The 524,305-nt window shown below is 41.8% G+C and overlaps 8 protein-coding genes and 1 long non-coding RNA gene across 23 annotated transcripts; 5 read left to right on the forward strand and 4 right to left on the reverse strand.

Moving 5' to 3' along the window:
• The first annotated feature begins 160,059 nt into the window (after positions 1-160,059).
• Positions 160,060-250,889, forward strand: TOM1L1 (target of myb1 like 1 membrane trafficking protein). Of its 6 annotated transcripts, XM_077188212.1 has the most exons (20): positions 160,060-160,790; positions 211,793-212,130; positions 212,911-213,297; positions 215,207-218,119; positions 223,344-223,438; positions 225,578-225,707; positions 227,207-227,291; positions 229,426-229,504; positions 235,471-235,620; positions 235,884-236,003; positions 237,521-237,628; positions 238,233-238,349; positions 241,191-241,324; positions 244,262-244,322; positions 245,728-245,842; positions 246,590-246,686; positions 247,147-247,225; positions 248,089-248,176; positions 248,440-248,512; positions 249,434-250,889. In XM_077188212.1, exons 7-20 carry the CDS (start codon positions 227,254-227,256, stop codon positions 249,492-249,494), a joined length of 1,320 nt encoding a protein of 439 aa, XP_077044327.1. In that variant the 5' UTR covers positions 160,060-160,790; positions 211,793-212,130; positions 212,911-213,297; positions 215,207-218,119; positions 223,344-223,438; positions 225,578-225,707; positions 227,207-227,253; the 3' UTR covers positions 249,495-250,889. The 6 variants fall into 6 exon arrangements, with proteins under 6 accessions (XP_077044327.1, XP_077044328.1, XP_077044329.1 ...); XM_077188213.1 differs by lacking the exons at positions 211,793-212,130; positions 212,911-213,297 and having other exon boundaries at positions 215,207-222,420; XM_077188214.1 differs by lacking the exons at positions 211,793-212,130; positions 212,911-213,297 and having other exon boundaries at positions 215,214-222,420.
• Positions 250,890-250,990: 101 nt separating this feature from the next.
• Positions 250,991-255,480, reverse strand: COX11 (cytochrome c oxidase copper chaperone COX11). Its single transcript, XM_054644940.2, has 4 exons — positions 255,193-255,480; positions 254,971-255,126; positions 253,759-253,884; positions 250,991-253,249 (listed from the first exon to the last, which is right to left on the reverse strand). The coding sequence occupies exons 1-4, from the start codon at positions 255,427-255,429 to the stop codon at positions 253,067-253,069; spliced, it is 702 nt and encodes a 233-aa protein (XP_054500915.1). The 5' UTR covers positions 255,430-255,480; the 3' UTR covers positions 250,991-253,066.
• A 93-nt stretch (positions 255,481-255,573) lies between these two features.
• STXBP4 (syntaxin binding protein 4) lies at positions 255,574-335,100 on the forward strand. Of its 4 annotated transcripts, none has more exons than XM_077188314.1 (23): positions 255,574-255,707; positions 257,186-257,236; positions 264,450-264,523; positions 264,722-264,817; positions 265,809-265,878; positions 266,686-266,760; positions 268,726-268,811; positions 269,425-269,554; positions 270,109-270,241; positions 272,280-272,386; positions 272,763-272,946; positions 273,921-273,999; positions 276,503-276,585; positions 277,073-277,169; positions 278,474-278,586; positions 279,250-279,336; positions 280,407-280,472; positions 286,166-286,342; positions 288,571-288,687; positions 289,200-289,249; positions 290,376-290,506; positions 307,093-307,150; positions 319,871-322,743. In XM_077188314.1, the coding sequence occupies exons 2-23, from the start codon at positions 257,199-257,201 to the stop codon at positions 319,980-319,982; spliced, it is 2,163 nt and encodes a 720-aa protein (XP_077044429.1). In that variant the 5' UTR covers positions 255,574-255,707; positions 257,186-257,198; the 3' UTR covers positions 319,983-322,743. The 4 variants fall into 4 exon arrangements, with proteins under 4 accessions (XP_077044429.1, XP_077044430.1, XP_077044428.1 ...); XM_077188315.1 differs by lacking the exon at positions 255,574-255,707 and adding an exon at positions 255,711-255,838; XM_077188313.1 differs by lacking the exons at positions 255,574-255,707; positions 257,186-257,236; positions 319,871-322,743 and adding exons at positions 260,934-261,035; positions 334,468-335,100.
• Positions 335,101-340,796: 5,696 nt separating this feature from the next.
• On the forward strand, positions 340,797-377,515 carry HLF (HLF transcription factor, PAR bZIP family member). The gene is made up of 4 exons (XM_054644938.2): positions 340,797-341,234; positions 342,446-342,781; positions 370,230-370,450; positions 373,363-377,515. The coding sequence occupies exons 1-4, from the start codon at positions 340,817-340,819 to the stop codon at positions 373,576-373,578; spliced, it is 1,191 nt and encodes a 396-aa protein (XP_054500913.2). The 5' UTR covers positions 340,797-340,816; the 3' UTR covers positions 373,579-377,515.
• Positions 377,516-386,731: 9,216 nt separating this feature from the next.
• Positions 386,732-428,210, reverse strand: MMD (monocyte to macrophage differentiation associated). Of its 2 annotated transcripts, none has more exons than XM_077188416.1 (7): positions 428,155-428,210; positions 398,214-398,295; positions 391,816-391,976; positions 390,623-390,697; positions 390,125-390,226; positions 389,669-389,738; positions 386,732-388,923 (listed from the first exon to the last, which is right to left on the reverse strand). In XM_077188416.1, the coding sequence occupies exons 1-7, from the start codon at positions 428,193-428,195 to the stop codon at positions 388,723-388,725; spliced, it is 732 nt and encodes a 243-aa protein (XP_077044531.1). In that variant the 5' UTR covers positions 428,196-428,210; the 3' UTR covers positions 386,732-388,722. The 2 variants fall into 2 exon arrangements, with proteins under 2 accessions (XP_077044531.1, XP_054500914.1); XM_054644939.2 differs by lacking the exon at positions 428,155-428,210 and adding an exon at positions 404,318-404,493.
• On the forward strand, positions 404,543-416,407 carry LOC143695517 (uncharacterized). 2 transcript variants are annotated; one of them, XR_013184782.1, is made up of 2 exons: positions 404,543-404,619; positions 405,820-416,407. It is a non-coding gene; the product is annotated as an uncharacterized LOC143695517 (long non-coding RNA). The 2 variants fall into 2 exon arrangements; XR_013184783.1 differs by having other exon boundaries at positions 406,083-416,407.
• A 23-nt stretch (positions 428,211-428,233) lies between the features above and the next one.
• Positions 428,234-428,533, reverse strand: SMIM36 (small integral membrane protein 36). Its single transcript, XM_054645401.2, has one exon. It carries the CDS (start codon positions 428,516-428,518, stop codon positions 428,234-428,236), a length of 285 nt encoding a protein of 94 aa, XP_054501376.1. The 5' UTR covers positions 428,519-428,533.
• Positions 428,534-476,476: 47,943 nt separating this feature from the next.
• On the reverse strand, positions 476,477-488,894 carry TMEM100 (transmembrane protein 100). 5 transcript variants are annotated; one of them, XM_077188306.1, is made up of 4 exons: positions 488,694-488,894; positions 487,821-487,900; positions 484,759-484,903; positions 476,477-481,605 (listed from the first exon to the last, which is right to left on the reverse strand). In XM_077188306.1, the coding sequence occupies exon 4, from the start codon at positions 481,541-481,543 to the stop codon at positions 481,139-481,141; it is 405 nt and encodes a 134-aa protein (XP_077044421.1). In that variant the 5' UTR covers positions 481,544-481,605; positions 484,759-484,903; positions 487,821-487,900; positions 488,694-488,894; the 3' UTR covers positions 476,477-481,138. The 5 variants fall into 5 exon arrangements, with proteins under 5 accessions (XP_077044421.1, XP_077044423.1, XP_077044425.1 ...); XM_077188308.1 differs by lacking the exon at positions 487,821-487,900; XM_077188310.1 differs by lacking the exon at positions 488,694-488,894 and having other exon boundaries at positions 476,477-481,600; positions 487,821-488,155.
• Positions 488,895-496,427: 7,533 nt separating this feature from the next.
• On the forward strand, positions 496,428-506,157 carry PCTP (phosphatidylcholine transfer protein). Its single transcript, XM_054645051.2, has 6 exons — positions 496,428-496,768; positions 499,569-499,686; positions 503,194-503,273; positions 503,607-503,778; positions 504,435-504,502; positions 505,060-506,157. The coding sequence occupies exons 1-6, from the start codon at positions 496,568-496,570 to the stop codon at positions 505,129-505,131; spliced, it is 711 nt and encodes a 236-aa protein (XP_054501026.2). The 5' UTR covers positions 496,428-496,567; the 3' UTR covers positions 505,132-506,157.
• The last annotated feature ends 18,148 nt before the right edge of the window (positions 506,158-524,305 follow it).

The following is a 524,305-nucleotide window of genomic DNA, read 5'->3' on the forward strand; positions in this document are numbered from 1 at the left end:
CTGTGGAATTGGCAATGGTCCCACTGCTCTGCACAAAATTACACAGGTCCTCTCAGCCCCTCAGATGGGAGAATTTATCTATGCTTTCCTAATTCCAGAACAGCAGTTGTTTCCCTTAACAAGGCATGTGGTTTGTTTGGAGGGTTTATGGTCTGTTTTGTTTTGGGGTTTTTTGTTGTTTATTTTTTTTGGGTATTTTGTTGGTTTGGTTTGGGGTTTTGATGGTTTTATGTTGTTGGGTTTTGGTTTTTTGGGGTTTTTTTTTGTTTGTTTGGTTTTTTTTATTTTCACAAATTGCATTTAGGGTCCTAGTCTTGCAAGGAGCGTGTGTGTGGGCAGAGCTGCGCATCCCTTTCTCTCCCCTGAAGTGTGAAATGCAAGCTGCTGTTTGCCTTGCCACATGCCATCCCAGGGCTGGCTTTTGGCAGGAAGGACTGCTGGTATTAACGGTGTGGGTTGCAACCACAGCTTTCTGCAAGTAGAACGAGCTGACAGTTGGCTGGGTGGCAGTGGAAAAGCAACAGAAGAAATGTGGGAATTTGATTTCTTTTTTACATCCTGTGATAGTAAAGCATCTTCTTTTAACAGACCACGCATTGAATCTTTCTGCTGCACGTTGCATTTATTCTCTGATGACTCACAGCATCACAGCAAATGCTGTATTTTCTTCCTTAATATGGTGGTATTTTTAAAAGTGCAAACGAAACAAATCTCATGTAAGTTTTCAAATTACTTTAATAAGTCACCGGGCTTTAAGCTCTTGCACAGTATGTGTTAGCGTTTGTTTCAGAGTTTCTTTGCAGATAAACAAAAGGCTCCGGAAAAAGGTTGGCCCTCTTTCTCCTCTGGAAACATTGTCCTCTCCTTTCCTTTCCTCTTCACTAATTGCTATCACCCAAACAGAAAACTCACCCAATAAGAAGTTCTCTTGTTCTAGAAATACTTACATGCTGCTCAGCACAACAGAGTCCTGATTTTAACCTGACGTCTTTAGATGCCACCTTTATTCTGGCCAATAAATAACCATTCCTAAAAATACCCATGGACATGAATCTTGATTAAACTCAGCCTCTGGGTCTGCATCAAAATTTCCTTTTGACAATTCTTCACCTGTAATCCACCATAAACTGTGATATATTACAGAATAACTCCCTGGTGCCACCATAACAACTCAGCCTGCTCTGTCCAGCCGTGTTTTGCTCCTCCAGGACACTGCAGGGAAGGTGCAGCACTGGGGCAGTAATTTCATCTTAATTTTCTACTTGGAGTCTGAAAACCAGATGAAATTGACATCAAAACATCCTCTTGGATCTAGGTTTAAAATGATGCTTGGCGAGAACTGGAAAGGGCTTTGGTCTCTACTGAATTTGGGCTGATATGGGAAGCTGCTCTGGTCTCCCAGGGTGATGCTGAGAGCACGTGGAACCCCTTGGCTCAGATCAGGGCTAGGCCAGAGCCACTCCACATTTGCCAAGGATTTAGACAACTCCCTAAGGATGCATGCAGGAATCCTTGTCCTTTCTGAAGAGGATTTTACATTTCTGTTTTAAATTACAGGTTAATTGATCATAGTGCTGATTTAACATCTCATTTTTCCCATTCATGATAAAAACTGCTTGTAAATACACAGCCATCAAAACTACTGACAGTGTCAGGGTTTAAAACATGCAATCTCAAACTGAGTACTGTCTTTTCCCTTTTTAAAAGCACATTCTTTATAAAGGAGGCACTACCATAAATAGTAGTTCTGTGTACAGAATCATACAAGATCACTGCAGCAATTAGATGCCCACACGAAGAGTGAGCAGCAAGGCATTGCTGGGAGTGGCTCAGAGTGAAATCCTTCATGAGCTGATGCTGTTGGAGCAAGGCTGAAGGCTGAGAGCTGTGAAATGCAGCAAGTGGGAACTGCTGCACTGCAACTCAGGCTCAGGTCTCTTATTAGAATTACATAATAGCCTTATGCAAATATTGTTTAAAGATGCAAAGGCAAGTAGTCCAGCAGAGCTGAGGCCACACCTCAACTAAGGATCCTGAAGTCTTGATGGCAACAATTTATTACCTTAGGAAAATAAAGGGGAGAAAAAGGGTTATTTTAAATTGGTCAAAATATTTAAATATGAGTGCATTTGAAATGTTTTGTCTCATGGGAAATCCATATTTAAAACACACATTTGGATGTTTATGTTCTCCAGACTGTTTCTGCCAAGAAGGTAAAAAAAAATTGCACCCATTTTCTGGGTCTATTTTTTTGCAAGTTACACCACTGGAAACTTGCAAGTTTTGTAAATAAAACAATATGTAACAATTATATCTTTTAGTTTCCTTAGAATATTGTCCAGCCACAAGAAATACTGGCACCTTTGAGTGGTTTTTTGGATCAGAGGGTTTTAAGTGTGATTGTCATATTTACTAAGTATATCATCACAGATCCAGAATGATCCTGGCCCCACACTGAGGTTTATTACCATCTCCAGAAAAGTTGTGAATGCCCCAACCCCAGAAGTGTTTAAGGTTGAATGGACCTCTGAGCAACCTTGTCTAGTGGAAGGTGTCCTGCCCATGACAGGGGAGTAGAACTGGATAATATTTAAGGTCCTTTCCAACCCAAACCATTTTATGCTTCTATACAAGAAATGTACAACTGAGCATACTTGGATGTCCCCTGTTTTCCTTCAGTATTTATTTGGGCTGAAAATATTTATTGTCAGAACACTGGAAGATGAATCTTGATCCAACTGAAATTCAGTGGCAGCCCCCAGTCGGTTTGGCTCCTTTAAGGAGCCTCCCTTCCCTGAACATTTCCCAAATGAGATTTCTGTTACGCTTATTTGGGGCTATTTCACCGCTTTTATGGAATTGAGTCATCTTCTCCTTACAAGGACATCACTAATTAAACCCAAGATGAGCAACTGCTTCCACAGCTTGGTGGGTATGAGAGCGGCACTGCTCGAGCACATGTTGCAGCATATGTATCCTCCAGGAAGATCAGATGGATAAATATTGCTAAGCTGCCCAGGAGCCAGTGTCAGATTCCTCAAGCAAGGGCTTGACCGAACTCTGACGCCCATCCGAGATCCTGAAAAGGTCTCCAAACGGAAAAGGCAGCTTGCCACGAGGATTGATTTCATCCCACCCCTCCAGCCTGCTCGTGGGACACGGCCCCTCTGGCTCTGCCCAGGTGTTCTGACCTCTGCACCTGACAAAAGAATTTAAGCAAGGATCCCTGCTGAGAGAGACAACGTTGCCATGGAAAACTGAACAAGCTTTGCTCTGCCCTATATCCCCGGTGCTCTCTGTTTCTCTGAGCTTATCTGGCTGTGTACATGGCAGGGTCTAGCTTGAAAATCTATCCAACAAGATGCTCTCTAGATTTACAACAAGATTGACTGCTCCACATCCAGGCTGGCCTTTCCTGGCGAGGACCCAGGAACTGGATCTATCTCTCTCTACTTATGTGTTTTCTCCATGTAAAACTGTTTGGAATTACACTTAATATTCATTCAAAGGCACGTGGCCTTAGTCAAGCACAAGGAGTTGAAAGCAACTGTAGTCATGGTGCCTCCATCTCCAGGCAGCAAATATGAATATTAATTGCTCACCTTCAAGAAATTATTGCACAATTACTTAGTGGTTTGGGTCCGTAGGAGGGTTGGAAAATAAGGACATTCAAGACTCTCTGTATTTTTAAGTTTTGGAAATCTCAGACTGCCTGCTTCGAGTTAGCAGTCAATAGGCAAATGGAGATAAATAATTATGTTCTAAAACAAACATTGTGAATTGGTTTTCTTTCCTTCAATTTTATGTAAGTTCGCCACTTTCTGCAAGCATTCTTCTTAGAGCTTTTGTAGCACTTGAATGTTTTTGTAAAGAGCAGTCCTCATCACTGGAGGCCTGAATCTGCCCACCAAAATGAAACAAAAATCTTATGTAAGCCAAGATTTTAAAAAAATTTCCTGCAGCCAGTACTTTGAAATTCTCTATTCAGAGAACCAGACTGAAGAGCATTACAGAAATGGATTAAAAACATCATTAGCTGTTCCAGTTATCAAAATGATGTTAAGTTCTTCCTTGTGGATGCAGAAACACCCACTGCAACTCCATTTTTCTTTAAAGCCAAGCGGGATTTCAAAGCATGGAAAGCCTTTTATAGGAATTCAAAGTTTACATTTGAGGCATGTGAAAACAACATGGTGTTTTCAGCATTTTTGTGTGGTCACTGCAGGATAAAAAGGCTCTCTTGAGTCCCTGTGTTTCTGTCACTGCTATAAATTCCTGTGTCAGTGGCATTACCTTAACACAGTGTGACTGATCTAATTAGACACGATGTGTCCCAGCAGCTGCACACCAGTCTGGAGGCTGGGAGAGGCCTTTCAGGTGATGGCAGCTTTGTATGTTCCTTCCACCTGTGATTAAAAACACATCTGTTTTCAGCCTGGAAGCCAAACCCTTCCCTCAGTACCCTGAGAGGTGACAGTGACACAGAGCTGGGCGCAGGCAGTGCTGAGCCCCATGGAGTGTTGACAGCTCCAGCCCTCACCTCCACCCCATAGCTGTGGGCACAGCTGGGCAGTTTGGGTACATCCATCTGGGCACCTCCACAGACACCCAGCACAGGGATGGGCACATCCCCCTGGCACTGGTGATGGAGCTCCAGGGAAGCTCTCCCAGCACCACTGTGGAGGGGATTGAGAAAGGAGCCAGCAAGGCCAAGCAGGTGGATCTCCACCTTGTCTTTGCCCTCAATCCTCACCTGGTCCCAAAAAGCACATCCATGACCAGCATTGAGGCTATTTGGGTGTAGTGGCAGTACCCTGCCAGGACATGGTGATGTGTATGAAGCTTGGCAGAAGCTGGACCTCACATGGTACCTGGACAACCATGTCTTCCTCTTTGACCACAACTTTGATTATCAAGATTTATGGGAATGAATTTTATGACCCTGTGAAATGGAAGAAAAGGATAAGAGTGTGGGAAGATGATCCAAATGAAGAAGCTGTCAGAAGAAGGAGTCACCAGTGTGGAAGATGTCATGAAGTATGTCAGGCAAGACCTCTGCCAACATTCAGTCCTTCCAGACCATTCTTGAGAAGAGAGAAAATTTTGTATTCCAAGTTTTCCCTAATTGATGTGGCTGGGAATGAGTGAGGCGTGGATATCTCCACTGCAGACAGGCAAACCAGGCTGGAGGGGACTGATATCAATAAAAGTTTCTTGGCACTTAAAAGTAGGGGGTTAGACATTTAGGAAAATATTACAGTGTTGTTTCCAGTTATTTTTCATTGTAGAAAGTAAAACTGGGCACTTGTGAGGATCAAACTGCATTTACAGAAAATGTGTCTCACTTTAAATGTGTCTCACTTAAAATGTGTCTCACTTTATATAGGCAGGTTTCCCCCTCGTGCCTATAAAATGCACACATACACACACATACACCTCTATAACTCCCTAGATGGGGCCTGCTCCAGGGTTGTGTCAAACAGCACCAAAATCAAAGTCATTTTTCCAGGACAGGAAGCATTTGGAGTGATTTTAAAAGGCGTTGGAGTGCAAAGTACTGTCATCTCTGAGCAAGATACATTTGGGAAATGAGGGTTATTTTGTCATGGCATAAGCAATGGGTTTATTACAGCATCAGCTCACGTTATTCTCTCTTTCCTTCTCTCCTTCTTTCTTAACTGTGTTCTCATGAGACATTAAAGTATGCTGGAACCCGTATTCAGAAAAATGAGATTAAGATGATGGCAATTGCCTGGGCGATGGGGAGAAGATGTGCCTGCTTTGCAGAGGGAAGCAGGGGAGTCAGTGCCCTGTATCAGAGGCCTGATGAGAGATTTGCCAGATCAAAGGGCCAGAAAAGCTGCATCCAAAAAAGCACCATCTGATAGTGCTTATCAGTGCATGGCCCAGACTGGGGCATCACTCCCAAAGGGAAATGTTGTCAAAACTGCTCTTTGCATGGTGGTCAAAGCATCAAGTATACATCTAGGATTACAATTCTATTTAGAAGTTAAGAAGCATAAAATACTGAAAGGATAACAAAGAAGTGGATGAAGTTACACTGCATAAATAATATCTAATTAACTGATTATAATCATCCTCCATTTCCTCACACTGACTGTTGGTCCCATACACCACTTTGTGCCAGCAAATATTTAAATATCTGGTCTGAAGTCTGATGAAAACAACAAAAGGACTTCAGCAGCTTTTAAACCAAACCAGAGATTTATTTTCAGTAATGAAATTACAAAACAGCAAATATTGTTTAAATGCTGGTCATCTCCTAGTAATCATATGCTGTGCTTTTCAGCTCCAGTGCACTCTACAAGCATTTATTCATTGGCATCTTATGTGCTTTGGTAGTCCCAGTGTCAGCAGCCCCTAGTGCTCAGAGAAACAATGAGACATAGGTGCTACATGCCAGATTGAGATAAAAATATATTGTTTCCAGCGGGGTTTTACCATAAGAGGGTTTTTTTCTTTCTGAAAAGAAACTTTGCTGAAGTTCCTTAGAGTTTCTCTTGGATTCTGGTGTATGAAGTGCTGGATGTAGCAGGACACCGCAGGGGCATACACAAGCAGAATGTCTCTGTCCCCTGCTGGGGACTATCAACCTAGCTACCTTTTCTCTGGGTGTAGGAAGTGTTTTCCATGCAAGGCATGAGATAGATTCACTCTTTTGGCTGCTTGTGCTCTGGTCCTTCCTCCAGGGCTGAGTTCCTGCTGCTCTCCTGCTGTGGCTGTGTGCTATCTCTAACTCATAGGCACAAGCTGCTTTGGCAAAAAGGGCTGTGGACTAACTGAACTGGGCACAGTTCTAGAAACACAGTGTTAATGAGCTGGAACAAGGTCATACCAGGGTGGGATGGTTTGCAGGGAGTAGGAAAATGACTTTCGTTCTCTGCCTGTTGATGCTCACAAGTTCAGGCAGCTGTTTGCAGCTGAGATCCGAAGACGACTCTTGAGCACACCCTACTGCTTCCCACAGCACATGTAAAAGGAATTAACTAAATTAGCTTTTTCCCTCAATTTTTGTGTTTGAGTAAAGTGTTCATTAACCTCTTTTCCTTCTCTGACGAACTTAATTTCCTATTTTCCTTTGCTTTCTAAATGTAAATCCTGTGTATGTAGAGAGAGCAGAACCCATTCTTCCCATTAACTGGACTTAAATGACTTCTACCTGGTTCCCATGAGTTTGTAGCCAAAGAATAAACAGTCTTCTGTGTTTTGTGTTTGGAAATGCAGTTCAACTATATTTACATGTGACTACAGAGCCCAGCTCATGAAGTTGCAGAGATTCAATCAAAATTCCCTCCAATTTTTATTGGCCTTGGGAATGAAACCAGCATCAAAGAATGCTGTGGTATAGGTTTGCATCGCTCTGGTGACCATAAACGTTCAATTAAGTAAAGATCCCTAATTACTTAAAGTGAGGTTAGACATTCACTTAGCCTGTTAAACAACTGAAACCCTTTATGGGATGTGTTTTTGTTTATAACTGACTGTGGCTGAATGAATGAGAGAAGCAATGGCTGTATAAATAGGACCTGGTTAATCTAATCATTTAATGCAGATAATTAACCATAAATACTGCTATTCTGTTATGCTTAAAGGACTTAAATCTGTTCTCTTCCTACCTGTGTCATTTCTAGGGCTGAGATTTCATTGCTAGTGAGATATTTTACTTAGGAGCTTTACACATCCACATTGCAGATGCCTCTGCTTGACTTCAGTGTTTTATAAGGACTGAACACAGACACTCAACAAGTCAGAGCAATTCCCGTTGCAAAGACAGACACATAAATGTTGGTCTAATTTTTGAGCTGCTGCCTTCCTACTTGTGACCTGAGAACAGCTTTGACTGTAAAATATACTCATGTTTTCCACACTTCTCTAGTGTTTGCCACTTAATTTTGACAGAGCGGCACTGCAGTGCCTCCATAGCTTGACTGAATTCCTTGTTGGGTTTTCTCATCACTGGTTCCAGCTCTGGCATGTACTGTACTGCCCATGCAGTCCTCAAAGGCTGGATTTTCCTCAGCTGAAGAATGCCCATATGCTCCCTTGAACAGGCAGGACAATTCAACCCATCACATGTGTGACAGCTGAAAAAGTAAAATTGATTCATCCACAGCAATTTTGAAACATTTAATTGCTTTGCCCTCTGCTCTCACACCCATTTGCCTTCCCATCTCCCACTCCTATTCAAGCTGCCTTTCTGGCTGTGGCACTCCACACCAGACAATCAGCCGCAATATTGTTGCATGTGTCTTACAATCTTTCATTTCAAAATTTCTGCCAGCAGTGCCAGCTCTCATCTCTCACAAAATGCAGGTTTTTTCATTCCCCTTGTGCCTTCTAGAACTATTCAATTGTCAGAATTATACTTAAAGTGATTAATCTTTTAGACTTCCTGGTAGCAGAAAAAATTTGGAAAGATACAATATAAATGCTTATAAAAAGCATTTAAATGCTGAAAAAATATTTACAGAAAGTTAATCTTGTGAGTTTTGGCACCAGAAATAAAACATTTGAAAGCTTGACTTTGGCAATACAGTTCTGCTTAAACCTTCTTGGTTCAGGCACTTGAGATCAAGCCTGAGCAGAGCTCTCCTCAGTACCTTCGATACCAGAGACTTTGTTGACCATTTGAAGGCATCATTATTTGGCTTTGTTTCTGTGCCAGTCCAGGGGAACAAAATCTTTTCTTGGGGCCCAGAAAAGCCACATCTTGATATGGTGAAAGAGCTCCCCTGGGTCACACATCAGCTATGATAAGAGGTGGCCCCAAGCTGCTCTAAGAGGGTTCAAGGGTAGAACTGTCAGCGAAATAAGTGAGGTTCAACCCCACCAGCAGCCCCCAGCTTCCCAAAATGCAGCATCTGGAGTTTCTAACTCAGTTCTGAGGTTTAAGTCAAAATGGGAGCTGTGAAAAATGGATCAAAATAATCTGTACCCTGCAAAGACAGTCTGGGAAAACAAGACACCTTCTGGTCCTGCCTCTGTGACAGCACTGTGCAATTTGCTCTGTTCAGCATCAATTATAGCTGAATTTAGCCCTGTATTTTTGGCTATGTTATTATCTGAGTGTTACAGCTCAGCCTGTTAACATGAGGCTAACTCACAAGGTTTTATTCAGATTTTTCTCTGCTTTCTGCTCAGACAAAGCCCAAGGCAACTGGGATTTTCCAGAGGAGAAAATGACTTGTCGCTAATAATAGCTTTAGTCAGCAACATATGTTTAGTGATGTACATCAATATTTGTGCTTTCATAGAGGCTAAGATTTTGTATTTTCAATGTCATCATGTCCATGAGCATCCTTTATCTCAATGCTTTAAAACTATGTGTAAAACACTGATTTTTATACCTACATTTCCTAATGGCTGAAATTCCCCTAGGCAGCATCACATTGCAAACCATCCCGTTTCCTACCTGGTACCAGCCTCTCATGAATCTTTGAAATATGCATGTCAGCTATGATTTATGAAATATTTGTATAATTTTCCTTTTATTTTTCTACAGAAGCAGGTAATACCTCATAGAGCATGTTGAAAGGCTTCATGTTTTTAAGCAATTCACCTGGTATTCTGTCTCACTTGCTCCTTTAACTCTAGAAGGAATATGTGATAAAGCAATGTTGTTATTCCTCACATTGTTCCTTCAAGTTTTCTCTCATTTCTATTTTTTTATTAAGTTATTCTTCTTGTGACCTAATCATTTCTTCAGCCAGAGGCTAGAAGCTGACATTAGGAGAGATGACTTCAAGTGAAAAGGAAATCTTAGACTTAAGGATTCTGGTTACATGCAAAACATGCAGTTCTTGGCTAAATAAACACAGAAATGTTTAAATTCTCATCACAATGTTCTCCAAAGCAAGCACAGTTTTGCCTGCAAAATAGAAAATTCCTGGTGATTCTCACAGGCATTGGACTGGAGGGAGGAGTTGCCCTCCTCATTGTAACACTGGGGTTTTACTGAGTAGGTCTGATAAAATCTGCATGGTATAAGTTTAGCATATTTTCCAGAGCATTGGTGGGGGTTTTTTGCCATAACCCCTATTTCTGTGTGCAGTTCAGGTATTTTCTATCAGGAAATGATAATTGGTCTCCTTCACATTTTGGAAAAAAGAGTTTTAATGAAAATCTACCATATGGCTTTCATTTTTTTTCTAGACTAATGTTTTGCTTGAAGCAATTTATGTTTCCCAAACTCAGGGTAAGATGCAAAACATCAGGAACCTCCTGCTCCTCCTGGGCACTGACTGGTGACAGTACCATACATCAAAATGCTTGTCCACTTTTTCTGACTGAGTCAGCTGGTCACAAAGAAGCATTTTTTGTCTTGTGTTATGGCTACAAATGGGCTCCTACAACCACTGAGCACAGTGGTTTTGTTTTCTCTGCGTGAACTGTGTTCTTGATATTAAGGAGTAGAGTGGTAGCTGGTGAACAGCTGCTGTGTAATAACCTGTCTGCTTTCCTCTGTGTCTCACCCTGAATTTGATGTTTAAATTCATTCCCATTTGTTAGACTTCACTGGTTTTGTTCATCACCCAAAAGCTGGCTCTGCACAGGTCTCGCTCTCAGCTGAGCATCAGGGTACAACACTGCTCTGGAGCTTCATATATTGTTCACAGTTTACTTTTCATAGTGTTGCATCATTTCAAAAAGTGTTAAGAATTTTGAAATAGAACTTTAGAGCCCAAATTTTGTTGGATACTTAATTCCATCCTCCTGCAGACTGTCCCCATCTTGAACTGCTGTGGGATGTTACCTGAGATGTCTCTCCTTCATTACTTTTCTCTCAGTGCTTACAACTATGTCCTTTCCTTTTGGTCAGTTTTTACATGCCATCCTCCATGTAATGATTCCAAGGAGAGAAGAATAAATACAATGCCCATCTTTCTGAAGGAAAGAAGCCTAAGCAGAACTGTTTCCATCTCTGGTATTTCCTCTGTTAAGCTTCCCACAACCCTTTTGCTTATGGGCAGTGGTGTTATTCTTGTGTGACCAATTTGCATACAGCCATAGCAAAATAGATTTTTTTATTTCATTTAAACTGGCTTTTATTTTATTTAAGTATTTCTGTGGGAAATTTTATAGATGAAAAAACACAAAGAAGTGCAGGATTCATGTTTAGAAAAGCACTGTGTGTCAGTGAGTGCCCTGGCTTTACTCTTTTGACTTAGCAGCTTTGTGCAATGGAGGTTGAAACTACCAATAACTGCAAACATAACCCATTTTTATTGGCATAACAGTGACATCTATTGTTTGATATTATATACATCTGTGCCACTCTTAGCAACTGCTTACAGGTATTGAACCATCTCCATTTCATAAGGTACAAGCATGCAAAGTCAAATTATCAATTCACAGAATTAGGTAATAGCACATGTAGTAATGTCATTGGACAGCTATGCAAAATTAAACCTAATTTGTTTTGTCACAGCCTAATTTACAGATCAGTGTGAGCTGATGCACAGAGAGAGGCATCTCCTGTTTCAGTGGCAGCAGATGTTGTTTTGATGTCACACCAGCCATGCTGCATCACCCCCCTGGGGACAGCCAGAGGCTGGCAGCACCTAGCAGAGGATTCTCCCAGGAAATCTGCCTTGGCATTGCCCCACAGTGCAGCTGCAGGACATCTGCCCTCTGCCATCCCCACACTCAACCAAGGGAACCCTCATATTGCAGGCAAGCCCTGACCATGGATTTCACTGAGCATCTGCTGCAAGGGAGAACCACAAACCAGGGCTGGTTCCTGCCCAGGCCAGCAAAGCTGAACCCTTCCAAGCCAGCCCCACAAGAGTGTGAGGGCTGCACTATGCCAGGTATTTTCAGAGCAGCTCTTGCACTGTAAAGAGAATTCCAAAGCATCAGGGTGGGGGAGTTAGGAGAGTTACTTTAACTCCTCTCCTACTGCCCTCATTTGATTATCTCTGTTATTTCTCACTTCTTTTAAAAGAGAATACAGAATTCGAATAGGAAAGATTATAATATAGCAGTAATGAAATACAGGGACTATCGAGTGTGTCAGACTCCATGGCTGATTAGACTTTCTGATTCGTGGGCTGGCACTCAAGGGAACAGCAACTGTCTCTTTTACTGCCTTGTCTATGAAAACAGCAGAAGGCTATGTATGCTCATTACTATTTTATGTGATTCTGAACATTAGAAGAGAAACTGAGAGAGCAAAGCGATAGAAAGATATTTTTAATAATTTTAACGGAATACTGTGTTTAATTCTTATATAAGCAAACTCTGGATAAGCAATTAGTCTCAGCAAAAATATTTGGTACTGGTAAGTGAACCAACAAAGTTCCCTTCTTTTTAAGCCATAAGCTGCAATATAAGAATGTAGAATTGTAAGAAGCATGGGTAAAGGGAACACATTGCCTATAGACCCTGCTGTGAAAATAGCACTGAAATATGTGCTAAACATTCAGCTTACACTTAGAGTTCACTTGGGTACATAAATGCTGTCTTCAACAGCCACAGCATATTCCTAAACTGAGGATATAAAGTTGGGCCGTTGTGTAACCCACCAGGTTTTCCATCCTAACAGTAAATACGGTCTACTTCTCCATGGATCTGTACATAAACAGACTTTTCCAAACTTCCAGTCAGCTGTAAAGGCTCCAGGATGAAATATTCAAATTTAAAATCTTGGATTGAAATCTACAGCCTTTCATGTATTGTTGTCCACAGTGATGGAAATTTGCTTCTAATTTCCTACACTGCAGAATCCCTTTTAAGATCTCTCGGAGTAGCACCTAGCTGAAAGGTAACAGCAGCTGTGTTTCTAAGGGCCTGTGTTGAACTTCCATGCTTTACAAAGAGAGAGAAAAATAAACATTATAGGAACAAGTAACACAGACTTCATAAATAAACAGGTTCTGGAAATCTCACTGTTCCCTCAGTGGAGAGAGAAAATAAAGGTGTGAAAGAAAAGCTCTGAGTCTCTGCAGTGTTGGAGGGGCTGGAGATGCAGACAGGCACCAAGCCCCAGAGGGTTAGATTTTTTTGTTGTTGTTCACGAAAGCAATGAAAGATGCCTGTTCAAAAAATTGACAGTTCCATGGGTGAAGAACTAAGAGACTTCATGGTGGCTACAAAAATCTGTGGAGGGGGCCAAGGAAAATGGTTCTGCTCTCCCACCCCCAGACGCCTGAGGGAGAGGACTCTGGGTTGCAGCAGGCACAAAAGAAAACCTGCAAGGTTTTTCAAAAGACCCAAAGGATGTGGGAGCCTGTGTCATACTGAAATTTAGAGGGTACTCTGCTATTAATTCCCCACACATCCCCTTGAGGTTCAAGTCCTCTGTATTTATTTACTGTCTCTCAAGTTGCATCCCTCTAAATGGTAAAAGCTGGGAGTGAGTGATAGTAGGTTCTGAAAACTCAGTGTTAGCAAGAAACAGGCAGCCCCCAATCTGAGTGGAGGGCAGTAATTTATTATCCATTAGGTGCTCTGTCAGTCAAAAAGGACTAGCAGAGCAATAAAGTCTGAAGTGATCAGTTGAGCTCAGCCCATACCACTAGCTGGCTATCAGAAAGGTCAGGGTGGCAGGATGGATGGTTTCCTCTTCTCCAGACACTCCATCTTTCTGTCTGGTGACACATGAAACTCTCTCAGCAAGTAAGATTGTCAGATATCTCTGTGCATGGAGCCAATTCCAACCTAATTGCAATTGTATATTTAGTTGTTTCAGAGGAAAGAATACAAAGTTTTTAGATTTTGCTGAAAAATTTTCAAATGAGGGCAACAGGCCCTGTTCTGGTGGTTCTGTAAATGGGCTGCAGCCTCCAGCTCCAAACCCACCTTCCTTGCAAGACTGGTGCTCCACAGCTATGCAGGGCTCCAGGGCAGTAGCCAGCTACTGAGGCAGGAATGTTTCACGGACACTGTCAGAAGTTTTCCTCTGTTTTCCCACTATAATCAGTGTGCCAGGGCCTCTTATCTGAGTCTTCTTACTTAAGACTCAAGGGGTGCAAGCTCTTTTTTTGTCTTTCACCTGATCCACAGGAACCCTGTGGGCTCCTCCAGGGTGAGGCCCTGATCATCCTTTAATAATGATCCTGGAATTCTGGATTCATTAAGCCAGACAGAGAGAGATTCAGAGACTCCTTCCCTGGGAAAGGGGAAAACTTAGATTATGGTCCAAAACTGTGTCAAGTGTTTCATCCCCCACTTTTTCCAAGTAAAACAGGAACATTCCTGGAGGCAGCAAGTAATATGTATTTTTAAAGGCTCCTCTGAAGCAGGTGCAGCTTTCCCAGCCTGCTGCCCTGACACATTAATATTTCCAACAGACTTCACCAAACCCCAGCCAGACAGTCTCGCTCCTGGGTGGCCAAGGAAACGCATTTCTCAGTCAGACTTGTAGCTCATTGGAGGGCTGTCTCCAAACACTGCACACAGCAGCCTGGAGCACACTCATGATGGGGAATTAATCCACGCTCTGACACTCTCCTTGGCTCCATCCTTCCCTCCTCACTCCTCATTGAACTGACAGTTGTTACCAGTCTCTGCCTTGAAGCTACATGGAAAAGTGTAACCAAACTTCCAAGCCCCAGGGAGGGAACTGGAAATGGTCCCAGCATCAGATTCCAGCCCAAAATGCAGTTCTGGTATTCCCCATCCTTATTGTCACTGCAATATCATGCCCATGTTTATTTGTCGTGCTCTAACAAGCCATGTGTGAACAGCCAGCTCGTTTGTTCTCAGAGGACAGATTAGAGCAGCCAGTCTCCTCCTGGAATAAGTGGAAGTTGAATTATTTATGTCCTTTTCTTCATAAGAAGCTTATAGCTCGCTGGATGAAAAGTCAGAAATAATTAAGAAAAATGCTCTGCATTCAAACAGAAGAAACACCCAGAGAACAGCTGAAATGCTGGTCACAGCTGGTCTCAGTGTGGGCTTGGGATGGGAAGAGAATCTCTCCTTGTTGTTGCAGGAATCAGCCTGGAAGGATGCAGTGATTCTGTGGATCCCTGACATTTTACCTGGACAAATTTCTCCTGTTCACTTTCAGCAGTAAATTTCTGAGTGAGACTTTTTCCCAGGTGGCATGGAAATGTTTCACCAGACAGAGTTTTAGAGAAGGGGATATTGAGGCACAGAGAAGGGATGACATTTGGGGGCTTGGAACTTGTTACCCCTTTAATTATGGCTCTTTATTTTTAACATTGATTTAATAATATTTCTGGTTTTTTCCACACAGAAAGTTTGGAAATGCTCCTTCTCTAAATAGATGTAACCTTTTTAAAACACTGATGCCTCCCTCAAAGGAAAAATTCTGCCTTTATGAGCTTCTATTCACTAGTCCCATACCTCAAACTGGAATTCTGAGAAAAAGACAACATTCCCAGACAATGGAAGTCAGAGCTGGGTTATAAGGGGTAAACTTGTCACAGTTTTGGAGACAGGCAAGCTACAAGAACACACCAAGTTCACACAACAACAGCTGAGGTTTATTGTTGGACACCCCCTTTTATAGGGGCTTCAAATTTCCCACCCTTACAGACATGATTGGATGAGGCTGTGAGCTCTGCCCAGCTCACTGGCTGTCACCATCATATTTTCTGAAAAATCCTCTTTGCCCAGGATTTCTGTCCTGGGAAGCTGAAAAGCCTCAGAGAAAAAGGAAAACAATATTATCTCATTTGCTTCTCCTGTGCTTTGCTGGTTTGGAATGTGGTTGGAAATTGTTTCTCCAACATGTGAATTGTTTTGACTTAATGACCAATCATGGTCAGGCTGTGTCAGTCTCTGAGGAGAGTCATGAGCTTTTAATTATTATCTTTTAGCCTCCTGTCTGTATCCTTTCTCTATTCTTTAGTATAGTTTTAGTATACCATTCTTTAATAAATATAATATCATAAAATAATAAATTAGCCTTCTAAGAACATGGAGTCAGATTCATCTTTCCTCCTCATGATGCGTGAGCCCAAAAATACAACAGCTGGCCAATGGTATGGCAGAATTCATGGTTCAAAGGGATTGGCTGAGGTCCCCTGTTTGGGTTTGAATCTGGCCTATCATGAACATGCTCGGGGAAGTGTTTCCTTCTATTTGCTAACACGCTGGGCTGCTGGAGCTGGTGTTCATTAGGCCAAGTTATCTGTGCAGCTTACAGGCAGCTGAAGTTGTCACATAAACTATCCACCCTTTAAAAAGCCAAACAACTGTTGCTTTACAGATACTGAGTTGATTTTACATTGCTCAAATACAGGTTAGATGTGTCAGCTTGGGAGTATTACAAATAATGACAAGTCCTTTTGTTGTGATGCTGATTATACATGGAATAGGATTTTCTGAAAGAGATTTAAGGAAAAAATAAATTTCAGGGACTAAATCATCAGTAACGCCTATTGCTGGAATTCCACATGGGAATAAATAGCCCAATATACCCACTTCAATCTAAGAAAGAAATACATTCATGTAAAGGTGTTTTGAATGAAAAAGTAATCTCCTTTCCTTCAACACAAGCTGAATCTGCCCCACCAAATCATACTTTTTACTACACACAGATCCATGATTGCTCATAAAAACGGTTTCTTTAGGTTTAAAGCCAATTGCTGCTCATGTTTAAGTGAAACAGCTCTTTCACCTGAGGTATGGCAGAAAATATTCCTCTCAACCTATTACCAAGCCCTTAGAGTTTAATTAATGGCTGTGAGTGTTTGGAAATCATCAGGAAAAGGTAAATATGTGATGATGACTGCCTTGGCTCACCTGCCCCAGAGGTGGCTGGGCTGGAGTTAAAAGCCTGAGCTGCTGCAGTAGAGGGGGAAGAGCAGGGCTGGGTTTTAAGACCTTCTTCACAGCTCTGTGGATGTCACAAAACAGGGTGCAACCAGTGAATTACCCAAAGGTGTTATTCAGTGCCGCAGACAGTCATATAGAATCCTCAGCAGGCAATGACATTAAGCACCTACCCTTGGATTTGGATATTTTTGAGGTTAAAGTCCTGTAAAAATACTTGAAATACATGTATTTTCTAAAGCTGAGCAGAATCCAGCTGTTCAAAGAAGCAGGGATTTTCCAAGCTCCCCAAGGTAGCTGGATACCCAGTTTCTAGTGAAACTCACCAGATCAGTGAGCTCACTAGCCCTAATTTTCTTGGAGTCCTTTGAAAATCCTGGAGCTGGTAAATACTGATTTACAAAGGTTTTTTTAGATTCCTTGGAAATAATAAAGCATAGTCTGGATACTTCAAATGAGATCCATTTACACATGGGACAGACAGATTCTTCTGGTTTTTCTCTTTCAGGTAAATCTGAAAGAGAAATATATCTTTCTGTATATATTTTAGGCTCCATAATTTATAATTTGTGAACTCCATAAATTACCATTCTAAAATTCACTGAGTGCTTCCCAGGCAGTGCAATATTTTTTGACCACCTTTCTGGGGTATCCTTTTCCTGGTGGGCTTCACAAGTTCTTTTAAAGTAGGTCAGTGAAGTGTCCTCTCTGCTGAGGTTTTTTTTCTTTGACTCAACCTCTCTAGAACAACCTCAAACTGCATTGTGAAATCCGTCCAGGACATAATGTATAGCAGTATGTGGAATACAAGATTCATTGACTTAGCTGGGTTTAAAAAACTAATCCTTGTTCCCTAAATCTTTGATGAAACATTATTTTAGCTTGAAATGTTGTGTTGTGTGGCATGTAGTAATTCTTCCTGGGTATAAAATTTTATTTCTGCTTCAAGCCTGTTTTGGAAACCTTGGCACTTTCAGCTTACTGCAGTCAACTGCCACAGTATGAAAAGTCCTTTGTGATATTGGAAAACAAGGTGCCCCAGTGCTGTGTGATGTGAAAACTCAATTAATTACAGGAAGGAACAATATATGATAATTTCAGAATTAAAACATTATCAGTGCTGGAAGTACAGAGGTAAATCCTCTGCTGAATCCAATATTCAGAGCAGAGGAGTGACTGACAGATTCAAAGGATTGCTCTAATCCCAGGTTGCTGGGAAATCAGGCCACTGCATGGGTTAGGGCACCCACTGAGAACTGGTGTGACCTCCAGGAAATGGATGCACCGAGCTGCAGGGACATAGTGCACTATGAAAACACTGTCAAACACTGTCCCACCCAGTGGAGACCCTCCCACCCAGGAATGTGGGCAGTTCAACAGCAGGAGAGAGCCTGGATATTGTCAAGAAGCCATCCTTATTTTATCTGAGTTGGCTCCTAACAGCTGGATCCCCTAATCTGCTTACAGCAGATATTTCCCCTACTTTGAAAGTGAAGTTAAAAAAAATTGTCAGAAGTCTACAAGCTGAATATTTTGGGAACCTTTTAAAGCTAATACTGTTCTAAATGCAAGATTGGAGATTTGCAGACTTCTCCTTTCTTGTTTTTGTTCCCCACTTAATTGTTCAGCATTGCCTATTTTTGATTTGCAGGCAGCTGTCCTAAGCTCCAGTATTTGTATTATCCTTATTACCTTTTCACATTCTTATTTAATTATTTTTAAACATCCTGACCCATTATAGATTAAAAGTCATGAATGAGGTTAATGTATAATTAATGAGAAAGAATGTTCATGGTGACAGCTCAGAATAATGATGAATGAGCTGAATAAGAGATCTGGTGAGCTGTCCAAGGTCAAATTGCACATGGGAGTGTTAATGTTGCCTGACACAGCTTTATTTCTTTCTGATTTCCTATTTTAAACAGATTTGTTATTCTTGCAGAGCTGTTAAGCCATTTAAAGGGATGCCAAGATGTCCTCTGACCTCTAAGTAAGGAGTGCTCCTTGCTAGTAGTCCTTTATACCATCTGCCACGAAGTATGAGATCCAAAATCCACTCTTTTCTCTTGAAAATATCCATTAGATTCAGAGGACATTTGTTCAGGGGAGAGGAGGGAAGAAGGTAAGAAAAAACATCTGAAAAAGGACGTAATTATTGACTCAAAGAAAAAAAAACCTCTTTCCCATTTCCATACAGCGAATACTCCATCTACTGAAATAGTTTCTTGGTGACAGACTGCAAACAGCATTCCTGATTGATTTTTCTCACAATTTTTGTCAAAATTGTGGGGTTTCTGATACCATGAGAGTCTTGCTGTTTTCCTGAGAGAAATCATGACCAAAATCTGATGTGGAATAGTAGCTGACTGGTGAGAATGGTTTAGAATTAGTATGTTAAAATTGAAATTCATGGAGCTGAGGCATCCTGGGATCCAAGGTCCTGTCCTGTGACCCAAATGCCAAGGCTGCAGAGAAAAAAAAAAAAGAAGATTTTACAGCAGCAGCAGCAATTAATTCTGCCCTTTCTCCTTACATAAAGGTGGGTTTCTTCACCGGTAGCTTTCCCTGGAATACAAGGAGGATGGATAGATTGTGTGTCAGGATTGCTGGGAAAACCATTTGTGCCTGCTGACTTCAGGGTTTGTTGCTCTGGACCCAGCCTCTGAGTGCCTTGGAAATGGCCAATTTGTCTCCTTGCCATGTTTTCCACCCAGTCTTAATTTACAGTTGCCTGGGGGAGGAAGGAAAGGTTTTCTGTCTCTCCAATCATTTGCTATGTAAGTTGCTGCCACTTAATTTGTTTTCTTTGGTCACTGTTGTCCAAGTTTGTGCTCCTCTCTCAATCATGCACAGAGTTAACTGAGTACACTCCCCATCTTTCTGCCCTCAGCATTCTGCTCTGTCAAAAGGAAATAGCACAGAAATATTGAATTTTTTTTTCCTGGCCAGTAGAGATTCTGAAAACACTGAGATATTTCAAGCCATTCAGGAACATAAATATGAGCTTCCTTCAGTGTTAAAAATGAAAGAGAAATCCCACAAGCTGTAGCCATGTATCAATTTTCTTTTTCTTAAGTAATTTAGCACCATGTATAATGATGGTGGTAAATTGCTTAAGAAAAAGAAAATTACCACAATGTATGAATTGCAGGAATTTGGAAATTGCTTTTATTTTGTCACATTCATAAACTCAGTGTTTGCATAGATTAGGATGTTTTTAGCATGTCAGGAAAATTAATCCATGATGTCAGAGGTTTATGTCCAAAAAGGAGTTAGAGGAGGCCTGTAATGCTATTTGAATAAAGGGAGAGGCCATGGACATTTCCCATGGGGTCTCTCAAGTTGTTGGAGGATGCAGCCTCCTTTTTATCCTCATTTCCTGTCTGCATTTCCCTCTCTCTTCCCCACTGGCTGAGGTACTTGAGACATACAGACTTTCCTGACTGCCTAATACAGACTTCCTTCTAATGTGCACCCCTCACTACCTTTTCTTTGTGTCTCTGTTCTTTTTCTCTAAGCCCAGGAATTTAGCATGGCCTTGGGTGAGCAACAGTCAGTGTCAATTTGTGGAATTCATGTGGAATTTCTGGTTCCTCCCCATTGCTTCTTTCACTTATCAATATCTGATATCTACCAGCAGGCCAACTGTTTGTTTGTGAAGCTAACCTCCTCTTTCAGAATATTTATCTGCTGGTTATTGCCCATAGATAGGATTGAACCAAGCTAGAAACAAACAACCCTTTTATTTCCCACTGTGCCGCATGCAAAGTGTGATAAGTCACTCTTCACCCGTGTGATTTTTTTTCAGTTAAAGGTCAAAAAGTATCTGAAAATGGGTAAAAGTTGCAAAATCAGCACAATTGTGGCATTATGCATGTCATACAATTAGAACAACCTGTTCAGGTCAGTCAGAGCATGTGAGAGATGCCTCAGCCTGGAACCTTTTCAAGGACTGGGTCCCTCCAAGGCAGGAGAGTGGCCCCAGGGTCCCTGTGAGAGGAGGCATCACTGGGATCACAGCACACCAGACAAATGCCCCAGCCCCTGATGTGTAGTTCAGGAAGTTCCTTTGTTAAACAAACGTGCTGTCACTTCCATGGATACCATCCTGGAAAACACCTGCAGTGTTTCATGCTCACACGTCCCAGGACACATCCTGAGTTCAGGGTTTCTGATGGAAGCCACAGGGTCCCTTTGCTACTTGGCAGAATAAAGAAGTTCCCCAGCAGAGGCAAACTTGCCTGCCTCCTGCAGCTTCACTGGCTCCTGGCTCTGCTGGGGATCCAGAAGTTTTCCTTTGCTTTGTGCCTCAGTGGAGAGCAGAACATTGATCCAACCCAGCTCTGCAGCCCTGAGGAGGCAAAGGCAGGAAGGAAATGACTTTACTTTGCTTTTCACAGCCCTTTCTGTCACTCTAATAACCTCATAGATATGAAATTTTGCCTGGAATAAAACAACTGTGTCACACATCTAACATCAGGGACCAAGTGTCCAAAATATATTTCTTATTTTCTCTTGCTGGATTTTCCCTTCTGCTTCCTATATTTTCTTTCAGCTGCTAGGCTTGTGATTGACTCAGTATTCAGGTTAGAAAAACCTCACATGTTCTTCTTTGAAGGTGTAAAGCTTTATTCATGTTTATTGTTTTCTTGCAGTACTGTTTCCACCACCTTTTTTTCCTCCCTTTTTTTGCCATGAAACCTGCTGCAGCAAAATCTTAAAAACAAGGAAGACAAGATAAGCAATAGCCTTTCCAAGAAAAAATATCCATGAATTCTGGCAAATTTTGAGATGTGAGTTTAAAGAGCAAACATTCTTTTATTTCTAAACAGAAAACTTCCTCCCCACTTGGGAAAGGGCAGTTCCTCTGACATGATTTATTGTCATTTCTTGATGTCCTTCAGTACTGACTGATCCAACAGAACCCTCCAGGCATAGGATTTTACCTTGATTGGGATTAATTGCCACCAAACACTTTTTTAGGAGGAAATAAGAGAGCACCTGTCCCACAGGTACAACCCCACCTGGCACTGTGGAAGTCATGATTGCAAGAACTGGTCTTTGTGAGCAGTAACACAAGTGTCTGAATGGATGAAAAAAGCCGAGTTTTGGATCTGGGTGGGGTTGGTTTTGCTTTCTTCATTTTGTTTTTTGAAGGGAGTTGAATAGGGGGAGCTACATTGGAAACCACAATAAGCAATGTCCCACTTGGAGAGGGTTGGCAGCATTTTGGTGTGGGCTATGTGGAGTTTATTGGTTGCTAACTCATTCATTCTGAGCAGAGTTTTAAAAGCTGGTTTGAAGCCTAAATGGATGACCTGTGCCCATCCCGCTCTTCTGTGCTGCCTCGTGGCAGAAAATGTTGATTTTCACCATTCTTTTTAGTAAGTCAGTCTTTCCTTTACTTTTTGTGTTAGAATTAAAAATCCCCACGTCACCAGACTCTAGGTCACTCATCAGTTAAGCCACAGGGCCACTGCAGGAACTCTTTGCTGAGAAGGGCTCTGTTCATCCCGTTCATCCCCCCCATCATTTCCTCTGCACTTGGTATCCCACAGCCTCTCCCCCTTCATGCAGTGTCATCCCCTGAATAATTTTTTCCTATCCATCTGAGCAAGTTTGAGGCGGGTAATCACTTGTGTGTCTAATTCAGGGGCTGGAAGTTGTCACTGCCTCTTCCAGCTCAGTACCTGGTGTGTTAATCCGAGAAGTAATTAACAGGATGAAGTGTGATGCTAATGGAGGGAGCCCTGTGCCAGGCTTGGAACCACACAGGAGGAAGGGGAACATGATTCTGGCATGTTTTCCTCCTCAGCATATGCGCCAGATCCTGGACTCTGCCTTGTCAGTAAAACCCTGGCTTCTAAGTAACACTTTAGGGTTTTTTTGTCACTGATGCTGTGAATATTTGCAACGGCCAAAATAATTTGGATAAGCCTGTACTTGTTAGTTACCATGGTCACCTAATATGCAGTGGCTTTGGGAAGCCTTTGGTCAGGTGGAAGGAAGGTTTTACTGTGCCTTCTGCTGGTAAATATGGATGGAAAACATGTAAGGCTGTTTCAAGTAGTATTTGCAGTTTTGCAAATAAAATTCTCTTAATCCAGACTGAATGTTAGGATTTCAAGGAGTTGTAACAGAGGTACAGACAAAGCTGGAGCTGCTTGTCAGTGAAATGGCTTCATGTTAGAAAACACGACTGAATGTTTTCTCTTTCTCTCAATACTCAGTTTTGAGATAAAAGGCTTAATGCCCAAATTAGACAAGTCAAGTACTCTGTCTATGTTTGTCATCCTCGGCATTGAGTCACAGAAGCTGTAGAACATGTGCACACATATTTTTGCATTACAATTTATTAAAAACATGATTTTTTTTTCCAAGAGAAAAACTAGAGCCCACTTGTCCAGCAGCAGAATCAGCCAACCTTAAGGAGTGGAGGGCAGCTGTAAATGACATTGAAATCCCCTGTAGGATGCTGGGAAAGGTAGAAAAAGGGAAATAAACCCATATTGATTGCAGGGGTGATGGGAGTGGTGAGGAAAGTTTTCATAGCCATGTCCTGCTGGAAAGGTAGAAAAAGTGAAATAAATCTAAATTCATGGCTGGGGGGGCGGGGGGGTGGGAAGTTTCTCCGTGTCTTGTCCTTGCCTTGAACAATGTTTGGTGCATTTAGAGGAGGGATAGACCTTGCTGCATCCCAGTCAGTTTGGCCAGTTGATCCATCTGGCCCTCAGCCTTTTCTGGCTCTGAGCACCAGCACTTGGGCTCACAGCTGCCACAGGAACACCAGTGCTTTGGGGGCAGGACATGAGCACCCAGTTGTGTCACTTATGTGACTGCTACATGTGGCCCCTACATAACCCAAGGGAGCTCCTCCTTTACTCTCCAGCTCCCAATTTAGTGATGACTTTTTGAGGTTCATCCTGGATTTTTGACTGCTAAAAGAAACAGTTCTCAAATCATGCCCCTATAGTTGTTTCTTTTTCCATATCTAGTGAACATTCTTGTGCAGTTTGTTTCACAAAACACCAAAAATATATTTGAAAAGCTCCAATATTCAGTATGGAAGAAAAACAAATTTTAGTTTGCAAAACAGAAAAGCTTGTAAAACTCTTTTTTGGGCCAGCTGTACTTGGCAGTTTCTGTTCAAGTTAGGGGATGCTGAGCTGGTGGGTAGAGCTTGGCAGAGTGAGGCAGCAAAGCTCATCTGTAAGACCATCATTATTGTCCCTGTTCTGTTCTCTCACTAATTTCATCTATTAAACAAATAAATGAGTGATTATGCCAGATGAGTTTTTTTGTGTGAGAGTGTCTTCTCCTCGCATTGCCATCTTTTAGTGGTAATTATGCAGTCATACAGCTGTTGCTTGCAGGCAGGTTTGAAATAATACTTTTATAAGCTGTATAAATCACACCAGAAAAATAAATGGAGACAAGAGTCTGGTCTGAAGACAACAGAGAAAAAAAGCCAGGGATCTGGATTGTGGAATACCTGGAGAAATACAGTCAGTGCTGCCTATAATTGGGCTGTATTATCACATGATTGCAAACTAAAATCATAGAATGGTTTGGGTTGGAAGAGACCTTAAAGGTCATCTGGTTCCAGCCCCATGCCATGGGCAGGGACACCTTCCATTATCCCAGGTGCCTCCAAGCCCTGTCCTTGGACACGCCCAGGGATGGGGCAGCCACAGCTGCTCTGGGCAACCAGTGCCAGGTCCTCTGCACCCGCACAATGAAGATTTTCTTCTGTAAATCTAATCTGAATCTCCTCTCTTTCAATTTGAAGCCATTCCCTCTTGTTCTGTCACTACAGCTCCTGGTGAAGAGTCCCACTCCAGTTCCCTGCAGCCCATTCTGATACTGGAAGGTGCTCTGAGGTCTCCACACAACCTCCTCTTTTCCAGGCTGAACAGCCCCAACTTTCTCAACTTGTCAAGCCTAAACCAACCAATTAAGGATCTGGAGCTTAAAAAAGAATTACACAGATGCTGAAGTGTCCACAACATGGGCAAGTCAAGTATTTTTTTTATTTCTCTGTTCAGATTCACAGTGAAGAGTGGGGGGAAAATTCCTGCTGCAGAAAGTCAAGTGATGTGTCCTGTTTTGAAAGATAAAAGTAGACCAGCATACAATTGCTGAGAAACCCAAGCCCCCAACAGTCTCAAGCTCACAAACTCCACATGCAACACTTTGCTAACACATTGACTCATACATTTGGATGGAGCTCCTTCCCAACATATGGTCTGAAATGGGTCTCTCCTGTAAATTTCATGGAGTTATTTTCTTTATGGCTTTATTCTTCCAAAGCCCAGTAAAAATGCCTGTTCTCTGTTTATTCTGGCTATTTAGTCTGGCAATTATGTAATGTTCATGAAACAGAAGCAGCACATAATTTTTATGGTTCATAATATCTCTCCTCAGAAAAAAGGTGGCCACTTAGAGGAATTTTTCTCCCAGATGCATTTTTGGTGATGACTTTTTGGCAAAACCAAGCTGCTGCATCCTGCAGGGAAACATTTTGTAACTGACTGACTGTTCCATTCTTGCTTATGAGCATTCATAGCTTCCATTGCTTCACTCCCCTGTTTCCCCTTTCTTCCTGAGCCAGATAAGAGATAAATGTCTAATTTTGGCTTTTAAAGCTGCCACATTTCAGGATGATTTGGTTGGTTGGTTTGTTTTTGTTTTTTTGGTGGGTGTCCTGCTTTTCAAGAGAGACTTGAAGAGACTGCAGATGAAAAAAGAAAAAAAAATCTCAGTTTAGCATTTAGAGGTGTGGAAAGTTCATGGAAATTTTCTGTCTCCTGGGTTACAGTTCAGATGTATTTTCACCATACAGCTGTGCTTATAATGTCATTAGGATTTTGTTTAGAACCATGGGACACTAATAAAAGGATGCAATCCTAGACTTGTCTCTCATTTTCATGTAAACCCACAGCAGTTCCATTAAAGCCAAATAATTAGTTAAAAGGAAAAAGACAAAGGAAAACTAGGCAGCTTTTTATGAGAAAAGTTTTACATCTGAATTTTAAGAAAATATAAATTAAGTGGAGGAAAGAGCTGGAAAATATCCTTTTATTAGGCTTGTATACAGCAAACAGACATGGATGAAGATGAAACCTTTATTTTAATGAGTACTGTGGTTACTGGGATAAATATTTATAGGAAAGGTGTGAATTATTTATATATGTTCCAAGATTGCAGAGTATAATAGCATCCTTCCCCTGGATTTATTACCCTGTAAGCTGGGGATTGCACACACAGTGATATGGTAACTGATATTAGAGGATTTGTGTTTGACATGAGGAGATTGCAATGGAGGGAGGGAGCAGCCCCGTGTTTGAGTTTGTATTTGAAATTTGTGCAAAGGCCAACAAAAGCTCATAGCTCTGAGTAAAGAACATTCAGGGCCCCATAAATCATCCTTCTAATGTTATTATGCTACAGTGGCAAATTATGCTGGGTTTGTCTCTACAGTTAGACAGTGCAACAGATGGCAAAGATTTGCACAACCAGTTAAAATTCTTGGCAGAGCACATTTTTTGAATTTGTAGCTGAAGAGTTAGTTGGGATATGCTGGAATACTTATACTAAATGGCAGGGGGGGAAAGCCCAACTTTTTTATAGTCTCTCTTCCATTTAAAAACCTATAATTTTACACATTTGCCTAACAAGCAGCGCTGTTACACCAGCAGGTCCCATTCATGTTTGCACTGTGGTGGAGAAAACTGCCAGCCTCAAATTATCCAGGAAGCTCTATCCAAAGGGGAAATGCAGAGCAGGGAGAAATTACCCCTCTTAGGGCTATTCAGGAAATTGGTAATAATTCAGGCACATCGTGTTTGGCTGCACAGAACAATGGGCTTGCTTTTCTCCCCATGTGCCAATTGGTGGTTCCCAAATCTTCCACTCTGGGCCCAGCAGGTGTGAAGGAAAGTTACAAAAGTTACACCATATTCCTGAAAGTGGATTCACAAGGGGAATATGGTGGAGAGGTCTACTATCAACACAAACTGGTCTATATGCTTATTCCTCATCTTTAATTCATCACTGTGTTACAGTCATATCCAACACTACAAAGGCTGTAATTACATTTTAGTTTAGGTAAAAATTACAACACATTTTCAGTGCATTTTAATACATAATTATCTGTTAGTTAATAAAGCTGAAAAGTTACGTGTTGAGAGGCCTTTTTTATTCCAAAGGAATAATTCCGAATATGTGTACCAGTAAAATCCAGGTATTATAACAAAACCACACTGCTCCCATGTTCATTCTCTGTTATCCAGTGAGGGGAATTGGGGCTAATTTCAAAGTCAGTGCAAATCCCCATTTAACAGCAGTGCAGTTTCCCAGTGATGTTTGAGGGCCTTTTGCTTTGCTGGTTGATTCCTGCACTGACTCACATGTGCAGAGGTGTGTGGGACATGGGTTTGGTCCTGCTCTAATTTGCTTTTCCTTGAGTGGATTTTGCAGTGAGAACTGTGCTGAGCAGCACATCCAAAAATGGTGTGGAAAGTAATTTTCAGTGCCAAAGGTGACGTGACTCACCCTGCCCATATTCAATGCCACGGCTGGGGGCACCATGAACCTAAAGTGGAGAAGCTGGCACGAGGAGCTCTCAGCAGACATTGAACAGAATCAGGCAATCATTAAGGCTGGAAAAGAACAGAATCACAGAATCATTACAGTTGGAAAACACTTTCAAGATCATCATGGCCAACTTTTGACCCAATCCAACCAGCACCCACATTGTAAAGGGTTGGGCATTACACACGCTGTTCTCATTCCCTTCCAATGCCAAAAAGAATCAGCTTGTTCAAGTCTTCTCCATGGCCAAGCCCTCACTTGTAGGTGAGGTGCTTCTTCCCACTGGTGCCTCAGTCAGGCGACCCTGAAAGAGCTTAGTGGACCTAAAAAGTCCCCTGAAACATTTGAGCCATCCAACAACACCCACGCCTGGCAAGGGCTTGGATTGGGGCAGCAGTGGGGCCAGCCAGACTATCAGCCCCCAGGAGGTTTCTCCAAGGAAGATTCTCCTTCATGCTCAGGGTCCTGCCGGTGCCCCATGGTCATCCCCTAACTGGCTGTGGATGAGCAGTGGGGGAAGTGCCACAGAGACTGTCACAAAAATATCTGAATACTCATTCTTTGCTAGAGAAAAAAATGGGCTGTTTTTCCTCTGAGGGCCATCAAACCTGTCCTCAAGCTAGGGCTGCATGGATGACTCTCTTCTCCTTGATTTGGTTTTTATTTTGCCACTAAAACACTGCAGTGCTGGGGAGGGGCAAAGCCAACCCCAAGATAAAACAGATGATATTTGTACATTTCTCTACCAGCTCGCCCTCAGTAAGGAGAGAGGCGAGCAGCCCAGCCTCACTCAAGACAGGGATTTTTCAACACTTTTGATAAATTTTTAACAGAATTTCCTCCCAGTTCTTCTGTATGACTCCTGCATGCAAAGCAGCATTTTGAGCTTCACTGGATGGTGTGCTCTGTGCTGCTTAGTCCAACGAGCCAGCAAATGCCTCTGCCCAAAGGATAGGAAGTCCTTTCTGCCTTGGGCCTGGACACAGCTGAATTTAAGAACCCAATTCCTACTGGAGTCAATGTAACTTCTGTATAAAAAAGATCCTTGGTAGGCTGCATCTACATGAGAGCACATCCCTGAGACAAAAGACACAAGCTGCTGCCTTGTAACATGGGGAAATAGGAAGCAAAACTTTTTTTTTTTTTATATAAATAAATATAAATAATTAATTCTAAATTGTGTGACTCCATAATGACACAGAGAATTCTCCAGCTTAGTAACCCTCCTTCTCACAGAGTCTCTGTAAGGGCAGACTAGATGCTGTAACCTTTAGGTGCACCTGACCATTCTTCCTGGATTTATGTGGTACTATGCCATTTGTAACTTTCATTATTTTAGCTGAAGTAAACGTTGAGCCTTAACTTCCCCTTGCAGATAAGCTGTAGGTGGAAAAAAACCTTTCTAATATTTTACCCATTTTGCTTCATTTGAACAGCCCTATGGAACAGCTTGGCCTTATGGATTTCTACCTAATACTTTGCACAACTTTAAACAACTTCTCAGGATTGCTTCTCAGACAAAAGATAAAGTTTTGGGTTTTCTCAATCATCTGTTTGGTTACAAACTAGTGATTTCCATGCTCCTGGTGCTACTTTTTAGGTTTATAACATATTTGTTGTATTTTCATCTGACATATTTGTTATTTCAGTTAGTTGCTGTGGCCTTACATATCCTTCTCCTGAATATGCAAATACTTTCCAGCCATATTCTGGCAATATAATTTAGTAGGAAAAAAATGCAACTTTTACTCTCAACTAGAATTTTATATTCACTTTTAGCAATGAATTAACATGATACGTTTCATACTATCTAGCTGCAAAATGAAACATTTCACCTTTGCAGTGGAATATATTCAAAATAATATATTCAGAACAATAGAAAATAGAATAATTTTAGTTTGGTTACAAGAATCCCTAAAGTTTTTTGGGGCAACTGTGCAACTGGAATTCTCTTTTAGCTGAGAGTTTAAAAACACTCTGCTGTTTGTATCACAGGAAGTTTGAGCTGCCCTCAATAAAAATCCAACTGTAAAAGGCAGAACAGACATTGCCCATCATCCTTTTCTTCACTTGGACTGTATATAAGCTTCTTTTTTTGCTTGTTTTTGCCGGATCCTGGAATAATTTGATTTGATGGCATCACAGGAGTTTCTCAGGTTCATATGGAATCATCTGGGTCTATTATGATCCAGCTCAGTTTCCAATAAAAAAAATCTGATCCTCAGACTTTTCTTGTTCTGTTTTTATCACCAACTTGCTGTGTAAGGAATTTATCAGCAACCTGGCCCATTTTCTCCTTTATCTGATAAAGGAATATCTTGACATGTTCATAGGAACAAGCAGGGGGAGATTGAAAATACCACAAAATGTAAAAGCTTACTCATCTGAATGGTGTTTTTCCAGTATTGTCATGAACTTCATTATGCACAGCTGATTTCTCTAAGGATATATATTCCAGTTAATCTGAGATCTTGCCCAAATGTTAAGGTGCTCTAATTGAGGTTTCTGTTTGGGATAGGGGAAAAACAAAAAAGAAATGTACACAAAGCAGTTACCTAAATGAGCAGATATTCCATGACAACAATCCTTCTTTTTGATAAAGTAACTTTAGAAAGAAACTATTAAAACTGCATTCTTGTGCAATTCAAGAGATTGAATTGAAAATAGTTCCCTTATAGGAATGGCTCCTCTAAATTTGTAGTAGTGCTTAAATCAATCTGGTTTTTGGTTGGAAAAGTGGACCATCTTTCCTCTTTTCTGCTACTTTTTAACTTAAAAAAGCTCAAAGCTATCCCTCTTTTGAGCAACTCATAAAAAAGATGAGAGAAACAAATAATTGTTTTTCTTCAGAATCAGTCAGTTGAGAGAGAAAGACTAAAAAGAAATCCTCACCTCTCTTATCTGCCATAAGTGGGTAACAAGATCAAACTAAACAACAAGGCCCAGGAGGAGCTGGGGAAGAAATTCAGGTCCATACCTGCGTGAATCCTGGAGTTAAAGGGGGTGAGAACAGTGCAGGGCCACAACTTTCCCAAAACAATGAAAGCTTTGGGGGCTGGGAGATGGGTGCTCTGTTGGCTATCAAAGTTTTCGTTGACAGGCTTCCTTTTAGGAAACAAGATACTGTCAGAGCAGTGGTTTCTTGTGCTGCCTTCATGGCTGTTTTTAGTTCTCCCAGTAAGTGCTTGAAATGTGAAACTGGGAGGGAGGGGGGAAAGAAAGGGCGATAGGTGAACAAGATCAATGACTTTTAATTTTCTGTGGTGTGTCTTTGGATAAAAAATTAAATCTCCTGAAACTGAATTTGTTAAAATAGAAATTGATACTGCTATTCTTCATCCTGTGAGATTTTATTTACTACAAGAGTAGAAAATCTATTTCTTCCTATTATGGCAAGAGTTCCATTTTTAGCCTTATTTCCTAAAGGACCAATACTTGTCTCTTCCCTCATCCCCCACCCCTCTCCTCCATGATTTGAGTACATTGAGTAGGTCCAGCCCAGCTGGCAGAAAGTGTCTCAGAGGCAATCAGCTGCTGGGGATGTCACAGGAGGAGGTGGCTGGGTGGAGCCAGTGAGAGCACTCAGTGAAGAAGGGGCTCTATGGAAAGTTCAGACCCTTTTCTATTGTCAAATAACCAGCACAGACAGAGATATGAGGAAGATTTCAGCTGCAGGGAGAGCCTGCAATTGGACAAGGTGCAGGGCCAGAACTCTCCCTCTGTCACTGCTGCTCGAGGGCAGCCCCGGTGCTCTGTAGCCAGGGCTGTGCAAGTACTTTGTCTTTTCATAGCTGTTCACAAAGATTCTTGCTGTCCCTTTCTGTCAGCCTTGTTTTGGACAGAGTGCTAAAAAAATTCCAAGCAGGATGTTGACACAGGTGAAGCATCCAGTTGTTGCAGTGGAATAGGGGGAGGCTGGCTAAAAGAGGAGAAACCACATTGGGACTGAGGGATTGATTTCCTGGTGGCCTCCTCAGCTCCTCAAAAGAGACTTGTTATCCTTTGACTTTGTTTAGAATAGAAACACAATGGAAAATTTGCTAAGAGCACCAAAAGCCCCACTAGGCAGGATTTTTGGTCAGCCAGGGTTGAATTTGGGGCTGCAGGACTTCCTGGCAGGAATGGCTCTGTTCTCCTCCACTGGCAGTAGGGAAAGGGGAATGAGAAAATCTTTGCTTCCCACTGCAGTAGCATGAAGTTAACACCACTGCCTTGCTCTCCACTGTGTGGAAGCTGCAGGGGCTGGTACCCTCCAGCCAGAGATGGATAAAAAGCTGGAAAACCTTGTCCAGTTATTCCCCAAGCTAGAAAAATAAGTCTATTGTAAATGAGTAAAATTCTCCAAGATGACTGCCTGGGAAGGAATAACCTAATAAAAGTGTCTGCCCTGAGGAAGAATACTTACCATTTCTGAGGCTGAAATACTTTCCATGCTTTAAAGGTTGGGGCATTTTGAACAACACTTAAGCTAAATTGTCTGGTTTATAATATGAGATGGTAAATCCCATCCTTCTCACAAATTAAGTCCATGCCCTGAAATATGTGAAGTAGTTAGCTTTTGAGTTGGGTCTTGTTAGGTCAATAATCAAATAATATCTTCTTATCTTTTTTTCATGTTTCAGAATAATTATGCTTATAAGCATAAATATTAATTTCTGCTCAATATGTATGCACTTTTGAGTCCCTAGGTGTGAATAACATTATCTAATTGCAGAAGCTAGAATATTAATTAACTTCTGTCAGATAATTTTTAGCTGGGTGTATTACAAGTCAGATATGTGCCAGCAGGAGGGTTTTCTGCAGAGCTGTGTAATGCTCTTCGAAGTTTCCCTCTGGCCAGGAGGATATCACAATGTACAGCTGCTGGCATAAAGGAAGAGAAATAGAAAAGGGCTTTGTGGAGAAATAGAAAAGGCTTTACATTACTGTACCAGATATGTTCTGTGTAGTGAATTCTACTTCCCTAACAACCTGATTAGTATCTTAAAAGCAGTAATTTTCAAAATCATTACAAGTTGAGCAACACTGAGACAATAGTGTTTATGTGATGATAAATTGATGCTGTTCTAAATATGATGTAATGTGGAGTTTGCTCCTTTCCTTTGTCATTACCCAAAATCTCCAGAAACTTTGCACACTGTGGAGAACAGCAAGGAGAACAGTGGACATGACTATGTGCACTCATCTGCTTCTTAGCAACTGATTAATATGCTAAAGTCAGTTTTGGGAGTGTTTCCTGAAATCATAGGAAATAAAATCTACAGGTCTTACCTACAGGAAGAAGCTACCCCAGCCAGTGTCAAGTCTGTGTGTTACTGCTCTCTGATATTTGACTTACATTGCTGTGCCACTTCCTTTGTATTTATAGAAAAATACAACTGATTCATTTGCTAATGATCAATGCATCTACATAATTAATAGCCCCAGTGTGTGTTTTGTCTCTTTCTTTCCCAAGTCCAGCTTCCCACATAGGAAAAATCTCATGGAGGATTCCTACACATTCAGGCACTTAATAACCTCTGTTTTTGAACTCCTGAGGTTCTTGTCTGAAGCTCCATGGGATCCTCCCCAAACCAAACTCCCAATATGTTCATCCTGGCTGTGTTTTAACTCTTAGAACAGCCAGAAGGTGTTTGTGACTTGGCAAACACAGCACAGGCTGGGCAGCATGTCCCAATCCCACACCACTCCCTGTCTGCTCCATGCTTGGCACTTGTGCCCACATTTGTTACAGCTGACTCATCTTTAAGCGAGATTCATTGAGACATCATTTATCTGCTTTTTCTGCTGGAAGAAACATTAAAGAAAAAAGAGATTCCTGTGCCATATGTAACCAAAAAATTGATTAGATTAAGACAGGAGTTTTAAGGAGAACATCTGCTAGCCTAGCTTGGTTTTGGGTTTTTTCCTTTCTTAAATATGCTAACAACAATGGTTACCTTACTTCAAATTGAGATGCATCATGAGTACCAGGCTGTTCATCCATTTGGACCAGTAGTCACTGTTTAGCTCTCTTACTCTGTTCACAAAAGGCTTTGATATTTTTTCTCCATGAGCTTTTTTGCTCAAATCTTTACATGCCATAGCTGAGTTTTGTTCCCTTTTTACTGTTTGCTGCTTGTATGTCATGGCATGCAGCTGGTTAACTGAGTCAGGTCACAGTGTTTCTGATTTCTGACTAAATGCCCCAAACTTTTTAAACAAGGAGTTAGTGGTGAATTAGTAAACACTCTGGCTCCCCCAGGAATATCTGTTTGCATGAGAATATATTCATACAGAAAATGCCACTCCCCAACCATTTGTGCAAACAAAACATGTTTTCTTGAATATTCATGAACAGCACAGGGCACAAACACGGCTGAACCAAACAGCTGCTCAGAATTCATGAACCCATTCTGTAAACAGAGTTTGGCAGCATTTGACCAGCTCTAGGTACTGCTGTCAGACAGGAGCACAAACGAGCTGAAATGTTGACAGTAGTAACAGCAGATTAAAAAATAAAAGTAATCAACGATGCATTTACATGCCCACTAAATCTTACTGTGTGTAAAGGCCCATGATGATTATGAGCCTAATTTCACTTTTTTTGTCTCTTTGATGATGAAATGCACTAACAAAATAACACATCTCAGTGGGAGCCTTTTCTCAGGCTACTTGTCTGTCTCATCTCTCCAGCTATTTCCTTCATTATCTTATTTCCATCCTGGAGTCTGATTGCTGGGATAAATTTGTTGCTTGAAAATGGCTCCTTTATTAAATATTCTGTTTTATTTCTTGGTCCTTTTCCACCACTGGTGTCCATTGTTTCCAGCAATGAACAGATGCCCCAGAACTGGAAGTGGAGCAAAAATCACCTTTTTAGTTTGTGCTGTCTCATCTGTCTGTTGTTCACTTCCCCAGGATGGTGCTACTCTGCTCAGAAATGCCAGTATTTCAGCTGGAGAAAAGCAGAATGTGGCTTTTTATCAACGAGCAAACTTTCCAGGTTGGTGAAGAAAGTGGCAAGGGAAAAACAAGTCTGTGAGCGCTGTGATGATTAAAAAGGCAGACAACTTTTGAAGAGTAAACTGGAAACTATCCTCAATTAATTCTTGAACTGCTGACTTCCCAAACCAATTTAGCCATTCATCCATGAAGCTAAAAGGACTTGGTTGCTGTTTATGTCTAGGAGAGTTGTGGAAGCTACTTTTTGTTGGTTGTGGTTTGGTTGGTTTTTTGTTTGTGTTGTTGTTTTTGTTGGGTTTGTTTTTGTTTTTTTAAAATCTGTATGTAATCACTCTGCCTGCTGTGGGTTTTTTCATGTGCAAAAGTGCAACTTAAAGTGTTTTCTGGGATTTTTGAAACTGTAAGTGAAAATCTCTGAGAGAGAAATTGAGTCCATTGCCATAAATTGAACAGATCCTTATTTCTCTGGTATTTTACAAACAGAAATAAAATGCAGTGTTGTTACCTGTGGGATATGATATAGTTCAATTGGTGTGATGCTGACCTAATAATGGAAAGGTCTGTATTTTAATAATTGTTCCATAACCAATTTGCTCTCTTGGCTTTTGCAAACTGTGGTTGCCCCATACACAAGAATAGGGAAAGAGAACTGTTAATTTTAATTTTTTTTGGAGTCACATGAAGCTAAAGTAATAATTTAATGCTTTGTGTGCATTTTCCAAAATAAGTGATGGACAAGGCAGTGCATGAGTGTCACTTGTGACCCTCTAGGGCATTTTCTTCCCTTCCAATTCTCCAAAATAATGTGTGGTAAACAGGAAAGTTCTTGCTCCATCCTCACTGTCCACTTCCTGTGGAGCACCCCACATTTTTTGTTATTGCTCAGTTACCCTGCACCAGTATTATGACAGCAAGGCAGATGCAGGCACTAACAAGGTGGAGATTTGTACAAAATAATATAATTAAGTTGCTTCTGCTCATGCAGTTTGCCACATTAAGTAAACATTCATGGGAATTATTCAGAAGAAGGTGGAATACATTTGGAAAAAATTGCATATTTGCATAATGCAGTGAATTTCTCAGCTTTTGTGCCCTGCTGAATGTAGATGAGATACTCATTTAAAGAGTTTACAATTCTGCATCCATTCTAACATCTGTTTATAATAAATAGCTGTGACTAATTTGAAACAAGGAAGGTGATCTCCACAGCCTTTGGGCATTAACTGCTGCTAGCAGATACATTTTTAGCCTACCCTGTTTATATTGAAATAAGATGTTTGCCATGGAAACCTACATGTTCCAATAACCACCACTTTCCAAAGGGCAGGGAAGCTTTGCAGTGAGCACCAGGAATGTATCATCCAGTGTTTTTCTCCTGAAATTATCTGTTCAAACTATGGTTTCTTAATATTTCTGATTTGTGATGGATGAGTAATGTGATGGTTCTCACAATTAAAAGGCAAATATTATGTATATGTTAAGAGAAGTTTTATGGATTTATAGTTATGCTTTACCCCCCTTGCAGCCTTGGTAGTTGGGGCATTTGGGAGAGTCACCTTGTTACCATGGCAGCACCTGATCTCCAATCAGGATGTAAGAAAGTGAACTCCACCACTGGACAGCGAAGAAGGAGTCAATGGACAGAACTTTGGGAGGGGTTAAAGGGTTAAAAGGCAAAACCTCCATTGTGTGGACAAGCACATGGTGGGGAAGATCCTTTGCTCCTGGTGCTGTAATATTTTCTCTATCCAGTCTTCTGTCGTATTTTTAATAAGGTTTTAATAAACCTTTTAAATTTTTGAAAGTGATTCTCAAATTATTGATTTGATAAGGATTGTTGTGACCACTCAGTTTCTGTGGAGAATGGGAACTCCCATCTACAAAGCATAGCTTCCTTTTAATCCTGTTTTCCCTCCAAATTCCAGATTTTTCTGTGAAGGAGAAGCCTGAAAAATATCTTGAACTATATGGATCTGTTTCCTATGGACAGCAAGAAACAGTTTTGCATTTTATTTTCATTTCCCATGAGATTATGTAAAATTGAATATTAAAAAATACAAAATTGTTGAAATTTTCAATTTGAGAAATATGAACGTGAATTTATTTGGATTTGTCCTTTTGCTCTCATATTGAAAAAAAAATCTAGTGAATTCAGATAATTCTCTTGCTTTCCTTTCCACTTTATGTAATGGCAAATTCAACTTCTGGAGGGCAAGGGGCACTTATCAAAAGAATATAATAAAGATTGAAACAACGGGAGCACATTTTTCTTCTTTTTCTTTCCCTCACTTCCCTCCCCAGTGCTCATTCTTTATCTGCAGCTGTCTAAGCAAGTCAGTCTTTGGAAGATACCCAAGCGGGTCTCTCGTTCTGATGTCTTGTGGACATTGTGCAGCCCCACAGCCTGTTTTGGGAGCTGTGAAAAGGACTCCCACACTGGGGTTCCTGCACCCGGGTGACTTTTCCTGAGCTGCTTTGCCACAGAACTCTGTGACAGGATGTGATGGTGCTGAGTGAACAGTGTGCAGGAAACCTCCTTTGTCAGAGATGGAACAGGACACCTGACCCAGCCCCTCTGAGATAACAGGAACCAGGTGAGGCACAAGGACATCCACTGATACTTTCTTCTATCAACTCCTCTTTCTGCTGGCTTACATCTCACTTTTGAAATAGCTTCTTTCAAAAACTATTCAGTGCATGAAGGAAGGAAACAGGGCTTTGCTGCAGCCAAAACAGATGAATAAATTAAAGCCATAACTCTTACAGAAAGCAGTTTAATAACCAGTGCAGCAGACACTGCTGATGTTAAACCTGCTTTGAAGTCTGTTATGTAGTTAAACTGGGATTTCACATTAAAAAAAAAAATAGTTATTTACATTTGCACATGCTAGCCCAGCTTTTGTTAACGGCACTGGAAGATTAGATGTAAATGATCTGAGGCCAGTAATATAAATGCAACAGTCTGAAGACATCTCTCAAGGAGGTTATTACAAGACTGGGGGGGAAAAAAGTATTCAAATTCCCAGCCATGTTCCAATCATCCAAAGCATATTTTCAGATGCCAAAACAATCTCAGCCAGCAAAAGTGAAACTCATTTGCTCAAGCTTCCTATTTGCTGAGCTTGCCTAATAAGACACTTGAGACCTAAGTTTACATTTTTACAATGAAAATTGGATAGAATGATGCAAAGCCCTTCTCTTCTCTTCTCTTCTCTTCTCTTCTCTTCTCTTCTCTTCTCTTCTCTTCTCTTCTCTTCTCTTCTCTTCTCTTCTCTTCTCTTCTCTTCTCTTCTCTTCTCTTCTCTTCTCTTCTCTTCTCTTCTCTTCTCTTCTCTTCTCTTCTCTCCTCTCCTCTCCTCTCCTCTCCTCTCCTCTCCTCTCCTCTCCTCTCCTCTCCTCTCCTCTCCTCTCCTCTCCTCTCCTCTCCTCTCTTCTCCTCTCTTCTCTTCTCTTCTCTTCTCTTCTCTTCTCTTCTCTTCTCTTCTCTTCTCTTCTCTTCTCTTCTCTTCTCTTCTCTTCTCTTCTCTTCTCTTCTCTTCTCTTCTCTTCTCTTCTCTTCTCTTCTCTTCTCTTCTCTTCTCTTCTCTTCTCTTCTCTTCTCTTTTCTCTCACTTTGGGTTCTTTAACTACAACATCTGCATCTTCTTCAAACTCTGAGCCGTAGTGCTGGGGGGAAAATAATTCTGAGAAGTATTGGGATTTTAAGAGAATAATGGGTAACATATGGAATCTATCATGTTGTTTTCCCATTTCAAATCTTGGACCTCAGCTGAGTAAGACTGATGTGGTTGGATTTATTGTCTGTCCTTTACCTTTAGGTTAAAACTTCTACTTATGCCTGGAGTCAGGTCTTGGATGAGGTATTTGATTTTAGGCATCTGGATTTAAGAACCTGGGCTAGGACTTCAGTCCTCACCGGCAGTGTGGGATTCACACTGTGCCTGTGTGGAGGCAGGGACCTCTCCCAGTATTTTGGAGGGGGTGTCTTTATTTCAGACAGGCTGATCAGCAGCTGAAAGGGAAGTAGGGAACAGCCTGTTCTCTGGGGATAAATTGTGCAGGCAGTTACACTATTTTTCTCCAAAGCATTATAGAAATATCAGGTTTTTTTCACAAAGGACAGTCAAGATGAGAAGGGCCTTGGGTCATATTTTGGCATGAAATAACTCTTATTTTAGCTCTGGGCAAATTTGGAGTGATTTTTCTTTTTCCTACCATGAGAAGCTCAAATAATCATACTTCTACTTGGAATTAGACCTGCTCAGTCTCTTTTGCCTGATCAGTGGCCACTTTCTAGATACCCAAAGAGGGGTTTCTATTCTGAAAACAGGTTTGATTTTCTGCAGTGTTTCCTGCTTTTTAAGGCAAACCAGAATTTTGACCACTTTTGAACCACACACCAGATTCTTCATTTGAGACCAATCTCAAGTGGAAAACAGTACAAACCAAATTTTTCCTTCAATGGGAACAGTAAGGAACAAATGATTATTTTATTAAATGTAATTCAAATAATACACATTTTCTGTAAGTGATCATTAAATGTACTATTAGAAATGAAAATTAAAATGTTTTTTGCCTGGATCAGATTAAAATGAAAAAGACCCTGAAGGAATTTGCCTCTCCCTGATTTTAGCTTCATTTGAAAAATCTTAGCCTCTATGTTTTACTCTAGCTTTGAATACCTGAAGTCACCTCTTCTATTAGCTATTTGCTTTTTTTTAAGATGAAATCTGATATTTGAAGCATCTAATTAGATTAAAATTTATTATGTGTGCATTTCTGGGATTTTTAGACTAGACTTTAGTTTCTTTTTTTCTTTTTTTTTTAGTGCACTTTCATTATCAGTGCACCTTTTTCCATTTGGGGGGCTAGATTGGTTTCGAGCCCCACTATATCCCTTAAAAAAGTTTTAAAACCAGAAGATACAGCACAGTTTTCAATAAATACCTTGATTAAAATCCTGAAGTGAAAGTTACTCTCATACTTTATGAGTCCTTTGAGTAGCATCAGGTGAATAGCCCAGTGATTGATTCTGATCACAATCCACATATTAAAGAATTTTTCAGCACTCTGGAACTCATGCAGCCTTTCACAGGGGCTGTGTGTGTGTGTCTGTTCCCTGAAATGTTCATAAAGTCAGGCCTTGGGAGCATGGCTGGCCTGAATACAAAGGAGCAGACCACAAAAAAACATAACTGTTTGGGTCAAACTGATTTTATACTGTACCACTGTGAATTTGGCCTCACAAAGGATAGAGGCAAAATAGAGAGATCTGTCCAAAATTTATTGGAAACACATCTCAAGTGAAATCACACATCACGTGTCCCTGTCTGAAAGCCCAAAGCTGTGTCACTGACCTGGTGTCTGTGCCATGTCCATCAGTCCCCTAAAAGCCGGACTGTCAACAAGAATGGATGCCCATTCCTATAAAGCTCTCTTTTGTTATTGCTCTCATTTTACCCAAAGTGGTAAAATCTCACTTTGTTAGAGGAAATTACCTGGAAAGTGGGGATCACTGATCCCCAGTGGTTTGAGAGAAAAAGAGCTTGGGATTTTCAACAACTCATACAAATGTTAGTGCCTGGCTCCCAGCCTTGGGCATCACACTTGGTCTGGACTTCTGAAAATGTCAGTCCCAATGCATTTATGCTTCTTCTTTTCCTGTTTGTCAAACTGAAAGAATTTCCACCTTTTAATTGTCAAGATGAGCTCAATCAGATAATTATGTGTGGAAATCCTTTTTTACTGGACTTTAACTGTATAATGCATCCATAATATTTTGAAAGTTAACGTAAAATTTAATGGTCACTCAGCTCTTTTCAGAAAGTAATACATTGCAGGAGGGTTGTCCATTTGATTAAACTGAAACATGGTTTAAACATTAATTTGCTGCTGGCTGGAAAGCGGAGCAGCTGGTGTGGAGCATTTTGACAATATCCTCCCACGGCTGCTGCAAAGCTCCTGCTGCCATTAAACCTCTTGATGCTCAGCATAGATGTCACCACCAGCACTGGTCAAATACCAGGTGACTCTGGTGTAATTCCACACCAAACCAGGTGGGTAGAACTAAAGCAGTTGGAAAACTAGAGACACCATTTAATGGCAAGGTGCCCAGTCCTGCAAAGAGGAGAAATGTCCCTCTGAAATGACGCCTGAGTCGAGCTCAGTGAGCTCATAGCAACAGAAAGGACTCCAGTTAAGGCTCTCTGGGACGTGTTGCTGCAGCTGGTGGACGTTTGCACTGGCATGTAGGAGGTGTCAGTAGAAAACATTTCCTCCTGGAAAGTCTCCCTGGTAGGACTGCACTTGGAATGACTCCTTCAGGAAAAGGAGGAATAGGTTTCTCTGACAGAAACCCTCCACCAGCGGTCGTCTGTAGCTCACTGAGTTGCTGCCTTATGGCCCTTTCATAGCTGGCTTCTGGAAGGAGAGATTCATCTGACTTATCTTCAGTGTTTACTGAAAGATGAGATAAATCTTGACCTAGAAATTATCTGTCTTTGTTAGACTGGATGGGGTTGGGGACTATTTCAGATCTTACCATCCAGCTTCAATCACTTATTTATATTTCAAAACAATGAAAGGTGTGGGGAAATGTTAATTTCTACAGCACAGGCCAAAGTAATATTTCTATAAATATGTGGACATTAAGGGAAATTACAATATGTGGACATTAAGCAAATGACATAGTGAAAGAAACATCATTCTTACTTTCTTCTTTCTTTGATTTCCTGTGACCATGAGTTAGACTTGAGGGTCCCACAGCTCCTGGGCTCTGGGACTGGACTCTTACTAGAGCAAAATCTCTGGGAATTGTTTGCCTGGCTCAGGAGAAGAGGATATGATTTGCCTGCACAAGCAAAAAAGAAAGAACTCTTAACTCATTTGAAATCCTGACACTCAGTGGTGTTTCCCTATGTGGCAGCTGAAGTGGAGGGATAATTAAGCCCCTGCCATGGTGTTGTCATACACGATCCCTGATTTCTTCCACTTATATCTCCTGTCACCATTCAAACCCTGAAGAGATTTCTTAGAGGAAACTTTTCTTTAGCAGAAATAGCAAGAGCACCCCATGGCCTGGGTGCTTGTGGTGCAATAGGCACTCCCCTGGGTGTGACTGAGCAGCTGTTCCTGGGTCTGTTGCTAATTCTATGGTAAGGAAGGAGTCTGAGGTTCCAAGACAGACTGGGCAGATAATCAGATCTATGTTCAGTTTGGTGTGTTTCCTGCCAAAGGGGGAGAAAGGGGACAACAACTCATTTTATGTTATGTCTACTCTTCACTGATGACACATAACTGAAAACTTTCAAAAAATTTCTAATGTAAAAATGCACATTCATATCTTTGCTGACTGTTCATCCATAGTTGATAGTAGTAGTGATATCTGAGCACATATTAAAACATGTTCTAAACCATCTTTTTGTCTGTTTTGTTTGCTCTTCTTCATTTTAATTGAGTCTTGCAGATTCTTATTTTTCCTCTTGGCACTTGGTTGCAGTTTTTATCAGCTTTAGGTAAGTGAAAGCAATATATGTGTAAAGAGATCCACGAGCCATATTGATCTCCTACTTCTTTTCCTCAGTCCTTGGGGATGATGACAAAATTGTAGCAAAATCAAATGGCAATTTACAATTGTCTTTTGAGAGCATCTCTGCCTCAGTCTTGTCATGTGTAAAATGTCAGTGACATTTTTAAGTGTCCTAAGTACCAGCTTTGAAGTTCCTCCTTTGATTTACTGAAATTGAGCATCTCACATGATAATTATATATCAAAAATAAAATCAGCATCAATCTTTGTTTTAAAACTCAGAATGTGAGTCTTCATGAATGTTATCACTGTTTCCTTAACACAGGTTAGAATAGAGGCAGCTGAAAGGAAACATATCCATGCAAAGGATCTCCATCAAGGAGAGTAATTTTAAAAGCAATGGGCATTTGCTGTAAATGTCTTAGAAAAAGTTAGAAAAATTTTAGAATTCCTCTGTTAATCCATTGCTGACAACCAACATCCCAACCATTGCTGTTGGTACCAAGAGTAGTTGCTCTGTGCCAGGAAATGAACAGAAAGAAAATAAGAGATATAACATCAAATTTCTCTGAAATCTGATTTCCTGGATGCAACATTGCTTCCTTGAAAAGATGACTTTCCCTGGAAATGAAGAGACAGCACAGGAGAATGGTATGCATGATTTTTAATTTTTTTTTTCTTAGAAGTTAATGGCTCCCTTATAACTATGTACTTTCCCTGTGGCAGACAGTAAAACATAATTTCGTGATTTGATTACTCCTCATGTAGTTCCTCTTTCCCTCCCATGAGATAGACCTGGTCACTGCAGTGATTTTACAGAGTTATTTATTTGCTTTAAAGAAAAAAAATAATTGAAAAACTTACCAAGTGTATTTCTCAGGGGTTTATTTTCCATGTTTCTCACAGTTTTTTTTACTCAGACCCTTTTTACAGCTCTGACTTTGCTGTGTTCCTGTGTCATCTGCCACAGGAGCTGGCTGGTTGGTGCAGGCAGCAGATGGACCTGGGTGTGCTCCTGCCAAGGACTGGACATGTGCACCAGGCTGGTGTAGCCCAACCAGAATGGCAAAACAGCTACCTGTGGAGGACCCCTGCATCTGTCCCAACAAGATCTGCCAGCAGGCCTGGGATTTGGAGCAGGGGTTGTGTTGGAGCTCTTTGAAGGCACACGAAGGTGGAGCAGCGATCCCTGAGCTTGGGGTGATTTACTCCAGTTTATGGTTCACAGAGCTGGGCTCAGAAAGGCACTAAAGGAGAGAGTGCTGAGGGAGCCAGGGTTGGTTTAGAGTGGTTTCAGAAATTCCTGGCTCTCTCAGATGTATGAGAGTATGCAAATCCATGCAGATGAGTGGGGAGTTTCATGAGATTTCCAGGAGAACAGGTGCAAAGGGAAGGTGTTTTATCAGCAATTGGCACAGGAGGGAGAAAACAGAGGATTCCCAACCACTGGTGGGAAGCAGCTCCTCCAATAACATTCCTGTCATTTTTATATAAACTGGAGTGCTTGCCAGCTTGGCTTCCACCTTCATCCATGGGACTGTTTCAAACAGTTTCTTCCTTTTATAGGGCTTTTCTCTTAAGGAATAAACAAAAAACTTGAAGAACTCTCTCTGGAAGACATTTTCACCTCTCCATTTTATTAATCTAGCACTAGCTGCCTGGTATTTTGTTTCCTGTTACAAATAATCCTTAAAATTCTCTCAGACATTCTGAAACTGCTACAATAAAGGCATAGTTCCTGCCCTTTGGAAGACACAAGAACCATTTCTGTCTGCAGCTGCACTTTGCCAATGAAGTTAAAAATGCTTTGGAACCTTTTCCAAAATAGAAGGTGAAATAATTGCTCTATTCTGGGTGGTTTTTCCTTGTTGTTCTAGTGCTCTTACTCTCAAAGGCCAAATGGCATTTAGAATGATTAATATTTTGCTTCCTCTTTCCTTCCCTAAAATACATGTCAATGTCCACTGGAGATTTCTGATATTACCAAAAATGTATTTTCCTGATCAGTTTTGCATTCATTTAAAATAGTCCTTCCTGGGGTATATAGGAAATTATCAAATTACATGGCTATTTTGGGGGTTTTTTTCTGATTGTACTCAGTTCTGTAATAATTTGGGGTACAATGGAGTAACTACTGAGATCCATGGAACCCTGTTCTGTGGCACAGTTCATCCCACAGCAACATCATGGCTTCAAACACCCTTCTGCTCCATGTTACACATTTTGTTGCACATCTTTATGTTCAAGAGAATTAAGTGGTCATTCGGGTCTAAAGAGTGAAAGATGAGTTTCTTTAAACTGTTAACTTCTACTCCCCTTTATTTTGAAAAGAATTTCAGATTCTTGGGTATCACTTTTTCATTCCTACTTTGCTCATGTCCCCTGTCTCTGTAAATCTCCTGTCCTGGCTCTGACTTTTGATGGATGTAGGGTGACCATTACATCAGCCCATACTAAAATAAGGGCAAGCTAAATGCACTGAAGCCACATCAATATGTTGTAGCTAATACAAACCACTTACAGAAAAACAAAGTAACCTGAGGGTGCTAGTAATTTTAGACTAAGAATGCATCAAAGAATGAAGGCTAATCCATTAAACCAGGATTGTTTTGCTATGATTCTAATGTAAATCAATGTCAGAAAAGAAAATATATTAGCAGCAGCTAAGCAGTTTTACCAAGATCAAGCCAAGGTTTGAGAGATGTCCTCCTCATTCTAGTGGGTTTGCAATTGTTTTTCTTATTCCTCATAAAAAATTAATCAGTAGCACAGGAAATAATTCAGTTCTAGAGAAAAAAAAAAGCCAGCTCTATTTGAGACTCCCTTGATGCCTACACAGAACTCATAGAAAACCCCTGAACTAGGTAATTATGTACAAGAAGAAAAGTAGTCATGAAACAAGAATCAATTTTATTCCTTTCCTGACAGTTCTTTTAACAACTGGTGCAGGTCAAAGCTATAGGGAGGAGCACGACTTTTAAGTCAGAAATATCCTGTAAATTTTTGCTGTTTATTATGCATTACCTTTAACTGCAGGAGTGCATCACACAGAAAGGGCTGTCCCTGTGAGCCTCTCCCTTCCCCTTTGAAGGTGAGGCCCCCACCTGCAGTGGGAGTCTGCAACCACAGCCCCCAGGCTTCACAAGAACAGATACTCCTTCACCTTTTTGTTTTTTCTTTAGCCAGAGATGTTTTCAAGAGGAAACCCTTATTTTTAATATTTTCTTTTATCAAAGCATTTCTAGCAGTTTCCCTTCCATCCTGATGCTGCAGCACATTCAGGCGTACCTGGAATGAGGTTCCAAACAGCCAGAGCCTTTGACTGGGCACAGAGGAAGAGGTTTCCTTGGCAACTGCAACACCAGAAAGGTCCCAAAGCAGCACTTCTACCTGTCTGAGATTTCTTTTTAATTTAGGAGTTTGCATGTTGGCTTTGCATGGAGAATTGGGTTCTGTCCCCAGGCTTTATTCATAACACAAGTTGCTTATAGGAATAATGTAGTTTTTGCATATTAATTCATTGTTTGGGCTGAATTGCTGTGAAGACTGTTGACTTAGGGAGTGACAGAGGATGCTGCAGTGACATGTGGTGGGATTTGGGAAGGACATGCAGCACTTAAGCTACAAAAATTAAAGTGCTGCATGGGAGAAAAATATTCTGTCTAGAGAATAATTCATTTGCTCCTGTGTCTGTGTTAGAAATTATGAGGTTATGGAAACTGCCAAACCAACAGAGATCTTTGGGGTTTCCTAGATTTGTGAACTAAAGGTGAAACACTCAAGAGAAGGCCGTGGCATAAGGAAATAAAACCCCAGGTGGTGTGGCAATATTAACACAGGGCCAGCCTTTAATCTGTAATTTCCATAATTAACCCAGAGTTTGGGCTGCCACTCCTCAGCCTCACTGCCAAGGTCCCAGAAGGATGGCCACTTCCTAAAGGGAGGCTCTCATGCCCTTCTGGAGTCAGCACACTCACAGCCACTCCAGTTTTTGGATGATCACTGTGAATTTAGCAGAGCTTGGCTCCTTTTACTCCCACACAGGTTGTGCCACCCACATGGGCTCTGCCCAGAGGTCTGGGAGCTGCTTCTCCAGAGAGTAGGATAATAAATCAAACCCTGCTGCTGGTTACTGGCGGGTTGTAGATTGCTATAAAACCTCTGCTACCCAAAGGGTTGAGAAGAGAAGGGATGTTCCTCCAGCATGGGCAATACCTGGGGCCAGCAGAGCCCCCGGTCACACAGGGCTGACACTGGGGGAAACTGGGGATGGTCCTCTGGCCTCAACATCCCCATGAGCAGCAGAGACAGGAACTAAACGATGCCATGAATGACATGAACTGAAAGGTACCACGAATGACACAAAGAGCTGCAGCAAGGAGGGGCAGGGGCAGCCTGAGGTACCCAGGACCTGAACTGAGGGAGAAGAGGTGAAGGAAATAATCCTGGACTTCAAATGTATGTGGAAGCAGAGCTTGGATGCATAGAACTCGGCCCATAGTTATGAGCTAGGCCTATGGGATGAAGGTGAAGCCCTAAGTGTTTCTTAAAAAAGAGAGCTGTTCCTCACAGGTACATCATTGCCTTTCCATACCGTATTTTTAGTTTAATTTTGTAGGATTGTTCTGCCAGGACAGGGCCCCTTAGCTTTGGCTGGGGCTGTTGCTCTGGCAATGCCTATTTCTGCTGTGAGGTGTTTGTGTGCTCAACAGGGTTCCTTTTGTGCTTGTGTGGACTAAAGCTTACCAAACTGGGAGAGAGAGCCACCATAATTTCATTCTGCTTTTGGTGTCAGACTCCTCTTCCACCTTGTTACATTTTGTTAAAGGTCTTTGCTACAGTGAATTGTCTGTCCCAAGGCTATTTTCCTTCCTAGATAGTATGTCACCTTCAGATTTATCACTGTCCAATTTCATAACCAATCAGGGGGGTTTTGCTGTTGTTTTATTGGGGTGAAGTTTTCTCCTATGTAAGAAAAGTGTCTTTGTGCCTGGATATCAGATCCTAAGAGATTTTCAGTCACTGCTTTTAACATGGGGAAATGAAATCAAGAGTAATATTCTACTGCTTTGACAAAACTGTATTTATTTTATAAATCTCTATCTAATATGTCCCTTTTCATGAAGTGCACCTGGAGAGGGGCTGTTTGTGCTTTTTAGCTTCATGTATTGCTCTCCAAGCAGGCAGGTAACCCCTCCAGCAGCTCCTCTCAGGGCACTGAAGGAGATAACTAAAGCTAAGTGGTGTGACTGTCCCTTTACCAGCCCAGCTCCCAGCAGCCAATTAATATTTCCTGAACCTGAGTGAGGAGACTCAGAGTGCAGTCCTGTGCTGAACAGGAAGAAAAATTTTTCCTAGCTGCAGCATCCCCCTTTGGGAGAACTCTTTTAAGGCGGTGCTCGTTTCTCCCTGGGAGGGATGGACCCTGCTGAATGAAGGTGTATGTCATGTTGTTCAGAGATTTTGTGACCTTGGTTTTGTTGCTATTATGGCAATAATTAAAATATCACTTATTGGTAACACTTTATAACATAATTGGGTTTTGTTGACTGAAATAAAGTCAACCCCAGAAGCAGATTTTCAGATTCCATGTTTAAGTGTGGGTGGAGGGGAGGAGGCATTTCTTCTTTTCCAAGCCTGTGCTTGGAGAATTATTCTAATGCCCAGGGGCAGTGCTTTGTCAATAGAGAAAAACAAATGAAAAGGAGGTTCTCAGGTGCATCAGGAGTCAGAGCTGTGTCTGCTCTCCAAAGCACTGATTTAATCAGCCTCTCCCTTCCTGGTCACCCTCCTAAGCACTTATTATTTTCATATCATGCTTCAGTAGAACTTGTGAGTCCTCGGGCTAAATACCAGTATGTGTGATCTCCACGTATTAATGTCTCCCTCTGGTTTCTATGTCACTAAAATGCTGCCAACCTGCTGGGTTGTTTGGTTATATATGTGTGTGTATGAAAGAATAAATCAAGATAATAAACTGAGTGACAGCAGCGTAAGGAGGAGGCAGGGAATGCTCAGCCTGACGGGAGGGTCAGACACAGCCCAATAAATAAAGGGGGCATGGAAGTGTCCCCATCAGCAAATCTGTGCACATGCTGCTGTGTGTTTAGCAGCTGCAGGGTCAGAAGGGGCTCTGTGCCACTGCTGCCCTGCCCAGGCTGACATTCCCCAGCTGGAGCTCCCAGTCCTGTTTCTCTGGCACTTGGGCCCCCAAGTCCTCTCTGAGGGAAACTAAGGGTGCCCTTTGTAAGCCTTCCCTCCTGGGATCACTGCAGGTACTCTCAGCTGCTTTGTTCTCTTGCTTGGACAACTTCTGTGGCACAAACCATCCTTCAGACTTTGTAATTTAGATAAAGGGACATCTCATGTTGCTGGATGCTCAGGAGCCTTCAAAGGAAGCCACCACAGTAATGGTCACACATCTCAGTATCAAGGGCACCTTATTCATGGTGAGACACAAAAATGATTGGGCAGGGGTAACGAGCACAATGATTTATATATTTTTTGGGTTTTAATTTTTTTTTCCAGTGTTTGAGCTTTAACCATGCTAGTAATTCTCTCCTCTGTGAAGAGCATGTACAAGGATTCTTGTGAAAACATTTACTTTGTATCATGTACTCACAACCCACTTGTTAGTGTCATGCAGCAGAGAGGCAGAAATAGCATATTTTTAAACCATGGAGAGAATTTTGTTGAAATATATAAAGCTCTTGAAAACAAATCTGTTACACGGAACTAAAAACCACTAAATCAATGCCATGCACCTCCATTTAGTCATTTCTATCTATTTTGTACTGATACAGAGATAAACATGATTTTAAAAGCCAACAGATACATGAACACTGTGTGACAACCCAAAATACCTGTATATTACAAAAAGATAATAATCAGATCAATAAGCCTGTCTGAAATGGTTGTCTTGCAGCAGTATTGAATTTTAATTTTTGCACCAGTCAGTGTTTCTGAAGGGATGGTTTTCCAGTAAAGCAGTCATGTCATGACCAGTTGCTGGGCCACTGCTTTTTAAGTCTGAGGAAGAACAAACAATTAGACCAGATCTATCTCCTAATTATCAGAGATCTTGATCTGAGTCCAGAGCTTATTCATGGGAGGCCAGCCAGGCTGTCTGAATGGAGAAATGATGCATCTCAAATGACCTTGGATTAAAACCATGCTTCCAGTGACCCTGGTGTGCCCTGGCTTCAGCTGTGCTGAGCAGGAGCCACACCATATGGTGCACAAGTGCTGTGCAGAGAAGGTGTCAGCCGATGACTAAAAATCATTTTTTAATTCTGTCTCTAAACAAAAGAAAAACAGAAGGGAGGGTGCCGTTCTTCAGCTCTGGCTTACTTCTTACACATTCTTCAAACTGGATCTTTTCTTTCCATGTCTAGAAAGCATCCAAGGAGGCAGAGGACAGATCAGCACGTGCTGATTACTGGAGCTCATTAGGAAATGGCTGGGCTGAAACCACAGGATCTGTCCAAGCAGTCCCACACCTGAAACAGAGCCAATGGAAATTAAAGCAGTGTTGACTTTGAGTCTTCTTTTAACACTGATACCTAATTTGAATAAATATCAGATGGGACAGAGGTGGTTTGTCTAGGTCATTTTGTGGTCCCCACTTGCACAATTCTGTGCTCTGATAAGGATATGCATGGGAGCATCCAACAGCTGGGATGCTGCCACAGCAAGGAGAGCTCGGGAAACACCAGCCAAAGTGGGGACACAGGGAGGGAGATAGCTTTGGTGCAGCCTGGAGAAGCTTTTGAATGTCTAGGAATAATTAAAATTATTGCGAAATGTGCATGTAAACTAAATGCTTTTCTAGAAATTGCACATAAGTGTGAAATTTCAGGTAGTTTTGCAAACACCAAAACAAGTAGATGAGAGCTTATCAGGCCTTTGTTTTATAGCAGTAGAAATGGAAAAGGGAGTTCAACATAAATTGAGAAAGGACATTTAATTAGTAGAAATCTGACTAGTAACAAATCAGTCCCACTAATGTATTTTAGATTTCCTACTTGGAGACATCAACTATCACTGAAATTTCATTAAACATGACTAGTTTAATTATTTTGTCCTTAATGAAGAGTGTTAATTAACTTGGCTGTGATAAATATGCATCTTAATATCATTTGGAATCCCTACAGGTCCTAATTATTCTTAAAGACCAAGGTGTAGACCTTGCTATAATAATTTTTTTTTAAAGTAAAGATTTCTTCAAGGATACCAGCAATTCCAAAGGTGACTAGCTTTTGGAGTTTTTTTCTGAAAAAATAAGAGGCATTTTTTGATCAAAATCTGAGGAGAAATTATGAGGGCTCTGAAAATAACCTTGAAGTGTGTATCTTGATCCTAGCCATGGGTTCTGCCTATGAATTGAAGGCAAATGAAAATCTGCAAAGGGGGATTGGTTAACTGCTAACCATTGTAGCAGCTTTGAATATGTAATCAGTGTGGTGTGTGAGAATAACATTCCTTATACTTGAAGGGGAAAAGGGAGGATATGGCAAAGCGTCTTAAGCATCCATCATGCCTTAATTTTGGGGCCATTGTCTTGTAATCACCGTGGAGCGAAGACTTTCCTTCAAAATCATTGTGCCCTTTCTGGCACCTTGGAGTTCATGATCTCTCTGACTGTTGGTTGGATCTGTGACTCTCTTATGACTGAGAGAGGAAAAAAAGTAAAAGAGCTTGCTCTGAAAACTTTTTATTTTAATCATCTCTCATTGCATTTACTACCTAGAAAACTTTTACTAGAATAAACCTTTTTGCATCCAAATAGATGGACTATTGATACTGTTGGTTAATCTGTTCTGCAGTTTCATTTCTTGGCTTCTTGACCAGAAATCATAAATTAGAGTAGATGTAATAATGAAGTCAAGGTGTGCTATTTAAAAACTGAGTCAGTATAAGTGTGCAAAGGTGTTTCCTGGATTTGCTTGGGTCTTTTATTATTGAAATCTTTGGGTCAGGACATGTTACTTTGTAAACCTTGACCCTGTCAGCTAATCAAACAAAAGTATGCCTGCTTCTAATTACCAAAATAATTTCCCTTGTGGGTGCAGATGTTCCTGTAAATCTAAGATAAACATTAATTCAATTCAAGTGCAGTTCAAGTTTCTGAAATTCATTTTGAAATACCAATATGCCACAATATTAAGCATTTGTAAAACTGTGAAATATTTTATGGTGGGTTGGGGTTTTCTGGGGGGCTTTTGTTTGTTTGTTTGTTTTTTGGTAGTAAAAAGGAGCATTTTGCATAAATTTTAGTATCATTACCAAAAAGAGTGCTGCAGCCATGCTGTGGCCAGGAAATACTCTCTGTCTTCAAATGAGATAATTATAAGCTGAAAATATAAGATGAGTCTGATCTTTTTTTGTCGATGATCTTTCACTGGAGCCTCTTAAAATTGCAATAATACAAGGGACATGAAAAGCAAAAAGGATGTAAGTGCCTTGGCTTACAATGGTAATGAGCACAACAGTTTTCTGGAGTAGCAGTAAATCAAATGTACTGTAGCTATAAAAAGCTCATAAGACATTTGGATGTGATCCTGGACTGCTCCTGCAAGAGGGGCACTGTGCATACAAATGAGAACCCATCCATATCGTGTTATGGGGAGCGCTGCATTATTGAAGCTGGAAGGTTGATAATAGGAAGTTGTTTCTGGAAAACTACTGAAGCTGAGCTTCCTTCTCTTGGCACCAATATAGGGCAATTACATTTGGGACAACATCAATATCAGTTAAATAGAGGAAATTCAATAAGGAAGGAATATGGAATCATTCAGACTATAAATTATATTAAATTCTGCAGATTAGGGGACTGTATATTTGAGCTTCATTTTAATCTGATTTTCCCTCCTCATTATTTATTTCACTTTATGCTTTATTACTTGTAACTTTTTTTTTTCTTTCAGATGGTCTGGCTAATGCTTATGACTCCTTCCTCCTGCATGCTCAGCTGAATAGAATTCTTTAAACAAAGAAAGCTCTTGGAGCAGACATTCAAAAATCAATGTACTGTATAGAACATAGGGCTGAAAAATGGAGGAAGGTGGATAGGATTGCTAGAAGATCATCTGAAAATTCTGTCAGGAAAAATATTCTGTAGATTAAGGTAATATTTGGGACTTCAGGGACCTATATTCAGTTCCCACCTTGTCATGCCTTTGATGTACAGCTGTAAAAGCAGAAAAGCCTTCTTTCCCCTTTCCTATGTACATGATAGGACTTGTTCAAAGTCTTAAATAATGTTTAGGTTGGGTTTCACCCTGAGTGCATTTTAATTAGCATTCTGGAATCTAGGTGTTAATTCCACTGTTTGTATTATTATGGCAGCATTTAGTATTGCCACTTGTTATTAATGAATATGTATTGTCAATGTTGATGGATTTTCTCATCTGAGCATTATGCTGGGACAAGGCTGGGACTGCATATACCTGGTCTTGTCTGGAGTGAACTGCTCCATAGTGTCCATAGGTTAGATCTAGTGGGAAAAAAAAATCTATAAAAACAAACATGATGGCACCTTCAAATTTTGTACTTTGTTTTCTCTCTGATATGATTTTAGAAGTTATCTTGAAGGTGGAAATTCTTGCTATCCGTGCAGATATCCACTCAGCTGTAGCTGTTTTTTTTTCAACACATGCTGACATCTAAAACAGCTATTTAAAATTGTTGCAATTGAGTGTTCAATTCATAGATGAGTATGTCAGAAATTAACCTTGGAAGGTGTTCCTGTTGTATCAGGTAACTTTAGTCTAATTTGATTTAGCAATGAAACCTTCCTTTTCCTGCAGTTCTGGCTTTTGAATCTTTTTAGCTTCTCACATTTGGGAAATGCCAGTAGACAAAAGCTTGCACTTTAGAGGAGTCCATGAGAAAATATCAGGTGTAATATGTAGATAATAAATCTGCTGAGGTCTTTAACAACTTTATTGATTTTTACCTGGTGATATTTCTGTCAGGAAGAGACACCTAATTCAACTTAAAGTAGTGTTATGTATAGCCCTTATAGGACTTATAGGCAAAAATAAAGACCTTATCTACCTATCTTAGCCCTTACAGGCAAAAATAAAGACCTTATCTACAGTCGGTATACTTATGTACTGTGCTGTGACTTTGGGTTCCCTTCTCTTCATTACCTTGCAGGGCTGAAATAGTCCTGTGTGCCCCAGAGCATGAGCAGTTTCGGTGTGTCTATGCCCTCTTTATGGTATCTTGTTTTGGGATGGTTTATGATCCCAAACGTCCCATTTTTAGGGTTTTTGATGTGTTTTGTTGTGTTTTGTTTTGTGCCCAGGGGTGGCAGCTGTGCCTGCCCTAGCCCCCACCCTCCCTGGCTCGGGGCTGCTGTGGTGAGCAGGAGCTGGGCCAGGGCTCAGGGGGCGTTGGGGCAGGCGAGAGGCGGCTGCTTCTCCTGGCTCCTGTCCGGCTGCACACACAGCCGGTGTCTCTGAGCAGAGAGCACAGACTCACTCAATGGACGAGGCTGGAAAAGCCCTTTGAGATCATCCAGTCCAACCTATGACCTGACACCACCTTGTTAAATAAACCATGGCACTGGGTGCCACATCCAGTCTTTTTTTAAACATGTCCAGGGATGGTGACTCCACCACCTCCCTGGAGAGGCAATTCCAGTGCCCAGTCACTCTTTCAGTGAAGTATTTTTTTCTAATGTCTAACATAAACTTGCCTTGGTACAGCTTAAGGCTGTGTCCTCTCGTCCTGTCCATGGTTTCCTGGGAGAAGAGACTGACCCCACCTGGCTACAGCCACCTTTCAGGGAGTTGTAGAGAGTGGTAAGGTCACCTCTTCATCTCCTTTTTTCCAGGCTAAACAACACCAGCTCCCTCAGCTCTTCACCAGTCTTTATAGGGTTTGTGTTCCAAGCCCCTCACCAGCCTCATTGCCCTCCTCTGGATGTGTTTGAGCATCTCAATGTCCTTCCCAAACTGAGGGGCCCAGAATTGGACACAGCACCCGAGGTGCAGCATCACCTGTTTCCTGCTGTTTCTGTGGGGTCTGTCTGCTTCTTTTTGATGTTTGTTTGGTTTTTGTTGTTGTTTTTTCGGGGTTTTTTTGTTTGTTGGGTTTTATTTTGTTTCAGCACTGTGACCGAGCTTGCCGGCTGGGCGTCTCTTGCTGCTGTGCAGTTGGGAAGGCCAGAGCCAGCGCGCTCCCCGCCAGGAGCGGGGACCTGCCTCGTTCCCTGCTGAGGGGCTGTCCCCACCGTGTGCACAGCCCGAACGGAAGGCCCCGCAAGCCTCGGTGAGGAAATGCCGAGGAGCCTTTTCCCGAGCAGCGGTCAGGGCCGCGCTGCCCCTCCCGCCGCCGCCGCTCCAGGTTTTGGTGCGCTCTAACTCCGCGGCCCCTGCCCTGCCGGCCCGGCCCGCGGTGCCAGCTGCAGCGTTTCTGGTACATCTCATCTACCGCTCATCTATCGCTCCGGGACTCTGCTCATCCCCGCCCCCGAGCTTGCTTCTCCTCAGGTTCCTGCTACAGCTCCTTGTCTATCCAGAGGGGGCACCAGGACCGGCTGCCACGGGGGGTTTGTAAAGGAAAGCCCTTCTCCATCCTGTGAGAAATAGCTACTCACATTTCATAGGAAGGTTTATTAAACCTTATCAAAAATACAACAGAAGACTGAATAAAGAAAAAAAAGGTTACGGCACCGAGAGCAAAAGATTTTCCCCGCCATGTGCTCAGCCTCCTCACAATGGAGGTTTCCTCTTTTTAACCCTTTAACCCCTCTCAAAGTTCTGTTCATCAACCCCTTCTTCGCTGTCCAGGGGTGGAGATCTCTTCCTCAAACCCTGATTGGAGGTCAGGTGTCGCCATAGTGACAAGCCGGCCCTCCCAGATGTCTCAACTACAGCTGTCCCTTGATAATCACGCAAGGGGGTAAAACATAACTATAAATCTATAAAACTTTTCTTAACCTATATACATGATATTTGTCTATTAATTATGAGAGTCAATCATCGCATGACTGCATTACTCATCTATCACCTTCCCGTCCTGCTGGCTGCGACTGTAACTGCACCAAAGGGGAACTGCTCACAGAGCGGGCAGAGTCTTATTGGCTTTTCTGTTCTTGTTGAGTGTTGATTGTCGTTGTTTGTTGCTTTCTTATACATACACATGCTAGTAAAGAACTGTTCTGCCCTTTCACATATCTTTGCCTGAAAGCCCCTTAATTAATTTCAAAGTTAAAATAATTGGGGGGGGGGGGGGGGGTGTCATATTTTCCATTCCAAGGGAGGCCTTGCCTTCCTTAGCAGACACCTGTGTTTGAAACCAAGACATATATTTCTGTACTCTTTCCACATATGTGACCCCCTGGTGATTAATGGGAGCCAGGTGCATTAACTCCCACAAATCACTAATTCCTAGATGAGCGGAACATCCTGAAATGGGCATCAGAAAGCCAAATCCCCCTAATAAGCTGATTTTATAGATATCCTTATTGATTTTCTCGCAGTTGGTGTCAGAAGGCATCTGAGAGTGCCCTGAAGCATCCAAGGGGTAGAAACCCCCCCAAATTGTCATTTACTTTCAGGACACTTTTCCTCAGGCTTTCACCAGATTTCTGATTCTGGCTTCAACTTGTCCAGGCTGGCAGGGAAAAGCAGGATTTCCTCTACCTTTTGTTCTCCTGTAATGCTGGCAGGTTTATTCCTCAATCATGTTGTTTGCATCTGATGGATGCAGAGCAAAAGCCACCAGTGGGCAAGAGCCATGTCCCAGTTTATCTTTTCCTTGTGAACCTGGTCAGTGTCAGCAGGTTTGTGGGAACAAGTGAATTGAGTGCCTGTGGGAACACATGGTAGTGCAGGTCAGGATCTTCTGACTTTATTTCTGGAAGCCAGAATAATGGCAATATCAAGTTTATTAATTCCATTTTATCTACCACACTGGAGTTTTTTTGCTCATTATTACAACTTACAACTAGAAGAGTTACAACTAGAAGAGTTCTAATTCAGCCTGTGTTGCATCTGACAGAATGCTTTCTCCAGGTGGGTATTCTTTTACAGAAAGTATAGGCTTATCTTTTTTCTCTTTCAAACTTCATTGATATTATTTACTATCTGAAATGCTGTTACGGTCCTGGGCCTTCTTATTTTCATGCCAGAGTTGGCAAGGATGGATACCTGTCATGACTTAGCACACACATAAAAATAAATTGAAGTGGGAACTGCTATTTGTCAGGAATGGGAACTACTGAACAGAGGCATTCTCATATAGAGTTTAAAAAAAGAAGGGGGGGGTGGAAGTTGTCACCTGTTAGAGTATGTAAAAGAAAATATTACTTTAAAATGTTCAAGTTTAGTCCTTTTTGCTGTTGCTGAAATGGGCTGGAAGGAAAGCTGGCCCTGTGTCAGTGGTGGGGTTGAATGCAGGCAGAGTCAGGGTATTGCCACCAAATCCTGATGTCTTAGAAACAGTGATTCCTCCAGACCAAACCTCCTGTGTATGTGAGGAAAAATAATGAGAGAAATTAAGGGAGAAGCAGTAGCATACTTTGTAATGTCCTTATTCCAATTCCTTTAATGACTTTTCTAAAAATCAATAAATATTTGAGGGGAATCTTTTGGGCTTTTGTGGGTAAATCCTGTATCACTGAGAGGCTTTAGAGGTGTTCTGTTTACAAGGGTGGTTGTAAGGAGGAGAAACAAAAGTGGTATCAGGGCTACCAAATTACTGCCTAATTGACATAACCTGAAATATTGTGAGCAAATAAAGGTAATGTGTCCATCTCCAAAAGAGGAAAATCTAGAACCTCAGCAGGAAATCTAAGAAAGAAGGGAGAGAAACCATAGAGTGGTTTGAGCTGAAGGGACCTTAAAGTTCTTCTAACCTCCTGCCATGGTTAGGGACAAGTTTTGACTACATAGTGTTTGTCCTAAACAATAAGCCATTTTGAGGGAAAAAACCCAACATTGAATCATTCTTCAGAGAGAATGATTTCTGTTACACACAGAAATGGTATAAAAGTATGAAAATGCACATTAATATAACAGACACACATATACAGTGAGAAAATATCTACTCCAAAAAATGTTACTCTGCTATTTGAATAGCAGAGTATTAGCAGGGCTTTTTTTTTTTTTTTTTTTTTTTTTTTTTTTTTTTTAGTGAGCTGTATGTTGATGAAAACTGGAACATAAATCTAGGGGAAATGCATGAGAGAAGAAAAAAAAATGCAATGCATTAATGCATTTATCCTATTTATTTGAAATCTGCTAGTGGTAGTGGATGATCCTCCCTGAGGTGCTCTTGGTAAAGCAAAGGAAGTAGCAAAATTACTTTGTATAAATGAGTTGCAGCTTTGGATTCAGGACCCTTATCCCTCTCTCAGGTATGTGCAGGATGCAGTGAGCCACTCCTCACTTAAACGTTTGAGGTTTAAGGCTGAGGGCATTTGAGGCAGACACTTCCATCAAAACTTACTGTGCTTTACATAAAATCCCTGGCTGGATTCCCGGACATCACATTAAGTTTTTATCAAAGGTGATCTGTCACTGTGATACCTCTGTGGTTTTAAGGCTGTAATAGTGCCTCCTGTTGTGTTTAATCTCCCCAGGTCCATGAAGAAGACAAGTGTTATCAGCCTTGTTTATTGATGAAGGATCTGCAGTGTCCCCTGAGTTGAGTTCCCATAAAACACTCAGCCCACAAATGAATCTGATTAGTGCAACACCAGCACTGCAATGCCCAGTATCAGGCACAGCTCCAGGCTTGGCTTCCAATCTTCTCAGGATGGAGATCTCCTGGGGTGATTCACTATCCCCAGGAGGAATGCAGGATCTTGGTGTGGAACTGCTGATCAGTATCCCCAAACTGACCCCAGAGGGTCACTGCTGATACCCTGATAATGGCAGTGAAAGGATTGAGTGTTTCTCAGAGAAAGTAAACTTTGATTTTGCCCAGTGAATACCCAGTTTCAAGCCTACCCCAGTGTGCAGCCAAGCTGTGTTGATGTGTGCTAGTGGCTTGCAGAACTGAGGGTGCTCTTGCTGAAAAACAGAGCCCTCTTCTGTTAGCTGGCACCAAGACAAGAAATTGAACCTTTGTGCCTCAGCAATTAGATGGAAACATATTCACAAGCACCCAGAAGTCATTCATCACTGGCTAAGATGCACATTTACCCTGATGCATGGCAGTAATTCTATTATTTATCTATTAGCTGCTCCCAGAATCTAACCCTTTACCTCAAAATTCAATGCCAATATTTTTGGTGGTCCTGTTTGTTTGCGAGAAGCTCAAACTGTGCCTATCCCTTTTATGGATTTGAATTGTTAATATGAACATTTGAGCTCATTATAACTCTGAAATGTCTCCTTTATTACCAGTAGCTGAAAAACCTGTGCACAGTGTTCAAAAAAAGAGTAAGTGCTATTTCTAGGATTGTGGTTTTTTCACTGCTGTGCACAACAATATGCTCCTGCCTTCGCTAATGAAGCTTTTCTTTAATGAACACAATTAGAGCTAGGCAAACAATGCAGAAATATTTTCCCATGAATATTCATCCATCCTTAAATGAATTCCCTTCGGTTATGTTGGCACCCATTCATTGTGATCTTTTAGTGAAATTTTCCAAGATTCAATCTTTGATGCTTGAGTAATGAGGGAGGAAATTGAGTTTCAGCTCAGGGGTTACCCTTCTATTGTCGAAGTCATTATTTCCTATGGGGACTTGCATTTCTGCAGGAATATCTGGGTGGGGAATTAGTCCTGGACAAGAAATGTGCATCTGGCCACAGACACAATAAGTTTGGAGGTAACACAGAGACAAAAGGATTTCTGGAGGAGAAAAGGGAGTGAAGAGATAGGTTCAACTGGTTACTCCACAAGTAGAGGAACAGCTGCTGGGGACAGGGCTTCTGTGAATGTGGAGGTTTATCCTTCCTTCCTTCCTTCCTTCCTTCCTTCCTTCCTTCCTTCCTTCCTTCCTTCCTTCCTTCCTTCCTTCCTTCCTTCCTTCCTTCCTTCCTTCCTTCCTTCCTTCCTTCCTTCCTTCCTTCCTTCCTTCCTTCCTTCCTTCCTTCCTTCCTCCCGCCACTTCCGCCACTTCCGCCACTTCCGCCACTTTCTTCCGCCACTTCCTTCTGCCACTTCCTTCCTTCTGCCACTTCCTTCCGCCACTTCCCCATTTCAAAAACTTCAGCTGCTGTCACTACTGAACAGAACCCTGTTCCATGCAGATATGCACACAGAACCTTGAGAAGTAGTACTTCAGATTTCAGCATTTATGTAACAAAATAAAATTTTAAACTTCTGAGAAATACCACAGAATAATGCCAGACAGCTGAGAAAGCTGAGGGGTTAATGATCTGGTTTTAGATGTTTTCCTGAAGAGAAAAACAGCAGCAATTAAATCAATTACAGACTCTTTGCTAAATTCTAATTACATGTAGCAGTGTGGAAGAGAGCGGAGCTTCGGCTGAAGGTTGCAGGGGGCTGTGAAACCTTTCATGTTCATGTACAGAGCATTGGTGCAACATCTCCTGGGGGAGCATCTGCAGTGTCAGATCCTGTCAGAGCTGGCTGGTGGTCCATGGGAAGCCCCAGCCCATCTGCAGGGAGTGAGGATGTGCCTACCACTGAAGGGGAACTGCTGGTGGTGCTGTCCTTGTAAAGGGATTCCCAAAAAAGAGGAGATCAACCCCTCCTATCATTTCTGGATAATTTTTTTCTCTTCTCGTTCTCCTCTTCAAAGGACAAATCACGGCTTCATTGTTAACTTTCCCTGAAATTTCAATGAAGAAATGGGTTTTCTTTTAAATTAACCCCCCCCCCCCCCAATTTCCTCAAGATTTTCCTGTTCCTAAATCTATCCTAGGGTGCTCAGGTTTTCTGATCAAGAAGAGTTTAAACACGCTTCATGTCTGTACTGCAATAATTCAGTGGTTAAATCCGAAAATGAGGAAATTTTATAATCAAGATTAGGAGAAGAGGCTTCCGGACCAGTTTCACCGTCATGTTTCATAAAGACAATTTTAATAAGAAAAACTATCAAGCATTTCCAAGGCAAGTTGTTACTGACCGATGCCCAAATCAGCTCCATTTTTGGAGTTTGAGGGTTTGGGCAAATTATTGAAACATAAATGTGAAGACAGCCACAAATACAGACAGCTGTTGTCTTGAGAGCTTTAGGAATTAAAGCTTAAAGCCTACCAGCTGATGTATAAGCCAGGTGTGTAAAAGCAGATTATTATGCATTTCATATAGAAATCTCCTGCAAGGTCATTTCAAGTTATAAACCATTTGGGTTTTTCAATTTTAAATAGTTTCTTTTCAATTTTAAATAGTTTCAGTCCTTGAGTTCAGAGACATTCAATAAATGTGATATAACAAAAAGATCTTTTATTTTGTATGTTTGTAACTGAAGAGAAATAGAAGAGCTTCTATGGAGCAAAGCTTGAGATAGTTTTAGATTTCAAGGTAAACAGCTAAACAGCTACAGAAATCCTCTTACTGCAGAGAAATTTTTAAAATGAAAAAGTGCTTGGTAGAAGCTTGTAAATCAACAAGACTGTGGTAATCACTTCTAAATGTTACTTGCATTGCAACCTTGGCACAAGGTGGTTTAATGTTAAAAGCTGCTGTACTGTGCTTCCTCCTCAGTGAAGTGATTGCAGGGCCACACCTGAATTCTGCCCGTGGTGTGATGGTTATGAGAACATATATTCAGTGTGGTGAAGGGGGCAGAAGCATCCAGGCAAGCACAGCTTAGCATCCAGTTTGCTCATATAAATCAAAATTTTTGCTGAGGACACCAGGAAAGGAGGTGGAGGCACAGCTGGAGAGGGAATGCTGGGAGTGGCAAGAAGGGTGTTGTGGAAGGGGGAGAAGTTCTGCCTACACCTGCCTGAATGTAATGGAGCACTGAAGTAGGTGTTTCTGTTCATTCCTAATCGAGAGAAGCATTAGGAATGCAAATGTTAAGAAACCTTAAACTGCAGTGGCTGTGAGGTTGAAGTGCTCTCAGGCAAGGCCAGCTGGCAGTGCTGCCAAGGTGTTTCTCCTTTCCCTGCTGTCCTAACTCCCCCTTACACTGCCAAAGAACACAGAGAAACTCAAATCTTTCCCAGGCCCTCCTTGCCTTGCTGCCTCAGAACTGGTTGCTAAAATCCTCAGAGTTTTGCCTGGTTAACTTTGGATCTGGTTTTTGCAGCCATGAGAAGACTCATTACCTCAAGTAATGAGGTGGATCTTGGTTGGTTGGATGGGAAGGCTGGTGTCTATTTTTGTGCAAAAATAAGCCACATGGGTGGCCTCTGACCAAACGTGATGCATCGAAAAGTCTTTGAAGTTAATAAGAATGTCTTTGAATGATTTTCAGCTTCCTCAGTGTTAATTCTGACTATGTTTCCCACTGGCTTCTTCAGTATCAATAACAAAAGCTTTCCAAGGGCCTGCTCCAAATCGTTTTCCAAGATCAGGGTTGAATACTTAGATTCACTTGGTGTAAAATACTTAATTTTTACATCACATATATCTTCTTTATTTTCTTCCCTCTGGTTCCCATTTAGTAATTTCTGTCCTAGTCAGCCTTTCCACTTTGTGTCAGCCCATTGTCAGAGGAGCAGTATTGAAACCTCCAGTTGAGGCAGTTCAGTAATAAACAGTGGGCAGAACACAAGTGGTTGAGAAAATGCACTTGAGCAGAAAGGGCTTTCCTTGAGATTTGCTTTTAAATAAAAGCTCCAGTAAACTTATTGCTAGATCAGCAGCTGCTCTGAATTATGTTCTGGGAAAAATGACTTTTAAGAGAGTCCTTGTTGCCACAATGAGAAATCTTTCAAGAAACAGACACACGCAGATTGTTTTTCCTAGGGGAGATTGGTAATTGGTAAACTCCAAGGGTTTGTATTTTTTCATGACAAAAGCAAAAGAACAGGACTGTGGGTGCCCTACTAACACTGCTCCAACAGAGAATTTCACTTGGAGCATGACCACTATAATTCAGAAGCTACAATTACTTTTTCCTGTGTTTTGCTATTTCAGGATCTGAAGCTGATGAGGATGGGCACTTCTGAAAAGTTCCTTTTACCCCTCTCCAGCAGAGTGGTTTCAGACTATGCTTTTATGAACTGGCATTTCCTTGTCACTGATGCAGCATGTTTGTTGGGTTGTTCTAAAAGGAAAAATAATCAGCCAGCCTGGCACAATGATGGCTGCAAAGACTTTTTCTTCAAATCATAAGCAACCAGTTTCCTGTCTTTGACATATAGTATCAAAACATGCAAGGCATTAGTAACTAATTACTATTTTTTATCTAAGCCTTCAGCAAGAGATGTGAGCTGTGTTTGCTGTGTAAATTTAGTATAAAAATATCATGGAAGTTTGCGTAGCTACATGTCATCATTTGTGTATTCCTCCTTTTAATCAATGAGCATCCTTTGTAAAGTGTTTTTAAAGCACTGGGTGTATTGTTGGAGCAATGTGGATGATAAATAAGAGTCACATACTGAAGGATAATAATACACTATTCAAACTAACAGCTAAATCTCTGAGGTTAGATTATTTCTCTCCCTTTATGCACAAGGACTTGTAACACCAGGCAGTTCAGAAGCTGTTTTCCTTCCCTTTCTCCAGTAGGTAGAAATATGCCAATCTAACTGATGTAAACACTTTATTCAGGTGTTTCTTGGCAGCCTGTGGGGTTTGTGCAGCATACATGCAAATTTAGGATTTGGGGGGGTTAAGCTGAATTACTGAATTTGCACTTTCCTGCAAATCAAATCAGCTTCATGTGATCTGCAACCAGCAAAGTTGAGCCATGGAACATTTTAAGAGCTTCCCTCAGCTGAGATGAAGAATTGCAATTCCCTTTACATGACAAATGTCTTCTATGTTTCAGTGTCCCTTTTCTCTTCCCCTCCCCACTGAGATTTGTGGTGGGAAACCAGCATTTCTGGAAACTGCAGTCTGGGGGAAGAGCTGGTGGTAATTAACTCTGCTCAGTGTCTACCTCTGTATGTCTTCTCCTAACAGTGCTCTGAAATGATTGACTTTCGTATTCATCATCACCCAAATTTGGATGCTGCTGAGTTGTGCTGTGTGGAAACCCATAACTCTTTCAATTGACAATGATTTTAGTGCTCTGAATTTTCTTTAGAATGAGATTCATGACATTTTTTTCTCACTTGATGCCTCTTTCTTCCACTCGTGTTAAGGGCTAAGAAGGCAACTAAACAAGCAGACCTGTAAAATGATGGCTGGTTCACAGCATAAATGGTTCACAGCATAAATTGCCATTTTTTACCTCATCACAAAAAGTAGTGGTTTCCATAGCAGTGTTTTGTAGAGCGAATACTGATCTCTTCTTTAATTTTAATTGAATTTTTAAACTAATTATGCTTGTTTGCTTCTCTGCACTGTTTTGTAATATTTTAGCAAAAGAATTAATTGGTCAGCCACAGCTGTTGCCCTTTGTACTGCATCGACCTCCTAATCATTTCTTACAGAAGCTTGGGATTTGTTCCAAGTCACACCTATCAAGTATGCACCCTTTTTTTCTTTCTTTTTATTTTTTCCCCAAATTGATTCTTTTCACAGTAAGGCTGTAGGTCATAGCATAATTTGAAAACTAACTTTCAGAAACAGTAAATTTCAAATGAGTGTTTAAAATGAAAATTAAAGTGTTTTTTGTCTTCTTTTTTGATTTATACTCAAGCATCTGCATTGGTTGCTGTGCTGTTGCTATTCTGGAATTAACAGTATATCCTCACATGCCCAAGTATTTAGAGACTTAAATGTGTTTATGTGATTTTTTTTTTCTACAAAGTTACAAATTTAAATTTTCCCAAGTCTGACCTGTTAGGACTTGGAAGCATGTGGTCAGGGGTGGCAAGTAACTTCAGCCTAGTCCAAAGTGTGTCTCTTTTCACATCTGGATAAAGACCAGAACCAAAGACAGATGTTTTGCTGATGAACACTTCCAGGAAGAAGCTGTATTGGGAAGTCTGTGACCTGCTCCTGGGTGATGTACAAGACACAATTGCAGCTGCAGATGCTTCTCCTTATTTCCCATTTGCCTTCTGAAGGGTTCATTAGCATGGATTTTTCCAAACCCCTTAGCACACTTCCCTTCCCCCCCATTATATACTGCTCTTTAGTCATCATTGTAGCTCTGCAAACATGTATCAGGCCTGGCAGAGATACAATGAAGGTACCCTAATTAGCCATTAGTGTTCACACATTTTATTTTTTCTAGTTTTACCTCAGGTGTCAGAAACCAGAGGCAAGGTTCTTCAGGCTGTAGTTGAGAGCATTCACCATGGGTCAGACTCTGCTGTGATGCTCCCAGAATGAAGATACTCTCAGTCTCTCTAATTAACACTGGCAGATTTACTGGAAAGATAATTTCATAAAATTCGTATGGAGTCACTGGAAGATGCTGCAGACAATTCAAGCGATCTGCCAACAAACAGCATTTTTATTCCAGCTAATTATTTTTAATGATACTATTAGTAATTGGAACTCACTGTACACAGCACCCTCCAGATAAAGATCTCAGCAAGTTTTACACAGCAGTAATGCAATGCCTCACAGAACGCTTATGATTAGAGTGAGTTTCTTTTATAGGCATTTTTAAACTCACAGGCTCATTCTCTACTCCCAAATCCAAAGGTGTCAGAGCCACAAGCTGGAGCTTAAACATTGCCTTGGCTCCATGCCCTGATCTCTGATGGCTGTTTTATTTCATCATTCGGTTTTGTTCTCTCAAGGTGCTGTTTGTCATTGTCTTCCAAGGACTCTGATGTCCCAGTTTAGTCCTGTGCCTTTCAGCTGTGCAAGAAATTGCTGCTGGAGATCCCTCTGCTCTGGCAGCAGCCACTTTGACCCTGATCAAGCAACCACAGACAGGGAAGGAGGTCTTTGCAGGTAGTGTGCCAGTGATTAATGCATCTGCTTCATCCAGAAATGAACAGGAAGCACATGTGTCATGATTTTTGCAAATTATTAAGCTGCTAAAAGAATAAAATGAAACACAAGCAGTGTAATGGGTTGTTAAACTGCTCTACTCTGAGTGCCAAGTGGTCCAGACCAGCAAGGGGTAGATGTGCCCTGCCCCTCCCAGATGTCTGTGATTGTTATTTATAAATATCCCTGCCCCAGCAATAAATCATCCCTCAGTGCTCCAGAGAAGCAGCCTTTATCCTGACAGCTGGGAAAACCTGTCCCTTATAAACATGTTCATTCATAAAGACAGCAGGTTTGTGGTCTGCCTGTGTTTCAAGATAGGAATTTTAAAAAAGAATAAGCACAAGCATTCAAAGCTTGTCACCCTCTGCTAATTCCATTTATGATGACAGATGATGAGAGAAACTTTTTCCTGGTTTAAGAGGACATAGGACTTGGTTGGGACTGAGAATGGGAGAGATGACTTGTCTGCTTGGAAAGCTCTCTGTCTTTGCAACAGGAAGGGCTTCTTTCCAAGGAACCAGGAAAATTTCTAGAGATAAATTCAACCTGAGTACAGGAGAAAGGCTTGTCCAAGGACATTTTTATGTATCCGGAACTAAGGTTATGGATAAGAAGATTCTCTGTTACAGTGGGGGTAGCTTGGAAAGCAGGGACCTGCCATCTGCCTCTTAGTGTTTCCTGTACCAGAGGGAAAATAAAAGCCCACAGCTCTGATCAGTTCCTTTCTTCAGAGATGCCATGATCTTCTCTTCCACTTTTTTATTCAAATCTATGCAAAGTTAGAAGTTGCAGTGCATGAAGATGCTATTGTCCCTTCCATGTAAAATGAGCTGTTCTTATGGTCCTTATGGTCCTGTCCAGGTCTCAGAATTCAACTCTTTTTTTTTTTTTTTTTACCCTTATGGTTAGGTGTTTTGTTTAGGCAGGCAGAGACATATCTTTCACTACTTTTCACTACCATTTTCAAGATATTTTTAGTGTTTGAATTTGTGCATGCAAGAAGAAAGATCCATTCACCCTGTCTTCTGTACAGGTGCTTCAAACTTAGGTTCATTTTCATTTTTTAAGCCATATTTAAGGCATATCCATAAGGCATGTTTACACAGAAGGAAAATTGAAAATTCAAGCTTTGGGATTTTTTTCTGCTCACAGGAAAATGAGATTCAGAAGTCATTAATTCCAAAAATTACCTAATTTCATTGTAAATCTGTGGCTAGAGTAGGTGGTTTTCCTTGGTTGTTAAATTATTTTGTGTATCTGTCTGCACTTGAGAGATAAACTACAGGATTTCAGCAATATGTCATTCTGCTTAACTACTCGTTATCTTTCATACTGAAAAACAACCTCAAAACACAATAAAGAAGCAAATAATCTCTTCCAAGAGCAGCCCTTGCTGGTGGTCAGAAAGTTTGCTGAAAGGCAAACGCAGGCTGTGGCCCCACACTTATCTCAGGAGGGGGAAATTCTGAAACAAGAGCAATGTTTCAAGGCTGGAAAGGATTCCTTCTGTCTTCCATCGCTCTTCAAGCTGTGTGTTGATGTGGCACAGCCTGATTTTTTGTTAGCAGGGCAGGGCCACAGGCACAGGTTCTGTGAGAATCTGCTGGAAGCTTCCACCATGTCCGACAGAGCCAATCTCTGGTGGCTCTGAAGATGGACATGCTGCTGGCCCAATTAGAGAGGTTGGTAATGCCTCGGTGATGGCATATTTAAGAAGAAATCAAAACAGTGCACATGCAGCTTTGCCCCAAGGTGGGAAGCCCTGTGGCCGCCACTGCAGCCATCAGCATCCCAGCATGGCCTGTGGCGATCTGTCACCGCGGCCATCGCCACGCCGGCACGGCCTGCGGCGAGCCCTGCCTGCCTGGCTGCCCCTGGCCAGCCGTGCTCTGGGCTAAAGGGCAGCGATGGTGGCTTCTCCTTCCTGGCACCCCATGTGAGGAGAGGCGTTAAACAGCGCCAGCGCCACCGCGGCCGCCACTGCCTGCGCTATGGTGGTGGGGCCACATGGCCAGCAGTGGAAACATGGAAGAGACCTCCAGCACAGAACCTAGGCCAGATCAACTTCTCAGCACTGAGGGACCTTGCAACAATCTTGGAATCTGTGGAACCTGTTGACGATGGTACCTACAACCAGCAGTTTTCTCTAATCAGAGAAGAGGAGGAAGGGAGGGTACATGTGGGAAACAACATGGGGGCACCAAGGTCAGTGAAAAAGAAAGAGGGGGACAAGGTGCTCCAAGTGTCGGAGGTGAGATTCCTCTACAAGCAATAGTGAGGACCATGGTTAAACAAACTGTCACCCTGCAATGCATGAAGTCCACGAGGTTGCAGAGATCCACTCACAGCCCCTGGGAAAAGTGCTCACACCGGGGCAGGTGGACAAGGCATCCACACCACAACAGTTTTTAGATGACTGTTTGCCCATGGGAGGGATCCCACAGTAGAGCAGAGGAAAAACTCCTCTCCCTGAGCAAACAGAAGATCTTGAGTGACAAACTGACCAAAACCCTCACACCCTGTCTCCCTGTGTTTTTGATGAGAAAGAGGGATGAGCTGGGGGGGAAAAGGTATTTTAAAGGCTTATTTTACTTCTCATTGTCCTCCTCTGACTTTATTTATAATAAATTAACTTTATTATTATTTACTTTACTTTAAATTTGAACCTGTTTTGCCCTTAGAGTGTTTTTTCTCCCAGTCCTTATCTCAATTCATGAGCCCTTTGTTAATTTTTTTCCCTTTCCTCTCCCCCAGTTGTAGCAGCAGAGGGTAAGAAAATGACTTCTGTGAGTGCCTGGTGTTTGGCCAATATCAAACCACAACAACAAGGTGAAAACAAGGGATTAGAGCTCATTACTGGTTAGTCAGAAAGATAAACCACAGTGGAACAACCAATGCAAAAGATGGTGGTTCCTCTGTATGTGTGACTGTTGAGGGACTGGCTGCACCGTGACTCGGGGGTGAGACAGCAGAAACTCTCAGAAACTGTTTTGTTTATGATTCTTTCTGCTTTAGTGTATATTGCCAAGTGAGTAGGTGGTGAGGCACAGTACCAGCATTGATTCCTTTTTTAGAGGGTGCTAAGCCACCTAAGAACATAATTTCTATTCCATAGCATTTTTGTTCGAAATGATTGATTTTTTTATTATTTTTTAAAAAGTAATCTCCTAGATGCATGACCTGCTGTACAAATCTGTTATCCCTCAGATACCTGACCTGGGATGCTCCTCTCTCTTGGTCAGTGTTGTCTGTTGTGCACTAATGCCAGGTGCCAGGTCAGATAATGGGGACAGATCAGTCACAGCAGCTCTGAAGAGCCATTCTATCACTTCATGGTGCTGCTGGTTGATCAGTACTGCTGGAGCCTGCTGCCTCTCAGACATCTGTAAGCATTTGCTGTGTTGGCTGATTTGATTTCTTCCAAACATAATCGGAGTTTTTACATTTGCCTTTTCTGTTTGCTTAGTGACAGTTGAGAGAAAACACATTAAAGAATAAAATGCTTCATAACTTTCTATGGTTTCTTCCTGGTTTTTAACTCTTTTCTGCCCAGTCCTTGAGGACGGAGTTGCTGTGCCTTTTGTAGCTGTTAAAGGTGGATCTTATGCTGAGTTTAAGCCAGGCCTTTTAAAAGTCAGCTGTGCTGTGGCTCTCTGAATGGCCATATGCCTTTTGGGGGCACAGTTCTGAAAGTTTCAGAATGCTGATTGTGTCTCAGCCATGATGGTGTTATCTGGTATAATTTGTGGTATTATTGCCTGATGTGAAAATAGTTCATGGCATATCAAGATCCTTCCTAACTGAGTGGTGTGATCTGTGCCCACCCTCTCTCACATCAGGGTTGTAATGTGGACTCGAATTTCTTGGCAGCTTTTCTTAAAAACATAAGTCTCTTCCCTTTTGTCTTGCAAAGCTTCTCGTTACTGGGGAGCCCCCCTGGACTAAGGTGGCATTAAAGTCATGATGAATTTTAAGAAAGTCATCCATCCATGATCTTAAAGAGCTTTTGGTAGTATTGTACAGAGTCCTGTTCATAACGCCTTGGGACACTTTTTGCTTTATGTGACCTTTGTGTGAGATAAGTCTTTATTCACACTTTCAGCACACATCTATCTGGCACTACCAAAGACCTAAAGGTTCTCCAATTTGGTGTTTGGGGAGCAGAAACACAGAAATGAGAACGTACTTTAGAAGAAGTGAAGATTAATGTGTTGTGCCAGCAGAAACTTGGTGGTTGTATTCCTGTATTTTACAAAGACTAAAAGCATAGGAACATTTTTCAAATTATTTGCAGTTTTCAGTTGATATAATATTATTGAATGGTTGATGATTAGATGGGAAAGAAAAGGTATAAAAGTCTGTGAAGCAGATGCCAAACACTGCACCTTGGATGTGCAAACCAAATTAGGATTAGTGTGTTCTTAAGTGTAGAGCTATACCACATTTGCCTTTAGAAAGGTTGTAGCACAGCTACATAGTAAACTCTAAAGAAAATATTACAAAATTAATATTTTGATATCAGGAAGCTTCAGCCCATGTCTTCTATAGAAAATGCCACACCAAGTAGTGCTAAATATAAATGCAGAACTGTGTGAGCAGAAATTCCTGTGCCTCACCAAGGCATCAGCACATGGGTTGGAATTCAGGGAGGTGAAGTGACCTGAGCTAATTTATGTTTGGTAAAGCTAGACTTTAGCTTAGTCTTTCAAGGCAGTTTGCCCAACATCAGTTGGGTTTTAATTGCTCCAGGTTTTTAAAGCAAGAAAATCTTCACAGGAGCATCTGTGACAAAAATGGACTGAAAATGTCAACACTGGTGAAATTAAACAGCCTGTCTTTTCAAGACTTTCTGTCCTTGAAGGTGCAATTTTGCTCTGTTCTACCAGGTCCAGTTCTCATTATTCCACATGGAATCACTTTTGAAAGTGAAGGGTCATTTGACCTCATGGTTATCATTATTCCTGTTTTGTCTGCAATTACCAACAGAGATCCATCTGGAAAATCATGTACCTACTTTTATTTTCATCAACAGCTGAACCATCCCATGTTTCTAAAGGGGCAAGGCCTAGTAAACACATTTTTCATGTCTCTCTCCTATTTTATTTTTAATGTCACTTGAACGCTCACCTACAGACACCTCAGTAGGTAATCAGGATATCCTTAATTAAAAAATCTACTAAACTGGGATATCTTCCAAGGAAATGAATTAGGCCTAGTGGTATTTAATTATGCTGCTCAGGGAAGCTTTGGTTTCTCTTATCTACAATTCCATTGAATATGTTTTTGGAAACTCTCCCCCTACTGAAAATTCTGCCTATCTGGGAACAAACCCTGCTCATCAGAGGGAGTGGATGCTGCTCTTAGGTCTGTTCGGTCAAACTCCATATTTTCCAGAGCAGGTCCTTCAATTATATGCAAACCAGGATCCTAAGCTGGATCTGGCCAAGGTAAAAATCACTCCTGGACAGAGAATTTGGAGCAGGGAGATGCTTCACAACATTTCTCAGAGCGACTGAGGGTGAAGCGTTGCCAGGCTCCTGTACCTCTGGAGTTTAGTAGTGGCACTGTACAAACTGCATGGGCTACATTTTTGTTTCTTAATGCTGTTCCTCACCAACTAAAGCTGTGCAAAGCTTGAGTATTGCTTGGTATTAAGTGTTGCATGGTACTGCTTGATCTGAGCTTTAAATTGGATCAGAAGATCTGTACATCTGTGATACATAAACTCGTATTCAGATCCACGCCTCAGTGTTTTCCAGGGTTGTTGTTACACATGTGACAGCAAAAAAATGAGAATCTAGGCATCAGTGCTGCTGCCAGAATTAATTTGTGGTGCCCAGTGTGAACTGTTGTGTGTGATGGCCCTGTATTTATGTTAAAAATGTTATTGCAATAGAATAGTGTTTTAATTAGCTGTGTCTGCTTTCAAATGAAAGCACCAAACTTGCAAATCAAGCAGTTTGTTGTTAATTGCTGTATTTTAACATCTCTCATAATAAAAGATATTGTCTCTCTCTGCATAATTCAAAACATTAAAAATGCTGAACTAGAATGTCTGGAATATTTGCCAGCATTAGGAATTTTTGGATAGGTGCTAAAATAAAAAAAAAAACAAACCCTAAGCTTCCCTCAAATAAACACACAAGAATTTTACTGTTGGAGATGTTATTTCTTAACTAAGAGGTACATACTTAAATTTTCTTTGAATAGGTCTTGTGACATCCCTGCTTTCCTAATTTTCTAGTCTGCCTCCAGCAAAATGCTTTTTAATGTATACAGTAGCTTGCAATATTTAATTAATTTGCCGTCTCTTCCTTTTTAAGGACAAACAATGTGGTCAATTTTAACTAAAAACTCTTCATTTAAAAAGTTAGCATTTGTGAAATCAAACACAAGCAGCTTGGTAATTCCAGTGTCATTATTTGCACTGGGAGCCTTCTTCCTCTCCCATATGAGAGAGAGAGAGCTCTCCTATACAAAAATCAAACACTGCAACCTACAGCAAGTGCATATGAATTAGGAAGTGGAAAAGATCCCAGATTAGTTACAGACAAAAGTGAAGCCTATTAGGCTGTTTCATTTCTTGGTGAAGGGTAACTCAGAGAAGTTAAGCATCACAGCAAATTTTCAATTAAGTTCAAGAGTTACTTTTCTATTGTAACAGTTACTTTTGGTACCTGGCTGCTATAATTAGTGACATACCTGGCATTTTAAAGGCTGGCATGAATAATGTAAAGGCCTTTGTTTCAGCCTTCCAGTTGTGATACTTGGCTTTTAGTCTTAAGCACTACAGGAGATCAGGTTTTGTTAGTACTTCATCTGCAAAAGAGTGCTGCTCATTTTGAAGAGCAGATGTCCAGCTGCACTAAGTGTTAAATACTAATTTGGGACACGCAGAGGTAGATGCATACAGACTTGATACCCTTCGAGTCCTGAGCCACCCTCAGAAGTTTCCAGTCTGATAAGAGGAGCTGCTGCTTCCCCATATATGACCCAAGCCAGGCTCTAGCTGTGAGCCAGTGTTACCCACACAATAAACCCTCCTTCCACCTCACCCTTACCCACATGTGCTTCTCTGCAAATCAGTTGCTTGTGTCCATGTGGCTTTTGCAGGTAATTAGCAGGAGCAGCCCAAACCAGTATAAACCAAATTTAAACTGGCATTTGGGTAGCCAAAAAGCAAGTTGCACTGGAATGAATTAGGTTTCTGACTGACTTAAAAATTACACACCTGCTGAGCATGAAGGAAGCTGGAAGCCAGACTTGGGTCTGTGGTGCTCCGTTTCCAAGCAGGTGCCTCCTACAAGACATTGATTTTTTCACAGAAATTGTCCCAGTGATAGAAAGGGCTGTCCTGGCATCATGAGGTTTGAAAAGTATCTTGAAGTACATTCAGCAGCAGGCAAATACTGAAGCCAGGCAGTCAGCCAGATTGGTTCATCCTTCATTAAACAGAAAACCATATTTCCCATAATATTTGTGTGAAAACATTAACCAAGCTCAGTGTTTTGTGCTTCAAATTACCTTGAAAATCAATCTACCTTTTAATGTTTTCATTCCTGGTTTTCAAAAATTGCATTTAGTGCTGGTTTTGGAGACGAGGAATTGCAGCAATATCTCTGGACATGGCCATATCTGAAATTTTTGAGATCAAATCCTATAGGAATGCAGGAGGGAAGGGGCTGGGGGTGACACAGCTGGGCTCAAATCTTAGCCCCAGGCTCCCTGTGAGCTGGGACAGCTTCTGCTCCTGTGGTAAAGATTTCTGGGAACCAAAGAACATAAATGCAGAATGAATTTGCCTAATTGGATCCTTGCTTAAGCACAAGTGGTGTATAATAGATGTTTACAAATCAGGCTGCTTTTCAGATATCAACACAATTTTATGTTTGGAAGATGGAGCTGTGCTAATTTCATTTTGTACTCCAAAATGAGAATGGGTAAAATGAAATGAGTTTCAGTACTGACTCTGTGCAAACTTTTCCACTGTAGTCTGCCATAAACAAAAGAAGTACATGTAACCCTATTTGTTTGGCCTTCATGGATGAGATCTGAAGTAGGTTTTTTTAGGAGCTTGTGATACTGAGTAAAGCAGATGTGCTCTAACTCAAAGCAGGGCTATGAAGGGGTTTTGGTCATTGAAGACTTTTCCACTGCTGGCTTGGACTGTGCTAGCTGGGGAGCTAACAAACTTAAAATCTTCAGGTTTAGCCCTGGATCTGCTATTTACATGCTTATTTCACTGGAAGTGTTTCAGAAAACAAAAATATGTTTTTGCAATACTTCAGTACTGAAGTACTGGCTTGAAGGGAGGAAGAGGGGGAAAGTGAGATTCAAACTATTGATTCTTGTAAGAGTTGTCTGAGTTTCACTCCATGTATGAAATAGGATATTTAACTTAATAATGGATCTGGATGTGCTGCTTTGTTCTCAGCCTTAATTGGGCATTTGTGGGGGGCTTTTGACAGAGGTACTAAAATCCTGAAGGAAGGTAGAAAAAACATTGGTTAAACACATACACAAAACAAATCAGCAATAAAATCTGACATACTGATCTTAACTATTTACTTGCCCTGGAGCTGCTTTGGTGACCCTGGCAACTTGTGACTGTTTTCTTTCTCTGCGTGCAATCAGGTTTTATTTGCACAAGTGCCTGCCAGCAGCACTTTTGCAGCTATGTTACAGACAGGCTGTGGTAAAATATGGGAGAGGGGCATTTTCTGAGACAGTAACATCATCTCCTCTCTTCTCTGTTCATACCCAGGCTCTTTTCCCTTTCTTCTTGGCCTTATCCCGTCCCTTCAAATTTCAGTGACCCCATATCACGCAATTTTTGCTCAGGAAATAAATTCTTTTGAAGGCATAAGAGATTCTTGCTGCTGTGGATTGCCCTTTCCCCTGTTACAGTGCGTGAATAACTCCCCTGGAAGAGGAGCTGCTCATCAGCTGCAGTGGCAGAGTGGGGTCCCAGGGTTTAATCCAGTGACTCAGTGCATTGTGATTTAAAAGGCTTTCCTCTAGAGGGGAAAAATGTTTCAAAAGTTTAATACTTTGTAGAGATAAACTGTTCCTTTTAAAGTCATTGTTGTCTTGTTCTGATACATCATCTCAGAAGAAATAATTCAAAGCCCTTTTATGTCCCTCTCTGTGCTGCCTGCAAGTGAAATATTTAAAGCAGGCTGTGTGCTGTAATCCTGAATTCAGAGTGGGGACTTTGGTGAGGTTAGAGCTCACATCTCACTTTTTCCCCCACTACTTTTCTCTTGTGTTTTCTCTTTCTTTTTTTTTTTTCTTTCCTTTCCTCAGATTATCCCAAGGTTGTAGGAGGTCAGAGCAAACACAAAGTACCATTTTGAGAGAAACCATTTTGAGAGTTATTCAGTAAAGGATGATGTAAAGTAACAGAAGTAGTTCTGTGGGGAACTTGTGGCTTCATTAAGTGTTGCTTCCTGGTCCTCCCTTCCTACCTAGAAACAGCAGTGGGGATGTTAGGGGGGATGTTTCCCAGCATCAGCACTTCCTGGGATATTGTGTTAAAAAAAAAAATCTGATTAGGAATGAAAGCTAAGAATTTCCAAACACCTATAAAACAAAATTAAATAATTTTAGGTCTGTTGCAATATTTAACAGCAGCAGTGCAGGTCTTTCATAGAAGAAATATCTGAACAGAGCTACCTGAAGTAAAGGAGATATTCCTTTCACAAAAGAAACCAAATTAAAACATAATCCTTACTAAGTGCTCTTATTTTTGTCCTCAAGGGAAGTTGCCTTGAAACACTCAGCTGCTGGGACAAGTGTGTTTCCAACAAAACAGCTTTGAAGTGGAGCTTTTTGTTGGGAATCCTGAAAGGATTTTAAATATAAAAATATATATTTAAAGTTCACACTCTTGTTATACTGCTGTAGTACAGGAACCAGCTGCAGACTGCATCATTTTAAGGGGAAAACACCTCTCCTAGCAGCTGATTCCTTAGTCTGTGTTCCCTGGGATGTCCTACATGTCCTCCTAAAGCCACCAGCCTAGACTCTGAGCTGACTGTGCCCTCTTGATGCAACACTGAGTCCTTCTGTCCATGAAATCACCAGAAAAATATGGGAAATGTGAAATTTTATTAGTTATTGTGTTCTGTAGCCATCTGAGCCCCAGGTTTGAATGTTGACAAGAAGCCATTCTCAGGCATGTGAAATGATCAGGTTTTTAATGTCACGAGTGTGTCAGTACACAGGGACTGCCCTGGATTCCCAGTCCTGCCTTCAGCCAAAATAAACAGGGAAGGGTTTTGGTTTTCTCCATGGTTGGTTGTAGTCAGAGGTTGAGATGAGTGGTTTGCAGGCACATGAACAGATTTTCAGTGGGTGAAACAAGCAAAAGATGGAAGTGAACAAAGCCTGAGGAGTAAATCCATTATCAAGGATGTGCATCTTAAAATGCAGGGTGCCCAAGCTGGTGTTAGAGACTGGAGGAGTTTCCAGTGAATAATGAACACTGGCATTATTTTGGCAACCACAGAAAGAGGAAAACATCATTGTACTTTCAGACTTGGGAACTGAAAGCTTTTATGTTTGATTGGGACTTGAGAACGGCAGCTGATACCTTTTCTGACCTTTTTTGCACAAAAAGTTACCACACACAATAAGCTTTGAGAGCTGCAGACTTTCAGTTTAAAAGCTAAATCACATTTAAATTGTGGGGACATGTCTTGATTTGAAAAGATAGGTGTCTGCTAAGAAAGGCAGGAGCCTTCCTTGAAATGGAAAATGTAAACATCCTGCCTCTGAATTATTATAATTTTGATATTAAAGGGCTCTCAGGCAAAGATATGGGAGTAGGAATAACATGTGGGAGTAGGAATTTCTTCACTAGGAAAATTAAAAATAAATACAAATGCAATAGTACAAAAAGAAAAGCCACCGACAGAGTCAGAATAGAACCTGACCCCCTGGGGTGGTGGCACAGTCCCATCCCATGGGGGCTCAGCCCTCCTGCAGTGCCAGCTGTGGCTCTGCTGGAGCAGGGATCCTGCACAAGGGGGGAGTTTTCCTCTGCAGCTCCAGGGCTGCTGGAGATGGGCCTGGGCTCCCTCTGAGAATCCCATGGAGAAGAAAGCTGCTCCTCTGGGAATGCAGTGGGCAAAGGCTGCTGTGGTGCTCCAAACCTCAGATTATATCCAGGTAGGAATGCTTGGCTCCTCCCCCTAGGCAGAGCATATCCCCATGGGATGATGGAATTTTATCAGTCATGCAGTGACACTCATTGGCCCATGAACAGAAGAGATCTCCTGGAGGGAGGATTGCTTGGGGAGGAGATAAAGAAAACAGCCCAATTAACGGAAGATAACTGCCCCAGCTCTAACAGATGGGAAATAGAACACACACCCCCAGCCTACACAGCGCCCATGGAAATGTTAATGTTCTTTTTCTGCTGTTTAAATGCCAACCAGGAAAAAACTGAGGCAGAGACTTGTGGATCCCTATTGAACAGCACAGGGGGTTTTTGTGGTTTTTTGGGTTTTTTTCCCCTCTTGCTGTGCCTTGGCACAACTTTCTCACTAATTTGATAAGAAAAAAATTGTTTGGGGGGCATCAGCCCTAATCAAAGGACTTCAGCTCAATCACAGTAACAGCAAAATGTTAATTGTATAGTTTACACACAGTGGTATGGGCAGGCCATATTTTAGGGGTTTGTCAATGCAAATTAATCCTCTTGTGCATCAGAAAAATGTCTGGACTAGGAAATAATTGCAAAACATCCATATCATGACATAGGATTGAACATAAAGGGATCAGGCTTACAGAAGAGTTGAGTTCTGAGTTTGGGACTGCCAAACTGAACTTCATTAGGATGCACCCAGATATGTCACCTGGAAGTTCTGTGATACAAACTTTGGCACATTATTCTTTCATAAGGGTATGACTTCCCTGTCAGACACAGGGTACAAGTAGAAATCTCAGTATTAGACAGAGGAGTGGGAAACTTCAGTATTTAATGTCTTTCATTTCTGTCAGTCACCTGTCAGCAGCTACAGGAGAGATCAGGACAGGGTACAGCAGGTTTGAGTGTGCCTGGGTGTGTTTTGAACAGATAGGGTGTTGCCAACCCAAATAATTGAAAAGTGAGCTTCATCTCCCTTTCTATCTTCAAAAAGATCAATTCTTTAAACTGTAACTTCACCCAAAAAATCGATAATGCTGTTATTTTTCAGTCTGCTTTTATTTATTTACTTTTTTGTTATATTTTTTCAAGGTACTCTTGGGAGGAATTATGTTACACCAACTAAACAAAAATGCAGTGATTTAAAAGGTAGGAGGCTCATAATGGCACCCTTCAGATTCATACAATCCAAATTCCATGTTTGTCTTTCTTCTTTTATACTAATATTTTCTTTGATCATTGCTTCCTGAAGCTTTGTAGCCACTGGACTCAATGACAGCTATTAGCAGGAAAGGAATAAAGAAGTGGAGCTGGGAGGATGCCCCTGCCCCTTTATTTTGTGCAGTTGAAAATAATAGTTAGAAATTTAGAAAATAGCCTTTCTAAAAGAAGGGAACAGTGGAGGGTAGTTTTGCAGTCTTACACAGCTCAATGTTTCTATACATTCTTAAGCCTCTTCCTGTTTTAATAAATCTTCCTTAGGTAAGTAAAATAAATAAAGTCCATGAACACTCTCCATGTAATACACCTTCATAAATACAAGGAATTTTTAATGAGGAATAGAGGTGTCTTTTTTAAAGTTTTGGAACATCTTCAGGTAGGAAACTAAGACAATCCTGATGAATCAGGTCAATGCTGCTGTTGCATGTTTGAAAACAGAGCATGTATATTTAATATGTTCTAATATTTGACCTTTAGCATATCTGGCTTAGCTTTTGCATATCTGGCTTAGCTGGATTACGTGATAAAACTCTCATTTGGTGCCTGGCTCCACCAGCGCTCACAACAGACACTGCTGGGTGTTGGGATCAGGTTAATACTGCAAACTGCTTTCTGTGAGTCAGTGCTAAAAGTAACTTGGGACGTTTAGAGGATGGGCCTGCCCTCCTCTCTGAAGCACTATTTTCTCTGAAATGATTAATTGATTGCAATTGAGTCTTGTTCCCAAACCAGCCTCTGTTATTGGGTCCAGCAACGCCCGGGGGCAAAGACATGGCCAGTGTGTGATTTGCTTAGTTTGGAGGGGGAACCTCCCTGAAAGAGCAGGAGGATAAGTGCACTAAGAGGCAATAGATTTAGTGGTGATTCCTGTTAGAAAATGTGTAGGTCCAGGTGCTGCCCTGATGGAGCCACACTGAACATCAGGTAAGGCTGGGAGCACAGGTGGGTGCCCTGTGTTAGCCATGTGAAGCCTCCTATCCCTGGGGCTTCAGTGCACAGCACAGTAACAACAAAATCCCCATGAATTGGAGGAAATTGTGTCCTCTCTCCTCCTCCTGGCAATTCAGGCCCTGAAATGGCTCCTGCTTTTCTGCTGCTGACATGAAATATGACAAGGAAAGAGCATTTTCCATTCAGATACACAAGATCCATCACAATTCCCAAGGCAGTATCCTGTTCTTCCCTGGCACAGCAGTGCTAATGAGGACAGCAGATGCCAATTAAGCATTCAGGTGCACTCACTGGAATGAAGAGTGTGGGTCAGAATGGCCTCTGTTGTCATTTCCATCACATTAAATTTTGAGCCTGACATCTTGTGTGCCTTCCTACGATGCTGATCCTGAATGTTAAGGGTGAGGCTTCTGAGAGCTCCTCAAGCAAGCTGTTTGGTGGCTCTGGCAGGGAAGCACTCTGCTCACCAGCAATATCATACTCTGCTCACTTTGTTAAATACACAGTGAGGGATTTGCAGGCTTAGGCTGGAAGAGATTGGGAGCACAGAGCTTTATCATGCAAAAAGAAGATTGTGTCCCCAGAGATAACAAGCCTTTCCAGAGTTCTGTGGTTGAAAAGGATGCTGTGTGCACGTTTCCCTGCTGTCAGCCAGCATGGAGAGTGGAGTGAAGCACTCTTGCAGCCTTTCTTATGCTCTTCAAAGAGGAAAAACACAGTATAAGCAGAACAAGTATATATTCTGGGTGATGTTATGTGGAGATGATTTATTGCTGGCAAGACTGAATTGTTCAGTTCTCTAGGGACAGACACTTTCTACTTTGTTGATTATGGACCTGCTCTGCCCATGTGCCAAACTGACCCAAGCAGTGTTAGGACATCTAAAAAAACAAATTCTGCTTGAACCTGGACATGCATTTGGTTGTATCTAGCAGCGTTTCTTTGCTCAAACAAATAATTCAAGCCAGCACCTACCCTAGCCCTTTGATTTGGGAACTTCCTGGGCAAGTGGTGCCGGTCAGTAAGAATGAATTGTACAAATCCAGCTCTTCATGTAACACCTCCAACCACTGAGGTGATATCACAGCACTAGGAGGCTGATCAGGCTGTTGAATTGAATTGGATCCTGTCCTTTTGCTGTTCTCACTCAGATAATCAATCCCCAAGTGAGTCTGTGCATCTGCCAATATATGTGCTGCCAAAACACCCATACAGCTGTGTTAAGAGGAAAGCTCCCTTTCATTACAAGTTACAATTTTTCTTGGTTACCAGCAGGTTTTTGCTGAAACTTGAAAATAAGACTCAAATTGCCAACATGGGCCCTGCTGCTCCATCTTGTTCTCCTTCCAGATGTTTCCTTGAATATCAGCTGAGTATTACACTGTTTAACAAGGCTGGCACTGTAAATACATCCTTTATTCCCATGTAAACAGCTGTGAAAGAAAAAGTATGAGACAGTGAGAATTAATAGGAAGGCAGTATCATGTGTTAATTCCACTTTACTTTTAGCTGTTCTATTGAAAAAGCAAATGAGCTTTTTATTTTTGTGACAAGACCTGTGACTTGGCAGCACAATTGGTGCAAAACAGACTGCCTGGACAAGCTTGATTTAATAGGATCTAACTCCAGGAGGCAGGAATGTTACACTGTGCAGAATCTAGTTTTTCAGTTTTTGGAGAAGACTGAAGCTGAAAAATTTCCATAAGTGATTGGTGAATTGCAGGGTAATAACAAATTTTCTTTGTCTAAGAATTTAAAAAGCACAAAAAAAAAACCCACAAACCCTTTCTTCATCCTTTTGCTTTGCCTCTGGTTTGTGCAGTTGTGACTTTAAAGCTGCCCTGGCTACTCTGAGATCTTTTGAGCCTGAGTTCACTCTGAACTTCAACCTTGAATTGAATCTGTATCACTTCTCACAGGAAGGGAAAAAGAAAATGCATAAACCTCAACCATGGCCTTGGGAAATGCCACCTGGGCATGAATGAAGCTTAAGTATTAACCTTCCAACAATTAAATGGCACTATTTCTCTGGACATATAGGTGACCCTCCTGTAATCACTCTGTCCAGTAGGCAATGTCTCTGCTTAATTATCTCATTTCTACCTTTGAGCTTTCCCAGCCTCCCCCACAGCAAATCCAGTTCCTTCCCAAAGCTCCATGTGCAACAATTAGATAGGTAAGTGATTCCTAAATACTTTGCTGCTCATAATGGAAGTTAAAGAAGGCACTTTTGAACCAGTGAAGGCTTGTTCTTTTCCTTGATGTGTGTTCCTTCTTTATGTCTTGTCATGCCCTGCTCCAGCAGATTACTCCTGACTCTGTGTCCCCACTACCTGATACTTCTCTGGGGATAGTGAAATGCCTTTGTCCCCTTTCAGGAACAGCCACTTCCAGCTCATCTGAGGGTGCTGCTGCTGCCAGAGCTCATCCTGACTACAGCAGCAGCTCAAAATTCCATGGGCTCAGCAGCCTGGCCCCAGGGCAGGGATGATTCTGCTGGAATAGAGAAGGGGAAGAGGAAAGGGCTATGAAGGACCAGCTGAATAACTCTAGCAGCTGGCACTGAGTGTAGCTGCACTTTTAACATGACTTTCTGATCCACTGTGGTGTAAAGACACCTGAGCTGGCTCTGACTGAGCTGCCTTTTTATGTCCGAAGTCCCAGCTGCAGTAGAGCTCCCTTAGCATGGCAGAACACCCAAACTGAGCTAATGCTGCTGCATTGCCTTCCCTTCTGGCACTGGCTCATTTCCAGCCAGCTCAAAGCCTCCTAAATGCTGTTGTGCATGATACAGGTAAACTCTAAATAATCTGTGCAAGGGAAGTATGGAGTCCAAGGGAGTCCAAGTCCAGTTAGACACAAATAATTATGTTTCTGAGCTATCCCTCTGATCATCAGAGCTTTTGATATAGCATTTTATATATAAAGTATATTAAGGTGTATATATATATATATATATATGTATGTATGTATGTATATATTGCACTACTTGCTTTTTTGTCAAATTTTATGGAGGTTACTGATCTGAGCAGAAGGGAAGGATGCCAGATAGGAAATCCTAGAGGAGAAAGGATAAATTTTTCTCAGTGCAGTCATTTCATTTTAGCTGGAGATTTTTCTGGTTTTTCTTTTTTATTTTCTGTATTGATTTGTCACAGCCTTGTTTTTTGGTAGTGGGGATTGGGGAGCACACAGAGGGAGGAGATGCTCTAAGCTTTGGAGCTAAGATTCCTGTGCAGGCCATGGTGAGGACCATGGTAAAAGAAACTGTCCCCTCGTAATTCATGAAATCCACGGGGGATGCAGAGATCCACTCACAGCCTGTGGGAAAAGTGCTCGTGCCAGAGCGGGTGGATGGCAGAGAAAGCTGTGATCCAGTGGGAGACCCCAGTGGAGCAAGAGGGCCCCTGCTGCCAGAGATAGAGATCCCTTGCTTCCAGAGTTAGAGAGAGAGCCCTTGCTTCCAGAGATAGATAGAGATGGCCCTTGCTTCCAAACTAGAGCAGCCTAGCCTTCAAACACTACTCCCCGTGGGGGAGTGACCCATGCCACAATGGTTTTGGGATGACTGTTTGCCTGTGGGAGGGACCCCATGGCAGAGCAAAGACTCCTCTCCCTGAGCAAACAGAAGATCTTGAGTGACAAACTGACCAAAACCCCAATGCCCTGCTTTTCTGCACTGTAGGTGGGAGGGAGGAAGAAGCTGGGGGGGAAAGGGTGTTTTAAAGGCTTATTTTACTTCTCATCATCCTCCTCTAGCTCTGTTAATAATAAATTTATTCCTTTAAATTTGAACCTGTTTTGCCCTTAGCATGTTTTTTCTCCCGGTCCTTATCTCAATTCATGAGCCCTTTGTTAATTTTTTCCCTATCCACTCCCCAGCTGTAGCAGGAGAGGGTGAGCAAACAACTTTCATGGGTGCCTGGGGTTAGGCCAATACCAAACCATGACATTTTCTTACTTTTTTCTCTCTCCCCTCCTCTATCCCCAGTACACTCACCAGATGGTGAGAGCATTCATTGTCATTCCTTCAGTAACTTTGAAAGCCTCAGGTATTCAGTGCTTCTCTAAGCTGTAAATCTGGGAAGCCCCTTTGGAAATAGCAGCTACAATATGCTAACAATGACTGCATCACACAGTGCCTCAAGATGAAAGGGAGATCTTTTCCTTGATCTCACTTCAGAAGACTGACATGTCTCTTGGCAGAACTCATCTGGATGTTGCTCTCTGTAATTAAAGGGTGTATCATCATGCACACAGGAGGTCTCCAAAAGGCTGAATTCAAGTTGCACAGACAACCTAAATTTTGGCATTGCCTGGCATTCAAACACTTGACTGGCAACTTTAATAGTGTTTCCCCTTAAAAAATAATTTATAAGGAGTTTCCTAGAGGAATTGATTTTCTTGTTTAACTTTCAGCTGCCATTAAGTAGCATGTTAATTCTTGGTCACATAAAGCATCAGCAGGGCTGGACATACTTGTCACATGAGTTGCTGACAAACTAACCATGGCTGTAGGCTGACATTTCATGATTGGATCCAGGGTAATCGGAGATAGGCACTTTGCTGTGGGTTTAACAGATGGTGAATATCAGAAGTCGAGAAACTCAGTTTCCATTTTTTTATGCTGGTTTACCCAGACTCTCTGTCCCATTTTTTTTGTTATTTTGGTTTTTTTGGGGGTTATGAAAAATTACTTTCACAGTTTAAGACCAGGAGTTATTAATTTCTTTCATTAAAATACGCTCTTCTTCCCAAATCTGGAAGAGCTATTTTCAACTTTCTGCTTTCTCTGGCTTCCTACTTTACATGTCTCTCTGAAATGTTCATGATTATTTGTGCAATCAGCCCCCTTCCTTCTTTGAGTAATTAATTAGGATAATCCTCATTATTTTCTTCTGGAAGAACAAAACCAGCTTGGAGTAGGTAGGAACCATGGAAAAATGAGATACCAGATCAAGACCTTCTGCACTCCAGTTTTACCATGTTCACACATTTACAATGTACACAGCAGTTATTTTAAAAGGAATACAGCAATAATTCAATGTGTAAGCACATATTTTTTCAGTAGCAATAGCTAGGACTTAAACCTGAAAATATGGCTGCAACATTGTCTCTTTCTATTGCCTTATATCGGAGAGATTTTTCTGTGCTGTGCAGAGGCTGCTTCTTTTAATTTGGTGGTTGGTAAGTGCAGTTCTGTCTTGATGTCTCATGGTGACTAGAGCCAATATCATACTAATGATTCCCAGATAAATGGGGAAATGCAGTGTGGCTGCAGGAGAAACATTGTGATGGAAATGCATTCAGTAGCTTTATGCTGCATCGTTTAATCTGAATCCCTGAATGGAGGTTTCATCATTTCTCCCTGGTTAGTTGGTGCAGGGATATGTGGGGAGTATTGAGCTGGATCAGGGTAACATGGAAAGGGCACTGGGTGGTCAGGAATGTAGACTAAAATCCACAATTTAGCCTAATATTTTTAGTTAGGACTTTTAAAATTGTAGCATATGAACAACACAGAAAAATAGTTTTGAACACAAAGCCCATTGTGTCCTATGACTTGTTCAGTCTGAGGTAATGCAGCATCTCCTACGTCATCCCCTCTTATCATGCGTAATCAATGTTATACTTAATGCAGCATGACTTGGCAAGTGATTAAGGACATGGTGGGGACATTAGCAATGTAAAACTTTATTTGCATTTACATTAATGATTTTATAATGAGAGTTTTATTATGTTAATGGAGACTGCTGAGAGAAGAAGGGAAAAACAAAGCTGAAACTCCCTTAATGTCTTTTTTTAATAGAGCACCCTCTGCTAGCACTTTGTTGACGTAGCTGCTTATTTGCATATAGGAAAATACAGGCATTTGGAACTATCAATTATGGAGTGATTAATGCACTTGGTGCTAATTATTACATTAATTGAGTTATTTTAAGAGGGCGTTATGGAAAATTTATTTATACAATCATTCAGAGAGGAAAGTTTTTTAAATAGCTGCACTTGTATCTTAATTGCTACTATATCTCAATAACAAAACATAAAAACACATGTGAGAGCAGCTTATCTTTAGACAGATGTATCCAGGAATACCATAAAGAGCTGCTATCCCTGCTCTGTTGTTTCAGTGAATTACGAAGCTTTTTATCCAGAACAGAAACTGGCAAAGGTTGAGCTGTTGTCTGTAGAGTCCAAGCACTGCTGAACCTCCAAAGAAAATGAACCATCCCTGGATGTGTTTTCTGAAAAGCAACATCAGCTGCTTTGTGCCATTTCCAGATGTTGCCTGAGGAAGAAATTTAAAAACCAAACAGAAAAACCCTGGCCAAAACCCTCTCAATTATTGGGATGGACTACACTTTCCTGAAGCAAATTTTCTCTAGTACTAGATAATGATAATATAAGAAATTAAGAAGTAGTTCCATGTGATTCCTCTGATTTTTGCAGTGCAGCTCTGAGGCTGCCTTCTTGTAAGTACCTATGCCAGAAGTCTGCATTTTCATGAGATACCTTTCCCAAAACTCTTCTCAAAAGTAAGAGATCAAAAAATCATCTTTCCCAAAAAGTCATCTTTCTTCCTGCTGTGTCAGCTGTAACACTGGCATGAAAAATGGATATATTAGTAAAACAGACAATCCCTCTGAAAATGTAATAATAGATTTGATTATTTAAGACAAAACCTACCAATCTTGTTTTCATTTTATTCAATAGCTTCACCTAAACTGTCTTGCTTTGATTTCCCTCCTCCTCCTCCAGTGGACCAGCACAGTGTCTACCAGCAAGCTGGTTTTCTGTGTTTTCTACAAATGATTGGTTATAGCAATTAGGTTTCTTGGCAGACAGCCCTGAAAGTCAGGTTGCTTTCAAGAGACTTAATTCCACTGCCTTGTACTCTACCACTAATGATGTGACCTGTATTAATTACTATTGCTAGGAACAGAGTTGGGGAATTAAGGATGCAGTCAGGCATTGTGGGACCATAAGTTTCCCCAAAGATCCAGAGGTTTGTAGCATGAATGTCTTGACAGAAGCAGGTAAAAAGATCAGGAGTTCCTACAGAACCCCTGTATTTTAAACAGCCAGTGTTTACTGCTCTGCAGTAAATAATGGGGGTGGTGCTGTTGGAAAAGACATTTCAGAGAAGGAGTGAATGACATTAGGTGGAATTGCAGGAATGGGCTGGCTCTTGGCCAGCATCTTCAATGGCAGACAGAAGGAACTGGAGAAGAGAGAGCCCAAAGTCCAAATTCTTCTAGGGTCTTTTCTCAACAGCATAAATCTCCATTCAATACAAGGGACTCTGAAAGCTGTAGCTCAACTTCAACTATGACATCCATGATTTATAGCTCTGAATCAAGTATTCTCTGGGTATATCTTTCAAGGACTACTAAAGTGAAGTCAAAGACAAGTTGAATTCAGAGGTGTTTTTATCAATCTTTGGAAGAAAAAGAAAGACCCTCACAACCCTACTGAATCTAAAGAAAATAATTTTGTTGGCCTCAGTGCATGAGAATTCTCCATTCTCAAGTGCATCTTATAGTTTTTCACTATAAACAATTATTTTAGGCAATGAGAGATATTTTCAAATAAGTTAGTGTCATCATAGAATCACTGTTAGACTAAGCAAGTAGAATTCTGGAAATGGTTCTGTTGAAGTAGTTCCTTCACTAATTGTGAACCTGCAACATCCTTTAATTAAGCTTTGTATCAGTGGCTTCCCTCCTTACTAGAGTCTAATGTAGGAGATTTCCTGCACAAGTTGCCTGAAACAGGTCATGGTCCAAAATCAACTTCTCAGTTTAGTAAAGGTAAATATTTATGGTCCCAAAAAACTTATGTTGTCATTTCCCATCTACAGCTCTGTATAAACAGAGCATTTAAGTGGAAATGCAAATTATCTTTCTCCTGCACTTCTGTGAACACCTGAAGGATATATAATAGCAAAGTGCAGGGTTTTTTTCTTAAGTATCTCTTGAAATCAGTTTAAACTTCTCTAAAGATTCTAGCAGGAGACAGCTGAAAAGAAATGAAGAAGAGTTGTGCCAAGAAAATTACATTACTGTCATTGTTAATTTGCTTTAAATATCTGTGAAAAGAAGTAGTCAATTCTCTGTTAAAATTTCCCATTGGCTTAAAACAAAGTGGTGAATATTATATTTTATAGACTCTGACATGAAGATTCTGTTTAAATATTTATCTTTTGAACAGCTATGTTTACAGCTAAAACCTTCCTTCAACTTAAACTTCACCAATAATGTGATATATTCCTCTTCTGAAGTTGTCTCAGGTGAAAACACATTAGCTGATCAGGTTTTATGAAGTTCTGCAGATTATTTGCTCAAATGGAGGTCATTACATTAAAGGTCAAGGTGAAAACATGTAGTGGACCACACTCACCCTTGTTTATGCATTTGGAGAAGCCATTTGGACTTCACCATGGGACACCATTCCATATTGACAGTATTGTGTATAAATTTCACTGCTGGGTTTTGAATGAACAGAAGAAATTGAGGCCTTATTGATGAAAACACATATCTGTGCTTCTGGCTTGGAGAGAATTAAGTAAATTAATTGGTTTTCTCATTTTCTTCACCTTAATATTTTTATTTTCCAAACTGCAAAACATTTGTGAGTACCAAGAAAGAGTTTTGCCAAATAAAAGGAGTGCTGTCTCTTCTGTGCCATGTACAGGAAGCATTGAAAAGTGTCTATGTCATATAAAAGAGCTTTTAAATTTATTGTGTCTATGATTGTGGTTTGGGGAACATGCTGAAGCAGAGATAAATTTTGGTGGAGAGTCAGTTGGGCCTCATAAAGATGCCACTGGGAAGCCTGCAACTCTTGAGTACTAAACTTGTTAGTGTTAAAATATCAAGGGAAGATATAAATCTGTTTTAGGTGCTGCATCTACTCCCTGTGCACACAAGTTCACTTGCCACTGGATGCTGTGGTTACAGTGCCAGCCACAATGACATCTGGAAAGATTTAGCAGGATAATATTTGTTTTAAAAGGAATGTTCTCAGCACCACATTCAGAAGAAAGGATGCAGCAGAACCCTGTGAGTCCTGGGAGGCCTGGCAGGATGGGACATGCACAGGGGGGCTGCAGGAACAGGGATGGTTTGTGCTGAGGCTGATGGGGTGGAGGAAGGTTTTGGAAGAGACACCCAAGCCCTTTCCATTTCCAGGCCTCAGTCTGCAAGCAGCCTTTGCCAGTGACAGTTCCAGATCCTCAGGAGCAGCTGGGGGACTGCATTTAATGTCTTTACCTAGAACAATGAAATTAAAATACCTGTTTCGATTAGGCTTCAAATACTTGCTTTTGCATGCAAAGGCAGTTTTCCCAGCTGAGGAAGTTTAAAGCCAAATACCTGCAAGATTTCTTTTGCAGCTTTCCTTTTTTCCTTTTTTTTTTTTTTTCCTCTTTTTTTTTTTTTTTTTTTAATAGTGAATCATCCTGTTGGAACAGCTGGGTGAATTGGAGTATCAGCATGTACCAATGGACTGCTCTGGAAAGCAAGGCCTTACTCTGCTCCAGGTTTTTCATCTCTGCTGCTAGTGAAACAAATTGATTGATAGCAATTAGTCTTATTAATAGTACAACTGCTACCCTTACACTGAATGAGTTCTGCAGGCTTTGACTGATTGAATTTGTGCCTTTCGAGGTTAATCAAATATTTCAAAGGAAGGTGATGGTGAATAGTAAAATTCTTTGAATCTATCAGTATTCTGAACAGCTGTTTCTAGCTATGCAAATTCACTTGAGCTCATGTGCATGGTATTACATGAGATATTTATTGCCCAAGTAGGCTTTTTTTGTAAATGCAGTCTTCTTGCAATTAGTAAAGCTCTTAGTAGGTGCTTTTGCAGGAAGCAATGTCCTTCACAGAGATACCAAGGTCAATTCACAAAGGAAATTTAACACTTGAGGGAGATGTAGAAGAAAACCCCCAGCCTGATGCTTGTAATTGCACTACATAATTCTTTTTCTTTTTGTGTATTTTTAATTTTGGTATTTCTGAATTTCAACCCAGAAACTATAAACAGGTCTTTCTACAGATATTATATAGGGTTTTTCTGATCTTTAAAATGCTATTTCACAATATGTCTTTAAATTGCAGAAGTATGTCCAAGTATATTTCAGAATAAACAGTTTACTCAATAACTTCTGAGATAAAAAAATTACATTTCCTAGATAAGAATGTGTGAAAGTGTTCCCTTGCTGACATCTCAGAAGTATGACATTTTAAATATTATAAGGTTGGAATCTAAGTGAAGTCATTTTTGATTAGAGGTATATTTGCTGTGGTGGTACAGGTGATTTTGCAGAGGAAAAGCTGCACCTATTTAGCTCAGCCCAGAGTCTAGAAGGCAGAATTCCACATGACTAATAAATTGCGATATTTTGAGGAAATAGTCACTAATTCCAAGTAACATTTCTGTTTTTGGTGGTCAACTTTCTGAAATGAAGTGGTACCATGTAATGATCTCAGATTCTCTTTTCCATCCCAGCTGCTTTGGCCAGGCCAAAGCTGTGACCTCAAAACCACAATTGTCTGGCCTTGTGCCCACTCCAGGGCTGGACGTGGATTGGTGAGGATATTTGGATCCCTTGTTTATATTCTGAGTTGAGGACCAGCAGCTGGGTCCCTCTTTATCTTAGAGGGAAAAATTCCAGCCAGCCAGGTGAGGGGAGAGCTGAGGGTTCTCTTCCCATTTATCAAGGATTCCACTGAAATGATATTTTTTACTTTTAATAAGTAAAAGTTAAGTAAGAAAATAATTTTATTCATCTCATTCCGCTTACTTTGTTTTAACAAGCAATAAAAATTATAAATAATTAAAGAGCCAAATAAGCCATGTGCTGGTGGGTTATTAATGCAGGCCCAGGGCACATTGTAAGTCGTGATCTTGAAGGCAAATTGACTTTAATCAAGGGGCCCGCATTAATTACTTAGTCATTCTAGCCATTTTTCTTGCTATGATAGTATCTTTTTGTTGTTGTTGTTGAATTTTGCTTTACATGAGCAAACTCTTCTATTTTGGGGACAAAAAACAAAACCCAAAAAACCCTAAAAAGTCTGCACTATAGATTTTCATTTAATTAAATGTACTGAGGTTGAGGCTGTTGCAATCCCCAGCCACAGCACATGGCTTTTCAGCCTTGGTGCTCAGAATTTCAGGTTTCTGGAGCCTCCCAGTCCATTTGGCCAGTTTTCATGTCTACTCCACGATGGATGAAATGTGGTAGAGGATTTCTGCCTGAACTTGTATAAGCCAAGCATAGAGGAGCCAGGCTGTCTTTAAATTTGTACCTGAAGATTTCATATTAATCTCTTTACTGTTGCTTCTCCATCTTGGTCCTCCCTGAAGGCTCTACAGCAGCTGGAATGGAGCCTTAGAGGGTCAGTGGAGGTCTGATGTAAAACACAAACCTCATTTAAGCTCGGTGTTGAAAGTTTAAATTGCAAAGGCCTTGGCTTGTCCTTGCACTGGGCCCTGAATTCCCTCCAGGCTGGGAAATCCAGACTCTCTTAAACAAAACACTACCTTAGCCACAGGGAAATGTGTTCCTTCAAGCCTTGCATGAAGATACATAACTTGATTTTTATGTTTTGTGGTAGCAACAAAGCATCACCTCTGACCAGCTGGGCCCTCACCAGTATCCGTGGCTGGGCACAAGTGAGGTGGGTGTGTAATAAACACGTGGCTTCTGTGGGACATTATTCTTCCTTGCTGTGGGATGTGAGGCTTCCTGATCATTTTGATAGCTTGGATTGAGATATTTGACAAATCAGATTGGCAGTGTATTGGTTTCATATTTTTTTACCCATACAATATTTTGTTTATAGTGCAGGCCAAATGGCCACTGCTTTTTCTGAGATACCTTCATATATTTATTTATTTATTTATTTATTTATTTAAGTATGTATGTATGCAGCACAGATAGTAATCTTCCTTGTAAACTCTCAGGTCACTGCTCTTATTCAATATATTATTCTGATCCACTTGAAGAGCATGACAGGGAACTGGACAGATTACCTTTCAGTGTGGCAGCCTGATACAGCCTTAATTAATTTGAAAAGAGAAGAAAAGAAACATATGAAACTACTTCAAACTCATTAAAACTCAACTCCCAGTGCAGCAACCAAGCTAGAAATAGCAGCTCCAGCTTTTAAAGGAGAAGCTGGGACATTTCCCCCATTTCCTTTGGTCACTAAACTGTGCTGTCATTGCGGCTTGAGGGCCCCAGTAGTGCCACTGATGTTTTTCTTCTCCATGCAGTGTTGGCAAGGGATGGTTTATATCCAAAAAGATTCTGCTGCTTTGCTTCTTTTTTTTTTTTTCTTGCAAAATTGTCCCATTGCTCACAAATATCACAGTTAGATTTTTTTGTTAAGTCAGTCTAATTACATTTGAGAAACTGAAGGGAAGCTAAGAGGAATGACTTTCAGGAAAGCATGTTTACATGGAGTCAGTATTCATAACTGAGGTCTCAGTACCTGCAGAGAAACATCTGGCCACTTCATTAGGTGCTTAACCAAGAATTTAGCTCCTTTGAACCTAGCTCTAAATTCACATAACATGCTAGTCTTCATAATTTTGTTCTAACTCACAAGGCAATTTTGTGAGACTTTCCTCTTCCTCCTTTCGCTCTCATAGCTGTCCTCAGCATTCAGAGGCAGTGGAGCTGTCCAAGTTTTATTGTACATAAGACTAAGTGGGGAGGTGTTGGCACTAAGGGAATGTTACCTGCCTGAAACAGGTATTACTGCTGAAATCTATTACTACTGTCAGGAGCTTGGAATAAGAAAGGCCTGGAGTCCAGCTAAAGAGTCTCTTAAAGAAAGGTTAAAAGGCAAAGCATTTAGAGTTGTAGCTAAAACAAGAATAAAATTCCCTCTGCCCTGTGAACTCACCCATGGAATTGTGATGTAATACAGAGAAGAACCTTTCCTTCCTCCCTGCAAGCACTAGCATTGCTTCACTTTAGCTGGCACCAGAAAATCTGGGAATAACAGAAACTGTGGAATACTCTATAAGTTAAAATGGGAGTCTAGTTTAAAATTAGTAGGAGTCAGGATCTTACCAGCTGCATCCGAGGGCAGATCAAAGATAGTGCAGAGGAGAAAAATAATTTCTCTGTCATGAAGACAGACTGAAACTCAGTGAAGCAGCTCAGAGAAAACTAGAGCAGTGGATAATTATCCTGGAGCAACGATATAAATGTAGGAATGATGAGAAAAGTTTCCATGGACTCTGATACCAATAAAGATTTAAAGTATTTAAGCAATATGTGATGACAGGCGGTGCATATCCAGAGAAATAGAGCATGCCTCGGGTAATGCTGTAAAGTGTCTTGACAGCAGGTTCACATTTTAGATTCCTCCAAGTCTTACACCTTTATCTACAAATCTCAAGTGATTTTAATCACCCAAAAAAAAGCATTGCCCAGAGTATCCTGTGAAGGAGCTTGAAACAAGTTATTAGAATGGAGAATCTGCCACTCTGCCTCTTGTGTTCTGCTTCTGTTGCCAGCCTAAAATGTACTTTACCTTTACACTTAAAAAATTTCTTTCCTGGGGTGCACCTGTAAGACTATTCCAGCCAGCCAGGAGAAAATGCCCATACAGTTTTGTTTCAGCCTGCATAAGAGCAGAATATATGACATGGTTTCCATAGGCCAGGAATGCATTTGAATGTTAGAGCTGCACCACAGTTTCCAAGGGCAGAATCAAGGAGAAGAAAAGCAGATATTATTTTGGGAATATCAGGTTAAGCAAAATCAGATTCTTTATGGGAAAATGTTTTGCAGATATATTTATCCAAGAGAAAGAACATGGAAGACCATTTAGAAATAAAGCAGAAATGTGTTTAGAATCTAAGTCTTTTTCTGCAGAAAGGAGTTACCTCAGCCTGAGCCTGATCCATGGCCCTGGCTGCCCTAGCAGCAGCACTGACACACACAGACTAACAAGAGAGTGTCCATCTCTCATTACAATTCCTTGGCAATAGGAACCTGCCTGGGCTCTGAGCTTTCTTTGAAGGCCTATAAACCAAAACTTCTTTCCCTCCACATCCTGAAATCTTACCCTGTTCTGCTGCTTCCAGACATCTCACAGGTAGCCACAATGCAAATTGAAAAGCCTCCTCTCAGTGCTGTGCTGGTTTAATTGCTAAATGAAGACAAGCACCTGACAAAACTGTTAGCACCATGACTGGTACCAGATGCACAGATGCTTATTCACTCAGAAGAGACAGGATTTGTAATTAGCTGTGGGTTTGACTGTGTGGGCTGTTCAAGCAAGCGTCTGTCTCAGAATGGCTTTGCATAAAAATCAAACCCTGCTCTTAACTGCTGAAAATCTTTGATGCAGCCAGGGAATTTACCCAGCCTTCTGATGGCTATTTTGTCAGCTGGGCCTGATTTTGCTTGACTCCTGTTTTCTGTGGCTGATTTGGGGTAAATGTTGCTCAACGTGGGCAAAGAGGGTTCTTTGGTATGTACAGCCAGTGATCTGGACATGTGTAAAAATAATTTTTGCATGTGGATGGCTGCAAATCATGCACCAAACCACAGTCAGGACCCTGCACTTTGAACTTGATAGTGGTGTTAAACAGAGTGATGCTCAAACCAGGATTTAGGGAAATATTAAGCAGAGTGTAAAGGGTGGGGTTTAGCTGAATATCAATTTGCAGTCCTTGCATGCAAAGAGCAGTATTCTGGAAAAATCTTGCATGATTCCCTGAGTTTGATCTTTTCCATGCAACAACATCCAAAAGATAGCAATGAATCACGTTTTTGTAACTTTGTCTTTAGCAGGGGAAAAATGTTAGATCTGCTTTAAAAGAAAAAGAAAACTCATAACACATAACACTCATAGCACTCCCTTAGAGTTCCCTCCGCTTTACTGGAGTTGTCACAGCCTGGTGAACACTTGATAATAGACAAATTGTTAAGTGAATTGGATAGATAGAGATCCTCTTCTTGACATCCAAAAAAGCTTTCAAAAGCCTCCTTTCTTTAGACTGTAATAAAAACATCTTTGGAGATACACAGGCACTGCAAAATGTATCTAAAATGGGGTAGACTGGTCTACCTCTCTTTTCTGAGTTTCCAAGGAACCTGTATCTTCACATGAATATTTTACAGCTGTTTTGACAGCCAGTGCATAAACATACATAATAAATACAGCCATCAGCTAAAGAGTATCTCTAGACATTGTCATTTTCATTTAAGCTTGCTGATGATATACTAAATAATCATAGAAATATATTTATTGCAAGTAATGCTTGTTTCTATGGTATATTAGAAGATTAAAAGCATAAATTCCCTCATGTGGGGAAAAGACTGTAATATGCAAATACTTCAGACAAGTGGGAAAAGCTGTCACACCGTTGGCCAGTGAAAATGCTTCACCAGAAAGGTGTTGTCTTCAGATGCCTGATTGCACATACAGAGGGAGCTCCAGGTGCTGTGTCATCTCTAGAATTCGGTCCTAGAGGGTTTGTGCTCATTGCCACCTTCCAAATGTTACTGCAAGAATTCATTTTTTGAATTACTTCTTGTTTTATCAAGAATGCTCAGAAATTCTTACTTGTATTGCCAACCTGTTACTAATTAACCAGTGCAGACTACTACAGAAGATTCTGACACTTCCAAATAATCTCTCAGGTATAAACAATTCCTCCCTAAAAATGTATGGATATATTTAATGCTGAACGGATTTTCTATAAAGTTGGGACTTTGAGGAGCACAGTCACAACAGCAAAGGGCAGAGCAGAAAACATATATATACACATATATAAATATATATATATAAATACATATACATAAAATAAATACAAGTAAATACATATATATATAGATATATATGTATGTATGTATGTATGTACGTATTTTTCATTTTTTTGATTGTAAGGAAGCAAAGTGTTTTGAGAAAGCTTCCATAACAAAGCAAGAAAAGGTGCATGGGATCCAAAGACCCCACATTTGTTCTGACCAGATAGAGTTGTTTAAAATGTTGGCACATAAGAGCATGAATTGGTGTATAGCACTCAGGAGATCTGGGGGTATTGTTCTGTCTCCAAAACATTATTAACATTACTTTATTATAAGAAGTCTGGCTACATTTTCCCAGTTACAACAAATGCCTGGTAAAAAAAAAGGACAAATATATTCATACTATATTCTAAATAGTTGAGAAATTCCATATAAATTGTACTAAATAATTTGTTAATGCCCTACCTGTTTGTTCTATAACATTTACCCCAACAATGCAAAAACAACATGGATTAAGTCCCCATATGAGCAAATGCACCTGTATAGGAGAGGGGAAAAATCTAGAGCTGCTTGCATGCCACTAAGAACATAAATCAGGCTCTCATGAATAATTTAAGATGACAAATCACTCTGACTTTTAGCTGGCTATGGGCACACAGAGACATTCCTCTGCATTACAGGAGGTGCAGGCTGTAACTTGTTCTGTGGCAGATTTTCCTCTGTGTGTCCTTTCCTGTGGTTTGTCTTATTCCTTCTTGAGGGAAGCTGCTCTTCCCCATTTCCATGTGCTGATGGGGATAGGAATAGTCTGAAGCAGCAGGTCACAGATTCCTGTGAATCGCTTCTGCACCTGGAACAACTCTTAAAAGGGAGTGTGAGCTGAGGAAGCAATTGCTTTTAAAAACCATCTCCACCCTGAATGGAAAATATTTTAATTTCCATCTTTTTAATGCTTATTCCTGTGCTATTTATAAGAACTTGTTTGCAATCCCAGTATTTTATTAGCCATAATTACTCCAAAATGAGCATCACTGCCTTTTACGTGGGCTATATAATACACACATACAGCAGAACATCCTGAGCTACTTCTGCAGTGAATCTGTACCAGGGGGAAGCAGATGTGGTGTTTGGAAATTGGAGATCACATAACTGGGATTTTGTTCCCCTTCATCTCCTTTCTAGCACAATGGCCTGGATTTCCAGTATATCCACTAATATTCCTACCAGACACAATGTGATGAATAAGAGATCCAGTAGTGATTTTTATATTGCCATGTAGTTTTTATTATTCATTTAAAGAAAAAAATTGTAATCTTCCCATTTTGTTTTAATAGAGGATCATGTGGTTGTGGCTTACTTATATTTTTCAGAGTATTTCATGTTTTAAACTCTTATAAAGCACTTGAGCTCAGTGCTTATGATGAAAATACCTGTATATGAGACATATATTTTTTTATCATAGGTGTCTTTAGATGAGAAAAGACCTTTGAGATCAAGTCAAACTCTTTACTCAGCACTGCCAGATCCACCACTAAAACATGCCCTTAAATCCTTCATCTACACATCTTTTAAATAACTCCGGAGATGGTCACACCACAAAGCTTGTTAAAGCCAAAGAACATTTCTTGCCCATAAATGAATAAGGAATATTATTTAAATTTCACATATGGTTTTGGAAGTCTTAGCAGTACATTGAGAGGAGAGCAAGGTGTCACAGACATCTTTTATGAAAAATCCTTCCCTTAGGATTTTTCATCCTGAGAAGCTGAGAGGCCTCAGGAACAAAATGTAACCAATGGTTATCTGCTGCTGTGGAATGCAACAGGGGCATCTGGGATTGGTCCATGTTGGTTGTTTCTAATTAATGGCCAATCACAGCCCAGCTGGCTCAGACTCTGTCAGAGCCACAAGCCTTTGTTATCATTCTTTCCTATTCTATTCTTAGCTAGCCTTCGATGAAGTGCTTTCTTCTATTCTTTTAGTATAGTTTTAACATAATATATATCATAAAATAATAAATCAAGCCTTCTGAAACATGGAGTCAGATCCTCATCTCTTCCCTCATCCTAAGACCCCTGTGAACACGGTCACAGCAAGGTGTTTGTGTATCCATGGCATCAGCTCTGCCACACAAACTGCTCCAGCCTCAGGGCCACCTCCTGTGCTCCTCCCAGCCCTGACCTTCCTAATATCTGCTCCTTGGAGCCATGAAGGACAAAGTGATTGTTGCAGCAACATTCCACCTTTAACTCCATATTTGCATTTTTACAGCAGAAAATTTCCATTGATTTCCACTGACTAAATGAAAAGGGTTGAAGCCCAATAAAGGTCTGGGAGGAAAAATAAATTAAGAATGAAGGTCAAGTTTGGAATGTTGGACAAGTGGATTTGATTTTTTAAAATTATTATTATTGCTATTATTATATATGTAGGACAGTCTTGGAAGTGTTCTGTGTGCATTGAACTGGGCAGTAACTGACAAGGCAAGAGAGGAAAAAAGGTGTTTGATGCAAGGTAACACAATGCTCATGGTTATCCCACATCTGGCAGGCTCAGAACATCTCCTTTCCCTGGAACACCTGGCTGTGGCTAGGAAGAGCCCAGAGCACTACCCAGCCCTTTGGTCTGATTTGCTCTAACAGTTTCTAGAGCTGCAGGTGAGAATTTTACACTTATTTTGCACATATTAAGCAGACAGTTGACATACATGTAAAATCATCTTCTGAAATGTGATTTGATTTTTAGATCTTAAGCATCTTACTGTAATTACTGTACAAGCTTCTGACAGAGGGATTAAAAAAATAATAGAATTACTGGATGCATTGGGGGCACTAGTATAATAGTATGAGGTTGATATTAAATGCACAAACATATTAGTAAACTGAAAGCTTTAATTCTTCAGTTGGATAGCACAATCTGTTATCCTAAATTAAATTTCCAAAGGAGTATTTTTTTCAGATATTGAATATTTCATAGCTGACAGGGACACTATCTAATTAGCTATTTATATGCAAGGCATACCAGGGGATAATTAGAAACATGGATTATGCAAAGGCAATCAGACTGGCAGAGGGCAAAGGAAGATAACATATTAAATCAAATTTGTATATATGCTTATATAGTTTATCATGTGTCATTTGGGCTGTATTACCTTAATGCTTCATTTAATATGTTGTTACACATATTACTGTAATCCTGTAATTTATAAATTAAACATGGGCTCTCCTAAAACCAGTATCTATTGGCCCAATGAGTCAGATCAGCCTGCAGAAAAAGGCTTAATTAAGGTTCATATATATCCTGCCCCTTGGGAGATGCTCTGCACATCTCAGTCTGCATTTGTCTCAGGTCACACAGAGGCTTTGTGGGTTCCTGCCCATCTTCTCTCCTACTCAATATTTGCATTTCCAAAGAGATGGTGAAATGAGGGGGTGGTTGTCTCCAGGCCAGGCAAAGAGAGAGGAATGGGAAAATATTCTTTTCTTGAGTCAGGAAGAGGAGAAAAACAACATGTCTGAGTTCAAGCAGGTGAGGAAAGATGTGTGTTTGCTGTATAAAGATACAGATACCTCCTATGACTAATGGGAGAGGGAGGTCCTAAACCAGCTGGATCTCTCTGTGATGGTTTGGGATTTGTCAGTTTTTTATCCTGGACTGGAACAGAAAATTTAAAGGGCTTGTTCAGCCAGGTGGTGACCAAACAAAGGTGGAAAGTCTTTCACATCTGCAAATAGATATGTTTTCCTGACTTTGTGGCCACCTCAATCAAATGAATGTTTTAAACAGAGTTGTTCAGGATGTGTTATGCGTACAAGAAATATGCATATATTGATGCAAATCAATAGAAGTTTTTTTAAACTTTTTAAAATTTGGCAAATTTTACTGTATCAGTTTGGCAAGTCAACAACAGAACCAAGAACAGCTTCTGAAATCTACATGATGCTCCTACTGCTGGGTTAAAGGACTGTGTCTAATCTGCTTTTACTACATTTATTAAACATTCAGAAGTTGTCTCTCCAGTTTATGGTGAAAGGAGGGTCAATTCTTTTAAGGTCTAATTGTAGAAAAGTCTGTAACAAAAGCAAAGGACAGAAAGAGATATAAGTAATTGTGTCTACAGCATACATGAGACTAGTGATTTTTTAATCTGGGAGGAAAGAAGAATCTGTATTGTTCTTTGTCCTGAAAGATACTTAAGGTAAACAATGAAAGAAAATGCATTTTAGGTTGATTCAGTCCATTTCTTTAGAGGAATTCCTGCTGTTTCCTTTCATTTTCTTCTCATAATTTGGGACTAAGCACTTAGGGATCATTATTACTGGGTCTTGGGTAGCTGCCAGCAGATTTTTTTTCTCAGAAAGAGTTGATGTGATCATGGAGGAATGTAGATATGGCTGACATTGAAATTGTATTTGAAGAACTCAAATAAAATATCTTCCTCCTTACATCTGAATGATTCTAATCTGTAATGACTTCTGATTCTATGTAGATATATGTGAATTTAGGTGAGGGACAGCAGAGGTTCCCCTTTACAACTTGAAATTTCTCTGACAGTGCTCATCCTCCAGCAGATTTCTCATGGGAATTGATGGAGTGCTGCTTCTGACACAGTGAGCTTCCAAATCATCACAAACTCTCCTTTTATTCATGCTCTAGTCCTAACTTAAATAATATTACTGGCATATGAATGTTGGCATAGCTGAACACAGAATTTACCTCCTGGACTTTAGTACGCTTTTAATATTTATTCATTGGTCTGTTCTAGAAGAATATCTGTCATCCTAACTGGATTTCTAGATGGGTATCAATGGATCATTAGTTTTAATTATAATATATCAATGTCATGCTGGTACAATTTCTATCTGCTGAAATTAATGTCAGTGATATACAGTACTGCCATCACTAAATTCTTCATGATAACTATAAATACCAAAACCTGTTTTCTTTATGTTATTCACAGATTGATTTATCCAGTACAGTCCAATCAAACAGGCACCATTTAAAAAGTGATTTCATGGTACTGGTGGGTGAGGTGCAGCTGTACCAGACCATCCAGCTCTGAGATGGGAACACCTGACGTGGCAAGTAATATATAGATGATGTGTTGTGGATAAAAGATTGGACTGGGAATCAGGAAATTGAGTTTTGTTCCTGATGCTGCTACTGCATTGTAGATTATCATTTTCAAAATCAATTGCATCTCAGCATCTTTATTTGTCAAGTTGCTTTCTTCGTGAACTGGCTTGATATAAGCAAGAAAGCTGCTTTATAATATATATTTGTGGCTGTTAATAATAGTGTGTTTCCTGTCAAGCTTGTTTGACTGAGGCCTAGGGACATCAGTAACTTCTGAGGAAAAGCCATAGACATGGAGTTGCCTGAATGTCTGTAGTGATTGCCCTCAGCTTAGACATGCTGAAATTAAACTATCCCAACCAATTTCCCTTCTGTACATGACAGCACCAGCAAATGTCAAAACAAATAGGTTTAGTTGGTAGCCACTGACAGACAAAGCGAAACTGATTAAGGGTACAATAAGTCATTTATATTACTGCCTCATACATGGGCCACATTTATTTGATTTCATAATAATAATAAGAATAGTATCAAGGATAATAGTTTGCATGAAAGGAAAGTAACCAGTATTTCACTGTTTTAAGAAAGTGTTTCTGAATCCATTCAGTGCCCATTGCAGCACCACTTGCAGTGACACCAGAATCTAACCCTTGTGCAACAGCAAAATTCCAAGTTTTCTTTTTGCAGGGAAAGAAAATGGTTATTTTGAAACCTGATTTACTATAGAGTCCCATGGCATCTAGTCTAAACACAGATTCTTTGTAATTGGTGATTTACTTGCCTTTGAATTTTCTTGCTTATAGTTGTTTTTTTTTTTCTCCTGAAGACTAATTAATTTGAATGTGCTCTGTAAGAGTAGTTTTATGTCCTCCATTAATGAAATCTTCACTTGGATAGCTCAGAATATTCAAATCACTTTGGCAGCTACAAATATGGAACAAGGTATAATAGTAGTCATGTTTATTTCTTGAGTCTTCTTGGGAGAAGTCTGCAGGTTTCCTTTGCTGAGGAATCCTCTCAATAATTTGTTTTGGTTTGGTTTGGTTTTTTTGCAGTACATGGATTTATTGGAAACATCTCCAGCTTTGCCTTTCAAAGTTTCACAAAAGATTCCGGCACAGTGACTGTGAAAAATGTTGATGCACAGTCTGTGACTGGGCTTGCTCCTTGTCCCACTGCATGAGAATCCCCATCCCTGCTCCTGGTCCAGGACTTGTTCCAAGTCTGCTGATACTGGAAATGTGACTGGTTCCAACTCTGCTGATACTGGAAATGTGTCTTGGTCTAACTTTGTGTTGCTTGGGACCAGCATTTGTCTGGCAGTGCTGTTACTACAGACCTAACCAGGAAAAGCAGGTAAGAACCACGACACTCATTCCTGTTATATGCTTTCTTCCTTCACTTCTCTCTACAAAATATCCTCCCTATTCCATCACATTCTTCATGTGTAGATGTACTTTGTTATGATCAATAATCTAGTACTTCAGACACCTGATTATTGAGAGCAAGGAGAGTTGGCATTTCTTGTTGGCAAATGGAATTTCCTGCTGTTTTCTTCCTCTTCTGCTTATGTGAAATATTACAGCTTCATAGATGGTAAATGAAATGTGAACTATAATTTAGCATCTAAACCATGAAGTCTATTTCTGTCCTAAGAGCAAACCTTTATGAGCTGGCTGTATGGAGAGCTATACAGGATGATAAATCACATTTTAGTGTGTCACCACTAATGGTTCACCAGAACTTCTTTATGAAAGTTTTAAGATTTTTCTAAGTGCTTTAAAAAGAAACATCTTTTTTGCAGCTAGTCAAGTTAAGCCCAGCAGCATCTTTAATTAGCTCCTACTCTTTTTTTTTCCATTATGTATTTTTTCATGTAGTAATGTAAACGTGCATCTAGTTTAGGTGACTGAAGTGTGAAGAGCTTGGTTGCTAAGGTTTTTGATCACAACATTACCATGGAAAAAACCCACAACTCCTTCTTAAAAACAGAGCACAAACAATATACAACAGGAGAGTGATAACTTGTATGAGACAATCCCACAATTTTCTACCTGAATCTGACTGTATAGGAAGAATAAAGCCCAACCAGAGTGGATTTCTGACATCACAAAGTGCATTTCAACTTTTTGCTGCCATGGCTTCCATAGAGTTGTTAGTGATGCAACTTCAGGCACTGCCTCACATCCTTAGGCACACATGCAAAGGAATACCTTAAAAGTCCAAAAAATGGTTATTAAGTTGTTGAGGGAAAAAAACACAACACCTAAACCAGAAACCTTGGGGTCATAACAACACCTATAAAACATAAATAATATTCACAATGAAAGAGGTGTCCTTCTTGAGGAAGATATAATTGACACACAGTTGGACTTGATGATCCTAAATTTCTTTTTTGGTCTAACTGATTCTATGATTCTGTGTCTTAATAATTGAAAATCAAGCACACAGTAATTTGGTGATTAACTCACCCACAATTACACTTGCTGTAACAGCAAAAGAAGTGCTTAAAATTGTATCTGTCCAAAATGTGTGTTTGAATCAACAAGAACATTTAAAATTGTAAAGTACACAGCCAACCACAGCCACTGTGTCTGGGTGGATCACAGCAGACTGAGCCACAGAGGACTCAGTAATGTGAAGAAATCCTGAGCTATCTAATCAGTGGCAGAAATGATTTTTCTTTAGCCAGTGTTTATTTTGTCATTATTTTCTCAGCCTCCTTAAGTACATGTCAGCATTGACCATTAGAGAGATAAAAGAGCCTGAGTAGATCAGTATCGGGCTGGAATGCTGTCTTCAGTCTTTCAAAAGAGAGAGATTAAACCTCTCTGCTGGCTCATTCATGTGGTAAATATGATGGAGAAGGAAAGCAGAAAGTTTTATATAAAATTGATAGTATTTCCAGAACAGAAAAACATGGGAGTTTCTGCATGGGATCAGTGCAGTGTCTATGTAGCCCCTATCTGTCACAGAAAGAGTTTGTATCACAGGCTTCACAGGCAAACACAAACAAAAGGCAATTATAGTCTAAGGAACTCTAGGGGGAAAGTTTTTCCCATCTTCAAAGACAGGAAAAGATCTATAAACTTCCCCTGCAGCACAGGAGTTTATATGCCCTCTAAAGCATTTAAGGGCTAAGGTTTTTTGTTTGAATTTATTATCACAACACTAGATATTACTGATATTCTTGTAAATGCCTAATCTCTGTAACTCCTTATTCACTTATGGACTCACAGATGCACTGAGTCAAGAAATTCTCTGGTTTGACCATTCATTTTTTGCCATCAGTTTAAGAATGACTCTTGGTGCTGCTGGAAAGAAGAATATGAGCTCATCAGCTTTGCTCCTGCTCTGCAAAATGGGATCAGCAGCTCAATCACTGCAAAAGTGTTCCTCAGAATATCCACATCCTCCATGCATCTCCCACATTGATTCCTAGGCTGTGGATCCACCCAGAGGCAGAGGGAAGCAAAGTGTCACTCCTGAATTTACACCTGGGTCAGCAGCAGCACAAGGGATGCTGCCTTGCTCACACAGGCCAATAATCTGCCCATTAGACCCAGGTCTCTGCCAAGTGATGAACATGACAAAAACCACAACTTGTCCAGTTGTGTGCAGTAATAAGGGACTGCTTTGTGGTTCTTTAATCTCTTTTATAGTGTATATGAAATTATCAGGAGGAGGAAAAGCAGTGAATATGATGCTGATAGATTGCTAATAGTCAACGTGTATCACACCAAACAAATGTAACTAGGGAGAGTCAAGGGAGTATCTTTTTTTATTCATGTTCTTTCTAGCTGCCTAAACGTGATTGTTATACTGAATTGCAGATCGATATCCCTGGCAATATATTTCCATAAAAGGAAGTTAAAACAAAAACTTTTGCCAGGAAAATTCTCAGTGCCCAAGACTGTGTTCACATTCATTTTATCTCTTTCTCTTGTGACTGAATGGGTTACTCCAGCCTTGCTCACAGCATCGGATTGGTGACTCTCCTCCCTTTTGCAGGGATGGAACATAAGAAGCTGTGTAAAATGGAAGAAGCTTTTGGAGTGTCAAACAGGCATGAAAGAAAAATCTAGTCTGTGATTTGAAAACTGCTGCAGGTGTTTAACCATCTGTATCTCTCCGAGAAGTGAAGGTTGCTAAGTGACCAGTACTATTTATCCAATACTGAATCAACCAAACTGTTTATCCCTGCCTCTTTCTGTTGCTGAGACCAGTTGGGTCCCAAATATGCTCTGTGAGTCATGATGCACTCCAGCCAAAACTGTGCTTGGCACACCACTCCAGCCAATAGTTCCCCCACAGATTTTCTTAGAGGCTGCTGTGAAATTCATGGCAAGCATAGCTGGCTCTCATTATGCTAAACAGCCCTTCCACAAACACCTGAAGGCAGCAAATGGCTCAGTATGGGATGTCAGCGAGGGAGCTGTGTTCTGTGTTTCCCCCTGGGAAGTGGTTTGATGATGTGCTGTTGCCAACCAGCAAAGGCTGTTTTGTAAAGGAATATTGACAGAGAAAGGTCTGACCTGTTCACCATCAACTTCATCCATATTACAAATGCTAAGGAATAGAGCTGCAATAAGAGCTTTATGTCTGTATTCCCAATGTCGCAGTGTGCATTACAGGAGTGCTTTGCATTGGCAGCCGAGTGCAGTACACAAATGAAGAAGAAATGAGCATCTGACTCTGCTCCAAGCTGTGCCATGGACAAACGACCTTATGCTCTGCATGGGGAGTATGAATGAAAAAACACCTGCCTTGCCAGAGAGACTTGAGAAGTTGTGTAAAATAGTAGAGCATTAATGCCCCTACCTGGCAACATCAAACATGGGTTTCTTTTATAAAACTATAATAATCATGTGCCTATATTTTCATGAGGTGATAAGACATACCTTTCCCATTAAGTAACTGTAAAAGCTGATGTAATGGAGTTCAGGATTTCTTCTCTTTCTGGGGTTTTTTTTCTCACTTTGCAGTGCATGGGGGAACTGTCTTTAAACTGTAGGTGCAGGTATTTACAATGCAAACCAGGTTCTCAGTTATTCAGAGAGATAAAGGTGTGCTGTATGGGAAAGATCTTGTGTAGCAGTGGGTTTTGGGAAAGAATTAGGGCTGGGATGAGCTGGACATTCTGGAGAAGATGGAGTTGAAGGCAGCCCCAAGAACAAGTTACATCCTCATGCAAGGAATGCTGATTTCCATTCTTTAAGTTGGAATCATGCAGTATACATTCTTAGCCTGTGTGCAACTGTCATGAGGCTATTTGGTGATTGCACTTGTCAGTTATTCTAACCTGTCATTTATTAATCTACAAGGTCCATTTCCAGCCTGGTTTGGTGAGGCACATGTGGGGTTATGCTCAAGTGCTTTAAAATCACAGCTTCTCATAAGAAACTCCTGAATTTTCTTGAAGCTGTAGCCTCTGTTCTTCATTTTGGCCAATTGCTTCCTGTTGTAGTGCGTTCTTATATTTTGTAATACTTTAAAGTAGTTTGTCTTGTATTCCCATGTTTTTCCCAAATGGCTTATCCCAGACTGTACCCCTCCCCCTCCTTTTCCCTCTACTTGTGTTATCCCTTTCCCGGGATAAGATCTCCAAAACCCCCACCCTGGCTCTCTGCCAGTCACCTCGACATCCCAGCCCCCTACCTAGAAGTTTCGGTCCAAGTTGTCGAGTGATTAGCCAGGGGCCAAGGGTCAACCCCCCAAGTCCTGCCCCATACGCTGTTTTGTATGTCTGTCCCCCCAGCACCCATCCCCCAGGGATACCTATTGGTCAGTAGGATTTTATCTATGTTAGTTTCCTCCCCCCTTTAAATGTAAGCTCCAAACGTCCCCCAGCGCTCTCGGCAGGAGGAACCCCCTGAGGCAGAGGAGCTCCCTCGGGACTCCTTAATAAAACCTTGGAATATCCCCTGCTGGGAGTCGGCCCCTTTCCTCTTCCACCGACGTCTCGGTCGTCTCTGCTGCAACGAAGGCAACCAGCCTGAGTGCCCTCAGCACCCTCGGGGCACAGAGAGTGTCTCCCTGCAGTCGGCCGTGGTGGGGCTACCCCCCCCACTCTCTGCCGACCCGGGTAAGGCCCAGGGACTTGAGAGGCTTGCAGAGGGACTGGGACAGCTTGGCGCCCAGCCGTGGGGCTCTGGAACCATTCCAGGAGCCCACGGAAAGGGGCTCGGACATTCTTTCAGTCTGTTCGATAAGCCTTTGGCCGGCAAGCTACCTCGGAAGAACACACTCCGTTTTAGTGAGTTGCTCTCCTGTGGACGAAGCTGGGAGCTTCTTATGTACCCGAAGAAGTCAGCTTTAGGTGGAAATCAACAACCCAGGCTTTTTCGTTCCCCTCTCCTGCAGTTGGATTGGTAAGTTTTACCCTTCTCTTGTTTTTCCCCTCTTTGGGAGGGGGTGTTTCCCTGCCCTTTGTTCTCAGCCCCACCGCGGAGGGCTGAAGTTTTTTTTTCTCTCTATTGTGGGCAGACTGCCAGCTGTAGGCTTTTTTCTCCTCCCCCCCCCCACCTGGGTTGCTGAAATTTGAGATACAAATTTAAAATCAGAGCCAAAATGGGTGCTAGGCTTTCTGTATCTCACAAGGGTGTCTATTATCATCTTTTAAACATTCTTAAGAGTGAAAAGATCCGATTTTCAAAAACAGATGTTAAACAGTTCGTCAGATGGCTTTTCCTTCACTTCCCCAACGTGTCCACTGAAAATCTCAGTGATTTAGCTTTTTGGGACAAAATTGGTAGTGAATTATTGAAGGCAGGGAAAGCAGGAGATATATCTCCGTCAAAATTTGCTTTCTTAGCCCTGCAGATAAGAAATGTTGTAAAATTTAATTTAAAGATGCAAGAACAGCCATCCGGCAACAGTTTCAATATCTCTGTTTCACAAAAACCCGATCTACCCCCCTCCGAGTTCGGTTCTCCTTCCCCCACCCCCCTTCCCCCACTCCCAGCCCTTGCACAAACCCCTGCCCTCCCCCCGAGGTTCCCTGTCTCCAACCCGGACACTTCTGCCCTGAATTCCCGAAATCCCACCCTCCCCCCTGCTTCCCCAAGTTATAATACCGTGTCTTACAACCTTTGTGCCCGACTTGGTACCCCCGAGCCGCGTCCGGTAACTTCCCCGGACCATAATGGCGGACACCACGTGGCAATGGTGGTTTCCTCGCTTTCCCAGAATTCCTTTCGCTCTCCCAACAACCCATTCTGCTCGGAGCACCCCGCCCCCGAAACCCGCCCTCCCGCCCTTCCCCCGTCTCCTCCCCCGGCCCCTCCCACCCTTCTCCCGGCCCCTCCCCCGGCCGCCCCTCCCGCTCTGGCCCCGGCCGCCCCTCCTGCCCTGGCTCCGGCCGCCCCCGCCCCCTCAGAGCTCTGCCCGCCCGCCGCGGGCTCCCTCCGCCCCCCCCACGGCCCGCCCTCCGGCCCTCAGACCAGTGTAACAAGAGACGCTGTCGCCGGGAGACAGAACCCGGAAACAGGACAGTCCTTTTCTGCTGCCCCTGTCTCATATATCCCTGATTTAAACGGGGCATTCCAGCCAAATTATAGCCCCCTTTCTGTTGATTCTGTTAAAGAACTAGCCAAAGCCCAAAAAGATTTTGGGAGATCAAGTGAATATTTTAGAGGGCTCCTTAAAGCTACATTATTCGCTCACATTTTAACCCCTGCTGATATAAAACACCTTTTTTCCTGCCTGTTATCCTCTTCTGAATATCTCTTGTGGGAGGTTGCATGGCAAAAAGGATTGAGAGCAATTTTACCAGCTCTGTGGGCTGATGAAGCTACTGCTCGTGATGTTTATGGTAATATGTTATCCCTCGATCACCTCTGTGGACAGGGAGGTTGGGAAGATAGCGTGATTCAGGCAGAAAGCATTCCCACAAGGGCTTTCAGAGAAGGTGCTAGAGCAGCTGTGAAAGCTTTCTTTGGGCTCCGTCCTAGTATTCCAATTGAAAATTATTTGAAAATAACACAATCTCCATTTGAGTCCTTTTTGAGTTTTGTGGAAAGGTTGAGAAAAGCTGTTGAATTGCAAGTTCAGAATGAAGGAGCCAGGATGGAAATCCTCACCGAGATCGCTAAAGAAAATGCCAATGAGAAGTGCAAAGCTGCTATCCTCAGCCTGCCTCTTGACCCAACGCCTACGCTGCAGGCCATGCTTGAAGTGTGTGAGAAGAAAGTTACCATCACCCTCGCTGACACCGACGAGAGACCAAAACCACAGAGGAGGATTGCTGCAGTGGAAACCCCTGAGCCATCATTTACCAGCCAGCTCCAGCATGTCACGATGCCACAAGAGAGAATCTCCAGCTCTAATAGACCTTGCCATCTTTGTGGGAAGTTGGGACATTGGATGCCGGACTGCCCTCTGAAAAAGCAGTTTTTAGATTTTAAATACAATATGCTTAAAAACCAGAATTCCCCAAAGGACCACCTCTCAAAAAACTGAGTAAAGAGCGCTCCTTTCCCCAGCGCTATGACAAAAATAGGGTGGGCTCAATTCAAGTACGGGGGAGGGAAAAGAAATCTAGTGTAAAAGATGTATCGGTGCCAAGCGAGGCACTGGCTTTGAACAAAACAGAACATTCATTTCATTGGAATAATCCCAGACCAATTTTAACCACTGACTCTTCCCATAACCCTTACAGGCTGGCGTTGACTGAACCTCTCCATCTCAGAGACACTAACTGGCATTTCATATCTGTTAACCCTGAACAACCAGGTACTTGGACACAGCTTTGCCAGAAGCGTCACAGTAAGTATGTCGTCCTTGGGGACACAAAACACACACCCCAAGAAATTATTATTCCTCCGGGTCTCATATCATCAGACCCGAAACAATTTGTCATATGGCTTCACTGTACTCATCCACCCGTGTACTTGCCCAAAGGCCAAATCATAGCCCAAGCCATCCCAGTACCTGAGCCTCCATGGGACCAGGAGCAAGCAAACACCCTCAGAGGTAAACTCCGTCCCAATGTCTGCTGGACTCAGGTATTGGGAAAAGAAAAACCCAAGCTATCATGTGGCTTACACCGTGGTGGCGAGTACAAGTCCATACAAGGACTTTTAGATACTGGAGCAGATGTCACGATTATTCCATCTAAAGAGTGGCCATCACACTGGGAATTGCAAAACGTAGCAGGACACGTGCAAGGTGTAGGGGGAATTCAATTGGCAAGACAGTCAAAAAACGTTGTTCAAATTGAGGGACCCAATGGCAAAATAGCTTCCATTCGCCCATTTGTTTTAGACTACACAGAGCCCCTCTGGGGCAGAGATTTAATGGTTCAATGGGGAACCACAATTGACATCCCAGAAAACCCGCAGGTTTTTCGGGGAGCGGTCGCTGAGGTGCGCCACGCCCAAAAATTGATTTGGAAAACTGATACTCCAATAAGGGTAGTTCAGTGGCCGCTCAATAAAACCAAATTAAAGGCGCTTGAAGAACTTGTACAAGAGCAGTTAGAAAAAGGTCACATTGTGGAGACCACGTCGCCGTGGAATTCGCCTGTCTTTGTCATTAAAAAACCAAACAAAGACAAGTGGAGACTACTCCATGACCTCCGTCAAATCAACAACGTTATTGAGGACATGGGGTCCCTACAACCAGGGATGCCCTCACCCAGCATGCTTCCACAAAATTGGTCTTTAGCTGTAATTGACATCAAAGATTGTTTTTTTCACATTCCCCTACATCCTGACGATGCTCCGCGTTTTGCCTTCTCGGTGCCCACCATTAACCTGGAGGCCCCAATGAAGAGATACCATTGGACGACCCTCCCTCAGGGACTTAAAGTCAGTCCTGTGATTTGCCAGAGGTATGTCTCTTCCTTGTTGTCTCCAGTCCGTGAAGCTGCAGGAGATTCCATCATCCTGCACTACATGGATGACATCCTGGTGTGTGCCCCAAGTGATGACATGCTTACTCACACACTTGACCTGACAATCAATGTATTGGTTGCTGCAGGGTTCGAGCTCCAAGAAGAAAAGATTCAAAAGATGCCACCTTGGAAGTACCTGGGCCTTGAGATTGGAAAGCGGACCATTGTGCCGCAAAAATTGACTATCAAACATGATATCAAAACCTTAGCGGATCTCCATCAACTTTGTGGATCCTTAAATTGGGTGAGACCTTGGCTAGGCATTTCCACCGAAGACCTAGCCCCCCTTTTCAATTTGTTAAAAGGGGGAGATGACCTTAGTGCTCCTAGGACCCTCACCCAGGAAGCGAAAACCGCACTGGAGAAAGTTCAGGATATCATGTCTACTAGGCAGGCCCACAGGTGCCAGCAGGGTCTCCCCTTCAAATTTATCATCTTAGGCAAACTGCCACATCTCCATGGTATGATTTTTCAGTGGGAAACTGTCCAGGCAAAGAAAAAGGACCAGGTCAAGAAAGATCCCCTCTTAATTATAGAATGGGTCTTTCTCAGTCACAACAGGTCAAAAAGGATGACAATGCCACAAGAGCTGATGGCAGAATTGATCCGGAAAGCAAGGATACGGATCAGAGAATTGGCAGGGTGTGACTTTGACTGCATTTACATTTCCTTAAACCTGAAATCAGGCCATTTGTCTCAAGCAATGCTAGAGCAATTTTATCAAGAGAATGAAGCCTTGCAATTAGCCCTAGATAGCTACACAGGCCAAATTTCAATTCACAGACCGGCCCACAAAATTTTCAATTCAGATGTTCAGTTTTCATTATCACTGACAAGTATTCAGAGCAGGACACCTCTAAAAGCACTGACAGTTTTTACTGATGCGTCTGGTGCGTCTCACAAGTCAGTGGTAACTTGGAAAGATCCCCAAACTCAACAGTGGGAAGCAGATATTGCTAAGGTGGAAGGATCACCCCAAATTGCTGAGTTGGCCGCTGTAGTCAGAGCTTTTGAGAAGTTTCCTGAGCCTTTAAATGTAGTTACTGATTCAGCTTATGTTGCAGGTGTAGTGTCTAGGGCAGAGAATGCTGTGTTGCAAGAAGTTTCCAACATTCCTTTATATGAATTACTTTCTAAGTTAGTAAGAATTATTTCTGGCCGAGAACACCCATTTTATGTAATGCATGTTAGGTCACACACAGACCTGCCGGGGTTCATTGCAGAAGGTAACCGGAAAGCTGATGCCCTTGCGGCTACAGCCAAGATGGCCCCGCTCCCAGAGGTATTCCAACAAGCAAAGATCAGTCATCAATTTTTTCATCAGAATGCACCTGCCTTGGTCCGACAATTCCATCTGAAGCACAAACAAGCCCAGGCCATCGTAGCCACATGCCCTTCTTGTCAAAATCAGTCACTACCTACCTTAAGTGCAGGTGCAAACCCTAGGGGCTTGCAGAGCTGCGAAGTGTGGCAGACAGATGTAACCCACATCCCATCATTTGGCAGATTTAAATATGTCCACGTCTCCGTGGATACCTTTTCTGGTGCCATCTATGCTTCTGCCCACACAGGGGAGAAAGCCAGTGAGGTAAAGAAGCATTTCATGCAAGCCTTTTCCACATTAGGAATCCCTAAGGTCATCAAAACAGACAATGGCCCAGCGTACAAGTCCAAAGACCTTCAGAGCTTCCTGCAGCAATGGGGAATAGAACACAAAACAGGCATCCCCTATTCCCCGACAGGCCAAGCTGTGGTGGAGAGAGCCCATCAGAATCTAAAAAAGGTTCTTCACCGACAACGTGAAGTGATGAAAACAGAGACCCCTCAAATCCAGCTGTCCAAAGCACTGTTCACACTGAACTTTTTGAACTGTACCTTTGAAAACCTTAACCCACCTATTGTAAGACATTTTAACGAGAACAGTCAGCACAAATTAAAAGTCCGTCCGCCAGTCCTCATAAAGGACCCTGAAACTTGGAAAATAGAGGGGCCCCATGAGCTCGTAGTCTGGGGTAGGGGGTATGCGTGCGTATCCACTCCCTCGGGCTTGAGATGGATCCCCTCCAGGTGGGTGAGACCGTACATTCCTAAGGTGTCTAAGGACAAAGCTGCAACACAGGTAGCCAGTGCCTGCTGGAGGAGGAAGCGCCGTCAGATTCTTTAAAGTTAAATCGTTGTTACCTGGACCTCATCCCTAACATTTTTTATTTTCAGTTTTAGTGTTTTCCTTTGATCTGAACTCAGCCCTGGTGTCATCAGAATGAGCCCCATCCTTCCGTTGCTTCTGTTGACAGCCGTCCATCCAGGTCAGATGTGGATTGTTCCACAACCCCAAGCAAATGTGTGGACCACCCTCGCCAGAGTCCTCAACCAAGACCACATTTGCCTGTCAGCCTCTTCTGTGTCTGACCCGATGTCCACTTGCCTTGTGGGGATCCCATCTAAATATGATGAATTTCCGCCAACATTAGCTGCTCCCCTTCCCCCAGTATATAATCCGTTATCCCCTTGGTCAAAATTAATTGATAGACAAGCAGTAGCAGAAAAAGAACCCCAAGAATTTGAACTCCTTGGTTCTGCCAAGGCATTCTATTGTGTTCAGTTTACGTTTACACCAAAAGATCAAGTAGATTTGTACCATGAAGTCAAACAGTTTAAAGTGAATTATACAGCAAAAATTTGGTGTAAGAAAATTTCCCAAGTAGGAATACCTTCTACCCCTGATAATAAGCCCCGTGCCCTTCCTAAGGGGTTTTTCCTCATTTGCGGGGACAGGGCATGGGCAGGCATCCCCTCTCGTCTAATCGGAGGTCCATGCACCATTGGAAAGCTGAGCCTGTTTACACCCAACAAAACCCAAATTATGGATTGGCGAACCAAAACCAACACCCGCAATTCGGCCCGCAAAAAGAGAGATTTAAGGAATCTGGACCCAAATTGCGATTCTGAAATTGTACATTGGTCCAAACCAAAAGGAGTTGCGATCACCGTGTTTTTGCCATGGGTGTCTGCAGCCAAAGCTCTAGGGGAATTATCACATCTGGAGTGTTGGGTTGCTAAACAGGCCAATATTACATCAGCTGCACTTTCAGACCTCCTGGCAGACGATGAAACAACAAGGCAAGCCACCCTACAAAATCGGGCTGCAATTGATTTTCTCCTCTTGCTACATAACCATCGTTGTGAGGAGTTTGAAGGTCTCTGTTGCCTGAATCTGTCATCCAAAGCTGAAAATGTCCACAAAATCATCGGGAAGATGCAACAAATGGTCCAAGACATCAAGCAAGAAACAGCGGACTGGATGGATGGACTCTTTCAGGGATGGGGACTCTCGGGCTGGGTCAAATCCATTTTGAAATCTGTATTTTTAGTTTTGCTTGTTCTTCTTGTTATTTTGATCAGTTTTGGGATCATCAAGAGCATTGTGACCAAACTGATCTCGAAAGCTATTTCCCCTTTAGAGGTCAATCAGGTGACTGTTCCCACCTCTTCTGAGGAAGGGACAGAAACCTCTGCAGAATTTACAAAACAGCCTTGGTTTGCTGATGATTGATAGCACTCCGAGCTGAAATTTAATGTTTAGGTGCCTCTTCCTTTTTTATTTAAACGAAAAGAGGGAGATGTTGTAGTGCGTTCTTATATTTTGTAATACTTTAAAGTAGTTTGTCTTGTATTCCCATGTTTTTCCCAAATGGCTTATCCCAGACTGTACCCCTCCCCCTCCTTTTCCCTCTACTTGTGTTATCCCTTTCCCGGGATAAGATCTCCAAAACCCCCACCCTGGCTCTCTGCCAGTCACCTCGACATCCCAGCCCCCTACCTAGAAGTTTCGGTCCAAGTTGTCGAGTGATTAGCCAGGGGCCAAGGGTCAACCCCCCAAGTCCTGCCCCATACGCTGTTTTGTATGTCTGTCCCCCCAGCACCCATCCCCCAGGGATACCTATTGGTCAGTAGGATTTTATCTATGTTAGTTTCCTCCCCCCTTTAAATGTAAGCTCCAAACGTCCCCCAGCGCTCTCGGCAGGAGGAACCCCCTGAGGCAGAGGAGCTCCCTCGGGACTCCTTAATAAAACCTTGGAATATCCCCTGCTGGGAGTCGGCCCCTTTCCTCTTCCACCGACGTCTCGGTCGTCTCTGCTGCAACGAAGGCAACCAGCCTGAGTGCCCTCAGCACCCTCGGGGCACAGAGAGTGTCTCCCTGCAGTCGGCCGTGGTGGGGCTACCCCCCCCACTCTCTGCCGACCCGGGTAAGGCCCAGGGACTTGAGAGGCTTGCAGAGGGACTGGGACAGCTTCCATGCATGTTCTTTTCCCTTAATATTTTTTTCTGTCTCCTAGTGTTTTTATTATATAGCAGACTACTTAGCATTCATATGAAGTGCCTATAAAGAATCTGGCTGATGTGGGAGTATCTTCTAATAAAATATACTAGACAAGGAGGACTCTGACAAGTGTGCAAAACAAGATTGGTAGACTTACAATCTCTAATTATGAAAAACAGTAGAAGATAAATTATAGAAGCAACTGTATCTCAGACCCCAAATGGTGACTTGAGCTTTGTGTAGAGATTTTTTAAGTATTTTGGAGACTGAACCCCTCACAGTGGCTGTCTGTAACCTCCATCACAGCAGAGGGGAGTTCACCCCCTCTCCAGCATTAAAACAACATTTGCCCCTCAGGCTCATACCCTACAGAAAATACCAGAGTGGGCAGCACGTGGCTGAGAGCGCAACACACTGAACCCTGAGAGCAAAGCACGAGGCAGCCTTCTCACCCTTCAGTTAATGAGCAAATAGGCCAACATCTCCTCCAAATGCACATTATAAATCTAATTAGTGATACGTATAAAATTGATTTGCATACCTAAAGGAAGAAAAACTCCCTCAGAGAAATGCTAGAATTACTGGCTTTGGAAAAATAAAAGATTATTCTCTAAAGCAAATCTTATATTTTCTGCTGCAATTAGCTGGGGTGTTTTAAATTGTTTATGCCTTTAAACATCTTTTAAAGTATCAAGTGTCTGACTCTGTACTTGGCATCAAAATGCAGCTTGCTTCAAATGAAAAGAGGTTTAAGATTCTGTTTAGATCCCCTAAGTTGTTCTGATGAAGCAAATCTTTAGGCTGATGTTCTGTCAAGAAAAACTGAAAAAAACAATCCAATACACTTATTTTTTATATTCCTCTATTTTATAAAGCACACAAGGACAGAAAATCTGTTGTTTGGTATGTCTGTGAAGTGTCAAACACCTTTTCACAATTCATAAATAATCAATACTAGGAGTAATTGTTAAAACTGCATTTGCAAGCAGAAATCCTTGGCATTCACATAATGTCTTGCATGATTAAGTGCTTTAGAGATTTTAATTAGAGTTGATTTGAATCAGTAAAACAGTATACAGAGAGATCTGTTTAACATTCCACACTGAATAATAATAATATTAAAATTGTACATACCAGTATTTCAAATTGCATTTGCAGGAATTATATCCATGATCCATGGCTATTTAATAGTCTTTACTGGACTGAACACTGCTCTGAGTTCCAGTTCTATGTCATTAAAACCTGTCACTGAAAATAAGTGGTTTTAGATCTGTAGCTGTTTGTTTTATGCTCAAAGAGCTATGGAATGTTTAACATATGTTGGAATAAGTAATTTGTAATCCAACAGGCATTCAGTGTTTTAAAGCAAATGTGTGGCAGAAATATGTCTAATCTAATTACAAGGAACTCGGAATTCAGCAGAAGAACTGCAGATTCAAGCAGTGGCTCTGGAAAGATGTGCAGTAAATGGCTTGAGATTTATTTTTCCTTCTAAACTTTTGGGTGTGGCTGCAGTCTGTGTGTTTGACAGCCTTGGACAGCAGGGTCCTACTCTCTGGCAAGCACTCTGTGGAGCTATTGTCATATAAATATGCTATTTAGGGTTGTGACTTGATTCAAATTGTTTCACTAATAAATTCTTTCCCGAATGTAGGGCTCCTTTTAAACCTTTATTCAAACCTCACAACTGAAATTGCTGCACAGCAAGTGTGCCTCAAAATTCCCAGTGGCCAAGTTCTTCCAAAACTTAATGGACTTTCAATAAGGTGTTGTGATTTCAGAGGGAAAATGATCATTTAGCCCGTAGTATGGTAGACAAAACCTGTTTAATTTAGAAATTAGCATGTCTGTGTGCATTTCTGTACATGTGTGTATATAATAATCCTTCAAATGCTGATGAAAACACAGTCTATTAAATGTTCATGTTCTACCCTGCAAAATAATAACCTTGGTTCTAACACAATTTCATATACAACCATTGCTTTCCCCACATATCTATCACATTTAGTATGTAGTTTCTAGTTTGAATGGAGGACTTGGGGTCTGGAAATTCAGGCAAATAATTTCTATTGTTTCTCACCAATATGTCCGTGTACTGTTGCAAGAAATGTAGGCAGTTTTCTGGCAGGGAAGATCATTTTCTAGCTTTGCTAGAAAAAAATTGTTGCTAGGTTATGTGACTGTTTATTCAGGGATCTCGCTGGAAGTTAATTTTATCAGATCATATCTGTGAGGAAAACTGAAGAAGACTGAGTATTTCTCTTCAAAAAACCCAAACAAAAAGCACAAGTACCAAGCCCACCTGCATCACATCCATATTTATTTGTCACAGGGATGCTAAAGCCAGGAAGCAGCCAAAGCCTGAGCCATCCATCAGTTGGACACATCACATATTTATCATTAGTAGGAAAATGGGGATTTATGGCTATTGAGTACAGTTCAGTTATCAAGTCTTCCACTGCTCATATCTCTGTGAAAGGAAAGCACCAGTTTCTCAAGGCTGTTACACAGGTGACCAAGACTTTTCAAATGGCAGGGAAAGAAATAAGATATTGCTGCCACTGTTTGCATGTTTAGGAGGCATAACCTGTCCTGTACAAAGGGAGGGAGAAAGAAAATTAGCTGAAATTAGATTGCTGTTATTCTGAGTGCCTTAGCATGTCTAGACCTCCATAAAAGTATTTATTTTTATATAACAAGCTTGCTGGGGAAAAAAAATGCATTAAACATGAATTTTGTCCTTCTGCAAACAGAGGCAGTGTCCAGAGCAGAGTCTGTCCAGCAACATTATTTGTGAAATCCATTTGTGAAGCAGAGTTCTGTATCATGTGCTATCTACTCTTTTCTCTTAGTTTTTCCTAATTCATTGAGGGAAAGTACATGTATTTCTAAAACCATAATTACTTTACTATACATGACTAGCTAAAATACATATTGTGGTGAGAATAAAGCTTAGTGGCTGGGGACTATCTAAGACCATAGGAACAGTAAACAAGCTCATCCAATATATTGTCAACAGGAGACAAATATTTATGGTGAAATGACTTTCAGGGTAGAAACTATTGGATCCTCTTTTTTTATTTGTTCTCTGTCAGAGGAATGATTTAAAGTGAACCTCAACTCACATTTCAAATAATAGATGACAGGAGCTCATCCATTTCAATATAATTCATTGTACTGCATATGTATGGGAAAGATTTCAAAAGAAAACCAGGGAGTGTTATTTCCAAGTGAGGCACTAGATTTTTTAGATGTAGTATTTCGTCCTCACTTTCCTTCTATTAAGGTTATTGGTTTCCCTGAAGAGAAAACTGCACTTTTGTGTTGAATATTTCTCTTTGTACCTTCTTTGTCTGGTGCCAGAGTAAGGGGTGCAGGGAATGGTTTAGTTTTCTGAATGCTTGACAGATTAAATTTTTTTTGTTTGTTGTTTCTTTTGTTGCTCTTCTCAAGCATTAGTTTCCTACTTAATTTGCCTAGTGTACAATTCACTTTTCTGAAGAATTATCAGACCTCTGATTTCTGTCCTTCCATGTCTGAAACACAGAACATCAATTCTCTTCAATATCATAAACCTGAAAAATTCAACTAATATCAATTACCTATTATAGATTTCAGGGCTGGGTGCATGTGTGGTGGGGAATTTTCTTATTGATCTATTTGATTTGAATCCTCAATAAAGATATTCCCTATTGAAAATATTCCTTTGTTTAAGAATCCCAGATCAGACACTGAGAATAGCTGAATGCTCCCAGGAAAACCAAGCTGAGGGTGCTGGGTGCTTTCACAGCCTGATACCCTGCTTGGGACCTGAGTGTGGAGGCTGAAAATTTCACTGGGGACACATGTCCAGACTGAAATCCCAGACATGGCAGAGGATGGGTGCCTCACTTGAAGTGAGTCACAGGTTGTTTGGGGGGGTGTCCTAGTTTTTAATGGATGAGGAACCCATCCATTCCTTCAGAAATGCTTCACCACAATTTGGACACATGGGCAATCAGGTCCCTAATGCATATGCTGCATGTAAACCAAGGCAGATGCTAGCATCAAATGTGTCAGAATTACTCAGGGAGCAAAATCAGTCTTCTGTGGTTCCAGGCAGTTTTCCTACATGAACAGAATGTTTTACTTCTGTAGACAACTATGTATGACATGAATGACAGATATGCTTTCTCTTTGAAGGAAACAAAGTGCATAGTCAGTGTTTTACTTTCCAGTGAGCTGCAAACTTACAGTGATCTTCAGCTGATGAAAGCAAAAAGGAATTATTTTAAAATGATGAGGGTCAAGGCATTTTGGCACAGTAGAATTGAATGCTATTGCCATCATAAATTGCTTCACATTAGTGTTGGCTGGAAAGGCTTTCATCAAGATATTCACAAAACCAAAAGACATCACAGTAAACAGCAACCTGGGACCTGGCAGTGAGTCAGTCTTGGGTCAGGAAGGGGATATTTGTGCCAAACCAGCTTAAGTGACAAGATTCTCTTTGTATCCATTTGTTTATCACCTGTTCTTCTTCTTAATTCCCGTTTCATTCAATTAATTTCCCTGCTCTTGGGAAAAGTCGAATTTATTAATGCCAACCTGTACAGAAAAGGTTATGTATATTCATGAAAGCTCATGAATTATTGACAAAATCAAGTTGACTCAACTTTGATCATGGCAAAAGGCAATTAAATATACTTGTCTTGTAAAAAAAAAAAACAACAATCTCAGATGAAAATTCTGTCTTGATCACATGTAACTTGAAATAGATTTTGATGAAAAATGAGACATTAAAGGGTATTAACTGAGGATTCCCCATATCCTGTCTATAGAATTTTATCCCTAATCATAAAAGTAAGGTACTTTACATGTCTAGAAATTCAAGAGGTTTTAAAGGGGTCTCTGGGGTTAATATTTAACTTCAGAAATCCCAGGATGTTTGCATTGCATTCAATTTGTCTCATTCTAGTGAAAGCGTCTTCTGCCTCTTTGTTGCCATTCTGAGGGAATTGGCTCACTGTAGGGAACATTTCTATGACTGTCACAAAATCTTCAAAATGTAATGACTAGCATGGGTAAAAATTTTTGACACAACAGTCTCCTTTCAGAAAATACAGATTAACCAAAATGTGTTTCTCAGGGATACAGGGACTTCTTAAAATAATAGGTGGAAAAATGTGTAAGTTGGTGTAAGATTCGACTTTGTCATTGTATTTCATCTCATTTCACTTGGACCCTTATACACTGTCCCTTGTTATTATCCTTTCAACGAAATGTTCCATGCTCCTGGGGATTTTTCACTGAGACTTTCTGCTCACCTGAAAATGGGGAAACTCAGTGTTCTGTTCAGATCTGACACACAGCAAAGTTTCTTTCTATTTCCTCTGGGATGGAAGTTCTAATTTCCAGTTGTCTGTATTTCTAAGTCTGTTCTCCATTTTTGTGTGCTCAAACGTTATCCTGCTTCCAGAAACCCACCAACCAATGTAAGCCTGCTAAGATGCTGCAAAGATTTTCTGCAGAAATGAGGATTTTTTGCCACACATAGGCCTTAAAAGATCCTATTCCTTGAGGTAAGTCCTCTATTTCAGCAATTCTTATATCGGACTCCTTAAATCAAAGTTGAGCTCAGAGGAAATGAGAGATTTTTTCCAAGTGCTGCCAGAGGAAGAATCTCTTATCCTCCTGTTCACTGAACATAATCCTTGGGCTGGTGAATTCGGGTACAGCTGCAGAGCAGGAGCAGCTCAGGGAGCAGGGGTTTGGCAGCTCTGGAGCGTGGGCTCTCTAAATTGCCACCTGAGATTTGGGCATGCTGGGAGCCTCATCAGTCTGGGGTGTTATTGGACTCATAAGGATAAATTGTATTGTTCCTTCTGAAATAACAACAAAATCCGTTTGTAGCTTCTGCTCCAAGAACACTCCTTCAGGAGAATGTTCTGTTTAATCAGGTAAACCCACGCTCCTGCTCTGTTTGCATTGGTAAGATAGAAGAAAGCAGAACAAAATGCATAGCAATTAGTAACTTCTCTGTGAAAACATGTACAGAAACCTTTTCAATTTTAGTACTGTGTGGCTTGCAAGCAAACCTGGGAGGCGTGGAAGGGCTTTACATAAGGCATGATCCCAACAGTTCATACAATTAGCAAAAATTAACATATATTACCATTATGCTGAATTTTTTCCTTGCTGCTTTTAACAGCCTGTATTCTGAAGAAAACTGAATTCTCTAATTGAGCATATAAATGTGGCATTATTTCATATTCATGTTATCTTGGTGTTTAACAGAAAGGTAATTTTAATTATGCAAGCTGGTATTGGTTAGCCTTTCAAGAGCCTTCCCTGAGTACCAAGCCTCATTGTTTTTCCTGCTGCTGTTTTCCTTGAAGGAAAACTCAAGGACTCCATGCCGAAGGACACATTTTCTGCATTGATAATGCTGCATTTATTCCATACAATACAAGTTACATTCCCACAGAATTGCTTTTATTTTAGATTAAGAGCATCACAAAATGTGGGAGAGCAAAACTGCCTTTTTTTTTTTTTTTCTCCCCCAAAAGAACATGAGGGGAGGCAGATGAAAATCACTGGGCATTTGACAGCAGTGTTTGAGTGTGAAGAGGATGGGGCCAAGCTCTTTTCAGGGATGCCCAGCACCAGGATAAGGGGCAAAATGTAGTGAAAGCAAGAGCTAGTTAATCAGCTACAGCTATTTTTCAAAAAGAGATCTTAAGCACATCCTGAGTTGATGTTACAGAAAATAACAACTTTCCTGAGAAACAGCTACTCAGGCAGTACAGTAATAGATTTTCTTCTTCTTTACTGTCCTTGCTGCTCATCCTTGTTGAGTGTTTGAGCCTGTAAAAATTACATTAAATGTTCTGATTTTTTTTTTTTTTGCCAGAGTATTGTGCTGGGTCTCTTTGTGCCTCACCATTTATGCTTTTAAGAGCATCCCACTGACAGGAGCTGGTTTTCCTCCATGCCACAGAGCTCTCTGAGGGTTGATGTGATTTCTGTTTTTAATTTCAAAGCTTCAAAGACAGAAGGGCTTTCCTGTGACAAGGATCTCAAATTCTCTGACACCCAGAGATACAAAACCATCCACCTGAGGAGCTCTGCATCTGGGTTATCCACAGGGGACTGCAGAGGAAACTGCCTTTACAGAGGTTTTCTATTTCTGGTAGTCCCAAGAACGGAAAACTGATAACCCAGGGAAAAGCATCTGTGATGACTGTGCAAAATTATGTGCTAGTAGGGAAAAGCAAGAGAATCCCTTTCCAGAAAGAGGAGCAGAAGGGACAAAGAGGAAGCAGAGGCTAGAGAGCATTGTAAATGTCAGGGACATGTTCAATACCCAGTCTGGACAACAACAACCCCATTGTTTTTGCAGCCTGTCCGTTCTGGAGCAGGAAGGATGAATCAAGAGGCCCCATGAAATGCTGAGCTCTCTTCTTTAGATGAATTTTAGCAGTACATGGAATACTGACAGACCTATGAAACCTTGTTTAATGCCTGTTGAGCCTTGTTTTAACATGTGTGGCTGCAGACAGTTTTTGACTCATCTGGCACATGAAACCAAGTGAAACAGGAACATGAGCTGGGAATGAGAATGTAAATGTGATTTCATGGCACTGTGATCAAGAAGACACAGTATTTATTCATATAGGCTTGAGAGAAGAGGATGACAGAGGAATGAAAACAAAAACAACCTCAGATATGTTTGCATAGTTATTTTTCACCTCCATCAAACACTGGAGTTCATATTTCATATGCCAAATCATACCTTGTGATTACTGCAGATAGGCCATGTGCATGGGAAATCTATTCTGTTTTCTTGGGTTTTATTCACCCTTGTAAAAATAGAAAACCTCTGTTTTTGTTTTCCCCACAGAGATTATTACTAGATTTAAAAACTTTCTGTTTGAAATTATGCTCTCACCATTCATTATAGAGCTAAATATGTCACTTTTTTTTCAAATATATAATTTAAACATTCAGAAAGTAATGAAAAGTCCATTTAGACTATTATGGAATCCTTAAAAAAATCTTTTTTGAACAGAAGCTCATGTTTACAGTATTGCTTTACTTGATGTCAATACTTGATTTCTTTTTAAATTTTGGACATTTTTCATGGCTTCTGAAACTCTTAACAGTCTAAACTCAATATCTTGGGTCAATAGTTAGTATACATTGATATATTTTTAGTTGATGAATATTTGCATAGTGGGCATAATGTTAAATAGGCCTCCTCAGAATAAGCTGAGAGGGAAGAGCAGCAGACTCAGGAGAGGAGATGAGAATTGATGCTGGTTTGAGCTTGATTGTGGAGCAAGCTTCCAGCACACTGTGCTTTGTTCCTGTGCTTTGTTAAAGGTGTGGCAGGAACCTTTTCTGCCAGTAAAATGATTAACTGGATCAGGACTGGCTGACATTTGCTTTGGCCACATTCTTCGTAAAGCGAATATTGGAGGATCCAAATCCCTGGGCTTGTTGGGCAGCTGCTTTTCAGTCTGAGTAAATTCAAATAAAAAATGGTTCTTTCTCAGCCCTGTGCAATCAGGTCTCTTGAGTGCAGCAGCTCTCCAATCTGCAGATGAAACAAGCACTCCACACTATTCAGAAACAATAGAGAGTCTGATTGTTTAATACACTGATAAAAATGTGTTTAAAAAATAAATTATCTACTAGCTGCTGGGATTGCTTGAAATTCCATTAAACACTAATGAGAGAAGGCATAACAGACAAATTAATAAACACCCTACGCACTAACCTAGAAAATGCCAGCCTAAACCCTTTGATGCTAAACTGATTAAAATGAGAAACATATTTCATGTGAAATCGCTTGGCATATTTCAGTGCATTAATTGAGGCATAATGAAAATGGAAGATACAGCACAGAAAAGGAAGAATACTCATTATAAAACAGGCTATGGTCTTGTAAAACAGTTGTACCCAACTGCAACCTTGGTTTTGTGCACGAGTAAATCCACACCAGCAGAAAGAGCATAGAAGGAAGCTAAATATATTCAGATTTTAGTACATTTTCATGAGTGAAATCAAAGACATAGATTTTTTTTGTTGAATTTCTCCATGTGTTACAAGATCATAAATTCTTTACACATATGAAAGATCACCCAGTCCTGTATCTCCCATTGGTTCTGTAGGATAAACTTGCATTGGTGGTGAGGAAAAAGCTGAAGTAAAATCCTGTTGGATTTAAAAGACAAATCTCATGTATTATACCTTGAAGAAATAAGCAAAAATTAGAAAACAGAGAGAAAGGAAGTTTGTCTTCAATAAAGATAAAAGGGAGGTGCTGGTGTGTCTGTTCAAGGCGTTATGTGCTCAGTACTTTGTCATTCAACAAAAAGGACTTGCCACAACAACCATCACACCTGGTGGAAGCTGGAGGTGATGGAATTAAAACATTTCCTAAAGAAACTCAGAGTCAGACTGCTGCACAGCACAAAAAACCATCATTCTGTGCATTCAGATCATGTCACCTGAATCCTTGTGTGAGAGGAGTCCTGGACTGTCACCATCATATTTTCTGAAAAATCCCTTTGCCCAGGATTCGTCTCCTGGGAAGTCAAGAAGCCTCAGAGAAAAAATGAAAACAATGTTATCTCATTTGCTTCTCCTGTGTTTTGCTGTTTTGGAATGTGGTTGGAGATTGTTTCTCCAACATGTGAATTCTCTTGACTTAATGACCAATCATGGTCAGGGTGTGTCGGACTCTGAGGAGTCAGTGACAAGTTTTTAATTATTATCTTTTAGCCTCCTGTCTGTATCCTTTCTCTATTCTTTAGTATAGTTTTAATATAGCATTTTTATATAATATAATATCATATCATAAAATAATAAATTAGCCTTCTAAGAACATGGAGTCAGATTCATTCATTCCCCCTCAAGACGGGGGACCCCGAAAATACCACACCAGACGTGGGCTTTAGTTCCTCTTGGACAAAGAGGGAGGTTTGGGGTGCTGCATTCTTAGAGTAACATATTTGGGGGTGTAGGGGTAAGCCTTTTCAGGAGACAACCTGTCTCTGAGCTCCCACACAACAACTTCAGGCTAGGGCAGCACTGGGGGTGTTCCACATGGTTCTTGGCATCCCTGTGTCTGTTTACCAAGTGTCTGTCACCTGAGGAAAGGACTGCTTGGTGTTAGCCTTCCCTGATGCCTTAGGACTTGAGCTTTTGTATTTTTCATGTATTTGTAATCCTGCAATTCTTTAGTGTGTAACATTAAACTCCATATACAGTGTGAGCTGCTGCTTTCCCATTTTGGTCAAACAGAACAATTCCTCTCTAGGCCTGGGAATCAAGGACACCTCACTGTCTCAGGCCCTGAGAAATGCAAACAAAAGTGAGTTGGGGAGAGCAAACTCAGGGTAAATGACTTCATTACCTGAAGCTGTAATTGGAAGATTAACCCCCAATATGCAAATGGATCAAACTTACAAAGTGTGAAAACCTGTGACCCATCATCCATTTTTGGGTGTAGTCCCTGGGGGTGCTTTGTCTGCCCTAAATGTACCTGAAGATCCTTCAATAAACATAAATATTAAAAATATAATATAAATATATATATATATATATAATATTGTCTGGCCTCTGGTTTTGGGTAGCCTGATAAGGCATCATCCCCAGTGACATATGTGTGCAGACACAGTGCATGATTTACTGTGGCCATGCCCTGCAAGTAAAAGTGTCACCAGATCATGATACAGGGCATATGAAGGCTGATTGAAAATCTCCCAGGCCTACAGTTGTCATTATCTAGGGTGACAATCTTGCTGCTGTACAGACAGGGAGCTTTATGGGGACACTGTTATGGACTATGAATCATCCTCAGTCATCTTCACTGTGTATTTGTGATCTGTATAAAAATTGGGTCCTACATAGAAGTAGCTATGTATTGAGCCCTCTCAAATTAGGATTTAAAACCTAAAATAAACCAAATCAAATCACACAGTGTTATCTATCTATCTATCTGCATTTCTTTAATTATACTGTTCCTAATTATTTAAGTAGTGTTTGGGCCTCTCTTTTAGTAGTAAAAAATTGAACTAAATGATAGGTATTTTAAAAGAAAAATTGAGTCATCTCATTTATCTGTTCAATGTCAGCAACAGAGGGATTCAAAGTCATTGGCTGCCAGGAAAGTAATAAAATCACAATCTTCATCTCAGCCAGGTCCGGATCCAAAACCTCTTTAAACTAGCAGGAAACTGTGAATTAAATTCACTGGACTTTCCAGTGAAATAAATAGGTGCTCTGCTTCATCTTGTAATTCATTTTGACACTGTTACAAAATTAATGTTTAAATATATTCCTCTAGAAATGAAAAATATTTTTTTTCAGCTTTTGGAAAACTGCAGTAAAAGATGCCTGTTGTTATTTGTATGAATCAAACCTGCATCAGTGAGGTGTGACACAGAGCACAAAGACTTTCATTGAAATCAGTAGGAGCAGGAACAGCCCATTATTCATTTTTGATGGAAGAGGAACAAACACATTGCAATAAAAAGTAAAGCAGTAGAAATTAATAATGTGCACCCCAAACAACAGGGATATGCTTGGAGGTTTGTGAAAGCAGGCTCCTCTTCTAGTGTTCATGGATCTTGCTTTTTTTCCTGGTAATGTAAAATGCTACTAACTGGTAGTATATCAGTATATCTATAATTTAAATTAATTTAATATATCAGAAATAAGGGATTTCTGCATCTAGTTACATATTGTCATCAGACAGACTACAGAGTAATCACAGTGGATTTACAAGCCTAATTCATTCTTACTCTGAAATATTTTCACTGTCTGAAAGACAAGGAACTAAACATGTTTTAATATTTTGATATGAAACACATAAATATCTGGCAAGTCTGATATAAGCTGTCTGGTTGCTGCATGCTTACCTTAACCAAATTTTCCATATGTTTAGTGAGAAATCCCAACATTTCTATATTTAAAGATATCCTGAATTTTGTATGCTGCTCTAAAATTTTTTTTTTCTTTGTGGATAAGGTAGGGTATAAATGTTTTTGAAATATTTAAAAATCACAGGATATATTGAAACTGAATCCTCTGGATTTAACACTAAAGGAGCAGATGGGTTTGAGTAGGAAAGGAACTGAAAGTGTAGGGTGGGGGTGGTAGAGAATGCTTATCTGTGCTGACCAAAACTCATTTCTCCCAAAACCTATTTCAACAATAACTTTTATCAGGGTTGGCTGAATTTGTGGAGACTTTTTCCCTTAGGAGTGGTTTATGTCAGTGATTGAGGTAAATTTCTGAGTACAAGCACAGTGATTTGGATAAATGAAAATTTTTTCCAGTTTTTCACATTCTGTGACAGTTCTGTGACAGTTCCTTTTGAAAGGACATTGGCTCTTTAATAAGGAAATGATAATCACTTAATGTTTCTGGCTTTGTCCTTCATTCTAGAAACTCAGAAGCACAGAAACGATGTGAGACCAGGACCTGAATAATAAGCAAAGCTTTATTTGAAACTCAAAGTGTACTAATAGCTTTTGTTATGGATCTTAGCTTGTGCTGGAAAACTGAAACTAGAGCCAGTCCTAAATGTCTCAGGCATCATTACTGTCAAAAGCAGCACTGAGGACACAAAGATTTGGTTACTAATGATACACTGGATTCCTTGCCAGAGCAGTAAAACCCCTTGGTGTGGAACTGACGCAGCAGCTCAGAGCATGAACCACCAGCAGTGCAGGGCTCTGGAACAAACAGTCATAGATTTCTCCTTACATCTTTCTCATTAACTTTTTAAAGCCTCTGCTGGCTTTGTGGGCTTATTGCTGGGAGTTGGAAATGATGGATGGAATAAAAGAAAGGCGAGTTGTGCTGCACAGTCACTGCTGTGGGCTGTTGGATGGTGTTACCCTGAGCTCATAAAAAGCCAGGACAGGTCTGAGCAAACAACTTACTGTGCTCCTTCCACAGCAAAGCTGGCCAGGACTGCTGACGGCCCTAATGCTGGCTCTTTGTCATGATTTTGGTGGTTTTCTGTTCTTTCTGCTGGTGATTCTGCAAAGGGGGACTTCCCTGAGCTCCTGGGTACCCCGGGAGGTTCCATCCACTCTGAACCGATATTCCCCGGGACAAAACATGAATGATGACTCTGCCTTGTTTTCCTGTATGACTTTGCCAAAGTCATTTAGGAAAACAGGGAAATAGTCCCGTCCCAAGGGTGGCTTCTTTAGGTTTTTTATCCAGTGCCTTATCAAGCATGAACTCTACTTCAGTTCACATTTTATTCTTTAGTTAATTAACTTGTTTCAAGACTGCATTTTCTTTTGTTTTGACTCTTCTTGCTATGCCATTTCCCAGCATAAAGGCTTTGATTTTTTCCACCATTAGTCCTGCATTTTTCTTTGAACTGCAATACAAATAATAGTACTATCTATATATATATAACAAATAGAGTTTTACACATCATCTTAAATGTAATTCTAAAGAGATAGGTGCTGCCAGAAAAAAAAAAAAAAGTAAGAGAAAGATAGTAAAAGGTACAGTACAAAAATAAGAAAAAGAGGGACTAATATATATATATATATATATATATATATATATATATATATATATATATATTTGTCTGTAATCCCTTTCTGTCTGGATTTTATTAATCTATGATATTGATATCATAGTTCAGACTCCATCAGAATTTTAATCAAGTTCATTCATGTGTTTTTGTCGCATTCTTTGAGAAATGTTGATTAAATGTTAATTCTCTCTGGTGGGAGACAGGAAAACAGAGCATTGGTAACAGTCAAAAGCTCAACCAAAATACATTTACTTCCAAAATAATGGACTGGCTTCTGCCTGCCAGCTGTGCAAGCACAAGGAGCTCTGATGGATGTTACACCAGTAATTCTGCTCTCAAGCTTTATTGGGCAAGAAAACCCAGTTGAAATAATACTAATGATAGTAATAACAACAGTAATAGTACTAGTAATAATAATATAATGGAAAAAAAAGCTGTGGTGGATAACACAGGCTGGTGTTAAGCCACAATTCTTGTGCCTGTCCCATGTTCATACAGAAAGACTAAACAGCAACACCCCCTAAGAGGTTCAATGATGCACTTAGCACCAAAAATGTTTGGTCCAGCCTGACCCAGGAGATCTGCAAGCTTGGGAGGAGGAAGAGAAATTATAAAGTTTGGGTAAGAAATGTAGTAGTCAGGCATGTGAGGAATTCATCCAGCTGTGCAGAAAGAGTATTCTTGTCATCTCTTATTCAATACATCCTACAGTCTGAATCATCACACAGGGGTCTTTTATCCTGGTTCCAGATAACAGACATAAAATTTGCATTTTAAATGAAAAACTCCATATTTTTATAATCCTTTCTAAGCCAATAGGAGTTTTAAATTTTATTTTTCTCTAATAGTATTGGCTTTATTATAAAGTATGGTCAAAACTTGTAAAATAAGGAGAGGATGAAATGAATTTAAGCGTTGAGGAAGCTGATGATCCCCAAATTTGCATAATACTTTTAAATAGTCGGATGTGCATCTGACTATTGATCCCTATTTACACAAATTAAGTCTGCAATTCATGCACAGACACAGGTGGTCTCCAAGTATCTCACAAAGTCCAACATGATTACCTCTGGTTCTTTTCATTAGATATCAGCAGGTTGTTATATCTAGGTTAGGCAAAATTCAAGATTTATTCATCTTTTCAGTCTATAGCAGTTTTTTCTGCTGCACCTATATGGTACTCAAATCAGTTTAGCACAATTTTAAAATTTTATTATAACTGCAAATGGGTGAAATAAGCCTGTCAGTGATAATGCAATCTCTGTTCTTATTTTGGGAGGTGCTGAATTTCCTCAGGAGATACCTAAGAGGAAAATACTAAAAATTCACTAAATCACTTGAGATTGGAGACATTAAAGATGTCTTAGACAGCCTGGTGTCCTGTGCAAGGGCATGGCCAGTGTCTTCCTGAGGGATACTGACAGAACAGATTCTCTTGTCAAATGCATTGTAGCTCAAGCAATATTTGGTATAGAGTTCATTTTCCTCCTACTGATTTCAAACAGAAAAAGCTTTTGTTTAGCTGATTACAAAAGTGTAAGGAGATGCTCCTGATTTAAGGGAGCTGATTTAAGCAGCAACTGGGTGTGAAAAAAGAGGTACCATATCTCCTTTACTCAAAGATGTACATTTCCTTTTAAATAAAAGTTAATGTAATTAGATATAAATGCATATGGCTTAATTTTTAAATTAAGAGAAGCTCTTTTCAGTAGAGTTTATCCTTAGGTTTGGTGAGGTTTGGCAAGCTCTGGCAAGCTCTTTTTGGAAAATCTTTGCTACTTTTTAATGTGAGTTTTCTAGAGATTCACTTCTATCTTTAATCTCTCTTTGGCAATAACATAGCCATCTTTCCATTTGTACCTCACCTTTATTGCTGAACCCACACATGTACTCTGAATGCTTTCCTATGAATCCAAAGTAAGTCAGGGACGTGACCCAAAGCCCTGGGAAGTCAGGAATAGGGCTCTTTTTCCTAGCCAGTAGGCTCTGGTGGGTAATTTAGTCAGGTGCTGGTCAAGTGGTGCTTCATACTCTGAACACATTTCACTATTGCACTGCTGTCCATCCTCAGGCTGCCTATTAATTTTTAGAGAGAGTTTAAGTTGTTGGTTATTGGTCTGTGAAGTTCTTAGAGGTCTGGAGCTGTGTGAGATGCCTCTCAGTGAATCTGCTGGACTTGTGATCAGCACCGAGGCATGAGAATGAGTGGCATTTTCCAGGCAAGGCACTCAGGAGTGAAACTCTGTAGAGAGCCCACAAATCAGGAAACCAGCTAGACCAAAATAGCCTGATCTTTTTGAATATGTGAAACAGTTCAAGGGAAATTTAAACTTAGTCAGGGTTTTAGAAAGCATGCTGTCTGAGAAGTGTTTATTGTGGAGTGGTTGGGAGATTTGCTGAGTCGGGAGATACTTCCAGTTTATCATGTTTGAATCTAGAACATGCTGAACTGGTCTTAACAGTGGTGTAATGTTTTGGCTCATCCTATATTTAAGTGGACATGCACATATGAGTATTTAGAAGTTGACAGACACCTCTTAATAGAAGGTAGCCCTCTTTGGTGGGAGTGGGTTTGGGTAGGCAGCAATTTTCTTCTAATGGTTCCTCACCAAGGGAATAATGAATTTTCCTTTTTGATCAAGGTATGACAACCTCTGCATTGATTCCCTTGATAAGTGTGGGCTGATTTCCCACTAAATCTCAGTCATGATCATGTTTAAAGTGTGAACCTGTATAACAAAATATAGTTTGAATCTCATTTTTCCTCCCAAATCTATTTAAGCACAGGGATGATTTGCTGACACATTTCAACACAGGCTCTCAGGAATGTGTCCCTGTAAATCCTCCTCCGTTGTTTGTTAGGCTAGTGATGCTGTTTGTAAATGGGATGCTACTTGCTGCTGTCTTGTGATTGCTCTTCAAATCCTGATGCCTTTGCTCAGTCCTCAGATGAAGGAAGAAAGCAGCCTGGGGAGTATTTTGTAGGGAGAAATGTGTCTCTTCAATATTAAAGTCACAAATCTGTGAGGAGCGCAAATATTCTGTCGCTAGGATGCCAATTCCCTCTTATGACTCCCTAAGTAATTACTGAATACTATTTATTATGGAGCAGTGTATGAGGGAATAAGTGGGGGTTTTTTGGTAGATGGGACCCAAAGTGAATTAAGGTGTTTGGTAGCAGCTAGATCTGTGTAGTGAGTTCATGAATGTAAGACAAAGGATGGATTTTAAAAGTCATCTTGTAAAAAAGAGCAAACATGTAGTCAGAAATATTTGCAACTGATGCTAATTTGGGATGCAGAGGGAAAGTTTGCAACTTTCTCCCCCTTGCAAACTTGGCTTCTGCTTCCCCACTGCTCCACATGCATTCCCTCAGGCTTGAGACATTAAATGGGCTGGGTTTCCATCCAACTGCTTTGTCCTGATAGAACAGTGGATATTGGACACAGCGTATAAACCCTCAGAGTTGGGATACAATGACTTTGCATACCTCGATTGCAGCACAGTGGCACTCTTAGCCCTGTCCCAGACTTCTAGGAACCAAGACAGCCAACAAAAAAGCCTTCTGTTTTGCTGGCATAGGAAATTTTTAAGGCAAAAGAGACCATCAGGTTATCCAGTGAATGTACTGGGCTGCACTGTCCTCCAGGAACCTGCAGAGATGAGGATGGTTGTGCTGGGTTGGGGATTATCAAACTCATGTCACACCACTACAGGTCTAGGTTCAATAAACACCTTTCCTGGGGGATAAAATCCCTGCTGTGTAGTTGTATTTGCCCATTGTTGATCTTGACTGTGATTTCTAGGTCTTACAATAATACTGACATTACTAATACTGCCTACAATCTTTAAAATACATGCTGTGAAAGTAAACAAAACCTAACTGGATCTACCCTTCAGTCAGTTTTCCATTTCAAAGTAAAGGGTCTCATGAAAATTCAGAATGTACCTATGTGTAAACGTTCATATCCACTCCCCACATAAACTCATATAATTTATATATTTGTATTTTACGTTTTCATTCTGTGTATGTATGAATAAGTGAGTATATACACAAGTACATGCATGCACATGCTCTATTTTTTTTCAAAATTCCAGCAATGTGAATCTTAGTATTTTAAAAGTTTTTTTTTAAATTTCCCTGGATAAAACCAGTAAAAATAGTTTAATTTGAAAAAAAAATACTAGACTTATGCCTAAATGTAGGTGACAGCAATTTTTCATATTTGTTACTGAATGACAAAATTTGGAGTGAGAGCTGAAAATTTTAGTCTTTTCCCAGAACTTCCTAGCAGTCTTGAGCCATTAAGATATTTTTCACCATTTAATTATATTTAACATTTTAGGAATAACTAAATTGAATGGGTATGGTAAGCTTTTAAAATTAATTGGTGCTTTCTCACTTTATAAATGCAAGGATGGAATAGTGCCCTAAGCTTCAGCCTACATACTGGTACTTCATCCTGAATATCCATGTCCACAAAGACAGCAGCCTCATTCCCCTCCTTCCATAATAACTTAATATTTTATGAAGCAGAACAGCACAGAGTCAACAGACAATTTAATATTATGGTCACGGTGACATAAAGCCCAGAACCTGGTGTATTTTTCATCTCCAAAACTTCAAAAGCCTCCTGCCTGCACATGATTCAGGTTAGATCTTGTACCTCTGTATTGCCCATAGACATGTGGCTGTCTCAGAGAGGGACTTTCTGCAGAGAAGGGGTGGAAGTTTGTCTGGCTTGGGTGGTGGAGTGGCTGCTGAGAGCAGAGGGAAGAAGTTCCTTATCTAGGTTATTGATATCAAGATGAAGGGAAATGCATTGGGCCACGTGGCTGTGTTTATGAGCATAATTAACAACATGTAATTAAGGGTACTTAAGGAGAGGAGGAATTACTGCGAGCTTTGAAGTGTGAGGTTGTTTGTAGAAAGAAGCTGAAAATTTGGATCAGCAAGGGCTAGAGATGATGTGGGCTCTCAAACACACACTGTAATTGCTCTAAATGTCACCTGATGAGCCAGTTGCTCCCTCTCCTCCTTGGAGGGGTCTGCAAGTTGCAGTGGTGAGAGAAGGAGATTCATTCCTTTCCTAGCCTGAAAAGAAAAGCAGAGGACAATGAGGTTTCACTGCCTTGCTTAACCTCCAGTTAATGCCTGCTTTGGGAAATGGAGTAGGACATAAACAAACTGCTTGTTCTTTCCAGCTTCAGAAGTTTCAGCCAATGTGTTTAACTTCAATCCCTATTTACCTGATTGACAATGTGTAAGAACATAAGTGCTGTTCGTGGGTCAGAGAAGAGGTTCCAGTGCGTCACTTTGACAGAGATGAGCAGCAGACACTTTGGAAAGAAATACGGGATCCACGTAAGCAGGGAGAGAGCACCACACTCTCACAGCTTTCCTCCATGGCACAATGTTCTGTTCAGATTAATTCAGATATTTCACTAATATATTACCTATTTTTAGCTATTGAACATGAAAATGACATGGAGAAGTTAAAATACAGGTATACTCATTGCAGGCAGCCTTAGAGATCTCAATTTCCCTGGTCCCCCTTTTGCCCTGTCTTTCTAACAAAGCTCATGCCTCAGAATGCTGTCACAAGGACAGCAGCCCTCTAATTTTGCAAAACAATCCACAGTTGATGCTTTCTGTTTGATATTTGTTTTGCTATGGTATTTTCCTCCAGTATTTCTGCTCTGCCACTGTTGGAGGCTTCCTTTCTGCAGGGCTGCAAGAAACACGTCTTAACACTTTGGCCTTGGCTGTGGCAGTGTGTGTGTGCTGTGATTGATTGTGTTCATTAGGAAGGGTAACTGTTGTTTGTTCCCCTATCAATAGATACGTTCCCAAACAAGATAAGTGCAGGCCAGCACACTTGCTGTAGTAATTACTGTAGGTTCAGATAAAGCAAGTGACACTGGAGCCTCCCTGTAATGAATCCTTGTTGACATGGAGCAGGAGATGCATTTTATTTATATATATATTAGACATTGAAATCTTTCAGAGCCAAATGGGAAGAACTGCAAAGGAATAAAAGGCCTAGTTCTTTAGGGCAGTGCAGCATCCTAGATAACTAGAGCATAGTGGACAGAAGCAGCTTTCAGCTGAAGCACTTTTGTTTGTGGATCCAGGGACATGAAAATGTCTCACAAAATTGGATCAATTTTGATGAAATCTTATTGGGGAACACAGCAGTAGCAGCAAAATTTAATACACTCCAGCACAAAATCTTTGGATAGTCTTTCTTACACCTTCTCATTTTGAAATGTCCTTCTCTCTTACTTAAAATGAAGTTAAGTCAAGTCCTTGAAACTAAACCAAAATGTTTTCCAGATATCTTTAATGTTCTTCACTCTCCCTTCCATGCACTGAGTTTGACTTTTTTCCCCTAAGCCTGACTCAGCACCCCTCCTGCCTGTTCCTTTCTCTCCACTGGCTCCCTTGCCCTCTCCTGCTGAACTTGAACAAAGCAATTGCAGAGCACCACTGATCCCCACATGCTCTGAAAATGTCTGCCAAACTCACAGCTTTGGACTTAGCTGTGCTAACCAAGCACTCTCACATCCTTAGGTCAGCCATATGGGAGCAAGGGGGTTGTTTTGTATAAAAAACCCCACTAAGACAGTCACCCCTCATGTCAGGGAACTGTTCCACATTGTGAGGGTCAGGGAAATTTTAGATGTGATGAATTAATTTCTGGTGCAGTGAAAAGCTCTGGTAACAATTAAGCTTATGGTTATGTATTGTTTCAAGTGGGTGGACCCCCAAGGACTGCTTATACCCCAAAAAGGAAAGGAGCATGTTATAAATTATCAAATCAGAAACCAAATTTATAAGAACATTTAGCAATGATTTATCGGATCATTAACAAAATAGAATTTCAAGAGAAAAACCCCACCACAGCCTTGGGCAGCGTCAGCCCCGGGTGTCGGCGCTGGGTGAACCTGGATCCGACCGACCAAGTGTCAGGGTTTCCCCCTGGGTTCACCACGACTGCTTCTCGCAGCGAGCTTATATCCAGTTTATTCTGCCTGAGGCAGAAATGGCCGAATGTTCCTTTGTGTCCCTTCACATGCAGAACTGGGTCATACATGTGCAGAAATAGACAAAAGTGAGTCCAGGTGTCTGGATGGTTGTTTGAACACTTTGGAAGAGTCCGCATTCACATGTAGCAGAGTGGCGCTGGTGCTTGAGTGTGGTAGATACAATCTCCCAGGTGCAGATCCCTGTGACTGGCTCAGACATTCCAGGGAAGTCAGTGATCTTGGCCCAGGGAGGTTCCATTCATATGTTAACAGACTTGATATTATCTTAACGTTGTCCGGGAACCAATTGAATAAACATAAGGCTCTGCTCCCAGCCAGGGTGGTCAGAGACATAGCTTGGATTTTACAATATTTTATACATAAATAGCATGAATTATCTCTACCATATACTACAAGCATCAAGTTGCTAGAAGATGTAATCTGAAGAAGTACAAAACATTTTTCATGGTTTTAATTAAGTGACTTTTGCTTGGTGCCTGCCAAACCTATCCTCTAGTGACTGTTCAACTGATAGTGCAGGTGAAGTTGGTACCTGGTTGTTATAGATGGATAATGAGATGACTCGTTCTTATAATTAAAAGATAACTATTGTGTGAATATTAAGAAAAGCTTTAATGATGTATAGTTATGTTACTGTAGTTTAGATGTCCTCTGTTCTCCCCATAGTTCCCTTTTCCTCCCTGTATGGTGACCATCAGACAGCCAGGGTTGTCTAGCACAGGTACAAAGAAGGCTGCACGTGTCCCTTGCATGGGGCAGTTGGGAATGGAAAAGCTCAGGAGGTGCTTAGGGGGTGCAGCAACACCTGAGCTCCAATCAAGTTACAAGAAAGCAGTTTGCACTGATAAATGGCAAAGAAGAGTGACTGACAGACCTTGGGAGGGGCCAGGGCTGGCAGATGCAACCCCCAGGGGTAAAAAAGACTGAGCATCCATCTTGAAGATGAACTGACCATGTGTATCCATGAGGGCAGGTCCCAGTGCTGTGAATTTTTCCTTATGTAGTCCTTTGTTATATTTTTATTAAGGTTTAATAAGCCTTTTTAAATTTTCAAAGTGAGCAGTTGTTTCTCACACTGGTGATGGAGATGTCTGTTCCTGCATCATTTCTACAATTCATAACATGCTTGATAAAGATTTTTAATAGCACTGATGCTTTAAAATCTTATTCTTGAAAGTATGCAACGAGAATTCGTAGTTCTATGTGTTATATGTGGCATAGGAAGTTTCTAAACCAAGCAAGCAGAAAAGCAAGTACCTTTAAATGAGTTATTTTAAGGGCAAAGAAGCTCTTGGAAACGATTTGTGATCATTATCCAGCTATCTTATCTCAAGCATCAATTTCTGAATTGAGGTGCAAAGACCAGGCAAATGAGATGAATCTTAGTTACCTTCAAAGGGTGGGGAAAGTTTCACAAATAAGATAAATATAAGGCAAATGACAGACCCCACTGAGAGGAGATTTATATGCACTCGGTACCCACATCAGAGGCGAGAGGTGAAGTAGTAGAAGTTATTTTGCCTTAATTGAGCCTCCTTGGCCCACTACAGACCTCCTTAGACCACTCACCCTCTCACACTCCTTGTGTAGGAGGGATTCTGAAGGGCTGTAGATGGGTCCAAGGTGTGTACTGAAAACGCAGAATAAAAGACACCTTAGAGGTGCGTTACAACTTTAAACCCAGTCAGCTTGGATGCAGTCACACCTTGTTCACAACATTATTTGCAGCCATTCGGCCTCCTGAGCCCCAGGCATGTGAGTGACACCAGCTTTGTCCTCAAAGTGCTGCAGAGGTGTGTGTCATGAGCCTGTAATTTAAAACGAATGAGCCCTAATGAGCTCCAAATGATTGCTGATCTTTACACACGTGTGGAGTGAGAGCATATAAATTACACTTGTCATCCTCTGTTTCCTTGAGTTACAAATCAAATCAGAGTGTCCTGAGGCAGGGGTAAGAGCTACAATGTGGTGAAAGAGCAAGAAAAAATGAACAGTCTCAATGAAAAGGGGATCTGTGCAATAGTCATGACAAATCAGTATCTATATACTAACCTGGTTTTGATCCTTAGTGGGAATTTCATGTTCCTGTGGTTTGTTTGCAGTCAGATAAATGGAGCAGGGGGTATAAAGTTTCAATCACTATTTTTGTGGGTCACTATAACAAACTTGAGATGCTGAATATCTTTGTGAAGAGATTGTACTTGAATTATGTGTTTTATACAGAGGAGGGTTTTATCTACTGTTATGCTTCATTTAGTTTTATTTAATAGTTATCTAAATATCACTTCAGATGGAAATAATAATCATAGTAATATAATCTTTAAAACTGCTGACTTTAGTTCTCATAATTTAAACAAATAAACTAATTCCCTGAGGAATTTTCTAAAAAACCCCTTTTTTCCTTCCTTTGTTTAACAGCTTAACATGGGTAGAACATTTGTTAGGACTATAAAGGAACTGCTCTGGCACCTTCATGAGCACAGCACAGGAGGTTGAGTGAGGAGAATAAGTTGCTCAGAAAAGCAATGACATAGTCACCTGTCGCTGTAGGATTGCAAAGAAAATATGGTCGACCTCACCCTTGTACAGGTTTCTTGACCAATAGGTAGGTATCTCTATTAGTATGTCTTTCCTTTTCCCTGACCTTCTGAAATCTGTCTTGCTGTGGGTTTGAGCTCTGTAGGATTAAACTACTGCAATTAGCTCCAGCTGTGGCTTGAGGGAATGAAGCTCTGAAGGAATTGCTCTGTATTGTAAAAAAAGATGATCATCTTAAACTGTACTACATGGCATAATTCCTGCAGCAGTTTCAAAATTATGTACCATCAAATGCCATATCACGTCCCTCATGATGGTCATTAGCAGTTATGTCACATTGAATCACAGAAAACATAGTGAATTTGGTACTAATAGAGCAGAACAAAGTCTTTTCTGGCTTCTGAGTCTTGTTCTTTAATCTCTACAACTGGATGCTGCAGATCAGCACTGGCAGAGAATATTGTTTCTCTGTACCCCTGTGCTGGCTTTTAGCTTTAAGACATTAATTCTAGAGAAAATTCTGCCACTATTAGGCATCTAAATGTGGTAATTTATGCAGGACAAGCACTTTATCTATCGACACCAGCCCTCCTCTGCCTTGTGCTCATAAAATCCAGAGAGCACAAGCCCTTGTGTGCAGCCACCATTGCCCAGGTTAGCTCGTGTTTGCTGCTGGAGGAAAAACTGCTGTGCTGTGAAGGAGAGGAAGAGGTGCCAAATCTCCCAGGTCTGAGATGTTTCTAGAGCAGTAATTATGCACTTGCATTGGCAAGAACCAGACTGGCAAACAGATGTGTTCATCCTATCAGGACTCCCTTATTGCCAGCTTGTGGGATAATTTTGCAGATGCCAAGAAAATAAATCTGAACTGTCTTTTGGAGTATCCAGGTAAGAGCCAGCAGAGTGTCTGTCTCTTCTGTGCTACAGTGACATTGTTAGGGCAGGAAGAATTATGTTTGATGGGAATTCTCGGAATGGCTCAGAAATGGGAACAGGAATGAGAGAGTGAAGCATCAGCATTCAGTGGTCATTTTTTAGGAAAAGCATTACATGAGAGAAAGGGACAGTGACAGGAATGAGCAATAACCACACCCATGCTCATCACATAGTGATCATGGGGGAAAAATTAAAGCTCTTGTCAAAGTCCCACCAGTCATTCAATGAATAAAAAAAGGACAAATAGCAACACATCCTAAACACTATCCCAGGGAGCATTTATTTTTATTCTCAATTGTCTAGTGATGTCACCAGACATCAGCATAAATATTTGGCTCAGTTTTAAAAGCTGGATTTGTAACTGAATCAAATCTCTAAGTTTGTGGGTGCCTTTAATTGTATGTTTTGTAATCAGTGTATGCCCAAGAAATTTGCTCTGTTAAGGCTAATTTTGTGTGCATACTCTGCCTTGCAGGCAGAGCTCTAATGATGTTTAACTGTCCTGTGTAGAGAAAAATAAAACACAAACCATTCTGGTAACATTTTGCTGAGTGATTGACATTGGATATCAATCTGGCTGCATGGGAGTTTGTCTCCTCATAAGACAAACCTCGTTTATGTTGTTAAATAGATAATCCATTAGCAAATATTGTCCTACAAGTTTGTTACCTCTCACAGGAGAATCATCACGGTGATTTCTCTTGAGATTCCTCTTAAATTGAGATTGAGAGATGAGTCTTGTCTCCCTTTAATTTGTTTGGATTTTCCAAGAATTTTCTCTTGTATTGAACTACTCCAAAGCTCTGGTGTTGTAGAACTAATGCTGTCTCTAATGTTTTAAACAGCAGCATGTCCAGCTTTTAACCACATTGTTCATTAGGATCTGGGCTTCCTGTTTGCTGAGGTTTAAGGCCACTTCTGTATCCCATGGAGTACTCTCTTTAAAAGCCCAGCATGACAGAAAAGACTTCTAATTTTAAACTCTCCAAACTGGTAACATGCCCTCAGAACAGAAGTAATTGATTGGCATGTATCCTTAATGTAATATAATACACATTTGTTCTTCACAAATGTGAAGAAGACATTTGTGTTCTTCAAAGAGCTGCTTAGCCTACTTTCTGGAAACATAGCTGCTGTGTTTTTCTATAGCTATTTTTCGTTCTTTGTGTTATATCTAATGACCTCATGTAAAGCTGGTCATTTTATTGTACCTTGAATATAAATTATTTAAAAATAGTCATGATTCTGAATAAGTGTCATGCTGATCTCCATGAATTATCTTTTTTTTTTCACTAAACTTCCATTTGCAGCTATTCTTGGACATAGGCTCTGCTTTACAGAGGTAAAGATGTGAGATTTTGTCAAATTACTTTAAAAATTAGAAAAATCAAATACAACACTAGAATAACTAAAATTTTAAATACAAATTCAAAACACTGTTGGGTTGTGACCTTTTCCTGGGTGGTTTATTTGAAAGTCCAAAACTTTTGAAATTCACTCCCAAATTAACAGTTGTCCTGATTTAGGGCAAACTTGGGAGGAAAGTTCCAAAGCAGTCCCTCTGGAAAGCAGATTCAAGCAGCCCCTCCCCCTCCTGGTTTCAGAAAATATCTCCTTGGAGAAAAGAGGAAAAACCTGTTTATTTAACCAGCAAAGTATTCACAAGCATAAAAAATGAGTAATAGTAAACAATAAAACCTCTCTGCTGTTTTGAAGAGATGGTGTGTTGGTTTTGAATTAATTGATTTTTGGTGTGGAGGGAAGGAGCCAGCCAAGGAAGTGATTTTCTGAGGAGCTGCTAAGAGCTCCCTCTGTGCCTGTGCAAAACAAATAGCTGGCTAGCTCTGAGAATTGGCACATTGTTAAACCACTAAGAAAGCCGAACACGCCTCTATGAACACACAAGTTAAAAACGAACAAACCCTGGGAATCTCTCTCTTACTGAACAGAGGAGTTGCCCCTCTCCCAGAGTGAGGCAGGGGAGGCTGCAGGGCCATGGCTGAGGCAGGGCCAGGCTGAGGCAGGGCCAGGCTGTGGCTGCCGTCATCTTGGTGACACTGAGCCCTGCCCCGCCACCAGCCCGGGCCGAGCCAGGGTCTGCCAGGCTCTGGGAGCCGCCCTGGGCTGGGCTGGGCTGTGGCTTGGGCTGCTGAGATCCGAACTGCTTCCCCCTTCCCCCAGCACAGCTGCCAAAGAATCCTCCACCATAAACAGCTCTGTCCACCTGGCATGGCCATCCACAGGCCTGGGCAAGATATTGACTCTTTCATACAGATGAAACGTGCAAACAACATTAATCTTCTCTTGAGTCAGAGAAAAGGACAGAGTGAAGACACATAGAGGACAATATAAAACACCAAGGTCAGTAAAGAAAGAGTCAAATCCCAGATGAGAGGAGGATGAGGACATGCCTTAGTCTTGGGCTGAAAATCTTTTGTAAGGTCATAGTGATGGACTATGATACACTAGAATATCCCTGTAATTCATGAAAAAAAGCATGGGGGGGATGGAGTATTCAGACTGTAAACATGAGCAAAGGCACCCATTCTGAAGCAAAGCAGATGTTGAAGTAGCTGTGATCCCATGAGAAGTTTGAACAGAGAGAGGTAAGAGTGATAAAGACCCTTTGCCCCCAGAGAGAAGACCTCTGTTCCCAGAGATGAAGATGGTCTCAGAGATAGATGCAAAGAACTCTTGCGTCTGAACAGCTCATACTTAAAAGTGTACACCATTACAGTTGTGGGGAAAGCTGTAAGTCGAATGGAGGGATGGTCTCATAGTGAACAGATTTCCATCTCCCTGTCGGCTGATTCGCTGTGACACTGGAACCCCGAGAGAACTGTTTCTTGTGGAGAAGTCTCTATGGCATGGCAAGAGACTCCTCTCCCTAAGTGGACTGAAGAAAGACTATTCTAGAGGTATATAGAGTATAAACTGACTGAAAGTCACAAGGTTTGTTTCTTTACATTGTCGGTAAGAAAGAAAAGAAGGTGTGGGGGGAGGACGTGTTCTGAAGGCCTTATTCTGATCCTTATTATTCTTTCTTTTAGTTCTGTAAAAAAAAACTTAATAAAGTTTTCATTATACCCTTTAATGTTTTGAGCCTGCTTTGCTTTTCTCCCAGTCCTATCTTACAGCAGAAAATGACAAAGTATATTCTAGGGGGTATACTGGCATTTGGCCAACATTAAACCCACAATGTAAACTGGTGCATTGGCTGGGAAACTCAGATTGGTGAACCAAAACCACTACAGATGGCAAATTCAGGAGGTCCTTGTCACGGGGTGTAGCTCAGCTCACTCAGTCTCTTATCAGTCCCTCCTGCACTGGAAAATGCCACATCCCAGGCCCTGGTCAGCCACAGGCATGAGCTCCCAGTGTTTTCTGGGATTTCAGTCCAGAGCAGGCCTGATCAGTTCCAAGAAAAAGAAAAACCACAGTTTGGGCAACTTCTCTGCCTCAGCTACCTAAAAAAAAAAAAAAAAAAAAAAAAAAAAAAAAAAAAAAAAACAAAAACCAAAAACAAACTAAAAAGCAAAGGAGAGCTCTCTCTTCTGTCTGTGCTGCAGACAACACTTCCGTGAGAAGGAATGCGGAGGAGCGAGTGCAGTTCTGAAAACAATCTGTGCACTTCTTCTCCACTTTGCTTTCAGAACCAGTCTTAAAGGTGCAGAACTTAATACGCAGCATAAACAGAACAGACAACTGGGGATACAAGCATCACAAAGTCACCCTAGAACAACAGGACCAACTGAAATGCTATAAAGGTGTGGGGTGTTTTTCCCCTCTTGCATTTCTGTGGTATTTCTTATTGATGGTTAAGTGCTGCTGCCACTGTGGGAAGAAGGCAAAGTGAAGACAAGACAGAGCCATAACTGCGAGGGTGGTGGATGCACTGCATGGTGCCATTAGAATTATCTCCTGCCAGAACCCAGAAAATCTTCTCATACTCTATTTGCATCTAAATACATATATTTACCATACATTTATGCTATCAGGATGAAACACAGACACTGCATTAATTTCCTTGGTCCTTCAATCCTTGGATCTGCTCTTTGTCAGAACACGTTATTAAATGGTTCATAGTCACACCTTATCTGACTTTCTGACCAGGAGCTTTAGCAAGGTTGGCAGCATGACACCAAGACTAAAAGTAATACCATGTATGAATATGTATAAAGATATTAAATTCAGTCCTAACAGGGCTTTTTTGTGCTTTGGAAACTATGGTATGGTGGAATAGAGATTTCCTTGCAACTACTTTTTAATTCATTAATTGACTTTCTGTAAAGTCATCTGTATTTTCACATGATTTTTTTCCCCTAAAAGGCAATGTGTGCATTTTCTAGTAAGATGATAAATAGTGTGTGTAAAATCAATAAATATAAAATGAGACAGATAGGAACACCTGTTCATAGAAATTACTTACTTTCAATTTGTTTATTCATTATGTTTCATTTTACCACGTCTGGTTTCTCAAGTCAGTTTGTTTAAAAATTGGCAGAGTGTAGAAATAGGTGACAGTACAAGAATAATTGTTTCCTACTTACTTCTAATAAATAACAAGCTTAAGAAATATAATATGTAAAGTGAAATCATAAGGAACTTATTCCTGTTTGGGCCAATTTGACTGCAAAGAAAGAGAGACTAGATTTCTATTCCCAAGGGATAAAACAGGTCTTTTGAGCAGCAAAGGCAAATTAATAAATTGCTATGCTATCAGGGAAAAGGAAAAATCCCAGCAGGTTCACCCCACATGGTTACACACCTGAGTTACCCCATCTCTCAGCATCTCATCCACATGTGCACTTGGGCCCCAAACACAAACTCCTCAGCCAATATATTCCTCTCCTCTCAGCAATTTAGTCTGAATAGATCCTTTTGACTCTTGAAGTCTTGTAAACAAACAGAAGTATCTTTGGTTTCTTTATTCACAAATCTCTACTTCAGCTCAGGGCATCAGCAACAGAGAAAATTTGAATGGAATAACAATAGATTTCTCTTTTGAATTCATGAAACTTTCCCTTAATGAAATTTGTTCCAACATGCTGCAAGTCACAGACTGTAGTTGTTTACTGCTAGAAAAGGCTGCTGCCCTTAGGAAGGTTTATTTATTTTCATGATCTGTTGCAGGGAGCTTTAGTGTCTTGGATTCTGTGCTTTTGCTGGGAGGAGAGTGGCCAGAAAGTGTGACAGGGAGCTGGTGATATCCCCCCAGAAGTCCTTGCTCCTGGCCAGACTCACAGTGCTCCACCTTTGGGAGCAGCACTTGAGCATGGCCAAACTAAGGATTTGTTGGGTTTTTTTGGATTTTTTTGGTTACTAAAACATCTAAAATAAAATTATCCAAATAAATAAAATTCACCTCCAGCAAAGCCAAATCTGCCTTTCTCTCAGGAGCTTCCCTATACTGCCTTATGAAGGCTTTCTGTTCCATAAGGCACATGCAAGTTCCCTCTCCCACTTCCCTCCTATGAATTCCTTCCAGCACAAACATAGAGCATTTAGCATCAGTTTGTGAGCATTTATTCAGTTGGTGAGTAAAAAATATGGACATTGCATTGAAGGCCTACAAAATGAATAATTAATAACAGAATCTGTTCATGCATACAGACAACTCATTTGGTGTTTGTCAGGGACTGCTTCAGAGATGCTGCAGTTACTTCAAAGGTTCTGTAATAGTGAGAGGGAGGGAAAGGAGCAGGAAGGGATGGGATGAAGGCTCAAAACAGGGATCAAAAGTGCAGGGAAGCCATTCTGTGAGATGGTACTCTAGCCTGAAGCAAAAACCTGTGATATTTTAAAAAAAGTAGTTTTCCCACCATGAAATAATGTTTTTCAGTATAATTCTTTAACACCTTCCTCTTTGCTGTGGATAATAACTCTTTCTAAGGTGTTAATCAAAAAGTGATTTTACTGAAGCCCAGCTTTTAGACATGGTAATTTTTGTTGAATATTCTAATTTATTAACTAACCAAAGAGAAATCAGAAGGAGCATGCACTCTGCAGGGTCATATATATGTTATATTCTAAAAAGCTTTTTTATAGAAGGGTTGGAAACCTTTTTTCTCCTGATTGTTGGTTATTTGGAAAGTGTATGTAGTACCTCTAGAAATAAAGGGGATGATTATGTTTTATTGGCAAGAAGGGATTAATAAAACTCATAATGCTCAAAGAAACAGCTGTTTCTCTGTTTTGTAGTGCTTCTAAACCCTCATCTACTGCAGAGTGAGTCAGCTGGGAGACACCACTAGTGTTAAAAAAGAATTAAATGGAAAAGTAGTGGTTATTATTTGAAAACAATTATTCTCTAATTGTGCTTTGAGGAGAGGAAACAAAGAAAGAAAACTGCTGGTAAAATAATTTATAATTGGAACAAAGTATAGATTAGGAAGAAAAGATCTCTTAAAATAAAGACTTCCTAATCCATAAGCAGAGATGAAGCAACAGCAATAATGCTTTTATTAGTCTGTTTTGAAAAGGCTGCATCATTCACAAGTGGGGCTGAAGCCAGGGAGTGGTGCCAGGCTTCCTCCTGGAGCTCCTTTTGGAAACTCCAGCTGCATTCCCAGCTCTGCTGTTCCCTGAGCAAAGCACTGCACTTCCTCAGGCCTTCTTCTCACCCATCCAGCCTTCACTCTGCTTTTAGAGTTTGGCTAGGATGGGTTGATGTGTTGAGAATGCAAAGCAGAGTTGCTGGCATTTCTATACATTATTTTTCTTTATTTTTTTTTCTGTTGCCTGGAACATTCATATGATTTTGCTGTCTGACTGGAAGAGAGAGAATAAAGAGTTTGTTATGCTCCATTATGTACCTTCCATTAGAAATGCATATATTTAATAGCTTGCAGTGATCTTAAGCCACATTATGTAATCCTTATGCAACTTTTAATAAAGGCAGAATTCCCATCAAGTTTGAGGGTTGTCAATATGAAAGAGATGTTAAGATTTACCCCATTAGACTAGGAAATATTCTGCCCTGGTGCTTTATGTTCTTTCAATAATGTATTTTAATGGCATTTCTGCCACTAAATGAAGGAATTAAATGAAGGAATGCTCTTTGATTTGATAAATTAATGGGCTTTTCTATTGGTCTTTGTAAAAAACCTTGATCCCATAAATGCCTCCAAATTTATAAATGGTATCTTCTTAAGTGTGTCCAGCGTGACTGCTTTTACTCCTTGTCCTTTTGTTTAGTTTTTGTTCCATTTAATTTTACTTTTCCAAACAAAACAGCTCAATCTAAACCACAGCAGTAAAGCAAATAAATCTCTACTCCTAAGTTTTCCAGGGATTTGGCAATCAGGAACTGACAAGTTACTCTAATTAAAAAAAGAAGGGAGAAAGAACCCAACAAAAGATAGGATCAGCTGTTCCATCAGTAGCCTGAGAACCAGAGGAAGCCCTGAAAAAGAAATGACTGCTTCATTCTTTCCATTTTTCAGCTTCTGCCCTTTTCATTTGCCTGTAAAAACTTGCCAGAAACTGGACCCCCTTTCTGGAAAAATAAATATGTTTTGTGTGATTGCAGATTGTGTAAAATGTGTGATAAGGTAATGAGACAGTGGTAAATTCATAAAGATACTGGCTTTCTCTCTTTTTCCTGCTGGTCACTGCCTTTATCTATTTTATCCCTATCATGTAGGCAATGCTGCAACATGCTGCACTTAAAGTTCACTCCAAAGGAGGCTGAAAAATAAATGAAGAAGACCTTCTTGAGGCCAAAGAAAGTAATTTATTAGTCCTTTAGGCTGAAGTATATAAATTTGAAGGGCCTTCATGGGGCTAAAGAAAATAAATTAAACCTAAAAAGATGCTATTTCAGGGACATAGATTTATCATTTTGAGGTGTATGAGGGATATACTCATGTTCTGAAGATTCATAAAAGAAGCTCTTTGTTTCTTCTCTGAAAAATCCATTAGCTTCAAAAAACCGAGCTCACTGTAAGATTCAAAGCACCTGATGTTTCCTGGATCCTGGAATAAATTACTGTCCCCTCTTTCTGTTAAACTGAGCTTCAGTGCCATTTCCTCAGTAAAATATTTTGCATAGAAAAAAGTAATTTGAGCTATTCCTGGTCTAAGACCACAGGACTGGCAGATCTGATTTCCCAGTCATTCCCACCAGCACACATCTGCACCACGTGCACAGGAGCATTCTGGTGTGTCTGGTGCAGATGGCCCTGTGCCACCAAAAAAATAAGGAGTTCAGTTAATTTTGTAGCAGTTGTGAATGGCAGCAGAGGAAGCAGAGACCCGGTAGGTGCAGAGAACTTCCTTTCATCCTTCTTCTCATGTTATATCTGTCCCATAACTTTTGTGTTCCCTAATGCTGCTCAAGTAGTAGAAAAAGAGGTGCTGCTTCTAGAAGAGAGCTTTTGCTTGCTGCTCTTGCTGCTTGGGATATTTCTTCACTGACATCCTCCCCATGGTTTGATAGGAGAGAATTTTCTCTAGAGTGAAAATTTTCTTCCCAAACAAAATTTTATTTCTACAGGATTTAGTTTGTTGATGGATGTATTTCAGTATTGCTGATCCCCCCCCCTTTTTTTTATTTAAAACCTCTTTTCTGGAGGAAAAAATTACTCAGTTCTCAACCACCTGCCAAATTCCAGAAAATTCTGTAATCTAGAGGATGTTTCATCTAGTGTGATGGAGAGAGGTTATCAAGCCCATGTGGCATTTGCAAAGTGTCCCAGCTCCTTCCCACTGGCTCTGGGAAACTGCATGGAATCTGTTTGACGAGCAGAGGCAGTCCAGCTCTAAGAGGCAAGGCTGGTGTAACTGCTCTGGTGTTCCAGAGTTATTCAAAGGAGAGGCAAAAGCAAGTTAGAGCACTCAAGCCTTGGATCAAACAGTTCAGCATTTGCTTCAGTTGACCTTTCTGAGTGTGCATTGTGTTAAAGCAGCTCTGTGAGACATGGCAGCCCCAAGAATATGCCTGGGGGCAACTCAGAACTCAGTTTTGCAATTTTGCCTCTGGCTGACAGCTGTAAAAAGTGTTAACTAATGAAATATTCTAAATGGGTAAATAACAAAGAAAAAAAATAGAAAGCTATAGACAGCTGCCCATAAAGCAAAGAATGATTTCCTACTTGCAGAATTCAGTTTCTTTTCATACTTTGACATCCCTAGTCATCATGTAAGCCAGCCTGTGAATCCAGAGCAATAGGCAGCAAAATCCTCATTAAATTGCCCATACTCCTGTTGTTTTTCTTGTAATCTCGAGTTTTTCCTCTCCCAGAGTGACATGTGCTGGAGGGAAGCACTGTGTCAGTACCTGGAGGGAAGGGAATTTAGGATGTTATATTGAAAGTTTTGCCTTTGCTGATGTACATGGCTTCTAAACTGCTAAAAATTAGAGTGTAATACCACTGGTGGTCCTCAAAAAACTGGGGCAACCTGCAGCAAGGCACAACCTCCTCCAGAGCCTGGTTTGCTCTCCCTTCTCCATAACATTTCATATAAAGGGCCAGAAATTTTCCAGGGGACTGAAATATTACAGTAACTTGGGGGCTTGAGGACCGTGTTTGCCAAGCTCTGACATTTTCTTTAGTGTGGTGTGAGAAAGAGAAGGAATGTCCCTGTGACCAGAGGCAGTTTCAGCTCATGCAGGTGACAGAGGCCTGGGAGGGCTTTGTGGGGGTCCTGCCTTGGTGCTGAAAGGATCAAAGGCAATAAAATTAGCCAGAAAAGTGCAGTTTCCCCTCATAATAGCCTCCAGAATAATTGTGTCATCACAGAGATTAATAATTAAGCAAAGCTCTCTCCCTTCCAATATGTCACATTCTAGGCTGAAGGAGTTTTGTATTATTTTTCGGGTGATATTACCTAGATTCACCTTGAGTTATGAAATGCTATGTTACAGCGATGTCTGTATTTCCTACTCCAGTGATACAGCAGAGTTTGGTTTCTTTCCATTTCATACAAACTGGCCTGTGAGGCAGTTCTGGAACACTTAAGGCCAGCCCATGGTTAGGATTTGTGAGCTATCAGCAAAGAAAACACGTTATGGTCAAAGAAACCTTGTAGCCTAACAGTGGGATTTTCCTCTGCTCCACAGATGTAGCAGAGCTGTAATGGATGAAGTGTTCCCACTTCATATTTTGCATGTAGTCATAGACAGGGAGAATGTCTTCCACAGCTTTTCCTCTGCCTGTTTGCAGATATGGGGGGCACACCTGGAGTTTTAACCCCGTATTTGTGTGAGAGGGCAGCACTGTGTAACCCATGCTGGGGGAAGTGGATCCCACCAGGATTGCAGCTGCCTCAGCTCCTCCAAGCAGCCCTTTATCCACCGTGTTTTGCTCCTGGGGAACACAGAGGCTCTGAACAAGATTTGTTCAGAGCAAGAAGCAAGCAAGCTCATCAAGAAGCATGACATGTCCTTGAAACAGCTGCCATGTTCATTTCTGACATTTGCTGAAATAAGACAGTAAGTTTCCAGTTTCTTGTTTTCCTGACTCTTCATTCATCCTGGGACCTGAAAGTCAAACTGAATTTTTCCTGGTTTGCACACTGTGTTGCTGCTAGTGATGATGAATTATTCATTGTTAATCTAAATGAATGAGCCTATTGATGAGTGCAAATCAGAAATTAGTTCAGTTAACTTTGCAGGAGCTTTACTGCCCAGAGGAACTGTTTGATAAGGAACAAAAATGGCCAAAACTGTTGTGTTGAGGGAACTTCATAGTTTTCTCAAAACCAGATTTCAAAACTGGTTTTAGCAGATGAAATGTTTTTGCCTGGTTCTGTTTCTGAAAGGATTTACAGTATAAGGTAGATCTCTCTTGGCATAAAAGTCAGGCATTCCTCACTCAGCCTATGGAATAAAGTTGCACTGAAGTGTTTCGGTAGCTGAATTTGGCTCATTAAAAAGTGATGAGCACTACAGCCACTGCAGCTGAGTCCTGGGATTTGCTGTGACTGTGCAGAACCCCACTGGAATCAGTGTCTGTGCCCAGTGGTGTGATCCACTGCAATGACACAGGGCTTTGGATTTCCAGACAGAGCAAGGAATGCTGCAGCAATAGGATTAATAATAGTCCAAACGGATCCTGGCCAGCAGAGCAGTCTGCTCCTGCTGCAAACAGCGCCCAGAGCTCTCCACTACATCTCCTTCCAGTGACAACAGCCATTAAACAACCAGTGCCACATTTCAAAATTCAGCAATAACACTGTCATCTGAAATTCCACAAATACTGACTGGACAATTTAAAACCCAGTGGTTTTTTCCTGTCCTGCAAACTCTTGCTAATGCTGATTTTCACCGGCATGCCCAGTTGATTTATATGCATTGACAGACAGATATGTAGAAAGGGAACTTTTTTTTTTTTCCCCTAAATAGAAAATAAGACTAAATATGTTTTTCTGGTTTTTTAACAGAACTATTTGCAAAAGGTACAGCTCAGGAAAAAGCATTCCCTAGGTTTTTTTCCATGCCATAAGCCTTTGCAGATCTGCATGCAGATTTAAAGTTAGAACACCTGTGGTCAGACTCCATGTTTTTACTGTTCTAAGGCATTAAATGGTGTTGTTTTTCTGTATTTCTCTGCTTGAAAAAAAGCAGTGCAAATATCTTCATCTGTTGCTATTTGCTCATTCAACACAAATAGTTCGACTTCCCCTGGTCTTGTATTTATTAAAAAAAAAACAACAAAAAAAACCAAAAAAAAAGCATTTAGCCATAGAACACAAAATTTCATTTAACATTCATTTGCTCCCCAAAGCAAGCAGATGTACAGTTTTGAACTAGTAACCTATAGGGCAAAGTGAACTTTTGCCTTGTAAGAAAAGATCCCTGCTGTCACTCCTCCCTCTCCCCCTTGATCTGTTCAATACTTTCTGGGAATGCACAGTGTAAAACCTACAGAAGATCAAATCTTTCCCGGATTTGGTTTTATTACATAAAGGCAGTGCATTCAAGTAATTTGTGTCATGCTGCTCCCCTGCACTCCCTTGGCATAATGTGCTCCAGAAGATGGGAACAAAAGCACAAGTGTGACATCTATTGACAGCCTTGGCTGGCAGGACACGGCAGCCTGAAAGCTGCAGCAGGAGCAGGGAAAAGTCTGACAGCCTTTCCACTGCAGGACTCATCATTTTTGAAGAGATTTACAGCAAAAGGCTAATGTTGGGTTTGAATTGCCTGTGTTTTATGTGTTCAGTTAAACCTAAGCCCTGCACAAGTTTCTGGAAGAATAATCCTTCCTGAACTGTGAGAAACAAAAGATACTAGAAGATCCTCTGACTGCTGAAGGAGTGGAGCAGGGAATGCTTCATGCTTCTGCTGTCCATATGCTCTTTCCTAGGCATTTTCCACTGGCTAATGATTAATGCATCCATCCCTGGAGGTTGGTGCTTATCAGCCTGTGTTAGCTCTGGAAATACCACGGTTCCCCGAGCTGGAGCAACCTGAGGAGCCATCACAGCTGTAATGAGCCATCTGCAGCTCTGCTGCATGCTGGCCACTGCCCAAACCAGGATCCTGGGCAAAGCAGACCTTCCTTCTACTCTGGTGCAGCTGGTCTCGTGTTCAGACTGTTTGAGCTGTAGGAAAGAACATTATTTACACTGCTACAGGCTCTGTCTAGCTGATATTTTGCCTTTTGATGTGGTTATAGAGGAGGCTGAAAGTGTGTCAGTGTGCCCAACCACAGGATTGCATTCTCTGTACTGTGCACTTCTTGAATCATCTTTTGAAATTTCCCTGTTGCTTTTTCTAGCAAGACACAGGATTTTTCTCACAGTTCTCTTAATTTCTGACAAATCAAAAAGAGGTGTTTGCACATCAAATACCAAGAGCCATCCTTGTTTAGATTCTTTATCACAGGCAGAGGTGTGGTGGTCTCCTCGTGGTCATCTCAAGCATCACACTTGTATTTAAAGGCAAGGTTTTCTGTGTGTCACCTCAATTCCACTCTTGTCATTTCACCACAGTCAGCCTACTCTTAGTACAAGAAGCCCTTGCTCATGGGTAGTTTCCAGACAAAAATCCTGTGAGTGAGTCCAGGGAATTTGGGGTTTTGTTGCAGTTCGTTTTTAAAGTCTGTAAGCCATCTGCAGGGAATGAATTGCCAGAGGCTACTTACTAAGATGTCTGGCACATGTTGTGCATCTTTAGAGAGAATAGTTTTTAAAGTAAATCACCTTTCTTATCTCAGTTTTCTAATGTGTAATTCCACTGGCTTTGGAAAGGTGACTTAGTTTGTCTTTATTTAAAAAAGATTGAGATCAGGCTTTTTATCTTCAACAAAACCTGGTTTTGCTGAACCTTTGAAAGATACTCTTAAGATAGATTTCTAATGTTTTCAGTGGCAATAGCTTTGAGATTAATACATGAATCTGGGTAGAACTGGGGATTTTACACCTCATTCTCCATTACATTCTTGTCATCAGAGGGATTTGGATCTCAGCTTAAACTTTGAATCTTAATTTAACCAAATTGATGTGTTGCCATTAATTAAATATATTGTGATACATTTATATTTATTAGATGACCCATATTTCCCCAGTTATCTTTTAGCCATGGGTTCCTGAAAGAAGCCGAATTTCTACCCATGGGAGCTTTTCTGTGTAACTTTCACTTCTACCCAGCTGGGTTTACTGCCTCTTACAAATACATGCAGGAGCTGTTCCTTCCTCTTCAAATCCAAGGCTTATCTGAATGGAAAAGAAGAAAGTAACCCAGATTCAAAGGTACAACTAAAATGTTCTCTTGCTTTCTTCCATGTTGCTGATTCTTAAAAAAAGAAATATATTCCTTCAATAAATTAACACACAGTGAAAATTTATGTGGGAGAATGTGGATAAAATATGTGTAATTTCAAAGTTTGCCCTTTTTCTGAGGCCCATATGCTAAGTACCAAAATAAAATTACAACACAGGGGAAATGGGATGATAGATCCAGGACATGGTGAGAAATATATGGCTATTAATTTGTAATTTTGTTTTGCTAACTGTGAGACTAGAAGGCTCTCTGCACACTAAATAATGACGGTATTTGAAGCGATAAATCTGAGCATCCTTGTGCTGTCTCCTGCTGTTGAATAAATCTGTTGGCTTGTTACAGGCTAACAGTTCTGCTGATGGTTTTAACTGGGCTGTTTCACATAAACCCCTCAGCTCCACAGAGATCCTTGGCCAGACACGAATGGAGCTCTGCCCATGCAAGTGGAGGGGGATGCCAGAATGGATCTAAGGTGTCCACAGCCCTCATTTTCTTGAGAGAGTCTTGTTCCTTAAGCTCTGCTCTCACCACAGCACAGGTAGCTGTGGTCACCTGTTGGAGGAACCCTTCCTTCACAGCAGGAAACAGAGTAATCCCATTCATTACCTGCTCCCATTAAAGCCTTAAGGAAAGCCAAGGTAGAGTGGGAAAACTCATTTTCACCTGATATGAGGGATCATTAGGCAGCTGAATGAATGCAAGAAGTGTAATGCAGCACACTGTGGAGAAACTATAGACTGGCAGGAGGATTCCTGCACATCCAGGAACATTAACTCTTTATATATGCATAAAGGAGGGGATTTCTTGTTTGGTTCTTTTTGTGTTTTTGGTGTTTTTGCTTTTTTCTTTTAAGCTCCATTTTGTGCTTTCCAGCACCTGTTGTAATGTGGAGAAGTGTGAGCTAAAAGACTGATACAGAAGCTGGACACACACGTAAACTAGAAAATTGCAAAATAATCTTGTGATGGCTTAATCACCTGCTTCTTCACAGCCTGAAGTGAAACTGTCAACAAAAAGAATTCAGGAAGCTGTGCCACGTGTATAAATTCCTTCAGGAGGAAGCAGGGGTGGACATAGCTGGCCCCAGCAGTCTCATGTAGGTAACTAGGAAAAGTCAGACCCTGCATTAACACAGCATGTTTTCAAGAGATGATAATGTGCCAGCAAAACACTTGCCCAGGGGGGTTGCTTATGGTTTTTCTAAAGAAAATCTGTTCACATTGCTCACAGATGGGTAAGTAGGATTCATGTTATTTTGGCACATTAAAGGTCGTTGTCATTTGGTTAATTTGCTGTCAGCTTGTGGGAAGGTGGTATGGTGATGTCAGAGCAAAGATCTTAATGGATCTTTCCAAACCTTTCCCTTGCCTTGTTGCATGAGCAGCCACACTGGCAGGGACTGGGCCAAGAGCCTTGCTGGACTTTTTTCCTTGTCTCTGCTGTAAAATTGAAACCAAAATCTGTTGACAGAAGGATCATGTAATATATTCTTTTGTGTCAATACGCACAGTGTTCATTGTGACAGTGCCATTCTCAGGATGAATGTCCTAATTTTTAAGCTATTAAAGGGACCTGTCTATATTTTAAAACACAAGGCCAGTCCCTTCCCAGATTTTTAGAGGAGTGGTTGCAGAATTGTATCTGTGGGCTCCAAGGGAAGTGGCAATCTCTTTAGCATGACCAGAGACGCAAAAATCTGTGGGGAAGAAGCAGGGCTTTGGTCTATTACTCATCTTTGACTTCTTATTATTGAGTGTGTTAGGCTGGTGGATGTTGAATTTGAGCACCCACCTACATTTGCTGACCTGGACAGACATCCGGGGGCGACCATATGTCTTCTGAGACAAGTCATATGTGAGCAGAAGGAAGTGCTCAGTTGCATACAGATACTCTGGTGTGACAGCCTCGTGCCTCAGACCTTGGATCCTTCATTCTTTCAGCCAAATATTTGAACCCAGTCAAAACTGATGGCTGTGAATTCAAACCATCCAAAAGAACAGAGGGAATAACTGTAATAAAAGTGAACCGATCATTCTGAAAACATGCCAAAAATATACTCCATTGTTTGGAATTCATTTGCTGTGATTTTGCCATAATTAGAGCTTGAACATTCATTAATTATACTGAGTTTATTCAGAGGAAGTCAGGTAATCGCTGCTTTTCACAGTTGCTCATGAAAGACTGTAATTAAAGAGCATTTGCCATTCTCAGTCTGTTAAAGGGACTTGCTCTGCATTGAGTCCCCTGCTCAAATTTGCTTCCACCTCCCTCTTGCAGCTGCTCAGATTTGTTAAAAACTTCCTGTGGTAGTATTTGAGGGAAGACTGACCCTGGTATTTCCTCCTCTTTGTGGCATGTCTAGCTTCTTCTGAGTTCTTTATTATAGAAGTGTTCCTTAAAGGTGAGTTGCTCCAGAGTATCTTATGGGGAGAACAAGCCCAGATGTGTATTTTTATTGTCTAACTCCCCCACATTTGAAACGTGATCTATTTTATAAAAACTATACCTATTGCATGGATTTTGGAAAACTCAGTAGCACTATGTAAAATTAGGGGAATCAGAGAGCTGGAAAACAGTTAAAACTTAATTTCTGGTGATATAGCTATTGCTAATAGAAGAAACTTGGAAGGAGTATTGTGGGGAAATTATTATGGAGTCCTACTTGGATGAGCTTATTTGTGTCTTCCTCTGCAGCACCTAGATGCTGTAGGAAATAACAGGTCAGATCATGGGTTTTATCTCTCTAAGCCAGTTCCTTTTCTTCTGAAGTTACTGGCTCAAAGTCTAAATTGATATTTTTGAACTGAAAACATGTCTGAGGTCTGTCTCGAGCATGCTCACCAATTTGCAGTGGGATTTTTATGGTCTTACTGTAGATGAACACTTCAGTGTTAAGAGTTGGAAAATGAGGCACAAACTCTGAGTTTCATCCATAAGGTCTCTCTAATGTCAGCAGAGACAGGGAGACAATGCCAAAAGAGGTGGTGAAATTATTTTCCTTTTTTTAAAGAGCACTGGAAAGAGCAGAGAAAATTAAAAAGAATCCAGAGCACCTTCCTTGTTGTTGAATTAACTCTGCTATGACAGTGATACAGCTGCTCTTTTCTTAAAGTTCACAACTTCTGCTAATTCTCTCCCTCTCTTTATCACTTTAAAGAAGACATTACAGCCTATCACTCCCATAATTCACTAGCTGGGACACCTTAAGCACATATTTGCATTGTTCTTATTGCAATGAATTGTAAAGGAGATGTTATAGTTCAACATGCCTGATCACATTTAATCAACAAGCCATAGGTAAAAACCTCTGAGTGCCATGAAATGGATAAAAGAACATTATCAGTCCAGGGGTGTTTTTGTAAGAAAATTATTCTTGAAATAACAGCTCTCTTAGGCTCAAACCTAACAGAGCACAGAGGATCAGGGCAGTGCTGAGGCATGAAGAGAATTGCTGAGAATGGTGCAATTCACTTACTTTAAGGAAATTGAACAGAAAATGGTGATGTTTTAATGTGTTCTGCAACAGGAAAATATGGGTTGCAAGAGACTTCATGGAACAATTTCCAGTAGCACTGGCAATGGTTTTACACTGATCCTGTGTTTCTCAGTCCCCATCCGAGTGTAGACCTTTCTGAGTTCACGTTATTTGTGGTAGGGTCCAAGTATCCCAGGGCAACCTGTGGAAAATGATGCCATTAAGTACAGCAAAGGTGGCCAGATATCTCAGGATCCTCCTGTAGCTCCTCTGGAGGGCTCTGTTCTGGTATTTTTTCTCTGAATTTGCGTGGTGCAATACTGTTTGTGGTTACCTGCATATGCTTTTCAAATGGTTTGCTTCATATATTAGGCTGGTTTTATCCAAATGAAAGGGTGATGTGTGTATATCATTATCAAGGCAATGGTTATAACTTCCAGTCATCTACTGTACTTTCAAATTTCATTTGCCTTTGGGGACCCAAACAGAGGCTTGAAATGCAAAGGGGAGATGATGAGTCAGCCCAAGAGACGTACTATGGTGTCACCACATCAGTTTGACAAACCTCAGAGCTTATTATATCATTTGGACAAGTCACCCATATATTTGAATGCTTTTCTGAGAGAAAAGAAATCTTTCATCCCCTCGGGCAGATGAAAGATTCAGCCATTACTACCCCTCAGTCTGATCTGCTGTCATTCTGGCTACAAGAACAGGAAAGTCCACTAGAAATAACAGCCAGAGCATTATAGGACTGGGGATAGATTAGAAAGGAGTTATTGCTGGCACTTTCTATTCTCTCTTGGCCCACACAGCTATTTATTATTCACTTTCCTCAGGGTCTGAATTTATCTGATGACTGACATTCCAATACAAATTGAAATTTAAGCTTTAGGTCTATACACAGTTGCATCTTCAGGCAGAGGCAGTGTGAGTTAAGGGTGAGTCCCTCAATGTCAAACAGAAGAGGAGCCAGACTGTGAGGGAAGAAAGTGGTATTATATTTGGCAGATGTTCTCAGTCCTCACAGCAAAGACATGACACTTACAGTAAGTAGAATTTCCCACAAATTAATGAAATGTTCTGCAAACTTTCCTGTCTGTCCTTTTAAGTCCTTGAGGTTTTTACACTCTGGAAATGATAACAAGCACTGGAAAGTTGGAGGCCGGTTAATATTGTCACAGGAGAATAATATACAATGAATTCTGTCTAAATGAGCACCTGATATGAAAGACGTACAATGATAAGGCTCAGAAATCCATATTCACTCTCCACTGCGCTGCTCTCCAGTGGTAATATTTATATGCAGATAGCCATGTAAATGAATATCTTATGAATAACTCAAAGTCAGAGAGAAAAACAAATCCTTCTGTAAATAGATAAAACAAATTACAAGATGTCTTTTAGGATGATCTTCTTTGAATTCATTGTACTTGAGGGGCAAAGGGGGAGCTTGGCGTTTTGCAAATGTTCTCAAAATGAACGGAGAGAGACACTTTCCCTTTCCCATCCTCACACTGAATTTTTTGTTTCATCAGGCACAGAAGGGGATTAAGGCACAACTTGAAAGTCAGGAGTGTGATATTTAACCTGCTGTGTCATCTCCATACATGATCCTAATGAGGATGGAACTAGCCCTGCTGGTCCTCATTGTGGCTCTGGAAATCACAGGCACTATGGCAGCTGGCAGAGATTCCCTTGGCTTATAGAGAAATGGAAGAAAATCACTTGGTCCTGAGGACCAGACCAGGAGTTTAACAAAGACCTTTCCTGTGGTCTGTGAAGGACATAGGGCTGAATTCCTGGAATCTAAAGCCTGATCAAGGGAATACGAAGGTTAAACTGGCTGATTGCTTTTATACAGGATGTATTGTCAGCTTTCATGCTTCTCTTTAGCTGCTGACAGCAGTTGCATGGACAATTCTGTTTCAAATAGAAAGAAGTTAAAAACAGTTGTTTAGGTTGCAAGGTCAGGCACGAGGTTTAAGTTTCTATAGGCACATTAAGTTGTGCCTGCTGGTTACTCCTTGCTCTTCCCTGAAAGAAGAGAGGTCCTGGAGGGGGAGAGGGAGTTACTGAATTATTCAGGTAAAAGCTGCAAGGTGAAAAATGAAGGTTTTATCACAAATTTACTTGTCTTTTTCACACCATTTTCATACCTAGCAAATGTACTTCATCAGCAGGTAGAAATTCCCCTACTATGCCCTTGCAACAAGTCAGCCTTTGGATGAAAATGTCCTTGTCATGAAAACATCACTATGCTTGGCCTCTCCTTAATGAGTGGTCAGAGAGCAGGGCTGGCACGTGGCAGCTGAGAAAGTGGAGCTAATGCTGTGGCAATACCTGTTATACAGAGCAATTAATTATTTGAGCCACTTCTCCCACCTTCTCTCACCTGTATTCTCCCTGGCTCAGTAAAATCCAAGCAAGTCATTCAATATGTGCCCTCCCTGTGGGCTTCAGATCTGGGGACTACGTTTACCTTTTGATCTCCACCAAAGAAACATTTATCTAAATTTAAAGTTAATTAATATCATGCAGCTAAATCTGAACCCTGTGGATTACATTAAAGTTTATCCAATAAGACTAGGAAGCCTGATCCTCTGAATATAAATGACTGCATCATCTGCATGAGATTTAATTGAGAAAACTGCATCAAAAAGGCAAATTAAATACCAAGAACACAACAGATTTTCCACAGAGAAACACCGTGGGAAGTGAAAAACCATCTGTACAGAGAAGAACAGAATGACATTTTTGCATCATGTCAGCCAGATAATATTTTCTCTTTCATCAATTATCTATGTTAAACATTTTGGTAAGACAGATAAATTAATGTACTTTTGACTATCACCTGACATTAGTTAAGATGATGAAAAGATTCTTGCAAACTCAAAATGACACATCAATTTAAAACGGTTTCAAATTTACATTATTTCTCTAATCCTGTCTGTTCTGAGACAGACAGAAATGCAGATTGAAAGGAGTGTTATTTAGAATTCCTATCAAACTTTTAGTCTGGGAAAACAATCCTGGAGCCATAGATTTGCACAAGTCTAAGTTCACACCTCTAGTTTTCTAAAAAATGTACCAATAGTTTCATTAGGAATTCCAGTGAAATTAACCCTACTGTTAATAAATATACTTTAAAATTATGTTTCCTAGCATATGTTTCAAAACCCCAGAAATGTTGCCATCTGTTTTTGCCAGGATTCTGAAATAGCCACAGTCAAGTGATACTGTCAAAGCCCTGTAGCTTCCATATGCCTTTAAATCAACAGACAGGTTTGCACCGGGACTTCCAATACCATATGGACTCGTGTCATTTTCTCATTACTTCAAACAAAACCAGCACTTTGGGCTGTGTGTTCTGGTTCCAGATTCACAGGTAGCTCAACAGAAAAACTCAGCACTCAAGTACTGCTTCTCATTCCTAAGGGGTTTTAAGGTTAAACAACAACAGAGGCAGCAAAAATGTGATACCCATGAGGTCCAAGGGCTCTTGCTGCCAGAGTTTAAGAATATTTTCTCAAAAGCAGTGTGGTATTTTTTACTCCAGCTGTAGCTGCATCTTTGGAATTGATATTCCCAGGATTATCTGAGCTCTATTTACAAGGACCTAGACAAGGTGCTGCTGTTTTTAATCAGCCATTAATTTCTATGCAACCTAGTATAACACACCCCACACAGAGTAACTGGTTAATGAAAATAGCTCAGTTTCTCTAAGCTGTCAGCATGCTCCTGGAGTCTGAAAAGACTCTGCAGAGTTAAAAATAATGAACTGAGGTATCCACACAATTATTTATTTTCAAATTGGTGAAGTGCCATTTTCTTCTCGGTTCAGAAAATTAACCTCCCCAAAAGCCAGCTTGCTCTACACAAAATTAATAAAGCAGAGCATGCTGGCAATAACTTGCACATGTTTATTTATGTGGGATGTCTCCAGCTAGAAAGGCTAAGATGAAAAATTGACTCAAAAGGCTGCACTTTGAGGGGATTTACTCCTGGGTTGGACCCATTTTCATGTTGTTTAAACTCAGAATAAGAACCTTTTGTGGAATCTATAAAAATTAAGCTCTTTTATTATCACCTCTCTTTTTTTTTTTTTTATCCTGTGGCATACACCTAACACTTTATTTTAGGAAATAAGGTGTAGAAATTTGCAATCCAGTTCTAAAGGAGAAAAGTAAGGGGGAAAAGGTGATGAGAGCTGCAGAGAATCTGTTAATACCAAGAAATACTTTTTTCCATATCTTTTTACTGAAGCTCTACATGGTTAAACTGATGTTGATATTCATTTTAAGTGCTGGTGAAATTTTCTCTCAGCTTATGTGCTTGCAGAGGGTGCTGATCTGGGCTTTGCAAAACACCTGCAGTGTTTCCAGCACTATACCCTATAATGAAAATCCCTTACAACAGGTCTCACGTGAAAGTTAAACTGAGGTACTCCAAAATTAACTCTCTTTATCAGCCTGAGTTAAATTTGATGTGAAGATTGACTGTGATAGAATAATTTCCCTGAGATGCTTTTCCTACTTTCTTGTGTTTATCCTCTCCTGGTTTCTCTCCTCAAGGAACACCCATTAGCAACAGCCCCAGTTTGTATTTAGAGATTTATAACAGGTATTTAAAGATTTATTACTTATATTTATAACAGGTCTGTTAGTTCTGTTTCTTCACTCATGGCTTTTCATTATTGACACCATTCAGGATACATGATTTGGCAAAATTTTAGCATCAAACTTGGCTTTGAAAAGCCGTATCAGCACAGTCCTGACATGCCTGTGCTCGGTGCTTGCCCTCTGTGGGGTGCCGCCCAGGATGTGCCAGCAAAAACAGGGTGCTCAGCCCAGCTGTGAGATCTCAGGGGCAGAAAAATGTCTTCAGAGTGAAAGGATTATGCTGATGCCATCTTCCCTGTAAGACACTGGCACTTGTACCTGAGCCCTTTCTGCCCTGGACAGGTGCGGTCTTACAGGTCTTATCCACATAAGGATGGATGTTCTGGGCACTAGCAGTGATTTGGTTTTTAATGCTGGAGAGAGAAACTGACAAAGAGTGAATTTCAGAGCTGCAGGAGGCAAAATAACATTAATTTGGGGCCACACTGGACACTTTTTAGGACCTTTGAGTTCTGTTGAAAATGGGACGTTCAGGTGCTGTCCTACAAGTAACTTCTCAGATTTTGCTTGAATAATTTTGCTTGAATCATATCATTTAGCACTAGACATCGACAGGAATGTCAGCGCATGCACAGAGTATATTTCAGGGTGGAGACAGAGAGAGGACATTTCATAACCCCTCAGAATGCCACCCTCTTCTACTTTTCCCTCCCTTAATTACCCTGAGGACTGGAGTCTTTTATCCAAAATAATTCCAGCTGACTGCTCTCTCAAAATAAATGCAGTTCATCCCAAATTACCACTCTGTCAAAATTCCTAGGTGTAATAACATTGCAGGGGTTTGGTTACCTTGGAGAGTAGTACTGTGTATACCAGGTCTGACCCATTTTGGCTTTGGAATGTGTCCTTTTGAAAGCCTAATAAATGCTTCCATGATCCTGTTGGGAATAGTGTGTGTGCAGCAGAAATAGGTGCTGCTTTGCCCGTAGCTACGCAGACTCTGGAGTCATTCAGAGCAGAGCTCGCACGGACTGAGCTCACACCCAGGCCTCCAGGACTGAGCCCACACCCAGGCCTCCAGGACTGAGCTCACAGCCAGGCCTCCAGGACTGAGCTCACACCCAGGCCTCCAGGACTGAGCTCACACCCAGGCCTCCAGGACTGAGCCCACACCTAGGCCTCCAGGACTGAGCTCACGCCCAGGCCTCCAGGACTGAGCTCCAATACAGGCTTCCAGGACAGAGCCCACACCCAGGCCTCCAGGACTGAGCCCACACCCAGGCCTCCAGGACTGAGCTCACACCCAGGCCTCCAGGACTGAGCTCACACCCAGGCCCTCCAGGACTGAGCTCACACCCAGGCCTCCAGGACTGAGCCCACACCCAGGCCTCCAGGACTCAGCCCACACCCAGGCCTCCAGGACTGAGCCCACACCCAGGCCTCCAGGACTGATCTCACACCCAGGCCCTCCAGGACTGAGCTCACACCCAGGCCTCCAGGACTCAGCCCACACCCAGGCCTCCAGGACTGAGCTCACACCCAGGCCTCCAGGACTGAGCTCACACCCAGGCCTCCAGGACTGAACTCACACCCAGGCCTCCAGGACTGAGCTCACCACACCCAGGCCTCCAGGACTGAGCTCCAACCCAGGCCTCCAGGACTGAGCTCACACCCAGGCCTTCAGCTCAGGCTGTTCAAACTTGGTGAGTGTGGGGCGAGCTCAGACCGCAGCGCTTCTCCCCCTCCCTGGCTGGAGTGTGTTGTTGCAGTTTGCAGCAGGTTTATTCTCCTCCTCTCAGAAAACCGGGAGTACAGAGGTGTCGGCTGCAGGGTTTACCAGGGGTGTGTAGCCAGGAGTTGAGAGCATAAGGAGTCAAACAGGAACGAGCCAGTGAGAGCCGTCAGTGTTTCCCCTCTGGCTGCTGTGGCTGCAGCCAGCCCTCAGACCAGCTCTGTCCTTTCACCCGAGCAAACCTCACATGCCTTTTGTTCTGTTACATCAAACCGAAGTGCACAAACATGACTAATAACAACTCTCCTCACTTGCTGGAGGGGTTTATTTTTGTATCAAAGGTGTCAAGAGCAGCCTTGATAAATATTAGTATTTGTTGTGCTGCATAATGCAGTGAACAACACCACCTTCTTCTGCTGTCATACACTCTAAATAACTTCTGCCCCTTTTCTAAAGCAGGGAATGAACATAGAGAAAGTGGGATTAGCCTGAGGCTAAAGAAAAGCAAAGAGCCCACTACAGATGGGTCCGAGACCAAGGCCTTAGCAGGGAATGTCATTGCTAACTAAGGATAAAAAGGTCATAAATACCCAATCATGAATGCTCTTTTGTCGTGGAGCTGCCTGAAACCAGAATATGCAAAGAACACATGCATATATCAGGATGTTCTTCTAGTTAGTTTAACTCCAGAAATTCGGATTCGCTTTTGGCAGAGTCTTTGATTTCCTCTTGAACTGAATTCATGTGCTTGCCAGGAAAAGACAGTTTAGTTTCATTTTCCCCAAAGTCAAGAGAACAACTGACTTCAGAAACAGAAGGAGCCCCCAATTAACAGAAGCCATGGAGCTCATTCCTGACCAAAATTACCATTTTTAATGCATTTCAATTGAGGGCTTGTACCACCATTACTGCTTGGTTTTTAGGGTTTGGTCCAGTTAGGAGGATAACTTAACACCAAGAATTAGATAGCAAATGAAATGGAAGTCTAATTTTCAAAAATCATGACTAATTTCTGACATAGTTTTTACTCTACCCTTATTAGAAATACTGTCTTTCATGTAGTTTCCTGTATAATGATTTAATCTGCAGAAAAACTTACTGCATTATCCTTGATACCTATCCTGCAAGTCAAAATGTTCTCACAAGCAGCCTTAGACACTAGTATTTTAAAATCCTCCTAGTCTTTAATACTGCCAAGCTGTTAAAGATATGTTTCTTGGTGTGATACAGATAATGCATTCCTGAATTGTGAACTTGATGGGGAGCATTTCATTTACTGCTTTCAAATGTAAGGGATTCCTGTTGTGTAGGGTCAGATTTCGAGCACGGTGAAACCTGGAGGCACTGAGACTTCAAGGAGTTAGAGAATCTTTTTTTTTTTTTTTTTTAAAGAAGTAAATGGAAAATTAGACTGAACTCTACCCTGAAGGACAGTAGGAAAAACCCTAGATTTTTTTCACGTGCCCAAATCCTGCTCAGTTAAGCAGCACAGTTCAATCCTGTGACAGATGTAAAAAACCCCTAAAGTATGCAGAACTATGGGAAAGGTGTTGGTTCTCACTTCCCTGCCTTCATGCACATTCTTCAGAGGCACCCTGACCTTCGGCAATTCTTCAGATAATTGAATCATTAATATTTTGTTCTTGTAATATGCCTGAGCCTAACAAATGAGCTTCTTCAAAAACCTGTATGGTTAATGGATTAAAAAAAGAAATTCAGCATAATATCTATAATTCTCTTAGTGATATCGAGTGCAGAAGTACTGGCTAAGCCACCCCTTAATTTGCAAGCTCTTTTATTAGAACCAATTGCATTTTCCCCCTATAAAACTAGGCAACTATTGGATGAAAAGCAGATGTACTTGTGTTCTAACTGGGTAAAACATCAATTGCAAAGTTCACTGTACATGTTCCTCTGTTTTTGTAAACAGATAATGAGTCAGCACCAGATAATTACAACTGAGTTCCAAAGTTGTTTTTTTTCTACATTGGGGTCTTCTCTTTTCCCAGTTTCCCCTATCTGATTTTCCCCCTCCAGTCTTCAGGCTGAGCTCTGGGTAAAGCTTTTCATTAGGTTGGGAATGATCTTCCTCCTTTCTGTTCCCAGAAGCTTGGGATGAGATTCATTTATCCTAAAATTTGCACATAAAAATGAGATGTCTGCATGTTAGGGAGCCAGACTAGACCAGGATCTTTTTTATAGTCAGTGGAGAGAAATAGATATGTAAAATTTTGCACAGTCCCCCTGTGTCCAGGAATATGCTTTAGACTGTAATGTAGACATTCAGGAAGATTTAATTGCCAATCCTGGAATCTGGCCAGGGTGAGGAATTGATGGCGGTGCTTAGACGGAATGTGCTGTGGAGCATTAAAGATAACATGTGATAATGGCTCTTCCTCTCCACTTATCTGCAGCCTGGCTTCCCCCAGCAGATGTTGCAGAGCACACTTGGTTTCAGAAGCAAGTATTGTCTCCTGTAAAACCAGTGTCCAACACCTCTCAGAGACAGAGGTTAAACTGGACCATGTTCTCCCACAAGCATGGACCAGCTAAGGGGTACAGTACATAAAATTACTTCTGCCTTTTAGCAAATACAGCAGAATCAGGTTATCCACTCTGTTTATACTTCATTGTTGTGTATTCTGCTGGAGCAGCTCATGTCAACACTGCACAATGCTGTTATGTGGCGCAAGCACTAAATTTCCCTAAATTTAAAAAGAATTGAGTACTTGAGGATGAAACCAGTGTTTGATCAGTTCTACCACAATCACCAGAATTATTTCCAGGATATTAAATTGTCACTTCCTGGATGGTTCTTTTCACAGCCTTAAAGCTGTGCACTGCTGCTTTAGAAAAAACAGATTCTGAATTTAGATTATAAACTCATTTTAGCAAAAACCATTGTGCCAAACATGCCATGATTCAATATGGTTCCACAGGAAGGACCTGTTTCTCAGGCTTTAAACTGTAGAGTTTAACAGGTTTGCAGAGCATTAGTCTGATAACACACCCCAAAGGACACCTCTTTACAAACAGCTTTATGCTGCTCTCCGTACCTTGTGGCAGCCTTGGGTATGAACTTTCCTACTACATTTTCCATGTCAAGAAAAATGGATAAGACAAGGGTGCTGGAAAAGCATCCAAGAAAGATGTCTCCATGGAAATCCTGGAAACACAAATCCATGTTTGGCAGCTGTTCCTGGTTTGCATGTCCAGTTATGAGATGCATAATTCCTCCAAGACAAGGAGATAGCATCTGATCATTCCATGCAGATGAAGCCTTAGAAATGCTTCTGTCATTCAAATTTTCACAAAGAAAATATAATTTGTGGTTATTCGTGCACTGCACAGGCAGATGGAAGCACAGCAGGTAGATAAATACTGACATTCTCTTCTCTGAATAACTCAAAAGAAAGGTCAAAGGTAAGACAGGGAGTAAAGTGAATGTAGATTAGGCAGAACATCTGCTGAAGTGGGATAGTAGGGAAAATATTCAGTGCTTTTCAAACAGAAGCTCTGCTTTAAAAATGTCGATGGGCATCTGCTTAATTATAAATTCTTTTCTGTCTGTAGCATTAGTCTCTTAATAACTTTTTTTTTAAAGGGGGGAGGGAAGAAAAAGCATAATTAACCCTCAAATTTCACTTCTCTTTCCACAATATAATACCAGAACTTGCTTAAGCTGGAAATACAAGAGGGTGGCTCAGCAAGTAGGTGGGAATGAGGGGCACTTTGAGTAATGTCACACTGTCCTCACTGTCCCATTCAGTGAAATGAGAATTTGGGGACAAGTGGCTGGTGGCAGCTGCCATGGTGCGATGCTCCCAGCAGGGCAATGCCCTTCTGCAGCAGCAGGGCAGACCTGGCTCTCTTCATTTCACACCAAAAAACCCCAAAACCTAAAACAAGTGACATGAATCTCAGTGAACTCCAGAGAAGTGAAGACAGGCTGTTTTATACACCTTTACGTGACCAAAAAAAAACCTCTCTAATCAAACTGAGCATGTGCATGAAATACAATATACCTCTGCTTCCTCCTGAAGTCTTTATTGGTACCCTGCTTCTCAGGATTGATTAAATATGGTCAAGATACTAATTTCACTTCCATTTCTTTGATGTTCCATTTTTCACCAGTCTCAGCTTTAGCTTTATCACATTGCCCATTCTGTGCTTTATTAATTCTGTGCTATTATTGGACCAATTGTTTGTAATGGGTGAGTAAACATATATTGACACAATTTAATGGGAAGAGGCAATCCTTTTTCTCCTGACCTTTTCACCAGGAAAATCCCATTTGATGTCAGAAAGGAAATGACTGTTAATATTATAAGTTACTTATGCTAATAAGGCACCTGTCAACCCACAGCAACCTTTACATCATTTTATGTGTAAGTGCAGCTGTGTGAAGGAGCTAAACAGCAGTGAGTAAAGCATGAACAGGCTGGTGACTTGGATGCTGATGTGGTACATTTTTCTCTCTGTTCCTATTGCTAAGCACCTCATAACTGTTGGATATTGAGAATTAAGGAAAGGATTACGATTTCTCGTGCACACATGTGCTTGTGTACATCCTCACACACACAAACCTGTTATTTTTAGTTTGATACTGAACTATGACTGTTGCTTTCACTGGTCTGTTGATTTGAACCTTTGTGATATTATTAATGGAGAATTATATCCCATTTTCTTTATATTCCTAACCTTGTAGCTAAGACTCCTCCACTCACTTAGTGGTGTAACACTACAGTGTGGGGTTGAGGGAGGACAAATTTGGATTTTGCTGTATCTGAAATTGGCCAGACTTGGGATTCCAATAGCCAGGTTTTAAAACAAACATGTCTTTAAAAAATCTGTTTCTAAACTAAGAAAGGACCCAACATTTTTTTCTTCTCTCTCTCCAAATAGCTAATTCAAAACCCATGAGACATCTCTATTTGCTGTGTCATGTATACAAATATTTAGCACTAACCATATGTTTCTGTGTTTTCTTGAAGCCTAAAATAATTTCTTAAACCATCCTTCCTTTTCAATTTCTATGTTCAAGTGCCTTTTTGGCAGCCTAAACTGCTCAGTGTTTAAGTGAAATTTGTTTCACGGGAGAGCTTTTATATCTGTGTGTATTTGCTTTTTTGCTGAGTTCATTACAAAGTGCTGCTGTGTGATGGCCTGTGGGGTCCAGCAGTGAGCTGCTACAGCCAAGCTGGGACACCTAAACTTGTCTCATTAGCTTCAACTCAGGTGTGGAAAAAGATGAGCATTAAAAATCAAGGGAAGTTAGAGAGGAATGCAAGATTCTGAAGGAACAAATGGCAGAGGAAGGCCCCGCGGGATGACAGATTCATTTTGTGTTGTGATAAAAGTTGCAGGCAAAGAACCCCTGGAGTGAAGGCCAGACAATAACCCACAGTGTAATGAGTGGGGTCAGGGCCTCCCCTTTTACCAATCAGCTGCAAAGAGCAAAGCTTTCTTGTCTTGAATAACAATCATCCAGTTTACCAGCCCGGAGCTGCGGAGCTGAAACCTGCTTTGCATAAACACTCGGGGAGGGGGAACAGCCCTGTTGGGACGTGATTTTAAAGTTGTGTTCTGGCTGCTGAGAGAGATTGAATGAAGAAAAGTGGATCCAGGCAAATAAAAGCTAGGAGGGGAGGTGTCTGAAAAAATATGAATACAAGAGGAGCAGAAAAATTTAAAAAAAATCTAAAATCATTCTGTCACTGTGATATTTTATGAAAAATCCCTTTGCCAGGATTTTTCTCCTGAGAAGCTGAGACACCTCAGAAAAGAAATGTAAACCATAGTTATCTGATTGCTTGGAATGTGGTTTTGAGGTTGCCTACCAACAGATGCATCTTTGATTGGTTACATGTGAATTGTTTTTAATTAATGACCAATCCCAGTCCAGCTGTGTCGGGACTCTGGTCAGTCACGGGTTTTTATTATTCATTCTTGTCTAGCCTCTGATGTCTCCTTTCTCTTTCTTTCGTATAGTTTTCATATATAATTTTCTTTTCATATAATATAATATCATAATATAATAAATCGGCCTTCTGAGAACTTGGAGAGTTCAATTCTTCAATTGAAAAGTTCAAACTTTCAATTCTCATCTCTCACCTCGTCCTGGAGACCCTCACAACACCGCAACAACTGGTGACCACATTATTCTTCTAAAAATGCTAAGTCTTCAGTGTTGAAATGCTGTAGCAGCCACCCAGCTCTGAGGAAAGACTCTGGGTTTGGCCCATGATCCTTAACTTAGATTTGGAACAATTTGAGTGCCTTTGCCCTTTCACACTACTCTTTGGTTGAATAGAGAGTATTCTTCTTTACTGAGATCAATGACACATCATCAGCTTGAAATGAGGTGCAAGTTTGTATGTGGATAGAAGATTCCTATCTGAAGCCACATTTAGGTATAACCTTGTCAGCACTATCAGTTCATGGCAGCATCCAAATTCTGAATTTAGGGAGTGTTGGAGTACCTTGCAGTGATTTCACTCAGGCAATCACATTAGGATGCATAATGAAAACCATAATGACATGAATATTTAATTCTTGTAACTAGTTTTCTAAACACTGTAGAAATGTTGTCATAATTAATTTTCAGCCAGTAACTTTTTTCTTCCCCTTTCTAATTAGTAGAGTACAGATGACATGCTACTGCATAATTGATAAAAACTATGTTTTAAATTGCATCTATATGATCATTCTTACATAGTTACATCAAATGAATCGAGTGTCATTGCCTTTACACAGCTCAAGGGCTAGAGAGGGTACAGCAGTAATTTTATGCTGGTGATAGAGTCATATTAATGCTCATTGCTCTTCATCTGAAGACATCAAAGATCCTTGCAAAGCTGCATGAAATATTCTGCTTTCATATGCAGGGAACTGGAGGCTCTGTAAGATTAGAACTCCCATCTTCTTTAAAATCAGGATGTTATTCAATCATCAAATCAAAACAAGTGAGTGGTGTTAAAATCTCTAAGTTTTACATGTATCGGGATCAAGCATAGAGCTCTGGACCTGCCTTGGCCCAGATAAATTAAACAATGCCTTATTCAGTGGCCATGTAGGATGCCCAGAGAGATGATATAACAGATATGATGGTTTCATGGACACCAGGAGTAGCTTGCTCTGTGGGAGAGCAACTTGCCCACCCAGGCCTCCCATTGTCCCATGCTGGGAGTGACAAACACCTCAACCTGAATAAGAAAAGCAATATTAACCACAGCAGGGAGATATTGATCCAAATTTACGACAGGAAAAATTATCTGGAAAATCAGAAAACATCTAAACTGATCTTTCTATGTGAAGGATTTTAGAGCCCACACTAGCTTTTTCTGGATGTAGCTTGGAACATAAAAATAATGATTTCTTAATTCATCCACCAAGCTGAAAAATCAATTATTGCACTCTTCAGGTCTAGTGAACTGTTTGTTCCTTAATGTAATGACAATTGTCTCCCAAGCAAATTAAGTCCAGCACTAGAGAAAATAAAATATTCATTAGCAAAGTTATTGAAAAAATAGATCAAATTATATTGAGGCAGTTTATTTTCCATGTTCCTACAAGGTGCTTATAATACCATACTGCCTGATTTTAAGTAACATGAGGACAGTCTTCTGCTGTTCTAGGATAGAATGTTCCCTGGAATTCCTGGAAAATCCTGTAGTCCCAAAGTGAGGGTAAAAGCACAGACAATGGAATTTATCCACAGGATAAATTCCAGGAATTAAAGTGGAACAGAATGTAGCAGCTGTGTGTTGGGGAAGAAGGGCTGTAGTGTCACAAGAGATGTGAAGAGAGGACTGAAAGTTGCATTTTAATCCTACAGGGTGTCCTGACCAAAAAGCAGCCCCAAACCTCTGTGCCTTGAAGAAGTGACAGGGCTGCATATGATTCTGAAGGATGAAGTGCTTCATACTGGAGAATATGTCATCAAATTTCTTGCTCTTTCACTCTGCATAAACTTGTGGCTTATTTGGGTTCTTTTTCCTGCAGTTGAGGGAGAAAAAAAAAAAAAAGAACAGTCCAGAGTAGATGAACAAGCAGTATCTCCCACACTGCCTGTACCAGCAGCTGGCACAAAGTCCCTCAAACTCTTAAACTGCTCACACCTCAAACCCCAGAGCTGGCAGTGGAAAATCAGGGCCCTGAGGGTACCTGAGGTCTTCTACCCCTTTTGGAACTCTGGGGTGGGCGTGCCAAACTCCTGGGATATTTCCCCCTATTTTTCCAAAGATAAGATTGTCTTTAATCTCCATGGAAATCAAACCATCCAAACATCTGGCAGTCAGTCACAAAATCTGGAGTACAACCTCTTCTACTCAGAACCCAACTTCCCATTCAGAGCAGGGCTGCCCTGACACCTCAAGACAATTCTCAGTCATCCAAGTAATCCTTTAGATTAATGTGAAAGCAGCAGCACAGAGCTGACTCTTGGAAGCAAAAGTGGGTTCATTTGACAGAATTTAAAAAATAGTTTTAATTATTCTCTGTGATCTCTCTGAAGTGCCAAGAGAGAGAGGGAGAGAAGGGAAAAATGCAATTACCTTATTTGTGTGTGTTCATCCATTATGACTTTTCCTTCTTTCCTTACATCTGGGAATCTGTAATGCAGCTGACAGTGATTTAGGGTGTTTTAAGTGTTTTGGAACTAATCCCTGCTTTCCTGGGAATTTTCCTGGGGATATGCATTGCCCTTGTGTTCACTGACCTAGCTAGCTAATGATAAAGGAAAAAAAAAGCTATTTGGAGTAATAATGTGCAGCATCTGAATTACTGTTAATTGCTGCAGACAGGCTTAGCTCATGTGATGAATGTAAGTATTGCCTTTGAATATGAACTTGCATTTATCGTGAAGCAGAGAGTAATACAGCCCTGACCTGAAAATAAATATTTTTAGATTAATTAGTGACCTACTTGCAGATACACAAAGTAGTCGGCCAGGTTCTATTTTTCTGTAAAGAATATTTTAAGTGTCTACCAGTTCAGCAGCAGATTCCAGTGCATTCTGCAGGATTGCAGCACCAACTCAGGCTTCAGACAAAACAGGTGGAGGAGATTCCTTCCAGCGATGAGACAGCCCTTGATGTTCATGAAGTAGGCAGAATTATTTTGTGTTTTTGCAAGCTGGGGCACATCAACAACCCCTCTCTGTGCAGTGTGGTTTTAACAAGAGTCCTGTCACCTCTGGCAATAATCATCTCTTCTTAGCTCCTTTTAAATGTGCTGAGGATACATTGAGGGCTTTGCAGCTCAATACTCCAGAGTTCAAGGAATCATCCTTGTTAAGAAGGGTTCTTGAATGCATGCTAAAGTTTAAATATGTATTTAAATGCTTTTCAGGGTCGTTTATAGTACACAGTAACTGTTTTCCTGCCTCAGGGCTTTAATTAGGAAATGATAGTGAGCATCTGTACTTGCTGGCTGGTGAAAGGGACTGAAGAGAGAGTAGGAAAGCATCCCACATAACCAGCATCCCACATTTTGGCTCTTGGTTTTCAAGGGTTGGAGAGTTCACCCTCCAAAGGTAAGTGTGTCCCTCTAATGTCTTCTTTCTCTTATTCAGAAAAACACATACTGAAATTCAGTAAATGGTCAAAAGTCTTTAAGACTAGTTTAAACCAGTATGTATAGAAAGGAAAGTGCTGCTAAGGGCCAGTCATTTCCATTATAAGGCATGGCAAGGCCTGATTTGTGGGTCCTTAGATGGTTTAGGTCAAACTACTCTACTCAGTTCACACAAGATGGAGACAGGTTCAGACAAGAAGGCACATAGGAAAGCAAACCTGTTGTTTCCTAGTTTGTTAGTAAGAAAATCCTTAAATGCTGTAGGGCAGGGCAAGTTCCAGCACTGCAGGCTGGGAGTCATACCTGTGCTCAATCTCTGCTTCCCCAGCTGGGCTCAGTTTATTCTGTAAATATTCCAGTTCATTGCAGTGTCATGTGAGGAAGATATTGTGAAGACTGTTGAAATTCTAAATATGGGAGAGAGATCAGCACCCCACATATCTGCCAGAAGCCCCAGAAGATCCCTGGCAAAGGACCCTCTTGTTTCCTCATGAATTATTGCACATGTGTAATGCTATAATTTTGTTCTCACATTTGAACACAGGGAGCAGGGACATCTCCAGCATGTGATTCCCTGTTTCTCTCCTCATCCCTGAGATAGCGCCCATACACCATGAAATGATTTGTGCATCTCTGCTTGAACTTGTGTGGCATCATCCTTCATGTAACTGAGAGACCCAGATACTGCTGAGATTGGTTGAACAGCAATGACAAAAAAAAATGGCAGAATTCTAATAGATCTTTACACAGTTCCTAGTCAGTTAACAAGAAAAAGCTCTGCAGGCAGACAGGTGAAAATAGGGGCAATGCATGCCTGATATCAAAAGGGCTTTATCCTCTCCAGAATTTCAAAAGAAGCCATTTCACTACTTACACTGTGCACAGAGAATTTCATCTCTCCCTAAAAAATAAAAATTGAAGGGAATTTTGAGATCTCTCCAAAATAAATGGTATAATATTTTCTTGTTGATGAGAAAAGTTAGTTTGGGCCCCCATCCATCAATGCAGGAGTAATTTTTCTTTCTTCTCCCTAGTTAATAAAGGGGGGGGGGGGAAATTCTCTAAGAGCAGGATTATAAATGTCAGCAAAGTCCAAATGTTGATTATTTTCTTCCTTGTTGTCAAATTGCTTCTTGACACTGCTGAGGACTAAAACAATGTTAATTGTACTCATGGAGCTCTCACCAGCATCTTCACCATCAATATGTGCAGCTTCAGGAGCAAGGCAGGGAGACAAGGTGGAGATAATCCCCATCTGCTCATCTGTGAGTGACCATGACACAGCCTCAGACTGGCAGGGAATCTGAATTGTTTATTCAAAGAAATGAGCTAGTTTTATACACTTTTTCCAGGCACAGTATTTCCTTACATGGTAATTCTCACTATGAGACCTATCTCATGTTGCCATGTCAGCAACACATGTTCTGAATGTCCTTCTGTGAGTGATCATGTGCTGTTCACCCGTCTGTCAGCTTCCAGCAGGCTCCTTTCCCATAGGGCTCTGCCACATGGCACCTCCTCCTGCCAGGGTCCAGCAGAGACAAGCCTCTCTGTGCCTCCATGTGCTCCTTTGTGCTGCCATGTGCCTCTCTGTGTCTCCATGTGCTCCTTTGTGCTGCCATGTGCCTCTCTGTGTCTCCATGTGCTCCTTTGTGCTGCCATGTGCCTCTCTGTGCCTCCATGTGGTCCTTTGTGCTGCCATGTGCCTCTCTGTGCTGCCATGTGCTTCAGATTTGTAGTGCCTCTCTGTGCCGCCATGTGCTCCTTTGTGCTGCCATGTGCTCCTTTGTGCTGTCATGTGCCCCTTTATTCTGCCATGTGCCTCTCTGTGCCTCCATGTGCCTCTCTGTGCTGCCATGTGCTCCTTTGTGCTGTCATGTGCCTCTCTGTGCCACCATGTGCCTCTCTGTGCCTCCATGTACCTCTCTGTGCCTCCATGTGCCTCTCTGTGCTGCCATGTGCTCCTTTGTGCTGTCATGTGCCTCTCTGTGCCACCATGTGCCTCTCTGTGCCACCATGTGCCTCTCTGTGCCTCCATGTACCTCTCTGTGCCTCCATGTGCCTCTCTGTGCCGCCATGTGCTCCTTTGTGCTGCCATGTGCAGGATTCACATTCTCTGAGCAGACAGAGAAAATCCTCTCTCTCAGGTTTTTCCTGGAGAAGCAGAGAAAAGAATGATCAAAACAATTCTTATCTCATTTGCTGCTCTTGTGTTTGTGTGCAAGTGAAATGTATTCTGGAGATTGTTTACCTGAGGTGACCCATTGGATCCATATCTGTGGGTCAGGACTCAGGCAGAGAGTCAAGAGTTTTGAGTATTAGTTAGAAGTAAGTATGAGGTAGTACAGTATGTATCTCTTTAATATAGTTTTAATGTAATATAATATAGTTTTAATAAAGTGAGCATTCAGTATTCCAAAGCAAGGGAGTCAGAGATGTGCATCAATCATTTCCCAGAGTTGGGGCCACCTGCAAAACTATAGCCATGTGCTCCTTTGTGCCTCCATGTGCTCCTTTGTGCCTCCATGTGCTCCTTTGTGCCTCCATGTGCTCCCCTCTGCTGCCATGTGTTTCTGCAGGCGTGTCCCACAGCTCATCCCATCTCTTCACACACTCATCTTTCCCTTTGGTTCTTAAACGTAGATGTGCATTTTTGGGAACAAAGTTGAAGACTGTCCAAAACTCTGTGTTCTTCCATTATTAGCATGATTTAATGTGCATTATGTGGTGACACTTACAGAGCACAGCCAGGTTGTCACCCATTGTTTGAGGCACTGGAAGAGAACCCAGCTGGCCACAGTGGCCACAGCAGGGATCTGGGGACCACAGCATCCAGGGGAGGCTCACAGAACACAAAGCCTGGAAAATGGATTTCATTAATTGCAGTGCTCATGAAAAAACTTGTTTTTTAAGGGTTTTAGTAGCCACTTTTTAAGATTCTGTTCTCTGGTCTTTCACTTAGGCATCTGCTTACAATTTTCAACTGACCAGATTATATATGGCCTTACAGTTTTCTTTCTCCTCCTATCTAACATGAAACATTTGGCCTTTTGTTCTGGACAATTTCTTGCCCTCATTGCTTTCTTCCATTAATCTATTTCAGTACTGTTTTTCCCTCTCTTAAGTGTAACATTTTCACTTTCTTGAGCTATGGACTGAACCTTTGCTTTTAACAAATTGGATTTTATAACATTGGGACTTTTTGATAGGTTTTAAGGAACTCTTAGATGAAGAGAATTTGAGGGAGTTTCAGTTATCCTAGATTAAGTGAGGCAAGGGAGGAAGGAAATATTTGAATGAGCTGTTGCAGAAACAACTGCATCCTGATTGTTTGGAGGCAAAAGCCTAAATGATTGTTACTGTAATGACTCTGTAGGAAATATAACAGCAGATCTGTGGTTTAATTTTGTTGATTCTCCTGTCTTCTCAAGCAAAATTTCAGCTTCTTTTTCACCTATATTTTTATTACTTATTTGTCTAGCTCATTAGTACCGATGCCCTTTCCTCTCCTAAAAGCTTTTTTAAGGTTTTTTGGTTTCAGCAGGTTGGTAACAGCTTCCTGACGATAAATTTGAGAAAAGAGGTTCATATTTGTGTATTATTGGGTCTGTCCCCATTCCTTCTCTGTGGTAGGAGGGTTTTTCTGAGCACAGCACAGACTGGTTGTGTCTGCTGAGAGCAAAGCTTGGGGAGATCAGGTGAACTGCAAATGCCCAAAGCACAGTGCCGCAAAGGAGCTTAAAAGTTCCTCCCCTTCACTTTCCTTAGCGCTGTCCCCAAGGCAGGAATAGAAGAAATTGGAACCAAGATGAACAAGGGCACACTTAGTGCCCATGCCAGCTAATGGAATGAAATGAAAGTTGCCTTCAAGGTGACCAGCAGAGCAACTGCTCAAGCCTCACTCAGATAATTTAGTTCATAGACCAAGTTATCTACAGGGCAGGTAGGAGGGAGCTGCAGATCCAGGAATTTAAGGCTGGTTTGTTTCATAGTTGTTCCTGCAACATTTGGATTATTAACCTAAGCTTTCACTCTCCCTTGCACTTGTCAGTGTTGGCTGTAGGTTGAATACATTTAAATCTCTTTGTGGTTTACTTGTGTTTTCATACTTTTGATCTCTCCTGAAATGCTCGGTGCAACCCAAGTCTGTCAGTGCTGGTTGTAGATCTGCCAGATTTTACTCTCTTTTCTTGAGCAGTTGTTTTATATACTTTCAGCCTGCACCCTTCTTTTGAAATTTGTTGGCCAGGAAAGTTAAGGCTCAGAAAAAGAATAATTTTCACTTTGACATATTTAAAGGCTGGTTTAGAAATGAGAGACAAGGTATTTGCAAATTGACCAGGGTATCACGTAGATACCACCCCAAAAAAGGTTTCAAATAAACAAACATAGGTATGTTCTGTAATTGCAATTCTGTATTCTTTATTCAATAAAGTAAAGGGGTTGTCTTCCACAGAAAAACTACCCTAACACAGAATAATAGAATTGATAGCAAATAGGTAGTATTTCTTTATTAGTCTTCTTCCTTTCTCCCTAGGATTTGAATTTCTACATTTGAGTCATTCTTCCTTTCCTTCCTGAGGAGCTGCTTGTCTGACAGCAGGGAAAGGTGTATTTTAAATAGTTCAAGCAGTTGTCATTGCATTTATCTGCACTGCACTAACAAGGAATATCCAGAGCTGTTATAGGCAGGATGGGGGGCTTCCCTGTTGCAGGAGCTCTTCCAAGGCTGGTAACAACAGAGGATAATGAAGGCAGAAGTCTGCCACAGCCCAGCCCTGTGTGCCACACACTGCCCTACCTGACAGGTGGAACATTATCAGCTCAAAACTGTATCGGGGGCAAGAAATGAGACAATCTGGGGGGGAAAAAGAGGTCTGGAAATAAACAGGCAGAGACTTGAAGGTTTAGAAAGCCCTTGAGTAAATGAACTGCCTTTTCTGAAGTGTGATAGTGATCAAAAGAAGACAACCCGAGGAGTAAAGCTGTCGTCCCCGACCAAATGGACTGTCACATCATTTATCTGGCTGCTTTCTGGCAGCAGGCATTCTGTCAGAGCCTGCAGCCCAGAGAAACAGGGAAGGGAGAGGAATAGCAGGCATCTGACAACTGAAATGATGCTCGCTGTGTTGCCATTGTCCCTGAATTTTGAAAGGCTAACATCAAAATATTATGACTCCCCAAATGTCATCATTTCAGTATCTCAACTCAATCTTCACTCTGTGCCTCAGAGCTTATGTTTAATCTCTTTAACATTCTATAATTACGTCTTCAGTGTGGATCAATTAATCTCACAATATGGAGACAAATTACCATCATTATCTTCAATTGTTCTTTACATTTTCTTTGTCCTTTTTAGTTTTCTGGCTTTCTTTACCAGTGTCAAAAATGTAGCTCACATTCCTGCTCCTTTGTCATGAATATACATTTGGCAGTAAATCATCTGCCAAGCAAGGATTTGTCCTTCCCTTTGCTGTTAAGCCCCCAGTTATTCTCGTTGGGCAACTCATTACTTTCTGCATATTCAAATAGGTTTATTTGGGGTACAGCTCTCTAAGCAAGACCAAGGATTGGTAGCAGACAGACTCTTTTTAGTTTTTCAGGTTCCTTACTAAAATACTTTAAATTAACATAAACTACATACCTGAGAATAATATTGGCATGTGCAGGAGTGGAGTTTATTGTGACAGTAATTCACTGGTCAAAGCTGGCTTCATCTGCACTGATGTGACAGCTAACAGATCCTATTACACGAGTGATCCCTGAATTATAGTGTGACTTGTAACCATTCCACCAGAACCACAGATAAATCTAATGAAGTTAGTGTTTTGCAAGAAAAAAAAAAAAAAGGCATCTGTCATGGTTTGACACTGGCACAATGCCAGTGCCCCTATGAGAATACTCTCTCTGGTTTCTGCTGTGAGATGTGACCAGGAATAAGCAAAGCAGGCTCCCACTTAGGAAAAAAAAAATTTATTAACTAAACTACAAGGGAAAGGAAAAAAAAGAAACACACAAGGAAAATGAAAACTTCACAAATACATCTCCTCCTCCTCCCCACCAAATTCCCAATACAATACATCCCCCAAATCATTGACTCTCAGTCCAGCACCACCCTTCAGAATACTCAATCCTCAGTTCACCAAGAGAAGGAGTCCTTCTTGTGCCAATGGTGACCTCTTCCTTTCATGTCCAGCGCTCTCACCACTGAACACGGACCAGAGCTGCTTCTAGGGTCGACTTTTAAGGATGATTCGTCTCACTCCAAAAAGGCACAGTCTCAACTTTGGGACATCTGTCTCCTACATATTTTTCACCCCCTGGGGCCGAGGGGTACCAACACTGAACCCTCTTGGTTCTGAGGCATTGCCTCCCCCTAGATGCAGTCTCTGTATCACAAGGAACATGGTTCTGACTGTGGCTATACATAAAGAGTCCAGCAAAAGCCACTCCATCATCTCTTCCCACTAGGATTCTTCTCTATTCTTCCAACATCTCTCACTTGCCCAGACCTCTCTCACACTTGCCCATTTCCTTCTTCATCTTCCACTCTATCTCTCTTCTAGGAAAGGTTAATGTTCTGTAAAGTTTTCATTGTCCGAAGAGGGGTTAAATTTTTTTTTTTTTTTTTGCTGGGCTGGGGAGAGACCCGAACTCTTTCCCGCTGGAAACCCAAGAGAGCCTCCCAGGGGAGAGCCCTGCTTTTAACCCCGTGTTCTCAGAGGCAGATCCAATGTCCGAATGGCCACATTAGGTGCCAATATTAAAATCTGAGCACCAATTGGCCTGACCACAGCATCCCAGAAAACATATTTCCTGTCAAACCATCACAGCATAAAGCTACACCTCTGTTTGGGCTGTGATCCACTAAAGCAGAGAAACAGAATTCTTGAATTCAACAGCACATTGTGATTTGATCATTGGAGAGAAGCTGCCCTAACACCACACCCAAGTATGGTGCTGCTTCATTCTGCACTCCAAAAGGGAAAATCAGCTCTTAAAATTCAGTCTTTGTAGCCATTTTGGTCTAAATTATTGTCTCCAGGACAATAAATCTAATAAAGATATGCTATATGTGTATGTTTAGAATTTGGTGAGGAAATTGTTTCTTCTGTGACACTGGGCTATTACTGACTTTTTGGGGCTCAGCTAGAATCTGTGAATGCAGCTGAGGTAACTGTGCAGAATTCTAAGTTAGGACATTTTTTTAAGGTGATGGCTTTGTTATAGGGATCATGTCTTATTTCTTCTGAATTGACCAGGCTTTCTTTCAAAATGCTGCACTGAAAATCAAGTTTCATACAATAGGTATTTCTACCAAGAAAGGCTTACAGTGGTAACTCTCTTGTAAAACAAATCATATCTTCCTGCCCTCCTCTCTCCATTTTATGAGGTACCTTTCCCCTTCTTATTGCTTTTTCTTCCGTTTTTCACTGTCTCTGCTGCACACCAAGGCAATAAACTACTGAGGTGCAAAAAAAAAGGCAAGTACTTAGTCCAGAATTGTATCCAAACCTGGCTGCTGCTTGAAAATAATAATTTCTATCAACTGTATTTCAAATTAAAATGCTAAAGTGCTGGAGAAATGGGGTGTGGAAATGCTTAATTTGATAGAAAATTACATTTATGGGTTGAGAAAATTATGTCTTTTAAAAATGGGCCCCAGTGTTCAATACATACCTGTTTTAATTACCCAGGTGTGGAAAATAAAAAAAATTATGCTTTGTTGGGAACATTTCAAGGACTGCTGATGTCAACGAAAGGCGAGAGGCAGCACAAGCCCAGATGGCTGGCTGTAGCCTTTTCTTAACCATCCAAACAGCTTTACTCAGAACCCCTACAAATCAAAAATGCAGCACAAAGATGAAAGCTCTGTTTTCTTGTGCAGCTCTTTATTAGCTGGTGTTGCAAGGTGTGGTTTTAAAACCAAGGCAAAGCACAAGATTTGGGGAAATTATGAATTGCATTTCTGGTTTTCATGTTTCTCTGCTGGGCTTTGCTCCTGTGGTTGAGAATTTGATACACGAAATGTGTATCAATACACTGAAATCAGCCCTGATCACAGGGCCTGGGCTTGGGCTGGAATGCAGCATCAGAGGCTGTAGTGAGGAGTCAGCCCTTGCCTTCCCAAAATTAACTTTTTACCAACACTGGGCTGAGCTGCAGCTTCAGAACCTACAAAGTCACAGTGGAACTAGGGCCACTCCATAGTGGGGCTTATACAGGAGAGAAGTGTGGGGGTTTCTCTTTTGTAAAGCTTGCATCTTCTGATCTAGAATGTTCTTTAGTGAATTATTCATTGTGATAGATGTCTGTGATGTTCTACTGTGCAGTTTCTGTGGCTGTGTCCCAAGGCAGCAGCAGGGATGATGTGAGCCCACTGCACTTGTCTCACACTGGTAACGAGTTGTCTTCTGTGCCAGGGAACACTTTTAAGTTCGTGACTACAAAGGAAGCCGGGAAATTCAGTATTTGGCAGGCTCAGAACTCCAGTGTTTGGCTCCCACCACAGTGGTGATTCTCCAGGATGCTCAAGAGCAGCTTTTCCTGGAAGAGCAGGAGGATAGAGCTCACCCTGCACTACCAGACCCTGCACCTGAGACAGGAGAGGATATCAAATGCTGCCTTCCATCGTGTCTCTCCAGGAATTCTTCTCCAAGATTAGGGAGTGCTCTGCTGTGGAGAGGTCTTTGGCCTGTGTTATCTTTAGTAATGCCATATCTTTATAAATCACCATCCCTTTGCTGCAGGAAGTTCCTTGGACTTAGACTAATTTTGTGAACACAATCTGTATGACAGCTGGTGGAGAAGAAGTTCTAATGCCTTTCCAGTATTCTGAAGAGTATTTTTCCCTCAGCCTGCACCTGAACTGACAGACACTTCAGGGTTGTTCTGGGATCAGTAAATGGTATCTGCAGTAGGCCCTTACAAGAACAGCAATGCCAAGGGGACCCCACCAAATCTCCCTGATGCAAAGAAAAGTGCACCAACATGAAATTGCTGGAGTTGGATTTTAAGGAACATGAACTGCTTCATGGCTCCAGAATCAGGGCTGACTGGTGGTATCTTTAAATATCTTTGGCATTTATTACCTTGTGCAATGGAAAGGGTATCAGCATTAAAATGGCTGTGAAATGCAGATTTTCCTGGGGTCCGGCTAGCTGCCGGGGGCCCCAACCTGGGGGCGTGCAAGCGAGCCCCTTCCCCGGCGCCTGCCGCCGCGGAGGGATCCCGCCGGCTCTCGCCCACTCAGATCCGCCGATGGATCAAACCACACAGCCGTCAGAGAGGACTCGGGAGCTCCGCTGAATTCCCAGCAGGGCTTTATTTTCAGGAAAGCCTGAGGGTGCCAAGGGGAAGGAAAACGGAGTACAGCTCTGCTGAAGGGTGCCGGAGCAGGGGTGCCGAGCCCCGAGACCGGCCGGGACCTTGCTTTAAGAAGGCGAAGGGAGGGGGCAGGCACAGCGGTGCTCTCTGACCATTAGGACAGCGGTATAGGGATACAGGGGTGGTGTTTTGTGGGTTGGTCCGATGGGAAAGTTTAGGGCAGAGAACGTTCTAGCACGGACGTTATAGTTTACATTTGACTGACCGCCCCCTCCATGGAATCTCAGCTTCATAATCTTTGCTCCCTCCCCCCACAGTCATACATTAGGGTCATGGAGAGCAGCCACATTCGAGAAGAGAGAGAAAAGCCAGCACAGCCCAGACTTACTCTGAGAAATCTCTCTGCAACAAACTCTTGTTACTTCAGGGATGAATCCATGTTAAAGCACTGATACCAGTGCAAGTTTTCACTATTAAGCAAAATATTATTAATTATGTGCATTTCTGTACTTGAGCTGCCTTTGTTTTCTAGTGCTGTGTCATACAGACTGCCAGGCTTTCCAAGGAGCCTGAGGGTTAAGTGTCTGTCTTGGGGACACTTCCTGAGAATAGTTGTCTAATAAACACTCTGAGCTGGAAGGTAAAACAAGTGATATATGTTGCAGTACAGAAGTATAATGAATTAGTTAAAAGCAAACAACCTCCAAAACAGTAGACTGCCAGGGCAGGCTTGTGTCTGCCAACCAATATTTCTGTGCCAGCTTTCCAAAGGAAACACAGCCAAAAATAGGAGTGGAATAACTCATCATGAAGGAAGAAAGCTATTACAGAGTGGATGAAACAGCAGCAGTCTCTCAGCACTAACCCCAGATTATGAGGCTGATTCTCAGTCCTTTGCCTGGTGCAGTAGCATAAACAAGTGCAGACTTTGTCACATGCTGAATCAGAGCATTCTCTTGCCTCTGCATAAGTGCAGAGCTGGGACAAGTGGTCAGGAAAGGCCTGGACTGGGTGCTTGTTTGGCTCTCAGGAATGCTGGCAGCTGTAATAGGAATATTTTCCCTGTGCTTACAGGTTTTGTGGGTGAAACAGCACTGGCACCATTCAAGCGACAGGAACATCTTTGTAAAGCATTTTACACCACAGGAGATTAAGTTGTCTTGGCAAAATAGGGCAGGTATAAAGCCTGACTTGTGCAGTCTGCTTTGCTGCCTGAGCCTGCAAGCCTGGCTGGCTCCAGTGTCAGCAAATTAAGGTGAAACAGGAGAGACACTGGTCAAACATAGCTGATTTTTAGTCACCCTGCCAAAGCCAGATGTCTCCATTCACTTTGTAGTAAAGAAATGCCCTGTCATGCCCAACAACTAAAATAAGATTCATCAGCAAGATGAAATTCAACTTATTACACGCCTGAGTGGCCATTAGAAGAGGAGAAGGTGATGCTTGATTGCTGCTTGCAGCGGGTGCTTAGTGAGGAAGAAATGCTGGTACTTCAAAAGCGGGCAATAATGACAAACATCTGCCTCATTTGCAGTTTCACAGAGATGCAGGGCATGTCCTCTGACATCCACACTCAGAGCCAGGCCGTTCTCATCAGGCTCCTTTGCACCATCTGGATTAGTTGAGAGATAATTTTGCAAAGGAAAAAACAGTGGAGATCAGGGAGGATCATTATTCAGTTCTCTCCAGTGGATAATACCCCTCTATAGGCATGCTGGAAAGGTCACAGAAAGTGAAGCATTAAGGGTCTGCTGTGATGTGAGACACAGGCAGGCTTCCAAGTCATCACTTGAAGTTTCACAGTCCTTGCTAGACCTACTGAAATTGAAAACTATTTACAGATGTGTGGGAACAGAGATTGCCTTGGGAATTTTGACTAATATATATAGTATACTTCTGTATATATATTTATACAGAATATATATATTCTGTATACTGGAGTTAAAATGAACATAGATTGCTTTTCTTTTTCCTTTATATTTTTTTTTCTGAGCCTTACACTCTCTTAGTCATGAAGACTACTGTTGCCCATTTCACAGATAACTCCTGCTTCAGGAGTGAACTAAGGCCTCAGCACAGAGAGAGGGTTTCCTTAATTTAGGGAAGCACTTGAAATAATCCCTTGAACATATGTTTCAGGACCACAGAGTGTCAAAATTTCAGATGCTTCCCTAAGTTTAGATTTCTTAAACCAACACTGAACCACACTGAACATTGTGTATTCTCCTTCTTCCACTGCTTTGAGTAGAAGTGGGTTTCAACAGCATAAAGGACTGGTATTTTAATGACCCTGCTTTGAGTAGAGGTCCTCAAAATCCAGTCTTTTCTGCAGAGAAGATATAGAGCTCCTGTTCCCCATTATGCAAGTTAAAGGGTATTTTGGTATTTTCTCTGTGATGCTACAGCAGAACTAAACAGATACCTGGTTCTTCCTGTGCTGTCACAGACAACAGGTCACAGACGGGGGCTGATCCGAATCAGGTGATTCCCTGACTGCACAGGGCTGGGTTGTGTATCTTTACTCACCCCTTACAAGCCATATTAAGTATGAAAAACAAGCTGTTGCCATTGTTTAGGTACATGGCAGGTATTTTTGTCAAGAGGTCGTGACTCTGACCTTCTGCTCCGTAAACAGTGCTTTTAAAGAAAAAAAAAAAGTCCATTTGCCCTCCAGTTTTCACTTTGGTTTGCTTTGTTTTCCTACATTTATTCCTGTCTTCACCATGAACAAGCCTGAGAGCTGCAGGATGTGAATTTTAATAGAGTCCATGTTTCAATCTGCAGCTATCAAGGCAGGGCACATTTCTCTGTACATCTTTTAGTGCTTCATCTCCACACAGGGTGGGAGCTGTTCACTGCTCTCCCTGCTCCTGCGGGCATTAACTCATTGACTGCAGCATTGTAATTCGAGAAGGCTGAAAATCACCCCCCAGGCTCCCACCCTGCCAGGAAACATCCAGCTGCTGTGTGCCAAACGCCCACAGGGAGCTGCCCAGGCAAGCCCACAGAATTTGGCACAGTATTCTGCTGCTTTGGATGTTTGCTGTGATTCCATGGGAGGGAGAGCAAGGCTGGCAGACTGGAACAAGCTGCCAAATTCTTTCCACACCTCCTAAGGCAAAACTTAGTCTGAGGACTGGCCTGTGTTCCAGCAGGGTATGAGCATGGAGCAGTGCTCTGAGGACTGGCCTGTGTTCCAGCAGGGTATGAGCATGGAGCAGTGCGGTGCTTTTCACCACTGCAGACTGGGGTCTGTGCTGCTCAGAAAGGGCGGTGCCAGCACATCCCAGCCTAGCCCCATGGAAATGTTGTTCCATGTCTGAGAACGATATGGGGAGAGCAGGAAGGATGATCCATACGCTGACAGTAAAAGAGTAGAGAAATGTTCATATGAACCATTCACATAATATTGTGGCATTAAACCTCCACCAGGGAGTGAGCAGAGCATCTAAAGACAGGACTCCATTTTCCATCATCTGCCACTGACTCCTTGCCATTCACACAAAGCTTCTGTGCTATAGAGTCATCCCCACCCTGGATAGCAGGTAAAACAGCTATAAACAGTTTTACAGCTGTAAAACTAAATGCAGCCATTTCGTTGTGATGCTGGTTGTAAAGTCATCCAGGACATTGAAATGTGAAAGGTGCTGTGGCAGCTGTGATGTATTTTTACACATATCTTGCCTTGCAAGCAGTAAGTTAGTCCTAAATTGGGAGAAATGGGAGAAACATGAGCAGAATTAGAAATTATAGAGGTGGCACCAAACTTGGGCTAAAACCAGAGGAGGTCTCAAACTAGAACCACCCTGAAGGAGAAGGGATATGTCACACTGCCACTAAAGGAATGTCACTTAAAGACGTGTATGTGATGAACCTAGGGATAACTGCACTCCTGTGCTGGAGAGTTAAATATCTGAAGTGTTTTCTAGCTAAGTACTTCCTTCAGGATCACAGTTAATTGACATGCCTGTCTTTAGATCTATGGCAACATCTTTTACATCTTCTATGACTCCTTTTAAATCATATGAATCCTTTAATAGAGCCTTTCATGCAAACAGATCTGGCCAGAATGTGTTTATGCAATATGCTCTGCAATACAGAACAGAGACTTCTATTTTCCTTTTTTTGTTTTGGGTTTTTTTTCCTGTTTCCCTGCTGTTCAGCAAGAAATGGTAGAGTTGGTCACATAAAATTAAGCCTACTTTTACTTACCAGTCACTGAATCACTAGGGAATTCTTAGCTAGGATATTCTTAGCTGTGTTTAGAAATGCTCCTAAGACATTAGGTAAACACTACAAATTGGATGTAAATGGAATCAGAGAAACAGCTGCCACCTCTTTTGCTAGCTGATTAATTTTTTTCTGAGTCACAACAATTATATTTCGGCATGGCACACCCATCAGGCTCTGAACACTGACTGCAGTGGTTGCCACTGCTGCTTGTTGATGGGCTGGGGGGCAGCTCCCCAGCAGTGAATTTCGATTAATCTCAGCCCGTTTTACATGCCCTGCAACAGTTGCCCCCGTCCCCCCGGGAATTTCTGGCTGGCTGTACCTGCTGCACTCGGGATCACTGCGAGATGAGACAGGCGTGGGCAGCTATTTACAGACTGAATTTCCTGCAGCAAATCTCTCCAAATCTCCAGTTCATTTCCCAGCACCAGGGATTCTGGCACACATTTTTGAGCTTTCACTGTCCTCTAGTGGTGCTTTTTTTCCAAACTGAAGATGCTTGGAGGGCTGGAGCACCTGTGGAGGCAGGATGAGCTAGGGATGCTCACCTGGAAAAGAGAAGGCTCCAGGAAAATTTAGAACCCCTTGCAGTGCCTAAAAGTGCTTTAAGAGAGCTGGAAAAGGACTTTGGACAAGAGATAGAGTGACAGGACGGGGGGGAAGGGTTTTAAATTGTCAGAGGGCAGGATTAAATGGGATGCTGGGTAGAAATTCTTCCCTGTGAGGGTGGTGAGGCCCTGGCACAGGTTGCCCAGAAAAGCTGTGGCTGTCCCATCCCTGGAAGTGTCCAAGGCCAGGCTGGAGTTATCTAGGATAGTGGAAGGTGTCCTAGTCTAGCAAATGTAAAGCTTGAATGAGTGTCCCTGCCTCTTGTCCAAACCTTCTCTCTTGCACTGGTTCCCAAGCCATCACTTAGAATATCCATATGTGCACTCCAGTGCAGACACCAGCACATCCACTCCTCTGCTTTCCCTTCATTTCAGCAGGAGCAGTTATTTGTTTTTTTGACCAGGTTTTAAATTTTGAATTAGCCTAGGTGTCAGTAGTGGTATTTAGATGAAATTTAATGGGTTTATTTCTTGCCTCACAAAGGGGATGCCAGTGTGTGTGGGAGGCAGCTGGGAACTTAGCTGAGAACTGGGCTGTACAGGAGGAGTGATTGCACTTAAGATGTCATCTGCATGAAGCTTGCAAAATGCCTTAGGGCATTAGTGGGAAAAGATGTTTGCAAATATAAAATATTAACCAGCCTTTGTTTTTAATAACTTGGTTACTCCAAGGGAACAAATAACATTTGTTATAATGTTTGTCCTATTTCCTGAGTTCATTTTATGAGTATCTGTCTTATCCCTCACCTGTAATAGGAGACCAGCTGAATATTTTATAAAATCAGTATTTCAGTAATATTCATATTATTGTATCAGTATTCCTACAGATTATGCAATATATAACAAAATTAATATCTCTCAGAAAGCTATTTATTCAGGAAATCAAAGCTCAAAGTCCACAGAGACTCAGGTGTACACTTACCCTTTCTCAGGGGAGTACTCCTATTGGATGTCAATATTTGCATGAGTGAATGTTAACAAGTTTAAGGCTTTTTTCTTCTCTGATATATATTTACATAATATAACAACCTTGAATTAATTAGATAACTGATTCTTTGAAAATCATCTTTATTTCGTCCTTTGAGGTGCCTGTGAGTGGCTGAGCTGTGATTTGGGTTGGTTGGCTGTGATAGCTTAGCTGTGATCTTGCTGGCTTGTACTGGGATAAACATACAAACACTTCTAACAAAAATTCCTGCATGAGAGCGGCTTTTGGTATGGTTTTGGCTGGCTGGGTTTTGTTGTAAAAGCTGATGTGGAGAGGAAGGTAAGACAATAATTTGCCTTGTGTTGAACAAAGGATAAGGAGTGTTCTTCTCCCATCTTTTATCTGGCTTTCCTAGTGCACAGGCTCTGCAGTAGAGACATTGTCTCCCCACCTAGGCTTTGAACCCTACCTTAAGCCTTTGTTATAGAATTTATCCTCTAGCAATAATGAATTTTTGATATTGGCTGTCTTTCTCTGAAATTCCTTTTCTTGAGTGCTGGCAAGGAGGGAGATTCAGCAGAATGACTGGTGGAGACTGGTTTAAGGATACAAAGTGATCCAAAGTGATCATGGCAGTAAAAAAAAAGGAGGATCCAAATGATCATGGCAGTAAAAAAAGAAGGAGGATATTGATATAATCTGATTTCCAGAACCTAAAGCTGCAGGTTTTTTAACTGCTTTAGGGTGCTCTAAACACAAGCTGCTACTGAGCCATCACCTGCACTGTACCAGTGATGGCACTGGGGTGCTTGTGTGGGCAGTTCAGTCCAGCCCAGCCAGATGAAAATTAATTAAAAATTAAAAATAAAATTTAACTCCCCCCTCCAAAAAAAATTTAAGCACTGGTGTTGGCTTGCAATGGGCAAGAAAAACCAACCAATTCAAGTGTCCTAAATCACTTTCTGAAATGGCTTGAAGGTCACAGTCAATGTAGGACCCAGATCAGAACTTTGCATACTCTGAATTGTATCCAGGTCTGAACTTGGTGAGTGAACTGAGCAAAGTGAAGGCTGTGAAGCCCCTGTTCACTGCACATGATGTGTCTGGGCACTATTATAGTTAATGATCAAGATCCTGCACCTCAGGGCAAGAGCCTAATATAGCTCCTTAGACTTACCATGGGAGGGTCAATCCTTCTTAATTAACTGTGAAAAGGAGCCTGGAGCGTTTAAACTTAGCAGACTGCAGTAGTCCTTGTGAACCCCCACTGTCTCTGCATTAGCTCAACTGATGATTAGGAAACTTTTGTGGGGTGTCTTTCTACAGTGCACTCCATATTTGTAATGGAACTTATGTCATTGGCAACTGCAACAAGTGGGAACTGCAAACACGTTCTTGCAAGACTGAATACCAGGGATGTAATGGAGGTACCCAGCCACAGCACTTCAGCAGGTACAAGGAAGGAAAAACCAAGCTGTGCTGCTCTGACCACAGTGTTTACTTTCCTGCACTGCTGTTTGCATGTGAATATGAGAGATATTTGTTATGCCCTTCAGCAAATATTGTTCTCGTTTATACTGATGGGTATATCAGCTGTGCATTAGCAGCCCTCATCCTCTCTGGAATGATGTTTTCAGTTCTCACTGGAGAGCCTTCAGAAGGAAGATCTTTCACCTCTGCAAGCAGCTTCTCAAAGAGAAAAAGAGCACATAACTTTCGATTTCAGAAAAATTAATCTTTGGGTGTAAATCCATACTTCTGGAAAGGAATCTTGTAGTGGAAGGCCCCAGTTGTTCTGTAGAAGCAATGTCTGCTCTATGAAAAACTCTATGAAAATATAGATCTTTAAAATGTGCAATGGAATCTGACCCACCCCATGAGATGATGGCCCCCGGTGGGGCGTCCCCCTACACCAAGGATTGGTGTCTGTCTGAAGTGTCCAGCCTCCAAAATTGTGTTGAATATGAGAAGAAAAACACCCATGTTTTCAGTTTTCTTTCTGATTTGCACTTTTCATGCTGCATTTCAAGGAGAAATATAAAATATATCTTGTTATTTAGCCAACACTTTAATATGCCGCTCTTAGCAGCAAAATACTGCTGAGTGCTTGCATGTGTCTGTGAACTTTTGTCCAACCTCTAAAGATCTTGAGGTAGTTTAGGAAGAATAGCAGTAATTTCCCTCACAGTTTCATTCCAGTGGTTTATTTCTCTAGCTTATGCCATCAGCTTCTTCAGGGGAATCTGAAGAGCCAGATTTATAAAGAGAATGGATAATTTCATTGCAAAAAGACAGAACTAGCATTATGCATGTTAAGTTAAGGGTAAACAAATCTCATGCTTCAGGGCACAAAATGATTTCCTATTGGGCTCAGGAAAGATGTTTTTCTTCATGTAAAGCATTGTATGGTTGGCTAGACATATTGTTAAAGGGTTTATTTATTCTGCTGCCCTCTGAAGCATCAGTTTAGGGAACTTTGTTTTAGGTTGTGCTAGAGGCAGAATGCCAGATGTTGTCGTAATTTCACTTAGCATGGAGAGCCTGCTCTATAAACTTCCTGCTCCAGCAGACCTGGAATGCCTTGCAATGGAGTCCCCCAAACGTAGTCCAGGCTCTCCAGCCCCCTTACCCAATATCAGTGGGACCAAATGAGGGCAGAACTGCTACTTCCTTGTAGTCAGAAAAAAAAGCAACATAGGATTCATCAAATTTCCATTCTATAATACTTATCTGCCGCTTCCATAGTGCAAGCAGTTACAGTAGAGACATGATTCTCAGAATATGCTGTTGGGGCAGTGGAAATCAGCCACTCTCTGGAGTCTGTCTGCCAGGAAAACTGAAATACCCCACAAAAAAATCCCACATCCCAGAGAAGGAGTGAAATTGTGAGACAATCTTTCAGCTGAGGGCAAGGAGCTGCCTGTCTGCATCCTGCCTGCTCTGTGCAGGGGAAGTGCCTGTACCTGAGAACACCTCACACTGCCCAGACCAGGCTCTGCCCATCCTCCCGTGCCAGCAGTAATTCAGCCTGTGACTTCAGCACAAAGAGCAGCAGACATGAAAGAAACTTTGAAAGTCCCCAGAAGAACTGCCTTTGTATTTGATGCCTGGAGTCAGGTTCCCTTAAGGAAATGGAAAGAGAAATAACTTCTAAAAGCCTTGGTGAATTTTCTTGTAAGTGGGAAGCCTATGTAATTTGGTAGAAACAGAAGGAATTCAAATCTGTTAATCCGCTGAAAGCCACAGGAATTTGGATGTATGCATTTGGGAAATTCACTTTGGGAAAGGGAAGGCTTTCAGTTAAAACTTTCCCATATACCATCTGAACTCAAATTCAGTCCATGTGTTTGTTGTGCTCGTTTTGTAAAGTCACCTCTTATCTCTGTGACTGTATTTTGCATCTGTAAAATGAGGGTGACAACACCACCTTTGCCCAATTTAAGATGCAAGCTGCTATGGCCTGGAGTGGGTGCTTTATACACTTTAACACAACATTTAATAAAAATAGTCACAGTGCTTTCCAGACACAAATTATTTTATTGTGAATAAGGCTGAAACACTTTTTTCTCATTTGAAATGTCTGGGATCATGTTGTCTCTCATTTCCTCCTCTCTCTAGCCTGACTTATGTTTTTGAAAGCTCTGACAGTCCCATGAGTTAATTGCAACCATCAGACTGGGTGCAGCTATTTTAAAATGAATTAGTCTGCTGGGTGAGGGAAGCTCTGCCTGTAGGTCACTGGCATTTTTTTTGGTTGACAGATGATGAGTCTGACAGGTTTGTGTGTCTCAAGGTCTGCCATGGTGAGGATCAGTCATGTTGAGCTGTAATGGCAGCCTTTGAGATCCAGCCACCCTTTACAAGGGGGCCAGGGAGGTCTCTGCACACTGGGATCTCTGGTTGTGGTTCTGCAGCTCAGCCAAGGCTCAGGGTACAGCTGGGCCAGGGGGCACAGGTCTGAGCTTCTTCAGGTGAAAAACTTGAGCTTCACTGCTGGTTTTCTGTGTAGAAGCTGAGGTGGTGATGGGACATCATCCCTTGTAGCCTGATGGAAACCAGTTCATTTTCCACATCTTCACCACCTGTATAGAAGTCTGCAGGAAGAAATCTGTTTTTTTCTGGGCACTGGGGGAGGGAGAGAGGAAGTCCTTTGGCATGATGATGCTGCAGAATCATGTTTCCTTTTGCAGATGATGTCTGGGAGATTTAAGACTGTTTCTAAATGTCTCCCTCATAATTATCCCCACACTCCATTTTGCTACACAGCAGAATTGGGATGACCTGAAACTGGAAAGGATTTGGTGTGAGAACAGAGAATAGAACTTCATATAATAGGATTTACATGCTATGAGGGAAGGTGGCGATGAACTAAGATCAACAGCTGCTTTACTGGGAGGCTGCTGGTGGCTGGAAGAGGTGCCTTGCTTGAAGGTTATGTTGGTTACTGTCCTGGTTTGAAAAGGAAGTGAGTTTTTTGGGATGCTGCGGTCAAACCAATAGGTGCTCAGATTTGAATATTGGCACCTGGTGCAGCTACTGAGGACATGGATACGCCTCTGAGAACACAGGGGGTTAAAAGCAGAGAACTCCCACGGGGAAGCTCTCTTGGGTTCCATCAGTGAAAGAAGTCAGCCAGTGAAAGAAGTCAGCGCTCCCCTTCCCAGCTGCGGGCTGGGCAAGGGAGGGGAAGCCATGTGGCCGGGTGAGGTAGGCTGGAGCCTTGGACAGAGAAGGGAGGTGAAGGCCCCTGCAGGATGGAAGGGTGGAGGAGCACTGAGAGGCATCGGGCAGCCACCCCCCCCACCCCCCAGGAGAGAGAGAGAGAGAGAGAGAGAGAGATGGTGTCTGTGCTTGTGCCACCTTGAAATTTGGTAGCACGGCCAGCCGAGAAGGAGAAGAGAGGGTGCAGCGAGAAGGTGCCCAGCAGGGCAACGTGGGAGTTCTGGACAGTCAGAGCCTGAGATTTTTAACCTTTTCTTGGTTGATGGAAACCTTACAAATGCTGATTCTCCTGGAGTTGAATGAGATGAGAGATAGAGATGAGATAAGAGGAAATGGGCCGCAAGAGAAGTTGAGAAGAATCTTAGGTGAGAGGAGGTGATGGAGTGGCCTTTGGCTGGACTTTCCTTGTATAGCCATGGACAGAACCATTTTTCCTGGGGTGCAGAGACTGCATTTAGGGGGAGGCAATGGCTTGGAGCCAAGAGAGTGTAGTGATGTTATGTGAAGGAGTGTGTGAACAGAGACGATGGGTGAGGAGGGTGGTGATGGTGCCCTCCTTCTTCAGGGAAGAAGATGATCTCTGTTCTCGAGACCCCTCAGCCCTAGGGGGTGAATTTGAGGGGGACTGGTGTCCCGAAAGTGAGAGACTGTGCTTTTTTTTTTGGAACTGGGCAAAGCATTCTTAAAAGTGGAACCCTAGAAGCAGCTGCGGTCCATGGGCAGTGGTAAGAGCACTGGGCATGGAAGGAAGATGTCACGATGGCAAATGTTCTCTGGGCGGTGCCAGGTGTGACATTGAAACACAAGAGGTTTCAACTGTTTTTCCAGAGGAAGCCTATGGTACAAGAGGGACTTCTCTCTCCTTGATGAACTGAGAATTGATTATCTAAAGGATGGTGATGGACTGAGAGTTGATGATCTGAGGGGTGAATGTATTGGAAATTTGCTGGGGGGAAGGAGGAATGTTTTTTGGAAGGTTTTCATTCCAAGTTCTGTGTGTGTTTCTCTTTATATATAGTTGTAGGTTAATAAATTTTTTTTCTTCTTTATTCCTAAGTTGGAGCCTGCTTTGCTCTATTCCTGGTCACATCTCACAGCAGACACCAGGGAGGGAGCATACATTTTCATGGGGGCACTGGCATTGTGCCAGCATCAAACCATGACAGTTACCTTTTTAATTTGAAATATAAGTATATCCTCTGTTAGGCATGTCTGGAATCATAAAAATATTTCTTTTTTTTATTTTTTTAAGGTAGAAAGCTATAATTCCCTAAAATTTAAAACTTCCGAAGAGCATCAGATTGCAATTTCAGGGACACCTTGTCTTTAACAAAGACAAATTTTGCATCTCCATTGAGAATTGCTCTTCAAATTAGAAATTCAAGCCTTAATCTCTCAATCAAACACCACTAAATAAAAACAGCATTTAACTTTTTCTATCACTGTTCCTTGAAATAGAAGATGAAAAGAAGAAACTGTGTTGTTGGAGCCTACTCCAGAAATTCCACATTACTTTGTCAAAGCCTTTTAATGTTGTAAGAGAAGCTTCTGAATTGCAAATAGTTGGGCTTAGAAGTAATAAAAGGATTCCTATAACACGTCAACTGAGTGCACAAATGTTACTTTTAAACATATTGCTGAGATAAGGAAGACAAGGTCATCCTTGTTGGAGCTGTATTATCCCTTGAGACCACAGACCACACCAAAGCTGGGACATCCTCAAGCACAGTGTGATATAATGAGAAATGAGAAATAGTTCCTGTCCAGTGTGGACATTGCCATCCTCACTGACAATGGTACATGGGATAATTCCAGTTATCAGGTTATAGGTAGTAAAATGAGGCATGTGGCAAACTCCTGACAAGAATCTGTAGCAAGGGTTGTGCTTTCTTAATGAAATTACCAGCAGATTAATCACAAGATCTGTTCTGTTCCTTCTGCTTGAGGCACAGCTCTTGTATAAAAAAGTGGGTAATACGTAGCCTCCAGAAAATTTGCTTCCAATCTACAGGATTAAAGGTCCATCAGTAGATGTCCCTATGTAACTGAGCTGTCTAGGAAAACCTTATAATCACTTGTGGAAACCCATAAATTTATGTTATTTTCATCTCACCTTACTCTTTGCTCCTCAGCTGGACTACATAGCAAAACCTGCCAGTCAAAATTCCCTCAGCAGCCACTGTGAGCTCACTGCAGTCAGGTTTTCCAAGCAGGCCCCTCTCATTCCAAGGCCACACATTCTGCCTTTCCTCATAGTCAGAGTTTAGTAGTTCCTGCTCAGGAAAACACAGCCATGTCTTCTCCACAGTGGTAGAATGAGGCCATAACTGCAGCAGATGTGCCCAACAGGAAACAACTTCAATGCATGAAAACATCAGAAATATAGAAGAGTAACAACAGCCCTGGTTACAGCTCTGCAGCTCCAGCTGCTGCCAGAGCTCCTGCAGCTTTGCCAGAGCAGAGTGAGTTAAATCAGCTCTGTCTTGGAGCTTCTTTGTGCCATAAATGAGGGAGGTACTTAGAGAGGTGCAGAGGAAAGGGCTGCTGCAAACTTGTCTGCCTTAAGCACAGCTTGGATAGAGGAGAAAACTGACATTTTCTCCTTTAATATGCAATGCTGTAGTGAATTTTTTTTTGCACAGAATTACTTCAGTATGCAGGAAAAATCAAGAGAGATGCAAATGTCTCCCAGTGTAAGAATTTACCTGAAGGGGGAGGGAAACCATTAGATCAGGAACAAGCCCTGTCTTTTTCTTCTGCCATATTTTGATGATAAAGGTTTATTGCAGGAGATGTCAAACTAATTTGACTTCATTTTGCAAATATACAGAGACTGTTCAGTGTGTGATAGAAGTTGTCTGGAAAATGCTATTCCAGGAGGATTAGAAAGCATCCAACAACTGTGCCAGGTGGCACATTCAGGGGACATTTGCTGCCTGCTAATGTGGAGGGCTTGAGGAGTCCATCCTAGGCAGGCAGATGCTTGCAGCTCAGCACTGAGCTCTGTGACAGTGTGAAAATCTTGGTTTCTTGTGGGTTTAGGGATTTTTTCCATGTTTCCATTTAGTTATAAAACAATGAACAAACCAAATGGGTTTGAAATACTTACAATAGAATCAGCACTGTAAGGCACAGTACAGGCAGTTTTAGTAATAAAGGAAAGGCTGTCCCATGAAGAGCGTGTCTGATGTCAGGTGAAGATCCACTCTCCAGACTTCCAGTCAGAGAGATTGCAAGTTCCCCAAACCCATACATCCAGTCACAATAAGGAACATTCAAATTTATTTACTTTTTAAAGATGACTTCATGGGTGAAGTCAAACCTCACTGCATTCCTGAGGTCAGAGTTCTCACCTTGGGTCCATCTTTAAGCTCCCCAAGGCAGGACTGGCCTCAGCAGGACCACAGCTTTGGAATTCCTCCTCCAACAAGTGTATTTATTGATTTCTCCTTTTCCTTAACATATCCTTAAAAGACCCCTCAGGGAAGAAGCTGTTAAATTCTTCCCACTGAAGGAGCCCTTTCTTCTAGTTTGTAACTACCCACAGTAAGAGCTGTTTCTTGTAAGGACAGAGAGCTTAAATTAGTGTGGTGTGGATCCTTCTGGGGCTTGCACATCATCAAAAGCATTTCTTCTGTGCTCTAATTCCTCCTTTTTCAGTCTCAGCAGCCAAAAGAGATGGCATGGCTGCAGGCCATCTGATGGGCTCTGTGGGCAGGCACAGAGCATCTTTTGTTTCGTTACTGGCAAGGAGAATCAAGTTGAGATTTGATTTCCGAAATGGAAAAGGTGATGACTTGTCTGAAGATTTATGAAACAAAATGCTCAAAAGAAAAATTGGATGGCTGCTTTGGTCATTTCTTCCTGAGTGTTCATCCAGTTCCCTCTTGCTGTGGTAATCATCCTTGGAAGTGCTCTGTTATCTTCACAGTGTCTTCAGAAAGTCCTGGTGCTGCTCACGAGAGCCCTCAGTGTTTTTGAGGAATGGGAGAGTCATTCTTGCTTCCCCCCTGTGCCAGCAGCTGCCAAACAAACTTCCCACAAAGAGCTTTTACAAGATCAGGAGGAATTCTTTGTCAGTGGAAATGAATTGAAGAAAAACAGTCCCAAAAAGAGCCTTTCATCAAAAGTCCCTCTTACTCTGCTGGTTTGGGGCAGAGAAATCAGAGCTTAGATGTTCTGGCTGGAGGCATGGAAATTTATTACATCTGCCATCTACTGTGAGTGCAATTTTCTGGGAGTCTGCTGTGTGCTGCGAACAGCTCCATCTTGGTTTTGCTCCAAATGTATTAAAAGAAACCCACTGTGCTTTTTCATTGTATTTACTCCTGCATCTCACCATCTAAAAATAATTTAAGCTGAAAGGATATGAATTTTGTTTGTGCATAGAAAAAAAAAACCCATAATGGTTTCAACTGCTGTGATTTCAGGGAAACAAAGATGACAATAACTTAGAAAGTCAGTCTATCTGTGTTATCTATGGATTCAAGAAATGTTTAAAACAGCAAAATTTAGAGCTATTTTTTCCATCACTTACACCTAAGCAAGTGAAATCAAAAGCAAGTATAAATCAGTGCACAATCGTACCAAAGCAAGCAGCTTGAGAAAACAGAAGAAACTGGCAATTATCTCAAAGAGAAAATGCCTTTAGATTTAAATTCAGTAACAGAAATTGGTGGCAGTCATGGTGGAAAGCCTGTAGTTTTGTTTTAAGCCTCTATTCTTCACCACTATAGCAACTGTTTAGGAAGCAATATACTGTAGATGAAGCTTGCTGAACTGGAGAATGGAGTATTTCCCTGGTGTCTCTGAGAGACTGTGGAACAAATTGGACTGAGTATGACAAGCTGCACAGTGTTATTTTAGTGGCTGCAGATAACTGGATTTCTCCTTCTAGGCATTAACTGTCACTAGTTCCTGTATTAAGAGTCAGATCCTGCTGCTGGCCACAGAAGTGAAGGATCTCCAGTGGAGCCTCAGCTGTGACTGGGGAAACTTAGAATTTATTGCTGTGCAAGGGGCTGCCCCTCAGAGCTCTGGCACCAGCAAAGGTGGCTGTGTGCAGTCAAGTAAAAAATGCGTTTATTAAACAAAATTCTCCACTGTTTAATACAGGTGTAACTTATTTGTGCAAGTCCATCATGGTGATAGAGGCAAAGGGCCAGATTTTCCATAGTCCTGGACCAGGACAATTTGTTGGTGGAGTGATTTAGTTTTGCCTGTGCTGCTTTTTCTCTGACTGTGTTACAAGTTGTGCAGCTTCTCCAACACTTTATGTGTACTGGGAGAAGAGGGTGGTTGTGCTTGGGAAGGAGAACATCTGGTGACTGGGATGAATTAAAGACAGCTGGGTTCTTTTCATGCTTCTGCCATTGATTTCTGGTATGACCTTAAGCAGGGAATTCTGCACATTGTTCTGAGCAAGCCTATGGGGAGGCTGCAAGTCAGCTCCAAAACCGGGGCAAAATAGCTGTGCCAGGGTAAGTACCCCTAATTGCCCCTGGTTCTTTGGACCTGAGCTGTGTTTTGACACAGCACCCCCAGTATTGGGCCAAACTGCCTGTGGCAGCTTACTAGACACACACACAGATTCCCTAAAACTGGTTTTACCATGCTCTACTGCAAAGTGCAGGCATGCCCTAATTTCTGTGTGGCTCAATCACACATTATTCTGATCATCTTCTGGTTTGTAATGAGAGGAAATAAAATGGTGGTTAAGTCTCTCACAAGCAGGGGTGAGGGGGAATTAGCAGAAATACACAGCAACAAAGAGAACAACTCCCTGCCCCACTACTTAAACTGGACTGTATATATGTGGTAAGGAACCATATAGGAAAAAAACACAGGACATAATGAGCAATACTTTGAAAATGGACTTAAAAAATCCAAGAAAGCTCTATTGACCATATTTGTCATCATGCCATTGGTCTGTTATAGCAGTGACAGTGTTTAAAAGGCAGCACATGTTTACTTGTGCTTAATAGTTGCCTCCAGCAATTTACATCTGCTAATGCAAAAATAGATAAAGTTGTCTCACAAACCCTGGTGACAAAACCCAGCATCCACTGTTTCTTTAGTACCTAAACACATGCAAGATTTTATGAATCGAGAACAGCGTATGCCATTTCCAAACACAGACTGCACTGAGTGGAGCCAAGTTTTTTCTTTATTGCACCTTGAAGTACTGTTTCATTAGTGGAGGAGAGAACAAATTTGCTTTTTATCTCTTCCTTTACATTGAATTAAACCAGGTACTTTTAAATTATGGGCCTGAAATTACCAACACTTTGGACTTGTGCAGTTTCCCATTAAATGTGCTAATACTGAATTATGTAACGTGTATTATTTCAGGTGGATTAATACATCAAATCTGTCTGCACCCATTTAGTGTCTCTTAAAAGTGCAAATGTATTTGATCTGGGAGAAGTCTTATGTATTGTATATAGAATGGTGAGATGGAAAAATTTCTCCAATCTTTCACATGCATTTATATCTCTCAGAATGACTAAGGTCAAATAGAAGGTACAGCCACATCTCTCACCAAATAACAATTGAGTGCAAAATAAAATATTTGCAATCAGAACCTACCAAAAACTTGGCTCTGTGTGTAGTGTTCAGACAGAACTGTTTGCTCTGCTCTTGAATTTGTTTTTAGGGCAGACTGATGTCTGAATTTTTTAGTCATTGGACAGTGAGAATTTCAGTTGATAGCTAACAGTGTTTGTTCTCTAATTAACTATCATTTTTGTGATTGTATGCATTAGGAAAAAAAAAAAAGCTTCTAATTTAAAATTCAGAGGCCTTAATAATATAAAATGCAGTCCCGGCTTACTTTCCTCTGTAAATAATACAGAGAGCTCATGTGTAAGCAGAAGCTCATCTCCTGGGTGGAACAACTCAGGCACATGCAGGTGATCCAGGTCCCTTTTTGGGTGATTGTGGCTGCAGCTCTCTTCACAGAGAGCAGCAGGCATAACTTTCCCAAGGGTTTCTCCTAGGGAAAGGCAGGGAGAAAGTTCAGAGAAGAGGAGAAAACAATTCTTATCTCTACTTGCTGCGCCTGTTGTTTGGCACATGCGGAATGTGTTATGGAGATTGTTTACCAAGAGTGATTTGTTAATTGGACACCAGTAATGATTATTTAAATTGATTAGGCAATTAGCTCAAAGCTGTGATGTGACTGTGGGAGATAGTCAGGAGTTTTTCTTCAGTATTTCTTTAGTATACTTATAATATAGTACTAGTGTAGTATAGTATAGCTTAATAAAGCAATTGTTCAGCCTTCTGGAATCATTGGAGTCACTGCATGTTATTCCCTGGATGGGGGTCACTCTTCTGCGATAGTGGTCTTTCTGAACCACCTCCAAATGTGTCTGTTTTGTACAAGACCATGAAGGTACCACAGCCCTGGGACCTCTGTGTTGCATCCCATTTGTAAATGCACGCCCAGGGAGACAGGGGGGATGTTAATGCCAGCAACCAGGGGAGCAGCAAAACAGGAATGAGTTTTCCAAAGGTTTATACTTCGCTTGTCTTTATTAACTGCGGCTGTTGAAACTTTTAACAGTCGCTCTGGAAATTGGATGGACAACAGGGAAAGGCAGCCAGGATCATAATCTTCTGAAGGGTGCCATAAAGATGGAACTAAAACTCCTCCTGAATTACCTTCCTCACACACACACACATTATAATAGAATTAGTAATTCTCATGATTCACTGAAATGACAGTTTCTTGCCCAGCATGATTTAATGGGGTGGTTGTTCACTGCCAAGGGCTGCCACCTAAAATACTGGATTTATGAGCTAGCTCAGTAGCTGAAACTCTGTAAGATCTCATTTTTAAAATCTAAGATGCTTGAATAATCTAGGCTGGCTCTCTCATATTTGGGAGGAGTGGTGGAGAGGTAAAATGAGTTGCATAGAGTAGACCTGCAGAAATGTTTCTGACAGGAATATCCTTCCCATAACCAGTAGAGCCATTACTGATATCAAGGTATCAGGAAACTGTATTATTTTTCATTTCTGTTCATAAGAATTTAATCAAAAAGCCACTGGAATTTATTTCTTTCCTCTGAAGAACTTCCACCAGGTGCTGTTACCCCAGCTTTATCTCCTGAAGGTCTGTTACAGTGTTATAAAAAGACTGATGAGATGAGGGAATTTTCCTACTAAAATGAGAATAAACCATCATTTTTCATTCTGTAAGACCTGCTCATACAAATGGGACACTGCTACCACACAAAGACAAATTTCTCTGTGTTACTGCTTTAGTCATGGAGTCCAAATTACCTCTGGAAGGGCAGGCCCCATCCTCCAGGTCCTCCTTCAGCCAAGCTCACAAGCTCAGCAAGCCAGATGGAGAAGAGTAGTTTGCTTTTTGCTGTGGCAGAACACTAATGGATGTTAATGGAATGAGCAGCAGGTCTTGTTTTTTGTTCTCCTCAGCGAGAAGGAACAAATCTGAGCAAAAGCAGCCTCCGACCAGTCCCAGGTGATGAGTCTGGGTAAGGGCAGCCTCAGATTAGTCCCAGGTGACACAAAGGCTCCTGGGCTCCTGCTCTCCTTAGAAATGATGAATTCTGGAGAAGCGATGGCTTTGACACAGAAGGGAGTTACAGAGTGCAGTGGCTCTGCCATCACTCACTTTGTAGCCCTGCACAGACACTGCCATGTACGCTCCTCTTCCTTCATTATTTTTCCCTGTAACGTCCCCTTCTTCCTCACAATTAGGTGTTGCAAATGGTTATTAATATTTATAAACTGCTTTGTTGTCTTCTGGGGGGGAGGCTGGATTCCTGCTCAGCAGTCACCCATGACTGTCTCCCAGCCGTGCTGTCCTTAATTAGTGTTACCCAGCTATTCCCTGGATCTCCCCATTGCCATGGCAACGTTATTTAATTGCAGAGTCAACTGGACCCTCTCACAGAGTATGGTCTGGCTCCTCTGTGTGTTCTGCTCTAGGTGCTGTCAGGGGTAATTTCATGTTTTATTGTAAACTGTTAATAATTATAATTTAAAATCATGAAGCAAAAAAGTACTGAGAGAAAGGAAAATAAGAATAATCAGCTCCTTGTCAATGCCAGGGATAAAAAATGGGCTTTCAAATAGTAAATAGCATAACTGGGTTGTAATACCTGGTGCCTTAAGAGATGTCACAAGAGGGTAGAATTCTAAAGAAATACAAACAAGAGGATTTGAGATTCCATAAATTTAATTGAAAAGTCCCATTAGTTTCAATGGGAGAAAGAAAATAATTCTGTATCAGAATATTACTAAATTAAAATTAATTTGGGAAAAAGCATTACCTGTGTCTATTGCTGACTTTGTCTGGGGGGAAGCACTTTTGCATTACCATCAGAAAATTTTTTGAGTGGCATCCACCTTGCACATAGTGAGCTTTCCTCTTCTTCTGGCAGGAAAAATGTCACAAGGATTATTTTAATGTCATTTTTCCTTTCAGGGAATATGAAGTTTTTGAAGAAATATTTATAAGTTGTTTTTCTTATTTTGGATCTGAATGAGCCATCCCAGTTAGGCATAAATGCACATGGAGGGCAACACTGCAGGCAGACTCAGACTGGGACAGAGTCAAAAAGGGAATTTTAGTTCAAATAGTCTAAATCTGGCAAAGTTAGCAGCAACAGAAAATGGCCTTGTAATGGAGCCTGACCTGCCTAAGGTGGCTATTTTAGGTATCCAAAGCACAAGATAGGCATTGTTGTTATTGTTATTAAGTGGACACGTTGTTGCAGACTTGCACTGTGAGTTGACAGAACGGATTTTCTCCCACTCTGTACCAAATCTTCTGAAATCTTATTGCCTTAGGAAAGGAGAGGAAAAGGAGAAAACTTCCCCAGTATTTGTGGTATATTTAAAGGGTTCTTTTCCTTTGTTTGTGTCTATCTCAGGACTGTCTTTTCTTCAGACAATGCCAGTTCTTCTGCCTCTCCCAATCTGTCCAAAACACAGTGTTATTTCAGACAGACTGGGAGTTCTCCTAATTAATGTAGCTATTTTATTTGAACTCACATCCAGTTGAATCTCAAACAATTTGGCCAGTGAAATTGGAACTCGGGAAAACACTGAGGTTGTCCCTACTTCTAATTTCTTATTTTGCCTCCCCTCCTTCAATACTATTTTAATCTGACCCCAATATGACTCAGAATAATTCAGCAGGAACATGTGCAGCACCTTGTTCTGCAGCTCCCCATATGGCAGTGAGGGAAGGAAAGCTGGTGCCAATTGCAGATCCAATTGTAGCCAAAACAAGGTTGCTCCATTACTGCATTTGAGGCCATAATTTAATTTGCTAACCGTGAAGAGGTGCCAAACCTGCCATTTCTGTGGAACGTGGGACATCTGTTTAGTGCTAATGCTAATATGGGATTTGAGATGAAACATCAAAACTTCCACTTGTTTCTGCTGTTTTATTTCTTAATTTAAAAAAATATTCTAGTTCACATCTCCTTGGTTTTAGTTTGGCATTTCTTGAGGCATTTCTAGTGCAGGCAGCCACTCCACTAGCTGCTGTTTTAACCAAATGCCCTGAAATGAGAGTTGCCCCTTGGTATTTCAGCATCCAGGTCCATTATGTGGGAGATGAAGCTCTGTTTTTTGACACTCTGTTCTAACACAATGTAAAACAGATTTAATACATGTGTCTGTCTTCACATTTTCTTCTTCAGATGCCTTCTACTTCCCTTGCAGTGGTTCAGAGCTGAGATGACTCACTCTTAAAATGATAACACAATTTGCTAAATGGAATGTCAAAATACACAGGGAGTTGGATGCACTCTCATGGTATAATTTTCCCCCAATGAGTTAATGTTTTTATGAGTTAATGTTCTTATTGGTAATATACAGTGTGGTTATAAAAAGTGAAAATAGAGCAAGTCTGTATAGGAGGGAGAAAAAAGCATCAAGGTTCAGGTAAAATGCCTCTGGAGATTGAGTTGGAGACAGGATGATGGATTCAGCTGTTCATTCCCAAAGTATATAATGGCTGTAAGAACAGGCATTGCAAATATTAAAAATTAAAACACGGATTCCTTTATTACCTTCAAATGGCACTTGAGAAATTGGTGAGGTTTAAGGTTGCCGAGTGCACACGTTATGATCTGGCCTGTGTGAACACCATTGGCTGCCATCAAAAGGGAATGTAATTACACTTCTAATCAGAAATTCATGTTTCAGAATCACATCACACTTCCAAATGCATTTTTCCTTTTAGAGTTTCGGAGAGAAGAAGAGAGATAACCCAAGAGAATGCACAGCAGATATGTTTATAACTATTTCTACACATGCATTTGATTGGCAGCCTCTGAAGGGAAAAAAACTGCATCTGGTGGTGTGGAGCATCTGTCTCTAAACCATGATTTCCTGGTTCTCTTCTCACCTGTCCCTCAATGAATGAGTACACAGACAAGCCAGGTAACACCTTGGCTCTTTTTACTGGTCAGCCAGAAATTCTAGTTACTCACCAGAGTCTGAGTAGTTAAATGGTAACAGTCTCTAAAATTACAGCAAATGCTTCACAATTCTTTACAGTATTAGAAATACTTAGAGACTGCAATGAACAAACACATAGCACATCACAGGTGAATTACTGAGTGCTATTCTGAATGAGGTCTGGGAGGGGTTCATTAAGTTTAGAGTGGGTATTTTGCCCTGTATCAAGAGGTAGTTTTACCAACCCTCACCTGTATCAGATCATGGTCATCCAAATCAAATAAAAGTTTTCTCTCTGCTTTGCAAAAAGCAGTGCAAAGCTTCAGAGAACTCCAAATAGCTCAAATGAATAATAATTTATTTTGATTGCACAGATTTCTCTGAAAGGTGGCTATAGGGTATAATTGTATTTATATTTACGTACCTTCTTCAAAAGTCTCTGGACTGGGTGCATAATTCAGTTTTATTGTTGGTGAGAGAGTGGAACCAGATGAGTGCTTCCCTTTGCTCATTTCACAAATTCTGTTAGGTTTTTTTTTTTTCACTTGATCCAGAAATAGAAGAACACAGCTCAGGAAAGAGTCTTGTACAAATAGAATTGGATATAAGTTTTGTACAAGGACATCTTCTGGACCAGAGAAGTGCAGCTGATGCTCTTAGAGCTTAAGAGGGCACTTTCAGGTAAGCAGTGTTTCTCTGCCAGGCCATCTGCTCTTTCTTGAAGGACTCTTAACAAATTCTTGATGTTGAGACGATGCTTAGTTTAAAGTAGTTCAACTCATCCTCATCACTACCATCTCAAAACAGTTCTGGACTTTTGAGAGGTGTGGGTTTTCCTTCATTGGAGATTACATGGACATGATAAGGTATCACTCACGGAGACATGAAGCAACATGTTTAGGTTCACAGTGTGTTACACAGCAACAGGGTTGTTCTTAGGAGCACAGAGGTCACTGAAGCTTGGATGAAAATGGCTGCAAGGGATTTTCATTTTTTCAGTGACCCTGTAGAGAAGACAACACATATGGATATTAATGTCTTGCCCATACGTTCAGGGTTTTCTACTAACCAGACATTTCTGGTTTGAATATTTGATTCTGTGGAACCCCACAAAATCTGTGTCAGTGCTAGGTACATTGTCAGTACTTCTGGGCTGTGTTTTATAACATAGATTTGCAGCATAGATTACCTTTTGAGGCTTTTCTTTACCTCTGGCAGATTCTGTTTTATTGTGGGATAGTCAGGGTTTGATAAATCTGGTGCTACAGAGCTGAATGGAGTTAAGCTGCTGAGGATATTTCCAGCTTATGTGTTTGATGCAGTTTCCTGCAGTTCCAGGGAGGTGGCTCAGTGACCTGAAGGATCCTTCCCTGTCAGTAAGACAAATGCTTCTGGATTGAACCTGTAATGTTCTGATTTCATGTAATGAATCACTGCTACCAGCCTGCCATGAAATAATATAAAAGATGCAAGACAATAAAAGTGTTAAATGATATACCAAACAGCAATTTTCATACCCAATTTCTTTTATTTCTGGGACATTTGGGTGTTTTTCTTGTGTTTTTTGTTTCAACATAGATTAATAGGTGTTTAGAAGTGTTTTGCAATGTAAAAGTTCTGGGATCTTATGAGCTTTTTGAAGTAAATAAAGGAGGTTTGAAATTCGAATAGCCAGACACAGCCCAAGCCAGATTCAGTGTGATTCCTGCTAGAGAAGTGGTAAATCAAATAGGATATTTTACCCCTCTGATCATTTGTTTGCAAGTATTTCTGCCTCTGGTTTCAACAAAGCAAAAGCAGCAAAGGATTATGCACCTTCTTATTTAATTTAGTGTTAAATTTTAAAAGAGTATTTTGGGATAAAGATTCCTCTTGTAATCAGGCTCCAAGCTCACAGTAGCTGTCATTCTGCAGTACTAACCTACAAAATTAATGTAAATCTTGCTTCCCAGAGGATTTTGGGCAAGTGTACCAGGGCAGTGAGTGAGGCTGGGTTTGCAAGGGTCTGATAGGAACAGAGACCCATTGATCATTGAGGGGATGTGAGTTCCTAAATCACTCTTACATATCTGAAAATCCTGCCCAGACCTCTGTGGGTCTATTCACACAGCACATCTGGCTGTCAGCAAGGGAAATATTGAGTGCTAAAAATTCCATCTTCTAATCTTTTTTTTTTCCCAAAAAAATACTGGCCTTAGAGCAGATCCAAGTCAGCAGATTAAAAGGGATTGTTCATAACAAGAAATCTGACAGAAGGAACTTCTCTGGAATAAGCTGGTCTGGGAGGAAGCCAAGTTAACAGTTCTTTTTAGCAGTACTATAGCAAGGCAGCCGGGTTACTGTAATGACCAGTGCTTAATGAGCAACTCGACCCTATGTCAGGAAGAGAACTGAGTTGAGTCTTGTGGTTATTAAGGATGTAGTTTTTAAGTCATTTTGGGGTTTCAGTACTTCAGCCTTTCAACAGGACTTGCTTCCCACCAATGCTGCCACAGGAGCACCATCTTCATTAACCCTGGAAGGATCCAAACAAGAGCCAAACTTCAAGGCACACATTCCTAGAAATCAAACTTCAGTGTTTCAGCTGTTCACAAAGCTATGGATTTTTCAATCAAAAATAAAAAGTTGCTGAATGGTGGAACAAGAAAACGATTTGACCACCTCTAGAGCTGGGCTAAGGAGACAGAGAGCATTCATGTGTGTCAATGAAAATATCAGCTCAATATGAAGTGGAATTGCAGCCAAAATATTTTTAAGTAACCACATGAGCCTTAAAGAGCAAACACCAGTAATGATTTCCAGAATGCCAAAGACCTTCCTCTTAGGGAGAATGGTTAATTTGCTGATGAGTTTGTACACTGGTTTTTTTGGAGAGTAGTAGCCAGTGTGTTCTTCAGGTGGACAGTCTTCTCTGGCACATCAGTTCTTGCAGGTGAATTTATGGTCACACGTCACCCACGGCTTCGTCAGGGGATTTGTTTGTTTTCTCTTGGAAGGCCAGGAACAGAAGTACCTGTATTTAATAGGGAAATGAGGAGCAGAGAAGCAATTTTTGTGAGCTTACATGTTCTGGTCCCTGATAGGTATTGGATAGTATTATTCTTTCTTCTATGAGACTTCATGAAATGGATTATCCAAATTTTTCTTTAATTGGCTAGTTGAAAAAAAAGTCCTGAGAGTAAAGAATATCTCATTATACCAAGACAGATAATATTATAATAAAATTGATGTGATGAAGAATAGCAAGAATCAATTTTTATGCCTGGAACTAATTTTCTGAATAGGGAGCCACTGAACATTGCCATAATTAGTAGATTCCTTAGAAACTATTAGCACATTGTTTTCAGGGCTGAACTTTCCATGGAGTTGCACTTCCACTTTTAAGTGCTCACCATCATCAGCTGCAGCCAGAATTCTGAGGACACAATTTCAATGTTGACACCAAGAAATTGGCCAATGCATTTCTAGATCTAAGAATGAGTTCACTCTGTTTATTTTTTTAATTTCAACTGATCCTCACCGCATTAAACAAAAATAAAGTCACTTGTGGGGTATCTTCTGGGCTTACAGGACACTAAACTAAGGCCTAAGGCTATGTGCTCAGTCCTGGCTGTTGGACTAGGAAGACAGCAGAGGTTTTCTCACCCAGGTTTTCAGTGGGCTTGTGAAGTTGGGCATTGATTGCAAATTCTGCCCCCATGCCATCTTTGTCTGCAGGAGAGTTAGCATTCATGGTGTCACTCAAAGTGAACTTTTACTGCCCACAACAACCTATTTCTGTAGCAAAGGTCACATTTGTTATCTATCAGGATGTAGCAGCACAGTGGAATAATGAGTTGCCACAATGAACTGGCCTTTTTACATTCTGAATGGGCTTCTAAATCAAGAAGAGGGAGCATTGACTGAAAATCATTGGGTCTGTCTACTTGAAAGGTCACAGTCTGAAATACTGCAAGATCATTTCACCCTGGTTTATACAGTGAAGCAGCTTCTGGTACAGAGCCCAACCACCTATACCAATTGTGCAGGTGTCTGGCCTTCTTGGGATTTGAGATGGTAATGGGAAAAAAGAAAGACTACTTGGATCTGACACAGCTCATAGTCAAGGAAAGATAAAAATCAATAATGGTTTGCTGCTTTTTATATATTTTCTCTATTTTTTTTTCTTTGTGGCAAAATCCACCAAAGCTTGCAGTGGCTTTCCTTAGAGAGAGCACACACTTCCTAAAGTCCAAGCAGAGCTGCCTTTCTCAGCCAACAGTGGATCTCACACAGCCACATGTTGGCAGTACATCTTTCCAGGCATTTATTTTATCTTGGTCAGTACCCAATTAATTGTATCCATTTCCTTCCAACCTTGCTTCCCAATTCTAAGGCTCTTCTCTTTTCACTCCTCAATCAAGACAGGGTATTTCTTAAACACAGGGCTGCCCTTTTCAGTGTAGCTGAAGGAATTCACATGTTCTTGTGGCCTGTGACAGCAATTTCTTGTTTGCAGATAGTCTGACATGCATCAGGTTTGTCACATGGAGATGCTACATAAAAGCAATATTCAACATTATACAAGTAAAATATAAACTTCAGTGTCTGGCAAATTAGGCTCTTAATAAATACAGCTGCTGTTTGATTTGTTTTGGAAAGGTGTTTGGCCCTTGGCATATGAGTGAGCATCCAATGTTAGGCAAAATCTCTTTCCTCACTCCCATTTCTTTTACAGATGAGCCGAAGTTCATTGTCAGAAGCATTTGAAACAAACAAAATGCTGCTATTCAAGTGAAGAATATTGGTGTAGATAGGGTCCGATTCTCTATCTGAAATTTGCTGTGCACTGCTGTGTTATTTACTTTTACAATGTCATGTCAATATACTCAGGTTTTCCCAAGAGCCATGAAAATATTTAGTTTTACTGCTGCAAGACATTGCTATGCCTTACAAAATATCCTGAGCTTCTGGGCCTGGGAATCTGATCTGAGTGGATTTGTCCTCCTGACACAAATCTCTCTGTGGTGCAAGGCAATCCCTCTTTGGTGCAGGAAGCAGAGCCTTTTTGGCTGCTGGTCTGAGGCTGCAAAGCAATGTACTGAGAGTAAATGATTCCATCAGAATCTTTCCATCTCCCCTACTGAAACCCACCAAGCATCTCTGAATATCTTTTCCTCACTGAGTATAGAGCAGTGGATAAAAACCTAGAAGCACATGCACCCCATGAAAATAAAGCAGAGCACTCCATGTCTCACATGGTGCTCTGCAGAGGCAGGATGAAAGAAAAATGAATAAACCATGTCTGACAGATGTCAATGAAGCACAGAGACACATTTTAATGAAGCACTGGAGAGTGGCCAGTCTATTGTAGCTGGGACATCATGAGCCATACAGAAAAAGGACAGGCCATGAAGAATGTCTTTGCTTTTCTCAAAAGTGTCCTTCTTTAAAGATTTTTGGGAGAGTTTTTTGTGGCATGCTTATGGATGCAGCAGGAGAACCTCCAGCTCCTGAGAGGCAGAAAAGGTCCTGTGCTGACTGGACATTTCTAGGATCTGCCTGTTAAATCCTCCTGCAGCTGCTTGGGGAACGCTTTCAAAAGGTCAGGAAGCACCACAAATTCCAAATGATAGTTCTTGAATTTGGCTCAGAATAACGTGGCTGGACATGTCTCTGTTCTCCTGCTGTAAATCCTGCTCAAGCAGTTTAGATGGATGCTGCAGAACAGCTCTTCCCAAAAAACCCAAAAAACCTCCAGCCCTCCTCAGCAAAGGAATCAGCTGGTGACAGGGCTGCTGCTGCTGCTGCTTGCAGCAATAGGAGACTGTGCCTGGCAGCTCTGAAGCAGACTTTGTGTTGTGTGCAGCTTTTGTTTAATCTGCCAGGGAGATTGGGATATATAAATGTATTATGTTTGAAACAGGAATAAAATATTAAACTGAATGCAATAATGAGATAAAGAAACGTGTACAAGGTAAAATGCAAACTCTATATACTAAAAAAGCCTAAACCAAATGAGTTGAGGGAACTTGTGGACCAGCAGTCTTAAGATGTATTCCACATTATTAAATTAACTTCAGAATTTAAATTTGGCTTTTGTTCCAAGCAGACTTCTTAAGGAGTTGTGGCTAATTTTCAGCCTATTTAAGAATGTACACTGAGCCCTCCCCAAAGAGTAATTTCATTACTTGCTTGGTAATACTGCTGCTTGGACTTATAATCCTTTTGTTTAAATAACAAAATATTCAAGCCACGACACCTTCCTTACATGCAGCATCACAAAAGATTCCCCTCCATGATTCTGCTGTGGCTGTTGACACAGTGCTCCTCTGCAAATTTCAGAGTATTTCTGGAAAGGGATCTGTTTATAATAATATTTGTGTGCAAATGATCCCTACAAGTCTTCGCTTTAATCTTGGTTAAATAGTGAAGTAATTAAATAGTAATTCCTGGTGCTGGAAAAACATCATCCTCCCATGAGACAAAACAGGAACAGGGAATGTTTACGGCACTGGCATTTTAAAGCTAATTTAAAGAGGATTTATCACAATTAGAAAAAGAGTTAATGAGGGATGTATGCATATTGTCTGGCTAATAGTGATTCACATTCCACCACCGTCATCAAGCTGAAGCAGAGGTTGGAAGGGCCAACTCTGCCTGCCTGCAAGCATCCACGTGGCTGCCAGGGCTCCAGCAAAGTATCTCCAGCATCACTTCCCAAAGAACCAGCATGAGAGCAGCTGCAATGTTATTGAAAAGAGAAATCCTGTGGCTTAAGGCACTATAATTAACCCTGCCTTCCACTCTGGTTTGTCTAGAGAAGAAATGCCTGTGACAAATTTTCTCAACTGTGCTGATGATCTGTGGGAAGAAAGGTTTGTAGAAATGTGACTAAATCTTCTCTCCTGCAACACAAAACATACGGCTTACAGAAAAGAATCTAGTAAAAGAATCTGATGTTCCAAATTTTTTTTACTTTTGGCAAGTTGTAGTTGAAGGTGACACCTCATGGAGGACTCCTGGTCTGGGGATCCATGTGAAATGGGTTTAAGGTCTAATGAAAACACCAAGTAAATTGTTCCAAAAAGATTGGTAACTTTGGTGTCAATGTTAGCATTGGATTTTTTCAGTGTTATATTTTAATGTGTGCTTCTTTTGGGATGATGGAGAGGATCATGGAGACGATCCTTAAAATACATTAGCCCAAATTTGGAATTTATTTTATCCATTGCCTCCATCTGGAAAATTAATTTTCAGGGTGCCCTGTTCTGCTGTTCTCCCTAAAAAGGGGAGTTGGGAAGGATTCTTTTTGCTAGATTTCTCAGACAGAAATGAAGCACAAATGTGGCAATATTATATCTGAGAACTGTTTATTGATAAAGAAGGGTATGTTTTCCTACCAAAGGGGACCAGAGAAGAGAGCAAAGAGGGAAAAAGAGAGAGAGAAACAGAAGACAGGGACAGCATTACTGAAAGAACCCTGGCGCTCTGTCAGCATCAGCTCGGCAGACGGGAGCAGGCGTGCTGGAAGCTGCGGTGAGTCTGTGGGGCTCCCGTGATGGGCTGGGTGCGATTTCCAAACAGCAGCAGGCTGCGTGTCCCTTCCATCGGCGGAGAACAGGCTGCCCTGGCCACAGGCGCACTACTGGAGCAGCTGCAGGCCCCAGGATCATGGGGGCAGCAGCCACAGCCGGGTGCAGGCAGCGGCTGCTCAGTGAGGGGAACAGCGGAGCACCAGGCTGTGGCTGGCACTGGGGCCATGGCTGCTCAGTGAGGGGAACAGCGGAGCACCAGGCCGGGGCTGGCACTGGGGCCATGGCTGCTCAGTGAGGGGAACAGCGGAGCACCAGGCCCTGGCTGGCACTGGGGCCATGGGTGCTCTGTCAGGGAACAGTGGAGCACCAGGCCCTGGCTGGCACTGGGGCCATGGCTGCTCAGTGAGGGGAACAGCGGAGCACCAGGCCCTGGCTGGCACTGGGGCCGTGGCTGCTCTGTCAGGAAACAGCGGAGCACCAGGCCCTGGCTGGCACTGGGGCCGTGGCTGCTCTGTCAGGGAACAGTGGAGCACCAGGCCCTGGCTGGCACTGGGGCCATGGCTGCTCTGTCAGGGAACAGTGGAGCACCAGGCCCTGGCTGGCACTGGGGCCATGGCTGCTCTGTCAGGGAACAGTGGAGCACCAGGGCCTGGCTGGCACTGTGGGTTGTGCATGCTGTGGGCAATGTGGGAAGCAGCGGCCACGGCTGGGTGCAGGCAGCGTCTACTCCATTGCAGAAGTAGCAGAGCACAGGGCGTCCGCGGCAAGGAGCTGCATCGTGGAAGTGCCGAAACAGGGCAGGACATGTGGACAGGGAAGACAGCCAGGGAAGAAGCAGGAGCGCAGAGAGAAAAAGGCGAGGGCAGGAGGAGGGCCAAGCTAACCATCCAGACGAGCCCCCACTCCCTCCACGGAACACAAAGAAACTGGCTCCCTGCTTTTGTCACAGTTAACTGGTTTCATTTGTTAAAGCTGTTCCCCCAGCCTGATTTCTCAGGCATTTTTTTTCCCAGGCATCTGGGGGTCTGCCCTGTTGTGTATAGGTAAAACCTTACAAAATAAGATTTACCTTGTTACCCTTGTAAAATCATGGCTCAGGCCTGTTACTTGGGCTAAGTAGAAAAGGACTATGGGAAAGTAACACAGCTGAATTGGAGGTGGAAAAACAAGTTATATAACCATTGTGTGTTCACATCATGGTTCATGGTGGTTGGTTGAATTACATTTGTTGTGCTTAAATGGAATGTAACTGATAAAAGCCTAACTGCTTAAAAAGGCCTGATTTTTGCAATAGAAGGCTCTCTCTTGCACCTGCCTGGGGAGTGTGTGTTGCTCTGCTTCGTAACATTGCCCCACCGGCCAGTGGGGGGGTCACTCACAGCCCCATCGTGGAAGTCTCCTCTCCCTGGACTGGCTGCCAGGAGAACCTTCCCCAGGGACAGGGCTAACAGCACATGTACAGTCTTTACAGGAATCCTTCACCTCATGAGTAGCATATGTTGAGGCATAAATAAAAATCAGATTGGTCACTCTCAGAGGGCAATCTGAATTTGATTTTGGAGTAAGTAAAAGGGTCAGCCTGAGCATCTGTAACCCCATCAATAATGGAGCTTCTGTTCTAATGAAAGTAATTCAGCACATCCTGTTTAAAGTGGATAATTTAACACAGCAGTTTTGACTTTTCTAAGACTGCAGGCTGAATTTTCAAGAAGTCATTTAAAACTTTTTCAGAAAATTGAGATGTAGTAAGTTTTCAGCTTACCTGACACACAACCAGGTTTTGTGCCAAAACCTTGGAATAGAATCACTTCAGTCCTGCACTATTTAGAACATGTAGTAGTTTGATTTCTTTTGCCAAGTGCAGCTATAAATTGTTGGCTGTGACTGATAAACAGGGCAACAAGAAACACACTATGTCTTTGTAGCTTCCAAGTGTGTTTACTACTATAAAAACCAGCTTGATGCAGACTTAAACCCAAGCTGCTGATGCAGAGTCTTAGCAGGAAAGCCCTCAGAGGAAGAAGCATGTGCAAAGAGGAAAAGCAGAGTCGATTGAAACAAGGAGGTCTGAAATTAAGTATGATGTTCCTGGTCTTTGTTACAAGACCAGGAGATGTGTCTGACATTCTTCTCCTGCTGCCCAGCTGCTTGGATGCATCCTTTCTTCTATGCAATTATCCAGAAAATATCAGCCTTTTCATGAAGGCTTTGTTTGTGTTTGTGGGATGTCTTAGGTTAGATAAAAAATCCATGTGTGTTTCAAAAACACCTAAATTTAAAACATGAAAGAGTTTGATTTTTCATCACCTATCTGTATTAATTCTGTTGCTAAATTATTCATGTTGCTCTATTAAAGCTGAATTTGCCTTGTCAGTAGTTCAGCAGAACTAAAAGCAGGGGTAAGACAAAATTGAATATTACAGTATTACTTTTCTTATGCCGGTGGGAAAACAAGTGTCTGCCCTTGTGGTCCATCTCTAGGCTAGAGCTGGAAGAGCTCCTAGTTATTTTTATGCAGTTTAAATGCATCACTATGTGTGGATTTTTGCCAGTCTCATCTCTTAAGTCAGTCCCTTCTCCCTCTTTCATCTTCAGCTCCTGTTCTATTTTTCAGGGATCCTGATACCATTTTCCTCACTTTAGGATTCTTCAGTACTGCACAAAGTTCCACAGCTGACATCTCACAGTTTGTTTCTTCAGTCTGCATCAGGAGGTAGAAGTCAGAAACAGAAGATCGGTTGCTGTGCCACAGGGAAAACGTGGTGGAGTGAATGCAGTCCCCAGCTCCTTTTCTATGTAGGATTCTCCCTCCATCCTCCTGCCCCCACCTTCTGTTACCATGTAGCAAATCACAAGAAAAAACAGGAAACCAACACAAAGCAAACATTCCAAAGGAAATACACAGTGATTGAAGTCTGAAAGAACCCGATCTGGACATAAATTCCCCACCAGGTGAGCAAGTCCAGTTGTCCTTAGCAAGTAAGAGTTAATGTACTGCACATGTTGCTTTGAGCAACACTAACCATTATAAAATGCCTGAAACCAGGTCCACTGCCACAGATGTTTTCTTGGCTTTGGCTATTTCAGCTGTTTCTTCACCAAATTAGCTCTCTGAATTCAAGAGAAAGATGCAGCTGTCTGGGGGGTGCTTCCATGGTGCATCAGAGCTCCCTGACCTACTCCCTGACCACACCCACAGACCTGCAGAGCTCTGTGTGAAGATGCCAATTTCAGTCCCAAAAGCTGCATCTGAGTCTGTCTTGGCAGAAATGCCCAGCACAGGCTGGGAGTGCTGCACGGAGCTCTGCAGTTCCACAGCCCAGCTGGCCCTGGATTTGGACAGAGCTCCACATGGACTCATTTGAGATTCCTTGTTTTCCAACAGTTGGTTTTGGTTCTGAATTGAAACCTTTTCATGCCTGTCATGGAACAGGATCAATTTCAGAGTCACAGAATTGTTGGGGTTGGAAGGGACATCTGGAGAGCCTCTAGTCCAACCCCCTGCTAAAGCAGGTTCACCTAGAGCAGGAAAAAAAAATGAACCATTGCTTTCAATTCCAGCATTTTCTTGTTCATAAATACAAGATTTTCTAGATGGAAGTTTGTTTTAAAATAAAAGTAAATTCTCTGATTTCAAGCAGCATTTAAAGGGAAGTGTTGAGCATTTGATAACTTTTGATTGGTTTTTTTTTCCCTAAAATCCACTGGCTAAAATCACCATTATTTCCACAGCACCTTGAAGGCATTAAAAAGGACTGAAAGCAGGCAGAAAATACTGTACCACAGGCAAAAACAAAAAAGGGACAACATTCACAGCTGCCACAAGGGGCTTTGCTGGAAGAGAAGCTGCTGCCTGTGCTGCTGTGTAAGGACTCCAGAGTGGACATGACCCTGTGGGACATGGGGAAAAGGAAAAGGGCAGCCTGAAGTTTTTTCCAGGATTCTGAGGAAGAGTAAAGAGGGTCTTCACACATTTTTCATTGCTCACACAGCTGATCCATGTGGAGACGATTTCTTTTCCAAATGTATATTAATCAAAGTGGTTCAATCTGCCATTTATTTGAAACATGCAAGAAATATCAGGAATTTCTATTCCTGAATAATATCCTGCTGTGCACAGTAAGTAAATCTTCCACAAGATTTGACTTCCATCAGGAATCTGTGAAAGAACATAGCACTGTAACCATGCACTTGCTTTTGCACAGCTGGTTTGTGCCTTCCTGGAACAGACCTGCTAGTCAGGAAGAGCAGCTGGAATCATCAGGAAGTTCTAAAGAAATGCAGTTTTAGACCAGTCTAAAAGAATTTTAGTTCCTTTTGAGGTTTCTGTTTATGGGGTAGTTGTTCTTTTACCATGCAGACCTTGCATAGGGCTATGGATAAAGCAAGAGAACAAACAAGTTTTGGGGTTAGGTTTTTTTAATTTAAGAATTTGGTTTTTTTTCTCTTTAAGAATCTAAGTTACTAAATTATATGCTTAAACTCAGTGAATTTTAATAGGATTAAACCACATGCTAAAGCTAAGTTCTTAATGCCTTTTGAAAAAAAAGAGGCGATTTAAGGAAAGGACCCAATGATATAACAGGACGTTTTTTCTGTATTTAGGTGTTGGTTTCTCAGTTTTTGCAGAGACAGGGCAACTGAGAGGTGTTTTAAAAGATTTTATTTTGTTATCAGTCTTGATGAATAGTGAGATACAAGAGATGTAAAACTCAGTGCCATTCCATCAAAAACCAACTTATTTCCTAGTTACAATACCTTAGAAATATTTTTCAACCTATTAACTTTTACCACACAATACTACTTTTACTTCTAACACCAGTCACCTGTATTTTCCCCCACGTAGTCCTACTATAATACATCTTTCAGAGTTCTAATTCTCTAAAATATCTAATCTTCTTACAAAACCATATTTTAAAACTTATGAAAACTTATTTCTAATTCTCTCTCAAAAATGTCATCTCTATTCCATAACCTTCCTAAGTCAACACACCTTATCTCAGTGTTTACATATAAATATATAAGACTATATAAACTTTCTATCAAGTTTTAAAAATTCTTTAGAAATCCATTTCTCACATCATTTTTTCTATATTTAGGAGGCTCCAGTTCAACATTCAAGTATGGTATTAAACTTCTGAGATTAATCTAGTTAGTTCTTTAGCATGCTATAGAAAAAGAGAGAGAGAGAGATGTGGTTGTCCATGTTTTTGTATTTTACAGCAGTAAGGATCCTTCATTTTCCCTGTCCTCACCTAAAGTCTGCCACAGCCTCTCTGGCAGCCCTGGGGGTATACCTGGACAACCATAACTCTTCCAGTTCCAGACAGAGCTGCTTCAAAAGCTGATTATTTTCCTCAGTGTGTGATATCACAGTTATTTGGGTACTCAAATTTCATGGCCAGTGGCAACCCTTATGAATAAAATTTCCTGGCAGTGGCCTGGCCTGGGAATGCTCCATCCTGGCTCCCTTCCAGCCCCACAGCAGGTGAGGGATGGTGTGAGTGAAGCTGCTCTTCCCTCCCAGCTGAAGGGTATCAGCTCTGACAGCATTTGCTGATGGCCACTGAACCATAAACCATATTCTAAAAGTGCTTATACTTTACTCACTGCCAAGGCAATTCATGAGCAGTTTGTGAGGAAAAAAAATTGAAAGGGGAGCAGGGCTAAGGAGGACATGTGAAATTTTGGAGGGGGGAAGAAAGTACTAGGCTATGCTAACTCATCAAAATAGGCCTTGAAATAGGTAATAAAGGAGATGAAACAGTAAGAGGCATCACAGTGAAAATGACTACAGCACTATCCATGTCTGTCTGGTGCACACTTCTCACTCCCTGATTTGAAAGCAATTTTTGACATTTGGGCTCCATCAGAACACTTCTTGTCAAGAGATCACTCTATAGTTTCACAAGTATTATTGAGGATTCACACAGTGCCTATGAAGTAGATCAGTGAAGTTACTTCATTTTTTCGGGTGAGTAAATTGCATCATAGAAGTGAGTGATTATTTTTTTCTATTTTCCCTGAGACCACAGCAAGCCAGCTTTAAAGGAAGATCCCAAGAGTCCTGGCTCCTGCATCCTGCTTTTATAACCTGCACTGCACTATCTATGATTTAACAAAGTCCTGGTAAGTAATTTTGGGGCATTAAATGTCATTTCTGATTAGAAGTTGGATGTGTCTATATTTGGAGGTAGGTCCAGTGCATTAAAAGAGGAAGAGGAGGTGCTGCACAACAGGACTGTACTTGCCAGTGTCTTGCCAATCAGCCAAAAATATTCCTCAGCAGTCAGGGGCTGCTGTTCCTACCTTGATGTCAGGAATGTAGAGGAGTATTTGGAAAATCATTGGTAATGCTGAAAGGTTAAAGAGTTTTCCATATTACCAAGATCATGGATATCCCACAATTTCATGTGATGATGCCTCATCCTGAGGAAAAACTTTGATTCCTGAGGATAGTCCAAAGACTCCTCAATCCTCTAAGTGGGAATTTGTAAAAATCAGAAGTGTAACTCCTAAGAGGTGGCAGCAGTGCTTCCTCCAGCTACAGAAATGTGTATTGACTAGAAAAAATACATTTTACATTAGATAAAGTACACATTAAGCAAAACATTTTTATTTGGGAATGTAGAGGATATACTGAATGAGAGATTATTTATGGAGGTTTGTTGGATGATGCTCCTAATCAAAATTAAACCCCTAATAAGTTTCTTTTTAAAAATGAAAAGGGCTAAGCACTAAGATTTTCTGGTTAAAAATATAAAATCATTCTATGGAATGTATGTTTACAACCAGTCATTAGAAAGATAGAAAGAACTGAAAAAAAAAAAAAACAGGGCAATAAGCATTGACTCAACTGATAGCTAAATATTAACCATCTTCATAAGGGGAAGGGAAATTACAAAGGCCTTGGCAAACTGAGTTGTCCAAGCTGACTGATTAAATCAAGAAGTTAAAACATCCTTGGGTAAAGCAAACTATGCACCAGCAAAGGTCATTACTGTTTTCTCAAAGGGTTTGTCTCTTTCACTTTGCAATTGAGCTGGGATTTTAAATACAGTTTTAGTGTGCAGACATAAACCTCTTGGTCTCTGTTGAACAGAAAGGTTTTGAAAGGAATTTCCTCACACAGGTGTGCTGGTATTGGGCTGTTACTTGCAGCAGATTCACATCGGTGTATGAGAGGGCTCCACCAGCCATACAGTGGTTAAAGATCAGGGGTGTAATTAGCTATGCTCCACTGGGCTTGCCTTTAGGCCTCAGAAATAAAAGGATTAGAAGAAGAGCAGTGGAAAGATTCCTTTTTTTTGGTCTTCCATGGAGCAGTCTTAGCACCACCAGCATGCTGCTGTGCTGTACCTGTGCCATGGCACCTCTCACCATTGCACTGCTATTTCAGGTTGTTCCAGTAGAATTCATTTCCTTTATTCTATCTGTATTCCATTGCCACAAATGGAATAAAAATAAAAAACTAGAACTGATGTAAAACACCAAGAAACCAGCGATCACCTTGCTGGTGTGCAGGTAAACACATCTGTATTCAAAAGTCTGCTGACAATATTGCACATTTTCTACAACTGATTTGAGCAATAGGAACAGGGAGGGTCTAACTGCAGCTCAAGTGCCCTGTTCACAAGAGGATGGTGCATTGTTAACCCAATCAAAGCTAAGATTAAGCAGCACTTGAGGCTTCATACCATTGAAGTGAGTCCAGTTAAAAGCAAGCACTGATTTCCAGGTAGTGACCTTGAGCTGTGGGTGTTGCATTATCAGCTGCAGCTGAAAGGGATTTGGTTCAGCTGAGGGATACGCACGGACTCACAGTAAAGAAATTATAAGTAACAAGGCACCGCATGAGATGCTGTCTGCCTTGCTCTCAGTCCCTGCTCTCCACAAAGTCAGAAAATTGATGGTAACTGCACAACATGTTATCGTTCATGGGTGGTTAGAGAATTCCAATTTGAGAGGACTGAGGTTATTCTTGCCTAGCAGACTAAGTACTAACTATATTCCAGTCCATTTGTGTATAGCAATGGAAAACATGATTTATCTGGGATGTCAGGAATGACATTGCCTTTCATTAGCCATAAATAATGTTATAAGGCTCTGCTCTACTGCTAGGTAGGTTCATGTACTATCAATTTCTGTGCATTTATACACATGCAGAATTAGTAAGGTGGAAATTCCTCAAAACCTTGCTAGAAGAAACCTGTTAAGAGCTTATAGGAGGTATTTATTTTATGTTTTAAAAATTCAATAGAATCCAGTTAATCTGCCCTCTGGTAATCCACAGAACAGTGATTGAGCCAGACACTTAGCTGGTGTAATGTACTGAAGCTCTTCTGAAAGCAGCAGTCAGGCTGTTCCTCTAAGATATAAGAGGCTTAGGCTCAATTCTCTAATTTATAACAGGCCTCCTGTGTAACTTTGGCCAAATTCCTTCTATCTTGATAAAAATAGGGGTTTACAGGTAGCGAACAAAGTTCAAATCCCAACGATGCTCAGACTTCCTACACAATACTTAAGAGGATTGAGTGCAGAATTAAAACCACAGTGGCTGCATAAAGAGGCACCCTCAGCACCCTCACGTAATTTCTGTGTGCTTTAGGAAGCCAATTCTATGAAAGAAGGCATAAATCTCCATATTTCCAGTGAGAATCCTCTGTTGCTGTTTACCGTAACAGCAGAGCACCAGTTTCTTACTGCTTCTGAAGGCAAGTGGAAATTAGGGGCCAAGCAGTTCAGTTCAGTCACGACAAAAGGCTTTGTGGGCAGGCATGGAAGCAAAATTTTCCAGTCTCTGGTCAAGCTACAGCTGCGAGCGCATTTCAAGCATCAGTTCTCTGGAACTAGGCATCAGAAGAAGGATTTTGGAGAAATCAACAACTCCAACATTTAATCTTCCTATTGTTGCTTCAGAACTTCAGTGTGGGATTGAAAGGTAAGTGGATTAAGGAGTGTAAAGCATTCATTATTGTAGCAATGGGGAATATCTAAGCAGCTAAAATTGATAGGTGCTGTCATTTATAATTGCTGAGAACTTGAGCACCAGAGTGCATTACAAGTGAGTGCAGTGGGAAGGTTTGAGCTCTTCAAGGGTAATGGTCTGATCTCTGATCCGTACAGGTGCAGCTGTCTGGGGGGCAGTTGTGCACAGATATGCCAGTCTGGAAAGGTCTGCCCTGCAGACAGGACTGCAGAACAAGCACTTCCACAGCAGTGATGCAAAGCCTGGGTATGAGTGCTCTGTAAGCAACTGGTAAAAAACCAGTGGTGTCAGTGCCTTTTGGTAGCTTTGGTCTCAGTTCATGTCAGAAGAAATCTTTATTGTGGACATAGTTCCAGGAAGAAGTGAATGGAAAACACTTTAGGGGACTATTATGCCAGAAGAAGGGTTGGAGAAGTGGGCCTGGCAAAGATTCTAGAGGCCAAAAGTAACTGAGAAACAAGGCGAGGAAATATTAAATCAAATAAGGAATGTATGGTGGGCCTTCTGTGAAATGAGAGAAATGTTTTGGGGCAAATTCCACAGAATACGAGAGGACAAGTATCTGAGGAAGGTGAGTGTGTGAGCATGAATGCGGTGCATCAGGAAATAAGTTTCATGCTCCTCTCATGCAAGATGCTGCCTTGTCAAATGACATCTCACCATAAGCTAAAAGTTATTTGCTTCCTGCTACACTTGATAGCATTTTCTTCATTCTCATCTTCTCCCCTTCTTCCCATTTGACTCATGACAGGTATTAATATCCACTTTGACTATTCAGGAGCATTTTCTGACACAAAATCTCAATTTGAGAGAAGTGTGGCAATTTATAGTTGAGTTACTTATTGCTGGATCTCAAAAGCTCCTTAAAGCAGTGCTGCCAGAAGACAGTGATTTGTCAAGTGTGTCAGTGGGAGCCCAGGGCTGTCCTTAGTGATGAGAACAGCCTGCACCAAACCATGGACGGCTCCTGGCTTTGGGCTTTGTATGGAACCAAACATGCAGGGAGAGCACCAGCCATCTTTCCTTCTCTACTGGTTGTGTAAATCCCTACCAAAATTCAGCAGTGGTGTTTAAAAGCATTAGTGTAAAGCCAAGGCATGTGATTCTCTTAAGCTGAGAGGCCAAAAGTGCAGTTCAACTGCATTTCTTTTTGAGCAGAGCTATGTGTACCATTTAGGAGTCTTTCTGCTCACAAGATCAGAAGTAGGGAATGCATATTAATGAGTGTCATTGCAAGGAAAAATGAGCATACTGAATTAGGCAAAAAGATGGAAGAACTGCCTGTTTTCAGGAGTGACCATAGTAGCAAGCAGCAGCAGACTTGGTGTGATGGTCCAGTATGGGAAGACCTCTGACATATTGATCATGGTAGGAAAAAAGCAAATAATCAAATAATTTTGATACTCTTCTGTATTAAATATTTCAGTAAAAAAACCCCTTCACTGCTGACAATACTGCATCATTACCCAGAGATAGCTGTGGTGAAAGATGAAGTACAGACAAGCAGAAATTTCCAGTTTGTCTACAGCACTTGTGCTGTCTCTTAGAGTGAGTATGCACAGTGCATCCCAAACCATCCTCTGCTTTTGGAAATAGCAGTGGGATTCCTGCAGTGCATGAACTGTGCCTTTAGACATAATGATAAGTGTTTCACACAACATTAAATTACTTGTAGCTGCATGGTCTTACAAATGCCACAGCTCCAGCTCCCTGGGTAAAATGTAAAATGTTTGCCAAAAACATCAGTGTGGAGGTGCAGCCAAAGCAGGGAGTGTGTTCTGAGGTTTACAGCTGATCTGGATAGAAATTCAGAGATTTTGACCTTAAGTTTCAGAGCAGCAACCAGCTTTAATTCCACCCTGATACAGAGGATGTACCTTACTGAATCTAATTTCAGTGAGCTCAGGCTCCATGACAGGTCACCATCCAACAGTTTCTATAAACCTGCAGTGCAGAGGAGCTCCCTGAGAAATGTGTGTGTTCCTCTGCTGTACAGACTGGATGCTCAGGATGGCACAGAGGTGACAGTGCCACAAATCTCCATTTTAGGCCACATGTGTTAATCTGTGAGTCCCAGATTAACAGCTGGGGCAGTGTAGCAGCCTCACAGGTCAGAGCCACCTGCACTGACCATGCCCAGGTGTGGTGTAAATTAAAGAAATCTGAATCCTCTGTACTCAGAAGATTCAGTCCAACCACAAGCAACCTTTGTTTCTGTGTCCAGATTAAGAGCCCATTAAGAGGTGAACGTTTGCCTCCCTTAGAAACAGGGAAAGATGTTCTTCAGCTTTTACTGAGTTACAGCATTAAAATCTGCATTTATTTGTTTATTCTATTAACTGGCAGAATATGGCTGATTCTTTCCATTAAACAAGTTGCAAAATTTTCTGTACATCCTGTACTCCAACAGTAGGAAAATCACTGCCTTTCAAGTGGGGCCTTTTGGCAGGTCCCCATAACTGTCAACACTAGTGGAAAGAGTTTTGGGTTGGATTTTTCACTTCCTAGCTGTGGCGTAATTAATGTGTAATAAAACTTGCAGCTGATGGGAAATTTTTCCAACAAAACACCCCTGATGAGCAAATACTGACTTGTCAAAATCCAAACTGTCCAAAATTCTAGTTCTGAAATTATCAGCATATCTGGTTCTGCATGCTCAAAATGAAACCTAATGTTTTTTTGTCTTTGAATAGTTTTGGGATACACTTGGATGAAAAGCATAGTTTAAACTGTTGTTTTGTTAAAGAAAAAACAAAAACATTAGGGAAATCCCAACATTTTCTCATTTTTATATGGAACTTACACATGACAAAAACCCAAAATGGATTTCTGAAGAGGATGGAGCCATAAATTGCATATGTATGTTAGTTTAAAAAACAGAACAAAACAAAAAATAAAACACAAAGCATTCAAACCCTGTAACTTTTTATTCTCAAGCAGAAAACCACCACAGCAGAGTGAACCTGCATCCAAATGACCTCACTGTCTGCTCAAAGCCTCTTTCCTCAGTTCACCTGACACTCTCCATGTCACCTCGATGGATGAGACTCACTGAGACTGTAGATAAAGACTCCCATGGAATAGAATAATTGATGGAGAGCTCAGAATCATGACACTGTTTTTTTCTTGTTTTTCTTAAAATCCTGACCTTGGCATCTTTTCAGGCTCTGCCTATGTTTCCTGTAATGCATTTACTTCATTCAAACTTGTTTTGAAACTGCTTTGTCAGGCAATTGAAGTTATTAGTAAAGCTATGACATTTGTTATCCCTTATAAGAGATGAAAATTAGTGGTTTTCTTTATGAGAGATGCTCAGTGTAACAATAATTGTTGAGTAATCAACTAGTTCTATTGTTTACCTTGGCATCACACAATTTTTTCTTAAATTAGCAACCTAAAAAACCAGTGGGTTTTATTTTTAGAGGAAAGAGGAGCAAAATGGCCCCAGCAAAAGCTAAAAACCAAACTAAGGACACATGTTCATAAGCTTTTTTAAAAACCAGATCCAAACCTGTTGCAATTGTTATTTTTATGCTGAGAAGTCCTCTTGCACTGCAGAAAAGTAACTGCTATTATGAACAATGCTCACTGAACATCAGCTAAACCTCCACCACTCACTTGTTTAATCATTCCTGAGTTTTTCTACCAAGCACCTGCCTTTTAATTTGCTACAACCAACCTGAAACATCTGTCAATTTTTTTCCCCCCATGAGCTAATAATGCCATAATTAAAATCCAGCAGAGAACTCAGCTGAGATTCCTGGTTAATTAGGACAGGAGGGGGCTGTGTGAGCAGCATGGCACTGCATGGCTTGGATTGGAACCAGGGCTCTGTGGGTGATGAGTTTCTGCCAGTCCATGAAGCTTTTGGATGTTTGTTCCAGCAGCCAGCACAATTATTTGATGGCAATCAAATATTGCTGAAATTATTTCATTTGGGTGCAATGTCAAAAATTATTTTCTCTATGTGTATTTTTAAAGGATCTGTGTTTAGTTATTGTTTCTCTCTAAGCACTAAGATGAGAAGCAGCAGTGCTGAACTAAGCTCTTCCTGAGAGATGTTTTGCACTTCAGGTGGCAGTGGGAGTGTCACAAAGAGAAAAATGAACTCCTTGGTAAAGGCCATACCTGCTGCTAATGGGCAGAGATGGAGGATGTGAGTTTTTTTCAGGATTGATTTCCACGCTGATAATTGCAATGCTGCCCAACTAATCAAGATTGTTCCTGGTACTGAAAATATCAGCTTGATTCAGGTTTGATACTTGTTGATTCCTGCAGCTCAAGTTCTTATGCACGCATTTGAGATGTAAGGATTTGGAGATTGCCTGATTTGTTTTGTGTTGGAACAACAGACAAACTTATTTCTAGTTTTATTGTATTCAGCACACTTAGAGATGAAAACATCAATCTGAAGACCTCATTTATCAAGTAATTTTTTAATTTTAAAAAGTGCAAAAATTAAGTTTTTTCAAGCTTGCTTGTTGAAGGCAGAGAAATTTATATTGCACCTCAGAGTGAGATATAAGAATTTTTTATCATGAACTTAAATAATTTGAAAACAAAACTAAACTAAACTTGTAGCACTCATAGCAATGTATGTGTAACCTCAGTGTCCTGCTATGCACCAGTACCATGTAACTCAAAAAGCATTCCTGATTTAATTGGGCAAGTGTGTTTTACAACTCTCCAAATTCCTGAAGGACCTCCCACAAAATAAAACTTCTTCAGGTAGCCTCTAATTCAAAGAGATATTTGGCTATTTCATACATTCTTTATTGTTAGCTTAAATGAGAACCACTTGTTTGCCACTTTCCTTTGAAAATAGAAAACTTCCCAACTTCTCATATGTTAGTTTACAAAAAATCTGAATTGTCAAGTTCATACCTAATTTTCAATTTTGAGCTTGTTTTTATGCAGCATTATATATATTGATATATATACACATATATATAGCAGTTGCATTCTATTAATGAGAAAACTATCTACAATTGCTATAATTTAAGATTAAGGGAGTCTTTCTTTCTTTGTTAGTTTTCCTGTGATAGTCAAGTTGAGGATTCTACCTTCCAGTGGATAAGATATATGATATATTTAATATTTACCCTGCTACAGAAAACTTAAGACTCACCATATTCTGCAGTATAATAATAATTTCATCATTTCTTTATAAATCTAGAATCCATTAGAGGAAAATACACATCTGGAAAGAAGCTCAGGGAACTGGATGATGCATCTTTGTCTCTGAGAAGGTGAACTACAGAAAAGGCTTAGGTAAGTTTCCTGAATATACAATATTTATCTCCAGATAATAGAATATTTATCTCCAGCTTTGATCCAGGGAAAAAGGAGAGTTGTTTCCTGAAAGAGAGGAGAGAAAAGTTTTTGGATTAACACTATATGGTGAGGGTAAAATCCCCGAGGGAGGTAACGTATAATATCTTGGGGAAGAAAAAAGAAAACCAACAAAAAAAACCCACAAAAAAATCCAAAAGAAGGTAGACATGATTTTAGTTTCAAATTAGCTGAGACTCTTGCAGTGTATTATTAAAGGAAAAAAAATCATTAGAAATTCTCAGTGTTTTAGGAGTGGGAGAAATACAGATTTGTCTAACTTCACCTGAAAGTCGCAGGGCAGTGAGAGCTGCTTCGGGCATGTCATCCAGGAAATGCAGCAGAGTCACATGTGTGAAACTCTGACTCTCATCCACAAAAATGCCACCTCCCTGACCCTCTCCTACCTTTTGATCACCAATGCATGGCATTTACTGAGGTTTTTTTTAATTATTTCAAATTGCAGGAGAGCATTGCAATGCTAACCAGCTGTATCTGAAGCTCAGTAAAAAAGAAAAACCAATATGGCTGAGAGGTAGCTGCTGCATGAAAAATGAGGAGATTCCTTGACCAAGCTTGCCCTCTGCAGGCCTCTACCTCTTTCTGGCACTTCTAGATTTGTTCCTTTTTCTAAACAGGCACATTAAACATGCTGCTGACATAACAGCACTTGGACATTTCTTCTTTTTTTGTTGGTTTTTTTTTTTTTAATATAAAATAGTAATTACTTAAATAGATATTTGGAGACAGCTCTGTATTCTTAGTGCAACTGGGTCCCAAACATTAATTTATTTTGCCCAAATAGCTCCTGATTAGGTTAGCTGTTATGTGAAGCAGTGAGCTAATGGAGATGATGCAGAAGGGATTTGATTTAACCCTGGAGCTGTTTGTTCAAGTAAAGCTCCCAGCACAGGCCATAACCAGCATCTGGTCTAATGAGCCACAGTGAGAATCCCACCGACTGCATCTCTTATACTGGATAACAAGGAAGAGTCATACTAGAATAGGCTTCTGGTGAAAGCAGTGAGGGTAAATACAGCCCTTGGGAGATGGAAGAGAGACTGCTTTGCAGCTCCTCACTTAATGTCTAATGAATAAGGACCTTTTAAGAATCTCTCATTTTTAAACGAAACCAAAAAATCATTGCAATGGCTTTTAATTTTCATATAACAAACAAAAGCAGGTACAGGTCAATACCATAAATCAATTTATGAATGACAGCTGTTTAAGTATTTCTCTCAATGTCCTCTGTGCATGTATGTGATTCTTTGAAAACAGGACTGAAACCTAAATAAGGTAAAAGTATGATTTTAAAAATAATTTATGAGATATAACTCTGAAATGTAAAGCCAGCAAAACTAAATTAGAAAAGAATCTCTGCAAAGCTATAGCAATTTGTTTTTTTTTTTTAATTTGTAATTGACATAACATCATCAAAATCTCTGGTAAAAATGAAATCATATTGACAATCCTGCCTATGTTAGTATAATACATGTTAGCTGAGCTGAGGCAGACAGAAGCTATGCCACTTAACACTTTTGTTTCAAAACATTTTGCAAAGCGAAATTATTTAACCTCTTCCTTCCTCCTTTTTATAACACTCTCTATGTGCTTGCAAGAGGCCGAAAATATCCATGAATAGTAATAAGTATCTCTTCAATATTAGTAAAATTGCAAGAAGTGCAAGGCTCTCCTGGGACTCTTTGACCACCAGCTCATGAATTCTGAGGATTCCAGCCCTGAGAAGACTGAAGAGCCAGAGAGATTTTGTTTCAAGCAGAACCTGAAGCCCACCAGGAGTTCACAGATCTATACCAAAAGCTGATTTCAATGAGTAACTTTAATCAGTAAATTCCAATGAAAAAATGCTTTACTTGAATTTTTCCCCCGATTAGCTCAATAAAATATGCTCTTTGAAATGAGATCTGACTTGTGTTGCAGGTTTAACAAGGGCTAATTTAAATAGGCCCTCATTACTGTTCCAGGGTTAAAGAGCAAATGAATGAAACACCTAAGTTTAGAGGATATGTTTCAAAATTCTGTGAACTAAAATAAATAAACTGACTTGTGTTTTGACAGCTGGTGTTTGGCTTTTAGCCAAATAACAGGATAACAGAAGTGTGGAAAATTGAGATGTGCTCATTAGAACAGTCTCAAATGGAGCCTCATCAGACTGCATGAGGGATTCCACCCACTTACTACAGACTGAGTAAGAAAAAGACTCCTACATTCATGGTACATTATCAATTTGCCTAAGAGTTCTTTAACTTGTTTTTCATAGAGGTACTTGCAGGTACACCAAAAATGTGATTTTCTCCTGCATTCGCGTTAAAACCATCCAGTAGATGGGGCCACAGAGTTGTACAAAACACAAAAGAAAGTATGATTAGTTCCTCCTAAAAAAAACCTCTCGTAGTGCAAATAGAGCTTTGTTAATCCATTAAATTCTAATGTCAGGCAAATAATTTATTTGCTTATATCATGTCTTGACTGTATGACTCATTAAGCTCTACTCAGAGGCTATTTAATATGATTCCGTGTGTGTGTTTGATACTGAAATAATTACAACTGTCAGCCAACAAAAATTACAGCTGACATCTTAATTTTCGTTCATCGTTCATTCCCAGGTATTGTACAGGTGTGAGATAGGCTTGTGATGAAGAGACACAGTGGAAGTCATTGACAGTAATTGTAGCAAGGACCTCCCACATGTAGAAAGGTGTGTGTGACAGGAGGAACATGTTAGTGGTTCCTGCTGAACACAAAGAGGATGAATTTATGAATGTAACTTGGATGCACCAATTGGGAATTTTCCCCGTTTATTTGAGATCTTTGCTTGTATTCTTTTTAAATGTGCGGATCAGAAAAGAAGGTGGGGGTTTGAAAGCACCTGTAGGGAGGTTGCAGGAGCAGGGGCAGCCCCGGGGGCTGTGTACCGGTGGGTGCAGAGGTTAAACTGTGTCTGCACACGGGATGCACGTGATACCAGCAGCAGAAGGGGCTCTGAAGGAGTTCCTGAGCTTCGCCTCACGGAACGCCGAGTTCCTCGTGGATTCAGTTGTGAAATCCCATCTGGGACCCGGCTGAGCCACCGCTGCCTATGAGCGGTGGGCTCGCAGGTCCATGGGGCAGGAAAATGAGCCCGGGGCTGTGTGAGGCCAGGGGGTGCTTTTGGTCCGGGCCGGGGTGAGGGGCGCGGAGGTGGCACCAGCGTCGCCCCAGGGCGGGTGACATCGAGCAACCGGTGTAAGGTGCTGATGTGAAGCGACCCGAAAGACGGCTTCGGTTCCCAAGGAAAAGCTTTGCCTGGCGGGAGTCGGAGAGAGCCCTCTGCTAGGGGATGCCCGGGTGGGAGCCCTGTCCCAGGGGAGCCCGGGTGGGACCCGACCCCGCGGGGCGGGGCGGTGCCGTGCCGGGATCAGGTTGGAGGGGCCGCGGCAGCACCTGGAGGCGGCCCCGCCCGAGTGCAGGAAGGGAGCGCCCGGCGGGGCGGGAGGGAGCGGCCGGATCCGGCGGCGGGGCCGGGGCTGCCGTCCCGCAGAGCCCGCGGGACGCTGCCGGCAGCGGCCATGGCTTTCGGAAAGGCTCCGAGGGACCCGTTCGGCACCGCCGTGGGCAGCCTGGTCGGTGAGTCGCGTCCAGCGTGGCCCCGCGCCGCCCCCTCTGTCCCCGCCGGGCGCTGACCCTCGGCTCCCCTTGGCCTTTCAGAGCGGGCGACGCTCGGGTCGCTGCAGACGGAGGAGTGGGGACAGTTCATGCACATCTGCGACGTGATCAACGCCACGGAGGAGGGGTGAGCGAGCGGGCCGGGGGCTGCGGGGCACGGAGGTGGCACCGGCGTCGCTCGAGGGCAGGGCGACATCGAGCAGCCGGCGTAGGACGCTGATGTGAAGTGACCCGAAACGAAATAGCGCAGGGAGCACGTAGCTTTGGTTCCCAGGGAAAAGCTTTACCCCATCGGGGCTTTTATGGATTAGGCTCGGAGGTTCTTCCCCATAGACACACGGTAGAGAAAGGTGGTGGCAAAGGTATCTTATCTGCTCGTCAGGCTGAAGGGCTACACCTGTGCTCTGCAAACCCACCTGGAAAAAGGCTTTGACCATTTGGGTGCCTACAACAATATTTAAAACTCTTGGCTTTTGCCTTCGAGCTCCCCACCGTGCAGTGTCTCTGCCAGGCTGTGCCGCAGCCGGGGTGAGGCGCGGGCTGGGATCCTGTGCAGTGGGATCCATCCCATCCAGGTGTGCTCCCAGAACTGAGCTGCTCTCTTGCACCGGACAGCCACATCCAGGTTCGCTCAGCCACTTGCTGCTCTGAACTTCCTTGTTTCCACCTGTAAAAGCAGAAAAAAGGAAACTTGTTCTCATGTAAGATCTGCTTCAGCATTGCATTCTGAGAACTCATTCTAGTAGTGGCATATTTTAACACTAGCTAAAGAGTTTTTTCCAGAACAATGAGGTATGGCTTACTTTCTGCACAGGTGTCTTTTTTACTGTATCAACTTTTCTCTCCTCTCCTTGTTTTGGATTCCATGCACTCACCCGTGGTTCTTTGTACTTGGAATGTCAGTAATAATGACTTCCTTCTGGTTATTGCCATAAGCAACAGCACGCTTTGACCCTCAGTGTTAGTTTTTATGTAAAGTTTCCATGCAACAGAGCCTTTTTTTAAAATAAACTGTTTCCTTTTGTGCACAGCTTAAGCTTGCAGAGGAGCTCCTTGTAACTTCCTCCTAGGCAGCTACTACTAGTCACAGTCTGTAACAGAATAGTAGGAGCAGCAGAACTGCTGCATCTAATTAGGCAAATTGTTATTTTAATGCAATATCCAGCTCCTGACCAGAGCATTTCCAGATGCTTCAGTGGGGGAAGCAAATAGGAGTGGGTTTGTAGAACAGCTCTCTAAAAGGGAAACTTCTCCACTCCTGTGCCATCTGTCACTTGATGCTCTACTGATGTGCCTGGGTATGACATATGATTAAGAAAAATAGAGAAATGTCTCCTATTTTTTTTCTTTTTTTCTCATGAAGTATAGCACTTCAAACAAAGAGATGCAGTAATGGTAAACACCCATCTAATTTCATTGACTTTGAAATGTTTTCAACAAAGATTTCTTTGGTTTTTTTAAGTGAAACATTGTATTTGGGCCTATTGCTCCATCTTAGATTCTAGAGAGATCCTAAAGAGATGTTAGGACATCTTGTTTATGTTGATCATGAGTGTTGGGCTGGCCCTAATAATTGTACACTATAGGTAGTCCATATTAATGAGGCAAAATTGCTTCCCACGTGTGATAACCTCGATACCATCTTCCACCCTTTTCCCCCTACACAGATAGTTAAAAGATATGGGGTATATATATAGAAATGAAAATGGCTGGGTTAGAAATGCCCCTATCTCTTGGCTGGAGTGGGTTGTCCATGCATCCCTGGTAGTTACTCAGATGAGTTAAGTGCATCCTGCAATTATAAGATTGGAAGTTATCCATGACACCCCTCCTCCTGACAGCACTCCCAGGAGAATATATTCTAATTGCATCATACATGAAGACTGCCAGTCAACTCTTGATACATCTGGCAGTTGATATTTCCTTTCATGGCAATAAAAGCTAGATATGTAATTCTATTCTACAACAGTGGAAAAATATCATTTTGGAGCAGACTTTGCAGAGCAAAACTTTATCTCTGCACAAGTCTCTGGAGTAATGCACAGTCTGCAGTAACAAACCTGATTCACTGCTCTGTTGCTCTACTTCAGTGCTGAAGAGATTTTGCTGAAATCAATGGGGCAATTGCTCTGGTTTTATGTGGGTGTAAGCACAGGGGTGGATTTGGTCCTGTATATCAGGCTGGTATTTTTGGTTCTTGGATGAAGTTATGAACTAGAAAACTTCACTGGTAACTTCTCCTCTTTCATTTCTTGTCACAGGCCTAAAGATGCAGTTAAAGCACTGAAGAAGAAGCTTTCAAAAAACTGTAACCACAAGGAGATCAGGCTTACCTTGTCTGTAAGTACAGCTATATTTATATTAATTAGACACTAAGAAGGCAAACAGTCTAAACGATAAGGTGGCATGCAAATTATCCCTGACACAACTCTCCAGGATGTTTTCAGTCTTTGTTGTTTGTGTGTACAGCACTGCCACAGTGCAGATCAGATGGTTTGTTGGCATTCCATGGACTCCTGGATGATGCAAATTCTGGTGGCGAGGTGGATAGGGAGCTAACTTGTTCTGTGTAAAAGTAGGATAGTTCTTATTTGCTCCAGTGACTGTCCTGTGAGAGCCCCACCTGTTTGTGAAAGACATAGAGGTTAGGATATTACATAAAAGCTACATTTGACCATTCTATTACTCACCTTGTGGTGCTGATCTTAGTCAGACTAAGCACACTGGTGGAATGTGTGATACATGCTTGGTAAAAGGAAATGTTATCACATATAAATGATAAACTTGAAGGAAAAGGTAACCATGGTGAGTTAAGTAAGGGAGCAAGAGGCAGAGTGAGCTGTGTGAAATTCAGACGTTATGGCTAAAGGTCAGAGTGTCTGGGAATATCCTCGCTTGACATGTGGCCTCTAGAATCTGACAGTGTTCCTGAACTGCCCCAGGGTTTGGGGAGCTGTTGTGATTTCAGTCAATTTAAGATTTACTGGAGTATGTTAATGCAGGAAGTTCTAATACTCTCCTAAGTCCTGAGCTTCTGACTTGAATTACTCTTGACTACCAGTAGTGCTACTGTGACAAGAGTAATATCTTTTGTATTTTAGGTTCTTGAGGATTTTAGTTTTTTGTTAATTGCTTAAAAGTATTTTCTTCACCATTTCCTTTTTTGAGGTTTTAGAGGCCCATCTGCATCACTTTGAGTACTATTACTCATAGGTTTGGTATTTGTTGTGCAAAGTCATAGTCTATACCAAGATGTGCTGAGAAGTGATTAAAGAAGATGGGTGATGGATAGGGCAAAATTGTAGGTCGCTTAGCAATTGCCCAAGTGTCTCCTGACAAGTTAGAGATGCAGATAATTGTTAAACATGTCAATATAGACCTCTAGCTCACTCTGTTTCCACACTTCTTTCCTGGCTTCCTCCTCCACTGTCTCATGAGTCACATTTTTGTGTGTTCTGTGTGTTTGCATAATGGGAACACTGGCTTTCCACTGTACCTGCCATCCCTGTATCAGGTCTGTCTCCTGCAGCCCTTGTGCAGCGAGGTCCTGTTGTGACTATCTGACACAGTCTCTGCTGATAACCCAGGGTTTAGGTTTGAGAGCTGTTCCTTGAGTATTTACAGTGCAGATATACCCAAGGTGACACTATAGCTTAGCTTTTGAGTATGTAAAAGTGGGAGAAGGATCTTGATCCAGGTCTATCCAAGGAAGAACTTTATCACACTGACCTGGGAGCTCATTGTATGGCAGACAGAGCATGCAGCAAATTCAGCTGGGAGTGCAATTCCTGTTCTGTTCCAGCCCCTTTCTCTGTCCTCACCCTCTACCATGCACACCTGTAACTTGACTGCCAGGCAGTCACATTCTCTTGGCCCAGCTGCTGCTTTCTGTTTGCAGAGTTCTTATCCCTGTATTTTTTAATCTTTTTTCCTTATTTTTTTACATTTAAATAAGTTCCAGACTTTCTTCTAACTCTCTCTCTTTCTAGTTTTAGTTCTTGCATAAGATCTTTTATACTTTGTCTCTCCCTGTGCCTCTGGCTTTTTTCCTTTTTCTTTTTTTTTTACCAGTACTGCTGTTTTTTTACCAGTACTGACATACTTTTAGCATGTGTAAAAGCTTTTCCTTTGATGACCTCATTGCTAGCCATGTGTGGCTTTTACATTTCCCACATCACTCTTCCTATGTGCTGTATCTTCTGGTTTTATCTTCTTAATTGCCTTAATGAAATTGTTCCTGTTTTCCATTTTGAAATGCTTAGATGACAACAGCAATTAATTGCAAATGGAAAAAAAGAAATAATTTTCAATCACTGAAACACAAGCTGTTTCCTTCCTGTGCAACTCTCATCTCTTAAAAATTGTTTTCTTCACTGAGTTTTGCAAAAATCAGGGTTCTTTTTGGATGAACTGTTAGTGCCTGTATTTCTTACAATAAGTGTGGTCCTCTAGCTTTTGAGACTCTACATCAGATTGTCTCTCCTACCTACATTAGATAAAACTAAGTGTCTGCAAATCACATTTCTTAGAAGTGCACTTTGATCCACTTGTAACTATTCAACCTTGACACCCTTGAATTTAATATTTCTAATGAAGCTGCTTAAGGAGCTCATTCCCAGAGAATGCACACTGAGTGGAGTGTGGAAATCTCCATGGAAGCAGCTCAACTGCGCGTGTTAGCCCTGATTTTGTTACTGGAATGTGTTAAATCTCAACAGTGTGTTCCTCCTCCTCACTCTTGGATGATGCTTTATTTACTTGGAGGAAGAAGGCTGAGTGCCAGCTGGATAATGTGCTGGCTATGGCTTGGCTTCAGGTGCTCTGAGCTGCTGAAGTTCCTGTGAAGTCACGTGGATGGAGGTGTTTATGTCAGGCCATGGAGTTGCCTCATGCCCAGTCTTTGATAACACCGAGAGATCAGGGCTGGCACTGGAGGTTGTGCAATCAGAGTGAAGAGGATTAGAACTTTCAGGCAGGAATCCAACAGACTGTGTGTGTGTTACTTGACTTTTTATTGCTGGTAGACTTTAGGTACATAAATTCTGTTTATGTAATGAGTACTGAGACAGCTGTTCAGTCACCTACACAGAGCTCCCTTGGTTTTGTAAAGCATTTGCTGCAGCACCCCAATTCTGATCCCTGTAAGGTCTCAGGAGCTGAACATCACATGGGGAAATTGTTTATTCAATGTGTCCCTCTCACTCCTGCATTCAAAGCAGTGGGCAGAAATTTAAGATTAAATTACTGTTTCACCTTTGTATTATATTGTTGGAAAATATTTTAAAGGAAGTCATTTTTCCACAGAAATTGTGGATGCGCCCCATCCCTGGAAATGTTCAAGTCCAGGTTGGATGGGGCTCTCGGCAACCTGATCTAGTGAATGGCAGGGGAATTGGAATTAGTTGACCTTGAAGGTCCCTTCCAGCATAAGCCATTCTATAACTGCCTAGAATTAAATTTTGACAGGTATTTTTTCCTAAGAATATTTCCACTTATCCTTTTAATCATGTGTCATTTTTTTGATGCAGAAAAAAATTACCATGGCACATGTGGCCTTCAGATTTTAGTTTGTTAAATTAACATTCTACAAAGCAGAGGATCTAAAAAACAAAAGCATGAGGAAGTTCTACAGCTCCTAAACAAAAGAGTACTACTCTATTTTATTATATTTTATGGTATATGCTGATAAAGAAGAAAAGAAGAGGACATCAGGTGGGAGCAAAAGAAATCCAAATCTCAGTGTTTGAAATGTGAAATCTGAAAAATTCAAGACTTCTGAAAATTCAGTGTTTTTGAAATGCTGAACCTTGATTAAGTGCACTCAGCCCCTGCACTGTAATTGGTGAGTGGCAGCTGAAAGAGCTGCTCATACCGGTTTGGTTTAAATGCTGGCCTTGGAAAGAGCATATTGCAGTTCCAAACCTCAGCTGGGCAGGCATCAGGATGTGTTCAGTGGAGTGTAATCCTGGAAACGGATTAATGGCTTGTTCCCCTTGAGTCAGAAATGTGAAGAAGCAAGCTGTTCATCTGGGTATTCTTGCAGCCACCTTGGGTCTGAGAAGTGTCCCTCACAAGCTGCACCCATTGCTCAGCTTTATGGATCAAACCTGGCTGCTTTAGATGTGCAGTGAGCCTTGAAATCTGAGTGAGGTCTCTGTTGATAAGGAACATAGCTGACCTTCTGCTATATTCACCAACTTCTCCCATTTTTTGTTTCTGCTTCACAGTTTAGCTTCACCTCTTTGTAGATTCCTTTTATCATTTTAGTTTTGTGGTTCAGTCCTGTAAACTAGAAGCCTTGGATTACACAGTTTGCATCTTTTGCTGAGTGCAGATCTCTGGGATCAGTTATCCTGGAACACACCAGCTCTGTCAATTCCAGTACTTCTCACATCCTGTTTGCCATTGACAGGAAGTTTAATGGTTTGATTGAAGTTAATTTGCCAGTTTTGTTATTAAAACGTGTTTCTGTTGAGTTTCCATTGAGCTGTGTGGAGCAGTGGTTGGCTTGGCCACCTTGGATCTGTTCTTTCCAGTGGAAGTGGAATCCTGTTTGCACCGGAGTCCTATTTGCACCATAAATACCCATATTGAAATTCTAATGAAAGGTGTTATTAGCATGAAAGTGGCTTGTTCATGAATAGTCCAGTTAAAAATAATTGAGTCAAATTCTTCTTTTTCTTATACCAGCTTAGTTTTTCCCTGAGTGAGTGGGCTGGGCTGGCATAATTGAGTGGAGGATCCAGACCATTAGTTCAGTACTTTCTTTCAGTGGATAAATACTCAGTCCCCTAAGTAGGGAATTAATAATAGGGAGTAATATAACAAGTTTCCCATGCACTGGGTTGAAAATATTTTACACAAAGCATCTTTGAAGTACTGCACAGGCAAATGACTTGGCATATTAGCATATGTTTCATGTACTCTCTATGAAAATAATGTTTTGAGCCAAGATTTTTTTGTAATTATCTTTATGTTAGCTCTTTGCACAGCAGTCTGTCAGTGTCTCTTTGTTCTACCCTGTTTTCATTTTGGCAATATATTTTCTTCTGGTCTTCAACCTGTTGTCCTGTAAGTTCCCGATCACAGTGGGAAAAAAATCCCTGAGTCTTGAGGCTAAAAAATGAGTTAATAAAATGATTTCACTTAGTCAAATGTGGAATAGGAAAGTATACTTAACCTACTTTTATCAAGATCACCATATCATCCCTTTTGAGAATACATTCTGTCTGTGACATGATTCAGGGGAAATTTTGTCTCAAAACCCATGAAATTTTGCAGCCTTTTGTTAATGTCAGCCCTTTGCTTTCACCTTCCTATCTTCCCTCTTCCTTTGGGAGGGAAAATGAAGCTTCAATTGAAGAGACAGAAGCACAAGAGTGACAATCCCTGTGTGAGTCATCGTCCATCTTTAGATTTGGGCCAGGCAAGATGAATTCTATTCGTGATTCTGCACCTGATCTGATTGATCCCAGTTTCCTGTCAAGTCCCAGGTGACTGGGATGTAATGGCAGTTTTTGACATCTCTTCTGCAAAATGAGAATTGTAATCAACCACCTCCAGATGTACAAGGGAGAAGTACTGTCATTACCACATCCTGCTGTGCTTGATAGGGCAGGCACAGTGCTTGCAGGGATCCTGCTCTAAGCATTTGAAGCATGTTTTTGGAAGTAGACTTCCCTCATGAAGATGAATCTGAGAATTGGAACATTTCAGCTCATCTGTTTCAAATTAGTGTGACCTTTGAAACACATGGAGAAATTGTGCTCCAAGTTGGTGAATTTGTTCTTTTCTATTTTATCATTAGTCTCTCACTTACAGGGCGGATTAGAGGACAGGCATTTAGCAATCTGATTTTCTTCTCTTGCAGAGCTCTTCAGAATCTGTCAGACCAGGGTACCTATGTGCTAGGCAGTGAATTAATTCTATTGCTGAACCTGTGCAAGTGATTTTTTTAAGATATGGGCAGATTTCCAGCTGTTAAGGTACCATATGTTCAGTAAGTGCTGTGACATAGAAACAAGGGTGACCATGCTTCTCTGTTAAAAACAGTGTCACTGTGGCTGGCACAGCTCCTTTGGACTGTGCAGGTATCACAGAGCACACAGGGAGCTCCTGTTTCCCTGAAGTGACCTCATCAGGCATTCTAGTGAGCAGTTATCTGTTCATATCCATTCCTACTCTTCCCTATAACTACTTGAAACAAATTAAACAAAAAAAAAAAAAGCTGTCAAGTTGTGGGATTTTTCCCCCCTATTCCCCCCCTATTCCCCCCTATTATAATCAAAGTGGTTTTGTGTGTGCAGCTGCTTGAGATGTGTGTGGAGAACTGTGGCCCAAGATTCCAGTCTTTAGTTGTGAAGAAGGATTTCTGCAAAGACAAGCTGGTGAAACTGCTAAACCCAAGATACAACCTGCCCATTGATATGCAAGAGAAAATCCTGACCTTTATCATGGTGAGTCTGGAGTAAACTGTGAGTGTTCACAGTGTCTGCCATGTGGCAAATGTTTAATTGTGCAACCTGTTTAAATCCTGCAAACCTCTTTTGAAAGCACCTTAACTCTGGAGCTGTTGTGGTTCCTGTTGCACTGAATGGAGTTATCCAAAGTGGAAGAAGGGAATGACCTGCCTTTAGGACCATACATTTTAAAAGCATTTTCCTGACCCACTGACTGACCATTTCTGTGACTGTTACTGTCCCTGATATTTCAAAACCAGATTTGGGCACGAGGTTTTCAAGGGATGGTGGATGTGAGCGAAGTAAAAGAAGTTTACCTGGAATTGCTGAAGAAAGGCGTGGAATTTCCATCCTCTGACACTAGCAGTGGTGGATCTAAGGTGAGGATACACAAGGACATTTCAGAAATGAGATGTGTTAATTTTATGGGACACAGAAGGCATGTTTGATCTGGGTTTTTTATTTAAATGCTTCCGGGCAGAATATGACCAAATTACTTAAGCACATGTGCAGGAATCAGTTTCAGTTATAACAGCTAAGATAACAATGAAGAAACCTGAACTATATAGTAGTTTATTTCATTTTCAAGTACAGATTCATGGATATGTTCTCAGAAATGAAGCATCTCTGTCTTGAGACTTCAAAAGATCTGTGCATGCTGTTTACTTCAAAATAAATGAGTGCTTAGTGCTCCATACTTGTCAGCTTCTGAAAGCCTCAACAAAAATGAGTAAGGTTTTTACAAAAACATATACTGTTGAGAATATGAGCACCATCTGTCTTTAAGATTAAATGGAGAGATGTAGAAATCTATAAGAAAATATTATTGTCTGCATATCTCTCCAGCTTTGCACAGTAAGTGTTATTTAAGCCTCTGTCATAAGTAGTATTGTGTGGCATTTAGGACATTAAATCTAAGTATGGTTTGAACATTGTGCAGCAGCTGGAAATACAGTACATGGTTTAATGCCATTCTTTCTAGATTTCTTTTTTTTCTTAAAGAAGAATTTTCACAAGAGCTTTGGGCAGTGTGAAAGCCATCCATCACTGTGTGGAATCTTGCAATTACAGAATTTTATGTCTATAATCAGTGCAGACAGGAATAATTCAGATTTATCCTGAGTTTGATCTTCTGGTTGAATAGTGGAGTACACAAAAGCTTATGTATTTAAAGGTTGTTGGAACTAGCTGTGTGAAGAATGCTCTCAATAAATACTAATTTTTTCCCTCACCTAGTTCATTAGAGATTACTTTGTCTACCTCATGTACTTGCCAGTAAAAATCAGTGGCAAACCTTCTGTTTGTCTTAGCAGACCTGAACACAGTTTTTACCTTAGTCTCCAGGAAGTGAAGGGTTTGTAGTGTATAGTGCAGGCTGGAGTTAACATTTGATTTTTTTTATTAGTCAGTTCAGATGCAATGCTGGTGAAGCTCTCTCAGGCTGTTTCTGCTTTTCAGTCCAGGAGACTTGTGTATTTTACCTTCTGCAGAGACCCAGACTTGGCCCTCCAGCCTTTCTACTGCTTCCCAGTGTGATCACATTCCAAATTGTCCTTCATTGCAAAATTGCAGTGGCACTCTGGGAAGGACTCTTTGCTCTCAGATGGCTTAATTATTCCTTGCTAGCCTGTTCTTAAGCCATTCCCACTTCATCCTGTGACGGTACTTATTTGCAAACCCTTTCTAAAAATATTTGATTTCCAAGCCTCATTTCATTACAAAATAGCCATTAGATTTATTTTTTTTTAAATAGGACTTGCTCAACAAATTCCCTGGGAGCACTGATGATGAGGAAGCTCCTGGCCAGTTGTGTAGTCTGAGAGATGTTCCTCTCTCAGCAGGATGCCTGCTGCAGTTTTGTTAAACCCAAGCTCTGGTTTTTTTTGTGTTTTCACAGATTTCACCCTGGCCTTGTGCAAAGTCATCCCCATCCTCTGCCAGTCCTGCCAAACGTTCCTTCCTGCCTCTTCCCACAGGCCCAACGTTGTTGTTGACTCCGGAGCAGGTGCAGCACTACAGGTTTAGGGGAGGGTGGGTCCACCTGGAATGTGCTGTGAATGTGTGGCTTGAGCAGCCTGGGTGCCCCTGCAGGGACCCTCAGTGCACAGGGTGTAGCTCTGGGTTTCTGTTGGGTTTGTGGAGTTACTACTCGACTGTGTGGATATCTAATTACATCTTACAGTGCCCTTATGCAAATTGATAAAAGCTTGTTCAGAGATAAGCGTGAAAGCCAAATTTGTTTCACATAAGGCTTGTGTGAAGAGGTTATTATAAAAAGCAGGAAGGAAAGGACAGTTCTCTTGCATGCCTGCTTGCCCTGTATGTAACTAAAAGGAGGAACAGGGACATCAATAAGAGGGATTAACTGTAAGAAAAACAAGTAGTGCTATCAGGCTTGGATCTTAGTTTGAGTGCACATTTAAAAGCTGAACTAATTCTATTCATTTCCATGTTGTGTTACCAGAGTAAAATAATGCTTAATAATAATAATAATAATAATAATAATAATGCATATTATACCTAATGGGAAAGAAAGTGTGTATTAGAGGTAAAAATTATTCTGCTTGCTCTGTTCACCTACACAATATTCTCCTGTTGAATTCCAACAGATTGGGAAACTGTACAGTGAGCTGGATATGGCAAAAATGAATGTGAGAGTTATGTCATCAATATTGAAAGAAAATGTTCCTGGCTCTGAAAATCCAGATGATATGAATCTTTTACAGGTACATGATAATTCATTGATGGGGCTATTGGTTTGGTATAGTTGCTTTTTAAATTGTTATATCTTGTCTTTTAACATCTGAATTCAGATTGACAGATGGAACCCTACAACAGGTTTCTATCTCTCGTTTTGCTCAGCTTTCTTTCATCTCCTTCACCTTCCCTTTGACATCTTGATAGTCAGGAAAGGACAATACAGCTGGCAATGCAAATTTAAGCTCTAGGGAATTCCAATGGCAAAAGAATTTCATAATGGAGCGTTCTCTGTTGAGCATGTTCTGTCAAACAGCCCCGAGAACATTCCAGCTGGAGAATAGATGATGACACAGTGTCACTCTCATATCCATCCTGGAGTTTGCAGAGCTCTCTTTATTATCACCAGTCCCTTAGGGGCAGACTGAGGGCCAGTGAAGAATATGAAGCATTGGCTTTATGTGTGTGACCTCAAAGACTGGGAACTTGCTGTGCCACAGAGGGATTCATGTGCTCTGTAAGTGTAGCCTGAAGGAGGTGTATTGCAATAGTCCAGTGATGTGACAGTGAACCTGTACATGCCCTTTCTGTGATATTATGTGCTTATGCTGTATTTTCCAGTTCAGAAATTAAAAGTACAGTATTACTTCATCATTGCAATAGTGACCTATGTTAATGGAAGCTTTTCGGTTTCACGTTGTCTCTGAGAACTTAAAAAGCTTTTACTACATCCTTCTGTTTCTAACCTTACCTCCAAACTGCTACAATGAGGAAGCATTTTTGACAGTTTTGCAGCATTAAGTGTTTTGAAGAACTGATCTAATTTTTGCAAGCCTTGTGTGCTTCTCCTCCCCAGTGTAGAAATTCTCCTGTGCAATGAACCCTTACTGGGTGCTGTTGAGAATACATTGATATATCATTCTTGACCACCTCTGTCCAATCCCTGAAAAGGTTGGGAAACAGAAAAAGTTTGTCTTTTATTTCCTGTCTCCTGCCATGACACTTCATATGTGGGTGCACAGATTGAGCTGCCCACAGTAAACCAGTGGATTCTTACTGACACTCCCAGTAATAAAAGTGTTGGCAAAAGGTTGAGGACAGGGTGTGGAGTTTCCATATGTAGGAGAGTGAATGAAAACTCATTCCTTTCACTGTTGTTCTTTCTGTTCTTTTTCGCCTGTCAAGGAGTGGTGTAAAACATCAGGCACGGCCAGCCTATTCCTTGAACAATGCTTAATGTTCTCTTTTTGTTTGTGGCACTACCTGGAATGCTTGGATTGGACTTCTGTTGTCACAGAACAAAATCCTTTATTAAAACAGCTGCTTGTTTAGACTTTGAGTGAGTTGGAGACATTGATTTTAGTACTTCAGATTATCTGGAGTCCCTCAATAAAAACTGTAACAAGGTGAACTTGATCAGTGTTTACAGTTCTTTATAGTCATTAGTGGTCAGGCTCCTCTCTTTCCCCACCCTCTTTTGGACAAGACTTAAGATATCATATTTCACTGGAAATAATTTGCTGGCCAATAAATAACTGTCGTTAAAGAATAGTTCAAGATCAGCCAAGAAGAGTAACAAACTTTTGTACTGGATGGTGAATAGACATAATGAACAAATAGTGGATGGATGTGCAGGAATTTGGGTCCAGATCAGCAGCTGGTAAAAATTAGCAAAAATGTATTGGAATTACTGGTGACTGTTATTCCAGCTGTTACTCCATCATTGTAGAACTCCAGTTTTCAGACAAATCCATGCCTGAAATTAGTATCTCAATTTCCTTGTCTGTTGAGTATTGAAACTTGCCAGTCTGCTTGTGTAATGGAGTCCTTAGAAATACACATTTTTTAAATGTGGATCACATAGTAAGGTGTGCAGTTGGGGAGATTTTAAATGTAATTACAGACATTAGGGTAACACAGTTTTGTGTGTTTTATCCTGGGCTGTGAAACTACAGTACTGAAAAGTAGAGCACTCTGCAATCCTGAATACAGATTTAGCAAAGGGGTGCAAATTTCTTTTTAAATAAATAATTGATTTACATGAAGTATTGTATTTTTTTGAGGAAAAATCAGATCACTTAGAATATCAAAGCAATTTCTGAATAGTAGTGTGCAAAGAGAGTCATTTCCCCCCTCTTTTTTTTTTTGTTTCTTTAAGCTGAGCCAGCCTGCATTTGCCAATGTTGCATGAAGGAGAAAAAATGTTGGCTGAGTTAAAGTTCCTGTTGCTAAAGAATTTGTTTCTTTGAACATGCAAAGTTTGCAGAGGGGGGTAATATAAACAGACTGTCTTCCACTTCACCAGGCAATAATGCAAAATTCTGCTTAATAAACTCTCATAATTCTCCTATCTGCTGATTCTCTAAGGTTTGTGTTACTTTCTCAAAAATCTATAGATTAAGTTTATCCAGACTTCCCACTTAAACGAATAGTTGGAGCTTGAGATTGTCACAGAGCACTTCTGACCTTTAGACTAATATTTTCTTTTCTTCAAGCAGACATTGAACAGGATTATGTCCAAGTATCCTGCTGAGTTTAATCAGCTTCAACCAGAAGGGGGCCTCTGTTATTTTGCAATTTGTAATTTACGCTTTAGAGACACATACATCTTTAGAAATGAAGGTGTGTTGAGAGGTAGAGATTGTGTAGGAGTGATGTGGTGCTGGGAGTTGTGACCCTGCATTGCAGAGATCAAGGACATGGACATTGTTCCATTTGCAGTTGTTGGTACCTGTGTGGTTTGTGTAAATTAAGGAATGTTACCTGTGATTCTACAGTGCTTGAGTGTCTTATCATTCATCTCCAGAACCAACACACTGAGAGACCACAGTTACAATTTTTAATTTTTTTCCTTCCCTTGCCTTGGGCAGAAATTGTACAAGACCTGTCGGATGATGCAGGAGAGGATCATGGAATTGTTGGTGACAGTGGAGAATGAAGATGTAATTGTTGAGCTAATACAAGTAAATGAAGATCTGAATAATGTCCTCCTGGGACATGAAAGGTAAGTGCAGGACCTCTCTCCTCACATTTGGAATCCTACCTGAATAAATACACTTATTGGAGAGATGCTCCCTATGCCTATTGTTGATCCTCCCCATGGAGACAGATTTTATCCTAAAATTCAGAAAAGAAATATGATTGTAAAAAGAGAAAATTATGTATTTCCTGCCTTCTAAACACCTCAGAAATGGTTCTGGAAAGTAGTTAGGAAACATTAGAGTGGTGTAAAGCGAGTTAACAGCATAGGCAGGAAATCAGATGCAGGCACACAAAAATAATTTGGAATTTGACATCCCTTTTTGGCACAGTCCAGTGAATTTGTCAACAACTGCTCCAAATCCTTTGGTGCTGGTGCTTATCTCTGTTAAGTGTCTGTGCTTCCAGAAAAGAATACTTGTCCTCCTTCCTAAACAGTTTTGACACCTTTACTGCGGGAATTGGCATAGAGCAGCCTTCTGCCTCATTGCATACTTAGGAGAGTTGCTTGCTGTTCTTAGCTGGATTGAAACATAGTGTTCTGCTTGTCTTAGAGAAAATGTTTCTCTCTTTCACACATGAAAGCACAGCAGTACTCCTGTTGACATCCTGGGTATTTGTCTGTTAATGGCGCTGGTAGCATGACTGGATGCTGGCAAAACTGAAATTAGTTTTCAACTTAAAATTCCAGTGTTGCTCCCCAAAATATAATACGAGTATACTTATGGAGAGTGTTCTGATTTAACAGAAGCTGATCTCTTCCATGGCTAAAGAGTGTTCTAGGAATCATTATGCATCAAGTGCAATTGTTTTGTATTAAATTTAGCAAATTTGTATAATTTAGTCATCTTTTCTTTTTAATCCTGTTCTGAGTGCTTCACTTAAAATATCAGTAATTCTTTTAAGTGTCAGGAATAAACTTTGGGCCTAATCATGACAATGTTAAGTTTTCATTTACTCTTTAATCTTGTTTACTGTAGTGTTGGTGGATTTTACAGCAGCTGTCTTGAAAGAACTGTGTGATCACTTCCTTTAGGAGGTTTTTCCTTTTAATAAGCAAAAAAGGAATTTTATTCAGCTTTCATGTAAATCCACTGAAGTCAGATGTGGGCTTACATTTTTGTTACAAGTGATGAATACTGTTAAGGCCGGGAACCTCAAACTGTGAATAGGAGTTTGTGGATATAATTAAACAGATTCCTCACTAAAGATACAGTGATGGAAAGAATTATTAATTTGACAGAAAACTACTGTATTCTAGTAATGTAATGCTATGGTTTGTATGGTACAGGTCTTCCTGAGTGCAGATCCATTGCACTTCAGAGTAGATAAGTATAAAAACGTATCTGGTTAATTTTGTGTTGCATAAGATTTGTTCTTTGTATTTCCCTCTGAACAATGAGGTGTGTAAAGGGCCAGCTGATTTTAATGAGCTGCATCTGTTTCACACTGTGTGTGTTGTTGGAGGATGAGTTGTGCTGCATTTTCTGTTTCTGATTATTAATGTAGAATCCAAATTAAATCCAGAGCAATCTCAGCTGTGCAACCAACAGCTCATGTGTGTAACAGTGCCTCCCTCTAGTGTCTGCAGCTTCTTGGTTCTTTCTTGATTTCAGATAAATACTTTCTGCTCTACAGTTGGAAAGGTTTTTTTACTGTTTCTTTATGCATCTATACTCTTTTTCTGGGCCTCCCTAGTACAGTGACCCTGAATAGCACATGCAGTTGGATAAACTGTCCATATGTCTGTCCAGGCAACTCAGGGCTCCTGGTGCTGAAACACAGTGACCTTCCAGATGTTCAGTGTCACCTGTGTGGGTCTGCTCTGGACCCACAGTAGCACTGTTATCACTCCTAGAACATACATATTTATGCAGATGGATTTTTTTTTTGTTTGTTTCCATTTTTAAAAAAAATTATTGCAAAGGGCTGTGTGCCAGAACAGGTGTGTGGGTTGTCCTGGGAGAGCATGAGGGAATGCCCAGAACTCTGAGGACAGAAGGCTTCCTGGGACTCAGCTGGAAGTGTTCTGGCACACTAGGAAGTTACCTGCCTAGTGTGAACAGAGACAAACTGTCAGAACTCAGGGCATCCCTTTGGGTGTCCAGAGTTGCTGGGACCCCTGCCAGGGGGCTCAGAGACCCTGGCACACAGCCCAGAACACCTGTGGGTTTGATTATGACCCGTGGAGCAAATTATCAGCTTTGTATGAAGACCTGAAAGCCACAGAAGTTTAAGCAGTGTAATAATAAAATTATCACTAGGTGAAAAAGTAGATTTTGGGGTTTTTAGAATAGGGGTTTTGGGAACAAGATGGAGAGACTTGGGCGTGTCCAGCCTTTCTTCTTCTTCTTCTCTACCTCCATCTTCTGCTGTGATATTGGTACTTTTGGATTGGTTTAGAGTAGAAACTCACTGTCTAACATAGGTGATAGGTATTGGAAAGTAATTGTAAACATGTTATACGTAGTTTGTAGTATAAAGAGATAACACCGCCCTGAGGGCAGTCAGTGTGTCTGGAATTGTCCTGCTGGACGGACCTTGGCAGGGCAGGAGAAAAATTTTTATAGATAAAATACAATAAACAACTCTGAGCCCAAGAACTGAAGAACTCCGACTCATTCTTCGAATGTGTGGGCCGAAACAGAGACTGTTCACGTGTTCTCTTCCGAGAACAAACCACTGTCAGAGGAGCCTTGGTTTTGTTTAGGAACAAGCAGATGGCTGTCTCCAAATGTGAGGCCAGGAAAAAACCAGCTGGTGTTGGTTGTAGGAGATACCAGGACCACAGCCCTGGAATGGGAGTCAGATGGCCCATAAAGCCAAGTGCCCCAGAGACAGCACCTGGAGTGCTTGTTTGGAGTCTTTTGAGAATCAAAAGTTGATTATAACTGGTTTCATATTCTTCTGAAGCACAGCACAGGAATGTAAGAATGAACATTCAACTCTGCACCTTCAACAGGTTCTCACGGAACAGAGTTCGTTTCCTGGAGAACCAGAGGATACAGCGGGAGCGGGAGGAGGTAATTAAGGATGAGCTCCTGAACTGCAGGACTGCAACCATTCCTTTTGCTCTTCCTTGTCAAAAATGCACTTCTGATCCATGCAGAATTTTATTCTCTAGTTGAGAGGTACAGGAGACAGCAGAGTGACACTACTCTTACTGATTTTTCTAAAGTCTCAGTTGCAGAATTTCATGCAAATTCATGTAACTAAAGTAGCAAACAATGTCAAATGCAAGAGGGAAGCTTGGGCATGAAAAATGGGAGACAGATTTATTCAAATGCTGATTTATTGCCTCTCCAGCTAAGCACAATTATCTGCCATGCGAAAAATGAGAAACCATAGGTTCTTTTCATTTGTTTCCTGTTAATGATCCAGAGACTGAAATACTGCTGCACTTTGAGAATTCACTTCTATTGATTTTTTTTTCCTGAGTCAAAGCTTTTTCTGAATTGTGAACAATGGCTTGTAGCAAATCTTTAATGACTGTCCTTTATTGATTGATAATTATGGTTGTTAATTATATTGCCCAAAGTAGTTTTGCACATGTTTTGCCTTCTTCTAAGCCATAATTGTGCAGTCATCTGGGACTCAACATGAAAATGCATTGTGAATGCTGAAATACTGCTGACAATTATTATAAAAAGGTAGAAGATGGTCTTGTTTTCCTTGAAAAGCCACCATTACTACATTCTGATTATGTAGGTGGATGGCTTTGCTTGATGGATCCACTGTTGGGTTAGTTAATAATTCAAATGATGCAGTCTGTGCATTTTTATATTATTAAGCAGACTCTGAGTTTAAAATGCATCATCTTTTATTTATTTATTTTTCATCTGGTGTTACCAAACCTGTATGAGTCAAGCATGTGGTTTTATTAAACCTTTGGCTGGCTATGTTTTAAATTCCAACACATTCACAGGAGAAAGGAAGGGAGCTCTTTTCTATGTCCTAGGAAACATTATTGTGGTTTTGATTTTTTTTTCTATCCAAAAAGGGACTGGAAAAAATCAATCTCCTAAGTACATATCAAATCTCATTAACACAAGTAAGTAGCATGAAAAGAATTGTATAGGATTGATCAGAAAATCAATATCAAACCTGTATCTAAACGTTCAGAATGGCTTTATAGAATTGAATCCTTTCTATTTTCTACTTCAGAACTGGTTTTCTTTATTTTTTGAAATTGTTTTTTTCTGAAGTGCATATTTTATTTCATTAGCTACATTTCACACACACAGAGTCCTGATCTTCTCTTATACTTAACAATTTTTAATATTAAGATTTTAAAAGTTAATGTTTTGTGAAAACAGCGATTTGCTTAAAACTATGCAAGTTTAAAAAAAACAATGCAAATTCCTTAAAAAAAACAAAACAAAACACCAGGAAAAACCCCACATAACTTATTCTTTTTCAAATGTTAAGCTGTACAGGAAACAGCCATCTGCTCCCTCAAGTGATCTACTTGGCCTCTCCATAGATTCTCCATCTTCTGTGTCTGCAGTGGTGCAAAGGGACCCTGCAGTGTCTCCTTCAGGAAGTAAGTGGTGAAGGAAGTTCCCTTCCACTCTGATTCCCTAAAACCCACAAGAGGTTACTGGAGGAATCAAGAAGTTCCTTGTAAAGAAGAAAAAAAAAGATACTCCTTAACTTTAAGGATGTTTCTTAAATTTTCTTAAAAGGAGAATTGAAATGTGTTCATAGGAACAAAATTGTAAGATATTGTAAGGTTTCCTGTAATTTTTTTACCGTAATCTTTCTCCCCTTTTACATAGATTTGAGCAATAGAATATGCTCTGTTTTCTACTGCAATGAGCCTCTAAAACACTGTGGTAGCTGCTTGTCCTGTAGACTTGGCAGGAAGAAACAGGAGTTTTTTCAGGAGTGTTAGAAAGACTTGGCTTCAAGTACCCTGAATTACTATTTGCAGAAGCCCCTCCTTTACCTGCTTTAGGGAAGTCCATATACTAAAGCTAAAGGTGTGAATGTCCCCCTGGGAATAATTCCCTAGATTTCCATTTTAATCCTTTACAAATAGCAACAAGAGTTTTAAGTGGTATCTATCATGTAGAGCTCTGCTGATGTTCTAAATATAGAGATAAATACCTTGGATCTAAGACTTTTCAGAGTCATTAAAACTTTGCCTTTCATGTGATAAACAGCAATCCATTTCAGAGCTGTATAGGCCTTCCAAACAAAAACTTTACTCTTTTAGTGTTCAAAGTACAAGTAGCTACTTTTGCATAATAATGTTTAAATTACCATTAATTATTACTTTGAATTTCAGATGGCCTATCTGCACACCCTGAAGATAAAACTAGGTCTCATCCATCAATTTACCCACAGCTGGATTCAGCAACTCCTACAAAAGCTCATCAGTCCCTGTGAGTAGTCTCTTATCAAGGAATGGGAATGGATTACAGATCCTTAGGGGTATTAGTGCTCTATAATTCATCTAATGAGTATAAGAATCTCTGAGGACACAGATTTACTACTTTTACATATTAGTTCAGTAGAACAAGTGAAAATTCCCTCTGTGCTAGACATTGTTTGAGAGGGTTCAAAATACACTTCTGCCTGCATCACTGTTTTGTCATAGATAGACATAAATGTACCTGACTTTTGGCAGGGAAAGGGAGAAACATGAAACAGGTCAGGAAAAGGGTTCAAGACAGGGGAGGTGTCTTTATAATTCATGTGCATGGGACACTGGTCCATCTGCCCATGCTGCTGCTCTCAGATGTAACACAGAGGAAAGACAGACCAGCCAAAAAATATTGGAACAATCAGAATAAACAGTTTTGATCGTTTCTTACTTATATTCAGTGTATTGCTCTCTCCTAGATTTGCAGCTGAAGCACAAAGCAATAGTTTAAGCAGCCCAGCTGGACACACATACAGCAATGTGAACATCTATAGCAATGTGAGTAATACTAACGTTCGGGATGATCATTCTTGTCTGGCAGCTGTCAAATGAGAACTTCTGGATTTACCCCAACTACAAAGATGCAAAGGTCTCTTCTGTAGCCCTTCTCCATACCTCAGGGAATTTTCTACTGGGTAATACCTCAGGGAATATTCTACTTGGTAACTAGGTCAACTTTCCTCTTTTGCTGCCACAGATCCTAATGTGGAAGCCTGTTTCCTTGGGTCCAGCACAATCCCAGGGGAATTTGCAGAAAGCTCTTGCTCTATTATTTAATTTGTTGCTATGCAAAGCAAGCTGAGCTCTCCTCCTGTTGCCATGATGTTACTCTGGTGTACTTTCTATCACAAATAAGATATTAAAAACAAACATACAAAAAAACCCCAAAACCCGCAAACCCCCCACAAAAACAAAGCCCACAAAAAAGTCACTTAAACCCCAAGTATAGTGCAGGGCAAATGTCATGCTGCAGAGAAACACCCATGACAGAAGGAATGGAAAGAGCCTGAAGGGACTTAGAGATAATGTTAGAAGGCAGTATGAAATAGAAAAAATGAGAAGCAGCTCCCAAACAAACATGCATAGTCCTTATTTTAAACTGCAAATAAAAGCAGATGTTTGAACCTGTGTGGTGGAACAAGTAACACAGAAGTAAGTTATACACATGTGCTATAGAAGACTAAGTGTTGCTTTGAAGGTTGTGTGGAGAATGAAGATTAATTGGGTTGCTAACTGTTGGCCTTGGAGTTTTACCTGCAGTAGTCAGAGAGTTTAAAGATAAGCCAGCAATTATGTAAGTTAGGTCAAACCGGTCCTCATGGAACAATCTGTTTATGCATTGTTTTGCTTGATGTCCTTAGTTGACGACTCTTTTAAGCCCAGTGCCTCTGAACCCAGTAAATCTGCAGGCTGGACAGACTGTGTCATCAAATGGACCATCACCAGCAGGTAATAAATACTGCAAATCACCTCTTTCATGTTTCTTTTTCTTGTTAGAACTTAAGGCCTTTACATAATGGCTGTCAGTGACTAGGAACAGCAGGAAGCATCGATCAAGTCATATTGCTCATGGATTCCATTACATATCTGTCCATTTTAGCAGCTGAATCTGTAGCAGATAATGTGCTACTTTTGGGAAGACACAAAAAAACATGCAGTAATCCTGCTTTTCATTCTCATTTGAATCTGGGTGTGTCTGTCTCTCTTTACAGCTACATCAAAGAACAAGTCACAGTCGCCTCATTACTATGAGATAATGGAATTCGATCCCTTGGCTCCCACTGAGTAAGTAACTTTTAAAATAGAATTTTAAAATTCTGTTACCAAAGGCAAAACGGCTTTTTCTTCTGAGAGGAAAACCAGACCACTCTACTTAGGCTGAGGTAACTGACCAGCTGCATCATTGATGTAAATGACGGTGGCTGCATTTTGTATGTTTTCTTCAAATATTTCTGGCATAACCAATTAAGGAACATACTATAGCGTGCTCATTAACTGGCATCTGTAAAAATGGAAGAGTAATGCTCTATCAAAATTACTAAAATGTTATCCAGTGATACAGAAAGGTGAAGGAAATATAGTCAGGGTCCTGCTGGAGGTGGCTGATTGAACTTCAGCACTGGTAGTTCTGGAAGAAGGTAACCAAAGGAATTCCTGTTCATAGCAATTGTGTTTTTTAAAGAGTGTTTTTCTACTGCATATGAAAAAAATCCTTAATTTAAATATAAACTACAAAAGGGAATGGATGCTGTGTCTCTCCAGAAGACCAAAATAATGAGACAGCAAACTAATACAAAACCTAACAGATGGCAGAACTCCCCTTTCTAACACTAAATTGCAAAAAAAAAAAAGTTTGAGCTATCTGTACAAAACTTATTTCTAAGGAGCCACTGTATTTTGAGATAGGGAAATCTCAACAAAGCTTCCATTGTTTTTTTTAATTAGTGCAGTAATTGCACAGTGATGAATTTGCCTTTTGTGTTCTGCAGTCCTGTTCCCAAACTTGTTTGAACAAAAGTGACAGTATCCAGAGGTTCCTTGTTAAATGTACAATCAGATAATCAGACCAGGGTTGGCTCTTTGTTTCCATGGAGACCTGGGCATCCTGCAAGGGAAGCTACACTGTAAACTTTGGGCACGATTTCCCTGGTGCCATTTGTCAAAATGAAAAGTGATGTAGGAGTCACCCTACTCCTCCTCTTTCAGAGCTATTTATGAAGAAATTGATGTTGTGCTGAAGACAGAAGTTAAAAAGAACATGGACTGAACATGGAGGTGGAATCCTTTCCTGAACACTCTCTAGTGCTGGTCCTGTGCAGTGCTTTCTGTAACTACAAGTGAATAACAGAAGACGTTTTGCATTTTGACACAGTAATTAGTGTTGGAGTACTTAGCTGTGTGCAAGTTGAAGAGTTACTTGGCTCCACACCTTGACAATTTGTCCTAAATGTTCAGCTGTGAGTTCTTCAAGGTCACTTGCGTGGTTATTTTAAAGTATTTTGTGTGCCTGTAAAATGTGACTTCCAAATTCACCTGTGTATGAAGACTTGACACCTGGCACAAGTTAAAAAAGCACATTCGCAGAAACTGCAGAATCCAGTTTCTCTTTTGGCCTCACTGCTATGTTCATCTCCCTAGAAATCTATAAGGGCGTTTTGAGATACAATTTTTTTTCCCTAAAATTGGCCTCTTAATAGATGTCTGAAGATGTGCAGCATTACTTGCCTACATCCTTAATACAGATTTTCCTTTATTATTTTCTTCCTAAAAACCCACAGTATCTTGGGAAGAACCAAAGCTGGGACACAAAGTGCTGTCATCAATAATTAACAGAACAGGAAAAAAACCTGCTTGTTCCTGTGTTGTTGTTGCTTTTCTTTACGCAGTAAATATTGGAGGGGGATCAGTTGTTTCTTTCAATATTCCTGCCCTGCAGAGATTCTTTTGGTGAGGGAAAAATTAATCATCTACAATGCAGATGAGCAATAGTTACCCATTTACTTTAATTGTTTAATCCTGTTAATAACTGTTTTATCTTTTAGTAAGTGCCTTATCTATTTTAATGCTGAATGTAAACTGTGCACTTTAACAGGTATAGTTCTCTGAATTTATAGCTGATAAAAAATTTGAGAACTTAGTTAATATTCATACCAGATAAGCTAATTTTTTGTGAAATAACTGCATTTTAAACATTCCTTATGTTAACTGTTTAAGGATAAGAAGTTCTCAGCTGCTTTTGCAATTTTTATAGCATAAAATTCCAAATAAAAGCAAATGCTTACTGAGAAGTAAACTCATTGCTTCCAAGTTTTTCTCTCTTTGTGTATTCCCTGAAATATCAATGTAGGTAGCATTGGAAGTATTTTTGTGTGAAACTGTGCAGTTTGCTGCAGGACCATTAGAACAACTTCCTTCTATCCAAAACACAACCTCGAAGGAGTCTGGGAGTTTTTTAATTTGAGGTGAAAAGGTGAGTTGCTTTACTCTCATTTGTTTTTGCTAATTTGTAGTGGTCTGGACAGCAGCCTGAGAAGACAGCTGAAAATAGGATTGGAGGCGGATTGATTTAATTTTTCCCCTATAGCTGGGTTGTATTGGCAGAACCCACACAGTGAAGGGTAACAAATCAAACTGGGCTGTTGCAGTGTAATCCATAATGGGCGACTGCTGACGGAACCTCTCCGTGTTTGCAGCAGCACAACGCTTGTCGGGTTAGCAGGGTGACCCCAACGTCTGGGAAGAAGGATGCATCTGACTCCATGATATCAGAAGGCTAATTAATTCCTTTATTGTACTATATTACACTACATCTAAACTGAAACTGAACAAGAACTCAACTGCACAAAATCTTGTGACTGCAAGCTCCTCCACAGCTTGCAGAGACTGGTCAAGAAAACAAAACACACCAGAATCCAATTATCAGATTCCTTCAGGTAAATAATCTTCCAGCACATTCCACATGTTCACAAAAGAACAGGAGCAACAAATTGTTTTGATCATTCTCTTCTCTGCTTCTCTCAGAAAATGTGAATCCCACAAATGGTGACAGAGAGATGGAAGGGAATTGGCTAATGACCAAGGCTAGAGGTGGTGTTACAGAGGGAATGTGCTCAGTATCTGTGCAAATTTGGGCTTTCAAACTCAGGCAGAGAACCCACATTTTTATGGAACTGCCACTTGCCAGGGGCATACTCCTTTTCTTCTAAAGAAAGTGGCCAGAATAAAGCAATGGGTGGAGAACTGCCATAATCAGTTCAGCTTTCAGAAGGACAATGGACTAAAGAAAACTGAGGTAAGAAGTTGGGTTTTTTTTTCCCCTAGCCTGGATTCAGAGATTTGTCTTGATGTTACTTTTATTCCCTGAAGCATACTGGATTTATAAAGCTTGCTGCTATCTTCATACAGATATATTTCACTTGTGTGGGCTTCATATGTTCTGCTGAATAAAATGCATTAGAGAGATGAAAGAATAAAAAGTTTTCATTAATAAACAGTGAAGCCCTGTATGTCATCCAAAATCTGTTTAACCAACACAAGTAATTGGTACAATAATGGATTTTAAAGATAGCATCCATTTATTTTCAAAAAAGCAGTTTTTGTGTAACTGTATGCAAATATAATTGAGACCTAAGTAACTGGAAGTTACCATTGCCTTTTCAGAGTCCAAGCTAACCAACATCACTCTTACTTTAGTAGATCTCTGCTGGAAGGTGTAGAAAAACATGGCCCAGCATAAGAGATACTGGCTGATATCAATTTCTGTCTGAAAATGAGCAGGCTACTTGAACTTGCTCTACAACTTGCTCCTGGTTTGCAAGGCAGCGATGAAGTGTTATTAGACCTATTGCACAGATAATGCCCAAAAGTTACATAAACACCACTTATATGTTCTGGTGGTAAAAGAGTCCCCCTGGAGGGCTGCTGCACTGCTGAGCAGGCTCAGGCCAACTCAGCCCCTGACTGGGCTGGTCTTGGTTTTTGAGGAGACACCTCTGCTGTTCATTCAGCTGCAATTCAGAGCAGTTGTTATACCCTGCCCTACCCTCAAAGCATGTCAGACACAAGCAAGGCCTGTCTCCTGTGGAGGTGCCCAGTGTAGAGCCCTCTGCAGAGGCAAAGTGCACACAACAGCACCACACATACTTCAAATGAGTGGGACACAACACAGAAATAAGATGGTGTTTCCAAATGGAAGCCATCCCAGAGATCTGATGTGCTTACACTTAAAGTACTGTTCTCATGATAACAGCTTTAGAGCAGTCTGCTCTTACCAAATGAACTACTGATTCAGTAATAACATGAGAGGGTGCATCACCTTCTGAATCATCATCTCCTCCTGTGCCAGGGAGGCTTACACAGAAATAGCAGTCTAACTTTCTTTAGTTATGAGATTACCTTAATTTATTATCTGGGTTTACCTTTTCTAAAGTAACTGATAATGCAAGTTATTTTCCGGAGCCAGCAATGGAATTTTAGTTATCAACTGATTTTTTCTTCTGTATTTAAAAGAAGTTGTTAATTTATACATTGGTTTAAAAATTTGCCTTGTGGTATTCAGATAACATCTTACAAAAAGATGGCCTGAGAAAACCCTCTCTACTTCAGGAACAGTGTGTTCCCTTCCACTGTCTGATGAAGAAATACTATCCCTAAGAAATAGGGATACATTAAGTTGGTTTCCAAAAAAAAATATATACATATACTTTCATAACAGCATGTGCCCATGGAGATTTAATAGTATAATTTCATAGTACTCCTGCAGTTTTTTCTTCCAAGGAAAAACAGCATCAAAACTGGCACTCAGATGTAGCAGAAGTCAGATTTTGTAGAGAAGGCCTGTTACTGATACCCAGGAAGTGGCAACTTCTGTCCTTCCTTTGCTTCAAAGAAGGTGTAAGAGAGAGTGATCAAATCAACTTTAGCCATTTTAGGGTCCTCTGCAAACTCTGGGTCAATGTAGAAAAAGACAGGCATGTCCACTTCCTCCTGAGGATTTAGCCTCTGTTCTTCAAAACAAAAACACTGCAGGTGGGAGGGAAAAAAATCCACAATTAGACAATAGTGATGATAAATTTTATCTCTGCCAACATGAAAGAAATCTTAATGGTTTAAAATAAACTCTCATTCCCTTTACACCCGTAAAATCCTGGGAAGGATCAATAAGATGAGCAACAAGACAGCAATTTTGTTACTGTCAAAATTTTGTTACTGGTGATATAGAAAAAAATATATTAGCTTTTAATGAAGTGTGTAAAGACATCAAGGGGCCAGGCCAGCTCACATCATTCTGCCTGCCCTCAGAGTGGTACTAAATAACAGAGATTTTGGAGCCACTCTGATGGGATGAGCAGCTTGATGTAAGGACAGTAAAGCTAAGAATGAATTGATGCACTTTATCATTTGAAAAAAACAAGGTATTTTCTTTAAATATTGGCATAGGAAGAATGTTGTCCAGGGTTAAAATGCAATTTATGGGTAACTGTTTTCTTTTGTGTAAAGGAAAATGCAATCTTTGCTTTGTTCATACTTACTTGTATTTTATTGAAATACTGTCCTGCTTCAAAGGGGACAACGTTGTAGGTGGAAATTCCAATTACTGGTTTATCAGTAGGATTTTTTGCTTTATAAAATGCCAGTGCAGTCTCTCCTGGTACCACCTGTGTGACATAATTGTACAGTGATTTTTATTTTTTCTTTTAATTCACTGCAGCCCTCCACCCCTCAAACCAAGTTCTTTACATTTTATCTAGAATTCATTTTCTCTATTGCTGCTTCAAATTGGTTATTTCACAAATAGTTTTGATTACATGCAATTCAGCCATATTCAAAATTAAAAGCTTCAATACTGTTCTACGTATTTTTAATCTTACCCATTTTGCCTGAGTCTACTATTATCCTCAGCAGTTCAACAGCACACAGAGCATTTTAAATATGCAGATTTAGATATGGTGTGCATTTAATTTCTGAGGTTATTCTTTCAGTACTGGACTCAAACTATTAAGAAGCATAACTCCTTATTTTGAGAACTAATTTGAAACAGAAGAGTTAATTTGTGATTTTTTAAATATTAAAAAAAGTTCCTATAAGGATAGGGCAATAGGAGAAATGGTACAGATTTATATACGTTGTTATACTGTATATTGTTAAGTATATATACACACTTTTATGGTGTATGTACAACATGCATGTGGTGTATATACCATGAAGCATATACATAAATATAGTTTCAATAACTTTCAGTAGGTTTACGGGGTGGCAGAGGACCAGCTACACGCAATGTCCTGTAAAAAGGACATTGCAGTGCTGGAGCATGTCCAGCAAAGGGCAGCAAAGCTGATATAAGTTCTAGAGAACATGTCTGGGGTTGTTCAGTCTCAAGAAGAGGAGGCTCCAGTGGAACATCACTGCTCTCTGGAACTACTGACAGGAGCGTGTAGTGATGTGGGGATCGGCCCTTCTGCCGTGCCTGCACTGAGAGCACGAGAGGAAACGGCCTTGGGATGAGATAGGGGATATTGCCATTACATATCAGAAACATTTTCCACTGTTGGTGTGGTCAGGCTTTGGGAAGGGCTGCCCAGGGAGGTGGTGGAGTCCCCATGGCGGGAGCTGCCCAAGAGGCGCTGGACCTGGTGTGGGTGCTGTGGTTTAGTGGTTACAGCGCCGGCTGCACGGTCGGACCAAGTGATCGGAAAGGTCCGACCGTACCCAGGGCTCTGCGCGGGGGGAAGGCGGTGACTCACGTAAATCTCGCTCTGCTGCGGTTTGAAGTTCCACTGGATGCTGGCGTGCGTGTCGGCGTTGAACGTGACCCTGATGAGCCGGTCCCGCACAGGCTCCATGCGCTCGATCCGCTCCGCGTCGCCCCCCGTGCCCGCCGTCCCGCCGAGCCCCGTGGCCTGTCAGGGAAGGGCAGTGAGGGCCCCGCGCCCGCGGAACCGGCGCCGGCCGCAGGCCCCCCGTACCTGGCAGTAGAGGCGGTAGAGCGGCACGGCCGCGTACGACAGCCCCACCATGCCCACGGCCGCCGCCGCGATGTAGCCCACGGCCGAGCGGTTCCGACGCCGCCACTCCTCCTCCTGCTGCCGCGTGAAGGGGTTGGAGCCCCGCACACCGCGGGTCCCGCAGAGCCCGGGCCGAGGCAAGGCCCCGAGCCGCAGCCCGCGGGCACAGCGCGCCCAACCCCGCCCGCACAGCGCCATGACCGCAGCGCGGGGGCTCTCGGGATGGGCGGCGGGGAGAACGGGGCGGGGAACGGGGCGGGACGGAGGCGGGAACAGGGCGGGAGAGAAGGAGGGAAAGTAGAGGGCGGGAGAGAAGGAGGGAAATTAGAGGGTGGGGGCGGGTCGAGTTGAGTCGCCATCCCATCATTGCCCTGTGGGCCCCCTCAGAGCGCGCTGAGTGAGGGGGTCCCGGCGGAGCCGCCCGTGCTCCCGCTTCGCTCGCCAGCGGGACGGCTCGGGTGCAGGTTGTGTACGAGGTAACTGGAGCAGCCCACAGGCCGGCGGGGTTCCACGCCTCCGGTCCCGCACCGAGTGGGCTGTGCTGGACGGGAGTAGCACCGAAAGGCCGGCCAGGAGCGGGGTCACCGGGAGGGCAGTGGTCCCGCAGGTACACCGCACCGGAGGTACCTGGTACCAGAGGCGTGACCTGGGTCCCGCAGATACCTCAGGTTGTCCCTCAGGTTATTCCGCGCTGGCGGCCCCAGGACGGGCGCTGGGTGCGGGGCTGCTCCGGGTGGTGCTTCCGGGGCCTGCAGTTTCTCCCCTATTGTAGACACTTGACACCGGTTGTTTGTTTGTTCCTTTTTGCTCCGGTGCTTTGCTTCTCGTTATTTTCATTTCTAGGGATTTGGTTTTGTTCAGGCAGAGGTACTGACGCTGCAGAGGTAGCGAGCGTTGTTAGTAAACAGCGGTAACCTGAGGACGGGCAGAGTCGGGCAAGTTCTCAAACAATAGTTTTTCACACGGCTGGTGCCATGCACTGTAATAAAATTTGCTGTAGCAATACTTGAATTTACTACTTTAGAGCTGTGTCTCTCTTCTGTGGTGGTTCCAGTAAGGTGAATCACACAAGGACTGGCAGCTCCTGGTACTTCTTCATTTTCCACGTTGAATAAGAGAATGGTAAAGGCTCGGTGTAGCCATACTGTGTTATTTCCCCTGTCTTCAGATGACTGGTTTTTTGGCTCTTTAGTGAGCAAAACCTGAAAATGTTTACTGCAGGAGATTTGTGGCATTCCAACGTGGTTTTAACATCTTTTTCACACAATAAGTACAGACATGGAGGAATTGGAGTGGTTTTGTGGAGGCTGACACCACTTGGGGATTCTGCTGTGTCTTGGCCAAGGTCCATGGTGTGACATTGGTGCCAGGAGAACCTGTGCTGCCTTTGCCTGTGTGTTGGGAGAGTTTCTTGCCCCTCTTGTTTTGGAAATAATTCCTGTTCTGGGTTGTGGCATGTGAGGGTTCATGCACCTCACAAGGTCAGGAAGATTTCCTACTGCTGATACAAACTGATCTTTTTTGCATTAATGCTTTTTTAGCACTTTCTGAAATGACTGTGGTTCAGTACATCCATGGTTGTATTTCCTGTCAACCTGTTGTATGTACTAATAAAAACACAATGTGAATTTCTGGGGCTTTTGCTACATTAGTGGTGTGTAAGCCCATTTTGTGTGTTTTGGCCTGTTCTACGTACTTCATGTGAGAAGTTCAGAGACACTAAATACCAGAGTGTAAGTTAAAAAAACATGAGAAAACAAGACACACAAAACACCACTCCCTTTCCAAGTAACTTTACATGGGGAAAAAAGGGATTGTCTTTGCCTTCAGCAGTTATGTTGTATCATCCTAGAATTGTAATCTGGTTTTTTTTCCTATTTTAGAAGATTTTGATCCTGTAGGAGCCTGTTCTTCATGTGTCAGAGCTCTTAATTTTTAACTTTTATTTTAATAGTGCTTCTAAGAAGATGTCCAGTGCAGATCCCCTCACAAATACAGAGAAGGAGTAAGTACTTTTTTCCCTAGATGCAGAAATACAATTAATGGATTATAATATTAAAATTTTTGCAGTTTCTTTGGTAGGATCTTGTCTTGATGAAGACTTAAAGAAAAATAACTTTGATATTGAAATAGTCTGCAGTAATGTCGTAGGAAAGCTGACACCAACACCAGTGAATTTACACTTTAAGGAAGGAATTGTCCCTTAAGCTTTTCATTAATTTAATTGGCACTTGGTTAGGACTTGTTTTGTAGAGATAAAACCCTGCATAGAGATTTCTTAATTTAATGCTTCTGAACTATGAAAACATGCTTGTATATAGTAGGTCACTTCTTTGTACATCTGGGGTACCTGCAGTAGCATAAGACTAGAGGTTTTGTATTACAGTGCATTACTTTTTCAGATTACTCTGTTTCTATACCTTTAATATTTTATATGTAGTACTTAGGAACCATTATATTTTTTACCAATGTCACAGGATATAAAAAAATTATGTTCATTCTGTAAAACATAATCTTATCTACTTAGAAGTTGGATCAGATTCTAAATGTCAAACATGGATTCAGTCATGATTGAAAAGTGTAACTCCAGACCCTTTCCAAACTGCCAAATAACCACGCCAATGCTCTCATCAAAACCAGAATTAAAACCAGGCACAGGCAGCTCTTGCTGGACTTCCCATGTTTGTTGTACTTGTGCAATAGAATCCAGCAAAGAGTATTCAGAAGAATAATAAAAAATTTAACATAGATTTAGAATTATGCCACCTCATAAATAACTTGATTGGTTAGAAAAGAAAACCCACAAAACATTCAAAAAGCTGACCTGCTTTTTACTGGGACCTGAAGAAGCCAAAACTCTGCTTGTCTGATGGAAATTCTATGTGATCACAAAGATAATCTTTCAGACAGCTGTGGCTTGCTAGAGTCATGTGAAAGATGAGTAGTTTACATGAGTAGTTCCTAGGTCACTGTATTCCAAAGGTGGTTTTTCACATTAGAGATGAACAGGAAAGGCACCTAAAACTGCACTTCAGCTGCATACTGATGGCAGGCTGTCATTTTCTGTACTTTTATTTCTTGTAGAAGATGATGCTTCCAAGAATGGACTTGGTTATATGTTAACTGAGGTTTACCTGAACTTTAAATCATACCTTTCTTCTCTGTGCGGGGGTTAGCTTCAAACCATTCATGCTTCTCCACAATTACAATGTTGCCTAAGTTTTTTTTAGGCTTAACAGTTGCCATATAATGACCCATGTTTTCTAGCCTAATCAGCAGAATGTATTTTGAATAATGAGTGGGTTTGGATGGATCATACTGAGTGCTCATCCATGATGTATGATACAGCATTCCTTTGCCTATGGTCCTTAAAATCTGAACTTGGGGTTAGGGAAGCTGAAAAGCTGCAGTTGTATCATGGATTTGTATAGGATTTTTGTAAAAGGCTTTTGGTTTGTTTATAACAAAAAAGATCTTGTGAATCGAACTTCCAAAGATTCTGGAAATCTTTTTGTCATCTGCTAAAATATCATGTAATCCATCTCAGTTGCTAAAGCATTGCAAAACTTCCCTTGGGAGAGGCAAGCTGTAGTTATAAATGTGGCTAGAATGGAATAGTTTTCCAGCTGTTTGGAAATGAATCTTACTTAACAACAAATGACAGCTCTTGAACATTTAGTCTTACTTATTTATACTAAATTTCATGGAGTTTTGAATTACAATTTTCCTAGATCTTTCTGGAAGTAAAAAGTAATTTGTGTTCTTCTGAGCATGTTCTTGAAAGGCAGAGCACTTGCAAGAGAAGCAATAATGCTGTCATTCATTAAAAGCAGCACAGCAACAGAATTTGAAGGTAAAGAGGGATAGAAGCCTTGGAGATGAGTTCAGGAAGCTGAACAAAGCACAGTTTACTTTGAAGAAGGGGTGGAGGAGCAATCTTCTGAACAAGTCATGTATTACTGGTAATAGCTAATAAAATCAGAGCAATAAGGTTAATACTACTTTATACCTGCTTAAATTGTGCAGAAGTTTGTTATGTCTGGTTTAATAAAAATAACTTTTTGCTTTTTAACAAGGAAATTGGAGAGCCTTGAGCCATGTGTTAATTGGGGGATTTCTATAGCAGAAAATGTGACGCTGGTTGGTCTGAGTGATGTATTTTGACAAATGCTCCTGATATTGATACCACAAATTGAACTCCACTGGTGTTAAATACAGAGCTCATTTTGTTGGAGAAAATCTATTGGTACTTTATCTTCTGTAACCTTGCCTAGAGCAAATCTAATTGATATGAGGCTTACAATATCAATGGCTTTTCCGTAATGCTGGTAACAGCAGCAGAGTGAGCTGACTGAGGAAATGCTGCAAAGGGGCAAATTTCCGTCTCTGAATGGATGTGGTCACTGTGCTAGTGGGGTTTTTCACTATTTGGGAACTGGGAAGGCTGCTTTATGTTCCCATTTCCATCTCTGATCTGCTCCTTAATCTGTGGTGGGTCACTCTGCTCCTTCTGTGTGTGCATTGCAGGCTTTCAGGACTGACCACTCTCTATGAACGCTGTTCAGCAAGTTGTCTCTCAGCAAAGGTGTCCTTTCCCCAGAAGGATTATCTGCTAATGAAACCACAGTCACTGCAGCTTTAAAAAAAAAAAAAAAAAAAAAGGTGCCTGAGATAAGCTTTTGCATTCCTGGCATAGCCAGCCCTCCTGCTGCACCTCCAGGCCTGACAGATGCTGTCTGATCACAGGGCTGCTCCTGGCTAGAGAGGATTCACCTTTCTACTTAAAGCCCTCAGTGAACACAGGGTAGTAGGCTTTCATTTCAAGCTCAGTCATGTTATGATCTTTTGAGAGAGGGGGAGTAGTAGGGGTGCTTCTGTGGCAAGCCTGGAAGGAAACATTCATTAACCAAACTGGTGTCAATGATCAGAATTTCTGAAAATGTGCATTTCTCTGCAAGACCAAGTCTCCTGTCACAGGATCTGACCTCTGGGAACAAGGGTGATACATTTGACTTCTTAAACTACATTATTCGCAGTGTAATGACATAAATTTGGCAGTTTTATTTCCTTTCACAGAAAAGTACATGTCAGCTTGTATTTCTAGAGAAAATAAATAACCCAAGTTCTGTGTTGACTTTTGACTGCTGTATCTTGAAAGTCTAAAAATCAAGTTAGATCATGGCACAAGCCAGTACCGTGATTGAGAATGAAAAGTAATAGCATAATGGCATTTGTTTCATTAATACTCCCAGTCTGCTTTGTTGGCTTTCCCTTTTGTGTGGCTGTGCATAATGCAGTCTGCTAGGAAGATTGCTTTAGAAAGGTCATGAGTTACTGCTTTTGACCTTGTTTGCAGGGTGTATGTAAATAATTTTTAGAAGACCAGGAGGAAATAAGTTGCTTTTAATCATCGCATTTGCCTTTGGCTGCTGGATCTAGATTGCTTAATCACAGTGTAGTAAATTTTGTCCTTTGCATTTATCAATCTTTAAAGTTGCTCTAAATGGCCGTTTCAAAGAGAGAAAAAGTAAGCATTACCTCTCTAGGTGAATTAGTGCATGTGACGCAGAGGCTTTCAGAGAAGATTAAGTAGGCAGAACGCTCAGCTGGAGCTCTGTGTTTGGGTTTTTTAGTTGTTAGCAGAAATCATCCTGCTCATAACCTTTATCCGGCTGAACTGGAAACCTCCAGTGTGTTTTGGTTGTGTTGTCCTTGTTTTTCCTGCTGGGCTGAAGGATGTCCTTGCTTTCTCCAGGAGCTGAAGATGAACCAGAGCGTTTTGATGGTCTCTCTCTCTTATACTGGTATGCTGAACCATTCAGTTCTGAGGGCATTGCTCTAGTCTGTAATTGGGCAAAGTACAGGAAAGATCCTTTAAAAGCTGATAATTTTCAGCTTCTTTTCATCAACAGCCAGAGTTTATAATTTAGATTTTTGTGTGTCAAGTGATATGTGTTTTGTCAGTAAAGTGTATTATTGTCCCGTTGATAAACATAGGTAAATGTTTTGTTTGTGCACATAAATGACTTATAATTTCTCAGGAATGGAGATCAGATGAATATCTGGATCTGTGTGTTCTGATAAGCACTAAAAGAAATAAAACCCAAAGTTGTTGAACTTCTTTGTGTATGCTGCTAAAAAGTAATAGAAGCAGGTTCATTTTAATTGCCTTTACTGGAGCATCTAGAGAAAATGTTGCACACTTAGTCTGTTAGCATTCCAGGACTTCAGCTAGAGTGTTGAGTTTAGTATTTTTTTGTGTAAGAAGGTTATAGTGTAAATTTTGGTGAGTTTTACTTGTTTATTTCATGTCTTGCCTCACATCTTCTCTGTGTGCTAAACCTTCCTTACAGATACTTTTGCCTGACCTCAAAAAAATGAGTAGTGAAAAATGATTATTTAATTTGCATATTTTTCTGCAAAAAACATTGAATTATTTTTTGTTACTACTGCCAACTGGTTTAAAAGTATATTTCCTTATTTATACTGTTGAGCATGTTTCTAAAGCTCTGGGGAAAATATTCTAATATTTCACAAATATTGAAATTGATGACATAAAATAAATGTTGGATGGGTACTGAACCCAAGTACCCAAGTCATTTTACAGTGAAATTGTTGAAGCTCTGTTTATTTTGTTAGAACTATGACAAGTAGCTTGACTTGAAGATCTGTGTTATACGGGGGAAAAAAACCCTAACACTGAAAGTCAACTAGATGTGATATGCTAAACAAATTTGGGGCATTTGAAAATCTTTGGTTTTGCCTTTATGTGATCAAGTAATTTTAAACTGCATGTGTTGGAGGGATTTAGTTTTAGAGCATAAACAGACCTGAGTACCTTGTAAAAGTTGTCTGTCCACAGTGTCAGTTATTTCTCATTGTAGGTGGCAGCATCACAATTCCAGTGTTTCAGAGATACCTTACTCCTCTCCACTGACTAATAATAACAATTAGTTGTGTGTTCTCTGTGTCTTCTTTGTCAGAATCCATTTTAGTTCCGTTAGGATCTCTCTTTGGAAAGCGTTGCCAGTTACTTCTGAAAATGTAGATTCTTTCCTATTGATTGTCCTATTGTTACATTTGATCATATTTCATTATTGTTTTATATGGTAGTATATAAAGAGGTTCTACAATTTCTGGCAAACTCTAAACTTCAGACTTAAAGTCTGAGATTTGATCTTTTCAGACTTTGCAAAAGTAAAACCTCTGTGTCGGTTTGTGTGAGGTTGAAGTAACTTCTGTTCTTGCTTTTTAATTTTTACCAAAAACTGTAGTATGAAAACTGCTGAGAGGGAATGGTAAAGCAAAACCAATAGCAGTAAGCAGCAAAAGGCAAGAGAAAAAAAAAAGAATAATTGCCTGTTTTAAAGATCAGTATACTTTGTTTAAGATTTCAGAGCAGGACAAAGCATGACTGGGATGCTGTCCTTCAGCCTCAAAACCAATTTGTGGAATAATTGCAGTGACAGTACTGGGTAGTAATGCAAAATACTCTGTTCTTGTCATGGAGTAGGAGGTTGTCCAAAGGGTATTCTTAAATAAATATTGGGCTTGGGGATTTGTTCTTCCTTTCAGGCTGTGATTAAGTAAAAGCAGTTTGGTTCACTTTTAGCCTTACAAAGGGTACCTTATGCTCTGACATATCATGGCATGGTCATGTGCAGTCCTGTCAAACACACACCAAATCCACTGGGTTTTGTTATTTTTAGCCTGTGAAACAAATCCTTCAAGAAATACTACAGTGAAAATTACACAGTGCTTGAAGCATATGTTTACTTTTTGTTTTTAAAGGTTATTAGAATTATTAGGTCTCTTCTTGTAGCCAGCCTTTCTAAAGCAAAGGCTAATTTTGCAAATACTTGGAAATATGAGATTTTGGGAAATTGTTGCATTTCAGAGCTAGTGCTTATCATTTGATAAACAAATCTCATCCAGTTTTCTTTTCCAAAACCAAAAGAACTGCAGATGTTCTTTACAAGCTGGATCTCTTGGCTAGTGCTAGAATTTAAGAACATTTGAACTTTCTGGATTTCTCTCTTCCTTCTGGCACAGCACCTTTTAATGATGTACTCTGGCTTTTGCAGATGTACCCAGTTTCAGGCATAGAGTTCAGGCTGTGTGCTGGATTAGGTTGGAAGGATTTGGGTCACTGTGTCCTCCACTTTGATCTTCTTTCCCACCCTGCTAATGAATTCTTGTTTTTACATTTCACTAGGACCCTCTAGAAAATACAACTCTATCTAATGTAGAGCAATATGTAGGTCAAAGCAGAAAAACCTCAGTAGTGCTTCTGCTCTTTTCTAGAAGAGATCTGCTGAGTCTTCTTCAAAAATATTGCGGTGAAAGGACAGAGGAGATATAATACAACTAACTTTTTTTTTTTTTACCCATAATTCATCTACATGAAAATAAAACCTGGTAAAGGGTAATCTGGATTTATTTCCATTCTTAATACTCTGCATTCTCAGAGCAGTGTGCTGGTCATGAGTCTGATGAAATTGTAAATTTAAGTTTCAAAACTCTTAATTTTACTTTGTATTCTTTTTTAAGTCTGTTGCATGATCAACTGCCTTCAAAATATTTCTCTGCCTTTTTACAATTCGAAGTGCCATCCTGGTGTTTCCCCTTGGAGTGGGAAGGTACACAGAGGATCAGGCAAAAGAGTTTGGAAAGAAACCTTTTTTACAATAGAGACAGAAATTAATGTTGAGTGAAGAAATAAGTAGATTTGGGAAAATATTATGTCCATAAATATAAAAAATTATATTTTAGATATCTTAGGAAATAATTTTGTGCATTGGCTTAGCTGTGCTTTTGTTCAAATATTCATTACCTAATGAAAACTGATTTTAAGGTATGTTTTTCTTGCCTAAATGTTAAGATGGACCAGCTTGTGGACTTTTGTTTATATTTAATCACAATGCCTTTATTACACAAAGTGGGATTCACAGTTCAGCCTGGGATTCACAGTTCAGCTGTGGGGGAAAAGGAAGTAAATTCTGTATATTTATTGTACCTTTTCATCTGATATTTGTGATGAACAGATTGATTTTTGGCTGGGGAGATGGTGGCTCATAGATATCAAACAATATGAAGTTGTCAGTGGAGAAAGTTGGTTTGGGTTTGTATTTGAGTTGAAAACACAGTCACTGTAATTTCTTCTTTGTTAACATAGCTCTACCTACATTTCTGTAATTTGATTTTATTTTGCTCCTTAGGACCATTATGGGCCCTCATGGAATAAATCGAGCTGTTCACCGCATCTCTTTCTCTGATTGCCAGAATGGATTAGGTAACTAAGATTGCACATTCTGTTACTCTGAGGAAATCAAACCTAAAAACACCTTTGCCAGCTCATACCTGGCATCAGGAAAGTTTATTTTGCTTTCATGGATTTGACTGCAAATACATTTGCCACAATAGAATAACCAATTCTAACCACAGGTGGAATAACCAATTTTTCACTTTTGTCTTTTTGTTTGTTGTTCAGGAGTTAAAATTATTGGAGGTTATCGGGCACAAACAGCAGAAGATTATGGGATTTTCATAAAGAGAATTCTACCTGGGGGCGTGGCTGCTATAGATAGTAAGTAATTTTAACTTTTTTTGGCTACAAACACACTGCATATAAAAAGCTGTCAAAGTCTGTTTTACTTTATGGGTAAGGATATTTAAAATAATATGGTTTGGTCAGGATCTATGAGGTGTTAGCTTACTTTAAGATAAATAAATGAAACTTGGAACCTTTATGGAAAAAGATTTTAATACACTCAGGTCTTGAAAATGTGTTCAAATCTAGATATGGCTGGTGAAGGCAACTGGCAATCTTTCTGGCAATTGGCACCTCTGTTGAGTGAGTGTTGAGATGCTGAATCACTTCTAATGTATAAGGTATAAGAGTGAGGTTTCCTGTATAAACCTAGTATTTTTAATTAGTTCTGATAATTTTTATTACTATTTTTTTAATCTTGGTGTGCTGGTGGCTAAGGTCTGTGTGGAGAGAAGAAATTACTCTCAGTAGAGTGCAATAATTAAGCTACAGATTTCCATCCTAGGTCTCTGTATGGGGTTTTTTTTGAGATTCTAGCTTGTCTTATGCAAAATGATCATTTGAAATAATCTGCATCAACTTCCTAAACTTGAGATTTTCAGGAGGTTAAAGGTAGAATTGGTTCTAAAAAATCTTTTAACTGACTTTATTGATGTCTGAAACATTAATATATCCACACATGGTAACTTACAATAATGTTAAGAGCAAGAGTCAAATAAAATTAGTTCCACAACTGTAAACTATAAATTCTAGTCTCAAAAGTATTTTTGCTGTGTGTAAGTAGTAAAAATAGCTAAATGACAGTTATTTTTGCTGGCTATTCTGTTGTTAGTAAGATTGATTTATAGGTTCTAGTCTTATTTCAATTATCTGCCTTACTTAGGATCAGGTGCCAAGGGTCATAAAGTTGTTTAATGCATTAAGTCCCATAAAATTGAAAGGAAAGTCCTGGGTTAATACCTGGTTTAATACAATACCTTCACCATTTTCTTGTTGATTCATCAATCACTGTTGGTTTCATTTCAAGGCCGTTTGCTCACTGGGGACCTAATTCTGGATGTCAATGGAGAAAACCTGGTTGGAGTAACAAATGAAAGGTATGTTTGTGCTGATTCCCAAATGTTTATTACAGCTTGGAATGTTATACATGGATTATTTTGGACACTATCAGTGACTGATTGAAAGAGCACAGCTCCCCTGAGATCCTTGGAGTTCAACTCACAAGTAATTAATCCTATAGATCTAATGCAGCAAAACTGTTGTAGAAAAGTGAAGGATTTTATATGCTTCTGTACCAGCAGAATCAGCTGGTTTCTTAATGACACAGATTACAGCATGTGTGTGAAAACAGCTGTAGAAGCTGTTCATACAACTACCTGCTGGTTCAGTCCTGCTGAATGTAAATGGTGGCAGCAATCATGTAATGGCACAATGAAGGGGGGAGAAGGAGCTGTAGGTGTTTTCTGTAGCTGGATCTGTAGAGATCAGTGCAGCTTTCAGTGCTGGAGATGGAGATTGAAAATGCAAAGGAAGTTGCCACTTGTATTGCTGGGGGATGTTCTGAGCCAGGCACACCTGAGCAGTAGCTTTGGTTGGGGTGGGCTGTTAATCCTGAAGGAGGCTTAGGAAGGCAGCAGGGTGGCCCAAGGAGGGATGGGGACAGAAGGGAAGGGAAAGAGAGGTCAGTCCCAGTTTATTGCTGTCAGCAGATGCACCACAACCTGTCTTCTGCTCTGTTCCTTGGTGCTCACTTTAAGTTTTGCTGCTGCCAAACTCTTTTCTCTGTATCTGACCATGAAAATTATTAACTACCTTAGCAATTTGTCCATTTTCCATCTTCTAGCACTGCTCACTTCTTGCCAGCACCCTAGTATATTTATTTGGCCTTCTTCTGTCCCCTCTAGGGCTGTTGACATCTTGAGAACAGCCTCCGCCTCTAATCACATGTCTCTGCTCGTTGCTAGAGATGAAGAAGCAAAGTAAGAGAAAAATTGTTTTAACCTCAAAACTAATAAAAGTCCAGTGCTGTATCTCAGGGTGGGTGGGTGAGCTTGCATGAATTTTTGTTTCAGATTAGTTTTAATTGCAGAATTCCACCACACGTCACGTTTAATGCATGGTATTTAATACCAGTTCATTCTGAGATCACTTTCATCAATCACTTCAAGTAGCAAGCTCAGGCCAACTCCAGTTTAAAGAGGAGGATTGTAATGTTATATTTACACCTAATACCATTAAAAATTATCTGCTGTGATAGTTTTTGAAATACTCCTCACATTTTAAAATAATGAAAAGTGAGGACTCTGTTAGAGCTACCAAAGAACCAGATTTAAACTTGTCTTGCCTTCTGACAAAAGGCAGATTCAGTTGTTTTTTTCCCCTCAGAAGTTTGTTTTTCAATTTCTAATGAGCTTTGAATAGTTTGGGCAAATAGGTTAAACTATTCATTGAAGCAGGTAGTTTAAAGTATAGTCATTTTAAGGACATTTATGTTAAATACTGCTCTAACCTGACTGATGAAAGTTTAGCACATAAATCAATGTTGGCAGAGAATCATCAGCAATGTGACAAACCAGGTCTGTATCCCCTTTTGACTTAAAGCTCAGGACAAAACAGCTGTTATGTAATTATTTTTGATAATCATTGCAAGAGTATCTGCTGTTATTTGCCTTTCCTGGGATGTTCCACTTCCAGAGTAATCTCCCCATAAAGGATTTTTCTCTAAATTCCTTTAGCCTTTTGTCCAAGTTAAGCTTCCTCTTTCTGTTCCTTGAATTCAACATCTAAATCACTCTGTAGCCTCTGATCTCTCCTTTTTTTCAGACTGCCCAGATATATGCGAGGTCCACTCTTAATCTGCTTTTATCTAAAGCATACTGGCCTAGTTCCTGTAAACTCCTTGAATAATTAAAATCCATCAGTCCTTTAACCACTCTGGGGGGGAAGTGCAGTGGCCTGGGCAGAATTTTCCACTCCATGCAGTCCCTTACCAGCCACCTTATGACTTTACATTCTATGCTTAAAGATTATTTGATTTACATTCAATTGTGTTTATGTGTGTACCCTGGGGTCAACATTAGCACAATAAATGTTGTTCTTTTTTAAAAAATAATACACCCAGCATATTTGAACAACCTTCAGAAGTCAAACTGGAATTACCTGGGAATTACCCTCCTTGCAATCAGTTAATTTCTTTTCTCTCTGACTAATTCTGTATATTAATTTGGTGATGTTTCTGGCTTACATCACTCTAGATTATTTTTATCTTTTAAATCAGTTATCACTGAGTAATCACACCTCAGATTAGAAACTTTTTTTCTTAAATTAGGCTGGCTTCAATATCAGATTAATCAGGTATTTTTGTATTTTCTTCAATGCCTGTCATGCAAGATGTACGTCTTTGCCTGTCTGTTACAATGGGAATGGTGTCTGCAAGGAATTTCTGCTTTTGGCTTTTAGTAGTTAATAAATATGTCTTCTGTCCTCTTGTTTTTAAGGAGCCATATCTTTGTCAGTCTTTTCTGGGTTCTTGTTCAGTGTAATTGAACAAAAAGCATTCTTTAAAAACAAGGGTATGCTATAGGTGTATAATCTGATTCCCTCTAATATAAAGAAATTGTTCTGGAGCTCAGTAGTACCACTGTCTTATTATCTGTAGTTGATTGTATTGCAAGTTTTTCAAGTTTTGTAATTCAGGGTAAAGAGAAGTAAAAATAAAGCTTTTGTACCAATAGTCCATTTTGTCCATAATCTGTTTTTTTCCCATCTTTATCATGCATTACTTTTTTTTTTTTTTTTTGCCTTTTCTGACCGTTTGAAAGGGCTTTCCTCTTTCAGTGGAGGTTGAGCTTCCTTCTCTGAGGAGGAGCAGCTGTTCAGTACAAGCAGTGCAGGTTTCACAGGATCCATTCAAACTGACAAAGAAAATCTTTTTATTGGCACAGGAAAGAATTTCATGACCTAATGGATAAGTATGGCTCTCACAGTGACACAACCTCTGCAAGAACTTCTCCAACACATCATTTAGCTGGTGAGAGATCACTTCCCAGCCTGAAACAATCCTGGGGGACAAAAATCAGCTTTGGGTGAAGTAGAAACTTGTACTTAAAAAATTCCTTATTTTAGTGGAGGTGTATTGGAGGAAGTGGCTGTAAGTCAAACAAAACACACAAGTACCTTGAGGAACTTGTGTGTCAGTTTCCCTAGCTCTTTAAATAAATATACTGGTATCTACTTTAAATTTTAATTAATTATTTATATGAAAAGTTTTTTTGTATTTGTAGCTAAAATGTGCCACAAAATGCTAATAGAAATTTGATCCAGAGCACTATAAATTCTAATCTTTCTGGAACTGCTGCCTAATTGAGATGCCTTTATATAGCATGGGGGATTAGTTTGTTTTGTATTTTGCACCCAATTTGAAAAAAATCATCACTTGTTATGTTTTAAAAAATTATTCCTGGAACTCTGGGTGGCTCTCAGTTCTTTACTGTACAGGCATTTTTTTTTGTCTGATTGCTTAGTTTGTCTTTTTTCTAATATGAAAATAGTCCTACTGAACTTCCTTACATGAGTTGAAATTTTGTGCTTTTTCCCAAATGTGGTTTTTATTCATTTATTTATTTTTATTTCTTTTATTGAAGCAAAATCTAGAGACAGCCTTTCTTCTGGGTCATCCTCAAGGTCACAGAGTCCTCAGTTGCAGTTGAAGGATAACATCAGCAGCAACAGCAGAAATAATTCTGTCCCACCACCATCCCCAAAGCTTCCAAAGTAATCTCCAAAACTGACTGAACCTCTCTTGGGGGAGCTGCAGGAAATGCTGTTATTTGGCTGGTCAGGAAAATTTGAGTTGAGCACTAAGTGTTAAAGTTTGGGTTTATTTTTTAACTTCTAGTCCTGTAGCTCATAATACCATCAACATTGCAGACTAATAAGTTTTTTTTCTATTTATTTATTGTTCATGTGGCAGAAGAAGATTAATCAGGTTAATTTTTTTGTGTCTTCTAATGAATTAGTGTTCCTGATTTATACTATATCCCATAAGCCTTGGGATATAGTATATATTTCTACTCTGTATAGTAGACAGGAGTTTTTACCCTTGTAAAATAAAGTATAAATTCTTTTTGTAATTGTCAGAAGTGCCTAAGGTTGCTGATTTTGTTGTAAATAGTGTAATATTTGAACACTGAGATTAAATGTATAATATTTCTATTTGTTACTGTAATACATATTTGCAAAACCTGTAAGATAAAATAAGCTACTGCTTCAGTCTTTATTATCTAGTTCTCTGAAGTAATTCTGTTTCTTTCTCTTTGTGTCTCTAGTGACAGTGCTTTTCAGATTATCTCTGTTTGCAAAGGAACAAACCTAGGTTTGAATATTGTGGGAGGAATTGACAGAAATGAAGGGCCTTTGGTATATATTCAAGAAATTATCCCTGGTGGTGATTGCCATAAGGTAAAGGCCTTTTTTCCCTTCCTTCCCCTTCAGACACCTGTATTTTTGTGCTTTAATTGGTTTGGTATGCTGCATCTGAAGTTATACTTTAAATACAAAATGTGTTTATGTTCCTCCTTGCCCTCTCTTTTAACAGAATTATCTCACTGCAGTGTGACAGAGTTACATGGTAATGAAAATTTATTCATAAGTTCATTTGAGGTGAATGAGGATCTTATTCCTCAGTTTATGTGTGAGAAGGTACAAAAGCAACTTCTATAAGAGATTGCATGATGCAAAGTAATGCAGGAAGGATGGGACAGAGCTACAGATTGCACCTCTTTATTTTCTTGGACATTCAAAAAATCATATTTCCCTGAGACTTAATTTAGATGGATCCTTGCAGTTGGAAATCATTGTGTAGGCAAATTAGAAAAAAATATTCTGAAAGTGCAGACTAATAAAATGTATGAATTGGTGTTGGTTACTGTTTTAATTTGTGACAAATGCAATGTGTAAATCAGGGGGATTTGTCAGTGTAAAAAGTAAATAAATATTGTAATATCCTGGTTCAGGGACACAGAACTGTTTATCCAAGTGTCTCCTCTGGCATCCTGAGTAATTATGGTTATTTGGAAGTGTAGATAACCAGCTTTGCCTCTGGCCCAGCAAGAGAGGATGAGCTCAGTTCATGAGCAGTGGGTGTTGTCCCCAAGCAGTTTATAACTATTTGTTACTGGATTTCTGTAGACTAAGTTTAATCCTAAAATGCAAGCTGGAAGATACAAATGCAATATTTCTCAAAGACCTCTTTCAGTAGGTAAATGGTAATCACTTATCTTTTATTTTCTCCTATTTTGTTGTGTTTTCTAAAATATTTTTCTCACTGTGAACATATAATTTAAAGCCCATCGCACATAATCAATAGACTGAGGCTAAGACATCAATTTCCATTAGGCTCTAATATTAGCAATAATAGAGGTGATTTCCCAGTACTGGTTGTCCTGTTTGGGAAGGTGAAACAGGAAGCATATTTTAAATGTCTGCCACATGAGGGCACCGTTGGATATCTTAGAGCTTGCTAGATGAAAGCAAAATGAAAGATCTACAGCTTTATTCTTTAAGCAAAACTAAAACACTAAGTGACAAAAAAAGGTAGTAAAGTACTGGCATAGGAGTGAAACAACACAGCTAAAATTATGGTATGTGTGTGTTAAGCAGGTAAAATTATACTGGTTTTGAAAAGGTATTTTATTTATTTCCTATGTATTATCTTCTGTACACATTTTTTTTTCACATAGAGTAATTTTGTGTTTGATTTCTTAGAAGCTGAAGAGCAGAGACATGTTCTGTGTTACATGATATGTATTACATTAGACAAATGTCATAACTCTGTAACCATAGGTGAATTACATGAATTTCCAGTTGAATTGTTGAGAGCTCTCTGTAAAAAAAGAGTCTCTGGGACAGAAATGTGAAATGTTCTTGTGCTGGTAGAGAGTTTGCAATTAATTCAACAGAAGCACAATGCTGACAATCTTATTTCTGTCATGGTTTTGACTGGTGAGTACTAATAGACCAATCTGGTTTTCTCATTAACATGGCCGGTGAGTGTCTGAGAGTTCCATATATTGCAATGAACATTTGCTTTTGAAATACAAATTAATCCAGCTCAGAGCTCAATTAATTAGTAAAGAAGCTTCCTAAAGTCACATGGGTCAGTGCTGGAAAAATCTGTTGTTTGTTTCCATGTTTTTTTGGTTTTTGTTTTTTTACAGAAATGTTTAGCTGGGTCCAAAGTTCTTCTTTATGCAATTTCTGAGGTCTGTTTTCTTTGATGAGTTTTTATAATGACTGCTTTCATGGTAAGGGATGATTGATTAATCTGTTTATTTCTGGAGGATTGTCAAGCACAGGCAGAATGCAGAGCTGTTCCTGATATTTTTTGTCCTAATAGAACCAGGGGAATTTGTCCAAGTGCTGTGACTATACAGTTCTTTCTGTAGTGTTAGCAATTAATATCAAGTTTGTGGGTTTGGTTTTATATTTGTTATTTTAGGATGGACGATTGAAACCTGGGGATCAGCTTGTGTCCATCAACAAAGAGTCCATGATTGGAGTCTCCTATGAAGAGGCAAAAAGTATAATCAACAAAACAAAGATGAGGTATCTGTTACTGTCAAACAGCCAATCATCCAAAATGGTTTAATAGATCATATTTATGGTCAGATTAATGTGAAATGGGGTTTTGTGTGCTTAGAAGAAATGAAGAATACTGATTTTTTTAAATACTCAGTTGTAATATTATTTCATAGAAAAGATTCAAGTGCACCTTTTAGACCTGAAAAATTATGATACTTTAATGTTTTTTTAAAAATTACAGTATTTGTCTTTGTAATGATGGGTAACAAAACATCCTTTTAGAAAAATAATTAAATAAACCCACACACGGTGTTTGGAAATGTGTAATTTTTGCAGAAGTATAATCTTATGAATAATATAAGTATACAATATGTTGAAACTTTTAAAATTTTAATTCTAGGTTTGAAAATTTTTGGGAGATAGCTTTTATTAGACAGAAAAACATACACAGTTTTCCACAGAATCTGCAGCATCCTTTCAGCCTCTTAACATCTTCTGTGGCACATGGAGAGCAACAGGCTGCAACACTTGGTCCTCTTCCCTCTCCCACTGGGAGGCTGGTTTCACCATTCCCTCCAGATGCTGTGAGTGTACTTCTTAATCCTCTTACAACAAACTGAGCAAAGGGTTGTTTTTCTCCTAATTGTAATTGAGGTTCTATTTTATTAAGAAAATGACTGTCTGTTTTCCTGCACAATATTGTCTTTGGACTATCAACACTTTTGGAAAAACCTTGTTGTATAACAGGAGAGTAAACCACACTGATGAGAGGAATTAGTTGACTTGGGGTAAGAAAACAAATTAAATAAGCATTAACTGTGTTCTTAGATACTAAGTTCTCCTTCACTGTTTCTCTGACATTTTGGAATTAGATACAAATAGTTATGTATTTCAGAGACAAAACTACATATGTGTGAGTACAGTACAATCTCACACTTGCTCTGTGACAATGAGATTTTTGCTTAAAAAAAGTCCTAGAAGTATGGGGTTTTCCCCCATTCTCTTGGCTAAGCAGCAATTGTTTTAATTCATACAGCTCACCATTACTGTAAAGAAGTAATGTTGACCATGAGAACAAAGATTTTAAAACTAATATTTCAATTTTTGATGGCAGATTTTCAGTTTATCATATTTTTAAAGATAAAGTATTGCCTTAGAAGACGGAAGAATAAAATGCTCTCAAATATGAAGTCAAAACAGATATATAAAACATTATATACAAATCTTATATTTGTACTTAAAATTCTTGCCCATTTTTCTTTCCTATTAGGGATGTAAACTGGGTTGCCTAGAGAGACTATGCTGTCTTAATCTGTGAAGGTTTTCAAAACCCAAGGTTTTGATGAGGCCCCAATCTGATTTTTTCCAATGCTGTTTGATACCAGCATCACCCCCTCCATGCCTTTCTTTTTCTCCTAGGCTTGTTTTGATCTCCCCAGCCCTTTTTTCTTCCCCCAGTCTTTCTTCCTGCCCCTTTTTTTCATGAACCTGTATTTCTGGTTTGACTTGTGATCTGCTTTAGAGATGGTATTTCATGACTTTTCATTTCCTCTTGTAGATGGAAACTGGAGTCAAGATGGGAGAGCAATCTCCAATTACTGCTCTAGACAGCAATCCTGCTGATGTGTCTGCCACGGGTAAGTGCTGATTTAATTCCCTGCCACCCTTTTCCTTGCTCATTCAATAACAGTCAAACAGAACATAGTGCATAGTGAGACTCAATAGTCTTTAAAAAAAAGGGAATATTGCACTCTTTTTATACTCCTAAATAAAGCACTGAGATCAACGGATTTTTAGTAGCTTCTGTCAAATATAACTTACATTGTCTCTAACAAACAGCTGAAACCAAACAAAAATGAGTGATCACAACATTTGCTATACAGCAGTCATGATAATAGACTCAGTAGAAACCTGATAATGAAGACTCACATATAGATCAAGATTAGGTTGCCATAGAAACTGTGCTTTCTTGATTTGATGAAATTCTGGGCATGTATGCTGCTTGCATGGCTTTTTTTGCTTAAATCAGGGCAGCATATTGAAAGGATAGAATTAACATGCAGCCCTCTTAACAGCTTTTCCATTAGTAACAAATACAATATATCATGTATATTTGTGTTTTAGAGTCATGACATTGTAACAAGGACAAGAGTTACTTTGATCACATCTTGAAATATTTTGAAAACAACATTTAAGGAAAAACAGGGTTTTTGAAACACGGTCAGAACCAAATCTGAGTTGAACAATTGTAATTCCTGTGGGAAACAAGTGTGTTGTATTTAGAAACAGTGTGACACAATAATGGGAGTCCCTGTTGGCACACTGATAGAACTGACTCTGTTCAGTATTTCTCTGTGCAGACCTGAATATTCTTTTTCTTCAGGCAGTAGCAATTAAGCTGAATTTCTCAATTTCATGTCTAATGTACTGAGGAGAGGAAGAATAAATACACAGGATCTGATTCATTCCAGATATCTCTCCACTGATATTATTTAAATTATACCTGCATTTGTTATACCCCATATTAGATATTCAAGTTTAAAATGAAACAGTTCCCATATTGCAAATCTGACCAGTTGGTTCCCTTCCTTGAAGGGTGAGCTGACCAAATGTAAGCTGTTGAAACTGGCAAAGTTTTAGTATTGAATACACCTGGAGATTAATGATCACAGTTTTTACATATTGGCTATGACAAACACTGAATCAAAGGAACAAGGCAAAAGTCTTATTTTTTAATATATTCAGTATATAAGACTCTTGGTTAATATAATTCAGTACACAGGAGCTTATTATTTTGAAGATACCAGGAAGGGCACAGTCTCTGAACACATCTGAAGAATGTAGGGAGGGAGTAGAGCAGAAAGCACAAATACTTGCAGCTTCAGTCATGTTTCATTTTCTTCTTATTTAACAGCACATCTTTAGAAAAACCTGCCACTTCTTTCATGCTGCCCTTTTTCAAGGATAAACTTTCAAAGATAACCTTGAAAAATTAAAGCATCTCTTAGATGAGATACTCTTGTTTTTAACACTTTATAAAAAAATCAGCATAGTTTTGAGAATTTTTTGCCCAAACTCACACAAAAGGCTTTTTCATTCTGCGCTGAAGGGAAATTGAGCCAATTCCACCAAGGTTCTAGCTCACTGCCTTCAGACTTTAATATAGCATGTGAGAGGTGTTAATGTCAGAGATTTTCAAGATATTTTGGTTTATGCTTTTGGCATGTAAAGAGAATGTAAATTACTTTGATCTTGGAAACAGATATGCTGTGAAACTAAAAAAATTAAAAAAAAAAATTCTCTGCAATTCCTTCTGTTCCTTTGGAGAGAATCTCAAACTGCAAGATCCTTCACTTGTCAAACACTGGTTTGATTTCAGTACCTTTTTAATTCACTAATGAAATTATGAATTAAGACCTACATTATATTTATAAATAAGGAATGCAAACAATGAGGTTTTTTTATTTGCATACATCTAAAATCCAAAATGATAGCTCAAAAAACCCATTTAAACTTGTGTTTCTGACTATAAGGGTAGAAAGGGGCTGATGAGTGATGGCCTGATGGACAGGAGTTCTTAGAAAAGATCCTTCCCAGGAAAAAACACTGAGCAGCCTGTGGAGTTCAGCCTAAGCTCCCTCCCGTGTTTGGGAGCAGGTCATTCCCTCTCTTCCCCAGTGTTTTCTAGATCACTCCATGTGCCAGTTGTCAGTAACACTAAGGGTGTGTCTTGGAGGTCTCTCTTGGAATTCACAAGTGTGTTTCCCTTTCTGTTTCCTGAGTATCTGTCTGTCTCTGAGAGAAAATACCACAAGGAGAAGCCATATGCTTGATGGATCACTCAAAGCTATTCCTGGTTATTTTCTGTTAATTTCCTACTTGTCACTTTTTTATGCAAAAAAAATAGTGGAAGTGATTGATAGCCATAATTTTTGTTGATTACAATTATGTCCTTTAAAAAAAGAAGCCAGTATAAGGATTAATATGTATTTTTGGCAGGTGGGTATTTAGCTGGCATCCACTTGATGAGCAGAGCTTCAGAACAAATTTTTTCAAAACAATAGTTACCACGATTAATAATTACTTTAATATTAATATTACTTTATTTTTTAATATTACTTTATTTTTTTTATCTCTTAGTTATTGCCCCCAGCCAGAATGATGATTATGAGCCCCAAGGAAAGAACTTGAGTATTTATCTCAAAACAGAAAAGCTGGAGAGGGTAAATACTTAAAAATCTTGATTTCTCCTTCTTCCCCCTTCATGATGCAGGTAAAACATCTGGACAGTATTTCTAGGCTGAAAAACTTTAAAGCATAAATGACACACAATTTTCTATTTGGTGATTCTTTCATGTTGCAGGCCAATATTTCAGTTTATGTATTGGGCAAATTACTGTTTTTGTTAATCTAATTACTGATTAACTCTTCTGGGAATCAGAACTTCCCTCAGGATTTTTAAAGCAGTTATTAAGGACAAAGGGGTTTGCTTTTTACACTCGTCTGTATTCAAGGTTAAATAATATCTGAACATCTCTCAATTAGAAGGAAAAGTCACTGAGTGGCTCTGGAATAAAAGTGTTGTCAGTGAGAGTGTACCAGGATACAAAGGCTCTTTGAAGTGTAGGTCTTTAATTACTCCCCCATGTCCCTGCAGTCATTATCCTTAGTCCTTTCTTTTTTCACTCCAAAATAAGTTTTTCCTTCCAGGCACTGAATTATCTTGGGATTCAGCTCACAGATGAACAGCAGCAAGCCCTAAGGCAGCAACTTCATAAAGATTCTAAAGGAACAGTGACTTTTGGAGGTATTAATTTGTTAATTACCACAGAAAATAATGAAAAGTAGGAATACAAAAATTATAGATAATAACCATTAATATATTTCTTGTCAGTATTGGGCTGCTGCTGCAAATAAAATAATAATTTGAGGCAAGAACCTTATTTTGCTGTAAAAAATAAGCTTGAAGTTCTACTTGAAATGAAGTAATGGGAATGCAAATCACAAATTTATTTTCTTAAGAGCAGCCTTGGGAAAGTTTTATTTTGTGCTCAGAAAATCTTGAATGTTTTGTTCTGACAATAGGCAACTGTAATTTTTCCAGAAATTATTTGGGAGAGTTTTGATGGTTAAAGAAGCTTCTTGAAGCAAGTAAACAGATGGATCACTTAATTTCAGTATGTGGGAAGCAAGAATATTTTAACTATTGCATATAGAAACAGGTTTGCAGGGAGACCATCACAATTCTTCCAGCTAAATCTAATTCTGATGAGAATGAGTTGCTTCTTGTGGTTGTAACAATTTTGGTTGATGACACGCACAATTTAAAAATATTTTTCAGAAACTGTGAGACATGATGGTTCTGATGCTAAAACTGATAGAAATTTCCCTTTCCCTAAAGTCTATGAAAAACACTAGTGTGTGAAAAATAGTATTTTGTACTTAAACATCCAAAAACATCTTCAGCAAGAAAAATACTGGATGTTCTATCAGATTTTATGTCGTGTAAACTGACCTTTGTATTTCCACATTTCTGTCATAGTGTAGCAGAATTTTTAAGTCCAAAATGTATGGGTAATCCAAGTCATGTTGATTGTGCATTAGAGACTGTTTATATTTAAAACTTTCAACTTGGTCAACATCAATTTTACCAAGCTTCCATCAGGGGTATAAAGGGTCTGAAAAGGAAACCATGAGCTCTGAGCTAGCAGGAAATTTTTCCTTTTTCTTGTCTCCTCTGGTAAGGTCAATTGATTGGAAGGGCAGGTGTGTATACCTGGTGTGCAGCCTTATTTCATTTTTCACAGACACCTGCCAAATGCAGAACCTCTCAGGTACCTTGAAGGTGAACTTCACACCACCTTTGTTTTCTTTTCTCCTTCACAATTTGATTTGAGGATACTTAATTCCAATGTGTTTGGGCATTTTTATTCTTATCAGCTTTACCAGAACTTTCTCTTTGGAGATATCTCTCTGATTTTCTTTTTTTCCTTTAGAAAACTGCATTTATCAGAGTGGCTGTTCATGGTGATATTGGCAGTTGTGTTGCACCAATGATCTGTTACTAAACTGAATTTCCAGGCTACAACAACAAAATCTGTTTTTTCCTAGATTTCATTGAAGTTTCAAGGAATCTGTTGTCTGTGCAATCAAATGAAGCTGATGACAGCCACAAATCTGAAACCTTTGGGGTGGGTGAAGTTGCCAGCTTACAGGACTCACAGGTAAAATATGTGCCTGGTCAGTGTTTTAACAGTCGGGAGGAGATTATTGGAGAGTTTATTGGATGTAAAATAACTCCAAATCTTGGGCAGATGTTTAAAACAGCTTTGCAGCATGGGGTTCTTTAAGATAACCTAGTTTCTGTGAAGCTTTTTTAAAGCAGCCTAATTTGTAGAAAGCAATTAATTTAATTAAATTGTGGTTTGTTGTAAGTCTGGACAACATTGATTTACTGAGGTTTCTTAATAGAATTTGGATTGCTACAACCTGTGTGAGTGAGAAACAATTACTGGGCCCAGTAATTTGAACTACTGCTACAGTGAAAATCATTTTATTTTAGAGGTGACTTTAAAAAAGAGTATTTTTAGTATATGAACACTAAAATATAATGCCTTATTATTTAAAATATGGAAATAGTGACATATTCTTGATACTTTAAAAAACACTTTATTAATCCATTTTAAAAGGAAAAGTAATTGTTCATTTGGAAGCTAAGTTGTTTAAAATTTTATTAAACATTTTTAGCATTTTCAGATCTATAAATCATCCTAAAATTAATATTTTCTTCTCATTTTATTTACAAGAACTTTTAATATAAGATGTTAAAGATTATGGAAGACATAGTTAGCAATCCATTCCAACCTTATATATTTGTGTACACACAGTTTGTAACCTGTGATTCCTTGGAGGATGATGTGGAAAAACTTAAGAAAGAAAGAAATGAAGCTTTAAAAGAAATTAGCAAATTAAAGGTAACACTTATTTTTTTTTTTTGCTTTAAATTATTCAAGAGACTAGGGGTTTTTTTGAGTGTATATAGGAATTTATTGGTTATTTGAATTTCATGTGCAGTTTTTCCTAGATAAATAAAATGGCAGTGCAAACAGTCCTAATCAAGTTTGAAGATTGCTTACAATATATTTGTGGAGACAGTGTATTTTAGCCATTATACTGAATGCTAACACATTTTTTAATCTGGTCTATAGAGAAATGAGACTAAGCAGACATTTCACAGAAGTGAATTTATAGAAATGACTGATTTGCATGGCAATTTTATTTAAAAATTATGCTAGTAACTGCAGAGTCCGAGTGTGTGCTGATACTTCTGAAAGGAATCAGAACTGGAGGATAAATTAATCTGTGTGCAAAATTAATACGTATTTTCCCAGACATTACAAAATTCCCATGTCCTAAAGCAATAAATATTATTTCTTAATACCCCAGGTTGCTACCACATTCCCATGATCCTGAATTTCTTTTTTAACAAACCATAAGATAAGAAGTTCTGTGTTCAGCATACATAACTCTGGTTCTTCAACAGGAGTACTGAGGTTGGGACAAAGACAATTTTAAAAATTGACCATTGGTCCAAAAAATTTCTTGCTGTAAATTACAGAAACATTGGGTTGAAATGGCCAGAGGTCAGTTCTCTGTTCTATGCACAGTGATTCTCCTTCTGAGAGCTTTGTACTGAAATGAAAGAACCCCATTTACATTGAACACAGTGAATACTGAGCAGGTGTCCCTAAATTGCTGATGTGGAAAACTGACAATCATCAATCTATAATAAATTGCCTTATTTCTTACACTTTTTTGCACACATCCCAGAAATGTTCAGTAAATAATTCTAAAATACTCAAGAAACTTAAACATCAATGAACTCACAGAAAAGTTATCTTTCAGAGATGCTTTTATCACAGGTTTTATAAAAGTTGTTGATAGAAGTTAAGTATTGTTATCTGTAGTTTTGAAAGAGCTAATTGCTTTAGGATCAAAACTCCTTCTCTTTCAAACTTATTTATCATTCTTTTTTTTTTAATAGGAAGAATTGTCTGAATCTGTGAACTTACAGAAGCAGTTAGCAGAGCAGCTTCAAGTAGTCAAGCAAGTATGTTGAAGTTTCTAAAAGTTATAATCGTAAAAATTTTTAATTTTTTTTGTGGAAGGGAGATAGGAGCACTTCTTTTTCTCTTAGTGCTCATGTAGACTATACTTTCACACTGATTTCAACACAAAGGTGGTTCTTGTGTTACTACAGAGCTTTCGATTAAAAGTGGAGAATTAATTCTTCACTTTTTAGAGCAGTAATCGATTTCTCTGCCATTGAATTGAGATAGGAATCCTGAGACCAGCTGGATCAATGAAGTGGGATAATTATGTAGTAGAACCTTTCTAGTCTTAAGTGTTCTTGAAGAGATTTTGCTGCTCTTAGGCAACAGTTGCCTAATTTACAGTCCTAACATTAACTATTTTATATGTCAACCAGTCTTAAGTGTGAAAAAATTACCAGGAAAAAATAATCAGGGTTTTCTGAGGAAAGTCTTTTTTCTGCCTCCAAATCTATCTATAATTATGAGCCAATAAATCAGAGTATTTGGCTTCCTTGTGTCTCTTAAAGGAAATTCCCAATTAAATGTAAGTCTCATGTCATTCATAGCCTGGATTCAAACCCAAGGAAATTTCCTGTTCCCTCTTCCTCCTGAACACCCTGTCAGCTTTTCCTTCTAGTGAGCTGGCTGCTTTCCTTCCCTCCTGCACTGCTGCACCTGTTCTTTGTGGGTTTCTCATGTCACATGTCATGTACAAATGCAAGATAAAGTTTGAAAATCCCCTCTATTAAGATTAGTTTTATATCTTGCTCCTAAGATTCATTGAACACCTTCATTGTTACCTATATTCCTTGAATATACGAGAGCTTGCTTGGAAGCATTTTCCATTAGTATTGTGTTGTTTCCTTCTGTACACTGTGGGAAATAAATTGGGTTATCCACTGGATATAATTTACTTGGAAGATGGTTCCAGTAATGCACTTGAACTCCCATTCTCTAATGGGTTGACTGTGTTGTTCTAGACCAGAACACTTGTTCAGTGTTATTAGTCCAGACTAAAGCTGGTACAGAGTACAATCCCCAATACAAACCTGCTTTTCCTGGGAAGGCAGCCTTGGACAGGGCTGGTTTAAGATGTTTTAAGTGGCAGCAGTGCTCATTTGCCACCACTCGAGGTCCTCCCACTTTTATTTTTCTCAGGTACTGTCGTGTGGTGGTGAGATTCAATTTTCCCCTGCAAACCTCTCAGGGATAAATACTGATTTTGTTGAAGGCATTGAAAGGGTTCCATGTAGTGAAGTGAAAGAGAAATACTAAATTATATATAATTATAGCATTGATCTATTTTAAAAGATAAAAGTGGGCTTTTAATGGACATTTTCTCCTGTTTATATTTGGTGCATGTTCAAGTTTTTTATATATATTATTATATATATATTTCTGTTGTTTAAAAACAATATTGGCACTGAGATTCATAGTGATAAGTTTTTTTAAAAATAGGCTACTTATAGTACAAGTTGCCATTTAACTTATGATGTGCATTCCTGCTTGAGCTGGTTAGTGAAAGGAGTTAATAAGTACATTATTGAACCCTAATGGCCTGATTAAAAGTAACAAACAACCAAAATAAACAAAAAACCCAATTTAAGGCTGTGCTTAAGGTCTTCTGACTTTAGCATAATTTAAACATTTTTTTAAATGACTGCTTTCCTGAAAAAACAACGTTTTAAATGAGGATTTAGGTTACCAATCGTATATTGAGGTATATTTTGTGGTATTTCTCTTTTCTACTAATTGTTAATTGCAGAGATTACAGATTAATTAAGACAGGGGTACAAATATTCTGGTTAATGAACATGCTTTGTTAGTACCAATTCATTAAACAGTGCTTGACTCAGTAATGAACAGCATGAATAAACTCTTAAAATTAGAAATGCTGCTAACCTTGCTGTGAGGTAGTAATTATTTTCTAATATTGGTATGATACAATTAAAATCCATTAATTGATCTATTTTTGCTTTGAAGTTGTGATATAGCACTATATCTTTGGGGCTTCCTTGAAATCATATGTAAGCTGAAATTGGCTCAAAACACAGAAAGGCATTTCTGAGTACCTGAAGTCTTGCCAAGAGCACGAATGTGAAATCTGTAATGATGTCTTCTGTCTTCCTGGAGGAGTTGGGCTGGATCCTGTGCTGCCTGAGAGTCCTGGCTATTTCAGCCTGAATGATCCCTTCTGTACTACAGCATTTTCTGGGCAGTTTCTGTCACCTGGAGCACTCAGCTAAACATAGGAAATGGGAAAGGTTATGAAGATAAGACACTGTTTGTGGTATCCCAAACTCCTGGACTTGGTTCAAAGTGCTGAGATTTGCAACTCTGTGGTTGTTTTCTCTGAGGGGAAAATAGGGGCTTTGAATGACTGCTATTTTGGGAGCAGTATCTAATCTATTTCACCCTGCCTGAAAGAAGTGTTTGGTTTATTTCATTAGGTTTTTTTATTTTAATACATAGTAAAGATATTCAAACTTCTTGTAAAGGATGATTTCAATATACAATTTTTGTAGAATTAATCAACAAGCACAATTGATTTGTAACTACAATTTTCACATAGTTTAAAAGAATATCTTAGTTTAGGTGTTTGTGGTGGCTGGAATAAAACTTGGATAAAACCTTCTTAAGCATGAATTTATCCAAGGAAGAAATAGAACCTGGCTTAGGAAGAAACCTGTACCTTGAAATTGCTTTTTTAAGGATTCAGCTTCTCTCCTCCAGCTGTTAGTTCCTTATTGGTTGTAGTGGCTTCTTACCAGATCAGGACAATGGGTCCCAAGAGGTGTTTATATAAATGAAATATTAGCAGCTGCAGATCCCTACCTGTTGTGTCTTAGAATCCTAGATTGGTTTGGGTTGGAAAGGACCTTAAAGCTCATCTCATTCCACCCCCCTGCCATGGAGAGGAGCTCCCTCCACTATCCCAGCTTGCTCCAAGCCCTGTCTAGCCTGGCCTTGGACACTTTTTCATACATATGAGTGGGACAAGAGGTTGTGTTGCTGAAGTGAGTATTACCCATCAATTCTTCACTGGTGGGGCCCCCTTACTTGCCAGGTGAGAGAACCCACTGTGTGCCCACAGTGCCAATTCCAGTAACTGGAGAATGGAAAAACCGGATGGAATCATTTCCCTTTGTGCCCCTCTGCTCCAGCAAACAGCTCTGGTGTGTCAGACAATTTTACTGATTCAGTTGTAGTGTGTGTAATTGTTTCATTGTAATGTAAGAAGCCATTGTTCCTTAATTATTCCTTTAGGTCTTTCACTGGTGAAATCTGGTCATACTTAGTCTGCTATTACAGAGAAATTAATATTCAACAACTGGGGTTCTGAAAAAACAATGGAGGAGTAAAGGCAATTCTGGATTATCAGAGATTAAACCTTTATCTCAAGGATGTCTTCTTTCAAAATGAAGACCTCCCTTTTCATAATAGCAATTTTCTCTTCACTTTCCTCATGTAGGTTTATTTAAATAATTCCTAAGTGTGGGTTTTTAAGATGCCACCCTTTCTCAAGGCCTCTGTGTTCATTTATATTAGTCAAATTTAACGTCAGAGCATCTTTTCACTTTTGTCTCCAAGAATCTTTTTCCCACCTCCAGCCTGGTTCCCAAGGATGCCTTTGCTGCTGAAGGTTCCCAACTCATCCTCTGTAGCAGCAGGGCCCAGCTCTTCTTGCTGCTGACTCATTTTGATTCTTACATTGGCAAGAAAGTGCCCTCCCCAAAGGCAGTAATTTGACCTCTACTTCTGTAGGTTGATAACTTCTTAGAAGTCCCTGTGCTCCCTGAATTGTTTCTAGGAAAAAGGAGTGCCAGGAGCAGCTTGCAGGAGGGGTGGGGTGATTGCTGTGGTTCAGGGAGTGTGAGCAGTGATGACCCTCACACTGCTCTTAGTGCTATAAACACACAACTGTGACACCAATGTGAGGAAAAATACACACAGAGCAATAAGCCTGGGATGAGTCTGTGCTTCCAGGTGCAGCTGGTCCTTGTGTAGTTCACCTAAATGCTTCCCAAGGAAAAAGAAAATCATACTACTTGCTGTCAAATTAAAGGTCACTTAAATGGATCTCTTAGTGCTTGTGCCCTGTAACAGAAACCTCTAAATTATGCAACACCAATGTCACCTGTGTTCACTAATGGTGTTGCTGTTCTACATGTGTGGTTACTTCCACTGCTCTCTTTTCTGACAGAGCAGGATGTCCCTGGCCATTGTCCAAATTGGTATTATATTGCAAAGATGAGGAAGATGATGTACTGGTTTTATGTCACTGAGATTAACCGATTTGTGGCCCAGAATATATTGTCTATTAAGACTAACAGTGTAGAGGTTAAAAGTCATATGAAGCTGAGATCAGTAGAGCATTTTACAGAAAGAACATTATCACAAAATATAGGAAAACCTAACTTGAAGGATGTTGATTGTACAGGACAAATGCTTCTATGTTAGGAAAGAATTAAATCTGAATTTTTAAGTTTAACTGACCTCTCTAGACATTTCTGTAACGACACCTTTTATATGCAATTGCTTCCACAAAACAGGAAGGTCTGGTCATCTAGGTTTTTTAGAAACAGCAATTTCAAACCTATCTTCTAGAAGGTTATTTCCTCCCCATGGTCAAGAGTCATAGTGTGTTTCTCTTCCATGGGAGGAGAAACATCCACCTGTTTTCCCTCTAGTTCCGTTCCCAACCAGGATATAATTATAATTTTAAGATGTAATAGGTAGACCAGGAATAGAACATTCACCTAAGTATCATTAACTGAGCAACTTCTACAAAAAACTTCTAGCTCTGTTAATTTGTGTATTCAAATCTGATAACTTTAATTATTCATAAAATTGATATAAAGTGACTTTTCCTACAGATTAATTAATAGCTGAGGGAAAAGATGGTTCAGTGATTTTGGTGCCAGTGAGCCTGTCCATTTTGGTGAGCAGTTTGTTTGTTTTATTCCTAGATGAGTGTAAACAAACTCCATTGTACAGGCCTTTAGTTTGGCTTTCTAATTTACTAATCAGTTAATTTCAATTAATATTCAGTCCTAAAAGGAACTGAGCAATATCTTTCTTCAAATGAGATTTTGCAACATTTAGGGATTACATTAGTTGAATTAAAAGCTAACAGTTTCTGATTTTCTGTTTTCTGTACATTATATATATATATATATATAAATATAAGTTTGATCTATCACTCTTCTGTGATAATCCAGGCTGTAAGGAAAATAATAGGACCAGGAAAGAGGACAGAAAAATATATTTTTTTAAAAAGCAGTGATTCTGAAGAGTGTGGACTGAATTACTTGCATTAAAAGTCCATCTACATGATGTGTGAGCTGTGACTAGTGTGTGAATTCATGCAATAAAAATAAAATGAAGTAACATCTCACTAAGGTACTTTTTTGGTGTGAAAGCAATGGGGCAGATCAACAGTATCTGGTGCATTTCAAGAAAACATTTCATTCAAGTCGATTTTCAGTAGTTATAGAACTTGTTATTTAATTTATTAGGAAAATTATGTCTCTGTACATACCTGGTTTTCATTTGCACATCATAATGTCAAAAATTAGCCATTGAACCCTCTAACCATGAACACTAACAGGTAGCCCTGATGCCAACTGCAGAAGTTGTGAGCTAAATCTGCTCTTTTTTTTTTGGTAGCTGGAGTTGTAACTTCTGCCCTGAATTATATAATCTGCAGGAAGCCAAGGCAGCTGTGGAGGAGACAAGAGCCCTGCGCAGCAGAATTCACCTTGCAGAGGCTGCTCAGAGGCAGGCCCGGGGAATGGAGCTGGACTATGAGGAGGTGATTCGCCTCTTAGAGGCTGAAATTGGAGAACTGAAGGCTCAGCTCACTGAGCATTCTGGCCAAAATAAAGTAAGCAAAGCCTGTCAGAGTTACCATGGTTTCCTTGCTGTTGTCATGTATCTGGTTTTCATTTTCTTTTCATCTGCTTTTCTAAAGTAGGTCACTGTTTGTCTTTTATTATTCAATAACTGGGATGATGTGGATTGAAGAGGGTAATGTGAAGTGTACAAGGCTTCCTTTATCCAGACATCTTTGGGCTGAAAAAATAGGAGTTCTTAGTATATGTGGGTTATAGGTCAGAATGGCACATCTCAAGCATTAAGCATGGAATAGTTTCTGGGCTGCAGATATATTGTCTTTAAAGAGTACACCTTGCATATAATTTTATGCTTTTGTACTCATGTGAAAATGGCCTTCAGGTTTATGTTTCTGTTAGGCAAATAACAACCATGTAAAGTCCAGTCATGTTCCAAAGTAAATTTAGATGTAATCAAGGTAATCATTTGAATGCTACTAATCCTGCAAAAAAAAAAAAATTTAACCTCATATTTTAAGTCTGCTTCACTACTTCATCTCCAGCAAGGCATTTCAGAACAGGCTAAGAAATAAAATATTTGATGCACTTCAAAAATTTTTTCATAACTCCTGACCTGTGTTTTTGACACAGTTTTAACAAGTACAAGCAGGTTGGCATTTGTGAGGTTACCTTGTTTTTCTCATGAAAAATGAATGTGCATATGACCTGGTGAAGAAAACCCACTGAAATGTTGCCTTGTTTCATCCTGAGAATTAATTTAATATTTCAAGACATTAGAAAGTAAAGTCAAGCTCTGGGGTAAACAAGCTTGCAGAGAACAGCTTAGGAAGTCCCTGTGGCTCCCAGGAGGAATTCCAATTATCTGATTGTGAGTCATGAGGTAAATCACACCCTGGATGTATTTTCTGAACATCTGGGTGAGATGCTCCATCTTTTATGTCAGGTGTTCTTGCATCTAGACCCTAGAAAACTGTTTTCCAGGACTTCTATAAATACCCAAATTTTAAGAAATTCATACAGTGTGGGTTGCTTTCCTGGAGGTTTGTTCCAGAGATTCTAACTTGAGTTCCTGAAATTCTGACTGAGTACTACAATATCTGTGTGGAGATTTCAATGTCTGCATTTCTTATCCAAAAGAAGCAGTATCAAATAGGTCCCAACTCCATTTTATAGCCTTTTGTCCCCATCCTGCTGTAAAAGGGGAGTCAGTTACAGGAGCCAAGTTTTAGGCAGGGTCACACCTGGTTTTTTTCTTTAATGCATGAGTAATCTCCCCCTAAAACACATTCACTAAATGGAGTATAACGTATGTTGAGGCATAAATAAAAATCAGATTGGTCCCTCTCACTTTTTTAGTATGAAAGAGTGAGTTCTTTCACCAGCTTCTTCTCCAGAGTTTACAGTGAAATTACCAAAAAAAGGTGTTTGAATCAACAGATTCTTTGATATTCAGGGGGATGATGATTCTGCTGCTTTGTACAAATTATTTGCTTCCAGTGAAGTTAGTAAGTGGGGTTTGGTGATTATTTTGTAAGGATTTTAGAGTAGGTTTAGGCTTTCAGAATGATCACCTGCAGTGTGATGAAAAAGTTTATTTTTAACTACAGTGCTTTTTCTGTATTTTGGAGAGATCTTTCTAGATCTTGTGTCCAGCAGACAGCTGTGCTAAACAGAACATGCCCAGGTACACGTGAGGACTTTACTCGTGGTCCTGTCACCCGAACAGTGCCAGGAACTCTAATGAAACCCAGAGCCTCCAGAGCTGGATCTAACAGGGCTCACATCTTCTGTACTGAAGGAAGGAAGGATGCATAACACTGATCAATAGGTTATACAAGTGCATGCAGAGACATCCTAGGGGGTAATTTCCTCCAAGATGTGCCATAATTACTGTGTTGGCCAACAGGTGTGGATGCAAACTAGGGGACTGAGTTTGTTCTGGCTCTTTACGCACCCTGCTGAGATACTGTCACCATTAGGTTGGTATTTTTGATCCATTTATCAGTCAGTTCAAACTCTCTTAATTTTCAGCCCTATTCCTGTTGTTATCTTTGAATTTTAATTTACCTTTCTATCATTTGCCAAAATATGTTGCAGTTTCGAGCTGATTTGCCAGCTGCTCAGATATTCCAGTTTTATGTTTTACAGAAATGTAGAAAAGAGCATGTTAAACATTCCAAACACTCTGTTCACACTATGTCTCTGTGTGAACCATGGGAGGAAAATTATTAGAATAAAAGCCTTAAAATACTTTTCCCAGGAGAGCATTCACGACTTGAGAAAGAGGGTTACAGTGCTTGACTGTCAGCTGCGGAAATCAGAGTCGGCCAGGAAGACCTTTGAGGTGGCCACTGAAAAATTGCTACAATTTGTAGAGGTAACTTTGCATTTAACAATATCTTATTTGGAAAAGGGTTTTGTTGATGTTTGTGAGGAATGAGTATAGTAAAATAGCTAGAAACCAGTTTGCAGAGATCCTTTCATTCCTAGACATACAGATGATGTGTAAGTGTGCAGATCCATCTAGAAGTTTACATAATCGTCAGGTTTTACTGTACTGCACAAATGAAAATGATCAGATAATTTTTTCCACCTAAACTCTCTCAATTTCTATTAAACTCCTCATAAGAAAAAGGCAGAAAAGCTGATAATGGATAATTCTTTAGCATGTTATGAAACAATGACAAAAAAAGGGATATGGTTATATTTACTTCATTTAAAGGGGTTATAATATTTTGGTTTTTACTTTTGCGCTTCTAGCTGGGGGAGACTAGATTCTTTAATTGCAAATCAAGTTCCCCACCCCCAAATAGAAGAACAAACTATAAGGTATTAACTTTTTGACTGTGTTGATTTATAAACTGTTAACTTCTTGACTATGACCAACAGGTTGTGCATGAAATACTTTCAGATAACTCTACTTCCTCAACAATTTTAAGGTAATGAAATGGCAATATTAATAGTGAAAAACTCTACTATTGTTTCCAAGTCTCAAAGAACTGCCTTGTGGCTAGTTTTTTCTATACTTTTGCTGTATAGTTCTGAGTGTCATTTTATTGAAGGAGAGGAAATGGCGTGAATTATAAATTAGGCTTTCAGGATACAGCTTCATTAAAAACCTCTGAATTAAATTAAAACAGTTAATAATTACATAGCTATGATTGTCTGGATGTTTCCATAAAGTAATTATAATGTACTAATGATTAGTTAAAATGCAAGGAACCTTAACAGTGGGTTATAATTTTTAATTTTTTTTTAGATTTTCCTAGGGGATTTTGCATCACAATGAATGCAGTAGCATATAAATAAATTGATAAAATGTATATCCATTTACATGTTGTTACTTTTCTTGTTTAAAAAGCTGCTGGGAATATTCAAGAAGATTTAAGCAGCCTTTAGTCCTTCAGAAAATTGCATGATTGTGGCTATATATCGCAGATAGCATTTCATTAATATTTATGTAACAGTAAAATTGTTCCGTCTCTTTCCTGCAGTTTTTTTTTCAATACAGCTCTCAAGAAAATTAAATGTATTTAAGTGAAGTGAACTGGAACTATATTTCAAAATACTTAGGTAGGCTCAGACCAACTAGGATATCGTAGATAATCAGTGAGATGCAGTTCCCATTGGCACTGCACACAAGAACGATGTTGTCTGTTTTATGAAGTTCACAGAATTTATTTTAGTGAATGGCTTAATTGTCAAATAGGAAGCCAAGGTGACAAACTGACTCACTAACAGCAGAGAAGATAAGAGTTGGGTCCCATGAAGCAGTATCCCTTCTTAAATGCTGGTATGAAAATTCCATTCAAGTTCCTTTCCTGACACCCTCTGAGTCCTTGATACTGCATTTTGAGTTCTGAATGTTATTTGAATTGAACTTTCCAAGTGCCTTCATTGTTCAGCCAGGACTGCTGCTGGGGCTAACTCACTGATTTGGGAGCATGAATCTTTTTTGTTCATACAGTGAGAACAAAACCACTTTAGAAAAACAAGTTTACCTTGTTAAAAGGAGCAGTTTCCTCTATCATATTACAAATAAACACTTATTTTTTATTATCTTAGTGACAGAAGAACGTTGTCCACTAAAGCACTTCTGGCTCGGCTGGGAAGGGTCGGACCTACTGTCACAGCAGCTCTTGCAGCAGAAGCCAGGGACCTTGCCAAGTCCATCCGTGCCATTTTGGAAGTGGATTGTGAGTGAGTGTGTCCATCTCTGTGTGCTTTGAAATCTGGTATCAGTTCATCAGCCAAGAAAATGGATAATTTCATTTAAAATTGGATGTGAACTGGCTGAATAAATCATTCCTAGCATGGAAGGACAGAGCAGGTTCAGTGTCAGCTCAGGCAGCATCTTCATCAAACTATAATTAGAATATAAAGTTATTCCAGAGTACATTTCTTCACAGGAAAACTTACAGCACAAAATTAATGCCAAAGTGAGGAATACGAAGATTACCAGAATCATGTAAAACTAGCAGAATTTCATTACTTTAATGCTCTGTTTTTCATACTGGAATATTTACAAAATGTTATTCTGCTGGATTTGCATGAACATGTATCAAAGTGTTTTAATGAAGATGTTGTTGCTGTAGGGAGTGAATGTAGGCAGCAGTTCCATTTGGAGATATCCATGTATGTCCTCAAGTCATGAACAGAAAGCTGTTCCCATTGGTGAAAATGATGGTAATTCATGATAGTGACTGTAATAAACTGCATCAGTTGAAAGTCTAAGAAACAGGTTTGAATTATCATATAATTCCTGGTTCAGATCATTGAAATGATTGTGTATTTTGATGGTATTTGCCTATAGTTGAGCAGGCAGTCAGTTCTACTCCAATTTTGATTTACAAAAAGGGAACAGAAATGGTATGTCACAGGAGGTTTTGGAAAGGTGGTTAATTATGGTTGTCCATAATTCTTGTATCAAAGGACTGTTCAGGAATTAATTTAGAAAGAGACTGAGAAAATGGTTGTTGAGAAAATAAGATATGAAAAATAGTTTTTTGATGTTATTTATGAAGCATTAATTTATTACTCATTCCATGGCAAAGAAAGCAAAATAAGAAGATAAAATTTGTTCAAAAGTGTCCAGAATATTAGAGTTAGCATTACTGGTGGAGTGAAAAGAATAACAGTGACCAGGAGAGAGATAATTGGTTTTCCACCAATGATAATCATAGTTCTGTCACACTGAATTGCTCTTATTACACTACACAGAAAATTGTGCAAAGAAAACTTTTGGTTTTAAATGCAGCTGAATTCTAACATGTGGTTATGTCAAACATAATAGGTAGAATACATGCTAGAAAGCTCTGGAGCTACAGCAGGGATCCATTTTATGAACCTGAGAATTAAAAATAGATCTGCAGAGAAGGATTTCAAGATTGAACGTCATCTTTCTGAGTTCATTCTGATTTGGAGAGCATTACAGATAGATTTGGGCTCTGACAAGCTTGGGTATGAGATTAAAGCTTTAAACCTCACTGGCTTTTTTCTCCCTCTCCCTCCAAAAGAAAGTAGCTAAGGCAAAGGAACTATGTAATAGCATTCTGTCTGCAGTGTTCTCTGCCAGCTTCTCACTAAATGTTTTCCATGTGATCTGAAGTTTTCTTGCAGATGAACTGTCATAGAAAGGGGGCTCTTGTGTATGTGGTATTTCATAAATGTCATCCATCAAAGAGAAAAGTGTATTAGAGACTACAGTGCAGACTGAAGGGTTTCCTTTTCCCAGGAAGGTGTCCACAGCATAATAATTGGTTATTGAATTCTTAGAGAGAGAACTGGAGTTAATATTTTTCAGGTTGCTCAGTGAATCAGAATGTCTGGCTGGGAAACCTCTGTGATACATTTTACCTTCTAAATAGAACTTCTCTTTCATTATTTGCTTCATTCTTGTAAATACGAAGTTAAGGAGCCCCAGCCAAAATTCCTCTTTGATTCATTTACAGTACATGTGAAACAAAGTCTGGGTGCCAGGAAAAGGTTGTAGAGTGTTTTTCCAACAGAAAACTGCTTCCTTTGTAAAAAAATCTTCCTTGACAACCAGGTCAAAATTATATATTTATAAGTTATCCGCACAAACTATCCCCTTCCTCTGTAATAGCTGACATTTTGCCTGAGGGAAGAGGCTTGAAGAAGTTCAGTGTATTCCTGAAAATCTTCAAGAACATGTTGCCTTGTGATACTGCTGCAGATCAGCTTTCAGCTCTGCAGGCTGAGTGACAGCTCTGTGAAGGCACTTTGGTGATTCTTCAGGCAAAGACTCTGGAAAAAGAACAACAGCTCGTTTTCCAGGGCTTACTGCTTCAGGATCCTCCGGACCTCAAAATGCAAATAATGAAGTAATAAACAGAATAATCAGGCTCATCCCTTGAAAGAGCCATTCTTCATCTTCTTTAAGGACTGTAAGCTCTTTTTAGAAACCAAGCCTTGAGAGGCCGTTCTGCTTTACAGAATGTGAGCATCTCCTGAAGACTTGAAATTACTTCCATCATACAGAGGATAATAATGCCTCAGTGAAGAACTGCAGCATTTAAAAGTAGTTGCTGCCTGCATTTAGTAGACCATATGGTGCAAATCATGCTACAAAGAATAGTGATAGCATTTTCTTCTTTTCTATTACAAATTTAGAAAAGGAATACACTGGGTACTGGGTAATGACCAAAATCTGATTAACCCTGGAACATACTTATCTCCTCATCAAAGAGCAGGCAATCAGCATTTTGAAATGGGCACTCATATAACACAGCTTTCAAGTATTTTGGCTGCTGATTTCCTCCCTCTGCCTCTGACACTTCTGTCCAAAAATACAATCTTGCTGTAATTGACACAATTCCAACCATCCACATCCAGGAAGTGCTCTGAAGCCAGGTTCTCCACTCAGTGGGAGCTCAAGCACTGAATTTTGAGCTATTTTATCCCATCACGTTCCCATAATTTGCTCTCAGCCTGGGATCTGACATGAGGCAATCATGCTGAAGTTCACTCAAATGATATCCAAATTAATACAGATTCCAAAACTCCTACTTAATTTACTCATATTGATCTTGCCAGTCACTATGCATTTGATTTTGAAGATCCTACAGGCAGAAGTTTCGTTGCCTGGATCTTATATTCATTTCCCTGAATGCTGACTAGATAAAAGAAGAGAATAGAAGCTGTGGCTGCTCAGCATCCATTAGTGCCTGTTCTCTTGATGGTTAAAATTGCTTTTGATTTTTGGGCAATGCCTTAGATCTTTGGCATTAAAAGCTGAAATATTGGATCTATCCATTTCTTCAGTTTAGGGATTTTTCAGCTACAATGTGTTCAAATGCCAAAACCATTCCATAGTCAGGAAAGTGTCAGTTATCCCTTCCTGTTCTTTTGACAGTGTGGGTGGAACTAAGCTATAGAGTAACAAGGCTTCACAAATAACTAAGCTGTAGCAAGGCTTCACAAATAACAATTTTGCTATTTTGAAAAGGGCCAGTATTATTAAGTATTCATATTTCTTTTGTTTGTTGCAGGCCTGGTGTGTTTGTCTATTACAACAGAATAAATGCTATTTATTTATACATTTATTATACATTATTTATTCATACATTTTGCTATTCTGTTCTTGAATCTTGTATTTTATGAACACAGCAGTGCTGTAACTTTGTGCAGGTAATTGGCTGTAGTTCATCAGCCAGAACATCAGCTGTTCCCCCTCCCATTTTTACCTTTTGCCTGTACATCAAAATCCAGCTGTTACTGTGGCATGGGCAGGCATGTCCTGTTAACTTCTGTTAGTTTGGCTCCTGATATTAAAGATGCTGTATCTTCTTGTATTTTTAGTATTAGGCAAAATTATTTCCTGCAAGGTCCAGTTTGTGGGAGGAGTGTGCATTGAGGGAATACCTCTGACATTCTTTCAGCTGATGAACTAGAACTGTACCTGTCCTTCCCCACTGGAAGAGCTGCCTGGGAAGAAGCAGCATAATGACAACTGAAGAGATAACTCTGTGTATTCATTGTTCTGGCAAGGCCATAAATATTTCAGTGAATTACTGAAATCAGAAATAGAAGAGCCCAGATAAATTATACAGAGTATATCCTGAACGCAGCTGTACAGCTCCCTTTTAATAGTTTTTGCTAGCAAAAAAATTAATATCACTGCTGTGTGCTTTAAAGGTAAAAAGCTTATATTGAGCAGCTAAACATTAGCTGAGACAGTACTTCTACTAGAAAATATTGATTTGGTGACATTAATATATATTATTCCTTTGAAACTTTTAACAACAACAGAAGAAGTGAGTTTTCCCAAAAGAAAATTTATCAACTGTTTTATTCAAAGGAAAATTTCACGGTTTTGCTAGTCCCTGGAGGTTGATTTTTGTTTTTCCTCCTAACAAAAATACTTGAAGGTAAGATAGTTTCATTTTTGTCAAAAGTAATATGATTAAGTTATTCAATGAACTTTTTGCTGTTGAATCTTATTTGAGTTGACATTAAAAAGAAAATACAGAAATCTCAGAATTACATTTTTTTAATTTTTACAATAAACATCAGTTATATCCAAGTTGAGAAGTAGATCTGTTTCACATTATATTACAGACCTTGTTAAATTTTCGCCTTCCTTTCAAAATCTGAATGTTTCATTAAAAATTTGATACCTTTTTTGCAACTCTTTAGATTCATTGCAAATCAGATCACAGGAAGAAACCCAAAGGTTTCTTTAATTTTTATGCAAGTACAACTTATGTACTTGCATAAAAATTAAAATTCAAAGTTGCATAACGAGGAAAATGGCTTCTGTAATCTTCAGGAAAAAAAATCCAATCATATTTAATATCATTTTACAAGGATGCAGTCAAGAATGCGAAAGCTTTTTTTTCTACATAACTGTTTACTTGCAGCAAGACTTTTAATTTTCTGGAAATCATTTAAATGTCCAATTTTGCCTGCTTGGTAAAAAAAAAATGAAGAGTTGTAATTCTGACAGGGTTCATAGAACTGTAATTTCAAAAAGAAAATCTGTCCAAGAATTTGAATATGTTTCATTGCAACAGAAAATAAATGTTGCAACTAAGAAATGTAATACTGTACAGTATTGAAAATAATTCAAATATAAATGAAATTGAGCGTGTAAAAAAATTAATTTGAAAAGGGAGGACTAAACCTCTGAGACAAGTCCATTCTCTCTCCAGTCAGTAAGTCTGATACAAACTGCTTTACTGACGTGATTCCTACACCTTGGTGAAAATTATTACCCCCATTTTAAAAAGGAATTTGAGTCATGAAGCAGCTGAGTTGTTCATTCATCAGTAAGAACAACAAAAACTCAAGGCTTTAACAAAAGTCTTCTAAATTTAATGCTTACATTTTTTTCTGATTAAGTGTCTTATTGATAGGAAATCCTGAAAGGAGCTTTTTTTTTTTTCCTTCCTGGACAGTATCTTACATTTACTAGAATTTTGTGTTACACTAGAGATGCTGTTCTCCAGCAGCCTTTGGTAACTGTCAGGTTTATTAGTGACTTGTAAAAGTTCTTTGCTTCTGGTTTATCATTACTGTGTGTGATGTTTATGCAGTGACTTTTCCTTGAACAAAAATACCTGGACTATGAAACACTGTCAGGGAGCACCTTTGCACTGTCCTGGAAATCTTCATTAGGAAAGGAATGACTGATGAGGAAGCACAGACAGCCATAGGCTCCCTTTCAGGTTTCTGAGAACATTTTACTGAGTTGGTTTCTTGCCTTCTTTATCATAATTGCTGCAGTTCAGTACTGTAGGTCTGATGCAAAGTTTCAGTGCTGTGTGCTGGATCCACATTAATTTTGTAATGCATGGTTATCCACATATTTTTTAGGTGATTTAGACTTACAGCTGTGGTTTCCAGGCTGTACTGGGTTATCAGCCACTGAGCTGCAAAAGTCTCATGACAGATTTACAGCTTGGCTGCAGAACCTGGACTCTTTTATATTCTTTTCAATTACAAGATTTATTATGATAATCTGGGAGAGGTTTTGATGTTGGGTGGTGATCTCTGACTCAAAAAAAAAAAAGAGGCTTCCAAGCTGTAAGCATCATCATTGATGAATACTAATATTAAAGTGCTTATCCGTACTTAAAAGCAGTGCATATAATGTTATGGAAATAAATTATGCCAGTGCAGCTAAATCAAGGCTAATAAAAAATATAACAGAAAAAAAAATTCAGAATAACCAGAAAAAAGAAAACAAGACCAAAAAAACCCCTTTTGCTGTTTTACCTTTCACTGGGGTTTTGTTGTTTTGTTTGGTTTTAGTGTTAATGTTGGGGTGTGAATACAAGTGCTGTCTGATGAGCCTTGAAAACATTCTCTAAACCCTGTTTCTCTGGCCAGGATTGCCTTGGGTTTACAAGAAATACTTTAAAGGAGACAAGAGAGGAGTTTTTGGTGCATAATATAATTAAAATGTATCGCCTCCATGAACACAAGACATAAAAACGCCTTGCAAATGGGAAGCAGAACAAATGTCTGCATATAATGTAAATTACACAAAAGTGTAGAAAAGTAGCACTCAGTAGTTTGCCAACAAGGCATCAGAAAAGATTTAGCTGGGAAGGACCTGCAGCAATTAGACCGTGCATCTGTGTGCCTCCAGCAACACAAATGATTTTTAGCTCAAACAAACAGGTATTTGTCTAGCATATCCCACTGCTTCTGGGGGCCAGCTATTGCTGTCCTTAATTATCTTTGCCACTAGATACCTTTTCCTTTGGCTTAAATCCTCCTCACTGTGGTTAAAGCCTGTTACTACTTGTCTTGACCCCACTACTTCCTCTTAGTGGCAGCATTTAAAATATTTGAAGACCATGTAGCATCTCCACCCTGTTTACTGTTCCCCCAAGTGAATGACACCAGTTTGGTGAATTTTTCTCTACACCACATCTCTCCTGGCCACTTCCTTACCTTTGCACTTCTCTGACTTCTCTCCAATTCATCAAAGTTATATTGAGTTCTGTACTTAAGAGCTTCCTGCAGGAGACAAAAATGGAATAACCTTGTTTGCTTTAATATGAACTCACATCATGTCCCAAATGGTGCTTCCTTTCCCCAGTAGCTCCATGTTACTGGTTCCTGTGAAGTTTGAATTTTCTTCTACTCCCAGAACCGAAGGCATTTGGGTGTGCCCTCTTCCCTCTGGGCAGCTGATTATCCACATCTTGAATACAAGACTTTGTTGTTGTCTTTATCCAGCTGCACCCTCTTTATTTCAGACATTTGATCCAGTCAGTCAAGCCCTTACAAAATTCTAATCTTGTTTTTCAATGGCATTTCAAAGAAAGGTCCTTTTACCAATGGGTTTTAAATCCTGAATTATCCCCAAACTCCCCTTCCTTGGGCTAAACCCACGTTTTGTTGAGTGTGAGTGAGGAATGACATTCTTTTCCACCTAACTGGCCTTACTTGGGGGTGTTGTTCCAGGGCCCAGGAACTAGACCCTGCTTATTTAATTTGGTGTCCGAGCATCAGAACATTACGGTAATTATGGACAAGCAGAGAAGCTAGATAAAAGCTGACACTAATAAGGACAGAATAATTTTAGACCTTGATCAAATCAGAAAATACATTTAAATATCAGTTATGAACAAGTTGCATGCTGATTTATTGGTGATTGAGTATGCATGTTAATCCTCATGTTTCACAGCAAGGAAAAACACCATTCAGTGTCTAAAGCTTGTATTTCAAGACAGTTCTTTAATGTGACCTAGATTTCAGAACTCTGTTGTTGCTGCTAGAAAAGCAAATTATTCTCTCTCCATTCACTTACCTTTAATGAGAAAAGATGAGTCAGCTTTTGAATAGGCACTGCCTGTCCTGACTTTCAAATCAAAACATTTTAATAATGAAAAACAAGTGATATAATAATATCTTAAAATACAGATGACCTAACAAGATTAGTGCAGTCTCATTAGGATAATTTCCAGCATTTTTAATCTCTGAAAAAAAAAACTTCATTAAAAGTCTACGGACTTGTTTCATTCAGACTGTGACCCCTCTATGAAAAAATTAGTTGACTTTGTACCTCTTCCCATACAAGTTGTATTTGCTCTTGGTAACTATGGAGACTGAAATCAAAACTCTCCAGATTCAACAATTTTACTGGATGGTAAATACTTCCTAAACTGTCTCTCTATTAATTTCTGTTGACATAATGCTTAGAATTTTGATATATTAATCCTTCATTATAGCATGGTGTTTTGACATAAGGGAGGAAACAAACTGAAATTCTGTGGCACGGAAATGCAAATTGTTCCCAAGTTGGAGAAAATACCCAGGGGAGGCAGGAATTGGTCTCTGCCCCAGATCAGTGTCTGCAAGCCAGAAAATACCCTGGTGAGACAGGAATTTATCCTTGAGGGGTCAGTCCCAGATCCAAGTCTGACATCCTCCTGTTTGCACTGGCAGGGGCAGCTCAGATTCAGCCAGCTGCTTGTGGGCAGAGGTGGATACCCCAGTTCTCCCTGTGGGTCTGGGGTCAGCGAGCACCTGTGCCATCATTTAAGGTGACCAAAACCAAAGTGACCATTGCAGTGGAGCTGATCCAAAGCACTGTGTGTGCTTTTGGCAGGCAGTGCTGAGTTCCTTTTCTTTGAGCATCCTGAGAGATCTGGATTCATGCTGACAAGGGGAAGGGGGATGAGCAGCATTCCCTTTGTTGGGAATCAGTGTGTGCTGAAGCTGTCAGGGCTCATCTTGTCTCAGAGGGCTCGTAGGCTTTGCTGTCAGCTCCTGCAGTTGTCACATTTTTTCACTTCTCCTCAGTAGGTAGGAGTGAGAAGCTGAGGGCCAGCAGAGTTCCTCAGACATATACGGCACACAAGTGTGTTCATTTAAATGGAAAGAAGTACAAGGAAAGTTGATTGCCAAGAATGAGAGAGGAAGCTTTTTTAAAAGTGTGTTTTAAGGAGAATTTGCTAGAGGAAAACATAATTACTTAGTGCTTATAAAGGAGACCTAAAAGAGGTACAAAATGTATGTATGGCTCACACTAGATGTGTTACCTCATGGCATGAGGCATATGGATCATTAACTGGGAGTTAAGGAGGGAGATTTTTGCCTTGCATTAGTGATTGCTCTGGGTATTGTGTTTGGTAACAGAAATTTTCTTTTCACTGTAAATTTTACCTTTATACTTCAGGTAAAGTTCAGTATGCTAAATGGAGGCATTTTGTGATTTTTTTTTCCCCCTTCGGATTTATAACAAAAAAGGAAATCCATCTTAGATTTTAAGAACTTTTAACATTATTTCTAAAATGTTTAAAATTATTTCTAAAAACCCTTCTTTTACCTATGTGTAGCTGAAGGCTTTTTTATATCAGGCTAAAAGGATGTCTTGAGTTGATGTATTCTTACAATTCTTGCTTCAAAAGGAAAAAATATTACTTTGGTCAGTCCTTGCTGTGAGATGAGCTGAGCAGAGAGTGGTTCTGTCTCTCAATTGTAGGTGGTTCGTGCCAACCCCTTCTCCAGTTTAATTTCATCATCAGTGCAAAAAAAGTGAGATATTACTTAGCAAGAAAGGCATATCATGTAATACTATTGCTTTTTAAATCTCAGACAAATTCTGCTCAATTCCAATTTTAGGCAGTCATTTTAATTTGTTACCAATGAATGCTTTCTAATTAAACTTGCATTTAACGATCACATGCGTCAGTGAGCAATGGGAGCTGACAGTGATGGAAGGGGGTGGATAGCACAATAGATGCTGACAAGAGAAGTTGATCCAGTAAGGGAAGGAGATGGGTGAATTCCAGAACAGAGGAATCAAGGGAGCAAGAAAAGAAGGAAACTGGGGAAAAAGAAATTATTTCTTGGGACATACAGTGAAGTATTCCAGGCTATTCCTAATTACCTGGTTCTGGTGGTGAATGCTCTGTGTGCAGAGCCTTGAATTTCTGCAATAAGAATGGGTTATTCCAGGTTCTTTTTAATAATCTGAAAGTGGCTTGTACCAATTCAGAACAAGAATGTTCCCCAGAGAGTACTTCCATGAATTTAACTTTTTTTTAGTCTATATTGCATTGGTGTAAAATTCCCCAGTGCAGGACTGTTTCCCTAATTTAAGAATTAATGATGTGTTCCCTGTGTTCTCTTCAGCAGTTAGAGATTCATAGGTATAAACAAAATTAATTTCAATTTAATTTATGCAAATATTCCTCAAAAATTACTTTGTAACTTGCAGTGTATTCAGTCAGTATGGAAGCAATAATGCATTCTTGACTCATCCCAAGTGGACACCATCATGTTAACAGTCAATAGTGGGAAACTGCAAAAAAAAAGCTTGCAATTAATTCATAGAAAGGAATATTTTTTTAAAAAACTAGAAGGGGCTGAGAAAAATGTAATGGGGAACATGTGTTTACCATTTTTCAGCCTTAGCAGGGAGCAGTACCAGCCCTGTGATCCTCGGGTACTGCATTTCTCTCACTGTGTCACTAATTGAGACTTGGCTGTAGAAGCCTTTAACGTTAAAATAAAACAAAACATCTTTAACTTGGCAAACAAACAGATGGGAGCCACTGGAGGATATGGAACACTGCTATAATTTCTTTTTCTTTGCAGCCTTTTCTGTGAAAGAGGTGGATTTCTGCATTCTGCAGTTTTCTGATTTTTTCTGTGTCGCCTCCACCTTATCAACAGATTCTTGACCACAGTAAGCCAAATAATTTGGAGTGGTTGATCATTGCATCCTTTTGTATTTTCACTGGATGGCCAGTAGCATTTTAGAAAGAAGCAGTGTCGGTGAAAATTACAAAAATCAGCATCAAATAATCAGTATGTTAAATGCATTTTTAAAAGCAAATAGTAAGAGCCAGTGGATTATACAAAATCCAGTGTTTGGTCAGAAGAAGCTGGTCTGAAATCCCTTCCAGCTTCCACTATCCCTCACTTTTGAAGGTTTATGCTCTCCTGAGCTAATGCATTAACAAATATATTGCACCCATGACTGAAATGTTATAATACTGAGGGACAAGCAGCTTCATGGTATCTTGGCCTCCTCAAAATCCTTTTTTGAACATCTGACCGTCAAATGTGTGATGTGGAAAGACTTTGGAAGCCAGTTGATTAGAAGCATATTGAAATAAGCTTGGTTTTTTTGATCCAAGTTGCTAAAGAATTACTTTTTTTCCAAGAGGTAATTATTTTGTATTATTTTAACTACTACTAACCTCCTGCACAGATTAAAAGGAGCATCACTTCCCCTGTTTGCTCCTTATCTTGTTAAGCACCTAAGAGTTTTGTGAAAGTAGATAATTAGTCTCTCTGAAAAATATGTACTTCGGGGTTTTTTTTGTGTTGTATTTCCAATATTCAGCTTCTGAAAAGGTACAATTTTAAAGGTAATTCTTTATCCTTCTTAAAGATACAGCACAAACCTCATTGCTCAGGTGACTGTAGCTCTCACTCATTTCTGAAGAACTTCAAATTGAGCAGAGTTTCTTCTGACTTTGGATTTCCTTCCTTGTTAGGTAGGAGGGGAAAATGTCTGTAGTAATGTCTGACCACATGTGCTGTTTGAGGTCATTCTTATTTCCTTAAATTTTAGTCGGTTGACTGGTCATTGTTCATAAATTGCAATTGCTCTTGTATTCAAACTGTTTCTAATTAACTGTACCAAGCTTTTCACAGACAAGTATTAGAATAGAAGAAAGACATTTACAACAGTATGTCATTTCAGAATTACCAAAAGATCTAAAAGTTGTTCATGTAATCCTTCAGCATGAAACACAAGCTATTTAATAACTGCTCCTAAATTTTAAGTTGCAATTGTTTTAATCCAAGATTAATGAGTTTGCCAACATAGATGGGTCAATAAGTTATGATTAATAAGTAGTGGAAAAACACAAGCCCATCTTTCACCATGCCCTGAATGTCCAAAGTAAGACAAATACTATTCCTGAAGCCTGGTTTCTAGGAACAGACTGAAGGGACACAAGCCAATCTGCCAACCATAGTCCAAATCAGCAGAAGTTTCAGTTGCTACTATTTCCCAGATGTCTCTACTAGAAGACTACTGAGTCATCTTTGTTTTATTAGGTGACCAAAAACAAAAGAAAAAACCAATTTTTTTTTTAATGGAATTTGATATGTGAAAAAAAGGAATGGAATGTCCCCTCAGCAGAGTATTATTTATGAAAGGAAACATATTTGGTTTTGGGAAGGGCACTTGAAATGATCTAAAGTGACACACAAGCAAATGCCAGAAGTGCATATTCACTGCTGAAAGCTGTTTTCCTGAACCTGAGTGTTCATGATTTAATTCACAAAAAAAGCAGGAATATTACTGATTAAAAGCAGCTTATATTATTGATAGCCTCAAAAAATAAAAGTCCATTTTGTGCCTGCACCCTTCTGAACACTCAAGGGTGGTTCTTTCTCTGCCAATTTTTGCTTTAGTTGTGTCAAATTCCAAAAGTCACAGAGAGGAGTTCCTCTGCTCTCTCACACCATAATACCTCTTGTGTCATCTGGGATATTCCCATATTCTATTAGCACTCAGGAGACTAACATCAGGCAACTTAAAACCAACAAATCACACCTTCAACTTTCCATCCTCTTTGCATTGCTTAAATAGCTCAGAAGAGAAGAGCCAAAGGCACTGGGGATCTTAATTAACACCTTTGCCTTTATTATTGAACCCACTGGAGGAAGGTTTAAATGTTGAGAAGAGCTGAAATTGATGGCTATTGAAAAGAGATCAGAATTCAGAACCACATTTATCAAGTGACAGAGAAAACTGGTTTTAATGTCCTTTAGCAAATCTTCTGTATCAGAAACCCTTTTAGCAGGTAATTCCTGTTTCTTAAAAAAACCCATCATTTTTGAGACTCGATACTAAATACAAATAAATTATCAGGAGATAAATAAAGGCTATGAGCTGGCCCATAATCTAGTATGTAAACAAGACATGTACAACTGAAAAAGTCATAAAAGGATATGTAACAAAGACATCCTTGTTTCTTTCTTCATCAAAGAATGGTTCATTGTGATACATATGAACCATTACAATATGTGTACAATGTGGCTTTAGCATTGCAGGTAGATACCACATCCCTTAAACTCAATCTGGAATCAATCTGCTGACTGTTTACCTATAACAGGAAGGGAATCACAGCCAGAGACCCTTTTAATGGTGGATAACAGAGGTGTGAACAATGCTGGAAATCAGTTTGTGTTCCACGGGAAGAGCACTTGGGGTGAGATCAGCACCTGTGGGAGGCAGCTGTCCCCAAGCTCTCCTTCCAGGTTTATCAGTGCTGTTTGGTGCCTGCTGTAATGGAGGGAGGGTTTTAAACTCTGGCCCCAAAGCCAAAAGAAAGCACTTAAAGACATACTTATCTAGAAGCATCTAAATAGGGCAAATCTAGATAGAATCCTAGTGCACAGTGCATTCATTTTAGATATTCTTACTATAGGCTCTAAATATCTCATTTCCTTTGAGTAATTTTGTCAAAAATTAAGCAAAATAGAGCATTTATGGACTGCAGTATTTTGATGTCAGGATTGCAGTGGTTGACTCAACTGAATGTTCTGCTGTTGTATCTGCTTTAGTACTTTCATCTGCTGATCTCCACATATCTTTTGCTTTAATAATTTTTAATAATACTAGATTATTTAGGGGGGGAGAAAAAATCACCCAACTACATTATTGCAGTTTCTAGGTTTGATAACTGCCCAGGAGAATGAGGCTTTTCCCCTAATACCTGTATTTCCCCCTTTTTCCTTTAGAGATATGAGGGATCATGCCATGTGTGGTGTTGTTGAGGGAGAGCACACACATTCTCTCTTGGGAGCTGCAGGCAAATTCTTCCATGTCTGTCACTTCCTACAGGTTTATAATTCGGGCTGATGCTCAGTTCTTTTTTTTTCTGGGACCCACAGTGTCAGTGCTGGTGCAGGTTTTGTCCTGTCAAGCCAAGGAGGTGATAAAGATCGATGAGCTCCACACTTATCGGGGATCAGGAAGGTTCTGTTTGCCCGAGGGCTTCATTTCCTCTCAGCTTTATATAACTGCAGAGCAGTGGTTATCCCAGCTGGCAGCTCAGGGAAGGAGGAGCAGTCCCCAGGGACCCTGCCCGGCTGCAGCAGTGCTGGGACACAAACAACGGCAACTGGTTCTTTGGCTGTGTTTGTCACAGAGAATTACAGACATTTCTTTGGCATTAACCCTAATTAAATGCACATACTCAGAACAAAATGGTGGTAGGTTATTGTGTATTTTGACTAAAGTGCTCTCTCTCAGGAGACTGCTCTTCCTTTTGCATGCACAATTGCTTTTGCAATTTTACCTTTTCTTTACCTTGCAGAAGGTAAATAGTCACAAGTATTTGAATAGCAAGAAGCCCTCTATTTTCTGCTGAAATGAACTAGTTTTTAAATACTGTAAATCTGTGATTTCTTAAGATGATCTATGCCGACAACTGAAGCCAAATATATTATTTATGAAGATTCATCAAGGAGACTGTAGCAGTTCACACTAGAGATTATAAATATGCAGGAAATCTGAGATTGCTGGAGTTTATGTAGGCTAAATCTTGTATATTTCAGACTGTTTTTCTTGCTTTTTCTGCTCCTTTACCTCCCATTTACTCCAGGTGAGAGCTTAGCAGCCTTTCAAAGCAAGTCCTGGGACAAACAACAAATTTGACCCTGGAGGGTGTGAAAAAATAAAGCAGGAGGAAGTAGATCAACTTATGAATGATTCATGGAGACAGTGAGCTTGGAGGAAGTGGAGATGGTGTCTGGGGAAATACGATGCAAAATATGAGAGCTTCCTAGCTACCAGGGGAAATACAAGAAATAGAAGTACAAATCCGAAAGGGAAGGAAAGTAATAAAGAGAACAGCACTAAAAACCTAGTGGAGAGCAAGTAAAAAATTTGGAAAATAAAAGCATTAAAAAACCTATAGATGTAGGTGGAGTGTGGAAGCATACAAAGAATGGATAGGATACACAGTCTAATGTATACAAAGTCAAAAAGGCAAATAAAGCATTGGAGATATTTCCAGAGTTACATTTCTAGGTGACAAATGTATTCAGGGTATTTGAAAAGTGAAGTCTTCAGTGGGTAAGGGAAGAGTACAGAACAGCAGTTTATTGCTACCTATGTACAGCTCTTCATTTAGAAGAGGAAAAAAGGCCATCATTTTAATCAAATCACCAGTGGAAAAAAGTGCAATTATCACTGATAAATGAAACAGGTGATGTAGGGGATCTGTGTGAGTACAGAGCAGATCCTGGGCTTTCACTCATAATTGAGCAAATCTGTTGTCATTTATTTGGACATGCATGCTTCATGGAGGAAAAAGGAAAGGCCAGGGCAGATGGAAGCAATTGAGGGATGAATCCCATAGCCATTTAAATAATCAGAAAATTCCCATGCTGAATAAAGGTCCCATCTTTCATAGGAGAGGAAGGAAGAACCAGTGAGCATGTCTAGCATATTTATAGTTTAAACATCCTTTTCTTCTTCCCTTCATAATGGAGTCAGAGCCTGAGAGCTGCTATGCAGCAGCTACTTTGTGTTTAAAGGGAAGTAGCTGTGGATTGTTCTCTTTGAAAGGTAGTGGGTAGTGTGTTTTGAGGAACAGATTGTATAGATCTGTTCTAAACTGAAAATGGGAAAAAGCTTGATAAAGTGACTAATGGGGGTAAAACTGATAGGGGAAAAAAATTTAATCCAATGGGTTTTTTCTTTTCCAAGCTGTACTGACTGACCACAGTGCTGTTCTAGTTCTCAGTTCTCAAGTTCCCTTCCTGAGTTCTGGAGTTTTGGTTCCTTGTTGCTCCTCACTGGGTGCCTACAGGTGTAATTCCTTCCCAGGAGGTTTGTACCAGCTCCAGTGTGCCCAATCCTGATTCAGTGGCTGTAATGAGCTCTGTTTATACTGGAGAACTGAAGTTACCCCTTTCCAGACTTTTAAGAAGAACCACGCTAGGGACAAAGGTGTGACAACAGAAAAAAGTCAGCCTTTTAAAAAAGAAATTTAAAAAATAAACATGTGCACTTAGGGCAGTCCTTGGGAGGAGGCAGCTTTCAAAGCTCAGATGGTGCGTGCAGTCCAGCACATTTTCCAAATAAAAGTTTTAAACCAAAAGCAGGCTCACAGATGGTTCTAATGAGCTGGTCTTTGAGATACACTGGGACTTGAACAAAAATAGTTTAACTCCTAAGACACTAACATTTCGAGATGAGTTTCAGGCAAAACAATTCAAGAACAATTTATATTGCATATTTAAATTTTATGTATATTTCTAGTCTCAAAAAAACAGTTTTTCAGGACCTTGCACTTGCCATTATGTACTTTACAGTACAGTATCACAAAAGCAGGATCATTTTGACACAGAGACTGATGCTTCTTTCTCCAGCACTTTTCAGACCTTACAAAGAGTTAGTTTTGAACAAATAGTTATTAAAAACATAAAGATTTGCTAGGACAATTTAATTTTTAAAGGAATATAGAATAGTACCCTACTAGAAGTATTACTCATCATTCTAGTAATAGAAGTATCATTAAACGATACTTATCAAAAAGTATCATCTGTTAATAAATCATCAAAGCTAGTAGCTTTGTGGCACAGCAAGTATTTGTTAAACTGTATTGTTTATATTATTATCTGTTACAAAAATAGGAATTGATTTATAAACTTTTTATATTGTTTGAAATGACAGCATTGTAACTTACAGTATCTCAAAACTATGTTCTCTGTTTATGTCTCACTTGAGTTTTGAGAGACTTCTTATTTCTTTATCTCCTCTTAGGTCTGCCTTATGGATGGGAAGAAGCTTACACAGCTGATGGAATCAAATATTTTATCAAGTGAGTAGTTCTGGGGAAAACGGGTCAGAGTTGAAATAGAAACACATCAAGCTAAACATATTTTCAGTCCTAGAATTAATGGAAACATTTATTGCACCGTATGCTGTTTTTTCTAGAATATAGTGAAGATTAATTTATATGATAGGGTTTTTTTAATTATTCCTCTTAAGGACTGAAGGAAATGGTGAAAAATATAATTCACCTCCATTCCATATATATAATTATCTAGTTAATAATAAGTTATTCTAGCTGCTGAAATTTCCACGGTATTTAATTCTTATAGGTGCCAGAAACACAGTTCTGCAGTCTCCTAAAAGAGAGGAAGGGCAGCAAATAAATTATTTTATCCCAAACTCTTTCAAAAGTCACGTAAATAACACTGAACTTGATGCATTAACTGGCAAAGAAAAGCAGGGTATTTTTCCTTTTTTTCAAGCACACTGCTCAGTTGTCCTTGCCTCACCCCATGCTGCCTCGAGCAAGATGTATTAAAGCAGACATGTTTTTTTCTGCAGAGGTTTCCAAACACACTGTATATGATCCTGCATTCCAGCTCTAATCAAAGGGTGCCTTTTATTTTCAGACAGATGTAGGTTACTACATGAGATTTATACAAAAAAAACCAAAAAGTAGAAAAATAGCTTATGAAATGAAAGTGAATTAAAAGCCAATTTCGTAGCAATGGAAATACATACAAGAGCAACTATTAAAATAGGGCACTGTTCCCTTGGGCTCTCTGTTCATGCAGAGAGCCATGATAGGACAGCTGGGAAGTTAAGGTGGATGCTGGACTCTTTTCTGGGTAATACTATGGGTTTGTATCTGTGTGACTGGAAACTGAGCAGGAAGATGGTATTATCAATAAAAGCAAATAAAATTTAGAACTGAAGAAATGACACATTCTTGAAGCATCCCCGCTGGGTCCCCCATGGGATTTTTTTTTTGTTTTTTCCTCTATTTGTCTTAGTTATGTATCTCAGTGGCTCAGCAGAAAGCTGGATTTGCTGGATATGTGCAGACAGGTCTTTCTGAGCTGCACTTGGATGCTGAACCATTACAGATGTGACAAGCAGATGCTTATTAGCAGCAGCAGAATCTCAGCTACTCTAGGTGGTGCAAGCCTAATTTGCAGAAAGCATCAAATGTTTTACATCTTATTTTATCCTTGTTGCAACTATGGATTGGAACTCAGGAGTTCACCTGAAAAAGCTTTTTCAGGAATTTTTGTAGATCTCACTGTTAGTGACTCTCTTCATTTGCTTCTGGTGACAGTGCCCAGGTTTTCCATTGCTGTTGCCTTCTGTAATCTGTCCTAAAAAATTCTGCCTGTCAGTCTTTGTGAGGAAGAAAAACAAAGAAAATTTATCCATTTAATGGCAGAGAAGGGTGTGAAATCACCCTTCATGACCACTGGCTAAAAACCTTCTGAGTGGAGTCACCACACTGAAGTAGTGTTAGAGTTCTCAATGCAGCTCATTAGAATGGAATTAACTGAGCATTTCAATAACACATTGCAGTAATTAATATTATTTTTAACTATTTCCTTGTTTTGCTTTCATCACTGTTTCCAAATGCCTTTGCAGAGTGTAAGCCAGGCTGTTTGCATGCCAGGCAATCCATACCTCTTACTACACTGTAATGTATATGAAATCAGCTGTCAACTGTTTGGAGCAAGGAGCACGGCTTGCACAGTCCCTTGTTTCTAATCTCCAAATGGTGGAGATTTCAGGGTGAAAACCAACACTGAACAGATCCTTTTTCTAGAAGGAACTTAGCTTGAGGGGCCATTTTATCAGCTGATCCTTCCCAGTAGGATTTAATCTTAATTGTTTAAATGGGGATTATCAGAATAGTTGATACTTCACAGCCCTGGTACTAATGCTGTAACCTTCTTGTTCTCTTTGGCTGTGAATGTCAATCCTTTTATTCTACTTTAGAATCCTTTCATTCATTTTTAGCCCAGCCAAGGCTATGAGGGGCTTAAGAGTATTTCAACACTAGCCCACTTCCTGTATACACATATATAATCAAATATTATTTTAATTAGCAGTTGCCTTCAGTTCCAACATGCTTTATTGGAACATCAAGTAGCTGAGTCCATAAATCTATACATTATAAATCTAATGCAGTAAACACCCCAGAAAGGAATCTTAATAGCACATAAGCTTGAGACAGCTTGCTGTAAAATTTCCATAAATATCTCTGAAGGGGTGTAGCAATATGAGGTGCATGAGAAATCAGAGTTTAAAAGAAGCAAACCAGCTGGCTTGTGTTACACACTAAAGTGAAACCCACTTATGTGAATAATTGACATGAATAAAACATTTACATCGGGCTGAGCAGCTCCCTGTACCTACCAGGGAAAGCTGAATCTTGTCCATGAATCTTGACTTCAGGAAAACTTTTGAAATCACCACTTTTATCCAGCAAATCATTTCAGCTTCAGTAAATTATTTTCAGTCAACCAGATTGTCAGGACTAGTCAGTGCTGCAAGTGTGAGAAACCAACCACCCTTTAGACTTCTATAACTGACCTGAGCCTGGGTTGGGCATTCAGCTCATTTTTACAGCTTTACTATGGAACAGCAAACTGGAATGGAAGCCTCTCTGAGTTAAAGCTCAGTGTGCACTAGGAAAAACGCTAGTTCAGGTGTCTTACTAAAATGAAATAAATTAACAGTTATCAAAGGACAAAAATTCCAACAGTAGATAGGGATCAGCTTCACTGCAAATGTAACTTCCCTCCTTCCAGGCAGTAAAGGTGGAATTTGGGCCCAGATATGTTTTAAGATAACTTGTTTTACTTTAAAATAACAGATAGGACGAGCACTGTTGTGTTTTTATGTAGCAATACCACCAGTCATTCACACATGGCACCAGATTCATGCCCCATCAAGAGAAACAAGGCACTGGTGCCTGTTTCCTCACCAACTTACGTTTGGAATCTCAATCCTTTTTATACTGGCTGGGTATCCCATTCCAACGTTTAGTTGTTCTCACAGTGAAGAATATTTTGTTAACCTAGACAAAATTTCCCCTGAAGCAACTTGTGCTCATTGCTTCTTGTCTGTGCCCAACATCTTTGTGAGAAGAGTGGGCTGAACACACCCAGTTCCTTCAACATTTCTTCGTGTGCCAAGGTCTCCGACCCTCTCATCACCCTCTTCTGGATCCTCCCCCATTTTCCTATTCTCTGTCTTGAACTTGGAGGATCAGTGCATTGAAGAGACCCCACAAAATAAGGTTAAAAGGTTCATTAATTAATTTTACTATGAGGTGATTGATGAAGGCGTTTTTTAAGTTACTGATTTTCTAATAGACATTTCTGTCCCATACAGACATTTAATCTGTAAGTCCCAGAAACACAAAAGGGCTAAAGTATCACTTACACCCAGATGAGTGTGAGAGCACTTACAGTCAGGTGAGAGGCATGAGGATGGGAAAAGTTTTGTAAAGAGGGGAAAGGCCATCTTATTCACTTTTGAAGTTTTCATGTGGCTGGTTTTGCCCAGACTTAGTTCAGATGTTAAATGAGTTTACAAAATGTTGTAACCAACCACCACTAGAACAAAATCTCACTTTTGCTGTATGCTCCAGCACTAAAATCCAGCAGTGCAAACAGTGTCTATTCATTCTGCCACTGAACTGATTTTGTGAATTAGGAATTTCTGGGTTTGATTTTCAAATAGGAGAAAGAGTCTGTGCAGAACTGCCCTCTCAGGGAGGCACCATTTTGCTAATTAATGGTTTCATCCTGATAGTCTAAAATCACACAAGAACAGCTATGTCCCCCCATAGCTGGGACACATTCATTTTTCCCCAGAAAACCCATTCTAGTTAATCTCTTCCATCCTCCCACTGTGTTCACCTTTAACATATGGCAGCTCTGTATCATAAGGCTGGCACCTAAAATTAGGCAGGCCCTTGCTATGCTCCCTCCTACTCCCACCCACTGCTTGCATATGTATGTAGTTTGTAAGGACCAGCTGTGAATTTTGCCCCTGTAAACACTGTTTCTCTAGCATTTTAATAGGACTAGATTTCAAATATTCTACATTAACAGCTATTTTCCTCAAGAATGCTTATCTTAAATTTTCACAAAAGACAAGTAGAAGTTCAAATACTTTAAATCAAATATTTTAAAACTTTTGAGATCTTTCCCCTTAGATGTATTAGGGCCTGTGATGTTTTCTATCTTACAACAAAGGGGAAACAGTAATGCTTTGTTTAGGGTTATCTTTCAGCAATTTATCTAAAAATCAGAAGTTTCCCATTGAGACATTGTGTACTTCAGGTGCTCCATTGGAAGGTGGAGAATTTGCTCCAGGTTAAGTAGAAGCCTAAAGTCAATACTTAGAAAATACAGATTAATAAAAACCACAAATGATGTGTTCCAGTGGATTTTAAAATCATGCCTAACAAATCAGGTTTCTACTTGGAAAGCAGACACATTGTATTTAGATACTATAAAAGTTTATTTTGTTTGGTCTTGCTTGGGAAAGAGACACCATTCACTTTACTGAAAACTGGGCATTCATAGAAACTGTTTATCATTTTAGCTGAGCTAAGAATAGCAGAGCATGTGTGATAGATGAAGAACTTCTGTAGTATAAACATTGATGTTTTGCAGCATTAGAGTTAAAGGTATCATCATAAAAGGAAACAAATCACAATTGATTTTACTTACTGCATGGTAGCTTGAAAATATAAATTGGTTCTTTTTCTAAATGTTCTCTGCACATTTCTACTCCTTTATAAATGAAGGATGGCAGCCCGAACACACTGAGGTGTGTTCATTTCTGAATACTCTGGTGTATTACAATATCCTGCTTATCTGCAGGTTATCTCTAGCAAGGGTTGTGGCCCTCACTAGAAGAAATCAGTTAAATTCAAATCATAGCAGACCTTATGTAGAAGTAAATTTCTCTGTGTTCCACTTAGTTTTCAGTCAGTTCAAAGTAGCAAACTAAGAAAACTCATGATCTGCCATACTGATTTCTGCATGGAATTGAAATTCCCCTGGACTGAATCCAGTGCCAGCTCTGTTCCCAGCTCCTTGTAAAGCAGTAGGCAAGTTACTTGCACCAAAATTAGCAGTTATCAAGTCATCATTGTAGGTGTCCCCATCTTAACTCTGATGTTTTGTGGGTAGGGATGGGTAATTTGAGGCATGCAGTGCTGGTTCCACCAAGTTCAAAGAAAGCTGCAGTTACTTTGCATCTCTTAAAATTTGGACTTTTCCAGTTTTACATTTCATTAAAAAAGAGGTTGTTTTTGAAAATAATTCCTTTTACCTGTCATCCTTAAATTCTCCTGAATGAAAATAAATAGTTATATAGTCACAAGAAGTGGCAAGTATTTAAATAGAACTGGCTGAGCACTAACCAAGTGCTATCTGCTATTATTGCTGTTTAAAGTACAGGGACCCAGAGCTGTGTCCATCCATCAGCTCAGCATCAGTTCACACACCTTCTGAAGAAGCCGTGTGAATCTGGCTAGTCCTGACATGTTTCTCTTAGATTTTTGGAATTCAGTTTCTCTGATTCTCACTGAAATCATTTTGCATGACTGTAAGTAAAATAATCTCAGATGTAGAACTAGGAAACTTGGCATTGGATTTTATGATAACATGAGCTTGTAATACAAGAATGTTAAGACCTTAAGCTGCTTTTGGTTGGGCAATCTTTTTTTTTCCTGGGAGGTTGTTTGTTTTTTAATATCAAGAACCAAAATGGAGAAACATTCTTTCAGCTTCTGGCCTGTCACAGAAGGCATCTGTTAAAATTTCTTTTGTGAGAAAACACAAGAAAGTGAAATTCTTTTGCTCCCTGGGTTTTGGGAGGGCCATCAGAAGCAGATCAAAGCACACAGCAAGGTTTTTTAGGATGTGCTTCATCTGGAGCAAAGTCACTGCTCCAGGTTCATGTCAGTTTAGTGCACAAGAAGTTTAAACAAAAGCCTTGAACGTGCTCTGATGCATTTGCAAATACACAGCACTGGAATTCTTATGCAGCTCACTCAGACACAGGACTGTGAGTAACTGCACACATTGAACCAGCACTGCCAGAGGAACAGCACTTGGCTGATTCTGGGGGAGACAGATTTCAGGTAGTACTTTCAAGCTGAGAAGTGCCTGGGATGTCTCTCAAACCTTAGTTCTGATTCAGCCTTGGCTCAGATCCTGCTGTTGTTACTGATTTTATTTTAGTTCAGGCAATTTGTTTGTTGTTGACAGTTTTTAATGATGCAGCACACACTATTTGGCTGGATAAATCTTCTTCCTAGTGATTACTGCCCTCTGAAATGGCTCATAGATTTTTCTGAGTAGACAAGGGTTTAATTGGTTTAATCAAGGAATAAATAGCAAGACTGTCTTCTGGGGCTTCACTTTATATCCCTCAATCTTTAATTAATACTCAAGCAAAATCTGCAGTCTCGGAGGGAAATACAAGAAACATTTATGTTGCCTCAGGACACAGCTCCATGAGGTGACAAGTGCTCTTGATCTTATTACACCAGTAAAATTAAGGTCACTGACATGTTCCAGGACCTGCCCAGCATCTCCTGGGGTACTATTAGAGGTTGCATGTTCCTTTTGTAAGAGGGTACAGGCTTAAATGAATTTTAACAAAAAAGGAAAAAGAAAAAATGAATGTTTCCTTTCAAATAATCCTATCTTGATAAATGCAGTGCAAAAACCCTTCTCAAGCTGCCTTTAGGACTCGTGTCTGGTATCTGTCATCCTTAGATGCTCTCAGGATTGATTGATTGATTGATTGATAATACTTGCATCAATGTCACTCAGTTGTTTTATTTTGCTCTACTTGCTTACCTGCTAAATTAAAATGCTTTAGTTACAGTTCAGAATAAGTTATTCCTGGCAGATCCTCCCAGCATTTGCTCTTCAAAATAGCAAGAGTTTTCCAGTGCTTGACAGCATTTAGTGTCTGCTCTCCAACCCCTGGCCTTTCCAAAGGGGATTCCAGCCACGACAGACACCTTGGCTGGCTCTGCAGGTGTGTGCTGCCTCCAAGAGCTGAAGAAACAAAATATGAATATACCAGGTTTAAATTCATAAGGGACAACAGCAAAGTGTTAAAAGCACTGGCTCTGGAAAGCTGAGAAATAGTTTAAGTGCATTCCTAAAATGTGTGAGGTGCAGCACCAGCAGCTCCATATTATATTTAATAGAATAATAGAGTGATTTAGAAGCAGGTAGAGATTTGTGGGCAACAGAATTGACCCACTTCCAGCATTTTGGCCATCCTATCTACCAAATATTGCTGTATTCATCTAAACTCCACAGCCATGTGAGGGAGCCTGGCTGTAACCACAAGCCAGCTATTGCCTCGACCCCATGGACTGCCTTCAGGAGCAGCAACTCCCTGGAACTCCTGCTCCATTGTGACCTGCTCTAATAGGGAAGGGTGATTCTCTTTCCCTGCCAGGATGTGAAGGTCCTTAAGATGCTGCTGCAAGCTGGGACAGCTCCACTATAGTGCAGGACCTATGTTTGATTATCTATTTTCTAATTATACAACATTTCCAAATATGCCCAAGGAATTCTGATCATGGCTTAAGAGAGTTGCTTTAGAGAAGCATTAGAATAAGAGCTGAGAGCCTTCTCTGAGGTGTGAAATTTGGGGCAGTGGGTTTGAAAGGGATAAAAGATCCTTGCAAAGCAAAGGGGAGGGCTGTCCCAAGCACCAGGGGAGCAGGAACAGAAGGGCCTGAAAACAAAAGCCAAAGGCAGTAATTCCAGCAAATCTTGTGTGGAGTCCAGCACAGAGTGACACAGAGCCTTTGCTAGAGCAGGCAGGGAGGATGGAAGAGCCTCTGCATGAAGGATTAAGTTTCAGGATCTTCATTCAGAGGCATTGTTCTTTATTTTCCTGTAGTTCTGGCCCTCATTAGCCTCCAAGCCAGCAGTGCCCAGGGCCTGCATGCCAGTGGGTAAGGAGGGAGTGAGGAGTTGGTGTTCCCTGCCCTCTGGCAGATGGCACACACTCCTTCCACAGCAACTCCAGCCCTTCCCACTGGGAGATGCATGCAAGTGTGAAAACTACCAAAGCACCATGTGGAATAGATTTCTGGGTAGTGTAGAGCACGCCCCCTTAAACCCATTGCATCTACATCTAGCAGTGCTGTTTGCCTCATTTTTTAATGATTATTGCAGTAGCAACAGTGAAGCACCAAAAGGTGAAGCTGTCAGGGTGTGCAGTGTCCCTGGCTCTCAGCAGCACTGGGGGCCACCAGGCCTTTGCAGAGGTTTTGGGCAGAGATCAGGAACAGCTTCATCAAGCATCAATATTCTTCAGCTGAGCACTCTTGTATGTTAAAGGGCTAGTGAAGATTGGGAAATCAAAAAGCAAAGGCAGATTAAAAGTTTAGTGAAATTACTACTATGGATTACATGGATTTAGTTTATGGGGTATGCTCATTACAGAGGAAAACATGGGGTTTGTGTTGTTTCACACAAGCAGAGTTTCACTTTCATCTTCCATACTGCTCAGTTTGGTAGAGAAGAACAGGGCTCATCTGAGGCCAGAATTTGGCATTTTAAGTTCAGATACAGCTAAATCCTTTTTGGTCCCTAATGAGTAATGGTCCCTATTCATTAGGAGAGTTTGACTGAGTAATTGCTTAAGGTGGCATCTCCTCTCCTGAACTGTTCCCAAACAAACGGATTTTGCACAAGGTGGCTCCTTTTAAAGCTCAGGAACCCTGGTGCAGTTGAAATATTGAGCCAGGTGTTGTGAATGTCACCCCATGTCAAAAGGGGGGGGAAAAACCAACTTTCAATAATGCATGTTAGGTTTGTAGGGCAACATCCTGCACTGAGACCCACAGCATGTGGGTGTCTGCAAGACTTCACAGTTCCCTGTTAGGCTCCAGATTTTGGCCCTGGCTGGAAAGCACAATTTAAGGTGAAAAAGATGTCTTGATAATGCTTAGAATCTTTAAAAAAATGTGCAGATATTTTTCCCACTAGCTTTTCTCTGAATTTTTGAGTTATTCTTTTCTTAAAAGATTGTCTGAGGTTGTAGTTTTAAAAGAAATAATTTTCCATGTGAAGAAGGAAGAGCCATAAGGAGAGTAATTATAATGGCATTTGAAATAATCCACTACTATTTCTTTGCCAAAACATCCCTCTGTTCTCATGTTTTGTTTTCCCGAGCTCTGAAATTTGTCCTGCAGTTTGCTAATGTTAAAAAGACAGCCTAATCTACTGACATATTTCCAGATCAAATGTTTCTGTTTTCTAGCAATAAATTTGGCTGCCCTCTGATAGCAGTGATTTGTTTGAAAACCTGCAAATCTTTAAATGTTGCTAATTGCTCTGAAAATGTTAAATTAGACTTTTGAACAGGAACATTTGCAAATGGGAAATGTTGTACATTTAAACTTTCTAATGCTGGCTTTCCAAATATTCCTTTAATATTCAAATCAGTTGCATCTGTTAAACAAAACCTAGAGGTAGATTTGGACTCCCTCTCACTTTTTATTGCTGGCCCTAACACACAAATCAGAGAGGATGTATTTCTAATACAAGAATGTTCTCCAAACCAGTAAATCTGGGATTATCTCTTCGGACTGATTATGTCAAAGCTCTTTAGTCACAGCACTTTTGGAGAGCTAAAAATAAACAGCAGCAGGGTTTATACATTTATTCTCTACCTAAATAATCTGCACGTATTGTGTGTGTCTGTCTACAATGTGAGACATGGTATCTGGACTTAATGTTTATTTATAAGAGCTCTTTTCCTAGGAAGGATTTTGGCAAAGGGTTTAAACCAAACTGTCTTAAGAGAATTGCCCATGGGATAAAGTCTAGAGCAAGTTGAAGGGAGCTGGGTTCAAACCAGAAGTGTTTGCAGGAGCAGCTTGACAAGAGCAAAACTTGGCCTCCATTTCTTGAAAATGAATGAAAACGGGTTCTTTTCTTTCTTACCAGTGATGAAACAATCTTATCAAATACAGAGAAAGGTAACCCAGATTTCAGTGCCACAGTTTTGCACTGTTAAAGATCTGGAGAATTTTGTGCATTTAATTTGTGTGAGAGCAAACTGAAGTTCTTAAAGCAGTACCAGGAAGTTGGGCATGCTGTCATTTGCCTCCTGGCCCTGGAGAGTGTAGGAGAAGAATCTTCTGAAGAAGACACTTTACAAAGAATTTTTAGTTGGATATGTCAAAGATCTGTGGATGCCTTTCCATGTAACTCTTTACTCCTGTGCAGTCTCTCCCATTTCACAGGGTTGATGCTGCATGCTCAGGAGAAAATGGAGCCAGGGCTTCAGGTACACAGCAGGTCAGGGCATGCTACACAAGGAAGTAAAATGGGGAAAAGAAAAATATTCTAAAATCATTTTGTTCTTATTTAAAGTCAGCAATGGATTGCTCAGAAATGGTTTGATTAAAGTAGGAAATATAAACACTTAAAATAGTGCTGGAGGCAATAAGTCTTGCATTGGCAGAGGTAGAATGGATGGAATCCAGTTCATTCAGCACCTGTAATTCTGCAGGTATTGGAAGAAGTTCTGTGTGTTATACCAATAAATCACATGCTGGGACTTCAGTTTGGAGCACATCTCCACTACTGAGCCTTATTGACTGAATATTTTAATTGGGAAACAAGGCATTTCCTGACTTTATAGACAACATTGCAGAAATATGCAGCAAAGATATTTTTCTGAGTATATTTACAAATGTAAATATATTCATAATATAAATATGAATGCATACATTTCCCTGTGTTGTAGGATAATGGGAACAGTGTTCTTGGTTGCACAGACTTTATTACCAAGTCTCTCATAAAACATTGTAAAACAACTCTTTTCATGTTCATGTTGGCTGTCACCTGACTTTCCAAAGGTAAACATTGGAAATGTTTGGCAAGTTGCTCTTATTCCTAGTAAAAAAAGTACATTTGCTTTCTTAGAATGAAAGAATTACTGTCCTTAAGAGTGATCATTGTCTGCTGCAGTGTATTTTCTGTAGGAACATATTTTTCATTTTTCCTTTTGTTTTAATTCCTGTGAAACTGATCCTACAACCCCAGTAATGCATATTTTTGTAACAAAAGAAGGAATAGAATGCATCCAGTCCTGCTCCCACCAAAAGAGCACTTCTGAACTGGTTTTATACATAACTTGAGCTTTGGGGTTTGATTTTTGGTTTTTCTTTTTCTTAATGTATGAGAATAGAGGGTATGGCCTTTATCTTTGTCTTCCTTGTGTGGTCCTTGCTCAGGCATTGCCTCAGCTGAGGTAGTGCCTGAATTCACAGGTTACCTGTTCAGAGCAGGGATTTACATGAGGATTATATTTACCTTTTGGTGAGCAGTATCATCCTCATCACACCCAACTGATTCTAAGCTCAGTGCACTCAGCTGAAAGGTGTGAATGGTATGATCATGGTGATGAGAACAGTGACCTCAAACCCATCACTCAGTGTCGTGGAACATTGACTTGAATTCCTGCTTCAATATATCTGTTCCTGTAATCAGTTATTCATGGGAGTGTTCTCACTTGAAAAGGTAAATCCAGAGTAGTTCTTTAAATTTAATTAAACCAATGCACCTGGAAAGTGAGTACAGACCTGGGGTTTAGGGACACTGTTAGGACATGGGAGAAGAGTCATTTGTCCTTCATGGCATTTATTATACCTACAATACTTTTCAGCTTGTTCTTGTAGTGAACTTATATTACAAAATTAATCTTTGCACTGACTTTACTATAAAAGCTGTGAATTTATTAGCAAGATTTTTTTTCCAAGTGAAAAGAAGCTATTTCCTTTCCCAAGAACACATTATTCCAGAAGGGAGAAGAGGCAGTGTGTTGCCCACACACAGTATGGCTCACATGCACACACCACTCACAAGGTGTGCAGTGTTCTCACCACAGACTCCAAACCTGTCCATGTGTCTGTCCTTACTGAGCCCTGCTTGGGCTCTTTCCATTCACACAGAAGCTTTGCAGAGACTATAAAGCAGCTTAGCCTGCATGTCAAGTGTAGGGTTTAAACCTTAAAAATCAGCACTGATGCCCTTTTATTGTGTGTGTAAAGGCTGTGGGAGCACAGCCTTAAAAAAAAAAAAAAAAACAACTTTTTTTTTTTCTTTTTTTTATTCTTTCTGCAAGGGGAATTAGTTAAGGATGCTAGAATAGTAATCATGGAGTTGTGTGGGTAGAAATGATCTTAAATAGCCCCTCATTCCAACCTTACTGCCATGGACAGGAGCACCTTCCATTATCCCAGATTGCTCCAAGCCCCATCCAGCCTGGCCCTGGACTCTTCCAGGGTTCATGTTCTAAAGAGCTGAGTGTGTTTCTACAATGGGATTCCACATTTGCTCAACTTCCTCTTGGCCACCCTGCCTCCCTCAGGCTGTAACCAGTGAGATAGCCATGGTAATATCCTGCTGTGTTAATTGTCTGCAGCTCCAATAATTAACAAGAAATGTCACCAGTCTGTGTCAGGAGTCTCATACAAAAGCATTCTCTTTATTGCAATGGGAATTGGAACCTCCAGTCCAGCTTCTGGCTCTCTGCAGACTCCACATTTTGCTTTTAAAAATCTTGCAGTTAGCAAGAAAAAGACAATTCTGTGTTTGAAGGTGTCATAATGATTGTTACAACTCCAGACTCCACCTGGAATTCCTTGTTTTGGGATGGGGAAGCCTCTTTGGGGTTGCTGATAGCATTTCTTGTTGGTTTTTAGCCACGTGACACAGACCACGTCCTGGATCCACCCCGTCACGAGCGCTCTGAGCTTGCTTTGCTCCGAGGAGGAGGAGGATGGGATCAGAGACCTTCCCGGGCCCAAGAGCTGAGGACAGCTGTGGACAGAGAGTAGTTGGTCTGGTTTTAGTCCCTTAGTGAGCAGATCACAGGTTTTAATCTACCTACTTTCTAGTGTGATGTAGTAGTACCTGGTGACATTTCTCCTCATCAAGCTGGAGGAAGTTCTGCTGGTTTTGAGATGGGTTTGTTGATGTGTGCTACAAAGGATGCAGGTGCCACAGGAGTCCTTAATCTGCCCCATTTTGGTGTGCCAGGGATCAGTCTCACCTTAGGGCCCAGTCCCATCTTTTCATGATTTCCCCACGGACCCATCATTTCCCTGACCTGAAGCAGAATTTTCCAGGTCAGCTGAAATTTTCACAGCTCTGAGCAACATGAGATTTAAGGTGGGACCACTGGTGGTAGATTCCAGCTGATGGTTGACTGAGAGATGCAAAGTGAGGTGGGGTTTTTGAACCAAAGTTAGTGAGAATAATGGGGATAATTCAACTGAAAACTCTTATTTCTGTGGGAAAAATGTTCAAATAAGTTTTGCTACTAGAAATTTAGTGATTTATTATGAATATTGGAGCCCTGATGACTTTTTATACAAATACTTACTAAGATTGGTTGTTGAGATTTAGAAAATGTGTCTTTGATAAGTTGTCAAGTAAAAAGAAAGTTTTCATAGAGGACATCATACTCTGACAACAATATGAGGCAATATGAAATTTATTCTACTTTTGTATTCTGCTAAACCAATACAGACACACATCAAATACTTCAGTGGAAGCTGTGAAGTTTCAAGTACAATGAAACCTGTGAAACCACCTCCAGGATCAGCAGAAATCAGTCACCTCCTCAGAACTGGTCTTTTAAGTAGAACAAAATCATTTTGTACACATCAGTGATGCTTTAAAGAGGATAAAGAAAATGATGGGGGGGGTGCAAGTTAATGAACAGGTTTCTGTGTACCTCAATAGCACAGGATATTTTAAATCTCATTATTCACAGCACAATGTCTGATGTCAGCTCTGTCAAATGTATGATTCTGTGCTACATTTTTCTGGAGGCTCTTTATATGTGTGTTGTGTATATAATTGTAGGTGTTAGTAATGAATGAGACAGACCTGAACCTGCAGAAGCACTGATGGATATGCCAAAGAAAATCTCTATCTCTGCTTCAGTCCAGGAGGGAGAAGGGGATTGTGGCAGTGTGAGGAGGGCACAGGCTGCAGTCACATTTTTTGAGGTCTGTCTTCAGCAGGTGTGGCATTGGAGTTAAGAATCCTTGTCCTCTGAGGAATGAATATCAAAACCAGACTCACTCTCAGTTCTGGTGCCTTGACCATGCTCTCTGTCCTCAGCAGTGCAGAGCTGTGCCAGGTCAGGCTCCCTGGAACAGTTGATCCTTTTGAACCAAAATAATTCACCTTTTTTTGAAATCCAAGTCAGGCCTCTGAATAGCAGCCCAGTAATCTCCTGCACTTGGCCAGAGAGCTGGAGAGCACATCACCAAATGTTCTTCCTGAAGCTCACAAAAGAGGCCTTTACAGGCTTTGCAGGAAATAGATGTCAGGGTATATTGAATAAGCAAATAGGAAAAATTTGTTTTGTACTTTCAACTAGGTCAGACCCAAATTATCTGTGAATCTACACAGGTGGTGTGGATTAGGGAAAAAAAGCTTGCTCAGCAGACCTACAGTAACTTACATTTCTAAGAAAACTTCTCCTAGCAATAACACATGAATGGTTTAGCCATATTTGCTCCAGTGGCTCCTGCATGCTCCACAGCCTCCTTTGTGCTCCCAGAGAGCTCAGGCCAAAGGGACAGAGCATCTGCTTCAGTTTCAGGCTTGGACACTCCAGAATCATTTTTATTTAAATCCCTTTTCTCAGAATGGCACAGACTCATGACCTACAGAAGATACGTCATCTGAATTCCTTGTGGTATTTGCTGTAGTAGTCACTTGGATGCTTTATGACAGCACTTTCTGTTCATCCTTCAGTGATACCCAGCCTGCACACAGATTCCAGCTCCCCAGTCCTGCTCAGGAGAGGTTTGAGCCCCCACTGCCTCTTGCAGCCTCGTGGCTGTGTCAGCCAGCTGGGTGCCCAAAGGGGAGCAGCTCTTTAGGGATGGGGAGTGTGGTTCAGGCAGGCTCTGCAGAGCAGGGGCTCCATGGAGAGCAGCTCAGAGCTGTCCTGCTGGATCAGCTGCAGGGCACAGCTCTGCACGTGCTGCCCTTGCTGGGTGCAGCCTGCTGTGCACGGGGACAATCTGCCTGCTGCTCTCGCTGCCACCTCCCACAGACCCCAGTGTGGCACAAACCTGCAGCCTCTTCCTCTCTCTCTTATAAACTTGCCTAGAAATTAAAGATGTTAGAAATAGATCTCTGCATCTCTTCAGCTGCTCCAGTGAGCATTTCCCTCCTCAGATAATCCACCAGTTCACATTCTCTGGGGTTGAGAATACATTTTCTTACCTACGATCTCCAAATGTTCCAATCTATTTTTGTACACTGGTATACTTGTTTCCTAGGTTATTTCTCTTGATCTCCCCTTATCTCTTCCTTTATGTGAAATAGTTTTGTGAAAATTATTTTGCTTAAGCTGAACTGTGTATATTGAGAAAATGGTTCTAGCATAACTTGGAACAGAATTTATAAAGAGCAGTTGTCAACATATGCAACACTGTAAACGGCAAATTTTCATTTTTATTCCTGAATTTAAAAAATTAATTGGAAAAGATACTAAAGTGCATGTGATAGCCTTTAAATTAATAAAACTACACCTTTATATTGTAATGAATCTGTTCCACATAACATTCTCCATCTGTTGAAAAGCCTCTTGTAACAGACTGCTTTAGGAATGGTTTGTTTCATTTCTGACGCTCAGGAGGTGCCTGTGCCACTGAGGTAAGGAAAGGAAAATCCTTTTAGAAAAATATTTGTGGTTGTGGAACAGGCTGGGCTGTGCAGGGTTGACTGTATGCAAGACTCTCCAGGAGCTCAGGAAATGCTGCTCTGGCTTGCCTTGTGAAATGTTTCATTTTCTGGAAACTGATGGGATTCTTAACCCTCAGCTCAAGACACACAGGACTCCAAACCAAACTCCAAAATTCAGTGGCCTTTTTGCAAGTGCTCCTCTGAGTGACTTTGATGTGGCTCTATTTTAAGTCAGCAGCAGAAATTAAAGTCAGCTCAGGAGCCTTTGTTGAGTTGTGTGCTCCTGCTCCTTGTGTGTTCCCAACACTCTCCACTCCAAAGAGCCTGCAGGGAGTGAGCCCAGTCACACCAGTTCAGACTGGCACCTGTCAGGCCAGGCACTGGGGCCAGCTTTGCAGAGATGTTTAGCAGCTTAAACGTGTTCGTGGAGTTAATGGGAATTAGGCACCTAACCTACTTAGATGCTGCTATAAATGCTGCTAGGCATGTTTAGATACCTAAATACCTTAGTAAATCTTTCCCCTGGCTGCTTGCAGTGATAGTGCACCAAAAATCAAATACCAGTGACTAAAGCCTCACCTTTGTCCTCTGTAACCAGCTTTGGCTTTCCCTGAGGATTCTTTTCATGTAACACTAAAAATACCAGCCAGTTCACAGGTTGTACCATCCAGGCTCTGCTCATGTTTTCTGGTGGCTTGATTATTTATTGCTCATTCTAGTTTTGTTTCCACCAACAGTGGCTGATGTTGGCATGGATTTAATAGGTTGGTATTTTCACAACACTCATCTAAGATAGGATATTTTATTACAAGATAATACAGGTGTTATTTTAGTTATTTTATTACAAGATAATACGCTGTTTACAGCAGTGCTCAAGACTCTAGAGAATGTAGTCCAGCATTTTTCCAAAGCACACATAAGCTGTGTTCTTCCTTCACCTGAAGAAGGATATTTGATAGGGACATTGAACTGCAGCTACACATTCCTTATTATTCACTGAGGGCTCCAACAAGGGAGGTTGCTGCAATGACCCCTCATCCTGATGAGGAGGAATGCAATTTCTCCAGCCAGTCACTACGGGGAATTTTGGTTTCATTGTTAGGCTTCTTGGCTAAAAGCAAACCATGAAAAATCAGTAGTTTTGATGGTGTTTCACATAAGTCACTATTTCACCCTGACCCCCAAAAGCTACACTCTGATCAGAGCTGTCTTCATCTCCTCTCAAGTACCCTGCCTGTCAGCTACCCACAAGGCAGTATTTCCCTGTGGTCCAATTATTATTATCATCAAGAACTATCCTTGCTCTTGTATGTGAAGAGAATTCATTAAAAAATGATTGAAATGGAAAAAGAAATAAAATTATGTTTCCTGCCTGAAATAGAAATGTAACAATAACAGCACTTATATGGGAAAGAGAAAGGATCCAAGCAAAGTATTGGGGTTCCTGCTGATGTTTTCATTTTCACTCCAAAGGCTGGTAATGCATCCCTGTTCCTTTCCAACCCCACTGTTCCTGAGAACAGCAGGAGCATCGAGTTCTCCAGGGACAGGGAGAACTCAGGCCCTGGTTGAGCTGCACATTTTAATCTCCAGACCGAGCCACTGGGGACGCATCGTTAGGGCCTGTAATTGGTCACTGTGGGGCTCATGTTCCCAGCTAAAGACAGCTGCTCATCACTGCTGCCATGGCATGAGCAGGAGCAGAGAGGCCCAGTAAGAACCTGCCTGGCTCTCTTAGACCATATTACACCATCAATGAAATGCAGAACTCTTGTAAATAATAAAAATACCGAGGATCAGGAAATAGGCCCTAACTGTTGAAGAATGCCTGTCTTGTTACTTGGCTAATTGAAAGATGCAGCCAAAAGGAATTTTGGTACTAACTGAAAATGTGTAAATGCAATTATCTCTTACTCCTTTCTCTGCTCAGCTTTGGGCATGCAGTCCAGTCCCTTGAGCCTAAACTCTACTGTGTTTAACCCATTCTGGCTGCAGATGCTGAAGCAGCACAGTCCTGCAGGCTCTGCTGTTTCCAATAACCACTTAGAGTCCTGCAGAGAATGATACAAAAGCCAAAAATGAAATCAATAGTAAATGTTCACTAACAGGAAAACTCCTGTGGCTGGCTGAGGGAAACAGAAAAATGTTTTACTGCTGTGCTCAGAGGTTGTTCGGTACAAAACCCTGAAGTCTGTTTCAGGCCAGGTTTGTTATTGTTGCTTGTCCCAATGTTTTGGATACACAATTTAACCCACTTACAGGAAACTGAAGGAAAAGGCCTTGGTAATTTCACCACATTCATAAAAATGCAGGTTCTTGTTTATAAGAAAAGTCAGTGGTCATCCTGACTGACGTTTTGAACAGCACCAGTGGCTGCTCCCAGGGAGCTGTTCTGGGCCAGGGATGCTTGCCTGGAGCACGGGGAGAATTAGCAATTCAGCTTCTGATGTGGCTGAGGGAAGTTACAGCTCTCCAGGTAAGGAGAAGGACTGAGTTCCTTTTTTTGCTATAGCCAGAAGGGAAAGGGCTCTGGGACTGGAGCCAAGGGCTCTGGGGCCAAGGGCTCTGGGGCTGGAGTGAAGACAGGGGCACCCTGCCATGGGCATCACCTCCTCCCTAGGAGCTGGATCCTAGGAGGTGTTACCAGGGGAGCTCTTCCTTGCTCTGACAACTTTTAGCTCATTATAGTGGAAAACCTTGAATCCAAAAACCAGTGTGCTCTGCAAAGGCACCAACAAGCTGCAGCTGCAGGCAGGGAGGTGAACGAGCAGAGATGTGCAGAGCAGGCTGTCATTCCTGGCCAAAGCCAAGGCCACGGCTCAGCCTCCTCCCTCTGTGCCCACTGCACCCAGAAATTGTTCTTGGACCCATCCATCTCCAGTTCTCCTGCCCTGCCTGGTTCTGATCTGATCCTTCCCCTGGAGCAGAGCAGTGCTCAGCTCTCTCTCCCTGTCACTGCCACGTTTCCAAGGGAAGGACTGCAGCTCTAATAGCTCCCAAGTGGGTGAATTGAGTTTGCAGTAATCCCAAATACCTGAGATAAGAAGCACAGCTCTGCCATGGAGGCTGAGGGCTTTAGAAGCAGGGAGGCACAGGGACTCAGATGGATGTACGTGCCTCAGGTCATGTCCCTGCCAGGGCTGGAGCCTAATTGGATTTCACAAATGTGACTTCTGTGCCTCTTGATCACAAAACCAAATTAAACCTCAAGAAGTTCTGAATAAATCCATACCTGAAAGTTTGCCTCAAAAAAAAAAAAAAAAAAAAAAAAAAAAAAAAGTCTCATTCCAGCTCTTCCTCTGCTCTTCCTCTGCCTCAGCAGGGAAACAAAATGAAAACTTTGGAATTATTGCTTTAAAACAAATAAGAGAAGCAAAACACAGCCGGCAGATCTGAATTCCTGGGTGCACTGAATAAAATCAGTCATGTGATAATGATGGGATTTTCTAGAACACCTTTTAGGCATGCAATTTCTGCATTAAATCTATTCAGATGTCCCTGGAACATCTGCTTCTTCTGTAAAATGGGAGTAACTGCCACTTTTTACAGTGCACTGACAGCTACAGATAAAAGCCTGGTAATTGCTAGCAGGAGCTATTGCCTAATCAGAGATTTTCTTCAAAATTAACTTGCCAAGATTTTTAAGACTATTGCACACGATAGCCCTGTGCTGGTTCATGCAGCTCTGGGAGGTGGAGTACGTGTTAAATTCTAGGTAACAGTGGGACTCAAACAAATTCCAGCCTCCCTTGAAGGCAGATCAGACTCGGCTGATGCTTGGAGCCGCGGCAGCAGAGGGAGCAGAGCAAATCCCCAGATTTGCTGTTAATGTGACCTAAAATCAGTGGGAGCTGCTTTAGCACGTGGGTGCCATGGGCTGCTCTGCTTCCCTTCAGGGAGACACCAAACACCTGCTAAAACCCTGGGCAGCCCCAGAGAGAGGAACCATTTATAGGCACTGCCCGGGAAGATCCACAGCTCTGCAGCAACACGGTCCTGGCTGCTTTTCATCTCCTCCCTCTCTGCCTATGTTTATTCATGAGTCAGGGTGCAGGGAAGATGAAAAGGCTGCTGGCAGACTTCTCCCCGGAGTCTCCACTTGGAATGGTACCACATTTCCAGGGAAGCCTCACTTGTGCTCCCAGCAAGGTTGATCCTCGTGGGAAAGCCGTCATTCCTCTGCAGCTCTCAAGGCAGGCAAACATGATCATCCATACACTGAGGCACAGAAAGTCAGTGAACCTCATCTGCTTTGGTGAGATCCAGAGCTGGAGTGAGATTTTACTGCTCTTGAAAAACCCAATATTTTGATGGATTAGGCCAGTGCCAGGCTGTCCCTCTGATCTTTACAGCAGCCACTTGAACAGCTGTAAAACAGCACCTAAAAACCAGGGGACTGCTGGCACACGGGGCTCAAGCAGTGCCAGCTCTGCTACAGAAAACCCAGCTGACATCTTTCTTTGTGCAAGGGAATAGCAGCTAGTGGAACAGAAAAGAGAAATCCATGCCTGAATGAAAGTGACACTAGGGAGGACTTCTGAGCTCAGAATAGCTCCTGCCATCCTCTGTCACAGCCTCACTCCATGAGCCAGGGAGAGGCTGCCAGGGTTCTCAATTCTTGTAGACAAAGTCCTCTGCCTGGAGAACCTGCAAACTGGAATAAAAATCAGTCTGATTTTTGTAATTTTGAGGGGAAGTGTTAAAAATATTAAAAAGAAATCACATCTCCTGTTAACTAATATAAAACTGGAAAGCCTAATGGGTTTTTCAGTTGATTTCAAACTCCCATCAGTGCTGTTGGTGCTGCTGCTGTATCACAAAGGGGTCTCTGCTGACAAGTTTGTTCTCTAAACAAAGCAAAAACACAGCATTTTATGTCTGCAACCACAGTGTGTGTTAGTTACAGGGTCCTCTCCCATGAACTTGTGCATGTTTTACTTTTTATTCAAATTTACAAGCACACTTAGACGACAGCAAATCCTATGTTTATAATAAAGCCAGTGTTCCCTTTTCAGAAAAGCCTTTTCAGTGGTATGGACCACCATAGACCCTTTTCTGATCCTTACACCAGAAATAAGACATTTCCACAGATTTCTTTGAATTCCAAACCCAGTCACTGTGGCAGGGAGCTGTAGCAGCTGCGTTTCAACAGTGAGAGTGAATTGCTGTAGTAGAGATTACTCAAGAGCAACTAATCTTAGCATAACAAAGCCTTTGACTGACTTCCAAGGGACCTCAGTGCAACTCTTAAGTAAATCAGTCTCACCTACTCACAACACAGACCAGTCAAGGTGTTTTCTTGCAGGACAGCATCTCACAGTGTCCCTGTCCCAGGCTGGACCCCCACCAGCCACGTCCATCACCTGCTCCGAGGGGCAGAGGTTGGCTCAGCTCTCAACAACCCCCAGCACCTGTCAGGATCAAAAACCCCAAATCCACCTGGGGTCTCCACAGTTCAGTTTTCCTATGGAGGAGCATTGTAAGAGGGTTTGTGCAGAAATCTGCAGTGACTGAGGTCCATGCAGATGCTGTTACTGAGCAGACACTGCTGAGCAGCCTCTGAGCAGCTCAGTGGAAGAGGCTTGAGAGATGGAGGATCTTCATCCAAAAAGGATGTTACTGTGAGGTTCAGAGAAGTCTAATGTACTGCTGTAAGACTTCTACTGGAAACAAGTACCTGGCTGCTGTGTACAAGTGAATTGCAAGCTGTCAGTGTCATAACAGACCTTGTTACTTTATAAATCTAAGAAATCCCACAGTTAACTCTGGCAAATACTCACCTGGCATACAGGCATTACCCTCTTAAGATCCTCCCTACCTGATCCTACAGAGAACAAGGACAAAGAGAGAGAGACAACACTGATAAAAACTCAGTGACTTTTCCAAGGTCATGCAGCAAGTGGTGGCAGGGGTTGGAGAGCCAAGGTCACCAGACTGGTGCTTCCACCCCTGCACTGAACTGTCTCAATAAGTGAAGGCTCCAGATCAAGAGTAAAGGTTTAAATTACAAAAAAAAAAATTATTCTTCAAAAACAGTAGTTAAAAAAAGTTTTTAACTTTTTAATCTCCTGCTCAAGAAAATAAAAATAAGCCAATATGAACTTCTTGCAGAAAGGACAGGTTTTCCAGGAAAGAATTTACACAACAAAATAGTTGACAGGTCAGTTAGATAATGACCAAGATAAAATAAGGATGCTGGATATCTGAGCAAAGCATCAGAGAAATATTCCCAAAATCTTGTCTAAAAGTCTGCAGCAGCTGACGTTTTGTTTCTGTTGCATAGAAGCTTCTTGGCCATGGAGGCATTGCCCTGCCCGATGGCTCCAGGACAAAGAGGAAGGAGTTCCCCAAGGAAAAAAACAATCCCCGAGTTGTACAAGCACAAATGCAGAGTATTGTGAGGGGCTGATTGTGCTGAATGGAGCCAGCGGATAGGACTCGGTATCCATGGCAGCTGAGGAGGTGACTCACGGCACCACTGTAAATACAAACTTGCCCGCAAAGAGCACACGAGTAAAATCTGCATTTGTACTGTGTTTGCACAACAAGCTCGATACACCCGGCATTCTCCCGGCATTCCCGGTGCATCCCTCAGGATGACATACTGGTGTGGAACAGGAGAGGCCCCCCAGTCCCCCTGCTCTGCCTGCCCTTGTCCCAGCTGGTGGCACTCAGGGACATCGCACCCGGCAGCGGCAGCACATCCCGGGCTGAGGGAGGGATCATGCCATGCCACGCCAGGAGGGCACCAAAGCAGGGAGGGAACGTGGCTGGGTACAACTGCAAGAGCTCAGCTCTCAGTAATTCAAAATGTTTGCTTCACTAAGGAGCAAGCCCCGGCAAGGGCACTGCCATCGGTCACGAAGAACAGAGCGATGGCTCAGGAGGAAGAGGTAAATGGGCAAATGGGACAGCCATTAAACAGCTGCACACCACCTCACCTGGATCTCTCCTGGGAAGGAAGAACACAGCACTAGAATATCTGAAAGTTCCTAGAAGGAATCGCAGCCCTCGTAAAGCCATCAGGCAGAGCTCTGCTGGCAGCCTGGAATTTGCATCAGCAAATTGTTCGGGATGTTTGCGCTTGCAGAGGAGACTGCAATTTGCCTGCCTAGGAAGAAAGGGGAAAAGACAAAAAGGCAGCCTCTCCAAAGTGACAGAAGTGCCACGTGCTTAGGAGCTGGGGAGCTCAGTGCCCCTGGGGCGGATGCGAAGCCGTCTGGGTTTCGGACCACGCTGCTCCCCCGGCCAAGGGAACGAGGGGTGGAGACGCCCTCCCGCCGCTCTCCGGCTGAGCGGTGATGGGCGTGAGCGGGGAAAGAGCTGCGTTCACGGCTGCTCTGCAGTCACAGGTCTTTAAGAGATAGAAATAGGACTTTTAAAAAATATTGTACCGAATTCTTAGTGATTTTTAGGAGGCACAAATAGCGCTCTCATTACAAGAACCTTCTCTCCGCATTGTTTAAATATCCCCTGGCTCGGCAAAGGTGGGAAAAAAGTCAGAAAGCTGATTTGGTTCAACACTTTGAAAAAATGCTTTGAAAGAAATAGTGATAGATAAGCACTTCCTCTCCACTCAGGGTCACAAACCAGATGAAATCTCACTGCTCTGGTAATTTTTTGCAGGTGTTATTGTATGGCTTGAGATTCCAATAAAATGGAAAGATAATCAAATTGGAATCCTATTAGTATGCACCTTTTGTAAGATTAGCAATTTCACAGTATATTAATTTTTTCCTAGATTAGTTTAAATGTGTAACAGCACTTGATTTAACAGAGCTGCATGGGCAGACAGTATTTCAACACTGTGAACATCTGTTCCGAGTTACCAAAATTCCAGCTCAAAAACAAATATTTCCCCCATAAATCAACCCAAACATTATTCTGAGTGTTGTAACAGATGCAAAATGATTCTGGCTCCCTCTGCCCTGTGGTTTGGCTCTTTCCTTAAACTTGATGTGAATATATTTATTTAAACACTTCAAGAAATACACATCTGAAATGGCTATTTAAGCTTCCTTGGAGTGTGTCTGATGTTGGTTCAACGTTTATGGTCAGTTGACAGACTGCCTCATTAACGACAGATTCTATTAATTAGTGTAAGCTCTGGTTACAACTTTGCAGATAAACCTGTTCTGGAGCAGCACTTAAAGTCCCATTCAAGTGTTCTGAACACTTCAGCCCAACAGCACAGTACTGATGCACCTGAGTTTGTGAGAGGGGCAGAGTTTATTTGGGGGTTTATATTCATTCTGTCCTGGCCTGTTTCATTGGGCTCTTTGCCCCCATTGTTACTGCTGCTGGTCATCTGTCATGAGCTAAATGAATCAGAAGAGGTATTGATTTTTCAGGCATAAAGAAATGAGATTTGTTTATTAAACATGAAATTTGGAAAGAGGCTTTACAAGAGGGTTCCTAGTTAATGGTCTGAGTATGTGAATAAAAATGTTTACTTAAGCAGAAGCAGCAATTCCATACTTTGAGGTGTTTAATTGCATGAAGCTTCATATGAGCAACTGGGATACAAGATTTATTTTTTTTAATAGTTTATATGTAACAGCTCAGCCAGACAAAGAGAAAACTGAATTGTGGTACCATAAATAACTGCAAACTCCTGTATAGAGAAAAATCCTTTTAGTTCATCCCTCCTTGCACAAAATACTCTTTGGGGGCAGAAACAAGGCCATGCTTTGAGGATGACGTTTTGGAGTTGTTAATCATTTTCTGTCTTAAATGCTTGGAGAAAAACAGTGTGTGTGGACTAAATATAACCCTGCCTTTAGTGCTGGTTGGGAAATGGGAGTCCCAGGCCAGTTCTCTCCCACAAACAATGGGAACACTGGGCCATAGGGAGACAGGAGGATAGCGAAGGGAGACTGCAGGACCCAGGAGTCTGTGTCAGTCAGTGGGAGCCACACAGGGAGTTCAGCCATAAGAACCTGCATTATTCCCTTGAAGGGATGCCAAAGTTGTTATGAAGTTGAGGGCCACATTTTCCAAAGGCAATTTGTTAATAAGGCATAGCAGTAGAAATACTAGGGAGCTGCAGATATGTAAACCTGCATAAAAATGTGCACTTTGTTCAACATTTCTATTTGTAAAGAGATTGGAACCCATTCTATATGCAGTAGGCTACATCCTTCCATCGCATTATACATTAGCTTTATACATTGTTAATTAGACCTAATTTAGGCCTCAAAAAAAATCTCATTAAAATTCTGATTAGTGCTGTTGGCAAGCAGCCATCTAAAAAGCCTCTATTTCTTTCTTTGATAAGTTTGAAGCCGCTATAACAAACAGTAAAAATAAGATCACAGCCTTCTTTCTCATGCCAATCAACATAATGTATTCTCCAGGTCAAAGTCATTTAAGGGAAAATACAGGAGGAAGACATCTTTATCTCCCTGCATGGATGCTGTCAGGTGGCTATAGAAAATTATATGTTTATGCCCTTTGGCAGTTAAAAAACCCAAACAAACAAAAAACCCCAAACCTAAGAAACTTGTTATGAAAAAGCCAGTTTTAAGCCTTCAAAACTAACTTACTCTGCAAGCCAATTAAGTAAAGAGTTTTTTTTAAAGGTTTTAAAAATTAATGGGAATAAAAATATTACAAAGCTGGTTTAATATTAAAACAGTTCTGTCTGATGTTTTCTGCATAACTTACTGCCTGATGCTTTCCATACAGCTTGTAGTCTAAATGCCTGGCCAAGAAAACATACAGACAAGAATATCTTTAGTCCAAATACAGTCAATTATGCACCCACATTGCTGTAGATCAGAGCAGATAACTTTAAAAGAAATCATGGCATAAAAAAAAAAATGTCAAAGGCAGAACAAAGCAACAAACAATAGCAGGGCTGCTCTGCTTCCTTGTGCCTGTGTATGTTGAGGGGTTGTTAAGATACAGCTGCCAGCTATCATTGCATTCATCTCAATTAACTTAAACATTTCGCTTTAATGCAGAAAAACTTTACAGAGCTGAGTGCTGCTTGAAATGGCAAACATGAGGTGTCTCTTTCAGTGTACACTGTCCCTGTGCACATCTGTCCTTGCAGGAGACCCCAGCAATGAGCCTGGGCTTGCAGACTCTGCAGAGCTGCTTCCTCCAGCAGAGGAGAGGCAGGAGGGCTCTGATCTGTCCCTGTCCCTCAGAGCACAGTCTGCAGTGTGCAGCTGCTCCATCCTGCATCACCCTGGATGCTGGTAGGACAAAGCCAACACACGATTATGGGAAAATACCACCTTTTCCTTCTGATAAACACCCAGCCATGCCACTGAAATCCAGCCTTGGGATTTCTATCAGTAAAGCTGCTTCTGAGTTGGAATATACATTTTAAAAAAGGTCCAACTTACTCTATTTTTCCAAGCCTTTTTAAACTATAATCTTTAGAGGTCTAATCAGACTTTCTGTATCAAATAAAGTAGGGAGATAAACACACACAGAATCCAGGGTGCATTTGCCTCTTAAGACAGTGTTCAGTCTCTGTGTTGCATTGATATTTGCATAAGCAGGTTTTCAAAAACCTGGGAAGCCTGGTAGGCTGATATTTAACATATTCTGATATGATATGGCAACTAGTTACCAGCTGAAATTCCTGATGAGATTTAAATAGAACAAAATGGGCCATAAGAGAGGTGGAAATTTAGCAGAATGCCCTGGCTGGGTGTACCTGGGGTACCCAGGAAGGGCACTGTGGGCTGGCAGCAGTGTCAGGAATCTGGTCAGGTACTGCATGGAACTGAGAGGGGGAGTGCATTAAAAAAGAGGGGGAAAAGAGCATCCCCCAGTCTCAGAAACAACATTTAATTAATCTAAACCTGCAGGACAAACTGCATACAGTTAATAATGTGCATTTCTGCACTACTTGCTGCTGTTACAGTAATTCTTTCATTAAAAGACATAGCATGACTTTATTGCCTTTATATTTAGAAGCCTGATTTTTGTCTGTAGGAATTTTCCCAGTCTTCCACAGAAGGTCAGGCTTTCCTGCCAAAGATAAGAAAGGTTTATCACATTTCTGGGTTCTTAATAATTTAAACCCATACGATTAAGAACTGGTTTTTGCTTTCTGCAGTTTGTTTTTTTGAGAGGGAAACCTGGGAGCAAGGTGGATGTCACAGAATTAATCACAGAAAGAAATCCTAAGCTTAGGGCAGCCTAGCAAGCCTGAAGCCCAGGGCAGCAATCACTTCAGTGACTTTGAGACAGCTCGTTGGAGAGCACGGGTTTGCAGTATCAAGCTGTACAGATCCCGAGCTGATAAGCCTATGCATGTGGAATTCTTCAGGCGAAATTCTGCCTGACCTTCCCCAGCACCATGCCTCCGGCAAGCTCTCTGAAAGCAGCCATTTGAAGTCAGAGAAATCTGGGTCATTGACTTCAATAGAAACTCTGATTAAGGAGGGGATGATGCTCAGCTCCTGTACCTTTCACTCCTCCCTTCTGCTGCAGCTCTGCCTGGGGATGGGCTGTTTTATTCTGTGTTCGTGGGTGCTCTTCTGTCTCCAGTAAAACCAATGCCAAATTCCAAAATCAAACAGCCTGAGCATGTAAGAACAGCTATTTCTAAACTGTCTTTTTGCAGCACGCAAGCCAAGAGTGAAAAAGGAAGAGGAATGGAGTGCAGAGGAATAAACGGAAGGATCAAGTTGTTTTTCCCATTGGCACCAGCTGAGAGTTGTCCTTATTGAGGGGAAGGTCTGACTGAAAAACGGGCCAGCTACTCCCTTATCTGTTGTCTCAATCCAGTTCTGTCATCTGGCTGCTTACACCTACTGCGTCTGAATAATTCGCCAAGGCACCAAAGGCACGAGGTGCCTGGAATGGCCTTGAGAGTCTGGTTAATGCTTTACAGGGGGAAGGTTGCTTTAAAAAGCAGAGCGGAGTATTTGTTCCAAAACTGTAGTCATCACTGAGAGCCACACTTACTGAGTTCAAACCAGGTCAGCTGCCCAGGCAAGAACATGTATTTGGTCTACCCTGTCATGGTAAAGGCTGCCTGTAAACTTTGGCAGAGAAAATTATTAATCTTTCAACTCACAGCATATAAGCAATGACTAGTAATACCTATTTTTCTGAGAACTGGAATGCCTTCTGGAACCACCCCAGATTACTTAAGAGAAGTTCCTCTGCCATTACCCAAAAGCAGTTCCAAACCTGTCTCTCCCACATTCAATTAAACTTAAGAAAAAAAAATTTAAAAATAATTTAAAAAAAGGCAGGAGCATGGTTCATTCAACAGGCATTTTTTGTCTTGTGAGGAGCCCCAGCAGCTCGCTGAGCTGCACCCCACGAGGACAATAATATTCATTTTTCAGTAATTCAGTGCTGTGGGTAGTGGCTTTCACTTGGAAAGCCAAGTGAGGCTCTGACCAGAACCTCTGTGGAGGGGAGGGAGGTGGGGGCGGGCATTGCTCCTCGGTGTCTCTCGACCTTCTCTTCAGAAGCTGCTGCTTTCCAGCTCAGTTGGGTGTGGATATCTGAGTGTTCTCGTGTGGCTTTTCATGGCCCTCCGCGTTCTGCGTCACATAGCTGGAAATGCACTGCCCTGAGAGGCCAGCCTGGGAACTTGCACTGTTTGGGACAAATCAGAACTAAAACAAAGGCTGAATCATGAGCCTTTTCCAATTCTCTCCTGTTTAGTTTTTTGGGGGGGTTGTTTTTGGGGGTGTTTCTGAGTTTGTTTGGGTTTTTTTTCTTTTGTTTTGTTTTGGGTGGTTTTGGTTTTGGGGCTTTAATTTTTGTTTTGTTTTGTGGGGTCTTTTGTTTGTTTTTTTTTTTTTGTTTGGTTGGTTTTCTGTTGATTTTGGGGGTTTTTTTGAGCATCTCAACTCAATCCTTTAATCCATTATTTTGCCTCCCAAAGGGCTGAAGTGGATGAAACAGTGGGTATTTAAGGTACTGTAAACCATTTGCTTTTTCAGTCTGTCCTGTGCCTTGACCCGAACACTTGTTCTGCATTATTTATCCTCTCCATCTTGCAGCTTGTTCTCTGCCCGCCTACTTTTGTAACTCTTTTCTCCAGACAGAACATATTTAACAGAGGAATGAAGTGACAGTAGCAGTTCAGCTGTGACCATACAGATACCTGACTAGAAGCTTTGATCTCTCAGGTTTGAGAGATCTCTCACTGCACATACAGTACTGGCTCCCATTTAACCCTGAGAGAGAAAGAGAAAAGCCTGAATTCTTCAGACCAGTATGTATTTAAATACACACAGACTTCTAGATCATAAGCTTGACTGTACAATAGCTGTCTCCAAGCATGGGAGTGAGTGTCTCTCCATCTATCAGTGACCACAATTCTGCTGAGCCATGATTAATGCATCGTCTTCCTGCCCCACTTTTATCCATGCTTATGGAGAAAAAACAGGTAGGTGCCTTGGAACATACTGGCCAGCCAGATCCCTAAAAACCCCACTTTTACTCCAGCTTCCTCTATGCAGAAAAAAACCTGCAGTCATGTTTCCAGGATATATTTCAGAACAGAATTCCCAATTTCCATTACAGGGTATGCCAAGGCAATGTATAAGAGAATGGGAACTGCTGCAAAACAGAGAAGAAAATGAATCTCATGAACCATGCTGGAGATTTTTACCTAAAGCCTGCAGTCCCTCCTTTCTAAAACGAGTTTAAAATAACTTGGAGTGGGGCAGGGGGCAGCAAAGGGGCACGAACTGATTCAGACCTAAGGGCAGGAATGAGTGCAGGCCAGGCCAAGGGTTACCCAAAGGCGATCCCCGCTGTCCCTGCAGTCACGACCGAGCCAGGTCTGACCCGCAGCGCGCCGTGCGCGGCTCCAGCGGGAACAGCTCGGGGCGGCCGCGGCCGCCGGAGCTCCCGGGGGAGCTTCTGCCCTAGGGAGGGCTCATCCCGCACGGTGCCCCGGGGCCGGACACGGGGACACGGGACAAGGCGGCGGCCGGGAGCTGGGGGGACGGGATCTCGGCGGCAGGAGCACACGGCACGGCAGGGCAACAGCCCCCGGCAGGGCAACCTCCCAGCCTGGACACTCCCTTCCTCCTGCAGGACACCGCTCACACCCCTCCCGGGCCGGATCCCCATCCCTCGGCAGGACCCGTGCCCACACGGACACCCCTCTTCCCACCGGGACACCCCTTTTCCTATACGGACAGCTCTTTTCCCACACGGACCCCTCTTTTCCCACACGGACCCCCCCTTGTCCCACACGGACCCCCTCTTTTCCCACACGGACACCCCTGCTTGGCCGTGGTGGGAGCGGCGCGGGGGGCGCTGAGGGAGCTGTGCGCGCGCCCGCCCGCGGCCCCGCCATTAGCCCAAAGTAGGTCACGGCCCGCGCGCGCGCGCTCACGTGACAGCCCCGCGCGCGCTGCCCCCCGCGCCGCGTGACCGGCGGGCGGGGCCGGGGGCACCGTGAGGGGACCGGGGTCGTGTCCTTGTCCTTGTCGCTGTCCCTCTCCCTGTCCTTCCCTCACGGACCCATCGGTGCCTCCCCCGCCGAGCCTCCGGCACCGCGGCCAGCGCTCTGCAGGTGTCGGGGTGCCCGGGACCCCCCGGTGGCCGCCCCGGGGTGCTCGGGACGCGGTCCAAACCGGCCTCTGCCCGTGGGGCTCCGGCTGAGCAACCCCCGACCCCGCCCCGCAGCAGCCATCGGTGTCCGTGGGTGTTCGGGAACCCCGGCTGGGACGCTCCAGAGCGGTGATCACCATGCGCACCTTGGTAGAATGATCCTTGAAGAGTAAAAAGATTTTTCGACTTTAAAATGGCCTTGTAGATTGTCTTGGCTAAAGAAAATAAAAGCACTAAAAAAAAAAAAAAAAAATCTTACGGAACATTAACCACTAGGTACTGGGTTTAAAAAAAATTGGATTTTTCATATAACTGATCCCAGTAATGGAAACAACCATGAGGAATATAAATATTGGTTGAGATAATTTTTTTTAATAGGGCACCCATCAAGTTATTTTCAATGCAAAAACTAAGCAACTGCATAGTCTTTCATAAGCCATAAAATAGACATTTTATATATATATATATATATATGTATATATTTTATAATAACCAGGTGAATGCTAAGCTAAGAACACATGCCAGAAATTGTATTGCAATTGGAAAATGGAGAAATTTAGGTAGTGTATCATTAGCTCTGTTTTGTCTTGGTTGGCTTTACCTGGTGTGCACCATGTGTGGTCAGCCAGTGGTCAAAACAACACAAAGGAATTAGCGGCCACCTTCGGAAAAGTGTAGCAAGTAAAAATCAGTAATTTGTATGTACAGACAACAACACGGTGTCCTGACAGCCTGGAATTTAGGTTAATTGGGATGAAATCTGCCTGTGTAGCATGGCCGGAGTTAAATTACCGTTCCTGTTGTGTGAGACCGAAAATAACAGCTCCAGTACCCTGCTCAGGTACTCTGCTCAGCTTTGCTGGCTGGTCTATAAATCAGGAAGAGTTATTTTGGCTTTTACATCCAGGAAATTCCCAGCTCCTGTGTTTTGGGAATGCAGGGTCTGTAACTACACACAGTGCTCAGAGAGGCTTCCATTTGTTCCACACTTTCAGTGATCTACCTATAATTTACCCCATTCAGTGAAGCAGTGAAGGTTTCCTGTCCTTCTGTGCTGCTGAAAACACTGTTTCTTTCTGTTGCGTTGGGTCAATAATTATAAAAAACACAAGTAGTTGTGCTTAAATTGAGCTTCTGCCAGAAACTAATCTTGTTACTAGTGTTTTCCCAGTATCCCCATTACTTTTCTATCTTCTGTTCTATTTACTCTTCTTTGCTGCTTATCGTATCTCCTAAATGTAAATTGTATCTCTATTTTTCTTTAGACAGCAAAGAAACATTCTGTACCACATCTGCATATGGATTGGAAATCACCCTAATCTTTGTGTCATTCATCTGTACCTCTGTAATTAAAGGTTTCCACTAACCAGCAATTTGGCCGTCTGAGGCAACGTTGGTACGTGTACAGTCATTTAATAATCCACAGCTTTTTTCCTTGCTTAGGTGACAATTAAAAACTCCTGTGCTGCTGCTATCACACCCCTGCTCCAGTTGTGAACTGTGTGGCATCTGTGGCGTCCCCAAGGTTCTCCCAAGCCCTGCTCAGCCGTGCCCTGAGTCTGTTCCTGTCACTTGTCTCTGGTTCTCTGGGACCTGATGGTCACAATCCCCAGACTTCATGTTTTTGGTTGTGCCAGTGCAGTTTTATTGATTTGAGTGGACTTTGGACTTCCATCAGCTTGTTTTAGGCAGTTCATTTAACAAGACACCTAATAATAGATGATAGAATTATAGAATCTCCTGAGTTGGAAGGGGCTGACAAGAATCATTGAGTCCAACCCCTGGCTCTGCACAGACACCCCAACAATCCCACCCTGAGAGAATTGTCCAAAGCCTCCTGGAGCTCTGCCCAGCACCTTCTGGGGGAAGAACCTTTTCCTGATATCCAGCCTAACCCTCTCTGACACAGCTCTGGCTGTTCCTGAGTCCTGTTCCTGGTCACGCATGTCATAGATACAGTAGATACACAAAGGGAGAACACAACTGTTCCTCAGGCAGCTTATATTTTTAAATACTGGGCAGTTTATGCACATAACTTATCTTTATTTGCTTCTAGAGAATATTTATGATTGTTTATATTTGTTGATGGTTAAAAGCTGACTTTTGAAGAAAGAGTCACAAATACACACAGATGGTAAAACTTTGCAAAATGTGATCCAAAAGAAAACCCAAATGAGAATAAGGCAGATACAGATGCCCACAGGCACCTGAAGGGTGAAGTTACTCTGGGCCTAATGCAGTTCTTGCACAGCCTGCATGGGCTGAAGGCCAGAGCAGATGGAAAGTCATCTGTGCTTGAATGAGGATCACGGTGAGTGGGGAGGAAAGTCCCATTTGAGCAAAAATGGGGCCTGGGAGTCTTAGTGGATGACACGTTGACCATGAGCTGGCAATGTGCCCTGGGGGGCAGTGGGATCCTGGGGTGCATTAGGAAGAGTGTGACCTCTCCTTCTACTCGACCCTGATAGGCACATCTGCAATGTTGGTTCTCATCCTGGGTTGCTTAGGACAAGAGAGACAAGGAGCTGCTGGAGAGGGTCCAGCAGAGGCCCAAAGTTGATTTGGAGCATCTCTTACAAGAATAGTCTGAAGGGAGCTGGGCCTCTTTGGTCTGGAGAAGACTGAGAGGGGATCTCATCAATGCATATAAGTATCTCCAAGGCAGGCGCCAGGAGGATGGGTCCAGACGCTTCTTGGTGGTGCCCAGTGACAGGATGAGGAAAAATAGCCATAAACTAAACCACAAAATGTTCCACCTCAATGTGAGGAAAAGCTTCTTTCCATTGAGGGTGGCAGAGCCCTGGAACAGCTGCTTAGGGAGGCTGTGGAGTCTCCCTCTCTGGAGATGTTCCAAACCCACCTGGGCACGTTCCTGTGCCACCTGCCCCGGGTGACCCTGCCTGGGCAGGGGAGTGGGACTGGGTGATCTCCAGAGGTCCCTTCCAGCCCGAAGGTTTCTGTGAGGTGGTGAGAGCCCTGCTCGTGCTGGTGACAGTGCTGTCACCCCAGGGTTACACCCGGCAGAGAGGCAGGGGGAGCTTGGTGGGAAACGCTCGCAGAGCCCACGACCGGTTCCCTTAGACACGGCTGGGAATCCCCGCCCGCCGTGCCCCGCAGCCCGGACCCCTCACGCCGCGGCAGCGCCGGGTCCCGCTGCCCCGGGGGAGCCGCCTCGCTCGGATGCCCCGAGCGGGGTCAAACGTTCAGGCTCATTAACATCTCATTAACACATTCCTCCCGGTTACCGGGGAGGCGCTGCGGCCCCGCGGGGGGGTTCGGAGCGGGTGTCCCGGGGTGCCCCCCCGGGACCGGCAGCACGCGTGCCGGGGCGGGGCGTACGGGGGGCGTGGCCGCTACCGGGGAGGGGCGTGGCCGGCGCGCCAATGGCGGGGCCGCTATCGGGCGTGACGTCAGCGGCGGCGGCGGCTGCACGTGGGCGCGGGGCGGGCGGGCGCAGAGCGGCGCAGAGCGGGCGGCGGGAGCGGCGGCGGCGGCGGAGCAGCTGCGCGGCGGAGGGGCCTGACCCGCGCCCGGTCCGCGCCCTGTCCCGCGGCCCCAGCGCCCCTCGCCACCGGCGCTCGGCCCGGTCCCACGCCCGGCTCACCCGCGCCGCGACAGCGGCTACAGCAAGGGGGAAGGAACCGCTCGCCGCGCAGCTGCCCCCTCCCCGCCGCCGCGGGCAGCCCCCACCGACCATGTCGCGGCCGCTCCCGCTGAACCCCCCGTTCCTGCCGCCCACCTACGGCGTGCTGAAGTCCCTGCTGGAAAATCCGCTCAAGCTGCCGCTCTCTCACGAAGACGGTGAGGCTTCCCCGGGACCCCTCGCAGTGCGCCCCGGTCCCGCTGTCACTCGGGGGCCGTGGCATGACTTTCCCTTTCCCCCGTCCCTCTGCGGCCCCCCCGCCCCGGGTGCTCCCCCGGCGATTGAGCCCCGGGACGCCTCGCTCGGGGCGCTCTGCGGGAGTGGCGGCCGCCCCGGCTCGATCTAACGGGACGCGCTCGGTGCTCCCATCTCTGGCCCCGGTGGATGGACGCCAAGGGCGCTCGGTGCCTCGGGTAAAGGGGGCCGGCATCCCCATCCCAGGCCCCACAACAAACTGCTCCCTGCCCCGCGTCCCCCGGTTCATCGGGAGAAAGTTGTGGTTTCCCCGGGAAGGGAGGCAGCTCGGGAATACCCGTAACACGTATGGCGAACGGATCGAGCGCGCACGAAAAGCAGAAACCGAGGGAAGGTCTCGCAGTTCCTGTCTCCTCGTCTTTCCGAGTTCCACTGCCAAGCGACTCGCAGGATTTCACCGGGGCTGTTGTATGAGGTTAAAAATAAAATACTGCGAAGGCTTGGTAGCTGACAGGAAGCTCTAGGAGTTCAGATTCTTGCAGATCTTGCAGAGAAATCAGGCGTTTCCCTTACAAAACGTGCATTGAAATCACTGGAGGCTGTAGAAATGAGGAAGCCTCAGTTAAGTTTTTTTTTTGCTTCTACCTTTGAATATTTTGTTGTGTCTTCTGCACATCAAAGCTCTGTTCTGTCAGCCTTTGCCACTGTATGTTAGTAACATTCAGAAGTGCAGAATTTGAGGACTATTTTGCTTGTCCCAGGACTAACAAGATTGAGATCTTAGTTTAGAAGAAACTAAGGGATCCCAGGGATTTAAGGCTAAGACTGTTCTTTTCAACAGAATATATCAATAGCTTCCAGTTTGCTGGAATACTTAAATGTTCACTTTTAAGTCTGTTGAGTACTTTTTGATGCTAACATTCAAAGCTATGCATGGAGTGGAGCTGTTAACTAAAAACAAAGGGCAATTTCAAAAATGTGGTTGGTTCCCACAAAGGTGCTCATTGACATGACCCCTCAATTCTCTTCCAATTAGAGTGAGTCAAAGGGGTTACTTTTTTGAAGGGAACATTCCTTTCTTACACCTGAGAGTAGAGCAGAAATAACGGAAGTAGTAGTAGTTAATGTTTTAATTACTGAATTCTTACATGTTTGTTATGTGTTTTTGTTTAAGCATTCGGTAAAGAAAAAGACAAAGAGAAGAAGTTAGATGATGACAGCACCGGTACCACAGTCCCTCAGTCAGCTTTCTTGGGTCCAACATTATGGGACAAGACACTGCCATATGATGGAGACACTTTCCAGTTGGAATACATGGACCTGGAAGAATTCCTCTCAGAAAATGGCATTCCACCCAGCCCAAACCAGCATGAGCCTAGCCCACACCAGTCAGGTCTCCAGCAAGCTACCTCAGCATCACCTTCTGTCATGGACCTCAGCAGCAGGGCTTCTACTTCAGTCCATCCAGGCATGGTGTCGCAGAACTGCATGCAGAGCCCAGTCAGACCAGGTAAATCAGCCCTCAGAACTCCCCTGTGGAATTTGGCATGAACCCCTCCTCCCCACTGTAAATCACTGCTTCTCCCTGTGCAGCTGACAGGCTTAGAGCCCAGAGGATTCCTGTCACTCACACTCCAGCAAATAAAAACAATAGCTCCAGTTATCACTAAGCTGCTCCACCAGGATTTTTGTTTAAATTATTGAAGGAAAGCTCTGGGAATTCCATGGAAACTTGGCTATCTTAGTCCGTGTCTTAGCTGTTAGCAAGTAAAAAGACCACAGACAGAATGGCATAGATGCCACAGTCTTAAAAGAGCAGGGAAAAGGACTGTGAAAGAGAATATTCCTAAAGCCAATATTTGATGTGAGACACAGGAGTAGGCAGTTATTCTGGAGTTAAAGGTTAATGCTTCTTACTTGAAATTTTGGCCATAATCTTACTCTCTACTGAGCAAAGTAAAATTTGCCACAGGAACTGAGTTTTGGAACAACATTATAATCTTGCTTAAATTGGCATAAACTGAGTGTAACTCTGACCTGAGTTCATAACTAGCATCTGTAGTCACCTTACGCTTAAGAAAACCCCATGGAGTCCAAGGCCTGGTTGTAATGCACAATTCCAGCCTGTCTGATGTCAGTGGAAGTCTTTTATTATTTTATTAGCACTTGAGATCATCCCTTTAGAGACACCAGTTCGAATCCAGAGTAACTCCTCTGGCTTGACACCAGCATGGCTGAGATCATGGGCAGTGGAAGAGTGTCAACATTGAAGTTTGGGAAACATGGAGCTTTGCCTTTTTCCTTAAAAAAAAATAAATACAGAGAGTGACTTATTTATTGTGCTCCTCTGCTCACATGAGGTGGTGTGCTGGAGCAAAGTGTGCTCTTGGCAGCAGGAAACCACTCCTCTCCCTTCTGCTTGATCGTTTGCCATGCTCAGTGTGCGAAGTCATTGTCAGAATCATCTGATAAGGAGGCAAAATAAATAAATAGAGAGGCAAAAGTTGTGGAGCAGGATGAAATAGAAATGTCTTATAAGTCTGCCACGTTCCTGTCTCGTTAAAAAGAAATAAAATATCCCCCAAAGCTCCCCAAACCTGTCAACATACTCCTTGGCCCCCCCATCAGGACTGTGTGTTTAGTCATGGATTTCATTTACTTACTTTTACTTTGTGTGGATTTGACTTTGCTTTGTGTTTCAGTTTCAAGGCTTTTCATGGTTAACTAATAACTTATAAGGGTGTCCAAAGTTAAAATATATTTGGAGTAGGCAAGAGCAGAACATGAAACCCATTGCTTCTTCTGATCCAGCTTTAAAAATAGTGCAAATGTGCTACATCGTTTTCTGTCACTTGTGCACATACAAAATTAAAAGCAGATAATCTGTCCCCATTCTCTCTTTTTTTCAGAGGAGCCTAATAGTGAGCCAGGCTTTTAATGATCACCTGTCAGAATTTATTTGTAATCAGCTATCTGTGTGACTTTTCAACTCATTGATTTTTTTCAGTTTATCCTGAGCCCTTTGCAGCTCGGGGTTACAAACTTATCTCACAGTGCACTTTTTTACTGTTGTAAAGGACATTATGTCTCTTGGGGTAGGATAAAACATCTAAATTTGCCGGTATTTTTCCCAACACCATCTTGCCTTAACAAGAATAGATTTTTTCGTTAAATGTTGTGGATTTTTTTTTTTTTTAAGGGAGCTCATTTCTCTTCTTAAATAATATTTTCTTGTCCCCCATTACAGATAGGAAGTGCAGCTTAATTAACAGTAGTCTGGTTTATCATCAGGTTGTTGAAATTTTTATGTGCTGTCATGTGAAAACCTTTCTTTGACAATCAGTACTGAAGAGAAGACCATCTCACAGTTTAGCATTCGAGCAAGTTTGAGAATATAGGAGCATATTTTTTTTTTACAATTTAGTAAAAGTAAAAATGAACATTTAAGAGTTACCATAAAAGGGCCAAGGCAAATATGCTGCTTTGAAATAGGGAGGTAAATGTTAAAATCATTGTAATGGAGCCTGTATCTTAGAACATTTAAAATAGATTTCTTAAATTTTCACATGAAGAAAGGTTTTTAGTTGGTGTGAGCTATCATTCCAGAATAGTGTTGTGATTTGTGTTACTGTAATAAAGCAAAGAACAAGTTGTAGGAAGTATACCATTTCAATACAGATTAATTCCATGTCATCCTACTACTTCCAGGAAAACTGAATGTTTTAGGTGATAGTAATTCTACAATATTTCACTGGTGTGTTTTCTGAATCCTGCATTGCAATGGGCGCCTCTTTGAGCGTGCGGGGCTAGAGGAAGGGTCCAGTCCTGTGCTGCTCCTGTCCCTCTTTCCGTGGCTCTGGGGTTTGGCACTGGGGTCACGTGCAGGTGGTCCCAGCTGCCAGCCCGGCTGTGCCCTGTCGGGGGGAACATCCATGGGGGGGACATCCCCCTGCACGTGGAGCCCCGGCTGTGACTGGGGTCAGGGACACGCCTGGGCCAGGGATGGTCCATGGGAGAGCAGCATGAGGAGATTTAATTTTGTGCATGTGTTCCAGCACAAGCCTCATCTGTCTGTAGGAGTGAGTGGTGTTGCCCAAACGTGTTTTGTGCAGTGTCTGGAAGAGATCAGGAGATCTGCACTGGCATTCCCTGAGTGTCATCAGGCTCAGCAAAGCTGTGCTGACCCTGACTGTGGACGTGACATTACCAAAATCCTCACAGATTTTCTTTCTCCCTGCTAAAAAACGTAATGGCAACAAAAAGGATTCTGTATTTTCAGCTCAGATTGTCTGGTCAATGGAAGGATGTTTAGGCTCACCAGTTTATCATGCGCAAAGAACAAAGCGACCACCTACTTCCCATACATTTCTGTTCAGGGAATGTAGTTACAGAAATTTCTGGCTTTGTTTTGATGAGGGATGCAGAATAATGACTTGCAAGAGTGAAACCATGTATTTATCTTTCACAGTGCTCATTTTGTTAATAAATAATAGTATTTTGATTTATTTTTAGCATTGCAGACCAACATTCATTGTCATGTGTAGATGCATTTAAAACTTCTGGCTTGTGTTAGTATTGGATGCTGGTAGGTTGGTTGAGATCTGTGGTCTCCTCAGAAAAAGGTTTCCAGATTTTTATGAAGCTTTCAGAGTAACCCATTACTGCAAACACACTTTTGTGGTTCTTCATGTTGTACACCTTATGTAGTCTTTCAGTGGAACGTCAATCTCCATTTTTAAATGCAGAGTCCTTAAGGAAATTTGGAGTAATTTTTAGCTGTTTGTATGTAAAGGGAGGGTGTATATTTTGCAAGTAACTAGTTGGTTGTTGCTTTTCACCTGGCTCTTTCCCGTGTAGCCCTGATGGAGGTGGTTGGGGCAGGTACTGTAAAGGGTTTGAAAGGTGTGAATTAGAGAAGCATCAGCTAGATCTGGCGAAGAATACTAACTAGAAGGTTTCTGGGATTTTGTGGTTTAGATATGAATTTTCTGTTTGCCACCAAAAAGCCTTGGGTGTGGGGCTGTGTCACAGGGATGCTGCTGGCACAGTGATAACCAGGTGTTGTTTCTGCCTTGCTCCAAAGGAGAACAGGGCTGTTGGGGGCTCTGAGAGAGCTCCCTCTTTGTGTTCTCTGATGATGGTTTTCTGTCTGCATGGCTGGGTGCCTTAGATTATTTGCCAAAGATTATTTAAGGAAAGAAAAAAAAATAAAAACAAGCTTTGTAATCCACTGCAGAAATATACCTATGTGCAATATCTCTAAGTCTTCACTTAAAAAAAGTAAAATTAGATGCACATTAATCAAAAAGCTGAGAATTGTTTCCATATGAAGTGCACTTAGACCTCCCACCCCTCAAAGATTTTTATGAAACGCTGTGGTGTATTTGCTCAGTCCAGATATTCTGTCTAGAGCACAGTATCCATTGCCTCTGGCTTGCGCAGGCACGGAGCTGCAGTGACTGAGAGCAGGCACCACTGGGTGGGTTTCAGTGATTTTGCTGGGAGAGGCTGTTCTTGCTCCATGCAGCTCAGTGCGGGGCGAGGTGCTGCCGGGGCACCCCGAAGGGTGTGTGTGCAGCACTCCCTGGATTGCAGCCCTCCTTCCCCTGCGTTTCTTAACGTGATCTCCTCCTCCAGCACAGCTTGGCAGAGCGAAGGGCAACATTCCCAGCTGCCAGCCTGTGCGTGGAATCCTCTCCTAAGCTTTAATCATTGTTTACAAGCCGTCCCCGGGCGCTGCAGGAACCCCTTCTCTCCCAGAGGCCAAGGGCTCTCGGCGGGAATTTCCTGACCTTTGGCCTCCCACGTGAGGATGGGAATGAGCAGCTCCACCATGGGCAGGCTGGTGCCAGGAGCTGCTCTTCACATTGAGCCTCACGTGAGGCTGGGGCTGCCTGCAGGACCATGTGCTCCAGGCACGTGTCCCTGCCCTGTGCAGCCCAGCTCGGCTCAGCTCCGCTCCTGCCGCCGCCAGCGCGGGCCCAACTGCGCCGAGATGGGAAAGCTGCGCCCTGCACCGCTGCTGCCGCTGCCAAGGGAGTGCAATCCGCGGGCAAGCCTCGCTAAACTGCTCTCTGGATCAAAGGAGGATGCAAAATATATTCAGGCAAATATTAAAAATAGCCTGTCACATGATAAGGGGGGGAAAAAAGTGCTGAACGCACAGGCTTGTTAATGCTGGAAGCAAGAACACTGTGTCTCCTTGAAGAGAGCTAATTTTAATATTCACAGTTAAATGTTGATTATTGGTTAAATAATTGCTTGACTGCGTGAAAGAACTTGAAGTTAGTTCGGAGTTCAAACAGTAAACAGCATGAAATAATCTTGGGTGTTAGGCTGTACAGGGAGAGGCCTTGTGCAAGGAAGGGCTATCCAGACTTAGGAAGAAAGCACAGGGAACACCTAGGATTGGGGGTTTTTTTGGTCCCCTTAAAGACATTTCAAGGATGTCTTGAGTGTCAAGCTTGTATTAGAAAAGTACAATGTATTTTTCAGAACTTTGCTTCCCATCTCAAAGTGCATTGCAGAGTGATTGGTTCTCAGTGCAGTGATTCGATTTTTTTTAAGGAGCGAGTACACCCTGAAGTCTTTCATAAAACAATATATTATAGTCAAGAGAGAAGACCTCATCAGGAGATGTATACAAAGACACCACTATTATCTGATTAGATGAAGCTACTAGGAAACACATTAAATTGTTCAAGCTCTACATATTTTTATGACAGCAAATTGGCAATTGTGGAAGCTGCAGTGGCCAGATTCTGCCAATTAATCTCAGCAATAAGTACTTTGCTCCTCATGTGGTCTCCCTGATTTCTCTATTGCTCAGCAGGTAGGCAGCTTGTTGACTGCTCTCTGTCACCTCCCAGGTGGAGCAGCAAAATGTCACCATTCACTCTCTTGTCATTCATCTTTCTGGAATTTTTTAAAGGGGGTAACAGCTCTCAGTGGCCAGTGGAGTTTTCACAGGATGAAAGGATTTAGTCACCATCAGTAAAAAGGACTTTATGCATTATGAAATCATTTGGTTGCCTGGCAGTACACTACGGAGGTGTTTAGTATTTATATCACACAAAACTTGAGCATAGGTTTCTTTTTTTTTCCTTTTGTTTAGTCTTTCTTTCATAACAAATAAAATGTATTTTCAATATTTTGTCTGAATTTCACAGAAGACTGATGATCAGAAAAGAATATTTCAGCTAAGTTATTTTCAAGAAAAACTGTGGGTTGATCTTAAGTAGATAATGAAAGCTCTGTAAAAAACCATTTGCTTAAACCTCAAATCTATTCCACTTAATGGACTAAGTTATACATAATCATTTGGTATAGAAAATGAGTGTCAAATGCACAACTGTGTCAAAATGAATTTATGGCAAATGGTTTTTTGCAGCTTGTATAATCTTTTTTTAAAAATGAACAAATGGTGACAAAGAAGCTCTATGTTTATCACAAAGCTGAATTTGGTCCTGAGAGCTTGAGAGTTGCAGTGGGGAGAGCTAACACAGGTGTGTAAGGCAGCATGTGTTGCAACATTTCTTTTTTTTTCTTTTATTCTGGTGCTCTTCATAGCACTTGAGCTTTGCATGACTGAGTTGCTATCCATCAAGTTTTAAACAAATGCAAAATATTGTTCAGCCTCTCACATTTCTAACACGCTTGAAGCTGTGGCACAGTTCTGCTTCCCTATCCCATTCTCTCAATTAAGTTTTGCCAGGGCTAAATTTGGGCCAGATTTTTGTTGTGCACCCTCCAAAACCATTGCTTAGCTCCTCTGATGTGGCAAGCTCTTGCTTTAGGGTTCTCTGCTCAACATGGAGAGAAACAGCTCTAGCTCTTCATCCCACTGGCATTATTCTCTTGTTCATTTTACTTGCAACTTAATGAAAACAGGCACTGAGCATCCTGGAGCTCTTTGTTTTGGTGTATGGCTGTTGTAGGAGGAAATAAAAAAAAATCAAATTACATTAGGGTTCTAGAAAACTCAGCTCCTTGTTAACTGGAACACAAATGTAGATTACTACTCAAAACAGGAACCCACAGCTGGGTTCATTAGTATGTGTTTCCTACAAGCAAAAGCTACAGTGAACTGGTGCAATAACTCACCTGTAACCAAATGTCATCCTTAAATATGTAGTTATAAAGCAGAAAGGCAAAAATACAGAGTTTGGCAAAGATTTGTTGAAGATGAAGAAAGAATGGTTTAAAAAAAGCATTCTTTTCCAATTAGCCTTAGGGAGCTCAGCTTGCTGTAAATTCTTTGTTCTGGAACATGGCTATGGACAATAGGTCAAAGATTAAGTAATTCATTACAGAACTGGTTGGTTCTCCTGAATTTAATAAACAAATGAATGAACAGGGTTCTCTGTCTACAGCTAGATCAATTAATTTGTGTGGCAATGATTGGATCTTAAGTTTTATTTAAAGCACTTGCAATAAAACCTTCCTGCTTACTTAATGTCTATGTGACTACTGGTGTCTTTGAGGTGAGCTGGTCATGCTGCACTCATGGCACAGGTGAAAGCACTCCAACAGAAATTAAATGTGGAGAGGAAGGAAACTGTAAATTGCATGTGGAAAAAATGGAGGAACAGTAATGTGAAACTTCAAAACACAAAATACTGCAGAAATGTGTTTAATGGAGCAATCAATATTTTAAGGACAGCAAGATTACTGAAATAACAGCACCAAACCTTCTTGTAGAAGACCAAGGCTGCAGAACATAAAGCACAGGCTCATGGCTTGTGCTGAAGCAGAGATGGCTTAAAACAATTCAGTCATTTTTACCAACTCACCATTGCAACATTTGGAAATTTGTCTTATTCCACCAATAAATCTGTTTAAAAAATCCAGCTGTGTTTTTGCCGTAGTAATGCTTATTAAGTAGTAGGAAACTAAGCACTCAAACCCAAATCCTCCTCTTCATTGCAACAGAGAGGGTTAAACTGAATGTGACGGGCCCTGCAGCAATCAGCCCTCAACTGCTGCCTCTCTTTGTGCTGCATAGTGGAAATATGGATGTTGGTGACGTCTGCAGTCCCTGCAGCTGTGGCCCTTTGGTGGGGCACTGGCCCTTCTAGGCACATAACTCCTGCAGCATTTGCTTGCTGTGAGAGATGAGCATTGGGGTATTTTTTTGTTACCATTTTTCTATGAAAACAAACCAAAACTGGTCATGCTGGGAGTGTATGGCCTCTTGCCTGTTCCTGCTTGGTGGTTTTTGATTATATTGTCAGATTTTAACCAAATGTATTAAGAAAGTTGGGATTTTGAAGAATTGATTACAGTCCTAAAATTTTATGAAAATAAATGAGTGGATGTATGATGGCATATAGGATGGGAATGTGTTGCTGAGTATGAAGAGTAATGCAAATGTGCATTTTCGACATCAGAAAAGGTAAATAGGACCTTTAAAATGCCTGATCTGTGTGAAATGCTTTTAGAAAAGCTGACACCCTTTTAGACACCATGAAATGTCAATTCACTTTGAGAAAAGAATCTGCAAGAAACCAAATTTAATTGGTTTAGTGTGTGTTGGAGGGAGGGGAGTCAAACTTTTTCTGCCTTTCTTCTTCCTTGGAACTCCTCAGCTTCTCAGGTTTTGTGATCAGATGAGACTCTATTATTTCATTTATAAAGAAAATTTAGAAAACGAGCTGTAACGTTTGTAAGCAAGATCTTGAAAGTTCTGATCCCATGCAATGGAATGGTCTTGATCCTCTCCAAAGCCAAGCACAGTATTTTACTGAAAAAATTTCTCAGCTCTATGCATCCTTGCTGTATCCTTTTCCTCTTGTGCAGCAGAGTCACCCCAGCTCTGCTGCCTCGTTTGAAACTCCCTTGCAGTGATCCAAGTTCGGATTTGATGGCTCTTATCACAATTATTACAGTGTCACATGCGGGTGGGCATCCAAGTGACCTTGTGTGCGCATCCCGCCGCTCATCCCGCACTGCACACGGAGCTGTGGCACAGGCAGCTGGCTCTGATCTGGGACATTTTCCACCCTGCCACCGGGGTCTGGGCTGCAGCGAGGTCAGGAGTCAGAGAGGAACAGAGGAGAGTGAGAGTGGGCTAAAAATGTTGAGGGATCAAAGAGGAAAAGTAGGTCGTGGCAGGGTATGTGCACTGGGAGGAGGGCTGGGGGAGCACAAGTGAGGAGGAAGATTTGTTTTGCTATTGGCTTTTCAAAGTTGTGCAATTTAAGAATTGGATTAACCTGATATGACTTTGTTTTTCTGCCAGATTAGATATGTTGAGTTTCTTGGTATTGTGAATTGTACAGTACATTTTGTGCTGTAAAATATGGGTGTGTCAGGATGGAGCTGTAGTGACACAAGCTGCTCTCGGTGTAATGCAGCACTGCTGGCTGGACTTCCCTGCTCTTTCTGCCCCAATACATCCTTGGCAGGGCATTTACAAACCTGAGAGAACCTCTCTGTGTCCCTGCGTTCTGTTTCCAGCACAGCATGAAGACATTTTAGTACCATTTCTGGTAAGGTAACATTTACCTGAGTTCTAAGAATCTGTTTGGTCTGGCTGTGGCACATGCAATATTAAATGTCTCTAAAAAAGAAAAAAAACTGTTTAAAAATACACTAAAGGGTTTCTTCCTGCTTCCTCAGGATTAAGTTGGAGAAAGTTTATTGGGAAATGCTGCAAATTTTTTGTCTGCCTTTTTTTTTGAAGAGTGAAAAAGCAGATACAGATCTGAAATAACTGCAGGTGATGAGCTCACTGTTGTTTGAAGTATACCACAGCAGCACATCAATGTCAAAGTAAAATTTTCACACTAGTGTATGTTTGCTCAATGGTTTTGGTTTTTTGTTTTTGTTTAATTTTTGGTGCTGCATTCATCCTGAGGTAATTTGATCTGGTGTATCTTTTTTTATACACTGGGCTTGCCCTGTGAGACGGCCCAATTCTCTCTGCTTATTGCTGGGTGAGGGTGGAGTACTAAAAAAGGGTGGACAGAATCACAACCCTGTCCAACTGGGTGATCACTGCTCTGATTAATAAAGAATGTGAAGACTTTGGGAAGTGAAACTACACATACAGCATGCCTTGGGGCACTATTGTTTAATTCCTACTCTGGTTTTCCAGACTTTTCCTGGAACTTGAGCCACCCAAGCAGGTCAGTCATGAGGGACTGACCATAGCATGGCCTTTGTCACCAGTAGGGGCCTGCCCTCTGTATCAAGAGCTGTACACTAAAAACTGAGTTATGTCTCTGCCCATAGTGAAGATTGATTCTCTGGGAAGAGAAGAGCATAAATAACAGATCAGGTTAATATATCACATATCTAGATTGTGTCATGCTCCTCAGCCATGTGTTGTTAATGTGTGTTACTCTACTAACTCACAAAGGCAAAAAGCCACAGGGCTTGCTCATCAGGTGAAGGTGTTTCTGGAGTGGTAGAACATTCTTTGAATTGTTTCTGGAGTGATAGAGCATTTTTTGAGAGCAACACCAACTGAGTAAAAGGGAGCAGGAAGCTGACCTTGTGAACACCTGCATCACTCAACTCTCTACTTACATGAGAATTAGGGAAGAGTGCAGCATATTTAAAGTTAACCTGCATATCTGCCTTCTGAGGAGGTTAAACCACAAGCCTTCAGTAAACACATGTGGGACAGCTGTGGTTTGGGTATCTGCTTGAAACAGCTTGCCTGTGGGTGCCTTGGCACTTAAAAAATCAGGGCATGGATTGTCCAGGCTGCAAGGCCTGATGTTGATCCATCCATAATCACGTGGCTGCTCTCAGAAAGGCTGATTTTTCAGTTGGACCATGCTCATCACCAGGTTTAAGAAGCACTTTTCCAGAGTCTCTTATCTGCTCAATTTTCTCAGTGCGATACGGTTGATGTCATTGTTGAAAATCGTGGTAGTCTCTGTCTGGAAGCAGATTGGAACACGTGAAAAGGAGTCATTAGCCAAGGAGAAGGAAAGAGCTGGAAGTGTAATTGTCAACTCGTGTGCGTCTCTGATTTCACCAGGTGCTGCACGTGTCTGGTTTATCAATTTATTTCTGTTAGAAAGTAAACAAATCTCACTTTTCTTACGTACTCTGGTGGCTGCTTCAGCCAAGTTGCTCTTATCTGCAGCAGGGATGTACTTCTGAGGTCTTGTATCTGGGGGCTTTTCTTTCTGCATCCACATGTAATCTGCTCTCAGGGGTCACGTGCAGCTCTGACACTGGCCAGGGATGCTGTTTTTCTCTCCCTAACTCATTTATTTAAAAACATTATTATCACTAGTATCAAAACACAGTACCTGATCATGGGGGCAGCTGTTATCCCATATGTTTTTCAGGTTGAATCCTTTGGCCAGGTTGTGTCTCACTTCATGGCTGTTTCTCTGTGTTCAGGAGTGGCTGATCAAGGGGTGTCTGCACAGTCTGAGCTCTGGGGGATGTGCACCATCCGTCCGTCCTGGGCCACATCCTGGCCTGAGCACCTTTGAGTCTCCTCAGTGTGAACCTCAAAGCCACCCAGCATTTTGCATTTTTGAAACACTGATGCGTAGCTCTCAGTCCTGCCCCAACAATGAATTTCCAGTGCCTTTTCCAAACCGGGTTCTATCATCCTTGCAGGAGCTGGTGGTGTGTAACTCCAGTGGAGATCCAGCTGAACCGGGTGCTCAGCCCTGGGAGCCCAGTTAGCACCTCATTAAAATCCACCACTGGCAGCCCAAACCTTTAAGCAAACTCAAGTAATTTTTTCTGCTGCCCTTCAGTTTGCAGCCCGTGGCTGGTTGTTTTCCACTTTCTCACGTTTCCCCAAGCTGCTGGTGTGTACAGTCTGAAGATCACATTTAACCAACACAAGGAAATCAGCTTGGCCCGACGGGCTTCTCCATCACGTGGCTGCAAATGTGTTCACTCTGTTCTGCCAGATTATGGCTGGCTGAGCAAAATACAGTGAAGCTCTGGGCTGCTGGCCAAGCTTTTATTTCAGTTTGGAGCTTACAGCCACATATTTGCTCTTTGGCAGGACATCCACTGGGGTATATTTGGATAGTAATCTAGCATTGTTTTGCTGCTTTTTTCTTCTTTCTTTTCTTTTCTTTTTTTTTTTTTTTTTTTTAATGCACACAGATAGTATAATCCCAACACTTTGCCCAGTCTGTATGAGATTTGTCAGTGTGCACTGTTATGTGTGCACTCAGAACTTGTAGCTGTGACCTTTGATAAATATAAGTCAAAGCAATTAACTTTCTTTTATTGAAAAACGCTGGATGTCCTACTCTTTTCCCCCTCTGTGCTGATAACAGAGCTGTGTTGTTACTCTTTCCAAGATCAAAAGCTTCACTAGGGTTTGATTGAAGTCCAATTATGGAAGGAAGTAACTGTGCTGGAGCCCTGAAAATAGCAGTAATTGTTAAAATAATAAAGTGTGTCCTTGTGTGTCTTTATAATATTTAAAACTTCTTTTGGGGTGGAAGGGGGTGGCTTTCCTCTAGCTTTAAAATGAAAATATTCGCAAATGTCCTGGGAAAATAGGAGTGTGCTGTTAGAAGAATTTCTTTTCTCTGGATTTCTTCCTTCAGTTCTCCCCCCCAAGCTGCCTTCCTCAGAAGCTGTTTGCATGCAGCCTGACTCATGTAGGAAAATAAAGCTGGATTTGATTTTTAACTGTATGGGAAGCTTTGAGTTTGGTGGGGGGATAAAGGCTCTATGATGCAAGCTCCTTTATTTCTCTGTGAAACAAAAATGGGCTTTTCAAAATGCAGTGTGTTTTGGAAAGTTGGCTCTGGGTTTGAAACCCCAACATCTCCAAGGGCACCCTTGTATGAAAAAGCAGTACAAAAAGACATAATGCTTGGGAAAGGGATAAAAACATGAGGGCAAGGGGCAGTGTTTGAGGGGCAATTCCTGTCATCTTCCAAAGGGACACCTCTCCTCCAGTGTTTGTGGAGGGGTTTGGTTGGTTTGGTTTAGATGGGTGGTATTGAGCCTTCTTGAATTGTGGGGTTTTGGTTACTTTATCAGAAACTTTGAGCTGTGTCTGAACAGATCAACACTGGCAAAGCTGAAATACTTTTCACCAAATCTGTATGTTGTTGTTTAGAATATAAATATATTTTTGCTTCCTCTTAGTCTCTTCTGCATCCTCAGAGAGGAGAGAACCTGGGAGAAAGCCCAGTGATGAGGCTCTCATCTGGAGTCAACTGGCAGAGCCTTAGCAAGGGAGAGCTTTGAGTCTTGATCTTAAAACCCAGCATGTCTAAATGCTTATTTGCCAGTTGTAGTGTTGAGTTAATTGAAACACTGATGTGAATAAATAGAAATGAAGATGATAATATGGACAGTGATTGCCATAGGGGCTGCTTTGGTGATTGTACAGCTGGGAGTGGTTTGAAATTACAGCAAGATTTTACCAGAGTTTGGTTCTGTTTGTTTTTAGTTTTCTTAACTCACGTGCTTGCACACACATCTGATACAGGTAGGACAAGATAATCCTTATGTGAAAATCAATCCTTGCATGCTTTTATTTCAGCCAGCTGGACTCAAAATCACTAAGTACTTAAATAAAATCTTTGCATCATAGATAAATGGTATCAAATAATAAGCCCAGAGGATTGTACAGAGCAGGACTAGAATTTTCTTGGCCCCTTAAATTCTTAGGACAGAACCTGTTAATTTAGTAATTTGAATTTTACTGCTGCACTCTCTCCACTGCAGTAAAAATTATTTAATCCCCTCTTTTTGCTTTTAAACTCATTTATTTATTCTGACTGTAAGACAGCTTGATGTATATAACATCTGTAAAATACTCTGCCTTTTCAACTCCCTGCTCTTACTGGGTTTGGATGGATCTTTGGAATACAAACTGCTTCATTGCCTTCTGGAAATCTTTATTTATCAGAAGCCTTAGCAAGGGGTGCCCTGTTGGTGTTTATCCAGTTGGCAGCTTGAGCCCCTCTCAGAAACAGCCCTGGCTGATCTGGAGGAGCTGCTGAAACTCATCAAGCAGGTTCCTGCTCACCAATTATCCAGTTAAGCAGAAAGAGGAAAGGTGTTTCTCTTGTTTGTGGTATTTTTCTTCGCTAAGTTTAACCCGTTCTTCCCCAGACCTGAGTAGTTGTGGGTGTGTAACGTGGCAATAGCAGCAGGGAGAGTCCAGGGGAGAGGGGCAGAGGGGTTCTCTTACAGACTAAAAACACACCAGGATTGCATCCCTCAGCTGGGACAGACAGGCAGCTTCCAGCAGAAATCTACAGCATTCTGATTCTCAGCTGTGTCCTACCCAGCCTCCCTCACCAGCGTTTTGTCCACATTTTAACACACTCTTAGGAAAATACAAGAAACTCCCCTCTCCAACCAAACCCCTCCTTACTTCAAAGCCAGTAATGAATGTTAACATTGCTGCCAGAGCAAATTTGTTGATTCCCAAACACTCCTACTGTGTCTTGGTTGGAAGGCTTAAACTGCTTGCATAATAAGTGCTGGGGATAATATAAAAAAGCTCTTTCTAGTAGAGTTCTGGTTTTCAGTACATATTATAAGAATAAATAAATGCTCAGATGATAGCAGACAGCTGGGCTGTCCACATCTGACTGTCTTCTGCATTGATTTTTAAGACAGACCATGTGCATGGCTGCTTGCTGGCTATCAATACCAGATGTGTCTACTTGGAATTCAGAGGGATTGTCAAGTGACAGTGCAGTTGTGAAACAAATAATTTTGCTCTTGATTACTGAAAATAGTAAATGAGTGCCTAGGATAAAGTGAAGAGATATTCTCAATTCCAGTAGAGAACAAGAGGATGAAATGGCTTTCATGACTGCCATTAACAAACAGTGACTTGGTGAATATTTTTCGTTCTTTTCCTTCCTACCTCCTGCCCAAGGAATTGGCTCCATGAGCAGCACAACCTCCGTGGGTCCTCTGATGTGTAATGAGGCTCCTGCAGCCAGGGAGGGAAGAGCTTCTTTCATTGACATTGTTTTCACAAAGATTGTTGGTAGCACTTGGGGATGCCTTGCTGCCAAATTTGCTGGAAATTGGCCAACAATTTCCCAAGCTTTTGGGAGGGGGCTGGACAGACGTGCACAGCAGGACTGCAGCAAACTCATTTCTCTGAAATCAGCTCAAGAACAGTTGTCAAGTACCAGGGGCACTGAAATGAAGTTTGCAAAGCAATTGAAGGAACTGAAGGCTGTTTGATATCTTCATTCTATACGTGGCCATTAACCAGGTGCACTAGATACAGTCCTTGCCCACAGGTAGGATCCACACTGGCAGATTTCTGTCTGCCCAGGACCTGTCTGGAGCACTGGAGTGTAATTTGGTGGCCACACTGATTGTTTTGGAGGTGGCTGGAAATGCTCAGGAGGAAGCAGATCTAAATACTCCTTATCTTAGGCTGTGGCAGAGATTGATCTGGATGTCTGAGCTGTACTGGCTGAGAGGTCTGTGAAATAACCTTTGACTATAGGTAGGGCTTTTCTTTTGTTTCCCGAGTATCCCAAGGGTGTAACTGAATATTTACTACTGTTCCACATTGCTTTTTATATTTTTAAAAATAAGATCTGTGACTGCACACATTGGAATGCATGTTAATAACAAAAATGGAAAAGACGCTTTGCTTGTGCATTGAACCTCAAAAGACATTTTCCAGGCAGGAAAATGGAGGCCAAAGGGTAGAGCCAAATTCTGGGGTTATTGAGCAAGGCAAAGCTGGGTGACCACCTCGTCCCAGCAGCTTGCACAAACCCTCTGAACCAGGTAAGGGTGGGTTGGGACTTTTGCTTCAGGAGGTGCTTCTTCCAGGTCAAGCAGGTGAGGGCTGGGGTTGTGTTGTGGGTGGGCAGCAGCATCTGAGCTGGGTGTGAGTTCTGTGGAATGCAGGTGCATAAATAGCCTGGGCATGAGGAAGCAAAATGTTTTCACCTGTGAATAGATGAGTTACTTCTGCTGAGGTGCACAGGAGCACAGGGTTAGCTTCTGTAGAGAGAACATTAAAGGTGGCATGAAACATCTTCATTGTGAGATCTTCTCTTAATTTATTTCTGAAAATCTGAAGCACCATAAATCTGCCAATGCCATTTTCTTTATTCCTTATGCATTTGTAAAAGGAGAACAAATAAAAATGTTCCATAACCTTTGCTACATTAAATAAACCAAAAAACCACATTTATATGACACAGCTCTATTTTGTATAATTTTTTCATATCCAAAATACATAGGGCTTTAGAATAGCTGAAGAAAAGCTGCATATCTGAGTTTAAGATAAAATAAGATGATCCTTGTGACAGAGACAGCAGAAATGATGTGATACGACAGTTGCTGTAGCAACACCACCTACTTCATGAAAATCAGAGTTAACAGGAGTGTAAAAGGTAAAGCCCACATAATTTTCCAAGCCTATGAATTGCTGCTGCCCTCAGCCTGCAGTGCTTTCCAGCTGTCCAGTGCTTCTCCTTCCATGTTGACACAGAATAATCACCTTTTCCACATGGCCAACTCCGGCAGACCCCATCCTGTGTTGAGCAGGGGCACACTGTGGGAATTCTGCAGGTGACCTGGAAATAGGAGGGAAAGACCATGAAGGATTTTGTCCTCCCCCCAAATCCTCCCAAAAGCCCCAGATAACAGAATACTGTAAGGCCTGTGCTGTCTCTGCAGAGAATGGGACAACCACCAGTGTAAAAAGGAAGCCAAGCAGTCAATTTTCTTCTGTGCATCTCAGCTTGTAAAGCGCTGGTGTGTTTAATGTGAATTGTTAAGTGTTTTAGACATAAAAAGTCTCAGGAATAAGGGCACTTCCCCCCTCCCAAATAAGCTTAAAATAGTGGTTCTCCATACCTCTGTGTTTATAACATGTCAACTCCCATGTTTTAAAGTTCCTGTATGCAGAGAGTTGATCAATGATTTGCCAGTGCATGCTGGCCTTAAGGTTACATTAAAATATATTATTTTTAATATATTGAAATTTTAAAAATATATTGACAACATATTAATGGGGTTTTTTTGTCATTAATTGGCAGTGGAGAGCTATGCTGTGTGTGATAGCAGGAGTAAAATCTGTATTACTTGTGGACTGGGGGAAGAGTGTTTAGAAAAAATGGCAATCTCATATGGATCCCTTTTGCTGACATGCCTCCTGAAGGCATCAGAGTAAATGCACTTCACAATAAATGAAGGAAGCTTTGATTTTTGTGTCTTGGGGCATTTTGATTTAATTTTTGACATCGATCACAATCTTCATAGGTTCAACATGCCTGTTGCATTGAGAACATGCATAGTAGTGTGTTCAGAGGCTTAGTTCAGGGCTGTGGGCAGTTTGCAGAGGAGGTCTGCAAACAAGAAGGAATGTAAGTATTAGAATTCCAGGATTTCTTCAAGAGATATTCCATCACCAGCCTTTTTCACTGCCTCTGGGAAGGTTTTGGTGCATGTTGCTCTGACTGGTCCATGTGAGAGCTGTTATGGGGCACAGAAGTCTCTGCAGGCATTAGTTTGGGATTGGAGGCTCCTCAGCAAAGCATTTCTTGCCATTTTCTGGTGCTCAGTGACTCCCTCACATTTAGAAGTGAATTTATCAGTGCCTGGTGTTCAGTGCTGTAATATCTTTTAATTAGGCTTACTTTTTGAAGTTACCTGATTTTCCTGTGTCTGAAGTGCACCAAAACCTGTTTTATGCAGCTGCAGTAAAGTAGTTGCAGACACAGGGGTAGTGTCAGTATTCAACAGCCTGTTTTCCTGGAATTTTCCCTATGTGGCTACATGTTGCCTTCCTTCCTCTGCTCCCCTTTTTCAGGCTACCCAGGCCTGGTGCATCTGTATGGTTTATAAATGGAGATAAATGCATCAGTAGAGAAAAATCTACAACCACACAGACATTATGTGTGCTCCTTGGCAATAAAGCTAGTATATAAAAGCAAGTTAGACCTCTGCAGTTATTGGGCTGTAACAACCCAAGTATAATTTTTCGGGTTTTGCTGTTTGTTTGGAATTTTTTTCTCCCAAAACATATTAGGGGATCCTAATTTAAGGCAGAGAGAAAATAAAATGTACTCTGCCTTCCTTAGATTATGGGAACAGTGTGTTCCCATTCTGGCAGCTCCAATTCTTAAAACGTGATTATTTTATACAAATCACCCTCAATAAATTGTCACATAAAAAGTGTGCTTTGTTTTAGTGAAATGTAAAATGTAAAAAAAGTAAGAAGTGACTGCAACACATAGTTCAGATTTGTGTGCACGGAGCAGATCAAAAGAGAAGAGGAGATTTTCAAGTTCTGTAACTCTGCCCAGTGACCTCTTTTCCTTCAGGGATGTATTCCAGTGCTGCTGATAGCATCTGTTGTCTGTCTCTCGGGCTCCCCATTAGCTGCTGATTGGGAGGCAGAGGAAATGTACCTGTTTCACGTGGCTTTTCCATGCCAGCTGAAATCTCCCTTGGCTGTGTTTTGATAACACACCCAGGCAAGCAGGGCTTGGATACCAGAACTGGGTAATAGGTCCATGAGTCATGGGTGGCATGTGCTGTCAGAACTACAGGAGGGCTCTTTGCAAGACCTGTTTACTGAGAGCGTGCTGTCCTAGATAGACAAATAAACAGAACAATGGGAGAGGGACTGACTTGGTCTGGAGCGTCTAAAAGCACATTGGCAGTGGCACAGACACATCCTGGGGACAAATGTTGTCTTTGTTTTGAGCAGAATTCCTCATGAGGGCACATTTGTGGATGGTGAGGTTGTGGCAAGGTGAGGGTCTCCCAGGGAACAAGGGACAAGGCAAGAGCAAACAGCCTCAAGCTGCACCAGGGGAGGTTCTTGCTGGATTCCAGAAGAATTTCTCCTTTGAAAGGGTGGTTTAGCATTGGAAGGGGCTGCCCAGGGACGTTTGGAGTCCAAGACCCTGGAAGTGTCCAAGGAAGGCCTGGACATGGCACTCAGTGCTCTGCACTGCTGACAAGGTGGGGATTTGGCACAGGTTTGACTCGATGATCTTGGAGATCTTTTCCAACCTCTGTGATTCTGTGACTCTGTGCTATATGAGGCTGTTACCTAAACCAGGGGCTCTGTCTAAATCTACTGGTTTAATAAAGTTGGGTACATAATTGTCCAAGGAAAGGAAAATGGATGTTTTTGTCTCCTTCAGAGGAGGCTGACAATTCTGCTGCTTCTCTGGAATCTTCCCTTTAAGAAAAGAATTACTGTACTTCTTGAGGAATCTTGCTATATGTGAATTACCAGGTAACAAAAATATGCCAAAGGATGTCAAGAAGTTCCAAGATACCAGAGAACATAAGCATCTTGAGCTGAGACATGCTTCTAAGCCCAGTGTAAATTAAAATTAAATACCGGTGTGAACATTCTTCCCTGCAGCTCTTCTTCAGGCCCTGTCCCCACTGAATTCCATCTTGGCTGATCTTTGTAAGGAAGGCTGCATCCTACAGAAAAATCAGAAAGGCATTTAGGAGCACTGTGGATTTCATGCTTTCAAGATTTTATCAATTCATGATTTCAAGAATTTTAAAATCCCTGTTCGGTGTCCTTGGAGCAGAATCAAACCCTCTGTTCCTCCACTTAGCCATTCTGCAAGGGAATTGTTCAGAGCAGGAGCAGCTCCTGTCAGGCATCTTGCAGGGATAGATTGGAAGGGAATAAAAATTGGATTTCCTGGTTGTTTTCAGAGATGAGGCCTCGTTGAGCTCATAAGTGCTGCCTTCACGCCGGCTAAATCTGAGGAGGCTTTCAGAGTATGGGTCTTACAGAAGAGATGAGTCTGAACTCCAGGAGATGTTAGTGGAATATTTTACCTGCTGGTGCCTTCTATTTGTTTGTTTATTGTTTTGAAGGGCAGAACATTGCTGGGCCAGCAGGCAAAGTGTATTGCAGGCACTCCATGGTAACCACAGGCAGGGCTTGCCAGTGAGTCCCTCGAAGATCTGCAAGCACACAACTGAAGGCCACGTGTGCAGCCTTGGATAGCAAACTCTGTCCCTTGGAAATGCAGGCTTTAATTATATTATATCCTCTTCTTCCCCCTTTTCCCATTTTGCCTGCAGAGCTCAGAGCAGCTCTGGGCTGAATCTGGGCCATTTCAGGAAGGAAGTGGTTGTCTGTAGGATCTTGGATCTTGACCTCATTTACTGCAGATGTGAGAGGATGCAGGGAACAGCAAGAGAAGAAGGGAAAATCTGGCAGGAAGGACCAAAGGATTTTGTCTGGAGAGACTGGACTTTGCTAAAGTTTCAGCAGAATTATGAGCAATTAATTTGATTTTCTGGATGTGTCACACCATGTGTTTGCTTCCCTTTCTGTGAGGAGCCCAGTGTGACACTTTGGGTGGCTCTCACCTGTGCCCCACAGCTGCAGAAGCCCATGAGAGTCCTATTTGAAATGCAGCCAATGCCTACAATATTTACTAACCTGAGAGAATGATGGTTTGAGTTAAAATATCTGTACTGCTTCATCTGCAAGGGTAAGTATTGCCCCTTCTTTCATGGGAGTCTTGTGGGGAAGAAGCTGTTTCTGAAGCACACAGATGCAGTGGTTGTCAGTGCTGGAGGGAACTCCTGAAATTGTTTCTCTACAGGAGGTTGGAATAATTTATGGCAAATATTATATGGATTTATTTGAGTAAATCAAAATGGGTGAAACAAGTGTCTCCTTAAGGAGGAGAGAATCCAGGTAAAGGTAGTATGTGAAACTTGGAAGATTGTTGCAACCATGACTGGACTTTTGACACAGCTCTTGCACTTAATTTTAAAAACAAATTGAAAGGACAACCTAGACTTTCTCATGTCCCACTCTTACAACAGGCACATTGGAAATGAGTAGAAATGGATCTGACAGCACCCCACAGTGTCCTGCTGCTGGGACTGAGTAGAGGATGACAACTGACCCTTGCTGTAAGGAGCTGAAGGAAGACAGGGAGGTTTGCCAGTGTTTTGTTTGTTGAAGAGAATCTGTGGCACTTGGGAATCTGGGGCTGTGTTTGTACCATCAGCACAGGCTCATCCTGCCCTGTTCCCTTCAACAGTGCTCTTCTACTGAGTGCATTCATCACAGCCTTTGCTGGAACAACCTTCCCCTTCCAGGCTCTCTCCCTCTCATCTTTGGCTGCCAGTCTGCCATCCTCACCTTCCTCACCTCCTTACCCCCTTCTCAGCTTTGAGTCCTAATCACTCAATGAAATCCTCCCCTTCTCCTCCAGCCTGAGCATGCCCACAGCTGGAACATGTTGCCCAGAGAAGTGGTTGCATCACAGCTCTGGAGGTTTTTAAAAAACACGGAGATGTGGCACTGAAGTCATAGTTTCGTGGTGGAATTGGCAGTGCTGGGTTTATGCTTGGACTTGATGATCTTGGAGAGCTTTTCCAATCTAAACTGTTCTGTGGTTCTCTGAAGTAACACTGACCCAGGAGCTGCCCTCTCTCTTCCAGTGCACAGGTCACTAGCACACTGCAGTGAGAAGTCTGCCAGAAATTTTTAACAGGTTCAAAACAAAGTATTTTTTGTGGAACTTTTTTCGGGAAACTGCAGAACCATTTTGGCAGAAGCAGTTGGTGCACAAGAAATCCAAACAGAATGGTTGAAACCTGGCAAAGGCTGAAGGAACTGAAGACAGCATCCTCTAATGGGAAGCGTTAGACAGTCTTAATAAGACTACCAGTCCTGCCTGGAATAATACTGTAGAGGCCTGGAGCCGGAGGCACACAATGCTGAGAGGGGAGATGACAATTCTTTCATAATTAAATGCACAAGGTTTGTAAACAATGCTGATATCTTCAAAAAGTACACATTTTAAAAACCCTTTTGTGTACCAGTCCTATAGTGTGTGTTAAAAGCAGCGAATTATGTTGTGGTTGCACTGGGTTGAGATCCTTCTTTCTGCAGGAAGTGTTTGCAGTCACCCCATGTTCAGCAGAATCGAGTTTGTGTAAGATAAGGAATAGGGGAATGTCCATGCCAGCTTGGAGCCCTGGTCAAAATACACAGATTTCCTGTTGCTTGGAAAGAAAATAAAGCTCCTATAATTGCTTGGATAAACACACCCAGAGGTGAAGTGTCTTCTTCATCGCAAGGCAGAGAGTGGTTTGGTTTGTCCTTCCAGTTGAGGGCAGGAGGATTCCAGTGTGTGGCTTTAGTCCTATCCACCTAAATGATTTGGTTTCTGGAAAACAACTACAATCCTAATAGCAGGGAAATTACATAGAGTAAGATAGGGTAGATAAAAGGTTGCTTATAATATTGTAGGTGAGGAATGATTGCATGACATGCTGCTGCCCTTAGATAAATCCTGACCTCCAGAATACCCCTTTTACTTTGCTTCCTGTGGGGATTTTTGCCTGTCTTGATTCCTGCACTCTTGCTGTGGGTTCTGCAGTGAGAGAACTTCAGGAGGCTGAAGGAGTTAATGCAGAGTTGGATGACAGATTAGTCCAGGACAGGCTGTGATTTGGAGTAAGGGAGCTATCCCAAATAGCTGGCCAGCTGCCAAGGAGATAGATGGCTTGGAAAACATACAGGGACAGCTCTGGAGTAGCTCTGGGTGAGGATTATCTGGCAGTTTAACCACTGTGCTGCAGAGCCTGACTGACACACACAAAGTGCCTTCCGTTTATATAAAGAAAAATGATTAGCAAACACATGTTTTATCTCTGGGCTGCTAATAAATTGAGTAGGAAACTCCTCTTTTATTTCCCTCCAATGTGTGTAAAAAATAGGGAAAAATATTTTGATTAGAACATTTTCACTCCCTTTTCTTCATCTCGGTGCTGTTCTCCAGCCAGCTGTTGAGCTGATGAGGAGTGTAGAAGGGCTGTGAGAAGGGAGATTTTCTGAAAATCAGACACATTTCTATGGGAGTTGAATGATTCAGAATTGTGTTCCACATAATTTACCAGGGATCTCTCGCAGTACAGATAAGAAGTCTGCCAAGCAGTAGTGCAGCTGAAGAGGTTATTTCTGTCTTCACTCTCCTGGGCACAGCTGGTAGGTGGGATGTTTCAAAAAGGGGAAATTAAGAGTCAGGATGTGGTGATTGAACTCCCTATGATACCAGATCAGCATTTGAGGTTTTGTACGTGTACAAAAATGCTGCTATACTTTTGAATGGGGAATTTTAATTATTGCAAGGAATTTAAAGCTTCTATTTTTTTTACCAGCAGTTTGGTCACCTCAATGACACAAGCGAATGGCCTCAGTCCACTTCTCTCTGAAAAAGCAATCAGACTGAAAATATTGCCATTACATTGGACTTCTCACTGGCAGTCTCTGCTGGGAGGAGGAGGACGTTGACTGAAAGGATTAGAACAGCAAACTTTCTTTTAAGTCCTTTTTTATGGAAAATTTTCCACTATGCTAATACCTGCCAGAGAAACACCAAAAGCGTTAGCAAGGGCAAGATGTTAGGGCAGCAGAATTGCTGGGGTTGTCAAAACCTGCTGGTCCCTTTGCCAGGAGACACCTGGAGCTGTGTCTGTCCTGGCATACCCCTTCTTGATTGAGTGGAGTTCTATAAGTGGGAAAGGCTCCAGACAAAAGGCCAGTGTTGACACAGTTGTGGTCTCTCCAGGCCACGGTTGAGACACATCACTAGGGTGGTATGAGGGGAAGTTTCCATTAACAATTGTTCCCGGCTTGCTTCCACCACCACCACCACCGTGGAGCTCTGCAGCTGGATTTCCAAAAGAGCTTAATGCTCAAGAGTTCTCATCTCAGCAACTTAAATAGAGGGGCTAAGTTCTTTCCAAAACACTTGGCAGTCATCATCCCCCATTGAGAACAAAGCTTAAGCACATTAAACAGTCCAGCCACTTCACTGTTGTGAAAATTTGGCCGCTGTTGTGAGCACAGAGTGTTTAAATAATGCAGAGCCTGGCAGAGGCATCTGGCTCCCGTGCTGGGCACTGAGGGGCCTTACCTTGCAGAGTGGGTTTCCTCCTTGGCCGATTCCTTGTGCATCAGAGCCTCCGAGCAGCCCTTTGTGGCTGTTGTGACAGCTGGGAAACTTGCTGATGCAAGGATTAGTTGGCTGCTGGGCACATGACATTCAGATTGCTGTGCTTATTTGACCTACCTCTGATTGCGAGGAATTCAGTGCATAAAAATAACACCCCGAACAAATTTGGCAGGAGGATGCAGAGCGAAAGTGCCGAGCACACCCGGGGAGAGGAGCCCGGGGAGCGATGTAAGGCGAGGCCGCGCTCCGCACTCCTGCAGCGACAGCAGAGCCAAGGCCAGCACAGCCCACGCTGTCCCCTTGGATTATGACAAGTTCCAGCACCGCAGAGATGTCATGGCCACTGGCCAGCAAACTAACGAAGACAGGTTCCTGGCTTGCAGTATTGGCAAAACTTGATAGAATAAATAAAAAGGTCCCGGGTGCCAGGAGTTGCCCAACGTAAAATGCTGGACAAAGCATTTCTGGTTTTTCTGCCTGGGGCTTGAGATACTCTTGTTAAGTCTGTTCTTGATGGAATTGCTGATCGTTTGCAGGAGCATGACAGAACAGAGACTGGCAGAGGTGTGTGTGCCATGTGGGTGTAGAATATCTCACAGGGCAGCACTCTTGGGGCTCCTCATGACGGTGTTCAGACACATGGTTTGTTCAGGCTTTGGTGAGCAGCATTCCCCTTGAACGAGCTTCTCACCAGCACTGGAACATCTTGTGTTTGCTGAAGGGCCAGGTCTGTAGTTGTGAGAGTTTCCTAAAGCAGGGGAGAGGAAACCTGTGTGTGGAGGGTGCAAGGCAGGACCTTGACTGCCATGTCTGCTCCCAGACTGCTGTGGAGGTGCATCGCTATTTGTTTTGCTCTTGTGTTGCTAAGATGCATTGCCTCAATTTCCCATGTCTAAAAGGAGCATTTTTGCCCTGTTTTTAGGGTGATACTGTAAAATTTCTTGAGGCCAGTGACTACAGAGCTCATGTAATTGTGTAATATGTCGCATTGTGGATAAATGATAATATGCAAACTGATCCTGTATATCAAGAACTTCAGCAATATTTAAATACAGGCTCTCACGTGGGACAATTAGAAAGCTGGGCCAGATTTCACAATCCATTTTACTTTTAGAAACACCCTGCAGGCTCACCAGAAATATTATAAAAGTGCTCAGAGCTCGTGTCTTACTTCATTTTTATCAGTATTACAGAAAGTGCACCATTTGTAGGTGCATCCATCTATGTATTTGTCTGCAGTAAGGAATACCTGGCTGCTGCGGAAGAGGCACTCACCCAAGGAGCTTTTCCTGTGTTTCGTCCTTCAAAGCCACTGGCAATTTGTAAATTGGCTCCTTCAAAGGAGCCCGTGGCAGCCCATCCATCCATCAGCGATGGATCGGCCCCCACGGCCGGGTGCGCGTCCCTTGACGGGAGGTGACACCGGGCGGGGAGGTGACTCAAGCCCGCGCTCCGCCGTCTCCAGGAGGGATGAAGCTTGTGGGAAGCCGCTCGGGGCCCCAGCCGTGCGGGCCGAGCCTCCCCGCGGCTGTCCCGGTTATCCCGGAGCGCTGCGCCGGGAACGCGCCCGGCACCCGCGGCACCGCGGGCGGGCCGGGGAAAGGCCGCCGCCGCTTCCCGGCTGTACTAACGGGCTGCCGGCTGGAAACGCCGCGTTCCTAGCCCCGAGAGCGGGGAGCAGCCCTGGCACCGCCAGTTCCCGGCTGTACTAACGGGGTGCCGGCTGGAAACGCCGCGTTCCTAGCCCCGGGAGCGGGGAGCAGCCCTGGCACCGCCGGTTCCCGGCTGCACTAACGGGGTGCCGATAGAAACGCCGCGTTCCTAGCCCCGAGAGCGGGGAGCAGCCCTGGCACTGCCAGTTCCCGGCTGTACTAACGGGGTGCCAGCTGGAAACGCGGCGTTCCTCGCCCCGGGAGCGGGGAGCAGCCCTGGCACCGCCGCTTCCCGGCTGTACTAACGGGGTGCCGATGGAAACGCCGCGTTCCTAGCCCCGGGAGCGGGGAGCAGCCCTGGCACCCCCGGTTCCCGGCTGTACTAACGGGGTGCCGAGGGAAACGCCGCGTTCCTAGCCCCGGGAGCGGGGAGCAGCCCTGGCACCGCCGCTTCCCGGCTGTACTAACGGGGTGCCGATAGAAACGCCGCGTTCCTAGCCCCGGGAGCGGGGAGCAGCCCTGGCACCGCCAGTTCCCGGCTGTATTAACGGGGTGCCGATGGAAACGCCGCGTTCCTAGCCCCGGGAGCGGGGAGCAGCCCTGGCACCGCCGCTTCCCGGCTGCACTAACGGGGTGCCGCTGGAAACGCCGCGTTCCTAGCCCCGGGAGCGGGGAGCAGCCCTGGCACCGCCAGTTCCCGGCTGTACTAACGGGGTGCCGCTGGAAACGCCGCGTTCCTAGCCCCGGGAGCGGGGAGCAGCCCTGGCACCGCCAGTTCCCGGCTGTACTAACGGGGTGCCGCTGGAAACGCCGCGTTCCTAGCCCCGAGAGCGGGGAGCAGCCCTGGCACCGCCAGTTCCCGGCTGTACTAACGGGGTGCCAATGGAAACGCCGCGTTCCTAGCCCCGGGAGCGGGGAGCAGCCCTGGCACCCCCGGTTCCCGGCTGCACTAACGAGGGACAGCGCAGCGCCACGTTCCAGCAGCGCGTCCCCAGCCGAGCCGGGGCGGCAGCGCTCCGCAGTGGCACCTTGCGTGCAGCAGCATCCTTTCCTCGCGCTCCCTCTCCTGTAGCCGCATCTATATTTTGATAACTTTGATCCTCCTTTTCTCCTCTCCCCGGCCCTCACCAGCCTTTCCTGGAAGCTGATTTTATCAGCTCTAAAATAGGAGTTACAAAAGCTCTCCCTTAGCAAGCCCTGCGCAGTGCAATTCCCCCGGTGCATTTTCCGTGCAGTTCCCATATTATTAAAATAAAAACTACATTGTTAATGTTGGCCTTGGAATTAGAAATGGCATGTAATGTTTACTGTTTTACACCCTAAATGTTGCAGACATGGGCACAAGTAAGGAAATATTACACAGCCACAGGATGTTTTTGTAGTTATCATGAAAGCCATCATATTGCTAAAGTTAAAGTGAATTAGCAAATAGCTAAAATGATAAAAGAATATCTGCTTCAATCAGAAGGCCTCCCTCTGAAGTCTGTGAGGCTTCTACTTCTGAGGCATGTGAAAACTTCTGAAAATTCTGCCCCCAGGGATAGTCCATGTTTAGGCAGCTGACTTCAGGATCCTATTTTTGGAGCCTTTGGTTGAGATTTTAAATTGGATTTTTAGTGGGAATGGTGCCCACATTGGTGCTGTAGGATCTTGAAGGCTTTATCTAAAATCAAAAAGAGAAAAATGGGAGGTATAGTGCTCATTTTCTGGGGATACGCTCCTTTGTATTAGATTTTATATACCATAAAAGAGAAACGCAGCATCAATGAGTGTCTTTTTAATTTTTGCAGAGCATCTTTAAGGAATCATTGTAGCCTTTCATGTCACTGGTTTCCTTCACTGTCTTTTAGAATATCCCTGATCGGATTTCATAAAGAATAAATAGCAGTCTCCTTGGAGTGCTTCAGCACAGCTGAAAGTACATTTTCATAAGATGCTATTCATGGCATGTACAGTACATTGTTTGATTGTAAAATAAACATACCCTCAGAGGTATAACTGTGAGGGGTTATAGTGTGCTGATAGATCTGAAGTAAATGACAGTACTTCTGATCTGTTCCAGAGGATGAGATCCTAATGAAGTGGTACAGGTTGGAGCAATATATCTTCTGCCTGCAGTCCAGTGTTGGATTCAGCGATGTTACGTTGGAATCCAAGATTAGCAACCAGAGTTAGGAACAGATTCTGAATATAAAGGCCATGAACATGTCTGGGTCAGAATATGCACCTTGCAGAATGGACATTCTAATATTTAGTAAGCATAGATACCAAATCTGAAGGGAAAGCTGAAAGAATTATTGCTTGTAAAATCTGTAGAGATCTTCTAAAAACCTTTGCTACAATTAACATATTTTTCTAACCCAGCTGTATTTGTCCTGTATTTCTGTAGGTCAGATCTTGCCAGCAAACCGGAACACACCAAGCCCCATTGATCCTGAGACTATCCAAGTTCCTGTGGGCTACGAACCTGACCCTGCAGATCTCGCTCTGTCCAGCATTCCTGGCCAGGAGATGTTCGATCCTCGCAAGCGCAAGTTCTCCGAAGAGGAGCTGAAACCCCAGCCCATGATTAAGAAAGCTCGCAAAGTCTTCATCCCAGATGACCTGAAGGTAATTTGGAACTGGTGACGAGGTGATTCCTACAGGGTCTCTGACAGTTGCTCACTAGGTACAGATTTGGAGCATGAATCTGTTTTGTCATGTAAGGTAAATCTTTCCATGTAAATCTGACTTTGCTGTAGAATAAAACTGTTCAGGGTTCTGGATGAGACTGAAGGGAGGATGTCCCTTATTAGTTATGCAACAGTTGAAATTCATGAGCTCAGTATTCATTTCCTTTGTATGCCAGAAACTTCCTGCTTGACCTTGGACAAGCTTGCTTTGTCCCATATTTCCCACTTATGAAACAGCCTGATCATGTTTCCTTTTTCTTCGTCTGATCATGTTTCCTTTTTCTTCGTCCTGTCTCTGTTCATGTTTTCTTTATCTTCATCCTCTGTGTATTCAGCACAGGCTGTGAATCCTTCAAGGAGAATGGAGGACCCTGATGACATACTGAAGTATATTGTGTCTTATTCGGAAATTGCTGTAGTTCTGTGTTTAATAATGAATGAGAACACTATAGTTAAAGCTATTTCACTAATATATATTCACTAATCCAGGTGAAAGAATCTAGACAAGTGATAGGAAAACAGAAGAAAACAGAATTTTTCTGCTGAGAGGTGTGTTTTAATACAATATGTAAAATACAATACGACATCAATATTTTAGAAGAAAGAGTCTGTGCCACTCACTGCTTCTGAGATGTGAAGAGCAAAGTGCATGAAGATAGCAGGAAAATTGATCAACTGATCCAGGTTATCAAACACTCTGAATATTATTTGCAAAGTTGTTTTCCCGGTATGTGCTTTCCAAGAGAATCTCTTTTATCAGAGGCAGTCAGGGCAGAATTTCATTCTGTTGTTGCTACTGCCCCCAAGAGACACAGCCTGAGAGCCTGTTGGAGTCAGTGGGAATCCCTGGCTGCATGTGCAGAGAGCCTGAGATGCCATGTGTTTGCACCAGATTGATAGCATTAGGGAAAGAAACTATTTTTATCCCTAAGCATGCTGTGGTGCAAGTTAAAAGCACAGAAATCACAATTGCAGTGATGTTCAGGTTGCTGTCACTCAGCTTTCCTTTACAAAGGTTTGCCTGCACATTGTTGCTTACCTGGGCAAGTTCTGCTGCCTGTGATGCCCTGTTGGGTTGCAGTGCCCAAGGGAGAGGTATTTGCTGCAGGAATGGCTGGAGTTTGTCACGTCTCCCAGGTACCCTTATTCATCAAAGCAAGCTTTTGGCAAAGGTCCTGTTGGCCAGAGGTGGAGCCCAGCAGTGCAGCACAGGAGTGAAGCAGGAGCTCAGGGTCTCTCATTCCCTCGGGATCATCCCATCACTTGCCCTTGACTCGTTTCAGAGTGCTTGACCCAAGTGCTGCTCCTGCCCTGGCATGTGGAGCCTCTGGGTTTTGGGGGAGGGTAAGCAGATTAGACCAGTCAATCGTCTCTGGGCTGCATGTGATTTGGAAATGCCAGCCTTACCTCTTTCAGGCCTGGATTAAGGGATTTGCCATAGCAATTTGTTAAAATAAAGAGGGATGAAGCCTAGGTGGCACACTAATAAATTGCTTAAAGCTGATTTTTATGGAGTGAATTGAGATGGGAAATTATAAACAAGATTTGGGTCACAGCTTTTTGCTGCACGCTTGTTTTTTCGGAGGATTTTGCTGGGGCCCATCTACGTACAGGTGAAGAACCATTTAGAGATAATGCTGGCTCCAGATCAGCATTCCTGCACTCTTTGTTGAGCCAAACTGATAGAAAGCAGTTCAAGAGCCCTCCTGCCAGCAGTTGTTTTGCTCCTGCTTTGCCTTGTGCAGCAGCAGAAGGTGCAGAGCAGCAGGATTAGGCTGGCCAGAAGAACCCAGGAGTGGTGGATGTTTGCTCAGTGCAGCATAGGAGCAGCTGGATCTCGTGCCCTGTGCTGGTTCTTGGGAGCTGCATGGGGAATTGGAAGCATGTTAGGATGAAGAAAGAGGGAGTTTGAGCTCTGTGACTTGGCAAGGCAGAGTTTGAGGGTTGAGTGGCTGCATCACTCATACTCTGCCAGGGACAGAATTTCACTTTTCACAAGAGATTCTACCTGCTTTGTATTTCCTGAGTTGTTCCAAAGTTCTGGAACTTAATTCAGTTATGAAGCAACATGAAAACTGCCAATTTGCTGAAGGCCACTTCAATGGAAGAGTGGAAAAATCAGGTGAAATTCAGTCCTTACTTTGAGTCTTTGATACACCAGTGCAGTAAGGTGATCTAGAGGCAAGTCTTCAGGGATAACACTTTGGGAATGTGTTAGCTTATGAAACCTCAGGGAGTAGTGGACCTATTTCTGTCCAATGTGTTTTTTTTCCATAGCCAAAGCCTATTGTACTAATCTCTGTGGTTGGTCCCAGAACAGTCATGATCACTGTGCCAAGGAATCCTCTTGTAGTGACAGTGGTGCAGACAGGAACATTTTGGGGCTCTGTAGAGTGCTTTGAACATTAAAAAAGAGCAGAGCAGTAGATAAAATGGGTGATATCAACACAGAGAGTGAACCAGGTGTTGGCTGGCAGTGCTGAGCAGGGCCAGAGGTAACGAGTGCTGCTGCAGCCACTGTTCAGGGTGACTCATGGCACATGACTAACTAGGTCAGCCTAGATGGGAGATGGATTGTACCTCCGGAACATTGCTTCACTTTTCCTTGGAGGAATTCCCTGTCAGGAGGATGAGGGGGTTAGTGTAAACATTTTGACAGAAACATGTCCTTCATGTGCTGCCAGGGCAGATTGTGCCACACAAAGCTGTAACTCCGGTCCCGCCGTGCCATGGGTGACACCGCGGCCACCCGCGGTCCAGAGGCACCTCTGGGAGCGGCTCCCGGTGGGCAGCTCTGCATCTACCAAAATGTAACACCTTTGTTTGCCTCTCTGTGTGTCTCACGAGCAGGACGACAAATACTGGGCCAGGCGCAGAAAGAACAACATGGCAGCGAAGCGCTCGCGGGATGCGCGGCGGCTGAAGGAGAACCAGATCGCCATCCGCGCCTCCTTCCTGGAGAAGGAGAACTCGGCCCTGCGCCAGGAGGTGGCCGACCTGCGGAAAGAGCTGGGCAAGTGCAAGAACGTCCTGGCCAAGTACGAAGCTCGGCACGGCCCCCTGTAAATCCCAGGTGGGGGAGGTGGGGTGTTTTGGGGTTTTTTTCTTTTTTCTTTTCTTTTTTTCTTTTTTTTTCTTTGTTGTGGGTTGGTATTTGACTAGATGGACAATGTGTTTCCTGTTTGATAGCACCACACCCAAACCAACCTTTCTGTCTTCAGCACTTTACCAGAAGCAGAAACAAAACTGACTTAACGTTGGTTTTTTGTTGTTTTTTTTTTTTTTTTTCTTTTTGTTTGCGTGTACATGTCCCTGCGTGTGTGTGTGCACACGTGTGTGCCCAGGTCTGTGTCTGTGGGTGTGCATGTGCGTGGCTGTGCGTGTGCGTGCGCATCTCGGCACTTCCCATTTTTATCAGCCCTCTTCAAAGGGTGCCACATTTTTACCTGGACTGTTGAGAACCGCCATAGTAAGCTTTTTATTATATATATATATTTTTTTTTTTCCTTCAGTGCTGCTTCAGAGTAGGGGTTTTATGTTCTCGTAATCAGTTCCATCCTCCTGATTTACTTGGAAGATCCCAGCATAAATTACAAAAAAAAAGAAAAAAAAAAAAAGAAAAAAGAAAAAAAAGGTAGATCTCAGTTTTTTTCGAGAGTAACAAGCTATCGTTTTAAGTCTGTCTAATCAGAAAAGTTAACATGCTAATAAAGTGCACAAATAATAATTTAGTACTACACTGCAGAACTATTAATTTATAGATTGCTTTTGTTGTATTTTTAAGTTTTGGTAATAATTGTCTTCAGATTTAAAAAGTGCTGTTAGACTGAGTTTAGCTATACTCATGATAAATCCCATAATGGCTTCTCTATAGCTACTAAGGTTCCTTTTCTCTCCACGGACCCCAGGTAGGTAGGTAGGAGTTGTTGGTAGAGCACAGAGCGTGTTCCTTGCACTGCCTGTACCTGAAGCAATAATCCTGCGTGCATGCTGCCCGGATGTTCCCAGTGGACGTGGGATGGTTCCCTACCCAACAGCAGTCTCGATGTCTTTAACAAGGAGTTCCAAAAAGTCCCAGACACGTTCCCATGAGCATGCTGGCTGTGTCCCTGCCGTGGGGGAGCGCATGTGTAAGGAGCAGGATTGTTAGTTGAAAATGAGAACAAAATTAAATAGCTTCAAATCAGATCTGATGTTGAAATCAGAGGGGCTTTTCTGTTTTCAGTTAGTTACTCCATTTTGTGATTAAAAGTTGAATAAATACCTAAATTCAGCTGTTTTTTTCCCATGTTTTGTAATATATTTTCTGTGGATTATATCTTGCTGTTTTAAAAAAAATCACTTTTATTCAGTTAGAAGAAGTCACTGGTTTGCAAAGCCCATTTTTTCTTAGTGATTGTTATTTTGAGTGTGACATGAACTGATGGTTCTGAACGTTATTGTTTTAAACTGCTTTTGAACATGTATGTTCTAATATAAAGTGGACTTCTGAAAAATGAATGTAAGAGACACTGGTGTATTTCAGAGGGGGATGGTGTTGTCATATACTGTGGTTAATCCGATCAATCTAAGTGTTTACTCTAGACCAAAAGGATAGATATTATAAAATGTATAAAGTTTATACAGAATAATTATAGTATGTTCGTTTGTACAGTATTTTTCAAGTACAAATACTGACAATGTATTTTGAAAGACATATATATAGCAAAAAGAAAAAGCTATTCCATGTTTAAAATATATAGCAAAGATATATATTCTCCATTATTGTATAGAAAGGAAATGCTTAGGGGTTTGTTGGTTGTCGTTTTCTTCTTTTTTTTTTAAATCCGTAATTTTAAGCCTGGCACACTGGCATGTTCTGTGCTTTAAATTGAATTTTTATGGAAGTAATATGGCTTTTCAGGATTTTCCATATTACTGAAAAAGAGAGACTGTTTTTATTTTTCATCAGAAACACATAAAGAAACTGTTTAACAGGGACAAAGCACAACATGGATTTTAGTCAACTATTGATTAGACATTACAACATTTTGTAATGGCAGAAAAATAATATATAATACAAAACCACTCATTCTAATTTCCAATCTGCTGCTGCTAGAATCTGTTTCCAGCTGAATTTTTTTGTTATAAACAGCTCAGATCCTATACAGAGCTCTGTGTACTGCATACAGTTAGTAACGTGAGGAAAATACGGTGCTACGTCTTGCTCACAGTTTTCTAAGCGTTCTGACATTATTTTCAAATAAAAACGTTGTTCATTCCATTAAATCATTATTCATGCTTCAGGAGATGGCTGCAAAGAACTCAGTCTTTTGGTCAGCATTAAAAGCACCCTTGCATGGATGGCATTTCTCCAGTATTTTTTCACAGCCATACCTGGCTTCTCGGTGTCCTGTAAGGTGCAGTGCTTGCCCGTGGGCCATTTGTGCAGCAAATCGAGTTTCCATGTGCTACAGAAGGTCTGAAGTGCAGTGAGTTATTCCCTGAAGGTCAGCAGAAGGCACTGCAGGGGTCAGGAGGGTCTGGCAGGCACAGTTGGGGTCTCTGCTGCAGCCCCTTGGGAATGCCCCTGGTTTTCCCTCTGGGAGAAGCAGGACTGGAGCTGCTGTGGGCACACCTTCAACAGCAGCACAGCAAATTGCAGCAGTCTCAAATCACCCCCACAAGGGGGAATTCTGGGGGGACCCCAGGGCAGGGTGAGGTCAGTGGTGCCACTGCTAGGGCAGGTTGTGACCACAAAACTTTGTGTAACATGCAGAAGGCAGCTTAGAAAAGGAAAAAGAGAATTCTTTTGTTTCTTTGGGCAGGGAAGTGGCTGAAGACTGGATATCAGGTTTATTGAGGCAGGGCCACAGAGGAGCACAAGGTTCCTGGCTCTGCCTTGCCCAGCAGTCCCAGAGCCACTTTGGTGCCTAATTGTCCCATCCCAGCCCTGGGAATGTCACAGCTGTCACAGCCTCTCTTCTGGTTTGGGGACTTCTCAGGGGTCTGTGGGACTTGGGCACTCCCCAGTTCCTGTGGGACTTAGGCACTCTGGCTGCTCTGAAAAGCTCACCTGGGGGAAAAAAAAAAAAGGCAGAATGTGTGGGCTTAAAATTTGGAAAATCCCCAAGTTCACTATCCAGGTTGTCTCCCTGAAATAACAATGAAAATAAATAAATGGAAGTTCAGCTCATTTTTCAGTTCCCAAGGACAGCTCAGCTGGGCTCATCACACCTCTGATGGCTTTGTTGCTCATGAAGGAGCTTTTAGGTATAAGAAATTGTAATTTTATAAAAATAGAAATATATATATTTGCAGAATAATTAATAGCTTATCTAAATAATTCACTGACCTCTATTACACTATAAGCATTGGTAAAATGCTTGTCTTCTCTTTCATTTTTTGCTGAACCTTAGAAGTGGATTTTTTCTTTTTACAAAAGAATGCCCTCTAGAAATCAGTGGGACTGGAGATGGATTTGTGCATCTGAGCACCTTGGGGCTCTCTGTGGAAAGCCCGTGGCAGAGGAGGGGGGGTATTTCTTCTTCTGTTTCAAGTGGTGCTGAAGTCACTAAGCCAAGCACCATGGAAATAAGTTCTGACTTGAATCCACAAAAGCAAGAAATTCAGAATGCAGGGGAGGAGCTGGAGCAAGCACCAGGGATGGGATCAGTTCAGACCCCTCTCATTTGAATATCTTGCCTCTGTGGGTTTGTAATACCCCCAATTATTGCTTTAAAATTATTTTTGCAGGTAATTTTACAATACAGATGTGCAGCTTATTTTTATTTTGTTGACTTTTTTATGTGAAGAAAAAAAATTATATTAAAATTTATATGTGATCAACCATCGTATTTCTGGCAACACCACAAGACAGAATTAAATACAAGTTTAACAAATAGATCAAATTATCTGTATGACAAGAAATGGTTTGCATCCTGTATGCTGTTCAGCCCAAATCTTTTTTTTTTTTGTCTGTTATTCTTAATGTTTAATAAACTTTTAAATTTTTCTTCTCTCAGCTGTGTGCTTGTTTTGGTGTATCAGGGCATGGGATTTTTGGGAGGGAATTTATCTCCCCCATCCTCTGGTCTGTCCCACCTGGGGATGGATCCCAGCTAATCTGGGGGGGGCAAATATTCCCCAACCTTCCCAGCTGCCACCAGGGTTGGGTATAACCACAGCAAATGTGCATTTACATGAGATGAAATAATTCAAACTATACTATTAGTACTAATAGTACTATTTACTATTTTAACAAAAATATATAAAAAGTAATGATATACACTTTATATATTATGAGATATGATCATGTTTTAATTCACTGTAAATTCAAATGCTGCATATCAAGGAGTACTTTTTATTGTAGCATGCAACATAACTTATTAATTTTACTCTCCATTATAGCTAATATTTTATATGGACCACATGACAGATAATACATGCTACAGGCTTTTAGATATCTAGTTTATATAAAGATACAGCCTGAGAGAGAAAAACTATGATTCAGGACTAACCCTTCCTGTATACAGGTTATTAAACATGTGTACATATGTATCTGTATATTTATAGCAGGGTATAGAGCATGATATATAGGTCAGACTACCTATAAAAGTCTGCATTTTAAATACACAGTACCTATTATGCACAAAATGTATGTTTTAATAAAACACTGACTCAATCTCCCCTCTGTGTGCATGCTTTCATTAGTTTTAAATACATAGCTGTAATATAAATTAATATATTTTAATACACGCATTAAAGATATGTGTGTGTATATAAATTTATAAATATATAAATTAAAATTTCATTTTCATATGCCATGTTTATAACAATTCCTTTTAGCTTCCTACTTTTATACACCTTTATAAATATATCAATAGCTTTATTAATACAGAAGTTTTTAATGAAGACAGAGAGTGTATTTGATCTAATGGCCACACACATACGTGTACCTTCACAAGCACATTCATCTCCGTGCATCCATAGAGCTATATGTTGGCTAATTATACTTTCATAGAGAACATTTAACAGCACTTATTTTATTAATAAACCTTTATAACTTTTTTAAAAATACATATTTATTTTATAGTCAAAAAGGATGGTTTTGCCATATATGTTATGCACAAACTGTAATTGCTACAATACACAAACACAGCGTGGGCACACACATCCTTGTAGCTCTTTCTCTCTATGTTTTATATATTTACAAGTTTAATAACTGTATCTCATTTAGGCTACCACAATTTACTACTTGAATAAAACTTTTTAATACACACGAAAAATATTTTATTGTTAGGTCTGAATTACACACAAGAGTTGTCCTAATATATGTACACACTCAGCAGTGTGCCCATATAGCTCTGGGAGTCTATAAACTGTGTGTATGTATATACAGAGAGAGAGAAAGAGAGAGTTTATATACATGTATATATACACTCTACATATATATCTGTAAATATATATGTAGTGTGTCCATATACTGTTGTACAGATATAAACTGTTATATTTTCATACAGCATACTTAGCAGAATTTAATAATCTAGGTTAATATTTTTATATTTCAAATTATGTATTTTATTACTGTAAAAGCCTGTTTTTACTACACATTCTATATTATGCACACACACGTATATATATATATATATATATAGATATAGATATAGATATAGATATAGATATATACACACACGTGTGCACTCCCCTTCCTCTCACTTCCTAGTCAGGCAGAAATTTATTAATTTTATTTCCATATAGCATATGGAAAAGAATTAATAAGGTTTCTAATATTTTTTGCATGAAGATTCATCTAAAAATTGTCATCACTGACAGGAAAAGATCTGAGTATAAATAAATAGTATATATTGTGCACCAAGATGTGTTTTAATAACCCAGAAACACTTCCTGTGGCTCTCGTGCTCAGCCCCTCTGTACACACGTGTCTATCACAGAGGTTTCCATGTGCACACTCAGCACAGGTTTAAACAAAAGGGATTTATTTTTACCCAGAGACACGTGTATAAAATGATGTGATTTAAAGGTTAAAATTCATATTTTCATATTGTTTTAAAGGCTAGATTTATATTTTTGAATTTTTTCAAAAATATATGAAGTAGATTTTATTATGATGAAGATTAATAAGTGGTACATGGGACATGGCATGTGTTTCTTCTAATACACACACTCACCCTGTCTAGGTGTTTGTGCACATTTATCATTACATGCACACAACTAGAGACATTTAATAATTATATTTCACACTGCCAACTCAATAACATTTTCTTCATTAATATGGATTTAGAGCTTTTTGTATCCACATTTTATTGCTACAAAGATTATATTTGCTATATATGTTATTATGTACAAAATATAGTTGTTATAATGCAGCAACACACAAGACTTCCTTGACTGCCTGTGTGTGCTTTTAGTAGCCTTTTTATTATTATATTTTTATATAAAGTATAGAACAGATGATACATAGAACATGTTTTTTGGAGATGTTTTATTTCTTATTTACTTTATAGGACCGGATTTTCACATATAATGAGGTATTTATTAGTACACGTTTACATATTCAGAGAAAATTTAAGAGGTATTATTAATGCAGCATAGTTAGTAGCATAAATATACTTTAATATGTAAATATTTAAAATAAACCATCTCCTCTCCACCCCAAGCTCAGGAGGCACATCCCAAACACATCTTTATGAGGAGCCAAGGGTTTATTTTGGAGCAGTTTTCCAGAGCTTTTACCACTTTGGGGTCCTAGCACTTTTGTTTTAACCCACCTGCTTTGACTTCTGGGTAAATTTGGCGGATTTAACATTTCGGGGGTCATTCATGGATTTATTATCCAGAATGGATAACTATCCCAGAAAATCCATGATTAAAAAAAACAAAAAAAAAACAAAAACAAAAAACAAACAAAAAAAAACAAAACAACAAAAAAAACCACAAACAAACAAAAAAAAAAAACTGGGAAAAGTCCTGAGGTGTTCCCTTGGCCAGGCACAGCCCCACCCTTAGGGCTGGGTTTGCTGTTTCTTTTTAATTCCTTTTACCCAATTCCAGTTTTCATGAAACCTGTGAGAACTTAAGAATCTTTGAGATGCTTTAAATCCGCTATCACCCTTGCCCAGCTGTTTAAAATAAATTAATCCAGAGCCAAATAAAGACACAGCCATACCCATGGCAAGTCTGGACGGCAAAAAACGAATCTTTGGTATTGCATTTAAGAGGAATAAATAGGATTTGTCGCTGTGACTGTCACCGGTGCATTTCCGCAGCGTATTGGGTTTTTTTCTTTAATATGTAATCACTGCCTAGATGCAAATGTGGGTGGGGAAATGGGAGAGATCCACGGTGGGAGCGCTGAGGGCCCCTCCGAGCCAACACAAGAGGTCACACAAGAGCCGCGAGCGGCTCCCGAGCGCTGGGATCCGCTCCAAAGCACCGCCCGCTTTTCCTCTTCAACATCCCCTCAGCCTCCCTCGGGTGTTTGTGCCCCGCTGCAGCCGCCGCAGGTGGGACCCTGGGAAGATCTGAGTCACCGGTGGGACAAACGCAGTGTCCGTGTCACCTCAGCAGCGCCACCGCCCTGCCCGAGCCCCGGCAGACATCGGGGCCGGGAGCTCTGCCCCAGGGGCTCCGGCTGCTGGCTGGAAGTGCCGAACACACTCGGCCTTAACACGATGTGCTCAATCATTTTGCACATTCGCAGGCCAATTTTAATTGAAATGTGAAAATTAGCCCCACCTGCAGACAGCACCCAACAGCCAGCTTCCACCTGGGATGGATGAAAACAGTCAGAGGGAATTTATTGTAAGCAGGACTTTGGCCCAGCAACCTGATTCCTCTAACCTGTATTTTGTTCCCTGCTTTCCTGTCCACCTCTGCAGCCTCCAGACAGAAACATCACCCCTGGGAAAGGACACAGTGCCTTGCTCAGCTGTGTCTCAGCCCTGGGCCCACCTTGCAGATGAACTGCTTGCCCCGCTCTGAGGTCCCAGTGGCCCTGGATTAACAAACATGGCTTGTTAATTGGATGCTCTTCCACCACTAAGCTGGGGCTTTTTGTGTTACCTGCTGTTAGTGACTCAGATTATGAGGGTGAAATACAAATTATGCTCTGGATCCCAGTGCCACCTCGCTTTATACCTGCAGGTCAGCATTCAGCACAGCTTGTTCCATTTTCCAACAAAACCCCTGGTGGGAGGGGTAAATGTTGCATGGGTGGCTTTGGCAGCACAGGTCAGCCACACCTTTTTTGGACAAGCTCAGCCAACCCTGGTATGCAGCATAGATGGCAGAAAATTTAAAGGGCTTGTCAATACCAGAGCTGATGTCTCCATCATCACAAGCAGTGAATGGCTCACTGATTGTCCCATGATTAACCCCACCTAAACCTGACCGGGATGGAAGGAATGCAGTGCCCTAGACAGAGCACTCATCTCTGGCTTCTTCTTGGCCCTGATGGGCAAAGTGCCTGGATTGCACCATTTATTGCTGCTATACCATGTATATTATGGGGAAGGGATGTTTTAGGACAATTTGGAACTACTGTGCAGATAGATTCAGCTTCACTGAAGGATCTTTTTCATAGGGGCCATTGATCAGCCATTCCAAACTCTATTTGGCCAGCTCATGTCACTCATATTCCAGAATCTGGTCATTTGAAATATGACACACACATCTGTTGACTCTTAGTCTCGTTTCTTGATGGCAACTGCCCCCACTGGAGAGAAGGCCTGTGATGTCACTGGGCACTGGCTCACCTGCTTTGCCACTTCAGGCCCCCTGGCCACCATTAAAACAGACAATGGCCTGCCTACACTTCTGACCAGACTGGCCAATTCTTACAGCAGTGGGGTGTCTCTCACAGCACAGGTTATCCCTACTCTCCCACTGGGCACTGATGGTGCCCACAGGACATTGAAAACCATGCTTGAAAAACAAAACAAGGGGGAGTCAGGGTGCCCACATGACGGATCAGCAAAAGCCTTGTGTGTTCTCATTTTTCTGAATTGAGATGAGGTTGGCCAAACAACATGTGAAAGACAATATTCTTTCAATACAAAGGCTCATGCCAGGCCTCTGGTGATGGTAAAGGTAAAGGAGCTGTTAACAGGACAAGGGAAAGGACCCTTAGATCTCTTGGCATGGGGCAGGGGTTGTGCTCGTGTCTCCACAGGTCACAACATGAAGTGAATTCCTTTGTGGTGTGTGCAGCCCCTTGTGCTGTCCTGGCTGGCAAAGGCACTGCCCATGTCTTACCCCCTAAGATGGACAGAGCAAATGAATGATGACCCCTACTGATACCATGTGCACATTGTTCATGTCAAGGCATATGTTGCTGTTTTTGAAGGGCTGTTACTGGGTTACTCCCCTTCTGCCTTGCTCAGTCATAATACATCTGAAAATGTTTCAGGATCTGCTCAGGTTTTTCTAATCTTGTAGATGACCTCTGCTTCAGGGTATGGTTTAAACATTTAGTAGTATATGGCATAATTGTCTTTGGTGTGATTTTATTGATTAAACAAAGGGGAGATGTGGGAGATAAGGAATACTCTTCACTTCTGTTTCCTCTTGCTCACCAGAAAGCCCTCTGGGAAAGGTTCAGCTAACAGCAAGGTAAAAAATAGATCATGTAGCAGAGAACAAATTGTGTGACTGGTGAGCGGTCACCTCATGTGGGGGGCAGTGATTGGCTGGGGAGACATTGAGAGATCAGAAAAGATGGTTGGGTAAAAGGACACAAGAACAGCAACACCATAGAGGCAGGCAGCCAATTTGCTTATTGGCTTGTTTTGCTTAAGTTTAGAGCATAAAAATTAGGTTTTTTGCAATAAAGTGTTCCCCTGGAGCAAGCAAGAAGCAGGTCCATGTGTCTTTGTTCCTTATTGCTACACAGAAGGAAAAGCTGCTTTCTTGGGATGCTGTGTGTGCTGGTTTTGGGGTAATTTTTTCCCTTGATGCCCCTCTCCCAAAAGATGGGATTACAGCTCCTGCTTCCACCTCTCCCTCCTTCTGCACTGTCACTAATTTCTCATGTCCCTGTGTCACAACATCAGCTGGGGAAAGTGTCTGGAGCCTGGAACATCCTGCTGGCTCTGTCAAACAAGGTGGCAGGGAAGCAAGATTGAAGGGACTGAGTTTAAGTCTAGGGCAGAGGAAAGCAAGGGAAGAAGTGAGTCTCCAGCTACAGAAAACCTGCCTGGAAGGGCTCTTCTCTGAGCTGCTGCAGACAGGACAAGGAGTAACAAGCTTAAAGTACAGCAAAGAAAACAGTGCTTGGACAGCCAGAAAAAAACCAAAAATCAAGAGGGCAACGAGTGAAACATTGAAATAAACTGCCTGGGAGGATTGTGAAATCCCCATTATTAGAGGCATTTTAGAACAAGCCTGTCAGGACTGACAGGCAGAGTCCATCCTGCCTGCAGGCAGAGGAGGGGCTAAAAATATCTCACAGTCCCTTCAATCTTTATTTTCAGTGTTTGAGCAGAAGGCAGATTAAGCTGCTCAGCACCACCATCAGCTTCAAGACAAAAGCCATTTCCATTCAAACATATTCATATATTAAGACACGTATTAAGAAATAAAATTAAATCAATATTCCCCTCCTGCACCAACCCTGAGCTTCCCATGTTCATGGGTTTTGATTAGAGAAGACAGCTGAGTTCCCACAGCAACAATGTTCTATCCTCCAACATTTAAGATGCTACAAAATCCTTGCTAGTTGAATCTAAAAGTGCCACAGGTTCCCCATGTTCACTAGGTGTTGTGGATTGGCTTTCAGTGTTTCAACATCCAGAATAACTCCTGCTCTCCATCCAAACATCCTGTGGGCTGCTCTGAATGTCCTGCTGGAGAATGGCTCAGTGCTGGCTGGCTGTGTCACAGGAGCCACATGCCACATCTGGTCACACCTCTGGGCCTCTCCTGGAAGCCACCACCACCCACCAGACAGTGAGGAGGTGCCTGTTGGAGCTACAGCCACTCATTCAGTCAGTCTCTACCAACAGCTTTGCAGCTCTGAAAATTTAAGGGAGATTTGCAGAGGCACCTAGAGGATTTTGGCACTCAAATCCATGCCAGCAGGGCTGGGGCTGCTAAGCAACAGAGACAGCTGAACAGATCCCTCTGAGAGCACATGAGCTTCATTAGCCAATGATGTGACTTATGTTATGAAACTGGCCTCTCTGCCAACCTTTTGCAACAGGATTTTGGTTCCACAGCTTATCCTTAGGAGCCAGCACCCTGGTTCTGCAAGGGAAACAAGCACTGCCACCCTTCCTGCTCAGCACAGACAGGAGGAGGATGCCTGGGCTGGAAACAACCCAGCGACAGACACCCAGCTCAGAACCAAAACACCACCCACCAAACACTACCTGAACAGGAATCTGAAAACTTTTATCAAGAGAGCCCTGCTCTCCCTGGGGCTTTGACCTGTGAGTGGAACTCCTCTTGTGCGTTCAGCTGGCACCTGGCTCTGTGCTGAATTCCCCAGGCAGCCTGGAAAGCTCACACCCACCCCAAGGCTGAGCAGCCTGGGGGTGTTTAGCCCCAGGACAGTGTCACCAAACCACTGCTGCTTGTGCCACTTGGGCAGTGCTGGGAATGCCAAAGCAAAGGCATCCCAACGCTTTCAAGAGCTACATGAGAACATCTCAGGTGTCTTATGTCCATTCCCTTCCCTCTGAGAATGGTTGGTGAATTTATTCAAACGATGACTGAAACACTCCCAAGCAGCAGGATGGAGGAGCAGCTCTGGCTGTTGGAGCACAGTGGTCAAATGGCAAGGCTGAGAAAGGGAAGGCAGAGAGCACCCACACCCTGGAGCCAGCTTTGCTGTGCCATCCTGATCACTCTTTTGTCAACTATTTTTAGCTTTAACCTTATGGCACCTATTGATGAGTGAAAGCAATCAGCAGCAGAGCCCAACACCCTGTGCTCTTTAAAAATAGCAAAGCATGGAGAAAAGATTTAGTCAAGCACATGATGTGACCATGACAGCCTTGGCCTTCAGGGACATCTCGTGGCTAAACACACCAGACCCAAGTAAAGAATTGTGTAGAGGTTCTGAGCAGGAGGGGCATTTAAGCAAGGAAAAAAAAAAAAAAACCATGAAAAATTGTACTATCTTCCCTTTAACTTGCTCATTCCAGCCCCAAGAATGTGCATTTCATAGAATATCCTGAGTTGGAAGGGACCCACAAGACCACTCAAGCCTCCTTGGAAAGGACTTCCTTACCCAGAACTGGGAGATTCTTATCGTAATCACAACTACTTAAGAGGAATGAGGAGCAGACAGGATTGGAGCAGGAGCCTACCTACCTTTAGACCTCTTTTTGTTAACAGGAAGAAAAATTCATATTGTCTTTGGGCATTCCTCACTCTTTAATTGTATTTTAAACCAATACAATTCAAACAAGCACTCTAATATAAATCCTTAAAGGTAGCCCTTCATTTAATAGAATTATTTTTTGATGCAGAGGATATTGTGTTATAAAAACATGATCTAAAAATATATGCAGTATTCAAAGTACCTGCTGCATCCCAGACATTTTCTGGAAAGGTCCATCTGAAATGTTTGCTATCTCTGCTTTATTTAGATTCAGCCTACTTGTTGCACTTCTAAAACCTAGAGGCATAGAAAATACAGAAGCAAGTGCTTTTAAAAACATTTGCCTTGGGAAGACAAAGAAATCCCATCTCTGTACTGCAGCATGCATTACTGGAAAAAGCACTATCCTTACTCCTGAGAGGAATCAGCCTCGAGAGCTCCAATTAGATGGAGGGAAAAAAGAAAAGACTAATTGATATGCTTGCTTTCCAGACAGAAATACATTTTTAGTTCAGCTTGTCTATATTTTATGCAATGATACTCCTCCAGGGATAAGAGCAAAATGATGTATTTCAATGTTCTAAATTGAAATTTAGAACATTGAAATTGGGGGAAAAAATCCCAATATATTCTTATATCCCAGAACAGCAAAAGGGAAAAGCAAGTTCTAACTATTGACCAAAATTTAGACAGAAATATATTTTTTCCATAGTAAAAATTGCATATTTTGGATTACAGTCTTTCTTACTGTTTTTAAAGCATTGGCTGAGCAGACATGGGGGTCCTAAGGTTCAATTCAGGATCCTTTTTGTCAGGAGTGGCCACAGTGTCAGTCTCTGACTGCCCTGCCTAAATGATGGAGAGGGAAAAAAACAACCACCAAGAAAACAAGAGTTTCCAAATTGCACCAAATGTTTATTGTTAGTCTAGTACATTCAATATCATATTGACTAGAATACAGTAATTCAAAATATTTTTGGCGAATTGAAACTTTTTAAAAACCATTTCAAACACTCCAAAAAGCAAATGCCATGAAAAATTAACTTAAAATTAAAACAAACATATTCAAGCAATAGTTTTAACTTTTGACTACAGAAAACCTTTACATGTATTTTAGTGGTTTTAGCAGTACTGCATTTCAACAAAATATATGGACTCACAAAAAGTGGAAAATATTAAAAGAGACACAATGTTAAAAATCTGAGGCATCCAGATCTGCAAGACTGTTGTAGGAGAATCACCTGCCCAGCTGTTCCCTTTGCTCTCTTTTGGGGCAGTTTGAGTTTGCTGTGGTGCTGCCACTTCTCTGCTCACCTGCTACCACCACAGAGCAATTCTTCAATGTCTTGAATTTAAAGTTTGACCCTCTGGTAAATTCCCTATACAAATGTAAATATTCTAAAACTTGCAGCCCTCTGGCAAATCTGAGTGAAACAGGACCTTCGAAACATCCCTATCTTGCTATTTATTGTTTGCAGACAGGCAATATCCAGAACAAAATCTGAAAAAGGCAACACATTTTGGTTTTGTTTTTAAATACTGACATGTAAAACTGAGTAAATTAGAAAAAGGATAAAGTCAATCTTAATATAAGACATTCATTACATAGTGGGACAGGATACAATTATTGGAGAAACAGGATTACAATGACTCTTCTACATTGGTCATTTGAGCACATCCTACAATCATGACTTGCTACCACAGCTGGATTTCCTGTACAGACAGACAGCAACAAAGAGCAGTCAGACTCTGTGTGAAGCCCCAGGATGACAAGTGACACCCTAGCACACCCTCCAAGCTCTGCTCCCTGCCAGGCTGTGCTTGTGAAGAACCCTGAGCTCCAGGTGCTCAGCAATGCTCTGCCTCTTGCTCCCACCTGGGTTTCCCAGCACAGCCACCCCACCCAAAGCTGGGGGGACCAGTCAGTTTAAGCCCCTTTGGAAACCCAAGTCTCAGTGCCACGTGTGTGTGCAGGGGCTGGGGAAATGAGTTGGGAAATGGGGAAATCCCTGGCTTGGATGGGGGATATTCCACACGAGCCCCCACGCTGGGCAGTATGGGTACAGCTGGGAACTTGGAGGAGAAAATCACCTCAGCTATTCCTTTTACAGCTCTTCATCACAAATAAAGCCAACTTAAGGTCTGGTTCAGTGGTACTGTAAATGAGCAGAATGCTGCCATGTTAGAACTCAGCAGAATCACATTTAGGTTTTAGTTTGTAAAAGTGGTTATTACAATTACAGCTGCAACACAAACTTCAGAAGAGGTACAATGTTTGCTCCTCAGAACAGGGTGTGGAATGTAACCATTTCTTGCAAGAGTTTGCAACATGAATAACTGCATAGATGACAGTTGTGTGTCTTCAGTTCAATAAATGTACTTTTAAAGTTTACAAAAAACACAGAAAAATTTCTATAAAAGTCACATTATACCAAGATAATGGGTGGTAAAAGTAGATTAGTTGTCTCTGATTAATGTTTAAGAAATGACTCGTGGAAAGGTGATAGAAACCAATTTCATGTCAAGAGCATTACATTTTCACTATTGCACTGACTTCACCATTTGAATCACTAATTTAGAAAAATTCACGTAGTTAAAAACTGTAAAATTAAACTAGCATACAAAATTTGTTTGTAAACATCAGGTAGCCAGTTCTGCTAACATGGAATGGACTCTTGGTTACTGCAGTACAGTATCTTGGTTATTTACAGCACTTGCCATGTGATGGGAAATGGCAGGACACAAACATCAGTTCACAGTAATTGTGTTCACAGAACTACCAAAGTCAGTGCAGTTTTGCTGTGCAATTTTTCCAATTCCCCCTATTCTTTAAGTCAAATAATACTGTTACAGAGGCCAAGTGCAGATTATTGTTTTGTATGATCTCATAAGTGACGAATGATGTCTGCAGGACTTCTGTAAAGGTACTTCCAAATGGCGTAGTAATGGACAGCAGCTGCTGTGGCCACGAAGAGGTGCCAGATGGCGTGGGCAAAGGGGATCACTCCATCACTCTTGAAGAACACCACGCCCAGGCAATAGATCAAACCTCCCCAGGCCACTTCCTGCAGCCCCTCGGTGTTGCTCTGCCAGGGAACAAGGACAGGTCAGGGGCAGGGTGTAAAGGGGGCAAACAGTATTTATGGACAAAATACACAGTGCTTTTCTCCCCCAGGCAAAGGGAGCTGGCTGTGACAACTCCGAAAATGTTGGGTGGGACAGATGGACAAGTGAGAAATGCAGTGTATTTATATTACACTTTGTGAAATGCACAATAATGTGCTTATATACCATGTCCCCATAGCACTAGAAAACTTATACTGGGACAACTCAAGCACTAAAACAAGATTGATGGTTTGCTTCATCAGCAGAGCAGACAATCATGGAGACAAAGAAAATCACATTACTCTGTGGAAGTGTGAGTTTAATGCAGAGCTCCTCCCATCAAGACTTTGATACAGCCAGTTAAGGCATTAACCTGAAAATGTGTCACGTTTATATTAGCAGCAGAGATGGTTAATCAACATCATTTAAAATGTGCAACTATAAAAAAGTTTGGAGTAGGATGCTTTTCAGATGCACCAAGAAACCCAGGCTCTCTCCATCTACACAATGCAGCCCAGATTGAACAAAACAAGGCAGCATTTCACTGAAATGTGAACTATAAATCCAAACTATGACAGGCTGTATTTGGTTGCTCTGCAAAGAGCATTTACAAGTATAGTGTACTAAAATGAACATCTCTGCAGAGGAAAGAGCTGCACTGGAATTTAAGCTGGTTATAAAAGGCAAGTTTTGTTTGTTTGCACTGTTAATAGTCACATTCCTTACCATGGATGTCACTACCAGAGCAGGAGAAAATCCCATCGCTAAATAGAAAAAGAGTTCAACGATCTTATACCTAAAAAGGAATGATTTGAGCAATTTAAGGTGGTGTACAAAAGGATGAACATTTCCTTCAACAGCAAAAATGAATATTTTAAATTATGTGTTGGTATTGGGTCATTAAACAAAAAGTTTTCATGCAGATAGGTTATAGTGTTTTATGACAAAATTAAAACTAGTGTTTATCTCTGCATTGTAGAGTTGCAGGCAATACCTTCTCTAAATACTGCCCAGACACTTTCACTTGCAGTTAGTACCAGTGAGAATATAAAACACTGAGGCAACTTAAATTTTCTTGTTTGATGAGAACCTTGGCAGGTCATCTCCAAAACAAAAAAAGTTTGGTCTTGTTCCCTGATGATAATTTTCAGTTTAAAGTTAAATGCAAAGAATAATTCTTACTTTTCATGGTAGAGAAATACATAAAGGGTTCCTCCAGCAGCCATCAGCCAGATAAACCATCTCATGTGAGATGCCAGAGGTCCCAGCTCACGGAGATTTAACCTGGAGGTATAAAGGTTCCAAGAGACAAAAGTGATGAGTAAACTAACACAATAGCAGTGGGGATTAATAAAAACAAATAAATACTCAGAGCTTTAACTACAGAATGATAGGGGAACAAACACTGGGACGTTCTACCCACAGAGAGGCAGAAGGTGTTTGCATTGATGGGTGGAAAGCATGAACTGAGATATGTGGAGTATAAATAAACTACTTTCTGATGCTTTCTAGCATCACTTTCTGTTCAGCAAGGCCCAGGAGATGACATTACAATGTCTGTCACAACACAATGTGGTCAATTGCATCCAAGAAGCCATCTATAGATTTTGGAAAGCTGCAACAATGAACTCTTTACTTTGGAAAAGCTTTCATTCTGCAGCTGTGGTCCCCATTTCTTACCATGGTGCGTAGGATGCTGCAATGAAGACATAGATCATCATTCTGTCACACATGTGAAAGCAATGCTCCATTGTCCTAGGGACAGAGAGACAGAACAGGTCACCATGACACATTTTGGGAAGATTTTTGCATCACCTCACTTTCCTGACATGCTTTGGAATTACTCTGGGGAAAATACCATCACCTCCATCCCTCTTACAACCATGTGGAGGAACTGAGACACGTAAGAGCTGAGCACTTCTCCAGTCCCCTCCCCTTCTCCACCCCCACCTTGCATCCCTGCCTAATCCAGACACTGTTATTATTTAGTGACTACTGGCTCTATCCAATTTATGGCCCAGAATTATTTAGGGAGTCTTACAAGGGATGGATAAATAAAATAAAATTAAAATAATAAATCCCATGTCAGTTTTGCTATTGCTGCCTTGGTCCCAAGAAGGTTTCCTGCTGGTTAGCTGGGCATTGGCAAAAGCTGTGTTCCTCAAAGCACCTGAGCATGCCATAGTCTCAGACAGTGTCTTCATGTCTGCAATGGGATATTATCCATCAACCACCTACATTATGTTTTTCTCATTCTGCTTCTGGATTAAGAGCCACTAGGGCCTACCAAAACACATTTTCTTTGTGACAAGGCAGCAGACATTCAAGTTCACTGGTACATGAGCTTGGCTCACTATTTCTTCTAAAAAAATCAAGGGTGTTTATAGGAACCAAGGCAACCCCCATGGCAGGGAGAAATGATGCATCTGACCCCACTGATATTGGAAGGTTAATTAATTACTTTATTATACTGTATTATTCTATATGTATTACATTGTATTAAACTGAATCTGCACAAGCACCCAGCTCAAGTCAACTGCCCAGAATTTTGTAGCTGTCAGCTGACAGTCCCAACACACACACACACACTTGGCCCTGACAGGCCAAGGAAAGAAAACACCCTCACTTTGGGTAAACAATCTCCATATTGCATTCTTGCATTCTACATTGGCACAACACAGGAGCAGCAAATGAGATGAGAATTGTTTTGATCATTCTTTTCTCTGCTTCTCTCAGGTTCAGAGAATGCAAATCCCACAGGTGTTTTTATCATGATTCAGTAGAAAGTACCACTCCAACCTCTGTAAAATTGGTCTGACTGAGAAGCACAGTGGGCAAACATCCCAAGGAAGTGCAGCATTTTCCCCTGCTACCTTAGGTGACTCTTCTTCCAGGAGACGATGTGGAACACGGTGGAGACGATGAAGAGGGCGCAGAGCCCCACCCCGTACATCCATGCTGTGATCTTCTCCCAGCGGTCGTCGGAGAGCCGGTGGAGGAGGGCGCTGCCCACGATGGCAGGGACGATCAGGAACTGCCAAAACAAAAGGCATTGTCGGGTCCCTGCCGCGGTGCCACCCACAGAGCAGCACCAGCAGGCAGAGAGCCCAGCCCCAGCCAGACAGTTCTGTCTTTTGGTTTTAAGTTGACACATCAGCACCAGAAATTCATCGATGTCTCAGGCATAGGTTAGATCTGGTTTTGCTAAATTTCTCCCCCCATGGTACCAGGGAAGGTTACCAACTCCTCTAGCCATGACAGCAAATTCTTTTGTCTAATTTTGTACGTATTAGCAGTGGTTTTATTTTCACATTCAGCCTCATGTTCTAAAACCAAACTGATCTTACTCTAGGCTTGAATTTAAGCCACCTCTTGTGCATAGACACAGAGCACAGGACAGACCAAAATAAACTCAAATCCCAAATGAAAAAACAAAGCATTTAGCAAAGTGCAGTTGCAAGAATTAAGCAATAATTTTGCAGAACTTGGGTTTAAGCTACCATAAATAAATTAGCTGCAAACTTCTCTCATGACTATTCATTTTTAATGCACAAAGGTGTTCTTCTAATGCAGCATATCCAACTCTGTTTTCCTTCCCACCTCCCTCTCAAAGCATTTCTAATTCACTTCTTCCAAAACAGGCCCTGTTCAAACATCATGATAAAATTACCAGACTTGCATGAAGCATCCAAGAAGTGACTGCAGGCTTTAAATGCATACATTTAAAACCACACTCCCTTCCAGAATAAAATACCTGATGTACCTCTATCTCCTTCAGGAAAAGGCAAAAAGAAAAGGGGGAGAAGAAGAAAATAACCCCAAAAACCCTAAAAAACACCCTACGTCCAAGTATTTAAAGAAGAGAGCTTACTGACAAAGCTATTTCTACCCATCTCCATCCACTATCACGTCAGCCTTCTAAGTTACAAACACTGCACAAATTCTCTTCCAGGCCCTACAGCAAGTCTAAAATGCTAATTTGTTCCCTTGAATTGCAAATAAGCTTCTTAGGGTTAAATTCCTGGCAATTTAACCCAAGTCTCATATGTTAAACAATAGAGCCAGGAACAAGCAATGTTTAAACAAATCTGGCCACTTTGCATTACAGGTTTGATAGCTCAGACTGTAGAGTTCTAGTCTAGCCTGAGCTATCTATCCTTTATCTAATTACAGACCAGAGGAAATCGAGGTTCTGCTCAGTGCAGAGGATGCAGAGCAAACTGAATGGATCTGAGAATAACAATAACATGAATGGATCTGAGAATAACAATTTCCTTCTGACTTTGAAGTATACCAGCTGTAGCTTCATTACTACTCAATTTCCTTATGTTTGCAAAGTTCAATGTATTTGTGCCAAAAGCCATGGAAATTAAAAGTATGGCATTGATACATTCACAGCATTGGGACTAGAGGTGAAAACACTTCCTGAGCTTTGTAATGGAACTATGGGAGTTGACTTGGTGCACTTTAAGGCCAGAAATAGTCTGCCAGCCTGGCTTATCATTTATCATCAACCCTAAGTTTCCTGCACACATCCTGGATAGCCCCCAAATTCAGGGAAGGTTGGAATGTGTCACTCCTCAGGAGATCAGCCACTCCTGTTTTCCACACATGACACACAGCGTGAGTGAAGTGTGGCTGAAGCCCCTGGCACAGCCAGGAACTGATGAGATCTGACAACTGTTTCATTTAGTTTTTGCAGGGGACAGGAGGATACTTAGCCCCAGAAATGGTGGTGTAGCCATGGCTCTAAGCTGTATAATCCCACTGCATCCTCAGTTTCCTTTCCAATTTTCAGTGCAAATTCCAGTTTTGACTAAACTTGACAGAGAACTAAAAGGTTTCAGAGATTAAATACCTACAAATACCAGGTAAAATAGCAAATTCCTACTAATTCCCTATAACAGCCTAGGCATGAGCTGCTCAGGGACTCTGACAGAGACCACTTCACAGGAAAAGAGACCTCTTTGGGCTTTAGATTTAGCTATTACACAGAATAACCTGCCTTTCTTACACAGAGACCCCAGCTTTTTACTAATCTCCTCAAATAAATATTTCACAAGCTAAGCTGTGACATGGGATGCTCAAATGGGCCAAAACAAAGTTCAGTGTCAATCACTCTTTCCAGTAATTATTGTGTATAAAGTGATACAGTTAAAACAAAGAAGCAATTCTATTATCACCTCTTTATTTGCACCTTCAGAATCAAGAGTGCAGCACGTGAATGAAGACTTTAATCCCTTTTTTGCCTTGTCCTGCTTTAAAGAACAAATCTACCTCTCACAGGCAAGAGCACTGTATTCCATTAAAAGGACTGATTGTTTTTTCCAAGTGTTCTTTTTGGAACCTTTTCCTCTCCATGCTTGGTAGGCACCATGGGAACAGTCAGACGAAACAAGAGATGTTTTATTACTCTTTTTTTTTGGCCAAAAATAGCTAGATTAAATACAAATTCCAGAAATGATACCCTGCTGTTCCAGCCAACTTGATTAAAGTTCTTCAGATGGCAATGCCATAACAGGTAACATATGGTACGATGGGCTTTATCCATCTTACAAAAGAAATACAAAACTTCAGCTCACAAAAAAAGGCAAATTTTCCCAAGTTCATTTGAAAAAAATCACAAGCACAATAATTGCATTTTAATCTCCAGTTTTCAAAATGGAACAGCCATTAACCAGTCCTTTAAGAGGAGGGGAGTTTATCAAAAAAGCAGTCAGAGAATCAGAACTAACAGAATGAGTGGGATTGTGCTGTGTCATTTTACAGCATGACAAAGCATTTCTTAGTTGCCAATATTCCTTGAAAAAAATTCCAGCTACAAGTCACAAAATCTTTGCTTATTTCATCACGGAGTGCAAGTCTTCCAAGTGAATATCATCAAACCCAGTAACTTAATGTACTGTGAGCAAACCCAGAACTGTGATGTGCAAATTTACTAATTTTAGCACCGTGATTAATCCTGGCTTCATCAGAAGTGGGGCTGGAAGGAAGATCTGCAGAACAAGAGAGAAGGCAACAGTTTCCTAAGCTTTCTAGAGAAATGTCAGAACAAAATAAGAGAATGAAGTTAAAAGCTCTTTCCAATAAGGAGGAAGATGAAGGATAAAAATATGTTAATTTACATCTACAGGTGGTAATTTTTCAGAATAGTTTTCAGCACAACCTTTGTGTGGTGCATTTTGGGAAACCAACTACCACAAGCCCTGCTGTTACAACAAGTAAAAACCCTTAAGGCACAAGGGAAGAGGCTGACACAAAAAGCTGTGAACCTGATCAGGGTCACTTCAGTGAAATGACACTCTCTGGTTACCAACTTACAGCAAAATACCCAGTACCTTTCACCTGTCTGGGGTTACTTAGGATACTGCTCCACTGGTCAGCATTTTACCTGTATTCTTTCCATATTTCTCCAGACAATCTCTGCCACAGACAGCTTTAAAAACCTGTTGGAAGTTTTGCTTTTGTATATCACATTCCTGGAAAATGAAGTTATTCACCTTGCACATCATGCAGGCAGCAACAATGCCCTTTGATGCACGAGCCACTGCAGCAGTGTGGTTGGTGTTACTGCTGCAATCTCATGAGCCTCTCACTGGGAGGGAAACACTGAGGGCACAAAAATGGTCCATGCACTTGCTTTTTTTTAGAAAGGAAGGCAGCAGAAACAGCAATAAAGCTGCCACCCCTGCCCCCCAAAAATGTGACACTTAGAGGGACCCATGAAGGGCTGTGCCAATCTCCTGCTGCCTGCTCCACGAGTGCACTCCTGCTACCATCTCTCCCAACTTTTCAATTTTCACCTAATTTTAGGAGACCAGTAACAGAGTGAGAGGCCCACAAGCAACTTGGGTTGTGCAACACACAGAGAGCAGAAAAACTGCTTATACCAGTCAGTGGGAATGGAGACATTTTCATCAGAAGAGTCCTGAAATTTTGATCACCCCTTCTTCCCTGCTCAAATGGCCACCTAAATGCTCCAAATCTCACTTTTAAAAAATTTATACTACTTCTGTTCTTCCATGCACTTCACTAACCCAACCTGGAATACAGATTATAACTAGTTTTAAGAATAGTTACTCCTTTTAAGGCAGTTAGAAGAAACATTTAAAGTAGTATAAAGCAAGCCATGTCTAAATCCTGAGGTTTTAACACAACAAGGTCTACCTTTTGTTTGATAAACCTTACATAGACCAGAAAGCTTCATTATGAAAGAGTCATCTCTCCCCTCCAATTCTCACAACCCCTGCTTTTCTCATGCACTGTTTCCTTCCTGTTCCTTTGAACACAGAGCACAGCTTTTTCTGTCTGTTTTCAACTACTTTGCTGCCATTCCTCTCCCAGTGTCAGAAGGCAAGTCAATGCTTCATTTAAAGCTAAAAAAAAAAAAAAGCAAGACATTTAAAATAGCCTTACAAGTAAGAAATTTGAAGATACCTTACTATGCAACACAAAACTAACTTTTAAGTATTGTACCAAAAGGTTGTGCCTGGGATTCTATACCCTCCTTTATCTTTATTTTTTTTGTTGCTTGTTTTTTTTTTTATTAAGCAGCTGCCATAAACTGATTCCTGTGTATTTTTAAGTTCAAAACCAGATGGGATACCTACTGAGAAGTACTTAGTAGAAGCTGATTGCTTCCTGAATTATGAATAAAAGTTTGGAATAAAAATATAGTGGAGAACCATTGTTGAATTCTGTTCTATAGAATCATCAATGTCTAATTGAAAACTCACACTGTAATCTAGCAGCAAAGACTCAGCCACTTGACCATCTAACATTTAGTAAGTCTGCAACACAAAGGAGATGAAAACATCCCCCCTAGCTTTTCTGTGCTTTCCCAGCTTAGATTCCCATTTCAAGACTTTAAATATAGATGAAAAGTTATTGCACATTTATTTTAACAGTTCATTGTAGGTTTTAGCAGGTAGTTTGACTGTTTAGAAGGTAATCAGAGAGCTCCACCACAAACTGCAGCCTACCAGAAAACACTGATCCACCTTGGCTGTCATGTCCTGCTAAAAGGAGGGAGTAAAACACGCCTGTTTTTCAACTAGGTGAAAGCTGAAATTGCTTAGGAGCACAGCAACATCTGCCAGATATTTTGAAATCTAACTTTTTGGCCAGAGCGAACAAGATTTGCACAAGGATTATGAGATAAACTACGCATTTGTGCTAACTAACAGAATGTTGCTTCATTCCCTAGGCAAATAAGCATATATTTACATAATGCTGTACATGAGACCTTTGGCTTAAGAACACAGAAGTTTCAGTCAACTTTATGTCTACACGCAAAACCAAGGTGATTCTGTTTTTACCAGCACCACAGAGCTGTACGTTGGTTATTTATGAAATACACACAAGGGATCCTTAAGAACAGAGCTCCTTCAAGAACTGAAGAGTCCTGGGCACAACTTTGAGCTTTCGTATCTGCAGCTCACTCAGACACACTGGAGATAAGAGACTGAGGACAAAGTCAAACATACTTCAGATGTTTAGAGTTGAGGGATTGAGGAGACACACAAGCTGCCTTTATAAAAGGGCAAATGCTATCTTAAAAAGCAAACAGACACATTTTTAAGTCCTTTTCAAAGTGCCAGACAGCAAATTAAACTTCCTAATTACTAAAAGAAAAAAAAAATCAAAGGGGACTGCTTTTGTTCTTTTTTATGTGAATACCACATATTCAAATCTAGAATAAGTCCTTACATTACGAAAATAAGGAAAGACTTGAAATTTCAGCAGGGCTGTCAGCATTATTAGGGCCTCTTGCAAAACAGCAGATTTCTTGAAGAGTCAGTAGGTATCAGAATTAAAACATTCCAGCTCTTGTTGCTCATATCCACAGACAGTCTGATGAGGCCTTGCCATTTCTCACATGGATAAATCTTTCTTTTACTTCCAGTTTACAATTTGCACAGTATTCTGTCAGGGCAGACCTGGGAAATCCACCTTGCAGGCTAACTAGTAGTGGCCTATATCCCCTTTACTGCAGGCATCCTTTGACTGAACAGAGGGAAAATATCAAGTTAAAGACCTCTAACATTGGTGAAAATTAATCTTATGAAGTGTCTGGAGCTCCAGGAGATTCGGAACATTACCAAACATCTAATTTTCTGTACTGTTACAGTTAATGCTTATATGCACAAAACCAGAGAGAGGCTGTAGATATGAACACAGTGAGGCAAAGGTAAGCATTTACAACAGACAAAAATTTATTGAAACATCTGGTTAAAGAAAAAATAGAAAAAGAAGCCAGAAGTGTACTTACTGCATGTGTGTAACAGTTAGCAGCATGTTCATAGCAAGTGGGTTTGTAGCGGCTGTTGGCTGGAGCTGGGTGGTTCATGAACCTGTGGAATAATTAAGAAGTACTTTCAGGAAAGTTACTAAAACATCTCTCTGAGTGTCATGAAGGAAATGAAGGAATACTTCCAACTTGGTAGTATTGAAAATTGTAAGTACAGACATGTTCAAAGTAACTGCAATTTAAATTGCAAGTTCTCCCAAGTAAAGTCTCTTACCAGACACACATGTTAAATAAATTCCTGTGACTGCCTGGTGCAGGGAATGGTTATCTTTAATCAGGAGTTCACATAAAGCAGTCAGACTCCCTCTTTTCTGACAGTTTGGTCAGAGAAAGAATGAAACATTTCCTATTTAAATTACTAGGCAAGAACTCAAATTATTCTTGAAATATGGAGTTCATCATAGCTGTCATAACTTGTTTTAAGAAGTTCTTGAAACTGCAGCAATATTCCAGTTTGGAGCACTGAACAATGATTTTGACTCCTATAGCAAACAGTATTTGCATCTCTGGAGCATGAGGTGGCTCATTTTTTCAATCCTACATCTGTAACTGAGATCCAAACATCTCCTACATGGGCATGACGCAAGGAGACTCTAATGGTCAGTTCTGAAGAGGAAACATTTCAAGAGGTTTGCCATAGATATTCCATCTTTTTATCTAAGAATTTTCAAACATTCTAACAAACAAACAAGCACATCAAATGCAGTCCATGCAAGCTGAACAGAATATGATGAAACCCTAGAAAGTTCTGGAAGAATTTGCCAATGCAAATGTTTTGTTTAAGTGTATTAAAAAACCCAAACACTTCAGCTGTTTCCTGTGAAACTCAACAATTTAAATCTGCGTAGGAACACCTGTAAAAGACAGCACACACCTACATGCAACAGTCAAATGAAAGCTGTGAACTTCTCCAGCTCCAGTCTGTTATCCCAGCACTGATGAGTGTCTACAAAAGTGATTATCTTTCACCAGTAATTCCAGTTTACTCCAGGTTTTTCTAAAACTATGCACTGACAATTAGTCAGGTATCCAAGTAGCCAGGAACAGCTTCACAAGAAATACAGAACATGTTTGTATACTCAGAACCAAGAGCAGCTGTGTTACCTAGATTTATACAAAAAGCTTGTTAGACAAACATGTCTTTCCCCATGTCCCCCCTGGTTAAAATCAAAATGACTCCTATTTTTATGACATCTATAAAATACTGGCCAACCTCAAAACAGAGGAAAACAAACAACTAAAAAAAACCCAACCCAAATTTTACAGTTGGCATAAGCAGTTCCAGATTTCTGGAATATTTCACTTGGTTTTCTTGACTGATTAATTAAGTGATTTGTGAACCATTTTTTCTAAACTGAATAGATGAAAATGTAGCAGCATTGGGAAAATAACAGTGTCATGATCCCTCCCCAAACCATGGCAATTTCAAGAAACAGTTTCACTGGTACTAATACAAAGGCTAAGAAAAATGTGGATTTAATTCACAGACACAGAACATAAATGGTTGTTAGCACATTAATAACCCTGAAGGAGTTAATGTATAGTTAAAAATGGCAATTCTTTTGTCAGGGAGAAATGGCACCTTGTTCTCCTCTCCAAGAAGACAATGACACTGTCATCACAAAGGCTTGCAGAATATCTGGAAAATTACTTTATTCCCAGTGCTTGTATGTCTTCAACAGCTGCTGAACACCATCTCTGCATCCTCTAAAGATGGAACATTCAGTTTGCTCAGTTCTGCTTCCAAGTCAGGAAGATGTTTAAAAATAAAAGTATCTGTTGGCTCAGTGAGTGGCCAGGCTTGGACTGCCCTTGTCCAACTCCATAAATTCAAAGTCATGGGAAACTTTTCACTTATCACATCTAGAATATTATTGCTTTTCTCTGTGGTGGTACTTTGGAAGTCTCACAAGAAGTAAAAAAAAATTTTAAAAAGTCAAACTGAAACCTGAAGAACCAAAAGGAATAATTTTATACTCTGCAGTAGCTTTATAATTTCTGGTGTTCCAAATTTCTATGTTAGATACTATTATCATATACAAATCTATAAATAATTGATGCCTCCTAATGGGATCTTCTATTATCCAACATTAGCCTACTTTTAATTTTTTTCCTTTTTTTTCAGTAGGAAATACACTGCATCTTTCTAAAGCAATCACACTGGATCTAGGGGTAATGTTAGATTTTAGAATTATGCACTAACACTTCAGAAATTAGGACCTCTTACTGTCACTAATTTAAAGACATCTATTAGCTGTAGAACAGAACACAAAGACAGGAACAAATCTATCCTTGCTCTGTTACCTACACACAGAGCTGGGTTTTTTCCCTGTTTTGTTTGTGGCAGCACAGGAATGATGCAAATATTCTGTACCAGAGCTCCAGCATTAGCTGGACTAACACCTCACCCATCCCCTTCACCTCAGTGTTTATACCAATAACACCAACACCCCCAGTGTGTTTTGGCAGGAGGGGAAGTGTTCAGTTTTACCTCTGCCTTGCAGAAATGGGTCTCACAATGCCCCAGCACCAACTTTGCTGCACATTTGACAGACCTGCACCTCTCCCTTCTGAGAGGGATTGCCTCCAACAGGCTGAAAACATTTGCTCAGGTCACTACTCACAGGCAGCAGTCTTAGTAAAGCAAACTTTGAGTTATTCCTCTTTGCCTTTTGATAATTAACTATTTATAAACGTTATCAGGAACAACTTCAGAGGACGGATCATTAACGAGGTGGCTGGAAGGGCAAAATGCCAGCCAGTGCTTCTCACGAGTTCATTTCATTTCCAGCTTGACAGTTTAGGCTTAATGTCTTAAGAAACAGATGTGGATTTTGAAAATAGCTGCTCTGTGATATTACTGATGTGCTCATCAAAACCAGGAAAATTATTCTGACACACACAGTTAAAGTCAGTCATATACTCCTGCAGTTATAGACACATATGATATTGCAACACAAAGGTAGAAGAATGTGGTTGCTTATTCACATTCTAGAGGCAAAACAGCTCTGCTCTTTCTTAAAGATAAATAAATAAGCAAACAAACCCCATGCCACCACCAACAATGGATGCTTGTTTCCTGCCTTGTGAATACAGCAACACAGGGACATTGTTCTTCCTCCTATCTACAGGTCACGTTTGCCTCCTCTGGAAAAGATAATTGTGGGAATTATAATCTCACCTTCCTAAAAGTGGAAGCTCAGTAAAGAGCATTCAGATGCTGTTCACTCCTAAACAAAGGCTCTCTATAACACAGCCATTAAGGTTATTATCAAATGCAAGACATTCTGACAAAGTCCCACTGAACTGGGATACAGTTTACAGGAAATGTCTTTAACTGAAGCCTTTTTGATTCTCTAGTAAATCTCTAATGTATTTTTTACTAGCAGATCTAGTGAAACCAGAATCATTTAATCAGAGGATACGCAGCACATCTCACAAGGATGCACAAACACTTCTCCATTTAAGATATTGACAATCCAAGATATTCAAGATAAAATATTAATGCCTTCAATACCAGAATAAGAAATTTCTGAAATTAAGAGACTGAGAACTGCTTGTAGCCAGCCAGGAGAGCAGAATGCTTTCACACTGAACTGAGCTGTGAGTTCCTTTTCACAATTTAAATTCTCAATGCTCAGAACCTGCTCAAGGCCAAGGAAGTTCAAGACTCAGAATTTCACAGCAAACAAACAACTTCTGATGGACATACTCCCAATATAAGCAGAAAAAAGGTACTGAGTGAGAGAGACAGCAATTTAAAACAAGAGGGAAGAAACTCACACCCCTCCCTTCACGCTACTTGATCTTTGATCTTGAAATACTTTAAATATTTTAAATTCTAAACATACAGACTGATCCATCCTTTGTGACAGACCCTAATCTCAAGGCGCTATTCATTTCCAAGGAACAGATGCTGTATGTTTCCCAGAGATTCCAGAATTAAAGAAGATAGTATCTCAGAGACAAAGCAGAAGGAAAGTCCGAGGGCTCTTAATGCTTTGTCTTTGCATGCAAAGCCAGCTTAGAAAAATAAATTACAAAACCCCAAATCCATTGCACATATCTGTATGACATTTGTCTGGCATTACAACAAGCTTAGACCCCAAACTGCAGAAGAGAAATCAAATCTTGCCCTATTGATGACTCCCATCTGCTAAATAAATTATTGTTTTAACCATAAAGCAAAATGTCATTAAAAACAGCAAGCACTGATAATGGCCTTAAAGATCTGGATTTTTTAGTCTTTTCAGGAAGTATATTTCCTTTATTCAGCTCAAAAGACCTCATACTTCCTTTCACCAGCTTAAAAACACATTCCCTCTTTTTGTGCTTTTCTTTCCTTGTGTTTTCCAGCAGCAGGAGAAGCCATTTAGACCTAATAAACCACAAATAACAGCATATGAGAAACTGCAACAACGTGGGCGTAACTCCACAAAACCGGCAGTAGCATACATCAAATAGGGTTAAAAATTGCTTCATTATCTAAATGTATGCTTCAGTACCTAGGATGTTACCTAAGCTCTTTGTTTTCAAGAGGAAAACAAAAAAAAAGAAAATATACAAGCAGGTCAGAACAGATCTGATGACCATTCAGATTAGATTTTGAAGAGAAACAAAAGGATTTATTAAAAGCGTGCTTGTACCAAATTTGGCTTTGACCAAATTCATTCAGTTAAAAGTAGATCCATCTTCCTCCACAGTAGGCACCTTCCTTCCTGGATTTGACAGTATCTAGCTGTGGTTTGTAACTGTTCACATAATCTTTACTATCTCTCAACATCTGAGGCACAGAAATAATTCAGATCAGTGCAGAAGCAGTTCCCTTATTTGGAAATATCAGTGAAATCCCACGCTGTGCGAAGGTTCATGTACTTACAGCACGATACTAAAGATAAAAGGAAACCTGCAATACTCTGAGAACCCACAAACAACTCTGCTATCATACATAGATTGTGTCATGGAAAAAAGTGTCTGTGCATCCCACTGACCTCTGCAAAGCCTCCCCAGCCTTCTGGCAAGTATGAAAGGCAGCAATTCAAGCAAAGAGTGGGCAGCAATCCCAAGTCACCCCAGGTGCTGCAGCACATCTGAGCTCAGGGGCAAGGGACCAGCCAGCCAAGGTGTGGGCTAGCACAAAAACCACGTCCGACCGCATTAATATTTTTTTCTCTTTCAGTTTTATTTCCCTTTTAATACTTAGGTTTCAGTTTTTTGAGCATGTTGGTGAAAGGAGAGCAAGGCAGGCCTATGGCAGGTACCTGGTCAGGGAAGCCTTGTGAAACTGGCCTCACCCAGGAGATGGGCTGTCCATCAACAGTTACTGGCCTGGCATGTGGACAATGAGGAACCAAAGCCCACAGATACTTATCCAAGAACCACGACCGCAGTTACCCGATCAACCTCCCCGTGAACATGAGCAGCATCTAAAAGCTGAATGAAGGTTGATTTTTAACCTGAAAAAGCATAGATTTAGATTGGATACTAAGAAGTAATTCTTCCCCGTGAGGGTGCTGAGGCCCTGTCACAGAGAAGCTGCGGCTGTCCCATCCCTGGAAGCACACAAGCCCAAGTTGGACAGGGCTTGGAGAAACCTGGTCTAGCCCATGGCAGAGGGCTGGAACGAGATGAGCTTTAAGGCGCTTCCAACCCGGAGCATTCTGCGATTCCATGATACTCAATGCGCCCTCGGAGGCAGCAGAACAAGGAGCTCCATGGCCCCGCGGGGCCACACGGAGCCGGCGGGTGCTGACCCAGCCCGGCCCAGGAGCCACAGGTCGGGCCCCGCGGGAGCGCCGCGATGCGCGGCTGTGACACAGGGCCGGATGCGCGAACCTTCACCCACTGAACGGCGGCGGTGAACGAACAAACACACAAACAAAAGACCCTCCTCACCCCCGCCCACTCGCGCCCCCCGGGACCTCGCTGCCCTCGCCGCCCGGCACCGGCGAGAAAACCCCGGCTCCCCCACCCACCCCTCACCCCGCCCGGGGGTCCCATCCGGCGGGGAGCGCCTCGGGCAGGAAGGAGGATCCCATCCCCGCCGGGGGTCGCGGCGAGCTCACCTCCGGAACCGCTCCCGGAGCCGCCGCATGGGTCCGGGGCGGGGGTTCGGGCCGGGGGGCTGCGGGCGGCTCCGGGGGCGGCTCGGGCCGGGCTCCGGGCCCGCATTGGCGAGCGCGCGGCCGCGGCGCGCAGAACGGCGGGCGCCGGGCGGGCTGAGCGCGGGGCCGGGCGGGCGGCGGCCGCTTTAACCGGCCCTGGCTCCGCGCAGCCCCCGCCCCGGCCCGCCCACCGCGGCCCGGCCCCGCCGCCGAGCGCGGGAGGAGCCGGCCGGGCGCGGCACCCGCGGCATCGCCGCTGCGAGGTGGGACCGGGGCACCGGGGAACGGGGCCGGGGGAGCGCCGGGGTGGGAGCGGGGAATGGGTCTGGGGGGAGTGCCCGGCTGGGAGCGGGAGCCGCGGCCTGGCTCCCGAGGGTGGCCCGGCCGGGCCGGGGCTCGGGCCAGCAGTGGGCGGCAGCGGCCGCGGCAGGGTCGGGGCTGGCGGTGCCCAGGGCCCGGCTGCAGCTCGTCCCGCGGCCCCGCAAGGGATGGAGCAGCACCGGGGGGCTGCTGGGGACAGCGGTTTAATCGCCATTGTCTCAGCTCGTTCAGCAGAGAGGAGGGCTTGGCGGTGGCAACACGCTTCCTCTTCCCTGTCTGGGAGCTATGGGAGCCTTTTTGCGACGGATTCGGCACGGACTGAGCCGGGTGACTTCAGCCCCCCGCCCGTGGGGTCCATCCCAGCGTGGCACAGGAGAGCACAGAAAAATGCCGTGGCTTTGCTGTCACATTAACCTGCACACGGCATCATTAACTCCGCTCCAAATCGAGGTTACAGTGGCCAGACTGCTTGGCAGAGAGAAACTGGCTGGCGGGGTTCCCGTCTCTATGCCCTAATCTTACCTACTCAAACCTAACTTTGCCAAGCAAAGGTTATTTCCCTAAGTGAAGGGACCATGTCAAGCTTATTTCTGTAAGGTGAACGTGGCGTTGCCTTGTACAGTACAAATAGGGCATGAATTAGGAGATTATTAATATTATTATTACTAGAATTCTATTTATGCTATTTTTCTAATCTAATATCTTGTTTCCAGTGGGATTTTGAACAGTTCCAGCCCTCAACAAAAATGATTAGTAGATGCACACCAAGGCAATGCACGAGTTTAGACAAATAAACCATACTCAGTGTCAACATCTTTCATGGTAGGACTGATGCAGACAGGATCTGCTGGCAGCTGTGCCATGGTTTATAAGTCATCTCCCAAGCTAAACGTGTCACCTCTGCCAGGTAACCACCTCCAGCACAGGGAAGTGTGAGCGTCATGGCTTGGCTGCATGTCAGGCTCAATCTGACTGTTCATGGCTGTCCCCATTTACCAGCTGTTCCCTGGTGCCAGCAGTGAGCAAAGGATTAGGTGGTAACAGTTTGTAAACTGCCATGGCAAGACTTGCCCCTCAGTTTCTTTAGTTCCAGTAAAGAATAAGCTCTTCTGATACAAATTGCAGATTTTGTTCTCCAACAGGGGCTTGGTTGTGCTAGGACAGGTGAGGCTGGGCCAGAAGACTTCCACAGACAGCTGCTCAGCTTTTCTGAAAAAGGAGGGCAGAGCTTGATGCTGGAAAGGAGAGCTCCTGAAATGCAGAGCCAAGCTAGTTCCCTGATAAATACTCCCATTAATTTCAGTGAGGTATCACTGTTAATATATTGGTATAATCTGTCATCTGATTTTGCAGTGTCACTGGTAATAAAGTTTCATATTGCCTATGTTATCTGTTAATCCAAAAGGAGCAAAGTTTGAGGATGCTGCTGAAGAGCCCAGACCTGCACACAACTGCATTTCAACAGCTGAAGTGCCAGCACTATCCCAGTATCCTGGCTTTATATTGAGGTAGGGCTTGTGGTGATGCAGCTGCCTTTCTGCTCAGTACCACACACCCATCCTTGCATTCCTCTGTAACTCCCCAGTAATTTGCACTTTCAGGTTGTAGAAATGTTCTGGAACATGTGATGTGTACGCCATGACTGGAAGGCTGGCTGCTTTGTGGTTCTGGCAAAAAAACTGGGCTGACTCCTGTAAAATAAGTGCACTGACACCTTCAAAGGTACACATAGGGGTGTTGCATCTTGTCTCCATCTCCTCTCATTCCTTCTGCTCCTCTTTGACTCTTTCTTCTGCCTTCTCCCAAGCCACTGTCATTTTCATTTCCTTCCCTGCTGCCTTGGATATTTGATCTAGACTCTACTCACAAATGTGTCAGAGTTCTTCTCCTTACACTTTTCAAAGCCTGTTTTTCCACCTTTGTTCTGTAGACACAGATCTCAAACCAGTGTAACTTCCTGTTGCTGGAGCATCAAAGATATACAAATTCAAGATACAGTAAAAAAAAATACTGTTCAGACTTGTTTACTTTGAATGAAAATAAGAACATTCATATCATGAAGCTTGACTGAGTGGAACCAGGGTAAGAATGCCCCAACCATCATGACAGTGGTGATGAAACTGGAAGATTTTTTACTGGAAGTCAGTGTTTATTAAGGAGAGCACTAAATTACGCAGCACAGGTATTGTTAGAGCAGTCCCGACCAATAACATATTTTTAGTACCAGTGACTCTTGTTGAACTCATCTCTGTAATTGTTTTTGATGATAGAATGAATCAGAGTGCCTTAAAAACATGGCAATAAAATAAAGCTCTAATTATGGACCAAGTCTAAGTCCTAAAAATTGGCATTCACCATACAAGATTAAGGAAGCAAAAACATGTTAGTTTGGTTACTCATATTTAAAAGTAAGAAAAACCAGAACCTTCAAATACCTTAAGTAGTTTTGATTAAAAACATTCTTAAGACTAGAAATATGTCATTGTGCACTCAGCCAGAAATGCATTTTAATAAATGACTCAGGGTTACAAGAAGGATGAAAGAACTTTTCTTACTGAATGCATCCCTGTTGTGGGGCCCAGTCATGTAGTGTGCTTGGAAGGAGCAACATACTGAACATGAACAGGCTAAGGGTTGATTAATAAGACATTTAACCTATTATGTTTTCATGGGACAAAGAGACTTTAGTTCTGTAAGGTATTTGTAAAATGGGTTTCCAAAATGAACCAGGCAATCCCAGTCTGATACCCAGCAGGCACCCATTTGGTACCACATAGGTGTTTGCATAGCAAATCTGTTACTAATTACAATTCTTGACACTCAGGAGTACATGAGCTGTGTGGTTTGCCCTTGTTATTTTTAGGTCAAATTGTACCCATGTACAGTCTCCTGCCCGCCCTTCACAAGCACTGTCTACTTGTCTAGAGGTGGAGGAGTTTGATGAGCATAAAACTGTCACATAAAGACATACTGAATTCTGAAAGAGACATTGAATATCTGTATAGGATTATGCAAAGAGGGACACACAAACAGGGTCTGTAGTTTTCCCTGCATTGCAAAATTGTCCTGGGTTGTACAAATCCATCAAATGAATAGGCAGGCTCTGAAAGCTTCCTTTTCCCCACCCAAGATGAAAAATGTAATTGCCACTGGCATGCCAAAGGTGAATGAGATTCTGTCAGGAGGTTATATTGATAAAAGTAAACATCCTGCACAAAAGCTGAGTTTCTTTTGGCTGTTTTGCACAGATGAGTTCTTATTACAAGCCTGCACAATAACCAGTCCCCTGATTTGTTAAACAGATAACAGAGCAGCAGTTCCTCAGTTGCCAAAATGGATGTATTAGTGACAAGACATGGATAATGCTCCCAGCTACTCACTTTTTGGAGCTGGCAGTGGTGATGGGCTGGCTTCAGAGGCAGAGAGCAGGACACCATGGCTCAGGGAGCCAATTAAATGCAGTGGGGAGGGAGCAGAGCAGCACAGCCTTAGTGAGGCACAGGAAATGGGTTTGGCAGGTGAAACTCTTCTCCACTCCCAGTTTAAACTGGAGAGTAAATCAAGCATGTGGGGTAAATAAGGGGGAGAAAAGTACCCTTCTGCTTTCTTTTGACTTCATAACAAACAGAATATGAGGATTTAACCTTCTTGTCTTAGGGGTGTGCATGATAATGGAGGAAGGTGATGGTTTCAGAAAGGTTTGATTCAGAAGCTTTAGTGGTAAAGCTCTTTCCTGTTTTTGGATTTAGAGAATACAGGGTTTGGACTTTGTTAGCATGTTCAAGGACATATGGCAGCAGAACTACCCTGTGAAAAGTTTATGCTTTGTGTCCTGCAGACAGCATGGATAGAGCTTTTTTTTCCTTGCTGCAAACTGACCCAGATTTCTGCTTTATTTGACAGTCTTTTTGAGCATAGTGTGAAGGAGAGGCATCGCTTCTGGAAATGCATGTCAATGGTCTTGTGAAATGAGCGTCTCTCCCTCCCTCAGCCTTCCCCCAATCTAATTAATAAGGTCATCCCACTGAAGGCAGGCTTATAAATAGCTTTCCAAGCACTAATGGAATTAGTTCTGGCCTGGACAACTTTTCCAGGGTGACACAAGTATCGAAGAAAGGCTTGATCCTTGACATAGACAGCCACTTACAGCAGGAAATGATGAAATGTAAACATTTACCTGATGTCCCAGCTCTTGCTGCCAGCACTAAACCTGAAATGGGATTACAGCATTGTTACTCACATTGTAGAAAGACTTGCAAGTGAAACAAGGGACTTTAGAGGGATGGGCCTTGTATTAGATTACATTAGTTTGGATAATGAAATGTCAAATTCTGCTGAAGGTTTTGTCACTATTTCTGAGGGAAGTGTATTTTTCATGTTCCACAAACCCACAAGATTTTGTGAGGATAATAAACAGTTACCATGGGGAATAAAATCGAAGTACTTCCAGTCGATAGGAATCTTTACTGTGACAGCATTTAATGGGAAGGGAATAGCACAGCTATAAACTCTCAAAAGAGAGTGATGATTGAAAATTGACTATTTAAATCATCAGTGAATGGAGCCATAGAACCCCTTCAAAAGCAATGGCTGAATTATTAACATTTAAAATCTGGTGTGAGACTGGAATTTTATAATGAAAATAAAACCTAAATGCATCACAGAAAATGTAAGCTCTGATTGTTTAAAAAACTTGAACCAAAATGTAAAGAGAATGTATCTGATTCAGGAACTTCAAATCAATAAGCATGAAACTCCTGAAAACATGAGACAAACATGAAATTATAATATGATTATCTATGTAACTAATGAAATTTAATTACAGTTAAATAATGGAGAAACATTATTTTGCAGTCTGTTCTATTTGTTCTATCTTCACAGTCTGTTCTTCTATTTGGCCTGTGTATTGCAATAATCCTACAATGTATTGCATTTCCAGTAAACAAAAGGACATTTCAAAGATTTCCAAATGCTTATTGGGAAAACCGATGAAGGTCAAATTTTATATGAATTCATCTTTTTAATCAAATTCTTTACTGTTGCATGTTCTGAATATAACCTTCTCCTTAAATGAAGTTGACACGAGGGCAGGAGGTGCTTCTTCATGTAACTGAGAAAAGATCACTTTTTTAGAGAAGGAGAGAAAAGCAGCACTTTTCAGTCTCTGAAATGGCCTTGGACCAGCTGCACAAATTCTGAGTCATCAGATGAATCAAGTCTGTTAATGACTGCAGAGAACTTTTACTTCAAAAAATGCAGAAGCATCCTGCTTTCAGATATTGATTCTGTAGTGCTTCCTTTGGGAGGCTTTAGTCATAAAGGTGCCAGATTTCAAGGCTTTTTTAGAAATAAAAAATGTGAGAAGGGTTTGGCTTTTAATAATTGTACCATAAAAAAGATGGTGGCCCACAGCCCTTGGAACATCTATCAGTTTCTATAGCAGAAATCAGTATGGAATTTTGGCTGACAGGCAAAGAGCGAGTTATTAAAGGTAAAATTCACTCATAAAGAGAATTTTATATGAAAGGCCAAATCAGGACAACCTGACTCAGGAGCTAAGCAGCTGCCATTGCCTTCAGCTTCAGACTGGAGAACACCTGAAAAATCACAGTTTCTTAAACCAAAGGGATAAGAGTCATGAGGATCTGTGCTGTAGCCTGCCTTTAGGAAGTCTACAAGAGAGAATAAAGAATTACTCAGCTGTATTGTAACAGTATATCCTCTCTGTGTCATTAGATCCTAAGAGATGAGGTCTCTCACCCCATCCTCCAGTTGTCTCATTATTGCGGCCTGCAAAGAAAAGCCCCAGCTGTACCCCATCCTTGGGGGAAAAAAAGACCATTTTTGCCCTCTCTCAGATGTAGGACTTTAGCACCCAGAAGTGGAGGCTTTTGAAGATTTTTTTAGCATGTGTTACCCGTGCAGAACTAAATTATTTCTCTTTGGACCCAATATTTTAATATATCCTCAAATTCTTCCCTTTACAGAAGTAAATGAAAAATGTTCACCCTTGTACCAAAGCCAAAATAAAGTTCTGTGTTTGAATCCTGGTCCAGAGTGGAGCATCTTTAACTGATGTTTATAACATCCATACACAAAATCTTTTCTCCTCCTTTCTTCTCCCCATCACTGGGATTTTGCTCTGTGAATGTTTGCCATCCACTCTTAATGTGCCAATCACTCTTAATTCCTCATCTTTGACTTCACAATTAATGAAGGGAAATAAGCTGTTACCTAATGGGGCTGACACAAAATCCATTTAAGTTAACGGAAAGACGCTCATTGTTTCCTATCAGCCCTAGGTCAGGCCAGAGTGAACAGAGTGGGTGGAATTTAGCCTGTCATTTGTCATCTGAGAGGAAATGATTCCTACATCCCATTTGGACTGCTTAGAGATTTTAAACATATTTAGCAAAAGAAAACATTGATTTCTTGTCAGTTGTTAAATGGTTGAAATTTTACTCTGGTTGGATAGTCTCTCAGTTTAAAATGATACTTAGTTCTCTCAATATTTAAAAAAAACCCCAAATGTAGGAGAGAAAGATCAAGGTGAGTGTAAGTGAAACTGAAGGGGTGCCTGACTGCCCTGTGCAGGTCATGAAGCATCATCTGCACAGGAGCTCAGCCTTGCTGGCAGGGGCTTCACAGGGCCTGTGAACTCACCCTGCCCTTCCTGCCAGCTGGCTGACAGCCTCTCAGTGTTATTTATTTTAGGTTTCCTAAATGCATTTGGAGAGGGAGAAAACATCTGTACTCCAACACATAGTGTTGTCTCAGGTCTTCTAGGTTTTGTAAACAGACTTAATAAAATATGAATCCATTTTTCTCTATTGCTTGCAAATGTTTAGAAATATCATTCAGAAGCAAAATGAACATATTCTTTAATATAGCCTAGCAAACATCAGACACACTGTCCCTACTATATCTCCCAGTCTGAATTATGCTTGTTAGCCTTGGGAAGAGGGAGCAGAGTGCCTGGCAGGGACGAGAGGATCTGAGTGATTGTCTAACTTGCAATTCCCCTGATAAGTTTAGAGACTGTTTCTGCAGTGTTTCTGCAGACTGTTATTTAAGGACAAAAGTCAAAATGTTCTGTTTCTTGGTTATGGTGTGTTACAAAGAGTAAAGAGGGTTCTGTTTCACCACGTCCCTTCTGAACAGCAGGAAACTCTTGGGATATATCATTTAGTTGCTGATGGCCAGGCCAAGTTGCTGAGAGGTCAGAAGACTTGCAAGAAACAGAGACATCAAGAAGTTTGATTTCAGTGCAAATTTATCTACTCTGCTCCCAGCAGTGGTTGCAAAACAAGTGTTACTGCTGCTAGCAAGCTTTGTGAGGCCTTACATCCACCATCCACTTAGTTCTGTCTGTCCTTGAGTCAAGAGTTATAAATTGTGTTATCTTCGATGGAAGGGATGAGTTTTCAGACAGACTCTGACCTGACTTCTCTTTCTGCTGTGGTGGATGAAAGTCTACAGCATTCCAGTGATATTACTGAGGGATTGGACTCACACAAATGAGACTCTGATCCCTCACATAATTGCTGGAAGAACTAAAGGGAAAAAAAGTCCCTAATACTTGGGAAGTTTTTAGAAGCCATTTGGAAAGTGATTGGGTAAACAACAATCCAGAGGGGGCACAGGAGTCCCTCAACTTGGTTTTAAAATCCCTCAGACAGTAAATTCCTGTCCTCCAGATTCCTGGGTCTTGAGGCTCAGTGCAATATTTGTAAGGAGAGGCTGGTTGAACAAAATCAGAAAGAATGGAAGAAGAAGAAATAAACAGACAGTGCCCCTGATGAAGAGCTGAAATAGAGATTTTTGTGGGCACAGATCATGTCTTTCCAGAAACTGTTCCTTCCCTGGGGTTGTCACTTCTGAGCTGCTTCTGGTTGCCCACAGAGGGGAGTGGGGATCCTCACCAGGGCCTAACCTTGTTCTGCTGCACTGGGTGTTACAACCTCTTATCTGTTGTTTGTGGGTGCTAAATTGCAAGGCCACATTTTTGGGAACAGAACCCAGAGCCTTGGAGGAAGGCCATGCCTTCAATCTCTGTTTCCTCAGTAGCTTCCCCAGCGCTGGGGCCGTGGTGCTGGCAGGGGATCAAAGCCCAGGAATTCCTGCGCTGTGCTCCGGCTGTTCCTCCTGCCTGAGGTCACAGCACTCTCCTCCTTTCTGTATGGTTTCAGCAGGATCAGCTTTATAAATTACAGGGCAAGATACAGCCCTGGTGTGAGAGTGGGGCTAGGGAGGGCACAGGGCTGCTTGTGTCCCAGACAAACCAGCATGGTGGCATCTGTGCCCTGTCCTGCTCCTACCAACTGCCCAAGGCTCATTTCAAACAGCCTCACATCTGATAGAAATAGGAATTGTGGTTTCTGAACTGCCTCCAATTCTTTGGAACTTTACAGGAGTCTTGTAATAGCATTTTACTTAATTCTAGAAAACAACCCCAGAGCTATTAGCAACCTGGCACTGGAAAAACCTCTGTGGAGGTTTAGTCAAAATGACAAAAGTCTCTATCCAAAATTTATAAATTTTCAGTTTTTCGGTGGAAGTGCAAATTCCCAGATTTTGGCAGTAGACCTGTACTGGGTACATTTGCACTAACATTAACCATTTGAAAGCTCCTTAGTGCCCTTAGAGACCAAAAGGAGAATGCTTCCTTTGAGGAAAATGCCCCTTAGCAGAGGAGAGGAGATACTCTAGAGGAGTTAATATCTTTCCTTTTTTCCTTGAGTTCTGAGGGGGGCAAAGGCTCAACTTTTGGATGTTGACATTAATCCCACAGAAACTGAGCAATGAGCTGTGCCCCCACTGGCAGCTCCTGCAACATGGAAGGTTAAAATAAATGGTTGTTCAACTCCAGGCTGTATAGTGTGTGACACATTAGTGCTGCTTTTAGCCGTCAATATATTGCTATTTAAAGATGACTGAGATTTTTAAGTCTGATGATTATTCATATTAAAAGTGTTTCTTTTTCATTTGAGATTTTATGCTGTCATGCAGACATCTCCATAATTAAATGTGTGCTTAACTCTTTCTGTCTCCAGTTAAGGAGACATTAATGGGAACCTACCAAAAACAACTGCCAGAAATGTTCCTGCACTTTAATTTGAAAATAGTAATATCAAATTACAGTGATGATAAAAGTCCAGTATGAGATCACTAAAGGGAATCAAGGCTAAATGGTTTTGGAATAATCCAAGGTAGTTTGTTCAAACTGCTCTTTTTCTCACAGTTTTTCTATAGTCACAGCAGAGACCTATTCTCTTCAGCATAAGGAGGGGTTTAAAATTAAACACTTTTAAGCACAAAATCTCTCCACTTATAAAAGAGCAGCACTGAAGTTGCAAAATCAAAGACCTTAATATTAGGGAGCACCAAAATTCAAGTCAAGTCTGTCTTAGCCTGTCTCTGTCTAATATTGCACACTATTTAATGCCATAATCAAACAGTATTTTTTCTGTGGGAAGAATCACACAAGGGAATGGACTATGTTCACTTTGGGAGTAGCTATGCAGTATTTCATTTTCCAATGTGCGGCATAGGGTTTAATCCAGCCTGGGGGGGAGAGGTCTTACACAAGTCCTGATAATCTGATCTGATCCTTAGTCATTTACAGACCAGCCCATATCTAATCTGGGCACTGAATCCACATGTTAAAATTTTCCTCTGATTTTTTTTTGTCTTTAGAATTTTCTGTCCCTACAGTAAGAACAAATCACCTGCTGCAGTGCCTGCAGGAGGGAGCTGCCTCACTGAGTAAACAACCATGGCTTGATCCTGCCTTCCAGGGAGCAGATGGATGCTTGAGATTACCTGAGGTATAGAAGGTATTGTCTCCACTGACTGGAGATCCCAAAAGTGCTCTTTTTACAGCCACTTCCCAGGCCAAAGCTCTTCCCTGTGCAGGAAGATTTCCATCCTTGCAGCATTGCTCTGTCATGACTTTGCCTCTGTTCCAGGCTATGGAATGGGGCTGAGCTACACCTTACACAACCTGCAGACCAAGCTGGAGGCCCATAACACAACTAAAATTGGATCAATTCTTTTGTAACAAGTGAGTGGAACCTTAAATGGGTATGTTGTTTGTACTCATCCCTTTGCTGCTAAGGAGCAGAGAACAAATATTTGTACAACTGCCTTCACAAATCCAGTTCACATAAACCCTCTGCCCTCCCTGCAATAAAAAGCTGCCAAAAAAGATTGGCTGTTCATTAAATTTTGCTGTGGGTGATGAATGTGGCTGCCTCCAAAAGCAGTCCTGTCCTCAAGACTGAACATGGCCTGGCAGGAGTGACCCAGCTGTTCTGACTGGCTTGGAGGGCAGATCCTCAGCCTCTCTTGGGAGCTCTGACTCCAGTGCAGCCAGGGCTGCTCTCTGGACCTTTATTCCAGCTGATTAGCTGCACATCTTGACATCCCAAATCCTGCTTTTTATCCTCAAGTGTGAAAACCCAAGCCAAGCAGCTCAGAGTCTCTGCTTTGGTCACAATTTACCCACTGTAGCAAGGGTTTGCTGGAGGAGGGCTGGAGAACAGCATCATGAAGATGTGTCTGTTCCAGCTGGGAATTTCTGCACAGTTCCCAGCTTGGAGGGGAGTGGGACAATGCCCATCCTTCTGCTGACAGTCGCACAGAGGAGGTGGCAAAGCTGCTCGTATTTATTGTCAAAAATGGACATGCTAGCAGGGGCCACAGCCTGAGCTAAGCCTGTGGGAATGTGGGCAGCCACTCTGCATGCCTGCCCAGGGAGCTGTGCCAGCTCACCTCCACCCTGACCTCACACAGCCCCTGTTGTTGCAGCTCTGAGTCCAGCTCTGAGCAGCAGCTTTGTCCTCAGCGCAGGAGGAAGGTTTGTTTTGATGGCAGGATGATTAATGTGCCTCAGCTCCATAGCTGTAAAATCCCTGGGGAGATGGGGCATGTCTAATTTGTACTGTGCCACAGCCAGGTGAGCACAGCACCAGGTCCCTACTCGGGCATGACCGTGCTCAGGCTCAGTATTTACCTGACTGCAAAAACTACAGCTGCTCTCCTCATTTATAGTGGCAAAGCTGGTATCCACTAACCATTCCTCTTGAAAAAACACCTCCCAGCTCCCTCGAGAGGCCACAGGGAGAAACCATCAGCTATAGCAAACTTTTTCTTATGGGATCAAGGAAATTGCAGTCACTTTCCTTACACTGGGACTTGAGGCAGCATTGAAGGAGTGAGCCCTGTCTTCTGCTGTCCTGCAGGTGAGGCAGTGAAGCTCATCTCTTTTTTTTTATTAAAAAATGGGCTAAAACCAGTGAAGAAAAAAGCCATCCTCAATCAAAGAAGCCCTTGGCTGATGGCAGGTCCTGCCCTGCAGAGCAATGCTGGCCTGGGGCAGCATCACTGCAAGACTCTCATGATTTAAGGCCTGAGGGTATTTTGTATTTGCACATTCATCCTTCACATAACCATGTCCATGTTTACATATGGCTGATCCAGATTTTACCCTGATTTCTCAACCAACAATCCCTGTCATTTCCTCCTTGACTCACCTCAAAGCCAAACTGTTCAGTGCTGGTCTGGGAGTGATAAAAACACATATATCCAGTGTTGGATAAATGCACTGAAGCAGCAGCAAGAACAGCTTTGGTGACACTCTTCCCATATGCCGGTGGGGTTTATTTTATGTCCACTATGGTTTATTTTTTTATTTTATGCTAATAAACCCTGCAAATATAAATATCAAGCCAGACTGGTTTGTGTGGGTATTTGACATTGATAGAATAAATTACCTTTCCCACATACTTTCCATTATATATTTGCTTCCATTTTGTGCTGCACATGGACATGGGAAGGAAACCTTTGCCATCACAGCCCTTTGCAAACACAGTTCTCTTCCAAGCTTTTGGTCCTACTACTAAATAAATATGTATGTAAGATAGCCCTGGTATAGTACTAAAAAACCACTATTATTTATACAGCTTTCAAACCTATACAAATTCTAATTTTTCACACAGCAAACTTGTTTTAAGGCATGGAGCTGCAGAGGATCTTCCACAGCTGTGCTTACACCACCTACAGGACCAGAAACCGAAAATGCACAGTAGAGACCAAACCTTTGGTTTTTTCAGTGAACCCAAATGAAATGTCTTCTTACCTCAGGGGAAACAAAATACACCTGAGAGGTGAATTTCCTCTGGAGGTACCCAACCCTCTCCTTAGGCTGTGAAAGCAAACTGAATTTTTAATCAGGCACTCAGGTAGGTAAAAGAGGAGCAATTCCATAGCCATGAGCTTGGGCTTGAAATCTGATTGACCCCATAACACTGATTCTGGAAGAAATCATCTCACCCAACAAAAAGGATAACATAAAGAAATTTTTCAGTACCCTGAAAGGCAACAAGATGCCTGGACAGTTTTGAAGCTTTTTGGTAAAAAAAAAAAAAAAATTACAGCTGAGTTTCATCAACTGCTGACAAATATTTTATTTTCATTTACAAACTCCTGTGGGTACATAGTCCCAAACCACTCCCAGAGCAGCATCTCTGGCTCTAAGGCAGAAGTCCTGTCCTATCCAGGGTGAGTGCTGCAGCTGCTGGGCTCTGTCCCCACATCTCCCAAATTTCAAACCTGCCCTGGGCTCAGTTCAGACCAACATGGCCAAGAAGGGGACCCACAGGGTCAAGTAGAGGAGAGCCCCAAACCCACCATTTCCTGAACTCATTCCATTCTCAGTCATTTCTATTTAGTTCATTTTCTTCCACTTCACTTCTAGGATGGCCCTGCCAGGTTGGACACAGCTCCTGAAGCTGTGCAAAGATGTTTTTGTATTGCATATTATATCATGATATATTCTTATCTTTATATACAGTCTTATATGAATTTATAGACACACAAACACAGAGGCAGGTCAGCCCTGGTTTGCCAGCTGGACTGGACTGCAGAAGTGACAGAGAGGGGAGCAAAGGCTGGGGAGATTTACAAATCTGCTCTATACATTGCATCAAACCTCATGCAAAGTCAACATGGCCTTGCATCATCAAGCACAGGCTGGAGCCAGGAAACAGCTCAGCTGGAGAAGCCACAGAATGAGGAGAGAACAAGCCTGTTCAGGTAAGAGCTCTGCATCTAAAAACATGTCCTGACATATTCACAAGAGGAGGTTAGGTATTTTTGAAGTTGATTTTTCTTTTCTTGCAACTCCCCAATACTCTGAGCTCATTAAAATGAAGACACTTTAATTTCCAGGAGTGGCCAACAGGGAAAGGTCAAGGAAGGACTTCTTTGTAATGTCAACTCTCAAATTCCAGGGAGAAGAACAGCAAGATTTTCATTAAACCACCATCAAATTCTAAATTACTGCACTGTCAAAGGAAAGTAGGACTGCCATTATACAAAAGGAAGGTTAAGAAAAGACCTGATGATTTATAGCTTGTACACTGGTCTGTCTGAAATGGGGTCTTGGGCTGACAAAAACAGGGGTCTGGCTACCAGCAGCTGGTCCTGGCTGGGCACAGAGCAGCCAGAGCTGCTGGTTCAGCAGTGGTGTTACACATCCCCTCTGCACAGCAGGTTTTGTGGGGACACATTCATAGAACCCCAGTTCTGAAGATTCAGAGTTACTCAAAGAATGTTCTACAGTCTTCAAAAGAAACGAAGGAGCAGTTTTTTGCTGTTGCACCAAACCTCAAATAAAGAAAGCGAGCCCTGGGAACCCAGTAAACTCTGTACTGAACAGGACACTCAGTCTCTTAGGGAGGCACTCCAGTGTAAAATCCAGAGCTGTTGTTTGTTGCTTTGTGGTTTGTATTTCCTTGGATAGATGCCAGAGGAAGACAGTCTGATTAGACAAATTACTTTTGTTCAAATTGAAACAAATATTTGATTTTATTCATCCCATCTTCACTTGAAAAATGCCAACTGTCCACTAGAAGGCATCCGGATGTCCAGCTAAGCAAAAAACATTGCTTGAGGCCCTCAAAGGGAAAACAAAGGGAGGAGCTGAATCTCCCAGGTGCAGCTCTAATGAACGAGTTTGGGGTGGTCAGACCTGTAGCTGCCTTTGTCCCTCAGGAAAGCTTTGCTCAGATCCATGGGTTGGATCTGAAAACCAAGACACTGTCTTTTAACAGTTAATTAGCTTCACCAATTACTGGTCACATTGTACAAAGTGTGACAAAATGAGTGTGAAAACCAACAGTAAGAGAGGAGCTGGATCTGAAAGCAGGGTGAAATGGCAGAAAGCTGGGGCAGCACATCTAGTGTGACAGCCAAATAGAAATCATGGTTGTACCTGTGCAGATTTGGACCCCTCTCCTGCATTGCAGTTGCACTCGTGTCACCCTCAGGTATTTCCACTGAAATCCTGTTGAATTGCCTTGAGGAAGCTCCTGCCTGCAGCTGGGACAGGGAGAACAGAGCACAGCACATGGGCTTCAGACCTGTCCAGGGTCACATCCCACTCCTGAGCAACAGAATCTGGCCCCTGCAAATCCAAAAACTGGAGCATGAAAAGACCACTGGTTTGTGGGGAGACACCAAGTGCACGTCATGTGCTGCAGCTGCATTCCAGAATGTGCTTTTTGGAAACTTGATGCTTAGGACAGCAGCTGCATGTCAATGTCAGATAACCTGCCCTGTCTCTGGAGCTTCTGGAGAAAAGGGGTGACCCAAGATGAGGTGAAGAATGAGAATTGAGCTGAGGTGACTTCAGTATTGAATTTAAGACACTGTAGTACAGGACTAAAATAGAAGCACCTGCAGCAATTACAGGTTCTTTATGCAAGAACCTGTAATTATCTGCACAAAGACAGGTCTCAGCATGTGGAGCTGTGTGCATGCATTATACATTAATATGAGCCTAGCAACCACAGAAGCCAATAGGGTTGCTACAGTATTGCATTTTTTATCATCTTTTATTAGGAGACATGCATTATGATGGTTCATTTCTTGAAATCCAAACATTAAAGTGTTTTCTGACTGCACCACACACAGGAGCAGCCTGTGCTGTGCCAGCAGCCAGGGCTGCACCTACAAACCCAATTATCTCTCTGCAGCCTTGCCCTGCTCTGGTCATCTGGGGCACTTGCTGTCCCCATCTCCCAGGTTGAAGTCATGATCAGGCTCACTGGGAGTTCTTAGCCCAAAGTGCCCCTTTGAACTCAGGGCTGCTCTGAGCCCTCGGTGCCTTCTGGCAGGTTGTGCTGGGGGTTTGAGACGCTGTGATCTGGCCAGCAGAGGTTTATCTGCTAAGACAGAAAAGCTGTGCCCTGTAGGAGCAGAGCTAATCTGACTGGCTGGCACTTCAGTCAAACAAGAGTGGTAAAATGCTTCTGACCCAAGAGGATGCTCTTGAGCTCTGCACTGACAGGATGCAGTGACAGGAGCTGCCCATGCTCACAGCACTGTCACACACTGGTGGCACACATCCCACCTGGCCTTGCTCAGGACAGGCATTCCTGCCATCCAGCCAGGTCCTGGTGCTCATCCTGGGGGAACTGGCCTCTGAGGATGGGCAGAGAGCTGCTGAGACCCAGCTTCCACTTCCAGCCATCTGCACAGGATAGGAAATACCTGGAGATCTAAGGGTACCCTGCTCATTGCAGGCAGGTGAGTGCTGCTGCACACCTGCCTTGAAAGAACTCATAGCAAAAGGCTGGCCCTGCTCCAGTCCAGGTAAGGGGAAGATTTTGCTGTGTCTAGAAACAAAGAGAGGTGCTTCACCCTGATATGATGACAGCACAGCCTGGGCTTGAGCCTTTTGCCTTCATCCATTTCATCCAATAAGTACGCCTTGGCTTCTTCTGCTCAAAAAAAATGGAAATTATCCAGCCTCTGTAACATCTGTGACTCCAGATTACCCTGAATGCTTCCCAGCAGAGAGGGCACAGAAAAAACATGGTCATCTCCTCCCTAGCAGCTGCTAAACAGAACAGGAAAAGGCAGCTCTACAGCATGACTGTGCTTTGAAGCTCTGCCCTGTGGGCCAGGCTTTGGCCACCTTGGAGGAAGTTTTAACAGCACCATTCACCCACCTCCCAGCTGGTGGTGGGACCTTTCTTTGCCTTCTTGCCTCAAACATGACTGCCCTCTCCTCTGGGAGCTCTATCCCAGGTTGGGGCATCCTCTCTTTCACTGTACATGAAGGGCAAACAGGCAACAAAATAAAAGCACAGGTTCACCTTCAGCAGCTGAAGAAAGCAAAGCGTTTTCTGCTTGCAAAAGGGGAAGAGCAGCAAATCCATGTGCAAAACAGTTTCCCATGAACCAGCCCATGATAATATCTTACACTCTCCTAATGGCAGTTTAACAAACAAATGGACTTTTGTAATACTGAGAGCACAAATTCACAAGAGGAGAGAAGCCTCGGCATCTCATGGCCTACAGAGTTAGCTGGAGGGGAAACAAAAAGGGTCCTTTGTCCCTTCAGCTCTCCAGAGGCAATAATGGGGGAGCAGCAGCCTCCCAGGCCAAAACCCCCTGCCAAGGCAGCTACAAAAACACATGGATGTGACAATGATGATCCCTATCTCCTCCTTCAGTCATGGCTTAACACCCACCTGTCCCAGCAGTTCTCTAACCTCTACCACCAAGAATTGCTGAAAACCTCCCTCCTCCCAGGGAACTCAAACACCAGCACCTTTTGTAAATACACATCCCAAAGCTGTGGGGTTAATACTTCACAATGATTTTTTCCATGCCAGAATGAGTTAAGGTAGGAGTCTCTATCCTGGCTTCAAATTTCCTGGCTTTCCCCTGTCTGCGTCATGACATAATTCTTTCCAGCAGCCTTTTCCTCAGATGTTCAGAGTTAGCATTGGGATCCTTGCCAGTTTTCCTTCCCAAAACAAACAGAGAGCCTCCTGATGCCAAAGATTTGCCTTCTATTCATTTCTCCAGGGATAGAACACTTGGCTTTACAAGCGATGCCCCGATTTTCAATTCAGCATGTGTATATAAATAAAAATGCAGCTTTACAGAGCCTTGTCTGCACTAGAAAAGACTGGATGGCGTGCCCCTAACAAGCTGTCTCTCTCCATCAACTGTAAACAGAGCTTCAATTAATTAATGAGATTATCTGCCAAGTTAGTACACATTGCTTCAGCAAGGAAAATAAGGCTTATTGTCCAATTACTTTTTGCTGGTGTAATCATGTCAGCATCAGAGTTTTTGCTAGTAATAAAAACACCCACCCATTATTAAATCACCCTGGTTCCAGTGTAACCCTGGTCTAAAACTAAAGCCCTGAAAAGTGATAAAAATACCATTCCCATCTCAGTAAAAAAGCTTTTCTTTCCCTCCAGTGTCCCTGGGCTCATAACACCTCCCCTGCCCTGGTGACCTGCCTGCTTTGCCTGGAGGGCTGGAAATTGCAGAGCTGCTGGTGGCTGATGATAAATGATTTAAAGGAAGCATTGCTGTGAACCCTGCAGAGAGCAAACCACAGCCCTGCACTGCTCCCCACGGGGCACAGCTGAAATTTGGGAAGATTCTGACTCACTAAGGGACATGTCCTTCAGGCTCAGGACAGGTGGAGTGTTCGTCCTTCAGAAAGCCCAGGCTGCTGCTGTCTGCTCTTCTTTTGGAAGGAAAAAGGGTGGGTTTCCTCTTTTTGAGGAAACAAGTGTATAACATCAAATCTGTGCTTAAAATGCTCCTGAAACAGGAGGAATGCAGAGAATGGGAAAGAAATCACCTGTAATAAGCACTATTAATATGCCTCCATCAAGTATTGTCCTCCCCATAATCTCTCAGAAATTCAGAGGGTTTTCATTTGAAGAAGGCAAAGGTGGATATGCCCAATCCCTGCCTGCCCTACTCTTTCTTGAAAGTTTAGCCCTATAATTGACCTGAATTTGTATATTTATTTTACATTAAAGAAGTGGCAGAGATAAAAATAGAATGTGAAGAATATTACATAATGAAGTGATAAAAGGATATTGATTACTTAGGCAATATAATTATTACAAATAAAGGTGGATGCTAAGCCTATACTCCTTGCTCATGAAGAAGTCAATAGCAGTTAAATTCAGTGTATTTTTAGAGTAATAAAGAGCTATACCATGGGCCCAATCAGCTTCAAATACTGAAGGAGTGCAAAATTAGAGTGTTTAAACAATATGTCCAAGTCTTCTAGGTATTCAGGAAGAGACACAAATATATAATCATTCATAATTTAAAATTTCTCCATAGCACCACCCGTGAAAGGATCTCATGTTCCTTCATAAATATTAATTAAGTCAACCCTACACCCCACTTGTGTAACAATTATTACTGACATTAACAGATGGAGAAACTAGGGCACAGCTTCATTGCCCACACAGAGCATCTGCTGCAGATCTGAGATGAGACTGACCCATCCCCAGCCAGGGCTGAACCATCAAATCTGAATGCAGATGCCTTGTGACAAGGATCTGCCTCCAAAAACTGCCCCTGATTTGTCACATAGGGGTGGAAATGCCTCTTTGAAACATGAATGTCAAACAGTGTCAGTGTTAGACAGGGAAACCAAGGAGCAGTGTCTCCAAGGAAACCAGCATATGTGAGGAGGAAGAAGTAAGGAAACTAAAGCAGGAGCAGAACAGAAGCTTGAGGAGGCATCTGTTCAGATTTTTCTGGTTTTTATCATTCTGCTATGATTTTCTCTAGTTAATTCAGATAACTTTTTGCTGTGGATGTCAGAGCAATTTATTTATAAACAATTAATTTAGCTCTAGCATGAAGAGCCAGACCTTCACCTCAGAGCCCTGAGAGCTGCCCCGGGAGTCCACCTGCTTTCCTTGGGGGCAGCAGCCACCAGCAGACTCCAGCACATGTACATGCCTCCCATGCAGCTCACGTGCCCATCCTTGCTGAGGCTCCAGCTGTCAGTTCATGCAGGAGCCCCTCAGGGACCCCAGCAGGACATGTGGATTCAGTTCAACCCCCAGAGCCCACCTGGCAGAACAGATCCTGCACAGGGAGTCAAGCACTTGAGAGAGCCACAAAGTTATTTAGGCTGGGGCAGGGCCAGGACACCAGGGCAGTGCTTTGCCATAGCAAAGGTACACAGGGAGCTCAAGAGACTTGGGGCTGTGGGGTTTGAAACCTCTAAAAGATGACAAATGGGCTCCCCAAAGCAGCACTGGCTCATGGTTGGAAGAACAGTATTTCCAATTAAACTCCCAATACCAATTCTTACCTCCTGGCATTCCCACCAAAGCACCAACATCACACAACTGAATGAGTGATGACTCAAGGTGATGCAGTTCTAGGCAGTAAAAATTATTCTTAAGTTCTTACAGCCAAGGGGTTTGACTTGGACATGTCACTGTGCTTCTACACTCAGCACTATCAGAGGATGAAAAAAATGTGCTGATAAAAAAAATGAGACAAGATTAACCCCATTTTCAAATTCAAAACAATCACTGCATGGGAAGGAATTCTCCCTGGCAAATATGGGTTAGTCTGTCTGCACTAATCCTCTACTCATATGTAGTGGCTTATTAGGGATTTTAAAAAGAAATCTAAAGGCTTAGACAGTATGTTTACAGTGGAACAGCCTCACATGAAAGATGAATTTTCAGTGAATTTAATGACATGTTTGACTTGAATTAATATTGGAGAACTCTGGAAATCTTTTTTCCTGTTGTTTCTGTAAAACCCTTTAATAAAGGCTTTACAGAAGCAGTAATTTGTGACTCTAAAAGCACACTAAGCCAACTGTAAGCGAGCCAGTGCAGACTGAATTCCTGCTTCCTGCAGAACAGCAATAAATCCTCCCAGCACCCCTGAGTTCACTTCGAATCACAGCGCTACAGAAATCAGAGTGCCAAGGTGACCACAGCTCACCCAAAGCAGGTGTTGTAAGGCTGTGCCCAGGGTTTGCCCAGATTTCATGTGGCTTGTTCAGCAACTTCTCTGATCCACCTGCATTGTTGTGGGAGAATGTTTTATTTTGTTCTCCTGGTCCGTGGGCTGAAATTCAAGTGCAGCCCCTGTGTGCCAGTTTTGTAGTGATAACCCCCTTACGAACAGCATAAATGACTAAGAAGAAAGAAATCTCAGTGCAGAGGGCAGAAGAGCAGAGAAAACTAACCAGAGACACTGGAGCAAAGCACAGAGGGGACAAGAGCTGCCCAGGGATGCCCCATAATTCAAGGGCAGAACTGGGAATAGAGCACATTTCCTAAATCGTTGTCACTCATATTGCTGATGAATAAATGTTAATACAATTTTACCCACATCTCACTCATTTACAAAGGGCACCTGCTGCAGGACAGGATTTCTGTGCTGGATACCCTGGCCTTAAAATCCTGTCTAATCCTCTGGGCAAAGCACATCTCCATAGGCACGGGCAGGATTAAGCAAGGCACAAACCCATCCTCAACTGAGCAGGGATGGAAGAGGCAGATTCAGGGGCTCTTTCCCTGATTCTATGGATCCTCACAGCCACATCCTGGTGCTTCCCCATATGGGACAGGGCTGGGAAGATGCTGCAGGTATCCCAAAGGGATAGCTCAGTCTCTGCAGAGCTCCTCTGCAAGGCTCAGTTTGGGATAGAAAGCAACAAAGCCTGGTTCAGGATGTTTTGTACTGTGTGAATTCCAGCAAGGGATTCACATTTTACACACAACTGATGCAAACAGCAGCCCTGCTGTGGGAGTACTCATCCCTGTTTTCTCACAATGATGCCAATGGCATGGCAGAGGACTGCAAGCACTCCAAGGAACACAGCTTCAAGGCTGATTTCTGACAAGCTTGGCCTCATAAAAGCCCATTTGCATGCAATCTTGACACAGTCATTAAGTAAAGCATGATAGCAGAGACCTCCCCAAAGCAGTAATTTCCCTCACAGGGACTTGATTACTCGGAATTCTCATTACATACTCAAGGACTCTCTCCTACTAATAATACTGTAATCCTGATCTAGTAAAAAACAATATTCCAATATTGCCCTAGTAAGACAAATTACTCCTATATTCGTTTAGTATATAAGAAAGCCATTTTATTCCTGTTGGGAAGACAAAGTCCTGATGCACTTTAGTTTTTCATTTTCCAGAAAGGGATTTGCCCTATGTTTACCTTTCTGTTATCAGAAGGAAAGTATCATTTGCTGCTTTTACCTCCACGTTTTGGATCAGAGTCCACCAGCTATCACAACTGATAAATGTCCTCATGAGAGAACAATGGAAACTGCTCCTGTGCCTGCAGCCTCCCCAGGCACAACTTCCTAAAGCTTAAGCCAGAAAAATTACCCTGCCAAAATCAGCAGCTTTGCCATCAAGCTTCAAGGAGCCAGGGATCTGTGGTTAAAGCACAGAAAACTCCGTATCTAGAGAATTTCAGCTATCTGAAAGTATTTATTAACACAGCCTTGCAAGTCTGTTTTACCTACAGAAACAAACACAGTGGCAATGAAATGGTGACATGGTGTCATTACATTATTTGCATGACCTGCAGCAAAGAACCACAGCTTCTTTGGTGGCACTGTGGTATTTGGTGTCACACGAGCTGTGCCTTGTTCTTTGTGATATTTTTGAGCTCTTTTTAGTCCATCCCCCAAGGTCTTATTAACAAATAATTGTTCTCGAATGCCAGGGATCCCTTATCACCAAGAAGGCTCCTAGAATGTTAAATGATACATGGACACACAAAAAGCTTTAAAGAACTTACAGGCTGAAGGGAAGGCAGATGGGAGAGCCCAGGGAGAGATAACCCACCCTGCATGGGTGACAGCAGCCATGGCATATGAGCAGCTCAGTCACTGCCACATTTTGCCAAAGCAGCTGCAACAAATTGCACCTTTTCAGTGCTAAATAACCAAAAGAAGACATTCAACATAGTTATTTCAGCATGATACATGGAAGAACTGATTTAGCAGTTTCATCATCAAGGGTTTTACTCCAGTTTAAACCCACCCATCAGAAACCTTCCTTCCAATTCAGGCTTCCTTCCCAAACCAGGCATATCCATGACTCCCAGGGTGCAAAGGACAGCTTGAAAACAAAGCCTGGGTTCACACACAAGAATATAGAAACCAAAAGAAAAACCACTAACCATTCTGGCTCCTTTTCTAAAAATCCAGTTAAATAAAAGGTACTCTTGAGATTTCCTTGCCAGAGCCAGGATGCTCTGTGGCTGATTCAGAAACCAGCATGTCTGGGGATGTAGCACAGGCAGACTGTTCCTACCCAGCTGGAGTACGAACCATGCAATCCAGCCAACAACTTTGTTCAATTGTGGTTCAAATTCACTACAGTTTATTTCTGGAAGTATTTAAAATGCCTGTCCTGAAGACATTGGGACCACTGCATCCAGTGAGTCATCCATGACACCTGACACAGGTAATAAATCTCACTACGTTTACTAAAGCTTTCTGTAGGACTCTGTGGTAACTTCACATTAACATGATGTAAAATAGCCTCTGGGACAGGCACCTGCAACAGTCTGAGTCCAGTGCTAATTTTCTCTTAATACCCAACTAAAATCCACCACTTAAATAATATCACATATAGGAACTTGAGCACTATTTAGAGGGACACAATAACCTTGTGTTAAACATCCCATAGAGCACTGAGAGGGAGAAAACCAGCAAGATGCAGAAGAAATTTGTTAACCAAAAGAGCCTTTAGCTTATAGCTCTGAAATGATGGGAATAGCAGGACCTGATGCAGATAGCATTAAATTTGCTGGAGATACAATAACAGCCTTGATGTGGCCCAGCAGGAATCTGATATAGCTGCAGAAAGGCTCAGGGCAGGAAGCAGGGTCAGACACGTGGAGATGGACACAAAAATCAGAAATGTGGGGTCAGAAATTCCTGTTCCAGTGGACAGTGGTGACACACGCTTCACATTACTGGTGAATTCACCTCAGTTCCCACTTCCCCTTGGGCAGGAGGCATTGTACCCAGCTTTTCCAGGAAGCACACTGTATCCTGCCAGGGGATCTGTGCAGGGCAAGGGGTGCTCTGCTCCCTAAGAGCAGAGCTTGTGTTCTACCTACAGAAACTAAGTGCCAAGACAGGCTTGGTACTGCCCTCAGGAGAGCTCACAGCCAATATGGAAAGTATTGAATTCTGATGGGAGCAGCAGCTGGCTTCCACAGGAAAGGCACTATCTCTATCCTTTGAAAATCCTCGGTGTTTCTGCTCTCCCTGGGGAGGTGGGAACAGCCTTCCAAGGTCATTTGCACGACTGAGGAAGATGTGCCGAGGCTGTGGGGCAGCAGAGCTCAGCCCATTGGGGTGGGATGCTCTGAACAACACTGTGTCCCTGCCAAAATAACTGCACTGGGCTCAACTCAAGATTAAACCAAGGCCCCTCATCAGAGCCTGAGAGGATAACAGCGTCACTGCTGCTGGCTGCCAGTGGGCTGCAAGGCAGCAGCAAAAATGGAAATTAGTCTCTTTATGGCTGGCAGGCAGACCTGTGAGCTCATATCGATGCAGAGCACAGCTCAACACCAAATGATCCCCGGAGCAATGGCACCACATCAAATAAATCTGAACGTACCTGGGGATTGCGCGATCCTTCTGCACACGGGGAGTAAACATAGCAGAGAGGCAGGGACTGGAGCTCCAGGCAGGGTCCCTCACACCACTGTAGTCCTTTTCCCAGGCAGATCAGCAGGGTTCTCGTAGGCAGAGACGAGCCCCTTTGCCCAGCGAGTGCCAGGGGAGCCCTGCTGCATCACCACCAGCCGGATCGGGGGCTGGCTGTCTGCAGGGACCTCAGGAGCATATTCCTTGCTGGGATCCTTCCCTCTGCAGTCATAGAGCACGCAGGAGATCAGGAAAACCAGAAGCAAAATGACATAGCTAGATACCAGAATGATGAGATTCAAGGTAACGGGGTCAATCTCCAAATAAAACTCCATTTGGACCCATACTAGAGAGGGCAAACCTGGAGAATGAAGTTTCATATGCACGAATGAGCAAGTGCTAACTGATCAGAATAGATGTATTGGCTTTGTGGTAAAAATACACTAATCCTCAGGTCTCCTGTAGCAATGGATTTCCCCGAACGGGACGATTAAAGCAGCTCAGTTTAATAACTTAAGCTCCTTCTTTTAATGCCACGTTGACTACAGTGGCAGAAGCTAAATTTGATTGCTATATTGATAGGAAAACATGCCCCTTGCCCAGGGACCACCTTTTTCCTTGGTGGGCAGGTACCAAACTGGGTTTTCTCTAAGGGCATTTTGCAGAGCCTCCCTTCCTCAGGTGGGTTTGGACTCATGGGCTGAAAAAACCTGAGCTGTGTAATTAGTAAATGAATACAGAAATAATTAGGAAGTTATTTGCAAGGTAGCTTTTCTCAAAATCTCACACGCCTGATCCTGATTTTGACTAAATTCTTTCTGCCCTGGGCTTGTGCTACAGCAGTGTTTTAAAGTGAATTAAAGATGTCTATTACCCAGGTCACTGTCAGTATTACAAGGACACGTCACACTGCTGTCACACACTGCCCAGCCAGTCCTTGCACAAATCCCTCTGTAGGATCCTGCTTCCCACAGGTTGCTCTGTCTCATTTGAGTCTCCCACATGTGAGAAGGTACAACAAAACTGCAGTATTTCTGCAGCCAGGGGACTGCCAATTTCTTTTTCCTGTGTGGATCCTCGGCTGAGAAGAGGGTGAAGTTTGTGAGTGCCTGGCAGCAGCACCAGGTTCCTGACCACAAACCCTTCAAGTGCCTTTTGCACCTTCCAGATTTATGTCTCTGAAGCTGACAAGGGAGTAGGGACATAGAGAGCTGCCACTTGTCACCCACACAGTGCTTGGAGAGAGACCACCCCGGCTGCTGGAAGCCAGAGATGTCCCGGACACCAGGGAGGCAGACACAAAGGGATGGTGCCAAGGAGCACCACAGACTCTGCATCAGCACGTTCACCTCTCCGTGCAAAACCCCAAGGTTTTGGTTACAGCACAGGAGGCCTTTAGGAAGAGATTAGGCTGTCCCAGCTCTCAGCACTGCCAGAGCTGTGGAAAAGGGCTTTACGTGTCAGCAGGATCCGATCTGGCGCGTCTAAGCTGTAAGAAATATGTCATGGGGCCATCCTGCTGCCTGGGCCTCACACATGGCACTCGCCTTAAGGTCAACAGAGCTGCATCCCCCACCCACCATCTGCCCTCACAGCTCTTTAGCTGAGGAGAAGTTTGTATCAGAGTAATGCCAAGGCTGGCACTGCCAGTGGCACCTTTGGCAGAGGGAGGGAACCCCACAGCACCTGGGATGCACATTTGTGTGTCCCTGCTCTTCTGTGCCTGTCACACACCACATGCTGTGTCTGAAGCTCAGCATTTGGCTGTCAGATGTTGTGATGGTGTTCACAGGGGTCTTAGGATGGGGGAAGAGACGAAGATGTGACTCTGTTTCAGAAGGCTTGATTTATTATTTTATGATATATATTACATTAAAACTGTACTAAAAGAATAGAAGAAAGGATTTCCTCAGAAGGCTAGCTAAGAATAGAATAGGAAAGAAATCATAACAAAGGCTCTGTCTCAGACTCTCTGTCTGAGCCAGCTGGGCTGTGATTGGCCATTAATTAGAAACATCTAACATGGGTCAATCAAAGATCTACTTGTTGCATTCCACAGCAGCAGATAATCAATGTTTACATTTTGTTCCTGATGCTTTTCAGCTTCTCAGGAGGAAAAATCCTAAAGAAAGGATTTTTCATAAAAGATGTCTGCGACAAGATGTGGTTTAGATGAGGCTGAGATTTTTTTCAAGACAGGCTCTTAATTATGCCCTTCTTGTCCAAAAGCAATGGTGATAGGAGCTGGGATTTGGTGTCAGTGATCACTGGGAAACTGAAATTCTTTTGGAAATCTCTCCAAAATTCTCAGAAGCACCAGCACATTTGAAGGCAATGGGTTTCACAGCCTTAAATTTCAATCATGTTGTGCTACAAAAGATCAGTACCAGAGTGATAAATACTATATAGTCTCCATGCTGAGACACAGATAGGATTTTCCATTAAGTCCTTTAAACTGTTCCTCAAATGGCAGCCTGGGTTCGGAATTTAGCACATTGCTAACAACAACAAAAAAACAAAACCAAAAAACCCAAACAACAACAAAAAACAAACAAAAAACCCCAAACAAACAAACAAACAAAACCAAACAAAAAATTTTTTGGGATTTCTAAACCTGGATTGTCTCCTCCAAAGTCCTTCACATCAATAGCTTTGTTCCAGATTACTGTCTAACATTGCAGCAGGAAGATACATGCCTGAAGTGTTTAGTTTAGTTTAGGCATCATGCCAGCTTTTAGAGGGACTTTTCAAAATGTAAAATCTGGTACTACATTGCCACAGCACCTCCCATGTTGCTGCAGACAATGGTCTCCTGGAGACAAAAAAGCCTCCTTGTTTCTACATCTCCACAGCATGTCAAAACATTCTCTTAAGGGTGAAAATAGATGATAATTTCAAGACACCTCCTCCCAGGGCCTGGTTTGCAGCAAAATCTCATATTTATGCTTTTGTTGTATGCCCAGGATTCCTGTTGTTCAGCCTGAGCAGCTCCCAGCAGCCTTTGTCCAAGTCAGTTTGCTGAAAACTGAAGCCTAGGAAGGGACTTTGCTTCAATACCATTAACTTCCTTCTCCCAGCCCATGTCCAAGGCAAACCAGATGTTGACTGTTCCTGTTCACTATTCCTGTGCCCAAGGATTGCCAGGGTCTAACACCATCTGCCAGCAGCCCTGTTGCAAGAGGAGCACCACAGTACCTCAGGAACCTCATCCACAGGCACACTGGAGCCTTTTATAGAGGAGCCTCACCCCAACAAGCTGGCCTTGCTCCCAGGATCAGTGTCCTGGAGTCCTCCCCTGCCTGACACTGCTCCCTTGTACCCATCCTGGGGCCTCAACTCCATCACTGACCATCCCCCACCAGCCTTTGGCATCTCACCCTCCTCAGGCTGTTTATGCCTGCGCCCTTTTCTATAGAAAAGTCACTCAAATTCCTGTTTGCACATGCACTGATGGAGTACTGAGAGCTGCCCCAGCTCTGCAGTGAGCAGGAACACATTTCCCAAGACACAGAGTGTTGGGAGCTTTGTAGGGCTGGGACAAAGCTCAGGATATTGTGTATGCTCCCCCCAGGCAAGCAGAGCCAGGAGATGGTCAGGGCAAAGTGCTGCCTTGAGCAGTGACTGTGAAACAGCACCTGGAGAACACATTTTCCTTGGATCTCCAAAAATCATCTGTGCTACAGTTGCTTCAAAAGCCACACCAACTCAGTCACCAGTTGTGCGGGCTGCAGGGATGGTGGGTTGCACAAAACCTCTGCTATAACCTCTCAAAGTGGCTTAGCTGGAGCTTATTTATTCACTCATGCCAGTATTCTGTTATTTCATGTTTGACAAAAAGCCTTCCTAAGAGTCAGAACTCCGGGTTGGAGACCCAAGGCCAGCAGCTGCCATTGGTGCAACTCCACATTCAGGCCTTCCTTTAGTTTTTTTCCTCTTATTTTGTCCATCTCAGTTTATAGACACTTCTGCATAGAAAGCATCTTTTCTTCTGCACACCCAGCTCAGCTGGGATGAGAGATAAAGGAAAAAGATGCATGTAACAGAGAACTAGGTACTTTCTGTAATTTTTGTTTGAAGCCATTGCACAGTGAATTTCACAGTATAAAAGTTCAGATGTTAGTAAAACAGCAAAGAACCTCCCTACAATCAGAAAGAAATAAAGATTTTAAAAAAAGGTTCTGTTAGGAGGGAGCTATAAAAACTCTGTTTGGAGAGCAACAACAGCACAAGTTGCAGAGGAATTGCAGGCAATGGCTGAAGAGGATAAATCAGTCTGCAGGAAACTCCATTGTCGGACCCCACAGAGGAGTTCAGCACTAAGTCCCTGCTGTGCCATCTCTGCAGAGCAGCTCAGGGCTGCTCCACAGGCACTTTTGGCTGGAGGACTGAAGCCAGCAGCTCAGGAGGGTGACCAGCACACGAGGCATCAGAAGGATGCCCAGAGCAGAATATTCAGGCTCTGCTGGACTCAGACACATGGAAGCCAAGATCATTTCCCCTCCTTGTGCTCCCCAGCTGAAGGCTGAGGTGGCAGCAGAGCCTGGTGCGCTGTGGGAAGCACTGGCACAGCTGAGCCCATTTCAGCCAGGGGAGAGTCACCACTGCCTGCCCTGATTGACTTAACCATGGTGTCATCACTAAAAACAGCCCTTCAAAAAGAAATCATTTCAATCCAGCTGCAGTGAGAAAGAGGGGAATAGGCATGGCAGCAATAGCAGCATATGCTGACAGAAGAGTGAATGGCCTGAGGTGGGGCATCAGAAAGGACAACACCAGCATAACACCTTGTCCTGCCAAGTCCCTGCTGCTCAGGACAGGAAAGGTGGACACTTAGATGTTACAGGCAGCTGTGCCAGCCCATTGCCTTCTTCATACAAGTCATAATTTAAGAGGGAAATTGCAGAGATTCCAGGACCACAGGGAGAAACCTGGTGTGATCAGGAGCCACAGTTACTCCAGTACCTACAGTCCAAACCGAGTGCCCAGAGCAAATCCAGGGAAAGCAGATTTGTTACCCACTCATGTGCAGCCACCAAGGGCAGAGCCACAGCCACTGAGCCCCTCTGGGGTGCCCAAATGCCAGATTGAGCAGGACAGGGTGTTTGAGAGGGGCCATACATGAGGGCTTGTGTGTAGCCCAGGGCTTCTGAGGTCATGCACAAACCCTGCCAGGGTCGAGAAGCACCTGACTCCTTATCCTACTCTCCCATGTCTCCTATGGCCTATGTATTTCCCTAGTGCAAGAATAATGCAATAGATTTGAGAACTTTGGGGAAAGGAAGCTGGAATTCGCCAGCAGCACAAAAAATACAGAAGGTGAGACAGCAGCTAGCAGCACCAGAGACCTGAACAAGAACCCAAAACGAAAAAGGTGACAACGCGACTTTACGGCTGGGTTTGCTGCTTTTCCCTGCAGGCCTCTTCCAGCTCGGGCTTTTAAGCTCACAGAGCTCCCCAGCCCTGATCCCGGCCGGCCACAGGTTGGAGCTGTTGCTCTCCTGATGGAGCCTCCCGGAGCCGGCCGGGCCCGGCAGGTGGCACCGGGGCACCAACAGTGGACCCGTCCACTGCCGCCGAACGCCTCGGAGAGAACCAGCAGCGCCTGCCAGAAAGAAACCTCTGCTTTTAACCTCTTCTGCTCTTTAAGATCTTCTGCTTTTACCATTCCGCTCTGCTTTTCACCTCCTCTGCTCCCTGGTGCCAGCCCTGTGCCGGCGCCTGCAGGGGGAGCGCAGGCCCCGCCGTGCCCGCTCGCTCCATGCTCGCTCCGGGAAGTGTTGGTTAAACTCCTTCCTGCTTTACAGCGGCATCTGCTCTGTGTTCCATCTCTGCAGCAGCAGAAAACAGCAGTGAAAATCTGGAAACCCAGGGCACTGGGAATATTTCTGTGTCTGCTCTGGGGTGTCCCGACCCCCAGGGGAGCACTGACTTTGACCCTCATCAATGGAGAAAGTTTCCTAGACTTCAAGATAGATTGGAATCCACAAAAGTGTGAAATGGATTATAGAGAGTAGTGTAGGTGTATCACTTGATGAGAAATATAGATTTTAGGATTTTTAGTATGTTGTGGATGGAAGCAAGATAGAGGGCACAGGGTGTAGGCCTGGGTTTCTTCTTCATGCTTCTTCTTCATGGGTTTGGGTGGCATTTTGTAACTGGGTGGAAAAGTCCACATTGCAGGCTCTTTGGGATCAGTTATTGGGTTAAATAATGTCTGACTGAGACTGTGAGAGGCAGCTGGCACCTCAGGTTAAGCATATCCTGAATCAGGCTGAATAAAAGAAGTTCAGAACAAAGACTAAGGTCTTATCAGAGTAAGCTCACAAACCTTACCTACAGATCTCTACTCCTCTCCCCATAAACTCAGACACCACTGCTACCACATCCATGAAAACACTTCCCACTTACAGCCCCTGGTACCCAGCAGGCAAACATACTAACCTATATCCAATTTCCTTTATTGCAAGTCAGCTTACTAGAAAAGTCTCAGCTGGAGAGGATCTGGTCCTCAAGAAAATTAAAGCAGTTGCTTGTGAGGTAGCAGATGCTGATCAGCTCTTTCCCTATTGCTTTTTCTTTGTCTCAGACTCCAGGTGAGATTTGGCCCTCAAACCCCTGCCCAGCTGAGATTGTTCAAGCAGAAATGGGGTGCTGGTGTTTGCTTCTATCCCAGCTTCCTTCTGGAGGGCTCTCTTGGCACCAGAACTGGCTCTATGTGATGCTACAAGGAGCAAAACTGTCAAGGAGCTGACTTTGTGCTGTGACATTTTTGCTTTGGATAGGGATTTTGCAGGCAAAAAAAAAAAAATCAATTTTAATTTAGAAGGTGTGCACAAGCCCAGGATGCTGCATGAGAAAGGGATAGATGGGTTAGAGGTTTGACCCAGACCAGTTGGGTCACAAGGCCTGGCAGTCAGACTGGAATCCTTTCCATAATCTCCAGCAGGATGTAACTAAAATAATGCTGAATTTTCATATAAAAGAGCTTAACATTTAATTGACCTTTTTTTGTTAACCAGAAAGACAGATTTGATGTGAAAGAGAAAATTCATTACTTGATTTTAGAACAGTGATCTGAATCTTCATGTCAGATAAATCATGTCAGATAAATCCTTACCACTTTATCAACATAACTGGGCTGATATCAACAGATCATGGGTGCACTTTAGTCAGTGCTATTCTGTAGGCTGAAAAGTAATAGAAGATTAATACCTGGAGGAAGGAAATATCCTCATTTTTCATCTCTAATAACTTTCCAATGAAAGCTCAATTACCCCAAATTGTGGCAAATCTATTTTGATGTGCTCTGAGATATTTAGTCAGTCTGCTTTTCCATGTCCGTGCAAATGTGAATTCCTTCTCATTATTAATGGTGAAATTACTTAAAAACAGGAGGAAAAAACATGAAATGCTTGATATTGAATGCAGGTGTCCTGGAATGGATAAAGCTGACTCAAACTGGGTTTCAATTTTTCTGTAGCTGGGCTGTTTGCTTGATTTGTCTTCTGTCCCATAACTCAAGAGCTCATCAAGAGAATACAGATATAAAATTAATGATGTAGACATGCTTGCACCAAATTCAATGAAACTCCTTTTGCTTACCCCATCTGAGTTTTCTATCAAACTGAAAATTACTCCATATAAACTATCCTATCCTTTCCATTGCTCTGACTTGGAGCTGCACAAATAACTTTAAGGATAAACTTCCCTTCTTTCTCTGGCCCTGAAGTCCATGCTGAGATGCCTTGCTGAGCTGGGAATGGTTTAGGTGCACACAGTGCTCTGCCCAGTGTGTGTGTTTAGCTGAACAGGGGCTATGAACTAATTGTGACTGTCAGAAATCAAATTATTATTGTAGGTAGTAAAGCATTTAATCTGAGAAATCACAAAGTGAGAGCTATGGCTTCTTGTTTTATTGCCTATGAAGATTAAGGATTATATACTTTCTCTCCTTATTCCTAGTAAATGAGGATTTTTCAGGTGGAGTGGTAGCAAGAGGCACTTGCTGTGCCCAGATCTGGGGGTGTGCTGAGTTTGGTGACCTCCCCACCAACACAACTGTGGCCTGGAAGAGGAAAAATTGGTGCTGGCACCCTCCCAGAAAAGTCAGGGGCTACAGGGGCATGGGGGAAACTGAAGGCTCCAGCTTTGGGCAGTGCTGCTGACCAATTTTTGCCATTGCAGACAGAGCTGCTGAACAGTTCCTGGTTCTGTTTGCCACTAAATCTGTGTGCCCTCCCTCAAGGTGACAGAGGTGTGTTTGCCTCTCTCTATTTGCCTTGAATAAACCTCCATGGGGCAGGATGTCAGGAGTACATCAGTATTCCTGGGCATACTGGAGTGCTGCTGTGACTGTGTTACCAATCTGTGGGTAATAAATCAGTTTTGCTCCTGAATTCAGTCTGCTTTTTCTTGATTTGCATTCAAGACCCTGCACCCTTGGGATGAGTGGCAACATGCAGCTGCTTTTTTGGGCCAGGGGACTTCTGTGAGCTGGGGATGGGTAGAGGGTCTTTGCCCTAGTGAGCAGGTTTGCTGGCAGAATAAATCATAGGAGTCATTTCCTCAAAACCAGAGGTCTCCAGGCCTGGCTCCTGACTGCTGCTTTGAGTAAGATGTTGGGTGAGGGAGGCAGAGGGGAGTTAGATGATGAGAAAGGAGTCTCTCAAATTAACTTGGCAGGATCTGCCTCAAGAGACCCTGCAGAGCTCTTTGCTCAATTCAGCTGGGGTGCAACTGGAGAGAAAAAACCTGAGCTTTCCTGGAGCAGCCTTTCTTGTTTGTTTTGCTTTTTCAGGCTTCTTTCAGATCTGCAAATCTGTATCACATCATGTGTGACGGCAGCAAATAAAGTGAACTCTGAATTAATTTTGGTTTTGTTGTGTTTTGGTTTTTTTTTCAGGGAATACAGGCCTCCCTCAAAATAGGATACTTGAATACCAGTCAGACACCTGGTGAGCAACCCAGCTAACCCAGCTGTTCTCAGCTGTTCTTTCCATCTCTCTTTTTCATTGTTTGCAGAAACAATGAAGTGATCGAGGACTAAGAGGGTTGAACTGAAAAAAAAAAGAGCCCCAAGTGCCAAGCTCTTTAATGCTCTTTGTAAAACCCAAATAAATGGAAAAATAAATCAAGCTTAGACACCAACAGGAAATTGAAAAGTTACATCAATGGAAGGACAGAAATGTATACGTCAATCATTTGGCTGGAGATGTTGTGGTATAAACAGATTTTTATCACTTATAGCTCTCTATTCAAATAATTCTGCCCCAGAGTTCTTTTGTAACAGTACAGATCACGATTTTGTCAACAAGTCTCTGGGAACAAATATAAAAAATAGAGCAAGACTGACTTTGCTCTCCCTGATTTCAAGTTCGCAAAGTTTTTACAGCATTGACTTGATTCAGAAAAACAGAAAAAGCTTCTACCTAAACCTCAGTCAAGGCAGCAGGACTTGTTTGATGCCAAAGTGGGCACATCCCAAAGTGTTTTGTTGAACTGCTCCATCCCCACTGTGCTCAAACCTCATTCTCACTGTCACCTCTGTTTTTCCTCCTTCACAGCAACACACATTTCTGTGAGTTGGTTCATTTGCCCGCAGGGAAAGGCTGGATGTGACAGCAGACTGTCCCCATTCCAACACCCCAAGCTGCCATTCCCATCTCTGCACCGGGTCATTGTGGTCCAGCTCCATCCCAGGGATGTGGTCCCTGTCACAGGAGCCCTGCTGCTCTCGGGTGGGGACAGCTGGCCCCTGAGGACAAAGCCTCTGCCTTCCTTGGGAGATAAAAGATATGGGAATACAAACAGTCATAAATAACTGATGTCACTCTAAACTGAATCCTGTCCCCTGCCTCACCCACTTCCACTCTGTTTACCACCAGGATTTTTTGTTTTGTCTCGGCTCCCTCCACACCCGCCGGTTACTTTGTGTTCCTTTGGACAGCCCAGGACTCCAGCCTGCAGCAAGGGCCTTTCCTGGGAGATTTTCCCTCTGACCAGGAAGGAGCTATGTCCCCCTGCTGTGGAGACATTTAGGCCTCTGATCTTCCCCTTCTGACACTCAGGCTCTCCCTCTCGTCCAGACCCAGCAGCTGCACTGCAGTCAGTCCTGCCATGTTCCTCAGGTTTCTTTCCTGGCACCAGACTTGGTTTTCTGCTGCAAATTTAATCCAAATAATTTTTGCATTGTTCTTTCCTGGCCACTGTCTTATCATCTCTTCACTGTTCCCTCCTGGCTTCCTCTGTGGTTCCCATCTGTCTGCTGGCTCTGTGTGTATCCGTAGGCTTAGCTTCAGTCAAGTTTTGATGTCATTCATTGGACATCTTGTTATTATTTGTCTCAGCATTCTGGTTTCTCTCTGCTCTTGTCAATGCATTCCATGTATTTCAGCCTCTCTGAATGAAATCTTGGTCCAGAGTATCCAAATTGAACTCAAGTCCAGGGTATCCAAAAAGGCCCAAGCTGAAAGGGAAGGCAGGATGCTGTGAAGGTGCCCATGAAAATGTTCACAAGCACAAGGTGAACTGAGCTGAGCCCAGCTGGCCAAAACCCCTGAGATGCTCTACAGACCTGTGTGAACTCTGCCAAAATACAGTTCTGTTCTGAAAGCAGGCACTGCTTAGAGTTTTACATGATTTGCTGGAGAATCACGAGTTTCCTGTCTCCATGTGACTGCTGAGGACCTGGTTTGCCAATCTCCACACAAATGGAGATGGATGCACATGGGAATAAAATTACTTCATGCTCCCAGGTAAGTAGCTACCTGTCTGGTAAGCATTTAACTATACCTTGGGTCATTCACTGGGGACAAATAAGAAGCAAAATTGACATAAATTCGTGATATTATGAGAACAGTTCCAACACTTTTAGAAGCTCATGCAGCAAAAGTGGACAAAGAGGAAATGTTAAAAGTTTAAGCTTTAAACCACCATTTGTGTCACCCTGTGAAAAGGGAGAGTGATACAACAATTTATGCTCTTGGGCTGAGTGCCTCACTGTACAGGGACATCTATCTCAGTTTAATATAACAAACCTGTCTTTTGGCTAATGTTCAACAGTTCTTGTCACAGCTATGCTCAAATGATCAATAATCCCTTGGAACAGAGGTGTTCTGGTCAGACTGTCAGCAATGTGCCATCTCTGGCCATGAGTCAATGACATTTTCCAGAGCCCAGCAGCTGCAGCCAACACAAAAAAGAAAGCTTTGTGTCATATGAGACTGGGCCATGCCAACCTCCCCTTCACTGCCCACACTTCAGTTCACAGCAGGGCCACATCTGGGCAGGGCAGGCTGAGCCTCCTGATAGTCACCAGTGGGAACCCCCCATCAGCACTGCCCTGGTTTGGGCAACATCTCAATAAACTCAGTGCAGCCAAGAGTTGTTTTCATTCTTATTCTGACAAATCAGCTAATTAGAGTACAAAATAATATTCTCAGGCTTGGCAAATCCTTTTGACTTTGAAAGATTTTAAAATTTATTTTGGTTTTTCTTGCTCAGACAACATGGAGACTCAGTGCTAAACTACACAAAACAAATTTAATCTCCAATTACAAACAGTTGGCTCTGGTCTGGAAGCACTTCAGTTAACTGCCATGATTCAAAGGAGAAAAATTATTTCATTTTGAATGCCATAATGCTTTTTAAACACAGCACATTGGCTGACCCATCCTGGATCACGACCTCAAGAACTTCACATACTTGTTTTTGAAAATAAGGTTTGTGCCTTGTCCTGTTAAATGGATGTTCAAGCTGCAGTGAGGGGAGGGGAGCTGCCCATCTGCCCTTGGTGATGTTTCAAGGGAGATGTTTCAAGGTCTAGTGTGACCCACGTGTGTTATCCCAGGCCTAACACCAGTCCTGACTCCCTGGCCCTGGACCACAAAGGTGCAAGAAACTCCCAGCAGACACAGACAGCTCCTCAGGAAGGAAGGGAACAGCTCACCTGTGTGAGTGTGTCTGGCAGTGCAAGGATTTAAAGGGTGTTACATCCCTGAGTCTTCCATGGCAATATTCCCAGGTGCTGCCTTCAGGGACTGACAGAACAAAGCCATTCTTTTGGGCTGGATTCACACCTAAGTGTGTTTTTCAGATCCAGTGCTGAAATTTCCTAAGAAGACACCAATTCTCACAGCTCAGGTGGACATTGGTACCTGTCCTCCTGTACTTGTCCTTCAGCTTCACAAGGGGTAGAGTTTTAGAGCAGCACCACATGCCTTTAGAAAAATCTGGGGGTGTAACAGGAGGTGAATGAGGTGCCTGATCCTGTACAGAAGATATTTGTGCTCAGAGGTGTGTTAAGTTTCACAAGACTCGGTGCAATCCCCAGGTTCCATGTGGACCACCCAGCTGCATGACAAGAAACCCATTTTTTCCTCATGGTTTTGTCCATACTTTATGTGTTTTGCAGCTTTTACAGCTCTTTTGTTTTCCCAGCTGGTTTGCCTGAGATCAGGTCACAGAAAGCAAAGGGCTTGGTCAGAATTTAAACAAAAGCTCTTTCAAATTTAAAAAGAAGCAAGAAGGGAAAAAACCCACTTGCAGGGAGACCCCTTCTCCAATGAGGGAGTTTGATTTGGAGGCTTTTCTGCAAGAAAACCAAAGCTAAATTGACCCATGACTAGCACTGCCAAGGTGTGTAAGGTGGGTGAGATTTGGTTATCTCTGTAAAGAAAGGGAATTTCAGGAAATCAGAATATTTTAGGTCATAGGTTGGACTAGATGATCTTAAAGGTCTTTTCCAACCTAGTTAATTCTGAGATTCTGTGAAAAGACTTCAGCAACAGAAATACATATCCAGGATTTAAGTCAAGTGATAAAATCTCCTTCCTGATAGGCAGCCATCAGAAAAACCAAGGAGGATAGAAGGGTAGAAGATCAAAACCTCAGATGGAGATGGATGAAGAGCAGAGAAGCTCAGCCCCCAGCCATGGATGGATGGATGTAGAACAGAGAAGCTCAGCTCCCAGCACAGCCATGGATGGATGGGTGCAGAACAGAGAAGCTCAGCTCCCAGCACAGCCATGGATGGATGGATGTAGAACAAAGTTCAGCTCCCAGCACAGCCATGGATGGATGGGTGCAGAGCAGAGAAGCTCAGCTCCCAGCACAGCCATGGATGGATGGGTGCAGAACAGAGAAGCTCAGCCCGCAGCACAGCCATGGATGGATGGATGCAGAACAGAGAAGCTCAGCTCCAGCACAGCCATGGATGGATGGGTGCAGAGCAGAGAAGCTCAGCTCCCAGCACAGCCATGGACTGGATTTGAACACAGCCCCTGTGAGGGTGAAATCCCAGCCTGACTGCAGGGTACCAGGACAGCCCAAGCACAGCACAGCAGGGCTGCAGGGCAATATTGAGCATCTGAGAGGGGCAGGTTTCCCTGGGCACATAACAAATACTGCCAGTTTTACCCTTGGTCAGGTTTCTAAGAACCAGACCCTGTCATCACGTAATTCAATGGCAGCTTCTTTTTGTTCCTGGGGCACAGAGATCAAGATTTCTACTTGCCTGGCAGGAACTGAACAGGCTTTGAATGAACCAAAATTACTAGAGAAAAACATTAACTCCTTCATTTTATATATGAACCCCATAACTCCAATTGTCCATGAGCACATTGGGGTGTCATACATCAATCACTGACATTTTATGTCCATGCAGACAGAGTATCCTGCATTTTAAACAACTGCAAGAACAGAAATTTTGTTCCCATGGAAGCTATTTTTTTTTATTACACTCCTAAACCTAGTCTTAATACTTCCAAGTGTACTTTGGACAGTGGCCAAGCTGTGCACGTGTGGTAGGAAGCTGCCTGGCACAGCTCTGTGCAAAAGGGACCACGGAGAGTGGCTCCACAGGCTCCTGTGGCATCTGAGCCCAGGAGAGGCAGAAGGCAGCAACAACAGCTTGGCTGGCGAGGGGATGGTGAATGTCACCCCACAGGGGCCCGGCAAGAGGCTGCTCTTACTGTAACAGGGTGGAAAAGCAACATGTAGAGATTAAAAATAAAAAAGGGAGAGCAAGCTCCTTTGATAGCCTCAATATCACAATCAGGAGAGACTTCCTGGCTTCATATTTTCCATATAAACACTCTTCACTGGATAAAGTTAATGGTTCCCTAACTGCAAGGCAGAAGGGCTTGATCAGTTTAATTGACGTCACAGATTGGGTATTTTAATGAAATGTGCTGTGCTTCCCCCATTTATATGTTTGACCCTAACCTTTACCAGATGTTCAATTCCTGCTCCCTCACAGACACTGCAGCTCTGTGTTTGGGAGGCTCTTGGAAAGCTGAAATAAAATCCTCTGACACGAACCCTTTTGTTTGAGCTGCTCCCTGCCACGGGGATGGCTGCACAGAGGGCTCTGCTCAGCAGGAGTGTGCCCAGGAGAGGAGGAGAGCACAGCCAGAAGGATCACACTGTGCTTTGCCTGCCTGTGTGGGAGGGTAAAGGATACACTGCTGCTCCCCTGCCACTGCACAGGGATGAAATCACAGCCTTCCCGTCCAGCCCCTCCAAACTGTGGCCCTGAGACCAAAAGAAAGAGCCAGAAAGCCTGAACTGGGGATTTGGCTCTGCCACGTCCCCTTGGGCACTCTGTTCCTGCCTCTCAGCCTTGTTTTCCCAGGCATAAAGCAGGACAATGTCCCTTTGCCCAATTACATCCTGTGTTTATTATCAGGGGCAGGGCTGGGGAGAGGCTGCAGGGCTTGGATTAGGAGTGCTCCCTCCTGTCCCCTGGGACAGCCCAGGCTCTTCCTTGAGAAGAGCCAAGAAGAAAACAGTACCAGCACCACAGACCCAGCACCCCTGTGTTGCTCTGGATGCAAATCTGCTCCAGGCTGAGACCCTCAGAAGTTATACCTCCCTGAGCTCTGCAAGACTGAAGCCAGCTGGAAGCAAATCATCAGGAAAAGGGCATGTCATCAAAAAAGATGCCATCAAAAGTTTTCTAGTGTTTGATGGTCATTTAGAATGTCTCCTGCTTATTCTTATTACAAAGAGAAGAAAAAATGATGGAGTGAGAGAGGGTTAAAAGAAGATTCACATTCCCAAACCTCAGCTTTGGTTTTCAATCATTTTTTTAGATAAATTGCAAGCTGGACCCCAGCCACCCTTTAGTTCTGGGTTTGGATTAGCAAATTGAAAGTCACAGATGAGGTTTTGCAAAACCAAACCCATATCCTCCTTGGCCTGCTCCTGGCTGAAACTGAGCTTGCCCTGAGCAAAAATGAGTGAATCACTCTTTCAAACACATACACCAAAAATGCTGAACTCAACAACCACAAACTGAGAGTACAAAAGCCTGTGCAAGGCACTCATTCCTTTTAACCCCAGAGAGACTGAACTTGCAGCACCAGCACTTTGCAGCAAATTAGGCAGCAAAAACATTTGGAAATGTCAAAAAAGGAAAAAATTGATGGTTTTGTTTTTGGTAATTCCATGCACACACATAAAAACTATGTATTCTGTGGCCAAACATTTGTTCCTGAGCAGATGACAGTGGCTGTTAGCATGGCAGCCTCAGACCTGCTGGTGTTTCTCTTTGGCATTGATCCTGCAACAAGGTTCAGTGGATTTCACCAAAGTGGGTCTGGGGTTCTCCTGAGCCCAGGATAAAATCCAGTGCAGCTGCCCTGCCTCAAGCACACCCCTCACTGTAACCCCAAACAATACCCACATGTAGGTTGAGTCTAAAGTGTTGATTATGTTCTTGAAAGTCACATCTGCTTCTCAGCCCATCTTATTGCAAAGCAAATCCTCCTCCTGCCTGGTATAGCCAGAGGATGAAGAGAGGCTCGTGAAGGACAAGCCCTGCCCTGTCAAGGAGCACAGGACAAAATGTGATGTCCCTGCAGCACTGCCCATGCCAGCAGGGACTGTCCCACAGCACCACCAGCCTGGGGTTCTGTTCCCAGGACATGCAGAAAGAAGTGGGAAATATACAGTAAATCAGATCCCATCTCCTGATCATGAACCTATTAAAATCACCACACTTTTATTAGCAGGAAATCCTAAATCCAGCCATCAAGATGTTTATGTAATTGCAACCTGATAAAAACAGCAGGTAGGGCCTCTCTCAGCCCCAAGGTGGGTGGAGGGGCTCCTCTGAGTTCCCAGATTCACACAGAAAATACAGCCTGAGCACCAACAGTTAAGAGTACTTTACCCATGGCAATGAGAGGGATTCCAGCAGAGTAGGAAATAACATCATTTTCATTTGAATCAGGGATGAGAATGAGACCAGGCTGTCTTCTCTGCCAAAATTTACACATCCTCACGACAGACATATTGCAAGTGACTTTTCCAGCCAGCCAGGAGACAGCCACACAACCCACACCAGCTCTGGCAGGACTCACATGCCACAGTGTCCTACAATGTGTCTCTCTGGAAGAAGCATGGAGAGGGTTGTTTTTCTGCTTACTGGCAATGAATTGTTCCACTTCTCTTACTCACCAAACACTTTATGTTGTGGGGTTTTTTGTTTGCTCATTTGTTGCAACAGGAGTGGCAAAAGATTGTCTGGGCTCTTGGGATCACACATCAAAGTGTCAGGGTGGGCAAGCAGCTACTTTAGAGACACTTCTTAAACCTCACTTTCAGCCCCACAGTCCAGCCCAGCCCTGAGGGTCACAGCCATGCTTAGAAAACACCTGGACCCTGAACTGTCCAAGCTTTCACTCATCCTGCCTTCCTACACATGACTTTTCCACCCAGGGAGGGTGGAAGGACTGATGTGTGTTGTCAGTGCTGGCTGTGTATGGATTTGTCATGGTTTGACACTGGCCAAAGACACTCACCCTCCCCTGCTACAGCCAGGCAGAGGAGAGAAAAAATTAATGAAAGCTTCATGTGTTGAGATAAGGATCAGGAGAAAACACTTCAAGGGTAAAACAGGCTCAGCTTGGAGGTACAGAGTAAATTTATTGCTAACAAAATCAGAGGAGGATGATGAGAAGTAAAATAAGCCCTTAAAACACCTTTTCTTTCCCTCAGCTCCTCCCTTCTTCCCCCAGGGCAGGGATACAGGGCATGGGGGATTTGGCCAGTTCATCACCTGAGGTTTTCTTCCACTTGGCTCAGGGAGAGGAATCCTTCCCTGTGAGGCCATGGGGTCCCTCCCATGGGAGTCAGTTCTCTGTGAACTTCTGGAGTGTCCTCTCAAGAGCAGCAGCCCTACCATACCTGCTGCAATGTGAGTCCCTCCCAGGGCACACACTAGCCCTCCCAAAACTGCTGTGCTGTGGGTCACTGTGGGTGCAGTCCTCCAAGGACAGGCTGCTCCAGCCTGGAAGCAGGGCCCCCCTCCACTGGGACTCCCACTGGACCACAGCCCCCTCCAGGCACCCACCTGTATCCGTGTGGGCACCTTCCCCGTGGGCTGGGGGTGGATCTCTGCATCCCCCATGGATCCCAGGGGCTGCAGATGGATCCCTGCATTCCCCATGGATCTCTGCATCCCCCATGGATCCCAGGGGCTGCAGGGGCACAGCTGCCTCACCCTGGTCTCATCACAGCTGCAGAGGAATCTCAGCTCTGGCCCCTGGAGCCCCTCCTGCCCCTCCTTCTGCACTGCCCTTGGTGTTGCCGTGCTGCTTCCCTCACATGTTTTCATCTCCTCTTCTTCTCTGGCTAGGAAAAATCTTTGCCCACTCTGATTTGATTTTCTTCTCAAATCTGTTATCACAGAGGTATTTCCAACCTCTCTCATTGGCCCAGCTTTAGCCAGCAGCACATCCATCTTCAGAGCCATCAGGGATTGGCAATGCAGACATGGTGGAAGCTTCCAGCAGCTTCCCATGGAAGCCACCCTGTGCCCCCCCACCACTACCAAAGCCAGGCCGTGCAAAACCAACACATATCCCAAGGACAAGAAGCTAAAAGGGAATTCTGGATTCCCTTTTGGCACAAAATCCCTTATCAAGGGCTCCATCCCTAAGAAACTCCACTTTAGAAATCAGCTGTGGCATGGTCTGACACAGGCTGGAGGAGATCATTCACTGTTACCTGTGTGTGTTGTTTGGAGACCAATGAGCCTTTCCCAGTTAAATGTACTTTTCCTCTCTGATTAAAAAGGTACTAAAAGCAATACTCTGTAATACACACAGTGTCAGGATCTGAGCTGATCTCAGTTAATGCACAGCTCCTCTTGCTGCAAACATCTCCCTGGGAGGCTTCACTCAATTGTACAAGGAAACTGCCTCATATGAAGGAAAGTGGAACCAGTGAAGCAACCAGCATATGAATTATTTTTTTTCTGTTTTCATAACTGGGCACCATAGATGGACAGTCTGGATTTATGGCAGGGTTCACAGCTCTGCTGCCTCCCAGCAGCTGCTCTGCAAAATAAATCACCTAAAACAAAAAATCACTGAGTCAAGAGCCTGAGAGGGAAAAAGTGCAGGTTCTTCTCAATGAAACCAATAATTGATAATTAAATATCCAAGAGGAAAATGTTCTTTTCATCTTCTCACTGAGATGTGTCACTCCCTTCTTTCTGTATCCATGAATGCATTCATTCAATGGCATGGATAAAAGCAGGGTGACGGGGCCAGGCTGGCAGGGAGGTGCCACCAGCACCAGCATGGAAGTGACAAGTGCAGTGAATTTGGTGGCTCTGACTCCCTGGCTCACGAGGGAAGGGAAGGAAGAGCAGGAATCTGAAGATGGCTGTTGTCTTGGATGTGCTGAAGTCGCTGTTGATTTCAGGCCAGGGAAGAATGATCTGATCTGCTGCGTTCCCTTGTGGTCTTGGCTCCCACTCATAAAGGCACTTAAAAAGCTGTCTAGCTTCAAGTATGTGCTTAAGTGCTGAATTAGTGAATTAGCATATTTACTTGTCTGCAATTTCTTCAAAAGTCAATTGGAAGCCCTGGGATTTTGATGAATGTCTTGGATGGCCCCTGGGACAGAGCAAGGTCCCAAGTTACCCTCCCTGACCACACTTCTGTGGCTGTGGCAGCCCTGTCCTGAGGAGCTGCTGTGTGAGAAGAAGCTGAGCTTGGATGCTCCTCTCTGGCAATCTCTAAGCTATACTGATGTAATTTTAGAGATCAGTTTTCTCCTGTCTCTTGCCACACTCAGTGCCTTTTGGAAACTTCTGGTTGCATGGAGCAGAGCTCACTGTCCCCCTCCAGAAATGAGCTGATATTCTTATGCTCAGAGTCTGCTTCTCCTGCCAATTGAGTTTCTGAATGCAGTGATGCTTTTCCTTTGATTTAATTAGGGGAAGCAGTTTCCAAGGAATCCTACTCATGGCTCACATCAAAGGCTGCAGGGGCAGTGATGCACCCCAAGATGCAGAGGATGTGACTCAGGGGCCGTGTCCAGCTGCCAAATGAGTCAGCACTGCAGCAGCCTCCTCACAGTCCTGACCCTGGGGTACCCTGGCCATGCCAGCAGGGAGGAGATGTCCCCTTGCTCCTCAGACCACAGCAGTGGCCCATCCCCAGCACTGTCCCCCATGGGACCTGCAGCTCTGCACCATCAAACTCCCCAGTAGGGAACTCAAAATCTTGTTCATGTCTTTCGTTTGTTCATGATGCTTACAACAAATAAGAGCTGCATTTCTGGTGAGTGTCAAGCCTGGGTGCAGAAGACCTCCAGTCTTCTCAGCTCATTAAAAAACAGAGAAGCCAATTCCAAAGGAACTTGAAGCCAAATGAAGTGCTGAAACAAGCAGTTTCTTTTATAACTTCTGTGGGAGCAACATCCTTGTTGCTGCAGCCCCAGGGGAAGATCACAGCCCTGGCCCGTGTGCCCCTTCCCCTCTCACTTTTGCCAAACTGCAGCAAATAATGGATTTTTAGACTTCTGTGGGAAGTCTAAGCTAAATTCTTGACGATTCTTGTAAAATCTGGAAGCTGAACAAGCCTGGCTTCCCCACTCACACCCCTGTGTAATTTGTGGTGCGGCTCAGCAGTGCAGGGGAGGGCTGTGGCCATCTGTTTTTCTGGATGGGAGAGGGAAGGAGCCACAAGGAAAGTTCTGGTGGGGCAGCTCAGCTCTGGGCTATGATTTATAACTGCAAATACAATGAATCCTCTCCAACTGCCCTGGCGTTGCTCAGGAACCAGAGTCCAGCTCACAGAGCAGGCTCAGTTTAATGAGCACTGACTTGGGAAGGTGTGGAAAGGCAGATAAATTGCTGTCCTTGGTCCAAAATCCCTGCAGCTGGCTGCAGCTCTACAGCTGACAGATGGGATGGGGTGGTGGGCACTGCCCTGTCCTAACCCAAAACAAGGCTTAAACTGCAGATGGCAGGGCTCATCCCTCCTTCCCATCCCAGAGGCATTGCTGGCACCAACAGCCACAGCAGCTCCATCCTGGCAGTTTCAGCACCTCCACTTGAAAAGAGGAGGCAAGATTGAAATTTTATTTTTGGTTGACTGAAAAAATAGCTAAAAAATTCAATTTTTTTTTCCCACATTTTTGACGTTTTAATTTTTCCTTTTATTTTTTACTTTATTTCTCATTTGGAGGAAATTCTGGAACTATTTCCACCTCTGTTCTAAGATGGGGCATCACCTTAGTTTTGAGAATGTTAGAAGAGGTCATTGAAGTTATTCTTAGAGGAAAATCTGAAAATGTAAACAAAGGCTTCAGCAAAATACAACACAGGCTCAGAAAACATCTTAATATCTACAAATCTGTACTTTTCACTGGAAAATGATGCATGAGAAACTATTGTCTGTGTTTACAGAGAGCTGAAGGGAAGAGTCTGGTTGCTGCTACCCCACAAGGGCCTGTTCCTATCCCATCCCATCCCATCCCAACCATCACCTCCAAACTGGGAACCCCCAGAGCCCCTCATACACAGCTCTCCTGGTACAAATGGCAGCACCAGAGTCAAAGGGATGAGTGAGAGGATCAGCAAGGAGCTCAGATTGTCCAGAGCCCCACCAGCTGCTCTCTCTGAGGACCACACTGGCTCACAGCAGAGCACATCCTTGAAACCACTGTTGGAAGCAGCCAGCAGGAGCAAAACCATCCTGTCTTCTGTGGATTCCATGTCCAAAACAACTGGTGTGTTATTTAGCTTAAATGATATACTAAATATTCTGTGCTTTTTTCATATCCAGCAAGGCAGACCAGGTGAGTCAGAGCAAGGGTATTCACAAGTCAGTTCCATTGGAATAAACAGCTCTTCCCAGAGCATTTTCCAAATTGCACCAGAACTCAGGGAGACCCTGGGTTGGGGTTCCTCACTCTGCTGCAGTTGGGTGCTTCCCTCTGTGGCTGTGTTCCCACAGGAGACAGTGGGGATGGACACTGACAATGGAGCATCCTTGCACACTTACCTGGCACTGTGAGTGCCTGGCAGCCTGTAGGGATGTCCAAGGAGAGGGATAATGGGCACACTGATAAAACCCAGCAAAAGCGGCAAAATCTCAGACTTTGCTCACTCACCACTGCTGCAGATAAATCACTGCTTTTACAAGGCATTATTGAATTCTTTCCAGGCTGACCATCCAGCCCCTCCACCACCATAGAGCAGACTGGCACAGAGTTGTCCAGACAGGATATCCTCCAGGGAACAGCCTCTGCAGAGCACAGAACAATAGAGCTCTGCCTCTGGAACTGTGGATACACAACGTGCCCAGCCTCTTCTCCCCCAGCCCTCAGCTATCTGCTCTCAGCACAGCACCATGGGATCAGATCTGCATCAGCATCTATTTCCTGTTTGTGAGAGTCCCACCAGTGCTACAGGGAGCAGAGCAGGCTCTGTCCTGCACCTCTGCCCACCCTGTGGATGCTGCAGCTTTTGGGAGCTCAGGTATCTCCATGTTTGCTCTCTGAGCACAGAAACCCACCAGCCAGTCCTGCCCATGGCAATGGCTACAGAGCTTTCTGCAGCTCCCCTTCCATAGGTTCCCATCCCTGTTTTGGGATCAAGTACATGTACATAACATCATATCAAAGTCTGTCATGAAGGCTTTGAAGAAACCATAGGACTGAAGCATCTTCCAGTCACCTTGTGCACAGGTGGGGAACATTTCCAGTGGTTGTAAAACACCCAGCCAGTTGTTCACAGTCTCCTTGGTTAAGATGCACTGAGTCAATTGCTGCCAGCTCAGCTGCCTGGCCCTATTCTACTCTCAATTATATAAATTTGGCAAATTTGGAACAACTTCACTGTCACAGCATTACCTGGTTTACTGGAGAGCAGCATCTACTGTGCTTTCTAGGTTCATGCTGTGTAATAGGGAACAGACTTGGACCTCTGACTCATCAGCAAGGGAACATATATTGAAATTTAGCTCCCAATAGGTAAATATCTCTTGAGCACAATTTTTTCTTGCCTTGGTTGTGGAAACAGTGTGACTTAGCACTGAACTGCAGCCTGACACCCACTGCATGCAAAGGGCAACTTCTGTAGCACTGAAAAGTTTATCTTCTGCTTGACAGTGAAATAGAGAAAATCTCTTTAAAAGCCATTTCAGACTTAATGCAAAGCCCTGACATCCTTCCCTTGGAAGCAGGAGCACCCTGATGGGCTCAAAGGAATGGCACAGCACTTGCACCAAGAGCCCCAGGGATATTTCTTGCAGTGCATCCCACCTAGCTCTCCCTACTGACTCTGCTGAAGCTGGGTTTGATTTTTCAATGTATTCATCAGCATGGAAACCGTTTATACAGGACTGTGGGAAGAAAACCCTTCACAGAGGGGTTTGCTGCCATGGGTTGGCCATGTGTGGGGCAGGTGGCTCCTTGCTGGCTGCCAGTGTCCCCAGGCATGCCCTGCCTTGCAGCACCCCCATCTTCTGCAAGCAACTGAAGACAAAGAGCACAGAAAAAAGGTCCTTTTCTCCCACAGACAAAGCAATCCCATGCTGCCAGCACAAGCAGGAGGTGCTGTTGGGAATGCCCAAGCAGGGGGGCTCAGCCTGGATTTCTGCAGTGCAGCACTAACTGGCCCATGATATTTGAATCCCAAGACTTGGCCATTGCTGAGGATTTTGATCCTGTAGAATTTTTGTCATCTTGAACCATACCTCAATTTCCCAGCCTCTGAAGGGGACAGTGTAGAGCATCATGGAAGTGTGTGAGAACAGAATGGAGTGAAAGCTGTGTGACTGAGGAACATCTCTCAAAAGACTTAAAAGAGGCTCAAGCAATTTTTTAGCACTTGTTTTTGCTTGAGCCCCAGCAGTCACTGTGTCTCAGGTGTTCCCAACTGTTTCTCCATTCCCTTGGCACCCCAAGGGGAGCAGCCAGACCCACTCTCCCCACAGCCCCTGCTGTCTGAAACTCAGCTGCTGCTACTCTTTATGTGCAGTTTTTAGAAAATGTCTGGGTTTTGAAAATTATTCTTCTCTCACAAACTGATTTTTTTCCATGTGCTGAGTACCCAGGGTATCACAAATAAGAAGCAGAACACAAAAAGAACCTTAAAACCCCCTAAATAATCCCTGGTGTCACTCCATGACAAACAGACTCCCAGCCTGCGGTGCTGGATACATTTCACAGCAAGAGGATTTTGCTTCATTACAAGCAGGAAACACCCAATCCAACATTTGCTTTCTTTACTGGGTGCTTGTCTTTCATTCTGCATCCCTGAGCTAGTGCAGGACTTGCAAACATTTTGTAATTCCAAGAACAAGCACATTAAAGCCTCAGAGCAAGGGGAAAGCCCTTTTCCTGCCAACGAGGCACTTTGTTGTCAATACCCCATTGTTGTACTCACTCTCACCACCCCTTAAAGCAATTAATGGATAAATCACGGATTTTTCTGTGGCATTTCTGTGGGTGGAGTTTATTCCCATCCTTATCTGAGCAGTGGATCTTTCCCACCAGTAACCTGGTGCCAGGGTGTCCCACAGCCCGTGACGCCGGTGCACGCTGCAGAACAAACAAACTCAATTAGGGGAGGATATTTACAATTGCTGACCAAACTCTCGATTTCCTTGGTAAGCTCCTCCAGACAATGTGCTCCAGCCCCCAATTGTACTGTCAAATATTCATACAGGCCCAAGAATGAGAAAATATTGTGTTTAGATTTGTGATAGGCAAAGCAAAACAAGGGAGTGATGTTTTTGGAGGGTTGTCCCCCAACCCCATGTGTTTGTTTATTTTTACAGCCACAGAACGGAGCAAGATGAGTGCAGAGCCTCCCCTTGCCCACTGTCCTGCTCCTATCTAGAGCCAGCCCTCAGTGTTGGCAGCAGCAGGGCAAATTCCCTGGGAGAAGAGAGCTGCACCTTGTGCATGAGGCTTGTTGTGGCTCTAAACTCCTACTGTGCCTTCACTGGGCTCATTAAAACAGCTTTTCCCAGATCTGCCAGGATTCAAACAGGAAACTGTGCTGCCAACATGCTGGCATTTGCCATGGAGGATAAAAGAAGCCTTCACCTCTCATCACAGCTGTAATTCCTGCTCTTTCAAGGGGAACCCTGCAGGCTGCAGCTCCCAGCCCCATCCCACACAGCACTTACAAGCTGAGATAAAACATCCATGTTTGCAGGGCATTTTCCCCCCTCTGGGAAGGCAGACTTTGCTCCCTTTCAGCCCTGGTTTGTGTCAGCATCCAAACCCCCCCTGCAGTACACGTTCACCTCAGGCTGCTCTCAGGTGTAAACTCTGAAATCCACTGAACTGAGAAGTCCCTCCTGAATGGGAGCTGCCCTGGGACAAGCAAAGTGTCCCTCCTGGAGAAGGTCTGGCAGCCATCCCCAGGTGAGTGGTGCTGTTCCACAGAGCCTGGCCCTGAGCTGCTGCTGGAACCTTGCAGAGGATGATGCATCCCTGGTTTATTCCTGTGCTGGAACAACCTTGCTGGGACCATGCTTCCACAGGATGCTAAAAGGTGCCACATTAGGGGCAACATTTTTGGAGTTTTCAGAATGTTTTCCTGTGAGGAAAGTTTATCAGAAGATAAACACAGAGGAGATCACAATTCAGCTCTTGCTTTTGCCCCGAGCAAAATTCAGGCTTACACCTTCATTAACACAGACTAACAACAGAGCTTAACTCTGTGTGGGCTGATGGCTCAATGTTGGAACCAATTCTGTTTCTTATTAAATCAAGAGCAAATCTTGAGTGATGGCACTGCAAAAAGTGTTTTCCATATTTTCACCAGTTTAATGAAAACCAGAATTTGGCTCTACATCTTAAGAGATAACACTCTCTGTACTTGTGGCCAATATATGAATGTCTTCCAGCATTGTGCATCTCCCTCCAAAACCCTGCAAGCCTTCCTTTATAGGTTATCCAGGGATCAAGGTCTGAAAATCCATAAAATACATGGGCTGTGCAAGATTTGCATTTAATTTAACATGGCTTTTCTTATCTTGTTTCACTGAAAACCTCCCTTTGTTATTTAGGGGATTAGGAACGTTCAACAACAGAGGAGGAGAAGGGGCTGATGGCTGTGGGACTTGAAGTCAGTAAAACACAGAATTATAGTTGTTCCTCCAGATTCACAGCAGACTAACATCAACCTCTGCTTCAGAGAAGGAATATAAATTAGTTGGTTAATAAGAACTGGATTCCAACCAGCTGGATTAGGGTCCTGTAACACTCATGTATTCTACTTCTCTCTCCTTGCCCTGTTAATTGACTGCAGGCCACCCAGGGTAACAAAGACATATGACAGAAATATAGTGTATATTTATGTTGGCTCATCTTGCTGTAATCTCCTTCAGGGTATGACCTGATTTTAATAACTCAGACTTATCCTATCACTTTCTGGCTCATTTCCTTATGTGCTTATGGCTTATATAGTGCCTTTTGGTTTATACTTTCAGCACATTTGGGAAAAAAATTAAAAAGAAACAAGAAAAGAAAAGGAAGAGGGAACATGGCTACAAAAATTCATTAAAATCCATCTCCATCCTAAAAATATTTATGTTTCCCCACAGCCAGTAAGAGCATTTTCAGAACAACTGGAAGATGTGAGTGCTGCCATCTGTTCCACCCTCAGTGAACTGAGAACTGTAAACATCTCCAAGGCTGGGTCATTTATCATTACAAGAAAGTATACAAAGAGGCAGGAGATGAAGTAAAATCGGTCTCATTGTGGGAAGAAATCTGATTGTAAAGGCACACCAAAATATCTTCCAATGTATCAGCCTTCCTGAAAGCTTGCAATGGCTTGTACATTCAGTTATCTGGAGTAGAGACTGCTTAAATTAATTTAAACCTGCCTGTTTATAATTCTTTGTATACTTCTGATATTACTAGTTTAGATAGTTGTGTGGTGTTGATATAGTTATGCTGCTGGAGTACATTCAGAGAAATTATGAACTCTAATGGGAATTCCAAATATGTTACTGAGATAAAGAGGGAGAAAACCTACTGGGCCTCAGTTGTTTAGGATGGAGCAGAGAGGTATTTGGGGTGGAAGTCTGCAACCTGTGATTTTACCTCAAGACATTTTAGGTTCCACATCCTCTGTTCCACGCCACTTGTTCACCCTGTCTTAAAGCAGGTGCTTCCTAAAGCTGAGATTAGAAGAATTAGAGTATGAAGAAAATTTCAGACAAAGGCAAGCTCATCCCAATGAGAGGAACAAGAACTGCCAGCCAAAGAAAGAGAAAAAGCAGCTGAGAGCAGATTGAAGGAGAGATCCCCAGGCACAGTGGTGCTTCCACGATGCAACAAAGGGTTCAAAGGAGCCAAACATCTTGAGGAAAGAAAACAAAAGAACTGGCCTCACGTGAACTTTAATTTTGTCCAGAAATTCCACTCTGGATCAAAGAGCTACAGTGAAAGTTTAGTTGGAAACAGCATTTTCCTGCACAGAAGTTCAGCTTCAGCAAGTGGAAAACTTTTCCCCTCCTCATGAAAGACTAATTTTGTCAAAGTCCTGGCCTTCTAGTCTAAGTCCAAAGGCATCTTTTGAGGAAAAAACAAATGCAAGCCATGGGCTGTTATCTGGGCAGGCAGGGCGAGGCACAGAGGGAACATTGGGAGACCCCTTTAGCAGCTGCTCTGCCAAAAGCCTGGAAGCCAATTACGGGTTACAAAACCAAGAAAGAAAGAGGCTGGTCCACAGGGAGATGTGGACGTGTCCCTGGGCCTGAACTAGGAGGATGTGGAGCACAAGGTGACCTAGAGACAGAGTCATGAGCTTCTGAGATGTGTCTGCTGAGCTTGGTGCTGTTCCTGTGAGGAAAGGAGCTCCTGGAGGATGCTGAGGGACGAAGCTTCTGCAAACACTGAGGAGAAGAGAACAGCAAGCAGGGACAGCTGTCTCTTGTGTGCCTTCTGTTGAGTCATTCCAGTACAAGTGGAGCACATGGACACATCTGTGAATTGTGTCCCATTGTGGGATGAAATTTCACATTTCAGAAAAGCAAGAGCCACACCAGCTCTGAGTGTTAACCACCCATGCTGCCCTCTGATGAGGATTTCATCATTTGGTTTATAGAGATCAGACATAATAGATTTACTACCTTCTCCCCCTCACAGTTTATTATTTATTGATATAGTTTTCTTTGCAAATTTTAGTTTCCAATGACTTGCTAGTGTTAGCACTGGAAAAGCAAAGTGCAGAATGATGCCAGTGAGCTCTGCTAGATGTGCTGAACATGACTCTGGCTGCTGCTCTAAGTTCTTCTGAATAGATTCAAAAAGTTATTGGAAATCTAAAGACTTTTGTTCAAAGGTGGAATTACTATCATTTGGGTTTTCAAGGAACTGCACAAGGAGTTGTTTATAAAAATTAACTGACAAGAATCTGCCTTCATCCTTTGAAACAGGAGCACAGCTCAGGAAGGGATCCTCAGCACTGCAGACACATAATTGTTCATATCCACCTAGTAAACCTCATCTTAGGGGGGCAAAAAACCCAACCAAAGTTCCTTTCCCACACTTCTTGAATGAAGAAATACTCTCTGATGGCTAGAGAGACCTTCTGCCAAGAATATTCCACCAAGAATATTTATGGCCAGCCTACACTTATTTATTCTTGTGCCAATGTTGTCCTGTTTAAATGGCTCTTTCTCCCTGGTGCTTTACCCCTCCAAAGCATTTATTACCTTCCTGATATAATCCAGTGAGGATGGTTTGTACTCAGAAAGCTTTTACATCTTTCCCATTGGTTTCTCTCTTGCTGTCAGAGACTGTAAGTACCTGTCCCAGGGGTCACTGCACCTGGTGGCTCACCCCAAGGTGACAGCGTGGCAACAGCTGGATCAACTCACAGATTACAAAGAGTTATTGAACATCTTCCTATAATGTCCTGTTTCTTCACTGTTAAATTCTCTGAAAATGGATACAGGAAGAGGAATCTGACTTTTTTTAGTCACAAGGCTACCACTGAGTGACACCTCAGCTATTGGAAGCCAGGGTAGTGAGACATCAGCACAGAAAGAGTCCATGGAGGTATAAATGCACATCTTCATCTAAACATCATTAAAAGTTAATTTATACCTTCACAACAGTGGCCACAACTGGAGACAGGACCTGGTGGATCAGTATTCCAGCCCACAACCCCTCCCCAAGTTGCTGCAGGTACTCAGTGCTCACACAGCAGCTCAGGGCTCTGGCAGATGTGTCATGGCATTCATGGCATTTCAGAAGCCATGAAAATGATGTGTCATCCTTGCAAAAATTAGGTTACAAACGTAAAGAAAGGCCAAAAAAAGTCACACCACACAGATCTGAATATTGGTTCTGCCCACCTCAAGATCTGTGGATGTTTGCTCCTGAATGTTTTTGCTCAAGCTGAGGTTGGAAAGGAATCAGCTTGGCACGTCCACACTTGATGTCTTTCTTTTGCAGTGATCCCATTGTTCTGAAACATAATGGGGCAGAGTTTTCTATAGTCCCACTGGGACTGTATCAAAATTGAAATCAGCACTGAAAAGTGTGCTGTGTAATGCTGCTGCCTGCTCTTAACACCATGATTTCAGCCAAGAAACAGTAAGTTATTCACATTTACGCCCAGTGAACTGGAAAGTCTTTTATCCAGGCTCCACATTAAATTTCAGCTGCCAAAAAGGTCTCATTCTTATTCAGGTCAATACTTTTGACTTCTTAGGCTTGTACAGTTCCCAGGGCAGCCCAGGCCTGCAGCAGCTCTAAGGAGCTCTGTTCTCATGGTGTTGTTACTTGACAGCATGTTGATTTTAGGGCACTGGCTTCCTTCAGACTCCTTCAATCAATACCCAGTAAAGGAGTATGGAAAACAAGCTAGTCAAAGGCATTGTATTCTCCCCAAAATTCTGAATTCTTGTCAACATCCTCACCTTTAACATTAAATCTTGAGGCTCGAGGCTAGACCTGATTGCAGAGTATTTTGTGCTTTTCCCCTTACCCCAAACACACGTACAGCTGAGGTACAGGAGGACACACAGCCCAACAGCTATTCCTCAGTATCACATGCATAAACCCTCTATTAGTGTCCACACAGTGCCTCATTTCACAGATTACATTTCTTTAGAAAAGCCACTGAGGAGACTTTTCCCTGCCATTTACACTGGTGACATTCACTCAGGGACTGAATTCGTGCTACATGCTGTAGGACAAAAGAGCACCAGGAGCCCAGGGAGGATGCTGGGGAAGAGATGGTATTCAGGGCTCCTACCCTGATGAGAAAGGACTCACAAACCTGAAGAGGCTGCAGGTGCTGTGGATCTATAGGGACTTAAAATTAAAATATTAAAAAACTACCAAAAAAATAGGGTCCATGGGGATCATGATAAAAGATGAAAAATTATCAGACTGCTTATCCCTGAGGAAATGATGTTTCTTCTCAGTGATTTGAGATAATGTTCAGGGATATCCAAGAAGCCAAACTGCCTCTTCCCTCAAGCAGGTAGGGACTGAAAGCACTGGCACAGAGTTTGTGGGGAGAAACCCCAAGTTAAATTGCAGCCATTCAGTAAATGCTGTCTGGTCCCCAGCAGCAGTGACAGCCATGTGAGCAGCATGGGACAGCACTGTGGTCTGCACCAAGCCCTCTGAAAAGGAGCTCTGTTTGTTTTAATTTTCCCTTTCCACAGAAGTTGTGCCAGCACAAAGCCGGGGAAATCGAGTATTTTCTTTGGAAATGCCTCAGAGATAACTAGGCTCTTAGAAAGTGCTGCATATGGCACCTTCCACACACACACACCTCAGCAGAGGGCTGAGGGAGCAGCTGAATGTCCCTAAGCTTGCTCTGCTCCTGCTCCATGCTGGGGCAAAGCCTCACAGTCCTCACCTGATGGGGCATCCAAGCTCTCAGTGGGTGCTGGCCTCCTCTCTCCTGGCAGCAAACACAGACCAACAGGCTCTTGTGAGTCTGTACCAGATTTCTGCTCTTGGACATGTCTCACCATGCTAAAACCCATTTCACCACACCAACCTTTCCCCCAGCTGGACACAGGCTGTATCAAGGGTCATCTCCTCTGTGCCCACAGGCTCTGCTGGGAGCTGTGCTGCTGTGGCCAGCACAAATCCAGGGTGCCTTTGGCACCTTGACATAAAGCACCAGGCCAAAACTGAGAAAATCCACAGCTCATACCAAGAAAGGGCAGAAGGTGCTTTGCTTCCTTCTAAAGATCAGCCAAGGTGGCATTTAAAACCCCACCCAATGATGTGTGACACATCTGCACGGGATGGAACACCCACACTCCTGAGGTCACTGCTCTGCCCTCCACAGGTTTGGGTGCTGGAAAACCCAAAGATACACACTGAGGAATTTCGGGACCTGTGGATGTTTCTGCACCTGTTTGTAAATGCAGCTAATCCAAAATTAGCCAGGAGAAGTGGAAGAATCATTTGTCAGCTCCTGGTCTCCTCAGCCATCTTGAAAAAAATGTCACAGATACATTGACACTTCTGCTGCTGATTTAAATAGCAGCCACCGGCCAGGATCCACTGCTGGGTGAGGGGCAACGTGGAGCTCCTGTCTCAGGCTCCTCCTGTATCAGATGACTCACCAACATGCCTGAGAAACTCCCTTGGACCACAGACTCCAGTAGCAACCCCACAACAAACACTGTGCGGGGCTGCAGCCACCCCTGGCGTTTGGGACGCGCTCCTGGCACAGCTCTGCTCCCTTCTGCTGCTGCCCCGTGCCCACGCTGCTGGGCTGGCACTCAGGGACATGGAAACCACCACTTGGCCATGGTTTCTTTGCCCCCTAGTAAGATGTTCAGTCTCTCAGTCCTGCTTTTCCATGAGTACATTTGTGACAGTAAAACCTCCTCCCCAACCCTTCCAGCCTTTCCTGTGAGCTCCTTGAACAAGAGGACGCTCATTCATGCTCTCATTTAACAGAGCATTGCTCACTGTGCTGCCTGGGCCCTTGTGCTGCCCCATCTCTGGACTGCGACTGCTTCTGTGGGGCTCCACTGAAGTGTCCTGATGCACAAAGGCATCCTCAGAACACTGGGTTTGTGAAGCAGAAAAAGTCACACCCCAAAGCAGCTCTTGCAGCCCCCCAGTACCTCCTGTGTGCAGAGCAGGCTAAGGAGGGGTTTGTGTTCCAGCCCACGCTCTGGCAGCAGGACCTGCCAAGCCTGCCTGTCTCCCATGGAAATGTGAGCTCCTAGGAGTGACTTGGAAAATCATTTCCCCTCCGCCTCTCCTATCATGCTGAGGGCAGGAGTCCTGATTGCAGTGCTCCCAGCCCTACCCCAGGAGAGCTGCAGCTCTACCTCCAAAATGCAAGTTAAGCATTCTGCCTCTGTGGCTCCCAGCTCTGGAGAGGACACTCCTAAGGAAAAACTTCTCATGTGCACCAAGAGAAACTACAGAGCTTCCTATGAGCTCATTGTGATCTGCACCGTGACCCTCTGCAGCTGCATCAGACACACCTTCAGCCTCCTCCAAAAGCAATTCTTGTGCCCAACTCCAGCTTTACTCACAGGAGTAATTTCTGCTCATTCTGTTTCACCAGAATTAGTGGGGCTGCACACAGTGAAGGGCTGTATTCAATATGGGTTAACAGGAACAGACACTTCATGGTTTAAGCTATCCCAGCAAAACCTTAGCACACTAAATATTTTCTCTTCATCTGTCAAGAGAACTTGACCAACATCCAGGGATTTCCCCAGAAAGACTTGGAAAAAAACCTCTGGAATACAGATGATGTATAATTTTCAATACAAGAGTGAAACTATTACATAAAGGACTTCAGAGCCAATACAAGTCAACATCCTATGAGGTTCTCATATATTTTCCAGATGAGTTTCTGCTATGGCCACACCAGTTCTAGTTTTGGTTTTTTGGTTTCAATGTTGTTTTTTTGTTTGGTTTTTTTTTGGTTTTTTTTTTCTTTTAAGGTGCTAGATAAAGCAAGAGATTACCTACAATTTTGGTAGAAAAACAATTGCTGAAATAAGCATCTACTAGTCCTAGAATATAACCACTAAGCTAAGTCTGATGATCTTTCTTAACAAGAGAAAAAAGGGCAATTATTTATTGAAAACATTAAATGTAATTTTAATATTGAACTTTTCCTGCTGTAACTTCACTTGTGTCATCTTGCCTCCACTGATTATTAATTCTCTAAACACACAGTAACTCAAGCTATTAGAGTTAGAAATTTACTTTGTGGGAGTTTTTAATGCTGTGAAGATAATGCGTGTTTATATCCAAAATCATGTCTTTATTTGGAACCCCAGTCTTCAAGCACATAATTATGTAAATAGTTCTTGGCCAGGCAAAAAAGAAAATATTGTCTTCAGGATTTTTCAGCTATGAGCAAAGATCCCCAGTCTGCTGTGGCTGTGCTAGGAGGGAGCCTGCACGGGGCAAGAAACACACACCCACCTTGGGCTGGGGTGCCAATTTTGGCTGTATTTATTTCCCATTCAATGCTCACCTTTTTTCCCACAGTTAAGGAGTCTGGGGGTGGCCCAGCCACAGCATCACTGAGTGTGTCCCCTGACCAACAGAGTCCCCTGCCATCCTTGCTGTCCCAGGTCAGACACAGGTCCTGCCAGCCCAGAACCCATCCCCAGCAGCCCCTGGTACCAGTGGCTGTGGGATTTGATGTCTGCAGCCCAGGAGCCGGCCCTGTAGCACATGATATATATAATTCATTGTTCTCACAGACCCAGGAGAGGCCCAGGGCTGTGTGTACATCCAGATGGAACCACAACCCTTCCCCACTGCTATCTACTGCACAATGTTTATCAGGGCTTACAGACCACTTCCTTTTCAAAACCCTTATTGAAATCTGCACAATAAACAATTTGCCCAATTGGGTTTAGGAAGCCCTCAGCCCTTTTCCTTTCGAGGCAAAAGAAAAGAGATTTATTTATTATATAGAAGCAGCCTGGACTCTGGAGGGGCTGGGGGAGTCAGGCAAGAAGGCTCAAGGCTCTGGATGTGAGCACAAGCATTAAGAGGGGACATACCTGCCCCAGGAGACTGTAACACCTCAAGAGACAAGACAAGAACAGATAGTACCCACCCCCAGTCTAGACAGTAAAAGTCACCCAGATCAGAGGTTAAAGCCACTTTGCTGAAGTGTGGCAGCAGCACAGGTGTCACACAGCAGGGTAAGGAGTCACACACAGCATGGCCTCAGCCCTTCCCTTCTACAGGAGCCTGCCCAGCAGGAAAGTCTGAGCTCCTGGGGACCCCATGGCCCAAGTTTGCTGTAGCCAGACACAGCTCTGCCCTTATTTCTGGTTTTGGTCCCTGGATTTTGGTTTTGCTCCCAAGGAAGCTCTGGAAGGCAGTCCCAGGGGCACAGGAGCTGCCAAGAAAGCATCTCTTATCAGATATGGGTGGCACAGGAGGGAGCACAGACACTTCCCCCTTACTGGGTTTAACTTTCAAATGTCTTCCACATCTTCCAGGTGTAAAACAGAGTGAATGCTGCATCCCATAGGAATGCCTATGTGCATTAAGGATTTGAAGAGCAGGCACCACATGCCAAGCATGCACTGCTGCATTCAGGGCATCAAAAGGGAGACTGAGAGACAAAGGAAGAAGGAAAAGTCTTCCTGAACAGAAAAGGTACATTTTAAACACATTCCTCCAAAAAGAGGGACCAAGAGAAGCAAGGTAATGCTTGCTTTTTGGGAGAAGATGCCCATTCAAATGAGATTTTCTGAAAGCCACACAGATATGAGGAGGACTGAGGAAATCTGCTCCCAGCTGAGAGCTGCTGAGAGCAAACCTCTGCCCCGGGTGAGCTGTTATGGGGCAGAGATGCCAGTGCAGGAGCAGGGGAATCTTTGAGCCTGCAGCAATTCCCAGGTACAGAGGACTCTCAAAGGGGAGCAACAACTTTTCTTATTCTTTTGATAAACCAAGAATTTCTACCAGCCTGAAGCCTGAGGAGTTCCCTCTCCTTTTTCTAACATGAAAACCCCTCTGAAAATCCTCTGTTGGATTTTTGGTGGGATTTTTAGTTTTTCTCTCTGAAGCTCCCTGTAGTACAGGGTACAGTGGGGAGAAGACACAGTTATCACCCAGGAACAGTAGCTTTGACACAAGATAGAAATAATTTCTTTTCTTCTTTGAACTGCCATCATCTGCAAGGGGCAGCAGAGCCAGGATGCCCTTCCCACCCTGGGGAGGGCAGGCAGCTGCTTTGGGCAGGAGCTCCCACACTGCCTGGAGACTTTGAGCCTTTGCCCAGCCAAGCAGTGGGGAAATGCTGACCTTTCTGCAGGGCAGGAATTCAAGGCAATGCTGTGAATATGAGAAGTGCAGCAGCACTTGGTATGAGATGCCACATTAATGATCCACATAACACCAAGAGAGGGGCTTTCATGTTAAAGAGCTCCACACTTCCTTTAATGAACTTTACACCCCAGGCAGATTTGGCAGGAAATGCAGCCACACCTGGAGAGGAAGGAGTTAATCAGCCAGCATCAGGCATGTGCTGCAGATGAGAGAAGTCAGGGATGGGTACAGTGGCACCCGGCATGCATCAACTGCAAAATCATTAGTGCTTCCAAAAAAAAAAAAAAAAAGGAAAAAAAAGGGAGTAGAGCACAGATTTCTGCTGGAATGCTGGGTAGGAAGTATCACAGCTGGGGCTGGGATAGTCCAGTCTTTCAAAATTCTATTTGCATTTTCTCAAGGCAATGAGTACTTGCTGGGCAAGCCAAATGCAATTAATTCATGGTAAGAGCTGGCAAGTACAATTCCAGGACCAGATTTCCACCCTTCCTGTCCATCCTGACACACACATTCTGCCTCCAAGAAATATAGTCTCATCAGGAAAGAAAGTGAGGAGGAGTTCTCTGTTCTGGGTTCAAGCTCTGCCTCCCAGCACTGAGCTCCAATATCCAGCCTCCAGGGCCAGTCATTTTTTCTCTCTGCTTTGGCCGTGGTTAGCTTTCTTTGGGGAGGGGATGGCAATTAAATTCACAATTAATCACACTTTTAAAGCACTTCTCTACTTTTCAGAAGAGAGATGCTGCAGATGGGGAAGTGTTAGAAGGGAGCAGTAAAAGGCTGTGATTAAGCACCTGAAGGTCTGGGATGGCCTCGGGGAGGAGGAGGGAAAACTTCCTCCCCACTGCCCCATCCCTTCATGATAGCACAAATTAAAAACAAAGACAGCTGTTCAGTCAGGAGTGACTTTAGTTTAAATCTTTCTGTTTCTTGCTCAATAACTCTTTCATTATAAGCTTCCTGCTGGGGGAGTTTGTGAGCCAAGGCTTGCTACTGAACACGCAGCACTCGGGGGCTGCAGAGCACAAGCGGCCAGCACGCCCCTGTCCACACCTTTCTGAATCATTTCAGTTTCTAGATCTGATGGGGCAAATCCACAATTAAAAATTAAAAATATTTAGATACAAGCTGTTCTCTGAGAAGCTCATCCCATGCTGGAAAGTTCTCCAGCAGCTTGAGCAGGAGTCAAGAAAACAGAAGCAGCTCAGGGATTTGCGTGAAGCAAGTTGTTCCTAGCCTTGCACAGATTACATTAATAAAATAACTTTTCTAATTGAAACAGTTTGATAATTTATAAGCTAGTTCCAAAGTCCTTTGAACTCTGTAGGAAATTCCCAGGATCTTGGATGGGCTTTTGCTCAAGTTCTCCACTGTTTGCATGAAGGGATAAATATGAATATTGATATAAGCCCTGCAGCTTAGAGGCCTTGCTAACAAACACAGGATCTGAAAAAGGGAGGATGGAGACAAGTTAAACACAGTCAGAAAACTGACCTGGTCCACCAATGGAATGTTTGAAATGGCTGTTAATGGCTCTGGAACACTTAAACCATTTATATTTGGTACCTAGATGCAAATTAAAGAGCATACCACAGGAATCTCCAAAAAGCTTCCTCTGAAGCCCTGCCCTCAGAAGGGACTCTATCAAATCCACTCAGGAGTGGCTGGGTGATGTGACTGTAAGTTTACTGAGCAATGTTATTTTCTGTGTTACCTGCCTGCCCACGTAACTCCAGGGAAGTGCACAGAGCCCAGACAGCCCAGTGTGGGCTGTGACCTGATGGACACTGCAGGCAGGGCCAGCTGCTTTGTGGCATCCAGAGAGTCCAAATATCTCCCTGGGCTGGGAGCATCCAGCTTCAACCTTTCCAGTACCCCTAGCACAGATTTTTCTTCTGCTGAACCATAATTGAAGTCAACGACCTCTTCTAAGCTTCAGACCTGTCCACACAAACTTTGTTTATCCAGACTTGTCAGCAGTTTAGCAAACCATAGTTAATTGGGCTGGCTCCATCCCCACAAGAACACTGTGGCCATTCTTTCCCCTTCCAACACCTCTCGACCCACACACTACTGACTCCAGAGAGCCCAAACCCTGCTCCTCCCCAGCACTGCAGTGTGTGTTCCATTCCAACAGGTTCACCACCTTCACCCCCAGAGCTGCCACTTCACCTCACTAGGTCACACATTTTGGGTATATTTATTTGCCCAAGGCTGAATATCCCGTGTCAGCTGCCATAAGTGATTGCACAGCAGCAGAGGCTCCTCTCCCACACACAGAGTGTGCTTAGGCTCTTTTGGGGTTTGCTCAGACCTCACAGGCAGCTGGATCTGTGAGACATCAATCAATCTTTCAGAACAGTGGCTGACAAATTTGTTTTAACCCAAGTCTCTAACCAAAAAATCCTACTGCTCTTCTACTGCAAAAGTTAAAGAGGATTTTTTTCCACCTACCATGAAACCTGAATACCAGGCCTGTTTCAAATTATAGAAAACATGAAAGTTATGATTACAGAATTTATCTTGCAAGTGGAAGAGGACACTGCCTTCTACCTCAGAGTGAGATTCCAGTGTGCAGCTACAAAAACACACAGGAGAAGGTAAAGCCAATGCCAAACCCTAATGACTTGCAGTAGCTCTGCAGCAGAGGCAGATTGCTCCTCCTACAGCCATGATCCCTTGGGAGGGTAACACACCCCTCTAAGATGAGCCTGAGCACAACACCATTCCCAGGGTTTCATCCAGTAATTTCTAAAGTTTTCCAAAGGCCTAAGATAGAATGTAACTTTAAAGATAATCAAACCTATAAAAGCTTTAGAGCAATAGCCCAGTGAGTTTAATCTCTCTGAGAGGCAGAACATTCATTAAATGAGCTCGTAATGTGCTAATTCGGGGAATATCTTTTTTCCGAAAGGCTAGCGTTACAAAATAGTGTCACCAGGCACTACCAGGAAAACAATCCAGTCCTCTCTAAAGTTCAGCAGTGCTCATGACGACATTCCTGTCCCGAGACTGCCACCAAGATGTTCTCAGACAGCCCAGGCATATGGAAATCATAGCTCCCACAGAACAGCTGTGTTTTTTGGAAGTGACTTCATATTTTTGGATGTTGTCTGTCACATGGAATCTAACATCTTCAACAGCAAATAAAGCTCTTCCTTTCATCCCCTGCCATGTTTCCTTCATGTAATAAAGGTGGCAGATGATTTTTTAACTCCACAATCACTTTTTTCCCAGCCTTTCCTTAGAGCACAGGGACTGTAGCTCTGTAAGTGCCTTTGCAAGTTTCTGGTATTTCTAACGGGAATTGCACTGAGATTTTACCCAAGAATGGAAGGATTCTCCTTTCCACTGGCCTCACATCTGGGCTGATCTACTGACTCACTCCCAAACAGTCACTCTGGAAAGTAAGTTCCTTTCCCAAAACCCTGTGTTTCATAATGGCAGTTCCACCACATGTTTGCCTGGCAAGCCACACACGTTGTTTGCTACCATCTTCAGGAGAGGTCCAGCCTCTGTGGGACATGCCAAAACCCACCCTGGGCCCTGCCATGCAAACCAGCAGCTCAGAAGGCTCAGGGGTTCCTGTTGGCCAGCACTTCTGCAGCCTCTGGTAGTTAAGGGGTGGCTGACAAGTCCTGTAAGAGGGCAGTGAGAGAGGAGATGCCAGGCTGCAGCAACAGAAGAGATGAAGGGCTGGGTTCACCTTCTTTATGGGTGAAATAGGAAAAACTTTGCTTTTGCTTGGCATCTGCCTTCCCCAGCTACTCCCTGCAGGTGCTGTCCTTGGAAGAGGAGGCAAAGCATCCTGGAGGCAGCATTTGTCCCCACATCCTGGGGCAGACAAGCACAGGTACAACAGCAGCCTGTGGAGTCACAGAACAGTCCCCACAACCATCAGCCAAGGCAAACCCAGTGCTCCAGCCATCCCTCCTGGCCTGCTTTGTGTGATAACCAAGTCCCTCCTCAGCCTTCCCTTCCTCAGTAAACAGGGCTCAAGCCTCACTACAAACAACTGGAATTGTCCTTTCGTCTGCTCACGAACACACTTGATAAATAAACCCCAACATTTCCATTTGCAGTAACAACCAGCTGCACAGGCTCCTGCAGTAGAGCTGCCATTCCATCTCTCCAGGCAGCTGCTCACCCCTGGAAAGCAGCTGGATCTCCACAGGAGCCAAATGGACGAGCACCAAAGGCAGCTAATGAAGCACAGGGAGTGCTGCTCCCTGTCCCTGCACTCAGCATCTGCCCCAGCTCTTCTTTGAGAAGCTGTGCCAGTGACTCCCAGATCCATTGGCATGTGACTCTTATCAATTCAGTTCCTGTAGGTGACCATATTTACTCCCTGCTGTGCCAGGAATTGACAAAAGAGCATCTGACTTAAGCATTTTGAAATAAACTCCAGACATCCATCAGGATGTTCAGCTGTTCCAGGCTCAGCTCATTTTACCACTTCACTCAGATCCCTCAAGCAAACTGCAGATTTCACAGAAGGGCTTGAGGATCCAGATGCTCAAAGCAGCACCAGGTTCCTAAAGGGCTTTAGAAAAAAATCTTTTTCATTTTTAAATCCTTAAAGGCCTTATATGTACATTAAAGTACCTTTGAAAGTGGGAGGTATGTTGGTGTAAGCAATTAAGGCACTCTAGGCCTTTACTTCAAATGGACAGACCTAAAACATCAATATTTTCCCTCAAGATTTCCACTAGCTGCCTTTGCTTTCCAGTTTGCTTGGACTGAGAGCACTGCTCAAGGTCACAGCTTGGTTAATAAATCTAGGTTTATATTGAAGTTCTGCATATAATGCTGGAAAAGTCCAAAGGTGATTATATAAATGTACATTAAAAAAAAAACCCAAACACATAAAACATATTTCTATCTAGCTTAAAATTAAAGGCAGCAAGAGAGTGTCTTATGAAAAGATAATAACTCGATAAGATAAATAAAAGTATCCAACAGAGCCCAGGTGAGGAGTCTCAGACAGGGGTTTGGAAGAGCTACAGACGGTTTTGTTTTCCTGGGTAAGCCCTGCGTGGCATTGAAAATTTGCATACATACATCAATATATATACATATACATCAATATATATACAGGCTGCTGCTAGCCAGGAGGGAAACAAGCAAGGAAGTAGTCAGGAATTGGGAATAGCAGGGTGTCTTTTAGTTATTTAAGGTATTAGCTGAGCCAATGGGCACGCTTTTCCTGTTTTAAATAGACACAATAAGATAAAGGTCAGCAGGGGAATTGGTTACATTTCTCTTTCCCACGTATAGGTATGGCTGTGGAGGATGTAATCCTCCCAGAACACTTCAAAGATACAGAATAATTTGGAGATTTTATAAGCAACACATTGGCTTCCTCAGCCCAGAGCACAGTGCATTACAGGTACCAATTCCCTGGGAAAACCAGAATAATTTGGGCTTTATGATACTAAACAGTAAAACTAAATCCTGTTATGCAAATAAGGGATCCGATAGGAAAAATTACTTAGCAACAAAGCTAAGTGCCCTGTATGCTAATCTTTATAAAAGAAAACATCACACTGTAGGTAAAGAATATTTTCTAATTTGCTTTTCTCTTCTTCAGTAGATAATTGAATTAGAAATCAAGCTCCAAGTGCACCAAGAGGTTTAATAAATACCAAAAGAACCAATAATTGCTTTGGCCAGGCAACAAGATATTCAGTGACATTCTTCCAGATCTATTAACATGCAAACTTGATACAGACACCAGCCCAGCCACAGAACCCACCTTCATTTTCCTGACTTTCCTTCTCAATCCTTCTCAACCCATATTTTTTTCAGTTCACTAAACAATTATAGAAACAGCTCTTTCAGTCAACAGGAAATAAAAGGTACCACAGTCTCACAAACCTGCATATCCCACTGGGATCAGTAGGAGCCTTCAGCATACTGGGAGTTCAGGCTGACTTGAAATTACATTCATAAAGCACTTGAGTTCATTAGAAACCAATTAAGGACACTGGCTTCTGAAACTGAGCCCACCACAGTCGGTTAATCAATTGCTAGTTCTAAAGTGCAAAGGAAGTTATGCTTCTTATTACAAATTACTTTTAAAGACTATTTGATTTCTTAAAGGCAGAACATTAAAGGTTGAGATTTGTATGTATCTATACACAAACACAGGTACACATTAACACACAGACATGTAAATAAAAGCCCAAGAGAATTTTTCTCATGGGGAGTTGTAGGAGGACCTTTCCAATGGGCACAGTGGGCATTCTGAGCGCTGCTTCTGTAGTCTTCAACATGAAATCTAGGACTGACAAATAGCCAGCAATCTGGCTGGGGTCTCAAGTGTGCTGTGTCTTGTGTCCAGGTCCCCTTTTACAGTTTCCTTGTAGCCTCCAGAATCAATGCTCTGGAGAGCTTCTTGTTAACTCAGCAAAAGGCAGAACCCTGCTGTAAGGAGCTCAGGGAAAAGCTATTGCAGAAGCCAAAGCACAAGGTGGGATGTTATTGGAATGTTCCTGAATAAGCAACTTTAAGCAATCAATTAGTTCCACTTTTGTTTTGGAAAGAGAGTAACGAGACATTACTCTTAGGGCCCAAAATGAACAAGAGATCCATTCCCTCCCTTTCTTGTAAAAAGCCCTGCGTCTTGCAATATCTGCTTTAATGGCTCAATTCTTGTCCAGGGATTTCAAAATGTATATGGCTGTCCTCCAAACCTTCCTTGAAATAAGAGTGTATTTTGGTTTAACTTAGAAAAAATATTCTCATTGCATGCAAATCCCTTCCCTGCAGCAGAAATTAATCACAGAGACCAAGAGCTGTGAAAGCACAGTGGTTGGAAAGACACCTCATTGCATCCTTCTGCTTGGCCACTGAGCTGTCACTGAAGGGCAGGGGTACAAGAATATACACAGGGATTGATTCAGGAATGATGTGCATTAGCTCAAGTTTGGTCCAGCAGAGCATCAGAACCCAGCTCAGCCTTACCCATCTCTGGATTCTTTGCTTAATCCACAACAGCAGAAAGTCCCAAAGTCCAGCCCCTTCTGTGGCTTTTATCCCAAGAAATGTATTCAATGATTTCCAAATCAAATACGTAGGCCAGGGAATAAGGGGATTGGATACTGAGCTTAACTGCTGCTCTTTGGATGCACTCGAACACCAGTTTTTGGAAAGGCTTTTTCTGCAGCTCATTGTGATACTACCAAGAACCTCTGGCATGGGAACAAACAAAAGAAGTGTTGAAGACGCCAGGGCTGGCTCTGTGAGAGGGCAATTTAAAGAATAATGGACCTCCAGTGGTAAAGTCTCCATGCTGTGCTATTCTGCTGGCAATTATTGAGGAAGTTTGTTTAGGATTTAGGCCCAAGAGCTCCTAAGAGAGGCTTGTAAACAGCATGGAAGTTGAGTTTCCTGTTGGTGATAGGAAGATTGACAGCTCACAGCAACCTTTTGTGTTGTGCAATGGCAAGTGTGATTGCTGTGCAGTTCCCCTGCAATGTGATTAGATTGTAATCAGACTGTGGCTCTGCTGGATTTCTTGATGCCTTAATTGATGGCCCCAAACCAAATGTCTTTCACCAGAAAGAAAAAACCCTGAAACTTGAATTCCTTGACACTGAGTAGGTTTAACACCCTCTAGTGCCATTTGATGCTTGTGGCAAATGAACCTTCTTTCCTTATGTACTGTGGGTACAACCTATAGAAAGCATGGAAAGATCAAGGGCCAGATTCTGTTTTCTATTTTACTTTAGAGAATAGGGATACATTTCTTTTCTCAGTTCCATAAAGTTGTTATGAAGATGAAACTCCTTTTAGAATTAAAAAGCAGTTGTCAACACTTAAACAACTGTGGTTACAGTCTTGGGTTTATGGAAATCTGAAGGTTGGGTTACTATCCCCAGTGAGACAAAGACATCATTTGGTGCATTAAAGAAAAAGTAAGTGCTTTTCCTAAAAAGTAATTTCTTTATATTATATAATTTTATAGCTGTGTTGCTCAGAGCACATTTCTAAATTTTGAGAATTAATATTTACAGATCACCTACTTTATGAAGAGTAAGGCATAACAGGATAGCTGCTTATATGTATAAGGATAATAAGTTTAATTGAACAGATGTGAAAAACAAATAACAAAACCAAATATTTTTCTGTAAAAATAACTCTGACAAAACTAAATCAAACTAAATTAACTTAATCAATTAGGAAAAAGTGTCTCATGGAAAGTATAGCTAATAAGCCCATCTTGGAATTTTTAAAATTATCCAGAAACCTGAGACACAAACTTGTATTTGACAAACACCGCCAAAATGTTCCAACATCATATGGTATAATACATATGGTTTATATATATATCATATATAAACACAGACCATGCATGAGAAAGTTGCCTATTCATGCTTCATAAATCAAAAAAGATGATGGAAATATACCAGTATTTAAGAGCTGCTATTAAAACATAGAGACTTCTTTAACCATTTTCCACAAGAAAGAGCAAACTCAGAGATGGGAGCTGAGTTCTCTTCTTGGGCCCACAATCACGATTTCCCTTCAAAAAAACCAACAGAGCTTTTTGTTTTTTCCCTTTCTGGCATTGAGGTTGTTCAGTGATCCCAGGGGAGGAGGCCACTCTGTGGCTGTACATGTTCATTTACAAACAGACTTATAAACCCTATAAATGAGCTGATGTTCTAGCACATCTTTCCTCTGAGGGGAGCCTGGGGTGTTTCTCTCCACTTCAAGGCCTTCCATTAGCAGCTGCCAGCTCTGCCACAAGCCCTTCTATAATCTCTCATTCCATCATCACTTGAGGACACTTGTAATGCTTGATGGGACTTTAATATAAAACTTCCCAAGGCAGTTGTCAGATGGCCCTGGGTCCTGACCATGACACAGTTCACATGTTCAGGAATGTGATTTCATGCTATGTGTGTTGCTGAACTGCAAGCTTTTGGTTCAGACTTCATGGTACTTAATCTCTTCCCTGCCAAAAATTGCTTAATAACATCTCTTATGTTCAGCTGAACTGCTCCAATAGCCCAAAAGGAAAACTTTGTTTCAAGGTGGATTTAAACTTTGCTGGAAAAAAAGAAAAATCTATTTAGACTACTTAATATAATTTACACTGTTGTTCCTTCTGTCTGTGATGTGCAGGGGATGCAGAAGGGCTCTGCCAACCTCAATGAGCCACTCGCCAGCAAGGCAGATCAAAAATCACCACCTGGGCTGTGTTCCACACACCCCACAAAGACTGGAAGATCTAGAAACTAAATCCAAGTCCCCAAGCACTGTCATACCCACAGAACAACCCTCCCACTGCCACTTTTGAGCTGGGGAGAAAGTGAAGAGTCACTTTGCAGGATGTCCTTCACACAGCTCCTGCTCAGTCTTGTCCCTGTGATGAAATGATCCCTCTGCACAAAGCCCATCCAAAAGCAGCTAAAAAGAGTGGCTGAATGAGATGGAAATAGCAGCCATCCCTCACAGGTGGTGTGCCAACACAAGGGCTAGCAGGGCTGGAGTCTGGAGAGCAGTCCTCTAATTCCTGGGCAAAACTGGCCACTTTTTGCAAGTTATTTGGAGAGCAAGCTGTGACTGCAGCTCCTCCCCCAAGCACTTCTGTGCTTCGGTCTCTCCAAATTATTTCTCAGCCCAGCTGAAGGTCTGCTGCCCTGTGACCACCCTGCAGACTTCTGCAACAGAGGCTGGCTCCCCAAAACCTGATATTCATTGAGGACATGAAGCTGGGGAGACTGGCAGAGCATTTATTTCTTTCAAAGACAGATCTGCACAGATGAGAACTCTCCAAGTGCTCTGCAAAGCTGATGCCAGTCACATTTTCAGAGTTCCAGTGTTTAAAAAAGACTTCACTCTGGGGATAAGAGCATTGTCCAGCAGAGGAGGTGACAGAGACGTCAAATCGATCTGCCAGATGTCGGTGTCGTAACTTGTACCGAGCCTCCTTTCTCTTTGTGCACTTGGCCCTGCTGCCTGCAACATGCATTTCCCAGCTGGAAAGGCCTCACACACTCCTATTACTGGGAAAAAAGAAAACTGCCCAAAGGGAGAAAGTACAAAAGGTTTGCCTCTGCTACAGGAAACTGGAACTGCCAACAGTCTTGCTGAACTGAGTGCGTCGGCAGAATTAGGGTTTAGCAAGGTATCAGCAGTGGGACAGAAATTGAGGGAAAAAATTTCCCAAGTCAGGCTATTTTCTCTCAAAACCAAGTAAAATAGAGAAATAAAATTCAGTGATCAGAGCTCTTCACAGTCTGGAATTTCATTGCATGAAAAACTCCAAGGTTATTCTTATTTTCTTACTTTCCCAAATTAGGATGCAAATCTCAGCCTCAGGAGTTTATCGGTGCATGGATTTAGGTACAGAGCTTTCATACTTGTGCATATTTCATTTCAGCAAAATGAAAATCTTTTGTGTTATCCTGCTCTTTCTGATTTTTTAAATACAATGCAGTTGAAAATTAAATTTGGTAATCCAATGATTACAACTTCCTGTAAAAATGAATAAGCAATAAAGTTTACATTTCTGTGAAATGTTTTGACTTAACAAGATCATAGTTTTCCAGTGGAAGACTATTCCCTTGGGAGTTTCTGACCAGCTGTAACTGCAGCATTTGGAATACATCTGTCATCCTAGGAAATGAAGGATTATCAGAACCACAGGAGCACAACTAAGTGTTTGTTGTGGTGAGGCTGAGGGATGCTCTCAGTGGTGGGTGCACCAGGTTCCTTTCTCAATCTTTGCAATTTTTAATCTCTCCTAAATCTCAACAGAGAGTGATGAATTATTGAATCGGTGTGTGAATATAAACACTCAAACTGTGCAATTAGAAAACAGATAAAACTCCAGTAGATGGCGCTCAAAAATATCCCAAATTTGTGTCCCTGCTCGGCTGTCAGGACCTTGGTGCCGTGCAAAGGCCTTGGGAAGGCAGCTCTGCCAGCAGCCCTGGACAGCCCCCTCACCGTCATTCAGAGCCAGGGGATGCTCAGAGCTGCAGGGCCTGTAACAAAGGTGGGCTCAGCAGTGGCTGGGAACACAGAAAATGCACCAAAAGCAAGTGGATTAAGAGATCTGGGTCCTGTGAAAACACAGAAAAGTTTTGGAGAGATGTTGAGAACCGGGACCGTTGTAGAACATGACTTCCCAGGCAAGGGATTGTCTGGCTGCCAGTTCCTGTGCAATCCTGTTGTTCAGTAATGGCCAGTTCTGGGGTCACCTTTAAATTCTGTAGCTCTGGAAGGAGCCTGTTGTATTTCAAAGGCTGTTGAGTAGTAATTCTTCCACAGAAGCACAATTGGTTTTACCAGCACCAGGGGAATGGTTTTTATTGACCATTCTGACCAGAGTGAAAGTTGATACCATCTGACGGAGTCCCTGGTTGGTGGCCCACGGGAAATGAGCCAATGGCCAGTTCCTCTGCAGTGCCACAAAGCCACTGCCAGAAGTGCCTCAGCCACTCCAGGCTGGGACACAGCTCTGGGGTGGCAACGCTCAGTGTGGAGCCCAGAGCTCCTGGCTGTGCTCTGCTTTGTGCAGAGGAAAACAAAGCCCTTCACACAGCCAGGGAAGAGAAGCCTCCCCAGGCTGGTTGCCAACAGGCTTCAGTCCTCCTCTGCAGTACTTATCTCTGCTTCAGCATTAGTGTAAGCAAAACACACATGGGCATATGGATCCTCCCTGTTTTTTCTGTCCCATCCTGAGCTCCAGGCTTCATGCTTTCACTTCTGGTCACTTTACAGACCAATGCACTTTTCTGTGTCTGTAGTCCCTCGAGTCCTGCTTGACATGGAGCAGCCCAGGCTGCAGTGAGGAAGAGGTGGCAGCTCAGAAAAGCCACCTCAGCCCCACTGATGTCTGCTCCCAGCCTCAGCCCCACTGATGTCAGCTCCCAGAGGGGCAGGAGATGAGCAAAGCAGTGACTGTGATGTGAATGCTGTGCTCAACACCCATGGTTTGTGTCTTTCACAACACTTGGAGCTGGTGGCAGTTGAGGCTACCACACCTATCATGGCCCAGCTGCTGCAATGGAGCAACTTTAGGGTTTTGCCAGGGGAAGAACAGCTTGCTCTCTAAGTTTTTGAGGGTTTTCTTATAAAAGACTAATGAGGTGTTGGTCCTATATACATTTAGTTGCTCATTTTGCAAGAGCTTAAACATCAGCAATAACTTGACCACCTATATGATCTTTCACATGAGTTATATTGCTCACTTCAGCAGTTCTGCCTTTGGGGAAAAAAGGGAAAGGGGCGACAGGATGCTTTACTTTGAGCCTGCATTTCATTAAACTTCTGCTGTACCGCTTTTGCTCCAGATTAGGAAACAATTTTCTTCCAGACCCAATCATTAGATTTTCTTGAGAAAACTGTTTATAGAGAAATGCTTAAGAGATCAGGATGTTTCTTTACAAGTTCAGTTTGCAAACCTGTGAAAAGGCCTTCGCTTGTATGCTAGCAGAGGTCATTCTTTGAAGCACCATCAGTTGGTGGCAAAGAATGAAATTACCTAGATAGAAGCAAAGCAGAAGTGGCAACAGAGATGGTCATCCATAACATACACCATGGATTCCAGGGAAATAAGTCTGTTCAGGGGAATCTCACCTAATTCACATGGAGGTCTACTTTGTCTTTTTTACTGTGTGAAGCAGCAGATTTCTCTCTGCAGCGCAGTGAGGGTGCAGGGGAGAGAACAAAGAGCAGCAGGCAGTGAGAATGTGACACCATCCCTTCCCACAGCGCTCTGGGCTGCAGCTCTGCTGGCTGGATGTTATTTTAGTGGCTGTGCCTCCCTCCCATGCTGTCCCAGGGCCCGGGAGCCGCGGCTCTGACGCCCGGTGAGCCCGAGGCTTATTCATGTTCAGGAATGGGAGGGTCAGGGCCATCGACACACACCAGCATCCTGCTGCCTATTATTTCCTGCCAGCCCTGGCGTTGCACCAAGCCCTAACATGACAGGTGGATGGAGTTCACAAGGAAATCATGTCATGGGCCAGTTTTCCAGGAAAGCTGTTAACTCTATTCACAAACCCCGGCCCTCAGATGGAAAGGGAACGTGGCTGAGAAGAGGCGGTGAAGGGCTGTTCTGCTGCTATTGATGTTTTTGTCACAGATTATTCACTGACATCTCTTGCTGCAGCACAGAAATCTTTACCTCTGCACAGTGCCTGTACCTTCAAGAGAAGATTGTGGCTGAATGCCTTTTAACTTAAAAAACCATGGGGACACTGCCTCTGCAAATCCCATGTGGGCATTTGATGTCAGTCAGGCTGCAAAAGATGACAAAAGAATCTGCCTTTTGCTGAGCTAAATGCTTCCTGGGAAACAGAAAATAAATATGAGGTGAGGATCTAAGACCAATGTTAACCTGGGGATTTAAAATATTTTATAAGAATGAAACTGAGGATAAAGTCCAGGATGTATCAGAAACAAGACTTACATATTTTTAAAAGTCTCCAAGGCACATTTACTATCCTTCCATTACTCCATGCAGTGTCCAACATCTGCAGTTATATGTTCTTCTCTTTCTTTCCTCTTTTTCTGTTTTTAAAATGTAGTAATTTTGATATTAGTATAGAAAGCACAGAAGAAGAGTTAAGAGGAAAGGCAACCAATGCAAAAGAAGTGTTTTTCAAAATTGCCATGTTTGCTACAAATGCAAATTTTAGGATGCACAAAGTCAGGACAATAGGACTCCGACTGGCTGCTCACAAGAGGAAGGATTAGGTCCTTTGTCATGTTAATAGTGACATCAACAACCTGAATAAAAGCCAAAAATTCAAGTTGATTTTGCAGTTTAAGACCATTGTTCTTCCACATGGTTTAGCCTGTAAGATATAGTCTACACACAGATTTCTGCCAGAATTGATAGTTTTCACATCATACAGTGCAGTTCTTGATATGTAATGTACTTCAATATATAAAAGCCCTTCATGACTGGATAATATTTACACTGATATAGCTAAAATGTCATACAAGCTAGAGGCAACAAAGGTATTGGAAATATAAAAGCAAAATAATATCTGTCAATGCTTAAAGGTACTGGTAATATTTATGCAAAATGATGGCTGCCAATATTGTTCTGCTCTTCTTATTTTGCAGCCCATTGTAAAAACAAATTTGGTGAAACCTGCTAATGATATGCACCAACTTCCACCTCAGATATCAAAGGAGCAGTAACCCTGCATTTGACTCTGGATAAGCAAAGCTGAGGCAGGAACACGGGATATTCCAGAGGGTTTGTTCCTGGTCTGACTCTTCCGGATGCTGATGAGCCTCTCAGGCCTCTCTTCGTTCCACACTCCGAGCTGGTTCCTGTTCTCTGGAGCTGCAGTAACACTGCACATTTGGTGTTTGGTAACAGGAGCTCTCCCAAGTGTTCATGGCAGAGAAACTTAATTCTTGACACAAGTCCATGAAACTAACCTTTCTTTCTCTCTCTATTTTTTTTTAACCTGGAAAATTATGGTATTAGAGCCAGAGTCATGTACGAAACACAACACGTGAAATGACTGGAGAATTGTAAATTGGGCGTTTTGACTTGAACAAAATCTAAGCATTGTCATACCAATCTGATTATTATTTTAAAATACTGTCCCAGGCTATAACTGTCTTTGTGTACAATAGCAATACAGGGTGTAGTTACAGACACAATTTCCTGTGCTTAGGCTTTGCAATTATTATTTAAGATTACTGTAACATTTGCCCAGAGCACCAGCGCAATTCCTCTATTAGATAATTTTCTATCCTTGTGAGGGCAGTTTTGCTTGTGCAGTGCTGCCAGGGCTTTCAGGAAGGGATAGACAAGCAATTGTGACAATAAAATTTGCACCAGCTCCCACCCAGCCTCTCCCAGAACTGAAACACCATTTGTGGCATTCAAAGCCTTTTCACACCAGAAGGGAAGGTGTTTCTGAGCTGGAAAGTCACTTTGATCTCCACAGGGTTGCATCCTTCTGCTTCTCAGATTCCCATGAGAAACACCAAGCAGCAATCATGGAGTTCCAGTTGGCTTTGCATCAAAGACTTGGTGCACTGCAGCACCCAGCACCCAGGCATGAAACTCCAAATCAATCCAGATTAGGTCATGGGGCTCAAAATTTGGAGCAGAAATTTTGGTTGGGCTTTAAGAGCTGAAAAGGATGTGTTGTTCCTGGGTGTGTAGAGAGAGAGAGAGGATAATAATGAAAATATCTAAAAGAAATAGATTTGCAAGAAGAAAAAAACATAGACTGTGAGACATGGGTAGGATGTCATCACTTGTCAGTCAGAAAAGATGCTACTACTGCTTCAGACTGGCCCAAAATCAATGCAAATAAATCATGGGAGAAAAGTCAGTTCCTAAGGCCATGTGAACACTTGGCGATGAAACCTTTGAAAACACCTTCAACAGCCTAAAAATCTCTGCCTGAACTGCTCACAACCTCTGCTTTGCTCCTGCAGGACACCAGGATCAGGTGCTGGGATTCTCCCACATAAAATTACTGTTTTGCTCCTCTGACTGAAGGACAAACAAGCCTGACTTTGTGCATAGCCTTTCATTTGCTTCTTGGGATGAAGATGCTTGTGCATGTACCTCATCTCTAAAGGACACAGACGATGCCGCTGAGCTCAGCAGCCCCTCTCACCCAGAGGCCTCCCAGCCTGTCCAGTTAGGTGGTGCTCAGGAGACCAGGGTGTGCCTGAAGCTTTGCTGTGCCAGGGTCACATCCAGGGTCACTGCAATGTGTCTGTCCCTGCACACAGGCTGGGTAATGCCCAGGTGCTCACAATTAGCAAGGCAGAGGGTGGCCCAGGAACTCTGCTGTGTCCTTGCCTATGCACTGCAAAATTCAAAGAGAGCAGAGATAAGGAAAGGGAAATCATCTCCAGTAGCAGCAGAGCAACTCTTACTCACTCCTATTTACCTTTCCTGAAAAAAAGCTGCTCCAAAACCCTCATCATTTCCATTCCACTGAGTTTGGCTTTTCTTTTTTGACTTGGAGCTGAGCCTCACCTTGTACCTCTACCTTCCTTTCACAGCAAGCTCAGCTGTATCACAGTGATGGCCAAAGGAGAACCCATGTGTGGGAAAGACTTCTGGAGAGGGCAATGGGCAGCTCCTGCTCTGGGCTCAGCCTAGGAACCATGGAGCCAAGCTGCCATACACTTAGTGGAAATCACTGCATCTCTACAGTCCCTGCAGTTCTCTCCTCAGCAGCCCCCAAAATTCCACTGACGAAAAAAGAAATGGGGAGGGGAGAGAAGGAGTCAGAAAAACTATTGTGTTCCCAGGGAGGGAAAAAGATGAACAGCTCTATTTAGCTTATCCAGCTTTGCTGATGTCAATCACTTCTCTCATTTTAAACAGGAAAGACACCACTTTAGTCCACCTGTTCCATTATTTATCATGCTATGCGTTTCCCATGAATTGTCACTCATGCAAAACCTGTACATTGTAAGGGGACACCCTAATATTTTTAATGACCTTAAGCAAAGTGATTGACACTAGACACCAGTGTCAGATGTTCTGGTGACGCAACATGTTCTCCTAGCAGCAGGAAAGCTTCCTGCCGTGATTAAGTGAGGGCTATGGAAGTGCTAAAATGTGTTGTCAGCTTTCCTCTGATGCAAGTGATTTTATTATAGCGTCTGGTAACCATGGAGTGTGGCAACGCAAATACTGACCCCAAACATCCCCTCCTGCACATATAGCTCACTCTATTTAAAACACAAGGTGCAGCTTGCAAATCCAGGGATAAGTTATGGATGTAACAAGCTTAAACCATGGAGGGCAGAGGAAATGGTGGCACCTAAGCCAGAATTCCTGGGTGGTTTCAGCAGGAGAAGTATAGGGATCCAGGATGAGCTGCAGAAGGAACCCCCTGCAGCGCCTCTTTGGCAGGTGGGCTCTGCAGCAGCATCACCAAAACTGTCCTGGCTGCCAGAGGCTCTGAGGGCAAAGAGAAGACACAGGCCTGTCTCACCTTGGTAGTGGAAAGCAAAAATAACACCCAGCCCTTCTGAGTCTGGAGAAAGTAAGGAGGAAATTAAAAGAGAGGAAAAATAGAAAGAGGGCTCCATGCAACCCCTTTGCCTTCTCATACACACCAGGGTGGAAACCTGTGACTCAGCTCAGCACCACCTGTCCTTCAAGGAGAAATCGTGTTCTGGTTTGCTTCAATTTGGGACAAGCCTCTCAACAATCCATTAACTGAGAAAAGTTGGAAGACCTCTACAACACAAGAGTTGCAGAATCAACACCTCAGCCACAAGTGGGGGACACCTGGCACCTGCTTTTCATGAAGATTTGTAATCCCAAAGCTCAGTCAGCAAACACTACACATAGCTTTGCTTCCACAAGTTATTATTAATAGTTATGTCTCAAACTGACTGTGACAGTGAGTGTCTGCAGAACTGTCTGCTATGATTTTTCAATAACAGAGCTGTTAATCAAGCTGCAGAGGGTTGGACTATCAAACCAAAGTCCACAGGCTGCAGAGGTTTTTGTAAGAGATCAGCAGTACATGTGTTCACAGTTATTGTCACAGGGGTTGTTCTACAAAAATAAAAATATAAAGTAGTCAGAGTTGAAGATACAAGCTATCTTGATAGCAATAAAGAAATATTTTCTAAAGGTTCAGCAGCACTGGATATTATTTTAATGAAATTTATTTTTTAATTTTATAGCAAAATAATCAAAAGTGCTAAACCTGACCACTTAATTTACAAAAAAAGTCTCATGTTTTAAGCTATGATCATACCTTGTTATTTATGTTAAACAATATAATTACACATTTCTACTGATTTCTATTCAATACTGAAACAAAATCAATATTAGTTGGTTTAAAAAAGGGGGAAAGTACCACAGGTATTGGGATGGGGAAGTTACATAAAATATAAGAATCAGCTTATTGAGAAAATTGCAATGTGTTCTTATTGCTTTTTTTTTTTTTCAGCTACAGTTTAAGTCCCAGATACTCTGGCCATAAGCTTGTAGTCACTTCAAATGCTATGACTTCTCCTTTGGTCAAATGTCAGTGTTTTAAGGAGACCTCTGGCATTTCAAGTCAATTCAAATTATTTTCTCAGTTCCCACACGTTCCCTTTCCAACACATTTTTCAGCATGTTGTAGAATGCAGTTAGGATGGTTGCAGTCATGTGACACAGTTTTCTGTGAAGGAAAAATGGGTTTTCCTCTGTCTTGAAAAGAATCACTACCAAGTCTGCAGTAAGAAATATATTGAGAGCACTTGAGAGTTGCTACAAGTATTTCTTAATCCATTCAATTTTCATTTCAGTTTGTTTCCACAGTTAAATTAAAACCTGCAATCTCTCCTACTGATAAATAGCCAAGTTGACTTACAAAGGTTCTGCCTTCTGTCCAGCCTTCTCCTGGCTGCCTTTAGCCAAACAAGGTTCGCTGGTTTGCCACGAGCGCTGTCTGGCTCTCCCGCCTCTTTGCTTTCTTCTTGTGCTGCCTGATCTTCCAGCACACGGCGCTGGAAGCCAGCAGAACGAGTCCTGAGGACAAGAGGACCAGGCCAAAGACGGAGATGATGGATCCATGGGAGTTGAAGATGTATGCCACGGCAGTGACCACGGTGCCGGCGATCAGGATGACCACGCCGAAGGGAATGGTGCAGCGGTAGCAGGAGAGCTCTGCTCCCCCCGTGGCTGCCGTCAGCTGGCACTCACTGACCAGGGGAATGGTGGTTATCACACAGTCATTGTTGTTACTCTTCTCTGTGGGCACAGAATCAGGGTGCTTTGGGGTGCCCAGGATCTCTTTGATAGGCTCGTTTGTCATCTTGATTGTCTTGACTCGGCCCGTTCTTAGGCTAGAGCAGGCTCTGCTGAGCTCGTGCTGCACTGTGGAGAGAAGAGCATGAGTTCTACCAATAATTACCAATTATTTATAAGACAAATGGGGACACAGAAGTATCCCCTTGGGATCACAAACAACCAGACATTCAGGCCCCACATGGAGTTATGCACAAGATCAACAGTGACATGACTGATTGTGAAGGATCTGAATCACTTTTTGTAGTAGTCAACAATATGTATGTAAGTTCTGGAAATAACAGAGTCACAGACCAAGACAGACACTAGCATTAAAGTGTTGTGGGCCAAATCTTACATTAAGTTACATCCTAAAGTCAGTATTTCTGGACATAATTTAGATTTCAATGGCATTATGTTTTCTCACAACAAGGTGAAGTTCACACACTGTTTTGATTTTCGCTTACAGACTTTTCACACAGTTTCTTTATACACCTACACACAAAATATTACACAGATTTGCTCCACTGCACATCCCAATAACATGGTCAAGTACTAGCCCAGCAAAAACCAGGATGAACAGTGAGCTCTTTCTCAGTGCAAGTGCTACTTAGGGAAAAAATTCAAATCGTCATGACAAGGTGTAGATGTGGGGGGAGTGGGGATGCAAATTCCTGCACTCGGCTCAGCTCAAGGCTAGTGAACCTCCATATCAATGCCAGACTGACAGCTTGCCATTTACACTGGCTTCAAGCAAAAGCAACAGGTCTCGTAAATCCATGAAATTACATTCCTGTTACTGTGGGAGGTAGATTTACCATCATATTCACTCATCTCAGATACAGCAGGTTGTTTTCCTCCTGTTTCCAGACCGTAAACACACTCTCAGTCCTGATGGCATGCTCAGTTTAACTGCATCTGCACAGGACACAAATACCTTCTGGCTCTGGGCCCAGGGAATAATCAGAGCCCACCTGCTCAGAGCAGGAGGAGCTAATAGCTCTCCACCATTCCAGAGCTCAGCCTTGTCTCTGGGGCTCTGGTGATGTGGGGTGACTCTGGGGCCTGCAGTGAGCTTTGCCAACACCGAGGCTGCCATGGATGTGCTGTCCTGGACCCAGCTCAGTGCACCCCAACACACACTGCAGAGATTGGGACACTGGGGAGCCACTGGGGAGCCACTGGCTGTCCTGCTGTGAGCAGCTCCCAGGACTCCTCCACCACTCTGGCGTGGGCTGTGCCGCTGTTGCTCTCATGAGCAGCATGATATGCAGCTCAGAGAACAAGGAAGAGCGTTGGCAATGCAGTAATGCTTTTATCACTTTTATCACCTTCACATCTGTGACTAGGAAGTTAATTGCCAGATACTAGTATTCTCCTTTTCCTTTCCCACCACTCCACCCTTGTTGCTAAGATATATTCGCTCATTGTGGAGAGCCCTTGGTTTTATATCTCAGTACCTCCTATAACCGACTGTGGGTTTTACAAGAAAGAGGATTTCACTCTTTTTAAAAAAAAACACAAGCACAAACAGGCTAAATGCTGGATATAGAATGTTTGCATACAAAGTCCCCATGAAGCCTCAAGTGAGAAGAAAAGCCCAGATCTGGTTTGCTAAAGCTTTTGTTCTACTTCTCTGGGAAGAGTGCTCAGCTCTCTGTTGTATCTGCTGTGCAGAGCTGCCTGTGGGCTCAGGCCTGCCAGAGGAGGAGCCCACAGGAGCCCCCCTGTCCTTGCTGGGCACACACAACACACCCAAGCACACACAGTGACAGCCCAAGAGGCATCAGGCACACACTGAAACACACTGATCATCAGGAAAAACTTTTATACTGTGAGGGTTACTGAGCACTGGAACCTAGTGAAGTTTTGGAGCCTACCCTTGAGATAATCCAAAGCCATCTGCACAGTCAGCATTGCCTAGGTGCTGAGCAACAGGGGGGTCAGACCATATGACCCCCAGAAGTCCCTTCTAACCATGACCATTCAATGATTCTGCCTGTTTCTGTGAGAGTACTCGGTATCTCCAAGGGCAAGAAAGGGATTTGTTCAGTGCTTATCAGACAAAACAAGTGTTATATCTGTGCTGACACCTCAGATATCCTAAATTCTCCTAGGTTCGGTAGCTGTGTTCTTTGAATCACAAAGCATGGGTAAATGCCCTTTAAATCAGACAGAAAGAGGCCAGGAAAGCCATGGGTTTGCTCTCGAGTGTCCTTAATCTGTACCCATGTGGATCTGAGCCCAAGTTCTGCATTTTCAATAGTGATTGACACAGCAGAGAGACGTACACTGGTGCCATTATGTTGCTGCACTACTTATCCATAAAACATTACAGAAGTTCAGCATAACATAAGAATGGGGTCCCCAAATGTCACCTTTTTTGATCTTACCATTCAATTAGTGTAAAATTCTATTATCAAATTTGAGGGAGAAAAAATTTAAATATTTTGCATATAAAAGGTCTGTTGGCTCAAATACACTGCAATACCTATATAAAAGTCCAAGTACTCTAAAAGTCACTGAAATAGGGAAACTGCCAAATAACTTGAAAAAGCCCATAATAAGCATTATTATTCTGAAAAATTTTAACCTTTAATCAAAATGTATTTACTCCTGTCTCTAAAGTCCTTGTCCCTCTGCTTCAGCTGCATCTTCAATGAGCATTAAATTCTCCTAGACCTCCTATACAGAGATTTGTGAAGAAAGGAGATATATTTATACAGTCAAATTTAACAGGAATAAAAAAAATATTCTAATCTATAATAATTAAGTCAATGGCAAAATATCTGTTGATTTCTGAGGAGCATGGTTTTTTTCTGGAATAGGATGCAAGAAGGCAAGCATTCATATAAAACAAATAAACAACCCTCTACTGAAATACTATTAAATTAAATAAACAACAGAACCTATTTGAAGTGTGAGCAAAGGTATCTAGCCCTAGAAAAAAGGGCACTGGATCCTTATTGCCAGCAAAGTCACTTCTGACTTAAGCCAACAGGTGATTTGGTTCAAGTTTCAGGGTAAGAAATTTAGGCAAAGACACCCAGCAACACCAGCATCCTCTCACTAATCATACCACAAGTACTATCTTAAGGAGCTGCTTTGAGTTGGAGGAAGAATGTGCTTCTGTGGCAATCCGTGGCTAACCCTGGGTAAAGGGGAGGGAAAAATTTTAGCCACTAATAAGGGTAAATTTAGATTTATCAAAAAGATATTAAATCCATCAGCTTGCACACCTACCAGATCCAGGAGAAATCCATGGTAAAAGGGTGCTGAAGATGTCTTGTGTGACAATTCAAGGCAGAAAGAGCTGCTCGAGTCTTTGAAGTGTCAGATATTGCTGAATGATGAACTGGAGGTGACAATATTCTAGCATGGAAGTTTCCTACAAGAAAAGTTGTTGGATATTTATCAGCTTCTTAAGAATAAAAGTCATGAGTGTAAAGCTTCTGCTGTGGGCTGACTCCTGCTCCTAACCTAACCAAAGCAGGAGATGTTCTCCCTCTGGCTCTCCTAGTGGCCTCTGCCTCTTTTCTTGGAAGCAGCCACCCATTTCTAGCCCAACGTAACATTTTCCTTTGATGCTGTGACGTCCCAGTAGTGAGTATCATAATGCAGTCAAGTCCCCCAGAAAGAGCCAGGAGAAGGCAATGCCGAAGAAATACTGTAGATAAAAATCTTATTTAACTTAATTTCTATTGCTCACTTCACCTGTGTGAATAATGATTCAGAATACATGGGAGTTTGTCTCTTCTATGAGTCCAATTTCTTTGAGCAAATCACTCCATCTCCCTGCTCCTCAGACTTCCTAGCTGTGAACTGACTGTGACAACACACCACTAAAAAAACCTGTTAGATCTCTTCCACTATAAGAAAACCTAAGTAATATAATCCCAAAAACTCAGAATAAAAAAAGGCAGACTTACACAGTCCAAGAACTCTCAGTAATAAATACAAGTCCACTATATTTACTATTGTTCATTTCTGTTCTTGGATTTTTAAAAACAAGATTCTTAACTCCAAGAGGGACAAGGAGGACTCTGCAGCAGGGCAGTGACAAGTCTGCAGAGAGCAGAGCAATGGAAATTGTTATCAACTGCAGAAACAGCTGTGAAGTCACCAGGCAGCTGGGCAAAACTCACGAAGCAGCAGATTTATGTTGCTAATCTTATTTGACACCCTTTCTAGAAGTGCATGATCAGGGAAGATTATTTCAACATGGAAGCAGGAGTCCTAAGTGGGGATGAGAGTAAATTCACAAGAATAAGTTTGTATAACATTAAACTTTAAGGGTTTTTCTAAGTTATTTAGATCCTACTAACATTTCACAAACACAAACATTCACAGGCACAAACTGCTGCTGTTCTCCAGAAGATCCTTGGAATAAGCCTGTGACATTGCCAAAGTATATTTAGCTGATTATTGATAGCTAACAATAAGGAAGTCTACTTGTTTATCTCATTGATTATATTCTTTTCCACAGGACCTAGCAATTAGTTAACTTTCTGAAAAGTTTGGAGGGAATGCAGGAAAAAAAATCCTGACTTCAGATAAATAATCTAGATTTCATTAAAACAAATGCAGACCTCTGAAATGTGCTTGCAGTCAACTTCTACTTGGATTACAGCAAGGTTACATTTGTTTGAAAGCTCTTCCCAGCACAATTGTGCCCCCTAAGACACTCTGCCAGCATCTTGCTTGAAAAAAATTATTTGCTATTCAGTTATTTATTTGTATTTATCCCAGACTGCACACAGTTTAGATATTTTTATTTTAAATTAATGTCTTTATAAAAAATTCTGACAGAGCAACCTTAGAGTTGAAATTTTTTCCCTTCTCCTTCCCCCTCTCACCACAAAACTGAGAAGCAGAAACACATGAAATCTCTACATGAAGCTTCCAGCGTTTTAACTCTGAATCATTTCAATGTGGTGCTCTCTCAGGAGGCTTCCTACATATGGAGTATCTCTGTGCGAGAGCAAAGAGCTACTACAACCCTTTCCTCTTTTTCATATTTTACTTATAACCAGTGGGACACATTTGAGTTTTCCGCCTTCAAGCTCTGGACCAGATTCTCTCTATTTTACACAACACTTCAGGCACCCTTTTTTGCTTATGTAAAATCCCAATAAATCATAATGCTCACACTTCACACTATGGCTATGCATTAAAGTGACTACGAAAAATAGCCTCTGTCCCGAGAGGAGAGCCTGAATTCATTCAGAATTCAACAGACTACAGTAATCCTCAACACAATCCCGCAGCTCTGCCCCAGGTGAACACTCCTGGAAATACACAACCAGAATTTGTACTTACAAGACTCCAGGACCATGTCCAGAGCTACAGGCAGCAAAAGAACACATTGCCTCCAAACCAGCTGCCTCAGGATGCAGTTTCTCTCACCAAGTTTCTCCCACCAAGTTTTTAAGTAAAATCATGAACAGATTTAAACTCTCGCACCTTTTTCGTTTTCCCGACATAGCCGGGGTGTAGGATGGGCGCCAACCCAACCCCTCCACAAACCAACTCTGTTATGTGCCAGTTGCAAAACTTTCAAACGCGCCTGCTGCACGCCACACACGCACCTGGGCTAAAATCCTCCGTGTCACGCCTGTCCCTGAGTACCTCTGCAAGAGAGCAGAGAGGCGAGCAGGCGGGGAAAGCCCTGTGCACGAACAGCCCTGCGGTACCGGGGAGGCAGCGCTCCGGGGACACCGACCTGCACCGGGAGCGGCTCCGGCTGCCGAGCCCCCCGACTGCTGGAAGCGGGGACAGCCCTGTGCCGGAGCGGAGCCCGAGCAGCCCGGCCGCCCCGGGGAGCCGGGCACGGGAGCCGGAGCCCCGCGGGCACGGGAGCCGGAGCTCCACGGGCACCGGGAGCCGGAGCTCCACGGGCACGGGAGCCGGAGCTCCATGGGCACCGGAGCCGGAGCCCCGCAGGCACCGGGAGCCGGAGCTCCGCGGGCACTGGAGCCGGAGCCTCGCAGGCACCGGGAGCCGGAGCTCCGCGGGCACCGGAGCCGGAGCCTCGCAGGCACCGGGAGCCGAAACTCCGCGGGCACCGGAGCCGGAGTTCCACGGGCACCGGAGCCGCAGTTCCACGGGCACCGGAGCCGGCGGGGGCGCGGCCGCGGGGCGTGGGGTCCGGGGCTGCCAGCGAGCTGAGCCGTGCCAGTCCATGCCACAGGCTGGGCCAGTGTGCCATAGCATGGGCCAGTGTGCCATAGCATGGGCTAGAGTGCCATAGCATGGGCTAGAGTGCCATAGCGAGCCGTGCCTAGCGAAGCCGAGCCGTGCCTTACCTCCCGGAGGCCGGGCGGGACTGCGGCTGCCACCAGCCCGCAGGCAGCATAAGAGGGGATGCAGCTCGCCGCACAAGGGACTGTAAACAAAGTTCTCGGTGAGAGCGAAACAATTAAGGGACCGGAGCAAATTCAGCGGCGGGAGCTGCGGCCGGCGGGGCGGCAGCGGGACGGTCCCGCTGGGCGGGGGGGCCGGGAGGGTGTCCGGGCTGGGCCGGCCGGGGGCCGGGCCTCTCCCTCCGCCCCGCGCTGCTCACAGCCCGGCACAGGGATGCGCACGGCGGGGACGGCACCAGGGCAGGCTCCGCATCGCGCCCTGCCCGCGGCAGGTCACACACACGGGCCGGGGGCGCGTCCTGCAGCCCCCTCTGCCCTCCCGCAGCCCCTCTGCCCTCCTCCAGCCCCCTCTGCCCTCCTCCAGCCCCCTCTGCCCTCCTCCAGCCCCCTCTGCCCCCCTCCAGCCCCCTCTGCCCTCCTCCAGCCCCCTCTGCCCTCCTCCAGCACCCTCTGCCACCTTCCAGCCCCCTCTGCCCCCCTCCAGCCCCCTCTGCCCTCCTCCAGCCCCCTCTGCCCTCCTCCAGCCCCCTCTGCCCTCCCGCAGCCCCTCTGCCCTCCCGCAGCCCCTCTGCCCTCCTCCAGCCCCCTCTGCCAGCCTCCAGCCCCCTCTGCCCTCCTCCAGCCCCCTCTGCCCTCCCGCAGCCCCTCTGCCCTCCTCCAGCCCCCTCTGCCCTCCTCCAGCCCCCTCTGCCCTCCCGCAGCCCCCTCTGCCCTCCCGCAGCCCCTTCTCTCCAGCTCCCTCTGCCCTCCTGCGCACCCAGCCCCGGGCGGTGTTAGGGCCATCCCGGCTGCAGCAGTGTGGGTGAGGGTCAGTACCTGTCCTGAGCTCGCTGGGTGGCCGTGCTGGGTCACTTGGAAGCACAGTCCCTGCCAAAGTCCAGATGAACCCTAGCTCAACTGCTCAGGAATTAAAGGAGGAGGAATATAGCTCCAGATGGCATTCTTAAAGGATAAAGTTTTATGTATCATTTAGAAATATTTTAACTGGCTTTTCTAAGCTTTAATTACTTATTTTTGCAGCACATCAAATACTACAGGGGTTTGGACAGGATGGGTGTGGGTGTGTGTTAATTTTTTACCATGATTTCTGTTACTTCAGACAAAAAGCAGACAAATTATGCTTTTAAGTCTTGTAAAAGGACATATATGAATTTTGTGGTTAAGCTCAAACAAAGTTTATATTTAAAAGGCACTATTTTATCAATGATTGATAAAAGAACAGTGCACCAGATGTATTTAATCAGCCACTCTGAAAGCATGCATGTACTTTTGACTCCCAGGGTGAAATCCTGGCCTCACAGAAATTAATGGCAAAACTTCCACCAACTTCACAGGGGACAGGATTTCATCCTGTGTGTTGTTAAGAACTGCCCAGTGACAGAGACCCCGCCAAGGGTTCATCTCCAGACAAATCAACCAGGTTCTGGAAAAGCTTCACAGCTTTATGCAAGAAACTGTCATTTTTTCCCCCACTTGCTGGTGCTCCCATCAAATACATCAGCATTTGAGCAGAAATGACAAAGAAACTGGATCTGAGGAGAACTCCATTAAGCAGGATCTCTTGACCATTGTCTGGTCCTTCCCAATGCAGGCAGCCATGTCTGTAATATCTTTATTAGACTTTGCAAGTTCCACCTCAAAAATAACCAGGTTTCCCACTCTTCCTGTTGGAGACTACAAGCCTTATTCTTTTGATATCTAGGAACTTTGTTTTTAGCTGAATGGGTTCATAGACAATTATACATGGGCAAGTAAATGTTTGGCTGAAGAAGCTACTCTCTCTTTTGGCAATTAATCCTCTAATGCCCTAAGAGGGAGAAATTAAACTCTCTCAGGCTTGTTTTCAATCATTTTTTCAGATGTCTTACCAACTTCTTCCATGGAAGTGCAACTATTTTCCTGGCCTACTAGAAATACTAACATTTCAAAATTTTCTCCTGATTGTTCAGGATGTCTGTTTTTTCCCCCAGTATCAGTTTCATTTTTCACTTTATATCAGAAATTCTTGCTGTTTGTACATGTGTGCATGACCTAAATTTCACCCCATTCCTGTTACATCAGTTCCTCTCTAGTCCTTCCAGTTTAGTATTTGGTCCTCCTATGTTGACAGAGAACCTCCCTCTCAGGCTTACACCATCCACAGCTCCACTAGTACATTCTTATTTTTTTCATGCCAACTCTATTACTGAAAGTATTACATAAAATACTGAAAGTTTTACATAAGATACCTCATGAAACTGATTTTTAAGGAGCTATTCTAGTACACATAAACAAGCACTGAAGCTGGGCTTAGAATTCATGTTTCTGTTCAAATAAATGCCCTAACAACAGGCAAAAAAGTCACACACTCTGCTAGACCTCATGCAATTTTTATTTCTTGCTGTGAAGCATAAAAGCTGCAATAGAAAGTGATGGGAATGAGGTCCCCTCTAGTGCTGAGAGATCACTGTGCTCTCCCCTAGAACGATGGCTTTGTAGCACTCAGGCACTGAAGGGTTTAAAACAACTTGGGCACCAGCCCTCTGGCCTTTTAAAAAAAGGGACGACTCTGCCTTTTAAGGTCCTGCTGTGTTCTGAGCACGGCTCTCCAAGGATGTAAGGAAAGAAGGACCAGACACACCCGGAGCAGCACGTTCGGCACCTGGAGAAATTCAGTGCAAACAGCTGAGGAAACTTCAGGGCAGAGCAACAGCTGCAGAGAGGGGTTGCAGGTTCACAGTTTTGGACTGCCAGGCTTCAGTGATACATAGCTCCCCTTTAGGACCTGCCCTAAATGACAAAACCTCCTCCCAGGGGCCTAAACACAGCTGCTTAGAGGGAAGTGCAGCCCCAAAGCTGGGCTGATAAGCAAGAAGCGTGTGTGATTCTGGAACTCCTGGCGCCTACTGAGAGAGCAGTTTGGCTCCTAAATTGAGCAATGCTGTTGCTCTGCCGACTGAAACACACTTGCAATACTTCATGGCTTCCTTTGAGTTTCCAACAGTCTCCTGGGCCTTAACAGCACAGCAAACAGTGACTCACTAATCTGGCAAAGTACAACCATTGTGGGCTCCCTATTCACTTAGTTTTTCTTACCTTTTCCCTAACCCGCCACTGAATTTTCCTTTTATTTTATCCCTAAGCCCACACACGGATACAACACATCAGTTTACTGCATTTTGTGAAACTTTCAGAAAGTGCCCTTTCAACATGTTCAATATATTATAAATTGTCCTTACCATGCCATGCAGTGTATGTGTTTTGTGATGAGAAATGAAGTCCAAAAACAGCCCAAAGCCAGTTAAGCCAGAGAAGCAAATAATTTCACATTAAATGCTGTAGCTCCCATCTCATGAACACAGTTTACCCCCCAGATGGTTGATAGCTGTGCAAACCAGCCACTCTGTGGGTAATCAGGCTCATGAAATGGATGTGCTTATAACGACTGTGAGAAACCTCTTTGGTGGCTGGGAATATGGAAAGGAATTTTCTTTGAACTCCATTAGATCCTACTTGTGCTTTGGTCAACATCAGTTATCCTGCTGTGCATGTGAACTTTGTTATTGCCTTGCTTGACTTTCACTTAATCTTCCTGCAGTGCTGAAGAAGACAGGATATCTGGAACTGAAAAACAATTATTCTTATCTCCTACTGCTTTCATAATTACATAAAGTTCCCATTTGAAGAGCTGCATTCCTTGTGTGGACATGTGCTTTTAATTAGCAGAGGGATGCATCACACCACCAGAAGCCAATTCCTCAACCTTGCATAAGTTGGTTACAGAACCTCTGGGTCTTCAGCCACCGTGGCAGCTTTCTGGCCAAGTTGGGGGAAGCGTGGGAGCAAACTCCAGGCACTGTAATTTCACCACAACCAGGATTTTTATTAGAGACTATTGCAGTCGCATGCAGCAGATTGAGCTGAGAAGTTCAAAATAGGAATGATCTCTTGTCTTGGTTTTCCACCTGCACTGAGTCACCCAAAGAATTTACAGGGCTCAAAGACATGAAGGGAAATGCAGATAAAAAGCTGAAAAAGGGACTAGTCCAAGTTAGTGGATAGTTTCAAGAGACATTTTATTTCATTTGCTTCCCTTCTCAGTAGGTAGGGTATAAAGAACATACACTGTTCCCTCTGCAAATGGTCTGTCTAATGAACATGGAGCATTTCAGCCAGCTGTTATTGACTCTCCAACAAAAGAAAGAAAGTTATGAATTCTAAACTAAGCTATACAGGCCATTGGCTGAATTACTTCTTGTCTGATGAGTCTTTCTGTGTCCTACTTCACTACAATCCTTAGGACTAAATTTATACACAAGATCTAGCTAAAATACTGCACAAAGTTAAAATACACAGCTTTTCTCTTACATAATAGATGACTTCTGTGAAATTTACAGTAAGTCAAGTGTCTGACCTAAAGGGTAGTTAAAAAAGAAAAAAAAAAGAATAATTGTAGTAAGACCTAAGTAAGTTCTTACTGCTCCCACAAAAGAGAGCTTTTCATATATATCATCTGCTTTAGCATCACCTGCTAAAGGAAATGTTTAGAAATATTTCTACATCCATGTAAACAAGTTAAGAAAGTAGAGGGTGTGGTAGTGATAACTATTTACCAAACCAAGTGAAGATCCAAACAGGCTGTCTTATCTTTTGAATGAGTCATTTTAGGTCATGCAGGTAATGGTGAAATCCCTTCCTTCTGACAGTGAAGTTTAAAATTACCCCTCTTTCCTCAGGGCCAGGTAAATAGGTTGCACCTCTTTATCTCCAGTTTATTTGCACTGGGAGTACATTACTTTCCAGAGAAACTGTGGCTACAAGATGGAAATCAAAAGCAAACATGGCCAAATGAAAGAGATGGGTTCTGACACCAAGAGTCCAGCACAATAAACTGTCTACCAAAGGTAAAAAATACTTCATATCAGAAGGCAGAAAAACTGCAGAACTCCAGTTACCCTCTGAATCCTCTTCTATTTGGGTGGAACTGTTGAAACTAGATGCTCCATACAGAAACAGTCATAGTTTGGGGTTAAATTCAACTCTATGAAGAAGGCCATTATAAACCAGTATTTAATAGCCACTTATGACATATGACAGCTCAAGCAGTGCAATTTTTGTGCTATTTCTCTGTAAAAATCACCCTCCCTGCCTAAATACTTGGGAATAAAAACATATATGTAAAATAAATAAACATATAGAAACATATACAGAATACATAAAATATATAAAGGTTTTGATGTAGCAGACAGGTTATATTTTCTGCATATTCTAAAAATGTTGAAAAAACAGATTTCCCTTTGACTCATATAAGAGAGGAGAATATAGACTGCCTTACACATGCATGGCTGTGATGGGAGATGCTGTTGTTACTTCTCAGCTTTTTGGATGAAGAATCATCTTCTTGAAACTGTAAAAGTCATGAAACAATTTGTGAGAAAGGCTTTTACATGATGCAGTCAATAAAGCAACAGCAGCAGAAGCTTATAATTGCCTTGGCTGTGTGTACTAGAAATGCAAATGTACAAATTGTATAAATGGTAGGGCAGGACTATTCAGCAGCTTTCAAAGTTTTTGGAATTACAGTGGTATATAAATGTCTGCACAGCAGTTGAATTCATCAAAATCCCACATCTTTAGTTCATCTTCAAGAATTTTTCAAAGTGCACCAGTGCCACACAGAGACAGATAGAGGAAAACACAATATAGCTGGGAACATTCTCCCACATATGGACGTCCATATCCAAAACAAACACTGAAAATCACCTGGGGCCTGAAAACATCAATCTAGTATTCATTGCTGGTTTCAGTTCTGGCCAATATGATTTTCTGATGTAGGAGTTGTCCAGTTTCCTGGTTTTGTTCCATACCACAGAATTCATTGGATTACCCAGCACTGATTTCAGTAACAGAAAGGTTAGGTGTTAGCAGAGAATTCATACAGATTTATTTCCATTCTAAAAAACAGGTGGAAGATTTAGGTACATTAATGCCACTGATAGCCCAAATCAGCAAGTTGCCTTGAGGTGTATTTCCCACTCAGAGCAGCAGCAGCTAAATAGAATCATAAAATCACAGAAGGGTTTGGATTGGAAGGATCCTTAACAATCATCCCATCTCATTCCAACCCTTTGCCATGGGCAGGGACACCTTCTACTAGACCAGGTGCTAAAAGCCCAGTCCAACCTGTCCTTAAACACCACCAGGGATAAAAGCTAAACCTTCCCATACCAGAAAGCCTGTCTGAAAACCAGGTATGCTAACTACTACACTATAGGGTAACTAACCTGAAGCCTGAGATCCACCAAGTATGTAGAACAAGTTATGGGCACTTTTGAAACTCCCCCTCATTGCCCCAGAATATTAACCCTCTATTTTCCCTGAAATGGTATTTGGGTCCCTGGTCCATGTGTGGGACTGGATTTTGCTGTATCCAGGCTGCCTTTGGTTCATGTTCCCAGACCCAGCTGCCCCAGCACAGCTGCTGTCCCACAGTGATGGGGCAGAGCAGTAGAAAATCAGTCCTGAACTCATCCCAGCCCACAGCCACTACCCAGCAGTGAAGATTCTAAAGGACTTGGGTTCAAACTTCAGCTTATATCCCTAGGCTAAGGGCAATACATGGAAATACAAGGGATAAATAATAACACTTACGTAAACATACATGAAAACAGAAAATAAACCCCCAGAACAGCTTGTGCTTTCTTAGTAATCACCACTCCTTATTTACCAAGAAAAAAAGGTCACAGAGTAATAATGCCTTTTTTGAAAGCTTTTGTCCCTAGAGTGGCCTTATGAGATAAATCTATTTTTCCATGAAAGTGCTGGGGAAACAGGGAGTGGTCAGGCAGCTGAAGCCAACTTACTGATGCCATATAGACAACCATACAATGCAAAACATTGACCCTAAAATAATAGGCAACATGGAGCTGTGATCACTTCAGTCCTTTTGCACAAACAAGGAGATCAGGTAATCACACAGGCATGTGCCCTTGCTGCATGTTAAAGATCAGTTCTTGACTCACAACTCCTTTTTCATACTGGGTCAAAGTCACCTCTGTGCAAACAAGAGCCACAAGCTCTTTCAGTTTCACTGAGCCCTATTTCAGAGAAACAATGGGACTTAGAGGTGAGACAGCAATCTGATAAAAGCTTTGCAAAAGTAAAGAAATATTTCTGCAAGAAAAAAAAAAAAACTAAATTAGTCTCACCTCCAGGCCATTGCCTCAAATTCCATTTTAAAGACCAAGCTTGTCAGCTGGGTGGGCAGCACAGCTTCACTCAAGTCAACTGAGCCAAGAAATTACTCATAAGGGATGAGCCATAAGAAATTTATTCCCTTGATATTTGTAGAACCAACTGGGCTCACTGGGAGCATGCCATTTTAAGTAATGTTTAAAGAAAAAAAAAACAAAAATAAGCCAAAATATTTATACCTATTATGTAAATATTAGTAATAATAATACACATAAGATTACTACAAAATAACTGAAATGTTTGCCAAGCAGTCTCAGTGGGGAGGTGAGAGCAGGTAAGATATGAGTAGATATTTATTATCATTACTGACATTATTTTATGAAGATGGTACAGGTCAAGTTCTGGCATCAAATTTACATACTGGGAGGAAGTTTGTGAGATCTTGCCTTCTGCCAAAATGCGCTCTCCAAAAGTTTTCTGGACTGTGCAAGGATGAGGGTCAGCCTGTATGTACAAACCAGTCAGCCAGAAATCCTCATGCTCTGCTTGCAAAGCAATTGACTGGAACTGGAAAGGACAGCTGACATAAGTGAACTCTTTGTCAAAGAGCTCAGCCACTTGGCAGGGAAGCTAGAAACACTACATTATTCCAGCTTTGCACAGAGGTTACCACCAAATACATTGGCTGGTGCTGCCAGTCAGTAGGTTTGATGACGTCCCACTGCTCAGAGCTGCTTGTTTTATTCTGAAGACACAGAGTTCAGCAGGAAAATCTCACAGGAATTAGAAGAATAAAGCTGTAATGAAAACAGATTTACAACTCCTGGGAGAAAACCTGCCATAGTCACATTTTGAAGGCTTTAATGCTTGGCTGAGTGTGATAGGTGGTGTCACTGCAGAGCCAGAGCAAGATGCAAAATTGCTCTTGTGTCCCTCGCAGTGGATTCCTCCTGCCCGGGAGCTCATCCCAGTGAAACTTTTCTGTCTCCTTCCACCCTGCCCTCCCCAGTGCAGCCCAGTCTGCCATGGCCAGAGCCTGCTGCCCCTCCTCTGGGCCAGGCTGGCTGGGCCTTGGTGGGGTGGGCCAGGGCCACACTCACCTGCCAAGCAGCTGTACAGCATTTTGGGTGCTTTATACAATACTCTCATATGTACAATCCATAAGGAAAACTGCTTGTCAAAATGTGAAGACATACAAAAATACATGTGCCCGTAGTGTTCAATCTGTGTCCTTGGGGGACACCCCAAAGGGAAGGCCCTGACCATCCCACCCACGGACCGGTCCCCGTTCTGGTACCAGGCTGATGTCACACACACTCAAAGGCACCACCACGGAGACCGCGCCTAACCCGAGCGCGCACGGAGCGCACCTGCGGGGCAGGGACATCCCGCCGTGACCCCCGAGCTCGCTCTCCCGGCTCCGCAGGCTCAGCGGGCCCGGCCCCGGGGCGGAGCGGGGCGGGCCGGACGGGGGCAGTTCCCGGCCGGGGCTTGAGCCCGCCCGGCCGCCGCCGGGGATGGCGGGGCCGCCGGAGCTGGAGGGAGCGGCGGGGATGGCGGCGCCGCCGGAGGCGGAGGAGGCGCTGACGCGGGGCTTCTCGGAGGAGCAGTTTGGGGCCGCCTGCCGGGAGCTGGACCAGCCGGCGCCGGCCGCGGCGGGGCCCTGGCAGCTCCTGGTGGAGACCATGGGTGTGCGGATCTACCGGCTGTACCACCAGGTGGGCGGGCTCCGGCTGCCGGCCGGGGGGCGGTGGTGGCGGGGACGGGGGCGACGGGGGCGGCGGTGGTGGCGGGGATGCGGGCGGTGGTGACCGGGACGGGGGGCGGTGGTGACCGGGACGGGGGCGGTGGTGACCGGGACGGGGGGCGGTGGTGACCGGGACGGGGGCGCTGGTTGCGGGGATGCGGGGCCCGCACGACCCGGCCCGCAGCCGCGGGTTCCCCGCATAGGCCTGGGCTCGGTTTCTCCAGGCTCGCAGAAAGCCGCTTTCCGAGTAATGCCATTAAGTGCTGATGAGAAAGCTGCTGGGCCGCAGTGAGCCTGCGGAACCGAGCTTGTGAGCAGCTGGATGGGGAATTCCGGGTGTTCGATGTGCCACCCTCCCGAGCCCCCTCGGAGGGGATTTGTGCTCAGGGGAGCGTGTCCCTAAACATCCCGAGCCCCGCCCGTGTCACAGCATCCTCTCTCCGGGAGCCCTCCCCCTTTCCTGCCTCTCTCCAGAACTCCCTTCGCCCTCTAAAATCAGGAGGTAGTTCAGAAAGGACTGGAGTGAAATTCTTCCCTTTTGGGGTGACTAACTTCTTTAAAGAACTTCCGTGGTTTAGGAACTGACTTGTGATTGACAGTGTCTTCATTCTGACAGATTTATTATTCAATACTGACTTCTAAATCCATATTTAAATATATATATAAATATCCTGTTTTTTAACTGAGTGATCATAGTTTCCTCTCAGCTCCTTCTGGACTTCATGCTGTTCTTTGCATGACAATTTTATATTTGTATTCTAAGAAATTATTTCTGACATGGTAATGTTAGAAAAAACCAGAAAGCATACAGGGCCGGCTGTGCTAAAGTCACAATGGGGTGGGGAAAGCCTCTTTAAAAAAACCATCACTTCATAGACCTTGGAATTTTCTTCAGTGATAAATAGTCCGTGTTTACAGTGTGAATGTGGTGACTGGCAATGGCAAGAGGAGCTTATCAGTAGGTGCTCACAGCACAGGCGAGGCTGGGGTGCCTGCCAGGTATCCATGCAAGAATCAGTGAGTTGCTGGAGTTCAGGGTGCTGGGGGTGTTCCTGCTGGAGTGGATGAAGGAGAGGCTTTAGGATTATAGCTCAACCCAGAACTGTAAATGCATTGTGCAGTGAATGAAGGCAAAGGAACTTTGGGAAGCTGGAGGCTGGATTTAGCCAGGCACATGGGACCAGGGAAGCCCTGGCTTACTGCAGTGGCTGTGCTGCTATTGTATGAATGCAGCTGGTGAGATGGAAAGTAGCTCAGGCTTCTCCTCCTCATCCTCTTGTGTTTTTATGCACAGGGACTGTAGAGCTAAAAGGACTATTTGAAACTAAAAAAACCCATTTACAGGTGTCTGTCATTTTTAATGTGTACGATGCCCCCTAGTTTGGGCTGGATGGACAGACTACGTAGGATGTGAGGGACCTTTTCAAGTCCAATCTTGTGACTCTTCTAGGAAATAAATCTACTGTTTTGTCTTTCAGTTGCTTCAGATTGCTGCAAGAGAAGATGAAGTCTAGAAGTAGGGTCTTTGTTTAAAGTTATTACTGGAAAAATTAGCTTTTAGCACTTAACTGAACTGCAACTCCCCTGCAGCAACAGTAGTCCAGGAAGCTGAAAGCAGCAATTATTCTTCCTGTTGCCTTCTCTTTTTGCCTTGTCTTTCCACCTTCTCTGTAGGCTGCAGAAATAGATCTGGGCCTTCCTGCTCAGTGCATTCCAGCCAAGCTGATTGACTCTCCTGATGACATGCCTCAGAAAAATGGAAAAGTTTCACTCTGTAAATTGTTGTTTTTCTTGTGAGAATAAAATTGTTGATGCCTCTTAGAAAGATGATGAGTGCATGGGGTTACACAGATGCTGAATAGTTCAGGTTTGAAGCTGGTGATTGGTGCTTCAGTGAAGCCACAGTGAAGATGAGTAAGTAGCTTAAGCTTCTTGCTCACATTACTGTTTTCTGGTACTTCAAATCCTCATCTTCTGGAGCTGATTTGTGAAGGCGAGGTAAAGAAGAAAATTCATCTATTCACTAACAGAATGTTGTATAAGCCTTCTTTTCCTTTCCTTGGGAATGCTTTGATTTGATTTCTACACTATATATTTGAAACACTCTCATTGTTTTAATTTAGTCCTGAACTCTCATTGTTTTAATGTAGTCCTGAACTCGTACTGACAATGGTACAAACATTGCTCTATAGACACAGATGGAATTACCATATGTTGAAAGTAACATTAAAACAGGAGATATCCTGCATCCCACCCCTTCAGTGCATACAGCTTTCTGAAAGAAAATACCTGATAAATATTCAAGGCATATGAGTGCATTGTATGTAAGCATGGACATTGTAAAGCATTCTTGTATCCCAGCCTTGATGTGTAAGCAGAACTAACTTGCCACAAGAATTTAATGTTTCTGGTAAACCTCAGAGTGGGCAGCATTCAGCCCACACTGAGCACTGGAGCTGAAAAGGGGGCTGTGTTTATGAAGAAACAGGCTCCCTCTGGAGCTCCTGATGAAGTAAAAGGGTACTGGTGTAAGGGAAGGAACAGCCATTGTGCAGGGCAGGTCAGCCTGGCTGGATTTACACTTTCATGTATAGATCAAAAAGTTGAGAGGTTAAAGACTGAATCTTATATTGTTTTCTGAGTACTTGCCTTCACAGCTCTTGAGCAGATTTGTAATTTGTGCCCCACCTAACTTCCTTCAGCTGTTCTCCCTGATGCAGAGTACTTCCCTTTCCTGTGTGACTTTTCCTCTCTTCATTCTGTTTCCACAGCAATCAGGACTTTATGAATATAAAATCTTTGGTGGTCTTGCTGACATTCCCCCAAAATTGTGTGCAGATGTCTACATGGACTTGGATTTCAGAAAAGAGTGGGATCAGTATGTTAAAGGTAAGCTCATCTAGGCAGTGTAAAAGCAAGCTGGAATCCACATTAATTGTTCCCACTAAAACTTTCTTCAAAGATATTTTGAAGTTACTGCCTCCAAAGACTTTGGGTCAGACTTGAATATCTTTTGGGATAAGGTTGCACTCAGCAAATGCACAAGTAAACACTGAGATGGAATCTCTAATGTCTTAACAGTATTTCTCTTTCCTCTGGAATGAATTCTTTCCATGTTGGTTAAAGCATATGATTGGCATCACTGGTTATGCTGGAGCACTTGTAACTTCTAGTTGTAATGCTTAGGTTAAATTTTAGTACATGTCTTGGAGAGAAATGGGGTGGTACCTTTTGTGCATCTTTGCACAGGGCAGTGGAGCTGTGCATCATGGAATAGCAGGTTGGAGGGGACTTCTGGGATCATCTGGTCCCAACTTCCTTGGTGAGAGCACAGTCAAGACAAGATGGCCCCGCACCCTGTCCAGCTGAGTCTTAAAATTTGTCCTTGGGGAGATTATTTCAAAGACTAATGTTATTATGAAAATTTTTCCTCAGGCTTTCACCAGTTTGATGCATGATGGAATATCTTTTCCTGAAAGCATGAGTTGTTCTTGGCACCTTTTACAGTCAGGAATGGGTGTATCAAGAGTGTATGGCTTTTACAGAGAAAGGAATAACTAATTTAGTTAAGTTTATTTAATGTTGTCTTTGAAAAGGGGCATTAAACCTGAATATCCATATGGTGTTAAAACATCCTAAGTCAGCAGTAACAAGGTAAGGGTGCAGCTGATGTAGGTATCTAGTAATCCATATATTTTAAAAATGGGGAGCATTTTCTTTTAAAGCCTGTGCTTGAATTCAGAGCAGGCCAGTAAAACTGAAAAGTGATCTAAGTGTTTTGCTGAACAAAGAGCAGTGTTAAAAACCAAAGACTTGTTAAATATTGTGCTTGTAAGGTTTAGGACAGATCCATGGTGAATGATTGCTGATAATTCCAGTGGCTGCATTGATACAGAGACCCATAAATTTAACTTGTGTCAGTCTTGGTCAAATTTAAGGAGTAGTGTCTTCATTAAGAAGTCAAAATGCTCAGTAGCTTTCTTGTAGCAAAAGCCATTTTGCCATTAATGAAACAAAGAGTCAGAGTGGAACTCAGCATTATTGTATTGGATGTAAAAATACTCTGTTGAGTTACTTCAGTAGTCTTTAAGTGCATTTAGGAGAAATGAATGCTTCTTAAATAAACATTTACTTTTTTTTTTAATTCCTTCATAGAGAAAAGAAAGGAAGCTGCTGGGGGAAGCTACACCCTTAAACTAAAACTAGATAATGTTGCAGAGCTGACATTTATATCCTTGCTGACCATGGTTTGTTCATCTGTTAATTTATACTTGTGCTGGTGCTTTAAGTCCAGCATTTCACAGAAATTAACTCTTAGAGGGCTTAAATATAATGTAATGCTTTCCTTCCTACTTAAAAATTGGCACAAGCCCACCTGTTTTTTAGGATGATACATATGATGAAAGTGCTAGCCAATGTTTTAAATGTAACCCCAGTTCAACCTGGGTTTTTTCTTTCACATTTGGGAAGAAACGCCAGAAAACTTCCATTGAGAGCCTTCTTGCTCTTGGTGTTACTGTTTTTATTCCTTGGTGCTCTTACAGCCATTCAAGTGGCAGTCCAAAGGAGAATTCTCTGCTGAACTGCTGGCTGGCATTGAAATAAAAATCTGTTCACAGCAGAAGTAGCTGCCTTTTTAGCTTCTGCATGCTTCTGATTATCCACAACATGTGGACACCCTGAGGCCTGGTTTGTGCTGCAGCTGCCAGTTCAGCAGGGAAGTTGTGACTGAGGTACCACGTGCTTCTGTGGCATGATGCAAAATGGTTGGGCCTGAGCAATACTGAAACTTGCTAGTCCTGATTGCAGCACCTTCCTGATTGAGATCAGACTTCCCAACAATTTCACAGTAATAACTGACTGCTGAAGCAGTAAGTGCTGCTGTCCCTATTATGGATAGAACAGACTTGTGATCTCTTGTAGTGATGCTAAAAGAAATCAGATTATTATTAAAATGCACAATATTCTGGTTTGAAGTGAATGCAGGTGGGATGTGGTTTATGATTTTTCCTGTGTTTGCAAAAATACACAGGTAAATGAGGTAGCTAATAAGAGTTGTATTGGGGTCTTTAAAACAGTGTCATGGTGCATTTGTTAAAGGAATTCTCTGTGGTTAGGAGTGAAAGCTAAGAGAATAATCCAATGCTCCAGTGACCTCTGGTGGAAAACATAAATGTTGTGGGTTATTCCAACACCAGGTGCATCCAGTGCTGCTCCAGCTGGAGAAGAGGAGAAGCTGTTTCTGTGGGTGACAGCTGATCTGCAAGGCATACCAACAGAATCCTGGTTTGGAATATATTATATAGGGAAAGAATCTCCCATCTAGGGCACTGTTCTTGCCTTGTCAGTGAGATTATTGGTTTATTCTGGCCTCACTTTCAAAAACCTGGCTTTGGAGGATATGGAGCACCTCAGGCACAAGTGTGCTGTAAAGGAAGAAGAGACCACTGTGACTGTTAAGGTGAACCACCTTTCTGGATCACACTCTTCTTTACTGCAGACCCTGAGGCAGCAGGAGTTCACCCTGGCTCAGCCCCAGGGCTCATCAGGTCTCTTGCCCTCAGTGGCAGTTGCTGCCTCAGGGAAGGAAGCTGTGCTGTAGATAGGTTTTCAAACTCGATTATGTGGTTTGATTAGAACTACTTTTTCTCCTTCATGCCAGACTACTCTCCAGCTGAGTCACTGCCATGTTTTAGGCACTATTCTTAGGTTACTTTTTTTTCATATTCTGCTGCCTTCTGATTTGAGTTTCCAGGCAGACTGAAGGTGGTGTAATGAAGGCTCATAAACTGCTCAAGATTCTAGTTTGCTGTTGCATGTATATACTGCTGTGAAATTCCTGACAGCTTTTCCAAAATTCATTAATCCTCATGTAAGATGTCTTCAGGTCTTAGAAAGCTGCACTCATCCTAGTTCCATGTTAATTCAGTATAATTTACATGGGTGATGACATGCCTGTGAAAAAGCACATTGTACTCATGACTTAGACTTGTGCAGAACATGCACAGGTGAGGAAAAAGTTTTGAGATGGAAAAGCTTTGAATGAGCAAACTGTTGGAAAAGGAATTTGACTCTGCTGCCCTCCGAATTGTTCTCATTTTTTGTTCTGTGTTTTTTTGGATTTTTTTTGTGTTTTTTTTCCCCACCAATTAATCCAATAGCCAAAAAAAAAAACAACCAGGCCACGTATTTTTGTGTATTTGATTCCTGAACAATCCTGGTACAGAACTTCTTAATGTCTTTTACTGCTAAAATCCTACATACCTATCAATTTCGACATCAGGGTTGCATGTAAAATGTGTTCATATCAGAAATCTGAGCAGTTCTTGATGCCATCTATATTTCTGTTGCAGTAGAAATTAAAAATATCTAACAGTCTTCTTCTTTCAACTGTAGAACTATATGAGGAAACATATGATGGTGAAAAAGTAATCTACTGGGAAGTGAAGTACCCTTTTCCTCTCTCAAACAGAGATGTATCCTTTCAAGTTTTTGTTCCTCTTGCAGTTTCTGCCACTTGGTCATCCAGGAATCCCAGCAATGAAGTGATTCCATCACTCTGCTGCACTGATCTAAGATCTTGCAGTCCTTGTGTTACATGAATATATATGGCATGAAGAGGAGTGTGGGTGCCTCTTCCCACACAGAGCTAGAGCTCCCAGAGCTGAATTACTGCTCTGCAGGATTGAATCCTGTAAGGACACGAGAAATAACTTGAAGGAGGGGCTGTTTGTGATGGAATTCACTTGTCAGCTCCTCATCCCTCAAAGTGACATTGTTTTGACGTGGCTCCTCAACTTGCAGTGCAGTATGTCTATATCCGGGAGTGCCGGGAGATGGATGTGCAGGGGAGGAAGATCTGGGTTGTGCTAGCAAAAAGTGTGGCTGTTCCTCAGTGCCCTGAGAAGCCTGGTATTATCAGAGTTAAGAGCTATAAACAAAGCCTGGTAATTGAAAGTGATGGCAAGGCTGGATGTAAAGGTAAGAGGTCAAAAAAATGTGTGACAAGTCGTGTAGGCAGGGAGTGTATATATTAGCAAAACACACAAAGAGGGGGACTGGAAATTTTAAGTCAAGGGTTACTTTAAAATGAATGAAACCTTTGGAAATGTCCATTGCAGTGCACTACTGTGAAGAATCTTTTTATGTAGCAGTTGGGCTGGGTGGTTAAGAATAGTCCACTGACCACTTCCTTCTGCCCTCCCATCCCATCCCCAGTCTGTACTTATTTCCTGCCAGACAGTTCAGCTGGGGAGACTCTGCTGCAATTTTCTTAACTCAGCAATGATTCAAGTATTGTGTTTGACAGATATATAGATTAAAGGGTTTGCCTAGAACTTGACTTCTGTCTGAGATTTATTTTTTAAAGACAGTCTTATTTTATAAGACAGGGTGCCAAAAATGGTTTACAGTAATCTAAATGCCTGTTTTGGCTCTGTCAGCTTCCCAGAGGTAAACAGGGAATGCCTGTATTTACTTCACATTTCACTTCAGGACCAGTTGAATTTTTTGTGCAGAATTTAAAGTAGAACTGTTGTAGTTGGTGCTTCAGTGATGCACACTGACAGCTTCTGTCACAGTGTGTTAGAGCTGAGTCTCAGGTCACTGGTATCTGGTAACTTCTCTCTCCTCTCTAGTCTATATGTACTATTTTGATAATCCTGGTGGCATGATTCCAACCTGGCTGGTCAACTGGGCTGCCAAGGTAAGGAAAGGATACAGATAATGGTCTTTGGCTAATCTGTTTCAAGCAATGAATTCACTGCAGTCATACCCATCTTCTACGTTTTGGGCAGAATTTTTTTTTTCTGAAACAGATATATCGACGTTCCTAGCTTTTACACAGTCCCATGTTTTCTGTCTCACTATTGTATGCTCTCACGACAATGGTCGTGATTTATTTACTTATTTATTATTTACTTATTTATTAATTTACTTATTTTAATTCCTGTCAAACTCCTTTGGTTTTTCAACCAGGCAGGTAAATTTCTGCATCAAACCCCAAATAATCTGTGTTTCAGAGAATATATGAATAGCCTCAAGACAAGCAAACTTCAGTAATGCTGTTTATTCCCAAAATATTCAAAGAATGGCTTGATGCTATATACCAGATCTTAGACTTTATCTTAGAAAATTGGATATTAGATCTTAGAACTGTATCTGTTTGAAGTCCTTCGTATATATAAAGGGAATGCTTATCTTGCTTATAGTTTTTATTGGTTTCATTATGCAAGAATAACTTTTCTGCCTTTTTCTTTACAGAGTGGCGTGCCTGCTTTCTTGAAGGATATACAAAAAGCTTGCCTTAATTATTCTAAGACACATAGGTGTTGAAATTGATTTTAATAATTTCATTCCTAGATCTCTGCTCTTACACTGGATAAAATCTACCTCTAATATTGGAAAGAATTTTATTTTAGTTGAGTTATGCCTTGAGTTTTATTAGATTTTTTTCGACTGAAGAGCTAGCCACTGGCAAAGTAGCTTTTGAAAATACTCAAGTTTAACCTTGTTCCCCATGCTTTGCTTATGCTGGTTGTCAGGTATCAACTAGAGGAGTTCTGTGTTGGATATGTTACATCCTTGCACAAGAGACAACAATTTTACTAGAAAAATGTCTGAACTTGGACTTCAGATTATCTGCATGTGTTATGCCTGGATGTGCTTTTGCTACCCAAGTTTGTCATTCTTAAACTCCCTGCCTGATATAAACCTAAAAAATGCTGAGGAATTATGTAAATTACTAGAAATGTGCAATAGGAAGTCTGTGATGCTAAGCTCCCTTAAATCCAGCTGTAAAAAGATCGAGCCTAAAGCATTCAGAGCTCCTTACTTCTGTATGAAATGTAAAAACCTTTCTTTGTGTCCAGCTAGAAGAAAAAGGAGGTGACTTCTTGCATGTCTGATTTAAGGGGAACAAGTTTTATCTCCAGAGTCAGTAGCCTTATCTATAAAGCAGCTTGGGCACCAACTTGAAACTGGAGGTAATTTTAAACTGGGTGCCTGCCACTGAATGTGGATGAGCTTGATGTGGAACTTGGGCTTGCTTGCATTTTTAAATTTCATGCTGATATAAAGAATGGATGGTGACAGACTAAAAGCTTAACTGAACAGGAAATTAAATTTCCAGCACCTTTTCTTGGGGTGGTGGTGGGGAGGGGGAGGAGGGACAGGAAGTGCATAAAAGAATGAGAGGACACCATTCTCAGGGATTTAAAATATTCAACATTTTTCGTAAATCAAATCCTGTTTCTGAATGAGTCTGGTAATGGAGTAGCTTTGTGTTGTTAAAAAATAAACAATTGAAATGATGCATTTACACCTTGTGTGAATATTTCCAATAAATCATTATTTTGTCCATGTAGTGTTGTTCTGTCTCCTAGGTTTAAGAGTTCCATGTGCAGGTCACAAATGACAGGCTGATACCGTGAGCTGCCTTACTTTTAAAGGATTTTGAAAGAATAAGTTGGATTAGAACTAAGCAGGATTCTTGTGTTCTGCCAGCAGTTCAGGCATTTTTCAATGTGTTTAACTTGGAGACTCACTGGATTGAATATTACAGTGTTACACAACATGATATAACAAAATTTTAAAAGGAGGATGAATCTTCCTGGAACAATCATGCAGACTAATTAATTTGCAGTTTTTTCTGAACAAAATTGACCTCTATGCCATAACAGTCCAAAACTTTCCTGTAATTGTAAACCTACCTTAAAATTTGAGTTGAAATGTTTACAAGCAACGTGTACCTAGTGAGCTGAGTATGTGCACAAAGATGAATCATGTATAAAATAGGTCATTTTTTCATTCTGTCTCTCCAGACAATCTAATTTTGTTTAGTCTTTAAGGAAGTGAAAGCAGGAGGAAGACTGAAAGCATTTTATAATCATGAATTCACTTTGTCTTAGTTACTTGTCACCAAGACAGGGTATCCATGTGTGTGCAGTGTGCTGAGACACTGAGGCTGAGGGCTCAGGGGGCTGAATGGCTCCATTGTCAATCCTGCTGAGAATTGGGTTTCCTGCAGACCCTGCACTGGCTGTGTAGAATACACAGCCTTTGCTCACATATCCACGCTGAAATCATTGCACAGGCAGCTTCTTGTGCTATACACAACTTTCTAAATTAAAACACGTTTGATTAAACAGCAGATACTAAACCCAGCTCTTCCACTGTTTACAAGCAACTAAGCAATGATGTGAGATGAAAGCAACATCAGATCTTGTCTTTAGTTCCCTGTGGGCTTTTAAAGTAACATAAATATGCAGTGACACTTCAGTTTAAGTCTGGGTTACTACACCCATCTTGTATTACTAGGGAAGAAAAGTTCCAGCCTGTGAGATGAGGCTTCATATCTGCATGGAAGATTGTGACTAGAAAGAGTTGGTATTTTCAGGCTTTGGATGGAAAGACATTCTTAAATAATTTTAAAGCATTATTAATGATTGATTAAATATTGATCTTCCATAAATTATACATGTGTCATGTGAGCCTTTCTGGATAGCTTGAGCAGGAATTTACCTGCAGTGAAAGTTGTTAAGTCACCATGCATTATGAATTCTGGTGCACAGGGTTATAAAACATGAAACCCCCTTCCCATGCTATTTGTTCATGTAGCACCTTGAAGTTGGTTTTGTTTCACCAGCTTGCCTAAAACTGGAGTGCAAAGTTAGTTCTTTTAGTGTTCTGTTGTAAGTAAATGATTATTTGAATAAAAAATGAATGAACATTTCTGTTAGGTGATGACTGAGCCTCTCATCTTCTCTATCCCACCCCAGTTAACAGACTGGGAGGTATCACACTACAGATTAACGGGGACTAATGAAGTTTTCTCAGCAGCCAAATAGAACTAGAAAAATGCTGTAGTTTCAGTCAACAAACAGGCATCTGCTCCAAAGTGCAATATCAGAGTTTGCATAAATCATAACAAGCTTTGGATCTATTCTCATACAGAACTTCTGTTCTAAATTCAGCAACTCTTACCGAAACACGTTTTGGCACGTTCTCCACAGAAAGAAGTGGTGGTTTTTTTTGGAATGACTGGTTCCCCATCCCCTGTTTCCATGAGGAATGATGCTGTAACAAAATTAATATAAACCATTCTTCCACGATGTGTTCCAGCCATTCAACTCCATTCTTTCCACGCAATCTCTCTGTAAAATGAATGTATTTGAGTTGGAAGGTAAAGTAAGGCAAAGATTCTCAGTAACCCAAAGTGAATCTAACAGAATGATGTTAGATTCACAGTCACTGGTGCTGCCTCTTAGAAGATGATGTGCAAAGGGAAACACAAGTTGTCTTTGCTCAGGAAACAACTGGTTGATGCTTCACTTCTCAAGCAGGTCATCATCTGTTTTATGATTTAGTGGAACAAAAAATGTGGGAAGACAGGGGGATAGACTGCTGATGCTAGTCCATGCTAGTAGATGATCTATGTTCCCAGCAACAATTTTGCTTCCCATTATGACAGTTTTCTATGTACAAAGAACATTTTCAAAGGGGATCTAATGATACTTAAATGCCACTCAGCTGAGAGTGATTTCTCCCTGAGCACAGATTTGCCTTCCTCTATCAAGATGATAATTCATAACCAAATTTACTGTCTCACTATAGTTCTCTGATCAAAATACTACACTTTCAGACAAAAAAACTTTGTTTTCACTCCTGTCAGTTAAAATACGCTGAAAACTTCCATAGAAGTGCATTTCCAAAATAGAAAAGAAGGCTTGTGGCAGGAGCGGAGTTGTTATAAATCCAGATGGACTGAATGAAAGAAAAATGCATTTTGAGTAGCAATAAAAAAGAACAAATCTCTACAGCAAAATTGGTTTTGCTGGGTTTTTTCATACCACTCTTGTTTGCAATTGCAGACTTTGGAGTCCTGATCAATAAGGTAAATAAAATTGGGTTTAAAGCATCCTACTCTTTCTTCTCTGTAACTGCCAAGGAACATATTAATTACAATTACATTTGCACACATAAAGAGAATGTTATCTTTCTGTTAGCTCAGTATTCTCTGTTCTTTGAGAACTTGACCATAAACAATTTTTCTCATTTGGAATCTGAATGATAAATGTATCCTTAAGTCCTGCTGTGAGACAGGAACATTTTAAATGGAAACTCACCACTGGAAACCTTCATTTCCAAAGTAAGGACTGCATCCTGTGAATAAGTGTTTCAGTGGAACCTGCCTTAATAATCATGTCAAAAGGCCTTAAACATACATATTCATTTTAGCTGTGAAAAATTTCCTGCATCCCAGCTGTGAAGCAGGTTAAACTGAAAGCTGTTCCTGCATTGTAAGCACAAGTACCTGTAATATTAAGATTTAAGTGAGTTTGCCTTTATCTATACTCTCTGTATTTCCTGCAAATTCTAATATTTTTCTAAGGCCTGTTTCAGCTCTGGAGGCAAAAGAGGTTATGTGATGGACTGTAAGAATCAGGTTTTGCTCCAAGCTTAATTGTCCTATCATTCTTCATGTATGGAAGAAACCCATGAGAATTAATCATGTTATTCCTAGGATGACAAGTTTGGGATTGAAGCAGTTCTTCTACAGCACATAAGGCCAAGGGTTTCTCTGTTCTGTGACCAGAGGCCTGCTGTGAAGTTACAAGGCTCACTGCATTTCTGCATATTTTGGAAGATTTTAAGTCTTTCCCTGTTTCGATCACTCAGAGCCATGGGGAGTTTGGCTTTTATTATGCCTGGTGCATATACGTGTCTTCCAAAGCATGATAGAAATTGTGTGTAATTGCCTGGAAATGGATATTTCACATTCAGCTGCAACTTGGAGTTATATTTTAAGAGTGGATTTTAAATATTATTTTTATTGAGACCGGGCTACTGCTGTGCATTTTAAAGTTAATGTGTTTTCTCAGCATGGAAGCCATAGAATCGATTTGTGCATTTGAGTGGATCTCACAAGAGGCCAAAATCGCCTGGCCAACCATTAACCCTGTGAAAGGGTCATGATGCTGTTCAACTATTCAAATTAGAACAAACAGTAGGAACATGCCTTCAGCAGGAAATTACTGTGACTCTAGAAGGGCCTATTGTCTCAGAGTGTGAGGTGGGCATGTGTAAGAGTATGTGGCCTTCCGCTGATTTTTTTTTCTTGTAACATGGGAATAAACTGACCCTTGATAACATTTAAGGTGTTGTTCTAAGAACCATGAAGTTGAGAGCATTACCACTGAATGAATAATGAGCTTGATAAATTCACTACAATCACAGTCAGGCATTTAGAAAAACAACTTTTAAATCCAAGTGGATTTAACAAGTTAGAGAATAAGGATAAAGAAGTAATCTGAGGATCTTTTAAGGTCTTTCAGCAAAGACAGGCCTAGAAATACCTGCCAGGTCACCAAATGCAATTATAGGCATCACATAATATAAGTTCTTCCCTTGCATAAAGTATGTTTAATTTTGTGCTTAAGCCATCCTTTCTTTCAGACTTGTAATTTTGTGCTCAATATCTTTGCTAGTAAGTTTGTTGTGAAAATATGACTTGAGTAGAGAACTTGTATTTTGCTCTTTTTTTTAATCATTTTTTTTTATGGCCAGTAGATATCAGAATGCTTTATGCCAAAATAAAGAAAGTTTTTCTTAGTGATGATAATCAGCAATGAAACAAATTGCTTTGAGAGACTCTAAAATCTCTGGTTTTGGAGATACTCAAAGCTGAAGTGGACAAGGCCCCGGAAAATTTATCTGACCTTGAAATAAGAGCCAGCCTCAAATTTGTTGCTGCTCTGGTCATCATTTGACTGCATGATGAGATGATCCCATATGTCCCTTCCAAGCTGAATTATTACAAGATTTTCAATATTAATAAATCTAGGAGATTATAGTGTGAATCCTTCTGAGAAGGCAGCATTATTTTCTTTCCAAATGCTGTTATTTAACAGACTGACTTCCAGTGAGATACAATGAGTCACACAAGTGTATGAAAAACCTACAATCAAAATCTGTATTAAAAACAGGTACATAGATATTTTTGGCAAGATACTTTTTGTAAGCTGCTTTATTGCTTTAGTTTCTTATTGTAACTAAAATTATTGGTATGAAGTCTGTGAGAAATCTGAGAAATTTAAACTAAATTAAATGAAGGCAGACTTTCTGAATTTTTGTTAGTGAAACAATATCGTAATAAGCATTACATTACATTACATAAGCAATAACATTATTGAGTGAGAGCATGGTGACTAAGTTTGGAAAAGGGCAGCAAGAGCACACAAACTGAGGCTCAGCTGCACACTCCCAGAAATGTTACTGGTGCCATTTGTTCTTGCTCATTTCCTGTTGCATCCAGCAGCTGCAGATCATATCTGAAAGGTTAAAAGCTGGGAAAGGGCCAACTGGGCAAGGCTGAGATGTAATCAAAGAGAAGATGAAATGCAGATTTCGAATATCTAAGAATTCCATGATGATCCTGTAGTTTTACCTTAACTATCAAGGCAGTATTTTTAAAGACAGCATGCTAAGCCAAATAGCACTCACAACATTTTAGCCTTATACATGGTGGACTCTCTTTTTGTCAGATGGTGATCTATATTCAATCACATTTAATTAAAATGAAATTCATATTAAAGGATATTTACTGTTAGTAAGTAGACTCCTCTTCTTCAGATCTGGTTCTTATTACCAGCCCAATTCAATATTTAGCAACAGAAGAAGAACAAATCTTTGTGTTGATCCCATAGTGGACTTTCCTCTCCCCAGCTCAATGATGGATATTTCCAATTGACATTTACTGCTGAATACAATGTCTTTTACTGTCACATGTCTTCCCCTTTCCCTTCCCCTTTCAATACTGTGTCAACATTTGGGATGAGCCCAAACCCTAGTGTGTGATCTGACCTTCTGACATTGTAGCCCACTGAGCTACCAACCTGGCCCTGCTTCCTGCTCCAGAGAGGGAGCACAGACAGCACTCTCAAGGATCATCTTCTGCCCAGCTATTATTTTTATGTCTGTTGCTGCTTGTCCATTTTAATGTGTTATAAAAATCTTGCATGGATTCTTGGTTGCCTTCCCAAAATATGTGTTTGGATCTGTGGATCTGTATTTATGTGGGAATAGGAATTATGTCTTTTGGAATTTGTAACTGTGGAAATTAAGAAAAATGAGGGGGAAGAATAAAAATCACTTTGGAAACACAGTAGTAAATATGAAATGATGTTGGTCAGTGTTAAGCAGGGCAAGAGCATTCTGAAAACAAACTATGGTTTTTGTTTAAAATTATGTAATTAAATATATCCAGTATATTTTATAATAAAATCTTCAATTTAAACAGCAGGGAAGTTTTTCAGGGGCATTAGTCTCTTTTTTCATTTAGCAGAGACATATTTTGAAATATGCAAATTGCATGTTTTCATTTTCTGGGCCAAATAATGAAGGAACACAAATGTTGGCCAGAGTCCCCAGAAACGGGACTATCTTCTAATTTGTAAAGCTGCAAAACTGTGTTCGTTTATCACAGTGGCACTATTGGAAACATCAAGTTCTTAGGGCATTTTAGATAAGATAGCTTTGACTTTTGCTGTTTTCTGTTTTCTCCTCATATTTTGAAAGGTAAAAAAAAATAACCTGCATTGGTCCACCCTTGCCTTGCAGAGAGGCTCCAACTCAAATATTATTTTGTTTGGGAGTAAGTTTTTCACCACTGCAAATAAGGGAAAAAAAAAAAGGTTCCTTTTAAACTCCTCAGAATGGCAGTTTCAGTAAAACACCTTCAGTGGTTTCCCAGCAGAGATCAAAGGAATGAAATCCCAGAGGGCTTGGACAGTGGGGTCTATTTTTGGTAGTGAAACATCCACACAGTTCCTCTGCTTTACTGGGGATATCAGAGGAAATTGCAAATGCTCTAGAAGCTTATTCTGATGTCACAGGCTTTTGGGTGGGTTAAAAGGAGAAATATTGAGCCTTTCACTTTGGATTCCTCTTTGTTAGTTGCTGCTTATCAAGCAAAATGGTGTTTTTGTCTACCTCACCTTCATTGTCCCACAAAGAGCAATTATTTTATTTCAAGTATTTGGGAAATCTGTAATACAGGAAACTACATGAATAAATAAGTTTTAATTTTTCACTTGGTTTTAAAATATACATTAAAAATAGTTATTTGATTTGTTTCAAATGCAAATACAAAATATTTAAGCTTTTCCCACCTCATTTTCTTCCCACTTTTCAATTATTAATTACTGAAAATAAAGTGGAGCTAGAGAAGGATGCTAAGAAAGATATAGCAGTGAGGAAAATAAATCTTCCGATTTGGGCAGAAAATGGGCACAATGCTCCAATTGTCATTGAAAAATTAGGGAAAACCTATTTTTACTTTTGTGAAATAATTTAACGTTTTTCAGCTCATTTTCCCCTGCTGCAGAACAGTTAATACTCTGGATAAAACAGAGGCAAAGTATTAAACTAGCAGAAGGAAATAACCCTCTCCTCCTCTCACAGCTGTGTGGCATGGGCAGCACTTGAGACTCATCCCCTCTCACACTGCTTAAGAGTTCTAACACTGGCTTTGCTCCATATCTCTGCTTCCCTCTCAGCAGATCCTTTAGCAGAATCCTGCCTCTTTTCCCCTGGGTGGATTCTGCCTGTGTTGAAGAGTGGCTGTACAGGGCAGCACAGTCAGAAACATCCATCTCTTCAAAGTGTTGGTGATGCTGCCTCATAAGGGACCAAACTCAGAATGAGTTGGAACACCCCAGTTTGGGAACCAAAGGGGCACTGCAGGATAGAAATAAATATATTTAGTATTATCCTAAATTTGGCTTCAGTAGTTACCCAGAGAGCAAACCGCTGTCTGCACAGGGAATACGATCGTTCCTTAATGGACTTCGGACAGCAGATACTGATAATTTGAGGATGCTGACAAACAAAACTGCTGTGTTCTGATCCAGTGGGTGATGTTCTAAATTGGCTGCCTCGTTGTCTTACAGCATGACCTTGCATCTGCAGCCTGGTGAGTCAGCTGGCAGCAGGATCACTGACTCTGGAATGTGGCAGAGGGGAGGGAAAGCAAAGGCGCAGAAAGGCATGCATGGGAAATAACTGAGGGCAAGGCAGCACCTGGAAAAGGGCAGTAAATAGAGCTTAGTAGTGAGGAAAGACTACAGGAAACTGGGTACCCAAACACAGGAGAGCCAGGAAGGAATATCAAAGCATTTGCAAAGGGCCACAGGTACCATGTGACAAACAAGGGCACCACCGGGCACACAGCCCTCACTGGTCTGTGCAGGGACAACAGGAGCAATGTAGACACAGTATCTTTTTTTTTTTTTTTTTATCTAAGAAGTCACATCAGCATTTGGTTTCCTTTTTCCTGATACTTTCCTGATGTTTTGTGTAGCTTTGGAAAAACACCAGAAAAAAATTGAAAAAACAAATTTTATTAGCTATAAAAAATAAGCATTTTCCTAATTTATGCTATTCAGAGACTAAAGTACTATAATACTTTTGTATATTAAAAAAAGTAGGATCTGGCCATCACTGAAGAAAAAACTGAAGCAGACTCTAAGTTGGGACTGTCAGTCCCTAGGAAGGACCTCACACAAGTTTATGTGAGAATCATATACAGAAGTAAATTCTGGTGCAAATATGATACAGAATTTTTACCCTGCTGTTTTACTGTCTCGGTGAATTCAATAAGAAACCTCAATTCAATATTTAAAGTCTCATTAAATCCCTCCTTACTCCAACACATATGTGCACAAATAAAACACATCCCATCTGGTCATAGGCATCTTTGAGTATTTGTTTAATGGCTCTCTAGCTGTGAGGACTGCAAAAATGCTTGAAAACCAAGTACACCCTGAGATCTGACAGCTGGAAGTTTTAAGTCTTCCCCAAATAATGAAACTCAGCAAAATGATGAATTGCCAGCCTTGTTCTTGGATATATTAATTACAGACTGCAACTGCCTGCACAGGGTGCAGTCCTGCACTAAGACAGTGGGAGCTTTGCCTTTCACCTACAGAGGCTTTTTTCAGTTCCTGTTCATGTCCAGTGTGGCAAAAAAAATTAATTTTTTCTATGTTATGATTTTTCCTGGTCACTATGAGAACAGGGAAGCACTCAGTTTTATGCTTTTTGTTTACTACTAATAAAAACAGAATGGATGAAAATGTCATTTTGTCTTTTAAACATCTACCAGGTAACATCTTTTGGATTATTAGTCAAAACTGCCTAGATAAATGTAAAATATTCCTTCTGCTCCTCCCCAAATTCAAAATTAGACCGAGAGCCCATTCTAATAAAAATTAAGAAAATGCAAAATCCCCAATGTTATATCTGCAGTTGGCTGCCCTCTACTTTCTTTTCTAAAGGCAGATTTTAAAGTACATGAAATTTGCTTATAATTAATTATGATCTAAGGTTTTAACAAATTAAAAATGTTTTATTAAAATTAACACCCAAACCAAATCTGCTTAGGCTGCGGACATTTAATGACATAAATCTTTCAAAGTGTCTGTACTTTTACAGGCAAATTTTTAAAAGAATTGAACTAGATGGATTAAAAGCTTGGAAATTTTGCTAATCCCATTTAGGTTGGAAATCCAGACTTTAGGTTCAGCAGGTCAGAATGGGATTGTTCACTCAATTCCATTACTACTTTACTATGTCCCTGTAAAGGTTAACTTAATGTTTGTGTACTTCTCTTTACACCACCTTTCATATGGGTCTAATTATTGTGCAGAAGATTGATAATTTCAAGGAACAAGCATTGTCCAATGTAGGATTGACGGGGGTAGCATGGTCGGGACAGATGGACACGAGAGATCTCTGCAGCCAGGGCTGGAACTTGGGGTTCATTGCAAAGGGCCTGGGTGCAGGGCCCTGCTGGGAGCTGCCAGACACAGCCCAGAGCAGGCCCAGAGAAGAGAGGGAAAGAGAGAAGAGAGGGGCAGAGAGGATGAGAGGGGCAGAGAGGATGAGAGGGAAAGAGAGTAAAAGCATAAGAGAGTAAAAGGGGTAAGAGCATAGAAAAGTAAGAGCTAAGAGGGAAGAACAAAGAGACAAGAGGTAAGAGTGCGAAGTTCCCGTTACGATACAATAAATCATCTTCTGTGTTGAATATTCTGATTCTCACTAACCAATCTAGTACAATATACAGATCCTATAGCATTTCTATACAACCTTACATATCTATACAACATGACTGTACTGTGTTACATTTTAAACCCTAAAAACTCCTCTTTGGACCCCTTCTGCCAAGCTGGCAGGGTCTGCTCTGACCCTTGGAGCTGTCTGCAAGCAGAGGGTCTTGTTTCATCAAAAGGGGATCACCTTCAGCTGGCCACACCATTGTTCTCCAGTTGTTCAGGAACTGAGGGATCTCAAAGCTTGCTTTCATTTCAATCTCACTTATAGTTTCTATATTCTCAAAATCTTTTGCCAGACAATCATATTTATAAGGCTTTCTTGTTTCATCTTCCCCAACAGTCCAAAATATAATTCATGGAAATTTCTAACAGTTTGCTGTTTCTCAGTGAGACTTACCATGGCATAATATCACCAATATCTGAAATATACACTCTGAAATATCTGAAATTTCACACTGAAACCTTTTCTCATCTATCAATAACTTGGCTCAAAAGATGGATTCTGGCATTAATGCCTTCATTTGAGGAGAACAGGGTCTCTCACTCTCAAATATATATAAACATAACTGTCACCACATAGCTCATGGCAACAGCATATAAAGGTTTGCCTCTGAAGAGATTTACTCTGTGAGGACCCTATCTGTGAAAAGTTAGAGGGGGAAAAAAGGAACCAGTGTAAAATTGTAGGGTGTACTGGTTCTGTTGATAAAATATTGGCTCTGCTTGAAGGAGTGCAGGAAAATGAAGTGCAAAGGATGGGATAGAATCTTCATTATGGCTGAAATGAAATGAGAGAGTAGTCAGTGTAATTGCAATGAAAACTTGCTTTCATTAGTTTATCTTGATGTGCTTTCATCAACATGTGCATTATTTACACACTAAAGACAGAATATGAGAGAAAGTGCTTCGCTCAGCCAAAGGCAGAACAAGAAGTGAAACTCAAGTTTTCTGAATCAGCCACTACAAACCCATGCAAGACACTTTGACTTTCTCATGAAATAAACAGCATGTGGGCAACTCTACAATGCTCCTTTGGGTTAAACTTTACTCAAGAACATCCAAGTTCACTCACACAAATTTTATTAGTCAAAACTTTGCCTCAGCAAAGAAGTCTGCTCAGTCCACAATCAAGAGGTGTTTTGGGGAAAGCAAGAGACAAAGTTTCTCTTTGAAAAGATGGCTTGGAATTCCTGAAATCATAGCTCCATCTTCCATCTATTATCTCCATATCAGCACGTTTCTGCAGGGAAACCAGGCAAGTGTTCAACAATTCACAGACTGTTCCTCATCTGTTTTGGACAATAAGAACAGAGATTCTCGTACAGTTACTTCAACTCACACCCAAGGAAAACCCCCAGTGTAAGAAAACTGCAACTATATTTTTGTACACTGTCTTTAACATCATTTACTTTTATCTTATATTCAGTGCAATTTCATAATGGCAGATTTGCCTAAATGTGACAGGCATAAAGCACTTTGATTTTGCTGGTGTCTGAACTAACAATATCCACAGTTTTCTTGGCAGACACAAAAAGAGCTTCATCAGGTGGCCCTTGCTGGGAAGGGGCTGTCTGCAGCCTGAGAAATGGGGGGCGTGGGCATCTCAGAGCAGCATCAGACTGGTGACCGAAACAAGCTCAGAGGAGAAATGTGGCTGCATTTTGCACTCAATTTCCATTTCCCAGCCCAGATCAGCAGGGTCCAGGTTTCCCTGGAAGTGCAATATGGCACTGCCCTCTAGTGCCGTGCGCCAGACCCAGCACGGGCCGAACGGCTCAGACGCAGAATTGTTACAGCACATGGAAACATGAGGTTAAAAGATCTCATTTCCTATCCGCTGCTCTCTGTGTCAGCATTCTGCAGAGTGACGTGATGACTTATGGTCAGGCCCTGGGATCTGTTTGATGCTTATAGGGTGTAAAGTGAGGATGCAACAATGAAAAACTCCAAAATCAGGCAAGAGGCATGAAAGAAACTATGCTAAAAAAGTGAGATAACATCAGAGGAGAGGGGTTGTTCAGTGAGTGAATAATCCCCAGGCAGGGTAGGGTTGTCTTTTCCTCCACGAAATAAACCCCCTAGAACTCTCAGGTGGCTTACAGATGGTTTCCCATCGAGTTTTTCCTGAGATCATATAAGAAAAATTTGTCAATTTTCAAGACTAAGGCAATGTATTGGTCAATATTGAGTCCCTCGACTCATAATGAAAAGAATTATAATTAAAGTTTTGCTTTATGAGACCAGCTTCTGGATGCTGATAAAACACTTGGTGGGAAATGATTCTGAACCACAAATAAAGGGCTGCAAAGGGACAAACACATTGGAACTGCATGGGCTCTGAGTACAGTTAGGTAGGATGTGACTAAGATAACTTTGGCTGTCAGCACTATCTCATGTTTATTGATGGCTGTAATTGTTACTGCTGCAATAGGAGGAAAGTTGAAACAAAAAATATTCATGCTGAAATAGTTCAAAACTCGATCAAGAACTTACCAGAGTCCATGAGATCTTTGATTTGAATTTTGGGCCGGTACTTCAAAATGAGTAAAGAGAACTGAAGCATGGCTCATAACTGGCATGAATAATGTAGAGTTAAAATATCTGCAGGGGAAGATTCATGAAAAAGTCTTCTCTGCATTTATTTAAAACCTATTGCTTCTTCTCCAGATAGAGATGCTGCTCCGGAACTAGAAAGGTTAGGATAATTATTCATTCAATTTGAACAGTACTGGGAAAAGTCCCTCAGCTATACTGTTCTTTTTTAAAGTATATTCTGTAGCAAGGTGATAAACTGAATGTAAGCAGTGTGAGCATCATTCAATATCCACTGAAATCTTTAAGTGTTCTCTTTTTACTTCAGTAGTCATCTGCCTAAGCCCTGAAGGCAAAATTATAAGTTAAAATTAAAATTTAAAGATTTTTAAGGATTCACAGTTTTTTGTTTGTTTGTTTTTGTTTTCAAATATGACTCAAAGTAAAAGTGAAACAAATTACATTTTCTCTCTTATCTTTATTTTGGATCAAACCTATGAGTTCTTATTTATTCCTTTTTACTGAAGCAACTGAATAGTTACTTCATGGTTTGACCCACTAAGATGAAGTAGTTTGATAAATCCTGTATTACATCAAAACTTGATGTTGTAAAACTGCATTCTTTTATTGACAAAGGATGAAATGTCACACCAGCTGCTGCCAAATACAGTCACTCATAAGGCATTTGTGACAATCTCTTAGTATAATCAGTTTTATATAATTTAGGTAGCTGTCTTCATTTCTCTGTTTGGTGAAAGTACACCAAAAGAAGTAATACTTTTTGTCTTTTTTTTCCAGTTAATTGAATTATATAGCTTGGAACAAGAGTCGAAATAATATTCAGAGTTATTTCTAGGAGAGCACAGAGGTAAGCAACACATTGTCATAGTTCAAAGCAAATATTTTTCTATTTTTGGACACTTCTACCTTGCAACATGCAAGAACCGTACAATAACATCTAGCCAACAGTTCAGCCCAACTTCACCCTATAGCAAATGGAATGCTAAAAATGGTAAAATCCAAGACAAATTTGTAACATTTGTTTCTTGAATTTAATAAAAATACCAAACAGGAGTGCTGGTGAGATCTGCAACAGCCCTCTGGTGTTACAAGAAGCAGATTACAGATCAAATCTTCATTTCCTTTTGCCCTGCATTGGGCTAACATTTTATGACCTTTATAAAACATCAGAACCAGGGGAATGCTGTCATTTTGCACTGTTTTCTGCAAGAAGAGCCCAGAATCAATCCTGTCTTGAATTTACCATTCAGCCTGCAAGTCATCCTCAGTGCTGCAATGATTGCAGGAGCTAATCATTTACCTCTGTGTTATCACCACAGGATGTAGCAGTGATGTACCTATAAATGATCTTCTTGAGCAAAGGCCTGCAATCTTGGCTGCTCCCTCCCCTTTCTGGTCCCTCTCCCATCTCTGTGTATATTCAAATCATCATTCAGGCTCTTCTGATACAACATTTTCCAGCATCAGTGTCAGTTCCTGTCTCCCAGCCCCAGATGGATGACCAATAACATCAGCTGGGAATGAGCTTTTTATTACTGGAATTCCTTGTGCAGTGCAGAACCATTCACTCAATAACTCAAAGCAGGCATACAAATCTCCTGGCTTGGCAAAGAATTCATCTTCCTTCGAGCTACCAAAGACTGAAAAGAGCAACTAAAAACTTGGCCATTAGCTGTTTCTTTTATTTGTAATGTACATAAGGCCAGAGCAATAGCAAATGGAACTCTTTTCCACTGAAGAGAAACAATGTTTTTTCTAATCTGCAATCAAAAGAGGCTTGACACACATTAGTACAAGAATATTGCTTTCAAGTCAAACATTTTCCTATTGTTGCAACCATAGCAATGGAATAAGAAGTTGCAATCCTGGGAGCTGTTAATGATGGATCTGAAGCTGGTTTTGTTCTGTGACCTTAATGGGAGGTGTGATCCAAGAAGGGAGGCTGCTGAAGCATGTAGGAAACAGCCCCCTTTACAAATCAGACTTAGCTAAAATCAGCTTTTAGAAAAGATTGGGTCAGACTTATTCACAAAGTTAAGGCCATTCCATCAAGGAAATAGAAAACAAATATTCAATTCCTGCGTAAGCAGCATTACTCTACTGATCCAACCTATGTCTTTTTTGTAAAGACCAACATCTTTCTTCTGCAGTAATTGATGTCATGTAAACTTGGCAACACAATGGTAACTGCAGAAGCTGATCCAGGAGAACATAACCAGAAATGGATTTGTCATGTAAACTTGGCAACACAATGGTAACTGCAGAAGCTGATCCAGAAGAACATAACCAGAAATGGATTCAGTTTGAGAAACCAATTAAGCAAGGACTTAACTACAAAAATGAAATTGCTGGTCTGAAGTGTAAAAACCAGCCAGAAAGATCATAATTGTTGATTGTAAGCTCAATAAGTCTTACTGACCAAATATGCAAATACTTCCCTATCTGAACCTGAAAAAAGGGGTGTGTTGTGACAGCAGGATGAGTTTCCTTCAGATTATATAAAAATGATGGACGGGAATGATTTGTGGCATGGGAAAGTTTGCTCTTGTCACAAGGGAAAGAGCTACTAAAAAAGCAGCCTTGGGTTGTCTCAGGGGTAAAGGTTTTCCTGATTGAGATTATTTATAGACAATTAGTTTTTATGGTGGGCGTTTTATTATTTTCTTTTTCTCTTGAAAATTCCGTCCGTTCCTTGTGATTCATTTCTGATGTTCCAGATGAATGAAGCATATCAAGGTGTCCTTTGTAGAAAAATTCAAGCAGCAACTCAGTAAACTCACCATCACTGTAAGTAAATCCAACAATCAGAAAATTACTAACATTTGTCAAAAAGGTTCTGTCTTTTCCCTGGAATAATACTGGAAATAATACTAAAATACTGGAATAAAGTACGGAATAAATGGTGTTCTTTGAAACGAATCCTCCACATCCCAGAGTGCATGTATATGTATGTATGCTGTAATGAATTTCTCTCCAGCTAGATAAGAACTCTCATGAGCAGTATGCATATTTAAAATATTTTCTGCCAGGATGGACACTTTGCATGGGAAGCTGATTGCTGCTTCTGCTTTATTGTACTTGCAGAACAGGCTCATTGCCATGGCTGTGCTGTACCAGGGTTAGTGCACCACACTGTCTGCTGTACTTCAGCAGTTCTATTATATTAGCATGATTATAATCTGAGTGCCCATTCTCTGGAACATTTATTCCTCTAAATCTCTCATCAGTGGTTCTATGGAAAATAACACTTTTTATTCCATTAAAATATCCCATGTTCGTTGATGGAAAAGGCTCTTAAAGATCAACCCTTAAAACCCCATCTAATAATGTCTATTTACTAAATCCTAAGCCACTTTAGGATGATGATGATATGATTTAAAATTCAGATTAAAAAGAAAGATACAATCAAATACCATTAAAATTTCAGGACAATGCTTAGAGGGCTATATTGATAGATTATGTTCTTGTCTGTCTTCCAATCTGTTCTTCAGACCGTTCTGACTCTTCTCTGGACCTTTGATATTTGCCTCCTCAGAGAGACTGCTGGAGATGAACTGGTGCACTATATCCCACAAAATGCTTTATATCTCCAGCCTCACCTTGTCCAATGTCCATTTTCTGAATACAGAGGCTTTTAAGGGTTGTCAGGAGGCATAAGAGCTGTGGGCAAAGTGTTTTCTGTGCACAGATTATATGGATACAATCTCTGTTACAGTGGGAATGAGGCAATATTGGGTTTCAAGTTATTTCTCAGCCAAGTCTACAAAGTGAGGATGAAATTATGACATACTCATGTCACAGAAAAGCTGTTCAGTTGTTCTTAGAATCTGTGCTGTGTATAAAGTAGAAGTTTGTTTGGTTTATTTACACCTATAAATGTTGCTTCTAAAAACCCCCCACCCCACCTTTGTGAACAATTGAAAGCACCAGACAAAACGGGAAATCTGCCTCTCTCCATCCCTGGTAATTTTTAATAATTTCTGTGGACCCTTGGCCACTATGCAGTAACAGATGTTATGAATCATGAAACTGGACTGCACAGCACTGAGATGCTAAAATATCATCCTGATGAGTACTGAAACAGCTAAATCCCCCCCAAAAAAACAAAAACAAAAAACCCAAACAGACTAAACCCCCAACATTATGGACTTAGAGACAATCCTAAGGCTATTGTAAATCACCACTACCTACTCTGACTCCCCTGAAATTCTGACAGTGTCAGCCATCTGAGACTGGTCCTCCTCATGCAGTAATGCGGAGAGTATTATTCTCTACCACAGCTTTAAAAAAAGGCTATTCTCATTCTGACTGCCCTTCTCCATTTTTAACAGGACAATAAGGAAGGAATATACTGTTTCCTGTCTTTTAAATAAAGTATTTTCCTTCAATCTCATTTTCTTGAAAAAAATAGGAATTATAAAGGTAGTTTTAATTTCCACTCTTCTTATTTTCTTGAAAGATAATTCTCTTTTTCATTGAAAATAGAAACAAATAGTTGAAGATGGATCTTCATCCAGAGAAAATATAATTAGAAAGCAGTCTCTTCAAGGAGGAGTGGCATTCATCTGTTTGAAGACACAGGATCTTTTAGCATAATTAGAATGGTCTCATTTTACAGCTGAGCACTTTGTGTCTCTGCCCTCCCACCTTTGGGTATTGTATTTCACCATGTTGTCCAATGGCTGCCTAGGAAACACTGAGGCCCAGTTTGCATGTCTCAGTCCTTCCCTTTTGAGCCATTTGTAGTTCTGGATCATTGGGAAGAGCATGCTTTAGATAAGCAAAATTTATTTATTAATCAAAATGGGCAAATCCTTGCTTAAGCAGTTAACGTTCTTCCTACTTCACATCGCCTACAGATTTGAATTACTGGATAATTTCTTGTATCAAATTCTAAATACTGAAGTCTATAGTTCCTTGTAGAAAAATGCTTGTATATTTTCTTCCAGAAATTACTGCAAGTATGAATTTGGTTTTTGTATCTTGCACATGAAGTGTCCCTTTAATGTGTTTTAGATTGCACAATACCAAGTGCAAATTCTTTCTACATAACTGCAGTAATTGTCAGAAACTGCAAACATTGCAATAGCCTGTTGGAGGTGGTAGAAATCTCTTCTTGCATGGAACAGTTAACTTGAATGTGCCCTAGAGGAAATGGAAGGGTCTATATGCTTAGCATTTAAGAAGTTGTTGCAGTGATTATGGACTTCTTAGTTATAGAACTCACAAAACACAGTGTATTTATTCCTATATTTGCCTGTTAATTATACTGTATTTAAGACATTTTCATATGACAAGGTCTTTGTTAAGCAAGGGGTGGGAAAGAGTGAACTGGTAAAAATTGAAACACTTCTACTATTTTAAATAAACCAAGAAAGACTTATTTCAACTGAAACTCTAATCGGAATTAATCAATTAACTCTAACCTTTTCCAAGTTAGAGATTCCATCCAATTATTTTAAATAATTTGCCCATCTAAAGATCTTGCAAAAAAAAAAAATTACTGTCAATCAAAACAATCCAATTACTGTCAATCCAACTGATTTTTCATTACATCTTTATTGTGAAACTGAACAGAAATGGCTGCCAGGGGATTTTAATCTGTTCTAGTGAAGTTTAAACTTTTAAAATAGTATACAGCTATATGAGCAGGAGTTCAATAAATCTACTTGTTCCATAGAAAGATAAATGTTTTGGTTTCCATTTTAATACCCTAAATCAAGGTTATTCAGTGTCAAGTTTTTCTACACTGTAAGTGTGCGGCTGTAGGACCAAGGCCACACACAACTCTGGAGTACAAGCTGGATATCAGGAGTGTATCTCTGATATCCAAAGGCACTGGA

Source organism: Agelaius phoeniceus, chromosome 19, assembly GCF_051311805.1.
Source record: "Agelaius phoeniceus isolate bAgePho1 chromosome 19, bAgePho1.hap1, whole genome shotgun sequence".
NCBI classification, from domain to species: domain Eukaryota; kingdom Metazoa; phylum Chordata; class Aves; order Passeriformes; family Icteridae; genus Agelaius; species Agelaius phoeniceus.

Excerpts from the sequence above, each read along its gene's own strand:
- PCTP (XM_054645051.2), top strand. The coding sequence starts at position 496,568 with ATGGCGGGGCCGCCGGAGCTGGAGGGAGCGGCGGGGATGGCGGCGCCG. Across the intron at positions 503,274-503,606 it reads TTCCTCTCTCAAACAGAGAT|TATGTCTATATCCGGGAGTG; the intron begins GTATCCTTTCAA and ends CTTGCAGTGCAG. Across the intron at positions 503,779-504,434 it reads TGGCAAGGCTGGATGTAAAG|TCTATATGTACTATTTTGAT; the intron begins GTAAGAGGTCAA and ends TCTCCTCTCTAG.
- HLF (XM_054644938.2), top strand. The coding sequence starts at position 340,817 with ATGGCGGGGCCGCTATCGGGCGTGACGTCAGCGGCGGCGGCGGCTGCA. Across the intron at positions 341,235-342,445 it reads GCCGCTCTCTCACGAAGACG|CATTCGGTAAAGAAAAAGAC; the intron begins GTGAGGCTTCCC and ends TTTTTGTTTAAG. Across the intron at positions 370,451-373,362 it reads TCATCCCAGATGACCTGAAG|GACGACAAATACTGGGCCAG; the intron begins GTAATTTGGAAC and ends TCTCACGAGCAG.
- COX11 (XM_054644940.2), bottom strand. The coding sequence starts at position 255,429 with ATGGCGCTGTGCGGGCGGGGTTGGGCGCGCTGTGCCCGCGGGCTGCGG. Across the intron at positions 253,885-254,970 it reads CGCAGCAGAGCGAGATTTAC|GTGGTACCAGGAGAGACTGC; the intron begins GTGAGTCACCGC and ends TATGTCACACAG. Across the intron at positions 253,250-253,758 it reads AGTATTTCAATAAAATACAA|TGTTTTTGTTTTGAAGAACA; the intron begins GTAAGTATGAAC and ends TCCCACCTGCAG.
- MMD (XM_077188416.1), bottom strand. The coding sequence starts at position 428,195 with ATGTTTACTCCCCGTGTGCAGAAGGATCGCGCAATCCCCAG. Across the intron at positions 398,296-428,154 it reads AAGGATCGCGCAATCCCCAG|GTTCATGAACCACCCAGCTC; the intron begins GTACGTTCAGAT and ends ATTATTCCACAG. Across the intron at positions 390,698-391,815 it reads TGGAAGAAGAGTCACCTAAG|GACAATGGAGCATTGCTTTC; the intron begins GTAGCAGGGGAA and ends CTCTGTCCCTAG.
- TOM1L1 (XM_077188211.1), top strand. The coding sequence starts at position 226,839 with ATGCCCGGGTGGGAGCCCTGTCCCAGGGGAGCCCGGGTGGGACCCGAC. Across the intron at positions 229,505-235,470 it reads AGATCAGGCTTACCTTGTCT|CTGCTTGAGATGTGTGTGGA; the intron begins GTAAGTACAGCT and ends TTGTGTGTGCAG. Across the intron at positions 244,323-245,727 it reads TACAGCGGGAGCGGGAGGAG|CTGTACAGGAAACAGCCATC; the intron begins GTAATTAAGGAT and ends TCAAATGTTAAG.
- SMIM36 (XM_054645401.2), bottom strand. The coding sequence starts at position 428,518 with ATGGAGTTTTATTTGGAGATTGACCCCGTTACCTTGAATCTCATCATT.
- TMEM100 (XM_077188308.1), bottom strand. The coding sequence starts at position 481,543 with ATGACAAACGAGCCTATCAAAGAGATCCTGGGCACCCCAAAGCACCCT.
- STXBP4 (XM_054644936.2), top strand. The coding sequence starts at position 260,968 with ATGTCCTTGCTTTCTCCAGGAGCTGAAGATGAACCAGAGCGTTTTGAT. Across the intron at positions 268,812-269,424 it reads TCCAACACATCATTTAGCTG|CAAAATCTAGAGACAGCCTT; the intron begins GTGAGAGATCAC and ends CTTTTATTGAAG. Across the intron at positions 280,473-286,165 it reads AGCTTCAAGTAGTCAAGCAA|GAAGCCAAGGCAGCTGTGGA; the intron begins GTATGTTGAAGT and ends TATAATCTGCAG.